Source organism: Geotrypetes seraphini, chromosome 17, assembly GCF_902459505.1.
Source record: "Geotrypetes seraphini chromosome 17, aGeoSer1.1, whole genome shotgun sequence".
Classification (NCBI taxonomy): domain Eukaryota; kingdom Metazoa; phylum Chordata; class Amphibia; order Gymnophiona; family Dermophiidae; genus Geotrypetes; species Geotrypetes seraphini.
Genome location: NC_047100.1, coordinates 9,891,802 through 10,468,517, shown reverse-complemented (window position 1 = coordinate 10,468,517; position 576,716 = coordinate 9,891,802). Strand labels below are relative to the sequence as shown.

The following is a 576,716-nucleotide window of genomic DNA, read 5'->3' as shown; positions in this document are numbered from 1 at the left end:
AAAAAGACCCTTCTGATTAAGGAGTCTACCTGGTCTTTCATGGTTAGGCTCTGGTCCAGTGTTACAGGTTTTCTAATGCACGTACGGGTTACGTTGTCCGCATCTGGACCTCGATGGGGTAGCAGGACTCCATAATGTACCCATGCAATGACAGGAAGAATATGCTGCATCTTTGCTCCAAAGTGCTGCCAGACAAAACTGATGAACAGGTGGGTCTATTCTTGGAAAGAAAACTACATTGAAGTCTTAGTAGTTGAGGTAAATATAAAGCCTAGAGTTAGGGAGGAGCCAAGTTTCCAAGTTTCCAAGTTTATTAGTTTTTAATATCCCGACCATCAAACAAATGTCTGGCCGGTTAACAATAAAATTAATAAAGAGTTTAAATGTAGTAGAATGTGCATGAAGATATCTAAAATTAAACATAGATGACAAAGACTTGACGTACTGGAGAGTGAGGGTAATAGGGGAGGAAGGGAAAAAGTTACATTGTATAGAAGAAATGGGAAAAGTGGGGGGGGGGGGATTGAACGAAGGGAAGGGGAGGCATGAAGATGATGGATGCTTGCCTGATGAAAGAAAAAAAGAAGAGAGAGAGGGAAAGAGAAAAAAAAAAAAAAAAAAATTTAGATGGTTAGAGCCATCTCGTGGTCCCCAGAGTAGGAAGGAGTGTCCAGAAGAGAGATGTAGAATTGTAAGCAGTGGGTTCCCATGCTAGGGCCCATCTAGTACTTGTCTCTTGTTTAAGGCACTGAGGAAGAGGAAGCACAGGAACTGCCAGTCTGGTCTACGGCTGATCCTCAGGCTTACTAGGAGAGAGAGGGCCTAGCTCTCATACATGATAAAGAATCAGGGGTTGTCAGTTGTGTTCGCTGCTGTTCCCTGTTCACTCCAAGGAACCTCCAGTGCCTATGTACAGATCACGTAAAAGTAATTGCCTCTCTCCGTGTCCCTACTTTTTATGTGGAAATACCCCAGGACAATTTTAGATGTTCTACACTTTTAATAAATTCTTAAGAATTACACAAGAAATTGAGTTTATTCATATTCGTAGTATCAGCAAAAGATTTGTTGCAGTTTTACTTGCTAGGCTTGCTATCGCATTCCAACGCCTCGAAGACTAGTTGTATACCTCCACATGAGCGCTTCCATGTTTTTGTTTTTGTTTTGAAGGTAAATGAAAAATCTTTTTTTTTTTTTTTTCAAATTCTTTATTCATTTTCAAATTTACAATAAGTGCATACTCAAATATACTCAATATATTCAAACAAATTAACAATAATTATGTCACTTCACAATCTTCAATGGTACAAATGATATGCTCTTATCTCTCACCCCTCCCACCCTTTCTTATCCTAGAAACAATACCTTATATCAGTGTTTTTCAACCGCTGTTCCGCGGCACACTAGTGTGCCACGAGATGTTGCCTGGTGTGCCGTACGGTCAGGGCCGCCATCAGGGCAGTACCACCAGTCCTGCATTCAGGGGCCCGGAGCTGACAGGGGGTCCGGGCTCCCCCAGGGTCCTAGGCCACAGTCTAGGGAGAGGGGCGGTCCGCCCCACGTGGACAGGAGAGAGCTGGACGGGGGACCCGCGGAGTTCAATACATCTCGAGCCGCGAGGCTCGTCTTCTGTTCCTGCCTGCCCTGCAGCTAACATATAGCCGATCGCAAGCGTTCCCCGATGTCAGCGCTGACGTTGGAGGGAGGGCTTAAGCAAAGCCTGCCCTCCGACGTCAGCGCTGACGTCGGAGAATACTTCCGTTCGGCTATTTGTGCGCGGCAGGGCAGGCAGGAAGCAGAAGACAAGCCTCGCGGCTTGAGCTTCGTTTTGCTGAGAAAGTTGCAAAGATGGGCTGGGAGGCAAACACGGAACACAAAAGGGGGGAGGGAGTGCGTTTTGGACACAAGGCATGAACTTGGGAGAGAGGAAGGGAGGGAAAGAGATGCTGAGGTGGGGGAGGAAATGGGTTTTTGGACACAGAAGGCATGGACTTGGGAGAGAGGAAGGGAGGGAAAGAGATGCTGAGGTGGGGGAGGGAATGCGTTTTTGGACACAGAAGAAATGGACTTGGGAGAGAGGAAGGGAGAGAAAGAGATGCTGAGGTGGGGGAGGGAATGAGTGTTTGGACACAGAAGGCATGGACTTTGGAGACAGGAAGGGAGGGAAAGAGATGGTTGTGTACACGGGGAATAGAAGAAAGGAGAATTTTTGGTCATAGGGAGGGAGTGAGGTACAGATAGTGGCATACCAGGGTGGGGGGGGGGGCGGTCTGCCCCACCCCGGGTTTACGTCCCAAGGGGGTGCACAGCTGGCCACCCTCCAGTGTTGTCCCTAGGCCGGCAAACTGTGGCTCTTTAGCCACTTGAGTGCCACCGCCGCCATCGGGAACAGGCCGGCGCCAAGTTCTCCCTGCTTTTCCCTGTGGGGCCGGCCAACTCTCGCCACTCGCGTCAATTCTGACGTCGGAGAGGACGTTCTGGGCCAGCCAATCGCTGCCTGGCTGGCCTAGAACGTCCTCTCCGACATTAGAATTGACGACGGGTGGCGAGAGTTGGCCGGCCCCGCGGGGAAGAGAAGCAGGGAGAACTTGGCGCCGGCCTGTTCCCGATGGCAGCGGTGGCACTCAAGTGAATTACTTTATATATAGTCAATATAGGCACAGAGTTAAATTTTTTAACATTTTCTAATGGTGGTGTGCCTCGTGATTTTTTTCATGAAACAAGTGTGCCTTTGCCCAAAAAAGGTTGAAAAACACTGCCTTATATCATATATAAAATAAATTTACCCTTCCCTCCCCCCCTCTCAATCCAACTTGTAAATTTAAGGGGAAAAAATATTAAAATAATATGCCATCTAATCAGTACAATACTTTGTAAATGGTTCCCACACATCCTGAAATTTCCTGAAAGAACCACGCTGTACTGCAATAAATCTCTCCATTTTATATACCTGACATAATGAATTCCACCAGAAATTGTGATTTAATCTATCGTATTTTCTCGCATATAACGCGCGCGTTATACGTGGTTTTTACAAACCGTGCATACCCTTGCGCGTTATACGCATGAGCGCATTGTACAAATTTTTTTTTACATAGTTCCCCCCCCCATGCCCGATTCATCACCCGGAAGGAGCGCTCGCACTCCCACCCTGAAGGACCGCTCGCACCCCCACCCGAAGGACCGCTCGCACCCCCACAGCTGCCCCCACCCCCACAGATGCCAGCCCAGCTGCTTCCTCTGCCGGCGGTCCTGCCCCTTCTCAGAGCCCTGTGCTGCGCTGCTTCCTCTTCAGGCGGTCCCGCCCTTTCTCTGACGTCAGAGAAAGGGCGGGACCTCCAGAAGAAAAAGCAGCGCAGCAGGGCTCAGAGAAGGGGCGGGACTGCCGGCAGAGGAAACAACTGGGCTTGCTGGCATCTGGAAACAAGGTAGACAGCTTCTCCATGGGGGAGGGTGGGGAGGCTGTGGGGGTGCGAGCGGTCCTTCGGGTGGGGGTGCGAGCGGTCCTTCGGGGTGGGAGTGCGAGCACTCCTTCGGGGTGGGGGTGCGAGCAGTCCTTCAGGGTGGGGGTGCGGGTGCATGCGAGCGGTCCTTCAGGGTGGGGGTGCGAGCGGTCCTGCGGGGGGGGGGGTGAATCGGACATCGGGGGGGGGCATCAGGCTTTCAGGGTAGAGACAGGACTTCAAGGGGGAAAGGAGAGTCGGGGCGGGCGAAAAGAGAGTCAGGGTCTCCAGAGGAGAGTCGGGGCGGGCGATAGGAGAGTCGGGCAGCATGCGCGGTATACGGGTGTGCGCGGTATATAAAAATTTCTGTACATAAATTTGTGTTTTTCGTGCGCTATACCCGTGTGCGCGTTTTACATGGGTGCACATTATCTACGTGAAAATACGGTACTCCAATTTTTCCAATTATATGTAATTTGTTGAATGGCAACCCCAGTCATTATAAGTAATAATTTGTTATTATTTGTAGATATCTGACTTTTTGCTCTCATTGCCATACCAAACAGCACAGTATCATAAGATAATGCCACTGGATTGTCTAATAGACAATTAATTTGGTCCCAAATTGATTTCCAGAAATTCATAATAAATGGACAATAGAATAATAAATGATCTAAAGTCCCTGCTTCGAGATGACAGTGCCAACATTTATTAGACTTAGAACTATCCAATTTTTGTAACCGAACTTCCATTTTGGATAACTTTCAGCCACCTTCGGACGCAAGCCGCTCCGACGTTTTGCAGCACCTCTTCCCTGACCTCACTGCAGGCCGTGCGTATTCTGTCCTCAAGCTGCGACAGGTTACGGGGCTTATTCTATTGCTGGTGGCCTCAAGTCTCTGTGAATGATACCTGAAACGAAATAGAAAAAAAAAACAAAAACAAAAAAACCCTTGTGTAGCGACTTTTGGGACACCCTGTACTTTATGGCCCAGATTCTCGAACTGGCCCCGATATCAGTGGCTGCCTTAAAAGCGCCTGCCAATCAAGTGTCAATCTCGCTTGGGTGCCGGCTTCAGAATCGCATCAAAGTGAAAGAGAGGCGGCGGACATGTAAGCCAGGGTTTCCTGAGCCTACATTTCTGGCGCCTATCTTCGCTCGAACCGCACCTAGGCAGGCGCTTTAGACTGCCTAAGGTTACTTCCAGCACTGGCCACGCCTACACAGGCATGATTCCAGCTCTGATTTTCTAGGTGCCGTATGCGCCTCAAATCTCGGTTAAAAGCGCCGTTTGGGCACCTGTTCGAGAATCTGGACCTATGTGTATGCAACATTGTTTACACTGAAAATGCTATCAGATGCATTAAAAAAATAGCTTAATAAAATTATTTCTCTAGGGCTTTCAGACATTACAAAATAATTATATTACTTTAGTCTGCCACTCCCTTTGTCTTCAGGTTTTGAGAGTTCAGTACATTGTATCCCTGATAATCCATCATTTATGCACTAAAATTATCCTTGCAAAGATACATCCTCTTCACTACAGACATCCAAATTTTACTTAATCTGATACACCTAATTGTTGACCCCTGTTTTGAAGAGATGGAGCCCACAACATTATTCCGTAGTCAAGTGCTAAAAGAAAGAAGAGAACGTACTTTAAAGAAAACTAAAATCTGTTGACAGTTTCTACTTCACTTACAGCATTCTTTGCATTTCTCTTACTGATAAATGACTACAGTAAATGGTATTGCCTCTGGGGCATTTCTTAAGCATTTGTACTGCATCATTAAGGTGAACCCCTTGAGGATACATAATAGAGAAAGACACGGGGACAAATTTTTTCCCGTCCCTGTGACTGCCTCTGCCCCGTTCCTGTAAGCTGTGCCTTTACCGCACAAGCCTCGAACACTTATGATTTTAAAGGGTTTGAGGCTTGTGCAGATGAGGACGGAGCTTAGGCATTGGTGGAATGAGGCATTATGACATCACAATCTGAGCTCTAGAATGTTGCTACTTAGGATTTTAAAGGGTTTGAGGCTTGTGCAGATGAGGACGGAGCTTAGGCATTGGTGGAATGAGGCATTATGACATCACAATCCGAGCTCTAGAATGTTGCTACTTAGGATTTTAAAGGGTTTGAGGCTTGTGCAGATGAGGACGGAGCTTAGGCATTGGTGGAATGAGGCATTATGACATCACAATCTGAACTCTAGAATGTTGCTACTTAGGATTTTAAAGGGTTTGAGGCTTGTGCAGATGAGGACGGAGCTTAGGCATTGGTGGAATGAGGCATTATGACATCACAATCGGAGCTCTAGAATGTTGCTACTTAGGATTTTAAAGTGTTTGAGGCTTGTGCAGATGTAAGGACGGAGCTTGCAAGAATGGGGCAGGGACAGGAAAAGAACTCGCCAGGATGGGACGAGAAAATGAGTTCCCGCGGGGACAGGGAAAAATTTGTCCCCATGTCATTCTCTAAAACATAACCAGTGTGACACAGGAAACTGGTCATAGTATTCCTACTGTGTGGATGCTTTACAGTCGATTTCCTGATTATAGTGAAAAAGGTAACTTCTTAGAGATGGCTTGATGTAAGGAATTCATGTGGTTGTGGGAGTATGTGGCACAGTTGTCAGAGCACACCATGCAAAGGCAGGACAAGAAAAACAAGAAAGATGATCTGTGATGCTCAAGAACTTTATTCCATCGATCAAGACTTGATACGTACGTGTTTTGGCCACTATGGCCTGCTTCAGGAGTCTGAATCTTGAATTTACAAGAAAAGACTAATATCACCTATATTTGTCACCTTATTAACATAAGAACATAAGAAGTGCCTCCGCTGAGTCAGACCTGTGGTCCATCGCGCCCAGCAGCCCGCTCACGTGGCGGCCCAACAGGTCCACGACCTGTGCAGTAATCCTCTATCTATACCCTTCTATCCCCTTTTCCAGCAGGAAATTGTCCAATCCTTTTTTAAACCCCAGTACCGTACTCTGCCCTATTACGTCCTCTGGAAGCACATTCCAGGTGTCCACCACACGTTGGGTGAAGAAAAACTTCCTAGCATTTGTTTTGAATCTGTCCCCTTTCAACTTTTCCGAATGCCCTCTCGTTCTTGTATTTTGCGAAGGTTTGGAGAATCTGTCCCTCTCCACTCTCTCTATGCCCTTCATGATCTTATAGGTCTCAATCATATCCCCTCTAAGTCTCCTCTTTTCCAGGGAAAAGAGCCCAAGTTTCTCTAATCTCTCAGTGTATGAAAGGTTTTCCATACCTTTTATCAGACGTGTTGCTCTCCTTTGCACCCTCTCGAGTATCGCCATATCCTTTTTAAGGTACGGTGATCAATATTGTACACAGTACTCCAGATGCGGACGCACCATCGCCCGATACAACGGCAGGATAACTTCTTTCGTTCTGGTTGTTATACCCTTCTTGATTATACCTAGCATTCTATTTGCTTTCTTAGCGGCCACTGCGCACTGTGCCGCCGGCTTCATTGACTTTAAGTTTCAAGTTTATTTAAATTTGATAAATCGCTTATTACATACTAAGCGAATAACAGTAAAATATAGGATAGATCTAGAGTTCATTATACAGACTTGCCCACCATTACCTCCAAGTCCCTTTCTTGGGTACTCTCATTCAATAACATCCCTCCCATCGTATAGCTGTACCTTGGGTTTCTGCTTCCTACATGTAATACTTTACATTTCTCTACGTTGAACTTCATCTGCCATCTCGTTGCCCATTCCTCTAGTTTGTTCAAATCCCTTTGCAATTCTTCGCAGTCCTCTTTAGTCTGAGCACCACTAAATAGTTTGGTGTCGCCTGCAAATTTTATTATTTCGCACTTCGTCCGTGTTTCTAGATCATTTATAAATATATTAAATGGCAGCGGTCCGAGCACCGACCCCTGCAGAACACCACTCGTGACCTTCCTCCAGTCCGAGTAGTGGCCCTTCACTCCTACCCTCTGTTTCCTACCCGCCAACCAATTCTTGATCCATCTGTGTACGTCTCATTCTAGTGCTTGAAACTGAATGAAAGTCAAGATAAAAATAATAAAATAATAATGTGTCCGTTGAACGAAGTTGAGTATCAGTCACTGGAATGACTTTCTGAAAACTATTAAAGACATCTCTTTTTGTAAAATTCTTAGGAAAGTAAGGAAGATGATATTTCTCTTGTATTTCATCGTGATGTACAGTCTCTTGCTGATGTAAACCGCATCGATCTGGAAGGTATTGCGGTCTAGAAATGTATTTTAATGTAATGTAATATAAAATCAAAAGCCAGTGACTGATACACCAATTTATGCTTGCGTGACATTGACACTTTTGAGAGGGCTTATTCAAAAGTGAAGATTCTAGACTTCAAAGAAACTAAACTTTGTTCAGATAGAGGGATTACCGCAAGGTTTCAAGGTTTTATTAAAATTTGATTTAATCGTTTATCTAATTTCTAAGCGAGTTTACAATATATATAAAAAAAGAGCATGAACATAATAAAAATGCCATTAACAATGCCATTAATACTTACAAAAAAACCCAACAAATTACAAAGAAACATCAACTAATAATTGGCATATTAGAAAGGGATAAATGAGACAGACAGACGGGAGACAAAAGGAAATAGGGTTAGAAATACAATTTGGATAGGAACGAAAGACAAATAAGGAAAAAAACAAAAGGAAAGGGCTCGTGGCTGCTTAATTCCTTAAGGGAGTTTAAAAAGGATCCTGTAAAATTTAAATCAAATATTAAAAGCTTCTTTAAATAAATGACTCTTGAGTAGGCTTTTGAAACGTTCGAAATTAGCTTCTTCTCTAACAAGAGCTGGTAGGGCATTCCAAAGTTGAGGGGCTACGACTGAGAAAATGTCAGGCCTTTTGGTTCCTATTATATGAAGGGAGGGGATCGTCAGCCATTTACGATTAGATGATCTAAGACTGCGGGGTGGGTCATATGGGATAAGATATTTACCAATAAATTGGGGCTGTTTAGAATGAATTGTTTTCAATGTTATGAGAGAGATTTTGTAAGAAATTCTTTGATTAATTGGCAGCCAATGGGCATTTCGAAGTAGGAGGGGGGGGGGGTGTAACATGATTGTATTTTTTTTAGATTTTGTTATTAATTTTATTGCGGCAAGTAATTGTTGTCCGGATGGGAACATCTGGAAGAAGTAGGAAAGCAGTGGGAAAAACAGGAAAGATCTATTGTAAAGGCAGAGTAAGGAAAGTAAGAGGAAAAGAAGGCCGCATTGGTTCCCAAAGTAGTAGCTGAAAAGACAAGGAAAAAGGTTAGCCTTCACAAACTACGAGAGATTGCAGAAGGAGTTAGACAGGCGACAATTTCTGGAAAAGCTAAGACAAGCTGGTAGTCAGCAAAGCAAAGATGCAAATGGAAGAAAAAAAGAACCAATAAGAGACTTATAAGATCATGAGGGGCATAGAGAGAGTAGAGAGGGACAGAATCTTCAAACTTTCAAAAAAATATAAGAACAAGAGGGCATTCAGAAAAACTGAAAGGGGACAGATTCAAAACAAATGCTAGGAAGTTCTTCTTTACCCAGCATGTGGTGGACACCTGGAATGTGCTTCCAGAGGACGTAATAGGGCAGAGTAAGGTATTGGGGTTTAAGAAAGGATTGGACAATTTCCTGCTGGAAAGGGGGATAGAAGGGTATAAATAGAGGATCACTGCACAGGTCCTGGACCTGTTGGGGCCGCCGCGTGAGCGGGCTGCTGGGCACGATGGACCTCAGGTCTGACCCAGCGGAGGCATTGCTTATGTTCTTATGTAAATGGGGGAACAAGACATTTTTTAGATACTATGGGCTCCTTTTACAAAGGGGCGTTATAAATTGACATGCACGCTAGACCTTAACGCCAGCATTGAGTTGGTGTTTTTCTAGAAGCGTACCGCGCGGTAATTTTGTGCTTGCGCTAAAAACGCTAGTGCACCTTGGTAAAAGGAGCCCTATATGGTAGTGATAAGAGGACGTTCAAAAGGGGCATTGTGAGATTGAAAGGTAAAGGGGAGGAATATGTACACGAGATACCGATGAAGCTAAGACAGAATTTACATTAAGAAATTTAGGTTCTTTTGCTTTATTCCGGAAAGTTCTGAAAACTCTTTTGTTTGCTCAACATTTGGGAAATTAACTATTTCAGTCAAATTAATGTATTAGGTTTTACAGTATTGTAAACTGAGTTGGTTGATGACCCGGTCTATAAAACGAACCCCCCGTTTTACGAAGCCGCGCTGCAACGGCCCCGAAGCCCTTTAAATCTCTATGCGCTTCGGGGCCGTTACCGCAGCACCGCTTCGTAAAACAGGCCCTAAGGGCTCCTTTTACGAAGCCGCGTTAGCGGCTTTAGCGCACGCAACTTTTTAGCGCTCCCTAACCCCCGCGCTAGCCGAAAAACAACCGCCTGCTGAAGAGGAGGCGGTAGCGGCTAGCACGGCCGGCAAATTAGCACGCGCCATTACGCGCACCAAACCGCTTACGCAGTTTCGTTTTAGTTTAGTTTACTTAACAAATATTTCTGTTCTGTGTAACAGATGAAGGACCAGAAGACAAATATACTCGTAAATAAGAATGAAAGTGTGGTAGACCCTAAACTAGGGGTGTCCAACATTTTGGCTTCCCGGGGCCGCATTGGCCGAAAAAAATTTTTCTGGGGCCGCGCAAACGCTGCAGCAAGACAGAGGAGGGAGCTGGCAAAACGGTAAACACCCAGGGGCAGTAGAGGAAAACACTGCATCGCCCTCGACTGGGGCCGCACACAACACTTCACAGGGCCGCATGCCCTAAACTATTTTCAGAGGACGGTGCTCAGGATGAACTAGTTAAACTAAAGTTGGGGGAAAGCAAAAGAGCCAGATGAGATGCGTCTGAGGGTACTGAAGGAACTTAGGGAAGTTCTGGCGGCTCCACTGGAAGACATTTTCGCTGCTTCTCTAGAGTAAAGGTCTGCACGGGAACGGGGATCGTGGGAATCCTGTGGGAATCCCCCCTAACCCACGGGACTCCCACGGGGACCCTCCTCTGGCCCACGGGACTCCCACGGGGATGGAAGGCTTTGGAAGCAGGGTTCGTCCATATAATATAATGGACACATCAGCCTTAATAAAAGAGGGGGTTTATAAGTTAATTACCTGAACAGAAAACAAAAAAAGGGTTCCACCAAAGAGATTCCACAAGGAAAACAGCAGCGCAAACACAAAAGAAACTGTGGAATTGATGATCCTGTCAGAAGTAATTGCTGCTTTTTATGGGGACGGGCGGGAATGAAGATAATTCCTTGCGGGGATGGGTGGGGACGGAGGGGATCCTGACAGGCACGGGTGGGGATGGAGAGGATCCCGACGGGGACAGGTGGGGACGGAGAGGATCCTGACGGGGACGGGTGGGGATGGAGAGGATCCCGACGGGGACAGGTGGGGACGGAGAGGATCCTGGCGGGGATGGGTGGGATTTCTGTCCCCACGCAACTCTCTACTCTAGAGTCAGAAGTGGTCCTGTAAAAGAGCAGATGTCTGTCTGCACAAAAGTGGAGGGAAGAAAGAAGTTGCGATCTACAGGCCAGTAAATCCGATTTCCGAGGTAAGTAATGTAAATGCTTTTAAAACAGAGAATAGTGAAGTTTTGGAATCCAATAGATTACAGCCAGGGTAACATGGTTTCACAGAGGCTGGTCTGATTATTTATTTATTTAAAACTATTTATTATCCACCTAAAATCCTAGGCAGCTTACAATAACCCCCCCCCCCACCCCATTTATAATCACTTAAACAAGCACATATAAAAACACTACCATGATCCCAAAGTCTTTGACTAGCCCCCTCTTGTACAAAGCCGCGCTTCGGGGTCGTTACTGCGCGGCTTTATAGAAGAGGGGGTAGGTGATCAGAGAGTTGGATTGAGGGAGAGCACTAGATTTTAGTCAATTGTTTGACACAATTCTCTATGGAAGACTAATAAGATAGTAACATAGTAAATGACGGCAGGTAAAGACCTGAACGGTCCATCCAGTCTGCCCATTAGTTATTCTCATTACAAATATATAAGAACATAAGAACATAAGAAGTTGCCTCCGCTGAGGCAGACCATAGGTCCATCCTGCTCAGCGGTCCGCTCCCGCGGCGGCCCATCAGGTCCATTGCCTGAGCAATGGTCTATACCTATCTGTACCCCCCAATCCCTTTTTCTTCTAGGAATCTATCCAAACCTATGATTAAATTAACTTGTCTCCTCTTTGATATTTCTGGGTCATAGACTATAAAGTCCACCTGGTATTGTCCTAGGTTCCAAATGCTGAAGTTGCCATCTAATCAAGCCATTGTGACATCACTGATGAGTTTGGCTCTTAGGCATTGGTGGAATGAGGCATTATGACATCACAATCTCAGCTCTGGAATGTTCCTACTCTTTGGGTTTCGGCCAAGTAACATAGTATATGACGGCAATCAAAGACCTGAATGGTCCATCCAGTCTGACCATTAGTTATACCCATTACAAATACATAATTAAATTAACTTGTCTCTTCATTGATATTTCTGGGCCATAGACTAAAGTCCACCTGGTATTGTCTTAGGTTCCAACTCTAGCCTATCCAACCATCCCGTTGTTTGCAGGATATCTACTGTAAAGTCTGGTCAATGACGTCCTCATGCTCCAAGTTACTAATAAACATAAACATGATCACTTCTGCCATAAAAATCTTTGTTCAACAGGCATAAGGTATGATGATTCTTATGGAAATTGATATTCAAATAAATCAAGATCTGAACACTAAAGTAACAATAGCCAGTCACATTTACATCCTATTGATGAAAAAAAAAATTACATTACTTATTCAAAATATTTTATCATAGCAATGTTTCTAGCGCATGCTATTATCGGCCATAATTGGCAAACACTTCATGGCACGCTAGGATCTCTTCCATAGCATAAATAATTATGATTAAATTTAGTATTGTTTGGCCAGCTTTCATAATCTGTTGCTTAATCGTTAGGTGTGTTTCATCAGTGCAAAGCAGGAGCCCGATGTCATGAGCAGACATTAGAATTTATCGCTTTCCCATCTCTTTCTGACAGGATTTTGATGCCAGGTTTATTTACTCACCTTTTCCGAATCTGACCTCAAGGTGAATCACAATCAGATGCACGTTATTTGCCTTCCCGAGAGGGCTTACAGTTTTGAGTCTGTACCTGAGGCAGTGGAGGATGATGCGACTTGCCCAAGATTGCAAGGAGTGTCCTCTGAATTAGCACCCTGGCTTCTCTGGTCCCCATCCGCTCCTGCCATAACCACCAGGTTACTCCTTCAGGCTTTGTGCATGAAGGCTGTCAGGTTCTTTGCGAAACAGAAAAGGAACGGGTTAAGTAGAACTCGAAGCAAGCAAAAGGTTACAAAAAGAAGACAAGCTGTCTCTACAAGAGTTCCCAGCTATTACATTTCTATACTGACACTTTCCAGGAAGAGCACAAAGCTGCTTTTTAAGCCCTAGGACCAGAGTAGAGGGCCTCTATCCAGATCTTCCCTTCTCCCTCCACACACCACACCATAACCTCTCACCACCTGAAATAATCTAATCTAATTTTCTAGTTCTGTGTTGCACATACCTATGCAGGCTCAAGGCGACTTACAGCAAGAAGAAGGAAGGTAGACCGTATGCTAGGTGAAGTGAGAGGACTGAAAAAAAAGAGAAGACAGACAACTGGAGAGGGGCTAAGAGAAATAGAAGGTACAGGCATCAAAGAGATAGAATTTCAGTTGTTTTTTTCAGAATGCGGTATGGTTAGGCTCTGTTCTGATCGTTTTACGAGGCCGTTCCAAATTTTCATGGGGTAAAAGATACATTGGAGATTTTTCATAGAGGGGAGATTAAGTTGTATCCTGTTGAGGGTTCTCCGAGAAGTTGATCATGGATAAGTGGAGCAGCAGAATTTCCATGGAGTAGGTGGCGAATGATGCATGATATTTTGAATTTTATTCGTGAGGTGGTGGGCAGCTGTTTGATGAAGGTTGTGACCGAGTCATATTTTTTTCAGGTTGAAAATTAGTCTTACTGCTGTGTTTTGAATAAGCTGTATTTTGTGGATTAGTGCAGTGTTAAATCCCAGGTAGGCAGAGTTACGGTAGTCTAAACCAAACTCCACCGTCTCATTCAGTGGGGTTCAAGCAAGAACTTGAGAGAAACTTAGCATGAGGTCTGTAAACCGGTGCATGTACCTCTGGACCCTGATCGTGGCTGCTTCCTGAGGGAACTCAGACATGGGGCAGGGGGTGTAGAATCAGCCAGAATCTGCATTGATGTTACTCAACTTCCTGCTCTGGATCTGGCTCAGTTGTCCCGGTTGACATCAAGGCGACAGTGACAATGTTGTGGCAGTTACCACAATTTGGCATCCACGACAGTTGCCTGGATTATCTATTCCTAAATCAAGACCTGATTCTTATCATGCTCTTTATTTATTTATTTTTTTTAATTCTGCCTTTATAATTAGAAATGTGAGAATCCAAATCCTCTTAGATTAAAAGAATGTGCATTTCTTTTTAAATTGAGGCCCTGGATAGGGCTCCCTGGCAACTTATACTGGTTAGTAGATCTCAACAGCAGCTGTCTCTTCTTTCCTCAACACTAGATAAGAACAAAAAGGGGTGATAGTCCGCCTGTGGTGGTCAGTGGTTTTGTAAAGCTGCCACAGGCATTGTATATCTGGGTTTTCAGCTGCTCGCGCTGGTGACGATTTCAAGAGGTACGGGGGAAGGAGGCGTGAGTGTGACACGGGGGGCGGGGAAGAAGCAGGGGGGGCACAGAAGGAGGACACAGAGGAAGCAGAGAGGAGGGTGCCTAGGGTGCCTCCTACCCCGGGCGCCTCCTACCGTTACTACGCCACTGGGTAGACCCATGCATCTGCGAGTCTTCTCCTTCCTTCCTTGATGGCTCAGGATCTCCTGTTAAGTTGCCTCCCTGTGCCGTGGCAACAAGAAAGGCCTTTATATAGGGTTACCAGATGTCAGGATTTCCCCAGATATGTCTTCTTTTTAGAGGGCATGTCTGAGCATCCGGACCAATTAGGCACTCTATCAATCCACTCAAAGACTTTTCAAACTATTGTTTAAATTTATATCATGCTGTATGAAGCAGCTTATAATACTTTTAAAAGACACAAGGGGAATTTCAGAATGCCACTTGTCCGCTTGTTGGTTCCTGCAGTCCAATGTGGCAGCCCTCGTCACTGGCTCACCCAAATGTGTCCTCTATTCTATTCTAATCTCTTTTTTTTTTCTTTTTTATATTCTTCACACTGTTTCTAATTCTAATTTTTCATACTGTTTCTGTGCTCTTTAATAAATAAATATGCTAATAGCTTTAAAGTCATTTCCAGACTCTCAGTTCATTGAATTTTTATCTCTTCCATATGTTTTCTTAGTCGTTCCATTCATTTCAATAATTTATCATTCTTTCTGATTCATTTTCAAGTAATATACTGAACATTCCTTATCCCCTAGATCAGTGATTCCCAACCCTGTCCTGGAGGAACACCAGGCCAATCGGGTTTTCAGGCTAGCCCTAATGAATATGCATGAGAGAGATTTGCATATGATGGAAGTGATAGGCATGCAAATTTGCTTCATGCATATTCATTAGGGCTAGCCTGAAAACCCAATTGGCCTGGTGTTCCTCCAGGACAGGGTTGGGAACCACTGCCCTAGATAACTTAGCTTTGTTAGTGCAATGTCGCTGTTACACTACGCCCCACCCATCCTCCTCTTTGCCCCCCCCCCCCCGGCTCCTTCTCAACCCCACCACCACCACACGCGTGCACCCCTTCTCGTCCCTCGTCCCTTTTTAATTTTTCCGTTGCGAGTAGCATTGCGAACTTGCTGCCCGCTTCGGTGTCGCCTCTCTCTGACCTCACTTCCGGGCCCCGCGCCTAGGCAGTGACGTCAGCGGGATAGCCATCAACGACGCGGGCAGCAAGTTCGTGATGTTGCTCACGCCTGGAAAATTAAAAAGGTACGCGGGAAGGGAAGAAGGGTGTGCGTGCAGTAGCGGGGGTTGGTAAGGAATGGGGGGGGGCACCACTCACCCTCGCTACGCCACCGGGCATATACATACTGATTTAGGCCCTTGTTCTATAACAGCAATATCTCATGCAATTGCCATTACAAAATCGAGGCCTATATTTTTGGCACTCTTTGCAGAATCGACCCCTCAACGACTGCCTCTAGCTGACTTTCTTATTATCACACTCTATGGGCTCCTTTTACTAAGCTGCGATAGCGGTTTTAGCACACGCTGAATTGACCCACGCGCTAGACGCTAACGCCAGCTGGTGTTAGTTCTAGCCGCATAGCGCGGGTTTATTTTTATTGATTTTTTTTATTTATTCAATTTTCTATACCGTTCTCCCGGGGGAGCTCAGAACGGTTTCCATAAATGTATTCAGGTACTCAAGCAGTTTTCCCAGTCTGTCCCGGCGAGCTCGCACTCTGTCTAATGTACCTGGGGCAATGGGGGGATTAAGTGACTTGCCCAGGGTCACAAGGAGCAGCGTGGGATTTGAACCCACAACCTCAGGGTGCTGAGGCTGTTGCTTTAACCGCTGCACCACTCTAGAAACCAAAATGTAGTCCAAGTATAAGACAATCAAGCCATTGTGACATCACTGATGAGGTAGGCTCTTAGGCATTGGTGGAATGAGGCATTATGATGTCACAATCCCAGCTCTGGTTGTCAGAGACTGAAAATTTTCACACTATTTATTTATTCAATTTTCTATACCATTCTCCTGGGGGAACTCGGAACAGTTTACATGCATTTATTCAGGTACTCAAGCATTTTTCCCTGTAACGTAACTGGGGCAATGGGGGGGGGGGGAGGATTAAGTGACCTGCCCAGGGTCACAAGGAGCAGCGTGGGTTTGAACCCACAACCTGAGGGTGCTGAGGCTGCAGCTTTAACCACTGCGCCACACTCTCCCTGGGTTTAGCGCGCGTGGCAATTCAGCACGCGCTAAAACGCTATCGCCCTACGAGTGAAAGACTTCCAATGATAAAATGGTGACGCAAGAAAAGGGATCAAAACTTTACCACTGGTGGGAAAATTTTGATGGTCGGCCAATGCAGAGCCTAGAGAAGGATGATAAAGTGCTTAATGGATGATCAAGTCTTCTTATTGTAACTTCTAATTGCTCTCCCATTTGTAAAAGTCAGAATCCTTGATGATAGGGTTCTAAGGGAAATGCTTAGCGTTTGCATCACAATGAAAGCCTACAATTATCGATAGGATAGATTTTTTTTTTTTTTTTTAATGTGAAAGAAGCAGCCGTCGATGATTACATAGGACTAATTGCACGTCTTTGCAAGATTGCTCATCTAAGGTGAAGTACCTACTGACTGGAAAACATTGCTAATTATTCCCCCTTTGGAAAGGAGGCATTCAATCTGATAGGAATAATTATAGACTTATTTCTCTGATATCTCCCCTAGTGAGGAACATCAAGAGAAATTTATTCTCAGACCACTTTTTATTTTTGACGTTTTTTTGCAGTTCAAAATACAAGTATTCAGCTGCATAGCCCCCATTTTAATTCATAAGAACATAAGAGTTGCCATGCTGGGACAGACTAAAGGTCCATCAAGCTCAGTATCCTGTTTCCAACAGTGGCCAATCCATGTCACAAGCAAAATCCTAAAAGAGTACAACAGATTTTATGTTGCTTATCCTAGAAATAAGCAGTAGATTTTTCCAAGTCCATCTTAATAATGGCTTTTGTTTTAGGAAATTATCCAAATCTTTTTTAAACACTGCTAAGCTAACTGCTTTCACCACATTCTCTGGCAATAAATTCCAGAGCTTAATTACACGTAAGGTGAAGAAATATTTTCTCTGGTTAATTTTAAATGTACTACTTAGTAGCTTCAATGCATGCCCCTAGTCTTAGTATTTTTGGAAAGACTAAACAAGTGATTCACGTCTATCCATTCCACTGCACTCAGTATTTTATAGACCTTTATCCCTCCCTTGAGCTGTCTCTTCTATAGGCTGAAGAGCCCTAGCTGATTTAGGAAAGCTATCGTATCTCCTTTATAATTTTTCCCACCCTTCTCTGTACTTTTTCTAATTCCATTCCGCTGTATCTCGTGTCATTTTTGTCTTTTGCCATTAATTTTGTGCACCCTTTTGAATGAGTGCACAGTATATGCAAAGAGGGCGCACTATTTTCTAGAAAGTGTGCTCATTCAAACCATTGTACATGCACAAATCATTGCATGTTTGAACCTACTACTACTACTACTTATCACTTATATAGCGCTGAACGTTTTGACATTTATAGACGGTCCCTGCTCAGAAGAGCTTACATTCCAACTTGGACAGACAGACATGACATATAGGGTGGGGGATGCAGAACCCAAGGTGAGAGGAGGTAGGAGTCAAAAGCACTCTGGAAGAGATGGGCTTTTAAATGGGCATTGGAGTTCTAGAATGTTACATATTTTAACAATGGAAAGTCTGCAATTATCAGAATGGGACACTAGACAGGGAAGACAATTTTTTACTATTTGGCAACCTTATTTAGATACATCAACACCACACACTAGCAGTCGTATATTATTTAATATGTAATTACAGTTCTAAAATAGGGAAAAAAGGGGAGGGAATTGGGTATATTTGCTTTTAGTGATAATGTTTATTATATATTAACTCTGTAAATTTTGGTTTTCTTCTTGTATTTGAAATGATATTTTTACTATTCTGTTTGCATTTGAAATTTAATAAATATGATTTACATTAAACGGGCGTTGAACACTGCCAGAGATGGAGCCCGCCATAGGGATTTGGGCAGCTTGTTCCAAGCATGTGGTGCACAAGGCAGAAGGGGCCGAGTCTGGAGTTGGCAGTTGATGAGAAGGGCACAGATAGGAGGGACTTACCAGCTGAGTGGAGCTCATGGTGGGGGGGAGGGGTAACCATAGGGGTAGATGAGTGAAGAGAGATACTGAGGGGCAGCTGAATGAGTGCATTTGTAGCTCAGTAAGAGGAGTTTGAATTATTTTCGGAAACAGATGGGAACCACTGCATATGCATTATTGAGGAAAGGGTGTGCACTTAGTGCCGGATTCTGTAAATGGGGCCTAAATCGGCCTAGAAAAAAGGCACCAGTCACATGCCAATCAGGCTTAGGCGCTGTTTACGGAATTGTGGCTAATGGCACCTATCAAAACCTGTAGGCACTGGTAACGTAGGCCAGTGTTTTACTGTCCTACTTTGCAGGTGTCTAAGTTCTTTAGAGAATCGAGCCTAGAAGCACCTCTCTCTGTCTCCACCCACAAACATGCCCACTTAGGCGTTAGGTTTCATGAAATGGACACCTACCTTTTATAGAAGCGGGTAGGTGCCTATCGGCCAATTCAATGGGGTTTTTTTTTCCACTGGTTGGGAGTCGTTAAATGTGATTAAGAAGCTTTTCATTGCTCATCAGCTGACAGAACGCAACTGAGAGATGCGAAATTTGCTTTGCGACTGATTTACAACTTCCATCAGAATCAACATGTTCAGATCTTTGGAATTCTTTCTTGTTTTGACGAAGACAGCGAAACATGGTCCACGGGGACCCTCTGAGAATCTTCTGAGATAAGTGCATAATTCCTTTGCTTCAGCTGGTGGTTAATGTTGCAACCCAACTGTGAACTGTTTACAATATAGGGCAAGTGGTAAAAAGTTTGAAGCATCATTATTACTCTTTGTCTACTGCGTCTAAAAACTCAACAGTTCCTAAAATATCTAGACAACTGACCCACTCATCTTCTTTCTCCTCCATAGTGATTCCTCTGTCCTATTAATCTCTTTCTCCTCAACAACGCATTTCTGGTCCTATTAACTCTCCTCTTCCCCCCTCTTAAATTCAATCAATTTGTACCTCACTTAATCTATTGTAAACCGCATAGAACTTAATGGTATTGCGGTATATAAACTGTGATTATTATTATTATTGGTTGGTGGGTCTTTTAACAGGGCTAGGAGGACCCCGTGTCTCAGAGCATATGCTACTCTAATAGTCCCAGTTCTTGGGATAAGGGATCATGTGTGTATAATAGACCAATAGTTTTGGCGCCATATAAAGGATATGGCCCCCGTGTGGGTAATCTGTGGATTAAGATTTGATCATATATTATATACATTGCTATGGTTAGATTGCCAGAGTCCAATAAGGCAGTCTATAGATGGGAATAGAAAAATCATTTTAAAAAAATCTCTGTTTTGAAGATCAGATTGGTCAACATGCTTACTTTGGGGTCCTTTTACCAAGGCGCGCTAGCCGATTTAGCGCGCTTTAAATGCTAACACGGCCATAGAATAAAAGCATCTAAGATCTTTTCTGATTTATATTTTCATTATAGAAAGAAGGGTGTTTTAAGTTTATGGGAGCTTCCCATACTCAGTCATAATCATTATTATAGATCTAAGCAAACTTCTCTTCTGTCTCTTAGGGCCTTATGCTATATAGGACACTTAAAAATTTGGCGATGAAAAGGACACTGCTTAGCGTGATTCTCTAAAACTCCTCTAAAGTTATTTAGTTATTTTTCACATCTGGTGGACGGAGGCAGCGGAACTTCTTTTTGATTTCTAGAGTGGCGCAGTGGTTAGAGCTACAGCCTCAGCACCCCGAGGTTGTGGGTTCCAAACCCATGCTGCTCTTTGTGACCTTGGACAAGTCAGTTAATCCCCCATTACCTCAGGTACGTTAGATAGAGTGCGAGCCCACCAGGACAGATAGAGAAAAATGCTTTACCACCTGAATGGAAACCACTAACCTCCACCCCCTCTTTCACTAAGGTGTGCTAATCGAAATAGCGCACGCTAAAAGGTTAGCGCACCTTAGTAAAAGAGGGCCTAAGTCTATAAGTGGTATATAAATACTAAAAATAAATAAACACCTAATAATTGATGCTAATTGGCACCGATTAGAAGTTATCTTTTAGATTTGTAATAGAGAATGACACGGTGACAAAATTCATCACCGTTCCCGTCCCCACGGATAACCGCGGGAAATAATCCCATGTCATTTTCTAGTGTCTATTTCAACCTCAGTCCTTCGACACCAGCATTCTTCAAATCAAAGCTTGCGGGTCAGTGGTTGTGGCCATTCATACTCTGATTCTTATGTGAGCCAAGGATAATGAAGCCATTGTGACATCACTGATGTGATTGGCTCTTAGGCACTGGTGGAATGAGGCATTATGACATCACAATATCTGCTCTGGATACCAGAGACTGTCATTCTTTAGTGTCTATCTCGACCTCAGTCTTTCTACACCAGCATTCTTCAAAGCAAAGCTTGTGGGTCAGTGGTTGTGGCCATTCATACTCTGATTCTTATGTGAGCCAAGGATAATGAAGCCATTGTGACATCACTGATGTGATTGGCTCTTAGGCACTGGTGGAATGAGGCATTATGACATCACAATATCTGCTCTGGAGACCAGAGACTGTAATTCTGTAGTGTCTATCTCGACCTCAGTCTTTCTACACCAGCATTCTTCAAAGCTGTCCTGGGGGTCTGGACAGCTTTTCAAAACCCAGCACTTTGTCCGGGTTTTGATAAACTGGTAAGATCGGGGCCGCATCTGGTGGGAATCCGCGCATGCGCGGATGTGATACGATACCATTACATGCATGCGTGCGACATCATCACGCCGAATCTACGCTTGCGTAGATGCATTCCAGACCCCGTCCGAAGAGACGAGGTTTGTGTGTGGTTGAGAGGCGGAACGGGAAGGGGGTGTTATGGGATGGACCTCGGGGTGGAATGGGGCAGACCCGAGCGTGGAATTGGGCGGAGCCACGTGTCTTCCTTGACCAGATGCAAAATCTGGTAACCCTACTCAACCCAGTATTCAAAAAAAAAAAAAAAAAGGCTGATCTTCTAAATTTAAGCTCCTACGTTAGACTCTTAAATTGTTCCCTATTGGCAGCCACTATATTGTGTGGCAACAGCTAGGCAGATGTCAGGCACGCCTCCAACTGTTTTTGTAAAGCTACAAAATACACCTTTTATGAAACCCACATCAGCGTTTTATATCGTCGGCCATGATGGAAAAAGTTCCGACGCTCACAGGAATTCTATGTGCGTCAGAGTTTTTACTTCCATGGCCGGCGATAAAAACAGCTTCATATAAGGGGGGGAGGGGAATAACGATATGCAATGTAAAGGAATAATTAAGTTCAGAAGCTTTACACTCTTCAAAGGAAGTATCACTGCCGAGTTTAATGGGTTATTTATTTATTTAAAAATTTATATACCGCATACAACTCTGCGATTTCCAAATCACATCCATAAAACCTTGTTTCCCTACGATTGCCACATATAACGTAGACAGGTCTGGACAACACCATAGACATCCTCCCAATATAAAATATCAACAAAATCAAAGCAAAACCACATACACATCAAATCAAATGATCAATTCTAAGGTAGATAGCCACACCAATTCACATTAGCATGCAAAGCACGTCTAATACCATCAATTCAAAAATACAAGATGCTTTAAATCAGTGGTTCCCAACCCTGTCCTGGTGGACCACCAGGCCAATTGGGTTTTCAGGATAGCCCTAATGAATATGCATGGAGCAGATTTGCATGCCTGTCACTTCCATTATATGCAAATCTCTTTCATGCATATTCATTAGGGCTAGCCTGAAAACCCGATTGGCCTGGTGGTCCCCAAGGACAGGGTTGGGAACCACTGCTTTAAATCATACATTACTGACAGGGAAATCTCAAGAGGATATTATCAAAGGGACGCATTGGCAAATAATTGCATTTTCAGCATTATCATAAATGTATGTTGGGATATTTGTAAAATCAAAAGTCAAGTTTCTGTAATCCACAAGATAGGAAAAAATATGTTACATTTTACTCCAGCTGTAACAGAGTTTGCGGCATATACTGTAGTATTCAATGTCCATGTGATAAATTATACATTGGCTAAACTTCAAGGAAATTCAAAATTAAAGTAAGAGAACATAGGAGTTATCTTAGGAATAAATGGTTTGAAGAACCAATTGTTCAGCATTGTCTAGATAAGGGCACATTGTTGATGATTTATGATGTTTTAGACCAGTGGTTCCCAACCCTGTCCTGGAGGACCACCAGGCAGGGCAGGTTTAACCAATAGGCCCAGTAGGCACGTGCCTAGGGCCCGAAATGGTCAGGGGGGCCCAATGAAGGAGGGCATCAACATTGTTTTTTCCAAACGGTAACGGGCCCCTCCAGCATCGATCGGCAACGCAGCCCCCCCCCCCCAATCGGCAACGCGGGACCCCCTGATCAGCAACGTGGCCCCCCCATCGACGGAAAGTAAGACAAGCAAGCAACGCGGATAAGAAAGGCAACGGAAATTGTAATTTTGCAAGCGGTGCTGCTTGCCCAAAGATTCCCTCTGACGCAGCTTCCTGTTTCAGCCTGGGCACATGGTGGGGTGGGGCGGGGCAGGGGAGCCCAGTGTACTTGTGTGCCTAGGGGCCCTCGACAAATTAATCCTGTCCTGCCACCAGTCAGTCATGTTTTCAGGATAGCCCTAATGAATATGCATGGAGCAGATTTGTATGCCTGGCACCTCCATTATATGCAGATCTCCCTCATGTATATTCATTAGGGCTATCCTGAAAACCCGACTGGCCTGGTGGTCCTCCAGGACAAGGTTGGGAACCAATGTTTTTGATCATATTGTGTTATCCCTATGAGTAGATCAGAAGAAATTACTACTGCAATTAAAACAACAGATTTTTAAACTGGCATAATTTTTAATTTTTTTTGTGAGGAGCGTAAGCAAAAGTTTTAACAGTAGAGTGTCTGTTCATTTCTAGCCAATCACGAAGATGAGCTTTTAGATTGGGTGACCTTTTTAGTTTGGGTGCCATTTTGTTTTCACTATTGGTCATGAATGAGATGGCAGCCATGTTACAAGAGTGAACGAGTTAACGATAAATTTTTGTTTGGCTGCTTAAAAATTATTAATATTTAATCAATTAGGGGTCTAGCTAATTCTCTGATGCAGCGGTGCAAGTAGCAAAGACCATGGAATGCTGTCCATTATTGGAGCAAGACCTATTTAAACACAAGTTAAATGTTCTGTTTCACAATGTTTAGACATAAATATTTGCAATGCACATGCCTAGACAGCAGGATAATTTTTGGATGGAACATTTTTTATGCTGATGATTGACTTTTGGACTGTGAGAGAAATTCTACTGAGTTCTCTGAAGCTTTTTTCTACCCAGTGCTCTGCTTTAAGATTCATGTCCTTTTACAAAACTGTAGTAGCAGTTCTCCAGCGGCAAATGCACTGAAGCCCATAGGCTTTGGTGGATATGCCATGGGGGGACTCGCTACTGCTGCTTTGTAAAAGGATCGGTTAGTTTGCTGAGTGGTAGGATACCTCCATCGGTTTCCATACAGGCTTTGCACTTTAGAAATAGGCCTTTCAATATAAAATCTCTCTCAGAAATTATAACGCGCAAATCAAAAAGCGAGATCTGTGACTTGGAAGGTGAGATCTGGGAATAGCTAATACTATGTGGTGGGAGGAGCCATTTTAGAAAAAAATGTAGGAAAAAATCCACATAGGAAACAAGGATAAATAAACATGGATGTGCCCACATCCTCATGTGTAGGGTTACCAGATGTCCTCTTTTTAATAAAGTGTGGAAGAGGTTTTTAGAGCCGGCCAGTGCATTGAATGTTCTGCGTTGCTCCGATGCTCATAGGAACTCTATGACTGTTGGAGCGTGTCGGCCGGCGCTAAAAAAATCTTCTGCGCTTTATAAAAGGGGGGTGGGTCAGTTTTTTCACACGGTAAGGGGGTGGGAGCCGTAAAGATTTTTTTTCACATAAGTTGAGTATTGCATCATCATCGTGCCTAATGTTGTCCATTGTCTATTCTATCGATTCTGTAGCAGAGCTACCAGAAGCAGGCCGGAGCGACTAAAGAGGCCTGCCACAAAGGGAGGGTCCTCCCGAGTTGTGAGAGGAGGAGGAGCAGAAGAAAAGGAGTGCTAGGGGAAGAAGATGGGTTGGGGCAAGGTGAGCACTGATCCCTTTTAGAGTAGTTTTCTCCCTGTGCAGCCAATTTCAATGGCGCACTGGGAGGGTGAGAACTTCTGCTCGCACACCCCGCTGCACTGAAGGTCATCACACTGCTGGTGCAGCCACTAGGGCAGTGGCTGAGCTTGTTGCAGCAGGATTAGTGGCCCGCGGGGGGGGGGGGCTATCAGATAAGTCGGTGGGGGATCATTTAGGAGGTAGGGGACTAGGATTTATGTGAGGGCTCCCACCCCTCGATGGCTAATGAGAAATCCTTCTTGGATGGAGGGGCACCCCCGAGAAGTGACCAGTGGTACCAACTCACTTGAATGGTGAAAAGGGTGACAGGTCAGGTGGACCCGAGAAGCTTGTACGGCGGCTCGGGCCAAGCGGGAGTAGAGCACGTCTTGAACGGCGGCGCTTCATATGCAATCAGCTACACACTCAGAATGACTCGTGCAAATGGCAGCGGCCCCCCAGCTTCTCCCGCTTTGTGTGGTACAAGTTTCAAGTTGAATAAAAGTTTTGATCAAATCACAATTTCAAAAAAAATACAAAGCGATGTTCAGTAAAACATGTATAGTGGCCCCCGGGTCTAGAATTAGGACGAATTTTAGCCAGGTTAGAAATTAGCGATCGATAGTTTTTATTTTTATTTTATTTCTTCCATTTTCTATACCGTTCTCCCAGGGAAGCTCAGAAATGTTTACATGAATTTATTCAGGCACTCAAGCATTTTCCCTAGTTAGTGTTAGTACTAGCTTTTTCTTATACCTAAGTAGGAATTGATTTGCATGTTGGTGATAATTAATGTATTGCTATTGCTGCAGCCTACAATAAGATTCTCTTAGCGGAAATTTACCATGATTCAAGACTGCGGTTTGTAGGGGGAGAAGGGGGCGGTAGCAGGGAGACCCGACTGAGGCCTCCCCAATGTGTGACTAATGTATAGCATTTTTAAGGAAGGTAAGTCGTCGTCATTCTAGAAATTACTGCCAGAGAATCAAATTGGCTGGCTCAAACATTTTAAAATTCTAATGATGAATAATTATCCAGTGAAAATTTACCCCTCCCCCCCTTTTAGGACCCTTTTGTGTCAGGGTTTTTTTTTTTTTTTAATTACCGGCTGCAGCAGTAAAAGTTCTGACACTCATAGGAAGTCTATGAGCATTGGAGCTTTTACCGCCGCGGCCTGCGATTAAAAAAACCTTAACGAGGATTCATAAAACAGGGGGGGGGGGGGGGGGGGTTTGGTGCATCCTGAAGAAATCTGTGTGGAAAAGCAATCAAAGCAATTCTATAAGCTGGCAGCTAGAAGAATATGCCATTTATGGGCATCCAATGTACCATTAGTTGATAAACTGGGCATGGTTGAGCCATGGAAATGCCTCCTAGTTATGCTCATAGTTTATAGAAAGTTATAAATTATGCACCTCACTTGGCATATCTAGACATACTATGGTAATTTACGCCTGCCATTGACATGATATAAGAGGGCACACCTAAACACGGACACGCCAATGCTGACTTACATTAGTATTCCATAATGGAATCTTGGCACCAGAATTGGTGCTAAGCCTACGGCATTGGGACATCTTGACTAAGGCATCAATTTAAAAAGTTGCACCAAGTAGCATTTTATTTTTCTAGTGCCACAAACATCCAAGATCCCACAGCAAAAAGGACACCAACCGGTGCCACAGAAAACCAAGAGACTGCCCAAAACAGATCCAAAACTGTGGATACGAAGTACTTGATGTCAGAGTTTCATATAATAATTCTTCGCAAATAATACAAATGGTGCAGATAAAGAAATATCAAGCCATACAACACACATCAATGAATCGTGGTGCGGACCCAACACAGTCAATGTTTCAGCTGTGAACACCTTCTTCAGGGGGTCCAAATGCAGAATGATTTAATTACGCTCTATAGCAGTGTCTCTCAAACTTTTTTTTTTTAGATCTGGCACGCCAAACGAAGCAAATGTTTTTTTTGCGGTACACTAAGGGCTCCTTTTACTAAGGAGCGCTAGCGTTTTTAGCGCATACAGGAAATGACCGCCCAGTACACCATGCGCTACGCTTCTAGAACTAACGCCAGCTCAATGCTGGCGTTAAGGTCTAGTGCGCGTGACAATTTAGCACGTGCTATTCCACGCGTTAAAACCCTAGCGCACCTTTGTAAAAGGAGCCCTAAATGGAATTATTTATTTAAAGTTTTTAAAACTATGTATGGCAGGGGTGTCCAACCTGCGGCCCCATGAAGTATTTTGTGCGGCCCCGGTCAAGGGCGATGCAATGTTTTCCTATGCTGCCGCTGGGTGTTTACCGTCTTGCCGGCTCCCTCCTCTGTCTTGCTGCAGCATTTGCGTGTTTGTGCGGCCCAAGAAAAATTTTTTTTCGGCCAATGCGGCACCAAGGAAGCCAAAAGGTTGGACATCCCTGAAGTATGGGCAATTGTAACAATGGTGAAACTAAAGTAGATAGAACAGAATTGCTAATCAATGCGACGGATGTGCTTGTTTTTCAGGGCAAATTAACTCAAAACGTGGCTTGAAAGTCACCAAGCCAACACGCATTTCATCATCCACCATCTGCAGCGATTCTTTTTTGGAACTCATTTCTGTCGGTTGAAAATCCAAGCTCGCAAAGATAAGACGATCCAAACACCATAAAGCCTTGATTGCTTTTTTGCGCAAGTGAGGATAACTACTGAAAAAAAATAAAAATAAAATTACTTGCTTAGTTTTCAAAGACCAATCACGTCATAGAATGATGTTTGTCAGTTCGGTTGTATCCTTACTCACACAGACACTCATACCATTGATAGACTTTTGCGCACACGATGTACTCGTTATCTATTCTAGTGTATTGTATACTTAAGAAGGGAATTTTTAAAAATAAAGTAAAATTCTGGAATCTCTTGTGGCACACCACTGGGCCATGGCACACAGTTTGAAAGATACTGCTCTATAGCATACAGTGGTGTGTGAATGGGAAATTGCCGATTTGAATAGTGTAGAGCAAGAAACTCATCTAACAAATGCTAAAAAACAACCATTCGAGAAACACTAGGATAGTTTTGAATAGTGAGGTTCTACTTTAAGACCTACAAACAAAATGGCAACCCAGCTGGTCCACAGCAATGTGGTGCAACCAAAAAGCAAAAGAAGGAAACTGTGGAACTGATGTTCGAGATGCCGGGATTTATTGAATTAATGCAAAGATATATATATATATACAGTCTTCAGAATCCACATTGACTTGAAAAGTACAGACCCGACACACGCCTTGTTTCAACATAGCCGTCTTCCTCAGGGGTCGTAAGATTTAACATAAATGTGTGTTAAAAGATTTTTGAAAAAGTGGATAAAACATTGATGAGTGAATGTGGATATTTTACAGTTAACAATATCACTTACAATCACAAATAAATCAAGAACAAGAATACTATACAATTAAAATGGTCCTTACAATCAAATCATAGATGCAACGGGGACTAGAAAACATTTAGAGGAATGAAAGATAATGAAGTCAGTGCGTATGAGTGATGTGAGGATATGAATGCGCAATCATGCAATGTAAGATTATGATCAGACTTTAAGGTCTACCAATAGATTTCCTCGTGCAGTAAAGAAACAGAAGGATGTTCTCCTGTCTCCGAAATCTATAGATACAATAAATTTCTGAAGTAGTAAGACAATGTTTTACTTGTTTGGGTTGGAACAAAAACTACTGGACTACACATTTGTTTTCCAGAAGGAGATCAAAGAGACGCGAGGAGATGTTGGCCAGGCAGATCCCTTTCATGTGGATATAGTGTTTGTGACACATTATACGCCATTCTTAAAGGGTGAGGAATGTGTCTAATCATCGAAGGCAGGTAGTATTCAAAGGTGACAGGTAAACCAAAGGAAACAAAATGATCTACTGAGAAACCACAGCATTAGTCAGGCAGGTGAAAACTAGATTGTTGAGAGGAGGCTGTCTTGAACTCCACACGGGCATGTCGTTTATCAAAACCGGAGAAAACATGGAGGAGATGTGTAATACCGAATCAAACCGTGATGGATGGTGACAAGTTGTGGTTTAAATTCAGAGCGGTTTGTTGCATGCCCCAAATATTGTCAACATAGCATGGATCTTATTGTTAACAGTGTTTACCACAGATATACGGAATAGAGAATGACACGGTGACAAAATTCATCACCGTTCCCGTCCCCGCGGATAACCGCGTTAAATAATCCCATGTCATTTTCTAGTGTCTATTTCAACCTCGGTCCTTCTAGACCAGCATTCTTCAAAGCAAAGCTTGCGGGTCAGTGGTTGTGGCCATTCATACTCTCATTCTTATGGGAGCCAAGGATAATGAAGCCATTGTGACATCACTGATGTGATTGGCTCTTAGGCACTGGTGGAATGAGGCATTATGACATCACAATATCTGCTCTGGAATGTTGCTGCTCAATCTCAGCATTCTTCAAAGCAAAGCTTGCGGGTCAGTGGTTGTGGCCATTCATACTCTGATTCTTCTGTGAGCCAAGGATAATGAAGCCATTGTGACATCACTGATGTGATTGGCTCTTAGGCACTGGTGGAATGAGGCATTATGACATCACAATATCTGCTCTGGATATCAGAGACTGTCATTCTTTAGTTTCTATCTCAACCTCAGTCCTTCTACACCAGCATTCTTCAAAGCAAAGCTTGCGGGTCAGTGGTTGTGATTCTTTCCTCTCTCCATAAAGAATGACATGAAGATAGTTTCCTGCGGTTATCCGCGGGGACTGGAACGGTAATGAATTTTGTCACCATGTCATTCTCTAATACTGAACTCATGCTCTTGATGAACTGATTGATGGCCGAATTCTATTGAATCAAATGTACAGTTCACTATGCAGTGTCATCTATTGCCTTTGTAGAAGTCCAGATTATGCAATATCAAGGAATTCTTAATAATTTGTTGTACTAAGAACATAAGAATAGCCTTACTGGGCTATTTAGCCCAGTCCATTTAGCCCAGTATCCCATCTTCATGGAGGAAAATGCAAGTCACGAGTACCCGGCAAGAATTAAAGGCGGGTGCACTGATCAGCCAGTTTTTATGGCTTTCAAATCTTTGGGGCTGATTCTGGAAGCAGCTCCAGCTATGGCAGGCACCTGGCGTTTGTCAATCACGGAAGGCGCCACTTCCAGAATCACTGCACCCCAGGCGCAAGAAATGTAGGCCATGGTCTAAAAGGCCTATATTTCCCGTGCCTAGGATCCTGTACGAATCGTGGCCAGTGACACATAGTGACACCGAAGTCCAGTGCGCGCTAAAATGCCGTGCGCGCTAGCTGCTACTACCTCCTTTTAAGCAGGCGGTAATTTTTCAGCTGGCGCGCACTTTAGCGTGCCCTAATCTTGTGCGTGTGCTAAAAATGCTAGCGCACCTTGGTAAAAGGAGCCCTATATACCATGTTTTGTCATATTATGTTACCACGCTCTTTAACTAATGTGCGCTATGCCTTTTAGCACGCGCTAAATATTTGCGTGGGCTAAACACACGCTAAACGTTAACGCGTGCATGTTATCCTATGGACGTGTTAGCGGTTAGCGCACCTGTCGATTTAGTGTGCGCCAAACGTGCGCTGAAACACTTAGCGCACCTTAGTAAAAGAGGGCCTATGTTTCGCCATCTCTGTCAGATAACGTCTGCCATGCGATCTTCTACTATGTCTGACAGTGTGGTACAGCCTCAGCACCCTGAGGTTGTGGTTTCAAACTCATGCTGGTCCTTGTAACCCTGGGCAGCTCATGTGGTCCCCCATTGACAGTGGCGTAGTAAAGGGGGGAGGGGAGGGACCGCCCTAGGCACCGTCATGGCACCTCTCCGCCCTCTGCTCCTTCCCACTCCTCCCCACTGGCTCTTCACCAGTGCGAGCAGCAGCTCTAACCTGCTGCTTGCGCTGGCCTTGGTGCGCCCCTCTGACATTTTTCCCAGGTCCCGTGACTAGGACGTAACGTCAGAGGGAGAGACGACACCGGCGTGGGCAGCAAGTTGTAGATGCTGCTCACGCCGGAGAAGCCAAACAGGCCTGGGGAAGGGAAGAGTCATGTGCGGCTGGGAAGGAGCAGGGGGGCAAAGAAGAGGGTGGAGGGCCGCCACTGCCTCGGGCACCTTCCACCCTCACTATGACAGTGCCCACTGCCCCAGGTATATTAGATAAACCGTTCTGAGCTCTCCTGGCAGAACAGCATAGAAAATTGAATAAATAGTGTGAAAGGTTTCAGCCTCTGGAAACCAGAGCTGGTATTGTGACATCATAATGCCTCAATCCACCAATGCCTAAGAGCCAACCTCCTCAGTGATGTCACAATGGCTTGATTGCCTTGTACTTGGCTCACTTTTGCAACATGTTGATTTCTAGAATGGCGCAGTGGTTAACGCTACAGCCTCAGCACCCTGAGGTTGTGGGTTCAAACCCCCGCTGCTCCTTGTGACCCTGGGCAAGTCACTTAATCCCCCCATTGCCCCAGGTACATTAGATAGAGTGTGAGCCCACTGGGACAGACAGAGAAAAATGCTTGAGTATCTGAATAAGCCGTTCTGAGGTCCCCTGGGAGAACGGTATAGAAAATTGAATAAAAGGTTTGCATATGAACGATGTTAAGATAATATTATAATACAAAGGAAAGCAAAGTATTTATCAGAACTGTGAAAGCTACCAGGAGTTGTTTACGGAGTTTTTACATTATTCGGTGCACTATCTTCCTATACAGTTAAATAAGTCTCTTCGGATATCAGCTCCAACAGAAGTAACTATTTTTAGCAAATATGCTTTTATATACAGTACACAAAGAAACATGCATTATGAAAACAAATTCCTGTGCTACTCCATAGGTATTAAGCAGTAACACTTGAGCCACATGGGTAGTCCTGGTCCGAAATGTTCGGGGTTTTCAATAAATCTTTCAGCAAACGCTTAATGGGACTTGCCAGTTGCTGATGGCCACAGGAGCCATTCTTGGCATGCTCTGAATTCAGCCTCTAGGAGTGGAGCTTTTTTTTAAAAGTGCACCAAAGTTATTTTGGACACCGAGAGAGGCTTTTGCAAAAAAAAAAAAATAAATAAATAAATGCAGAAAAGAAATTTCTACAGTTGAAAAATACAACTTATGTCTCCGCTCCACATTTCCAGGTCAGTCATTTGCAGATCAATGTTCAAACAGCGATAATATGTTTTGCATTTTGCTAACACGGAGCGATTGATATGCAAAGCGATTTAACCAGCCAGAAAGTGCTCCTGGCTGGTTAAATCGCTTGTTCGGCATCAATTAACCAATTAGTGTAGCTGAAATCATCCAGTTGGGGCCGGATTCTCTGTTAGGTGCCTCTATTACAGGGGTGTCAAAGTCCCTCCTCGAGGGCCGCAATCCAGTCGGGTTTTCAGGATTTCCCCAATGAATATGCATGAGGCCTATTTGCATGCACTGCTTTCATTGTATGCTAATAGACCTCATGCATATTCATTGGGGAAATCCTGAAAACCCGACTGGATTGCGGCCCTCGAGGAGGGCCTGATCTAGGCCCTCTCAGTCACATGTTCCTTGAGTTTGTAAATGTCTAGAATACACTTGCCCAGGAAAATGGCAGCAGGGCACCTAAGCAGACCTTCTCAAACTCCCACATTCAGCTGGTCACTCCCAATTTTGCAAGTCTTCTCCCGACCAGGAGCCGCAATTTCCCGCTGAGCTGCCTCCCTGTGCCGTGGCAGCAGGAAAGGCCTTTATAAAACGTTACCTTCACGGGACTCACGGCTGCAGGAGATAACATTTCATGAAGGTCTTTTTTTGCTGTCGCGGCATGGGTGAGGCAACTCCTTTTGCCTGTGGCTGCCAAGCAGTTGTGCCAAAGGGTGGACCAATGGGCCGGAATGAGCAGAGCAATGGGTGAGGCAGGGCTAAATTCTATATATGGCACCCAAAAAATCAGTACCCAAAAAAGCCTTTTTTTCCCATAATTACGCATGTGACTCGTGCATAAAAATTTAGATGCAGATCCCGTACCTAAAACAAAGCACTAAGGCCCTTGTTTACTAAGGTGTGCTAAGCGTTTTAATAGCGCATCTACCACATCTAAAACAATGTGTGTCCTAACCGCTAACATGTCCACAGGATAACATGCACGCGTTAGTTTATCGCATGCTAATATTTACCGCGTGCTATAAAGCGTAGCGCACCTTAGTAAAAGAGGGGAGTAAATATGGTGCCCGCCATTTTTGGTCGCATTCACAAGCTGCACATGCAATTTAACTGAATAATAAGCGAAAAAGGGCACAATTCCTGTAGGAAATATAAAATGGAGTGTGAGATGTACCGGTGCATCGACAACTGTGTGCCTCCTGAGATTTCAGGTGTGCCGTGGCACACTATGGGGGAGGGGGAGGAGAGGCGCCAGCTGACTGCCAACAGGACGTGGCTCTAGCCGTGAGAGGCGCGTCCTGTAGGCAATCAGCCGGCGCCTCTCCTTCTCTCTGGCCTTCTTCCCTGCTGGAAACCCCCACTGGCGTCTCAAGGCCCGTCTCATGCACGAACGTCAACGTGATGATATCACACATGCACGTGGCATCACCATGGCAACACCCGCACACTTCCTCGAGAAAGTATGCGGGACACTGAGATATACAATAGCCATGAGAATATTTAGTGCTGTATTATTCCATCATCATGCTCTCTCCTCTAAACACTTTGGGCTAGATTCACTAAGCAAACTGATCGTTTACCGATCGGTTTGCGACTCCTTTATGACCATGACCCGATTCACTAACCTTCTGGCCGCACTCGATCCAATCCACGCATGCAAATTAGGGAAATGGCATGCAAATCTAGCAAGGCAGCGATTCACCAACATTTTTCAGGCACACCGACTGGGCTGGTCGATCACAAAAGAGGCTGGGGACCAGTTGCTCAAGCCCTTTCCGGCTGCCCTGCCTTCTGCCGCCCTGCTCTCTGCCCTGTCAGCCCCGATCTCTTGCTGCCCCGAACACCTCCCGCTGTCCAGATCTGCTTCCCGTTGTCCCGATCTGCCTCCCGTTGCCCCGATCTACCTGCTAGCCCGTGGTTTTAACCCGCGGGCTTCTAGCGGGTTAAAACCACGGGCAAAAGAAAAATAAAACAGCCGGCCCAGAGGTCCAGTAAAAAGTTTAAAAAAAACAGATTGCGGCTCCGACGGGCATGCACAAACCATCTACAGATGGTCCGCGCATGCACGCTGATCTCACAACAGCGATTCGTGCATGTGTCTCTTTCCTGAATTCGTCAGACCTACCCAAATTGGGCCCGATCAGGTAGGTTAGTGAATCTGGGCCTTTCACGCTACCAGGATTTATAGACCTCAAACGAAGGAGGAGTCGTACAACATCTTTGATGAGAAAATGCTAAACTAATTAGTTCTCAAGCATATAGTTTTAATTGCATTCGATGGGGTTTTCTACTTTATAAAGGCAGAGATCTATGCTTGCCAAGACAAGCTACGCCTCTTCCTTCCATCATCTTACACAGACTCACCCTGTCTCTTGCAGTCTCTTCTCCAGGCCATGTCTTTTCTTTTGTTCTTGTCTCTACTCCCATGTTGTAAAAGTTGCCTTGGGGGAGCATCGTTTCAGATTTACACTATGAGTGCATTTAACCCTGTGTTGTGAAGTTTGACTCAAACAATGACTGGGTTGATATGAAAGCAATCACGTATCAGATCCCTGACCTCTTTTTTTTTTTATAATTACTAATTACGTCACGGCTACGGTTTCCATTGATATCACTTTTTAAATTGTGATAAATGCATTCATAGCACGTTTTTATTGTGTTATGCTCTGTAATTGTAAACCCAAATAAGTATTCGGGAATAATCACTTACCCCAAGGTGCACTAAATTGGAACCACTATATGCTCACTCTGGTAAGCTTTGCAATGCTGCTTGGGGCTCAGAGAACCGTTTTTGCTTGTGAGACCGCTGAGTAAGCACAATTTTGCCCACTACTGACACGGCTCAAATTCTCAATCACTGCACCAAATTTTTATAAGTAAACTAATCTTGATTTTAAACTTTGGGCTCCTTTTCTCAAGCCGCGCTAGTGGTTTAGCGCGTGTAATACCGCACGCTAAACCTCTTGAGCAGGCGGTAGTTTTTGGCCAGCATAGGGGTTAGCGCCTGATGAAAAATCGCACGCGTTAACCCCGCTAGCGCGGCTTGATAAAAGGAGTCCTTCGAATCAAGTTTATTAAAATTGGGAGACAAAAAGCAGTTTATTAAAATTGGGAGACAAAAAGAAGACAATTTTATACAAATAAACATACAGAGGGGCATAATCGAAAGGGACGTCTAAGTCCGTTTACGTCCGTCTCACAAGTCGTCCAAAGTTAAAAAGAGCTTAAGACACATTTTCGAAAGATACGTCCAACTTTTTTTTCGTTTCGAAAATCATCTAATTATACGTCCTGCCGATCTGATCGTCCAAGCTGCTAAATCGTCCATTGTTATACCACATTTTAGTCCAACTTTCCGTCCAAGTCAAAAACGCCTAGAACAAGCCCTGTTGGACGTGGGAGAGGTCTGCAAAGTGATGGACTGCACACCCAGACATGCCACCTAAATAGTGGGATATCTTACAGGGCACTGCTGTGAAGTTCGCAAAAAGGGTGCCATGTCTTCTTCTCCCTACAGCTCCCTTATAGATGATGATGAACCCCCCCAAACCACCTCCAGAATCCCCTACCACTTATCTACCACCCCAATATCCCTTATGGCTGCAGGAGCCACTTATATGCCAGTACAAAAGGGTTTTGAGGGTGTATAGGGGAGTGCACATGTTTCATTATCAATTCAGTGATTACAGGGGCTTATGGACATGGGTCGTCTTATCCATGGGTCCCTAACCCAACCCCAAGACGGTTTAAGACTCCTCTGGGCTGGACGACTAGGCTTTCCTATGCCAGGCAGCCAGGTGATGATTTTAAAGTTATGATTAAAAGTTTTATGGGGGTGGTGGGGTTGGTGATCACTGGGGTAGTGTGTGGGGGTCTGTTTTATGTGTTTGCAGTGCTTATCTGGTGACTTTCGGTGGGTTTTTGTGACTTAGACCATGTTTTACACAACATCCATGTTCCGTCGATCCTGGGCTGTATAACTTTCGGTTATACATACTGTACGACTAAGTCTAAGCCGGCCCACATCCCGCCTAACTCCCGCCCTCGACATGCCTACCGAAATGCCCCATTTAGTTTTGGTCATTTAGTGGCACTATGAAGGCCTAGGTCGTTTAGAAATATGTCCAAAACCCAGTTTTATTATCGGCACTTGGACGTTTTTGAGAAATGTTCGTCCAAATGCCAACTTAGGCCGGTTTTTGGACTTTTTTTGTTTTGATTATGAGCCTCACAATGTATAAATACAAATAATTATCGATACAAAAGGAAAGAGGGGTAAACTACAATCTTTTAAAGAAGATAAAGATGCATTTAAGGAAGACACATCCGGAAAGTAATGATGAATAATTAAAAAAAAATATGGCTAAGCCTAAAGTAGAGGGTAGGGAAGATTGTGGCCTATAAGTAAGGTCTGATTAAGATTAGGGTTGATAATAGATGAATTATCCTATCTATGTCTCAAATGCATCTTTATACAAGTGACATTTTAATGAACTTTTAAATTTCACCATGTAAGTAAATTGTTCCAAAGCTGGGGTGCTATAACCGAAAAAATGGTAGATCGTCTAGTACCTACAAATGTTGTTCTGCTGATCTAAGTGAATAACTTCACCAGCTTTAAATAACTTCAAGATTAGTTTACTTATGAATGAGAATTTGAGCCATGTCAGTGGTGGGCAAAATTGTGCTTACCCAGCGGTCTCACAAGCAAAAACGGTTCTCTGGGCCCCAAGCAGCATTGAAGTGTTAAACATACCAGAGTGTGCATATAGCTTTAATTATAAACGCCATTGTGATTATTATGCTTTATTTAAGTTGTTATATTTTTTTTATATTGTACCTGTCAATTGATATGATTTACATGTATGTGTTTTGATGTAGACTGTGTCGGCTCTTCAATAAATGGAAGTTTGACTGCTCAGGACTTGAAGGCCCCCCTGTATTTCTTTTTTTATGCTTCTTGGTTGTGTCGTACTTTGACTCCTCTATTTTGACTCTCAGGGAAAGATCGTGGGCAGATCGGGATGCTCCTAAAAGGCGCATTGTTATAGAATGCGCCCGATGCGAGCATAACTTGGGCACAGGCATTTAGGTCTCATTTTAGCTGGCCTAAATGCCTGCGCCTAAGTTATGCATCACACACTGGTGCCAAGCGTGATTCTATAAATGGTGCGTACACCTTGTAGAATGGCGCTAAGCGCCGGTCTAGTCGGTACAAATTTTTAAGCACCATTTATAGAATATGGCCCAAAGTCCACGGTGGCAAGTCAAATCCACGCAAGGCAAATGCGCGCAGTCAAAGTCCACAGCACACAATTGCACGCCTAGCGCTTATGCACTCAACTTATAGAATATGTGCAGTTACGCGCCTGACAGCAGTCATTGAACTGGCGTATGGTTGTAGCGGCAGACTTATGTTACGCAGCAGTGGCGTAGTAAGGGTGAGAGGCACCCGGGTTGATGGTACCCTCCCCTGCCTCTTCTCTGCCCACTACCCCATCCTTCCCCTCCCCCTCCTGCCTCTTTACAGCACCCCTTCCCGCACACCTCTCTAACGTTCCCATTGAGAGCAGCAACCCAAGTCTGCTGCTCGTGCCAGCATCAGCTCTTCTTCCGATGTCACTTCCTAGGAGTGGCTCCAGGAAATGACATCAGAGAAAGAGCCACAGACTGGGGGGTTGCTGCTCGTGCCGGGAATGTTAAAAAGGGGCGGGGAAAGGGGGAGGGGCACAGGTACACGGTAGTGGGGGAGGGGGACAGAGAAAAGGACAGGTGCCGGCGCCCCCACCAAGCTGGCACCCAGGGTGGACTGCCCCCCTCGTAACTCCTTTACCACGCCACTGTTATGTAGTATTCTATAATAGCAAAATTCAGAATCACTTCACAATGGTAAGATGCACAATGTCAAAAGGTAGATTTATGATACAGTGTAGGTCAAAAAGTCAGTTTCAAATGGAGGAAAAAGCCTCAGACACAGGCCCTCCCACCTCCACAATGGTGGAATAGTGGTGGTGGGGCGTTCACCTCATTGGCTAAAACACCTCCTTTAAGTAAACCAGACGCTGCACCGTGTTAAAGAAAACTAAATAGCAAAATTGCTGACGTAGAATTCAAATAGAGAATTACCCTCTGTCTGTAAAGAGGCTGAACATGAGTGGATCACAGCCGCTGGTAAATGTATAACACTGTTTTCAAACTGACCCCTAAAATGCCGTCATCTATTATACTAAAACAGAAATATTAACCACATGGGGATATATTTGTTTGGACCTCGGGGGGGGAGAAAAAAAAAAGAAACACAAAACAAGTCCAAGCAAAGCTCGAAATCTGAGGAGGATCCTACCTTGAGGAAAAAAAATATCACCTTTTGTAATAAGAAATGATTGGAATTAGCATGTTACTTTTGTGACACTGTTCCCCCCCCCCCCCCTCAAGACAAGTCTAAACTTTTCAGCATTATGAAAAGTTTGCCTATCGCTTTGTAGCAGGAAATTTATGACCCCCCGATCCATTTACAGCAGACAGCATGCATTCCAGAACTGATTTGTTACTTAACACTAGAACACCCGTTTTCAGAGTTTAAAGACTCCATTATAGAGGCATCATAGATCAGCCTGCACCGAGAAACCAAGACAGGCTCCAATATTCCAAATTCGTTCACAAAAATAGAAGGGAAGTTTTGATTGTTTTTTTTTTTTTTCTCTTTATATTTGTTAAGAATTTGAAAAATAATGAGAAGAAAATGAATGAACCAAATCTTTTCAAGAGAAAGGAAAATGGTAAAACCAGAGGACGCAATTTGAGGCTGAAGGGGGAGAGGGGGGGGGGGAAAGACTCAAGAGCAATGTATAGAAATTCTTCTTTGCGGACAGGGTGGTGGACGCCTGTAATGCGCTTCCGAGAGAGGGAAACGGTGACGGAGAATAGTAAATATTGAAGAACTAAGGCCAGTACTGGGCAGACTTGCACGCTCTGTGTCTGTATATGGCCTTTTGGTGGAGAATGGGCTGGGGAGGGCTTCAATGGCTGGGAGGGTGTGGATGGACTGGAGTGAGCTTTGATGGAGACTTCAGTAGTTGGAACCTAAGAACAGTACCGGGCAGAGCTTTGGATCCTTGCCCAGAAATAGCTAAGAAGAAGAAAACCCCCCACAAATTTTTAGTTGAATCAGGTTGGGCAGACTAGATGGACCATTCGGGTCTTTTTCTGCCGTCATCTACTATGTTACTATGTTTTTAACTCAATGTGTACAGTAAATGAGATTTAAGAAGGGAACCCCCCTCCCCAATATAACTATACAGATTCAATTTCCAGAAACAATATTACTTTCTCACATCTCCTCTTTAGTCCCCCAACCAGGAGGAGGGGGAAGAAGGAAAATCACAGAGAGTTAAAATCAGGTAATTATATCAGAAAAAAATCACATCAAACTAACCCCCCCACTTTTACCAAACCACGATACTGGTTATTAGCGCAGGGAACCGCGCTGCTCCCGATGCTCATAGAGTTTGTATGAGCTTCGGGAGTAGCACGGAGTATTCAGTGCGGCTCCCTGTGCTCATAACCACTATCGCGATTTAGTAAAAGGGTGGTGATGGGGGTAATTTATTTATTAGGATGTATTTACTGCCTTTTTGATGGAATTCACTCAAGGCAGTGTACAGCAAGAATCAGAATCAGGATCATGAAACAGTCAAACATAAGCAATAGACAATTACAGCAGTAAAAATATTCAAATTACAATCAAAGTGTAGCGTCCCGCGAGAACTGACAGGCAGCCATTTGGAGTGCAGCACGGGACCAAGCAGGCACGCAAAAAGCACGCGCCTGCCTCATGTGCCGCTGCCAGAAGAGAGCAGGAGAACAGAGGCAGGAGTGCAGAAAGAGTGCTGCGCAGCTGGGATGGGAGAAATGGTACTGGGGGGGAAGGAGGGGGCTGTATTTGCCTTTGCCTTGGGGCAGGCTGGCTGATTTGGGGTTGGTTGGCTGGCTGCCTTGGGACTAGCTGACTGGCTGGCTGGATTGGGGCTGGCTGTGGGCTAGCTGCCACTACACGTGCCTACCATTAGACGTGCCCACCAGTAGACATGCCCTGTACCCTGTCCCAGCCTACCACTAGACCACCAGAGGGGATAACAGAGCACATTATTTGATTCAGAATTTTTTTTCTTGTTTTATCCTCCTCTACAGGTTTGTGCGTATTATGGTCAGGTGCATCTTATAGAGCAAAAAAATATGGTGATCCTATTATTATTGAATCCTAATACTGTATAAACATTCTAGAGCTCTCTCTTTACTCTCAGAGTGCCTGGTATATTTATTCAGACATTACATTTCCCAGTGACTAGAATATATACACACAGTTGTTCTAGAAAGACAATGGAGGCTAAATTTACAAAAAAATAAAATTTTACATTCACATGCTAGTTAGCGTTTCCAGAGTTCTCTAAATGGTGCTCAAAATTCTTTGCTGAAATTTGGGCATACAATTTAATTGAATAATGAGCCCATTTGCGCCAATAATTGGCTTCAGATAAGCAACTATTGGTGGTAATTGGCAACAATTTACATTCTGGTCAGTGTTCTACAAAGATGCGTGCATAAGATTTTAAGTGCAGATTTCAAAAGGAGGAAAGGCCAGGGGAGGGGTAGTGTTATAGAATAGGGGAGATCCAGTAGCATAGTAAGGGTGGGGCGAGGACGGAGGGGGAGGGGGGCATGGTAAGGGAGGGGGACACCAGTGCCTTTCCTCTGCTCCACCCCCTGTGTACCTCTTTAAATGTTCACCGGCACAAGCACCATGCTCGCCTTGGCTCCCTTCTGACATCACATCTCGGTTGCAGGATGTGACATCAGAAAGGAGCCGGGGCCGGCGCTGGCAGCAGGGAGAAGATGCTGCTTGTGCTGGTGAACTATTCAAGAGATATATGAAGGGGTGGCAGGGTGGGCGCTCAAGCAGCAGGAAAGGGTGGGTGGGGGGCACCCGGTTCAACAATGCTGGGCGCCACCACCCCAGGGGTAGGGTTGCCAGATTTTCCTTTTGCAAAATCCAGGCCCCTAGTCCCGCCTCAGGTCTACCTAGTTCCACCCATTCCTGCCCTTATCCTGCCCCAGGCCCGCCTAGATCCGCCCATCCCTACTCTAATCCCGCCTAGTTTCGCTGATCCCCACCCTAATTCCGCCTCAAGCCACGCCCCTCCGCTGCCTGCTCTTGTTAGTCAGGGATAAAGTCCATGCATGCGTGGACGCTAAGTGATGATGTCACATGCAAGAGCACGTGCGCACGATGTCATTGTGCGACAGCCGCGCATGCACAGACTTCCTCCCTGTCCGACACAGCCGGGCAGGGACATGTCCAGGGAAATCTAGACGTCTGGTATCCCTACCCGGGGGCCAACTTCCCTTGCTGCACACTGGGGAGATCCAAGCCTAATGTAGGTGTGAGGATTTCCGCCATGTTTTAGTTGGTGTAAATCCTCGGGCGCCAAATTGCTATTTTAGAAACGGCGCCATGCACAGAATAGCGCTCAGCAGCGACTCGGTGCACCGTTTGCTGAATACAGCCCCACGTGTCCAGGTCTTCACATGCTCTTCCAGTTCTAGGATTAATGTCGGGCCGCAGTTCCAAAAACAAAAGGTCTTCAAAAGAATATTCTAGTCTCAAAACAGGCTTTGATCCAAAAGAACACAACATGTAAAGCTCCTCTGCTTATAAAACAGTAGCGTGCTGACAGGTCGAAAATTAATACCACACAGTGCGGCAGCAGAAGGATCAGTCAACATCCTCATTATCCTTTGTTGCACAGAGGCTGCTTCAACCAGGTGATGAAAATCAAACTTAAAGTGCCATCACTAAAAGTAGTCTATTAGCCCCGTGGTTGCCTTCATGTTCACTCATTGCACAGAAGGGCAAAGAAAACGACACTGTTTCTAACTATGTGAACTAACGGAGGGGGGAGGGAGGGGACATACAGGCCTAATATGTCCAGATGAACCTCTTTCTCTATTGAGAATTAAGATTTTTAGCAGAAACATTTTTTTTTTTTTTTTTTTTAAGAAAAGAAAAACAATCATTTATCTCTAGATGGTTGAGTCCAGCCCCCTACGCTTGTCACAGAAGGGATAGGGACTTGTATGCCACCTTTCTGTAGTTATACAACCACATTCAAAGGGCTAGATCCGCGGCCGATCCGTGCAGGCCCGACCAATTCACGAAACAAAAAAAAAAATTTAAAATGAGGGCAATCGAAGGAACGCCCCCCTCCGTCCGCACAGATCGCTAGTGTACGACCCTGACGTATGCGCAGACCATCTGCTTTCCCTATAGATGGTCAGCGTGTGCGTTTGGTGCCCGTTTTTCCTGGGTTGTTTTTTGGGGTTTTTTTTTTTACTGGCCTCGACTCTCCTCGACTTTTTAAACTATTTTTTTTTTTAACTTTGCGAGCCCGTGGTTTTAACCCGCTTTAAACCATGGGTTAGAACCACGGGCTTGCACTGCGGGGAAGGGCTGAGCAGGGCTGGAGAGTCAGAGCAAAGAGCAGGGCGGCCAGAGCAGGAGAATCGGGACAGATAGCAGGGTTTTAGCACAAGCGACTGGTCCTCACCAGTTTACTGAATCGCATCTTTCCTGCTTTGCATGCTGATTCCCCTCATTTGCATGCACGGATCAGGATCGGATCGGAGGAGAGGTTAGTGAATTGGGTCGGAGGGAAATTGGGTTGCAAAGAGCTCGCAAACCGATCGGTACATGATCGATTTGCTTAGTGAATCTAGCCCAAAGTGGTTTACATACAGGTACTTAAGCATTTTCCAAGCTGAAAAGAAAATATGGCTGCTAATAACAAATAAAAGGTGTTAGTAATATATGAGAGTTAAAAGGATCTCAGAAAACTGCTCAGGACCTGATGAAATACTGAAAGATTTAAGTCTGACACTTATCAGTTCCAGATTTTGTAAAAACAAACAAACAAAAAAAAACCCTCTCAAACACCCTATTTTGTATATATTAACTTGTATTTATAATTTTCTGTGATTATAAATCATTTTTTATATATAATTTCTAAGTTGCTATCTTCAGACACTACTGTGTATTCATGAAACCCTTTTATATGTAGTGAATGAAGTTTTCCTGGATTAAAATCAGGTACACATTGACTGGTAACAGCCGACATAAAAATAAAATTAAAGAGCCTCCAAACTTATCTCAAAGTATTTTTCATCAGTCCAGTCCCGACGGTGCTCATTTTGCCAAACTTGTGTCGGCTTTTTCCGGGGATACACACAGGACTGAATTATACAGGACTAGCTCAAAAGAATTTTTTGTTCTGTCAGCTCAGATAGCCTAAAGATGTATTCAGTACCTTGGACTTGGCTGTTTCTGCAGTGTGAGAGCGGAACCTGGCCCGAGTGTGGTAATTGAGCTCCGGGATTACGTCTCCTCTGGCCTACTGGAGTTTTCCGGCTCTGGCCTACATCCAAGCTCAGTAAGACCTGTGAGACGGTGAGTATCTGCGAGTGAGAGAAATAATGTCTTTTTATGAACCTCAGTTACGGGTGGGTGGTGGTCCTGACTCTTGACCCCGAGGATCTAGCCAGAGCCCCGCATGGCGAGGACGGGGCGGGAAGCCGGAGTTGCATACTTATGTATACCAGAGAGTGGATACTAATGTCGATGTTTAAACTGTTCTAAGAAGATGAGCATTGTCATTGCAAACTGGAAAATGCTTTTAAGGTTTACCCAAACCATGCCTGTCAAATTCGACAGTAGCTTTAAAAAAACAAAAAAATGCTACTTAGATGTGTATATTCATTTATGTTTGTCCATTATTTAAATTTACTAATAGGGAGAAAATCACTAGGACTCTGTGATGAAAATAATAATATTCTTTATTGAATCACAGCTCTTTGTTTTATTTTTAGCTATCAAGTTAATATATTAAAATCAAACGTTTATCATTCTCAACAACATGATGATTCAGTTTCCAATAACGCTGCAACTAATCAAAATATGAAGGAGATATATGTAAACTTTTATTGCAGAAGGAACAGCGTTTTATTTACAATTGGAATACCTTATCTCCTGATGGTTTAAACTCAGAAATCGAGTGGTTAAACATGTAGGTGTATGTGTGGTGCCCTCGGATTTAACGCCACTTCCGCTGCTTTAATTGCAGCATTTTACCTAGCCGAGTGTGTGCGTATGTATTTAAATCCGGAAGTTAGAGCGACTTTAGCCAGTCCCTCTTCCGGTGCCGTTCCCCGATGTAGCTTGCCTGAAAAGGTATGTTTAACAAACTTTATATAGATCAGTGGTTTCCAACCCTGTCCTGGAGGAACACCAGGCCAATCGGGTTTTCAGGCTAGCCCTAATGAATATGCATGAAGCAAATTTGCATGCCTATCACTTCCATCATATGCAAATCTCTCTCATGCATATTCATTAGGGCTAGCCTGAAAACCCGATTGGCCTGGTGTTCCTCCAGGACAGGGTTGGGAATCACTGATCTAGATAACAGAGAAGTTTCGATATTTGATAGATGATTGGTGAGATTCAGTCATAATATTGAATGTGTATTTGATTGATTGCTGGAATGTTTTTAACGTTAGCTTGTTTTTACCTAGACCCCTCCTGACGAAGAAAACGAAACCTGGGTCGGGGGGCCAGGCATTGAAGTAAAAAGCACTTGGCACTTTTTCTAGCACTTTAAGAGCACTTCAGCACATTATATATAAAAGATTTTTTGCACAATTTGTATTTTTGCACAGTCCATTGACGCTGCTATTGATTTTTACAATTATTCCGCCATGGGCGCGGTAAAAAGTTGGACTTTTTAGACATTGCGATATATTATCTAATCTTATGATTAGTTGCAGCGTTATTGGAAACTGAATCATCATGTTGTTGAGAATGATAAAAGTTTGATTTTAATATATTAACTTGATAGCTAAAAATAAAACAAAGAGCTGTGATTCAATAAAGAATAATGTCCATTATTTAAACCAGGGATCTCAAAGTCCCTCCTTAAGGGCCGCAATCCAGTCGGGTTTTCAGAATTTCCCCAATGAATATGCATTGTAAGCAGTGCATGCACATAGATCTCATGCATATTCATTGGGGAAATCCTGAAAACCCGACTGGATTGCGGCCCTCAAGGAGGGACTTTGAGATCCCTGATTTAAACCACTTAGATTGTACTACAGAAAGTAGGTATGTCAAATCCATGACCTTAACAAATAGCCTTATTCCCGAAGTACTACATTTGCCCTCAAAGCCCCATATCAGACCATGCAGATCTATCTGGCCTTAATCGGAGCATCGTAGAATTCTGCCTGCTCTGGCCTTACTTCCCACACGTGTATGTATATACCTGATTCCACTAGTATTCTACAAAAGAAAGTAGGCACCTACTTTCTTTACACACATAACTGTAGTAGGCATGCACAGTGGCATAGTGAGGGTAGGAGGGGCCTGGGATGGAGGTGCCCCCTGTGCCCTCCTCTCTGCTGCCAAGCTCCTCCCCTGTCCCCCGCCCCACACCACACTCGTGCCCTCCCTCCTCCCCCCCCAACCTCCAAATCTTCACCAGTGCTGGTAGCTGACGTTGATTTTCTCTCTGATGTCACTTCCTGACCCCGTGACGGGAAGTGATTTCAGAAGGATGTCAGGCCGGCGTGAGCAGCAGGCCATTGAAGTTGCTTGCGCTGGCTCCTATGAGTTCCTATGAGTGTCGGGAGCAGCGCAGAGCATTCAGCGTGCCGGCCTGTGCTAAAAAACCGCTTCTGCAGTATTGCAAAAAGGGGAGGTATGAGGATTTCCTGATTGACACATGTTATTTGATTGTGGATGATTCTGTTGATCCTATTTCATTTTGGAGTTCTGATTTGTTTTATATATGTATGTTTTTATGGTAAACCACTGTGATCTGTTGTAAGCTTCAGCAATATATCAGATTTTAGTAAGCATAAACATACACTATGCTTTAGTAAAAGGGAATGGGGGAACTTGTATACACTTCTCCCTCCGAATCCACGGTTTCAGCATCCACGGATTTGGTTATTCTCAATTAAAAATTTTTTTTTTTTAAATTAGCTGTATTCCGGACCTTCCCCACCTCCCTCCCGCTTTCACCCGGAATCCCTTAAGCCTTACCTGATGGTCTAGCGCAGTGTTCTTCATGGACCAGTGCCGGTCCACAGAAATTTCCTGCCGGTCCACAGGGCCAGCACGTGCATCAGGCCCAAAACAATGTTCTTCAACCGCCGGTCCACGGTGCAATCGATGAAGCGTTATCTTCGAGCCAGCTCCTTCTTCCTAACTGATTCAGTGCACAAAGCCACGGGCAGTGGCTCCTACGGGCATCCTACGCCTGAATCGGAAGCCTTCTCTCTGACGTTGCAACGTCAGAGGGGAGGCACGGGACGTGCAAGATGCAATTAGTACTATTTTGGGGGCGGGGTCTGGGGTAGAGATTGGGTAGAGATGGGCGGGGTCTGGCCCATGACTTAGCCCAGTGTTCTTCAACCGCCGGTCCAGGGACCGATGCCGGTCCACAGAATAATTCTTTTATTTTTGCCGGTCCATAGGTGTAAAAAGGTTGAAAAACACTGGTCTGGCGGGTTTTCGGAACAGGAGCGATCTTTCTACGCTCCTGCCCCGTGCAGATCACTCATAGGAAATGGCTGCCCTGAAAATCCACTAGACCACCAGGTAAGGTTTATGGGATTCCGGGGGAAAGCATGAGGGGAGGGGGTCAGAACCAGCCCGAATATTATTCACGGTTTTTTAAATATTCAGGGGCCGCCTCTGCCCCTAACCCCCGTTAATATTGAGGGAGAAGTGTACTGCCTTTTTGTTTCTTTGGCATTTCAAGGTGGTGGGCACTGGAGAACTAAATGACTTGCCCAGGGTCACAAGGAGCAGCACCAGGATTTGATCTCACAACCTTGGGGTGCGGAGGCAGCAGCCCAGCCAGTGAGCCACAGCCCCTCCTTAAGCATGCACTATAAAATGATCTACTGTATCTCTATGGCAGAACCAAATGTTTCTATTCTCATTTAAGCACAGGGGGGTCTTCTTATTATAAAGACTGTGCCAAGGTTTCTGTCAGAACTGGAAGTACATCGGGTACCTGTCTTATGCCTTCTGTCCCCTACAGTCTTTATCCAGTTTCTTAAAGCAGTGAATGATCCACACCACATGTTAAATATCAACTTCCTCTTTAGAATTCCACTAATAGCATTAAGAGACACTGCGGGAGGGTTCAATTATTGCAACCTTTCTGAGCCCACCTAGAAATAATGGCATGCAATCCAAAACAAATGACCTGCCTTCATTTTGCAGTTGGCTAGGTGTGCATATATTAATACTCGATTCTTTGAGTTCAAGAGAGGAGAAAGTGTTTGCAGATGGGGAGGGGGAAGGTGGGAAATGAACCTCAATTAGGCAAAATTAATTCCTGTCTGTTCATGTCAAAGGGTGGAATTATAAAACAATGCAAGCATTTTATATGATCCAGCCTACCATGGTGCGGAAAAGACAAAATGAATATAACAGTGTCAGAATGAAACTCATGACTTCTTGCTAAAGTAAAAATAGCACAATCAAGAAAGATATAGGCAGGGGGGGGGGGGAAATGAGAATTCAGATGTAAGTTAAAATAAACGATGTCATTAAGACTGCATCCTCAAAGCAATATTGGCATTATTGGGACAGTGGCGGTATATAGGGAAGTTGGCACCCTGGGTGCTTCGCTGCTCCATGGGCACCCCTCACTCTTCCCTGCCGCTTGAGCGCCCCCTCCCCCGCACACCTCTTGAAATGTTCGCCGGCGCGAGCAGCACCTTTCACCCGCCTCAGCTCCCTGCTGACACCACGCTCTGGTCCCATAGCCAAGAAATGACATCAGAAGGGAGCCGGCGCAAGCAACAGGTGGAAGATGCTACGCGCACCGGCAAACCTTTAAAGAGAGACGCGGGGGGTGAGTGGAGAGGCGCTAGCTCCCCCGTGAAGATAGCGCCCAGGACGGTCTGCCCCATGCCCCCCCCCCCTGTTTTGGGGATTTTATAATTTTATAATGGATGTTTTTGAGTGTAAGCCCTGTTTTATGCATATAAGAAATCTCTTATAAAATTACTCTACATAGGGTTACCAGAACTAAAATCTGGACTCATGGCCCTGCCCCCAGGCCCACTCAGACCCACCCAGCCCCTCCCAGTTCCACTCCCATCTCCACCCCTTCAACCTGTTCATTTGTCGGGGGGGGGGCATTTGCGCAAGCGCTAATGCGACACAATGATGACACATGCGGGCAACATCACCGCATTGCATGCGTAGATGCTGTCCCGACATCACTCCTAGCTGGAAGCTTTTCAAAGCCGTCCGGACACCCAGACGTGAATCTGGACGTCTGGTAACCCTAACCCTACAGGTTATATGCTTAACAGCATATGCCGTGACAAGAAGGTGAACATTTCAATGCGTACTTTATCGGCATGCTCAGAAGCACAATTTGAACGATGTACGGGTGAAGTCACAAATTCGGTTCATAGACAGTGGAGCGCAAAACGTCAGCGCGCTGACAATTCAGCGCAAGACAGAAGCGCGCGGGGGAAAAAGTCATTTTTAAAGAGGTCCGACGGGGGGTTTGGGGTGGCAACCCCCCCCACTTTATTGGTTAGTGTTCGCGCTGCTGTTGGAGGGGGGTTCGGGGGGTTGGAAACCTCCATTATAGCGAAAATGGAACTTTTTCAGATTTTTTCGGGAAAAGTTCCGTTTTCTCTATAATGTGGGGGGTTTCACCCCCCACACTCCCCCACAACGGCAACGCGAACACTAACCAATAAAGTGGGGGGGTTGCCACCCCAAACCCCCAGTCGGAGCTCTTTAAAAATTATTTTTTCCCCCGCGCGCTTCTGTCTTCCGCCGAATTGTCGGCGCACTGGCGTCTGGCGCGCGATTATCCCGTCACCCACAAATTCTGTTCTAAGATACTGTAGGTGCTTCCTTGTATATTTCAGCAGTGTACTTTTGTCAGCTCCCAAACAGGTATAAATATAATGCATATGGCTGCATTTTAACTGTTCAAGTTTGGGGAGGCCAGAGTTTGCCAGCACCATTTTGGGACAAGGCAGCAGCAAGGGGAGAAGTGGCTGGGAATTGCTTCTGCTTGCCTCACTAGAAAAGAGAGGTTTCCAGTAAGCAAGTCCCGAGGGGGCCTATGAGAGGAGAAGAGGAAGGAGTATTGGGTTGGCTTTGGAGAGGGGAAAATTACAGGGGGGATTGACTGCTGGGGGGCCACGGGGACTGCACAGGGCAGCAAAAGGAGGGGCTTGATTGTAGGTGAGCCTAAGAGAGGCTTTCTAGGTGGGATTGTGTGTGTGTGGTTCTAGCCATTAAAGACAACCTGGAAGCATTGGGTTAAACCAGAAGGTGGCACGAGGGGCCAAGGAGAAGTTCTCAGCCCAACCAAAAGTGTCAAGAAACGTGTGGAATAACTTGTAAGTTTTCATGGCTCCACATCGTTCTCTTATTGGTTGGGCTGAGAACTTTACAGTGGCCTCTTGTATTGTGATGTCATAATGCCTCAATCCACCAATGCCTAAGAGCCAACCTCATCGGTGATGTCACAGTGGCTTGGTTTCCCTAGACTTGTGACCATTTACTAGATGTATTTGCCTCACTGAAACAATAAAATGTGGAATAACTTGTAAGTTTTATGGCTCCACATCATTCTCTTCTTGGTTGGGCTGAGACCCTTTCAGCAGCTCCTCATATTATGATGTCATAATGCCTCATTCCACCAATGCCTAAGAGCCAACCTCATCGGTGATGTCACAGTGGTTTGGTTTCCCTAGACTTGTGCCCATTTACTAGATGCATTTGCCTCACTGAAACAAAACGTGTGGCATAACTTGTAAGTTTCATGGCTCCACATGGTTCTCTTCTTGGTTGAGCTGAGAACTTTCAGTGTCCTCTCATAAGTGTTCCTGCAATTTTTTTTTTTATATAGCTCTGATGCTAACATTAGCACATGGCCATCTATTCAACAACTAGGATAAAGCCCTCTTTGAGGGCTGCACTGAAAATGGACCTAACACATAGGAAAGTCCCACATAATGATGAGCTAAGCCCTTCTTAATGCAGCTTAGTAAAAAGGTCTCTATGTCATTATAACTCAGGCAACTGAGGGTTACAAGGAGCCACAGAGGGAAAAGAACCCAGCTACTCAGATTCTCAGCCATTACACTAACCGTTAATCTATTTCTGCAAAGTGCTTCAGTACAGTATAGATAGATTGCAAGCCCACCGGGACAGATAGGGAATGTAAAACCTGAATGTAAAACTGCTTAAACCAGTTCCATTTATAGGCAGTATATAAATAAATAAACACATTTATTTGCTGAGAGGGGGTTTATCGCTTGTTCTGTAGATATAGTAGAGTATGTTAATGGAGCTTTCATAGTGAATTGTTGGCTAATGACAAATCTATTTTTTTGCTGAATAAATCTGAAATATTTCTTTTCATTTCAATTGTTATTTGGACTATTTTCAGGTATTTGCCCTCCAGAAGCCAAGAAATATTTGGCAAATTGACCCTAAATGGGACTAGTTATGTCTTATTACAAGCCTGGAATGAAAAAAAAAAAAGTAACGTACAGTAAAATGTGCTCCAGGGAAAGGCAAAATTAGGTTCTGTTGTGACCTGATGACAGAAAGAACAAAGAGAGAAGTTTCCAGAATGTAGAACACAATGAAATCCAAAGCAAACCCAGCAGTGTATGTGGGAAGATTGAACAATTGCAATAACGCTACATTTTCTTGTCCCCGGGCCACATTTGTCTGAAGTCTGCAATCTTTAGACTTCCGTAGAGTCTTAAAAGTGACTGTTTTTGAGATATGTCAGTTGGTCTCAAAAATATGCCAGCTTGACTGTCTTAATCGTTGTTTAGATCTGAAGACACAGGACAGAACAAAATATACATGGGTTCAAGAAAACCTAAAAGAATGTGTCTGAACGGTCCTATCTCACACCAAGAAGAAACATAAACCCTTCTAAGCAGTATGACTCTACAGGAATAAAAACTGGTGGGCCAACATTAAAAACATATTCACCAGTGAATGCTAAACTTATAGCTTTACTATCCATGCATTAAGAAAGGTTTGGACAAGTTCCTGGAGGAAAAGCCCGTAGTCTGTTATTGAGAAAGACATGGGGGAAGCCACTGCTTGCGCTATATTGGTAGCATGGAATATTGCCACACCTTGGGTTTTGGCCAGGTACTAGTGACCTGAATTGGCCACCGTGGGAACGGGCTACTGGGCTTGATGGACCCAGTAAGGCTATTCTTATGTTCTTAATATTTGGCCATTCAGGCCAGATAACTGACTGAATGGCCAAATATTGTCCGAAATATATTTGTGGGCCAGATTTGGCGTGAGGCGAGAGAGGGCTAAAAATGTTTTATCTATAGTCAAGTTCTACTTGAATAAACTATCCCCCTCTTTTACACAGGTGTGCTAAGCTTTTTAGCGTGCGCTAAATGCTAACGCGTGCATGTTACCTTATGGACGCGTTAGCGGTTAGCGCACGCGTTGATTTAGCGTGTGCTAAAACGCTTAGCACGCCTTTGTAAAAGAGGGCCTCTATGTTTAGTTTAGGCTTTCTGAATTGCAAGCCTAAACTAAATGAACTGTACCAGTATAGGGACCACACTGGGGATGTATAATATTACTACCTATACGGAGAGCAGCACTGAATAAGTGAGTCGTTAAATGGTGGCTGATGTTTAAGTTAATCTAGTCACTGTGACTCCAGAGGGCATTTGAAGAGACATTAATCAGATATATTTGACCTTTTCCTTCCCCTATACCTTTACAGAAATCTTTGGTTACAATTGTGATGAAATCTAATATATTTAAACTCTTTGGGGCCAATATTCAGACTGCGGGAGGCAAAGCTGGTTAACTCCTGTGGTCAGCAGTGACCATTTCCGGTGACCGGCATTAAATATCTGGCTTCTTTTCCCTGGCAGAAGGGTAAATAGCGGCGTTCTGTGTTAACCCATTATGCAAGCCCTTCCGAAGGGGAAAATGTATTTCTCTCTCCACCACTGTTCCCTCTAATCTGAGCAGTAGTCTTCCAACTGCATTGCTGCCAGTAGGGGGTGGTGCATCAGTATTGTGGTTTGAATTGCTAGGTACAAGAAGGCTCCCTGGAGTCCTGCAGAGCTTGTGATAGTGAAACAGCTCCTCCCACTGGTTGGACTGTAAGTGGAGGACTCCCACTCAGCTTAGAGGGAACAGTGCACCACTAAACCCTTATTATAGTACACGATTTCTAATCCGTTTATGGTTTCATTTTCTCTCTCGACTGTGCGTGCACCGCATACTGCTGCGCGAGGGGAAAAAGCCTCAGATGCCCGCACGCCAACAGAACGAATCTCGTGGCGGTGCTTGAAAGGGAAGGTGCTTCACGGGCACAAAAACCCCATGTTCATTGCCTCAGACCCACCGAATGGCTCTGTGAAATTATAGCTGTTCAAAAAAAAAAAAATAATAATTGAAACGGCTGACGTTGCTTTAGTTCAGTATAAATCTTAAACTTTTGTGTATGCAAAAGTTCAGCGGGAAACCCCCCCCTCCCCCACTTATCTTGCTGTTCAGCGTATCGCCGGGCTCACGCTGCTGCGGCCTCTAGGTTTCGATGCTCCTTGCCGTTTCGCTCTGGGCTGTGTCATGGCAGGAGAGCCCTTGTTGTAACCTGCCAGGCAGCAGGTTGGAGATGCTTCTTGCACCTGCAAAAGGATAGAGGTATGGGGGGGGGGAGGGTAGGCATACGGGTTGCGGGGGCAGAGAAGAGGGCCATCATCCCAGGTGCCTCCTATCCTCGCTATGCCATTACTGACACTGAACATTCAAATTTTGCTAGCTAAATGCTGGACAGACTTGCATGCTCTGTGTCCCATATGTGGTGATTTGGTGTAAGATGGGCTGGGGAGGGTGACAACGGGAACTCCACTAACTTGGAACATGAGGATGTTACTGGCCAGACTTTAGGGTAGATATCCTGCAAACAAGATGGTTGGATAGGCTGGCGTGAGCTTGGACGGCAACTTCAGCATTTGAAACCTAGGACAATACCAGGTGGACTCAACAGTCTATGACCCAGAAATATCAAAGAAGAGACAAGTTAATTTAATCATGTATTTTTTAATGGGTATAATTAATGGGTAGACTGGATGGACCATTCAGGTCTTTAATTGCCGTCATTTACTATGTTACCTGGTTGAAACCCAACGAGTAGTAGCAACATTCCAGAGCTGAGATTGTGATGTCATAATGCCTCATTCCACCAATGCCTAAGAGCCAACCTCAGCAGTGATGTCACAATGGCTTGATTAGATGGCAACTTCAGCATTTGGAACCTAGGACCCAGAAATATCAAAGAAGAGACAAGTTAATTTAATCATGTATTTGTAATGGGTATAACTAATGGATTGACTGGGTGGACCGTTCAGGTCTTTATCTGCCCTCATTTACTATGTTACTTGGCTGAAACCCAACGAGTAGCAACATTCCAGAGCTGAGATTGTGATGTCATAATGCCTCATTCCACCAATGCCTAAGAGCCAACCTCAGCAGTGATGTCACAATGGCTTGATTAGAGGGCAACTTCAGCAGTTGGAACTCAGGACAATACCAGGTGGACTCAACAGTCTATGACCCAGAAATATCAAAGAAGAGACAAGTTAATTTAATCATGTATTTTTTTAATGGTTATAACTAATGGGTAGACTGGATGGACCATTCAGGTCTTTTTCTGCTATCATTTACTAGTTAAACAGCGCTGAATATCAGCCAATTTGTAAATACTACTTCTGCTATGTTGCTCCCTTAAAATTATTTTTAGAAAGGGTAACAATGCAAGAAAAAAAATATATAAAATGCCTGGAATGTCATAAAAGGTTCCATGGGTGATGTTTTATTTTTCTCGTGTTGCTCTCTTTTTCAATCTACAATATATCTTCATGAAATAGTATGTTTTAAGTTCATAAATAATAAACTGTTGTGAAACATAAAACAAGCAGTTCATTATTTAAGAATGTCTTGAAAACTGGCATACAAACATATGTGGCAAACTAATTTTCATGATAATGAGAAATCAGTGGGGTGCAGTTACTTTATTTGTGACAAACAATGAAGCTCTGTATATAGTAGGTGGGGAGGTTTTGCATACCAAATAGAAATAGTTGCTAAGGAACTCATTTGCATAGCCTGTCAATGTTCATGCAAAAAGGCCAAAATCGGAGGGACATCCCACCAGTTGGAACATCAGCCTCTTAGATTAGATTAGTTGTTAGATTAGGGACTTCGGTTTTAGTTATCTCACGAAGCATGAAATAATCACAGGTACCTTGAATGATCCTTAGCTAAGTAAAGTGCTATTGTTTTTAAAGATTTATGGCTCCTTTTACCAAACTGCATGAATTGCCAAAATTAATATATGATAACTGTAAAAATTCTGAATTAATTGTTGGGGGGGAGGTTCTACAGTATCTGACACCATATGTTCAACCATATTCTCCACTACAGCCCATCAGTTATGGAACTCAATGCCTGGAAGAATCCAACCTCGAGCAATTTAAATCAAATCTAAAGTCTTTTCTCTCCAAAGACGTATTTGATCTATAACATATGACAATCTGTTTCCATCCTCTGCCACATACGTTAATTTCCCCCCTCCCTTTTACGTCTTCCTATCCTATTCAAAAGTGTATTTCCCCCCTCCCTTTTACGTCTTCCTATCCTATTCAAAAGTGTATTTCCCCCCTCACTTTTACGTCTTCCTATCCTTCAAGGTATTATCTGGTCTGGCCCCTAAGTATATAACAGACCTCTTCTCATTCCCAACCAACAGACATGAGAGAAGAACACACCCGAAATTCGTTTCCCCACCGGCTAGAGGATGCAAATATAAGAGACACCATCAACAACTTCTATCGTATCAAGCAGCCTTATGGGGCAAAGACTTAGAAAAACTAATTACACACACAAACAACTATGGTGAATTTAGGAAACACCTAAAAACATACCTATTCTCGAAATACCTAGGTAACGAATCAGGACAATAGCCCCCTTCTTAATCCCACCCCAAAACTGATCTTGTAAACTGTTAACCTCTAATCTCTAACTACGAGGGTTCCAATCAACTTATGGAATTTTTCTAATTCACTGTAAACCGCATGGAACTTCACGGCCCTGCATTATATAAACTGTTGTTATTATTATTATTGTTGTTACTATCAGATGTTAACTGTTATACTCTGTAACTCGCTGTCTGTACAGTTACTCTTCATTGTAAACCGCCTAGAAGTCGCAAGATTGTTGGCAGTATATAAGAATAAAGTTATATTATTATATTATATCCTATTCAAAAGTGTATTTCCCCCTCCCTTTTACGTCTTCCTATCCTATTCAAAAGTGTATTTCCCCCTCCCTTTTACGTCTTCCTATCCTATTCAAGTGTATTTCCCCCCTCCCTTTTACGTCTTCCTATCCTATTCAAAAGTGTATTTCCCCCTCCCTTTTACGTCTTCCTATCCTATTCAAAATTGTATTTCTCCCTCCCTTTTACGTCTTCCTATCCTATTCAAAAGTGTATTTCCCCCTCCCTTTTACGTCTTCCTATCCTATTCAAAAGTGTATTTCCCCCTTCCCTTTTACGTCTTCCTATCCTATTCAAAAGTGTATTTCCCTCCCTTTTACGTCTTCCTATCCTATTCAAAAGTGTATTTCCCCCTTCCCTTTTACGTCTTCCTATCTTATTCAAAAGTGTATTTCAACCCTCCCTTTTACGTCTTCCTATCCTATTCAAAATTGTATTCCCCTCCCTTTTACGTCTTCCTATCCTATTCAAAAGTGTATTTCCCCCCTCACTTTTACGTCTTCCTATCCTTCAAGGTATTATCTGGTCTGGCCCCTAAGTATATAACAGACCTCTTCTCATTCCCAACCAACAGACATGAGAGAAGAACACACCCGAAATTCGTTTCCCCACCGGCTAGAGGATGCAAATATAAGAGACACCATCAACAACTTCTATCGTATCAAGCAGCCTTATGGGGCAAAGACTTAGAAAAACTAATTACACACACAAACAACTATGGTGAATTTAGGAAACACCTAAAAACATACCTATTCTCGAAATACCTAGGTAACGAATCAGGACAATAGCCCCCTTCTTAATCCCACCCCAAAACTGATCTTGTAAACTGTTAACCTCTAATCTCTAACTACGAGGGTTCCAATCAACTTATGGAATTTTTCTAATTCACTGTAAACCGCATGGAACTTCACGGTCCTGCAGTATATAAACTGTTGTTATTATTATTATTGTTGTTACTATCAGATGTTAACTGTTATACTCTGTAACTCGCTGTCTGTACAGTTACTCTTCATTGTAAACCGCCTAGAAGTCGCAAGATTGTTGGCAGTATATAAGAATAAAGTTATATTATTATATTATATCCTATTCAAAAGTGTATTTCCCCCTCCCTTTTACGTCTTCCTATCCTATTCAAAAGTGTATTTCCCCCTCCCTTTTACGTCTTCCTATCCTATTCAAGTGTATTTCCCCCCTCCCTTTTACGTCTTCCTATCCTATTCAAAAGTGTATTTCCCCCTCCCTTTTACGTCTTCCTATCCTATTCAAAATTGTATTTCTCCCTCCCTTTTACGTCTTCCTATCCTATTCAAAAGTGTATTTCCCCCCTCCCTTTTACGTCTTCCTATCCTATTCAAAAGTGTATTTCCCCCTTCCCTTTTACGTCTTCCTATCCTATTCAAAAGTGTATTTCCCTCCCTTTTACGTCTTCCTATCCTATTCAAAAGTGTATTTCCCCCTTCCCTTTTACGTCTTCCTATCTTATTCAAAAGTGTATTTCAACCCTCCCTTTTACGTCTTCCTATCCTATTCAAAATTGTATTCCCCTCCCTTTTACGTCTTCCTATCCTATTCAAAAGTGTATTTCCCCCCTCACTTTTACGTCTTCCTATCCTTCAAGGTATTATCTGGTCTGGCCCCTAAGTATATAACAGACCTCTTCTCATTCCCAACCAACAGACATGAGAGAAGAACACACCCGAAATTCGTTTCCCCACCGGCTAGAGGATGCAAATATAAGAGACACCATCAACAACTTCTATCGTATCAAGCAGCCTTATGGGGCAAAGACTTAGAAAAACTAATTACACACACAAACAACTATGGTGAATTTAGGAAACACCTAAAAACATACCTATTCTCGAAATACCTAGGTAACGAATCAGGACAATAGCCCCCTTCTTAATCCCACCCCAAAACTGATCTTGTAAACTGTTAACCTCTAATCTCTAACTACGAGGGTTCCAATCAACTTATGGAATTTTTCTAATTCACTGTAAACCGCATGGAACTTCACGGTCCTGCAGTATATAAACTGTTGTTATTATTATTATTGTTGTTACTATCAGATGTTAACTGTTATACTCTGTAACTCGCTGTCTGTACAGTTACTCTTCATTGTAAACCGCCTAGAAGTCGCAAGATTGTTGGCAGTATATAAGAATAAAGTTATATTATTATATTATATCCTATTCAAAAGTGTATTTCCCCCTCCCTTTTACGTCTTCCTATCCTATTCAAAAGTGTATTTCCCCCTCCCTTTTACGTCTTCCTATCCTATTCAAGTGTATTTCCCCCCTCCCTTTTACGTCTTCCTATCCTATTCAAAAGTGTATTTCCCCCTCCCTTTTACGTCTTCCTATCCTATTCAAAATTGTATTTCTCCCTCCCTTTTACGTCTTCCTATCCTATTCAAAAGTGTATTTCCCCCCTCCCTTTTACGTCTTCCTATCCTATTCAAAAGTGTATTTCCCCCTTCCCTTTTACGTCTTCCTATCCTATTCAAAAGTGTATTTCCCTCCCTTTTACGTCTTCCTATCCTATTCAAAAGTGTATTTCCCCCTTCCCTTTTACGTCTTCCTATCTTATTCAAAAGTGTATTTCAACCCTCCCTTTTACGTCTTCCTATCCTATTCAAAATTGTATTCCCCTCCCTTTTTACGTCTTCCTATCCTATTCAAAAGTGTATTTCCCCCCTCACTTTTACGTCTTCCTATCCTTCAAGGTATTATCTGGTCTGGCCCCTAAGTATATAACAGACCTCTTCTCATTCCCAACCAACAGACATGAGAGAAGAACACACCCGAAATTCGTTTCCCCACCGGCTAGAGGATGCAAATATAAGAGACACCATCAACAACTTCTATCGTATCAAGCAGCCTTATGGGGCAAAGACTTAGAAAAACTAATTACACACACAAACAACTATGGTGAATTTAGGAAACACCTAAAAACATACCTATTCTCGAAATACCTAGGTAACGAATCAGGACAATAGCCCCCTTCTTAATCCCACCCCAAAACTGATCTTGTAAACTGTTAACCTCTAATCTCTAACTACGAGGGTTCCAATCAACTTATGGAATTTTTCTAATTCACTGTAAACCGCATGGAACTTCACGGTCCTGCAGTATATAAACTGTTGTTATTATTATTATTGTTGTTACTATCAGATGTTAACTGTTATACTCTGTAACTCGCTGTCTGTACAGTTACTCTTCATTGTAAACCGCCTAGAAGTCGCAAGATTGTTGGCAGTATATAAGAATAAAGTTATATTATTATATTATATCCTATTCAAAAGTGTATTTCCCCCTCCCTTTTACGTCTTCCTATCCTATTCAAAAGTGTATTTCCCCCTCCCTTTTACGTCTTCCTATCCTATTCAAGTGTATTTCCCCCCTCCCTTTTACGTCTTCCTATCCTATTCAAAAGTGTATTTCCCCCTCCCTTTTACGTCTTCCTATCCTATTCAAAATTGTATTTCTCCCTCCCTTTTACGTCTTCCTATCCTATTCAAAAGTGTATTTCCCCCCTCCCTTTTACGTCTTCCTATCCTATTCAAAAGTGTATTTCCCCCTTCCCTTTTACGTCTTCCTATCCTATTCAAAAGTGTATTTCCCTCCCTTTTACGTCTTCCTATCCTATTCAAAAGTGTATTTCCCCCTTCCCTTTTACGTCTTCCTATCTTATTCAAAAGTGTATTTCAACCCTCCCTTTTACGTCTTCCTATCCTATTCAAAATTGTATTCCCCTCCCTTTTACGTCTTCCTATCCTATTCAAAAGTGTATTTCCCCCCTCACTTTTACGTCTTCCTATCCTTCAAGGTATTATCTGGTCTGGCCCCTAAGTATATAACAGACCTCTTCTCATTCCCAACCAACAGACATGAGAGAAGAACACACCCGAAATTCGTTTCCCCACCGGCTAGAGGATGCAAATATAAGAGACACCATCAACAACTTCTATCGTATCAAGCAGCCTTATGGGGCAAAGACTTAGAAAAACTAATTACACACACAAACAACTATGGTGAATTTAGGAAACACCTAAAAACATACCTATTCTCGAAATACCTAGGTAACGAATCAGGACAATAGCCCCCTTCTTAATCCCACCCCAAAACTGATCTTGTAAACTGTTAACCTCTAATCTCTAACTACGAGGGTTCCAATCAACTTATGGAATTTTTCTAATTCACTGTAAACCGCATGGAACTTCACGGTCCTGCAGTATATAAACTGTTGTTATTATTATTATTGTTGTTACTATCAGATGTTAACTGTTATACTCTGTAACTCGCTGTCTGTACAGTTACTCTTCATTGTAAACCGCCTAGAAGTCGCAAGATTGTTGGCAGTATATAAGAATAAAGTTATATTATTATATTATATCCTATTCAAAAGTGTATTTCCCCCTCCCTTTTACGTCTTCCTATCCTATTCAAAAGTGTATTTCCCCCTCCCTTTTACGTCTTCCTATCCTATTCAAGTGTATTTCCCCCCTCCCTTTTACGTCTTCCTATCCTATTCAAAAGTGTATTTCCCCCTCCCTTTTACGTCTTCCTATCCTATTCAAAATTGTATTTCTCCCTCCCTTTTACGTCTTCCTATCCTATTCAAAAGTGTATTTCCCCCTCCCTTTTACGTCTTCCTATCCTATTCAAAAGTGTATTTCCCCCTCCCTTTTACGTCTTCCTATCCTAATCAAGTGTATTTCCCCCCTCCCTTTTACGTCTTCCTATCCTATTCAAAAGTGTATTTCCCCCTCCCTTTTACGTCTTCCTATCCTATTCAAAATTGTATTTCTCCCTCCCTTTTACGTCTTCCTATCCTATTCAAAAGTGTATTTCCCCCCTCCCTTTTACGTCTTCCTATCCTATTCAAAAGTGTATTTCCCCCTTCCCTTTTACGTCTTCCTATCCTATTCAAAAGTGTATTTCCCTCCCTTTTACGTCTTCCTATCCTATTCAAAAGTGTATTTCCCCCTTCCCTTTTACGTCTTCCTATCTTATTCAAAAGTGTATTTCAACCCTCCCTTTTACGTCTTCCTATCCTATTCAAAATTGTATTCCCCTCCCTTTTACGTCTTCCTATCCTATTCAAAATTGTATTTCCCCCCTCCCTTTTACATCTTCCTATCCTTTTCAAAAGTGTATTTCCCCCCTCCCTTTTACGTCTTCCTATCCTATCTTTCTCTACTAAGTCTATTCCCTTCAGTATCTTGAATGTTTCGATCATGTCCCCTCTCGGTCTCCTCTTTTCAAGGGAGAAGAGGCCCAGTTTCTCTAATCTCTCACTGCAACTCCTCCAGCCCCCTAACCATTTTAGTCGCTCTTCTCTGCACCCTTTCAAGTAGTACCGTGTCCTTCTTCAAGTACAGTGACAAGTGCTGGTCACCGTACTTTCCAGGTGGGGGCGTACCATGGCCCGATACAGCGGCATGATAACCTTCTCCGATCTGTTCGTGATCCCCTTCTTAATCATTCCTAGCGTTCTGTTCGCCCTTTTCGCCACCGCCGCACATTGCGCGGACGGCTTCATTGACTTGTCAACCGGTATTTTTTTTCAATCAACCTGTGGCAGATTTTCTGAGTGCACCTGAAATTTTTTTAGAGTAGGAAAGTTTGTGACAATGCAGTACAAAATGGAAGCTGAAAAGAATGTTGAAAACTCACCCCCCCCCCTCTTTTAAAAATCCCCGCAAGAGGTTTATAGCGCCGGCTGAAAACTCAATGCTCTGTGCTGTTCCGACGCTCATAGGAACTCTATGACCATCAGAGCAGCGTAGATCATTCAGCGAACCGGGGAAGGGGGTGTCAGCTCTTTGCAAGGGTGTTTATTTTGCCTGCTTAGCACGTTAAAATATTTGGGTTCAAGACTTTGATGGTACTGCAGTGACAGGTTCTCCGAATGTTTGTTTGTAAGGTTTGATAGTTTTTATATGTCTAATTTTATTCTGTACGGTGCTTTGTGAACTGCCTAGGCTTTTAGGCAGTGTATAAATTTTTAAAACAAATCTTCTTTTTTCTTCTTTTAATGGCTGCCCAGCAGCAAAGGCAAGGGGCGCTTTTTGTGGCGTTTGCTATTGTTCTGTATTCTTCTGAAATTCTCTGCGAGTTGACTTCTTTAATTCACAAATGATTCCCTTCACAGAAATCCACACAACAAAAGACACGCTTATGAAGGCAGATCAAATGCTTCTGCTCCGTGGATGCATTAAAGGCAGCTCTACCATAAATAATAATTTAGCCTTTCTGGTGAATAAGCCATCAGCTGCAAGTGTCGTTTACATAAAGACTTCAAACTCTCGGGTTCTGTTCATCCCCCATCCACACTGAACGATCTAGCAGGTGCTATAAACAAGGTTGAACCCATGCAATGCTAATTATACTGAGGGTTACACCAGGAGAGGTTTTACCCACCAGGTTAGCTTGAAAGAGTTGCGAGTATTCACAGATCCTAGACAGGAGAGAGGTAAAGGTGTGGAATGAATACCAAGAAGCGAGGTTATTTCTAGACAATAGGCTTAGAAAAGATGCCTCCAATTGCTGGATAATATTGTATAGTCTTACGATATTATCCAGCAATTGGATAATATATCAGAAAATATAGCTAATATATTAGAAAATGTAGCAACCCCCCCAAAAAAAAACCCCCACAACATGTGAATAAATAATATAACTAATATATCGGAAAATAAAGCAAATAAAAGAACAAAACCATGCAAATAGGATTGCAATGAACAACTTATCAGATGTATTATTTATTATTGTTTCTCCAGCTACATTTTCCATACCTGTTGGTCTTCTGTTTCATTAGCTGGCAGGGATGACCAGCTAGAACGTTTTTTATTCATTTTTCCCCCTTTTGTTTCGAAACGAATGTTTTTAATAGTGCTCATTATTTTCATGTATGGAGGGGAATTTTCGAAAAGAACATCTAAGTCCAACTTAGACGTTTCCAGCTGAACGTCCAAAGTTGGAGGAACAAAAATGGCTATTTTCGAATGGCAAACTGCTGGACGTCCCAATATAAATATATTTTTGAAAATCATCTACTTAGATGTCTTGGCCACTGAGATATCTAACTTTATACCCCATTTTCGATCAGAAAAACATCCAGATTGAAAACGTCCCAATCCTGACCTTTCGGATGTGGGAGGGGCAGCATAGTAATGGACTGGCCACATAGGGTTCATAGACAACGGCGCGAAAGACAAAAGCGCGCGCCGACAATTGAGCGCAGCGCGCGCCACCGAGCCGCTCTAAATTACAGTTTTTAGGGGCTCCGACGGGGGGTTTTGTTGGGGAATCCCCCCAGTTTACTTAATAGACATCGCGCCGGCGTTATGGGAGGTTTGGGGGGTTGTAACCCTCCACATTTTACTGTAAACTGAACTTTTTCCCTAAAAGCAGGGAAAAAGTGAAGTTTTCAGTAAAATGTGGGGGGTTACAACCCCCCACACCCCCCACAATGCCCCCACAACACGGCGCGATGTGTAATAAGTAAAGTGGGGGGTTCCCCCCACGCCCTCCCGTCGGAGCGCTAAAAACAGTAATTTAGAGCAGAGCGGCGACGCGCGCTGCACTCAATTGTCTGGGCGCGCCTTTGTCCCGGCGCTCTTTTGATCTGACACCGGCCACATAGACATCCCGGCAGATCAATGGGACACCTTAGAGAGCACTGCTGTAAACTTCACATCAAGGGTGTCATAAGTCCCCCAACCCCCCCCCAAAAAAAAAGCCTGCTATACCCTCCTGTGTTATTTTATGAATCATTTGGACTTAGCACTAGAGGCCAGGAACACGCAGCGCATGATTCAGATGACCCTTACCAGAGCGGTTGCATGCTCTGTGATGGATGCAGCGTTGGCTTTGGGAGGGACACCAGACCAGCCGGCGGACCTCAGTTTTGACCGGGTCTCCTCGAGCCCGGCTCAGGGGTGGGCTCCTCTCCAACCCGGAAGCAAGAGTCCAACAGGTATGGAGACAATGGCGTCAACCTCTGGAAGAGCAGCAGGGGCAAAGTTGTTGGTGGAGGTTCCCCCTGCTGGAGCCCAGATATCTATGTAAATATCAATAGGTTCTGGATTTATTGAATATTAATGCATCTCATCCAAATTCAAAAAGACGCCTCAGCCCCACCACTCCTCCACTGTAGTAATTTTATATTGTGGGAAGCATATTGTGGTGCTTCATCATTGGCTGTCAATTTGTTGTCATTTTTTCAATTGTTTTTCATTTTAAAGTGTTGTTTTAAATAAATATACTCCGTATTTCTTCAATATAGTAATAAAATTTGAAATGTGCTCAATACTTATCTCAGCCAAACCTGGGAGTCAGACCCGACATGTTTCGCACGGAAAGGTGCTTTATCAAGGGTCTCCCAAGGTCACCGCCGTCATCTGACTCCAACTTAAATGTAAGCAAAGATGGCCGTCTTTTTGAATTTGGATGAGATGCATTAATATTCAATAAATCCAGAACCTATTGATATTTACATAGAATTGAATTATCAGGCTGGATTAGAGAAATACCTTAAAATTGCTTGCCAATCTATATTAGGAGCCCAGATATCGGCACCCTGCAAGGAAGCTGAAGGTACTCCTTTTGGAAGTGAGAATATCTCTTTTGGAGAGATGATTAAGCCTGCCATAGTTAATATGGATGTGTTGTGGAAAGTTATTGAAGTCATGGACTGAAGACAGCAGTGAGAGTTTTGCAAAATGATTGTGGAGCTATCAATTCCTTGGTGAACACCCAAAGGGAAACACTATGAGAATACGGAGAGTATTAAAAAAAACATGAAGAACAGCTTAATTGAATTAAGACTTTAGAGGTGGAAATTTTTAAAGAGGTCATATATCCAGAAGAAGTTAGAAGTCATTTAAAATAAACAAAGGATAAATAACTCGAGAATATGAAAATTCCCAAAATCTCCAGTTCTATCAGCTGTTGAAATGGTGCAGAGATACTGATGATTCCCACAGAGAATTTACCACCTATTTTGACAGTTCAATATCTGCGATACACTGTCTTAATGGTTGCCCATATTTGTAATTTTCCCTTTGAATGATGGTGAAAAAACAGGCTCCTGATTGTGACAAACCACAGTATATCTTGGGTTTGTCATATTATTTTCAGGTGGCATGCACTCAAAATGATACACCGTCAAAAGTGCAGAGGACATCGGCGTGCAGGCAGATGCACGCCACCGTTACCGCCACTTTGAGGCCTTCTATTTTGTGCTCTGAGGGAAGTGTGTGTGGGGAGGAAAACCCCCGACTACAGTTAGAACTCTTCGTGCTCCCTTTGGGGAGGGGGCTTGGAGGGAACCCCTCCCCTCCAGCACACTGAAAACTTCCGTTCTCTTTCCCATTTTCGGTCTTAGAGCGCAAAAGGGAAGGCCTCAAAGCAGCGGAAGCCATGGTGCGCATTTGTCCTCCGTGCAAATGTTGGCGCGGAATTGTTGGTGTGCTGTTGTCCTCCGCGGTTTTAAGGCGTCGCCATTCAAAATATGTCTTAAAAACTGTGATCTGCAATTTTAATCCAAAATCCTGTCAAAAATCTGGTTATTTACTGGTGGTCCAGGTTTCGTAAATAAAATTTAATAACTAGGTTATAGAGGTCCCAGAGAATATACCACAGGTGGTATATCAAGTCCCTGTCCCTTTACCCTGTATCTGCTAAAACCCGGTGCTAATGCTGGCAAGCAACTAATTCATCCAAAAATTCGACTCAAGCCATCAATCTTATATTAGCTGTCATAGGGGACAACAACATTCCTTTCTCCTCTTATAATTATTCATTTCTCATTATGAATCACTCAATACTAGAGCCATCAGAAGCGACACTCTAAAAGAATGGTTTATAGAGGGGTTTTTTTGCTGCTGGGCTTCCTCATCGGCTCCAGTATTTAAAAAATGGAAACTTTTTAAAGTGCTTTGATGTGTGTATAACTTATATCCTTACTAGTCTTTAAGCCCGTTACATTAACGGGTGCTAGAATAGACTTTTAGCACAATGGGGCGCTGAGGCGTTTCTTTCTTTCTGTTTGTCTTTCTTTCTCCCTGCCCTCTGTCTGTCTCTCTCCCTGGCCCCCTGTCTGTCTGTCTTTCTTTCTGTTTCTTCTCCCTTTCTTTTACCTCACCCCTGTCTAGCAGTACCCCTTCCCTTCTTCTCCTGTCCAGCAGTAACCCCTCTCCCTTCCTTTTACCTACCCATATTCAGGCTCCCATTTCCCCTTTTAACTTCCCTATTTTCACCTTTTTCCAAACTTTGACAGTGCAATACAATTAATTGAACATAAAATACTGCATAAAATGCACTATTAACTACACAAATAATACATAAAACAATCATTTTCTCCTACCCTCCTCCCAATTATTAATACAATATGACATATGATATGATTACAATATTCTCTCTATCCCTTCCTCTGTATTTAATTTCCCTTCTTATCCTTCAGTTCAGTCTCTTTTTTCTTTCTCTCTTATCCTCTGTATCGTACCCCCCTCCCCCCCCCCCCACCTTTCTTTCTGGCTCCCTGACTTCTCCATCAGCTAGAGGGAACAGTTTCCTCAGCTGTTGAGTTACTTGCCAGATCAAGCGCTTCTTTTTCCTCTTCTAGCCCTGTCCTCAGCCCATCCTTTCCTAGCACAGCCCGGAAACAGAGAGGCAGGGACACGGTCGCTGCCACTTTACTTTGTGTCCTCTTGCGTTTGGGAAGCCAGGCTTCAGCCATTTTCCGCGGCGGCTTTCAGCCGCTGACAGCCACGGCGGCCGATATCCGCCTTGGGGGATCCTTGCGCATGCGCATTTCTACCTGCAGTGCCCTACAGCGCACAGAAAACGGGAGCCCGCAGGTGGGAGTGCGCATGCGCGCCTAGGGCTTTATTATATTAGATATCCTTAAATATACTTTAACACTTATCTGAACAGTACGGCAAGGTGAAAACTCTTCTAAGCCGCCTGCAATATTCAAAATGCCCCGCTGTCGACATGCATGTTTCGTAATGCAAATCACTGCTTCAGGGCGTGGTTATCTGTTTAGCTAGAAACTTATTCAACGTGGCAGGTACAAAACTCCCTCATTTCCAAGCAACTAATGGTAGCTGGGCACGTAAATGGCCCTATTTTATAACACTGAACATTTTACAGAGTAGGGCTCAGGGCCGATTCCTACAAAATCCCAAATGACTGCCAATAAACACTAATTGTTAATGGCTCATTAACTAATTAGTTGATGTGTGGATCTTGGATCTGTGCCCAAATTTGGGTAACCTAAGTAGGGCCCAGGGAAGGTGTATGACATAAGTGCAAGAGCATCAACGCTGGGCAAATTTAGAAAAGAATAAAACAGGGGAAACAAAACCACAAACTCAAATGCACAGAATCAGAGCGGAATTGTCCCAATCGGAATGGCGCACACCAATAAAGTGTCCTTCAACTCATCTGATAATTCAAATGCCTTTATTCATCCAAAGTCTCATAAATTCATCCAATGACTCAATGACTCGACATGGCCACAAAATACAGATATAGTAGAAACACAATTGTAATGGAGATGGTCGGATATAAGTTGTCTACAGATGGAATGAAGACAAGTGCAGGTTCAATGTAGAAATCAACGGAAGAAAAAGCCTCAGACAAGGGCCCTCCCACCTCCACAATGGTGGAATAGCGGTGGTAAGGCGTTCACCTCATTGGCTAAAAAACCTCCTGAAATAACACTATTAAAAAGTGAATGATAGATAAAAAAAATATATCTTATCACTACTTAGCTTTAAATGATTGGTACACCGACGGTGGCCAGCGTTTCACTTTACAGCTACCTCAGGGTGTAACGTCTCCGATCAAAACTTAGAAATGGACGCAAAAGCACCTCAGGCATCCAAAAAGCATTCAGTATTTCCATTTAAGAACTTTTTAATCGTGCAGAGTTCTTGTTATTTCAGGAGGTTTTTTTAGCCAATGAGGTGAGCGCCTTACCACCGCTATTCCACCATTGTGGAGGTGGGAGAGCCCTTGTCTGAGGCTTTTTCCTCCGTTGAATTCTACATTGAACCTGCACTTGTCTTCATTCCATCTGTAGACAACTTATATCTGACCATCAATGACTCGACATGTACATGATTCGGCCTAACCAGCCTACCTCAGGAGTTTTGAGAGTCTTCAGCAGGTGTATCAAAAAACATACTATATGAAGATGCACGCGGCTGCTAAATCAGAAGTCGTAGAGCAATGCTCAAACATTGGATGCCATACCGACCGTACTGCAGCTGAAAAGGTTAGGCCGAAACATGTACATGTCGAGTCATTGAGTCAGTGGATGAATTTATGAGACTTTGGATGAATAAAGGTATTTGAATTATCAGATGAGTTGAAGGACACTTTATTGATGTGCACCATTCAGACTGAGACAATTCCACTCTGATTCTGTGCAAATTTAGAAAAGGCCATTTCTGCATGCACATACCTTTTAAAGTTACCTCCAGACTCTGATGTTGATAAAAGTTTAAGACCAACCCACAAATCATAACCCATCAGCCCATCTCAGAACCCATCATATTTCCTCCATTGCTTTTTACATGCACTTTTATTTTTCAATATTTTAAGCAATTAAGCACTTGGATGGGATGACATGTTAAACGCTGATCCATTAATTTAAAAATAATACAGGTTATTTTGAGGAATTGGAAAAACTGGGATCGGTTAAATTATACGGTCTAGTGGGAATCTCTATGCCACATTTTTTAAAATGGAGCGTATGATGGCCATACAACAGGGACATTATAAGAAATTTATGGATGTTTGGGAGCCATTGACAGAATTCTGCAAGGAGGGATTGTTGATTTTGCTCTTTGATCATGCACGTCCAGGGAGGGTGGGGAGTTATTTTTATGTAGAGTGCAATTATTGAGTATGTATAAAGGGGGAGGTTGATATATATATTTGTCATAAATATAAATTGATAGAATTTAAGTGTTGTTAAAGTGTACCAGCAGGGTACCCGACACCATCTTCACTCTTCCCCCATTCCGAAGGGTCTACCTCTGAGGATCTCGCATCATGTGCGGCAGCGGTGGAGATTACCTTGCCAGAGATGTTGCCTGTTCTTGGAGGAAACTTGGGACCCAGATGATATCCATCGGAATTGGGGTTGACGGCAGTTAAAGAATAGAATGGGAATGGTGGTTGAAGTGAATTGGGGTGGAGATGGAGGTGGGTATGGAGAGGGATAGGGATATGATGTATTCCGGAAAGGCATTTAAGATCTGGTTTTAAATGATCATAATAATTACAAGCCAAAGATCTTGATGCTTTTTTGGAGTGTGTTTGTTTCTCTCTATGCTTATTTTTATCTCTATTTTGTTTACTTTAATTATTATTTTAATTCTATCTTTAAATTATTTATTCATTACTTGTTAGAATATTTCATTTCTATCTCTATCTCTGTCTCTGTCTTTTTATTTTTATTTTTCATACTGTTTCTTCAGGTACTTTAGTTAGATTGTGAGCCTTTGGGACAGTTAGGGAATTTCCAAGTACCTATCTTATTTATTTAGTTTTTATTTATTGTATCTTTAATGCATCATTTTTGTAAACCGCTTAGAAACCTCACAGTTATTAGCGGTATAGAAGAATTAAATTAAATTAAAATTAAATTAAAATGTCTGTAAAATATGTTGCACTTATTTTTGGCTTTAAAATGAATAAAGATATTAAAATAAAAATAATACAGCTATTTCAATCTGACATCCCTTCCTGATGAACTTCTATTTGGTGTTTTATTTTGAGAATTTTGAACCATCAAGCTAGTTTAGCATCAGCAGTATGTAAGCTCCATAAAGTTAAAAAGAGAAAATACATTAAAAAAATGTTTGTGCTGATATTTTTAGAAGGACTGCATTTAGCAAACAAGATCCACCCTAATCCAGTAGGTATGGTCGTCTACTTCCTCAACGAGGTCTTACCATCTGTTAATGTATCCTGTCCTTATTTATTGGATCGCATCCAGCCCAATAGTTATTTTTCCGTTTACACTTTTGTGCCTATTTAGGACATCATTGAGTGAGAGATTGTGTGCATTTATAAATTTCACTTCCTGAGGTTCCTGAGCCTTAGCCATTCCCATGGGTATAATTCACAAACCTTTTTTGGCAGAACAGTCCTTAACTTTAGGACAAATATGCTATTATGATTTTTTATTTTTTAATCTGTGTTTGCAAATAAAATATTACTTGCAGAAATAATGGAGACTGCTTTATGGGAGGTATCAATATGAGTTTCAAGTTTATTAGAAATGTCATATACCGCCTAATCAGACTTCTAGGCGGTGTACAATATTAATAAAAATATATTGACTATAATACAAATTTAAAATTGGTAGACATCTTTAAGGGAAGTTAATACATCCGAGGATGCTTTAACCAAGGACAAACAGGAACATAAGGAAAAAAGCTGGAACTACAATATTATAGAGAAAGAGAGAACAATTAAGGAAAATACACCGCGAAGGGCATGTTTTTGCTCTCATAAGCACAGTTAGGTTTCAAACATATTAACAAATAAGAATGTTTTTAACTTTGTTTTAAATTGATTTAGAGGTGATTCTACACGTAAATAAGTAGGAATGGAATTCCAAAGGGAGGGAGCAGTCACTGCAAAAATATTCAATCTCATTGTGTTTATAAGCTTGAGGGATGGAACCGAGAGCAGATTTTGAGTTCTAGAGGAGTTATGGGGAATAATCTAATCTTCTATTTCTGTGTCGCTCATACCTAGGTAGGCTCAAGGCAACTTAAAGAGGGGGGGGCGAGGAAGGAGAAGGGGGAGGAGGGGTGGGAGAAGAGGAGGGGAGGAGGGGGGAGGGAGAGGGGTGGAGGGGGTAGGAGAGGATACAGATGATTAAGTGTCAAATAGATGAGTTTTCAGTTTCTTCCGGAATATGGTGTAGTTAGGTTCCATCCTGGTCATTTCAGTAAGGTCATTTCAACTTCTTATGCCTAGAAAGGTGAGCACGGAGTGGAGTCTGTCTATAAATTTGGGTTGATTATTTTGACGAGTTTTAAATGTTAATAGCAGGATTTTGTAACTAATTCTATGCTCCACTGGAAGCATAGAATGCAGTAAGGGAGAAACATGGTCAAATTTTTTTGCGTTAAATATGATTTTTACCTGAGCCGCAAGCCAGCCCAATAAATACAGCATGAACCAGCATGTACGCTTAGTGGGCGGGGTCAACAGCGCTGCCGTATACACTACTATCAGGCAGGGAAAAGTCAGCAATTTTAGTGCAGCAGTGCGAGGTGCATATGAATGCATCCCTAAGGTCTACACTTCTTCCTCCGTATTCGCGGTTTCAGCAATCGCGGTTTTGATTATTCACGGTTTTTAGCTTGCTGGTTCCTCCCCCCCCCCCCCAAAAAAAAAATTACATCAGCTTGCATAGAGAAATCACCAATTCCAAGCGTTTACAGAGAAAATCGCCAATTCCCAGCACTTTCTTCACCGTGTTTTGCCTCTCCTTCAGGAACAGGCCAGGTCTCCCACCACGTTATTCGCGGTTTTGCCATTTCACAATGGTTTTTAATAGAAAACAACGAATAACATATGAAAAAGTTATTCAAGGTTTTTCTGTATTCGCGGGTCTGTTAATCCCCTATCACAGTGAATATGGAGGGAGAAGTGTACTGAAAATTTGATGTGAATAGGACATTAAGTGCCCTAATGTCATATGTTTAGTGCAAGTGGCGTGGTAAGGGAGGCAGAGGGGACGGATCATCCCGGGCGCTGTCTTGTTGGGGGTGCTGGCACCCATCTCCCTCTCCAACCCCCACTCCTCCTCGACCCCCCTTCCCTGCCTTGCGCAAGCACCCTTGTACCTCTTTAATTTTCCCAGCATGAGCGGTGTCATGAACTTGCTGTCTCTGTGTGGGCTCTCTCCAATGTCACATCTGGGTCCAGCGTCTAGGAAGTGATGGCAGAGGGAGAGCCAACATGACCCGGGCAGCGTGTTCGCAATGCTGCTTGTGCTGGGAAAATCAATGAGGTACGGGGGGAAGGGAGTGGGGTGCATGTGCCACAGGGGATCGTGAAGGAGCGGGGGGGGGGGAGGCGAAGAGGGCTGGTAGGGACACCACTGCCACAGGCGGTCCTCACCCTCGCTTTGCCACTGCGTAGTGCCATTTCTAAAACAGCTTTTTGGCGCCAAGATTCCATTATAAGAAACTAGCGCAAGCTGTCATTGGCATGCTTATAGTTTGGCACGAACAATTACACAAACCACGTCTTTTACAGGAGCTCAATGAGTGTCGAGAGCAGCGCGGGCCATTTGCAGTTTCGTAAAAGGAGGCCTAAGTAAAAGGTTCCCTCTAAGCTGAGCAGGAGTCCTCCACCCACAGTCTCACCAATAGAGGGTGCTGTTTCACTGTCACATTTTTCAATTGTGAGGGACAGGCAAGTTCTGCAGGACTCCAGGGAACATACCTGTCCTTAGCGACTGAAAATATTCCACCCCCTAGTGGTAGCAATGCAGCTGGAGGACACCTGCTCAGCTTAGAGGGAACAGTGCGTTGGCACCTATTAGTGTTCTGAACTGTATGTAATTTATAGTTCAGTACTCCCCCGAAATCTGCGGGGGTTCCATTCCAGGATCACCCGTGAATTTCGAAAAACCGCGAATACATTTTTTTTCAGCTGATCGAAGGCAGGAGAGGGCAGCTGGGGGCGTCGGCGGGTGCTTAAATTGTACTTACGAAGCCGGGCACATTTTCCGACCGCCTCTTCCTGGTACTAAAGTCATGGTTACACTATCTGGCATATCACAAGCAGCTCCTGATTGGTGTAACCATGACTTCAGTACTAGGAAGAGGCGGTCGGAAAATACCACGAATTACTGAGTCCGCGATTTGCGAACTGCAAATTTTCCGGGGTAAAACATATTATTATAAAAACATCCCGAGCGAATTGTTCCCTTTCACTCTGGCTTCTTTTGATGTCACTGCTTTATATACTTCCATTCCCCAGGACGCTGCCCTGAACATCATTACTGAGGTATTAGACAAGAGAGAAAGACCTCATGCCATTCCCACGGAATTCTTATCAAATCTAGCAGAGATTACCATGAAAGAAAATTTCTTTATATATGACCAATTGTATTATAGACAACGTAAAGGGGTAGCGATGGGGGCGGTATTTGCCCCCTCGGTCGCCAATTTATATATGGCGAATTTTGAGTCATGTTGGTTATCGCATTCCCCTTTTAATGAAGAACTGTACAGTTGGCATAGATATATAGATGATATTTTAGTTTTGTGGAAAGGGGGAGAAAAGCGTCTTCAGGATTTCCTTCAGTGGCTTAACAACTGCGATGTGAGTCTGCACTGTACTATGAGTTGGTCTAACTTCAGCATCAAGTTTTTAGATCTACATATTCTTCAAAAAGATGATCAGTTTATATTCGATGTTTTTACTAAACCAACTGATAGAAATATGTTTTTAGATTACCGCAGTTGTCATCCCAGTAGTTTAAGAAACAATCTTCCTTTCTCCCAATTTTTGAGATTGAAGAGAAATTGTTCGTCCAAAGAAACTTTTAGGAAAAGATCTAAGGAATGGATAGCCAAGTTTGAAGAAAGAGGCTATCCTCCGACAACTCTGAAGAGAGCCCTGAAGCGAACTAAATACTATCATAAAGAATGGTTGTTTCATAAAAAATCAAAGGAGGTGACACACGATGACACTATTATGACTTGTGCACTCCGATATTCCAATGATGGGAATTGTATTGCTCATATTTTGAAAGAGAACTGGAAGATTATGGAAACTAGTCCCCTGTTTGAAGATGTTCATCTTAGAATAGCTTTTTCTAGGAATAAGAACTTAAGAGATATTCTTTCCCCTACCGTTTGTAACATTGTGAAGCCACTTAGTCCAGTGATGGTTGGTTTTTTTAAATGTGGTCATTGCAGCGTTTGTAAAATTATGGTACTCCCTGAATGAATTTATTAATCCGTTTAATGGGAAGATTTATAAAATCAAACATTTTCTAACATGTTCCACGGACCACATTATTTACGTGATCCGGTGTCCGTGCAACATGTTATACGTTGGGATGTCCACTAGACCGTTTAAAACGAGGTTGGGTGAGCATAAATCAAATATTAAATGTTTTAAACGCAATGCACCTTTAGCTGAACATTGCATTAGGATGAATCATTCTTTTTCCGACTTAAGAAGCTTTGGGATTGATAGAGAAGAACAGCACATGAGAGGGGGTAATAGGCAACGAAGATTGCATCAGCGGGAGTCCCGATGGATATTTAGACTGAATACGATAAAACCAAATGGGTTAAACTCTGGTATTGACTGGTATTCTTTTTTCTAATTCTTTTTTCTAAAAACGGGTCCCGTAGGGCGTTCAGCCATAGAATGAACAACTTTGAACCACAAGCCAGCTCTTTATAAGATAAGTGCAAAAAGTTTTTTGATACTTTTTAAAAAAAAATCATTTATTTATTGCACTCAGCACTTTATATGAGCTTGCGTGGTTATGATTTTTGCATAAAAAATACCGACTCAATGAAAGATATCGTTTACCTGTGAGAATGGTCCCGAACACTGTCGTGTGAGGATAGCACAGATCTCTGAGAGCGGTATTATAACCAGCAAGGATTGATTTCTGTTGTAGTCCTCTTTTGTGTTGGTTGGATTTGCTTTTAAAACATGCCAAGTTTTTATTTTTCTTCTCATAAATATTGAAGGCATTGCGTTCCAGATCTGGGGGATGACTACGGAGAAAATATCTTTAACACCGCGTTCCTATTATCTTCGACGACGGGACAGCCAATAAATTTTGGGCGATGGATCGTAGGGAACACAGTGGTGTGTAAGGAATAAGGACTTGTCGATGAATTGTGGCTCTTTTGAAGATATTGTTTTGACACTCAACAGGGCACGTTAAGAAAGTTACGTTAAAGGGCACCTGGGGGGTCCACGTAGACCCCAGCACCATAAAGTCATATTACAGCTTAAATAAACTGAATGTAAATAATTATTGAGGTTAAATGCCATAAGATCTTGAAACAGACAAGGAACAAGCAGTCTCTAAATTTGAAAAATTTATTAAATCATACTTTTCTGACTGAATTTAACTTTAATAATTAACTTTAAATAAACTTAGGGCTCCTTTTATCAAGCCGCGCCAGCGGGGTTAACACACGCGACATTTCATCATGCGTTAACCCCCACGCTGGCCTAAAAACTAACGCCTGCTCGAGGGAGGCGTTAACGGCTAGCGCGGCTGGCGGTTTAGCGTGTGGTATTACGCGCATTAAATCGCTAAGAGCACATGACCTGAAAAAAATAATAAGCGGGGAAAGCCCTTAAAAAGCGCCACATAAAATTTGCAATTATCACATGGTATAATCCCGTGTTAAAATGCGTTAACTGCAAATCTTAGCCCATTTTAGCAAAAGGGCCATTTAGACCCGTGCAATCCACTCCATCTGAATATGCGCCACTAAATAGGGGAGCCTTCATTTGTGGATACATTTATATGAGCAGTCATCGAGTCCTTCTGGAGACAGCTCATTCTAACGAAGCCAAAGCAAAGCGGTCTTTCTCAGGAACCCTAAGAAAGGCACAGCAAATTCCTCGAGTACCCACAGGCGTCTTTTCCCTATGAGTACAGATAACCAACTAAGCGTCGGCACTTAATCCAACAATGCTTTTAAGAAGAAAAAAAAAAAAAAATCAAATCAGCAAAAACCTGCACAATGTCACCAATGAGAAGCTGAAAGAAAAATGTGAAACATCCTGAAATAAGGTCTATGACCAAAAAAGTGGAAACCACAGACGACACATTAGAGGCTGACTATACAAAGAAATTCTTTCACTGCCAAACTTAATTTATTGTGTAATTATAATACTGTAACTGCTGCTGATAAAGGTGTGTTTTGATGCCTTTGGGTTGGAACGAATACATATATATATTTCTTTTTTACAAATAGTGCCATTCTGTCTGTATTGTCATTATCTGGCTTTGATAATGCTTAAACTCTCTTCGTCGCTTTTTAGCATTGCAGAAAATTGTTTTCTGCTACTGTTAGAGGAAAATCATCTTTTGTTTTAATGTAGGGGACCTTTTGTTAAAGTGCATTAGGCTGCTGGGGCCTGATGGCACCCAAAAAATCAGCACTGACTGGAACAGTGCTTAGAATTCTATTTGACTTCACACTGTCCCCAAATATCCAAGCTCCGGAAAAAGGAACAAAAAACTTTCCGCAGCCTAAAACAGATGACACTGATCAAACCATATTTCTACACCAACCACTTTGCAATCTCGGTTCAAATGCTGGTCCTAACTCAATTTGACTACTGCAACTCTCTTTATGCAGGCTTATCCTCCACTCAAATGCACAGGCTCCAACTGATCCAGAACACTGGCTTTAAAAAAAAAAATTCTACCACGTTTCTGCACACTACCGCATGCTTCACTGGCTGCCCATAAAGGCCTGAATCATATTCAAGCTTTCACGCATGGTACACCATGCATAAGACATCAATGCACCAGAGCACATAACTCACCTGTTTTCCTCTTCCTTCTTCGCTTCAACCAGGATAAATAACGCCCATCAGCTGATCGCCCCTTCATCCAAGGGAGTGACGTCCAAGGGAATCTTCAATACCCTATTCACTTACATTGCCACAAGAACCTGGAACTCCCTCCCACCTTCCGTAAGAACCAAAACCAAACTATCTTAGCTTCCGGAGAAGACTGAAAACCTACCTGTCTGACAAACTTCTACTGACCTGAGCCTCTGCATTCTCGCCTTGACAGTGCAGCAGTTCACCGCAGTGTGATTTAGGGGTTCCCTCCCCCTCTCTCTCTCAGAAACATTACGGCTTTTCTTCTCTGTATTGTAAATGTTTCCCCATGCTGCTACATGAGCCTCAACTTGTAAATCGCCTTGAACCTATAATGGAAAAGAGTAATCAAGAAGTCCTGATTAGATGTGATTAGAACAGCGCTTAACGTAATTCTATAAAAGGTACGCACACTTTTTAGACTCGTACTGCGTGCCAGTGTGTGTCACAACTTTTTAGGAGCACTCATTTAGGCCAAGGAAAATCAGGTCTAAGCACCTGCGACTAAGTGGTGTGTGGATCAGATATATTCTATATCAGTGCCCAAACTCCTCCCATGGACACACCCCCTTTTCTGATTCGTGCACTAGAGTTGATGTGCAGCACTTTGTAGAAAGCACCTACCAAGTTGTGTGCATAACTTCTATTGGGTGATGATTGCCATCAATTACAAGGTGTTAATTGGCAATTACGCTGATTGGGCTTGTTAAACACTTAAGGCAGCATATGCAGAATTTGGGGATTAATGCATGGCTTGGCCAACAACATTAACAGCCCACATGGTATTTTGCAGTAGGCCCTACGTTAAAGCCATTTCTTGGGACGAGGTGGAACTGGGTGAGGCATGGGTAGAAACTGGGCACGGAGAGGGGCACTTGATGCGCTGTACTTACCGCATCATGGGCCATTTATTTATTTCTCCAGGGCGGGTAACAGTAGAACAAACACAGTTTCAGAGAGCGGGGTAAGAGAGAGCGGAGATACAGAAAACAGAGGGAACCTAGGTACACTATTAAAGGCTAACAAATTATCATCCTGGAGAAATGTAGACTCTGAAGGCAGTGGATCTAAGTGAGGCTAACAAGTTATCATGCACAGAGGGGAACCAAGTGGGACAAGGGGCATACATAGTGTAGGGAAAGGGGACTTGGACAACATAGAGAGCATAGCAGGGCACGGTCTGAAAAAAATACTGGAGGTATATAGAGGGGAAGTCAAGGAGTAATCTTGCTCAGATAGCTTGAGGACTTCATTGTCACAGTTCCTAGTAACCCATTCTTATATAGAATGTGCTAAGTGTGTCTATGCTAACTGTGAGCTGAGAACCGCATGCTAATGGGTGTTCTAACATGGCCTGCTCTCCCCTCCTCCCCCCCCAACCTAGATACTGAGTTAGTTTTGCATTGGACACAGTTTCCTACATTAAAGTACTTTAAGTGCATAAGAATAGTGTTAATGGGTCAGACCAATCAACCCCAATGGTTGATGGACCATTGGTCTGACCCATTAACGCTATTCTTATGCACTTAAAGTAGCCCATTCTCACGGTGGCCAATCCAGGTCACTAGCACCTGTCCAAAACCCAAAGAGTAGCAACATTCCATTCAGAATCCTAAAGAATAGCAAGGTTCCGGAATCCCAAAGAGTAACAAAAGATTCCGGAACCCCAAAGAGTAGCAACATTCCATGCTGCCGATCCAGGGCAAGCAGCGGCTTCCCCCATGTCTTTCTCAATAACAGACTATGAACTTTCCCTCCAGGAAATTGTCCAAACCTTTCTTAAAACCAGCTAAGCTATCCGCTCTTACCACAACCTCTGGTAATACGTTCCAGAGCTTAACTATTCTCTGAGTGGAGAAAAAAAAAAAATGTACTCCCCTCAGCCGTCTCTTTTCCAAGCTGAAGAGTCCTAACTGTTTGAATTCCATCCCCTTTATCATCTTGGTCGCTCTTCTTTGAACCTTCTCTAGCGCCACCCAATGCAGTTAGCAAAAGGGCCCCATAGTGTTTGCTGTTTTTGTAGGTCCATGATGATAAGATCCAAAGAGCCTCTATAGTAAATCTCCATCCAATTCCATAAACTCAGTAATAATCTATTCCTAATGAGGAAAAGGCTTCAGTAACCAAAGAATGCAGATATAGATAACTCAATTTGCTCATCTATCTGGATCCTTTATTAAAATGTTAACATAGGCCCAACAAAATAAATTCACACACATGTACAGTAAATGCTGGTATTTATATGGATAAATCGTGAATAGGGCTTTCTAAAATATGGGTCTAAACCTCCCAGGGATCCCACCTGTCATCGGCTCCTATTCTAAAAAAGAGTTGTCAAAATGCATTTACCCACCTTTTACAACTTTTTAGAATTCCTATATTCCTATGAGCGTTCGAGCTGTTACCGCTGTAGCCGGCACTAAAAACCGCTTTGGTTTTGTAAAGACAAAGACAACAAAAACCCCACTAAAAAAAAAAATAAAAAAATGATAAATTACAAAAATATGGGGTGAAATTATTAATAATAAAAAAAATCATAATTCATTATTTGTCAAATACAAAAAAAGGTGGTAAAACTGAGCCTTTTAAAAATTTTTTTATTGATTTTCAAATCTGGAACAGTGCTTTCAAATTATACATACAATTATCATCAGAGATAGCACTTACAATCAATCAGAAATTAATTCAAAATAATAATTATCCCCTCCCTCCCTCCCACTCTAGTTTGAGAACAAAAAGAAATGCTTTAAATTATACATGAAATTAAAGTCCCAGACAACATTTGTTAAGTCCCCCACCCAACCTGGATATGCAGTTTCAAAGGGAAAATAATTCAACTAATCAGAATGAACAAAATTTGTCAATGGGCCCTATATTGATTTAAATTGCTTATTATGGCACGACGTTTCAGAATTAATTTTCTCATATTTATAATATAAACATAAAAATTCCCACCAAAATGTAAAATGGAGTCTGTCCCAAGTTTTCCAGTTTTTAGTGATCACTTGCATGGCTATTCCAGTCATTATCCTAAACAGCCTACTCCTAAGCCTATCTAATGAAGGTTTGGTCTGTAATGATGTCCCACCTATTACCATCTCATATGTCAATGGAATTGAGGATTCCAGTATCAAGTTGATTTGCCCCCATATAGATCTCCAAAAATTGAGTATCAAAGGACAATAGAATAATAAATGATCCAGTGTCCCTACGTCAAAATGAAAGTGCCAGCATCTATTAGACTTAGAACAGTCCAACTTTTGTAAACGAACAGGGGGTCCAAAAACTTCTATGTACCAAATGAAACCATGTTTGTCTCATAGATGCTGACGCTGTACATCTCATCCTCCAAGTCCAAATCCGTGGCATTGAGTAGCAGAAATCTGCTGCTTAATCTCAGTGCTCCAAATATCTCTCAAGCTTGTAAAACGGAGCCTTGACTGGGATTGGGATTTGAAGTTTCACTGCTATTTAAAGCTAAGTTCCACATTTATAACGTTTATAGAACATTTATGATATTTATTTGTTTTTAATGTGACAAGAGATTTGGATTAGGTCAGAGGTGGTGATCGACCTGTGATTAAAAAGAAACCCACCGAGTGGACCAGCTCTATAGTGAGTTGGGTTATGAATTTCTGAGGTCTCACCACTGTTGAATAGAAAATTATACATTTTGAGTGAAGGCTCAGTTTTACCACCTTTTTTGTATTTGACAAATAATGAATTATGATTTTTGATTATTAATAATTTCACCCCATATTTTTGTAGTTTGTAAAAATGCATCCACAATTTCGATATGTACTTATCTTCTAGTTTAAGTAAAGATTTGTTTCGATTTGTGTTAGATTCTTCTACTACTCATTTTATAAACATTCCTTTGGATATGTATTATCTTTTTTACATTATCTAATTCAGGGTTTTTTTTTAAAATAAGAATCTGTTCTTGGATTAATTTTGATATTTTAGTACATAGACAAAAGAAAATATTAGCTAGTTTTGTTACTTTGCAGTAGCACGCATTTCTAGTGTCAAATTTATATAATCTTTGAAGACTATGTCTGTGTCACCACTTAAAAAGTGTCCTTCAACTCATCTGATACATCCAAATACCTTTATTCATCCAAGAACTCATTGAGTTTTTGGATATATATACGAGTTCTTGGATGAATAAAGGCATTTGGATGTATCAGATGAGTTGAAGGACACTTTTTTGGTGCTCACCATTCTGCCTGGGACAATTTCACTGTTTGTTGTGCTTTCGAGTGTGTGGTGTTGTTTCCCCTGTTTCACTTTGTGTCATCACTTAGACATTTGGGTTCTGAAATACATTCATAGAGAATGAGACGGAGACAAATTTATCTCTGTCCCTGTCCCTGCTCCATTCTTCAAGCTCTGCCTTAAACACGTATGATTTTAAAGTGCTCGAGGCCTGTGCAGATGAGGACAGAGCTTGCAGGAATGGGGCAGGGACAGAGACAAAACTCGTGGGGATGGGAAACTGAGTTCCCACGGGGATGGGAACAAATGTGTCCCCGTGTCATTATTCGGCAGGACTTAAGTCTGCTGGGAATGGCTCCCGGCTGGCTAAATACCATTTAATCAGCTAAACATCCATATTCAGAGAGAGATAGCCGGCCATTTCCCACACAATATCCTTCTCGCCGGATTGGCTGGTGACCCTGCTATGCCGTGTGATTTTAAAGAGGTACAAGAGGACAGGGAAGGGAGGGCACGAGCCTGGCGTGAGATGGTGAAGAGATGCTGGTGCCCCCAACAAGATGGCGCCTCACTCCCCCACATTACGACATTGCTTCCAGTGGTTGTTGCTCCCCACCTTCTCACCTGAAAGAGAAACTGAAGGGGGATGCCAGGCTCTATGACAGCCAGCGTCAGATTTCCCTCCGAAGTCACTTCCTGACCCCGTGACCCGGAAGTGGTTCAGAGGGGAACCAGGCTGACGCGTGCAACAGGCACAAGTTGTGCACACTAGGGACGATCTGGGTATGGGGTGGGAGAGAGGGATGGTATGAGTGTGAAGGGGTGGGGAGGGGCATCCCCACCCCGCCACTGTCCCAGAGGGATCACAAATGCAAAATAAAAATTAAAGTGGGATTTGAACCTGGGTCCCTTATTCTAAAGTTCACTGCACTAACCACTAGGCTGCCCCTCTGCAGGGTTATTTGTGTGGTCAGTCTTCTAAGAATGCTACCCGACAGATGTCCTTGTCCTTGCTTATTGTCCTTCATCCGCTGGACATTTCAGCTTGTTAAATGGCAGTTCATTCTGGATGTCCTCAGCACATGGACATCCATCTCATGTAGTATTGATCAGGAAATTCTGATGTATTTCCTGTTGGAAAATGTATATGTGAGATGGATGTCCATTTTGGACATTATCAGCTGGATGTCTTTATTCTGACTTGGAGGTCCTTTCGAAAGTGCTCCACCATATGTTGGCACTTCCATGTGTAAGTTGGGATTTCAGGCTCTAGACGTGTAAGTGATGACTCATAGACATAGGGAATAGAAATGGTTTTAAATTCTTCAAAGGACAGACCACCATGGCACTATACCACTACGATGAACCATTTCTATAGTGCTACTAGACATACGCAGTGCTGTATCACAACACAGAAGAGACAGATCCCGCTCAAAAGAGCTTACAATCTAGTCAAGACAGACAAACTGGATAAGAAGGTGTTCAGTTTGGGGGGAATTACAGAGGGAATGATAAAACGCAGCTCAGAAGGTGGGTAGGAGTTTGGCCTTTGAGTCTGGATTTGAATACTGCCAGTGATGGAGCTTGACGTATCGAGTCAGGCAGTCTGTTCCAGGCATACGGTGCAGCAAAGTAGAAGGGACGGAGTCTGGAGTTGGCTGTAGAGGAGAAGGGTACAGATAAGAGAGACTTATCGGATGAGCAGAGTACCGGAGGGGAGAGAGAAGAGAGCTACTGAAAAGCTGTGGAACAAATACACTTGGAGGTCAGTAAGAGGAGTTTGAACTGTATGCAGAAATGGATAGGGAGCCAGTGAAGTGGCTTGAGGAGAAGGGTAATATGGGTTTAGTGACACAGATGGAATATGAGGCGTGCAACAGAGTTCTGAACAGATTGAAGGGAGAGAGATGGTTTAGCGGAAGACACTATCTGGTTAGTTCTTGGGGGAAGTCCACGAGCAGAGCTGGAGTGGGCCTGGAAGTTATTCAGGCAACACACATATTCAATGCCTGAATAACTAACTGGGCAATAGGACTGCATAAAATGTTGCCCTAATGATACATGACTATCAGAACGTAACTTACGGAAATTATCTGGGTGCAGTCAATATTCATAGAGAGGCATAAGCGCAAATAAGCAAGCTCCATTCTCTATGCGAGTTCAGCTTATGAAGAAGCATGGCCTAAAGTCATGAAACCAAGACAGTACACTTAGACTATATCCTATAGCATTAATATATAACCGAGACAAGCAACAGCTCTACCTGTATCATCTTGCTTTCTTGGATCAAGATTACTGAATTTTGGCGACAGCGAAATAAAATTTATATGAAGCTGAAAGTATGATTAACGGGCCATAATTATTCACTTTTATATGCTTTCTCAACTCTTAATTAGCACGTAAAAGTGAACACTTATGGACCGTTAATCATACTTTCAGCTGCTTGCAAAATCATATCTCATTTATAATCAGTGTGAGAAAGCTCATATGATTTTCATACTTCTTGCCTTACATCTTTTGGGAACATAAAAGGTACGGTGCTTAATTGGAAAGGTGGAGAAGTTATAATTCCCCCACTCTTGTTTTGCTCTTACGCCAGTACAGCCTAGAAAGATCACTGCAAAACTGCAGCAATCAGCCACCTCGTTTTGGAAGCCATGAAATTGTAATTAAAAAGGTCTGGGCTTTCAGTAAATTAAAATGATTTGCAAAAATGTTTAAGAAGTTTCCCCTTTTTTTTTGCATTTTTTCCTACTTTCCAACTTCTTCCAGAAATGATCATCGATTTTGTTCCAATTATTTGTTCTAATATAGTTGAGTGCCGGCTGAAATCTGGTGTAAATATTGTAATTTAGCGGCATACCGAGGGTGAGTAGTGCCCCTCCCCGTCCTCTTCTCTGCACCCTCCTGCTCCTAACCAACCTCCCCCCCCCCTCATAAGCACCCCCTTCCCCGTACCTCTTTCCCAGAGTGAGCAGCATCATGAATTTTCTGCCCGCGTCGTGCCGGATCTCCGTCTGACGTCAGGTACGGGACCTGGAAGAGATGTCAGACAGAGTCGATACTTATACACGAATACAGGGTGTCTGGTGCAGTATTTGCAGAGACACCCCCCCCCCCAGGAAAGAGACTTAGGAGTACTGAATATTGCCTGATTAGTCAATAGGACCTTTAGATTTCAATGGTAGAAATCACATCTATATTTCTATATATAAAACAGCTAAAGCAATAATAAGATTCATAGGACCTGGAAGTTTCATTAAATTATGTCAGAAATCCAGAGGAAAACCATTTCATTGGAAGGCTGCTCAAGCCTAGCTAAAATATCTCAGAATCCCTCCTAGAGCTGCCTAAATGGAGCATATTGGAGATGCCAGTTGATTGATAGCCATTTTCAAAATGACTAAAACTGCATGTGTAGATGCAAGGTGCATCCCCGACCCATTTATTACAAACACCTTAAAATATCCCGTTTCTGATCTCTTCTCTTCACACAGCAAAAATCTATTCAAACATACTGAGTGGATATTTGATTGCGCTCCATGGATATTTATTGCTGCGCGTGATTTTTTTTTTGACCATCTTCAGATTTGACAAAATAGAACCAATATGCTTTAATAAACTGAACAATCAATTGATGATTAGAATCTTGGCTATTGAACTTATCAGTTATAATCACAACTGTATGTAGTTGCCAGCGGATAATAGCAGCTCAACTTGTATCTTTTAAAGATTAGGGATCAGACTGCCAGACAGGTAGCATAATCCTAATTGGCTGCAATCCTCATTTATCCCAATTTTATTCTTTTTTTCAGTTCTTTTATCTTGTTCTCTTATATTCAAATTGATTTATTGCAACAATTCCGGTCCTCGAGAGCAAGAGCCAGGACAGGTTTTCAGGATATCCACAATGAATATGTATATGAGATGGATTTGCGTTCACTGCCTCCTTGAGATGCAAATCTATCTCATGCATATTTATTGTGGATATCCTGAAAACTTGACCTGGCTCCGGCTCTTGAGGACTGGAATTGCCTACCACTGATCTATTGCAAATTCGTAGTCAATTGAATGATAAAACTGAAGACATCGCAGGCAGCGTCCATTTTCTCCCACAAATTAGTCCTTTGAATCTGATCTATAACCTATAATCATGCGGAATTTGTATTTTTATAAATGCATTCTTTTCTTCAAGGGATCCTTCGGTCTGAAGAGCAGCACCGAGGAACGGAGAATGTGGCTACTGCACATGATATGGAATAAGAGCAAATGTTGACTCTTTGTCCCCTTTCTCAATGGAGACAAATTGCTGTGAAGCATGCAAGAAACCCAGCCAGCTCTGGCATAATCAGTTCCCGGAAATCATTCACCCTTGATATGGCTTAAACAATACTCCAGCAATTTGCTGTGCAACAAATGCTTTCAAATTACCCAGGAATGACTTGGCTTTCCAAACTCCCAGTGAAGCCCAGAGACAATATAATTTGTTAGATCCATACTTCATGCTAAATAAGACACCCAGTAGGAGGGACAGTGAAAAGCTATTTAGTTTGCTGTCAAGTTCTGCAGAATGCTAATTAGCTGTTCATTTTGCTCTCATAAGATGGTGCATAAGGCTGACAAAACCCTTTCAAACTGCATCTGCTAATATTAATTCTACCTGAAAAAATAACGCTACTTTTCAACTCTATCTGTGTCCTCTTGAAATGATGTACTTAAGAACATAAGAAGTTGCCTCCACTGGGTCAGACCAGAGGTCCATCGCGCCCAGCGGTCCACTCCCGCGACGGCCCATCAGGTCCATGACCTGTGACTATTCCTGTAACCTTCCTCCACTTCTATCTGTACCCCTCAATCCCCTTTTCTTTTAGGAACCTATCTAGACCCTCCTTGAACCCCTGTAGCGTGCTCTGGCCTATCACAGCCTCCGGGAGCGCGTTCCATGAGTCCACCACCCTCTGAGTGAAAAAGAACTTCCTGGCATTTGTTCTAAACCTGTCCTTTTTCAATTTCTCCGAGTGCCCCCTTGTACTTGTGGCTCCCCACAGCCTGAAGAATTTGTCCCTGTCTACCTTCTCTATGCCCTTCATGATTTTGAAGGTTTCTATCGTGTCTCCTCTAAGTCTCCGCTTTTCCAGGGAGAATAGCCCCAGCATTTCCAATCTGTCAGCGTATGAGAAGTTTCCCATACCTTTTATCAGTTTTGTCGCTCTTCTCTGGACTCCCTCATGTGCCGCCATGTCCTTTTTGAGGTACGGCGACCAGTACTGTACACAGTACTCCAGATGTGGGCGCACCATCGCCCGATATAGCGGCAAGATGACTTCCTTCGTCCTGGTCGTGATACCCTTTTTGATGATACCCAACATTCTGTTTGCTTTCTTTGAGGCTGTCGCACACTGAGCTGATGCTTTCAATGTTGTGTCCACCATCACCCCCAGGTCTCTTTCAAGGTTGCTCTCCCCCAGCAATGATCTCCCCATTTTATAGTTGAACATCGGGTTCTTTTTCCCTACATGCATGACTTTGCATTTCTCAGTGCTAAAACTCATTTGCCATTTTCTTGCCCAGTCTTCCAATCTCGTTAAGTCCCTTTGCAGGTCTTCACAGTCTTCCTTGGTTCTAACCCTGCTGTAGAGTTTGGTGTCGTCCGCAAATTTAATAACCTCACAGTTCGTCCCTGTCTCCAAGTCGTTTATAAATATATTGAACAGGAGCGGTCTCAGAACCGACCCCTGTGGGACTCCACTCGTGACCCATTGCCATTCTGAGTAATGGCCCTTTACTCCAACCCTTTGTTTCCTGCCTGCCAGCCAGTGTACTGAAGCCACCTGATCACGGTGGAACGATAGTAACATTTGGAACCCAAGTGTTCTTTAAAATCCCATTGAATTCTTTGGAAGCAGAACTACACAGCTCAGCTGTCCAGCAATACAGGGTTAATATATTTCAGGCGAGAAAACATGAAGTCCACCAAGGTCTTTGTACTAAGCGGTTGCCTAGGCTAGGGGTAGGCAATTCCGGTCTTCGAGAGCCGGAGCCAGGTCAGGTTTTCAGGATATCCACAATAAATATGCATGAGACAAATTTGCATCTCAAGGAGGCAGTGCATGCAAATCCATCTCGTACGTATTCATTGTGGATATCCTGAAAACCTGACCTGGCTCCGGCTCTCGAGGACTGGAATTGCCCACCCCAGGCCTAGGCAAATCTTCTCGGAAGACAATTGCTCTTCCTGCAGTGTGCAATAGTGCCCGTGCATTTTCACAGCATGTCTACATTTCATCATGAGTGGTAAGAGCAGGTAACAGTGAAAGGAAAATACTCATCGGAATTTTGTTTTCAAATCCACACATAGACCTTCCCACATAGAATCTGCTTTAGTGGTAAAGCAGGAGTAAAGTCCATAGGTAGTTTTGCAACTGTGGTCATTAGCAGCTAGAATTTTCAGAAAGAAATGCCCATCCAGTTAATGCAACCCCCCCTCCAAAAAAAAAAAACCCAACAAAACAACAAACACAAACATTTACATGCCCTAGGTACATAGCAGATAATTCAGGCCCACATAATGTAGTAAATTCTATAAAAAGCATTGGTATGAATCGGCCCCTAACCTACACATGCCCTTCCCATGCCACACCTCCTTTGAAATGCTCCTTTGAAGCTCAGGTATTGTAACACCTTTACTGAAGCTCATGCAAACCACTCCATAACAATCTCATATCCTGTGTAGATCTTAATTCCCTTCTTGGACAATACAACTCCAACAAATCTCAAAAACATTTAGGGGGGGGGAGTAACGACATGGAGGAAGCAGCAGGCTACCCCCAGTTGGAACACGAAAGGGTGAACTCACAAATAATATAAAGAAAGACAAGTATATGACAATACAGAAACAATAATTATAGTATATGTATACTGTATACTGTAGATGTTACAAATAGGTAAAATTCACATATATTTAGCTCATAAATTGTAACACCATTACTGAAGCTCATGCAAACCACTTAGAATTGACTTCCCAGTCATTAGTAGCATTTTAGAAGCTTACAATAAGCAATAAAGGACATGGGATGGATGGGAGGAAGGGAGCAAAACTGCAAAGGGGTAGCGAGGGGCAGGAAAGGAAAAATGTTACATATGGGGTAGAGGAGAGGGATAAAAACTAAAAGGCGATGGGCAAGAGAGGGAGAAATGTTGGGGAATAGGGGTGCATGGGGAGAGAACAAGAAATGTTAAAAATTATGGTGGAAAGGAGGAAGGGAGAGATGTTTGACCCAGGGCACAAAAAGAGGGGGAGAGAGATGGTGGATAATGGGAGAGAGGCAGAGATGTTGGACATGGGAGAGAATGCTGCTGAGGGACAGAAAAAAAAGAAGGTACAGAGAAGGGTGACAAACATGATAAAAGGGATGGATCAACTTCGCTATGAGGAGAGGCTAAAGCGGCTAGGGCTCTTCAGCTTGGAGTAGAGATGGTCTATAAAATACTGAATGGAGTGGAAAGGGTACATAAGAACATAAGAACATAAGCAATGCCTCTGCTGGGTCAGACCTGAGGTCCATCGTGCCCAGCAGTCCGCTCACGCGGCGGCCCAACAGGTCCAGGACCTGTGCAGTAATCCTCTATTTATACCCCTCTATCCCCTTTTCCAGCAGGAAATTGTCCAATCCTTTCTTAAACCCCTGTACTGTACTCTGCCCTATTACTCCCTCTGGAAGCGCATTCCAGGTGTCCACCACTCGTTGGGTAAAGAAGAACTTCCTAGCATTCGTTTTAAATCTGTCCCCTTTCAACTTTTCCAAGTGTCCTCTTGTTCTTTTATTTTTCGAAAGTTTGAAGAATCTGTCCTTCTCTACTCTCTCTATGCCCTTCATGATTTTATAAGTCTCTATCATATCCCCTCTAAGTCTCCTCTTCTCCAGGGAAAAGAGACCCAGTTTCTCCAATCTCTCAGCGTATGAGAGGTTTTCCATCCCTTTTATCAAGCGTGTCGCTCTCCTCTGAACCCTCTCGAGTAACGCCATATCCTTCCTAAGGTACGGAGACCAATATTGGACGCAGTATTTCAGATGCGGGCGCACCATCGCCCGATACAATGGCAGGATAACTTCTTTTGTCCTTGTTGTAATACCCTTCTTGATTATGCCTAGCATTCTATTTGCTTTCTTAGCGGCTGTTGCGCACTGTGCCGTCGGCTTCATTGTCATGTCCACCATTACCCCCAAGTCCCTTTCTTGGTTGCTCTCATTCAATAATATCCCTCCCATCGTATAGTTTTACCTCGGGTTTCTGTTTCCAACATGCAATACTTTACATGTTGGAAACAGAAACCCGAGGTACAACTATACGATGGGAGGGATATTATTGAATGAGAGCAACCAAGAAAGGGACTTGGGGGTAATGGTGGACATGACAATGAAGCCGACGGCACAGTGCGCAACAGCCGCTAAGAAAGCAAATAGAATGCTAGGCATAATCAAGAAGGGTATTACAACAAGGACAAAAGAAGTTATCCTGCCATTGTATCGGGCGATGGTGCGCCCGCATCTGGAATACTGCGTCCAATATTGGTCTCCGTACCTTAGGAAGGATATGGCGTTACTCGAGAGGGTTCAGAGGAGAGCGACACGCTTGATAAAAGGGATGGAAAACCTCTCATACGCTGAGAGATTGGAGAAACTGGGTCTCTTTTCCCTGGAGAAGAGGAGACTTAGAGGGTAGACTTAGAGGGTAGACTTAGAGGGTAGATGGGAATCGCTTGATGGGAAAGAGTGAACAAGACTCACTAGAACAAGACTTCCAAACAAACAATGTTATGTTTTGGTTAAGGCTCAACAAGATCAACAGGGAGAGAGCGAACAACACAGGGGACTAGGGGACATGCGATGAAGCTACTACAAACGGAGAAAATATTTCTTCACAACGTGTAATTAAACTCTGGAATTTGTTGCTGGAGAACGTGGTGAAATCAGCTTAACAGGGTTTTAAAAAGGTTTGCATAATTTCATAGAAACATGACAGCAGATAAAGGCCAAATGGCCCATCTAGTCTGCCCTAAAAGAGAAGTCCTTAAGCCATTATTGAGATGGCTTGGGGAAATCTACTGCTTATTCCTAGGATAAGCAGCATGGGATCTATTTTGCTACTTGAGATCTGTCTAGGACTTGGGACCTGGGTTGGACACTGTTGGAAACAGGACACTGGGCTTGATCGACCTTCGGTCTATCCCAGTATGGCAGGTCTTATGTTCTTAAGAACACTTGACGTTCCAAATTGATATTGACCTTTTAAAGGAGGTGGTGCCCTGATACAGAAGCAGAATTTTCGCTGCGATATGCAGGCCGTATTAGATGAGAGGAAGTGGCTGTGGATTTGTGAATGTTCTGAGGAATTTCTACCAAGATAAGTACTTTTTTGGGGGACATTTTGCACTACTGACACTTTTGACTTTATGGTTGGAAGGAACATGGAACACTGTTTGCTATTATATGAAGACAATATTTGAACTTACAGATAAAGAGAGAAGAAGAATTGAACTGCCATTGAAATTGGAATTTGTTGCATGCTTAAAGGAGGTGGAGGTGTTTATGCAGGAGCAGAAGCTATTGTAAGTTTTACCTGTAAAGATTTTGGGCTCTATTTCTGAGGCTTTTCCTACCCTCTAGAATAGATTGATACCGCTAGTCACTGTAGTGGGGTTTTTACAATTTTTTTAATACATTTATATACTTAATTGTTTTTATATCTCGTCTTCCCTAGAGAGCTCATAACGGGTTACAAGGTAGCATATACAGTGATGTCTTCGAATCCAAACTTAATCCGTTCCAGAACCCCGTTCGAGTTCCAAAGCGTTTGAGTTCCAAGACAATTTTTCCCATTGAAAATAATAGAAACTGGATTAATCCGTTCCTGGGTCCCACAAACTCAAATTTTAACAGTAAATACACTAGATTTTAAAGTAAAATATTAACAAATATTCCAAAGCAGCATTCAGATTCTGGGGCACAAGCACACACATACAATGTGCAGGGCGTTCGGATTCCAAAGCAGAGTTCGGATTCTGGGGCAAAATTTACTACAAAAAAAAAGTTTGGATTCCAAAGCGTTCGAGTTCTGGGGTGTTCGGATTCCGAGGTACCACTGTATAATATAAGCACATAAGCAGTGCCTCCGCTGGGTCAGACCAGAGGTCCATCATGCCCTAGCAGTCCGCACACGCGGAGGCCCATCAGGTCCAGGACCTCTGCAGTAGTCCTCTATTCATACTCTTCTATCCCCTTTTCTTCAGAAAGTGGCCCAATCCCTTCTTGAACCCCAATACTAACTAGAAACGCCTTCACCGGATCAGACTTTAGGTCCATCTATTTTGGCGACCCGCACACGCGGAGGCCAAGCCAGGTGCTCCCAGATGGAGACCCTGATTACCCAGATCCCTCAATGTGATTTGCAAGGAGGTATGCATCCAACTCACGCTTGAAACCCAGCTGAACAATAACTGAACAAACACGAGATACAGAAAACTAGGTTAGTACAGGCTACAGTGATGTTTGTATAATACAGTTGTTCTTCCTAAATTGGCATTCATATAATATTATTAAGATCATCTTGTGCATACAGCTGCACGTATATTGGTAAGACCATCTGTTTTGCATGTTTACTCTCTCAAAATGGCACTATCACATGACATTTTCTTACACCATATTCAGATAAACACTGACTTACGTTAATCATGTATTTATTCATTATCGCTGGCTTTTACAAAGCCAGGGTAGAGGTTTCTACCGCGGGCCTGGCGAGGTAAATACTCCAACGCTCATAAAGGCGGTAAATAAATCCCACCCAATAAATAAAAACTATAAACAAAACTGGCAAACGCACTAGTGCTTGCACAAAGAATCGAAAGTTTTGAAATCCAATGCAATTTTTTTTTTTTTAACAACCCTCAATTTCTTCAAAGTCTGTAAAACATTTTTTTTTTGTACTACTTTATTAATTAGAGCATCCAACTTTAAATAACAGTCTACTTCCTACCCCTAAAATACAAGAAGACATTTCCCACTTAAAAATTTGAATGAAAATCTAATAAAGGGATGTGAGAAAGTTGAATATGAGGAGGGATAATCTGAAGAAATTTTGTCTTGCTTTTATTTAGACATAGCTGACGACTATTCGCCCAACGTGCTACCAAATCAGAAATTACCATTTACTGGAAGAAATAGTGCAATGTCACCTGCATAAATAAAGGCACACCAATGGTTTCCAGGTCATGACCCAGTGATCGCATTAAGACATTGAAAAGGACAAGCGAAAGACATGATAGTAACATAGTAACAAAGTAACATAGTAGATGACGGCAGATAAAGACCCGAATGGTCCATCCAGTCTGCCCAACCTGATTCAATTTAAATTTTTAAATTTTTTCTTCTTAGCTATTTCTGGGCAAGAATCCAAAGCTTTACCCTGTACTGTGCTTGGGTTCCAACTGCCGAAATCTCTGTTAAGACTTACTCTAGCCCATCTACACCCTCCCAGCCATTGAAGCCCTCCCCAGCCCATCCTCCCCCAAACGTCCATATACAGACACAGACCGTGCAAGTCTGCCTTAGTTCAATATTTAATCTTATTTTCTGATTCTAGATCCTTTGTGTTCATCCCACACTTCTTTGAACTCAGTCACAGTTTTACTCTCCACCACCTCTCTCGGGAGCGCATTCCAGGCATCCACCACCCTCTCCGTAAAGTAGAATTTCCTAACATTGCCTTTGAATCTACCACCCCTCAACCTCAAATTATATCCTCTGATTTTACCATTTTCCTTTCTCTGAAAAAGATTTTGTTCTACGTTAATACCCTTCAAGTATTTGAGTGTCTGAATCATATCTCCCCTGTCTCTCCTTTCCTCTAAGGTATATATATTCAGGGCTTCCAGTCTCTCCTCATACGTCTTCTGGCGCAAGCCTCCTATCATTTTCGTCGCCCTCCTCTGGACCGTCTCAAGTCTTCTTACGTCCTTCGCCAGATACGGTCTCCAAAACTGAACACAATACTCCAAGTGGGGCCTTACCAATGACCTGTACAGGGGCATCAACACCTTCTTCCTTCTACTGACTATGCCTCTCTATACAGCCCGGCATCCTTCTGGCAGCAGCCACTGCCTTGTCACACTGTTTTTTCACCTTTAGATCTTCGGACACTATAACCCCAAGGTCCCTCTCCCCGTCCGTGCATATCAGCTTCTCTCCTCCCAGCATATACGGTTCCTTCCTATTATTAATCCCCAAATGCATTACTCTGCATTTCTTTGCATTGAATTTTAGTTGCCAGGCATTAGACCATTCCTCTAACTTTTGCAGATCCTTTTTCATATTTTCCCCTCCTTCTTCGGTGTCTACTCTGTTACAAATCTTGGTATCATCTGCAAAAAGGCACACTTTTCCTTCTATCCCTTCAGCAATGTCACTCACAAACATATTGAACAGGATTGGCCCCAGCACTCTCCCACCAGTTTCCCAAGGTTCAGATAATACTCCATTCATTTTTACCTTATACGATCTCAATTCCTGCAAACCTTTGAACTGATTCAGTGTTGTGCCAGAGGTTCCAAACTCTTGCAATATATTAATCAACAACTGATGATTCACTAGATAAAATGCACCCGGTTAAGTTAAATTGGATACTTTTTAAAACTTTTTCTTTTCTTTAAATTATAAAAGTATGTGACAGGAAGAAAGGAGCTGGTGAGGGTATGAGCACACTCTATTCTTCTTCTGGTTCACTGGTCAATAGAAGAAAAAAGCAATCCAGTGAACAAACATCACTTTTCAGAAGCCATGAGCTGGGCCCAGTAAGACTGAAAATGATGCACCTTGTAGGGAAACCAAACTTTTGTGTTTTCGGGCTATATTGGTAATGGGGAGGAATTTTTCATTCGGGAATCTATACTTTGAAATGGACAAAAATTGCAACTCGTCCAAGACACCAGAGAGCGTTTGGAAAAAAAAAAAGGAACAACAACCCAAAACAACACCAAATTCCCAGTGTGCTAAGGAGATATAAATTAGAAATACTTTAAACAATGAATAAATGTTCAAATGATCACTTTCTGTTGGAAGTATGCTATTTTGATAAAGTTCAAATATTTTTGGAACAACAATGTGTTCATCACTAGTAGACCATGAAGACCTCTACGTGGTTGAAATATGTAGTAACTTAATATGCATGGCAGGAGCTGAATGTTGGAACACTATCAAATAGTCTCTGTGGAATTACAATACAAGGCTGACCTCATACAGTAATCAAAGTCTCGGTTTATTAAAATGTGTTATTTATGACTCGCATAAAATATCCTACTTCTGTGTAAGAGCAGTGAGCTGAGAAATTAACTCTTCGCTGTGGGCACTTTGTTTCCTGAAACGTTTATTTTGCACTCGCTAAAGGGAATTCTGTTTAAGAAGCTTGCCACAAGTGTAACTGGCATGCCAGGTCCCAGGAGCACTGCATTTAATCACAAGTTAAATTATGCTCTGGGCTAATCAATCTTCTGATTCATGCACCATTTTAAAAACTTATAAATAACTCGCTTTGTTGCTTCAGGTATTTGCTGGGAGCAGGGTAACTTGGATGCCACTCTAGCAGAAAATGTCATAAGCCAGACTTCTTAAATGGTGGCTTCCTTTACTATCCCCTCTTTAACTAAAGGCACGCTAATCGATTTAGCGCATGCTAATGATTAGTGCGCCTAAATGCTAACGCATCCATTATATTCTGTGGATGCATTAGAATTTAGCACGCGCTCATCGTTAACGCAAGCTAAATCGATTAGCGCACACGAAATCAGTTAGCGTGCGTTAAATGGGTTAGCGCGCCTTAGTTAAAGGATCCCTACATGACTTGTATTTCGTTCACATTACCCTTCATTTTCCCTGCGTTGGTTGGTTGGTTTTTCGTTTGTCAAATTTGACGGGCGGTTTATCAGATTTTAATAAAACTTGAAACTTGAACACACGTGATAAAAAAATATGTCTACATATGGATTTTTGCCAGGCCAGGTTTGTGTCCTTGATGAAATTTATCAGTTTGGAAAAGAGCAAAAAAATTAGCCCATCACCCTGAACTGGTTCATCTCTTGATATGCCAAGACAGATTTGACTTCATCAGGATGAGAGGCCTAAGTGCTGGATAATTTCAAAGGGTGTTCAGAACCTGGACTATTAAAATGTCTCTCTTATAGTCACTACAGGCCATATTTATTTATTTAGAAACATTTACAAGTCACTTAAACCATCCAAGCTTGATGCAATATAACATCACAATGCAATACAAATACAATAACTCTATAAGTAATTCATAAGAATAACCTAACTGGGTCTGGCCAATAGTTCATCTAGCCCAGTATCCCGACTTCACAGAGGCCAATCCAAGTCACAAGTACCTGGCAAAAACCCAAATAGTATCAGCATTCCCTGCTACTGTCCCGTGTCTGTCTCGATAGCAGACTATGGACTTTTCCTCCAGGAATTTGTCCAAACCTTTTTTTTTTAACCAGCTAGTTTAACTGCTCTTACCACATCCTCTGGCAACACGTTCCAGAGCTTAACCATTCTCTGAGTGAAAAAATATTTCCTCCTATTGGTTTTAAAAGTATTACTCTGCAACTTCATAGTGTCCCCTAGTCTTTGTAAATCTTGATTCACTAAAAAAATCGATCTGCTTGTACCCGTTCTACACCACTCAGGATTTTGTAAACTTCAGTCATATCTCCCCCTTAGCTGTCCCTTTTCCAAGCTGAAGAGCCCTAACATTTTTAGTCTTTCCTCATATGAGAGGAGTTCAAACACTTTTTATCATCTTTATCTATACTTGCTCATATACTTCCTGAAACAAAAATGTTTTCAAACCTTTTTAAATTCCTTCGCACCCTGCAATATTCTCAAGAAATAAGGTAGTATATTCCAGAGCTTTGGCCCATAATGAAGAAAATAGAAGACCGGTATTGCTATAGTCTTACAGCTTATAAGATATATTTTATAAATGTCACTTAAAATATTTTAGGCTTGTAAGATATAATTTATAAATGTTGCCAACTAGTGTGACACTAAGCATGAACCTATAAAAGTTAAGTGCCCTTTAAGAATCAGACTTGGCACAGGTATGCACTGGTTGTCGTTAGGTGACATTGACTCATGTTCGAGTCCTAGCGACTTGATTAATTGCAGATCTAAAAAGAAATTGGTTTTGTGCTAGTCGTCTGGTAAGGTCCTCCAGTATCATTCCCATAGTTGTTTTCAACATTTCCAGCCATCTGATTGCAGGTCATCCTCATCACCTGGTTCTTTCGATCTTCCCAAACATGATGTCCTTCTCCAGTGGTCTCTCTCTTCTGATGGTGGGCCCAAAATAAGATAGTCGTAACATCATCATTTGGGCTTTGAGTGACCTAGCCGATTTGATCTTTTCCAGAATCGATTTGTTAGCTCTTCTGTCGGTCCATGGCACACCTAAAATCCTTCTCCAGCACCAAAGCTCAAATGAGTCAATCTTCTTGTTTCTGTAGGGTCCAGCTTTCACATCCATAACTAACCACCGAGAAAATGAGTGCGTGGACAAGTCTGATCTCTATCTGGAGTGTGGTCATTTTTAGCCACACCCATTTCAAGCCAAGGAAAATCTGGCCAAAATGCCTGCGCCTAAGTTGTGCGCACATCAGCACATAGATGAAAAACTTGAGCATAACTCAATACCACACCCACGATCCACCCCCCCACCACACCCTCTTTTAGCTATGTGAACGGGACATGACGCGTAATACTTTGTGCTATGTGCCTACCAATGTATATGTGTAAATTTCTATTAACTCCAATTAACATCAATTGCCAATTATCAGTAGGCCTAATATTCAACTAGGCCTAATATTTTCATCAACGACCTAGAAGAAGGAACGTCCAGTGAAATCATCAAGTTTGCAGACGACACGAAGCTATGTCGGGCAATCAGATCACAAAAGGACAGCGAGGAACTACAGAGAGATTTGAGCCAATTAGAGAGATGGGCAGAGAAATGGCAGATGAAGTTTAATGTGGAAAAATGCAAGGTAATGCATTTGGGCAGAAAGAACAAGGAGCACGAGTAGAGCGAACAAGAAAAAGACCTGGGGGTACTGATAGACAGGACCCTGAAACCGTCAGCACAATGTGTGGTGGTGGCAAAGAAAGCAAATAGAATGTTGGGCATGATAAAGAAGGGAATCACGAGTAGACTGGAGAGGGTCATAATGCCGCTTTATAGAGCAATGGTCAGACCACACTTGGAATACTGTGTCCAACACTGGTCTCCCTACCTAAAGAAGGATATAAAACTGCTGGAAAGGGTGCAGAGGCGAGTAACGAAGCTGGTAAAAGGTATGGAGAACTTGAACTACAAAGAACGACTTAGAAAACTGGGACTGTTCTCCCTTGAGAAGAGGAGACTGCGAGGGGATCTGATTGAGACTTTTAAAATAATAAAAGGCATCGACTAGAGCAGGATAAAAAGTTATTTACGATGTAAAATGTGACTAGGACAAGAGGTCATGGACTGAAGCTGAGGGGGGACAAGCCCAGGACAAATGCCAGGAAGTTCTGTTTTACACAGCGAGTGGTGGACACCTGGAACGCTCTCCCGGTGGAGGTTGCTGCGGAACCCACCATTCTAGGATTTAAGGGCAAGTTTGATGCACATCTCCTCGAAAGACACATAGAAGGATATGGGTGACTAAGTTTTTGCCAGGTTATACCTGGCTGGGCCTCCGCGTGAGCGGATCACCAGACTTGATGGCAGTTCTTATGTTCTATTATTCAATTAATTGGATAAGGGCGGGGGAGAAATAAACAAACAGACAAACAAATTAAGATGTACATGTACATCGGCCACACTCACCAATGTACACACACAACTTTAGGTGCCAAATACAGAATTTGGCCGTAAGTGTGCAGTCCCATTTCAGATGGAACATAGAAATTGGAATCGACATGTTCTAGTCAAGACGTGTATAATTCTGTTATAATTTCCACTTGTTCCGCTCCTTGTTATTTAAATAATTAAATATAATCAGTCTTCCCAATCCTCAGCGGGGCCACCACACACTTAGTAAATTCTCACGGTGTAAGAAGATGATGGATGAGAGTTTTTTAAAGTAAGATTATTAACTTATATACATGCATGTATTGATTAACTAGTAGGGATGTGGTACGATGAGGTATAAATAACGTTTTCCTTTTTGATTACAGGAAGTGGTAGCCTTGAAAAAACCCATTACAATTTACGGGTGAAACATGTCAGTGTACCCACCTCTGTATGAAGCGAGACCACAAGCTAAGTACATTTAGTACAGATTTATTAAAGATATAATAAGAGAAGCACTTTAAAATCAGTTTGAAAAAGAATCGATCCAGTGATGATAAGGAGCATAAAGCCACACACTATGAGAATTTATTGAGTGGGTGGTGGCCCCGCTGAGGATCGGGAAAATTGATTATATTTACATATTTAAATAACAAGAAGCAGAACGAGTAGAAATTATATCTAGCATTTTTTAGAATCAATATATTATATTGCCCTTGTTTGATAAGCATATTTAGAACTAGTGCCACTAGTAAACTTAAGTATCAAAAGCAGCCATTTTACAGAGACACACATCAAAAAACTGAATGGAGGACCATAGTAACTTATACATGTAAGTTTCTCATGAAAGTAGGTATTTTATAACATTATATGCCCACACATATTTTACATCCTACATGTTGCAAGCCAGCTATTTTGCAAATCTATTCGAGGAGACTGAGAGGGGACTTGACAGAAACATTTAAGATACTGAAGGGAATAGACTTAGTAGATAAAGACAGGTTGTTCACCCTCTCCAAGGCAGGGAAAACGAGAGGGCACTCTCTAAAGTTGAAAGGGGATAGATTCCGTAGAAACATATGGAAGTTCTTCTTCACCCAGTGAGTGGTAGAAATCTGGAACGCTCTTCCGCAGGCTGTTATAGGGGAAAACACCCTCCAGGGATTCAAGACAAAGTTAGACAAGTTCCTGCTAAACCAGAATGTATGCAGGTGAGGCTAGACTCAGGGCACTGCCACCTGAGTGGACTCTGGGCACGATGGACCACAGGTCTGACGCAGCAGCGGCAATTCTTATGTTCTTATGTTCGTATGCAAATCGTATTCATATGCAAATTGTATTCATATGCAAATCTATTCATATGCAAATCATATTCATATGCTAATTAACAACAGAGGTTGCAACCCTTATTTTGAAAGAGGTAGTATCCAATGGGAATTAAAATGGAGAACTTGAATCCTTCCTATAAAAGGCTGCCCTAAATCAACATTTTTTACATGCAGTGACGTAGTAAGGGTGATCAGCGCTTGTCATACGTGCGCCCCCTTCCCCGTACCTTATGAACTTCTCCAACGCGAGCAGCATGCCCATGTCGGTGTTGGTTCATCCTTTGACGTCACTTCCTAGGTGCGGGTCCGGAAGTGGCATCAAGAGAGAGTGCCGATGCCGACGTGGGCAGCAACCTCGTGCTGGGGAAGTAAAAAAGAAGAGGAGGAGGGCTGCGCCCTTAAGAAGGCCACGCCCTTAGAAAGATCACACTCGGGATGGACCCCGCCCCCCTTTACTTTGCCACTGTTTACATGCAAGAGAGCAGCTGTAAATCCTGACACTGATATATTGGGATATACATATATGTTCCCTTTATGAATTGGGGAATTTGAGTATAGATTTTGGTTCTGCTCGAGCTATGACCAAACTCCACACAACAAGAAAAAAGCACCAAGGGCCTCCAAGATTCAGTAATTTATGTATTTATTTTTAAAAAACTTATAGCCCGCCTAAAATCTAAGCGGGTTACAAAATACATAAATAAAATATAAACTATAATCAATAGCAAAAAATAACAAACAGTAATAACAAAACGTAAGAATTTCTCACCCTGCATCTACTTCTTCCTATTAAACAGTTCTCCTCATCTATTTAAAAAAAGCTTCTACAAATAGATATGTCTTCAAATAATAGGACCAAGTCCTTTCTAAATAAGCCCCTAAGGGATGGGGAAGTTAGCCCAACCTAACAGTAGCCCAAGTTGGGTCATCCTACCATAAAATAACCCAAATCCACCTTTAATGGAAGATCTGGCACGGGTCACGTTTCAGCATATCAGGAGATCGACTCGGTTCACATAAAAATCGATAATCGAAGAGTAAGTAGTTAGAATAGAGAAAAAAATTAACTTATTAATGAAGACCCTCATCCGACATCTTCGAGAGAAGATAACTAATTTTCCTTAGAACAACTTTCTAAGAACTGTTGAAATAACAATGTTTTCATAGATTTACGGGAAATCTGTTAGGAGAGAAGAGTTTATTTTTATTTTATTTATTTAAAATTATTTGTAGCCCGCCTATCCACAAGTCTAGGCGGGGTCCAAAGTAAACATACAAAATCAGCAAATAAAGAACAAAATGCAATAGCAGTAGACATCCCCCCCAAATATATCATAAAACATCTGAACATCTTTACACAATCATAAAATAGATCTTCAAAAAGACAGTTCTAACTCAAAAGGGAATCCCATTCCAAATCATTGTATAAGAATATGAGAAAGATTGAGTAATATTGCCAATAACGGTTGTAAATGCTAGTATTTATGTGAATAAGACTTCTAATTTCTTTTTCAAATGATACTTGACAATGATTACCCTATTGACTGATGCCACCAAGTAAAGAAGGAACATGAGTTGTTGTTTGGGGTTTTTTTTTAAATTATTGTCTGCTGCACTTACTGAATCACTACAAAGGTAAATAACCAGGCAACAGAAATGTCTCCTTTTTCTTTACACAGGAAAGAAATATTTGAAAAGGTTCACTTGAAACCTTGCGTAAACCTGTTGATGAATTGGGGCCTCTGTATTCCTCGAGTAGATGTTTCTTTTGTTAAGAACATTAGTTGTGTTGAGATCTCAAACGGATTCTTCTGAGGACACTGACTTCATGAGGGGTGAAAGAAAACCCTGTGAAAAGCAGGTAGTATTATCGACCGCAAGGCTGCAAATTTATACCACCGATCACGTTGAGCTTTATTCTATAAATCAGTGTCTCGCAAACTTTCCGGCCGGCGGCACACTAAATCCAGTGTTGCGGCCGGAAGGCACCCGGAAGCGCGTGGACATCGACGCGATGACATCACGTGCATGTGTGATGTCATTGACGGTCGCGCATGCGCGGAGGCCAATCTGGCCTCAACCCGCCGGTGGAGGGATCCAGGAGATGCGGGGAGAGGAGGAGCGACGCCGGCCAGGAGGAGAGTCATCTGCACCAGCTGACTTCCTACAGGACGTGCCTCTCGCGGGCAGACTGCGTGGACGATTCTCCTCCTCGCCTGTGTGTCGCGGCACGCCAGAAATCTCAGGAGGCACACTGGTGTGCCCCGGAATACAGTTTGCGATACACTGCTATAAATGGCGCCTATGTTATGTTCTTTTAGGTGCCCTAATCACGGATGCCTAACTAAAATTCACATGCAACGTAATTGTTTTTTAATGGGTTATTAGTAAATGGTGTGCCAATGACTCATTAAAAACTTATTACAACAATTTTTAAATTGATAATTTGGGTTGTGCATGGATATTCGCATAGCGCCTAGCAACACCTAAGTTGAGTACTATTCAACACCCAATGATAACTACCTGAAAAGTAGGTGTGGTTAGCGGTAGAGAATAAGAGTGGTAGACTTAGACGTTTCTAGGCATCTGAGGTAGGCCCTAATATACTGGCGCCCACCTCTAGGATACCTAGCGATGCCTAAGCCAGCTTACGCGCAGCTAGGCGTGATTCTATAAATGTCGCCGTGTGGTTGATTGACAGCCACACAGAGTGGCACCTACAAGTTAGGTTCCGTTTATAGAATCAGGTCCTTTGTGCTGCACTGTCTCTAGACTTTCTGTGTGTTTCTTCTTTATGCTTTTCCAGATATGAAATTATCCTGAAGTAGTTTCAATAAAACTGGGGCAGTATGGGTAACTATTAAGAATGAGCATCCAGAAAATGTTCATTTTGCGTCATTTGCCGTGTTTCGAGGAATGTTCAATTTGGTTGCTTTTGTTGGTCATTTCTCTGTATCAGAAGCAAAGTCGTTGAGTGTGCACTCTTTTGAAATAGGGTTAACTATTTGGAAAAAGACCCATTTCTCCTCCCGTTTAGGGGGAGGCAACCACAAATAGGCAGAGGCCTTTGCGGGTCGTGGAGGGGGGAGGAGGAGGAGGAGAGAGAGTGGGCAAGGGGATATAGGGGAGGGGAAAGTAGGGAGAGGAAAACCAATGGGGAGCAAAGGTGTGGTGGTGGGGAGGGAGCAAGTGTGACTCAAGTGCACAGGGTGAGCCGGCAAAACAGCTGGGAAGGAGGAGAGCGGACAGTGTTCTTTCACCGAGAGCTGAGCGCATTATAGAGCAGCGTTGGAGGAGCCATTTTAGCAGCGGTGCGATCCAGTCCGGGAGTGGAGAGAAACATTGTGGTGCGTTAGAGAGACCGAAAACCTCACTGCACTATGAGTACCGGCAGTGGGTAAAAACATCTTCGGGGAAAGCGAGTAAGAGACAGTCTGATAATTTTATTATAATATGTGTCGCTTACCATGGCCTTCGTTTGTTTAGTGGCAGCTCTCACAAGTTAGTCATGAGGTGTAAAAGATTCCATGCCATTGTGGCGCCATTTTGAAACGCATCAGCAAATATAGAACTGCCACATGTAAGGACGGGCAGAGAAAACAGAGCATCTAAAGTGAGAGGTTGTAGATGAAGAGGCTATTTTACATAAAGAATCGGGGCATAATTTAGGGTACAAAAAAAATTCTTTTTGTTTTGATGATCGGTAATCAGGATGGAAAATATAGAAGACTAACTGCAGCCTCTGGGGCAAGATAAGCAGGAGACAACCTGAGGTGTAAGGGCGCCCGATTTTTTACTTCAGACAAGCCTCCCCCTCCCCCCAAGTGTGAACAGCAGCAGAGGGATGTTAATTTTAGGAGCAAATGCAGGCAGCCATATTTGGGTTGGGAAACTGGGGGCAGGCAGAACATAGCCATCTTGTAGTGATGCTTTGGCCATCTTACAGAAAGGCAGTTAATGTACCGACAACATAAGGACTGGCTTTATGAGCACCGTGGTTAAATAATTAAATGGATGATTTACTAAATTTAAAAAAGGAATTAAAACAAATAAGAAAGAGGGAAGGAAGAGGTGTATCCAGTGAAGGAAAATAAGAAATTAATAGAAGATGGAAGCAAGCACTGCCAGCGACATAATTGGTGTTCAAAGTTAGGTGATGGAATTGGGTTCTCGGTAAGTGAATTGATTTGTTTTCACAAAAGGATCAAGTAGTTTAAATATTGGGATCAATTTAATTTCATTTATTTCCATTCACAGAATAATCTAATTAGTGCACAAGCTATATAATGCAATTTCGCAGCAATACAATGGAATTTATGTGCTGACTGGCTGTTGATAAAACAAGTAGTTTAATAAAATGTAGTTTAATGAAATACCGTTCATGCATTTTAATCAAATTGTTTGTTCCATAGTAAAATGAATTGATGGCTGACTTCACTATTAAATCATTTTCTTGAAAGTGGTTACTTTTCGTTGAATATGGGGAACATAACATTGACACTGTTATTGAAAAGAGCTGATCTGGACCCTACAGCTCCTTCTCATTACCGCCCGATCGCAAATATACCCCTTTTGACAAAAATGATGGAGTCAATTCTTTCCAGCCAACTTTCCAACTCTTTGGAGAAATTTTCTATCCTGTTACCATTTCAACATGGGTTTCGACCGCATTTCAGCACAGAGACTCTCCTATTATCATTCATTTCAAAGATTCAAGATTTACTGACACAAAATAAATGTGCAGTACTGTTGAAATTTGATCTGTCGGCTGCGTTTGATATCGTCCAGCATGACATCCTGATTCGACTGCTATCAGATATCAGCTTAAATCAAGTAGTACTGAATTGGTTCAGTACATTCCTTTCACTGCGATCTTACGAGGTTTATTTGGAGGGTGAGACATCGTCTTCTTGGAAATCCAGCTGTGGGGTGCCACAAGGCTCCCCGCTGTCACCAATTTTGTTTAACGTATATATGACTTCTCTGAAAAACTTTTGCCTCTCTTCAGTAGAGTCTACATTTACTTACGTAGACGACATTTTCATTTTATTAGAAGTGGACCCTGATCTTAGCAACCTAGTTTCTAGTATAGACTGCTGCATTTCTAAGCTTCAACTGTGGGCATTGTCTATTCAAATGAAACTGAATGCTGCTAAAACTAAATTGCTTTGGGTTAGGCCAAGATTAGAAAATCTTCCATCCTCTGTAACTTTGAACACAGGCGTTACTCTACACATAGATTTCTCATCACGTACATTTCATGAACAGATACATTCTTTGACAAAAAAGTGGGGTTTTTTTTAAAGTCTGCGCATGTTGAGGAAGGTTAGATCACTATTCCATCAAGAACATGTTTCAGTGTTGGTGCTTGCACAGTTAGATTACTGTAACTCAGTTTAGAAAAGAAAAGATGTGATAGTAGTAAAGGCTGCAACATAAGCAATATTAGCAACTCATTTCTTAGTATTGCAACGGAAAGTGAAACGACACAAAAATCCATACGAAAAAGGAGATTATCGCTGAAAAATAACTGGAAAGCGATGACCACAAATGCTCGCAGTCTAAGCAACAAAGTTCATGATCTGCAAGCCCTGATATTAGAGGCAGATCTAGATATAGTTGCTATCACAGAGACATGGTTCAGTGAATCACATGGATGGGATGCAAACATACCGGGATATAATCTTTTTAGGAAGGACAGAGATGGTCATAAAGGAGGAGGAGTAGCTCTCTATGTAAAGATCAATATCCAAGCGACCGAAATGCAAGGGACCTGGGGAGAGGAAGAAGCGATATGGATTGCTCTGAAAAGAGAAGATGGAACTTCTATCTACGTGGGTGTAGTCTACAGACCTCCGACTCAATCGCAGCAAATTGATAAGGATCTGATTGTGGATATCCAAAAGTTTGGAAGGAAAGAGGAGGTTCTGCTGTTGGGAGATTTCAACCTGCCGGATGCGGACTGGAATGTTCCGTCTGCGGAATCGGAAAGAAGTAGGGAGATTGTGGATGCCTTTCAAGAGGCTCTGCTCAGACAAATGGTGACGGAACCCACAAGGGAAAAAGCGATATTGGATCTGGTCCTCACAAATGGAGAGAGTATCTCTAATGTTCGAGTGGGTGCTCACCTGGGTAGTAGCGATCATCAAACGGTTTGGTTTGATATAACGGCTAAAGTGGAGAGCGGCCGCACGATACTTAAAGTCCTAGATTTCAAACGTACGGACTTTAATGCAATGGGAAAGTACCTGAAGAAAGAGCTTTTAGGATGGGAGGACATAAGAGAAGTGGAAAGACAGTGGTCTAAGCTGAAAGGAGCGATAAAAATGGCTACGGACCTTTATGTGAAGAAAATCAATAAAAACAAGAGAAAAAGGAAGCCGATATGGTTCTCCAACCTAGTGGCTGAGAAAATAAAGGCGAAAGAGTTGGCGTTCATGAAATATAAAAAAACCCAAGAAGAGGAGAGCAGAAAGGACTACAGGGTGAAACTGAAAGAAGCCAAGAGAGAGATACGTTTGGCGAAGGCACAGGCGGAAGAACAAATGGCTAAAAATGTAAAAAAGGGAGATAAAAATTTTTTCAGATATATTAGTGAAAGGAGGAAGATAAAAAATGGAATTGCTAGGCTGAAAGATGCTGGGAACAAATATGTGGAGAGTGATGAGGAGAAAGCAAACGTGCTAAACAAATACTTCTGTTCTGTGTTCACAGAAGAAAATCCTGGAGAAGGACCGAGATTGTCTGGCAAAGTTACACGAGAAAATGGAGTAGATTCTGCGCCGTTCACGGAGGAGGGTGTTTATGAGCAACTTGAAAAACTGAAGGTGGACAAAGCGATGGGACCAGACGGGATCCATCCCAGGATACTAAGGGAGCTCAGAGAGGTTCTGGCGAGTCCTATTAAAGACTTGTTCAACAAATCTCTGGAGACGGGAGTGATTCCTGGAGATTGGAGGAGAGCGGATGTGGTCCCTATTCATAAAAGTGGTCACAGGGATGAAGCAGGAAACTATAGGCCGGTGAGCCTCACTTCAGTTGTTGGAAAAATAATGGAAGTGTTGCTGAAAGAAAGGATAGTGTATTTCCTTGAATCTAATGGGTTACAGGATCCGAGGCAACATGGCTTTACAAAAGGTAAATCATGCCAAACGAACCTGATTGAATTTTTTGATTGGGTGACCAGAGAGCTGGATCGAGGACATATGCTAGATGTAATTTACTTGGATTTCAGCAAAGCCTTTGATACAGTTCCTCATAAGAGGCTGTTGAACAAACTTGAAGGGCTGAAGTTAGGACCCAAAGTGGTGAACTGGGTCAGAAACTGGCTGTCAGACAGACGCCAGAGGGTGGTGGTTAATGGAAGTCGCTCGAAGGAAGGAAAGGTGACTAGTGGAGTCCCTCAGGGTTCGGTGCTGGGGCCAATCCTGTTCAATATGTATGTAAGTGACATTGCTGAAGGGTTAGAAGGAAAAGTGTGCCTATTTGCAGATGATACCAAGATTTGTAACAGAGTAGACACCGAAGAGGGAGTGGAAAATATGAAAAAGGATCTGCAAAAGTTAGAGGAATGGTCTAATGCCTGGCAACTAAAATTCAATGCAAAGAAATGCAGAGTAATGCATTTGGGGATTAATAATAGGAAGGAACCGTATATGCTGGGAGGAGAGAAGCTGATATGCACGGACGGGGAGAGGGACCTTGGGGTGATAGTGTCCGAAGATCTAAAGGCGAAAAAACAGTGTGACAAGGCAGTGGCTGCTGCCAGAAGGATTCTGGGCTGTATAAAGAGAGGCGTAGTCAGTAGAAGGAAGAAGGTGTTGATGCCCCTGTACAGGTCATTGGTGAGGCCCCACTTGGAGTATTGTGTTCAGTTTTGGAGACCGTATCTGGCGAAAGACGTAAGAAGACTTGAGGCGGTCCAGAGGAGGGCGACGAAAATGATAGGAGGCTTGCGCCAGAAGACGTATGAGGAGAGACTGGAAGCCCTGAATATGTATACCCTAGAGGAAAGGAGAGACAGGTGAGATATGATTCAGACGTTCAAATACTTAAAGGGTATTAACGTAGAACAAAATCTTTTCCAGAGAAAGGAAAATGGTAAAACCAGAGGACATAATTTGAGGTTGAGGGGTGGTAGATTCAGGGGCAATGTTAGGAAATTCTACTTTACGGAGAGGGTAGTGGATGCCTGGAATGCGCTCCCGAGAGAGGTGGTGGAGAGTAAAACTGTGACTGAGTTCAAAGAAGCGTGGGATGAACACAGAAGATTTAGAATCAGAAAATAATATTAAATATTGAACTAAGGCCAGTTACTGGGCAGACTTGCACGGTCTGCGTCTGTGTATGGCCGTTTGGTGGAGGATGGGCAGGGGAGGGCTTCAATGGTTGGGAGGGTGTAGATGGGCTGGAGTAAGTCTTAACAGAGATTTCGGCAGTTGGAACCCAAGCACAGTACCGGGTAAAGCTTTGGATTCTCGCCCAGAAATAGCTAAGAAGAAAAAAAAATAAAATAAAATAATTTAAATTGAATCAGATTGGGCAGACTGGATGGACCATTCGGGTCTTTATCTGCCGTCATCTACTATGTTACTATGTTACTATGTTACTATCTGGGCATTAAGCAGGACAGTCTAAAATGACTCCAGTTAATATAGAATACTGCAGCTAAGCTTATCTTTGGGAAACAAAAATATGATCATGCCTCCCCTCTGTTGAGAAAACTTCATTGGCTCCCAGTTCATTTCAGGATCCAGTTCAAATGTGCATGCATAATCTTTAAGCTTCTCTATGGAATATTTGATCCTTTAGTCCCCTTATTATGGAATGTCTTTAGACTTTGCCATCTGAGAAATACTCAAAGATATAAGCTATCCTTCCCTTCTTTTAAGAGAATTAAATCTGTTGGGAAGCTCAGTCAATATTTTGTTTTCAAGTTTGTAGAGATCTGGAATAAACTCCCTGACTCCATTAGGATTATAGGCCAACTGCAACTATTTCGCAAGACCCTGAAAACTTTGTAGTTTCCGCAGTCCTTAGATGGTTTAATTGCAGTCTCAACGAAATGATAATACTATAATTCTCCTACCCTCTTACTTCTTTCTCCATTTTCTCGAGTCTTAATTATACGTGAATCGAGTCGAGCTCCAGTGGGAGATGACCCGGTATACAAACCGAAGATTAGATTAGATGTGTAAAAAAAAAAAAAAAGAGGAGCATAAGCAATTGAATGTGGGCGTGCAATATAATTCATTTTGTGTTTTAGTATTATATCTATGGAAATGCCTCCGCAGCGCAGAAGAACTACCATAAGGGAAGCAAAAAAGACGCAGATGGTGGTAGGGTCAGAAGGATGTATCGAGAGGGTCCAGGAGAGGAGCTGTGGCAGCAAGCGGAGCTAAAAAGACAACGCAGCAGCAAGGCATCGATAACCTTATGGTGGAACTCAAAAAAAGCAGCTGGAGCGGCGCGGGGCAGAGACAGTGAGGCAGCGACTGCAGGGCAGGGTGGCTGAGAGTTCCAGCGTTCCAACAACATCTACGCAAAATCCAGTTCATGCAGTAGAGACACACACAGTGCGGGCAGACAACACTTCGGCTAAGTCCCTGAGTTAGGGCAATTCCAATGTCAATACGGTAGACACAAGTGCAGCTGATACTATTTCTAAGTACATATCTGGCAATGATGACAGCATACTAACAATAACTAGGGAAATATTTATATACTTCTATGATGAAACTGTAGATACCACTCCTTGAATCACAGCTCTAATTTATTATATATTATACAAAATTATTTGTAAAGTGCTCAGACCCATAACCAACTTGTATTGTGATAACACAAGACTATGGTTCATGTGGAACCATCATCACTCTTTACGGTCCCATCACCACTCGCCAGATACCATTCAAAATTAAATAAGTAATAAAATACAAGTAGCTGTTCAACTTATCTGGACCGGCAAGAGGTTGATAACAGCTATTCTCTGTTAACCATAGTCTGGATTTAATGTGCAGTGCTCAAACGTGCATTGAAGTAAAACTTTAGCCACAGTAGAATGGTATGAGGCTGAGAAGACTTTGTTATTCTATGGATGATTTTCGTGTGCAAGCCAGAATATTGAAAGCGAGATTTTATCAACGTGGATATCCCTGTGCTACTGTTCAAAATGCATACAAAAGAGCTAAACATGTGCATAGAGAGTGGCTGTTGCAGGAGACGAGTAAGGAGGATAATCCTCTGGATACATTAGCCTTTGTTCAAGAGTTCTCCACCCTTGCCCCTCAGATCTCGAAGATAGTGAAAAAACACTGGCATATCCCTAAGTTGGCAATTCCTACCTTGGATGATTACCCTATTTGCTCATATAGGAGAAGAAGAAATTTGGGTGAATATTTAAATCATAACAAAATTCAGGAGAGGGCTTTGTTCCAAGGAGGGAGTCACCTTCCATGTGGCCAATGCCAATGGTGTAGTTATACCATATCTGGGGAGATTTGGACCCATCCCGGTACGGGGGAAATATTAAAGAGTAAATATAACACCACTTGCAACTCTGATAATGTTATTTATGTAATTAAGTGTCCCTGCCCCAAGTTATATGTAGGCAGGACTACTCGCCCGATACGGGTGCGTCTCACTGAACATAAATCTAGAGTTCATACCCGCAATGAATCTTCCCCGCTTGTCCGCCATTGGATAAGTCGTGGTCACACATTGAAAGATTTACAGTGGCGAGTTTTAGACCGCATTATAGTAGGGTGGGAGGGTGGGAATACTGCCCGGAGACTTAATCGATGTGAACTCCGGTGGATGTTTATTTTAGACACCATGTCACCTAAGGGGCTTAATGAATCCTCTGATTGGTTAGCGCAAGCGGACCTTTAAATCTGGCCGGTCTCCTTTTGTATAACCTTTTGCTCCATCGGTCTCTTTAAAAATTTTCTGTAGTTAGAGTTGATGAGCCTGCCCCCCGGAAATGTCGTCATTTAGGCGGGGGCTTTTAAGTCCAGAGTGTTGAGGCCGCTCTTGTCTTTTGATAAAGCTTTGCGGCGGTATGCAGTGCATGTACACTTTAGTAGGTAAGCAATTACGGTTTCCCTCTATAGAATAGATAGAGTAATAAAATTAGGTTTTTAGTTCCATTTAAATTGGAGAATGCTAATTTTTATTTGTCTTGGATTTCAGCTTTCCCCATGTCGCCTTGATAAAGAAATCGAAACGCGTTGGCGTTCAGGGGAGCGAGTTTACAGCTGAAAGCTAAGTACTCAGAATTGACACGTAGGAGCAATGATTTATAATAGCATGCTCTAATATTGGAAATGACTAATAATTTAGAATCAAATAATAGACAAAAAGAAGTAAAATAGAAAACGAATATACACGGAGGAGGAGGTACCGTGGGTAAATGAAGAGTCTATTTTCCTCAAACTATATAGGTTTGTGGAGCTGTCTGATACCCTTCTCGGACCTCATTTTGAACTCATTGCAGAGGACTCTGTGACTATTTTGGTATAGATATCTTTTGCCATTATTAAGAAAAACTGATAGTGAGATGGTTTAAAACCCGATTGACATACCTGGTGGGCCAGCTCTAGTAGACATTTGGTATTTTCTCACAGGCCAAATATAATTACACTGTGGGCCAGATTTGGTCCGTGGGCCTGACTTTGATACCCCTGCCTTAGGCCTATACAGTAAAATTGCATAAAATCATCTTTCTGCTTTGAGCAGGGGGGGAGGGGGGAGATTAAGACTGCTAGGATGGTGAGAGGGCGGAGATGAAAAATGTGTTTCACTGCAGGGACAGTGAGGAGATGAGGATAAAAATGCAGGGTCTTTGAGAGGACGGTTGGATTTTTACCACTGTATTTTTTATCATTGCACTTTTTTCATTGAATTTCCATGTTTTTATATGTCAGTATATAATCTCCAGAACATCTGTATCCACAGTTTTTTGTTTTCATCGGAGGATTATTTTCACTGTGGATCATTGGGTCTCCCCATTTTTCTTTGAAAAGTAATTTAACAAATCAAACAAGTATACAGCATGCTTTACAGTTTGATTAAGCTAATACATTTGATCTTTGATTAAAATTAATGTTTTTTGATAGGTTTTGAGGCCTCTAAAACCATATTCCTTTCTCTGTGTGTAAATGATCCCCAGTGTGGTATTTGAATATATTTTATTTTCTTCCTGGCTGTTACATTTTGCCTGGCACATTGCAGTCTAGATCGCTTATGACTCAAGACCACCTACTTTTGGAAGAGGTATTTACCTGCCCCCTACAAACTAGTAGCTTTGGTCTAACAACCAAAGCCCTTAGCCTCTGGCCACTTCTAAAGGTAATTCAACACATTCTCAAACTGGATGTCTTAACGAGCTGTCAAGGTACTTAACGATTTGCAAGAACAGTACAGAAAACCAGCGCAGTAGAAATACCCGACATACTGATAAGGCAACAGCAATAAATAAATAAATAAATAAATAAGGCTTAGCATCTTCATTACCTTAACTATTCCATTATATATATATATATTTTTTTTTTTTAAGACGATGCAAAATGGAAACCTGATAGTGTTTTCATATTTCTAGACATTTTTAATCCAAATAACTCAGCACTGATGTAAGCTTCCCCCAAGGCAATTTGAGGTATTTAATTACATTTGATGTTTTATCCTTCATAATAACTAGGTGAAATCACCAATGTTTCTCAGACAACAAAGGAATAGGAACTAATATAAATCAATAGCCATTTCTTTATTTTGTAATGGAATTCTGTTACATGAACAAGTCTAGCAATGCTGAAGAATTTTAACACACCTGTTTATATCTTTCAATGACAGAATAAGACATGGTATCAGAATATTCACGTGGCTATCAAACATAGCTGGTTTCAATAGTGCAAAATACCACAGTTGTGGAAACACATATTGCCAGGATTTTGTGTTATCATCGCAATATGTGATATTTTAAAATACTATGATATGTCATATTTGATATTTTTCAGTTTCCTGCACAAAGGATTATAAATCTTTTGACTTCTATGTCATTAGTTCAAATCTAATTCTGGTTAGTTATTACCCCATTATCACCTAAAAGTTATAAAGACCGCTTTCATATATTAAACTCTGCATATGGCAGATAAAGGCCAAATGGCTCATCCAGTCTCCCATCCACAGTAACCATTATCTCTTCCTCTCTCTAAGAGATCCCACCTGCCTATCCCATGCTTTATTGAATTCAGACAGTCTCTGTCTCTACCACTTCTTCAGGGAGACTGTTCCACACATCTACCACCCTTTCTGTAAAAAAGTATTTCCTTTGATTACTCCTGAGCCAATCACCTCTTAACTTCATCCTATGCCCTCTCATTCCAGAGTTTCTTTTCAATTGAAAGAGACTCGACTCATAGGCATTTATGCCACATAGTTATTTAAACATATCTATCATATCTCCCCTCTCCCCTCTAAAATATACATATTGAGATCTTTAAAGGCTCCTTTTACTAAGCTGCGTTAGGGCTTTCTAGCGGAATAGCGTATCATTTGATACAGTAAACCATACCTTGTTACTAAAGAGACTACCTGAATTAGGAATTTCAGGACTTGCACTACAACCGTTCCAATGTTTCTTAACAAACATACGATACAGAGCATTAGATGATGGATTCTGCTCTGACTACTGGACTCTTCAAAGCAGTGCACCACAAAGATCTCCTATCTACTATATAAGATCTTCATGACCTCTTTAAACTCATTTCATCTAAGATCTTGGGAATGGCTTTTCTCCTATGTAGACAATGTCTTTCTATTAATTCCTGTGAACCTGAACCTAGCAAATATGTCTGTCAAGTTGGCTAGAGTATTAGCTAAACACAGATAAAAACAAACTACAGTATTTGGGTTTGGACAACACATACACTTAATCCCATCCACTATTAGTCTAGCAAATGGAGTTAGCTTCAACACTGAAAAATCTTCCATAGTTCTGAAAGTCAACTTGGATAGCTCGTTCAGCTTTGAAGACTATGGGGCTCATAATCAAAAGAAAATACATCTAAAAGCCCATCCAAATCGGCACTTGGATGACCTAAAAAGACAGGACATCCATGTGCCGATAATCGAAACAGGTTTTTAGACATATCCACAGACTTTGTAGGCCTCTGAATCTCGCTGTGCTCCTAGAGCTGAAAGAAGTATTTTGGTTAGGGAAGGATGTGGGCCGACCTAGACTTAGGAATAATTAAAAATTTGACAAGATTGCCTATCGGAACTTATACGTTGTGACTTAAGTGGTCTAAAAACAGGTCTAAGTGCCCAGAAGTTATCCAACGTGACCAGATAACCACTGCAGCGACAAAGTACAGACCCCACATACACTCTCCCCCCAGTGATCACTGACCTCCCCCCCCCCCACACACACACACACACTGCCATAAAAATCAGAATAAAAATGTACATACCTGCCTCCAGAACATCAGCACCTGGCATAGGAAAGCCTAGTAGAGCTGCACAGAGGTGGCTTAAGTAGTCTGGGTGGGCTACTGAACCATAAGCCACTCTAACCACTGCATTCATGGTGAAAAATGTGAGTCTACCAAAAAAAAAAAAAAACCCCAACCCCCCAAACCCTACTGTACTTCCATATAGGTGACACATGCAGCCATAAGGACTACTGGGGTTGTAGACAGGTGGGTATAGTAGGTTTTGGTGGTGTTATAGGGGCTCACCATGACCTATAAGGGAGTTGTGGTGAGATGTTTATGTGGTACCCTTTTTGTGAAGTTCACAGCAGTGCCCTGAAGGTGCCCCACTGTTCCCTTGCTATGTCTGGGTGGCCAGTCCATCACATTGCTGCCCCCTCCCCCCCACACACACACATACACATCCTAAAGGTCTTGTTCTGGGCGTTTGGGATTTGGACAAATATTTAGAAGAGAATATGGTATAAAGATAGACGTACTGGTGGTCTGGACGAACAGATAAGACAATTTTTGGAAAAAAAATATTTGGACATACTTTTCAAGAATGGACATTTTGACGCTGCCGACTTTGGGCAACTAGTGCCCTATAGTCCAAATCGGACTTAGATATTTCTTTTGATTATGCCCCTCCACGTTAACAATTTAGTTCAGATATCTTTTGTTACACTAAAGAAAAGTCAGATCCTACTTTTTCCATCAACTCTTTAAGATACTAGTACAATAAACTATTCTGTCCTCACTGGACTACTGCAATGCACTGTTCTCCTGCCATGGGACTTCATAGGGGGGCTCAGGAGTTCTTTTAAGAGGGAATGGCATCCCTGCTTCTTCAGGTCTTCAAAGGGGGGGGGGGGGGTCCGGCAGCCGCTCAACTCATTGAATCATTTCACCCACCGATCTGCTGAGCCATTTATATATAATATATAAGAACATAAGAAGCGCCATCCCCAGATCAGACCTTCGGTCCACCAAGTCCGGTGATCCGCACACGCGGAGGCCCTGTCAGGTGTACACCTGGCGTAATTTTTAGTCAACTAGCAAATTTCTGGGATGCAATCGTAATAGTCAATAAATGTATATTCTATACGTCTTGCTTAATATAGTTATTAGCAGGGACTCATTCAGGCCACGTAAAAAAGAACAGCTGACATCACATAGACTGTATAGAAAATCAAAACAATAAAAATAATAATATAACGGAGAAAAATAAACCTCAATTGTGAGAGGTTGGGACTACACAAGTGCCCAGCCCTCAACACATCATCACGGGTTTCTAAAAAAAACTCCGTATACAGATAAATAAGTAAGATTTTCATTCATTCGCAGTCACATTTTTTTCAAGAACTTTTTTGTATATAAAGACAACTATCAATGTCTAATTCAAACTGTTCTGCATATCAAAAAATTCGTGACCAGAACCCCAAGCTTAACTAAATTAGTAATGAAGGCTACAGCTCAGTTTCATTTGTGTAAGTGTTTTCGGAGGCACAAAATACAAAAATCGCAATTCAGGAAGAAATACTATTATTATTTTTGTAATTTTTAGTCACCCATATCCTTCTATGCCTCTCGTAAGGAGATGTGCATCTAATTTGCTTTTGAATCCTAGGACGGTTGATTCCGCAATAATCTCCTCTGGGAGAGCATTCCAGGTGTCAACCACTCTCTGAGTGAAGCAGAACTTCCTGATATTAGTCCTGAACTTGTCCCCCTTTAGCTTCATTTCGTGTCCTCTTGTCCGTGTCAAATTGGACAATGTAAATAGTTTTTTCTGCTCTATTTTGTCGATTCCTTTCAGTATTTTGAAGGTCTCGATCATATCCCCTCGCAGTCTCCTTTTCTCAAGGGAGAACAATCCCAGTCTCTTAAGTCGATCCTCGTATTCCATTTTCTCCATACCTTTTACTAGTTTTGTTGCTCGTCTCTGCACCCTCTCCAGCAGTTTTATATCCTTCTTCAGGTAGGGAGACCAATGTTGGACACAGTATTCCAAGTGGGGTCTCACCATTGATCTATAAAGCGGCATTATGACCTTCTCCGATCTACTCGTGATTCCCTTCTTTATCATGCCCAACATTCTATTTGCTTTCTTTGCCTCCGCCGCACATTGTGCTGATGGTTTCAGGGTCCTATCTATCAGTACACCCAGATCCTTTTCTTGTTCGCTCTTACCTAGAGTTGCACCTGACATTCTATACTCGTGTTCCTTATTCTTACTGCCTAAATGCATCACTTTGCATTTCTCCACGTTAAACTTCATCTGCCATTTCTCCGCCCATTTCTCTAACTGACCCAAATCTCTCTGGAGTTCCTCGCTATCCTTTTGCGATTTGATTGCCCGGCATAGCTTTGTGTCATTTGCAAACTTGATGATCTCGCTGGATGTTCCTTCTTCTAGGTCATTTATATAGATATTAAATAAGATCGGCCCAAGTACCGAGCCCTGGGGTACACCGCTAGTCACTTTCTCCAAGTCGGAGAACTTCCCATTTATGCCCACTCTCTGTTTCCTGTTCTCCAGCCATTTGCCTATCCATCTTTGTATATCCCCCTCTATTCCATGGCTTTGTAGTTTCCTGAGGAGTCTTTTGTGTGGAACTTTGTCGAATGCTTTCTGAAAGTCTAAGTATATTATGTATATAATACAATATATAATAAATGCAAGGAAAATTGCACCAGCTTGTACATGATAGATATGCAAGAGTTTTCGGAGGCAGAGAATGGACAGAACTGTAGAATATTTGCTTATGCGTGTATTTAATAAAATGCACGCATAAAATATTTTATTTTTAAAAAAACCTAAAATATTTATCAAGTACAGGGTAAAACAGGGTAATTTCAGAAGTGTCCATTTGGGCGTATAAAATGTTGTTCTACATGCTCAAGTTGCTATAAGATTATCCAGATAATTACATTTTATTTCTCCAATCTCTTCTTAATATTGGAATAAATAGTACAAAGTCTTTGCAAATGAGATGGATGGCAGTAATTAGAGAAGTCAATGCTTCCCAGACAGCTCTTCTATAAAGGGGATTAATATGTATTTCATACTTTTGATATAAATGTGCTTCTACCCCTCTTGGACCTATAAGTTCTCATACTTTGTTACTGAATCTTAATTGAGACTATGCATTAGGATATTACAGGCCTTAACCTTGCTGGTAAAGTAATATTCTATGGATGCTGTGACACATATTGTGTAAAACCAATTGGCTCAACCACCTGAGACAATTACTGGATTATGCCAGGCTTGCAGTACTCCTACAATAAGAAGATTATTACAATAATTTTATTATAACAGCAATACAGAGGTAATTTTTCAAATGATCTGCACTGGCACAAAACCCACATATGCTTCCTACTTACAGGATTTGCATTTATTTTCAAAGCCAAAGTGCAAGTGTAATTTCAGTGTGAAACTGAGGCCCTCTTTTACCAAGCCACGGTAGAGGTTTCTAATGTGGTTCGGAGCGCTAAATGCTCCCACACTGCTCCGATGTTCATATGAATTCTTTATTATTTTTTTTTTTTTAATAATTTTTATTAAGGAGTCATCAAGAGAAACAAGCATAATACAGTGTAAATATAGTCAAACAACGGCAGCCAGAGGAAGAAAACATCAGGTATCACCAAGAAAATAGAATATAAGAACATAAGAATTTGTCTCCGCTGGGTCAGACCAGAGGTCCATCGCGCCCAGCGGTCTGCTCCCGCGGTGGCCCATCAGGTCCATGACCTGTAAAGTGATCTTTTGTCTAGAACCTGTTCTTCCCTAATCCTTTATATCCTTCAAACCCCTTTTCTTTTTTATCTATACCCTTTCTTTCTCCTTTATCTGTAACCTGCATTCCCCTTCAGGAATTTATCTAGTCCCTCTTTGAAACCCCATAATGTAGTCTGACCTATTACACCCTCCGGAAGCGCATTTAAGGTATCCACCACCCTCTGTGTGAAGAATTTCCTAGCATTGGTTCTAAACCTGTCCCCTTCCAATTTCTCTAGATGTCCTCCTGTTCTTGCAGTTCCCAGTACGTTGAAGAACCTGTCCCTCTCCACCCTATCTATGCCTTTCATAATCTTGTACGTCTCTATCATGTCTCCTCTGAGTCTCCGCTTCGCCAGGGAGAATACATCAAGAAACTACAGGGCTGTCCAAAAAAAAAAAAAAAAAAAAAAGCAAAAACAGCCTCTTTCTCACGTCGCCTCCACAATTTTTTGTTTTTACAACATGGCATGCCCCCCCCCCTACAGCGACAGGAGGGAAAACAGGCTCACCATACAACACAACCCATACAAACAAACATGCACACTCCAGTTACTCATCACAGTCACACACACCCCTCCCTACCCCCCCCCCCCCAATCCGAATTCTATGAGAGTTGGAGCAGCGTTTGAGCATTTAGTGCTCCGGGCCACAGTAGAAACCTCTAGGAGGGAGGGCAAGTTGGACGCCACTCTATCTCTATTCTCCTTATTGATTTTGGATTCCAAAGTGGCTGCTGATTGCGTGTCAATCACGCGACGGCGCCATCTATAGAATCACTAACGAACAAAGTGTAAGCAAGGTTGTGTTCAAACAATGAAACAGTGTCAAAAATGAACTCCAACAAAAAAGTCAAAAGTGTGCTTCTTAATAGGGGAAAAAGACCTCAATTGCCCCGTGCTCAAAGCCCATTGCTTGAATTCAAGGGCACAACGGGGACAAGGAGTATTATCATAGGTATAAAAAAACAACCTATAACTATCAAGTGCAAAATCTTTTTTTTTTTTTTAATTATTTATCAGTTTTCAAAATTTAACAAGCATTTTGAACATCTTGTACAGAAAAAAATACATAAATAAAATAAACTTTACCCCCCAAAAAGTCAATTGTTGCATCAAACATAATAATCTCTAGTCCACAATTCATGATCCAAGGTTTTCAGTGAGTGGATAATGCAATTAACTTAAAAAAAAAAATTTTTTTAAATAATAATTTATGTGCACCTCACAGATTACTTCTGGTCCAAAAATTCAAAGGACCAAAATGGTCTCCCAAAAAACAACTATTTTAAATGTCCCACAAAACCCTGAACCAGCTGCAGTGCAAATATGAAAACCTGATTTATAACCAGCAAAATAACGATGTAAGGTCACTTATCTTTGGTCCCAATGGTGGCCGAGACCGTTAAACCAGTCGGCTTCATCGGGGGATTCCTCTGTGCTCACTCGTTTCCAAAGTGCGCCGGCGTTGTTGAAAAGGACCCAGCGGTTTGTGGACAAAAGCTTTCAGAACGTCGCCATGGATGATATTCAATACAATCATACGACGTATTGTAGGAAAATAACTGATTCTATGTTTGTCCCGGCACGGGGCATTTGAGGTATTTTTCCCCCTTTTATGAAGCACACTTTTTGAGTTTTTTGTTGGAGTTCATTTTTAATGTCGTTTATAGAATCACACCTTTAGCAAAGGTAGGCGCCAGAAATGTAGAACAAGGGTTTCAAGGTCTACATTTCTGGCGCCTGCCTTTGAAGTGAACCGCGCCTACGGAGACATTTTCTCCCCCTTTTAAGCTGAAGTAGAGGCTTCTACAGTGACCCAGAGCGCTAATTGCTCCAATCTGCAACAACACTCATAGAAACCTCTACCGCGGCTTAGTAAAAGAGGACCTTTATGACGCCTAATGTTTCTTCTGGCATTGGCCATGCCTACAGTGTCATTAGGCATCATAAAACATCTTCATAGGCATAATTCTAGCACTGCTTTTTTTGTAGGCGCTGGTAGGTACCTACATTTTAAGAGCTTTTTCTTTCCTTTTTTAATGGCGTTTTCAACTTAAGTTAGGCACCAATAAGGCACCTACCGCTGTCTAACTTAATGCATTGTTTATAGAATCTGGGCCTCTATATTTTCTGGAATGGTATATGCAAGGTTCTGCCAAAATGGCACAGATACAGTGAAACTCCAATATTAATAATAAGTAACTCTTTCACACAAACAGTGCAAGCTATTGCACAGGCCAGAAACAATAAACCAAGGGGAGGAAAAAGTCTCAGAAACGAACCCTCCCACCCCACAACGGTGGTTCAAGGTGTTCAGGCAATAACCTCATTGGCATTAAAAACCTCCCCTGGTATCTAGAGAAAGCTCTGTGTGGTGCAGTAAAAGTTTAATGCGATCAAGACAGATGAAAGAAATCCATCTTATCTCTAGACGATCGGTACACCAACGGTGGCCAGCGTTTAACTATTCTTCTGCCTCAGGGTGTAACGCAAGCAATCCTGAGGCAGCAGAATTGTGAAGCGATCGGTTTTGTTACACCCTGAGGTTACACCCATTTGGAAAATCTGGAAAATCTAAGCATGGTTGTCCATCAACTACTAGGTGCCATTTTTAGAATCACGCCTAGTGGTGTATAAGCATTCTTAGTCCCTGGTAGGCATAAAATTCTTAAGCACTCTGTGTAGGACAGGGTTTTCTTGGCCTAAATGAGCAGCATTTAACCCTTTCAGGACCAAGGGACATATTTGTCTCATAACTTTAAAATCCTATAAATTTTGATTGGGATAGTCTACAGTTCTAAATTTGATATGTACGGATTCCATATGATACTGCCTTTATGTAAATAAACTGGTTCCGACATTCATTCATTAGCGTCGTTGCCAGATTGACGAGAAGATTCACTTGCCACACTGTCCATAAGCCAGAAGTGTGATTTTTTAAATAAAAATAATGATATTTCACAAAAAAAAATCAATTTTTTGGCATCTGCAAGCCCTTTTTACCATAAAAATGTCGTCAAAACCACAAAAATTGGCCTACGATCCTTATGGTCCTGAAAGGGTTAAGCAGTGGCGTAGTAAGGGTAGGTGAGAGGCGTGGTCCACTTCGGGCGCCGTCTTGCTAAGGGCACGACACCACTCCTCCTCTCCGCCTCCCCTGCTTCTTTCCTTGCCGCATGTACACCCCATTTCCTTCCCCCATACCTTTTTTACTTCTGCTGTGTGAGGTAGCCACCCGCATCTTTCTATTTACCACCACTGCAGGAAGCAGGATATTGGGCTTGATGGACCTTTGGTCTGACTCAGTATGGCCATTCTTATGTAAAAATAAACCTGTAGAAAGTGTGACTTCTGAGTAGTCTTGGCTCAGGCCTTGAATCTCCTCCTCCAAACATTTTCTGTGAGAAAACTGGTAAGTTTGCTCCCCCCCCCCCACCCCTCCCAACCTGACAAGGGATTACCACCATACAAGCCTTTGTTTACCTAAGGTCCACTCATTTAGAAGTAATGAAAAGGAAAGAGACAGATACTCACACAGACATACTTGATAATCTTATGTCTTTTCCTTCAACCGCGGCTAAAAGAAGGTGATTTTCATTTTCTGCCTTCTCATCGGCGCTGTCCCTGACATCACTTCTGGGACCCATGCCTAGGAAGTGATGTCAAAGGGTGAGGCGACACCAATATGGGTATGCTGCTCATGCCGGAGAATTTAAAAAAGTACGGAGAAAGGGAAGGGGATGCATGTGCGGCAGGGAGGGGAGAGGGGGGGGGCGCCATTGCCCCAGGTGCTGCTCACCCTTACTACCCTATTGCAACTACGGTAGACACCTATTGGTGCCTAACTCAATCCATACCCAAACTCTGCCCCAAATCTACCCTGAATCTGCCCTTAATCATGTCTACTAGTTAGTAGGCACCTTGGTGTAGACATCTACATCAAAGTGGTAGGCGCCTACCTAGTTAGGCGTCTACTGGCAAATTCATTTTAATTGATTTTTATGGCACTTTCAATTTCAATTAAGCCAATAAAAAAATTAAATTAGGTGCCTAGATCAGTTATGCAAGCCTAACTGTAGGTGTCTTTTATAGAATCAGGGCCTTAATACATACAAATTTGCTTAACAGCTGTATGCACCTTGGTAGAAACGTCCCCTATGACTTTGTCTTCCCCATAATTAGAATATAAGAATGTGATTAGAAGGCTATTATGTTTATTGATTTTCTTTCTTTGGTCTTCAAGATTTATGGTGTTGCGCCTGTGTTTTCTCGCAACATTAATCAGTTTTCAACACTATACTGCTGTATAATATCAGCTAGTGAACTCAGAAATTCTGATGTCAGGCAGAAACTGCAGGATGTTTAGTTTGATAGAAGTTTTCAAGTTTATTAAAATCTTATTATACCGCCAAATCAAAATTCAAGGCGGTTATTTTTTTGTCCGCTGATATTTAGTTTTTGGAAGTCAATTTGGGGACAAATAAATATAGTCTTAGAATGGGATATTCCATTAACATATGAAGCAATAATTTGTGGTACTATTTTACATATTAAACCTCCCCTTGATAAATTTAAAAGCCGTCTTTTCTTGATTTTAACTGGAATTGCGGTTCAAATGATCACAAAAAACTGGAAAACCCATGACAGATTAAATTATACATTTTGGTGGACAAATGTATGTAATACATATAGATATGAGAGAGTGAACACAGAATGTTTAGGGTTTAGTGTTTTATTTAACAGAAGAATATGGAGTCCATTGGTTTTATTTGCTGCTTCACATTAAAAGATAATGTATTACCTTCTGAGTTTTTTCATTACACATCTGGGATGGGATGGGGGTAAGGTAGGGAAAGGTACTGGAAAAATTAGATATTAAATCTTCATATTAAAGTAATAAAGATGTTTAGTATTATTAATAATTGATGGAAGGGAGTTGGGTATAGTTATGATTCTATATATTATTTGTTTGAAATAGTGTATTCTCTGTAATAATTTGCTATTTTTAATTACATGTATTACACTATTGTAATTTAATAAAATAATAAAAATCCAAGGTGGTTAAAAAAAAAATTCAAGGTGGTGTACATACCATATTAAAAATACATGTATTAAAAAATACAGGGTAATAATAATAATAATAACTTTATTTTTCTATACCGCCATAGTCAGGCGACTTCTAGGCGGTTTACATTGTAAGAAGGCTGGACATTCAGCGAATAACAGTACAAGACGGACGGACAAACTGGTGCAAAAGGGAGGTGGTAGAACTGCCAGTTTCACTAGTGGCCAGATCGGGAGCCCTTTCCAGCAGGGCACCTAGCATCATCTACACCCCTCCCCCGTTCCAGCAGGGGAGAGAACTACGGGAGGAGCAGCGCTGACGGCGCTCAGCACCAACGGCCAGATCGGGAGCCCTTTCCAGCAGGGCACCTAGCATTATCTACACCCCTCCCCTATTCCAGCAGGGGTGAGCTGACAGAGGAGAACTGCAGTCCGACGCTCAGACCAACGGTCAATTCAGGAGCCCGTTACAGCAGGGTACCCGACACCATCTTCACTCCTCCCCCATTCCGAAGGGTCTACCTCTGAGGATCTCGCATCATGTGCGGCAGCGGTGGAGATTACCTTGCCAGAGTTGTCGCCTGTTCTTGGAGGAAACTCGGGACCCAGATGATAGCCATCGGAACTGGGGTTGAGGGCAGTTAAAGAATAGAATGGGAATGGTGGTTGAAGTGAATTGGGGTGGAGGTGGAGGTGGGTATGGAGAGGGATAGGGATATGATGTATTCCGGAAAGGCATTTAAGATCTGGTGTTAAATGATCATAATAATTACAAGTCAAAGATCTTGATGCTTTTTTGGAGTGTGTTTCTGTTTCTCTCTATGCTTATTTTTATCTCTATTTTGTTTACTTTAATTATTATTTTAACTCTATCTTTAAATTATTTATTCATTACTTGTTGGAATATTTCATTTCTATCTCTATCTCTGTCTCTGTCTTTTTATTTTTATTTTTCATACTGTTTCTTCAGGTACTTTAGTTAGATTGTGAGCCTTTGGGACAGTTAGGGAATTTCCAAGTACCTATCTTATTTATTTAGTTTTTATTTATTGTATCTTTAATGCATCATTTTTGTAAACCGCTTAGAAACCTCACGGTTATTAGCAGTATATAAGAATTAAATTAAATTTAAATTAAATTATTTATAGACAAAGAACAAGTGGAACGGACATTAGGAAGGGAGCTGATAGTACATGAATCAATCAGGTTCAAAGAAAGAGAGAGAGGCCTTAACAGGACGGTTAAACGTTAAAAGCGTCCTTAAATAGAAAGGTTTTAAGTTTAGACTTAAAGTCTGAAATAGTCATGTCTTCTCTTAAATACTTTGGAGCGGCGTTTCACAAAGAGGGAGCGGTAATTGAGAAAATGTATGGACGCATTGTATTAATATGTCTCAGGGAATATTAAATAAGGTATATAGGAATGGGGTTTATGGTAGGTTTTCTTGAATTTAAAGAATGTTATTGATTAGGGGGGAGGGGGATAAATTCTGATATAGATTTTAACAGAATATTAAGTGTTGTATTTGAATTTAAAATGTTATAAATTAGAGAATGACACGGTGACAAAATTTGTCACCGTTCCCGTCCCCGCGGATAACCACGGGAAATAATCCCATGTCATTTTCTAGTGTCTATTTCAACCTCAGTCCTTCTACACCAGCATTCTTCAAAGCAAAGCTTGCGGGTCAGTGGTTGTGGCCATTCATACTCTGATTCTTCCCTCTCTCTTTAAAGAATGACATGAAGATGGTTTCCTGCGGTTATCCGCGGGGACGGGAACGGTGATGAATTTTGTCACCGTGTCATTCTCTATTATAAATGCCTTAGGGAAGGAACAGCAAGAAGGTTTTGAGAGATGGAGCGGAGAGGTCTTTGGGGATCATGAGGAATCAGTATTCTATTTAAGAAATCGGGGATGTTGGAAGAACGGATTTTAAATGTTAACAGAAGAATTTTGTAAGTTATTCTGTGTTCTATTGGAAGCCAGTGGGCCTTAGTAAATAGCGGAGTAACGTGGTCGTATTTTTTGGCCTTAAATATAGAAGACGACTCCCCATAATTTCAGTGTTTTTTCCATGCCGCAGTGCTACTAGATCTGCATTTTGAATCTCTACCCATCTCCTAATGGCTGGTTAACGGACAGCCTTGCATATCACAGTTTTGTACCTGCCACAGCATGTCCATGGAAACATTCTCAATGGGTGCAATTTAAATGTTGTGCAGGGTTAGCCAATGTCAGTAAGGTCTCATGCGATTCATCATAGTTTTGAAAATGATTAAGACTGTGTCATACCTAAGCAGCTTAGGGGGGTGGGGGCGCGAGGATATTGAGACAGCACTTTATCATTATTTACATTATGAATTAAGTTGTTCCGGTGCAGTTGCCTGGATGTAAACAAACCAAAACTGCAGCCAGATCTTACAAGATTTAGTGACTCTCGGCGTGACAAATCATCCGTTTGTTTCTACTGTATTTTTCAACATTTTTTTTGTGACATATGTTCTTTTCCCTTTTCTACCATGGACCCCTGATGAAGGTTGTCCGAAACATGGACCGTGTTGGGTCCCCTGTTTGGTAAAAAGGTTTTTAATATATTTTGGTTGTCACAATAAAATTTGCCTACATCGTTGTACATTTCTGCAGTTTTGGTTTGTTTGTTCCTGGTTGGTTTTTTCACTGCAGACAAGGTTGGACTCCCTTTTTCCTCTTGGTTCTATTGCTTCGTGCTTGGTTGCCTGGATGTGCCATCACCACCAAGAAGTTTCAGATAAGTCGTTACCGTATGTTTATCAACGGTTTAAAACGTTTATTAAATGAAAGCTGGTAGTAAGAGGCAGTGAAGGCTGTGTTGGTCGCATTAGCAACCAGTGCTGTGTTATATCACTTGGCGGTTTGGTTGTGGGTCTGAGCTTTTCACAAAAACACTCATAAGTATTTCATTTACAAGCGTTTATTTGACAAGGTAATTATATGTTGAAGTCGTGTCATACCTAAACCATAGTTAAAACTTCAAAATGTGCAAAATGAGACATTTGACTAGGTACGCAGTGATTCTTTTATGCAGTGGAAGATTAGGTTGAGGACCTTTTCTGAATCCTATTTGCCCCAAAATGGTAGCTATTGTATAAAAGTTTGAAGGATACGCCAAAACATGGCCACATTGAGTCATTCTCATAAACCAGGAGTGACAAAGTCCCTCCTCGAGGGCCACAATCCAGTTGGGTTTCCAGGATTTCCCCAATGAATATGCATGAGATCTATTTACATGCACTGCTTTCATTGTATGCTAATAGATCTCATGAATATTCATTGGAGAAATCTAGAAAACCCGACTGGATTGCGGCCCTCGAGCAGGGACTTTGACACCCCTGTCATAAACACAGGTTTCTTCTGTGTGTGACTCCTGGGTGTCTGTTATCCATCTCCTTCGTCACTTCCATTCTTTCTTGGAGATTGATTCTTCCTTTTGCTAAGCCGCCGTAGAGGTTTCCGATGCTCATAGAATTCCTATAAGTGTCGGATCAGCACCAGAGTATTTAGCACTCTGGGTCATGGTAGAAACCTCTACTGTGGCTTAGTAAAAGAGGGGGAAAATTACTTCCGAAACTTCACTCAGTCACAAATTTTGTAGTTGTATTTTTAAAATGTGAAGTCCTTAGCTCTTGCTTGATTTTCAAACCCCTAGAACAGTGTCCCGCAAATTTCTCGAGCCGCGGCACACTAAAGGATCAGTGTATTTCAAACTGTGTGCCAAGGCACACTAGTGTGCCTCCTGAGATTCCAAATGTGCCACGGCACACTGAGGAGGAAGAGAGGCACCTGCCAGCTGACTTCCCTACGCGGTACAGCGCCAGCGTTGACCAATTCGCCTAAGGCCTAAGGCCGGCTTCCCCCCTGGCCTCCTGGTCTCACCTTTAAAGCTAATTACAGCAGCCTGCAGAGGATCGCCGGTAGGTAAAATTATATTATTTTCAATATAGTGATTGAAATGTGTCAGTTTTGAGAATTTATATCTGCCGTGTATATTGTGTGTATATGAAAAATGAATGGAAAAAATTGCATTACAATTAGTAAAGGGGATGGGATCTGGGGCAGAGCTTAGGTGGGCCTAGAGAGGTCTGTGGTTGGGGTAAAAGACTGGTTAGAGGAGACCAACCCTGACTTTCTGCTTCTAACTGAAATTTGGCTGGTCTCTGACAATGATATCATAATATGCGACTGCCTCCCACCTGGGTTTAAAATCATTTCCCAACCCAGAAGCAGGGGAAGAGGGGGAGGTTTGCCATTATTGTAAGAGATTCCTTTGAATATTCCATCTTAGCCTCACAATCCTCAACAGATCTTGAAATTTTCTCTTGCAAACTATCAGCAAACCAGCTAGACGACGGCTTAATCATCACACTGTTCTATATCCCACCAAAAAATGGTCCACCGCCAAGGATAACTTCTTTGAATTTATCCTTACCAACTCAACTGCGGGGCCATCTAACCTACTGACCGGAGATCTGAACATTCACCTAGAGCAGGAAGAACAGGGCGACGCCAAAGATCTTCTTTCCTTCATTGCTTCTCTAGATTTCTTCATGCCGCCCCCAGTAAAGACCCATCAAAAAGGTCATCAACTTGATCTAGTAACCTTTTCCTCTAAAGAACTAGTCCACCCCAAGCTCCTCTGGGATCATTCCACTTGGTCAGACTCTCTCTGATCAGACCACCGATTATGTAACTTCCAGCTCAACTGGCAAACAAGTCTTTCCCCATCCAAACCCAAGACAGCAAAAAGGAATAAAAAAACAATAGCCACTAGAGGTTTGGTAAACCCTGTGGAATTCTGGTCACATTACGACATCACATCTAACTCTGACCCCAACTCCTTCTCGTTAGATTCTTGGACCAACACAAGCACGCGGATATTAAACAAAATGGCCCCCATCAAATCAAGAAAAATGAGAAACAAAGATCTGGAAGGTTGGTTCGACGCCGAGCTAGGAACAGTGAAACAAGAATTACGAAAACTAGAGAGACAATGGCTGAAATCAGGTGACAGTAAGGAGAGAGCAAATTGGAGACAAAAATTAAAAGATTACAAAAATCTAATTACAGAAAAAAGCACTAATTTCTACGCAAAAAAAATTGGTTCGCCAAACAACACCAGAAATCTTTTTAAACTAGTCAACAATCTCTACGACATACAGTCCTTTTCTCGCCCTACCTTAGACTCTCCACCATCGGCCGATGCGCTGTCTGAGTTTTTCAACAACAAAATTATCAACCTGAGATCCATCCTTTCGACCACTACAACCAATCATTCGAACTACCCAGTTGCTCAACACGTAGTCAAACCTAGGGTAGACATGTTCTGGAATAATTTTAACATCCCCCACCTGGTTTCAATTCTGCACATTCTATTCAAAATACGCTGACTCCTTCTGCAAATTAGACTGTTGCCCACCAAACATTATGAAAGTGGCCCCAGTCACCTTTAAAGCCAAATTACATACTTGGCTCTCCTCTCTACTACTGTCAGGCACTTTTCCCGATGCCTCAGGACAAAATCTGATCACTCCGATCATAAAAAACCCCAAGGAATCCATTAAGCTGACCACAAACTACAGACACATTGCGAGCATTCCATTTTTTATAAGCTCATGGAAGGCCTGGTTAACCAGGACTTAGTAGCTTACCTGGATAAATTCAACATACTGCACGACAACCAATCAGGTTTTCATCCTAGGTTTAGCACAGAAACAGTTATTGCCTCTCTACTAGATTCCCTCCACAGCTCATTCAGTCAGGATACAAGCGCTTTTGTCCTGCAATTCGACTTAAGTAACGCTTTCGACCTAATTGATCATAACATCCTACTCGAATGTCTGGAGTCAATTGGCCTTTCGGGTAATATCCTAAAATGGTTCCAGGGTCTTTTAAGGAAACGTTCATACCAAGTTTACAGTGACAATAATCATTCCTATTGCTGGGTCAACTCATGTGGAGTCCTATAAGGTTCCCCCCCTTTCCCCTACTTTATTTAACATCTACTTAGCCCCATTGGGGAACCTACTGCAAAGCTTAAAAGTCAAATTTTACATTTATGCAGACAACATCACTTTAGTTTTTCCCCTAACAAACCTATCCTCTGAGACAAAGATCAACCTGGCATTCATATTAAAGCAAATCGATCAATGGATGGCCCAATTCAAACTGAAACTCAACTCAGAAAAAACCAAATTCTTCCTAAGTAGCCCGAATGATAAACTCAAAGACTCTTCAATTTCCTTGAATGGTCAAGTCTATCCTATTGTCAACTCCATAAAAATTCTGGGAGTTTCCCTGGACCGTCACCTTACTCTTGAAGTGCACACTGAGCTATTGATTCAAAAAGGCTTCTCTACTCTATAGAAACTAAGAACCATCAGAAAGTACTTCGATGCAACTTCATTCCGTTTATTGGTGCAAGCCTCCATACTAAACTTACTCGACTACTGCAACATCATTTATCTGGGATCTTTCAAGAAAACTATTCAAAGACTCCGAATCATCCAAAACTCAGCCGTCCGACTGATTTTTGGCATAAAAAAATAGTACCACATAACCCCCAATTACCCAAAACTTCATTGGTTGCCCCTGGAGGCAAGAGTCTTGTTCAAATTTGCCTGTCTTTGTTTTAAATCTATTCTTGGCTTGGCCACCACATACCTGGTTGCACATTTCAACTTGGACTGCCCCAGCAGATCTACACGCAGAGTCCATATGTTCACCCATGCATCAATAAAGGCTTTCCAAGCAGGCCAAATAAACAACTGGCTGAGCATCTTAATAATGCACTCTTCCTCCTATCAAAGTTTTAGGAAACTAGTAAAAACAAACTTGTTCAACCGATTTGTATCCTAATTGCTCCCTTTGCCCTATCACTTTACTCCATCTGATTTTTACCACGATCTCTCATTTCTGCTCTGCTTTCGGCCTACTGGAATTGATGTCTATCCAGTGCCCCACTCTCGCTGATTGTTTGCAGCAGGATCCTGTTCTCTTATTCCTGTATCCGCTTCATGTACGTTCGCGCACTTCTGGGTGCCTCAAGCCGTGGCCATTACCTTTAGTGTGCCCCGGCTTGAGAAAGTTTGAGAGACACTGATTTAGATAGTCCTGCAATAGGAAAGAAACAGCTCCTGGTTTCTGCAAAAAGCACCTTCCTCGGGGAAAGCACAGAAAACAACAGTGCCCTTTCAGATGAAAAAGAACACAATATTTATATATTGTATACATATATATTTATTTATATATTGTATTATTTATATAATATTTATATATTATATTATATATATATATATATAATATATTTAAATATATACAATATTTATATATTATTATATTATATTATTTATATATTGTATACATATATATGTACATATGTATACAATATTTATATATTGTATACATATATACATATACACACACATACAGTATATATATATATATATATATATAAAAGAAACTGAAACAATATAGAGCTTTATTTTTAAAGGACATATGGTCCAAAAATAAGACCTTAGGATTACTAAAGTGTGGTTAAAAACTGGTGTTCCATCTGTTTTATTGTTGTGGTCACTATTCTCTGAAATGTTTCAATCTTTGGGAGTTGGAAAGACCAGAACTGAAGATAGAACAGTATTCAAGGTGCAATCTCACCAGAAATCTAAAAAGAGGCAGTATAGTATTTTCTGCTGTATTCTCCATTCCTTTCTTAATACAGTAGAATCATGGTTTACGAGCATGATTTGCTCCGAAAACATACTTGTAATCCAAAACACTCGTATATCAAAGTGAATTTCCCCATAAGAAATAATTGAAACTCACACGTTCCACAACCCAAAAACTTTAATACAAAATACTATGCGTACTTGTATTACAAGACCTCGCTCATTTAGAACAGTCACTATACTCCTACAGTGTCAGAGATAGAAGAACCATCGGCTCAGTTGTATATGTGACGCGTCTATACGGTATGCACTTGTATTGCAAGACCTTGCTTATTTATCAAATTAAAATTTAATAAAATGTTGTGCTTGTCTTGCAAAACACTTGCATACCAAGTTACTTGCAATCCAGGGTTTTACTGTAATTCCTTCTATCTGTTCCTTTGACTGCCACCACATAATGACCTGAGGATTTCATTATACAGTATTGCCCAGAAGATCCATTTCCTATAAAAGTTACAATTTTGTAACCTTCTATCATTTTACACTGGATCTCATTAAATTCCATATGTCATCTAGCTGCACAGTGCCACTCTCACAGGTCCTTAAGCATCCCTAGGATGTAGCCAGAGATAAACCCTGTTGGTTAAGAAGGATGGGACAGAAGTTGTCCTTCTCTGCTCTTGTCCCCATCTGGTTTGGCATGAAAGATGACAGATGGCCCTTAGTGGTATTTTCAATGTACTACCTCTAGGGAGGCAGCCTTGCATATGAGGTGAGAAGTTGGGAGATGGGAGAGATCAGATAGTAGTGAGTGGAGGGTCTTTGAACAAGAGGGAGTACTTCTTTAAAAGCTTGAGTTCAGATGGAAGGGATTTCTTGCTGGGGGTTTGGTTAAGGTGAGGTGGCTTTTTGGAAAAGGAATCAGACCAGATGGAAGGGGCTTTTTGGTGGTGGCAACTAGATCAGATAGGAAATTTTGGTTGCAAAGATCAGGTGGGAGGGATTTCTTAGTGGGGGTATTGGATCAGGTGGGGGATCTTGAGAGGTTGGAACAAATTATAAATAAATCCCAATAAATAATAATGTGAACATAAAGTCATGACCTAAAAAAATTGAAAGATATCTTAAGTATTGCCACATTAGAAATAAGCTTAGCACTCGGGAAACTCCTGTGTTAAAACACGCCAAACCCATTTCCTCTGCCAGTTTAATAAAAGGGACCCATATTGAATTACAGTTAAGAAAGAATGGACTCCTTGAGAATACGTTAATGAGATATTTAGGTTACAGTAGGGCTTCTCTATACCAGGAAATTACCTTTTCTTCCTTAAACCTGGAAACTTCTAAATTCCCAGTCTGATGAAACCTATTATTGTGGGTGTTACTGCTGTAAATACCATGTTAACCACAAAGAAAATACTTTGCTTTACCAAACCACTATTCATAAATGGGTGGAAACAATCAGTTCAAATTAAACCTAGCACTTTTATGTTCCTGGTTAAACGTTCGGTTCTGGGAAAAAAAAGCTTTATCTGTGGCCACAAGAGAGAGGACAAAAATATGAATCACTGGTAGCAGCAACCATATATAGAGAGGACAGAATTTAAGAAAAAAAAAAAGCATCCGTAAATGAGCAGAAACCCCAAAAGAATTCATCATTTCTCATAACATTGGCATTCACACTAATCCTGACACTTTGGAGCTTACCAAACTTCTCCTGTTCCAGTAAATGAATGCACAGGTGATAACTCTTAAATGTAACAAAACAATAGGCCACAGATTTTATTAGTTCAACTAAAATGCACCAACTTCAAAATACGTATAGGAGAATTTTTAAAACTCTTAAGGGCTCCTTTTACAAAACTGCGTTAGGGCTTTAATGCGTGGAATAGCGTGTGCTACATTGCCACGCTGGCGTTAGTTTTAGAAGTGTAGCGCGGGTTTTGCGTGCGGTAATTTCCTGTGTGCGCAAAAAACGCTAGCGCGCCTTAGTAAAAGGAGCCCTAAGATGTCAAAAAGATGGCATAAACCGGCACTTTGACATCCTAATTGCCGGGACATCCAAGGGCCGATTTTTGAAACACCTGGACACCTTGCAAGGATCTTTCTGGACACCTTGCAAGGCATACAAAAAAGAAACAACAACAAAAAAACTGCAGACACCTATACAAGGTGCAGGCAATGTTTATTTAATCATGCACACGAATTGTTGCGTACAAAGAGACCGCCTTTTAACAGATCGTGGGACCCGATACGGTCCGTGTTTCAATCAAATTGTAGCTGCAGCATTTGTGGCGGCGAGACATTTTCTCGGACCTCATAGAATCAGGCAAAATTGTTGTGAGTTATTTTGACCACCATACCTAGAGACCCCTGATGAAGACAAGTTGATCGAAACACCGTGTCGGGTCCCACAATCTATTAAAAGGTGGTCTGTGCACAGGGTTTTTTTGTTTTGTTTTGCATCTACTATGCCCTCACTGCAGATCTGTTGGATTCTGGTTTTTGTTCGACATCTTGCAAGGCATCCCAGCCACTATGGGGACATATTGGAGGCATGTTCTAGCCTGGCTTTGGGTGGGCTTAGACTTGGGCATCTTGCGGTAATCAAACCTTTCCCAAGACATCCTGGACAGAACTTAGATGTTCTAAGCTAGACCTGTTTTAAAAGCATCTAAGTGCCAAAAAAGTACCCAAACTGACCAGTTGACCACTGGAGGGATTAGGTTATGACACCCCCCCCCCCTCCAAACACACACACACAGTGGTCACTGTTCCTCTCCCACCGCACAAAGATCTAACAGCAGCACCTGGTATGGGAAAGCCTAGTGGAGTAGGACACAGGTGTCTTATGTAGCCTGGTGAATGGGCTAGTGAGCCATAGAGAGGAGGACCCAGGCCCATAAGCCACTGTAACCACCATATTTATGGTGGAAAGTGTAAGGCTATAACAACCCACCAAAATCATTCCACACTGCCATATAGGTGCCACCTGCAGCCATATTGGCAATTAGGGTGGTAGACAGGTGAGTATAGTAGGTTTGGGGGGAGCTTTGGAGGGCTCACCATACATTAGAAGGGGGTTATGGTGAGATGTACTTCTGGCACCCTTTATGTGAAGTTCCCAGCACTGCCTTCCAAGGTTCCCCACTAATCTATTGCCATGTCTATGTGGCTAGTCCATTATAATGCTGATCCCTCCCGAATTTGGACGTTTTGAGCTTGGACAGTTTTGTGGTTGAAAATGGCAAATAAAGTTGGACATCCTAAGGGTTGGACGTTCTGGTGGCCAAGACATCTAAGTAGGCAATTTAAAAAAAATCAAACAAACCCAAAAAACACTTGGATGTCTTGCAGTGTTGACGGTTTTGAACATGGCTGTTTCTCTGTCTCCAACTTTGGATATCTTGTCAGAAACGTCCAAAGTTGGACTTAGACATCCTATTGAAAAGACCCTCTGCACTCCCAAGCACTCCCCCAAATCCCCCTGTTCATTGTGACCTTTCCCACTCTCTAGAGCTAGGTGGTGATGAACTAGTCCCCATCAGTTATTTCCACGGCAATATCATGACATTAACCTCTGTGGGACCTGCAGTGAAGCAGTGTCGTGTCTCACCTGCAGCAGATTGTGACATTTCCAGCCCCAGCACAGGAACTGTCACTGGTAAATCCTGTACTAGATCCATTACTAAAGGTAGGGAGGAACCCAAAGAGTCACAGAGACTGCAGGTCCCAGAGCTGACTATTTTGAAGCGTATGACACTGACCAGATTGCAGATCAAGAACCTGTTAGGGCAGGTCAGGTTTTCAGGATTTCTCCAATGAATTTGCATGCGATCTATTTGCACATAATAGAAGCAGTGCACGCAAATAGATCGCATGCAAATTCATTGAGGAAATCCTGAAAACCTGATTGGATTGTGGCCCTCGAGGACCGACGTTGTACAAGCCTGTGTTAGGGCAACACACACAAATAGGAATGCTGATCCGTTCTCTTCCTGTAATATTCCCAGTGAACTGAGAGGGAGCCAGAGAGTACATAAACCTGTGCCCCAGCCACGTAGGTCAGGGGGTGGTCTCAATAAGCTTAAGCAGCTTAAAAAAAAAAAAAAAAAAAAAATTTAAATTTAAATTGAATCAGGTTGGGCAGACTGGATGGACCATTCAGGTCTTTAGCTGCCGCCATCTACTATGTTTCAAACACTGTAAAGCAGACAGCGCAGGAGGAACTGGCAGAAAGGATTTTCCATGCTGGGAAAGAACAAGGCACAGAGCAGGAACCTATGCAATGGGAGAACCCTAATCCACTGAGTGCAGCAGAGCTGGAAAGTCCAGGGGAGAGCATGGAACTTGGAGAAATCTGTGATGTTTTTTTCCTCTGTTGAACTTACCTATGTTTAAAGACAGTGTGCTTAGTGGAAAGCTGGTTGCCTGAAGGATATGCTTAAAAGGAATGCTTTTTTTTTTTTTTTTTTTTTCTTTAATGCACTGCAGAGAGAACCTTGTAGTGAGCTGTGCTGAGACTTGTGCAAAGGCTGTGATTGCTTAGCTGTGCACCAGCTGAGACAGCCTGGCTGGCTAACAAACTGTGAAAAAGAAAGTGGTTTTTCCCTCCCCCCCCCCCTCATTTTGGGGACTTGCTTTGAGACTGAGGTGGTTTATGCCAGCATTGGCTAGTGAATGAACTACAGAATTGGGGACAGGGTTCACTAAATATCCCGGGTGGATATTGTGGGTGGCTTTCTAAAAGCTCTTCTTGAATATAGTGAACCCAGCAATTCTGCCTTCCAGTTCCCTGGAACTGAGGAGAGGCCTGAATCCAAGCAGGCAATGAAAAATGAGTGATTATGAACTTGATAATAAGAAGTGACATTGGGGTGGATATGAGCTTGCTATTCTTTTTGCAAGCATAAGGGCCTGGTGAAGATAAGGACTGTGTTGTTCAAGTCCAGGTCTCTTGAAAGGGGTGGAAGTTATTTTCCCCATTGAATTGTGAAACTGTGCAGAAATATTCCAGGACACTATAGGCTCATTAATAGAGAAAAAAATATTTCATGTATTTTTCGCTCCATAAGACGCGCCTGACCATAAAACGCACCCTAGATTTAGAGGAGGAAAAACCAAGAAAAAAATATTCTGAACCAAATTGTGCCTCTGAGCCCAGCCCCCTAGAAAAATAGACAAATATACTGCAGCAGACAGATTTTGACCACTAAATTGAAAACCTACCTTTGTTGTTTGGTGATTTCTGGTTGCACTAGATAGAAAGAAAGAACTTTCTTTCCTTCCTTACTTCCTCAGGTCCAACAATTGTCTCTTTCTATTCTCTTGCTCCTTCCCATGTCCCGAGTTCTTGACCCCTCCCCCTCACTGCCTTCCATACTTTGTCCTTCCTCCCTTCCGCACCGAAGCCTGCCTTCCTCCCTCCCTCCCGCACCGAAACCTGCCTGCCTTCCTCCCTGCCACGCCAATTCCTTCTCCCTCGTCTGCCGCTCACCCACTGCTGCCGCAACTCCACAAAGTCTGCCTTCCTTCCTGCCGTGCCGATTCCTCCTCCCTGGGCACTGCCACCGCTGCAGAACGACCCCTCTGAGCTGCACCACCCCTCCCTCCCCTGGAACCAGACTTTTTAGCAGGCGCCATAAGGAGCACAAAAAACCCCTTCACCAAACCCTGGAAACCCCAACCTACCAACACCCCACTACCCCAAATAACCAGAGGCTCACCTCCCAGGCCATGTCCCATCAGTGCCACTAGCACCCCGTATCACAGCCCCACTGAATTTGCCACAGGAATGGGCTGTAAAGATCCTCTCAAGACCATACCGCAGGAACTGGAGCACTACCGACTTCCAAGGAGCCCGAAAATCCCACGAGAGATGCATAACATAAGAACATAAGAACATAAGCAGTGCCTCTGCTGGGTCAGACCAGAGGTCCATCGTGCCCAGCAGTCCGCTCTCGCGGCGGCCCAACAGGTCCAGTACCTGTGCAGTAATCCTCTATCTATACCCCTCTATCCCCTTTTCCAGTAGGTAATTGTCTAATCCTTTCTTAAACCCCATTACTGTACTCTGCCCTATCACGTCCTCTGGAAGCGCATTCCACGTTGGGTAAAGAAGAACTTCCTAGCATTCGTTTTGAATCTGTCCCCTTCTATCTTTTCCGAGTGCCCTCTTGTTCTTTTATTTTTTGAAAGTTTGAAGAATCTGTCTCTCTCTACTTTCTCTATGCCCTTTATGATCTTGTAAGTTTCTATCAAATCCCCTCTAAGTCTCCTCTTCTCCAGAGAAAAGAGCCCCAATTTCTCCAATCTCTCAGCGTATGAAAGGTTTTCCATACCTTTTATCAGACGTGTCGCTCTCCTCTGGACCCTCTCGAGTAACGCCATATCCTTCTTAAGGTATGGTGACCAAAATTGGACGCAGTACTCCAGATGCGGGCGCACCATCGCCCGATACAACGGCAGAATAACTTCTTTCGTTCTGGTCGCAATACCCTTCTTGATTATACCAAGCATTCTATTCGCTTTCTTAGCGGCCGCTGCACACTGTGCCATCGGCTTCATTGTTGTGTCCACCATTACCCCCAAGTCCCTTTCCTGTATACTCTCCTTCAATAATATCCCTCCCATCGTATAGTTGTACCTCAAGTTTCTGCTTCCCATATGTAATACTTTACATTTCTCAACGTTGAACTTCATCTGCCACCTCGTCGCCCATTCCCCTAGCTTGTTCAAGTCCCTTTGCAATTCTTCGCAGTCTTCTATAGTCCGAGCACCACTAAAAAGTTTGGTGTCGTCTGCAAATTTTATTATCTCACACTTTGTCCCTGTTTCTAGATCATTTATGAATATATTAAATAGCAGTGGCCCGAGCACCGAGCCCTGCGGTACACCACTCGTGACCCTCCTCCAGTCAGAGTAGTGGCCTTTCACTCCTACCCTTTGCTTTCTACCTTCCAACCAGTTTCTGATCCATCTATGTACATCTCCTTCCACCCCATGGTTCTTCAGCTTCTGGAGTAGACGTTCATGGGGCACCTTGTCAAAGGCTTTTTGGAAATCTAGATATATGATGTCTATGGGGTCTCCTCTGTCCATTTGTTTGTTAACTCCCTCGAAGAAGTGCAGTAAGTTCGTTAGGCACGATCTACCCTTGCAGAAACCATGTTGACTGGTTATCAGTAGTTCGTTCCTTTCGAAATGTTCATCGATGTTTTCTTTTATCAGAGCTTCTGCCATTTTTCCCGGAACCGAGGTCAGACTCACTGGTCTGTAATTTCCAGGGTCTCCTCTTGATCCCTTTTTAAAGATGGGCGTAACGTTGGCTATTTTCCAATCCTCCGGGATCACGCCTGTTTTTAGGGACAGGTTGCAAATTTGCTGTAGTAGTTCCGCTATCTCCTCCTTTAATTCTTTCAGAACCCTTGGATGTATTCCGTCCGGACCCAGGGATTTGTCAGGTTTTAGTTTTCCTATCTGCCTGCGTACGTCTTCAAGGCTCACTTCTATGGATGTTAATTTTTCTGTTTGACTTCCATGAAAGAATTGCTCAGGTTCCGGTATGTTTGAAGTGTCCTCATTTGTAAATACAGACGAAAAAAACATGTTTAGCCTTTCCGCCACTTCTTTCTCCTCTTTCACAGCTCCCTTCCTGTCTTCGTCATCCAGCGGTCCTACCTCCTCCCTAGCCGGCTCCTTCCCTTTAACATATTTAAAGAATGGTTTGAAGTTTCGTGCTTCCTTAGCTAGCCTCTCTTCGTACTCTCTTTTGGCTTTTCGAACCACACGGTGACATTCTTTTTGATTTTTCCTGTGCTCTTTCCAATTCTCCTCAGTTTTGTCCTTTTTCCACTTCCTGAATGAATTTTTCTTATTGCCTATTGCTTCCTTCACTATTTTGGTTATCCATGCCGGGTCTTTTGTTCGACTCTTTGTGCACCCCTTTCTGAACCTGGGGATATATGTATTTTGCGCCTCGCTCACCATGCCCTTGAAAAAAGACCAGGCATGTTGTACCGTTTGCCATTTTTTGGACGTGTTCCTAAGTTTCTTTCTTACCATTTCCCTCATTGCCTCGTAGTTTCCTTTCCTGAAGTTTAAAGTTGTCGCTATGGTTCTCTTCCCTTTCGGTATTCCTACTTCAACCTTGAACTTGATCATATTATGATCACTGCTTCCCAACGGTCCCACTATTTCTACTTCCTTTGCAGGTCCCCTTAGCCCATTTAGGATTAGATCCAGAGTGGCATTTCCTCTCGTTGGTTCTCTAACAAGCTGCTCCATGAAGCAATCCTGTGTAGCTTCCAGGAATTCTGTCTCTCTAGCGCATTTTGAGCTTCCAAGACTCCAGTCTATCCCAGGGTAGTTGAAGTCTCCCATAATAACTGTGTTCCCGCTTTTGCTTTCTCGCTTCATCTCGGCTTCCATTTCTTCATCGATATCTCCGGTTTGTCCAGGTGGACGATAGTATAGGCCTATCTTTATTTCAGGCCCTTTCTTTCCTGGTATTTTAACCCATAGCGATTCTAGCTTGTTGGCCGTCTCTGCTGTGTCCATTTTTGTCGATCGTATGCTTTCTTTTATGTATAGGGCTACTCCACCTCCTTTCTGTCCTGATCTGTCCTGGCGATAGAGTTTGTACCCCGACAGTGCTGTATCCCATTTGTTTTCCTCATTCCACCATGTTTCAGAAATTCCAATGATGTCTATGTCTTCTGCATTGGCCATGGCTTCTAGTTCCCCCATTTTGTTTCTCAGGCTCCTTGCATTGGTATATATGCAATTTAGATCCTGGTGTTTTGTTGTCTTCATTTCCATTCCCTGCGCTTCTATTTTCTTCTCTTTTGCTACAATCTTTTTAACCTCCTCTTCTGGGTTAGTCGACTCTTGCAATTTGTCCCTTGATTCTTCCCGGCCTTTTTTCCCCTCAGTATCTTCACAGGATACCTTCTTCCGAATCGTCGACGCTTGGACGACTGTCGGCTTTCCCCTTCTTATTAGTTTAAAGCCTGTTCTATTCCTCTCCTGACGTTGTTTGCTAGAAGTCTAGTTCCTGCCGTGCTCAGGTGTAGTCCATCTTTCCTGTAAAGCTTGCTCTTGCCCCAGAACGGAAGTCCAAAAAGCTGGCTCCTCTGAGCAAAACGAGACTCCTGCACTCCTGGACCGCAGCGCACGCAACACATACACCTGACACCGCTGCCGACACGGCAAAGTGGCTGACTCCTGCTGCCGCAACTCCACGAAAGGAAGGACAGCGGCATGCAATCGGGCCCACAAGTCTTGCCCCGAAGTCAATCATGACATCAGAGATAAGGTCCGGGCCAGTGATTGGGTCAGAATTGACGTCAGGACAAGACTTGAGGGCCCTTTTGCACGCTGACGGCCACTGGTCAGAGTGCCTGATCCATATAGTATGTTTTAATTGTCTGGGAGCATTTTCAAATCTTAGAGGTCTAGTAAACTGATCAACTCTTTTCATGGTGCAATGAACAAAATTAGTGCTAAATGACCCCCATACATTAAAGAAAAGAAAACAGTCTGCAGCAGAAGGGTGGAACAAAGCAATGAGGGCCAGTTCCAAGGACAAGGTACAGTAGAGATGCAGGATGGCTAGAGCTGACTGCAGTAATGGTAACCACACACACCGCCCTCTTCAGGAGAAGTGCAACTAAGCAGGAGTGCTATGGCAGGAAGCCAAGATCAGGATTGCGAACAGGAAAGCTGACTTTAACTGTTCATCCAGAGGGAAGGAGTGGAGCAATGGAAAAAAAAAACAAAACTGGTAGTAAATGGAAATTGTGAAAGAAATAATTTAAGGTCTGTGCCACTCATAATGGTTTTAGGGAGGCATTGAGTAAATAAGCATGGGGAGAGTATGAAGGGCAAACAGAAGGGAGTGCACATGAGCGACTCAGCCTTATTCCCCTAATTCTATAAGCCTGTGTGCCCAAATTTATGCTTAGGGCCAGTTTCTGTATAGGGTGACCAAAGATCAGCACACAGATCTGCATCCATTGCTAATTTGTATGTACAACTTAATTGTTTAACAAGTTACTTAGGGCATATAATTAGAAATTAACAAGTAATAATTGGCAGTAATTAGAATTTATGCGCACAACTTTTTAAGCTTATTCTATAAAATGGTGCACGTAAATTCTATTGTGTGGATCTCAAAAGGGGGCATGGCCAAGGTGGATTATTGACATCCCCAAAAGTTAGGCATACTGTTTCAGAATATGTATGATCTACGCACAACTTAGGCACTAGTATTTAGGCCCGGTTATCATTGGCATAAATAGTAACACCTAAATGTTAGTCACAAGCACGGGAGCTACGTGTGATTCTATGAGTTATGGGGTAGCTTGCGGTCAGGGCCTTCAGGGGATTCACCCCACCCCCTAAAGGCCCTGAGGGCACCTCTCTGAATTTGATTGGTCAAGCAGACAGCAGGCAGATGTGGCTCAGCCAGTCAAATACATATCAGTACTGCCTGGGCCTTCAGGGGGTTCGGAGAATCCCCAGCCCAAGAGCCTTGCTTTTTTATGAGGTTTATTTTTTTGCTTGATGCAGTTTGACTGGTTGAGCAGGCTGCCTACTCAACAAATCAAACCGCATCAAGCAAAAAGTCAACAAAAAAAAAAATTAAAAGCTGGGGATTCACTGAATCTCTTGAAAGCCCTCACTGCATGCCACTGGAGCTTCGGAGGCATTTTATAGAACCAAGTGCCTATTTTTGTAGGTCTCATATATAGAATACGGCCTTAAGTGCGCAAAAGTCATGTTCAAGTATGAGCAGGTCACTTAATATAATCATGAGCTGATGATTGATGTTAACTAGCAATAATTGGCGAGGACTTGGGAGGGACCTGGGTTGGTCAGGAGAGTGCCCTGCCTGGCGTAGGTGCCCCCGCCCCAAATTAGGAGGGTAAATGTGGACTTAAGTTAATATTCTATAATAGTTCGGTCTAGAACTGACACTGTGCGGGGGGAATTTATCAATGTGTGCTACTGTTAAGACGGGTTATTTTATCACAAGTCAGGCTATAACACAAAGGCCCATTTTATGCAATGAGACCTTATGCTAAAACAGGGGTAGGCAATTCCGGTCCTCGAGAGCCAGAGCCAGGTCAGGATTTCAATATATCCACAATAAATATGCATGAGATAGATTTGCATGCATTGGTTCCTTGAGAAGCAAATCTATCTCATGCATATTTATTGTGGATATCCTGAAAACCTGACCTGGCTCTGGCTCTCGAGGACCGGAATTGCCTACCCCTGTTTTAGCATAAGGTCTCATTGCATAAAATGGGCCCTTGTGTTATAGCCTGACTTGTGGTAAAACAACCCGTCTTAACGGTAGCACACATTGATAAATTCCCCCCTTAGTGTCCATATGTTTACCATATCTTAATTTTACTGTTTTTTTACTTATTTGTTTTCTATCTTTATTTTTTAAACTTTTCTTCAGAATTCCATTGCTCAACGGTTTTGTTTTTCCTCTCATATTCCCTTGTATTCATTCTTTTTTACATTTATTATGTCCATATATATTTCTTTTAAAACTTTTCATATTTAATTTTAATTCAAACAAATTTAACTCAATTTTATTAAGTTTACCCATTTAATTATTACTGAGATGTATACTTTACTTTAAAAGAATTATAGCCTTAGAGAGATCAGTGTACTCTTGTTAGAATGTTTCTTATCTTGTTTACTATTTCTGTCTTTATTTTTACTCCTACTGCTCAGTAATCAGTCTTCTAGTCGCGCTAGTCACCCGACTCATGATAGTATTAAGAGTAAGAACTTAGTTACTTAATACTATCATGAGTCGGGTGACTAGCGCGACCTCGGGAGACCCTTGATACAGCGCCGCTAGGCGCGAAACATGTTGGGTTAGACTCCCAGGCGTTGGCTGATAAGTTAAGTATTCACACTATTTTCATATTAGAGACAGCACTTTAGAGATTTTTTTAGAAAGATGTACGAATCACTAAACAAGTTAAAAATATGAGCAGCCAGTGATGAAGTGCCACATAATTCTCCCCGCAGTCATGAGATAGTACAGCGGAGGAGTGGTGGGGCTGAGGCTTACTCATGAACAATCTATAAAACCTTGTATACTAGTCCAGTATTCTGTCATTCTATTGAAGAAACCAGACTCTGCATACAATGCAACACCACAACACCACAAAAACAGTAATACATGTCCTCTAATACTGTGCAAAATATAAAGACAGTAGATGTAAATTTGAAAAACTGATACATAACAATCACCACTTTACAAATTAACAAATAAAAATAAAACAAATAATGAGAAATATGAAAATACCATTTTATTGGACTAATCCCCGTAAGCTCGGTCCCCATCCCCGCAAACCACCTGATTCCATCCACACAAGCCTTGAATTGTTTTATATTGAACTTATTATATTAAAGTATAAAAAGAACCAATATTCTGTACAATCGTCAATTTATAAATCAGTGTCTTCTCCCCACTCTCTCTTCCCCATTTCCCTTCAGCGTCCTCAGCCCACTCTCTCTCCACTTTCCTTCAGCGCACGTACATAAAAACAAGCAAGTAATTTTATATCATTTTCATTCTATTCATTCATAGAAATTAAAGTCTAAATAATGCCAGTCACATAACAAAACATGATTTTACAAAAATAATTCCCTGCAGTCAAGCCCCTTTCAGCAGCTCCCCTCCCTCCCCGTTACCTTCGTGGCCAAGTCAAAATGATCTACCAACAATAAAATTTTAAAAACACAAAGCACATTGTACGCAGAGAAAATGTTAATTATCATTTATATTCCACGGATTTTCAAAGAGGTCAAGGCAGATGACTTTATGCAATGTCACCTCAGTAACAACTATACAAAAATAGACAAATATACCCCCTCCCTTTTTATTAAACCGCGATAGCGGTTTTTAGCGCAGGAAGCTGCGCTGAATGCCCCACGCTGCTCTCGACGCTCCCTGCGCTAAAAACTGCTATTGCAGTTTAGTAAAACGGGCCCATAGTGCAAAATATAGACAGCATATATAAATTCTCAAAACGGACACATTTTGATCACTAAATTGAAAATAAAATCATTTTTCCTACCTTTGTTTGGTAATTTCATCAGTCTCTGGTTGCACTTTATTCTTCTGACTGTGCATCCAATATTTTTTCCCTTCTTTCAGCCTCATGTATGCTTCCTCTCCTCCAGATCTCATTCCCTCCCCCAACTTTTTCTTTGTTTCATCCTGTCCTTCTTCTTTCTTTCTCTCTCCATGCCCCCCTTTCTTTCTCTCTCTTTCCCCATGCCCCATTTTTTTCTTTCTTTCACCCTGCCCCCTTTCTTTCTTTCTGGATCCCTGTCCCCCCCCTTGCTTTCATTCTGGCTCCCTGGCTCCCCCCCTTTCTTTCTTTCTTTCTCCCTTCCCTCCACCATGTCACCGCCGCTACCACCACCATGCTGCCACCACCGCTGGGGAAAGTCTGCCACTGGCCATCAGAAACAGGCCGGCGCCAAATTCGCCCTCCTTCTTTTCCCCCCGGCCGACCAAATCTGGCTGCCCGACATCAATTCTAACGTCGGAGAGGATGTTCCGGGCCAGACAGACAGCGATTGGCTGGCCCAGAACATCCTCTCCGACGTCAGAATTGACGTCGGACGGCTAGAGTTGCTCGGCTCGGGGAAGAGAAGCAGGGAGGGAGAATTTGGCGCCGGCTTCTTTCTGATGACGGCAATGGCAGCCTTCCCCCGGTGGCAGCCTATTCCCCGGTAAGTGGCCAGCTGTACACCCCCTCGGGCCTTGCACCTGGGGCGGACCTCTCCCCCCCCGCCCCCCCCCTAGGTACGCCACTGCTCCAACCATCTCTTGCTGTTACTAAAGTCAGGCTACACCAATCAGGAGCTGCTTTGACACGCCAGATAGCGTGTCAAAGCAGCTCCTGATTGGTGTAACCGTGACTTTAGTACAAGGAAGTGGTGGTTGGAAAATACTACAAATTAATGAGTCCACAATTCGCGAACAGCAAATTCGAGAGGATTTACTGTACATAAGAACATAAGAATTGTCATACTGGGACAGACGGAAGGTCCATCAAGCCCAGTATCCTGTTTCCAACAGTGGCCAACCCAGGTCCCAAGTACCTGGCAGAAACTCAAATAGTAGCAACATTCCAGAGTTACTATTGTGATGTCATAATGCCTCAGTCCATCAATGCCAAAGAGCCAACCTCATCAGTGATGTCACAATTGTTTGATTATCCTACACTTGGCTCACAAGAGTTGCCCTACTGGGTAAGACTGAAGGTCCATCAAGCTCAGCATCCTGTTTCCAACAGTGGCCAATCCAGGTCCCAAGTACCTAGCTAGATCCCAAGTAGTAAAACAGATTTTATTCTGTTTATTCTAGGACAGTGGTTCCCAAACCCTGTCCTGGGGGACCCCCAGCCAGTCGGGTTTTCAAGATATCCCTAATGAATATGCATGAGAGAGATTTGCATACCTGTCGCTTCCATTATATGCAAATCTCTCTCATGCATATTCATTAGGGATATCTTGAAAACCCAACTGGCTGGGGGTCCCCCAGGACAGGGTTTGGGAACCACTGTTCTAGGAATAAGCAGTGGATTTCCCCAAACCATCTCAATAATGGCCTATGGATGTCTTTTAGGAAATTATCCAAGCCCTTTTTAAACTCCGCTAAGCTAACTGATGTCACAAAATTCGCCAGCAACTACATTCTAGAGTTTAATTACACCTTGTGTAAAGAAATGTTTTCTCTGATTTGTTTTAAATCTACTACTTAGTTGCTTTCCCCCTCTTCTAACAAAATATCTAATCACCCCATTCCCCCACTTTTAAGTAAAGATTGTTTGCAGTATAAATTTGCCAGGTTTTCTACCATTCATTTTAAAAAATCAAATTTCTTGCCCAGCCCTGGTCACAAGCATTTAGGATATATATATAATATTCTTACAAGCTTGGGTCCTATTTGCAGCTTAAAGTATGATTGTTTATCACATGCAATAAAGCATGCAGATGTATGCAAAGTAGCTTATTAACATGCAAAATGAATAACACACCTCTCATTAAACTTTGCAAATTGTAGTAGTTATTGAAAGTTAATAATACCTCAAGAACTGTTAGTTTCCCCAGAGAACAGTGGCCTGCTACTATGAGAGCCAACGCTTTCCAGGATGCTCTGAAAACAGCTGGTGATAAATCGTCCAGTGATGTGTGAAAAATGAATTCCCTTTCCCTATGTACATGCAATTAGAACGCACTTCAGGCCATCCTCCATGTGCATTTAGAAGTCCCTACCTACCAAGTCTCCTTTGTGGGTTGTTGGCAGGGTGAGGGATTGTTTGGGGGGTGGGGTGGGGAGAAGAGTGATCACCCATCCCTTCGGCCCTGGCTGCACCCTCTGTGAACATAGTGAACTCAGATTCCTAGCAGGGCTGTGCATTTGAAGCTGTGAATTTGGTTCATTAATGTACCATAAACATATGAGTGCATATAAAATCATTATAATGCTTACTAACCTATGAATAAAGGCGCATACAATTGATTTGTGTGTGTTAAAAAGTCCTAATTCATACTAAAATGTTTTCATTAAAAACAATAGTGGGCTGAGATGGGGCCCACTGTAATATATTGTTATGGTCTGGAATGTGTGGTATTTTCAACCACAGCAATGCCAAATTATGGTTAGATTCACTAACCTGGCACTGAAATACTGAGGGTTAGGGAATCCCAGGATAATTTTTCTGCTTTATATGTAATGCAAATCTGCTATTTTACTGAAGCTTCAAAAACAAAGCTTGGAATTTGATGGCAGCTCAAAACACCTGATACCTCATTATATCTGTTCTATGGTCTGCACATAATTGTACCCGACAATGAAAGTAAATAATAAAATGTATTTCAACACCCTACAAAACCCATAATGTAATCCAGTTATTAAATGATGATTCCATTGTAAGCTTAATATAAAATGGTCTCTGGGTCCCAAATATTTCAGAAATATTATTTCTAAATATAATGGATGATGAAGATTATAAGGGAACCTGCTTGTCCAGTTGAACTGGCAGAATTTTTAATTAGGAACAATCTGGACCAGAATTTTACACCCACCATGGAGTTGGAATCTATTATTCAACACACAAGGATACAGTGGCCTCTAGTGGTGATCGTGTGCCTAGCCAAAATGCATTGTAATTCCCCACGGTCTAAAATGGAACCATTTAATTAATGAACTTATATAACAGCAGTCACAGCGGCAATTGCTCTCAAGGAGCGGTAAGGGTTTACATAAGAATATAAGATGTTACATCTGTTTAGTTAGTTATTTATTCTTGTAGCAGTATTTATAGTTTACACATCACATCTACGTAGATTACAACCAAAATGTACATAAATCAATCCAATCGATCGCAACTCAAAATATAAACCTTAATTTCTAAAACAGTCACAATCAACCATGGATTCCTATTCATGCCTCTAATTAAAATGGTGCTGTCTCATAATTTCTTTTAAATCCTCTTCACTGCTTTACGCCATCTCACCCCTTTCTTGTTTCTGCATTTGCCCATCTATGAATGTTATTTTATTGTGGATACACTTCACATTTGTTAATGATTTTGGTATTTTGTGTTCCTTGTTGGAGCACCCATATTGTTGGCTTTGTACTCTACACTTATAAAATCAATAAAACTCGTTGAACTAAAAAAAAAAAAAATGGTGCTGTCTTTCAATTCATGAAAATGTCTGGAAAATAACAACGCTTTTAGCTGCTTTTTAACAACAGCCCTTGTCTGTCATCAGTTGGAACATAATAAGTAACTTGTTCCATTTGGATGGTCCTGCAATAGAAAAGGAACAGCTTCGGGTTTTTGAAAAATGCTTCTTCCTCAAATAATTTGTATTTCCTTTCCCTACTTTTTCTTGTGTTGAATGGGTTTGTTGTCATGTTAGTCCTTAGTCTTGCAAGACTCAGTTTTTGTCATTTGCTGTATTGTTCCCTAAATTTTGTAATTTTAGTGATGTGTACATCGCTTAGAATTCTGATTAAGCGATTAATCAAATCTATATTAAACTTGAATCTTCCACTTATGCGCAGTTAGAGAGGTCCAAAAGCTTCAAATCATATGAGGATCTAAATCATCTACAAGCCCCACATTATATCCAAAACTTTAAGTTCCCATACTCAGGACCCATCCTCAAGGAAAGTATAGATAACAACTGTGCCCTTTCAGAAGGAAGATAACACAATCTATTACTTTAAAAAAAAAAATGGAATTGAAACAGTATGGAGCTTCATTTTGAAAAGACATATGGTCCAAAAATAAGACCTTAAGGTTACAAAATGGTAGTAAAAATTGGTGCTCCATCCTCTTTACTGTTGTGGTCACCCTTCTCTGAAACATTTCTGGTTCAATCTTTTTGGAGATGGAGAAACCGGAACTGAAGATAGAACAGTACTCAAGGTGCAATCTCACCAGAAATGTAAACAGAGGCAGTATAATATTTTCTGCTTTATTCTCCATTCATTTTCTAATAATTTCTTCTATCTGTTTTATTGACTGCCACATAATGAGCTGAGGATTTCAATATATTGCCCAGAAGATCCATTTCCTAAAATTTGATTACTCTGTACAAATCACTTTGCATTGGACCTCAAATGCCTTATGCCATCTAGATGCACAGTTCCACTCTCACAGTCCTTTAGGTACTCCTAGGCAGGGCAGGATTAACCAATAAGCCAAGTAGGGACATGCCTAGGGCCCGAAATGGTCAGGGGGGGCCCGATGAAGGACGGCATCAGCATTGTTTTTCTAAACGGTGATGGGCCCCTCCAGCTTCGATTGGCAACACAGCCCCCCCCCTCCCCGATCGGCAATGCAGGCCCCCCCCCCAATCGGCAACATGACCCCCCATCAACGGAAAGTAAAACAAACAAGCAACGCGGGTAAGAAAGGCAATGGGAACTGTAATTTTGCAAGTGGTGCTGCTTGCCCAAAGCTTCCCTCTGACGCAGCTTCCTGTTTCCGCCTGGGCGCGTCAGAGGGAAGCTTTGGGCAAGCAGCACTGCATGCAAAATTATAGTTCCCATTGCTTTTCTTACCCGCATTGCTTGTTTGTTTTACTTTCCATTGATGGGGGGGACCCACGTTGCCAATTGGGGGGGACCCGCATTGCCGATCAGGGGGGGCCCGCGTTGCCGATCGATGCTTGGGGAAGGGCGTCGCCGTTCTAAAAAAAAAAAAAAAAATCAGAGTGAGAGGTGAGTGGTGAGATGGGCCTTGGATGGAGGGAGGGACAGAAGAGGGCAATGCAGAGCAGGGCAGATGATGGATGTGGGAAGAAAGGGGCAGGGCAGGACAGATGATGGAAGTGGGGAGAAGGGGGCAGGGCAGATGATGGAAGTGGAGAAAAAGGAGACAGAAGGGAGCAGGACAGATGATGGAAGTGGGGAGAACTTGTGCCCAGCCCTCACCTCCTCACCACTGCTATTGCTTTCCCACATGCTGGATGGGGGGAAGAAGATAGTTAGTGAGATAGTGGAGGGGGTGAAGGAAAGAGGTGGCAAGCTGTGAGTAGACACAGTGAAAAGAGGGAAACCGAGGGCTGAATAGTAAGAAAGAATTTAATTTAGACAGAGTCAGAAAATAGAGAAGAAAGAACAGAGAAGAAAAGGAAAGTGAAGAGAGAGGACACAGAGATATCACATCTGAGTGAAGGAAATGAGAAGAGAGATGCCAAAAACCATAGTGGGGGAGGGGAGGAGAGATTGGAAGAGAGATGCAAGACTATGAGGGGAACAGAGAGAAGGTGAAGGATGCCAGACCAAGGGGGGAGGGGGCAGGAGCATAGATGGCAGAGGGAGACAAACATTTTCTGGAAGGGGCAGACAGTGGATGGAAGGAAGAGAATGATGAGAAGATGAGGAAAGCAAAAACCAGACAACAAAGGTAGGAAAAAAAATTCTATTTATTTTATTTATTTATTTTTGCTTTAGGATAAGGTATTATTATAGTTGTGTTGATAATCGTTTATTAATAGAAAATGGAAATAAGATGATCCTGTTTATTGGACTAATTTGAATACATTTTTTATAAATTCAGAGACCATAACTCCTTTCCTTAGGTCAAAACAGGGACACTCTAACAGCAGTATAGTTTACTGACCTGAAGAAAGAGGTTTTAACCTCTGAAAGCTAAGTGAGAAATGTATTAGTCCAATAAAATGATGGGCACTAAATTTTCTTCCCGCTATGCCCCATGCCTCCTACCCAAATACAAAATATAAATTGGTGGGCTTCCCAAAGCCCTGCCAGCTAAAGATCTCTTCTTCTAGGAAGGAAGGAGAGTTTTGTTCAGAGATGTTTGGAGGTTGCATAGAAGAAAAACAGCATACTGGCACTGGTATGGTAATCTTTGTTTTGAATTTTAAAATAAAATAAGTATATACATGGGGGCATGGCAGGGGCAGGCCACGGTGTGGTAGGGCGGGGCAGGGGGGCCCAGTGTACTTGTGTGCCTAGGGGCCCTTGACAAATTAATCCTGCCCTACTCCTAGGACTTACCTAAAGGTAAACTCTCTTGGTTTAGAAGGAAGGGACAAAAGTGGTCCTTCTCTGCTCCTGCTGTACCTGATTTGGGGTAAAAGATGACAGATGACCCTTAGTGGTAGTACGTCTAGAGGGAAACCTTCCTTATGAGGTGGGAAGTTGGAAGGTAGGGGGAGGGTCTTTGAGTAGAGGTCTTTGAACAAGAGGGAGTATGTCGGTGAGCTCAGATGGAAGGGCTTCCTGCATGGGGATTGAATGAGGTGAGGTGGCTTCGTGGAAGGGGAATCAGACCAGGTGGGAGGGGCTTCTTGGTGGGGGCAGCTTGATCAGATGGGAACTTTATGGGTTGGGAGGTGTTTCTTAAAATCGGTTTTACTCCTTGTAATCTTGAAGGTACTTGCAACCTGGGCTGGCCACTGTTTGAAACAGGATACTGGGCTTGATGGTCCTTTGGTCTGTCCCAGTATGGCAACTCTTATATTCTTAGTTTGCAGTTTTTATCTTTTTTTTTCAAGCTTTCTTCTGAAATAAATTTTAGTGTATTTTCACCCTGCTTTTGTCTCAATATATCCTTGGAACTCTATCGCACAGTTGACTAATTTATATCTCCAGCAAGCTGAGCATAGATACATGACAGCCAAATGATAAAAGATGTATTGTTTGACAAAGTGCTCAGAGGAATCATCACTCCAAAGTCTGTGACAGGGCAATACATTTTAATGGAACAGAGAGCATAAACTGAAGATTCTTAATCTTCTCCTAAAAACAAAGCTGCTACAGTTAAAATGCAATCTTTTGTGGCTCTGACATCCAGCCCCAACCCAGAACCTAGCTGAAGGCTCTCCATATCAGCCACTGTAATGGGGTACATAGACGATCCCTCCCTCCATGCCGCTGTACTGGGCCATGGTGCGCCCCCACCTAGAATACTGCATCCAACACTGATCACCGTACATGAAAAAGGACATAGTACTACTTGAAAGGGTCCAGAGAAGAGCGGCAAAAATGGTTGAGGGACTGGAGGAATTGCCATACAGTGAGAGGCTAGAGAAACTAGGCCTCTTCTCCCTTGAAAAGAGGAGACTGAGAGGGGACATGATCGAAACATTCAGGATATTGAAGGGAATAGACTTAGTAGAGAAAGAGAGGTTGTTCAACCTCTCCAAGGTAGAGAGAACCAGAGGACACTCTCTAAAGTTAAAAGGGGATAGATTCTGTACAAAGTAAAGAAGTTCTTCTTCACCCAGAGAGTGGTAGAAATCTGGAATACTCTTCCAGAAGCTGTTATAGGGGAAAGCATCCTCCAGGGATTCAAGACAAGGTTAGACAAGTTCCTGCCGAACCAGAACGTATGCAGATAAGGTTAGACTCAATTATAGCACTGGTCTTTGATCTAAGGGCTGCCGCGTGAGCGGACTACTGGGCACGATGGACCACTGATCTGACCCAGCAGCGGCAATTCTTATGTTCTTATGTTCCACACTGGAGACTTACCTTGGGGTCTGCGTAAGATGACAATTGTAGTTTTCTAGGTGTGGGTTCACATGTCCATGCAGCCACCTGAGGGTCAGGATGGAGGGCTGCATGGCCCACATGAGACCTAATAAACACGACATTCCTCTACAGCTTTGGTGGCCCAAAGGGAAGGAGGTTGGACCACTGGGGAACTCAAATCTGGAATGCAGAGCTCCCAGCCTCCTTTCTAGTTGCTGCATCTGAACAGTTTGTGAACCTCTTGTCCACCACCCACCTGATAGTTTAGGAGTCAATTGCAAGTATGTTTGGAAACTGCTCAGAACTATGGATGACGTGGTTAATACATTTCTTAAATAAATAATGTTAATGTGTATTATCAATTTGCTATACTAATTTGAGGTGAAGAGAACCAGAGGGCACTCGCTTAAAGTTAAAAGGGAATAGATTCCGTACAAACGTAAGGAAGTTATTCTTCACCAAAAGAGTGGTAGAAATCTGGAACGTTCTACCAGCGGTTATAAGGGAAAGCACCCTTCAGGGATTCAAGAAACGGTTGGATAAGTTCCTGCTGGAACAGAACATACGCAGGTAAGGCTAGTCTCAAATAGGGCACTGGTCTTTGACCTAAGGACCGCCGAGTGAGCGGACCGCTGGGCACAATGGACCACTGGTCTGACTCAGCAGCGGCAAATCTTATGTTCTTATGTGTACAATACACTAAAGAAATCAAGAGAAAGAAAAGAACTGCATAAAAAAAAATAATAAAAAAAAAAGACTCATAACTTCCAAGAATAAGTACAAGCCGCCAATCCTCCAGCACAACCTGCTGTAATAAATAGGGGATAACATTGTCCTATATTGAAGGCAATATTAAACAAATGAGTTTTAAGTTTAGATTTAAATCTTTGATAAGATGACTCAGATCATAGTGTTAAAGGTTGGCTATTCCAGTAAAAAGGATGCCAGACACTGTGTCAATTAGACTCCCAATGTGCTGAAGATGGAGCAGACAAAAGCAATGTCTGACCATTCAAGGATTGAAGGAGAAGGGTAGGGGACATTTGGAATAGTGAGAGCTGATAGGTAGTTGGAAATACCAGCTTTTACGGGCTCTAAACGTCAAAGGCAATATTAGACATTGAGGGCCATATTCTGTAAATGGCACCTAAATTGTCAGCCGCCTATAAAAATGACACCGGCCACATGTCAATCACGCTTAGGCATCATTTAAAGAATTGTGGCTAATGGCACCTACTGGAAAACTTAGGCATCTGCAATGTAGGACAGGTTTTTACTAGCACCTAAGGTCATCTACGCCCTTAACCATATTTACTTTGACTTTAGGTGTCACTAGGCACCTGCCTAGACATGGTCTACCAGCACCTACTTTTTATAACGAGTTTTTAATCAGTTTTTAATGGCATAGCCAATTTCCACACCAATTAAAACCAATTAATAGTCTTACTGGGTCAGACCAATGGTCCATCAAGCCCAGTAGACCGTTCTCACGGTGGCCAATCCAGGTCACTAGTACCTGGCCAAAACCCAAGGAGTAGCAATGTTCCATGCTACCAATAGAGGGCAAGCAGTGGCTTCCCCATGTCTTTCTCAATAACAGGCTATAGACTTTTTTCCAGGAACTTGTCCAAACCTTTCTTAAAACCAGCTACACTATCTGCTCTTACCCCAACCTCTGGCAATGTGTTCCATTTTTTCCTCCTATTGGTTTGAAAAGTATTTCCCTGTAACTTCATCGAGTGTCCCCTAGTTTTGGTAATTTTTGACGGAGTGAGAAATCGATCCACTTGTACCTGTTCTCCTCCACTTAGGATTTTGTAGATTTCAATCCTATCTCCCCTCAGCCGTCTCTTTTCCAAGCTGAAGAGCCCTAACCGTTTTAGTCTTTCCTCATATGAGAGGAGTTCCATCACCTTTATCAATTATGTTATTTAGTATTTATAGACCACATATAACTTAAGTGGTTTACATTCAGGTACTCAAGTATTTCTCCCTATCTGTCCTAGTGGGCTCACAATCTGACTCCTGTACCTGGGGCAATGGGCCACCTACCACCGCCTATCATAGGGTACTGTTTATAGAATCTGGCCCTGAATGTGCACAGTAACAGGGAGTCAGTGTAGTTGACAAAGTAATGGGGGAACATGGTCTCTTCTCTGCATTGCAAAGGAGTCATGTGGCTCTGTTTTTGAAAAGTTCATCTGTAGTAGATGTAAAGCGCAGCCGCGCGTGCACGGATTTTTGAACACATGCGGCTAGGGAAAAAGGAAGCCGGCAAACTCGGAACGAATATAAGGTGAGGTGGAGGGAGGGTAGGGGCTGCTGGACCATTCTTCATTACTTTGCCATACTAATTCCATTCTATGTTAGGTGCCACGGACTCAGATTCGAGTCCTAGCAATGATGAGTTAAAGATCCCAAAAGATACGCTAAATATTAGAGTACTAAGGCTTATATGGATGCTGCGGGGACGGTGACGGGGCGGTGAATGGGATGGCAGTGGCGGTGATGGGGCGGTGAAAGGGATGGCAGTGACGGTGACGGGGCGGTGAATGGAATAGCGGTGACGGGGCGGTGCAGAGGATGGTGGGCCGGGGACGGGGCGGTGACGGGGACAGATTTTTTCCCCGTGTCATTCTCTAATGTAAAGCCTCCATGATAACTACTGGGGGCTTTCCCAGCGCTTTGGAGGAGACAGCAGTGCTGTTACCATGAAACAATGGTTGGCATATAGATTACAATTAGTTAGAATGAAAAGACATGGTAAATGTCTCTGATATATCCTATGTGGAAACCTGATTACTGCTTGCTCACCTTCCAAGAGAAAAATCTGTGTGTGAAATAAACTAAAACACCACTAGATGTCACTGTTGCAGCATATAATTTCTGAAATCAAACCATCCCATGGAAAAAAGTTGTTTTGGAAAAAATTATCTTATATGTATTCTTGAAGTAGCGCATGACTTTTCTACAAAATCATTGATTCATAACACAGTGCTTCTTTATAGACAATAGACACTAGACAAAGCTTTTCTTTTATTGCAATGCTGAAGGTGGATATAAAATATTGTGGTATGTTATCAATAGTTAAACCTCTGCCTATAATATGAGCTCTGCAGATCTATTGTACTTTTGTAATGCAGTGCAAAAATAAAGCTGGGGAATCCCTAATATATTTAACAACTGTAGCCATAGTTAAATAGGCACCATCTAATCTAGCTGCATCGGGCGTAAAGCCAATTCATATCTAGAAACACAGTCTCCCCAAATACCGAAAAAATCAGATATAGCAACCTAGGAACAGACGATTTTTTGGTAACATAAGATTATGCGTTGTAATATTATGTAAAGTAACATAAGGTTATGCGTTGTAATATAACATAAGGTTATGCTTTGTAATATCATGTAATGTAAGTTATGCAATGTACTGGAATAATAAGGTAAAATAACATAAAATAACTCTACGTAAAGTCTTGTAAAGTTATGTAAGATAAATTATGTAAGATAAATTATGTAAACTTAATGCAAGTTATGCAAGCACGGTAAGGATAATGTAAAGTAACACAAAGTAACTCCACGTAAAGTTATGTAAAGTTATGTACGTAAAGTTATGTAAAGTTATGTACGAAAAGTTAAGTAAAGTTAGGTTTGCAAAGTTTGTAAAGTTATACAAATAATTGTATTGTCATCGCCTGGAAATGTCCAGCCATCTTCTAATGTAATCCGCTTAGAACCGCAAGGCACAAGCGGAATAGAAATCACTAATGTGATAGCCTATTCAGGAAGTATAAAGATGGCAAAAAAGGAGGAACAGTAGCTCTCTTCTAAAGCACCTGAAATGCAGGGTGTATGAGGGAAAAGGGAAGCCCCGTGGATTGTATTGTAAAAAGGAAATGGGTCTTTCATCCACACTGGCATAATCTGTAGACTTCTGACTCAAACAAATGAACCAGACATAGAGCTGATCGATGATATTGAAAAAGTAGTAATGAAAGGGAAGTATTGATACTGGATCTACAGGACTTTAATCTACAGGATGTGGACTGAAAAATCCTATCTGCAAATCTGGAAAGAAGAGGGGTAGTGGATGCCCTATAATGAGTTTTGTTTAGACAAATGTGGAGGCAACCCAACAGGGAAGAAGGGTCATTGCTGATTTAATACTCATGATGGACAAAGTGTGTCTTTTAACATCCAGGTGAGGAGTCTGCACCGGAAGACTTATGAAGATAGATTTGAAAGAGAGGAGAGAAAGACATTCAAATTCTTGAAAGACAGTAAGGAACAAAGGAAGCTAGTCCAAAAATAAAGAGTCTATAGAACTGGAAAACATGAAATGAAGTTGCAAGGAGGGGAAATTAAAAGAACATCAGGAAATATTTTTTCACAGAGAATCTGGTGGACGTCCCAAATGCTCATCCATGGGAAGTGGTGAAAATGTGAAGGAATTCAAAAGGACCTGGGATAGACACAGAGGTTTCCTATACAGTATGAAGATGGAATAAAAAATATTGGGCATTTCCACTCACGGTGTAGCTTCGGTGGTGGAGAAGAAAACAGTGACAGAGTTCAAACAAGCATGGGATGAACACAGAGGACCTCTAATTAGAAAATAATGGGAATACGTTGAAGGAACTAAGGTCAGTACTGAGCAGACTTGCACGGCCTGTGTTCCATATATGAACATTCAGTGGAAGACGGGCTGGGGAGAGTTTCGATGGTGGGATGGTTAAGATGTGCTGGAGTAAGCTTTGATGGAGACCTAAGCACACTACTGACCCAGAAATATTTAAGATAAAGGACTATTTAAACTAAATTAATTTATGGAGCATGTATGGTTAGGCAGACTGAATGGAACACCACTCATTTACTATGTTCGATAACTTATGCATTAAGGAAGAAAAAGACATAGGGCCAGATTGGGCATCAGCTACAATCCCTAAAGACAAAGTGAGGATGAGTTACACATAGCCACCTTTCAGGGCAGACTGGACGGGCCACACTGATCTTTGTCTGCCATCATTTACTATGTACAAGGGGCCACTGAAAAGTTCTCAACCCAACCAAGAAGAGAACGATGTGGAGCCATGAAACTTACAAGTTATTCCACACGTTTTGTTTCAGTGAGGCAAATGCATCTAGTAAATGGGCACAAGTCTAGGGAAACCAAGCCACTGTGACATCACCGATGAGGTTGGCTCTTAGGCATTGGTGGAATGAGGCATTATGACTGTGCACAAAGTCTAGGGAAACCAAGCCACTGTGACATCACCGATGAGGTTGGCTCTTAGGCATTGGTGGACTGAGGCATTATGACATCATAATATGAGGAGCTGCTGAAAGAGGGTCTCAGCCCAACCAAGAAGAGAACGATGTGGAGCCATGAAACTTACAAGTTATTCCACACGTTTTGTTTCAGTGAGGCTAATGCATCTAGTAAATGGGCACAAGTATAGGGAAACCAAGCCACTGTGACATCACCGATGAGGTTGGCTCTTAAGCATTGGTGGATTGAGGCATTATGACATCACAATACAAGAGGCCACTGTAAAGTTCTCAGCCCAACCAAGAAAAGAACGATGTGGAGCCATGAAAACTTACAAGTTATTCCACACTTTTCTTTTCAATGATTACGTACAAAATGTAAAAAGTATGGCAGCAGTTTATAAAATGAACTTGTTCTAATTTGAAACCACTAGATGGTGCATGCAGACTGCAACATTTTAACAACTTCAGGCCGAGTTAAACAAGCACTACAGTGAATTTCAAATGAGCAATCAGGTATAAATAAAGAAATTCCATAGTTTTCATCAGATATTATCACTCATGCAAACCAGATTTGCTTGTGGCTGTCATTATCAGAATTAGCAAAATTGTCGTTCATATGAAAAATGCTGGAGCCATTATGTATAATATGTAATTTATTGCATGGTCACTCTATCTAACATTAATATCATAGTAAAACCTAAGAAACGATAGCAGAAAGAATTCATCTAGTCTGCTTGATTGCAATTCAGAGTACGTGCATAGCCACTCTTCAAGCGCAGCATACCCCTATTTGTCCCGTGTGCCTGTTTGATTAGATTGTAAGCTCTACTGAGCAGGGATTGTCTCTTAAATGTTTAATGCATAGCACTGCACACATCTGGCAATTTTATAGAAATAAGTAGCACTTGTAGTAGGGAAGTGAACAGTGTAATATAAAATAAAAATTGGCACCAGCAAGAGTAAGCGCTGTTTTCAATAGAAGCCCATTTGGGGGAGCAGCTGCTTCCCTTGTGCCTCTCCCCCCCCAGTTTGCCTCTGACCCAGTGGCGTACCTAGGGTATGTGGCACCCGGGGCCCATCATTTTTTGACACCCCCCCCCCCCTCATGTAAAATTTTTTTTTTTTTTTTTTTTTTGCAATAACCATGAAATGGAATAAATGGTCAGAATAGAAACAGGCAGTGAAAATTTTCTTTTTTTTTTTTTTTTTTTTTTCCAAAGTATTTTTATTGAGAATGGCAAAAGGTCCAGACAAGCAACCATGGTCTGTACAGAAACTTATACATTATCAAAAAGAACACAGAATGAGAGTAACAGCAACAACAAGCATGAACAAGCCTCTCCCAAGAGAAAATTGCCAATGAGAGGCATAGCAATACACAACAAAAGGCCAAAACTTGGGGCAAGCAAACAAATCCCACCCCAGAACCCACAAGAATAATAAGCCGGACTAGACCCTCAGCCATATTTTATAATGAAAAAAACCCCCACAAGCAACAACACCCAGACCGCTCACCAGACACACCAATCCGCACAACAAGCACCCAAGAAACACCCAGCCACCACCCAGACAAAACTACCAGACACACCTACCCCACCAAGCCCAGACCCAACCCCCCCTCCCCAGAGAGTGCAAGCGCAAAGTGGACCGTGAAAAGGGCAGCTGCAGAAGTGGAAAGCCCCAGATAAGTAGGTTAGCTAAAGAAAGCCCACAGATAGAAGAAATCAGGATAACAGAAGTTCCAACAAATGCTCCCACAGAAAATTTTCTTTTATTGAACCTCATTTATGTAACCATTATTCCAAACATAACATAACATAAATTATGTCTGAATTGTCATGACATCAGAAGTACATATGGAGTAGTTGCAGGTGATGCTTGGGACAGTTCTGATTATGTTAGTTTGGTTTTATGTGTTTTTTTAATAGAAGGGTTTTTATTTCTTTTTTTAAGGTTTTGTAGTTTGTGGTCGAGGTCAATAGGTTGTAGAGTTGGGGGTCAAGTGTTGCAGCTCGAATGGCTAGGAGGTTGTCGAACAGTTTTTTTCTTTTGACGTTTTTGGTTGGAGGGTGTGTGAATGGTGCGTGAGTTCTCCTATGTCTGTTTGAAGTGGATTGAATTATTTAGCTGAAGAAATTAGTTACCCCCCCCATTCCACACACATTAATTCTCTTCCATTTTTGTTCCCATTATAAAAAAACACTGATAAGTTCCCAGGAAAAAAATACATTAAAATAAGAAGTGAAAACAAAGGCCCCTACAGATGAGAACATAACATAAGAATAGCCTAACTGGGTCACACCAATGGTCCATCATGCCCAGTAGTCCATTCTCATGGTAGCCAATAGTGCTGCCCGATTCAGAGAAAAATATTTCATTCGATCCGATTCACCCTGTTGAATCGATTTTTCGATTAGATTCACTGTTAATGACACCGCTTTTTAAGTTTAAACAAAGTATAACAATAAATTTCACAACAACAATAAATTTCACAAAGTACTTAAAAAAAAAAAAATCACATTTTTCCATTAAAGCAGTTCTGGAGACATTTGCTTGAACAGTCTTTTTTCCCAGTCCATAAGCAAGCAATATGAAAAAGATTTCCTTAATTATCTACTCAAACATTTTTGCTATTTACTTTCATTGTACCTATACTATTATTCAGTAGAAAAAATGGACTTAACTGTGCAGGAAATGAATCTCCTCATACACCCACCATATAGTGCAAAAATGTGTAAAGGTCTGTTTTTTTCTTTCGATCACTACATAGCCTAATGCCACACAAGCAGCGCTGTTACAAACATATTCTGAAGGTCAATGCTAAGGTTGACAAAGTTTCCTTCCTTGGACCAGAAGGAGATACTGACAAACCACTGGAAGAGATTCTAAAACAACTACCCAGAAATAACACCCAAAGACCCACTCAGTGTGTGAACCAGTTGAGTGGAGTGGACTAACTGGGGGTGGAAATGGGCCCAGAGTTTGCTCAGCAGAATTTCCCAGACTACCTCTTCCTCTCAACACACTGACATGCTACCACCACCACCAACACTAGGAACACCTCACCGAGTATGCCAGCAATGCTTATAAACTTTATAAAACACATTATTATATTTTCTTATAAAGCATATATTTTAACTGAACTCAGCCTTGCCATTCACAAAAATAGAAAAGTTCCCATTTCAAGCTGTCTCATGTACACTTTTCAAATCTAACATATTGTAATCACAAAACAGAAAATAAAATTATTTTTTCTACCTTTTGTTCTCTGATCAATATTCAAATCTTGTTGGTCCCAGGCTCTTGTTGTCTTGCTTGCCAGGGTCTCCTTTCTCCGTGCTAACCATCCGTCTGCCATCTCTGTTCTCCCCTTCCGTTTCCCTTCCCTCTCCCGGAGATCTGGCATCTTTCCTTTTTTTTGTCTCCATCCACAGATTCACCTTTTCTCAACTCCCCACCACCCCAGGATCCACCATCTCTCCCTTTCTGTTCCCAACTATCCTCCTATCCAGTATCTCTATCCCCCCTCCACACCATCCCCTGTTTCCAAGTTCTCTCCCTTTCTGTTCCTTCCCTCCCTAAATCCCATTATGCACCATCTCTCTCCCACTCCTCTGTTTTTAGACCCATTATTTCTAACCCCCAAAGTCTGGCATATGCATGTATCTTTGAACCCCCCCTTCCCTCTCTCCCTCTGTGTACTTTTACACCAGGACCCCCCTCCCCCGAAGGTCTGTCCCCCCTCCGAAGGGCTACACCCCACCCCTGAAGACCTGCACCCCCCGAAGGACTTTACCTCCCACCCGAAGGTCTGTCCCCCTCTGAAGGCCTAAACCCCACCCCTGAAGGACTGCACCCCCCCCCCGAAGGCCTGCACTCCCTTGAAGGTCTGCACCCCCCCGAAGGCCTGTCCCCCCCTTGAAGGCCTGTCCCACCCCCTTGTAGGCCTGTCCCCCCTTTAAGGCCTGCCTGCCTGCCTTTCCCCCCCTTGAAGGCCTGTCTCCCCCTTGAAGGCCTGCACCCCCCGTGAAGGCCTGCACCCCCCCTTGAAGGCCTGTCCCCCCCCCTTGTAGGCCTGTCCCCCCCCCTTGTAGGCCTGTCCCCCCCCCCTTGTAGGCCTGTCCCCCCCTTGAAGGCCTGCCTGCCTTTCCCCCCTTGAAGGTCTGCACCCCCCCGAAGGCCTGTCCCCCCCCTTGAAGGCCTGTCCCACCCCCTTGTAGGCCTGTCCCCCCTTTAAGGCCTGCCTGCCTGCCTTTCCCCCCCTTGAAGGCCTGTCTCCCCCTTGAAGGCCTGCACCCCCCTTGAAGGCCTGCACCCCCCCTTGAAGGCCTGCACCCCCCCTTGAAGGCCTGTCCCCCCCCTTGTAGGCCGGTCCCCCCCCTTGTAGGCCTGTCCCCCCCCCCCTTGTAGGCCTGCCCCCCCCTTGAAGGCCTGCCTGCCTTTCCCCCCTTGAAGGCCTGCACCCCCTTGAAGGTCTGCACCCCCCCAAAGGCCTACACCCCCCCCCGAAGGTCTGCACCCCCCTGAAGGCCTGCCTGCCCCCCTTGAAGGCCTGCACCCCTTGAATGTCTGCACCCCCCCCCCCGAAGGCCTGTCCCCCCTTGAAGGCCTGCCTGCCTGCCTGTCACCCCCTCCCCCTTGAAAGCCTGCTTGCCTGCCCGCCCGCCCCACCCTGAAGGCCTGATGCCCCGACCCACCCCGAAGGACCGCTCGCCCCCCTGGCCTCCACGCACCACCTATGAACAGCCGCAGCAGGATCGCGAAGTCAGCGTCGGGTACCAGCCCTAAGGGGGTGTTCCCGGCCTTGCCGTTCAGTCCCCCGCCACCCCCGAAGGACCGCTCGCCCCCCTGGCCTCCCCGCACCACCTATGAACAGCCGCAGCAGGATCGCGAAGTCAGCGTCAGCGATCCCTGCTGCTTCCTGCGCCACGGTCCCGCCCCTCCTCTGACGTCAGAGGAGGGGCGGGATCGCGTCGTAGGAAGCAGCGCAGGGATGCTGACGCTGACTTCGCGATCCTGCTGCGGCTGTTCATAGGTGGTGCGGGGAGGCCAGGGGGGCGAGCGGTCCTTCGGGGGTGGCGGGGGACTGAACGGCAAGGCCGGGAACACCCCCTTAGGGCTGGTACCCGGGGCGGCCCGCCCCCCCCCCCCGCCCCCCCCTAGGTACGCCACTGCTCTGACCCACACCCCTTCCCAAGACCAGCTCCCCATGCAGTCTTTTAATTCATCTTTCAACCTCTTCCCTGCTATTGCCCTCCAAATCAATCCCAAGCGTGGCCTGATTCTATGAAGATATTGACCGCCAGCACTGTAGTTTCAGGCTTTGCCCTCCTGCACCATGATTCTTAAAAGACTAATGTTAAATCCAACATGTAGGTCTAATTCAACAAAAACAAAATCATAGGCTAAAATATCAGGCCTCACTAGCTAACTGAAGTTTGGATTTTTTTTTTTTTTTTTTAGTTCAAAAATGTTATTGATTTTAATATACAAGATGTACAAATCTATGTTCTTCCTTCTACATAGAACACACTGGACTCCGGTAAAGGTTGCAAAGTTTTCAAATGGTCTTTCTCCCATGTGCTGGTCTTGCAACCCTCAGGAAGGAACGTTAATGCATATGATTTATGCCTGTTCACACGTCTCTGTCCACTGGAGTAAAGTTTGTGAAACCATCTCTTCAATCCTGAATATACAGGAGCTCATGAAGTTTGGATTTTAGCCCGTGTGATTCCATGAACATTAACCCAGCACTTGCAAGCCACTTGTGAGCATATCACTGCCTCCTTTAATTGGCACAACAAGTTACAGTAAATTAGAGAAACTGGGCCTCTTCTCCCTTGAAAAGAGGAGACTGAGAAGGGACATGATCGAAACATTCAAGATAATGAAGGGAATAGACTTAGTAGATAAAAACAGGTTGTTCACCCTCTCCAAAGTAGGGAGAACGAGAGGGCACTCTCTAAAGTTAAAAGTAAGGAAGTTCTTCTTCACCCAGAGAGTGGTAGAAAACTGGAACGCTCTTCTGGAGGCTGTTATAGGGGAAAACACCCTCCAGGGATTCAAGACAAAGTTAGACAAGTTCTTGCTGAACCGGAACGTATGCAAGTAGGGCTGGTCTCAGGGCACTGGTCTTTGACCTGGGGGCTGCCGCGGGAGCGGACTGCTGGGCACGATGGACCACTGGTCTGACCTAGCAGCGACAATTCATATGTTTCATATGACTGGCCTCTTGGAAGATAGTTAGTCGTTACAAAACCTTCCTGATCCCAAAACACCTTTGACCTTTGACCTTTCCTGCGGAATTTTGGGTCTTGAATTTCTTGACCTTAGAGAACCTGAGTGTTGCCCTTGCACGGACCATTGTTTTTGTCTGAGGATCAAATGGTGTAACCATGTTTCATCAACAGTGATTAGGAACTTCATGGCGGCTTGGAGTTCCACACTTGAAAATTCCATACTTTTCATTGACATGGTTCAATCAATGATCTGAAACCATGTCAAAAGCATTACGATTCCGCAAATTGGCACTTTGTAAAATAAAAATGACACTCTTTTCAGCTACAGTGGCAAAATAATGCTCAGAACTTGTTGGCCTCAGAACGTTTCAGCGTTCCTTCATACTTTCTGCAATTATATCTCAGATGTTAGGTAATAGCCATCACTGCCTGGAGAGGTGCTTTTGTTTGAAAAGACAGGGGAAATCCCATGTTATTTTATATAAATGTCCAACAAAAACTTTTATATCCACTGGCCACTGATTGCCAATGGTGCTGTTAAGAAAGTGCTGGTGAAATTTTTTCCAACTTCTTTGGCACTATTCATGGTAGAGCTAGGTTGGAGCATTGGCGATAATACTTAACTATATAGAGAGAGGCAATATTTAAAGGGCGATATTCAAAGTGATGTTAACTGTCCAGAAACGGCTCCTGATAATTCTATAACCGGGCAATTGACAGGGCACTGAGGGGCCAATATTCACACATGGGAGGCAGCCCAGCTACGTCCTGCAGTTGGCGGCAAATGCCAGGACTGTTATCTGGTCATCGGCATTGAATTTCCAGTTTATGCGTAGGCACGGTAGACATAGTTGGCCAATCAAATATTTAGGCGGGTCTATTGCCCGATAGACTTAGCTTGTCAGTCAATAAATATTGATGTTAACTAGCTTAGATATAGCTGATGGATTTTCAGCAGGAGAAGATGAGCTAATTTCCCGCTGAATATCAGCAGTGAGCTGTCTTAGTTCTATTTAAAAGAGGTATAGAAAACATCATCGTAACGCTATAAAGAAAGAGAAGCTACTATAGATATCAAAAAATTTTAGTGGACAAAAAGAGACCTCGGAACGCTTAGGGGCAGATCCTGTACATGACGTCTAAAAGTTAGGTGTCCTTTAGACGTCTAGGAGCAGAATGCTGAACGTGATTCTATAATGCATAGGCACACTGTAGAGAATCGCGCTTAACGGTTCTGAGCGAATATAAACATGTCTGTATTGTTAGACATCCTTCGCAGAATCACCTTTTGGCGTTACATAGATATCCTATTAACGTCTATAACGTTATTGTGTGTTAGCGTTATGACATCATTAGAATGGCGATTTTATGCTGGGGTTTTTTTTTACATTAAAATTGGATGCAGTAAAATACTGGCACCCCTATTATATTTTATTTATTTATATATATGTATCTGAGTTATTTTAATGTGTAATTTGTAATTTATGTGATCCACTGAGAAGTTGTGAGAGATTTAGCGGAATATCAAATTTTAACAAACATAAACCACTTATATCCTATGTGGTATTTAAATTTGGCATCTTTATCATATTTCTCTTCTGCTCTGGTTACCCAGGGTCACAAGGAGCAGTGGGGGATTTGAACCAACAGCATCAGGCTGTAGCTCTAACCGTTGCACCACACACACTCAGATAGTAAGCCACATGTCAATTCCAAAGCCAAGCTTATATCCTCTTGATTTACTAGCGGTCATTTCTCTAGAATCAATATCAAACATGCACCTTCAACACTTGTCCAGTTCCTCTTTTGGCCTCTATGTTCCTCAATCAAAGGAATCAAAGGAAATCCTTCTTTTTACTAAAAAAAAAAAAAAAAAAAAAAGGTGGTAGATGCATGAAACAGTCTCACAGAAGAAGTGGTGGAGACAGAGACTGTGTTTGAATTCATGAAGGCGTGGGATAGGCACATGGGATCTCTCAGAGAGAGAAAGAGATATCATTTTTGTGGATGGGCAGACTAGGTGGGCCATTTGGCCTTCATCTGCCATCATGTTTCTATATTGTATACTAAATCCTCTATTTTTTGGTGGCAAGAGGACTCCTTGCAAAAGCAGGCCTACTTTTAAGTGTAAGTTAGGCACTAGATAGGCTTGAATTAGGTGAACATGACTTAGGCATCACTTAGGTGTGCTGGAGGCATCCGCATAGAGGTGAATGGGGTTTCTATTTTGGGGGTATAGAGGAGTCCAGTTTGAAATTAAGATCAAAATATATTTAATAATGCATTACTTAAGCCTTCACATGCTGAGGAAAGTTAGATCCTACTTCAGCCAACAACACTTTGCCATCCTTGTCCAATTCATCATCCTCTCCAAACTAGATTACTGCAACGCCATCTACTTAAATCTATCAAAAAAAAGTATCCTAAAACTCCAGCTAATCCAGAATACTGCAGCCAAACTGATCTTCTCAAAACGCAAGTCTGACCATGCCTCCCCACTCCTTGCCAAACTTCACTGGCTCCCAATAATCTCCAGAATCCATTTCAAATGTTCCTGCCTGGCTTTCAAGATCATTCACGGAACCCTGCCTCCTCTTATCCCACTGTCTTTCAACTCCTCCAGTCCCGACTCCTCCAGAACTGCCCAAAGGCTTAAACTAGCCTTCCCCTCTCCACGCGGCATCCACTATTCAGGCAAACTGGGAAAATCCCTTCTCTTCAAAATCACAGGTCTTTGGAACGACCTCACCACCCCGCTGCGGAACCTGAGCTCCCTTCAGTTATTCCGCAAACAACTGAAAACCTGGCTTTTCAGCAAATTGTAGCTCTCTCCTTCCCCCCTTTCTCTCCCCCCTTCTACACATAAGTTCATGTAATCCTTTTTCTTCTTCTCTACCCACTATTTTAAGTTCTTGTAAACCGTGTTGAGCTCCATTCTCATGGAGATGATGCGGTATATAAACTTAAGGTTTAGATTAGATTAGATTAGATTAAGCAAAGCACATGAAATATATATACTGTGTTTCCCGGAAAATAAGACCTAGTTCATTTTTGGGCCTAAAATAAATATGACATTGTCTTATTTTTGGGGTATGTACATGATCATCTCTCACCTTCCTCTCCTTCACCTCAATTCTTCCTTTTTCCTTTTTATCTCCTACATGTGCAGCATCTTTTCTCCCTCCCTCCCATCCCTTGTGTAGCAATACCCTTGCCCAGCTTCTATCCCTCCCTCCCATCCCTTGTGCAGCATAACCCTTGCCCAGCTTCTATCCCTCCCTCCCATCCCTTGTGCAGCATAACCCTTGCCCAGCTTCTATCCCTCCCTCCCATCCCTTGTGTAGCAATACCCTTGCCCAGCTTCTATCCCTCCCTCCCATCCCTTGTGCAGCATAACCCTTGCCCAGCTTCCCTTCCCTCCCATCCCTTGTGCAGCAGGACCCTTAAGTGAGCACCCCCCCAAGCACCCGCCCCTGCCCCCACTGCACAGCTGAACCCCCATCTTTCCCTCCCCTCCAAACCCCACCAACTGCGAGCGAGCCCTATGTACCTCCCTAAGCAGCGTCGGGCCGGCAGCACTCTAAACAGACTGCTTCGGCCTTGTCCACCCATGAATTCACTCTGCCGTGTGAATTCACAGGCGGACAAGGCTGAATCAGTCTGTTTAGAGTGCTGCCGGTCAGACGCTGCTTAGGGAGGTATATAGGGCTTGCTTGCAGTGTGGCCACCTGGCCCTGGTTAGGCTGATAGCGCCCCTGGTGGATCACAGGATAACTGCTCCAGGCGCGCTGCTCAATAAGGAGACTAGCCCTACAGGCCAAGATTCAAGAAACAGAAACAAAAAGAATCGGGAAACCAGTTACACATTCAACGCTATATTTTCAATCCTTGCAGTATTCTTATTCAGGATTGATTATTGCATAAGAGTTCAAAATAGAATGGCAAAAAAATACAAAAACTTATAGCAAAAATCCTGGTCAGCAGTTCAAGGTTTTCAAAAGTCACTGTGCCTTAGCAATCCAGCACAGCCTACAGAAACTAGGCCTCACCTGGGCCTAGGCGTTACTCTGGCTTTCATATCAGGTCTGCTCAGAATGGAGCACAAGTCCAGCTACCTTAGCACATTACCAATCGCTGCATAGCTTTCCAAAATACATAAACAAAAGATAATGTCAAGGAAGCCTTCAGCTCTGCTCCTGAGCTCAGGCAGGAGAATTGTCAAGCTTGTCTTCACTGCTAACAAAGCTTTCATATAATCCCACCCAAGGTCTTGACAAACATCTCCCCACCAATTCTCAGTTCCATTGAATTTCTTCATTCAAAAAAATATATAATTCTTTAAGGCAAAGCATTGTCAACCCCAAACAAAAACTGTTAGTGCATCAAACACAGTAAGCATGAGCTTACAGCAGTGCTAGGGTTCATTCAGCCAAGCAAACAGAAAAACAACAACTCTATATCACAGTTCCTGGCTTTAATGTACTAGTTACTCAGGAACTCCAAAACAGCAATGAAAAAAAACTGTTCACAGCAGTAGCTTGCCTAGAAAACTTCCAGCAGAAAAAAACAAGCATAGTTTTAAAATCAGAAGGCTTTGCAAGCTATTCCAACCTCCATAGCTTCTGCTGGTGTAAATACCTTCTCACAGAATTCCATCTGTTCTTCAGCTTCTGGGCTTGGAACTATTTCATCTGCCTCCATGAGTTTCAGATTATTAGCTTGCCCTGGGCTGGCTGAGCAGTAGAGAAAGAACCATCCCTTCTCCTTGTCCTCTCTAACTGTGGTACAAACTCTGCTGGCTTTTCAGTATAAGAGCCATGCCCTACTCTATGTATGCCTGCTCTGCTCTGAGGCTCTCCTGGGCTCTCCCTGTGGATGTCCGGGAAAGTGCAAGGCTTTCTAACAGGCATTTTGCCTGAACCTTATGTTGATAGGTTTGGAGACAAACCTTCCAGTGCTAGGCTGAGTCTCCATTTCCTCTACTTCTTAGCTATCAGAGAAAAGCTCATTTTCTGCAAGGTTCTCCTCGGTGTACTTGGGGAACCTAGGCTGCTGAACTTTTCTGGGCTTGGGAATAACATTTTGGGCCTTAGTTCTACCTTTCTTAGGGTTTTTAAATGGGAACATGTCAGGCACGGAGTCTGACTGGTCACATCGGTCGGCGGTGTTCAGATGGGAGGGAGAGAAGGATGAGGGTTCAGCTGCTCGGCGGGTGTGGGTGCTAGGAGAGGGGCGGTGCTCGCTCAAGGGTTCTGCTGCACAAGGGATGGGAGGGAAGGGGAACTGCCGGCAAATCCCGGGACTACGGCTTATTTTTGGGGTAGGGCTTATTTTCGGGGGAACATGGTATATTGCATACTAAACCTCATTCCCAAAATGCTAAGAAAATAAGTAGAGAATTCCTACTCACAACGGCTGTGGTTCAGAGCAAGGGGACATGTCTGATGTTCAATCTTGACATCATTGTGACATCATCAATATGCAGCCAATGATGTTTCATATAAAATATAGAAACACTATCATATCTCTTCAGCCCATATATCAATCTCACTGCAGTATTTTGAATCAGCAGTAAATACAAAGAATTACAATAATCAAGTTGTGTTAATATCAATATCTGATCCACCAATGAAAAATGAAGTAAAAAAAAAAGATTTCACCAATCTCAAGAGTGTGGTGCAGTGGTTCAAGCTGTGCTCCCTGTGACCCTGGGCAAGTCACTTAATCCTCCACTGCCCCAGATAGGAAAAATGGGGGGTATTACGATTTTCAAAAAAAAGTTACAAGGGGGGGTTATTATGATTTTCAAAAAAAAAGTTACAAGGGGGGGTATTACGATTTTCAAAAAAAAAAAAGGTACAAGGGGGGGTATTACGATTTTCAAAAAAAAAAAGTTACAAGGGGGAGGTATTACGATTTTCAAAAAAAAGGTACAAGGGGGGTATTACGATTTTCAAAAAAAAAAGTTACAAGGGGGGGTATTACGATTTTCAAAAAAAAAAGTTACAAGGGGGGATATTACGATTTTCAAAAAAAAAGTTACAAGGGGGGTATTACGATTTTCAAAAAAAAAGTTACAAGGGGGGGTATTACGATTTTCAAAAAAAAAGTTACAAGGGGGGGTATTACGATTTTCAAAAAAAAAGTTACAAGGGGGGGTATTACGATTTTCAAAAAAAAAGTTACAAGGGGGGGTATTACGATTTTTTTAAAAAAACAGGTACAAGGGGGGGGGGTATTACGATTTTCAAAAAAAAAAGGTACAAGGGGGGTATTACGATTTTCAAAAAAAAAAGGTACAAGGGGGTATTATGATTTTCAAAAAAAAAGTTACAAGGGGGGTATTACGATTTTCAAAAAAAAAGTTACAAGGGGGGTATTACAATTTTCAAAAAAAAAGTTACAAGGGGGGGGTATTACGATTTTCAAAAAAAAAGTTACAAGGGGGGGTATTACGATTTTCAAAAAAAAAGTTACAAGGGGGTATTACGATTTTCAAAAAAAAAGTTACAAGGGGGGTATTACGATTTAAAAAAAAAAAGTTACAAGGGGGGTATTACGATTTCAAAAAAAAAGTTACAAGGGGGGGTATTACGATTTAAAAAAAAAAAGGTACAAAGGGGGGTATTACGATTTTCAAAAAAAAAAAGGTACAAGGGGGGTATTACGATTTTCAAAAAAAAAAGGTACAAGGGGGGGTATTACGATTTTCAAAAAAAAAAAGGTACAAGGGGGGGTATTACGATTTTCAAAAAAAAAAAGGTACAAGGGCGGGGTATTACGATTTTCAAAAAAAAAGTTACAAGGGGGGGTATTACGATTTTCAAAAAAAAAGTTACAAGGGGGGTATTACGATTTTCAAAAAAAAAGTTACAAGGGGGGGTATTACGATTTCCAAAAAAAAAAAGTTACAAGGGGGGTATTACAATTTTCAAAAAAAAAGTTACAAGGGGGGGTATTACGATTTTCAAATAAAAAGTTACAAGGGGGGTATTACGATTTTCAAAAAAAAAGTTACAAGGGGGGGTATTACGATTTTCAAAAAAAAAGTTACAAGGGGGGGTATTACGATTTTCAAAAAAAAAGTTACAAGGGGGGGTATTACGATTTTCAAAAAAAAAAGTTACAAGGGGGGTATTACGATTTTAAAAAAAAAAGTTACAAGGGGGGTATTACGATTTTCAAAAAAAAAGTTACAAGGGGGGGTATTACGATTTTCAAAAAAAAAGTTACAAGGGGGGGTATTACGATTTTCAAAAAAAAAGTTACAAGGGGGGGTATTACGATTTTCAAAAAAAAAAGTTACAAGGGGGTTATTACGATTTTCAAAAAAAAAAGTTACAAGGGGGGTATTACGATTTAAAAAAAAAAAGTTACAAGGGGGGGGGGTATTACGATTTTCAAAAAAAAAAAGTTACAAGGGGGGGTATTACAATTTTCAAAAAAAAAAAAGGAACAAGGGGGGGTATTACGATTTTCAAAAAAAAAGTTACAAGGGGGGTATTACGATTTTCAAAAAAAAAGTTACAAGGGGGGTATTACGATTTCAAAAAAAAAAAAGGTACAAAGGGGGTATTACGATTTTCAAAAAAAAAAAGGTACAAGGGGGGTATTACGATTTTCAAAAAAAAAAGGTACAAGGGGGGGTATTACGATTTTCAAAACAAAAAAAGGTACAAGGGGGGGGGTATTACGATTTTCAAAAAAAAAAGGTACAAGGGCGGGGTATTACGATTTTCAAAAAAAAAGTTACAAGGGGGGGTATTACGATTTCCAAAAAAAAAAAAGTTACAAGGGGGGTATTACAATTTTCAAAAAAAAAGTTACAAGGGGGGGGTATTACGATTTTCAAAAAAAAAGTTACAAGGGGGGTATTACGATTTTCAAAAAAAAAGTTACAAGGAGGGGTATTACGATTTTCAAAAAAAAAGTTACAAGGGGGGGTATTACGATTTTCAAAAAAAAAAGTTACAAGGGGGGGTACTACGATTTTCAAAAAAAAAAGTTACATGGGGGGTACTACGATTTTCAAAAAAAAAAGTTACAAGGGGGGGTATTACGATTTTCAAAAAAAAAAAGTTACAAGGGGGGTATTACGATTTTCAAAAAAAAAGTACAAGGGGGGGTATTACGATTTTCAAAAAAAAAGTTACAAGGGGGGGTATTACGATTTTCAAAAAAAAAGTTACAAGGGGGGGTATTACGATTTTCAAAAAAAAAAGTTACAAGGGGGGTATTACGATTTTCAAAAAAAAAAGTTACAAGGGGGGTATTACGATTTAAAAAAAAAAAGTTACAAGGGGGGGTATTACGATTTTCAAAAAAAAAAGTTACAAGGGGGGGTATTACGATTTTCAAAAAAAAAAAGTACAAGGGGGGGTATTACGATTTTCAAAAAAAAAAAGGAACAAGGGGGGTATTACGATTTTCAAAAAAAAAGGTAAGAGGGGGGGTATTACGATTTTCAAAAAAAAAGTACAAGGGGGGTATTACGGTTTTCAAAAAAAAATGTTACAAGGGGGGGTATTACGATTTTCAAAAAAAAAGTTACAAGGGGGGTATTACGATTTTCAAAAAAAAAAGTTACAAGGGGGGGTATTACGATTTTCAAAAAAAAAGTTACAAGGGGGGGGTATTACGATTTTCAAAAAAAAAGTTACAAGGGGGGTATTACGATTTTCAAAAAAAAAGTTACAAGGGGGGGTATTACGATTTTCAAAAAAAAAGTTACAAGGGGGGGTATTACGATTTTCAAAAAAAAAAGTTACAAGGGGGGGTACTACGATTTTCAAAAAAAAAAGTTACATGGGGGGTACTACGATTTAAAAAAAAAAAGTTACAAGGGGGGGTATTATGATTTTCAAAAAAAAAAAGTTACAAGGGGGGTATTACGATTTTCAAAAAAAAAGTTACAAGGGGGGGTATTACGATTTTCAAAAAAAAAGTTACAAGGGGGGGTATTACGATTTTCAAAAAAAAAGTTACAAGGGGGGGTATTACGATTTTCAAAAAAAAAAGTTACAAGGGGGGGTATTACGATTTTCAAAAAAAAAGTTACAAGGGGGGTATTACGATTTTCAAAAAAAAAAGTTACAAGGGGGGGGTATTACGATTTTCAAAAAAAAAAGTTACAAGGGGGGGTATTACGATTTTCAAAAAAAAAGTACAAGGGGGGGTATTACGATTTTCAAAAAAAAAGTTACAAGGGGGGGTATTACGATTTTCAAAAAAAAAGTTACAAGGGGGGGTATTACGATTTTCAAAAAAAAAGTTACAAGGGGGGTATTACGATTTTCAAAAAAAAATGTTACAAGGGGGGGTATTACGATTTTCAAAAAAAAGTTACAAGGGGGGGTATTACGATTTTCAAAAAAAAAGTTACAAGGGGGGGTATTACGATTTTCAAAAAAAAAGTTACAAGGGGGGGTATTACGATTCAAAAAAAAAAAAAGGTACAAGGGGGGTATTACGATTTTCAAAAAAAAAAAAGGTACAAGTTACAAGGGGGGGGTATTACAATTTTCAAAAAAAAAAGTTACAAGGGGGGTATTACGATTTAAAAAAAAAAAGGTACAAGGGGGGTATTACAATTTTCAAAAAAAAAAGGTACAAGGGGGGGGTATTACGGTTTTCAAAAAAAAATGTTACAAGGGGGGGTATTACGATTTTCAAAAAAAAAGTTACAAGGGGGGGTATTACGATTTTCAAAAAAAAAGTTACAAGGGGGGGTATTACGATTTTCAAAAAAAAAAAGTTACAAGGGGGGTATTACGATTTTCAAAAAAAAAAGGAACAAGGGGGGGTATTACTATTTTCAAAAAAAAAAAGTAACAAGGGGGGGTATTACGATTTTCAAAAAAAAAAGGAACAAGGGGGGGTATTACGATTTTCAAAAAAAAAGTTACAAGGGGGGGGGGGTTACGATTTTCAAAAAAAAAGTACAAGGGGGGGTATTACGATTTTCAAAAAAAAAGTTACAAGGGGGGGTAGTTACGATTTTCAAAAAAAAAGTTACAAGGGGGGGGTATTACGATTTTCAAAAAAAAAGTTACAAGGGGGGGGTATTACGATTTCAAAAAAAAAAGTTACAAGGGGGGGTATTACGATTTTCAAAAAAAAAGTTACAAGGGGGGGTGTATTACGATTTTCAAAAAAAAAGTTACAAGGGGGGGTATTACGATTTTCAAAAAAAAAGTTACAAGGGGGGGTATTACGATTTTCAAAAAAAAAAGTTACAAGGGGGGGTATTACGATTTTCAAAAAAAAAAGTTACAAGGGGGGGGTATTACGATTTTCAAAAAAAAAGTTACAAGGGGGGGTATTACGATTTTCAAAAAAAAAGTTACAAGGGGGGGTGTTACGATTTTCAAAAAAAAAGTTACAAGGGGGGGTGTTACGATTTTCAAAAAAAAGTTACAAGGGGGGGTGTTACGATTTTCCAAAAAAAGTTACAAGGGGGGGGTGTTACGATTTTCCAAAAAAAAGTTACAAGGGGGGGGTGTTACGATTTTCCAAAAAAAGTTACAAGGGGGGGGTGTTACGATTTTCCCAAAAAAAGTTACAAGGGGGGGGTGTTACGATTTTTCAAAAAAAAGTTACAAGGGGGGGGTGTTACGATTTTTCCAAAAAAAAGTTACAAGGGGGGGGTGTTACGATTTTTCCAAAAAAAAGTTACAAGGGGGGGGTGTTACGATTTTCCCAAAAAAAGTTACAAGGGGGGGGTGTTACGATTTTCCAAAAAAAAGTTACAAGGGGGGGGTGTTACGATTTTCCAAAAAAAAGTTACAAGGGGGGGTGTTACGATTTTTCCAAAAAAAAGTTACAAGGGGGGGGTGTTACGATTTTGAAAAAAAAGTTACAAGGGGGGGGTGTTACGATTTTCCCAAAAAAAGTTACAAGGGGGGGGTGTTACGATTTTTGAAAAAAAAAGTTACAAGGGGGGGTGTTACGATTTTCAAAAAAAAGTTACAAGGGGGGGGTGTTACGATTTTCAAAAAAAAGTTACAAGGGGGGGGTGTTACGATTTTCCAAAAAAAAGTTACAAGGGGGGGTGTTACGATTTTCCAAAAAAAAGTTACAAGGGGGGGGTGTTACGATTTTCCAAAAAAAAGTTACAAGGGGGGGGTGTTACGATTTTCAAAAAAAAAGTTACAAGGGGGGGGTGTTACGATTTTCAAAAAAAAGTTACAAGGGGGGGTGTTACGATTTTCAAAAAAAAGTTACAAGGGGGGGGTGTTACGATTTTCCCAAAAAAAGTTACAAGGGGGGGGTGTTACGATTTTGAAAAAAAAGTTACAAGGGGGGGGTGTTACGATTTTTGAAAAAAAAAGTTACAAGGGGGGGGTGTTACGATTTTCAAAAAAAAGTTACAAGGGGGGGGTGTTACGATTTTCCAAAAAAAGTTACAAGGGGGGGGTGTTACGATTTTCCAAAAAAAAGTTACAAGGGGGGGGTGTTACGATTTTCCAAAAAAAGTTACAAGGGGGGGTGTTACGATTTTCCAAAAAAAAGTTACAAGGGGGGGTGTTACGATTTTCCAAAAAAAAGTTACAAGGGGGGGGTGTTACGATTTTCCAAAAAAAAGTTACAAGGGGGGGGGGTTACGATTTTCCAAAAAAAAGTTACAAGGGGGGGGGGTTACGATTTTCCCAAAAAAAGTTACAAGGGGGGTGTGTTACGATTTTCCCAAAAAAAGTTACAAGGGGGGGGTGTTACGATTTTCCAAAAAAAAGTTACAAGGGGGGGTGTTACGATTTTCCAAAAAAAAGTTACAAGGGGGGGGTGTTACGATTTTCCAAAAAAAAGTTACAAGGGGGGGGTGTTACGATTTTCCAAAAAAAAGTTACAAGGGGGGGGTGTTACGATTTTCCAAAAAAAAGTTACAAGGGGGGGGTGTTACGATTTTCAAAAAAAAGTTACAAGGGGGGGGTGTTACGATTTTCCAAAAAAAAGTTACAAGGGGGGGTGTTACGATTTTCCAAAAAAAAGTTACAAGGGGGGGGTGTTACGATTTTCCAAAAAAAAGTTACAAGGGGGGGTGTTACGATTTTCAAAAAAAAGTTACAAGGGGGGGGGGTTACGATTTTCCAAAAAAAAGTTACAAGGGGGGGGTGTTACGTTTTTCCAAAAAAAAGTTACAAGGGGGGGGTGTTACGATTTTCCAAAAAAAAGTTACAAGGGGGGGTGTTACGATTTTCCCAAAAAAAGTTACAAGGGGGGGGTGTTACGATTTTCCCAAAAAAAGTTACAAGGGGGGGGTGTTACGATTTTCCAAAAAAAAGTTACAAGGGGGGGTGTTTCGATTTTCCAAAAAAAAGTTACAAGGGGGGGGTGTTACGATTTTCCAAAAAAAAGTTACAAGGGGGGGGGGTTACGATTTTCAAAAAAAAGTTACAAGGGGGGGGTGTTACGATTTTCCAAAAAAAAGTTACAAGGGGGGGGTGTTACGATTTTCAAAAAAAAGTTACAAGGGGGGGTGTTACGATTTTCAAAAAAAAGTTACAAGGGGGGGGTGTTACGATTTTCCAAAAAAAAGTTACAAGGGGGGGGTGTTACGATTTTCCAAAAAAAAGTTACAAGGGGGGGGTGTTACGATTTTCCAAAAAAAAGTTACAAGGGGGGGGTGTTACGATTTTCAAAAAAAAAGTTACAAGGGGGGGTGTTACGATTTTCCAAAAAAAAGTTACAAGGGGGGGGTGTTACGATTTTCAAAAAAAAGTTACAAGGGGGGGGTGTTACGATTTTCCAAAAAAAAGTTACAAGGGGGGGGTGTTACGATTTTCAAAAAAAAGTTACAAGGGGGGGGTGTTTCGATTTTCCAAAAAAAAGTTACAAGGGGGGGGTGTTACGATTTTCCAAAAAAAAGTTACAAGGGGGGGGTGTTTCGATTTTCCAAAAAAAAAGTTACATGGGGGGTACTACGATTTAAAAAAAAAAAGTTACAAGGGGGGGTATTACGATTTTCAAAAAAAAAAGTTACAAGGGGGGTATTACGATTTTCAAAAAAAAAGTTACAAGGGGGGGTATTACGATTTTCAAAAAAAAAAGTTACAAGGGGGGGTATTACGATTTTCAAAAAAAAAGTTACAAGGGGGGGTATTACGATTTTCAAAAAAAAAAGTTACAATGGGGGTATTACGATTTTCAAAAAAAAAAAGTTACAAGGGGGGTATTACGATTTAAAAAAAAAAGTTACAAGGGGGGGTATTACGATTTTCAAAAAAAAAAAGTTACAAGGGGGGTATTACGATTTTCAAAAAAAAAAAGGAACAAGGGGGGGTATTACGATTTTCAAAAAAAAAAAGGAACAAGGGGGGTATTACGATTTTCAAAAAAAAAGGTAAGAGGGGGGGTATTACGATTTTCAAAAAAAAAGTTACAAGGGGGGGTATTACGGTTTTCCAAAAAAAAGTTACAAGGGGGGGGTGTTACGATTTTCAAAAAAAAAGTTACAAGGGGGGGGTGTTACGATTTTCAAAAAAAAAGTTACAAGGGGGGGGTGTTACGATTTTCCAAAAAAAAGTTACAAGGGGGGGGTGTTACGATTTTCCAAAAAAAAGTTACAAGGGGGGGGTGTTACGATTTTCCAAAAAAAAGTTACAAGGGGGGGGTGTTACGATTTTCCAAAAAAAAGTTACAAGGGGGGGGTGTTACGATTTTCCCAAAAAAAGTTACAAGGGGGGGGTGTTACGATTTTCAAAAAAAAGTTACAAGGGGGGGGTGTTTCGATTTTCAAAAAAAAGTTACAAGGGGGGGTGTTACGATTTTCAAAAAAAAGTTACAAGGGGGGGGTGTTACGATTTTCCAAAAAAAAGTTACAAGGGGGGGGTGTTACGATTTTCCAAAAAAAAGTTACAAGGGGGGGGTGTTACGATTTTCCAAAAAAAAGTTACAAGGGGGGGGTGTTACGATTTTCCAAAAAAAAGTTACAAGGGGGGGTGTTACGATTTTCCCAAAAAAAGTTACAAGGGGGGGGTGTTACGATTTTCCCAAAAAAAGTTACAAGGGGGGGGTGTTACGATTTTCCCAAAAAAAGTTACAAGGGGGGGGTGTTACGATTTTCCCAAAAAAAGTTACAAGGGGGGGGTGTTACGATTTTCCCAAAAAAAGTTACAAGGGGGGGTGTTACGATTTTCCAAAAAAAAGTTACAAGGGGGGGGTGTTACGATTTTCCAAAAAAAAGTTACAAGGGGGGGTGTTACGATTTTCCAAAAAAAGTTACAAGGGGGGGGTGTTACGATTTTCCCAAAAAAAGTTACAAGGGGGGGGTGTTACGATTTTTGAAAAAAAAAGTTACAAGGGGGGGGTGTTACGATTTTCCAAAAAAAAGTTACAAGGGGGGGGTGTTACGATTTTCCAAAAAAAAGTTACAAGGGGGGGGTGTTACGATTTTCCAAAAAAAAGTTACAAGGGGGGGGTGTTACGATTTTCAAAAAAAAAGTTACAAGGGGGGGGTGTTACGATTTTCAAAAAAAAGTTACAAGGGGGGGGTGTTACGATTTTCAAAAAAAAAGTTACAAGGGGGGGGTGTTACGATTTTCAAAAAAAAGTTACAAGGGGGGGGTGTTACGATTTTCAAAAAAAAAGTTACAAGGGGGGGGTGTTACGATTTTGAAAAAAAAAGTTACAAGGGGGGGGTGTTACGATTTTCCAAAAAAAAGTTACAAGGGGGGGGTGTTACGATTTTGAAAAAAAAAGTTACAAGGGGGGGGTGTTACGATTTTCCCAAAAAAAGTTACAAGGGGGGGGTGTTACGATTTTCAAAAAAAAAGTTACAAGGGGGGGGTGTTACGATTTTCAAAAAAAAAGTTACAAGGGGGGGTGTTACGATTTTCAAAAAAAAGTTACAAGGGGGGGTGTTACGATTTTCCAAAAAAAAGTTACAAGGGGGGGGTGTTACGATTTTCCAAAAAAAAGTTACAAGGGGGGGTGTTACGATTTTCCCAAAAAAAGTTACAAGGGGGGGGTGTTACGATTTTCCCAAAAAAAGTTACAAGGGGGGGTGTTACGATTTTCCCAAAAAAAGTTACAAGGGGGGGTGTTACGATTTTCCAAAAAAAAGTTACAAGGGGGGGGTGTTTCGATTTTCCAAAAAAAAGTTACAAGGGGGGGGTGTTACGATTTTCCAAAAAAAAGTTACAAGGGGGGGGTGTTACGATTTTCAAAAAAAAGTTACAAGGGGGGGGTGTTACGATTTTCCCAAAAAAAGTTACAAGGGGGGGGTGTTACGATTTTCCAAAAAAAAGTTACAAGGGGGGGGTGTTACGATTTTCAAAAAAAAGTTACAAGGGGGGGGTGTTACGATTTTCCAAAAAAAAGTTACAAGGGGGGGGTGTTACGATTTTCCAAAAAAAAGTTACAAGGGGGGGGTGTTACGATTTTCCAAAAAAAAGTTACAAGGGGGGGGTGTTACGATTTTCCCAAAAAAAGTTACAAGGGGGGGGTGTTACGATTTTCCCAAAAAAAGTTACAAGGGGGGGGTGTTACGATTTTCCAAAAAAAAGTTACAAGGGGGGGGTGTTACGATTTTCCAAAAAAAAGTTACAAGGGGGGGGTGTTACGATTTTCAAAAAAAAGTTACAAGGGGGGGTGTTACGATTTTCAAAAAAAAGGTACAAGGGGGGGGTGTTACGATTTTCCAAAAAAAAGTTACAAGGGGGGGGTGTTACGATTTTCAAAAAAAAGTTACAAGGGGGGGGTGTTACGATTTTCCCAAAAAAAGTTACAAGGGGGGGGTGTTACGATTTTCCCAAAAAAGTTACAAGGGGGGGGTGTTACGATTTTCCAAAAAAAAGTTACAAGGGGGGGGTGTTACGATTTTCCAAAAAAAAGTTACAAGGGGGGGGTGTTACGATTTTCAAAAAAAAAGTTACAAGGGGGGGGTGTTACGATTTTCAAAAAAAAAGTTACAAGGGGGGGGTGTTACGATTTTCCAAAAAAAAGTTACAAGGGGGGGGTGTTACGATTTTCAAAAAAAAGTTACAAGGGGGGGTGTTACGATTTTCCAAAAAAAAGTTACAAGGGGGGGGTGTTACGATTTTCCAAAAAAAAGTTACAAGGGGGGGGTGTTACGATTTTCAAAAAAAAGTTACAAGGGGGGGGTGTTACGATTTTCAAAAAAAAAGTTACAAGGGGGGGTGTTACGATTTTCCAAAAAAAAGTTACAAGGGGGGGGTGTTACGATTTTCCAAAAAAAAGTTACAAGGGGGGGGTGTTACGATTTTCCAAAAAAAAGTTACAAGGGGGGGGTGTTACGATTTTGAAAAAAAAAGTTACAAGGGGGGGGTGTTACGATTTTCCCAAAAAAAGTTACAAGGGGGGGGTGTTACGATTTTCAAAAAAAAGTTACAAGGGGGGGTGTTACGATTTTCCAAAAAAAAGTTACAAGGGGGGGGTGTTACGATTTTTAAAAAAAAAGTTACAAGGGGGGGGTGTTACGATTTTCCAAAAAAAAAGTTACAAGGGGGGGGTGTTACGATTTTCCAAAAAAAAGTTACAAGGGGGGGTGTTACGATTTTCAAAAAAAAAGTTACAAGGGGGGGGGTGTTACGATTTTCCAAAAAAAAGTTACAAGGGGGGGGTGTTACGATTTTCCAAAAAAAAGTTACAAGGGGGGGTGTTACGATTTTCAAAAAAAAGTTACAAGGGGGGGGTGTTACGATTTTCAAAAAAAAAGTTACAAGGGGGGGGTGTTACGATTTTGAAAAAAAAAGTTACAAGGGGGGGTGTTACGATTTTCAAAAAAAAGTTACAAGGGGGGGGTGTTACGATTTTCCAAAAAAAAGTTACAAGGGGGGGGTGTTACGATTTTCCAAAAAAAAGTTACAAGGGGGGGTGTTACGATTTTCCAAAAAAAAAGTTACAAGGGGGGGTGTTACGATTTTCCAAAAAAAAGTTACAAGGGGGGGGTGTTACGATTTTCCAAAAAAAAGTTACAAGGGGGGGGTGTTACGATTTTTGAAAAAAAAAGTTACAAGGGGGGGGTGTTACGATTTTCCCAAAAAAAGTTACAAGGGGGGGGTGTTACGATTTTGAAAAAAAAAGTTACAAGGGGGGGGTGTTACGATTTTCCCAAAAAAAGTTACAAGGGGGGGGTGTTACGATTTTCCAAAAAAAGTTACAAGGGGGGGGTGTTACGATTTTCCAAAAAAAAGTTACAAGGGGGGGGTGTTACGATTTTCCCAAAAAAAGTTACAAGGGGGGGTGTTACGATTTTCCCAAAAAAAGTTACAAGGGGGGGTGTTACGATTTTCCCAAAAAAAGTTACAAGGGGGGGGTGTTACGATTTTCCAAAAAAAAGTTACAAGGGGGGGGTGTTACGATTTTCAAAAAAAAAGTTACAAGGGGGGGTGTTACGATTTTCCCAAAAAAAGTTACAAGGGGGGGGTGTTTACGATTTTCCAAAAAAAAGTTACAAGGGGGGGTGTTACGATTTTCCAAAAAAAAGTTACAAGGGGGGGGTGTTACGATTTTCCAAAAAAAAGTTACAAGGGGGGGTGTTTACGATTTTCCAAAAAAAAAGTTACAAGGGGGGGGTGTTACGATTTTCCAAAAAAAAGTTACAAGGGGGGGGTGTTACGATTTTCCCAAAAAAAGTTACAAGGGGGGGGTGTTACGATTTTCCAAAAAAAAGTTACAAGGGGGGGGTGTTACGATTTTCCAAAAAAAAGTTACAAGGGGGGGGTGTTACGATTTTCAAAAAAAAGTTACAAGGGGGGGTGTTACGATTTTCCAAAAAAAAAGTTACAAGGGGGGGGTGTTACGATTTTTAAAAAAAAGTTACAAGGGGGGGTGTTACGATTTTCAAAAAAAAGTTACAAGGGGGGGGTGTTACGATTTTCCAAAAAAAAGTTACAAGGGGGGGTGTTACGATTTTCCAAAAAAAAGTTACAAGGGGGGGTGTTACGATTTTCCAAAAAAAAGTTACAAGGGGGGGTGTTACGATTTTCCAAAAAAAAGTTACAAGGGGGGGGTGTTACGATTTTCCCAAAAAAAGTTACAAGGGGGGGGTGTTACGATTTTCCAAAAAAAAGTTACAAGGGGGGGGTGTTACGATTTTCCAAAAAAAAGTTACAAGGGGGGGGTGTTACGATTTTCCCAAAAAAAGTTACAAGGGGGGGTGTTACGATTTTCCAAAAAAAAGTTACAAGGGGGGGGTGTTACGATTTTTGAAAAAAAAAGTTACAAGGGGGGGGTGTTACGATTTTCCAAAAAAAAGTTACAAGGGGGGGGTGTTACGATTTTCCCAAAAAAAGTTACAAGGGGGGGGTGTTACGATTTTCCCAAAAAAAGTTACAAGGGGGGGGTGTTACGATTTTCCAAAAAAAAGTTACAAGGGGGGGGTGTTACGATTTTCCAAAAAAAAGTTACAAGGGGGGGTGTTACGATTTTCCAAAAAAAAGTTACAAGGGGGGGGTGTTACGATTTTCCAAAAAAAAGTTACAAGGGGGGGGTGTTACGATTTTCAAAAAAAAAGTTACAAGGGGGGGGTGTTACGATTTTCAAAAAAAAGTTACAAGGGGGGGGGGTTACGATTTTCAAAAAAAAGTTACAAGGGGGGGGTGTTACGATTTTCCAAAAAAAAGTTACAAGGGGGGGGTGTTACGATTTTCCAAAAAAAAGTTACAAGGGGGGGGTGTTACGATTTTCCAAAAAAAAGTTACAAGGGGGGGGTGTTACGATTTTCCAAAAAAAAGTTACAAGGGGGGGGTGTTACGATTTTCCAAAAAAAAGTTACAAGGGGGGGGTGTTACGATTTTCCAAAAAAAAGTTACAAGGGGGGGGTGTTACGATTTTCCAAAAAAAAGTTACAAGGGGGGGGTGTTACGATTTTCCAAAAAAAAGTTACAAGGGGGGGGTGTTACGATTTTCCAAAAAAAAGTTACAAGGGGGGGGTGTTTCGATTTTCAAAAAAAAGTTACAAGGGGGGGGTGTTACGATTTTCAAAAAAAAGTTACAAGGGGGGGGGGTTACGATTTTCCAAAAAAAAGTTACAAGGGGGGGGTGTTACGATTTTCCAAAAAAAAGTTACAAGGGGGGGGTGTTACGATTTTCCAAAAAAAAGTTACAAGGGGGGGGTGTTACGATTTTCCAAAAAAAAGTTACAAGGGGGGGGTGTTACGATTTTTGAAAAAAAAAGTTACAAGGGGGGGGTGTTACGATTTTCCAAAAAAAAAGTTACAAGGGGGGGGTGTTACGATTTTCCCAAAAAAAGTTACAAGGGGGGGGTGTTACGATTTTCCCAAAAAAAGTTACAAGGGGGGGGTGTTACGATTTTCCCAAAAAAAGTTACAAGGGGGGGTGTTACGATTTTTAAAAAAAAGTTACAAGGGGGGGGTGTTACGATTTTCCAAAAAAAAGTTACAAGGGGGGGGTGTTACGATTTTCAAAAAAAAAGTTACAAGGGGGGGTGTTACGATTTTCAAAAAAAAGTTACAAGGGGGGGGGGTTACGATTTTCCAAAAAAAAGTTACAAGGGGGGGGTGTTACGATTTTCAAAAAAAAAGTTACAAGGGGGGGGTGTTACGATTTTCCCAAAAAAAGTTACAAGGGGGGGGTGTTACGATTTTCAAAAAAAAGTTACAAGGGGGGGGTGTTACGATTTTCAAAAAAAAAGTTACAAGGGGGGGGTGTTACGATTTTCAAAAAAAAAGTTACAAGGGGGGGTGTTACGATTTTCAAAAAAAAAGTTACAAGGGGGGGTGTTACGATTTTCAAAAAAAAGTTACAAGGGGGGGGTGTTACGATTTTCCAAAAAAAAGTTACAAGGGGGGGGTGTTACGATTTTCAAAAAAAAAGTTACAAGGGGGGGGTGTTACGATTTTCCAAAAAAAAGTTACAAGGGGGGGGTGTTACGATTTTCAAAAAAAAGTTACAAGGGGGGGGTGTTACGATTTTCAAAAAAAAAGTTACAAGGGGGGGGTGTTACGATTTTCAAAAAAAAAGTTACAAGGGGGGGGTGTTACGATTTTCAAAAAAAAGTTACAAGGGGGGGGTGTTACGATTTTCAAAAAAAAAGTTACAAGGGGGGGGGTTACGATTTTCAAAAAAAAAGTTACAAGGGGGGGGTGTTACGATTTTCAAAAAAAAAGTTACAAGGGGGGGGTGTTACGATTTTCCCAAAAAAAGTTACAAGGGGGGGGTGTTACGATTTTCCCAAAAAAAGTTACAAGGGGGGGGTGTTACGATTTTCAAAAAAAAGTTACAAGGGGGGGGTGTTACGATTTTCCCAAAAAAAGTTACAAGGGGGGGTGTTACGATTTTCCCAAAAAAAGTTACAAGGGGGGGGTGTTACGATTTTCCAAAAAAAAGTTACAAGGGGGGGGTGTTACGATTTTCAAAAAAAAGTTACAAGGGGGGGGTGTTACGATTTTCAAAAAAAAGTTACAAGGGGGGGTGTTACGATTTTCCAAAAAAAAGTTACAAGGGGGGGGTGTTACGATTTTGAAAAAAAAAGTTACAAGGGGGGGGTGTTACGATTTTCAAAAAAAAAGTTACAAGGGGGGGTGTTACGATTTTCCAAAAAAAAGTTACAAGGGGGGGTGTTACGATTTTCAAAAAAAAAGTTACAAGGGGGGGGTGTTACGATTTTCAAAAAAAAAGTTACAAGGGGGGGGTGTTACGATTTTCAAAAAAAAAGTTACAAGGGGGGGGTGTTACGATTTTCAAAAAAAAAGTTACAAGGGGGGGTGTTACGATTTTCAAAAAAAAAGTTACAAGGGGGGGGTGTTACGATTTTCAAAAAAAAAGTTACAAGGGGGGGGTGTTACGATTTTGAAAAAAAAAGTTACAAGGGGGGGGTGTTACGATTTTCCAAAAAAAAGTTACAAGGGGGGGGTGTTACGATTTTCCAAAAAAAAAGTTACAAGGGGGGGGTGTTACGATTTTCCAAAAAAAAAGTTACAAGGGGGGGGTGTTACGATTTTCCAAAAAAAAGTTACAAGGGGGGGGTGTTACGATTTTCCAAAAAAAAAGTTACAAGGGGGGGGTGTTACGATTTTCCAAAAAAAAAGTTACAAGGGGGGGTGTTACGATTTTCCAAAAAAAAGTTACAAGGGGGGGGTGTTACGATTTTGAAAAAAAAAGTTACAAGGGGGGGGTGTTACGATTTTCCCAAAAAAAGTTACAAGGGGGGGGTGTTACGATTTTCCAAAAAAAAGTTACAAGGGGGGGGTGTTACGATTTTCAAAAAAAAAGTTACAAGGGGGGGGTGTTACGATTTTCCAAAAAAAAGTTACAAGGGGGGGTGTTACGATTTTCCAAAAAAAAAGTTACAAGGGGGGGTGTTACGATTTTCCAAAAAAAAAGTTACAAGGGGGGGGTGTTACGATTTTCCAAAAAAAAGTTACAAGGGGGGGTGTTACGATTTTTAAAAAAAAGTTACAAGGGGGGGTGTTACGATTTTCCAAAAAAAAGTTACAAGGGGGGGGTGTTACGATTTTTGAAAAAAAAAGTTACAAGGGGGGGGTGTTACGATTTTTAAAAAAAAAGTTACAAGGGGGGGTGTTACGATTTTCCAAAAAAAAGTTACAAGGGGGGGTGTTACGATTTTCCAAAAAAAGTTACAAGGGGGGGGTGTTACGATTTTCCAAAAAAAGTTACAAGGGGGGGGTGTTACGATTTTTGAAAAAAAAGTTACAAGGGGGGGTGTTACGATTTTTCCAAAAAAAAGTTACAAGGGGGGGGTGTTACGATTTTCAAAAAAAAGTTACAAGGGGGGGGTGTTACGATTTTCAAAAAAAAGTTACAAGGGGGGGTGTTACGATTTTCAAAAAAAAGTTACAAGGGGGGGGTGTTACGATTTTCCAAAAAAAAGTTACAAGGGGGGGTGTTACGATTTTCCAAAAAAAGTTACAAGGGGGGGTGTTACGATTTTCCAAAAAAAAAGTTACAAGGGGGGGTGTTACGATTTTCAAAAAAAAAGTTACAAGGGGGGGGTGTTACGATTTTCAAAAAAAAGTTACAAGGGGGGGGTGTTACGATTTTCCAAAAAAAAGTTACAAGGGGGGGGTGTTACGATTTTCAAAAAAAAAGTTACAAGGGGGGGTGTTACGATTTTCAAAAAAAAAGTTACAAGGGGGGGGTGTTACGATTTTCAAAAAAAAAGTTACAAGGGGGGGGTGTTACGATTTTCAAAAAAAAAGTTACAAGGGGGGGGTGTTACGATTTTCAAAAAAAAGTTACAAGGGGGGGGTGTTACGATTTTCAAAAAAAAAGTTACAAGGGGGGGGTGTTACGATTTTCAAAAAAAAGTTACAAGGGGGGGTGTTACGATTTTCCAAAAAAAAAGTTACAAGGGGGGGTGTTACGATTTTCCAAAAAAAAGTTACAAGGGGGGGGTGTTACGATTTTCCAAAAAAAAAGTTACAAGGGGGGGGTGTTACGATTTTCCAAAAAAAAGTTACAAGGGGGGGGTGTTACGATTTTCAAAAAAAAAGTTACAAGGGGGGGGTGTTACGATTTTCCAAAAAAAAGTTACAAGGGGGGGTGTTACGATTTTCAAAAAAAAAGTTACAAGGGGGGGGTGTTACGATTTTCAAAAAAAAAGTTACAAGGGGGGGGTGTTACGATTTTCAAAAAAAAAGTTACAAGGGGGGGGTGTTACGATTTTGAAAAAAAAAGTTACAAGGGGGGGGTGTTACGATTTTCAAAAAAAAAGTTACAAGGGGGGGGTGTTACGATTTTCCCAAAAAAAGTTACAAGGGGGGGGTGTTACGATTTTCCAAAAAAAAAGTTACAAGGGGGGGGTGTTACGATTTTCAAAAAAAAGTTACAAGGGGGGGTGTTACGATTTTCAAAAAAAAAGTTACAAGGGGGGGGTGTTACGATTTTCAAAAAAAAAGTTACAAGGGGGGGGTGTTACGATTTTCAAAAAAAAGTTACAAGGGGGGGTGTTACGATTTTCAAAAAAAAAGTTACAAGGGGGGGGTGTTACGATTTTCAAAAAAAAAGTTACAAGGGGGGGGTGTTACGATTTTCAAAAAAAAAGTTACAAGGGGGGGGTGTTACGATTTTCCAAAAAAAAGTTACAAGGGGGGGGTGTTACGATTTTCAAAAAAAAAGTTACAAGGGGGGGTGTTACGATTTTCAAAAAAAAAGTTACAAGGGGGGGGTGTTACGATTTTCCAAAAAAAAGTTACAAGGGGGGGGTGTTACGATTTTCAAAAAAAAAGTTACAAGGGGGGGGTGTTACGATTTTCAAAAAAAAAAGTTACAAGGGGGGGGTGTTACGATTTTCAAAAAAAAAGTTACAAGGGGGGGGTGTTACGATTTTCAAAAAAAAAGTTACAAGGGGGGGGTGTTACGATTTTCAAAAAAAAAGTTACAAGGGGGGGTGTTACGATTTTCCAAAAAAAAAGTTACAAGGGGGGGGTGTTTACGATTTTCCAAAAAAAAAGTTACAAGGGGGGGGTGTTACGATTTTTGAAAAAAAAAGTTACAAGGGGGGGGTGTTACGATTTTGAAAAAAAAAGTTACAAGGGGGGGGTGTTACGATTTTCCAAAAAAAAGTTACAAGGGGGGGGTGTTACGATTTTCCAAAAAAAAAGTTACAAGGGGGGGGTGTTACGATTTTCAAAAAAAAAGTTACAAGGGGGGGGTGTTACGATTTTGAAAAAAAAAGTTACAAGGGGGGGGTGTTACGATTTTGAAAAAAAAAGTTACAAGGGGGGGGTGTTACGATTTTGAAAAAAAAAGTTACAAGGGGGGGGTGTTACGATTTTGAAAAAAAAAGTTACAAGGGGGGGGTGTTACGATTTTCAAAAAAAAAGTTACAAGGGGGGGGTGTTACGATTTTCCAAAAAAAAAGTTACAAGGGGGGGGTGTTACGATTTTCAAAAAAAAAGTTACAAGGGGGGGTGTTACGATTTTCAAAAAAAAGTTACAAGGGGGGGGTGTTACGATTTTCAAAAAAAAAGTTACAAGGGGGGGGTGTTACGATTTTCAAAAAAAAAGTTACAAGGGGGGGGTGTTACGATTTTCAAAAAAAAAGTTACAAGGGGGGGGTGTTACGATTTTCAAAAAAAAAGTTACAAGGGGGGGTGTTACGATTTTCAAAAAAAAGTTACAAGGGGGGGGTGTTACGATTTTCCAAAAAAAAAGTTACAAGGGGGGGGTGTTACGATTTTCAAAAAAAAGTTACAAGGGGGGGGTGTTACGATTTTGAAAAAAAAAGTTACAAGGGGGGGGTGTTACGATTTTGAAAAAAAAAGTTACAAGGGGGGGGTGTTACGATTTTCAAAAAAAAAGTTACAAGGGGGGGGTGTTACGATTTTCAAAAAAAAAGTTACAAGGGGGGGTGTTACGATTTTCAAAAAAAAAGTTACAAGGGGGGGGTGTTACGATTTTCCAAAAAAAAGTTACAAGGGGGGGTGTTACGATTTTCAAAAAAAAAGTTACAAGGGGGGGGTGTTACGATTTTCCAAAAAAAAGTTACAAGGGGGGGGTGTTACGATTTTCCAAAAAAAAAGTTACAAGGGGGGGTGTTACGATTTTCCAAAAAAAAAGTTACAAGGGGGGGGTGTTACGATTTTCCAAAAAAAAGTTACAAGGGGGGGGTGTTACGATTTTCCCAAAAAAAGTTACAAGGGGGGGGTGTTACGATTTTCCAAAAAAAAGTTACAAGGGGGGGGTGTTACGATTTTCCAAAAAAAAGTTACAAGGGGGGGGTGTTACGATTTTCCCAAAAAAAGTTACAAGGGGGGGGGGTTTACGATTTTCCAAAAAAAAAGTTACAAGGGGGGGGGGTTTACGATTTTCCAAAAAAAAGTTACAAGGGGGGGGTGTTACGATTTTCCAAAAAAAAGTTACAAGGGGGGGGTGTTACGATTTTCCAAAAAAAAAGTTACAAGGGGGGGGTGTTTACGATTTTCCAAAAAAAAAGTTACAAGGGGGGGGTGTTTACGATTTTCCAAAAAAAAGTTACAAGGGGGGGTGTTACGATTTTGAAAAAAAAAGTTACAAGGGGGGGGTGTTACGATTTTCAAAAAAAAAGTTACAAGGGGGGGGTGTTACGATTTTCAAAAAAAAAGTTACAAGGGGGGGGTGTTACGATTTTCCAAAAAAAAAGTTACAAGGGGGGGGTGTTACGATTTTCAAAAAAAAAGTTACAAGGGGGGGTGTTACGATTTTCAAAAAAAAAGTTACAAGGGGGGGGTGTTACGATTTTCAAAAAAAAAGTTACAAGGGGGGGTGTTACGATTTTCAAAAAAAAAGTTACAAGGGGGGGTGTTACGATTTTCAAAAAAAAAGTTACAAGGGGGGGTGTTACGATTTTCAAAAAAAAAGTTACAAGGGGGGGTGTTACGATTTTCAAAAAAAAAGTTACAAGGGGGGGTGTTACGATTTTCAAAAAAAAAGTTACAAGGGGGGGGTGTTACGATTTTCAAAAAAAAAGTTACAAGGGGGGGGTGTTACGATTTTCAAAAAAAAGTTACAAGGGGGGGTGTTACGATTTTCCAAAAAAAAGTTACAAGGGGGGGGTGTTACGATTTTCAAAAAAAAAGTTACAAGGGGGGGGTGTTACGATTTTCAAAAAAAAAGTTACAAGGGGGGGGTGTTACGATTTTCAAAAAAAAAGTTACAAGGGGGGGGGTGTTACGATTTTCCAAAAAAAAGTTACAAGGGGGGGGTGTTACGATTTTCAAAAAAAAAGTTACAAGGGGGGGGTGTTACGATTTTCCAAAAAAAAGTTACAAGGGGGGGTGTTACGATTTTCCAAAAAAAAGTTACAAGGGGGGGGTGTTACGATTTTCCAAAAAAAAGTTACAAGGGGGGGGTGTTACGATTTTCAAAAAAAAAGTTACAAGGGGGGGTGTTACGATTTTCAAAAAAAAAGTTACAAGGGGGGGTGTTACGATTTTCCAAAAAAAAGTTACAAGGGGGGGGTGTTACGATTTTCAAAAAAAAAGTTACAAGGGGGGGTGTTACGATTTTCCAAAAAAAAGTTACAAGGGGGGGGTGTTTCGATTTTCCAAAAAAAAGTTACAAGGGGGGGGTGTTTACGATTTTCCAAAAAAAAGTTACAAGGGGGGGGTGTTACGATTTTCCAAAAAAAAGTTACAAGGGGGGGGTGTTACGATTTTCCAAAAAAAAGTTACAAGGGGGGGGTGTTACGATTTTCCAAAAAAAAGTTACAAGGGGGGGGTGTTTCGATTTTCCAAAAAAAAGTTACAAGGGGGGGGTGTTTACGATTTTCCAAAAAAAAGTTACAAGGGGGGGGTGTTTACGATTTTCCAAAAAAAAGTTACAAGGGGGGGGTGTTTCGATTTTCCAAAAAAAAGTTACAAGGGGGGGGTGTTTCGATTTTCCAAAAAAAAGTTACAAGGGGGGGGTGTTACGATTTTCCAAAAAAAAGTTACAAGGGGGGGGTGTTACGATTTTCCAAAAAAAAGTTACAAGGGGGGGGTGTTACGATTTTCCAAAAAAAAGTTACAAGGGGGGGGTGTTACGATTTTCCAAAAAAAAGTTACAAGGGGGGGGGGGTTACGATTTTCCAAAAAAAAGTTACAAGGGGGGGGTGTTACGATTTTCCAAAAAAAAGTTACAAGGGGGGGGTGTTTACGATTTTCCAAAAAAAAGTTACAAGGGGGGGGTGTTACGATTTTCCAAAAAAAAGTTACAAGGGGGGGTGTTACGATTTTCCAAAAAAAAGTTACAAGGGGGGGGTGTTACGATTTTCCAAAAAAAAGTTACAAGGGGGGGGGGGTTACGATTTTCCAAAAAAAAGTTACAAGGGGGGGTGTTACGATTTTCCAAAAAAAAGTTACAAGGGGGGGGGGGTTACGATTTTCCAAAAAAAAGTTACAAGGGGGGGGTGTTACGATTTTCCAAAAAAAAGTTACAAGGGGGGGGGGGTTACGATTTTCCAAAAAAAAGTTACAAGGGGGGGGTGTTACGATTTTCCAAAAAAAAGTTACAAGGGGGGGGTGTTACGATTTTCCAAAAAAAAGTTACAAGGGGGGGGTGTTACGATTTTCCAAAAAAAAGTTACAAGGGGGGGTGTTACGATTTTCAAAAAAAAAGTTACAAGGGGGGGGTGTTACGATTTTCAAAAAAAAAGTTACAAGGGGGGGTGTTACGATTTTCAAAAAAAAGTTACAAGGGGGGGTGTTACGATTTTCAAAAAAAAAGTTACAAGGGGGGGGTGTTTCGATTTTCCAAAAAAAAGTTACAAGGGGGGGGTGTTACGATTTTCCAAAAAAAAGTTACAAGGGGGGGGTGTTACGATTTTCCAAAAAAAAGTTACAAGGGGGGGGTGTTACGATTTTCCAAAAAAAAGTTACAAGGGGGGGTGTTACGATTTTCCAAAAAAAAGTTACAAGGGGGGGGTGTTACGATTTTCAAAAAAAAGTTACAAGGGGGGGGTGTTACGATTTTCAAAAAAAAGTTACAAGGGGGGGTGTTACGATTTTCCAAAAAAAAAGTTACAAGGGGGGGGTGTTACGATTTTCAAAAAAAAATTTACAAGGGGTGGTATTACGATTTTCAAAAAAAAAGTTACAAGGTGGGGGTATTATGATTTTCAAAAAAAAAGTTACAAGGGGGGTATTACGATTTTCAAAAAAAAAAAAGGTACAAGGGGGGGGTATTATGATTTTCAAAAAAAAAAAAGGTACAAGGGGGGGGTATTACGATTTTCAAAAAAAAAAGTTAGAAGGGGGGGTATTACGATTTTCAAAAAAAAAGTTACAAGGGGGGGTATTACGATTTTCAAAAAAAAGGTACAAGGGGGGGGTATTACGATTTTCAAAAAAAAAGGAAACTCTTTAATTGTTTAATTAGTGGTTTACGTTTTTGATTGGCTAAAAACCAGAGCTCAATTATCACGCTGATTAAGCCAATTTTTTTTTTTTTTTAAACTTCCATGAGGATCCTGAACTTAAGCAAGTAGAATCAGGCCCTATGTGAAGAGTTTTATTTCATAACTGCACCACCAGATCCAAGGGCATAAAACTACCCATGGACTTTGCATTTAGGTAGTCTACCGAAAAGTGCCCTATAAGATTGAATGTAAAAATGGAGTGATCAATAAAAAGTGATGATGCCTTACAGGTTTTTGTGTTATCCTAACTGGCATGAATGGCATGAACCAAAAAAATGGGCCGATTTTTATGATTTTACACTGAAGCATTTTATAGAAAACACAGTGCTCCTTATACAAAGCCGCGCTGGCGGGTTTAACGAGCGTGACTTTTCATCACGCGCTAACCCCCGCTGCGCTGGCCAAAAAAACTACTGCCTGCTCAAGAGGAGGTGGTAGCGGCTAGCGCTATTATTATAGTGTACTGTCAGTCTGAAATAAAGCAAGATACCTATAAGTGTTAGAGCACTGTTCTTCAACTGCCGATCCGCGAACCGGTGCTGGTCCGCAGAAAATTTCTGCCGGTTCGCACAGGGCCGGCGAGATCAAGTCAGCAGTTAAATTTCCTGCCGACTGCGGTTCCTGCCGACTGCTGTTCCTCTCAGCCTCAGGCGATCAAGACAGGCTGCCGACGTAGGGCTTTCCCTCTTTGAGTCTCACCTGTTAGGAAACAGGAAGTTGAAACAAAATAGGCGGGACTCAGAGAGTGAAGGTCCCGACGTCGGCAGCCTGTCTTGATCGCCGCCCCTGCTGAGTTGCTGAAGAGGGCCGCAGGGAAGTTGCAAGTAGAATGGAGAGAGCTGCAGATACAGGTGCAGGTGGAGGGAGATGGTCAGCGTGTGCGAGCAAGATCCTGGGGAGCCTTCACAATGGCTGTCTCCCCTCCCACCAGCTCTCCTACTTGCCAGGGCAGTGATTTACTGGCAACTTCCTGCAGGCAAGTACTGAGAGCTGCTGGAAGGGGAGGAAGCCACTGTAGGAGGCTGGGAAGCTTCTGGATAAAGGGAGAGCTGTTACTGGACTTGGAGGGAGTTAGAAGGAGAGATGCTGCTGGGAGGGGAGGAGGTAAAGGGATGGGAAGAGAGTTAATGTTGGATAGAGGGAGGAGGGAAAGGAGAAGGAAAAAAAAAATAATAATAATAATAACTTTATTCTTCTATACCGCCACCATCTTGCGACTTCTAGGCGGTTTACAATCAAGAGAGCTGGACATTCAGCGAAACACAATATGCAGATATACATATGAAATACAGATAGCATAGACTTTAAGAAAGTAAGAATATAGAAATACAATTTGCTTAGCAAGAGTATAAGATGTACATTTTGGTAGGTAATGTCCAAGAGGACCTGTTTGGAATAAGCCGTATGTTTAGAAAATAACAACGAAAAATATCGATAATATAAAGATAATAGCTTATAGGAATCACAGTTCCGTGTGATTCAGGTGGACTGAGGAGAGGGAGGGGATAAAGGTAGGGGGTGGTGGGAAGAGGTAAGGGGGTAAAGGTAGGGGTAGGGGTAGGGGGGTAGGGGAGGGAGGGAGAAAGAAAAAAGGAAGGAAACAGCTGGCAGGGAGATTACAGGAGGGGAAGGGGGTCAGGGTGGAATGGAGAGATCAGATGAGGGAAAGGGAAGAGAGAGGAGTGAGAAAGTAGAGAGACATTGATGATGGAAAGGGGTCAGCAGAGAAATGAGAGAGGGATACAGATGCTAGATCTGGTGTAGGAGAGATAAAAATGAAGAAGGCAGTGAAGCTGGAATGAATGATATAAAAAGGAGAGAGGAGGCACAGGCTGGATGGACAGGGGAGAGGGGCATAGAAAGAAGTCAGATACATATGGAAGGGGGAGAGGGCAGACATTGGATGGAACGCGCAGATGCTGGATTGAAGAGACAGGGCAGACGCTGGAAGGAAAAGAGTGAAAAGAAGATGAAAGCAGAAACCAGAGACAACAAAAGGTAGAAAAAAATAATTTTATTTCTCTTTTGTCATTAGAATATATCAGATTTGAAATATATATCCTGCTAGAGACATAACTGGGGACTGCAGTATTCTGTTAGCATGATATTTCTGTGTAGCATTCTATAATAACTTGGCTTGTTCAGTTTTCTTGATAGTAGAGGGGATATATGTGAAGGGGAGGGGAGGCAGGGGTTTTGTTGGTCCGTGCTCTGTATATTTGTATTTATAAAATCACAATTGTTCAGAATATTGTTTCTTTTTATACTTTAATAAAATACGTTCAATATAAAATCATAACTGCGGCTTGTCCAGATGGGATCAGATGGTTTGCGAGGACCGAGCTCGCGGAGATAGGGTGTAAACGGGTTTTTAAATTTTAGTCCTAGTAGTTTGCCGGTCCACAAAATAATTCTTTTATTTCTGCCGGTCCACAGGTGTAAAAAGGTTGAAAAACACTGTGTTAGAGGAAGTGTTTTGTGGCATGCTACGTCACTACAAAATGGATTAGAATTTACTTTATTAACATCCTGCCATGACAATGGTATTTCTAATGCAACAATATCACATGTATGTGATAATAATAAAACTTAGCTAATGCTTAAACAATGCTTGATGACATCACAATGCATAACATAAGCAAAATTGAAAGTAAGATCAAATTTACACAATCTAATCTACAATAACTGTTTGGACATGTTTCGAAACCATGAATCAACATGAAGAAATGTTAAATTGGTCAGTGCCTTCTACTAAACGTAACATGGGAATTAGCGCATTCTTAGTGACACATGGCTGCATTAATAACATGGCGTATTGACTCTTTACATGTGCTAATTCCTGCATTAACTGAATAGATTAGAATAGGGCAGAGAATGGGGATGGTCAGCACCTTGCTGTTAATGCACCCTGGCGTACTGCTTATTAACTGTTAATGCAACATCTATCAGCTATCAATAAGGGACATTAACCCTTTCAGGACCATAAGGATCGTAGGCCAATTTTTGTGGTTTTGACGACATTTTTATGGTAAAAAGGGCTTGCAGATGCCAAAAAATTGATTTTTTTTGTGAAATATCATTATTTTTTTTTAAAAAAAAATCACACTTCTGGCTTATGGACAGTGTGGCAAGTGAATCTTCTCGTCAATCTGGCAACGACGCTAATGAATGAATGTCGGAACCAGTTTGTTTACATAAAGGCAGTATCCTATGGAATCCGTACATATCCAATTTAGAACTGTAGACTATCCCAATCAAAATGGATAGGATTTTAAAGTTATGGGACAAATAGGTCCCTTGGTCCTGAAAGGGTTAAGGGGTTGCTAAGGTGTATATGTCCGTTATCCCAGATAAACAGGGGATACAAACTTCCTCAAAACTTGGAAAGTCGAAAACAAACAGCGAAGACGACTCTGGTGCTCAATGTCCTTTGAGTCTTGATATACAATACAGGACCTTGAGCACCAGAGTCATCTTCGCTCTTTGTCTTCGACTCTCAATGTCCATTGGTCTCTCAGATTCCATATATGACATTTTACATTACATTATGGATTTCGAGGCGGATTACAAATGAGTTAAATAAGGTGGATTACAAAAAGATATCTGGACATTTTCCAAGGGAGATGGAGAGAGGAGCAGGACATTTCCAGGAAGATAAAGGGTAGATCAGGTTTTTTGGGGAGGTCGGGAAGGTGATGATAAGAAAGACGGAAGCTTTTTCAGGGATTGTTCCAAGAGTAGAGTCTTTATTTCTTTTCTGAATGTTTTCTCTAATTTTACTGCTTGAGTTATGCATGCAAATTTAAGTGAGCAACTTGCACATGCAACTTAATTGAATAATGAGCAATCAGCGCCATGACAGAGAGAGAAAATGCTTGAAGGACCTGTACGTAAAACCACTTTGAGTGTGGTTGAAAAACCATATAAAGGCAGTATACAAGTCCCAATCCCGTTATAGAATCACTCCTAGTGGCTGCCTCAGCAGACTTAGGCGTTGCTAGGCGTCCCAGAGGTAGGCGCTGGTATATTTTATCTAATTTCCTGGCACCTACCCCAGATGCCTACTGACGGCTTAGTCAACCATGCCTATTTCTACCCTTTATTATGCCTACTTTTCAAGTAGGTATTGTTAGGCATCGCAGGGTGCTTTGACATAGGTGTCACTATGCAATGTCAATTACCACACCATTAAAACCAATTAAAGGCAATGTAGTTGTGCACAGAATTAAGTTAAGGGTCACTAGGTATCCTCAATGTAGGCCTCTAACCTAGACACTTCATATAGAACAGGCCCATAGTCTGTAAATTATAAGCATTTATCCAACCCTTAGATGCTAACACACAGCTCTATGGCTGGCTTAACTTCAAACGCTTGCAAGGCACATGTATACCCAATTAGGCTAGTATTCTAGAAAGGAACGTAAACACCTATGATCATTTATAGAATAGTCTCCTACCAGATGGCCTGTTTTAGACTTCCCCTTTTAGTTCATCTGCAGATGCTGGAAATGAACCCAATAGTTAATGTACTGATTTTGCAGTGACTGCACATGGTAAAAGGGTCCCTGAGACTTTGAAATTAAATCATCGATGTGAGCACCATGGCTTCTACTTGGTTTTGAGACTTCTTTCGATACTGACACAACCCATCTTCCTAAAGCATCAAGTAAGACCATTAGGCAATGTGTTCATTCTTTATTAGTTACAGATCATATTTGGTTTGCTTAATTCAGATTTCACTGAGATAAATCTGAGCTGCCAGAAAAACAACTGTTAAGAGTTATTAGTTGCCTTGATGATAACCGATAGCTCAGATAATGACCATGTACGGAAGACATGTTATTAAGAGGATGGCTGAACCTCGACATAATTTTCATTACATAGAAAAGAAAATTATACTACAATAAACAGATGACTTGCAAATCAAATGAAACCCCCCCCCCTAGTGGGTCTTCCAATAACCTTGGACAAGTCACTTCACCATCAATCCACTTTAGAGTTGCCAACTGGCTCCATATTAGCCCAATAAGATTAATCCAATCCTGGTCTTACCCTATAGCTTGCAGGGACTTGTCGTTCTATTTCCAAATTGGATTCCCTACGAAAAACAAGACAACAAGTCCCTGCACCCAGTGAGTTAAAATGTGGACTGGATCAATCCTGTTGGGTGAATATGGAGCCATTTGGCAGCCATATCATACTCCAAGCCTACTGCTCAGGAAATACCTGTACTATAAGTTCAGATTCGGAAAGGGAGGTGATTTAGACCAAAAATCCAAATCTGTTGATGAATAAATCTCAGGATGCCCACTGACAAAGCCATCTAAAGTATCAAGAAATGTCTTAAGGACTTAGTTTTCAAGAAGCACCATCTAGCAAATGTCATTTTTGTAATTCATTTGGACAATAAAGCTCTGTGGCATTGTATACAACACAAGTACAGGACAGAAATGAGCCCTGAAGACTCAAATCCCACACTTGCTCATTTATCACATGTATCAAAAGAATTACATAAGCAAAACATCAGTAAAATTAAGTTAAATTAAAAAAAAAAATGTTTAAAGCCACAATAGAAAAATATATGTGAGAAACAGTTAATGCTTTGTCAATATTATTACATTTTTGGAGAATTATAGAGCATAGCACCATTCAATTCCAATGTCAGCCTATGCCTCATTAAGCTTGGGCAGTGATAAAAATATAGATTTTGGCAAGAAATGTCGTGACGGTTCCTTGGCGCAACAGTTTCATTTCAACATCCAGCAAGAAATCTTGAGGTTCGTGGATCTGCCGTTGTAGGTAGACGATGCCGGTGTAAGAGTTAAGCTTTCTGGTGCTGAAGTAGCTTTCCTCGTTTCCCTTGGTGATGGAAAGGATAATGTTGTCCCCTGCATAGGCAGGGGATGGTCCGATCCGAAATATGTGAGATGGGATCACAATGTTCATGGGGAAATTCAGCTGATAGTAAGTGATTCGCACTGGGCTATTCTGACAGTCTAAATAATTAAGACAATTGATCCGTTCGCATCTCCTAAGAGGGGAAAAATATGTTTATTTATTTATTTATTTTCTGCCTACAACCTAGGCCAGTCGTCTCAAACTCCAACCCTTTGCAGGGCCACATTTTGGATTTGTTGGTACTTGGAGGGCCTCAGAAAAAAAAAAAAATAGTTAATGTCTTATTAAAGAAATGACAATTTTGCATGAGGTAAAACTCTTTATAGCTTATAAATCTTTCCTTTTGGCTAAGTCTTAATAATGAGACATACGATCAAGAAACGGTTTTATTTTACTTTTGTGATTATGATAAACATACCCAGGGTCTCAAAATAGTACCTGGCAGGATGTGAGTTTGAGACCACTGAGTTAAGGGGAACAGTTAATCTGCTGGCTGGGTTGGAGGGCAGAGGGGAGAACAGGACAATCAAGCCATTGTGACATCACTGATGAGGCTGGCTCTTATTGGTGGAATGAGGCATTATGACATCACAATCTCAGCTCTGCTTCCCAAAGGCAAACAGGCTGTCAGGTTTACAGTTTAGCCAGTGGTCTCAAACTCAAACCCTTTGCAGGGCCACATTTTGGATTTGTTGGTACTTGGAGGGCCTCAGAAAAAATAGTTAATGTCTTATTAAAGAAATGACAATTTTGCATGAGGTAAAACTCTTTATAGTTGATAAATCTTTCCTTTTGGCTAAGTCTTAATAATAATATTGTCATTTATAGCTAAAGAGACAGATGATCAAGAAACGGTTTTATTTTACTTTTGTGATTATGATAAACATTCCGAGGGCCTCAAAATAGTACATGGCAGGCCGCACATGGCCCCCGGGCTGCGGGTTTGAGACCACTGACCTAGGCGGATTACAATAAAACAAACACAGATTTCACATAATCTTCACAACAAAACAAACTGCAACATCACCCCACTACATTATTCCCTCTTCTACAATTTCAAATATAAAATCTCACAAAGACATTTCAATCAAAAACAGACTATTTCATAGCATTTCGCTCTCGAAAAAAGCTCGTAGAAATAAGTACGTTTTTTCAATTCCTTTTTAAAAGATGTTAACCCCCTACATAATCTCAAAATATGTAAAGTACGTTGATTGTAACCACACAGAGAAAGTGGTATATCAAGTCCTTTTCCCTTTACAATCAAGCTATTGTGACATCATTGATGAGGTTGACTCTTATTGGTGGAATGGGGTATTATGACATCACAATCTCAGCTCTGGTTACCAGAGACTGAAACTCTTCGCACTCTTAGTCCACTGGGAGTGGAGGGGTGGCCCAGTGGTTAGAGCAGCTGCCTCAGCACCCTGAGGGTGTGAGTTTGATTCTCACTGCAGCTCCTTGTGATTCTGGCAAAGTCACTTAGCACTTCATTACCCTGGGTACAAAATAAATACCTGTGTAAGATATGTAAACCACTTTGATTGTAACCACACAGAAAGGCAGTATATCAAGACCCATCCCCTTTTAACATCAGCTGGTGTCCAGTTAACTTCTGGGTCGCTGAACTAACCTTGGTATTCAATGCTGGAGGCCAAACATGCCCTAGTATTGAATATCCAGGACTAATTCAGCTTGCAGCTTTGAGCAGCTTATAAGCCACTTATTGCTACGAATTGACTATTGGGTCCTAAGGCGATATCTCAGCTGGCAGCCGAAGAGAACGTAGCTGTCACAGTCCTTCTTTTCTCCCTTCAATGCACTCCATCTTCCTGGGAAGCTATGCAGCGATGGTCCCCTATCTAGTTTACCGCCAGCATCCTTCCCCTCCTACGTCAAACTATTTATTAACAGCACTACAGGTTGCACCGAATTCTGTCATCTGTACTTTATTTAGGTTATCAAGGTGTGATCACGTGTCTGAGTTTTACATTAAGCTGTATTGGCTTAAGGTAGAATACGGAGTGAGATATAAATTGTCGTTCCTAACCTATTTAGATAGTCACCGCGGTACCTATCAAGAGGTAATCGCATACCAGAATTCGCTTGTAAAGTTACGGTCTGCTAGCAGCGGTGATTTGGTGATACCGTCTAGCAAGGAGTTGCGGTTGCAAACCATGAGGGCTGCAGCATTTTCATGTGCGGGACCCATACAGTGGAATAGATCCCAGGTTACATACGTCAGCAAGGGAATCTCAATTCATCTAAACGTTTGTTGAAACATTACTTATTCTGTCAAATGAAATATGGGTGTTAAGAGAGAAGACAATATAGTTTAATAACCTGAATGTACAAATGATACTAACCACCTCTTTTACAAAGCCCCGAAGCCCTTTAAATCTCTATGGGCTTCGGGGCCACTAGCGCAGCTTTGTAAAAGAGGCCGTAAGTGACAGGGGTGGGCATGTGTGACTTGTGAATATTGTATGTGCAGGTGGGGTGGATTGTTTTTTATGTAGGACAATGCCATTAAGGCAAGTTTGTGCTTATAGGCACATGTTTTGTAATATGTGTTTTGTGGGTTTTTTAATAAAATTATGTATGTGTTCTTGGAGCCCACTTTGTATAAAGCGTGTTATAAATAAAACCCATAAACAATATGGCCCTTTTAAGCTCTAGTGTAGCCTGCATTTCTGTCAGGACTATTTCTCACTGTACCGGAAACTTGCAAGACAAACTCATTGGCCAATTAATTCTATCTTCCAAATCTGCTTCCAAGCCCAGTGATAAGTTTATAGAATTCTACTGTTGTAACCAGTGACACTTTATACTTGTCTTTGAGAAAGTGTAATAAAAAGGTTAAAATGGAAAAAAAAATATCCCTATTTAGTAGTGGCAATAAAGAATACATAAAATAACTCAGCAGCACACATGTACTGTGCGTTTTTGTATACTATGATCATCTATTCTTACAAAATTGGGGGTTTTTATTTGAGTTTCCCATAGATATTTAACACGCCCTTAGAGACATTCTGGTGGCTCCTCTGGCTGACCTTTTCAATGCTTCTCCAAAGCCCTGCCACGCGGTTATGATCCCTTTCCACAAAAGCAGACTTAAGGAAGAGGTAGGACACTACAGGCCAGTAAATCTAACTTTGTGGTAAGTAAATGAATGGAAATGCTTTTAAAACAGAAAATAGTGAAGTTTCTGGAATTCAGTGGATTATAGGACCTAAAGCAATATGCAATGACGTAGTTTGCACCCAGGTCTACGGTGCCTGGCATTGTCATATCATGCACCCCCTCCACACTCTTCCACCCCCTAGAATCAGCGAATTGTGCGCCTTCCCCCCTGAGGCACCCTTCCCCCAAAAAAAAAAAATAATGGCAAAATCTGAAAATTTACTTGGGTGCATAGGGAGAGGAATGGTTAGTAGTAAAAAGGAGATATTGATGCCCTTTTTTAAGACTCTGGTGGGACCTCATTTAAGCCGCGGAGAAAAGACAAGGAAATGTTTATATGCAGCGGGTTGTGCCCCTGAGTTTGCCCCTGAGGAAGAGAAACGAAACAGGTGACTCTATAGTGCACTTGGCTGAGGCACCCCCTAAAGAAAGGGCTTGGACTCCATGCGGACGTATGAAAGCTAAGTTTTCCTTTATATTTTAAAACAGTAGAGGAAACTGCTACTAACAAGGACTGTTGTGTCATAACATTGATGATTTCTTTAATTCTGAATTTGCACATGACACTTTACTATTTTTTTTCTAATTTTTTTTTTTTTTTTTTTTAGAAAAAGCACTTTAGCACTTGGAAAAAGTTTCCAGGATGACAGAAGGTGATGTTTGTGGGTAAAATCCTGTAGGGCTCTCTTGCGCTCATGCGTTGTGGACATGCCCATGTGAGCTTCTTATAAAATTACAAGGAAGTTCCCACGAACTGATCAGTCATCCTGTTTAAACTATACTTAAATTTAACTATACTTTATTCTTTGAGTAGGTTTTCATGTGCAAAGAAAGAATATAAAGAACTAGGAGCAGGTCTTTATGATCAATTGAGACCTCATTTAAAACATTGTATACAATTCTGAAGACCACACTTTCAAAAAGATATAAACAGGATGGAGTCGGTCCAGAGGAAGGCTACTAAGATGTATGGGGATAGACTTCAAGATCTCAATATGCATACTTTGGAGGAAATGTGGGAGGGGAAGATATAATAGAGACATTTAAATACCTATGTGGCATAAATATGCATAGGGCAAGTCTCAGTTGAAAGGAAACTGTGGAATGAAGGGGCATATGATGAAGCTGAAAGGGGATAGATTCAGAAGAAGCTTCAGAAAATACTTTTTTCATTGAAAGAGTGGTGAATGCGTGGAACAGCTTCCCAGTAGAGGTGATAGAGATGAAAACTATATTTGAATTTAAGAAAGCATGGAGCAAGTATATTGGATCTCTAAGGGAGAGGTAGCGGGTGACCCGTCAAATGTGTGCACGACAATTGTACCCTGAAAAATGTGCCCCAAGACAATTGCACTCGATACTGCCCAATCACAGCGGATACTATTTTGTCTTTTTGAGGGTTACAAAGTAACCTTCTTTTTTGAGGGGATGGGTGGGGGTTGGGACCCCTCCCCCACCTACATTTAAAAGATTCTCTTCCTATCTAGTGTCTGGGTAAGGTTTATGGGATGATTATGGGAACCCTTTACATACGTGGATATGTGGAAGGCCCTGATTTGCTCAGACTCCTCTGGCCCCATCCCTTGGGAGGGGCTTGAGGAGCCTCAAGCCCCTCCCAAGGGACAAGGCTTGAGGAGTCTGAGCAAATCAGGACCTTCCACATATCCACGTATGGTTCACTGGGCGCACTTGTCCGTGCGCGCAATTGTCGTGTACAGATTTGTCGGTGTGCCGAGGTAGCGATAGTATGGATAGGCGGATTAGATAGGCCATAAGGTCTTTATCTACCTTCATTTTTCTGTTTTTAAATCTGAGGCTAAATATCACCATTACAGGCTAGAGCTGAAGCCTCTGTAAGCATGACTTCATCCCGAAAACATTCCAGCAGACTCATATCAAGAGGATGATGTCTTTTGCACACGCATAACAGATCCAAGACTGACCCACTTAGCAGCTGCTTGTTTTATTTTTTGCTTCAACCAAAAAGCATTAGTGAGGGCTTAACGGAGATTATCCTGAAGTAAATCCCACAAACCTTGGACTGAAGCTCTTCAAAATAAAGTGCATATGTAGAAACTGAACTTCCCTATTAATTGTGTTCCAAAACCCCCCCCAAATCTCATTGCTGTAAGACATAAAATTTTATCAGACGCAAAAGCCTCAGATATAATGTAAACCAAGCAGCTTTTAAACTTGTGCTCACTACTGTATCTATCATAGGCATAAAAACCATGCAAAAATCTTCAAATAGTACATTTTAGACATTATAATGTCACAACTGTCAGTGCTCAAACAGCTTATTCAATTGGCCAACATTTTACACCATAAATTACAGACCTTTAATTACATGCTCTCTAATTTATGTGAACACTCAAAATCAAAATTTAAAAATTCCAAAGCCACCCCCCCCCAAGGACCTATCCACATCTCTTCACAAAGCCATCAGCCAATGTCCAAATAAGGCAGGATTGATCTTTCAGTCACTCCCTGCCTCACAGAGACCTTATTTCAAATGGGGCTGGCAAACACTATTTTGTGAAAAAGACCAAGGCCTGGTTTCTATAAATGGTGCTGAAATTTGGGCTTGCACCCAATTTGTGCATGCAATTTAATTATTGAGCCATTCAGCACCAGTAATTGGGTACTAATAATCATTTATTGGTGTTAATTTGAATGCACATCTTGCTACACGCGGTTCTATAAAGATATGCGTGCAAATGTTCAGGGGTGTGGCCATGGGAGAGTCATGGGCAGTCCAGAGGCATTCAATAAAGATGCATGCAGTATTATAGAATTCAGGGGATCTGCATCCAATTATCCTCGTATCCAAAGTTGAGCACGGATCCTGACACTAAATGCTTTTCTTTACATGGCAACCATCTCAGAGAGCCTATTATAGAATAGTGCTCAGTGCTCATTTTTTTCGGTGACCAAATTTGGGTACCATTTATTGAATCTAGTACCAAATGGGAGATTGCTTGTGTCCTATTTGCAGAAACTGGAGATACGGCAATGAGCCTGACTGATGCATGTTCTGTCCTACTTTTCATGGAAGAAGGGTGTTTATTTACTGAATATGTAAACTGTATATATTTCTTTAAGATAAGCTCCCAGAGAGAACTGCTATCCCTCCTTTCCCTGGCTGCTGCTCTTGTGTGAGGAGATAGCTGACTCCATGTTAGAGTTGCATGTGGCCATAGAGAAATTACTATTCCCCTTCTGATTTTGACCTTTGTATCTGCTTGGTGTCGTTAAGCTTAAAAGTACAGTATTACCACTTCACTACAAGTATGTGAAAATACACTCCTGGCTTCCCCTACTCAAAGGAGGTGCTGATTGAGTGTGAATTCTGTGAGAGAAGAAATTCCTTAAGATCTACTGAACTGTAAGTTTATTTATTTATTTGTTTTAAGTTTTGTATTAAAGAAAGTTGCTTAAGGAATCACCGAATTTAGCCTGGTAATATTATAGGCTACAGATTAGAGAGTTGCACGGGGACAGAAATCCCACCCATCCCCGCCCGTCCCCGCCAGGATCCTCTCCGTCCCCACCCGTATCTGCCAGGATCCTCTCCATCCCCCACCCATCCCCGCTAGGAATTACCTCCATCCCCGCCCGTCCCCATAAAAAGCAGCAATTACTTCTGACAGGATCATCAATTCCAGTTTCTTTTGTGTTTGTGCTGCTGATTTCCTTGTGGAATCTCTTTGGTGGAACCCTTTTTTTGTTTTCTGTTCAGGTAATTAGCTTATAAACTGACATGTCCATTATATTATATGGACGAACCCTGCTTCCAAAACCTTCCATCCCCGTGGGAGTCCCATTGGCTAGAGGGGGGTCCCGGTGGGAGTCCCGTGGGTTAGGGGGGATTCCCGCGGGACCCGCGGGATTACCGTAATCCCTGTTCCCGTGCAGACCTCTACTACAGATCCAATGAGTTTATCTGTCTGGGATCAGCCTCAGAACAGTAAAATCAGAAGTTGAAGCTGCTTAACAATCCTCAGAGTTGGGAGCGAAAGGTCAAATGAAAAGTCAAGTGTCCATTTAACCTTCTTCATTTGGGGGAGTGGGATGTTTCTGTTATGTTTATTTATTTGTTTTAAGTTTATGTTGTGTATGTTGAATTTTTACCCCGTGTATTTGATTTGTGTAATCATTTGTACTCCGCCAAGAGCTTGTAGCTAATGGTGCAGAATAGAAATTGGTTTAATTAATAGTTGCAGCTCTGGAATGGGGGTTTTCAGTTGGAAATCCGGAAGTTGGCAGTTTGTGATTGTTACCAAGATTAAAACACAACTGATTATTTGCCTTTTGTTTTGGGGCTCTTTTACTAAAATTAGGGAGAGCCAATAGGCATTAATGTGTGCTAAACTTTTGGGTCCCTTTGTTTTTCAACTGAAATGAAGTGAAAGCACATGTCTATTGTCAGGAATATTGTCCAGGACCACGGTGGAACGTGATTTAGGAGTGATCATTAGCGACGATATGAAGGCTGCCAATCAAGTAGAGAAGGCATCATCCAAGGCAAGACAAATGATGGGCTGTATCCGTAGGGGTTTTGTCAGCAGAAAACCTGAAGTCATAATGCCGCTGTACAGATCCATGGTGAGACCTCATCTCGAGTATTGTGTTCAATACTGGAGACCACACTACCGAAAAGATGTGTTGAGAATTGAGTCGGTTCAGCGAATGGCTACCAGGATGGTTTTGGGGCTCAGGGAACTCACGTATGAAGAAAGGTTAAAAAAACTGAGGATGTACTCACTGGAGGAGCGAAGAGAGAGAGGGGACATGATTGAGACCTTTAAGTATATTACTGGGCGTATAGAGGTGAAAGATGATATCTTCAGTCTTATAGGGCCCTCAGTAACCAGAGGACACTTGCTAAAAATCAGGGGAGGGAAATTTCAGGGTGATGCGAGGAAGTACTTCTTCACTGAAAGGGTGGTAGATCATTGGAACGAGTTGCCTCAGAGGGTAATTGAGGCCAGCAGCGTGTTAGATTTCAAGAGAAAATGGGATATTCATGTGGGATCTCTAGGAGAGTAAGAATCAGGGAGTGGGTCATTGGTATGGGCAGACTCGATGGGCTATAGCCCTTTTCTGCCGTCAATTTCTATGTTTCTATGTTTCTATGTTTCTATACTCAGCAAATAAATTACTAGGAAAGAAGAGAATGAAAAATAATATGTAGAAATGGGAAAACATAGGGTCAGGATTTTTTTTAAAAAAGCTGATGAGAGTAATGGCTGTTGTCACACTATGGAAGTGAACTACAGAGTGCTACATTTGCAGCACACACCACTATGTATGATTTTATTATATCTTTTTTGTCTTTTGATGGTGCAATCATAAAAACATAAGAATAGCAATACTGGGTCAGACCAATGGTCCATCGTGTTTCCACAGTGGTCAATCCAGGTCATAAGTACCTGCCAGAACCCCAAATAGTAGCAACATTCCATGCTACCAATCTCAGGCTTTCCTTTAGTCTGTCTCAATAGCAGCCTGTGGACTTTTCTTCCAGAAACTTGTCCAAACCTTTTTTTTCAACCTAGTTACACTATCCCTTGTAACCACATCTTCTGGCAATGAGTTCCACAGCTTAACTATTCCCTAAGTGAAAAAATATTTCCTCCTATTCATTTTAAAAGTATTTCCCTGCAACATCATCGTGTGTCCCTAGTCTTTGTCATTTTGATGGAGTAAAAAAAAAGTCATTTACTTGTCCCTGATTTTGTAGATTTCAATCATATCTCCCCTCAGCTGTCTCTTTTCTTAGCTGAAGAGCCCTAACCTCGTTAGTCTTTCTTCAAACGAAAGGAGCTCCATCCCCTTTATCGTCTTGGTTGCTCTTTTTTGAACCTTTTCCAATTCCACTATATCTTTTTTGAGTTACAGTGACCCAAATTGAATGTAATACTTCAGCTGAGTTTGCACCATAGAGCGATACAGAGGCATAATATTCTTCATCTTATTTATCATCCTTTTGATAATAATTCCTAGCATCTTGTTTGTTTTTATGACCAACGGAGAAGGGGTAAAACGGGGACCTCACGGACCTGACGGATCTAAATCCGCACGTCCTTAAAAATCTGAGGTCTGTGCCGCTTGTAGTTAAGTTTCTGGCTCTGACAGACCTCGGTGACAATTTAGCGCTGATGGATCCGTCTCAGCATAGGGAGGGAAAAGTATTAGGATCCGTCAGCGCTACAATGCCATCAAGGTCTGTCAGAGCCGATTTACTGGGGCTGCAGGAAACCAGTTTAAAGGATTTGTTTTAGAGCCACTCCAGCACTAGCACTAGTCTCTGGCTCCGACAGAGCTCGGTGACATTTTAGCGCAGACGGATCCTAATACTTTTTCCCTCCCTATGCTGGGACGGATCCGTCAGCGCTAAATCGTCACCGAGGTCTGTCAGAGCCAGAAACTAATTACAAACGGCACGGACCTCAGATTAAGGACGTGCGGGTTTAGATCCGTGAGGTCCGCGTTTTACCCCTTCCCTGACCAACGCCACACATTGGGCAGAAGGTCACCTAGATCTTTTTTCTTGGGTGGTGGACCCTAGCGTTTGATAACTGTGATTTGGGTTATTCTTCCCAATGTGCTTCACTTTGTATTTGTCCGCCCCACTAGTCCGTGTCTAGGATGAATCTGCACAGCTGTTTCAGCACTTGCACTTGCGCTTGTATTTCTTTTAAAATTCTACGTGGTATCTTTAATCCTTTTATTCCTTTATTTTGGAACGCTTACCGATTCTCCTTTGCAAGAGGTATCCAACAATTTAAACTCTCCCTTCCTTCTATAAAAGGGATTAAAGGAGTCAAGATCTTCAGTCAATCTTTGGTCTTTAAACTCTCTCAACTCTGGAATGATCTCCCCCTTTTTTTTAAGGAGTAACAGTTCGTTTTAATTTTTTCGGTAAATCTTTAAAAATTACTCTATTTGCCAAACATTTTGAAAATTAATTCTTTTGAAATTTTGCTATAATCTTGTATTTATCATTTGGAAATCATTCCCTGTTTATTTAATTGATGTAAACAGAGCCCAGCTTTCTCAGAATAATGACTCGGTATACGAAGTTAAGCTTTAGTCTAGTTTAGCCCGTTCAGCTGTTTCATCACGGCCATTGTAATGGTGAGCGCATACCTTGCTGAAGCTCTGAGGTTTGAAAGGGGAGGGGGGGGAATAACACCCCCCCCCTTGCCCCATTGGTGCTTCTTTCCTTTCACTTCACTCACCTGTGGTCTTCTTCTCCTGCCTTCGCATCTTCTGGTGACTTCAAGGTTTGAAACGGGGGTGGCATCATCATAGATCAATCAGGCACATCCAAAGGGAAGACTTCCAGGGTAAAAGGTTGACCTTAAGAGGGTATGTTGATATTAAGAGATGAAACAGCCCGCACTGCAAAGCACCACTCTGAAACGGCCATGCTGGATTGTCCCATTCACACTGGTCCTTAGCTTTATTGCCACTGAGTAGAACCCAAATTAATGATTCCCCTCCCCCCCCTCCAAGTTAAAAGTTTGTCCAGGCGTTCAGATTGGGCAATGATGTTAGAGAAGGTCCTCGTGTTGTCATTAGGGTATTGCCCAGTTATGAAGCTGCATTGATCAGGAGCAATCAGTTTGGTTATTAATGCTTGTAACCTGCTATCTTACGTTTGGAATTTGCTTTTTTGAAACCCAATAAAATTTTTGAACAGAAACAAAAACGTTTATTACTTAATGAGAATTTTATTATTGAAAGTCTATTTTACAAATATTTGTCTCTTTTACTGTATTATTGTATTTCATTGATTGTCCAGCTCTTTTTATTATTATATTTCATTGATTGTCCAGAGCTATTGAGTGTAAACCGCCTAGAACTTTTGGTTATGGCGGTATAAAAAAATAAAGTTATTATTATTTTCAGCCCATGATTAACTCTTGCTGCACCCTCTACCCCTTTCTTGTTCCCTACCTACCCTTTGGTTTGCCCTTCCCCCTAACAAAATTTAAATGATGTACCCTTTTATCGTTCTTCCTTATGTATCCATGTTTACCCTTTAGTATGTCCTTTTTATTTGTATTATGTTATTACCTTTGAAGCATTTGTACAATCTTGATAAAAAAGAGGTTTCTGGAAACTTTGAAAAATCCACATTTCCGTCCATCCTTTTGATTTCCACATCTCTAATGGCAATTCCTAGTCTGCCATGTAGCATTTCCGTTGCCTTAAATAAGACCACCCGAGGGATTCCTGTGGTGGACTTTGTGGCGATTGTAATCATTTTGCTGGCAAGCTCCACATGTAACACACATGCAGAAAAACAGAATTATGTGTGACTTGCAGCTCAGAGAGGAAGCTTAGATTCATCAGTAATACTGAATGCTACGAGAATATTTATTTTACGCAATTCTTACATGGAAGGCAGCTCTAAAACCGTCGCAGAATATTTAAAAAGTAACCATCCTCAATATAACTCTAGGTTAGTTTAGTTTTTTTCTGATTTGTATGTTAATGAAGCAGAAATAATGCTATAAAGTATTTACAAGCAATATTTGTTTTGATAAACAGCAGCATAAAACTGGATAAATTACTTTATACCCTAACAAAATCAAATCAATTAGCTAAATAAAAGAAAATTGTGAGGCAGAGCCCAAACACAGATCAATAGGAATTAAATTATGAAATTCCATGCTCCTTATTAAACCTGAATAAACATTTACAAATAAGAAATACAGGCTCAATTAATACATTTCCATGTTGGTCGAATAACCTTCTCTTTCTCCTGAGATTTGAGCGCAGAATTCAAGTGCCAACAGTGTATGTGGGTTCCAGCCCTGACGAAGCCTACGGCGAAACACTGGCTGGCCTTAGTCGGCAATGGACCCGAAACAGAGAATTGGGTTGATAAACAGCAGTTTGACTAATCGGCTGACAAGATAAGTCTTTTGTTTAAAGTTTTTTTGCATACCAGGTTCAATAGTTCATCAAGATCGGTATGATATTAATCGGATGTCTGCAAAATATTTGCTGAACAGTTTATGATGGCTTTTTTCCTCCTCGAATAACTGTTTGAGTGACTGGTTTGAATAACTATGAGAATATTATCTAAATTTGTAAATAGTGGGGTTCCCCAGGGGTCTGTGCTGGGACCGCTAGGTTTTAACATATTTATCAGTGAACTAGAGACGGGAATAAGTAGTGAGATAATTAAATTTGCTGATGACAAAGTTATTCAAAGTTGTTAAATCGCAAGAAGACTGTGAAAAATTGCAAGAGGACCTTGTGAGGCTGGGAGATTGGGTGTCAAAATGGCAGATAACGTCTAATGCAAGCAAATGTAAAGTGATGCATGTAGGAAAGAGGAACCCGAACTATAACTATATGATGCAGAGTTTCACGTTAGGAGTCACTGGCCAAGAAAAGGATCTAGGTATCATCTTTGAGGATATGTTGAAACCCTCAGCTCAATGCGTGGCAGCGGCTAAGAAAGCAAATAGAATGTTAGGAATTATCAGAAAAGGAATGGAAAACAAAGATGAAAATGTTATAATGCCCTTGTATCGCTCTCTTGTGCTGCCACACCTCAAATACTGTTTGCAATTCTGGTTGCCGTATCTCAAAAGAGATATAGAGGAATTAGAAAATGTATAGAGAAAGGTGACAAAAATAAAAAGAAGAATGAGTCAACTTCCCTATGAGGAAAGGCTAAAGCAGCTAGGGCTCTTCAGCTTGGAGAAGACACCCGCGGGGCGGTGAATGGTCTTGTCCCCCGCAGTGAGGCATGAAGGATCGCGCGGTCCCCGCAGCTCACACCCGCCCGCCCAATCGATTCCAGTGTCCAGCCAGCTCTCTCCCCTCTCCTCACCCCAGTCCGCAGATCCTCCTCCTCGGCGACCCGCACGCTACCAGAGAGCCGCGCACACCCGCCGCTGCTCAGCCTCGATCTTCTGCTCTGACGCAACCGGAAACAGGAAGTTGCAGCAGAGCAGAAGATCGAACACTGAGCAGCCGCGCGTGTGCGGCTCCCTGGGAAAGCGCGGAGGTTGCCGAAAAAGAAAACCCACAAACCAAGGTGAGGAGAAGGGAGAGAGCCGGCCAAACACCAGGATCGACCGGGCAGGCAGGTAGTGGCCGTGGGGACCGTGCGATCGCTAGTGTTCCCGGCTCAAATTGGAAGGAGGGAGTGAAAGGAAAAAGGCTTATATGGATGCAGCGGGGACGGTGACGGGGCGGTGAATGGGATGGCAGTGGCGGTGACGGGGCGGTGAAAGGGATGGCGGTGACGGTGACGGGGCGGTGAAGGGTTCGGCGGTGACGGGGCGGTGCAGAGGATGGTGGGCCGGTGACGGGGCGGTGACGGGGACAGATTTTTTCCCCGTGTCATTCTCTATTACTTATAGAAACGAATGTTATAATGCTAAGAGGAACTTTATGGGCACATCACCACTATTCTCCCTTGTTAAATGGTCTCCTCTTAAGGCATACGAATTACTGCTGCTGGGTCAGACCAGTGGTCCATCGTGCCCAGCAGTCCGCTCATGCGGCGGCCCTTAGGTCAAAGACCAGTGCCCTAACCAAGACTAGCCTTACCTGCGTACGTTCTGGTTTAGCAGGAACTTGTCTAACTTTGTCTTGAATCCCTGGAGGGATTTTTCCCCTATAACAGCCTCTGGAAGAGCGTTCCAGTTTTCTACCACTCTCTGGGAGAAGAAGAACTTCCTTACGTTTGTACGGAATCTATCTCCTTTCAACTTTAGAGAATGCCCTCTCGTTCTCCCTACCTTGGAGAGGGTGAACAACCTGTCTTTATCTACTTTGTCTTGAGTCCCTGGAGGGTATTTTCCCCTATAATAGACTCCGGAAGAGTGTTCCAGTTTTCTACCACTCTCTGGGAGAAGAAGAACTTCCTTACGTTTGTACGGAATCTATCTCCTTTCAACTTTAGAGAGTGCCCTCTCGTTCTCCCTACCTTGGAGAGGGTGAACAATCTGTCTTTATCTGCTAAGTCTATTCCCTTCAGTATTCTTGTTCTAACACGTAGCTGTTATGATGTTATTGTATGCATAAACGTTGTGTATCCTTGACTGCATTTTTCTTTTGTATTTTCTTCTTTGTTTGGTTCTGTATGACATACAAAAATTTTCAATAAAGAAACTAAGACTAAAAACAAAAAAAAAATCCTTTTGCTGGTGTCTAAAAACATGATCACAAAGGCTGAATACTAACCCATTCATATTTCACCTAAACGTGAAACAAAGGATTTTACACCGTTTTCTATGCCCATAAACTTACATCTGTGATACTTTTCTGTAGTTTTCAGGACATTCTATTAAGAGACATCTGAAGGAGCCCTGGATGTTGTAACAAAATTCGGAAGCTGAACAGTTGTGAGTTCCTGTGGTACATTCATCAATATCTTAAAAAAAAATATAACAGAATAATTGTATTATTTTTAGAAAAAATGAAAGGCAAAAAAGAACATAGCACCTTATTTAAGTATGGGGCCGAATTTATATTAAAAAGAGACCAAGAGGAAGCATGCTTGCATAATTTATTTATTTGGATTTATTAAGCGCCTTAATGAAGAGATTTATCAGCACATAGAATTTAGGCCCTGTTTTTACTAAGGTGTGCTAACCGATTAGCGCGTGCTAATCGACTTAGTGCATGCTAAACGCTAACCCGTGCATGTTAGTCTATGGAAGCGTTAGCGTTCAGCGTGCACTAATTCAATTAGCGCGCCTTAGGGCTCCTTTTACTAAGGTGCGCTAGCATTTTTAGCGCACGCAGGAAATTACCGCGCGCTACGCTTCTAGAACTAATGCCAGCACAATGCTAGCGTCAAGGTCTAGCACATGCGGCAATTCAGCGCGCGCTATTCCGCGTGTTAAAGCCCTAACGCGGTTTAGTAAAAGGAGCCCTTAGTAAAACAGGGGGTTAGTCTGTAGTTCACAAATAATACAGGAGACCTTATCATCTACAAAACGGGTGGCGGTAATTCTAAAACAGCAAACTGTTGACTCTTTTACAAAGCGGCACTATAAAAAGGCCTTAGCGCACCTTTACATGGGTCTTTCCCAGGCACTAGGGTCATTTTTAGTCCGGCAGTAAAATGGTCGATTTTCTGTTTTTTGGCATTAATGACCTCCCGCTAATGTTGCAATTATCGCTTGGCCAACAGTGCGTAGACCCTTAACACCATCTGTTTTGTAGACGGTACAGGTTGACACGCTAATCCCATACTAATTAGTTGGCGGCAATGCTGACACACTAAGGCCCAAATTATCTACACAGTGCCATACTTAGTTGTTTTAATTGGTTCAATCGGCGCAGTAATTGACTGATTGAAAAACAATTTTAAAAAGCGGAAGCGACTGCGGTGCCTCCAAAAATGAAACCATCCGCCCCAAGGAGGCACTTTATGATGCCTGTAGCCACTACAGGTGTGGTTAATGCTGAAGTGGCCTCTATGGATGTGATTCTCATGTAAGGTAGGAGCCAGAAATGTAGGCCTTAAAAACCCTGGCCTATGTTTCACGTAGCCGCGGTTGGATGATTGACATGCGATTGGGGCAGCTTTTTTAAGCGGCTGCTGATGTAGGTGCCATTTAGAGAATTTGGGCCTAATTGATTAACATAGACACACCCATTCTCCTCCCCCCTAGACACACCCTCTCAGTGAAAAAAATTAAAATTATTTTTTGTTATGTGTGGATAGCACACGCACATTTGAATCTTACCTTAGGATGCCTCAATGCACCCTGTAGTAAGCAAGCCCCGTTAAGATGCAACAAACATGTTTCAAGTTTTATTTTAATTTGATGAGTCGCTTAATTTAATTTTTACTAAGCGAGTTACAACATAGAAAAAAAACCACATTTATTTTAACATAATGCTTAAAAGATTTTAAAACAGTAGTTAAGACGGTCACCGATACGAATGGCAGCCTGATCGGTGAGCTCCGTTCGAGCCCTGAGCTTAAACCTTCTTCTCGCTGTGTTATGGTGCTGGATATCGTCCTACTTGCCTGCTACGGGTGTTAAATTCGATTGTGGAGGGAATGGCGACCCGCAGAAAGCTTCCATGCGACAAACCGGGGCAGAGCACGATGGAACAGGCGTTGAGCAGGGGCACACGTGGCGCCGATGTTATGGAGTCGAGCAGGAGTGGAGCCGCAAGTTTGGGGAGAGCCATCGAAGCAGTGACTGATATGCTTGTTGAGCTGGCTCCGGAGCGCCCTCCTCCTGACCCGCTGACTACAGCAGACATGCAGCAATGGATTTTGGAAGTAAATCTGAGATCTCGGCTGTGGCAGTACAGGTATGGGAGGTGGTGCAGGAGCTCCGTACGGATTTGGTGGAAGTGGGCACGTGGGTGGAAGTGATGGAGATCCGTCTGGATTGCTACGAGGAGAATATGATCGGGATGCAATGAAAATTGGAGAGCGTCTTGGCTGAATATCAGCTTTTGCTAGACAAGATGGAGGATTTGGAGAACCGCACCTGGCGTAACAACCTGCGGGTGCGGGGCCTCCCTGATCTGCTGGAATACAGAGATGTATGTGCCACTGTACTTAAGTTGCTCCGCTGGTTGCTGCAGAATGAGACTCTGGAACCGGGAACTGAAAGAGCGCATAGGGCATTCGGTCCCCGAGTTACTGATCAGCCTAAGGATGTTGTGTTGTGCCTTCAGAGCTTCATGCTTAAAGAGCAGATCTTAAGGAGAGCCCGGGAGATGGGTATGGTGACTTGGGAGGGTCATCGTCTGGAATTTTATCATGACTTTGCTGCCAGCACGTTGCACGTTGCTTTCCAGAAGGTGACCAAGGCCTTGCAGCGCAGTAACCTGCGCTATTGTTGGACCTATCCCTTTGGGGTGGTGATCACTATTAATGGTGTGCATACCAACGTCTCTTCGGTCTGTGAGGCACAAGCTCTGCTGCAAAAGGAGGGGATTGAGGTCCTGGCTGATTCTGACCCGGTGCCGGGGGGTAGGGGCTCTGAGTGCAGGACGGAGTCCTGCTTCTTTTCGTTGGCAGAGAGTGGAACGTGGTTCCCAAGGTCAAGGTGGTCGTGGTGGGCCCCTCCCCCATTCAGCTGCTGCATCCTCTTCCAATGGCCCTTCATGAATGCTGGCATGCTTCGGCTGTGTATTTTGCGACCTGATTCACACACTCTGTTGTGGACTTTAGTTGTCTGAGTGTGGGCTTCTGGGGGGGGATGGATTGCCCTTTCCCCCATATGACTGAGGTTTTATGATTTTGTTTGGGGATTGAGGGGGGAGGGGGTGGGAATTCCCCTGGTTGGAGTTCTGTGTGGGGACGGGTGTGCACTGGTTCTAAGTTTGGAGGGAGTGTGGTTGTGGGTTGGAGAATGGTTTTGGTGGGTATATGGTTGGGGGGATCTTTGATCTTGGTGTTTGGTGAGTGCTTGTGGGGATGGTTGTTGTTATGGTTTTGGTTGTTTGTGCAAAGGGCGATGGGGACTCTTTACTTCCTTGCATGTTAGTGGGAGGTCTGGAAGATCTCACTGTGGGGGAGGGGAGTGGCAGGGTGGGGGGGTGGGGTTGGAGGGAGGGGGGCAGGGACGGATCATTGCTATGGAGGTATATTGTTGCTGTTCTTTTTTCTTTCTATGGCGGGGCTAAAGTTGGTCTCTTATAACATCAGAGGTCTCAACTCTTCTTATAAACGGAGGGCCTTCTTCCGGGAGTTGATTTGATTGTGGGCTGCAATTTGTTTTGTCCAGGAAACCCACTTGTTGCAATCACATGAACACATTGTCAGGGACTCTCGGTTTCCCCAGTCCTTTTGGGCCTCTCGGGTGGGTACCTTTAAGAAGGGTGGGGTGGGGATCCTGATTGGTAAGGGGTGCGCTGTGAGGTTCATAGGGTTGCCCGGGATCCACAGGGGAGATATCTCATGATAGAGGCTTTGATTGAGCAGAACTTGTATTCTCTGGTTAACATCTATGCACCTAATGAGGGACAGGGTACCTTCTTTCGGGAGTTGATGCCCAGGATTCTGCAGTTTAAGAGGGAATCTTTGAAACTTGGTGGGGACTTTAATCTTTCTGTGACCCCTCATCCGGATAATTCGGGGAGAGCCGGTTGCTATGGGTGATGGGACCGTAAGTTATTGCGGGAGGCGCTGGCCTCATTAAATGTTGAAAATGGTTGGCGTTGGCTGCATCCATTGGTATGGGATTATACCCATTTTTCTAAGACTCATGCCTCCTATTCCAGAATTGACTATATTTTTGTGGAACGAGGCCTGCTTCGCCGGGTGGTGCTGGCGGGGATTGAACAAGTTACTTGGTTGGACCATGCTCCTATATGGGTGCAGTTTGCAGGTGAGGGAGTCTGTTCAGGAAGGAAATTCTGGAGCTTTAATGATAGTCTGTTGGATGATCCAGGTGTGGTGGCTCAGACTGAGGGGTGGCTTCATGAGTATCTGGATTTGAACTTGGAGTGTGGTGCCTCTTCGGAGGCTGTATGGGAGGGATTGAAGGCTACCCTGAGGGGTCGGTTGATTGCTTTGGCCTCTTTCAGGCAGCAACGGCGTCGGGAGGTGGTTACTGAATTGTTGCATCAGTTAGGGCGATTGGAGGGGATGCATAAGCATCAGCCTTGGGATGTGGAGGTGGGTAAGCGGTTGCAGCAGGCTTTGGAGTTGGAGCGCTTGCGTTTTAATTTACAACTTTTGCAACAGAAGTACCTTTGGGGAAGGCAGATCCCGTATTCCTGGCTGGGAAAACCCTGACCATCGTGTCTACCGACACACTCCCTCATGAGAACAGGGTGGTACCCAGAACCTACCCCCGATTCTTGCCGAAGGCGGCTTCAGCGTGCCTCCCGGCACTCTCCATCTCCCCACAGGGAGGCACACTGCCACCTCAGCAACACCTCCTGGACTGTGTGCGGGCCCTGACTATGCAGCAGATTAGACAAGCCTCAATTGTTCGTCTCCTACGACCAAAACAGACCAGGACTTCCGGCCACCAAACGCAGGCGCTCGCGCTGGATATAAGAGTGCATCCCCTTCACCTATAGAAAAGCGCAGCATCAACCGCAGGTGGGAGCCAACGCCCACCAGCGCAGAACCATAGCCAACACAACGGCACATCTGCACCACACACCAATAGGGGACATCTGCGATGCAGCCACTTGGTCCTCCATGCACACCTTCACCAAGCACTACTGCCTCAACATAGCATTCCACGCTCCAAATGCATTCGGCCGAGCAGTCTTGGAAGTGGCTCTTCCCTCCCGGGAGGGACAGCAACCACTAGCACAGCCTTGACAAACACTGATCAAGTAGGGTGTTATAAATATCGACAAACACTGTTCAAGTAGGGTGTTATAGATATTGATTAAGTAGGTCTTCCAGCACTCCTTCCTAGACTGAATGTGGAATAGGCAAGTATGAATTCTCACATGCAAGTACGATTTGTCACTGTTGACCAGTTGGTTTCTCACTGTTCATTGATTGTCATTGACCAATTTCACTGTTCTGCGAGTTAAGTAGGTCTTCCAGCAATCCTGTCTAGTCTGAATGTGGAATAGGCAAGTATGAATTCTCATATGCAAGTACGAATTGTCACTATTGACCAGTTATGAATTGTCACCGCTGACCAGTTGGTTTTCTCACTGTTCATTGATTGTCATTGACCAGTTTTCGCTGTTCTGTGAGTTAAGTAGGTCTTCCAGCACTCCTGTCTAGACTGAATGTGGAATAGGCAAGTATGAATTCTCACATGCAAGTACGAATGGTCACTGTTGACCAGTTGGTTTCTCACTGTTCATTGATTGTCATTGACCAGTTCATTGTTCTGAGAGTATTATTGCTCAGTTAACACAGCACTTTATCTAAAACCTTGTTTCCACAACTTTACCTGCTTTGCCTGATTACCCTGCCCGGCTCGGCCTCCACAGCCAGGCGAGGGATGCACAAAGCACTAAGGCGCAGGTCCAGTCGGTACATCCCTCGGCTAGGGAGTCACCCATATGTGGCTGACTCATCCTGCTTGTCCTAGGAGAAAGTGTAGTTACTTACCTGTAACGTAGGTTCTCCGTGGACAGCAGGATAGTCAGCCACACAACCCACCCGCCTCCCCAAACTGCCGACCCGGCCTCAGCTAGGAACATCCTGGGGATTAGGGGAAAGCAGGGGGAAATGGGTAGGGCTCGGGCATGCCCAGTGGGGCCCGGGCACTTGCACGTGCTCAGAGAAAAAAAAAAAAAAAATCTCTCTGAGCTATTGGAGAGCTTATCCGCAAATTGGGAGGTGTTGGGACAACACCCATATGTGGCTGACTATCCTGCTGTCCATGGAGAACCTACGTTACAGGTAAGTAACTACACTTTTTCAGCCAATCAAAAAAAAAAAAAAAACAAATTTGGCACCGAACTCTTAGGATGCCTAGCGACATCTATGTCAAGGTGCCTTGCAATACCTAACGACGCCTACCTGAAAGCAGGCATGATTAGGGGTGGAGAATAGGACTGGTCGACTTATGATTACTAGGCGTCCTAGTTATTTTCGTTCATTTGAAGGAAATTGTATATTCAGATTGCGGCCAAGCTTTCTGTTCAGATCGCTACAACGGCTCTCGGAGCCATCCATTATATTTTACAAGCTTGATCTCTGACTGATTTAAAAATAGTAGACTTCACATTGCTCTACCTATAGAGTCCTGAGGTAGGCCCATTTGGGGCCGAAACATGATCGTGTCGAGTCTCGATATATAATAAAGGACATTGAGCAGCAGAGTCTTCTTCGCTATGTACTTTCTACTCTAGAACAAACTAAGGCCGGTACTGGGCAGTCTTAGCACAGTCGGTGTCCTGGATACGGTGATTCGATTTAGGATGGCTAGGGAGGGCTTCGATGGAATGTGGAATGAGAGGACACTGCTGGGCAGACTTTATTGTCTGTATCCTGCAAACGACAGGATGGTTAGGGTAGGCTGGAGTGAGCTTCGACGGCAACTCTGGTAACAGAAACTTAAAGACGGCATTGGGCAGACTTCCGCGGTCTATGGCCCAGAAATATTAAAGAAATAAAGGACAATTTAACCATGAATTAATAATATATGTGACTATTGGACAAACTGGATGGACCTTTCAGATCTTTATCTGCTGTCATGTACTATGGGCTAGATTCGCTTACCTGCTTTGCATGCACGATCTGTCGCTGACCCTTGCATGCCCGACAAATTCCCAAAACAAAAACATTTAAATGAGGGCGATTGGAGGAACACCCCCCCTCTGACCACGCGGATCACTAGTGTGCGATCCCAACGCATGAACAGACCATCTGTAGATGGTCTGCACATGCGTCTAAGACCCGTCTGAGCCGTGACTTTTTTTTAACTTTACTTTACTAACCCAGCGAGCCCGTGGTTTTAACCCGCTTTACACCCGTGGCTTAAAACCACGGGCTCGCAGTGCGGGAAAGGGCAGGAGAGATTTGGGGCGGCAAACAGGAGAGATTTGAGGCAGAGCAGGGCGGCAATTCGTGGCGGCAGGCAGGAGAGATTCGGGGCAGAGCAGGGCAGCGATTCAGGGTGGCAGGCAGGAGAGGCTTGGGGCAGAGAGATTGTCGAGAGAGCAGGGCAGAGAGCAGGGTGGCAATGGAGCAGGACAGTTGGAAAGGACGTTTGTGAATGGTCCCCAGCAGTCGCTTCTTAGGTTGATCGGCCAGCCCAGTCGGATTGCGAAATTTGTTTTGTGAATCAGGTCCCTGCCTACTTTGCATACCATTCCCCTCATAGGCATGCACAGATCGGAATTGGATTGGCAGAGAGGTAAGTGAATCGGGCCGGAGTAAAATCGGATCGTAAAGGGGTCGCAAACTGATCGGTACACGATCGGTTTGCTTAGTGAATCTAGCCCTATGTTACTATCCCCCAAAACTGCACACATAGGTTTGGACGACCTACAGTATAGAGAATCCAGACTAAGTGCATCCATGCTAATTACAACCAGATTTACACATGATAGTGTAATTTGTATTGCGGTAATCGCTGAGGATATTTTGGGCAAGATATTTTGCTGAGGATATTTTGAGGCATGGTAAGTGCAAAAAACATAGGCCCTCTTTTACAAAGGTGCACTAAGCATTTTAGCGCAGATTTAGCTCAAGCTAAATCAACGTGTGCACTAACCGCTAACATGTCCATAGGATAACATGCACGCGTTAGCATTTAGTGCATGCTTAGCACGCTAAAAAGCTTAGCGCACCTTTGTAAAGGAGAGAGATAGACTTCTATCGTGACGAGGCAACTGAAGTATGGCTTTTCAATTGTTTTGCCTTCTGTCCGATTTGTTGTGTTGTGTCGTCACACCACCTTGCTGTCATATTTTTATTTTGAATGGCAGTATATCAATCTCCAGGGCTTGTTTTACCCTCTAAAATGTTCAACTCCTCAGTATGACAATTGATATTTCTGTTTATTCTTGTTGCATTTACCTCGACAGGATCTTCCGTTGGGTGATATCGTATATCCTTGGTCAGGACACGTGCATTGGTAGCTACCTGGTACGTTCATGCATCGGAACGTGCAAAGCATGCCAAAAGCTTGGGTGCACTCATCAATATCTGTAATAAAATATACCAAGATATAAAACGGAAGATTCAATGATACCATGATTGCTTCAGTCAATATTTCGCTCGAAGGATTTTTTTAATATAGTGGAATTCTTACTGCGTTAAAGGCTTCATTCTCTATAGGAGGCCTAAAAATCAGAGCCGACTAGTACAGCGCTAAACATAATTCAATAAAAGCTAACATCACGCTTAGGTGCCACCTAAGTGACGTTAGGCATTGATAGGCATCCTAATTTTAGGCACATCGCATTTTTGCCAAGGGTTTTCTTCGCCTAAATACCTGCGCCTAAGTTGGGCACCTAACTTGAACAAACACCAGGATCCGGCCCTAACCATGCCCACTTTTAGATAGGCATTTTGGACTAGGCGCCTACTTTTTATAGATTCACATTTTTCAACTTAGGCACCTTTCAATTAAGTGCAATTAACAGCAATTATGAGGTGTCGATTAAGTCTATAAACCAATTAAGTTAGGCATCTGCCTCATCTAGACACGCCAATGTAGGCTGAATATATAGAATTTGCCAGTAAACCTCTTCAATGTAGCTCGTTACTTAGAGCCATCTACCAAACCGTTAAGTGCTATATAGTTATCGATATACACAAGAGCAAAACTCTTTAGGATAGAAACCAATATTTCTTAGCCAAAATATTTAAACTATTTATGTCACTCAAGAATCATGCAAAAGTGGCCGTAATTGTCTACTTATAGGTCTCAAAAGATATGTTAAAATGGAAGAGCAATTGTTGTCTTCTTTAATTCATTTATAGAACTGAGATATCTGAACTTTACTTTAAGTCATGCTCTATGTGTCCAGTTTAATATTAACGAATCATCTACTCTATGGCCCCTTTCAAATAATTTCCCATTGTCGTGTTCCAATTATCATTAGGATAAATATTTGCATATCCAGTCATCATTTGGCATACCGGTATATTTATTATTGTAGAGCAGTGAGAGTTGGAAGGACAGGTTGAAATGAGCAACTAAAATAAGGCCAGAACAATTTCCTGATACAGGATCCAGAACATAAACAAACCAGAAGGCTAAATTAAAGCTGGGAAACAGCTGTGTTTCCTTAAGTAACGGGATTTTGAATTATATTTAGTTGACTTTCTTGTACTATAAAACCTAGACTGTTCAAAGAAAGTCTCTTCCAGACACTTGAAGCCTCAAGGCCTTTAAACTCAGTGTTCCATACACAGAATCGAGTTTTACAAGTCAAACTAGAGCAATCAGAAACAGACAAAATTGAACAAATTGTCTGCTTTGGACCATTTGAAGAAAAAGCAAGTCTAATGTGGAAAAAAGTCAACATCCTAAAAATTCCAGTCATTGAGGGGAATGTGAAACATCAGCAGTTTGATGCAAGGATCCTTTCTTGACAAAACAAAGTTTTTGTTTTGGCATTTACATCATAAATGCACTGGAGGCAGGTCTCCTGCAACTGGAAAGGAGCGCTGGGACAAGAGGGCAGAAGAAGATCCGCTCCTGCCCCGCATCACCGCTAGACCACCAGGTAAGGTCCGTGGGTGGGTCACAGCTGGCCCAAAAGTTATTCGCAAATTTTCCCTATTCGCAGGCCACCTCTGCCTCTAACCCCCACGAATAGGGAGGGAGAATGGTCTGGATTTGGATGTTTTGAAGTTGGACAATTTTGTGGCCGAAAATGGCAAATAAAGTTGGACGTCCTAAGGGTTGGACATCCTGTTGGCCATGATGTCTAAGTAGGTGATTTTTTTTTTTTTTTAAATGTGGACGTCTTGCGGTGTTGCTGGTTTTGAAAATGGCCGTTTGTCTGACTCCAACTTTGGACGTCTTGTGGGAAACATCCAAAGTTGGACTTAGACATCCTATCGAAAATGGCCCTCCACATCTTTGGGCAACTCTTTCTTTAATAGATATCTAGAAACTCAGAGGCACCCGGGATGGTGGCAAACTGTGGAGTCCAGGGAAAAAAATGATGGTTTTGGGAAATAAGGTCCATCAGGTTAAAATACGCCTAGATTCTCAGGATAGATTACAATAAAGATCTAGAGAATATGGCTAGGAATTTAAACTTAAAACTCTTGAATTATTCTTGCTCCAGGACTCCTTCACATTGGAGTTTATTTCTTAATTTTTAAAAAGAAGTTTTGCATTACTTCAAAAGCTGTATTTCCTTACAGCCTCTACCTGACCTTCATTTGGAGCTGTGGTGTGGACCCTTTTATGGAAGAAGCTTATCATGATAAGTTTGAACTTATCTGTGAATTTGGAGAGGTCCCAGGAAGTAGCTGGTTTTAAGAAAGGTTTAGACAAGTTCCTAGGGGAAAAGTTCTTAGTCTGTTATTGAGAAAGGCACGGGGGAAGCCACTGCTTGCCATGTATCAGTAGCATGGAATATTGCTACACCTTGGGTTTTGGCCAAGTACCAGTGACCTGGATTGGCCACTGTGAGAATGGGCTAGTGTGGCTGTTCTTATGCTCTTATGTGTGCCAAGTATAGGACAATCAAGCCATTGTAGCATCACTGCTGAGGTTGGCTCTGTGGCACTATGGAATGAGGCATTATGACATCACAATCTCAGCTCCGGAATGTTGCTCTCATTGGGGTTCCGGAACCTTGCTATTCTTTGAGATGCTGGAATGTTGCTACTCTTTGGATTTTGCCCAGATGCTGGGGACCTGGATTGGCCACTGTGAGAACGGGCTACTGGGCTTGATGGACCATTGGACTGACCCAGTAAGGCTGTTCTTATGAACTATCACTGGTTTTGTTTCTATTTTTTTTGCAATATAAGGAGGCTTTGATGTGGTTGTATTTTAGATCAGGGGTATCCTTAATAGAAGACAGAATTAAAATATTTCTCACGAGAGAGGGAAGAAAAATGTATAGCTAATATACTGTATTACAGTGGTATTCTTGGGACATGTGGTTTTAATTTTAAACTTGTTTATCTTGGTTTATTTTGCAGTAAAACTGTGTATTTTATGATTGTTTTATTATCGGATGATATGTTTATTTATGTAAACTGCTTTGACACAATATTACATTTAGCTATAAACAAAGCAAAATAAATTAAATCCAATCCAATCCAATTTTTTCATCTATGTGCCAAGAGGTGGTTTCTATAAGTGTTAAGTTTCAGTGACATTTTTCTTGATTAATGGGAACAACTGAACAAATCATTTCTTTTAACTTTTAACAGAGAAGCTTTATGATTGTCTGAATAAATTTATGGAACTTATGGATAATTTTAGGTATATGAAAGTCCTCATCTGACTTTGTAAATTTAATTTCCTTTGTGGTTTCAATGTCTCATTTCTTTATATTGATTGTTCCTAATTTTTGTGGATTATTAAGCTTATGTTTATTTTTTTTATATTAGCAGTGTTTATATTTTATGATCTGAAGTGGATTTTCTGTACAAAGGTCATCTTCATGTATTATGAGGGATGAATTTTATAAATAGTGCCCAGAATTAGGCGCCATGAAGATCTGTGCTAAGCTAAAATTCTACAAAGGATCTCATGATTATTTACAGTGTCCAATGTGACATGGACAAGAGGACATGGGCTGAAGCTAAGGGGGGACAAGTTCAAGACAAATATCAGGAAGTTCTGCTTCACGCAACGAGTGGTGGACACCTGGAATGCTCTCCCAGAGGAGATAATTGCGGAATCCACTGTTCTAGGATTTAAAGGTAAGTTAGATGTACATCTCCTTATGAGTGGCATGAAGTGACATGGGTAAGGGTAAGCTAGATGCACTTCTCTTTACGAGAAGCTTAGAGCGATATGGGGACCAAAACTATGCCAGGATACACCGCGTGTGTGGATCGCCCGACTTGATGGACCTAGGGTCTGTTCCGGGGATGGCGCTTCTTATGTTCTTATGTTTGTTCTTATGTAGGGCACTACATTTACACCTGCTGAAACCTGGTGTAAAGCCAAGCCTAACTTAGACGTGGATATGGCATTATGCTTTAACATTGTCCCTAACTTCTGGAAAGGCCCCATATCTGCCCCCCCTCCCCCACCCACACACACACTTCTCCCATCTTAGTAACGGTTTGTGGACTTTTTAGGAAATTATCTAAACTTTTTTTAAACCCAGCTAAGCTAACTGCTTTTACCATATTCTTTGACTACAAATTCCAAAGCTTAATTATAGATTGAGTGAAGAAACATGTTCTCTGGTTTTAAACTTACTACTTTCCGCAGTAGCTTCATTGCATGTCCCCCCAGTCCTAGTATTTTTGGAAAGGATAAACAAGCGATTCATGTTTACCTGTTCCACTCCACTCATTATTTTATAGACTTCTATCATATCTTCCCTGTACTTTATGCTAACTTATATTTAATAAAAAAAAATACTGTTTGAGAAACTTCCCTTTTCCTGTCTGAGAGAGAGAGAGAGAGAACAGGATGAAGAGAACCTTACCATTACACGAATGACCATCTTCTGCAAGCTGGTGCCCCATTCGACAGTAACACTGATAAGAACCGTAGATGTTTGTGCATTCCTGACTGCAAGGATTGCTTTCACACTCATTGATATCTGTAAGTCAAATGAAATCTACATATATAAAGATATCAGGACAAAAGTGTCTAATTCTAACAGCCCATCCAGTACACTTGACCGAAAAGAACTGTAACCCTAAGGGCTCCTTTACAAAGGTGCGTTAGGGCCTCAACGCGCAGAATAGCGCACGCTACAAAGCCACGGGCGCTTTCACACTACCACCTCCTCTTGAGCAGGCAGTAGTTTTTCATCCGGTGCGTGCGCTAAAAAATGCTAGCGCACCTTTGTAAAAGGAACCCTAAAAGAGATTTTTGTTTTAATGGACGTGAACTATGTCTGCCTCCTGATCGAGGTCCGATCTATATTCCAACTCGGTTGCTTCATGTACAAAGCTCTCCACGGCCTCCTACCAAAGTACACAACTGAATGATTTGAGTTTACCCTGCCCCGATCTGCCTTTTGCACTCCAACTCCGTCTTCACCTACCCCTCCCTGCTAGGAAAACCTAAAAAATGCCTACACGACTAAACTATTATCATATCAAGCGGCTCACTACACCCGGGAATTACTCCCCATTATTGGGTCGTCCTCGTCACACATGCGTTCCTTGTTCAATAAATTCCTTGTAGAGCACTAAACCCTGCGCACTCTTTGTACGTCTCTCATTCTCCTTAAAAACGAAGGAAGGTTCTATGTACGGTATCTGAATTTGTCCCGAGATCCAAGCTGTCTATTTCTTGAGTTCTTCATTTATTGCCACACCTGCATTGTATTTGACTCTGACCCGCCACGATCCTTGATGGAGGAGTGTGTGGTTGAAGCTACCCTGGGGTTGTGGGTTCAAACTCCTTGCTGCTCCTTGTGAGCAAGTCACTCAGTCCTCCATAGCCCCAGGTACATTAGATAGTGAGCCCACCGGGACACATACGGTAAAATGCTTGAGTACCTGATTGTAAAACCGCTTAGATAACCTTGATAGGCGGTATATAAAATCCTAATAAACTTGAAACTTTGTTATTTACACTCTTATGTTGTGCCCAACGCCCATCCCTCTTAGGTATGATCCTCCATCTTACTAATCGCATTGAACTTATTGGTGTATTGCGGTATATAAATAAAATTGTATATTATGTTATCAGCAATTATTGCACTGAAAAGTGCACTAGTGCGTGAAGACCTGGCTTCAATTAGCGCTAAGTGAACTTGTTGTGCTAACTGCAAAAATAGCAGTTAGTCTTAGGTACTTAGATTGTACTTATTACTGAATTCTATAAATGGCACCTAAAAAAAAAAAATTGGTACTGAAAAAACCCCCCTCAGTGCTATTCTCTAAAACGGTGCTCAAAATGTTTGCTGCTCTGTGTTTCGTCGTGCATGCTTGCCTAACCATTTTTGCTAGTCAAGTCATACTATGGCAGTCATGCTTTGTGATACCATGGGCTCCTTTTACAAAGGTGCCCTAGCGTTTTTTGGCGCACACAAGGGATTAGCGCGCGCTAGCCGAAAAACTACCGCCTGCTCAAGAGGAGGCGGTAGCGTCTAGCGCGCGCCTATTCCGCGCGTTAAGGCCCTAACGCACCTTTGTACAAGGAGCCCTATGTTTACTGTGCTATGTTTTGCTGAACTGTGCTCGCCATGCTAAGGTGCATTAGGGCCTTAACACGCGGAATAGCGCCGGCTAAATTGCCACGCGCGCTAAACCGTAACGCCAGCATGGAGCTGGCATTATTCTAGAAGTGTACCGCGCGGTTTAGCGCACGGTAATTTTGTGCGGGCGCTAAAAACGCTAGCGCGCCTTAGTAAAAGGAGGGCTGTGTCTCACCATACCATGTTTTCTCATACTATATTTTCACCATGCTTTGTTAACTTTGTTTCGCCATCTTTGTCAGACGTGCCCAGTGCATTAGATAGATTGTGAGCCGACTGGAACAGACAGGGAACAGCGCTTGAGTACCTGAATAAATTCATGTAAATCGCTCTGATCTCCCCTGGGAGAATGGTACGGAAAGTGAATACATAAATAATTAGGCGCTATTTATAGCATAGCGCTCAGCACCAGGAACTGGGCCTAACTTTAGGCGTGGCCATTTACACCAACTGAAATGTGTAAATCCTAGCGGCTAAATTAGGCATGGAGCCCCCTCATTCTATAACTATGCATGTAAATTCAAGGAGCACGTTAATCCACCCATAATGCTTCCATTTAATTTAATCATATTTATTAAATTTTCAAAATATACAAGAGTAAATAATATTACAAAATTTATAATTATATAACAATATGAATAATATAAATCTTCCCAAGAAGGACATGGCAATACTCGAAAGGGTCCAGAGGAGGGCAACGAGGATGATAAAGGGTATGGAGAACCTTTCATATGCCGAACGTTTAGACAGGCTGGGGCTCTTTACCCTGGAGAAGCGGAGACTGAGAGGGGACATGATAGAAACTTATAAAATCATGAAAGGCATAGAGAAGGTGGAGAGGGACAGATTCTTTAGACTAGCAGGGACAACTAAAACAAGAGGTCATTCAGAAAAACTGAGAGGAGACAGATTCATAACGAATGCAAGGAGGTTCTTCTTCACTCAGAGGGTGGTGGACACCTGGAACGCGCTTCCCGGAGAGGTAATAAGACAGAGTACAATTCTGGGGTTCAAAAAGGGACTGGATGACTTCCTGGAAGCGAAGGGGATAACAGGGTACAGATAGAGGTTTACCGTACAGGACATTGAGCGAATAGGGTATGGATATTTCAGGTTAGGTAGGGAACACTTTCAGGTCATGGACCTGGGGGGCCGCCGCGGGAGCGGACTGCCGGGCACGATGGACCCCTGGTCTGACCCGGCAGAGGCAACGCTTATGTTCTTATGTTCTTATGTTCAATCCCCAAATTTCCTTCTTTCGCATCCCAGAATTATGATTACAAAAATAATTTTCAGTTCATGACATACTAATTAAAATACGACTTCTGGTATGTGGTGTTAGAGTATCTAAATAAAGCTGCCAAATATTAATTAATTGACGACCTTGCCTATTATCCCAATTTGTTTAGTGCAGTGATTCCCAGCCCTGTACTGGAAGACCACCAGCCAGTTGGGTTTTCGGGATAACCTTAATGAATATGCATGAGAGAGATTTACATATAATGGAGGTGACAAGACATGTAAATCTGCTCCATGCATATTTATTAGGGCTATCCTGAAAACCTGACTGGCTGGCGGTCCTCCAGGATAGGGATGGGAATCCCTGGTTTAGTGCAACATCCTAGAACAAAGATGCAACATCCTAGAACGCCAATTACTATATGTTGGCCTCAATGGTTTAATCCAAAGATATAGGGCTCCTTTTACGAAGCCCGCATTAGCGGCTTTATCGCACACGCATTTTTAGTGCGCGCTAACCCCCACGCTAGCCGGAAAACTACCGTCTGCTCAAGAGGAGGCGGCAGCGGCCAGTGCGGCCGGCAAATTAGTGCACGCTATTACGCCCGTTAAACCGCTAACGCGGCTTCGTAAAAAGAGCCCATAGTATAACTTTCAATCCTATCTTAACATAGGGCTCCTTTTACTAAGATGCGCTAGCATTTTTAGCGCGCGCAACATTGCCGTGCGTGCTAACCCTGCGCTATGCACCAAAAACTAACGCCAGCTCAATGGAGGTGTTGGCGTCTAGCACGCGCGCTAAAACCGCCAGCACAGCTTAGTAAAACAAGCCCATAGTCTAAAACAAGTGAAAGATCTAATAAAGAATGTCTAAAATATTTTAGAGGTACAATCAATTGAGCATCTAACCCAGAAGTGTCCAACCTTTTGGCTTCCCTGGGCCGCATTAGGCGAAAAAATGTTTCTGGGGCCGCGCAAAACGCTGCAGCAAGACAGAGGAGGGAGCCAGCAAGACGGTAAACACCCGGGGGCAGCAGAGGAAAACACTGCATCGCCCAGGGCCGCACAAAATACTTCACGGGGCCGCAGATTGGACACCGCTGATCTAACCAATACAATTCTGAAAGGGTGTCATATACTTTAGCAATCAATCTTCTATTTATATGCCCCCTTTTTTTGACTCGCATGCCTAAATATATATAACATTTAAATTAAAACTAATTAGCACAAATAATTGCTGATTAAGATCCCAATTATCGGCAGTAATTGGCTTGTTATTCAGTTATATTGCATATGCAAATTGGGCGCACCCAAATTTGCACATACAATCCATGGCATCTACTGGCTCCAGCCTAGGTGTCATTTATAGAATCGGTGCCATGGTGTCCAAAGTTGCTCGCTTAACTTCGGTTGTGCTTTTGAAATGCATACATAATTCAAGTGAATAATGAACTCCGAACCATCAATATCTGGATGCCTAACTCCTTTGGCTAGGGTTAGCAGATTTTCCGTCTGGAAAATCTGGACCCCTAGACCCGCCCCTAGACCCACCCATTCCTGCCCCGTCATGCCCCAAACCTGTCCCCAAGCCCCAGCCTCGCCCCCTAAGCCCGCCCCCACGCTGCCTGCTCTCAATCGGATGTCCTCCTGCCCGACGGAAAGCTTTTCAAACCCCAGACAAAGTGCCGGGTCTTGAAAAGCAGTCTGGATCCCTGGACATGTCCTCAAAAGGAGGGCATGTCCGGGAACATCCGGACATCTGGTAACCCTGCCTTTGGCATACATCTCAAAAGGGGGCATGGCCACGGGTGTGTCGGGGGCATTCCAAAATGGTGCACTTGGAATTAAAGAATACAGCCTAACGGCCGACCGTAGTGATTTTAAAAGTTTGGGCCAGGTCAGTATCCATGTTTGTTCAGTGAAGGGTACATGTAATATTGTATTTTTCTTATAAAACTAATAAAAATTTTCTGAATTTAAAAAAAAAAAAAGGATACAGCCTAACCACGCCTAACGTGGGCTCTGGCATTTACACCAGGTTTTAGCAGGCGTAAGTCTGCTGCTCAAAAATTAGGTACAAGATCCACACTAAACGCTATTCTATATGAGGCACATGTCCTTCATAGAACAGCGCTTAGCGCTGAGTTTTTTACAGCACCTATGTTTCAATGATGTCGACTCAATTCCTTCCTAACTGCTCAGCGCACGTTAGCAAAAATGCTTCTAATGGAACCGATTTATAATTGAAGTTTTCAACAATTTTGTACTGTTAATTTTGCAACCTGAAAGTCATTTCTGTTTGACATAGACGGCAATGTTTATGTGGCAAAACGTCATAGCTATGATAAGGCACCTTCACAGTGTTTTCCATCGTAGGACAATTTAAAGCCCGAAGAACAGGAACACCGATAGGACCCAGGGGTATTCTCACAGGTCTGCTGACAAAGTCTTCCAGGGTAGTTCCAACACTCATTTATATCTGTCCGAAAAACAAGCACAATACAATCAACATGGAACAAGACCGAAGAGATGGATAGTTGGATTTTTCAAGCTGTCCTAGATTGATCTGTAGAGGCCAGAGCCTTGCAAACAGAAATGACTTAGTGTTTAATTTTTCATCAAAAGTGGCATAAAATGCTGAGTAACAAGAAGAGGTAGTTAGCTATAGCACACACAAATTCTGATGAAGGACATGCAAAGACCTTCAGAAAGATGATTTTCTTTCTTCGGGGAAGAATAACTTCAACCTTTGGTAAAGAAATCTGCCGATTACGGAGTTCAATAACATTCAGTGGAATGAAGGTTATGACAACTAAATAATATATAAAAAATCTTCAATACATAAATGACACCTCATAATGAACAAGATACACTAGACTTGTGTTGGCTCTTTTGAGCCAAAATTGCACATCTAATGGCAATAAATACCTGCAGGTAAGTCTGCAGCTCATCGATCAAGGCCTTGGTCCAAGGTATGTGTTGCATCATTAACCAGAGAGAAGGGATGAGATGCTATAGAAAGAGGGCAAAATCTAACCAAACCTGCAAGACTCAACCAAAGGAACTTGTTTTTTTCTGTATTTATTTTCAATATATGAGCAATATATTTATTTTCAATACCGTATTTTCACTCATATACCGCGCACCCGGGTATAGCGCGCGGGAAACTGTAATTTATGTAAATAAATTTTTATATACCGCGCACACCCGTATACCGCGCATGCCGCCCCAACTCTCCCGTCGCTGCCCGACTCTCCTTTCGCCCGCCCCGACTCTCCTCTGGCCGCCCCAACTCTCCTTTCGCCCGCCCCGACTCTCCTCTCCCCCTTGAAGTCCTGTCCCCCCTTGAAGTCCTGTCTCCACCCTGAAAGCCTCATGCCCGCCCCCCGATGTCCGATTCACCCCCCCCCCCCCGCAGGACCGCTCGCACCCCCACCCCGAAGGACAGCTCGCACCCGCACCCCCACCCCGAAGGACCGCTCGCACCCCCACAGCCTCCCCACCCCCCCATTATAGAGAAGCTGCCTACCATTGTCCTGCTGCTTCCTCTGCCGGCGGTCCCGCCCCTTCTCTGAGCCCTGCGTCTGCGCTGCTTCCTCTTCCGGCGATCAGAGAAGGGGCGGTACCGCCGGCAGAGGAAGCAGCAGGACAACGGTAGGCAGCTTCTCCATGATGGGGGGGGGGAGGCTGTGGGGGTGCGAGCGGTCCTTCGGGGTGTGGGTGCGAGCGGTCCTTCGGGGTGGGGGTGCGAACGGTCCTGCGGGGTGAATCGGACGTTGGGGGGGGGAACTATGTAAAAAAAAAATGTGTACAACGCGCTCACGAATATAACGCGCATGGTTATACTCGGTTTGTAAAATCGTGTATAACGCGTGCGTTATATGCGTGAAAATACGGTATATGAGCAATAATCCATTGTTCAACTGTAGTGAGCAAACATTTCAAAATCCTCCAATTCGAACCCTTACTATTGAAAGGTAAAATAATGTCGATATCAGCATAAATATAACTTGAAACATTATATCTTTCAAGTTCTAATGAGTGCGTCGTAATATTAAATAATATGGGGATAGGGGAGAGCCCTGCAGCCAGTCGATAAACAACCATTCATTTTAACCCTTTATGATCTATGGGATAAAAATCCTTTAATCCAGTTTAATACTGTAGCTTCCAAACCCCAGTCCTGTAAGATCTGTAATAATAGTTTGTAATCAACAAGATCAAATGCACTTGAGAGATCAAATTGAAAAAGTATTGCAGTTTGACCTAAACTCAGACACAGATCTGTCTCTAGCTAACTAAAGAGCAAAGTAATGTTTCTGTACTATAACCCGCTCTAAAGCCCGATTGGATGGGGATGGAGTGTTGCTTATTAATGTAAAAGTTGTATACATGATGAGTGTGGTTGGCTTGTGTTAGATACGATTCATGTGCTTCTTGCGTAACCCATAGGCGTCGGAACGGGGGAAGTCACAGGGGCCATGGCCTCTCCAAAGATTGGTGGTCTCTTGATTTGGTGCCCGCCCTCCCACCCGCTTCTTGGTGTTCTCATTTTTTTAATCTTCCGGAAGTTGCCGCACAGCGTCGGCGAGCCAGCCTGCCCCGGGAGCACTTCATTCTACTTCTGGGGGCAGGACTGCTCGCTGACGCTGGGGAGTCGGGAGCTGGGGAGAGGCCGCACCTTAGGATTCCGCGGGGCTAGGGCGGAGCTCCTGGGCCCCCCAAACCAAGCAGTGTTGCGCTGCCTATGGCGTAACCATGCATGTCATCACCGACACCCTTTGACAAAAATAAGACACCCAGTATTTTCTGAAATAGAATACATTTGGATGCCATCTAATGGCAGGGGCTAATATTGCAAGCTAGGCCAAATGCATAACAACACCCCTACTTACATACCGTTGCATGTTCTGCTGTATATATCATACTGGTAGCCTGTCTTGCAGTCACAGCGGTATGCTCCAGGTGTATTGTGGCAAATTTGTCCCTCTGAACAACGATGTACACCAGTTGAGCATTCATCAATATCTATAGAAAGACAATCGAGCGATTAATGTCTTGATGCCTCTATTAAAAGCAAAGCTCAGTGCGAAGCACAGCTACCAGCAGCTATCACGTTCAAAATGTATTATTTTAGCACAGTTTTCATTGTGCTTCCCTTATAAGGCTAAATTCAGTATTGGAAACTCGCTGGACTAAGGCCTAGATTCTGTAAGCGGCGCCATTGTCGTCGGCTACCTTAAAAGCAGCTGCCAATCGCATGCCAATCACGTGACCTCCTGGCCTACATTTTCAGGGTCTACCTATGATATGGATCGCGCTTCCACAGACGCTTTAGGCCGCCTAACGCCAATGCCTTCGTTAACCACGCCCACAGTGGTGATAGGCGGCCTAAAGCACCAATGGAAGTGTGAGTTCGGTACCAATTTATGAGGTACCATTAGGCATCTTGAAGCTCAGTTAAAACGTTGTTTCAACAGTGTATTTTACTGAGTTTGGGCACCTACCGGCACCTAAAAAAATCGACACCAGTTAGAAAATCCGGGCCTATGAGCTTAGCCCTTGATGGAGACAATGTTGTTTAACGTGCTTTTTTTTTTTATCAAACTTTTCAAACTACCCTTGTAACTTAATTCTTTACAAAGAAACAAAGAAAATGATGGCAGATAAAGACCATAAGGCCTATTAATTTCTACTAGCCATCTCCCTTAGCGATCATCAGGGCTTGAGCACCCCCGATATTGAACAAATTCCTTAACTGCGACTATGGATGGGTAATTTCAATTGGGTTTAGAACCCTCAATCATTTTGAAAAGTTGACTTCTATGCTTTTCCTATATTCTCTTGGATTCAGATTCAGGCCTCATCTCCACCACCTACAGTGGGAGACTGTTCGACAAATCCACCATTTTCAAAAAGATTTCCACTGGTACTTGGATATGGAAACCCCACTACTATGGGGAAAAGAAAGAGCGCTGGAGACAGGACCGGGCACAGGCCAGCTGAATGCATCCTGGGATTTCCTTTTGAAATCCTGCTGCATTCTCTGTTCTGCACAGTGGGCTTTTCAGAAGTACCCTTCTCCTCCACTGCCAACTCCAGACTCCATTCGATTCATCCTGCTGCACCATATGCCTGGAATAGACTTCCCGAGTTAGTACTAAAACCTTCTGTCTTTGGCTATATTCAAATCTAAGCTAACAGCCCACCTTTTTGAGGCTGCTTTTAATTCATAACTCCTACACACTTGTTTTGTGCCCATCTCGTAATTCCCTCATCTCTTATTTGTCCTGATTGTCTGACTTCAGTAGAATACCAGCTCGGTTGAGCTGGGGCTGTCTCATATGCGTGTAAGGCCTGATTCTATAAATGATGCCTAGCTACATTATTACATTGTAGGCGCTGTTTGGCATGGTTGACAATCAACTGCTAGGCGCCGTTGATACAATCCCATCTAGCAGCATCTAGACATGCTTAGGTGTCGCTAGGAATCCTGATGGTAAGTGCTGGTATATTAGGCCAGGTTTTACTGGGCTTTTAACTTTTATGTTTTGAATTAATTATTCAATTAACTTCAATGGCCTGGTCAATTACCATGCCATTTAAGCTAACTGATTTAATTTAGGTTAGATGCGGATTATAGTTAGGCATTACAAGGTAGCATCACTTATGGCATTCCTCCAGGCCTCCTAAAGCAGCGGTGGTGTAACAGAGGAAAGCCCCAGCAGGGCAGACCTCAATTAGCATGTTCACAGCACTGCCTCTTCAAGGCTGGCCACCGCTGCTGCTGATCTGAAAGGCCCAGAGGTATATCAGGTCTCATGGTGGGAGGGTCGGTGGGGTGCTGCTTCACAGAGGGAGGAATGGGAAAATTACTGCACAGGGGGATGGGAGGGAGGGATGGAAATCTGCTGCATGGGGGAGGGAGAGGAAAGATGCTGCACGTGGGAGGAGAGAGGGAAAATTGTTGGGGTGGAGGAGAGGAAGGGAGAGATGAAACACAGAGGTAGAAAGGGGTGAGAGGGAGAATGTGGTGGAGAGGAGGGAGACATGCATGGAGAAGAGAAACATGTTGGACATAGGGTGGAGGGCAGGGAGAGATGGTGCATGGAGAGAGAGAAAGAAATGTTGCACATGATAATGGAGGGGAGGAAGAGAAAGATGCTGCATGGAGGGGAATAGGGAGATTTGACCCAGGGCACAAGACAGGAAGAGAGAGAGAGAGATGGTAGACAGTAGGAAAGAAACACAATTGTTGGATATGGCAGTGGAAAGAAGAAAAAATAATTATATTTTCTATTTTCTTATTACAATATGCCAGATTTGAAATGTGTATCCTGACAGAGCTGGTGTTAGACAGTGAGCGTGAGATAGAACCTAACAGAGAGAGAAAAAGTCTTTAAGTCTTTTTATTTATTTACACCACAGCACCAGAGTGGGGTTGATGAAGGCAAAGGGGGTGGGATGGGTGAAAAGGCTCCAAAATAAACTCATCAGGATATTTGAAAAAAAAAAAAAAACCCCACACACCAAAAAAACACCCGATTGGGCGGGAAAAGCGAACTGAATCGAATTGAAAAATCAATTCAATAGGCCAAATCGAATCAAATCAAATTGAAAAATTTTCCCCCGAATCGGGCAGCACTACCCTATACTAGTGATGATTTAAAAAAAAAAAAAAAAATTAATTTTAGCACAGAGAGATTCTTTTTGCTTTTTAACCCCCTCCTTTACAAAGCTGTGCTACAGGCCACCGCGGTAACAGCTCCGACGCCCATATAATTCCTATGAGCGTCTGAGCTGTTACTGCCCCAGCCGGCGCTAAAAACGCTAGCACGGCTTTGCAAAGGAGGGAGTAAATCAAGAGATTACTGATTTGTTCAGATAGAATATCGACTACCCTAATCATCCTTTCCATTTTTCATAAGCTCTTGGCTAGTTTGGAGGTGATACAAAAATCCCAAAATATCACTCCAAGATGAAAGCACCACCCCAAGCCAAGAAAGCGAGCTTATTACTTAAGCGAAAGAAAAGCCTCAGACAAACGGAGAGGGGGACCCACACTCTTCCGCCCAAGCGTCATAGGCAAAAAAAAAACACTTTCGCACAAGTTTAAAGTTAGCAGGTGGGAGCAAAAAAAAAATAGCCGAGAATGATGAATGGTAAAAAACCACTGAACACAAACGGGCCAGGCCGACGAGCGTTTCGTGGCCGGTAACCACCGCTTCAGGGCCTTGGCGCCAAATCCAGGCTATCAGTACGCAGATCCTGCCTGTCTAATCATAAATGTTGATTTGCCTTACCGACACATCGGAATCCATCCTCACTAGAGTGGTAGCCTCTGCTGCACGTCAGTGGCTTCTTCTGACAAGTGTAGGATCCAACAGTGTTTATACAATTGAACTCAGGCTTACAGGGCTCAGAGAGAGAAGTGCATTCATTTATGTCTAGGGATAACAAAGCGATAGGTTACCACAGCAGCCACTAAAGAACCACGTTGCTTTTGCAACACCTGCATTACTTAATTTTTTTTTTTAATTATTATTTATTAACATCACATTTCTTGTTTCCAAATAGTGGGGCCATTTTGCCAAGCTGTACTGAGCGCTAACACAAGCTTAACACAGTAAGAAAAGCCTACAATGAGAGATTAGAGAAACTGGGCCTCTTCTCCCTTGAAAAGAGGAGACTGAGAGGGGACATGAGCGAAACATTCAAGATACTGAAGGGAATAGACTTGGTGGATAAAGACAGGTTGTTCACCCTATACAAGATAGAGAGAACAGAGAGGGCACTCTCTAAAGTTAAAAGGGGATCGATTCCGTACAAACGTAAGGAAGTTCTTCTTCACCCAGAGAGTGGTGGAGAGCTGGAACGCTCTTCTGGAGGCTGTTCTAGGGGAAAAACACCCTCCAGGGACTCAAGACAAAGTTGGAGAAGTTTCTGCTAAACTGGAACGTACACAGGTGAGGCTGGACTCATTTAGAGCACAAGTCTTTGACCCGGGGGCCGCCGCGTGAGCGGACTGCTAGGCATGATGGACCACTGGTCTGACCCAGCAGCGGCATTTCTTATGTTCTTAGGTTCTAACGTGGGATGTGCTACATCAGTCTGAATTCATTTTTACATCTGCACATGCTAACTGCACGGTAAACAATTTTTTTCAAGTACGAGGGTAGGGTTACCAGAAGTCTGGATTTACCCAGATATGTCCTCTTTTTAGAGGGTATGTCTGGGCATCTGGACGGCTTTTCAAAACCTGGCACTTTGTCTGGGTTTTGAAAAGCAGAATGCGTTGGGAGGGACACCCGCGCAGGCGTGAATGCTCTTCCGACCGACGAGAACAGGCTGAGGGAGCAGGGCTAGGTGGCGAGGCTGGGGTGTGACGTGGGCATAATGGGGGCGGGCCTAGGGGGTCTGGATTTTATGTAAGCAAAATCTGGCAACCCTTTACGAGGGCAATTCAAAAATTAAAGGCAATTGTTAAATGACATGATAACCGTAACAGAGCTCGTGAAGTGCAATGTCGATGAGTTCGTTCGTGCGCAACGAAGCGCTCAGCTTTTAGTCGTGTGGTAGCCACAAGGTCAGAAACATGGACACTCCACTGCAAGATTGCACCGTCGAAGATCAACATGCGGTAGTGCCCTTCCCCAGGAAAATCATGTTAACCTTCTTTTGGGCCATGAAGGGGCCTATTCTGGTGCCTTTCCAAGACACACGGGCAAACAGTGAAAAGTGAAAATGACTTGAGCGTTGCTGCAAAATAAACTCAAACCTGCAACTCACAGCAAAAGAAGAATGTTGTCCAAAACGGTCTTGCTGCGCCCTGACGATGCATACAGTAGCAGTGTCGGAAAAGACAGCGTATATCAGTGGTCTCGAACTCACGGCCTGGGAGCCACATGCGGCCCGCCAGGTACTATTTTGAGGCCCTCGGTATAAGAACATACGAATTTGCCTCTGCTGGGTCAGACCAAGGGTCCATCGAGCCCAGCAGTCCGCTCCCGCGGTGGCCCATCAGGTCCATGAATGTAGAGTGATTTTTTGTCTAACCCGTTGATTCCTACTCCTTTATATCCTGAAAAAAACCCTTTTCCCTTTTATCTATACCTTTTCTTGCTCCTGTGTCCTCCTTTATCTGTAGCCTTCAATCCCCTTATCCTTCAGGAATTTATCTAGTCCCTCTTTGAAACCCCTTAATGTAGTCTGTCCTATTACATCTTCCGGAAGCACATTCCAGGTATCCACCACCCTCTGAGTGAAGAAGAACTTTCTAGCATTGGTTCTAAACCTGTCCCCTTTCAATTTCTCCGAGTGCCCTCTTGTTTTTGTAGTTCCCAGTACACTGAAGAACCTGTCCCTCTCCACCCTCTCTATGCCTTTCATAATCTTGTAAGTCTCTATCATGTCTCCTCTGAGTCTCCGCTTTTCCAGGGAGAAGAGCCCTAGTTTCTCCAACCTTTCAGTGTATGAAAGGTTTTCCATGCCTTTAATCATTCGTGTTGTTCTCCTCTGGACCCTCTCAAGTATTGCCATGTCCTTCTTAAGGTACGGTGACCAATATTGGACACAGTACTCCAGGTGCGAGCGCACCATCGCCCAATATAGCGGCAGGATGACTTCCTTCATTCTTGTTGTAATACCCTTCTTGATAATACCCAACATTCTGTTTACTTTCTTTGAGGCCGCTGCGCATTGCGCCGTTGGTTTCATTGTTGTATCCACCAACACTCCCAAGTCCTTTTCAAGGTTACTTTCTCCCAGTACCATCCCCCCCATTTTGTAGCTGAACATCGGGTTCTTTTTCCCTATATGCATGACCTTGCATTTCTCTATATTGAAGTTCATCTGCCATTTATTCGCCCACTCCTCCAATGTTGTCAGGTCTCTTTGCAGTTCTTCACATTCCCCTATAGTTTTAACCCTGCTACAGAGTTTAGTGTCATCTGCAAACTTTATAATTTCGCACTTTGTCCCTGCTTCCAGATCATTTATAAATACATTGAACAGCAGTGGCCCGAGTACAGACCCCTGTGGGACACCGTTCGTTACCCTTCTCCAGCCCGAGTAGTGGCCTTTCACTGCAACCCTCTGCTTTCTGTCTGCCAATCAGTGTTTAACCCATCTATTTACGTCCCCTTCCACCCCATGGTTCCACAGTTTCCTAAGTAGCCGTTCATGAGGTACCTTGTCAAAGGCTTTTTGGAAGTCGAGATATATGATGTCTATGGGATCCCCTTTGTCCATCTGGCTGTTTATTCAAAGAAGTGTAGTAAGTTTGTTTGGCATGATCTTCCTTTGCAGAAGCCATGTTGGTTCATTTTCATTAGCCTATTCCTTTCTATATGCTCACAGATACTGTCTTTTATCAGTGCTTCTACCATCTTGCCCGGCACTGAAGTCAAACTCACCGGTCTGTAGTTTTCTGGATCACCTCTCGATCCCTTTTTGAAGATAGGTGTGACATTTGCTATTTTCCAATCCTCCGGGATCACCCCTGTTTTCAAGGACAGGTTGCAAACTTTTTGGAGTATTTCCGCTATTTCGGTTTTCAGTTCCTTTAATACCCTTGGGTGGATCCTGTCCAGGCCGGGGGATTTGTCAGTTTTCAATCTGTCTATCTGTCAGAGGGCATCTTTGAGGCTTACCTCTAATGTCGCAAGTTTTTCTTCTGGGTCTCCGTTAAAGATTTCTTCGGATTCCAGTATATTGGATGCATCCTCGCTTGTGAAGACTGATGAGAAGAACATGTTTAATCTGTCAGCCACCTCCTTTTCCCCCCTTATCGCTCCTTTTATCGCCGGTTGCTTCCCTTTAATATATTTGAAGAAAGATTTGAAATTTCTTGCTTCCTTGGCCAGTCTCTCTTCGTATTCTCTTTTTGCTTTCCTGACCACTCGGTGACATTCTTTTTGATGTTCCCTGTGCTCTTTCCAGTTTTCCTCATTTTTGTCCTTTTTCCACTTCCGGAACGATTGTTTCTTGTCCTGTATCGCTTCCCTCACTGCATTGCTTATCCACACCGGGTGTTTTGTTTGATTCTTTTTGCACCCTTTTCTAAATCTGGGGACGTACAGGTTCTGTGCCTCTTGTACCGTGTCCTTGAATAGGGACCAAGCTTGCTCCACAGTCTTTGTTTTTCCCGAGCCTTTCCTGAGTTTCTTTCTCACCATTGCTCTCATACCGCCATAGTTCCCCTTCTTGAAGTTGAGCATTGTCGCTGTGGTTCTCTTCCCTTTTGATGCTCCTACTTCTAGTTTGTACTGGATCATGTTGTGATCGCTGTTTCCTAGTGGTCCTATTACTTCCACTTCCTTTGCAGGTCCCCCCAGCCCGTTGAGTAGTAGGTCGAGAGTTGCATTCCCTCTCGGTTCCTTGACGAGCTGTTCCATGAAGCAGTCCCGCACAGCCTCTAGGAATTCCATTTCCCTTGCGTTATTTGAGTTTCCAATACTCCAGTCTATCCCGGGGTAGTTAAAGTCCCCCATTACCGTGACATTTCCGTTCTTGCATTCCTGCCTTAGTTCTGCTTCCAGTTCTTTGTCTTTTGCTTGTTTGTCCAGGTGGACGATAGTACAGTCCCAATTTTATGTCAAGTCCATTTCTTCCTGGTAATTTAACACATAATGATTCTAATCCGTCCGTCTCTGATGCCGTATCCACTTTGGTCGAGTGAATGGTGTCCTTTATATGTAGTGCTATTCCTCCACCCTTCTTTTGTGTCCTGTCTCTTCGATAGAGTTTGTACCCTGGCAGTACTATGTCCCATTTGTTTTCCTCGTTCCACCATGTTTCCGTGATTCCAATGACAACCAGGGCCTCTTTTTTGGCCGTGATTTCTAGTTCTCCCATTTTGTTCTTTAGGCTCCTTGCATTTGCGAACATGGAATTTAGGTCCTGGTTTTTTTTCCTTTCCCTGTTGTTTGTCCCTGTGATTTGTTCCTCTTGTCGTCCCCTTTTTGAGGTGCCAGACCCCGAGTTTATCATAATCACAAAAGTAAAATAAAACAGTTTTTTAAACCATGTCTCTTTAGCTATAAATTACAATATTATTATTAAGACTTAGCCAAAAGGAAAGATTTATAAACTATAAAGAGTTTGACCTCATGCAAAATTGTCATTTCTTTAATAAGACATTAACTATTTTTTCTGAGGCCCTCCAAGTACCTACAAATCCAAAATGTGGCCCTGCAAACGGTTTGAGTTTGAGACCACTGGTGTAACAACTTGGATTCAAATGTCTCCCACATCCTCCTTACTGCTCAGATCGGGTGCCTAGCAATTATCGCATCTTCAGTCCACTGAAGGAGACCCTGCGAGGTCGCAGATTCACTTCTGACGATGAAGTAAAAGAAACGGAGCTCGCCAGGCTTTGGGAGCAGCCAAAAAACTTCTCTTCAGCAATGCAGAAGCTAGTTGAATGATGCAGCAAATGTGTCGCCTTGCATGGGACTATGTGAAAACAATTGCTTACAGTTACTTCTATTAAAACCGTTAAATGTATTTTTCCTTTACCCTCATATATTGAATGGGTGCAGATGTTCTAAAGAGCTAGCGCGTTGATGTCACCAGCACACTAAATTGTTAGAATATAAGAACATAAGGATTGCTGCTGCTGGATCAGACCAGTGGTCCATAGTGCGCAGCAGTCCGCGCCCGCGGCAGCCCTTAGGTCAAAGATCTGTGCCCTAACTGAGACTAGCCTTACCTGCGTTCGTTCTGGTTCAGCAGGAACTTGTCTAACTTTGTCTTGAGTCCCTGGAGGGTGTTTTCCCCTATAACAGCCTCCGGAAGAGCGTTCCAGTTTTCCACCACTCTCTGGGTAAAGAAGAACTTCCTTACGTTTGTACGGAATCTATCCCCTTTCAACTTTAGAGAGTGCCGTCTCGTTCTCTCTACCTTGGAGAGGTTGAACAACCTGTCTTTATCTACTTTGTCTTGAATCCCTGGAGGGTGTTTTCCCCTATAACAGCCTCCGGAAGAGCGTTCCAGTTTTCCACCACTTTCTGAGTGAAGAAGAACTTCCTTCCGTTTGTCTGGAATTGATCCCCTTTTAACTTTAGAGATATCCAAAATGCAGGAATCCTAAGCCCCTCTTAAATAGGAAGTTGTAAGTGCTCACCGGGTAATTTTTTTTCAAATGGCCATGCAACAATATTAACACTAGTTCATGGCCATTAATGACATATGGAGGAAAATCTCTTTTTGACAGTCGTGCAATAAATGGGAAAGGGATTTTTTCAAGCATTTTCCCTTTCTGTCCCAGTGGGCTCACAATCTACCTAACATACCTGGGGCAGTGAAGGATTAAGTGACTTGCCCAGGGTCACAGGGAGCAGTGCAGGATTTGAACCCACAACTTCAGGGCGCCGAGGCTATAGCGCTAACCACTGCGCCACACTCTTAAACAGTAGTAGTAGGTCGAATTAAAACCAGCTCATTAACAGACTCCGTGCAGTGATCAGAACAATGACGCAGAAAATTGCTGAACTACTGACAGCTCTGAGAGGTCACTGGGGCCCTGTTCTTTACTTCCCTGTCAGTGCCTGAGTGCTAATTGGCTCACACACTGACACAAAAGTCACAAAGACAACCACAGCCCCTCACAGCCAAACTAAAAAAAAAAAAAAATCACTAGTGGTCTAGTGAACCCCTCCCAACTCCCCCAACATAAAAAATATAGATCCCTGGTAGTCCAGTGGACCCTTCCCCAAACAAAAAATTGCCTGGTGGTCCAGTAGGTCCACTGACACAATTCCTAGTCACCACTGGTCCTGCTCCCCCCTCCCCCCATGTATACCTTTGGAATAAGGCATGAGGTATGCCCGATTCCTCAGGTCCTTCCCTTCCTGGTGCATCCTGGGATGCACTAGGAGAGGCCCAAGCACCACACAAGCAATTTTCTCCCCTATATGGCACATAGGCCCCTCCCAGGATACGCCAGACAGGGAACTACCATTTTGAAGAGGGCAGGTGGAAGTAGGCATCCCTCCTCCCAACGGTACATGGAGGGGGGAGAGGGTCAGGTCAGTGGCCCACTGGGAATTCCAGGCAATTTTTGATTGGGTGGGATCAGGAAGGGGTCCATTGGACATGCACACAGCTCATGTAGGCATGTTCCCAGGAACATAACGACCCCCTTACAGACCAATGTTCAAAATGGGCTTAGTGTGCAGGAAATATCCATGCCAATTTCTTAGCATAGTTTAGTAAAAGGACCCCTTTATTTCATGCTTGAATTTTTAAAATCAACAACCTTTCAGTGTACCTTTGTACGTTTTAAAAACTTCAATAAAGATTATTGAACTAAAAAAAAAAAAATTAAAAACCTGAACCTCTAAAGGACCCCGTTCACGGATGGGTAATGCGCAATAATGTATGAATATTATAAACCTCAGGTATAAATTTTTTAAAGTGAAAGTAAAAGCACTAATAGAAGCTGAGTGGAACTTAACGGCCTGTGAATGTAAAGTGCTAGCTGTACTTACCCACACAATTACCCTCTGGGTCTTGTAAAAATCCATCCATACAGCGTCTCTTTGATTCACAATAAAACGACCCTTTAGTGTTCTTGCATGCAAAGTTTACTTTGCAATCGTGAGTCCCTCGTTCACATTCGTCAACATCTATAAAGGAGAAAATTAAGCAATCAGAATGGCTGATATGCAGACAAATGCTGTTTTACCAGTGCCACCTAGTGGTTTTCAGTGGCATCGTCTGAACAATGGCCTTGAAGAATCTTTACTGACCATCCTGGCACTTTCGGGATGGGAGGAAGGGGGAGGGGGCTCCAGGGCAGAGCCAGGGTGGAGCCTGAAGTTATCTGAATACCATCAATTTTCAGCAAAATAGTCTGGACGGTTATCTGAATATCAGCAGTAGCGGAATAACTTCCAGCAGGTGTTTTATGCCAGGATATTCACCATGGATACCTGGGTACAACCTGGGTTTTAAATATCTCAGTCAGTGTTTTAAAGCAACACCAAATTCAAAAGTTTAACTATCAGGAAGAATACCTTTACTGGGGCCCATTTATTTACTAATATACCACCTATCAGTGGAGGTTGTCTAAGCAGTGTACATTCAGGTACGCAAGCATTTTCCCAGTGTCCCAGTGGCCTCACAATTTATGTAAGGCAAAGGAGGATTAAGTGATTAAACTTTGGGCTTAACACATTGTAATCCAGGATTATACTGCATGCTAAACTCAGTTTAATTTGGCACCTTTGGGATATTCCCACAATTTTTATTGCAGGTCATGTGATAATGTAACCACATGAAGTACTTGCAGGACCTTCACACTGGATTGCTAACCGCCTCTAATGTATAAGGTGCTAAAGGCCAAATTCTATAAAGGGTGTCCTAGTTAGGCATCGCTAGGCTCCCTAAACGCGGATACCTAATGGCGCCTCACTAAAATCTGCACGCAACCCAAATTGTTTCAATTAGCTTAATTGACCGTGCCATTGAAGTTAACCCTTTCAGGACCATAAGGATCGTAGGCCAATTTTTGTGGTTTTGACGACATTTTTATGGTAAAAAGGGCTTGCAGATGCCAAAAAATTGATTTTTTTTGTGAAATATAATTATTTTTATTTAAAAAAAATCACACTTCTGGCTTATGGACAGTGTGGCAAGTGAATCTTCTCGTCAATCTGGCAACGACGCTAATGAATGAATGTCGGAACCAGTTTGTTTACATAAAGGTAGTATCATATGGAATCCGTACATATCAAATTTAGAACTGTAGACTATCCCAATCAAAATTAATAGGATTTTAAAGTTATGGGACAAATATGTCCCTTGGTCCTGAAAGGGTTAATTGATAAATGTTTAAAAAAATGATTAAGAAGTCCACGAGGAATTCCGAACAATACCTATTGATGCCTAAATTGAGGTGCCCTCCGATGTCTACATGAAAATTAGGCATGGTTAAGGACAGAAAATGACTTGGTAAACTTAAGCTTTGCTAGGCGTCCGAGTTAGACCCGGTAAAATCTAGCCTAATCGATCAGCACCTAATTCTAAGACATCTGACCATGCCAAAGTCCGTTTAGGCACCTCTAGGTGTGATTCTATAAGCGGTGTCCAGCGAACGATTGACAACCGTGCAGGTTGGCACCTACAATGTAGGTGCGCTTAGGCCCCATTTATAGAATCTGGTCTTTAGTGTTCCCGCGTTAACTCTGCATTAGCCAGCTAGTGCGTATAAAGCATGACGCAGTAACTGACTATCATTTCCGTGCCCATTCTCCACCCCGCACAGAAATATGCGGTGATGAAGCAAATTACCCCCCTAACTGCTTAATGCAGCAATCTATTACGTGTGCTGTGCGTTACATGCATAAGCGGTCCTGTTATTAAGGCGCGCTAACCGATTTAGTGCGCTAAAGATTAGTGCTCACTAAATGCTAAGACATCCATTATATTCCTATGGGCGTCTTAGCATTTAGCACGCACTAATCTTTAGCACGCACGAAATCGGTTTGCGCGCTTTAATAAAAGGACCCTTAGTGTGTTAACCCCAAAATTCTATACTAGATTCTAAAAATTGCATGCAGTTTAGGTGCACACCCAATTTACACACGTAACTTCATTGAATAACAAGCCAATAAATGAATTAGCCCCAATAATTGTGATTTTAGCAAGTAGTTATTGGTCCTCATTGGAATTAATTAAAAAGTATGCACATAAATTTAGGCGTGGAATCTGTGCGTAAATTTTACAACTGTTCCAAAGTTTCAAAGTGGCGATGTGGGGTACCACCCTCCCTGGCACCAACCTCCCTCGCTATGTCACTGGTGGTAACTGGCTTCATAGTCATTGGCGCGCAAGACACCAGCGTGCCGACAATCCAGTGCTGACAATTCAGCGCAAGAAAGAAGCGCGTGGCGGGAAAACTAATTTTTAAGGGGGGGGGTTGGAGTGGGAAACACCCCCCCCCCCACATGCTTTATTGCATAGTGTTGTTGGAGGGTGGTTTGGGGGGCTGGAACCCTTCATTATAGAGAAAACTGAACTTTTTCTGTTTTTTTTCGGGAAAAGTTCCATTTTCTTTATAATGGGGGGGGTTACACCCCCCCCAACGGCAGCACAAACATTATGCATTAGAGCTATCCATTGGAGCTCTTTAAAAATGAGTTATTTCGCCGCACGCTTCTTTCTTGCGCTGAATTGTCAGCGCACTGGTGTCTGGCGTGCTATTATCTCGTCATCGGTAACTGTGGTACTGCGGTAGCGATTCCTGTGTCACTCTCTTGTACCATGTATAGGGATAATAGCATTGTTCCATTGCAAGGTATGAGCACACACCAAAGCATGTAACCAGCCGAAACTTCCTGCATAACTTTGCTCTGAGCAGGGAAATAACTATTGGCAGCTAGTTTTCTGCAGCGCATATATTCTGCAAGCCATCCTTCTTACCTACACAGGTATCACTCTGACGCTCATATCCAGGGTGACAGACAAGTTCCTTGACACAGGCAAAAGATCCAATTGTGTTTACGCAGTCCTCATCTCGCTGGCAGTTGTGTAAACCTGCTACACATTCATTAATATCTGCAAGAAGATGTAAGATTAAGAAGTAATCACGGATTCTGAAATATATGACCAAAGAAAGTACTGAGCAAATTAGACGAGTCTCTTAAAACAGATGCAATCAATTGCAATTGTTTCTCCAGATTGGGTTGGAAGCAGGATACTGGGCTAGACTGGTCATCGGTCTGCCCCAGTATCGCTAATCTTTTGTTCTTAAAATCAGAGAAGACTTGAAATGAACTTTATGATTATACATTGAAGTATTTCTTCACGGAAAGGGTGGTAGATCACTGGAACAAACTTCCGGTGCAGGTGATCAAGGCCACCAGCGTGCTCGATTTTAAGAATAAATGGGACTTCCACGTGGGATGCCTACGAGGGTCAAGTTAAGGAACTAGGTCACTAGCACTCAATGGGGTGGGTCAATAGAGTGGGCAGACTTGATGGGCTGTGGCCCTTTTCTGCCGTCGTCTTTCTATGTTTCTATGTTTTAAGAATAAGTTATTAATCTTGCTAGTATATGACAAAATAAGATTATATGATTATATATATACAGTATATTATATTATATAGAGATTGTATAAATGATTAGATGAGAGACTAAAACTGATTAGTATGATCAAAATATGATACAATTAAAATGACTTTGCATTTTTAATCGCCATCAACATATCCTAAACTGGTCGACTGCAAGGTAATTTATCTGACGACTGATCAATATTATTGAAACTGTTCAAAGAAACAGAACATAACAGCAAATAAGAACTATAAATTGATTTTTGAATATTTATAATTGGGATGGGTGAGAAGATATCATTATTCAGAATAGATAGGATATTTATGATAATATATGTTTGTGTTATACAGAATGATAATTGTTTGGGTGGGGGGGGGAAATGGATGATTATGAACATGAGAAAGATGGATGTGCTTTTATTGTATTACTATGAGTTGCGTTGGTTGTATTGCACTGTTGTAAGTTTTGAAAATTAATAAAGAATTTTTATTTATTTATTTTTTTTAAAGGAAAATTGGTGGTAGGCGCTCTACCGGCACTTAAGTTAATTGTTTTAATTAGCTATTAATAGTGAGGGCCGAAGTTGTGCAGGCCTGACGCAAAAAAAAAAAAAAAAGAACCATAAAGTCCGTGTTATTGTTGTTCAGGGTACATGCGCTAATGTGAATATTAGTGTATGATCTGAAAAGGAAATACTCGAAAAAGCCCTCGAGGTGAGAGGCACATCCTGTAAGTAGTCCGCTGGCACCAGCAGCTCTCCTTTCCACCCCGCTTCCCTTCCAGTACCCCCCCCCCCCACTGGCGGCTCAGGGTCGCGTCTGGAGGGCCTTTGTGCATTTGCGGACGTCGTGTTATTGCCTCGATGTCCGTGCACTTACGGATGCCCTTGAGCCGCGGCCACAACGTTTAGTGTGCAGAGGCTTCAGACTGAGGCTGATCTAGGGCTCCTTTTACTAAGGCGCGCTAGTGTTTTTAGCGCACGTGGGATTTTAGCGTGCGCTAAACCCGTGCTACGCTTCTAGAGCTAACGCCAGCTCAATGCAACAACTTAGCGGGCGCTATTCCGCGCGTTAAGGCCCTAACGCACGTTTGTAAAAGGAGCCCCTAGTGTCATATTTTAATGGTTTTTTTTAACTAACTTTCTGCCAACCTTCCTATAACCTGGAGCAGTCAGGAATGTAAAGTTAACTTCCTCCAGTGCTGCGGGCAATTCCAGTTTTCGGATCATATTGCTAGGGAATCTACATTTTTTTTTTTTTTTTTTAATGTAGTTTGACATATATTTTAAAAATATAATCCATAATCTCAGTGGTAAAATCAGAGTCTGCATTTACCAGAGCAATGTAGGTTTTCTTAATTCACTATTCCCACATGATGTATGTATGTCAACTTAGCTAAATGAAATTATTTAAATAAATTACTTAGGCCCCCCCTAATTTGGTCTGAATTGTGGTCCCATGGTAAGCGCAAGAAGCCAGTATTTTGTCTCTTAATAAAGGCCTCGGCTTTGCAATGGCCTGTTTTAAATCATAAACTCATTATCCCAAATACCAAAACATAACAAGAGCCAGTTTCCAGCTCTCGCCACAAATCTATTGAGACCGTTCGGTTCTGATTTCTGTCACGACTGCAACTTCTTTCAAAGAGAAACTGCACTGCTCCTTTTAGCAGGAACGAAGTACATTGTCAATACCTGCCCTAGTAAACTGAACAATAGACATTGTTGTACAAAATTAAAACTAAAGACAAGTTTTTTTAAAAGTCCCCTAAAGTTTGAAAATGGTAAGCCTTGATAGGGTTACCAGGCATCTGGATATCCCCGCATACGTCCTCCTTTTAAGGACAGGGGTCCGGATAGCTTTTCAAAACCCAGCACTTTGTTTGGGTTTTGAAAAGCCTCCTCTCAATCGTGTCAGGGAGGAAGCGCATGCGCATGGACGTGCCTTGGGGTGGGTCTAGGGTGTCAGAATTTTACGATCGTAAAATCTGGCAACCCTAAGCATTGATCACGGGTATCCCCCGAATGACCCATATAACACCGATTCTAAAACAGCTACACTGGTTGCCAATTCAACAAACATAGAAACATAGAAATAGACGTCAGATAAGGGCCACGGCCCATCTAGTCTGCCCACCCTAATGACCCTCCCCTACCTTTCTCTGTGAAGAGATCCCGCGTGACGATCCCATTTGGCCTTAAAATCAGGCACGCTGCTGGCCTCAATCACCTGAAGTGGAAGACTAATCCAGCGATCAACCACCCTTTCAGTGAAAAAGAATTTCCTGGTGTCACCTCGCAGTTTCCCGCCCCTGATTTTCCACGGATGCCCTCTTGTAGCCGTGGGACCCTTGAAAAAGAAGATATCTTCCTCCACCTCGAAGCGGCCCGTGAGATACTTGAACGTCTCAATCATGTCTCCCCTCTCTCTGCGTTCCTCGAGTGAGTGCACTTTAAAATTTTGTCAATAATACATCAGATATTGTATCATGCATCTCCTACTGTTCTGCAGGTTTTGTTTTCTTAAGTCTATCAGCCCAGTTTGAGATCGGAAAACAGTATGAAATTATGTTTGGGTGGTTGGACGACAACTTCTCATTCCAGGATGGGCGAGGTTATGTTGTCGGTGGGGGGGGTGCAAAGCTTTGGAATGCTCTGCCAGGAGTTCTGTGATTATGCGCTGTTAGATTAGGGTTTAAGAAAATGTTGAAAACGCAATTGTTCGTAAACGCCTTTTTTTTTTTTTTTTTATTCTTTATTGATTTTCTAAACTTCAAAAGTGCAATACACAAATATATATCATATAATAAGTTAATAAAAGCATATTCAACTTACAAATAGGCATAACCAACCATTTTCCCCACACCCAATGATTATTCAATAAAACACAGAAACATAAACTATCTCAATAACTTTACCCTATTCAGACTTAAAATATCTTTCCACCCCTAGTGGTAAACGCCTTCTTATGTTATGGACCCCTGTTCGGTTACAAAAATTGGATAGCTCCAAGTCTAATAAATGTTGGCACTGTCATCTCAAAGGAGGGACTTTAGATCATTTATTATTCTATTGTCCGTTTGTTATGACTTTTTGGAAATCAATTTGGGGCCAAATTAATTGTTTATTAGAAAATCCAGTGGCATTGTCATATGATACTGTATTATTTGGTATGTCAATGAGGGCAAAAAGTCAGATATCCTCAAATAATAACAAACTATTGCTGATAATGACTGGGGTTGCCTTTCAACAAATTACTTATAACTGGAAGAACTGGAGTAGACTAAATTATAATTTTGGGTGGAATTCATTATTTCATATGTATAAAATGGAATGAGTAATAGCAACACAGATATTAGGAAATTTCCAGATGTCTGGGAGCCATTAACAAAATTTTGTAATGATTAGTTGTTACTTTTCCCTTAATTCTTAAAGTTCATTTTTCAGGGAGGGGGAGGGGATTTTAAGTATAACATCTTATATAAAGTAATTACTATTATGAAGGGGTGGGAAGGGAGGGAGATAATAATTTATGATTAGTACCCCCTGAACAGGGCTCTAAACATTTCCTCCCTGCAAGATAAACAGGAGCAGCCTCTCCTCTCTCCTCCCTTGTCCCCAAACAAAGGTCATAAGAACATAAGAATAGCCTTACTGGGTCAGACCAATGGTACATCAAGCCCAGTAGCCCGTTCTCACAGTGGCCAATCCAGGCCACTAGTACATGGCCCAAACCTAAACAGTAGCAACATTCCATGCTACCAATCCAGGGCAAGCAGTGGCTTCCCCCCGTATCTTTGTCAATAACAGACTATGGACTTTTCCTCCAGGAACTTGTCCAAACCTTTCTTAAAACCAGCTACGCTATCCGCTCTTACCACATCCTCTGGCAACGCGTTCCAGAGCTTAACTATTCTCTGAATGAAAAAAAAATTTCCTCCTATTGGTTTTAAAAATATTTCCCAGTAACTTCATCGAGTGTCCCCCTAGTCTTTGTAATTTTTGATGGAGTGAAAAATCGATCCACTTGTACCCGTTCTACTCCACTCGGGATTTTGTAGACTTCAATCATATCTCCCCTTAGCCGTCTCTTTTCCAAGCTAAAGAGCTCTAACCTTTTAGTCTTTATAATTATAAGGTCTGGAGCCCCGTGAAGTTTAACAGTGACCCCTTCAACTCTCCACTAACAAAATTGAGAACAGAAAGTTCAAATGTAGAGAACGGCTCAAAATATATCCATAACTACCTATAGTTACATAGAAGCTAGAAGGAAAAGCCTCAGGGCACAATCCAGGACTAACGTCCTCACTCGTGCCTCCTCGTAGGCATAAAACCCCCTGCTACTTTATATAAATCTGTTTTCTGTTTTCTGATTTTGAATATACATCTACCAAGCATTTGACAGAATTTGGAGAAGTGAATGAGGAGTTGTTCTGAAACTGATTAAACAAGGTCTTGGAGGTAGAGATTTTTTGCAATTGAAGGGGATTTTGTATAGCTCCAAGGTTTCATTGGAAGCTTAAGAGTAACTCCTGGGACGTGATCTTTATTCCTGTTCTTTTACACGGAAAGAGGCTGGAAAGCTGTGGTGTTTGAAACGAAAGTCCGCCATACAATAAAGCGCTCCAGTAACAATTCTGGGAGATATTGGTTACCGAAAGGCATTCGTGGTATATAAATAAAGATTTTTTTAAAAAATGTATTTATCATTTTCATATTTACATTTCAAGTATAAACTTGTACAGATAGCAATATAGGATCAAATCAATACACAAATTAATGCAATACATACTAAAGAAAAATTTTCCCCCATAATCACTCTAGTCCCCAATATATGAGATCCAAAATGTAGATAGCGGAATAATCAAAAAAGGATATTCGTTAACTAAGGATAACATGACTGGTCAGGCTGATATCTAGTTGGAATAATCACCTCTTATAAACTCTATTTAGGGCTTTAAAGTACCGTATTTTCACGCAAATAACGCGCACCCGTGTAAAACGCGCACACGGGTATAGCGCGCAGAAATCACGATGATATGTACAAAAACTTTTGTATACCGCGCTCACGGGTATACCGCGCATGATGCCCGACGCTCCTTTCGCCCGCCCTGACTTTCCGTGCGCTGTCCCGACTCTCCGTTCACCCCCCCTGACTTCCGTGCACTGCCCTGACTTTCCGTGCGCTGTCCCGACTCTCCGTTCACCCCCCTGACTTCCGTGCACTGCCCTGACTTTCCGTGCGCTGTCCCGACTCTCCGTTCACCCCCCCTGACTTCCGTGCACTGCCCTGACTTTCCGTGCGCTGTCCCGACTCTCCGTTCACCCCCCCTGACTTTCCGTGCACTGTCCCCCCTTGAAGTCCTGTCCCCCCTTGAAGGTCTGTCCCCATCCTGAAAGCCTGATGCCCCCCCCGACGTCCGATACATCCCCCCCCCGGCAGGACCACTCGCACCCCCACCCCGAAGGACCGCCGACTCCCCAACAATATCGGGCCAGGAGGGAGCCCAAACCCTCCTGGCCACGGCGACCCCCTAACCCCACCCCGCACTACATTACGGGCAGGAGGGATCCCAGGCCCTCCTGCCCTCGACGCAAACCCCCTCCCCCCAACGACCGCCCCCCCCAAGAACCTCCGCCCGTCCCCCAGCCGACCCGCGACCCCCCTGGCCGACCCCCACGACACCCCCACCCGCCTTCCCCGTACCTTTGTGTAGTTGGGCCAGAAGGGAGCCCAAACCCTCCTGGCCACGGCGACCCCCTAACCCCACCCCGCACTACATTACGGGCAGGAGGGACCCCAGGCCCTCCTGCCCCCGACGCAAACCCCCCCCCCCCCCAACGCCCGCCCCCCCCCCAAGAACCTCCGACCGCCCCCCCAGCCGACCCGCGACCCCCCTGGCCGACCCCCACGACCCCCCCACCCCCCTTCCCCGTACCTTTGGTAGTTGGCCGGACAGACGGGAGCCAAACCCGCCTGTCCGGCAGGCAGCCAACGAAGAAATGAGGCCGGATTGGCCCATCCGTCCTAAAGCTCCGCCTACTGGTGGGGCCTAAGGCGCGTGGGCCAATCAGAATAGGCCCTGGAGCCTTAGGTCCCACCAGGGGGCGCGGCCTGGGCCCATGTGCCTCAGGCCGCGCCCCCAGGTGGTACCTAAGGCTCCAGGGCCTATTCTGATTGGCCCACGCGCCTTAGGCCCCACCAGTAGGCGGAGCTTTAGGACAGATGGGCCAATCCGGCCTCATTCCTTCGTTGGCTGCCTGCCGGACAGGCGGGTTTGGCTCCCGTCTGTCCGGCCAACTACCAAAGGTACGGGGAAGGGGGGTGGGGGGTCGTGGGGGTCGCCAAGGGGGTCGCGGGTCGGCTGGGGGGGCGGTCGGAGGTTCTTGGGGGGGGGCGGTCGTTGGGGGGAGGGGTGTTTGCGTCGAGGGCAGGAGGGCCTGGGATCTCTCCTGCCCGTAATGTAGTGCGGGGTGGGGTTAGGGGGTCGCCGTGGCCAGGAGGGTTTGGGCTCCCTTCTGGCCCGATATTGTCGGGAAGTCGGCGGTCCTTCGGGGTGGGGGTGCGAGCGGTCCTGCCGGGGGGGGGGATGTATCGGACGTCGGGGAGTCGGCCGGGCAAGAGGGCTTGGGCTCCCTCTTGCTCCGATCGTGGATGCGGGTGCGGGTGGGAGCGCGTGCGAGCGGTCGTTCGGGGTGGGGGTGCGAGCGGTCCTGCTGGGGGGGTGAATCGGGCGTCGGGCGGGGTGGGAACTATGTTTAAAAACTTTTGTATACCGCGCTCACGCATATAACGCGCGAGGGGTATGCGCGGTAGGTAAAAACGCGTATAACGCGCGCGTTATATGCGTGAAAATACGGTAGTAGCTTTGTCCTTATCCAATCGCGACAATGAAAGGAAAGTAGTCAACTGGAAAGGTTCAAAGAAGACATACTTTTGTAAAGAGTAATGAACCATACATTTACATGGGTAACGTAGGAAAAAAAGTCACCCCCAACGCAAGAACCCCAGGTTTTTAATAAAATTAATTCCTTTCGATGTCTTTGGATGTCCCTAGCTAGATCTGGATGCATTTGTACTTTTAAACCTAGGTATATAAATAAAGATTTATGTTATGTTATATTATTTTCAAGTAGAATCCTTTGAAGGGTAAAAGCTAGTTGGAACCTGGGAGGAGGGTAGGACATGTTGAAAGGAATAACACAGCCCAGGGAGGATGCGATTTCCTCTAGTCTGCAGAAACCAAGAGGCCAGGTATACCAAGGCGAACCGCTGTCATGAACTATCAGCTCCAGATCTGGATAGCAGCATAAGCATCTCCTGGGAGTGAGTGTAAATTCTGCAAGCCATCCTTCTTACCTGCACAGGTATCACCCATACGCTCGTAACCAGGCTCACAAGTGACTTCCTTGACACAAGTGAATGATCCAATTGTGTTTATACAGATCTCACCCCGTTGACAGGTATGCAAATTTGCTACACATTCATTAATATCTGCAAGAAGATGTAAGATCAAGAAGTAATCACTGATTCTGAAATGTGTGACCAAAGAAAGATGAGTCACTTGAAACAGGTGATCAGCTCAGTCAATTTCTTTATTTTAAAAATTTCTATACCATTTAAAACTTTTACATAATTTACATAATTTTGTAAAAACATGATAAAACAGACACACAAACAATCATCAGAAATCATATCTACAAACTAATACCATAGCTTGTATAATGAGAATTACGAATAATTCATCAACTATGCAGAGAGGAAAATTATTGGCTAAAAAAGGCATCTACAAATAATTGCGTCTTGAGTCATTTTCCAAACATGCCCTTTTCACTATAGTTTCATATTTGGCCTATAAGGGGGTTCCATATTTTAGCATGTTTGCTTTTACCTCATCACTTTCCACATAGCAGTTTATACAATTCAATTTTTATTTGTATACCATCAATACCTCCATGAAGATGGCGCCATCTTTGAATGGATTGTTTTCATCAAAGCAATTGCAGAACTTCCCCTGAAGAAGTCTCGTCTTGAAGGTGAAACGGAGACTCCTGCAATTGAAACTGATTCTTCAGAACTAAGGGCTCCTTTTACTAAACAATGGTAGAGGTTTCTACCGCGGGCCAGCGAGATAAATGCTCCAATGCTCATAGGAATTCTATGAGCATTGTAGCACTTACCTCGCCGGCCACTGCCGTAGAGAATGACAGGGTGACAAAAATTCATCACCATTTCCGTCTCCGAGGATAACCTTCCCTCTGTCATTCTTTAAGGAGAGGGGGTAGAATCAAAGTATGAATGGGCACAACCACTGACCCTTAAGCCTTGCATTGAATAATGCTGGTGTAGAAGGCCAGAGGTTGAGATAGACACTAAAGAATGACATGGAATAGCCATACTAGGACAAACCAAAGGTCCATCAAGCCCAGTATCCCGTTACAGTGGCCAAGTCAGGTCACAAGTACCTACCAGAAACCTAAAGAGTAGCAACATTCCAGAGCTGATACTGTGATGTCATAATGCCTCATTCCATCAATGTCTAAGAGCCAATCATATCAGTGATATCACAATGGCTTCATTATCCCTATACTTGGCTCAGAGTATGAATGGGCAGAGCCACTGACCCTCAGGCCTCGCATTGAAGAATGCTGGTGTAGAAGGACTGAGGTTGAGATAGACACTAAAGCATGACATGGGATTGTTTCCCATGGTTATCCACGTGAATGGGAACGGTGATGAATTTTGTCACCGTGCCATTCTCTACTTTTAGTAGAACCCAGCATAAGTGCTTGGTTGTGATTTTGTCTTGTAAGTACAACCGAAGCCTGAAGAAATTTGCAGAGTTCAACAAATGCTGAATTATTAAAGGATGGAATGAGCTGTAGGATTCTGCCTGGTACTTGTGACCTGTATTGGTCACTGCTGGAAGCAGGATACTGGGCAAGATGGACCATTGCTCTTCCCCAGTATGACTAATTTTATGTTCATAAATCCCAAGACTTGAAATGAACCTTATAAAGAAGTAAAAGAGATCACAATGTCCATTTTCTTATGATTACATTATTAATCTTTGTAGCATACAATAAATAAGCTTTTGCCAGATAGATTATATGAGAGTATAGTATGAATGATTAGATGAGAGACCAAAATTGATTAGTAAAATTAGGTTTATGAAGAGCAACAGCTTTGCATTTCGAATCACCATCAACATGTCCTAAACCAGTTGACTGCTCGGCAATTTATCTAACGCTTGATCAATATTATTGAAACTGTTCAGAGAAACAGAACATAACAGCAAATAAGAACCATAGAGCCCAAATTACTTCCTCATACAGTGACAGACCCCGTTTTCTGCTTGTTCTGCTCCGGGTTGTTTGTTCCTTTGCAATTGTTAATAAAGATAATTGAAAAAAAAAAAAAAAAAAAAAGATTTATGTATAAACTCAAATGTATTCAGCCTATATAAAAGAAGGGTGAATTTACTCATAAAGGGTTTTTAAGTTAAAGCAGATAAGGGACAATTCTATACAGTGGTACCTAGAAGTACCTATAGGTAGGTACCACTTAGGGCTCCTTTTACGAAGTCGCGTTAAACCCCGCGCTAAACCCCGCTCATCGCACGCTAAACTCTGCGCTAGCCGAAAAACTACCGCCTGCATGCGCTATTATGTGCGTTAAACCGCTAACGCGCCTTCGTAAAAGGAGCCCGTAGGCACATCAAAGGCACCATTTATTGTCAATTTATCACCTAAGTGCCATAGCACCTAACTGCAAGGGGAGCATACATGTAGGTGGAACATGGGCTGACCATGAACGTTTCTCCCAGGTATGCACATAGTTTATAGAATACTATAACCTAGATGCAGTGGCATAGTGAGGGTGCGTGGCGCCCGAGGGTGTAGCGCCCCTCCCTGCCCCCTACTCCTTCCCGACCCCCCGTGCCTTGTGTGCACCCCCTTTCCCCGCACCTCTTTCATTTCCCCAGCGTGAGCAGCATCTCGAACTTGCTGCCCACGTTGCGTAGGCTCTCCCTCTGACTTCACTTCCTGGGCGCGGAACCGGGAAGTGATGTCAGAGAGAGCCAACACCGACGCGGGCAGCAGGTTCGTGACACTGCTTGTGCCGGAAAAATTAAAGAGGTAAAAGGAAAGGGACGCATGTGCGCAGCAGGGAGGGGCCCGGGAAGGTGCAGGGGACAGAGAGGACAGGTGCCGGCACCCCCACCAAGATGGCGCCCGAGGTAGAGTCTTATTTGCCATTGCTTTCCTAATACTTCTTTAGTATAATTCCTAGCACTTGGCAAACCTAGACTTGACAACTTAGGTCTGTCGTTGGCAGGTGCAAGAGGGCATGCCTAAACATGGGTGCACTAAGATGCAATTATAGCCTTGGCATAGCATTGGGGCACCTAGATTGAGGTTCCAATTTATAGACTTGCTGCCATAGGTACAGAACATTGACTAATCTATCAGCTTTATGTGAATATGTCAGAGAGATCAAGGATTGTCATATGTAGAGTTACGAGATGTTTGGATTTCCCCAGACATGTCCTTCTTTTGAGGAAATGTCCGGGAGTCTGGATTGCTTTTCAAAACCCAACACTTTGCCCGGGTTTTGAAAAGACTCCCTCAAAATCGCCGTCGGACAGGAGGGCAACACGATGATATCACACGCATGGCAACATTGCATTGCAAGCGTGGATGCCCTCCTGCCTGACCAGAGCGGGTAGCAGGGAACAGGGCTAGGGTGGGGCTAAGACAGGACTCAGGGAGGGACTATGGTGTGATGGGGCGGGGATGAGTGGAACTGGGAGGTCCTGGGGGCGGATCTAAGGGGTCCAGATTTTCCGAATGGAAAATCTGGTAACTCTAGTCATATGCCCATAAGATAAACTATAAAGGGTTGGACTTTTAACTCTATGACATTTCGTTCCTCTTATCACTTTTCTTCGACAATTTGACAACCTAGAAAAGTTTGGAAAACAGGATGTATGATCTTGATATTCAGACATACTTAACCGAATAGCAGCATGTGCCATCTGGATACGTGTCAATGACTGGGGCCAACTCTTGATTTTCAGTAGCATTGAATAAAGAATGCTACTGAAAATCTTTACAGACCTTCTAAGCGAGAGTCCTTCAACTGCATTGCTGCCAGTGGAGGGGGAGGGTGGTATTTCAATATTGTGCTTTTTTTCCCAATTGCTAGAGACAGGCAGGTTCCCTGGAGTCCTGCAGAGCTCGCCACTCCCTCACTATTGAAAGCATGATAGTGAAACAACAACCCCAACTGGCAGGACTGTAGGTGGAGGACCTCCTGCTCAGCTGAGAGGGAACAGTGCTTTCCAGCACTACCTGAATAGTGCTAGGGCAGGATGGGGAGGAGCATAAGCAGAGGTAAAGGTTATCTAGTTAGCAGCAATATTGAAATTGTTGTCCATATAACTATTCAGGTAAATTTAGGACAGAAAAATTGCTGTACCAACTTTATCTAGTTATCCGAACAGCGGACCGAATATCACTGCACGGCAGCACAGGCCACCATATCTGGATATTTGGCAGTGAACACAGAGTTTATTAGCTCATATATTGTCCTAGAAATAAAGTTACTACTTTATTGCAACCTGGGGGGAGAAGATGAAAGCCAACAAAAGACTATCCCAATATACTTAGCGCCTAGATTTTCTCTGGAAAGTAGGGATTTTAAGCTCAGTGCCTGAAGAGAGAAGGAGGAATAAAATATCTAGAAAATGTCAGGATATTTATCCTGTGGTAGCACAGACCTGCATCCTGGTTTATTTATTTAGATTTATATCCTGTCCTCCCCAAAGAGCTCAGAACGGGTGACCATTTACATTCACAGTGTTACAATATAGGGTTTGCATACAGTGTGTTGCAATATATCTTCATATAGGATTACTTTCTGATGCTAGTGAAGGGTTGAGGGAATGACTAGGCAAAAAGGTCGGTTTTTTACAGCTTTTCTAAAGTTAAGAAGTCCTTTAAGGGCTCTAATATGAGGAGGTAGGTTGTTCCAGAGGTTTGGTAAGAAATGGGAATAGGATCGTTTCCAGGATCTCTGAAGTTGGAGGGAGTGTCCTGATGGTGTATGTAGGTGTATTTCATCTTGGGAGCATAGCATTCTTTTTGGGGTGTAGAGAGGAAGTATTTGGGTGTCATGTTGTAGAGGCCTTGGAAAATGCAGCGTTTGGTTATGAGCAACCAGTGGGCCGATATCGGTGCTGGAGGGACTGGGTCATGGGCTTGTACGTTTTCCAGTAGTCTTATTACAGCATTTTGAACTCGCTGTAGTTGTTTGGTGGTTTTTATTTTTTTTTTTTTGCTGTAAGAACGTTGAATAAAGTGTTGCAGTAATCCAGGAGTGTAAGGACAAAGGCATAGAGTAGTTGGGTGAAGTCTTGTTCTGTGAAGTAGTTTCTTATCATTTGGAACTGATGCAGGTAGTAGAAAAATGAAGAGACTACTTGTGAGATGAGTTTGGAGCAGAGATTGAAACGGAGACAAACTTTTCACCATCCCAACGGGAACTCATTTTCCCATCACCCACAAGTTCTTTTCCTGCCCTTGCCCTATTCCTACAAGCTCCGTCCTCTTCTGCCCAAGTGGCAAACACTTTAAAATCATAAGTGTTCAAAGCTTGTGCAGTTAAGGCAGAGCTTACAGGAATGAGACAGGGACAGCAGCATAACTCACGGGGATGGGGGGGGGGGGGGATTGAGTTACTGTGGGGATGGGGAGAAATTTGTCCCTGTGTCATTCTCTAGTTTGGAAAGTGACAGGTTTGAGTTGAGAATAATTCCTATTTTCCTAATAATTCCATTGACCCTATTCTCTACCTAAGCCATGTCTTCCACCTCTTCCCATTTACTTTCTGACTTGGATTCAGTCTCCCTCCCAGGCCAGGATGAGTCAAGTAGTTTAATGTCTTGTAGCCCTTGCTGTTTCTCAAATGATTTCAGTTATTTGAGCTCGAGGCTGCCACAAGAAGAGTAAGCAAGTTTCACTTCAGCCCCCATTGACCCTATTGAACAACCAGAAAGCTAAAATAGGCCCAGGGAACCTACTGAGATTAAGGCAGATACAGGTGGTCATTCTGGGGGGGGGGGGGGGGGAGGGGGAGGGGTTACTTGAAGGCATGGGTTGCTGGAGGGAGAAGGTAAGGAAGGATTTTGGGGGGATTGTGGCTAGGAGAGGGCTCTCGGGGCTCATATTTCTTATACACTGTAGTTATGAGGCAAATTGTCATCTGTCCTATTTACTGTGGAAGGAAATAGGAAATGGATGGGTCTTTTGTAGGAGAAGGCCTGGAAGTATAGATGTTTGAGTAGCTCAAATTATAAGTAGTGGGGCTCTTAAGATATATCTGGCTAAATTATATTATAAATATATTAAATTTAGGAATCACTATCATAATGCACTGACCTTCACAGGAAACACCATTAGTTGAAAGAGTGAATCCAGGAAAACAAGAGCATACAACACCATCTTCAGTGGAACTGCACACTTGAGAGCAGGGTCCATTATCTGTAGAAACAATAGAGAATGTAGGAGACGTTAACAGATTCTAACAGAAGCCTTGTACAGCAGCGTTGGCATTTTATTAGGGATATCGCAATGCCTGAAAAGCAGACCCAGGGATTTTCAACAGAAATCCTTGCATTTGTGTCCTTGGCCTTATCTTGGCCTTGCCCTAACTAACTCTTTGTCCCCACTGAGAGCTCAGGCAATTTTTAGAGGCAATTTTTCCACAAATAAACCTCTCTTTGATATTCAAAGCTTTTTAACTCACCAGACATGGCTGCTGACCCGTTAAATAGCATATCTGCGTCTAACTGCTAATATTTAGTGGGAGATATATATATATATATATATATAGTGGGAGATTTTATACACTGTTCTTCCAAGGGAGCTCAGCATGGTTTACATGAATTTATTCAGGTATCAAGCATTTTCCCCTGTCTGTCCTGGTGGGCTCAAAATTTATCAAAAGTACCTGGGGCAATTAAGTGACTTGCCCAGGGTCACATGGAACAGTGTGGGTTTGAACCCATAACCTCAGGGTGCTGAGGTTGTAGCTTTAACCACTGTGCCACACACTCCCCTGAATAGCACCAGTTAGCATCTAGCACATAACCAACTATATTGTGTGACTTATCTGGTTAGGCGCCAATATTCAACGCCTAACCAGATAAGTTTAACGGTCAGATAGGACTGTGTAAATAGCTGTCATATCTTTAGCCATTGAAAAGTGAGAGACCCTCGAGGAGACCCCTCACTGACTGGCCCTATGATGCAGGCCCAAAGCGCTGCTTACAAGGACAAAAGGCAGACATAAGACAAAATGGATTCTGTTAAACTTCAGCTCTGTCTCTCTGCCTCTGAACTTCCTAAAGCAGGGGTGTCCAGTGTCGGTCCTCGAGGGCCGCAATCCAGTCGGGTTTTCAGGATTTCCCCAATGAATATGCATTGAAAGCAGTGCATGCACACAGATCTCATGCATATTCATTGGGGAAATCCTGAAAACCCGACTGGATTGCGGCCCTCGAGGACCGACATTGGACACCCCTGTCCTATAGTATCTAAACAACAGATGAAGAAACTTCAGAGCAAGTGCTGGGACATTTCTTTAGATGGAACATTTCTACAGCGGTGCTGTTTATCAGATAAGCAACCGAGAGCAGCATGAAAAAAAACAGAACAACCAATTTTGCCATAGGTGACACAGAACAAACTGTCACTGGAAGGGAACTAACATGTCCAGGGCACACAGCATCAGACACCTATCCAATGACAGCAACACCTACGCAGAAGATAAAGATGGTGGGGGCCACTGAGAAAGGTGAAGGGGTTTGTGGTCAGCTCTAGGGGACAAGCTGTCAGGGTAGATAAGAACTGTTTTAATGGGCAACACCCGAAGTCTTGAAATGAACTAAGGTAATATGATAAGTGACCAATTAGTAAAGTAAAGTATGTAACCACAGCCAATCAATTAAAAATGTCAAGGTAACTACCAATCAAAGTAAGCTAAGTAACTTTTCATGCAAAGATGTAAAATTATAAAAAGAAGCTGTAAAAGAGGAACTTGCTTAGAGCAAACAGAGACTGCTTTTCTCCTTTGCTTACACAATTGCTGATGCATATCAATGTAAGCTGCCTTATTGCTTTATTATTCATTAAACATAAATACTTATATGAAACAGCAACTGTGTTGGCGTCGAGGTCATTTCGTGGAGGGCTAAGCAGCCGGCCTTTCAAAAGTTAACCTGTTAGTAGTGAATATTGAATAACCAATTAACCTTTTTACAATTTTTTTTAAACCTGGATATTGAATAGTGGTATTTGGAAGTGGCCCGGCATTGAATATCCTGGCAGTGGACAGCAGAAATGCTACCTGCTAGATATCAGGCCCCAGGTTTTTAGGGTAACAGGATGGGACTTCATATACCACATTTCTGTGTGGTTATAATCAAAATGGTTTTACATATTTTAGACAGGTACTTATTTTGGACCTAGGACAATGAAGTGTTAAGTGACTTCCCCAGAGTCACAAGGAGCAGCAGTGGGAATCAAACTCACAACCATCCCGAGAAGCCATTTGGAAAATTTGGCCATATCTGTCCAAATAATGCAAAGCCCATGACCCCATTTGTGCTATAGTGGTTACCACATGCTAAACCATAAATTAAATGCCTAATTCTACCAGATGCCCGGATTTACCCGGATATGTCCTCTTTTTAGAGGACTGTCCGGGCGTCCAAAGGGCTTTTCAACATCCAGCACTTTGTCCAAGTTTTGAAAAGCTCCCAGCTCTGGACTGCTTCAGGAGGGCATGTGCACATGCATGTGACATCCTTGGGTCTCATCTGCACATGCTCAAATGCCCTCCCATCATGGCTCCGTGCATGAGAAGAGGTTGGGGGTGGGGCTGGGGTGAAAGGGGGCGGGCCTAGAGGCAAGCCTATGGGTCTGAATTTTATTATAGTAAAATCTGGTAACCCTACCCAATGCACTTTAGGAAAGGGCTCCATAATATGCAAAATATATTTCAGCATAATAGGTAACATTTCTCGTTCTTTTTATAAGTTTATTTCATCATCTTAGGCATTATTGAAATCATATCAACAAACAGCAGACAGACCTTCACATTTATCTTCTTTGATCTGAGGAACAACGGTGGTGTTTATTGGTGGCAAAACAAATGTATTTTCTTGAATTTCAGGAGCAGGAGAAACTTCTTCTAAAGCTGCACTTTGCCTGTTTTCATTTGCTGAAAAGAAATAGCCAGACTATGAAAACCATAATGATTTATTTCTATTTTTTACAGCAACATTCAAACGAGCCAGCCTAAAAGACTAAATATAAAGAATTACAGATGTTCATCTCCAGAATTTGGAAACAATGGCGATGTCAGAGATTCTTTGTATGAACTGACACTTTTTTTTTTTCTGACATATCACAAATATACCAGAATAACAGGCCGGAAATAGGTCACAAAGATAAGCATTGAATATTTAGCAAGTAAATGTGAAAAGCTGTAAAGGATCCCAAAATTTGCAGGACTTAGCTAAACAATTAGGGCCAGATTCTATAATTGGCGCCTAAAAAAAAAAAAATAGGCACCCAAAATTAGGTACCTATTGCATGTCAATCACACTTAGACGGCCATTACAGAATTGTGTTTAGCTTAAAATGTATGGGCTAATAATATAGGCCAGAGTTTTAAAGGCCTGCATTACAGGCATCTAAGTCTTTCAAAGCAGTGTTTCCCAACCCTGTCCTGGAGGACCACCAGCCAGTCAGGTTTTCAGGATAGTCTTAATGAATATGCATGGAACAGATGTGCATACCTGTCACTCCATTACATGCAAATCTCTCTCATGCATATTCATTAAGGTTATCCTGAAAACCTGACTGGCTGGTGGTCCTCCAGGACAGGGTTGGGAAACACTGCTTTAAAGATTCGCACCTAGTGGTGCCTAAGATTTTCTCTACCCCCTAAACACACTACTGTGGTGTTCGGCACTGCTAGATGTCACGCGATAGGCATCTATCTTTTGTAGAATCACGCCTAAGAAGATAGGGGCCTATCTCCCAATTCAGTTTGATTTATTTTTTTCTAAAAATGTGGCTGCAAAAGATCAAACTTATTTGCAAAGGAAAATGGAGCACATTTCCTATTTCTCCTACTGTAAACCGCGTCGAGCTCTACGAACGTGGAGATGATGCGGTATACAAACCTAAGGATTAGATTGGATTAGATTAGATTAGATTAGATTAGATAATAGAAGACAGAACCTTAGAATCTTGAACTTTGCATGTGATTCGGCTACATGACCTTTGGATATGTTTGAGAAATACCTGACTGAGATACTACACTATTCCTCTGATATGGTTCCTCCCCTTAACAAAGTTTACTATTTGAATATGACTAAGAAAGCTCAGCTGGAGTTGGAGGCTTATGCTGATTGAACAATATAAGTAATTAAAACGGGAAAACTTTAAGGCTCAAGAAGAGAGAACCTCAGAACTGATTAAGCATTTCTAATTGGATCATTAATACAAGGAACAACTGGTCTGGTCAAGTCTACGGATTACTACTCAAGGAGATATTGGGACTTTAATTGACTCATCATCAAGATAAGTGAACTTCATTGGGCCTGAATGGCTTCAAAACTTAACATCATTAAGAACCTCGAAGACTGATTGATTAATTCTATTTTAAAGCTTGGATCCTTTTAGGCTGTTATGCAGTATATAAAGTTTTTTTTAATAAACATAAACATCATCTTGGTCACTCTCCTTTGAACCTTTTTCTAGTCCCGCTATATCTTTCTTGAGATAAGGAGACCAGAACTGAGCGCAATACTCCAGGTGGGGTCGCACCATGGAGCGATAAAGGGGCGTTATAACATTCGTAGTCTTGTTAACCATCCCTTTTTTAATAATTCCATTAAAAAAAAAATAATAATTCCTAGCATTGTTTGCTTTTTTGGCTTCCGACGCACATTGGGCTAATCATGCGTCGCTATGTATCTGCACTGATTAGTGCGGGGCCAACATACTTTCCCCTCTCACACACACCCGCCAAGCTGAAATCTATTTTAGCACGCAGCAATCCTACAGCTACCATAGGATGTCTTGAGTATGTCCTGCGCTAGTACCTTTTTAACCTGCTGTAAGCACGCTCTAGTGTTTACTGCATATTAGTACAAGGACCCTAGTGTCCTTCTAAACGGACAGCGCTGCACACCTCCCTGCGGCTCCCCTGCAATGGCCTACATACCCTCTGCTTATGCTGGCCCTGGCCATGCGCTGCTCCGGCGTGTCTTGGCGTCAGCCGCAGCGTCTCTCTCCAGATGCTGTGCGGCGGTTGCCGCCCAAGTCGCAGCCTCTGCCCACAGGGAGTGCTCCCCGAAGGGGAGGGTAATGATGATCGCTGCCTGCTAAATAAGTCATGACCGCCTCCTCCGAGTGCCGGATTCACCAGAGCGATTTTCCCTTCCACCCTCCGCTATCCTTTCTCCCCTTCCCGACCTGCTCTTCCTTGATTGACCCTTGCTCCCCCCTCCCCTTGCCTGCCCCTCTTTGCCACTCCCTCACTCTTCTTCTTACCCCCCCCCCTCGCAACGGCTTCGGCCGATTTGGCCGCGCTCCCCCTAGAAGGGAGGGGAGCATGTTTTGAACAGTTCTTCCAAGGGGTCAGAATAATTTTTAAAGGAACCAATATATCAGACAGTTAATTTTTCAGCTTAGCAAGGTCCGAGGATAATTTTAGGAAATAATTCTTCCACCAAATCCAAAGTTTCACAAATATGATTCCACACCTTCTGTCAAAAAGGCTACAGGTCCCAACCTTGTGAAAGCTAATCAGATGTGTTGGTTTTGCTTTTCTGGGGCAGACAATTCCTATGAGCGTCGGAGCATTTACCTAGCCGGCCCAAGCTAAAAACCTCTACGCCATTTAGTAAAACCCAGTGTAAATGAAATTTAAAAAAAAATTTGAAGTATGATCTTTTTCTGATAGCCTTTAGGGTCCTATAGAAAACTACAGACTTTGTTGGTTGGGAAGAAGACATTTGTGAGGTCTGGAGAGCTCACGTACTATAAGCATCTTTCTTTCCTTTTTTGCTAGGCATTTTGAAGGTATCTCAACCTCCAGCTGATTTCTGTGAAAAATAAATAAAATATAAAGCTTCCATGTATCTTGGAATCTCTTTGGGGAAATATTCTTGGATGGCAACATACCTTTCTTGTATTAAGCAATTAAAAAATAGCTAAGTACAATACTGGTATGTTTTGCAACTAAACAAAGATTTTAACTGTACTGATTAGACCTGGTGTCTCGCCAACCGAAAATGCTAGACATTATAGTAATTATAGTACAATAGGCTTTTTTTTCTCAAGACTTCCACCGCATTAGGTAATTTTGAATTTTAAGTTATTGGCTTAGGGTCAACTATTTCAGTTCAAATGAACACTCAGGAAGCAATAACATGTGTCTGGGCTGGATAAAGATTATCAGCTTCAAGCACAAAGCTATTCTCCATATATCACATGCTGAAAGGAAAGAGAAAACAAGTATAGGCAGATCGTGAATCTTTATGCTTTTCTTTGTTAGAAAGTCTGAGCCATAGGTCCAACAGCTGTGCACCACTATATAACCATACAAGGGGGTGATGAAAAGTTCTCAGACCAACCAAGAAGAAAATGACGTGGATATGGTTCAATCAATGATCTGAAACAATGTCAAAAACATAGAATTGCATTTCTGCAAATTGGCACTTAACGAAATAAGATAACGCTCTTTTCAGCTACAGTGGCAAAATAACGCTCAGAATTTAGGAAGCTGGTTGGTTGGTCCTGAGAACTTTTCAGCACCCCCTTGTATGTAATAAAAGTGAACCAAGTATAGGACAATTAAGCCGCTGTGATATCACTAATGAGGTTGGCTCTTATTGATGACATCACAGTTATCAGCTCTAGTTCCCAGAAACTGAAACTTTTCACATTACAAAGGGATGCTGAAAAGTTCTCAGCCCAGCCCAATCAATGCTCTGAAACAATGTTCTGCAAATTGACACCTCTTTTCAGCTACAGTGGCAAAATAACGCTTAGAATTTAGGAAGTCGGCTGGTTGGGCTGAGAACTTTTCAATATTATCCCCCTCGTATGTAATCAAAGTGAGCCAAGTATAGGACAATCAAGTCATTGTGACATCACTGATAAGGCCGACTCTTATTGGTGGAATGAGGCATTATGACATCACAATCTCAGCTCTCATTACCAAAGACAAACTCTTCACACTGCGAAGGGGTGCTGAAAAGTTCTCAGCCCAGCCAAAGAGAATGACGTGGATAGGGTTCAATCAATGCTCTGAAACAATGTCATAACAGATAATTTTTTTTATGCAAATTGAGACTTAACAAAATTAGATAACACTCTCTTCAGCTAGAGTGGTAAAATAATGCTCAGAATTTAGGAAGTTGGTTGGTAGCCAGATAATTTTTCAGCACCCTCTCATACATAGCTGAAGAAGAAAGGCTGGGAGTAATATTTAGTTAAGGAGGTCAATATTTGATTTAAATACTGATCATCATGGTTATTTAAATACCTGCATATTCAGCGCAGGTATCCGGATGCCAGCTAGTGTTGAATATCCAGATATTGTCATTCAGCTGTTGGTATGTTTCTGGATGCTGGCTATATTGAGAGCAGTACCCAGATGCCGTTAGATCAGATTTTTGCTGTCTTCATTTTGGCTAGGCAGTCACCCTGTGAGTAGACTGAAAATTCCTTCCAACCAGCTAAGTTGGAACGCCAACCAGGCTCTGCCCCCAGCCTACTTTGGCACTGTCGCGTGAAGAGTTAAACTGATAACTGGGTCTGTTATTAATGACACAGCCGAGTGAGGTGTTGAACTGACTTTACCACCGACATCACCACAGACCCAATGCAGCGCGATGCCTTGTTGCAAGGAGCTGAACAGCTTTGCGGGCTTTATTTTAGCTCAAGAAGACATTGAATGCTTGAGTGTTTGGAACGTCATCTGCAGATGACTGCATCAAAGTGCACGCGTTTAGCTATTAGCGAAGAATGTTAAATTTCTGTTCTTTTCTACAATAAAGTGCAGATATTGAAAGTTCATTTAATAAAATACTGCTAGATTTTTTTTTGCACAAAATGTCTTTTTTTTTTTTTGCTGAGTATGAAAACATAACTGTTACAGCTATAATACCAAGATATTTTCTCCATTAAGCAAAAATAATAGCAAATTTTAGGAAAACTGGAGCTTTATGTAAGCAGTGGCTTTGAACCACCCCAGAATGGGCTTTGAAAAGGTTTTAAAATTATGTTCTGATCAGGCGCAATCAAATTCAGGGGAACAACTTCAATTAGCGCACTTTTTCCAACTTTAGGTTTTTCTGGGCAACCCTAATGTCACATCAGTGACACATCAATGCCCACGCATGCTCCTCCGGACATGGCCCCGAGTGCAAGGAAAATGAGATAAGGTTTGTGTGGGGCGGGGCAGGAGTGAGTTGGGGTTGTGGGTATACCACAGAAAAACATTTGCTCCATTAGAGTGCCAAAGCAAGAAAAAGATTGCGGGATACTGTCTTACAGGGACTTCTATGCATTTGTTCAGCCGCACAATTTTATTTTCCATCTGTAGGACTTGCTTTCCATTTGAAAAACACTTTATGCTACTTTCAGTAAGGGTATATGGTACTGGCTACAGGTTCCTGAGTTTCATGCAATTACCAATGTGAATTCTCTGCTGGTACTCAATTGCCCAGTTATGCATATATGTTGTACCCAGTGATTTATATTTAAGCATCTTGATTTTGAAGTCTTTGAGCTACTTACAACAACTGTCCCCGGTTCGGCTACTAGGTGCCTCTTGAGCTTATTTTAAAAATTTATTTCTGGGTATTTGTTAGACCTCATGATCAAAGCTATATCTGAGAGGCGTACACATCAGGAATCAGATAACCTGAGCAAATCAAACCCACAAACACATCAGATCTGAAATCTACTTCACGAGCAGACATGATAAACTAAGTACCGCAGACTCCTGGAAGAAAATTCTGTTTCGTTGATATAACATGGAGGTGACAATCACATTATACTGAATCGTTGTGCAGGCCTCTAATATTGCTCCAAGTACAATCAACACTGCAGCAGAAAACAGGTATGAAGCAAACCGTTAGAACTTTGGAAATTTGAAATAGTCTTTGTGGATACGTGACATAACCTGTAAGCAATTTCAGTACTTTCCCGAGACATGCAGTGTATCACATTTTGCAATGACCAACTTTGCACCATACAATATGATTTCATCTATTTATCTACATACTTGCAATGTCTTACGAGGACGATTGCCTTCATAAGACTAGTGAAGGTTGAAGGTGGCCTATCTAGAGATAACAAGGATAGGAAACTAATGCCTACGTTTGAAACTCTGCCAGCTTTTCATTGCCAATTTCCAGTCTTTTTCTCACCTGGTTTGCAGCTGACCTTATCTTCTTGCAGTACATATCCTGGGAAACACCCACATTTATAGCTCCCCACGGTGTTGATGCAAAGGTGTTTACACAGCTGTCCCGGATAGGCCAAGCACTCATCCATGTCATCACCAAGTAAAATATTTTCATCTTCATTATGAACCGAGAAGGCTGCATTGTGTTGCTCAGTTTCCGACACTAGTAAAATTCCAATATATTGTACAGGAAACAAAAAGGCATAAGATCACAACAGAAGAACAGACAAGCTACAACATAGAACCTCACATTAAAGGGCTCTATTCACGGGGTCCTTTTATTTACTAAGCTACTGTAAGGACTAAAGCACGCTTACCACAGGTTAAAAAGCATTTTGGCGCAGGAGGTGGCATTTTCGTTAGTGTTCCGGTCTTATCTGTGACAACGCACGCTTGTATGCAGTTTAGATTTTCCATCTACGCATTTTTCTCTTGTTCCCTGTTTCCCCTCTCAATATTAACCTGCAACCCCTCCAAAATTGTCTTTACACAGTAGCTTCACGGCTAACTTCTCCTAAATTAAATTTGAATTCAAACAAGACAACCGTCTGGCTGGGCTCTTGAATCTCTTTCTCATCCGGCTGTCACTCCAGTTCTCTTTGACCGTCCTATCACACCCTGTTTCATCTTTTTGCTGCTTAGGCATTTGGATTGATCCTCATCTGACATTCTTCATACGTTGCGCTCCTTTCATGATTTTTAATTCTCTTCGTACTGCAGTACACGCTCTTCGTATTTCAAGACTGGATGACTATTGCGATACTCTCGACATAGACCTTCCTCAGTCAAATATCAAACATCTTCAGACCCTTCAGAATTGTGTAGCATGCTTTCACTGTAAGGTTAGTACATTTGACCATGTTATTCCACTTCTCATTCAATTACACTAGCTCTCTGCCCAGTTTTGGATCCCATTCAAGATCCTAATTCTTGTTTATAAAGCATTATATTCCAGCATCCCCTCAAATATCTCTCAGCTTTACTATTCCATGTATTCCATCTTGCTCACTCTGTTCTTTTGATGCTAATTGTATGCTTCTCCCAGGTCCTAGATCAACCCATCTGGAACCTATATGGCATACAGCTTTTTTTTTTTTTGTCCCCTTTTCTTTGGAACTCTTCCCCTCTCAGTCTTTTCCCTAACTTAAGGAACTTCTCAAAACACACTACTTCTTATTGGCTTTTAAAACTTACTCTTAGTGAGGTTTTTTTTGGGGGGGAAAGGGGAGAGGACTGGCATGAGATTCTGCAGTTGGTCTTGACTGGTGTTGAACGAACGTACTTGGGTGACTGTTTTGAATGATTGTATTTGGATGACTGTATTTCTGTTCTTTTATACAAAGGCGTTCCCTCCTGTATTGTAAACCGCTTAGATCTGCATCCTTGCAATATGTGGTATAGCAAGTCTTTAATAAACATAAGCATATTCAATTTGCTTGTATTTCTTGGGTGCTTGGGGGCCCTTTCCAAAGACCCCCATCAAACACGGCCCTCTGTGAGCAAACCGATCCACTGGATGCAAAAAAATGGCAGGAAGGATGCCCACTCCTGCTACCGGAGGTCCCTCATCGTCCTCCACCTTGGGGGTTAGCGCTCAAGAAAAGGATCTAGGTGTTATCGTATACAATACTCTGAAGCCTTCTGCCCAACGTGCGACAGCAGCCAAGAAGGCAAACAGGCAAACAGGCTGCTAGGAATTATTAGAAAAGAGAAGGTTAACAAGACTAAGTATGTTAAAATGCTTCTGTATCACTCAATGGTGTGACCTCACCTTGAGTATTGCGTTCAGTTTTGGTCTCCTTATCTCAAAAAAGATATAGCAGCAATAGAAAAAGTTCAAAGAAGAGCGATCAAGATGATATAGGGAATGGAACTCCTCTTGTATGAGGAAAGACTAAAAAGGTTAGGGCTCTTCAGCTTGGAAAAGAGACGGTTGAGGGGAGATAGGATTGAAGTCTACAAAATCATGAGTGATTTATGATGGGTACAAGTGGATTGATTTTTCACTCCATCAAAAATTACAAAGACTAGGGGGACACTCAATGAAGTTGCAGAGTAATACTTTTAAAACCAATAGGAGTAAATAGTATTTCACTCAGAGAATAGTTAAGAAAGAATTGTCAGAGCGGTTAATGTAGCTCGTTTTAAAAAAGGCTTGGACAAGCTCCTGAAGGAAAAGTCCATAGTCTGCTGTTGAGAAAGACATGGGGGAAGCCATTGCTTGCCTTGGGATTGCTAGCATAGGATCTTGCTTCTATTTGGGTTTCTGCCAGGTACTTGTGGTCTGGATTGGCCAATGTTGGAAACAGGAGACTGGGCTAGATGGATCATTGATCTAGTATAGCTATTCTTATTTTCTTAAACCTACCAAAGAAGTTTGAGCATGTCGCTCCTCTTTTGAAAAAAGCTCATTGGTTACCTATTTCTCGCAGGGTCACATTCGAAATTCTTTTCCTCGCTTTCAAGGTTCAATCTAATCACATCCCCTCATTTATAGACAGACTCTTGATCCCGTATGAATCTCTGCGATCACTCCACTCTTCACAACAATATCTTCTAACGGTCCCTTCCGTCCGTCAGTTGTTCTACGATACAACGCACAAGACTATCTACTCGGTAGTTGCCCCCACATTGTGGAACGCCCTCCCTTTGGCCCTGAGACAGGAAACTAACTTCGGCAACTTCAAATCTAGCCTCTTTAAAGTTGCCGACGAGATCTATACCTAGGAATAATTGTTCATGAGACCCAGACAATGGCCACATATCAGATATCCCCTTTTCCCCTCTCGTATTTCCCTTTCTTTTTATTTTTATACCACATATTCCACCCATTTGCCTTCCTTAGCATGTTTTATCTGTAAGATCGTGTTGTCTGTTTTTTGACCCTATTTTTTAGATCGAAAAACATTTTAAAATTTTTACAATGTAAACCGCTTTGATAATTAAAGCGGTATATCAAGACTAAGGGCCTCTTCTATCAAAATGCGCAAGCAGTTTTTAGCACGGAGAGCCGCGCTGAATGGCCCGCGCTGCTCCCGACGCTCAAAGGAACTCTATGAGCGTCGGGAGCAGCGCGTGCCATTCAGGGCGGCTCACCGTGCTACAAACTGCTCTACAGTGTGACAGAAGAGGCCCTAAATAAACTTGAAAAAGAAAAGCATTATATTTGCAGCTAACACGTGCTAAAATCTATGTTAACTCCAAATCCCCTTTAGTAAACTTTTTTTTTTTTTAAATAACTTATATTCTGCATATCCTACAATTCTATGTGGATTGCAAATTATTCAGGTACTCAAACATTTTTCCCTAACTGGCCTGGTGGGCTCTCACTCTATCTAATGTACCTGGGGCAATGGGGATTAAGTGACTTGCCCAGGGTCACAAAAGCAGTGCAGGATTTGAACTCACAACCTCAGGGTGCCGAGGCTGTAGCTCTAATCACTGCACCACACACTTGCTCCTTAATGTTAAACTCTAAGGCGTGCATACGGGTAAACGGTGTCAGGTCAAAAGCGCGCCGGGACAAAGGCGCGCGCAGACAATTGAGCGCAGCGCGGAGGCGTGCGCCACATAAAATTACTGTTTTTACGGCTCCGACGGGGGGGGCCTGGGGGGGAACCCCCCACTTTACTTAATAGAGATCGCGCCGCGTTGTGGGGGCGTTGTGGGGGGTGTGGGGGGTTGTAACCCCCCACATTTTACTGAAAACTTCACTTTTTCCCCGTTTTTAGGGAAAAAGTTAAGTTTACAATAATATGTGGAGGGTTACAACCCCCCAAACCCCCCCCCACAACGCCGGCGCGATCTCTATTAAGTAAACTGGGGGGGCTCCCCAATAAAAACCTCCGTCGGAGCCCCTAGAAACTGTCATTTTCTTCGGCGCGCGCCTCCGTCTTGCGCTCAGTTGTCGGCGCCCGCCTTTTTCTTTCGCCGAGCTGTCTATGAACCCGGGTAAACACATTTTCTGTACCTTTCTCAGGTTTTGAAGTGGCCAGGGGCTCTGGTTCCCTTAGTATTTCCGGAGGAATAAAGTGGTCTTCTCCTTCACAACACGATAACATCACATTGTTGCAGGGATAAGCGAAGTTAGGATTTGGATCACAGGCCTGTCCTTCCAGTTTTAGTTTCAGTCCCAGAGAACAACAGTCGCAGCATTCCTGTAAACAGAAAACACAAATTATATGACACTGAATCTATCTGCAGATACCCCAAAGGTCACTCCTTAGAGCCTGAAGCGATACAACAGTTTGCACCGTAATTAAGGGAAATCTAGTGCAAATCGTAACTAGTTAACTGTACTGTATATTATGCATGTTTAACCTGTAACCCGTTCGGCGCTCTTTGGGGAAAACGGGATAAAAACAAAATTAATAATAAAATAACGGTGCATAAGAATGCTAAGCTAATTTCCTTTCAGGCGACATAGCTTGGTTGTCCTCATATGTCTGAGTAGGGAAATAACATTGTTAATCGATCTGACAAAAAAAAGATTGGTTCGTTAGCTCTTCAAATGATTAAAATGGGGTGGGGAGGGTGGGGGGAGGGAAATGTATTTTGATTAATAAAATTTCTTAATTATAATATTGTAATCACATAATATGTCTTCTTGTATTAATCATTGAAGGGAGGGGGAGAAAATGATTGTTTTATGTATAAATTGCGTATTTAATAGTGCATTTTATGTCGGAGCCAGGTCAGGTTTTCAGGATCTCCACCATGAATATGTATGAGATGGATTTGCATGCACTGCCTCCTTGAGATGCAAATCTATCTCATGCAAATTTATTGTGGATATCCTGAAAACCTGACCTGGCTTCGGTTCTCGAGGACCGGAATTGCCTACCCCTGCTATAAAGTGTACCAAAAATTCAGGTATGTTCCTCTTCCCTACCCCAAGGGCCTGTCGTTACAAGACTTTTTTGGACAGGACATTGGAATATCAGGCGGGGAAGATGAGTTCCTGGATGAGTCCATTGATTGCCAAAGCCTTTTCTTATCTTACATTTAGGAAATTACTGAAAACTTACCTATTTGATAAACAAGAATGTTGATATTTAGGATGATGTTTTTATTAGGCTATGTATTTTTAATGAACTTTTTTATTTGATGTTGTATTTAATGGATGTTGTATTCATAGTAGCTGTGTTTTTTTTGAAATTGTATTTTTTAAGTGAAATGTCTCATTTCCTTTGTTGTGAACCGCCTAGAACTGTTGGTGAGGCAGTATATAAGAAAATAAATTATTATTATTATTATTATTAGGTGTTCCTACATTACCACATGCTTACTTGTGAACACAAGGATAGCGCAGGAGCCTTTAGGGCAGGATTCTCAAAAAAGCCGCCAAAAGTTAGATGCTGGCAGGTGCCTAGATCACGCCCGCTAACATCTAACTTAAGTGTTTTAATTGGTTTTAAGTGGCATGATAATTGATTGTGCCATTAAAAATCAATTAAAAATGGATTTTTTTTTTTAAAAAATTAAGTGCCGCTAGGAATAGGGTTACTAGACATCTGGATTTACCCAGACATGTCCTCTTTTTAGAGGACATGCCGGGTGTCTGGACTGCTTTCCAAAACCCAGCATTTTGGCTAGGTTTTGAAAAACTTCCAACCCAGGTAAGGCATCTGCACATGCCTATGGGAGGAGTCTTAAGCAACCTGGGTCAATCAGAGCCTTAGGCCCCTTCCTGGTGCATCCCAGGATGCACCGGGAAGCGGAAGGCCTGCCATTTTGAAGAGGCGGACCTGCTGGCAGGAGGTAGGAAGCATCCCTCCGGCCAGCTTTCATATACAAGGTAAGGGGGAGCGGGGATTCAGCGGGTGTACGATGGTGGTGGCGGGAGGGAGTGGGCATCCCTCTTGCTGTTGTGTGTCGGAGGGAGGAGGGGTTTGCTTGATGTCAGCGGTGCCAGGGAGTGGGCATCCCTCCCTCTGATCTTCAATTTAGAGCCCTTTTAAATTATTATTTGTGCGTTTATTCCACGCATGTGCTGCTTGCTATCACCAGCAAGCGACACTCGCAAATTTAGCGACCCTCCGTGACTCTCCATCAACCTCATTTTTACCAACCGTGGTTTTTTAAGAATGACTCGCCTTTTCGAAATCGTTACAGCAGCGGCCGTGACAGTGGCCTGTCGTATTTTACCATGAAAATTTGAGAATCTTCCCCTCAGGGAGGAAAACACACCGGCATACAGTGCTACCAAATATCCAGACAACATACATGAAAATAGAGAAACCTCAGACTTTCTAAGTACTTGCTAATTGGCTCTCACATCTTCTGAATTCTTTGTTTACTATTTCTCTTCTGTATCACAACAGCTTCAAATCTGCAAACTATGCAGACTGCATTCCACCAAAGTTGGAAATAGTTCAACTTGCAATCCTTCCAATTACTAAATATCATTTGTAATGCTAACGATAACATGTCTAAAATCATTCTTGACTAGCAGAAATATTTAAATCAGAAGACGCAGACTTTAGCTTAACAGATTTTAACTAGAAGACTCAATTCAGGACAGCTTTATAAACATTTTTCTGGTAAACCCGGTTATGTAAAAGTTTTCGTCATTTCATAAAATGTCTGTACTTCTTGCGTGCAATCTTAAGTGTAGATGTGTTTAGGACGAGCACAGACAGATCAAAACACCGGGCGATTTTCAACCTGCAGAGGCCAACTTCGTGGTATACTATGGGGCTCATTTTTTTTTTTTGAAGTCCAAATAACAAAATGACAGGGTGATTAAGAATATAACAATCATAAGAACAGCCTTACTGGGTCAAATCAATGGTCCATCTAACCCAGTATCCCGTCTTCACGGAGGCCAATCCAAGTCTCAAGTACCTGGCAAAATCCCAAATAGTAGCAGCATTCCATGCCACCAATCCAGGGCAAGCAGTGGCTTCCCCCATGTCTGTCTCAATAGCAGACTATGGACTTTTCCTCCAGGAACTTGTCCAAACCTTCTTTAAAACCAGCTACATTAAGTGCTCTTACCACATCCTCTGGCAACTCATTCCAGAGCTTAACTATTCTCTGAGTGAAAAAATATTTCCTCCTATTGGTTTTAAAAGTATTCCTCTGCAACTTCATCGAGTGTCCCCCTAGTCCTTGTAAATCTTGATGCAGTAAAAAAAAAAAAAAAAAAAGATCCACTTGCACCCGTTCTACTCCACTCAGGATTTTGTAGACTTCAATCCTATCTCCCTCCTCAGCCATCTCTTTTCCAAGCTGAAGAGCCCTGACCTCTTTAGTCTTTCCTCGTTCGAGAGGAGTTCAATCCCTTTGCCATCTTGGGCGCACATCTGGTCCTGAAATGTCCAAAGCATATAATCAAAAATCCCCCCAAGAAAACATCTCATGGCGCTATTCAACGCAGTGCCTCCTCTAAGCTGAAGAATGAGTTCTGATTGCTGAACTTATATGGGTGTCAGGAAAGTGTGCAGGTGTTGCTGTGTGTGTCTGAGCTCTGTGTGCCAAGGGTGGGAGAGTGATTGTCTAGGTGTCTTCTGTCTGTGAAGGGACTCACTACTTGTTGTAGGTGCACACAGTGGTATTTGAATAGTGAGGTGCACCTATGGTGGTGGGCGATAGCTTTTCTTAATGCACTGGTGATGGGAAAAGCTATGCTGCAGGCAGAAGAGAGTGTTTAGGAGGACATTACAGGAGAAAGTGAGAATGTTCAGGCCCTGCTCCTGCATCCTGGACCTTATAAACCAGGGGCGCATCAACAGATGCCACTTTGACAGGGTTCACTCAACTACCAAAGACAAAGGGACTGTATGTGTATAAAACTTTCAAACCAGGATGGCGCTCAGAACCTTGCATTGGTAATGAAGTCACAAATCGGGGACAACCCCCTATAAGTGTTTTCAGTGCTCTATCATTGCACCATCTTTATCAGTAGAAAGATAAATATTGTATTTTCAAAGCATCTTGAACTGTGCACTTGGAATAAAACTATAATTGGTGATAAATTCAACTCTTAGTAATTTACTTCATGGAAAAGCTCAACTGAACTTAAATGGGTGGTGAGGAAGTTGTCTCACTCCAGCGGGTCCTGACGCGTTTCGCCAGAGGCTTCCTCAGAGAACTCCCACTTGCTGGAAATGTTAAATGAGTAAAAACTTCTTCCTTGCTCTTCACCCGTGATTACATCACTTCCTGGTAACCTTGACAGGGTTGCCATACAGGACCCGTGTAAGCAGCTCAAACCCCAGCCGCAGGAACAATTCCATCCTCGTGGCTCCTCACGGTCACCACTTCCCTCGCATTCCTGGCCCCTGAGACCTTCCAGACTGTCCTAACAGGAGGGAGGAAGTGACATCACCCTAGAACATGGACGCTTAGTGTGAGAGCTCCATCGGGGTGTCTGAGAAAAGAGCAGTTACACAGTCTGTCCTAACAACCAACACATGCCTCGCCCAGCCTGCCATCCCCAACTGCCTCACCCAGTTCCTCCAAGCCTTCTTAATCCACATCCTAGACTACATCACCTTCCTCAACCCCCCCCCCCCCTCCCCAGGCCCTTCAGGAAAACATGGCACAGTTCTACGCCATAGCCTGCATCTTCTCAGTCATAGGCATCATAGACTGCGCACATGTTGCATTCAATCCCCTCCCCCAAGGCGGATGAGGCCACCTACTGCAACAGAAAGGCATTTTAATTGGTGGCATATTAAGGATGGGTGGGATGGCAGGAGACAGGGGAGGCAGATCGTATGGGCTGCCATCTTCACGGGGGGCGCAAGTGCCTCTCATCCTCTCTGCCCCACGTACCTTTTCAAATGTTCACCAGCATGAGCAGCATCTTACACTTGCTGCCCGCGCTGGCCTTGGCTCCTTTTTGATGTCACTTCCTGGTCAAGGACCAGGATGTGATGTCAGAAGGGAGCTGAGGCCAGTGGGAGCAGTGGATGGAAGATGCTGCTCATGCCGGCAAACATTTCAAGAAGAATGCGGGGTGGAGGTGGGGTGGGGGGTGAATGGACAATCGCGCACCAGACACCAGTGCGCTGACAATCGAGCGCTGACAATTTGGTGCAAGACACAAGTGCACCACGGGAAAACTTAGTTATAAAGAGCTCCAACGGGGGGAGTGGGGGGAACCCACCACGTTACTGCATATTGTTCGCGCTGCCGTTGGGGAGGTGTGGGGGTACAACCCCCCACATTATAGAGAAAACGGAACTTTTCCTGAAAAGAAATCAGAAAAAGTTCCATTTTCTCTATAATGGAGGGTTCCAACCCCCCAACCACCCCCCTAAAAGAAGTGCGAACACTATGCAGTAAAGTGGTGGGGGGTCCCCACTCAAACCCCGCTTCGGAGCTCTTTAAACTAAGTTTTCCCACGGCGCGCTGGTGTCTCGCACGCAACTGACTATGAACCGGGGAGGCGTTTAAGTAGTGGGGAAGAGTGGGGGTGCCCGAGCAGCATGGTGATGGTGGGTGCCAACCTCTCTCACTATGCCACTGATTCTTCTCCATGAACTTGCAGGTTGTGTGTGATGCCCAAGGAGAGAGAGTAGACATGTGTAATTCCCCCACCTGAGCACCGAGTATAGATGCACCTTCTTGTCGAGTTTGTCTGCCTTGACTAGATTGTAAGCTCTTCAGAGCAGGGACCGTCTCTTCTATGCTTTGATGTGCCATGCTGCGTATGTCTAGTAATGTTCTAGAAATGAGTAGTCATTTTTTATTTCTTTATTTTAGGCATTTATATACTGGCTTTCAAAGTTATTTAAGCAGTTTACAATTAGGTACTCAAGCATTTTTCCCTATCTGTCCCAGTAGGCTTACAATCTATCTAATGTACCTGGGGCAATTGAGGATTGAGTGACTTGCTCAGGGTCGCAAGGAGCAGCGTGGGATTTGAACCTGCAACCTCAGGGGGCTGAGGCTGTTGCTCTAACCGCTACGCTGGTATCTTGAAGCCTACCTCTTCCAGCACTCAGATATCTACGGGAGATTAAACATAGGGGAGATCACTGGTGATGGCACCCCCAGACCCCCGTCCATCTACCGTTCTCCAACACACTCTCTCCCTTCCCCCTGCCTCCCAGGTGAGCCTCACCCACCTCCCCACGGCAACCATACCCGACAATACACCTCCTGTCTTTCATTCTACTTCCCCCACCAGCAAAGGGTGTTAGAAAACTTAGGCACCAAAAATGTAGGTGTAAGCGCCAAGTTTACACGTTTATATGTTGGGGTTTTTTTTGGTCATGTCTATATTGTAAATTATGTCGTCTTTGTCCCGTCTCGATTATATTGTGGATGTACTTTGTAACCCGTTCTGGGCTCCTTTGGGAGGACGGGCTAAATAATTGAGCAAATAAATAAATATTCTGCGTCATTGACATTACAGAATGCATTTTGGTACTTAACTCTAGGTTAGTGCACATTTTGGTCGAGTAGAGTAGCACTGAACTCATCTAACGAGATGTACGGCCTTGAGAAAACTTGGTTGTGAAGCATGTCGGCTAAGTTGTCCCATTAGTGAAGACCACGTTTGAGATAAGTTCATATTATCCACCTAAACGATTAAATTAAGTTATTATTATGAAATTATTGTGATCCAATGAGGATTTAACACATATAGCCTGGAGACTATGAATTATAGGAGTCTGAGGTGGTGTTTCTGAGGATCAATTGAATTGAATTGACTGGAAATTATTTAAATGAGAGATACTGGTGGATCAATAAGTGGTTGTTTCATCAACTAAGGTAACTCTAGGCTTGGCTGGTGTAAATGTTCATACCCAATACTGGCAGTAACGCCTAATTGACTGGCATGCCCCTAACCTGTCCATGCCCCTCCCACATCCAAGCTCCTCTAGGAGTTGCATGCCATTGAAATGAGGTGCTACCGCAGACCCTAGGCGGCAGAAATATAGGCCAGGGTTTAAGGGCCTACATTTCCGGCATGCTAGGTGCTGACAGAGAATCATACCTAGTGACGTCTAATTCTGGCGCCACCCCTAAGCACGCCTACTTCCGCGTTAAGCATTACTAGGCATTGCTATGCACAGAAGACACCCAACGCTGCCTAATGTTTATGTTAATTGTTTTGTAATTGGCTTTTAATGGTGCATTTAATTATCCTGTCACTTAAAGCCAATTAAAAACAATTAAATTAGGTACCGGTAGGCAGTCATTACAGAATTTCCTCCTAAGTCTGTTTTTGGGTTTGTTTTTTTTCGGTAATATCATGTTTATTAAGACAGAAAGTAATCATGTACAAACAGAGCCACAACAGAAAGGCAACCATATCGACGCAACAACATATGAAACGGCATAATATACAGCAAGGTGCAACACAATGGCTGGAACCCAGAGCCATGTAATACAATCAAATAATGAAATGTCATAAGAGCTGGTTATGGAGCCACCAAACGCTAGACCGATCACTTCTGTCCATTTACACTATGAATTCCGCAGAATCCCCAAACGATTCAACACAGTCAGTCTCCCAAGCATTCTAATCACTCGTTCCACCCCCCACATACACACACGTACATCACCATGCAAGTCCCATTCTCCACTCACGTCGAAGCCAGTATATCTCCTTTGTTGTCTTCTCATTGGCTTGTCCCTCATTGCTTTTATTTGGGGCGATGTGCTGTACTAACAAGGGCTTGGCTCTCTTTTGGGTACCATTTAACTCATTTTCCCTTAAGTCTGTTTGATATGCAGAAAAAGTTTTTAATATAAAGATGACACATAAAAAGTGCACCTACTTCTATGTGATCTGCATGTAACATAGTAAGATGGTAAATGACAGCAGATAAGGACTCGAATGGTCTTTCCAATCTGCCCAACCATACTCTCTCTAGAAATTAATGATTTCATTTAAATTGTTCTTTTTCTTAGATATTGTACTGTACTTAGTTTCCATCTACTGGAGTTTCCATTAAAGCTCCCTTCAGCCCAACTAAACTATCCCAGCTGTCGAAGTCCTACCCAGCCCATCCTTGGGGGGCAGAGTTGTGATGTACCTTGCACATGCTTGTTAAAGGTTTCCGGGTCTCACTCCGTGTTGTCAAGTAGAAACCAATGTTTCAGTCAGCTGTGGAAACCCTGAGAGAACATATAACCCAGCTCCACAGGGAGAACATCTTGAAACCTACCAGAGACTTTTCCATTCTATGGAAAAAGAGACCAACTGACTTTCACAACAAAATTCAAATTTCTGACCAACTGAGTTTCCTGTCAAAATTTATTGGTGGACTGCCCTGTTCCCAATCAGGTCAGTGAACCCACTATTTACAAAGTCACACTGCAGATCTGAGAGCATACCCTGAAGAAAGTCAAAGCATGGTGGCTGGAACGTCAGTTTCTACCTGACAAGACATAGCGAGACCCATAAACTTGCAACAAGTACAATGCCAGCTGCGGAAACCCTGAGAGTACATTGCACATGTTAATAAATACATAAGTACACTCATGGAGTACACCAAAATATGAATACCTTTAGATGCATCTTTATAAGACACTAGTCTTTAAGCCCGTTACATTAACGGGTGCTAGAATATGTGTGTGTCTGTATTTATTTATTTCTCTCTCTCTCCTTAGCCTGTTTCTGTATTTCTTTCTTTCTGTCTTTCTTTTTCCTCGGCTGTCCACCTGTCCATTCTCCCTTCCTTTTTCTTCCCCTGTGTCCCCTGTGTCTCCCTTTGTTTTAACTCCCCCCCTGTCCAGCAGCACCTCTTTTCTGCTCCTCCTGTCCAGCAGTAGGCCTCCCTTCCTTTTTCTGCCCCCCTGTCCATCAGTACCTCTTCCCCTGTCCAGCAGAACCTCTTTTTTGCTCCCCCTGTCCAGCAGTAGGCCTCCCTTCCTTTTTCTGCCCCCCTGTCCATCAGCACCTCTTCCCCTGTCCATCAGCACCTATTTTTTGCTCACCCTGTCCAGCAGTAGGCCTCCCTTCCTTTTTTTGTCCCCCTCCTTTTCCCCCCCCCCGTCGATCAGCACCTTTTCCCATGTCCAGCAGTACCTCTTTTCTGCCCCTCCCATCCATCAGCACCTCTTCTCCTGTCCAGCAGCAACCCTTACCTCCTTTATTTTTTGTCTGCCCTCCACCGACATCTGCCTAAAGCTGCCGTGGCCTGCAGGCACCGACAGCCTCTGCGGCCTACTCCCACTCCCTCCTCGCCGTCGCTTGTGGTGGCTCCGTGCTTAGCCGCCGCCGCGGCCTGCAGCTGCTGACAGCCGCCACGGTCTGCAGCCGCCGACAGCCACCGCGGTCTACAGCTACAGTGGCCAACAGCCGCCGGGGCTATTAGGCTTCCACCTCTCACTTTTGCAGGTCTGGTCTGGCCTGCTCGCCTTGCTTTATTTTTTTTTTTAGTTGAAACACGCAGCGGTGGCTCCTCTCATGATCCCCACCTGCGTCGGAAGTGAGAGTAGCCACTGCTGCGTCTTTCGACTAAAAAATGCAATACGGCAGGGAGCAGGCCAGACCGTAAGCCACGCATGCGCGCTTCCTATGGGTCGCTACAGCTCACGGAAAACCGGCGCACGCATAGGAAGTGCGCATGCGCGGCTTACCGTTTTATTATATTAGATATGCACTGTACTGCAGATCTCCCAGTAAAGCTGTATAGGGTCACAGAAAGCCGAGACACTTCAATGGCAATGCAATAAACTGACACCATAAATTAGGCCCAAAGAAATCCAGAGAAGGGTAGGGGTGACCACAGCAATGAGCAGGAAATATTAAACTATAGTTTTACTTGTAAGTCTAACACAAATGCAAGTAGTATGGTACCAAGCTCCTAAAAAAGGAACCCACCATAAATTAGGCATCGCAAAAAGCTATGCTTAACACCAGTCCTATATTGGCACTTAGGCAAGCCTAAGCTCTTATAGAATACAAGCGTAAGGCACTATTGGTGTGCCATAACATAGGAATGGCCACTTATGTCGACTTAATGGAAGACATAAGTGGGCATGCCTACGTTCACCATGCCATTTGGGCAATTTATATTATTCTATCATTTGTGAATATTGGTAGGTGAAATGCCAATGATATGGCCATGCTCTCTGCTCATGTTAACACTCCCTATGCAGTTGCCCGCTAAGGACTTAAGTGCACATTTTATAGAATAGGGCCAAGCACTTAAGCACGTAACCGCCAATTATTGGCGCTAATCATGTGTGTAAGTGCTAATATTCAATAAATATGTATGCGTTATTGGCGTTTAATTGTAGGTGGACCTTAAAGAATTGCCCAGTGGCATTACCAAAGTATCAGGAAGACAAAAGTAACAATGGAAGAACTCATCATAGCTTGTTCTTTTCATGGTTTTCTTGATTGCGTAGTTAGAAATTAGAACATAAAAAATGCATAGCAATAAATTTATTGGGTATGCTATATGCTTTTCGGTGATTATGGAGTCCTTTTATTAAGGCCCGCTAACCGATTTAGCGTGCGCTAAAGATCAGCACGTGCTAAATGCTAAGGCATCCATTCCATTCGGTTAGCGCGCTTAATAAAAAGGCCCCTATGTTATACGTGTTTCAATATATAATTCTTTATTTAACACATAACAACATGAAATAGAACATTTATTTGCAAAAGTACTTACGGATCTTACCTTATAATAAGATCTTCCACAGGTATCAATTTCATCAGACCCACAAAAATCGCCTTCCTTGGCTGCAATCATGCCGGCAAAACAGCTGTTTTCTTTTACATATGAGATACAGCACTGTTTCTGAACAATTCTGCAATTAAAAAAAAAAAAAAAATTGAGATCAAAAATAGGAAATCAGGTCCTTACTACAGTACCAAATGTAAGAAATTTTAATCTTTTCAGTCATTTCAACTGATCTTCATCCCCTGGAGACTCAGAAATGGCCTCTTAAAAAACTAACGTTAGATACATCATTGAAGATTAGGGATCTCAATTGTTTTGATAGTAATTGGCTCAAGAGGACAACATAACATAAACATAGCATAAATCTTTATGTACATACTGCGAAAGTCGGTTTGAGGTAGTTTACAGGAAAAATGGCTGAGGACAATCAAAGAGCTACAGCAATGGAGTGAGGACTGAAAATTGCATAGATCGCATAGACCAGGGGTGTCAAAGTCCCTCCTCGAGGGCCGCAATCCAGTCGGGTTTTCAGGATTTCCCCAATGAATATGCATGAGATCTATTAGCATACAATGAAAGCAGTGCATGCAAATAGACCTCATGCATATTCATGGGGGAAATCCCAAAAAACCCGACTGGATTGCGGCCCTCGAGGAGGGACTTTGAGACCCCTGGATTAGAGTGTCTATGTCAGGATGGGCAACTCCGATCCTTGAGGGCCGGAATCCAATCGGGTCTTCAGGATTTCCCCAATGAATATGCATGAGATCTATTAGCATACCATGAAAGCAGTGCATGCAAATAGACCTCATGCATATTCATGGGGGAAATCCCAAAAAAACCCGACTGGATTGCGGCCCTCGAGGAGGAACTTTGACGCCCCTGGCATAGAGGGAGGTTAAGCAGGGTTTATAAGGCGGGGGATTAATAAAGAAGTAGGAATAGTCAGTCTTAGAGCAACAACATGGACTAGAGAGTCAGTGGGTCGGAATTCTTTTCATGGAAAATTTAAGCTGGGTCGTCCTGTTTGGGGAAGAGGAGCGTTTGTAGGAGCTTTCTGAAGTGCATGTAACAGGTTGATGTTCTGACTAGTTGGCTCCATTCGGGATCTTTGGAGGCTGCTTGGTAGGGTAGGAGTCTGTTGATGAATCTCTTAAGGTCAATTAAGGGCTCCTTTTACGAAGGTGCACTAGCGTTTTAGCATACCCACCGGATTAGCACATGCTATAGCGCGCTCTATTCGAAAAACTACTCCCAAGAGGAGGCAGTAGCGTGGCATTTTAGCGCCCGCTATTCTGCGCGTTAAGGCCCTAACGCACCTTCGTAAAAGGAGCCCTAAGTGTCATGCAACAGATATCAGAGAACCATATGAACTAGGGACATACGTGGAAAGTATTTTTTTTGTTTGTTTGTGAGTTATTTTAGACATTTCCCTGATTTGGGACATTTTGGGGTTAGTTTCATACATTAGTTTTAATAAAAAAAATTTTAAGCAAGCTAGAATTTTTTTAACATGGTCAAATCAATTGTATGCACATTAATATATAGGTTAATGAATGTTAAATTAATTTTGCAAACAGTACTAAAGAACATTAATGCTACTGCAAAAACACATGAAAGCATTTTGTGTTCTTTTGCTATCCATGCACTAAAGATTTTTTTAATATCTTTATTCATTTTGAAACCAAAAATAAGTGCAACATATTATACAATCATATTTCACTATAATAGCACCTAAATTCAATCAAAATTGTAATCCATGCCAAATACATATATCACCCCCCCCCCCATCTTCATATTCATACATTGCACTTAAATTAAAAATTAAAAATATTCCTCCCTGGACTTGCATGATCAAGGGGCAAAATCAACAACAATCACTCTTTGCAATATTTTGTCAATGGCTTCCAAATATCCAGAAACTTCTTATAATGCCCCCGTTGTATAGCCATAATACATTCCATTTTAAAGACGTGACACAGAGACTCCTACCAAAAGGTATAGTTTAATCGATCCCAGTTTTTCCAATTCCTTAAAATAAGTTGTATGGCAACCCCTGTCATAATAAAGAGAAGTTTGTTATTTTGAGATGATATTTGACTTTTAGCTTTCATTAAAGATATTTTTTAAATAGATGCTGGTGAAGATCCAGAGAAGCCAGGGTTCAAATCCTGACTCACCTTGGGCAAGTCATTTCATCTTTCAGTTTTTGGAGGGAACTCAATATCTCTTGTCAGTTTGGCTTTCTAGGGGGATCTTAAGCACTTGAGGATTATGGGGCTAAATTCTCCTAATCCCCTCAGTGGAGTGCTGTTCAATAGCAGCTATTAATCCCAAAGTCAATCTGGTAGGACATAAACATTCATTCCCCCTTATAAAATGGACTGAACACCACCGAGCTGACCATCTAGTAATATTAAGCCGCCATTTAGAGAATCGCACCTTTCGGAAAAGTAGGTGCCAGAAACGTAGGCCAGGGTTTTCAAGATCTACATTTCCGGCACCTACTTTTGACGGGAGTCATGCCTACAGACGCACTTTATGGTGCCTAATGACACGTCTGGCGTTAGCCAGGCCTACAGTGGCGTTAGGCATTGTAAAATGCTTCCGTAAGTGCCATTCCAGTGCTATTTTTTTTTAAATGGCATTTTGCACATAACTTAGGCACCGGTAGGACGCCTACTGGAGCTTATATTAAGGCGCTGTTTAAAGAATATGGGCCTCAATGCTGTTGAATATTGCCCGGGACTGTCCAATTAGTGTTGGGATGGCTCAGGTGTGGAGAGCTGCAACTTAACCAGTTAGAGACAATATTTAGTCCACTAACCAGCTAGGTAAGGGAATAAAGTTGCTGTCCTAACTTTATCCACCAAGCTAACCACATCTCTAAGAAAACAAACTAAATCCAGACACAAACTTATCGATGTCCCTTCCAGATGACTATGGTAGCATGCAAGCTCTATCATCTGAACCTTCAGGGAGGCCAAGGTTAACCCTTTCTTGAGACCATCTTGTAAGGGGACAAAGGCTGGAATGCTCTAGACCAGTGATTCCCAACCCTGTCCTGGAGGAACACCAGGCCAATCGGGTTTTCATGCTAGCCCTAATGAATATGCATGAGAGAGATTTGCATAGGATGGAAGTGATAGGCATGCAAATTTGCTTCATGCATATTCATTAGGGCTAGCCTGAAAACCCAATTGGCCTGGTGTTCCTCCAGGACAGGGTTGGGAACCACTGCTCTAGACATCTAAGTACTACATACTGCTGTCTGAACACTCAAAGCTTGCTTAAGCAACGATTCCAGCTTCCGGTCTTGGATATCTTCAGAGCACTGCCACATTCTACCAGTTTGGATGCTTTTGTTTCTAATTTTTCTTCCTTTTCAGAATGTAGCAGGCAAAGCTTACCTGGATTCTAGAATACCCCACTTCACTTAAATGAGAGCCTGAATCACCTGATAAATAGGGAAGAGTTTAGTAGACTTACAATCACCTCTAGGCTAGGATCTTTAGAAAATGCAGGCTTGATAATACTTGGCAATCTGCATTAATTTGTACTGATTCGTGTTGATTTGGATTTATTTATTTCATATAACAGTTTTAGTGGATATGTTTTACAAATGTTAATTTCTTTCCTTTCCTATTTTCTAATGGAGCTCCTTTCTTAAATATGATTAAGTTGTGATGTAAACCGCTTTGATCCTTTTCAGCTTTATAGGCGGTATAGAAAGATTTTAATAAACATAAACTTAATGAGTTTAGCAACAGAGTGGCACCACAGAGGGTGTGGAAAACATGAAAAAAGGATCTGCAAAAGTTGAAAGAATGGTCTAATGTCGGGCAACTAAAATTCAATGCAAAGAAGTGCACAGTGATGCATTTAGGAAGTAGAAATTCGAAGGATATGTATGTGCTGGGAGGCAATAAACTGATATGCATAGACAGGGAGAGGGACCGTAGAGTGATAGTGTCTGAGAATCTGAAGGTGACCAGACAGTGTGACGAGGCGATGGCTGAAGCTAGAAAGATGCTAGGGTGTATAGAGAGGTATAACCAGCAGAAGAAAGGAGATGTTGATACCCCTGTACAGGTCATTGGTGAGTCCCCACTTGGAGTATTGTGTTCAGTTTTGGAGGCCGTATCTGGCTAAGGATATAAGAAGACTTGAAGCAGTTCAGAGGAAGGTGATGAACATGGTAGAGGTCTGCACCAAAAGATGTACAAGAAGAGACTGGAAGACCTGAACATGTCTACTCTAGAGGAGAGGAGGGATAGGGTTGATATGATACAGACATTTAAATACGTAAAAAGGTATTAATATAGAACCAAATCTTTTCCAGAGAAGAGAAATTGGTAAAACTAGAGGGAATAAATTGAGGTTGCGGGGTGGTAGACTTAGGAGCAATGTTTTGAAATTCTTTTTCATGGAAAGGATGGTGGATGCCTGGAATGCCCTCCCAAGGGAGGTGGTGGAGAGGAATACAGTGACAGAATTCAAAAAAGCATGGGATGAACACAGAGGATCTCCGATTAGAATATGAATGGTATAACTTGAAGAACTAAGGCCAGTATTAAGCAGACTTGCATGATCTGTATCCTGTATATGGCAATTTGGTTTAGGATGGGCTTGGGAGGGCTTCGATGAGTGCCCCAGGAATCTGGAACATGAGTACGGAGTTGGGCAGACTTTCACGGTAAGAATCCCGCAAATGATGAGATAGTTTGGATAGAGTGGAGTGAGCTTTGATGGCTATTCCAGTAGTTGGAACCCAAGGACAGTGCTGGTAGACTTCTAAGGTCTATGGCCCAGAAATAACAACGAAAAAAAGACACTTTAATTAATCATGAAATTGTAATGCATGTAATTATAGAGCAGACTGAATGGACCACTCAGGTCTTTATAGGCTGTAATTTACCATGTTGCAATGTAACTATAGAAGCATAGAAACATGATGGCAGATAAAGGCCAAATGGCCCAACCAGTCTGCCCATCCACAGCATCCACTATGTCCTCTTCGCCCTAAGAGATACCACGTGCCTCTCCATAGAAACATAGAAATATGATGGCAGATAAAGGCCAAATGTTAGTGCTTGGTAAATCATACCTACAAGCTCTTCCCTACACAAAACATAGACCACTATAGCATCATCTCCAGTCACTGAGAGCTCTCCCTCCTCCAAAGAGTCTGGCTAAGAAGATCTGTTACTTACACCAGTAACTACACTCCAACAGTCTGATGCAATTTCAGGTTATTCCACCATTCTAAATCATGTTTGTTTTTTTAATTCATTTGAGAAAGGACTTCCCCTGCATCTGGCTGCTGTAAACTCAGAAATAGCCAGAAATCCTTATGACTGCTACAGTTGGAATGCTTTGTGAAAAAGTAATATAAATGCCAAAGACAATCCTCACTGCCTTGCTATGCGATTGCTTCAGTCTCTGGTGGCTGAGCTAGCCCCTGAAAAGGACTGAAAAAGAAAGATCTTATGAGATCTGAGATGTTAGAGATGATTCAAAAGCAGATCCCCAATGCTCTGAGGCATGATAGCTGCTTTTCCCACAATTCTTTTGTGCAGGAACCAGAGCTGATAATAGGTCAACAGGTCATGGGTCAACAATATTGGATGAGTCATGTGGGTCCATGACCCACTGACCCATGATAAAATTATATTTATTTACCTGCTTCCTTAAACTTGCCTGTCTCTCTGGAGGTTAGTAGCCCTGATGATTGATATAGTATGTGCTTGTGGCTTGGCCCTCCCACAAAGCCCATTGGGCCATGAAAGGGGAGTGGAGTGCTGCTGCTGCTGGAGGTCTGAGCTCTGCAGCCTGCTGCAGAATGTAACTGCTTGCGGCTGCGGGGAGACAATTTACCATAGATCCATGAAGCTACTGTGGGAAATGCCTGCACAAATCAGCCACACCTGCGGGGAGAAAGAAAATTGCAATGAGAAGACTGAGCAGGTGCAGCCCAACCCGGACGCAGAATTCCCAGTAAAAACAAACACCAGTTCTGTACACTGGTGGCTGAGGCCAAGGATGGCTGAGTGCAGCTGTGCAGCACTGGAATCTGATTGGAAGTTTGAGCTGAGATTGGGTGGGCCTGGGCAGTCTGATTCTGTGGGTAAGAATAGTGAAATATCAGTCAAGATGTCTAAGAATAACTGTAAACCATCTCTATCATGGACGTCGGACAATTTGTATAATGCAATTCCAAATGGTTCTATTGTCTGAAAGAAAATGCACACGGCAAAGCAAAGTGTTGGAAAACGCTCATATTGGTTGAACCCGCAAACGGTAAGCAGATTTTTGCCTGGGTAGCCTGCATGAATTGTTTGAGTTGTCCACTGTTTAAGTCAAGGTCAGATGAAAGATTGGACAAAAAATATGACAAATCATAGGAAGCCATTTGCTGTCACCAGACTAGGCAGGCAAACGCTGGTTGATCGGTTTGTGAGAAAGGTTCCTGGTACAAATATTTCACCAGGGGAAATATTTCACTGCTGTGAAGAGTGCTGAACTGTGTCTGGTTGTTGAAGCTGGACTATCGTTCTCTGTTGTTGAGAGTTCGGGTTTGAAATTGTTGGCCCAGCAAATGATTTTAAACAGCAGCAATTATGGAAACATAAGTTTTGATGACGTACTGTATCGAAAAAAAATGAAGCAATGCTGTGAGGCGATCAAGAAACAAGTTACAGCTAGTTCTGTCCATAAAGCTATGTCATTCTGCACAGGGATGACGACCGATGACATCAACCAGAATTCTTACAGTGATTTCACTGTGTTTTGGATGAATAACTGGGTCTTGCAACGTGCAATGTATAAATGTGATTTTTTTCCAAAGAAACATAAAGAACTTCATTGACACTACTCTCACAGAACTTGGACTGAATTTGGATGATGCACCATGCACAACCGACAAAGGATCAAATGTTGTGGCTGCAAATGCTGTATGGATTCACGTAGATTGCTTGTGTCGCTGGCTAAATACTTCCATTGACACAGTCTGGAAGAAAGTCATGTCCATGAACCTCAACGTATGCTAGCTGGATAACTATTCCCATGAATTGGTCAAGTATGCAAACCAGACATACAATCCAACTTGCCAAAAAGTCGTAAACATGGGGGAGGAGAAACAAGGCGCAACATGTTTTCTTCAATTTTGGAGCATTATTATGCACTGAGGGACAGAAAAAACGAACACTTGATTTCCAAAATTGATATCGGCCTTGTAAAGGATGTGGTGTCCTTCACTGGACATTTTTCCTCCATTATTCGATATTCTTGAATATGCCAATATTCACACTTAGCAAAATTCATTGCCGGCTTATTATACGCTTCACCCAGCTTGGCAACCGCAGAGTTCTAACAGTGACACGATTAGTCTGTTTAAAAAAAGAATTTCTAACAGCATTAACCAAGAAATACCGGAGCAGTTTGACCATGCTGCACTTTGTGGCAACATATCTTGATCCAACTTTGTGAGGATTTAGTTTTGTGAGAAAACCTAAAGGAATACCACGGGTTCTTCAAACAAGTGAACATAAGAACATAAGAACATAAGAACTGCCATCTCCGGATCAGACCTTTGGTCCATCAAGTCCGGCGATCCGCGCACGCGGAGGCCCTGCCAGGTGTACCCTGGCGTAATTTATAGTCCATCATATCTTTATATGCCTCTCTTAAGGAGATATGCATCTAGCATGTGAAGTCCTCCCTTCACATGCTAGCCATTGAATTGGCTGACTCAACTGCTGATGATGCTACTGAAGCAGCCTCAGCTCCTGTAGAATATGTTATAGATGTCAACTTGAGCGCACCACTGGAACCTATATGCAAGAAGCTGAAGGCTGATCCATTTGCAAGGTGCAGATGTTAAGAGACAAAGTGCCATAATCATTTTCAGTCACTTCTGATTTGTAAGGACTGGAGGAAAAAAATAGCAGATAAATGCACATCAAAGAGACTTTTTCTAAGCAAAAAATATTGTTAAATTTATGCTTATGCATCTTGGTTGATTGTATATGAATAGTGCCAGTAACATGAGCCAAGAATCCAGATGCACACTGGAATAGTGAGTCAATGATGAAATAAGAGATTACGAGAAAGAAATGAACCCACCTCAACTCACTTTGACCCGCTGAAGTGGCGGGGTCTCCGTTGCAAGAAGTTTCCATTGTTATCAGACAACGCTAGATGACCCTATGTAATTCCAGTGTCTTCAGCTGAACGTGAGAGACACTTCAGCGCATTCGATGCTCGACACATCATTACGTCACAACACAGCAGCATGTATCCTGAAACAGTTGAGGCTATTTTGAGGGTGCTTGAGGGGTATAACAATAGTTTCAAGTTTCGAGTTTATTAGGATTTTATATACCGCCTATCAAGGTTATCTAAGCGGTTTTTTACAATCAGGTACTTAAGCATTTTACAAGCAGGTACAATAAGCTGATCAAATGCGATCTGGGCGCTCGGTTGGGGGCGTGATTCCGATTGCCCTCATTTGCATGAGGCCGATTCGTGAATCAGCCCTCTGGACATAGATCAGATCAGATTCCTCATGGATCGGATCAGATTCATGCCCTTAGTGAATCTAGACCCAAATTGCTTAAGCTCAGCTGAGTGACCAGATCTCCAACTGGGTCCAGGAGCTACCTCACCAGCCTTCAGCTGCATGGAACACTCATCAAAATCTACTGAAGGCAGAGCTATAGCTACACAATGTCTGTTAGTTCTTTGGTCAGTATTTCCATCTGCTGGCTGATAAGCAAACCTCATGCATGCTGAACTGGTCTGCTGGGACAATAAGGAAGAAAATGTATTTGCTGCATCTTAGCCATTTGTCCTAATTATCTTAGTGTTGCACAACTGATTTGTTTATGTACCATTTCTTCAAGGATTGGTGACCTAGATCACAGGCTAATTTTGTCTTATTGTTTCCCATACTAACATGCATGAGATCCTTGGATTTTCTGGACCAGATCAGATTCTTATTTGCCAGACTTAACTTGGCTCAGAGACTATTACTCAAGCCAGCTTGGCTCATTCGTGCAAGTCATTTTGGTTCTCCAGCGCAGGCTACCTCACATTTGCCTATTTGAACAAAATGGAAGTGGGGCTGGGACTTGGAGGGAATAGAATGTTTCTCTGGATCTAAGCATCTGCTGTATCTAACTTATAACCCTTTCTATCTTCCTCTCTGAGCACACTACCCAGACCTTTGTCCACACTCGCGTAACCTCACACTTAGATTACTACAATCGATTTCTAACTGGTCTCCTGCAGTGCCGCCTTTCCCCCCTGAAATCTGTGCAAAACTCTGCTGCATAACTCATCTTCTACCAACCTCGCTACACTTATGTCACCCCCTCTCCTTAAATCACTTCGCTTACTCCCTATCTGCCTTCACATACAGTTCAAGCTCTTATTGCTGACCTACAAGTGTGTTCATTCTGCTGCCCTTCAATATCTCTCCTCTCTCCTTATACACCTCACAGAGCACTCCGTTCCTCTGATCAGCTGCTCTTAGCTGTACCCTTCTCCTCCACTGCCAGTTCCAGACTTTGTTCCTTTCATCTATTTCCCCCTATGCCTGGAATAAATTACCCGAGTTTTTCCACTAAGCCCTTCCCTTGTTTTAAAGCAGACTGAAAACCCATTTGGGACCACAGAAGACAAATGCAAATAGGGATGGTGGAGTGGTAGACCCCGATCGATTTTCAGAGGGTTGTATTCACGAGGAGCTAGCTAAATTAAAGGTAGAAACATAGAAAAAAGCAGCAGAAAAGGGCTATAGCCCAGCAAGTCTGCCCATTCCAAGTATCCCCTCCCCTGAATTTAGCAATGGGGCCAGATCTGAGGATGTTGAAGGAACTTATGGAAGTTCTGGTGGCTCCACTGACTGACCCTTTTCAATGCTTCTCTAGAGTCGGGAGTGGTACTGGAGGATTGTAGAAGGGCAGATGTGGTCCCTCTACACAAAAGTGGAAGTAAAGAAGAACTAGGGAATTATAGGCCAGAAAGTCTGACTTCTGTGGTAAGCAAAAAATGGTGAAGTTTCTGGAATCCTGTGGATTACAGGACTAGAGGCAACATGGATTTACTAGATGTAGGTCTTGTCAGACAAATCAATTTCTTTGACTGAGTGACCAGAGAATTGGGTAGAGGGAGTGCACTAGATGTTGTGTATTTAGGCCTTAGCAAAGCCTTTGGCACTATACCATACAGATGTCTGATAATAAACTGAGTTCTCTTGGGATGGGCCCCAAAGTGACGGGCTGTGTCAGGAAGACAATAGAGGGTAGTGGTCAATGAAGATCGCTCTGACGAAAGTGTTGTTACCAGTGGTGTTCCTCAAAGTTCTGTTCTTTTTAACATTTTTATAAGTGATATTGCTGAAGGGCTGTCAGGTAAGATTTGCCTCTTTGCTACCAATATCTGCAATAGAGCAGACATCCCAGATGGTGTGACTAACATGAAGAAAGACCTAGCAAAAGCTTGAAGAATGGTATGAAATTTGTCAGCTAAAATTTAATGCAAAGAAATGCAAGGTCATACATTTGGGCTGCAAAATCCCGAAGGAACGGTACAGTTTAGGGGGTGAAGAACTTATATGTACGACAGAAGAGCGGGACTTGGGTGTGATTGTATGTGATGATCCTAAGGTGGCCAAACAGGTTGAAAAGGTGATGGTGAAATCAAGAAGGATGCTAGGGTGCATAAGAAGAGGTATGACTAGTAGGAAAAAGGTGGTATTGATGCCCTGTATAAGACTCTGGTGAGACCTCATTTAGAATATTGTGTACAATTCTGCAGACCACATCTTCAAATAAGATGGAGTTGGTCCAGAAGAAGGCTACTAAAATGGTTTGTGGTCTTCGTAATAAGGCATATGGGGACAGACTTAAAGAGCTCAATATGCATACTTTAGAGGAAAGGCAGGAGAGAGGAGATATGATAGAGACGTTTAAATACCTACATGGAATAAATGCGCATGAGTCAAGTGTCTTTCAATTGAAAGGAAGCTCTGGAATGAGAGGGCATAGGATGAAGTTAAGAGGTGATAGACTCCAGAGTAATCAAAGGAAATACTTTTTTACAGAAAGAGTGGTAGATGCGTGGAATGGTCTCCCAGAATAAGTGGTAGAGACAGAGACTGTCTGAATTCAATAAAGCGTGGAATAGGCACGTGGGATCTCTTAGAGCAGTGGTCTCAAATTCACAGCCCGGGGGTCACATGCAGCCCGCCAGGTTCTATTTTGAAGCCCTCGGTATGTTTATTATAATCACAAAAGTAAAATAAAACAGTTTCTTAATCATATGTCTCTTTAGCTATAAATTACAATATTATTATTAAGACTTAGCCAAAAGGAAAGATTTATAAGCTATAAAGAGTTTTACCTCATACAAAATTGTCATTTCTTTAATAAGACATTAGCTGTTTTTTTCTGAGGCTCTCCAAGTACCTACACATCCAAAATGTGGCCCTGCAAAGGGTTTGAGTTGGAGACCACTGCCAAAGGGAAACCTTTGTTGGATCTATTTTCAAGCAACAAGATGCTACCACGCATTTGGATTTCCGTTCTGAAACCTGTTTGAGAGCTGCGTGGCTCTTTGGACCTCCCACTGAGATAAGTTTTTGTCTCTTTACAGTTTTTCTGGACTGTGCAGTCTTTTCATGTTTTATATACAGTGGTGCCTCGCATAACGGACGCCTCGCACAGCGAATGCTGCGCACAACGAACTTTATGTCTTGATTCGTACAACGAACTTCGTTTCACACAACGAAGTCGCCCGAGCTGCATCCTTCCGCGCAGGCACTGCGCTTAACTGCCCTCTCTCCGCCTGGCTCCCTCTTGCCCCCCCCCCCGACTCCCCGACACGATCGGGGCAAGAGGGAGCCCAAGCCCTCTTGCCCCCCCCGACTCCCCGACACGATCGGGGCAAGAGGGAGCCCAAGCCCTCTTGCCCCCCCGACTCCCCGACACGATCGGGGCAAGAGGGAGCCCAAGCCCTCTTGCCCCCCCGACTCCCCGACACGATCGGGGCAAGAGGGAGCCCAAGCCCTCTTGCCCCACCGACTCCCCGACACGATCGGGGCAAGAGGGAGCTCAAGCCCTCTTGCCCCCCCGACTCCCCGACACGATCGGGGCAAGAGGGAGCCCAAGCCCTCTTGCCCCCCCGACTCCCCGACACGATCGGGCCAGGAGGGAGCCCAAGTCCTCCTGGCCACGGCGACCCCCTAACCCCACCCTGCACTACATTACGGGCAGGAGGGATCCCAGGCCCTCCTGCCCTCGACGCAAACCCCCCCTCCCCCCAACGACCGCCCCCCCCCAAGAACCTCCGACCGCCCCCCAGCCGACCCGCGACCCCCCTGGCCGACCCCCACGACACCCCCAACCCCCTTCCCCGTACCTTTCTGTAGTTGGCCGGACAGACGGGAGCCAAACCCGCCTGTCCGGCAGGCAGCCAACGACGGAATGAGGCCGGATTGGCCCATCCGTCCCAAAGCTCCGCCTACTGGTGGGGCCTAAGGCGCCTGGGCCAATCAGAATAGGCCCGGGAGCCTTAGGTCCCTCCTGGGGGCGGGGCCTGAGGCACATGGGCCCAACCCGACCATGTGCCTCAGGCCCTGCCCCCAGGAGGGACCTAAGGCTCCCGGGCCTATTCTGATTGGCCCAGGCGCCTTAGGCCCCACCAGTAGGCGGAGCTTTGGGACGGATGGGCCAATCCGGCCTCATTCCGTCGTTGGCTGCCTGCCGGACAGGCGGGTTTGGCTCCCGTCTGTCCGGCCAACTACAGAAAGGTACGGGGAAGGGGGTTGGGGGTGTCGTGGGGGTCGGCCAGGGGGGTCGCGGGTCGGCTGGGGGGGCGGTCGGAGGTTCTTGGGGGGGCGGTCGTTGGGGGGAGGGGGGGTTTGCGTCGAGGGCAGGAGGGCCTGGGATCCCTCCTGCCCGTAATGTAGTGCAGGGTGGGGTTAGGGGGTCGCCGTGGCCAGGAGGACTTGGGCTCCCTCCTGGCCCGATATTGTCGGGGAGTTGGGGAATCGGCGGGGCAAGAGGGCTTGGGCTCCCTCTTGCCCCGATCGTGTCGGGGAGTCGGGGGGCAAGAGGGCTTGGGCTCCCTCTTGCCCCGATCGTGTCGGGGAGTCGGGGGGGGGCAAGAGGGCTTGGGCTCCCTCTTGCCCCGATCGTGTCGGGGAGTCGGGGGGGCAAGAGGGCTTGGGCTCCCTCTTGCCCCGATCGTGTCGGGGAGTCGGGGGGCAAGAGGGCTTGGGCTCCCTCTTGCCCCGATCGTGTCGGGGAGTCGGGGGGGCAAGAGGGCTTGAGCTCCCTCTTGCCCCGATCGTGTCGGGGGTGCCAAGGACCACACGGAGTCACCCACCGTACCACCCGATTCGGGTAAGCGCAGGTATCGGTGGGTGGCTTATTTGCGGGGGGGTGCCTTATTTTACATTTTTTTCTAAAAAGGGGGGGCTGTCTTATTTGATGGCCCTGCCTTATCATCGGGGAAACACGGTAGAAAAAAAAAAAAATGAACAGTTAAGTTCCAGTTTTTGCCGCTGAGACTCTGCCCTCTCACTGTAAAATTAGACTCTACTTAGTCTGTCTTTAAATTTAAAAAATGTGTGTTGTTTTAAAAAACAATTATGTTTTTAGATGTATCTAAATAAAAATAATAACCAAAAATTTATCTTTTTTTATGTCATCTTAGCATATTTTATGCTGCAGAACGAATTATTTTTTTTTACATGTATTCCTATGGGAAAACGCGTTTCACATAACGAACGTTTCACATAACAAACTTGCTCCTGGAACCAATTAAGTTCGTTGTGTGAGGCACCACTGTACTAGGCTAGCACAACTTTGTTATGGCTTACACTGTTTTAGTGTTTTTTTCACTTTATTAAGTTTTGCACTAATTTGTATCTCACACGGAAGATTCTTTGATGGTGAGGTGTGTGGCGACACATGGATTGCAGTATTGAACATTTGTTCATTCACCTGACTATACAATCCTGCACTGAGGTCTTCCTATCACTCAAAATTTATAAATTAAAAAAATCTTAATAATACATCTTTTACTACTAAGACCCTTTGGGGTTGCACCGCATAGGGGTGCTTTTACAAAGGCATGCTAGTGTTTTTAGCGCACGTACAAAATTAGCGTGCGCTCTAGCGCCCGCTAGCCGGAAAACTACCGCCTGCTCAAGAGGAGGCGGCAGCGGCTAGCGCGTGTGGCATTTGAGCATGCACTTGTACGTGTTAAGGCCTAAGCCTTTGACACGCAGCTCCTGATTGGCAAGGCCCAACTTTAGGGCAGGAAGAGGCGGTCGGAGCATACCGCGAGTGATTTCCTTCATTCGCCAGTGCTCCGGCTGCCCTCTCCTGCCGCTCCGGCTGCCCTCTCCGGCCCGGTCATTCGCGGTCGTAAAATACCACGAAAGACCGGGACTGCAAATCGCCAACCGCGAATGACCGGGGGAGCACTGTATATCATAAGCTGAATCCTCCTGTCCATTCAAAATAGACAGTATATACGCACAGTAACAAGAAAAGGGGAGGAAGGGGGAAGGGAGAAAGATAAAAGAAAGAGGGAAAGAGAGAAATTTTCCCTTTTTCTAATGTATGTTATGTTCGTTGAGCATTGTTTGTGTATTCGTTCCCCCTGAAAATTGTAAAGTTTTTAATAACGTACATTGCTTTGAAGTATGATTAAGCGATTAATCAAATTCTAAGCATCACCTGGATGCCACCTTTCGTCAGTTATTCTTTACCACTACGTCATATCAAAATTTCAGGAAGAGTAAGGCGGTATACAAATGTTATGTTAAACCATGTTATGTTATTTGTAGAGATATAGAATTGTTTCTAGTTCACTTACCTGCAAACCCCACAGTCTGCTTCATTGACCTGTATATGCATACACTCTCCATTGTCTATCGCCCACTGTTGTCCTGCCGCGCAGAAGGATTCAATCGCATCTTTTGTGGATACTGAAAAGAAAGCACAGTCCTCGAATTTAGTTTGTAAAAATCTCATTAAACCTTGATATTTTAATAACTTTCCAGGTTATTCATCTTTCATCTTTTGTTTGAGCAGCCACCGAGAATTTTATTTTGAGGTGAAATATTTATTTCTTTTCCAACATTTCTAACCCGCATAAACCTAAGTAGTGCATACATCACTATCACACAAAAAAATAAATATAAGTAAACCACCCCAACACCCCCTTTACAAAACAGTAGCATCGTTTTTAGCGCTGGCTATGGCGGTAACAGCTCTGACGCTCATAGGAATTCTGTGAGCGCTGGGACTGTTACCACCACGGCCAGTGCTAAAAACCATGCAAACTCTAAATCATTACTAAGAACATAAAAACATAAGAATTGCCGCTGCTGAGTCAGACCACTGGTCCTTCATGCCCAGCAGTCAAGCTACCGCGGCGGCCCTTAGGTCAAAGATCAGTGCCCTGAGTCTAACTTTACCTGCGTATGTTCTGGTTCAGCAGGAACTCGTCTAACCCTGTCTTGAATCCCTGAAGAGTGTTTTCCCCTATATCAGAGTCCGGAAGAGCGTTCCAGTTTTCTACCACTCTCTGGGTGAAGAAGAACTTCCTTATGTTCGTATGGAATCTATCCCCTTTCAATTTTAGAGAGTGTCCTTTCATTCTCCCTACCTTGGAGAGGGTGAGCAACCTGTCCTTATCTACTGAGTTCTCTTTTTGCAAGACAAGGTTGGCAAAACGATGGATGTTTTGATGCAGTTGGGGTTGCAATGCACAGACTGTCCACCCTACTCACCAGCTCTTGCTCCATCTCACTATTTTCTGTTCCCAATCCTTAAAAAGAGTTTGAAAGGGCAATCATTTTTGAGTGATTCAGAGGTGATCGCTGCAGCGGAGCAGTATTTTAGTGACCACAGATCAGAGGGTTTTTTTTTTTTAATGGTTACAGAAACTTAAGACATGATGTGCCAAGTGTGTTGATCTTAGGGGCGAATCCATGGAATAACTTGTCAATTTCATGGCTCCACATCATTCTCTTTTTGGTTGGACTGAGAATTTTTCAGCCCCTCTCCTCCCCCCTTAGAGTTACTGAATACTGCCTCTGCTAACAGGGCATTGTCTGGTTAATGCTGGTATTCTTTTTAAACATAAGAACATAAGAAGTTGCCTCCGCTGAGGCAGATCAGAGGTCCATCTCGCCCAGCGGTCCGCTCCCGCAGCGGCCCATCAGGCCTATTGTCTGAGCAGTGGTCCCTGACTATTTCTATAACCTACCTCTACTCCTATCCCTATAACCTACCTCTACCTCTACCTATCCCTATAACCTACCTCTACCTACCTCTGTACCCCTCAATCCCTTTGTCCTCTAGGAACCTATCCAAACCTTCTTTGAAGCCCTGTAACGTATCTCATGGCTGACGTTTGATATTGGGCTTATGCTACATATTGATATTTTTCACGTTATCATACCATTGTATTTCAGATATTGTTGGACCCCTAAGGCAGGTACAAATAATATGCATATTGCACAGACAGCTTCATCGACTTGTCGATCAAAACTCCCAAGTCTCTTTCCTAGGAGGTCTCTCCAAAGCTAACAGCAACTACTACAAGATTCTGTAGGATCTCTATCTCCAACTTTGCTTCTCCTAATCTCTATTCAGTGCTACAGAATGAAATCATTAAGTTCCCTATAAATATAGATTTCTGAATATTGTTTGCGAGAGTTGGGTTATTAAGACTGCACAGACCTTCCTATGCAAGATTTATGAGGTTGGTTTAGCTTTTGCTTATTCCCAGTGTTAACATTAAGCTGCCTGCACTGTTTAGTCATATCGGGTTGCTATGAAACGCAAAACAGGAAAATCCTGTGAAGGCGCAGCAATTTCCTTTTGACTTTTCCTTTTAAACAGCTTACTCAAACATTCATTATTTCAACATCATTAGTTTTGTCACAGGCCTCCTTGCAAACCCAAATCACAACTTGGCTTTTCCGTGAGAATTATGGTATGCACACTTACCTCCCCATTTTCCAAAGCGCGGAAGTTTTTTTTAGCTCCGGCTGGCGCGCTGCTCCGATGGTCATAGAGTTCCTATGAGCGTCGGAGCAACGCAGAGCATTCAACGCTCTGGCCAGCGCTACAAACCTCTTCTGTGCTTTTGTAAAAGAGGGGGGCGGGGTGGGGTTAGTATGCCTTTTCTCTCATGGAAAAGCCAAGTCGTGATTTGAGTTTTAAATTGAAGGTAGGAGGTAGGAAGCGAGTGATAAAACTACGATATATGACAATGCTATAACATAGAAACAAAGGTTACAAGGAAATCTTACATAGAATGGTGGCTTGTGACATATCTACTGCTCGTGGTAATAGACATCCACAGTAGAGAATGACACGGTGACAAAATTCATCCCCGCGGGAAACCATCTTCATGTCATTCTTTAAGGAGAGAGGGAAGAATCAGAGTTTGAATGCCCACAACCAATGACCCGCAAGCTTTGCTTTGAAGAATGCTGGTGTAGAAGGACTGAGGTTGAGATAGACACTACAGAATGACAGTCTCTGGTCTCCAGAGCAGATATTGTGATGTCATGATGCCTCATTCCACCAGTGCTTAACAGCCAATCACATCAGTGATGTCACAATGGCTTCATTATCCTTGGCTCACATAAGAATCAGAGTATGAATGGCCACAACCATTGACCCGCAAGCTTTGCTTTGAAGAATGCTGGTGTAGAAGGATTGAGATTGAAATAGACACTAGAAAATGACATGGGATTATTTCCCGCGGTTATCCGCGGGGACAGGGACGGTGATGAATTTTGTCACCGTGTCATTCTCTAATCCACAGGAGGCGAAAGGGTGAAAGTATATCCAAATATTGCAATGCATTAATGATCTGTCATAATGCAAAATCATGCAAAACTGATCATTACTTGAAGAAAAAAAGTGCAAGAAACTGGCTATGAAGGTCCATTTTTAATGGGCAAAGAACTACAGCAATTTTCTCAGGTTATAAAAAATGTGGCTCTTTTCACACAATGGCACTCAAAAATTAAAGGACTCTCCAGTATAAAGCAGAGATCCCCCCCCCCCCACCTCAATCGTCTTCCCCAAGGAGAACTCCATTTTCAGGTGGCCCAGTGGGCCAGACCCACTGAGCCCTGACGTAGTGCTAAAAAAGGTCAACAGCTCTCCTTCCTTGAAGACTCAACCCTTTCTGAATCGGTTTTCCTTCACACCCAAATGCAAGTCTGACTGGCCCCTCTAACTCCCCCCACCCCCAGCACCTCAACTCATCTCAAGGAGTCTCAGGAATATCCTCTTCACTTTCACCCCAGTAGCTGCCTTGGACAAAATGAAATTGGTGATTCATAGCAGTCGTCATGCTACTCTTCTACTAGAAGTCAGATTGTTAAATAAAGAGTGAGTTGGGGGAATTGAGAGGTGGGAAGGGGCAACAGTTCAGAAAGGGTTGGGATTTTAGGGATGGAGAGTTGTTAAAACATTCTAGACTTGCATTGAGTCCGGGGCAAGTGTTGGGCTCACTGGGCAATCAAGGAGTGGAGTAGGTATTCCCTTGAGGACCTCTGATTTGGGCTGGAAAACCCAAAAATTAAGACAGCACTGTTTGACAAATTTATTTCCTAACTGTGCTAGCAACATTTTACACTATGTAAGAAACTTGTATTTTTAATCATTTGTAGTTCGCTGATTGTCCAGTCTTCTTCTGTGGGATATGATAGAGACTTATAAGATCATGAAGGGCATAGAGAGAGTAGAGAGGGACAGATTCTTCAAACTTTCGAAAAATAAAAGAACAAGAGGACACTTGGAAAAGTTGAAAGGGGACAGATTTAAAACGAATGCTAGGAAGTTCTTCTTTACCCAACGAGTGGTGGACACCTGGAATGCGCTTCCAGAGGGCGTAATAGGGCAGAGTACAGTACAGGGGTTTAAGAAAGGATTGGACATTTTCCTGCTGGAAAAGGGGATAGAAGGGTATAGATAGAGGATTACTGCACAGGTCCTGGACCTGTTGGGCCACCGCGTGTGCGGACTGCTGGGCACGATGGACCTCTGGTCTGACCCAGCAGAGGCATTGCTTATGTTCTTATGTTCTTATGTAAACCGCCTAGAAATCGCTTGGTTATGGCGGTATAGAAGAATAAAGTTATGTTATGTTAAATATCTTAATTAGACTACTGCAACTTGCTTCTCACAGGTCTTCCATGTAACCATCTCTTTCCCCTTCAATCCCTTCAAAATTCTGCTGCACGACTTAAATTCCACCAGGGTCGCCGTGCTCACATCACTCCTCTCCTCAAGTCACTTCATTGGCTCCCTATCCATTTCCGCATACAGTTCAAACTACTTTTATGGTCCTACAAATACATTCACTCTGCAGCTCCTCAGTACAGCCACTCCGTTTAAGTATGACTCGTACTTAAGAACACAGTTGCAGTTTCATTTGATTTCACTGAGCAGTATTTCCATTGGCATAGAATACACTTCCGCAGCAGTTTCAGGAATGTTGCACGGCCACGTTAAGAACTGCGTGTGGTTGTGCACCTTAGGGGAAGTGGGCCCTTTAGTCAGCTGGGAGCAGAGGTAAGCAGCAAGAATCTTAAAATCTACATACAAATACGACTTACGAACAGCTTTAAAAACTAACTCGCTCTTAATCCAGGGACTGCCTATATCTCTCCTCTCTTATCTCTCCCTATATTCCTCCCTGGGGACTTGTTCTTCAGGCAAGTCTCTCCTATCTGTACCCTTCTTTTCTACTGCCAACTCAGACTACATTCCTTCTCTCTTGCCGCACCAAATGCCTGGAACAGACTGCCAGAGTCAGTATGTCAAACTCCGTCCATAGCGGTATTCAAATCCAGGTTGGAAGCCCACTTTTTTGAGGTTGCCTTTAATTCTTAACCGCTACTCCCATGTAAAGCACCCATGCCTGAGAAACTCCCTAACCCTCCTACTTGTCCTGTTTGTCTGTTTGATTAGATTGTAAGCTCTACTGAGCAGGGACTGTCTCATGAATGTTTTAATGTACAGCGTTGCAAACGTCTAGCAGTGCTATAGCAGCAGTAGTAAGGGGGGAGGTCTGCCCCGGATGCCATCATGGTGAGGGCGAAGGCACCGTCCTCCTTTCCGCCGCCCCCACTCCTTCCCCGTCCCTCCCCACTGCCAGACGTGCACACCGCTTCCCTTCCCCCGTACCTCTGTAATGTTCCTGGCATGAGCAGCAACCCCCCAACCTGCTGTCGTGCCAGCATCGGCTCTTCCTCTGACATCACTTCCTGGACCCGTGCCTAGGAACTGACATCAGAGGACGAGCCGAAGCTGGTGCGACAGCAGCGTGGCGGTTGATGCTCGTGCCAGGAACGTTCAGAGGTACGGGGGAAAGGAAGCGGTGTGCATGCATCAGGAGGGGGTGGGGAAGGCTCATGTGTAGGTGGGGGGGGTGGGGTGCCACCGCCCGGGTACCTCTCATCCTCGTGACGCCACTGGTCTAGTGTCACCATATGAAAAAGCATTTTGTAACGTTTTTAGCACTTTGCCACAGCCTGGAATGTGGGATGTTCCCAGCTGTGGCAACGTGAAAAATTTCAAGCAGAACTTATCTAGGAATATTGATGAGCCAAGAGCTCGTTTGCACCTCCTAGCTAAAATTTGTGGAAGCGAGTACTAATCTGTGAACATTGTCATTGGTTACCATGCAGCTTGAGTTACCATCTGGCTCCAGAAAAAGGAGGACGGATTGGAAGTAAAACCCGGCAGTCTCAATCCGTCCTCCTTTTTCTGGAGCCAGCTGGTAACCCTACATGCATGCCCCAATGTGATATGTATACAAGTCCACACAACCGGAATAGTCATTGACCTTTTCATAACTTTTCTATCTTCCATATCCGCACAGCGACTGAATCAATAACTGCAAGCCCTATCCCCCCCTCCCCCCTTTTTACAAAACCGTATAATGGGTTTTGGCGTCGGCCGCGGCGGTAACAGCTCTAACGCTCATAGAATTCCTATGAGCATCAACGCTGTTACCACCACGGCCGGCGCTGAAAAACACGCTACTGTTTTATAAAAAAAAGTGTGTGGGGGGAGGGTATGTTTCGAAAAAGCGCAGGCGACAGTGTGACTAACATAATGATTTCATGAATTCATCACTGCTTCTATTTTTATTCAGCGCACGAAGTACACAAAAAGGCCAGCGTAACATAGTTTGCTATTCCAGCCCTAATTAGTTTTGCATGTCATCTTCCATGACAGTAACAATTAATGCAGTGCTGTGCATCTAATTTGTAGGTGAAAGATGTTTGGCAGGAAACCATCCCTTTATTCCAAAACAGAAATATGTGTTTCATTTGCTACTCCCAGCTGGAAAAGTACGGTCAGAGATGGGTAGCAATGAAGTACAGGACTTCATTACAGTAGATAAGTACAATTTGCAGTACTTTTACTTGTAATTAGTTATAGTTTTTTGTCATTCTTTTACTTGTAATTATACATTTTACTTGTAATCCATTGGCCGTAGGCAGGTGAGATACGATTTTATTGTTTTCCTAAAGTTCAGGAGTCCTTCAGTTGATTTGTACGACAAACGAGTTTAATAACAACAACCAAACCTGCAATCTCCATCTCTATCAGTTTGTGAGTGGTATGGGATGCCCAGCTCCAAACTGAGACGGTATCCCCATGTGTGAATTATTGTAAGTCTGTTAAGTCGAAGAATGGAGGAGTTAAGTCAAAGTCTAAGAATGTTAAGTCTAAGAATGGAGGAGTTAAGTCAAAGTCTAAGAATGTTAAGTTGAAGAATGGAGGAGTTAAGTCAAAGTCTAAGAATGTTAAGTCTAAGAATGGAGGAGTTAAGTCAAAGTCGAAGAATGTTAAGTCGAAGAATGGAGGAGTTAAGTCAAAGTCTAAGAATGGAGGAGTAACCTAACGGTTAGTGAATCTGAGGAACTGGGTTCAATTCCCACCACAGTTCCTTGTGACTCTGGTCAAATCAAAGTTTCAAGTTTTATTAAAATTTTGATGCATCGCAATATCATAAATTCAAAGCGATTTACAATTAAAAACGGGGTCTCAGTTACTAACTACAACAAACACACAAACGTTACAGACTTATACACAGGGGAAGTGGGGAGAACTACAGTAAGCACAGTAGAATAAACAAGAAAGGTAAATACAAGAGGGGGGTAAGAATTTTAAAAGTGTAATAAAAAAGTAAAAATTAAATTAAAAAGATTTTTATTTATTTTAAATTTCTCGAGGCCTGGGACAAAGGACGCAAAAGTTTCTGCAATGAATGGGGTCAAAAAGAGAATCTGGCGATTATGTCTCAAAGGCATCCTTATACAACCAGCATTTTAATAGTCCTTTAAATTTACCTAACGATTTTTCTTCCTTAATAAGTGCTGGTAAAGAGTTCCATATTCTGGGCGCGGTAACAGCAAAGATCGTATCTTGTCTTGTATTTAAGAACATAAGAATTGCTGCTGCTGGGTCAGACCGGTAGTCTATCGTGCCCACGCGACAGCCCCCAGGTCAAAGACCAGTGCTCTAAATGAGTCCAACCTCACCTGGGTATGTTCCAGTTTAGCAGGAACTTGCCAACTTTGTCTTGAATCCTTGGATGGTGTTTTCCCCTTTAACAACCTCCGGAAGAGCGTTCCAGTTTTCTACCACTCTCTAGATGAAGAACTTCCTTACATTCGTACGGAATCTATCCCCTTTCAATTTTAGAGAGTGGAATTACTAGAAAGTTTTTGTCCTCTGATCTCAAACTTCTGGTAGGAATATATAGAATAATATACCTTTTTAGGAATGATGGGGCTTTAGTTGTTAATATTTTGAATGTTAATAATGCTATTTTAAAAGTGATTCTATGGACAATTGGCAGTCAATGAGCTTCTTTGAGAAGAGGAGTTACATGGTCGAATTGTTTCCTATTCGTTGTCATTTTTATTGCGTTATTTTGAATTAATTGTAGTCGATGGATTTCTTTTAGAGTGAATTGCAGTAATCCAACTTTGAAATGATCAGCGAATGTACAAGGCCATTCAGTGCAGATGAATCCAAGAATGGAGCAATTGATCTGATCATTCGTAACCTCTGAAAACAACTCCTCACTGATCTGGTGGTGATATCTGGTGAATTTTTCAAGTACCTTTCTTATTTCTAATCTTAATGTATATTTTCTGTAAACCGCTTAGAACCTAACGGATGTAGCGGTATATAAGAAATAAATTACATTACATTACATATGTCAGTTTTTGATCAATAATAACCCCCAGAACTCTAATCAAAGTAACTTCCTGTAGTTGAATATTATTTATCTTAATTGGGGCGGCGAGTATTAGTCCTTATCTCATCCTTTGCTCCCGATGGTGAGCCCACTAGTGGCAGAGAAGGTACCTACTATAATGTGTACAGTACTGCATATGTCTAGTTGTGTTATAGAAGTGATGAGGTAAACAGTGGCATAATACGGATGAGCGGTGCCCCCCTCTCCCCCCCCCCCTCGCCATGCGCACACACATCCTTTCTCTTTCCCCATACCTTTTTAACTTCTCTGGCATGAGCTGCATGCCCAGGTCAGTGTCAGTTCACCCTTTGACATCACTTCCTAGGCACGAGTCCAGGAAATGACATCAGATATTGCGCCGATGCCAACGAGAATAGCAACCTCACACCAGGGAAGTAACAAAGGTATGGGGCAAGGCAAGGAGAGGGGAGGAGGGGTACCACACCCTTAGCAAGATGGTGTCCGGGGTGGACTGCAGCCCCTCCCCCGCACCCCACTTACTACGCCACCAGAGGTAAATGACAATGGATTAGCAGAGATCCCATTGGGACCACTGAGCATGTTCTATTTGAATGGCCTCATATTTATTTATTTGGAAATGCATTTGTGCAATCCTTGCAGGTTCTTCCGCTCCTAGGCTGGCAATTATTATTTTTCATTCTTCACTCAAATCTCTACATTTGTCTCCAACCCAGGGACGTTTATTCTTCAGGCATAGCCTAATGGTTAGTGCAGTGGGCTGTGATCCTGGCAATGGCTGGGCTCAATTTTTATATAATTTATATTCCGCATAACCTACAATTCTATGTGGATTACAAATTATTCAGGTACTCGAGCATTATTCCCTAACTGTCCCGGTGGGCTCCCACTCTATCTAATGTATTTGGGGCCGTGGGGATTAAGTGACTTGCCCACAACCTCGGGTGCCAAGGCTGTAGCTCCAACCACTGCACCACACACTCGCACTGTAGCTCCTCGGACCCTGGTCAAGTTACTTAACCCTATATTGCCCCAGGTGTAGAACACAGGCCCCCCTTTATCACACCACATTAGGGGATTTTTTTTTATCGCCGGCCGCTTCAGCAAAAGCTCCGACATTCATAGAATTCCTACGAGCGTCGGAGCGTTTGCCGCAGTGGCCGGAGATTTAAAAGCCCTAACACGGCTTGATAAAAGGGGGCCTTAGATTGTGAGCCCAGTAGGGACAGTAAAAAGTACCTGCACATTGTACAGGTACAAGATCCTCTATCCACAAAGCTCCAAAACCGCAAATTAGTTGCAAACCAGAGCTAGTCAATTTTGCCGACGTGACACACGCTGTAACTCATGCAGGTGCATTCGTTGCTCCTGTTCCCTGTGCAATTCAATCCAGAGGGCTGGAAAAAAAAATGGCAAAGGGAGCTACAGGGTGGCAATTTAATGGTCATATGTTCTGTCTTTTTCTGACTTAACATTACCATTCCAAAATCCAAAAAGCTCGGAAAACCGAAATATGCCTGGTCAACTCTTAACTCCCCCTCACTGCTGTCAGATACCTAGACCCACTATAACCTCCCCAACCTTGAAATGTCCTGTCTAAATTAGATTGTAAGCTCTTCTGAGCAGGGACTGTCTATCGTACGTCTTTCAGCGCTGTAGTAGTAGGATCTTGTACTTATAAATGTAAACCACTTTGGCTGGACCCATAGAAAGGCAGTATATCAGATCCATGACCCTTTACCCTCTGCATTTGGGTGGAATGCTGTACTGTCACGAAACCACGATGGCTCGGAAATAGTTTCAGCTGAAATAGTTGTTGCAGAAAATTTGGCAGCCACTTGAGCAGAAACTGAAGAGCGTTTAATTTCATATCAATTTTCTATTTTGTTTCTTGCTTATATCACTTTATTGGCATACTCATTTGCCATTTGGGGCTTTCATTCACAGAACTGCTGATACCTTTTTTGCAGGACCAGCTGGACGATTTTAATATGGTTTAGAGCAGTGGTTCTCAACCCTGTCGGGTTTTTGAGCTAGCCCTAATGAATATGCATGGGGCAGATTTGCATGTCTGTCACCTCCATTATATGCAAATCCGTCTTGTGCATATTTATTAGGGCTATCCCGAAAACCCGACTGGATTGCGGCCCTCAAGGAGGGACTTTGAGACCCCTGGTTTAGAGCCTTTGTAGAACGCGTCCTTTTTTGGTAATTGTTCGGAGTCGAGATTGTTATTTCTTTGCGTGTTATATTTTTTGAACGTTTAATAAAGAAATTGAACTATAGAAAAAGAGAGATCCCATTGTAATAATGAAATGGACTAGACATGAAAGACTTGCTGCCACCCATCAAGTAAGCAGAAGGGTACGTGATTTTTTTTTTTTTTTTTTTTTTCTTCAAGCCAAGTTTCAAGCAGTTTCTAAAAATCCTCCTGCAGAAAACTCCATTGTATAGCTCCTAGCTTTCTGTAATGAATACCAGAAGCTTGAAGTAACACAATAAACCTAAAAATGAATCATTGCTGTTGTGGGGACAGAGAAATTGTTTTAAACTAATCTAGCCTACGAGACTGATGGCTGAGGTGACCACTTCAAATGACAGATTTATCTAAGAACCGTTCGCTTGAAAAATGGCAACATCTCATACCAGCTCTACAGTCAATCAATCACTGAAGGACACACTGATAACAGATCCCACTTAACAACTTAAAGACCTGTCTGAATCTAAATTCTTAATACAGTGTTGAACTCAACCCCCCCACTTAGCAATAGCCAAGGAGAAGGCTACAACTCCATTCCTACCTCTTCAATGGTATTCCTATGCTATTCTAGTCATTGCATGTCTATATCACATCTACCCTCGCAGTGAGAAAGCTTCATTGGCTCCCAATCCGTTTTAGGATCCAGTTTAAAAGCGCCTGTGTCTTTTTTAAGCTTCTTTGTGGAATATTTGGCCCTTTGGTCCCTTTATACCGGAATACCCTTAGATTTTGTCATTCGAGGAATACACAGAGATATAAACTACTGTTAAGAGGAATTAAATCGGCCAGGAAACTCAGTCAATCTTTCGCTTATAAATTCAAAATACTGAAAGGAATCGACAAAATAGAGCAGAGAAGATTATTTACATTGTCCAATTTGACACGGACTAGAGGACATGTAATGAAGCTAAGGGGGGACAGGTTCAGGACTAATGTCAGGAAGTTCTGCTTCACTCAGAGAGTGGTTGACACCTGGAATGCCCTCCCAGAGGAGATTATTGCGGAATCGACCGTCCTAGGCTTCAAGAGCAAACTAGATGCATATCTCCTTAAGAGAGGCATATAAGGATATGGTGGACTATAAATTACTCCAGGTGTACACCTGGCACGGCCTCCGCGTGTGCGGATCGCCGGACTTGATGGACCGAAGGTCTGATCCGGAGATGGCAGTTCTTATGTTCTTATGTTAGAAATGTGGAATGGGATTCCTGATTCTGTCAGATTGATAGGTCATAAGAACATAAGAATAGCCTTATTGGGTCAGACCAATGGTTCTCACGGTGGCCAAGCCAGGTCACTAGTACCTGGCCAAAACCCAAGGTGTAGCAATATTCCATGCTACCGATCCAGGGCAAGCAGTGGCTTCCCCCGTGTCTTTCTCAATAACAGACTATGGACTTTTCATCCAGGAACTTGTCCAAACCTTTCTTAAAACCAGTTACAACAATTTCGTAAAGTCCTAAAAACCTTATTATTTACACAATACTTAAACAGTTTACCTAAAGATTAAACAAATTGATTGCCCTATAACACTCCTATGCTCTTGTCTGCTTTTTACTTGTAAACAGTTACTGGGCAGACTTGCACAGTCTGTGTCTGTGTATGGCCTTTTGGTGGAGGATAGGCCGGGGAGGGCTTCAATGGCTGGGAGGGTGTAGATGGGCTGGAGTAAGTCTTAACAGAGATTTTGGCAGTTGGAACCCAAGCACAGTACCGGGTAAAGCTTTGGTTTCTTGCCCAGAAATAGCTAAGAAGAAAAATAAAAATAAAAAATGTAAAAAAAATAAAAAATTTAAATTGAATCAGGTTGGGCAGACTGGATGGACCATTCGGGTCTTTATCTGCCGTCATCTACTATGTTACTATGTTACTATAAACTGAGTCGAGCTCTGTTGGGAGATGACCCGGTATATAAATCGAAGACTAGATTAGATTAGATTTATAAGAATTTTTAAAAAACCCCATAAAAATAAAAAGACAAATATCAAAATCTATTATTGTTTCTTAAAGTTACTAAATTAGAAAGTCTTAAGATTACGATGAAATAAACGGTAAGAGTCAATAGTTCTATTCACAACCGGAAGAACATTCCATATTGAAGTTGCCATAAAGGAAAAAGATTGTTCAAGAAACCATGATACGGTGAAAAGCCTTACATGAGGGGAACATTAAAGTGAGCTGCTGAGATCGTCTGCACTGTAATTTGGAAGGAAAAAAAACGTTGAAACATGAAACAAGTTCTTCTGGTATGACCCCCCATAAAAAACCTTAACTGGTGCCATGTGGTAAGTGTCCGCTCTGTCTATTTAATGCTGCATTTACCACACTGCACCACTCTAGATATCAAAATGTACTACAAGTGAGCCAAGTATAGGACAATCAAGCCATTGTGACATCACTGATGAGGTTGGCTCTGAGGCATTATGATGTCACAATACCAGCTCTGATCAGAGGCTGAAACTTTTCACACTCTTTATTTGTTCAATTTTCTATACTGTTCTCCCCTCGCTAAAAAGCATTTCCCACACAGGAAAGCTAGGGACCTCCCTCCACTTCAAAATCACTGAGCTCTGGAACAACCTTACCTCCCCTCTTCGGAACTTGAGCTCTCTCCAAGTTTTCCGCAAACATCTGAAAACCTGGCTTTTCTCAAAAAATGTAAGTCTCCCTCCAACTTAGGAATCAAGGAAACTCTTATATCTTGGCATCCAAAGTCCTATAAATTTTCTTCCCACTTCTACCTCTAACCCTCTGTTGTAGTTCCTTCCTATTTCTCCTACTGTAAACCGTGTCGAGCTCTACGAACGTGGAGATGATGCGGTACACAAACCTAAGGATTAGATTAGATTAGAATGACGTGGGGACAAAACTTTCCGCATCCCCGCGGGAACTCATTTTCCTGTCCAGTCCCGGCGAGTTCTTTTCTTGGCCCTGCCCCATTCCTGCAAGCTCCGCCCTCATCTGCACAAGCTTCAAACGCTTTAAAATCATAAGTGTTCGAGGCTTATGCAGTTAAGGCAGAGCTTACAGGAATGGGGAGAGACAGGGACAGCAACAATAATCGCGGGGACGGAACGGGGAAATTGAGTTCCTGTGGGAACGGGCCTTCCACTTATGCACATTAATTTTTGCTGTTAACATGCGATAAGTGCAAAACTTACTGCACTTTAAACAGGCCCTTGTGCTTTGGTTATTCCCTGTATATTCTTGACAATTTTCACTTAATTATATTTTGGTGTAATTATATTCAGAAAATTTGCAGTTTATGCCAGATAAGGATATATCTAAGTACAAAAGGATTAGGTGTTCCAACGTATTTTTTAACTGGCCGGCATGTTATATTGTAAATGCTGACGTTGACTGTACTATATTTATGGTTCCTGCCAAGGGAGTATGCAGAGTATTTATTGCCAGTCAGGTGCACAGACTATGCCCTTCGGCGGTACCACACCTCACAGCGTGCAGGAAACTCATGTGGGGATGATTAAGTGCATGGCCTGTCACAAACGACTCAGGATGCACCTGTGCTCTGTAGTTCTGGGACGAAAGAGTCCTTTCATTATTCCCAAATCTGATTATTGCAGATTACAGCATGGTATCCTAACACCACAACAGGCTATTATCCTAATTCCTTCTTCTTTTTAAAAAAAAATTAGTGTCATTCTTTTCCCTCTGCCATCGTTTTTTTTATTCTCATCTTAAATGTTCTGTTCTTCGTTCTTTGCAATTTTCCACTGTTGGTTTTGCTTATTCAGTTCTCTGAGAGGGACTCCTTTACTAAAGATTAACACAAGTTTTCTGCCATAGGGCTTATTGTATTCCTATAGATCCTGTTTCAGACATAACATATGCTAATCTTTAGTAAAAGACCCCCTTAATGACTTATGGGTTAATATTTAAATGCTGGCCATTGCAGGATTTATTTATAATGAGAAAAGTGGGGGAAGGAACAGTACACAGCACAGCTATTGACTCTGCCAGTCCCCTGCCCCAGAACAGGAAGTTGATGTCAGAAGGGGCGGGGACCGGCAGAGCTAATGGCCGTGCATATGCCACTTATGGCTCTGCAACCCCCCCAATTCCCTGCACCCACCTTTGGTAAACTAGAGTTGATATCTGGATATTCAATGATGGGCCATAAGATACCGGTGCCGATGGCGGCCACCAGAAATTATCCAGGCACTGTTGATATTCAGCACTGGTCCCTGCACAGATATCTGGACAAGTTAGGACAGCTATCTTTTGCTGCTAATCTGCTGAATAAATTACACCTAAAGGGATGATCTTGGCAAAGCTAGAATCCTGTAAAGGGTGCTCTGCACAGGTCTTGAGATGCAAGAATAGCCAGAATTACAAAATGAGGAGATGTAATCAGTTTGAGAAGGCTCACAGTTCACTTCATTTGGTACAGGCAGTCCCCGAGTTACAGATGCCTGACTTAAGTATGACTCATACTTAAGAACGCAGATGCGTCTTCATTTGATTTCACTGAGCAGTATTTCCAGTGGCATAGACTCCCACACTTCTCCTGTAGCAGATTCAGGAATGATGCATGGCCGCATTAAGAACAGTGTGTGGTTGTGCGTGCTGTATCTTAGGGAACACTGGTAGGGATAGTTAGCCCTTTTGTCAGCTAGGAGCAGAGGTAAGCAGCAAGAAACTTAAAATCTACAAGTTCTGACTTACATACAAATCTGACTTAAGAACAGCTTTAAAAACGTAACTCATTCTTATAGCAAATAGTATAAAAATGTCTAGTGTACAATTCTAAATAGGTTGGTAAGAGGAGAGAAAACTGGAAACAGAACCACAAGGAAAATCTATAATCCAAATTTAAGCATTATAAGGGTATGGAAATAAAGTGGCCTTGGTTAATGAAAAGATGAAAGGTTAGATTGCTAGATTATATGGGCATGCCAGGGGCATATCCAGAACTTAATTTGGGAAGGGGCCCGGGGTGAGATTGGTAGAGGGCGAGCATTTTCTTTCTTACCATCTGTTTGCTGATGGGGAAGCTCAAGCCCCGCCAGTTGAAGAGATTTGCTGCCGGAATTCCACCCGTGAAGCACGGAAATCGGCAGGTGCTCTAGCCTCCGACACTGACACATCTGCACATGCTCAGTTTAATGCAAATGACCAGGAAGTGACGTGAGAAGGGAGATGAGGCCAGCGCGAGCAGCAGGTGGAAGATGTTGCTCATGCCGGCGAACATTTCTAAAGGTGCGCGGGAGGAGGAGAGGTGCCGGGGCTGCTGCCCTTGTGAGATGGCACCTGGGGGGCACTTTAAGTGGTGTTCCAAGTTGGGTGCAATTTATGGAATAATGCTTAGAGCTGATTTCCAGATAAAACTTTGGGCATGAGCATTTACACCAACTGAAACCTGGTATATATTCTGGTGTGTAAGTTAGGTATCAATCTCCTAAATTCCCCGTGTTTCCCCGAAAATAAGACCTACGCTGAAAATAAACTCTAGCATGATTTTTGGGGTAGGTTTTAATATAAGCCCTACCCCCAAAATAAGCCCTAGTTGAAGAACTGGATTTGCCAGCAGTAGCGCTTTCTCTCCACTCCCCCCTCTGCAGTACCCCCCGCTGATCCTTCCATCACCCTATCAGAACCCCACCGACCACGAGATCGATATACCATCTTCCAAATGGCAGCGTCGGCAGTAATCTATTCAAGCTGCTTCGCGGCCTTCTCCTGCATTCCTCTGCCACATCACTGATGATGTCATCAGCAACGCGGCACACAGAACATCCCGGCGGAGAAGACCACAAAGCAGCCTGATTAGATTACTGTTGACTCTGCTGTTTGAAAGAAGGTATATTGGTCTTGCGGTCGGCAGGGTTCGGATGGAAGGGAGAGATGGAAGGGTCAGCGGGGGGGGGGGGGGTTGTGCTGTGAGGGGGGGTGGGAGGGATAGAGGCTGCGCAAGGGTTCTGCTGCACAAGGGATGGGAGGGAGGGAAGGAAGGATAGAAAGATGCAGCAGAAGGACGGCACAAGGGGATGGGTGAGAGGGGAGGAAACATGCTGCACATGTGGGGGAGAGAAAGGAAAGAGGAAGAATTGGGGTGGAGGAGAGGAAGGGAGAGATGATCATTGTACATGAAAAAATAAGACCTACCCCGAAAAGAAGATCTAGTGCGTTTTTTGGGCCCAAAATTAATATAAGACAGTGTTTTGTTTTCGGGGAAACACGGTACTACTACGCCGCTCTGTATACATTATATACAGGTACTTTCTCTGTCCCTAGCAAACTCACAATCTAAGGTGGTTTTTGTACCTGGAGTAATGGAGGATTGAGCGACTTGCCCAGGGTCATAAGGGGTTGCAGTGGGAATTTCCCAGGATCTCATTGTGCTGCAATGACCATTATTTATTTACTTATTTACCCCCTCCCCCCTTTTTACAAAACCGCAATAGTATTTTTTAGCGCAGGCTGGCATGCTGAATGCTCTGCGCTGCTCCCAATGCTCACTGGAACTCTATGAGTGTAGGGAGCAGCGCAGACATTCAGCGCACCAACCTGCATTAAAACTCACTATCGCGGTTTTGTAAAAGGGGAAGTTACCGTATTTTGCGGTCTTTAAGACACACCTGCCCATAAGACTCACCTATGTGTAGAGGAGGAAAAACCAAGAAAAAAAAATGGGGTTCAGAATTTTTTTCTTGGTATTTCCTCCTCTACACATAGGTGAGTCTGGTACATCTGGTGGTAGGCAGCCTGCAGTCCCCCTCCCCCCCCCCAGGTACTTTTTTTAAAATTCGGCATGAGCTTTCTGTGCTCCTGCCCCTCCCTTGCTGGACAGCTGCCTCTCTTTCTGCAGAGCGGCGCATAAAGCAGGAGCAGGAGCCTTTCGCGCTCGTGCCTGGTCCTGCGCCGCTCACTGAACGGCTGCCGTAAGTTCTCGCGATTTGAGGAAAGAAGTAGGCCAGGACGACTAGTGAGGCCTACCACAAAAGGAGGGGCCTCCCGGGTCAGGAGGGGAGGAGGAATAAAGAAGGAAAAAGCAGAAGAGCCAAAAGGGGAAGAAGGAGGGTGGGACAAGGCAAGTGGTGGGCCTCCTTCAAAGTGAACCACTATATTAGTCAAGACTAAATGAAACCTCAATGAATATCAATTCTATAATATGCAACAGGTTTCCGACAAACAACTTAAAAGTTGTGATTTAATTGAGAGGATATGATCTCAGAAATCCTGCAACGTTCAATGAGTGAACGCCGAAATGGTAATGCTTGCTTTAGCGGTCAACATTTTCATAAAAGACCCCCGAAGAAGCCATTAATTGTTGGCGAAACGGGCCCCGTTGGGCGAATATAGCACTGCTTACAGCACTTTGGCACTAAGGCACTTTTCTACTAAAAAGCTTTAAGATAAGTGCACTTTTTTAAAATGTATTCTCTTTATAGAGTTTATTTGATCAACACAACACACAACAATGTTGATTTAAATGCTTTAAATTATGAGTGAGAGGACAGGATCGATGAACGAGAATCCTACCTGCATTACCATTTCGGCGTTCACTCCTTTAAAGTGAGTCATCACCCAGCTATCTTTTCAGTGGTGCAACGGGTGATGACCTACTATAAAGGACGGTTTGGCCCCAAGGTCTAGATTAGGACAGCTGCTAGCCAGGGTAGAAATTAGTGATAGCTAAGTAGTTATTGTTAGTGCTAAGCATTGTTATATCTAAGAAGGAACTAAGCTTCATGTTGGTGATAATTACTGTAAGAACATAAGAATAGCCTTATTGGGTCAAACCAATGGTCCATCAAGCCCAGTAGACCGTTCTCATGGTGGCCAATCCAGGTCCCTAGTACCTGGCCAAAATCCAAGGAGTAGCTATACTCCATGCTACCAATACAGGGCAAGCAGTGGCTTCCCAACGTCTTTCTCAATAACAGACTATGGACTTTTCCTCCAAGAACTTGTCCAAACCTTTCTTAAGACCAGCTACGCTCTTACCACATCCTCGGGCAACGCGTTCCAGAGCTTAACTATTCTCCGAGTGAAAAATAATTGCTTATCGTTATGTAACCAATAAACTTCTCTTAGCAGAAAATTTACCATGGACTCAGGCTGCAGTTTGTTGGAAAGGAAAAAGGGGAGGGGGGAGGGGCAGGAGCAGGGAGACCCGGCTAAGGCCTCCCCAATTTTGTATATTCTTTCTTTTTTTTCTATATTCTCTTAAATATGGTGAGCAATAAAAGAAAAAGAAAGCCTTTTTATTGTTCATTTGATGTCATGACTCATGATTAGAATATTTTCTGGGTAGCTTTAAAATGGGAAGGAGGAGGTCCACTTGGATGGTGCTTGTGTCCATGGGAGACGCAACGAGTGAAGGAATGTGAGCTTTGATGAGACCTTTAGCCTTTTCCTGGTTCTCATGTCTTCTAAAAACTATTCATGTGTAAGCAGACAGATCCAAGATTTCTTTGGCACACAGGCCACATACACCATCCAAAACTTAGCATTAATTTTGACTCCCCTCCCCCCCCCAGACATACACCAACCTCTTCTCTTTTGTCAGATCCTAATTCCAGCATTTTCATTCTCAATTAATGTTCAGGCATCTCTATCCATAATGACAAGAATAGTTGGGAATTGATTTAAGTGTTTGGTGAATATCAGGAAGTGTACTAATGCCTGTTCAATTGAATTCTAATGCTCAGCTAATTATATTGTATATATGGCTGTGTAAAAGCAGAATCCTTCAGAAAGAAGGTCATTGTTTCTGAAAATGCTTAGTTAAAGAATAAGGGATTGTGATCCAATTACATATTTCATTATCTTAGTTGTCATCATGCCCAGACTGAAATTCCAGAGGTAAACATGGAAAGCATTCTTTTTTTCACATTTCTTTGCTCTTCTAAATTTCCTGTCAAGTTAATCTGTCATTTGCTTTTTTTTTCTCGCCTCTATAAATTTATAGATTGGGGATAGCAGAAGATAACATTGCAAAAATAGCCCAGGAAGCTAAGCTTGAGATTCTCACCCACAGCTCAGAGATCAATACTTCCAGTGTCTACCAGAAACCAGTCAGACATGTGAAGGGCAAGTCTATAAATACAAGTTAGCATTTACAGATCTGTAAGAACTGGATTCTCGAACCAGCGCCGATATCGGTAGCTGCCTTTCATATGTCGATCATGCATCAGTGCTGATTTCGGAATCACCCCGAAGCGAAAAATAGGCCGGGGTTTTCCGGGTCTACATTTCCGGTGCCTATCTTCACATGAATAATGCTTACATTGGTGCTTTAGGCCGCCGAACGCCATTTCCGGCGTTGGCAATGCCTACTTTGGCGGTGTACATGTGGGAGGAGCAGACACTGGACTAATCTTTTTGGGAGATGGAGAAGTAGTAGAACTAGAGGTCATGAGCTCAGGTGCAGAGATGGAGACTTAGGGAGCAACGTCAGGAAATACTTTTTCACAGAAAGGGTTGTGGACCTGGAATGTCCTCCCGCACGAGACTGTGAAGACAAAACCGGTGACTGAATTCAAGAATGCATGGGATAAACACAGAGGATCACCATATAAAAAAGGATAGAATCCAATTAAAGCAAAATTTAAACGGCTTCATAACTGGAGTGAGCTTTGATGGCAGCTTCAGAGGTTAGGAAGTGAGACCAATGTAGGGTCGACTTCTAGTCTGGGTTCCATGACCTGGCCATACATAGCCCAGTTACAAAGGATGAAAAAAATATGTTATTGTGACCAATGGCTTTGCTTTTCATTAGGCTTCTAAAATGGTGAGCCTCAGTTATGTTTAAAAATCATATTTATTGAGCAACAAAAACCACAACCAACATGACACCAGCGGTACAGCAAAAAGTCATCAAAAACATCAAACAGCAAGCTCAAGACAATGTTCAATTTCAACCTCCAACCCCAAATCAAAACCCATCCAGCACCCACCTCACCAACCACCCAAGTACCAACCCTAAGGCAAGAGAGCAAAAGAGAAGAGAAGATGGGGACAAGAAAAAGTAGCACAAACAGAAGACATACAGTGCATTTAACGAACAGCTCAAAAGTCTGCTTCTGGCGATTGGGGAGAAGGAGTTCCAAAAAGGTCCCCAAATGCGCATAAACCAGCGGCCCGCCAGGGAATCCATGGTTCTGAGCTGCGTGCATTCCATTTCAGCATTGTTGAAGCGGTGGAGCCCGGTGCTTCAGCTAGAGCAACAAAATAGCCTTTTTTTCCTTGAAGGATTGCCCGTTGAAGAAAAGTGAAGTAGCCCCGCGGCGTGGGGGATTGCAGAGAGAATACATCAAAAAGAATTTGTGCCTCCAACTTGACACCACACGTCCAAAGAGAAGAAAGGGTCCACAACAACAGATCCCAAAATCGCTGAACTGGAGGACATTGCCAAAACATGTGGCCCAAAGTGGCCTCTCGGCATCCACACTTAGGGCATCTGGAGGATTGAGCGATCCCAGCCAAGTAGGCTCGCCGAGGAAAAATGTGAAGGCGAAGAGCAAATTTATACTGAAGCTCCCTGCAGGCTACATTGATCGTCACCTTGCGAATAGCTAGCACAAAGAACTTAAAAGTAGCCTCCGGCAGAGTAATAGAAAGATCCGATTCCCACGCTGCAGCATAGAGGTGAAGTGATCCTCAGTTATGAAAAAGATGTACTGATTTTTTAAGCCAGTATGATTAAAAGTATGTTACTATATATGTTTCCTTCCAAAAAAAATCTTTAAGAAAGGGATGGGTTTAAGCAGCCTTGTAGGTGTCCAAGTGCACATTGGGAAGAACAACCCAAATCACTGTTACCAGATGCTAGGGTCCACCATGGGGGTTAGCGCCCAAGAAAAGGATCTGGGTGTTATTGTAGGCAATACGATGAAACCGCAGCAGCCCAAAAAGCAAACAAGATGCTAGGAATTATTAAAAAAGGGATGGTAAACAAGACTTAGAATGTTATAATGCCCCTGTATCGCTCAATGGTGCGACCTCATCTGGAGTACTGCATTCAATTCTGGTCTCTGTATCTCAAGAAAGATATAACGGCATTAGAAAAGGTTCAAAGAAGATCGACCAAGATGATAAGAGGGGATGGAACTCCTCTCGTATGAGGAAAGACTAAAAAGGTTAGGGCTCTTCAGCTGGGAAAAGAGACGGCAGAAGGGAGATATGACTTAAGTCTACAAAATCTTGAGTGAATGGGTATAAGTGGATCGATTTTTCACTCCGTCAAAAATTGCAAAGACTAGGGGGACACTCGATGAAGTTACAGGGAAATACTTTTAAAACCAATAGAGAATGGTTAAGCTCTGGAACGCTTTGCCAGAGGTTGTGGTAAGAGCGGATAGCGTAGCTGGTTTTAAGAAGAGTTTGGACAACTTCCTGGAGGAAAAGTCCATAGTCTGTTATTGAGAAAGACATGAGGGAAGCTACTACTTGCCCTGGATCGGTAACATGGAATGTTGCTACTCCTTGGGTTCTGGTCAGGTACTAGGGACCTTGATTGGACACCGTGAGAATGGTCTACTGGGCTTGATGGACCATTGGTATGACCCAGTAAGGTTATTCTTATGTTCTTAGAATCCTCACAGTTATGCGGTCTATAAGTTGATTGTATGTTATGTTATGTAGACAGCTCTTTATTTCTTGGCAAATTCTTGTCAGTTTAAAGTTAGATGCCTGGTTTAGGGGATGCATTTTTTTATTCTGGTTTGGGGAGCTGGACAAAGGAATGGGCAGAGAATGAATTTCATTTTGAAAATCCTATATATGATCTGGACCTTGTATCTCCTACAAAACAAATGCAGACGTCAAGGAACACTTCACTGCCAGCTCGTACAATTTGGAAAGTCCCTTTAAAATTTCCATTCAGGTCCAACACAATTTTTCAAAATTGTCTCCTAATAGACTAAGACTTTCTAGTGAAACATCCAGACAGATATCATCAGCTTCTTATTATGTCCCTTTTCAGACAGTAATGTTTGAGAGTTTTTAAACATAGAAGATGCTTCAGAGCAGTTGGTGACACATGCACAGAATGTGACCAATCACAGAAATGTAGACATGCTTCCCCAATATCTGATCCTCCCTCTTTCCATATAAGGAAGGATGACCCCTAGTGGTATTAATGTAAGACAACTGCTAGGGAAAAAAACAAAAGGAATTGACCCCAAAATATCCACAAAGAAGAAAAATCTAGAGAAAACCAAAAAAAAAACAAAAAACTCTGTGGAGTGACGATGTTCCTAAATGGACTTTATTTGAAAGTGTCAAAGTTCCAAAGGTCCACTGAAATCATCCACATAAAATAATTCCATCCATATAAAAATAATCATCCAAATAAGAGCCTTAAAGGACATAGTCCGCTAGGGATATAGGATCCAACACGGTAAGCGTTTCGACAAAAAGTTTTCTTCAGGGGTCCCTGGGAAACAATTGTGTGGTGAGCCGGAAGTAAATGTAAAAGGGCTAGGGGTCATTGTAGCCATTTTGATACCTGTTACTGTTCTGAACACAAGAATAGCCTTACTGAGTCAGACCAATGAGTAGCCCAGTCTCTTAGTGGTCAATCCAGGTCACTAGTGCCTGGCAAGAACCCAGAGAGTAGCAACATTCTATGCTACCGATCCAGGGCAAGCAGTGGCTTCCCCCATGTCTTTCTCAATAACAGACGATGGACTTTTCCTCCAGGAAATTGTCCAAACCTTTCTTAAAACCAGCTATGCTAATAAGAACATGGGTATGAGCAGAGGGGTTCCAGATTCACCTGAAACCAAAGAACTAAGCCTGAAGGCTCTTGGATGGGTCTCAAGGAAGGTCAGAGTGAGAGGAGGTGCTTAGGTCCTGGAGGGAGGGATTTTGAACTTTAGGGGGTTGGAGTTTGAGCCAGAGGGCTAGAATTGGAGTGTGTAATGGAGACTGGATATGGGGGTGTCAGGAGGGGAGGATCAGATATCTGGTAAGGATCTAAAGTTGGGCTGTAGATCAAATAGGGCAGCTGTCAGGAGGACAGTACACCGCCATAGCAGTGATTGATTTCTTTTATCTTCCTTGGAGAAACATTTGCTAACCTTAAATCAATAGGCAATCAGTACCCAATCAACCTCCTGTATTGTTGGGACAGCCACGGGATGCTGACAGACCTTGCTGAAGCCTCACAATACCTGTAATTATCTTTGGACAAGACAAACCACAGCAATGACAGCAAAGGTATGTGACTGGGCCATTGCATCATATTCTTTTCCCCAAACTCTGTGAAATAAAGCCTGTCCCTCTGCCATGGAAAGCACTATCTAAATTTGTTTTCTCAGCAGTTTTTAGTCCACGGCAAGTCTCTGCTTATCACTTTCAGAGCGTGCAAATAGAAGATAAATGGCTAAAATAATATTTGTGCATAATTATTTCATGATTTCATGAGATCTTTGTTTTGTTTTGGCTTTCTTTCATTCTTATTCTTTGGGGTTTTTTTTTTAATGTACATGCAAAGCCAGGGAGAACAATAAAAGATCTGGTAGAGGAATGAAAAGAAAAAATATTTTCTGAAGAACTACCCCCCCCTCTTTTACTAAGCTGCGCTACGTTTTTAGTGCGTGCAGAAAAATAGAGCACGCTAAACCCGCTCTATGTGGCTAAAACTAACGCCAGCTCAATGCTGGCATTAGCGTCTAGCATAGCGTGCGCTAAAACTGCAATCGCAGCTTAGTAAAAGGAGCCCTAAATATTATTCATTAGTCTTTAAGCCTGTTACATTAACGGGTGCTAGAATAGATGTGTGTGTCTGTCTATCTTTCTTTCTTTCTTTCTCTCTCCTTGGCTGCTCTCTGTCTGTCTGTCTTTCTCTCTCTCTCTTTCCTCAGCTGTCCACCACCACCCCTTCCCTGCTCCCCCCGTCCAGCAGTAGGCTAACTCCCTTCCTTCTCCCCTCCCTTCTTCCCTTTCCTGCTCCCCCTGTCCAGCAGCAGCCCTTCTCCCTTCGTTTTACTTCCCCCCCTGTCCAGCAGCACCTCTTCCCTGCTCCCCCTGTCCAGCAGTAGGCCTTCTCCCTTCCTTTCCCCTCCCCCCCTGTCCAGCAGCACCCCTTCCCTGCTCCCCCTGTCCAGCATTCGCTAGCCCTGCTAGGCTAGCCCATCTCGCATTGTCGAAGTGGGCCGGCCTAGCAAATGCCCCACGGCTGCTGCGTGTGCTGGTTGGGGGTGTGAGAAGAGGCATCCTGGCAGCGCAGGAGTCAAACCGCCGCTGAAATCGCCCTCGCAAGCTGCCCCACGCGCTGTAAATCGAATTCGGAACGGACGGACACAGCAAGGTGGCAGGGATCAAAAAACCCTAAGTGCGCATGTGCGCTTAGGGTTTTATTATAGAGGATACAGTAACTATAGGAAAAATGATAAACTACTGAGGATCTGGCACTATAAGCTGGAGGAAAATGAAAGTCGACTGTATATACTGCTATGTTTTATTGCTGTCCTTTCGGGTCTTTGGTCTTAACTCAAAGGCATACCATATGCGTGCCTGATTTTAAGGCCAAATGGGATCGGCACATGGGATCTATTCACAGGGCAAAGGTAGGGGAGGGACATTAAGGTGGGCAGACTAGATGGGCCGTGGGCCCTTATCTGCCGTCTATTTCTATGTTTCTATGTTTCTATATTTATGGTCAAATTATAAGTCACAACTACTCTCTTATTTCTCTCTTCTTGCACCCTGCCTTTCTCTTTATTAGCTTGCCCTTGTATTATACTTTTATCTGCTTTTGGGCTTGGATTTTTTACTCCTCTTCTTGCTGCCTTGGGCTTCCTTCTCTTCAGGGTCTTCTAAATTGAGCGCACTTCAGTGTTCCCGCTAAGCTGCGCTGGCGTGCGCTGGCGCACAAAATATTTCATCGCAGCGCACAAGTTTCTCGTCACAGCGCACACACGTGCTTGCAGGCAGGCGAGCTGGCAGTCCATGTAACGCGTCGCAAAGGTAAGGGGAGGCTGGGGGAGGAATCGGACGTCGGGGTGGGGGTGTTTTAATGTATTTATACTTATTTAATTTAGCGTGTAGGCCTAAAATTCCTTTGAATACCTCGTCCTCATGTATCAGCAACTTTGACAACATATTTATTTGGCTCATAACTTGCTGGCGCCCGATATTTTTAGCTCACAGTGAAAAAAGTTTGCTCACAACACCCGCCCGCTTAGAGGGAATACTGACTGTCACCATATCACCTTGTATAAAGCATGTCATTATAGATGATGGGGTGATGGTGAAAGTGTTAGTGGGAAGGAAATTAATATGAATGACACATAAGGTTGTCTATGAGTATAATACACTTTGATACTACTATTGATAAATATTTACCTCCTGAACATCACCTATAAACTCAATTACAGAATTAGCACAATACGACCTTAGAATTATGTTTAAGTGTTTAATAAAATTTTAATAAACTAAACTATAATAATTTACTTGGGCACATTTTAACATGAAGCAGTATTTTGGAAAAAAAAACAACAAACTAGTTGATCTCTTGTGTATATCAGAAAATTAAACAGCAGTTGGTATCTTAAGGGCATCTATAACAAGGTACCTTTTTCTTAAAGGCACATGGGGCATACCTAGCAACATGGGCTACCCTTAAAATGTGTTATTTTACTAATAAGCAGGGTTAACAGTAAACACATTTCAAAAGTACCCCACATTAACTGCCAATCCCCCTATCCCCCCCCCCTCCAAGATACCTAATAATCTTTGTTATATATTTGCACTAAACCTGCAAAGCTGGAGCTTAGATCGAAAGCAGAGATGACAGAGTTCATTCTAAACTTGGACACCAGAGGATGATAATGTGCACCAAGTGCTAATTCTACATCAGCAATTATGCTCATAATGGCTGTTACAGAATACTATGGGGCTCATTTTCACACAAATGAAGATGTCCAAAAGACGGCATAAGCCAGCACTTAGATGTCCTAATCACCAGGTCGTCTAAGTACCGATTTTTTTTTTTAAACTGTCTTTCTGGACATCTTGCGAGGCTTCCCTGCCACTTTGCGTCTGAAATTCAAGGGGGAGGGGGGTGTTAGAGTTGTGTTATGGGCAGTCATTGGGCAGCTTAGACTTGGAAGTCTTGCGGTGATAATCGAACCTTTCACGGAATGTCCAGGATGGAACTTAGACGATCGGAGCTAGATCTGTTTTAGAAGCGTCTAAGTGCCATAATGACCCCACACACACACACAGTGCTTCCCCAGTGGTCACTAATCCCCTCCCACCCCCATCTGAATGAAACTGTACATACCTGTCTCTAAAACATCAGTACTTGGCATGGGAAAGCCTAGTAGAGCATCTCACAGGTGTCTTAAGGGTTTCAAGGAAGGTTTAGATAGGTTCCTAAAGGATGAGGGGATTGAGGGTTACAGATAGATGTAGAGGTAGGTTACAGAAATGGTCAGGAACCACTTCACAGGTCACAGACCTGATGGGCTGCCGTGGGAGCGGACCGCTGGGCGCGATGGACCTCTGGTCTGACCCAGTGGTGGCAACTTCTTATGTTCTTATGTTCTTGGTAGATGGGCTAGCGAACCACAGAGAGAAGGACCCAGGCCCCTAGGCCCATGAGCCCACCAGAACCCTACTATACAGTCATATAGGTGCAACCTACAATCATAAGGGCTATTGTGGTGTTAGACAAGTAGATATAGTAGGTTTGGGGGAAGTTTTGGAAGGCTCACTATACATTAGAAGGGAGTTATGTCAGATGTACTTCTGGCACCCTTTATGTGAAGTTCACAGCAGTGTCCTCTAAGGCAGTGGTCCCCAACCCTATCCTGGAGGACCACCAGGCCAATCGGGTTTTCAGGATAGCTCTAATGAATATGCATGGAGCAGATGTACATGCCTGTCACTTCCATTATATGCAAATCTCTCTCATGCATATTCATTAGGGCTAGCCTGAAAACCATATTGGCCTGGTGGTCCTCTAGGACAGGGTTGGGGACCACAGCTCTGAGGTGGCCCACTGTTCTATTGGCATGTTTATGTGGCCAGTCCATTACAATGCTAGCCCCTCCCATTTTGAAAATTTTGAACTTGGATATGTTTATGGTTGAAAATGGCCAAAAAAGTTAGGCAACCTAAGATTGGACGTCCTGACGGCCAAGATGCCTAAGTAGGCAATAAAAAAAAAAAATTGTAGTTTTGAAAATGGACATTTCTCCACCTTGACTTTTGGACGTCTTGCAGGAAATGTCCAAAGTCAGACCCGGATGTGACAGTATCAAAAAAAGCAAATAGGATGGTAGGAATTATTAGGACAGGGATGGTAAATAAGACCAAGAATATGATAATGCCTCTGTATCTCTCCATGTTGCAACCTCACCTTCAATATTGTGTTCAACTCTGGTTGTCGTATCTCAAAAAAATGATATAGCAGAATAAGAAAAGGTTCAAAGAAGAGTGACCAAGATGATAACGGCAATGAAACTTCTCTCATATGAGAAAAGGCTAATGTGGTTAAGGCTCTTCAGCTTGGAAAAGAGACGGCAGAGGGGAGATATAATTGATATCTACAAAATCCCGGGTAATATAGAACAGATACAAATGCATCAAATTTTCACGCTATCAAAAATGACAAACTCTGGTGACTCTCGAAGTTATATGGAAATATTTTTAAAACCAATAGGAGGAAACATTTTTTGCTGAACAAATAGCTAAGCTCTGGAGGATGTAAGTTAAGTGTTTCTAATTTACAGCAGTTTTTGTTGCTTAAAATGCATTTACAGGCAGTTTATTTTTATTAATTGTTGATATTTTTGATTAAAATTTTTAATCAAAAATATCAACAATTAGATAGTGAGGTTTTTTAGGATCAGTGATAGTATTGATGACCCCATTAAAGACACTGGGTTTAGTCTGAGGTCCTTTTCCACACTTATTTTTCTTAGATACCATGGCAATTGAGTGCGTTATTTGTCACTCCCTTGCTCGCACTCCTCTCACAGTCACACACTATAGAATTTAGGCATTAAAATTATAGAATACCAAAGTGCAGTTACATGCTAACAACAAATTTAAACAATTATGGGCAATTAACTGCAATTATCGCTATCCTGTTTCTGCCCTATTCCTGCAAGCTCCATCCTCATCTCCACAAGCCTCAAGCACTTTAAAATCGTAAGTGTTTGAGACTTCTGCGGATAAGGCTGAGCTTACAGGATTGGGGCAGTGACAGTGACAAAACTCAGGGAAATTGAGTTCCTGCAGGGAGGGGACAAATTTGTCCCCTCGTCATTCTCTAGTGGCAGCATTCAACTGGAGAGAAAACAGAAGCAGTAAATGATGCAGAATTTAACTTTTTAAGAGAAGATGACTCCATTCAGTTGACGTGCCTATCTATAGAGCAATATTCTGTTTTAAGCAAAAGGATTTCTGCTATTGCACACTTATCCATATTATTCATAGTTTCCACCCTCTATGCCAAAACTATAAAACTATTAACCTCAGCGGCTTAATAAAATTGTATGCTATATTTACTATGATTTATGTAGGTTAACTATTTTCATGTCAAATCGTTTAAACTCAGAGTAATCGTTGATCTATTGACAATAATTTTCTATTTTTATTTGCTATTCATCAAAGCAAACAGACATAGATGAAAATATTTCACATCAGTTTAAATTAAAGGTATTAGCATAGGCATGGACCAGTGCCAAAGTTTTGAAAGCATAAATTGATAAATTGATAAGCACGTTGTAAGCAACACGGATTGACTGAGGACACCATCAATTCTTGTTTTGCAAAATCAATTTTCTCATTTGCTAGAGGTACTGTCACAGCTTCGTAAGTGAACTGTTTGACCTAGAAAATAATCAATGGTTGCAACAGATGGTGACACTTTAATTTGTTATTATGAAATCACAAGTATGAGTAAAAGGCAGAACTCACAACATGACCCTATACCAGTAAACAAGGAGAAACGGAAAGTTATTTATTTAGATTCATTTATGTGGCTGATGTTCAATTTTTTTTCCCCATTTGATATACTGCTTGCAAACCATTTTTAGCAAAATTGTGAATTGATCATGGGGTAATAAATCAACCCTCCCTTTAACAAAACTGTAATGCGGTTTTTAGTGCCGGCCGCGGCAGTAACAGCTCTGACACTCATAGAATTCCTATGCGCGTCGGAGCTGTTACTGCCGTGGCTGGCACTAAATATCACAGTTTTGTAAAAGGGGGAGGGGTAACATTGTGAATTGGCTATGGGGTAATACATTCATCTTGAATCCTAGTAATAGGAATATAGTACTCCCCTGAAATTCGCAGGGTTCTGTTCCAGGAACACCCACGAATTTCAAAAACCGCAGGAGATGGCAGCTGGGGCGCCGGCAAGTGCAATAAATCATACCCGGTATGCTCGGGGGGGGGGGGGGGGAGAGGAAGAGGAATCGGCTGTGCAGAAGGCTGAATGGCTGACCGGGGGGAAGAGGAGGAGGAATCCGCTATGCAGAAGGCTGATTGGCTGACCGGGGGGGGGGGAAGAGAAGGAGGAATCGGCTGTGCAGAAGGCTGATTGGCTGACCGGGGGGAAGAGGAGGAGGATTCGGCTGTGCAGAAGGCTGATTGGCTGACCGGGGGGGGGAAGAGGAGGAGGAATCGGCTGTGCAGAAGGCTGATTTGCGGATTCATTCCCTGTATTTTCTGACTGGAAGAGGCAGTCAGAAAATACCACAAATAACTGAGTCTGCAAATCGTGAATTCACGGGGGAACACTGTAATATTATACAATATCAGAATTAACAACATTTAATAGCACTGTAGAAAAATCATAGAACATAAATATGGTTAATGTCAGCAGAATAGGACTGATTCTATAATAATAATAATAATAATAATAACTTTATTCTTATATACCGCCAACAATCTTGAAGCATAGAAGAATATTCAGCATAGAAGAATATTCAAATTGTAGCCACACTGCAGTCCTGGACCGGGACTCAGCAGCACCCCTAGTGGCTAAACCTAGCAAGAACCACAGCCTGTGGCCTGGCCTGGAGCCACTCTGCAGGACTGGAGTGACACAAAAAATGGGAACTCAAAATAATCAAAATCACACAAAGAAATATAGATGAAAAAACTTCACTTTTACTTGGTAAATCACAAATGTCAGGATGTCGCCAATAAAGTTAATCACGTTCAATGCAAAACTCCAAAAGAAGTCAAAATAAACAATGCAGGAAAAGTTCCAACTTTTTCTTTCCTTTAAACTCAGTCAGTAATGTTTTTGAGCTAGAGCTCTCCTCAGAGCCAGCAGCCTGTATTCTAAACAAGGCACAAAAATCATATTCTAGTTCTGTGAGTTGCTTTCCAAACAGTTCACACTTCCACAAAACAAAGCCTCTAGCATCAATTTACAGCACTGCTAGGATTAGGAGAGTGTCTTGGGTTTGCTAAGAAAAGCTTTTGCAATGGCTTTCAAAATTCCCTCCCTGGGTGACTGCAAACCTCTCCCCAGAGACACTTCCAGCTTTATAAAGAAAAACCAAAATACTGAACTCAAAACAAAAACAGTTCCAAAAACCAAACAGTTTTAAAACAAAACTCACTGTTTGTAGCTTGTGGATAAGCCAACCTCCATGGCTTCAGAAAAGTGCTCCAATTCCTCAGACAAAGATTCTGGTATTTCCATTGGAAGCTCCACGTCAGGTAAAGATAAATCCAGGGCTTCTCCAGCCTCTTCCACCTCCATAGGTGTGGCTTGCTCCTGCTTGGCCCAGGGAGATCCTCAGGGAGAAAAGGCCTAAACCTTCTCCCTATCCTGCCTGTCTGTTTGTTCCCCACTGCTGGCTTTTCTATTCTAGGGCCACGCCCTAACCTAGCTGAGTCAGCAGGGCCACGCCCTAACCTAGCTGAGTCAGCAGGGAACTGGGCAGCTCTTGGGTTCCTCCAGTGGTGACCCAAATACTCACTACCTACTAGATTCTCGGTAAGATCAGACTCCCCCTGGTGGTTGACTGGGAAATTGTCAGGATCAGGGCCAGGACAGACCTTATAAACTCCCTTCCTGGGTTTACCCTTTACTTTCCCTTCTGTCTTTACTGGGATGCTGACAGGCCCAGCGCCTGCCTGGTCACAATATATGATACTAAAAATGCCAGTACAGGTCTCCCTTCATATTCATGGGGGTTAGGGGCACAGCTCCCTTGCAAATATAAAAAAAATCACGAATAACTTTAGGGACCCCACCCTGACTCCTTCTCACCTCCCAGACCCCTCTACGGCTTAACTTCAAAGTCCTGATGGTGTAGCGGTGAAGCGGGCAAGAGCAATCTTCCTACATTCCTAACCTTTGCAGTTCTGCTTTCAAAAATGGCTGCCTCAGGTTCCCGTGCCGGCCTCAAGAGACCACAGGAACTCATGAGACCAACGTGGGAACTTGAGGCAGCCATTTTCGGTAGCAGATTGCTCTTGCCCCGCTTCACCACTACACTACCAGGACTTTAAAGGTAGGGGGAACTAGGATTGTGCCAGTCTAAAGTGAGGCCTCCTACCTTTCGATGGATAATGTGAAACCCTTCTTGGATGGAGGGGCATGCTCGAGAAGTGACCATCGGTATCCCCACTCACTCGAATGGTGAAAGGGAGAGGCAGAGGCAAGGGCCAAGTGGAGTAGAGCATGACTTGAACGTCGGTGCCACTGCCTACTCATATGCCAAGAGCTACATATGCAGAGAGTGACTAATGTAAATAGCAGCGGTCCCCAGCTCCCCCTCCCCCCCCCCCAGCTTGGTGTGATAGTGTAGCCCTGGGGTCTGGATTAGGACAGCTTCTAGACAGGGTAGCAATTAGGGATAGATTAATAGTTATTGTTAGTGTTAAGCTTTGTATACGCAAGTAGTAATTAAGTTCCATGTTGATTGATAATTACTGTATTATTTATTGTTATGTAACCATGCTGCGGCCTACAATAAACTTCCTCTAGCAGATATTTACCGTGGACTCAGACTCCAGTTTGACGGGGAGAGGGCAGGGAGAACCGGCTGAGGCCTCCCCAATCTTGTGTAGCTCACCTTGAGCTAGTATGAAAAAGGCGTGAGCTAAATCCAGAGAAATAATTCAGTCTTCTAAGTTCAGAGTCGCCTAATTTGACGATAACTTTAAGATACCTGAATGCCTTTGAGAACAATGTCGTTCTTATCCTTCTTAGTACTATGATACTCAAAATTAAAATGACAGGAGATATCACGCTTCACCAGCACCATTAAAATTTGATTAAAAGCAATTTCATTTGGTGGCGATGCATAAGATTCTGACAAATGTATCGTAATAGCTAAAATCAATGAGCGGCATGCTAACTGCTCTTACCTCCCACACCCTTCAGTCTTTTGCATGTGCTCACCCCTCCGTACATCAATATAATTATCTGAATTTTCAAAGCATGACTAAAGCCTCTAAAGAAAGCAAAGCTGTTATTTAGATGCTTATACGGTACACAATTATTTTCAACGTGAGCAAAGGTGATTAAGAAGGCAGCCAACCAGTCAGAAACTGTATTAACAAAAGTCATTCACCATTAAATAGCACGTTGGTTTTTGCCTACTGAACTGCTGTGCAAAGATACTAGAATTTCAGCTGGTAAGAAGATTGTGCAGTTCATCTTTGAAACGTCTGAGAGGACTGATCTTATTAAGGTTGTCACCAAAATATATTTCTGGGCAAGAAAGGGAAGAGATGAGAGATAGCCAAGAGCACTAAAATGTCATGCTGTCCCAGCCAGAGCTGCATTTCCATTCTCGTACCCCTAAGGCAGAATTGGATTTTTATTTCACGCTGTATCTAAAGTGTCTTTTTATGAACATTAATTTTCTTTGGTACTAACATGGTCAAGAATTTGAACGGCTGAACATATGGGTTTTATTATTTGAAACATAAGGCTACAATTAAATGATCTCAAATAAAAAAAAAAAAAAAAGCAATCAGCTCCTAATTATGAATCCAGGTCACTATAGCTAGTTATTCAGAGTAGTGAAGACACAGAAGGATTACGAAGACCTGCAAAGTGACATAAATACGCTCGAGAAATGGGCCGTGACATAACAAATGAGGTTTAACGTGGATAAGTGTATGGGTCCAGAGAAGAGCGACTAAAATGTTTAAGGGGCTGGAGGAGTTGCCGTACAGTGAGAGACTGGAGAAACTGGGCCTCTTCTCCCTTGAAAAGAGGAGACTGAGAGGGGACACGATCGAAACATTCAAGATAATGAAGGGAATAGGCTTAGTAGATAAAGACGGATTGTTCACCCTCTCCAAGGTAGGGAGAACGAGAGGGCACTCTCTAAAGTTAAAAGGGGATAGATTCTGTACGAACATAAGGAAGTTCTTCGTCACCCAGAGAGTGGAACGCTCTCCCGGAGTCTGTTATAGGGGAAAACACCCTCCAGGGATTCAAGACAAAGTTGGACAAGTTCCTGCTAAACTGGAACCTATGCGGGTGAGGCTGGACTCGTTTAGAGCACTGGTCTTTGACGTGGGGGGCTGCCGTGTGAGCAGACTGATGGGCATGATGGACCCAGCAGCGGCAATTCTTATGTTCTTATATTCAGATAACAGCACAGCTAGGGCCACATAAAAGTCAGTTGGGTCTGAAATTGAACCACAGGGGGACAGCCTGGCTGCCTCCCAGAGTTGGCAGTTATCCCAGATATTCAATGCCGGGGTTGCCAACATTGAATATTTGGGACAAAAGTCGGCACTTAGCCTTACCTAGCCAGCTGATGAACATTGGCAGGTTTATCTGGCTGTGTGTCTTAGCCAGTCAGCCAATGAAAATTAATGGTGAACGGCTATGTCACATGACATAGCCGATCACCGGGTTGGCTGGTGAGCCCATTATCCAGAGAGAAATAGCTGGCTATCTCCCATTGAATATCGGCGGTTTTCCGGCCAAAGGGGACTGAGTTTGCCGGGAGCTGTTCCCGCCTGGCTAAATCCCACTGAATATCAGGGAGAGCCCTTTCTTTATGAAGTTCACCGTATATTCCACAAAACTCACTGTGCTCCGGAGACACAGAAATTCAATATCAGAGCCTAGATATGTCCGGGCACTCAATGTTCAGGCATTGAATCCTTGAAAAGGCAACACAAAGCATGCAGAACCTGTTCTCTTTTATTAATACAGTACTTGGGAATCACAAGTTATTTTTATCATGCAATAGAAAAGGTACCGCTGCTCAGTACCCCTGAGTACCCCCTTTAAAAAAGCCTTGCCTATATGTAGGCACCTGCTAACCAGAAAGGTGCTTTGAATATCAGGAAGAGAGACTCCTAAGTTTAACTGAAAATAGGTTTCCTAAGTCAGGAGCCCAGGCTTAGGATCTCAGCATTATGTGAACATTGGCCTCTCTGACGATAACTCATGAGCAGGAAACACCTGAGCGTGAGTTCTCAGATTGGTAGGAAAGGGTGAGGTTGCCACCAGTCCTTTCAGGTCTTCTACTGAATTGATTTTGGACAGCAGCCACCTGGAATATTTCACAGCACTGTTCCTAATTCCACTCTTATCAGGAGAGGAAATGTTCTCGCAGTTCTTATTATTGTTTATGAAAGCGCATGAATAAATTCACATCCTAAATCAATCAAGGCTTCCTGCCGATATTTTATAGAAGAGATGGATCGTGGTGCCCACAAAAACATTCCTTGATTTTAAACGGTCACAAAACCAAAATTTTTTTTGAATATTCTTTCACCTTTGAGGCTCATAAAGTCTCATACTCGGCAGACATCGATGCGATAATTGAGCTCGGATGCGTAATCGCGTTTATAGCTTCAGTCAGGGCCGCCATCAGGGCAGTACTACCAGTCCTGCATTCAGGGGCCCGGAGCTGACAGGGGACCCGGGCTCCCCAGTGTTCTCCCCAATGCTTTTCAGCCGGGTGCAACGCCCAGCAAATTTAGATGCCCGCCCGGCTGTCATCTGCCGAATCCTGCTGCAGCCACTGCTTAATGCGCAGCCTGAAGAGCCGCCGAAAAACCCGCCGGACTTTAAACAAAAAAAAACCCCAGCAAGCGACTCGAACCCAGCTTCCCTCCGAAACCGGAAGTTACGTCGGGGGGGGGGGGGGGGGTAGAGAAGAGAAGCCGGCACAGACCATTAGAGCCCCGGAGCATGCGGGAGATAGGCCAGCCACGGAGGGAAGCTTATTTGTTCTTGCTTACTTCGGGCCTTTCTCGCTGCCGGGTCCTGCCTACTTTCTGTTTCCGTGAAGGCAGGACCCGGCAACGAGAAAGGGCCGAAGTAAGCAAGAGCTGCAAGTTGTAAACTTCCCTCTGTCGCTGCCCTTTGGGAGATAGGTCAGCGACCAAGGGAAACTTGCAACTTGCCTTTGTCTGTAGCGAATCTGCCGGGTGTGTGAGACGGGGGGGGGGGGGAATGGGAGGAGTAATGCTGCTGCACCCAATTAGGGGGGAGGGGGAAGAGAAATGCTGCTTCTGCTGTACCCAATTGGGGGAGGGGGAAGAGAAATGCTGCTTCTGCTGTACCCAATTGGGGGAGGGGGAAGAGAAATGCTGCTTCTGCTGTACCCAATTGGGGGAGGGGGAAGAGAAATGCTGCTTCTGCTGCACCCAATTAGGGGGGAGGGGGAAGAGAAATGCTGCTTCTGCTGTACCCAATTAGGGGGGAGGGGGAAGAAAAATGCTGCTTCTGCTGTACCCAATTAGGGGGGAGGGGGAAGAGAAATGCTGCTTCTGCTGCACCCAATTAGGGGGGAGGGGGAAGAGAAATGCTGCTTCTGCTGTACCCAATTGGGGGAGGGGGAAGAGAAATACTGCTGCACCCATTTGGGGAGAGAGAGAGAAGGAGGGACGAGCAAAGGGCTAGATTCACTAAGCAAATTGATTGTACCGATCGGTTTGCGAGCCCTTTCTAACCCGATTTCCCTCTGTCCACACGACACGCAACCACCTAAAATGCTGTTAACATCACGGGTGTCGTGGAAATCAGCATAAAGGGATTGTAGCCCTGAGGAAACCCCCTAAGGGCGAAACATGTCGGCGCACTTGTCCCTTACTTTCACCACCTAAGCTAAGTATTAAGCATGCAAAGAGGAATGCTACAGAAATGTATATCTGATGGTTATTGGGTAAAAACTTTAGAAGCCTTAAAAACCTTTAAACATAAAAACAAATATTAAAGAGCGACCCGGTGACGATTTGATGTGTAAAGCCAGCGGTTATGAAAATTTTTGAACCACTGGTGACATCTCTGAGGGTCTGAAGAATTCAATTTGGAGTAGAAGGTATTTAGTGGGTGGTCAGAAGGGGATCATCTTTCAATAGTGAATTATTTGTGGTTAGCTTATAATTACAATCCAGCTATCTCAGGAACTTCCAGGAGTGGGTCAAAGTTATGTTTCAATATTCAGTGTTGACTGGGCGAGGTTAGCACATAGATATGATCTCATAAATAACTGTCCCTATTTTTGGCCTCCTATTATCAAGCTGCATTAGGGTTTTTTTTTTTATTGCCAGCCGCTGCTGTAAAAAGATTTCCTATGAGCATCGAAGCTTCTACCACAGCGACTGGTCATAAAAAACCCTAACACGGCTTGTGTTAACCGATGCCCAGTTAGTGCAGATATTAAAAATCCTGATTAGAACCATTTTCCTTAGTAATTTCCCTCACTCTCCCCCCCCTTTTTTTTTTTTTTTTTTACAAAACCATGCAACAGGGTTTTAGTGATGGCCGGTGCACTGAACGCTCTGCACTTCTCTGATGGCCATATAGTTTCTATGAGTGTTGTAGCAGCGCAGTGCATTGGACGGCGCTAAAAACCTCTTGCACAGTTTTGTTAAAGGGGAAGGGGGTGGATTAATGATAGAATGTCCTTTATTTGGATGGGGTCTCTCTATTTCTTAGAGAGTTGATCATGTTTTGCTGAAATTTTAGGGGTTTTTTTCCTTCTTTTTCTTGTACATTACTTCCCCGAAATTTGCAAGGGTTCCATTCCAGGACCCCCTTCCCCCCCGCGAATTTAAAAAAAATGCAAGTGCAGTTTTTCGCCTGTCAAAAGGCAGGGGAGGCAGGAGAGGGCAGCTGGAGCACCGGCGGGTGAAGAAAATCACTCGCGGTTGCTCCAACCGCCTCTTCCTGTAGTATAGTCGGGCTACACCAATCAGGAGCAGCTTTGACACATAGCTCCTGATTGGTGTAGCCCGACTTTATTACAGGAAGAGGAGGTCGGAGCAGACTGCGAATGAGTGAGTCCGCGATTCGCAAACCGGAAATTCGGGGGGGGGGAACACTGCATTCTATTTCTAACTCTCTCCTCCACCCCTTTTACAAAGTCATACAGCAAAACTCCCAAAGCCCTTTAAATTCCTATGGACTTTGGGGCAGTTACCACAGGCTTTGTAAAAAGGAGGGTTTATGAGCATAGATGTTGGCTTTTTATTATTAATCTTTGTAAAAATCATATGTATAATAAAAATTTTAAAAATAAAAATCTCGATTATAGAATTATAAATAATACGCCCGATCCTTTACAAAGCCGCGCAAGCATTTTTAGCACCAGCCACGGTGGTAAGAACTCCGACGCTCCTAGAATTCCTACAAGCTTTGGAGTTCTTACTGCCACGGTCAGCGCTAAAAACACTAGCGCGGCTTTGAAAAGGAGGGCCAGAGTGCACGACTCAGCTGTGTTCACTCACCAAGGGCTGCTTCAGGGGCAATATGCATACACTCCCCAGCCTCCCGGACGTCTTCACACAAAAATGGCGGCCATGAGACTGCAGCGGGACTTGAAGGCAGCCATTTTTATTGTGGCTGTGCTCCTGCCTCGCTTCACCGCTAGACCACCAGGCTTTAAGAGTATGGTGTGAATTGAATATACTATACTATGACTTGGATTATACTTGGGAAGTCAGCAACGATTTGAATAATTATTGGCTTTGAATTGACTCATAATCTTCATTAATTTTTATTTTATTTTTTTGTTAGTACGGACACTGGGGGGTGCAGTTAGGAACCAAAAAATGCACACCTGCCACCAAGCTCCAATTATATTATAATAACTAAGGCCAGGGACTCTATAGCGAAAACAGTTGGTATATGTTTATTAAAAACTTTATATACCGCTAAATATAGCCAAAAAAGGATCCAAGCGGTTTAAAATATATAGAATTCAAAACAGATTTCAAAAAGAACTCCATTCAAAATAGAAAAAGATGGGGGTTTTCCCTAAATCCATAATCTTCAAATCAATTTAAGAGGTATATTGGAGTGATTACATGTTTCCTAATAAGACAAGTAAAAATATATTTACTTTAAAAATATTTATATTTGCTTTAAGAACTTGAGGGTCCTTTACTAAGGCGCACTTGCTGTTTTAGAGCGCGCTAAATATTAGTGCATGTTAAACGCTAACGCATCCATTTTAGCCTATGGATACGTTAGCATTTAGTGCACGTTAAAACGGCTAATGTGCCTTAGTAAAAGGACCCTTTGGTTATTAGGATATTAGTGGTGTAACATATAAGGAACGGTGAACCGCCATGATGGTTCCTCTCTTCACTGGCTGTTTTTCACTTTGACCTGATTGTTGGAGCACTGAGCGCACTTTATAATTTAGCTTTAATGTAAAATTCCGAATTTAACAATAATTCTTAAGAACTAGTTTGAGTGTGACCTTATTAAAAAAATATTTATCCCTAATTTGTCAGGTAAAAGTTAAATAATCCATCTTAACACTAACTCATGTTGATAACTTCCCTCCTAAGTTGCATGTTCACATTGAAACAGAAAGAATAAAGCTTTCCTTCAACTTTCTTCAACCTTCTAATTACTATATTGCAAGCCTCAAAGTTCTGAATTATAAAGTAAAGTCAGGTCTTACCATCCTGCATCCTGGGAGAAGTCTGAATAGAGTTTGGGTCTTCCTTTTCTTCCGTGTCATAACTGTAAAGTGTCTGAGACTGTCTGTCAGACCCGTTGCTGTGGTCTTCTTTCAGAGCGACTGGTGGAACTGTGGTTGGATTGAACTTAATTTCTCTACCTATAGTATTTTCTTCTGATGTACACTTCTCATCGAATAGCTGTGTCATGCGTGTCACCTTTCTTGAAGTTGATTCTTCGTTCACTTTTGTTAATTTTTCAGTGCTAATGGTATTTTTTTCTCCCCCGTCTGCTTGCAAGTCTCCTGGATGGTTTTCAAATTCTGGAACCTTCTCTGGCTGTTCTGTGGTTGTTCCATCTTCCTCTTCTTCAAAAACACTACTGGTGAGGATGGTTGGTGGTTTACTGGCATCCTCGGTCTGAGGGGCCTCAGTGGTGGTTGTCTTGCTTTTGTTCACTTGTTCATTGGGTGACTGGAGAATTGTGGACGGGCTTAGTATATTATCACTGTAAATAATTGTTGAAGCTTCTATGATTTCAATAGTTATTATTGATGCATCTTCACTTTGTACCTTACCAATGTCGTCTTCCTGCTCTTTGTGTTTTGTAGGAGGCTCCAGCTGTGTTTGATCTTTTTCAGGTAATTCCTGGTCATAACTGTACGGATCATCATAATTTCTCTCAGAGTCATTCTCTTCATTATCTACCAACGGTGGAAAACTGGTTTTGGAGGTATCACATTCTGGCAGAGGGTAGCACATCAACTTGCCTCCAGAATTCGGGCAATGACACATCTTGCAAGGAGGCATTTGGAAAGTATGGCCTGCCTCATACCTCTGCTGTCCGTTAACACAGCCTATTCTTCTACACTGAGGGCAGCCATCAGCAGGCGTCAGAACATCTATGCAGTTTGGTTGAAGCTCTGGGCAAGGAATAAACCGGCAACTGATAGTTCCCCCTCCTTTGGGACACGAGCACTCGGTACTTCCGAAGTCTACAAAGTAAGATTCTTCCTCTGGGACTTTGCCGTTCCTATATCCCACATTAACACAGTCATAGTACTGATAGCCCTCGCATGTACAGCCAAGTCGGAGGCAGGAGGCGCAGCAAGCACCTGACTCAAGCACCTCTTCGATGCAGTTTTGCAGCGGTTCACATTCCACCCCTGTGCAGTCGCCCTGAGCTTCTGAGATTCCAGCCCAAACCAACACCAAGAGACAGGTCAACAGATTCAGACGTTTAACGTTCCACATGTTCATACTCTTCTAAACCAGCTGGCCCAAATCCACTCAGCTTTGCAACGATTTCATGAATTGCTCTTTTCCTCGGGACCCTGTATTTATAAAATAAGTTGCTATTAGAGATCATGTTTAGAAATGCATAATAATTCACATCAACATTAGGGGGGAAAAATTCAACACCAGACAATTAAGTAAAATCGCAGTGGGCTAGATGTAAAAAAAAAAAAAAAAACTTGCAACACTGAAACATTTTCGGCATTTTCAGTGACTTTTGCAAATGACATAGAAACACGATGGCGGATAAAGGTCAAATGGCCCGTCTAGTCTGCCCACAGCTGAGACCCTCAGAATCTCAAGAAAGGGGAATAAATCCACTTTGCAAGGTATGTTAGAGTTTAGAAATTTCACAGCACGTTATTAGCTTACATATGCATGACTTTCTGGCAACAGATAAAGAAAACACACTGAGCATTTTCAAACTAAGGATAGGAAATCAGAGTTCTTCATCATCCTTCCACACCAGTCCAGACACTTGGGTTTTATGCTCTACTGCCAGCAGGTGGAGACCGAGAACCATTGAATTATGATATCATATGGTATAGCATTCTTTGCAGCCCAGCAACAGCCAATATGTACTCAGTCTCCAGCAGGTGGTAGGTTAGAAATTCTGTGCTGTCTGGTCACTCAGGTAGGCTGAGATTAAATTGCTTTTATGTTTCTGAGGAGAAAATTGAAAAAAAAAAAATAGAAAAGAAAAGAAACAAGGTTCCTTCCTTTGAGGTTCTCAGTGGTTTATCTGTATCTTAGGGTGTTACAACTGGGGGTTCCCAGATTCTACCCCTGTTCTCTATCCCCACACCCATTCCTTCTGCAAGAAGGAGATGTTGTGTTTCAGTCCCTCTAACAGGTTTTGGGAGGGAGCCCTCGTGCCCTTTTGGTGAGAGCTCTAACAGCAGACATTTAAAAAAAAAAAAAGATTAAGAGTGGCAAGAGAATATGGCTAAATGCTATATAAGGGGCCCAAAAAAGTGGCACCCAAAACAGCCCTATTCTATAAGTCGCACTTAAAGTTAGCCCCGGTTTATAAAATAGCACCTATGCTTGACTAAATTTAGGCCATCTTTGCTTTGAAAATCTTTTGGTGGGGTGGTTGACGCTGGCACGAACGGGAGGACCCTTGAAAAAGCAGGACGCGGAACATGTTGGGTCCAAACCTCCCACACTGCGCTTAAAACTAAGCTGGAGTAACACTGAAAGAAGAACTTCATTAAGATAAGTCCATGATTTAAATGATATTGGACATACATTTTTCAAAACGTATCTATATATTATGAAAGATAAATTATTGCGAACTGAGCACTTTAAAGAAAATTAAATAATTTAAAATGAACTAATGGTGAATAGAATAAAATACATGAGTTTAACATATGAATTAATTGGAAGATTAAATTTTATTCCAAGCCAGTGACGATTTTACCACGCTATGAAAGTTTATTGATCGGGAGTTTTCTAGAGGTGTTTTTGTGAATATTGTGAAGTTATTGCCTCTAAGAAAAGAAATATTTAAATTACATTTTTTTGATTGTGGAATTAAATTTAGGTGTGGCCATGACCACAACCATCCCATTTTCATGCCCCCTTTATTGACTCGTGCGTAAAATTTAGACATGAATCCCGCATCTAGATGTGGGCACATAACTCATAATTGTTTTTAATTAGCACCAACACTTGCTTGTTAAAAACACCAATTATTGGTGATAATTAGTTTGGTAAGCAATTTAATTGTGCCCACAATCTGGGTATGCAGCCAAAATTACATGCACAATTTTTGGTGGGGCATTTTTTTATTTTTTAAAGAATTTGGCGGAATGTGTCTACTGTCTAATCAGGCTTTGGGTGTTTGTTTGTTTTTTAATTGCTCTTCACAGATGTACAAGATTAACATCTTGAAAAGAAATATCCAAATGACAGGAAATTAAGGGTCCTTTTACAAAGTCGTGGTAGTGTGTCCTGGCACAGCATATGCAACACCGCCCATAGGAATTGAATGGGCTGCGTCACATTTGCTGCGCAGGAATCGTTACTGCAGCTTTGTAAAAAGGAGTCCTAAACTTCCACAAAGTATCTTCGAATAAGTAAATGCAATCCAAAACCAAGAATTACTACAGGGGTTTTGAAAAGAAACTTAAGACAAAAGGATTGGCACTCAAATACATTACAAAATGTTCAATATAATAAATGAGATCTGGTTTCTTATATCCACTTTAAAAGATGTAAGTGGGATCAGTTTAGTAATATCATCTGCATAGATGTAAAATGCAACTTTCAAACTATGCAGCAATCTTCCTAACGGAGCTAGATAGATATTGAACAGTGTGGATAGTGGAGAGCCTTGTGGTACTCCACATGGATTACTCATGAAGATGAATAACTATCTTCACTAAACACTTGGTAAGATCTATTTTTCAAAAAGCCTTCAAACCAGTTCCAGACTTTTCCCGTGATTCCAATTGAATCTAAGCAGTCCAGCAAGATCTCGTGATCGACCAGATCAGAGGCACTGCTCAGGTCCAATTTGAAGAATCATTTCACTGGAACCTATACTGAATAATCCATGGAGATGGTCAATCAAGGAAGCTAATACTGTCTCTGTGCTAAATCCTGAACAAAACCCCGATTGATATTCATAAAAAGTATAAAATTTTTCTTTGTACTTCATTACAGTCAAAACTACTAGATTTTAATTCATAATGTGACCAAAATTCCACCTCTACCTCCTTTGTTTTTGAATTTTCCTACAAATAGCATAGATATGAATTTTACCACCAAGAATTTCAGAATCCAGGAAATGAAAATAATGACATACATCTTAAGCAAAAAACAACACCACCAACAAAAAACTAATAAAGTTGTTCTATTAGTAACTAGTTCATCAGACGATTCCAGAAAAGCAGTCTCATCTAAGGAGTTTCCAGAAGCTTCTCCAGTGGTTTTCCACTGAAAATAGTAAAAAAACATTGTTCAAAGTTGGCATAGTTTGGTCAGGAAAGTGCAATATTTCCATAACATATCTATAAAATAAATCCTTAGAGGAAATATAAAGAACATGAGGAAATACAAAATCCATATATTCAAATGTTTGAGGCATTTTTCTTGTTTTCAGCCTTTCAATGAATTACTGTCCTAGCCACAAGCAAGATAGACTGGACTCTTTAACCTCCTTTTCCAAGTTGTCCATCTTAGTACAAAGAGCTTGAGAAAGACCCATCTCAGTCTGCAATAATTAACCACCAGTTGAGAAGAAATGAAGTAAAAAGAGCAATCTTGTGAATAGATGCCATGGCCACCCAAATGTCTTCAATGGTGTTTTCTAAAGTTTATATTAAAGGAGGCTCCAAAAGCAGAGTTAGAAACTCCTCAGCTATTTCTTCCAAAACATTATTTATTTATTCATTTTTCTATACCGTTCTCCCAAGGGAGCTCAAAACGATTACCGGTAACACAAATTTATCCTGGTCTTCCTCCTTCCAGGACTCTCTATATAATTTATAGTCCATCCTTGTTATTTGCGGTAGTACAGTTCCCGAAAATGTTCGCAAACCGCAAAATCGTAACTAACGAAACATTGAGTCATGGAAAAATATGTCCCCTTGGAATTTAGATGAACAGAAAACATCAAAAAAATGAGTTCTGAAAATAGTGATTTGGATGTTTTAACAAAAAAAAAGTCCAAATGCCCCTTTATGCCATATTTTGGACGTTTTTCTCTTGAAAATGAGCCCCTCCGTGTATTTGAGTCCACCTTCTATCAAGTGTTGCTTTCCCTATATGTTTTTAATGAAAGGATTTGTGTACATTTATCCTAGCTCATCTGGCTGGTTATTCCCACCACTTTTGGCTTTTCTCTTTGCACCGATCCTGAAATGTGTGTTATAAAGGTGTTGCTAGCACTGCAAAGAAAAATTACTTTAACGGCTCCTTTTACTAAGCTGCAATAGCAGTTTTAGCGCACGCAGGATTTTAGCGCCCGCTAACCCCACGCTATGCGCCAAGAACTAACGCCAGCTCAATGCTGGCGTTAAGGTCTAGCGCGCGTGGCAATTCAGCACGCACTAGACCTTAACGCCAGATTGAGCTGGCGTTAGTTCTTGACGCGTAGCACGGGGTTAGCGGGCGCTAAAATCCTGCGTGCGCTAAAAACGCTTTCGCAGCTTAGTAAAAGGAGCCCCAAAAATGCAAATAGCGTGCATTTTTCTTTTAATGTGCTACTAGTGCTTTTATTGATGCAAGAACTCCCCCTTGCGAGTTTAGCAAAGCGTAGTGCATCAGACCCTACGTGGGAGAGTAGGGTACAATAGTATTTGAACTCTTGACGGCTGCAAAAATATGCATTGTGTGATCTAGTCTTCCACTGCAATCTACTCTTCTGCTTTCTGATGGGTCTGAAATGGTTAAAATATCATCCCAGAGGCCCATAAACCTTCAAACTATAAAATAGCAGGGATAGCGCTGATGTGTTACAGATGCTACCTCGTTTTATGTTTGAGTCATATGCACATCTTTTCATTACACCAAAAAGTTTGACATTGGTTCAACGCGGAAAACATCTGCTCCATATTGCATGCGGTTTATGAACCAACATGGACAAGTTCAATGCCAGCCACTCAGTAGCAATACTTTAGGCTTCCTTCCAATGTTCTACCAAGGGTAAAACAAAAAGGCATTAATGGAAATTCCAGATTTGGGGGGGGGGGGGGGAAATAGAATAATATCTCACTGCGGAAACATACACAGAGCTGTCTGGGTGTCTGGGCATCAGGTTTCGTATATATTCTGTAGACAACGTCCAGTGAATGAGTGTAGAAGCCACTGAAACAGAGAAATGGGTCATACTGAAAAGGACGTACCAGATTTAGCAGCCGTGGATTTTCAGTGGCAGAATTTGGCTAGTGCTACAAAGGTCTCTAACCTCCCCATTAGTATAGAAATTAAGAGCGATTCTATAACCCGAGGGGTTGATATTCAGCTCGTGACGGATATGTGGCTTCCAGCCACCTACCCCCAGATATTCAACGCAGGGTCATGGGCAGCTCCTGGCTTTGAATATCTGGGTACGTCCATTGACTGGAAACTAATCAGGCATCAACTGATATTCAGACTGATGCCTGGTTAACTCAGCACATAAATTTAGGTTTGTGGTTACTTAGCCAGTTAGAGGACCGAATATCATTACTAAGGGCTCCTATTAATTTTGATATATTTAAACGAGGTCTTTTGTTTCTATTCTTATTGTCATAGTATGTTTTAACTTATTAATAATTTTTAACATTGTACTTGAATGTTTTTAACAATTGCATTACTTTTATTATATCATTTTAGATTGTACGTAGATAGTGTGTTCTATGAAACTGTACCATGTGCTGAAGTGTCTCAGAATTCTCTTGTTTGTGAACCGCCCAGAACTACTGGTTGGGCGGTAGACAAGAAAATAAATTATTATTATTATTTACAAAGCCGCCTTAGCTGTTTTAGCGCATGCAGCTTTTTAGCTCAAGGCTGGCGTTGGCGTCTAGCGCAGCCGTCAGTTTAGCGGGCGATATTATGCGCGTTAAACCACTAACGTGGCTTCGTAAAAGGAGCCCTTAGGGGTGCTCATCGATTTAGCGTGTGCTAGAAATATAATAGAAACATAGAAACAGATGGCAGATAAGGGCCACGGCCCATCCAGTCTGCCCACCCCAATAACCCTCCCCTACCTTTCTCTGTGAAGAGATCCCACGTGACGATCCCATTTAGTCTTAAAATCAGGCACGCTGCTGGCCTCAATTACCTGTAGTGGAAGACTATTCCATCGATCCACCACCCTCTCGGTGAAGAAGTATTTCCTGGTGCCGCTATGCAATTTCCCGCCCCTGATTTTCCACGGATGCCCTCTTGTTGCCGTGGGACCTTTGAAAAAGAAGATATCCTCCTCCACCTCGATACGGCCCGTGAGGTATTTGAACGTCTCGATCATGTCTCCCCTCTCCCTGCGTTCCTCGAGTGTGTAGAGCTGCAATTTATCCAGCCGTTCCTCATACGGGAGATCCCTGAGTCCCGAGACCATCCGGGTGGCCATTCGCTGGACCAACTCAAGTCTCAGCACATCTTTGCGGTAATGGGCAGCTTAGCGCTTAGTGTGCACTAATGCGGTTAGTACAACTAAATCGGTTAGCACCCCTAGATGAATCCCCGCCCCCTCCCCCTAAGTTAGTGCTCCATGCAAATTCCGCCCCAGTCCACCCCTAAGCCTAGTCTGTTAGAAGAGATATTTAGGTCTAGATTCACTTGCCTGACACAGGCCCGACCAATTCGCAAAACAACAAAATTAAAATGAGAGCGATCGGAGGAATGCCCCCTCCACCACCTCTGGGAGACTGTTCCATGCATCTACCATCCTTTCCGTAAAGAAGTATTTCCTTAGATTACTTTGGAACCTATCACCTCTTAACTTCATCCTATGCCCTCTCATTGCAGAGTTTCCTTCCAAATTAAAGAAACTCGACTCACGAGCATTTATATTACGTAGGTATTTAAACGTTTCTATCATATCTCCCCTCTCCCGCCTTTCTTCCAGTGCCTTCCGCAATTGTGCTCAACACGGAACATCTTAGATATATACTCCATGAACCGGATGTGCCTAAAAGAGGGAATGTCCACAATAGGTTCCTCCTTTCTGCAGCTATTCCTATCTCTCTTCTTTTTTACCTTTCAAAGTCCTTAGATCAATGTAGTCTTGTTAGAATGTTTATTTACTTATTTTTTCTTCTATTTCTATTTCTTACTTTTATTACTCAACTAATTGTTATTTTTTCAGGTACTTCAGTTAGATTGTGAGCCTTTGGGACAGTAAGGGAATTTCTAAGTACCTATTCTTTATTTATTTATCTTATTTTTATTGTATCCTTTAATGTATATTTCTCTGTAAACCTATATTACTTACAATTTTAATGCACACTATTGTCCATTTTCTGTAAACCGCTTAGAATCCTAACGGAGTTTAGCGGTATATAAGAAATAAATTACATTACATTACAATACACTTCACATCTGCTGATCGTAAAGGTCATGGTGGGCAATAAATCCTGCAGGGACCTCATCATTCAAAGCCTTTGGAACTTGCTTCTCAACATGTAAATTTATGCAAAACATGTTGCAGAATTTCCCTAACCCTTGCCACAGCATCTAATTCTAAGCTACCACAGAAACCAAGGACTGTGGCAAAAGCACCTTTCTCCATAGAAGCAATGTCGGCGATTATCTGCAACTGAAAATCTGAACTCCGTGCGATGTTTTGTTGTAGTCATTTGCAAAGATCCCAGTCCAAAAATAATTTAATAAGGGCGAAGTGTGTTGGAAATTTGTTCTGTGAGTGAAAAGTCAGTGTTGGGTAGTTTCCAGTTTTAATTTGGACCGAAAGGCCACAGCAGTAACCTCTTCCGGTTGTCCCCATCATCGTTCAGGATCTTTGCAGTTCTGAGTTAGAGCTATTTCTAGTCAATTCTGAACGCTTTCAACCAAATTAATTAATTGCCGGTTGAAGCAATGGCTTTCCCACACAATCTCAATGACCATAAAATGATTTCCATTGCTCTAACGTGTTTAATAAAACTGGGGAGATCTCTACAACTGTAGGAAAAAAGGTTCCAAAAGCACTGTGCAATCCTCCCACTCAGAGATGAGCTGAGCAAACATTGGCCTTTCTATATGAAGACAGCTGAAGAAACATATGAGGCTCTTTGTCCATATAAATACAAGCTATAAACCATCCCTGTGAGGCATTACTACCTCTTGTCAATTCTTTCTTTACAGTACAGATGCTTGTGAATGGTTTTAAGAAAGGTTTGGACAATTTCTTGGAGGAAAAGTCTATAGTCTGTTATTGAGAAAGACATGGGGGAAGCTATTGCTTGCCCTTGATCGGTAGCATGGAATGTGGCTACTCTTTGGGCTTCCGGAATCTTTTGTTACTCTTTGGGATTCTTGAATCTTGCTACTCTTTGGGGATTCTGCATGGAACGTTGCTACTCTTTGGGGTTCCAGAATCTTATTTACTCTGAGATAATGGAATATGGGGGTTCTAGAATGTTGCTACTAAGTTGGATTCCGCATGGAATGTAGCTATTATTTGGGGGCTCTAGAATCTTGCTTACTCTTTGAGATGCTGGAATGTTGCTACTCTTTGGGGTTCTGGAATCAAAATTAGACAAGTTCCTGCTGAACCGGAGCATACGCAGGTAGGGCTGGTCTCAGTTAGGGCACTGGTCTTTGGCCTAGGGGCCGCCACGAGAGCGGACTTCTGGGCACAATGGACCACTGGTCTGACCCAGCAGCGGCAATTCTTATGTTCTTATGTACTCTTAGGGATTCCGGAATGTTGCTACTCCTTGGGTTTTGGCCAGGCACTAAGGACCTGGATTGGCCACCGTGAGAACAGGCTACTGGGCTTGATGGACCATTGGTCTGACCAAGTAAGGCTATTCTTATCGGCAGAGTGGACTGCTGAGTGCCTCATACCATGCTTGTTCTCTAAGCGATGCTGATGTTTTCTCCTCTTTCTTAGTTTGAGATGGAGATCCTGCTTCTCTGCTATACCCAATAAAGGACAGTATATCACATGTAATAAACTATTTGCTCTTGTGCCAAGATTTTTTGCTGTCTGTGCAACGTTTGCATTATTTGCTGCTACCGTAATAATATGTCCAGCGGGAAACATAGGCATTCATTCAGCTCAGTCTTTCTGTCAGGCCGTGATGATAGAATTTTTCCATTTTATTTTGTATTTTTGTGTACTTTCATTATGGTTGCAGGCTGCTCAAACATTTTTTCTTAACATCTGCTTGTGGCAACCATTTCCTCTCCCCCCAAGCAAATTCCCAACCACCTCTGGACGCAACCCAAATCCCTGATCATCACATGACCTATCCCTGACCTCTTCCATGAAAACAGAAACCAATTTTCCACACACTCATCACTACTACTACTATTTATCATTTCTATAGCGCTGAAAGGTGTACGCAGCACTGTACATTCTAACACACAACAGACAGTCCCTGCTCAGAAGAGCTTACAATCTAGTTTAGACAGAACATTTCAGGGTTGGGGAGATTATAGTGGGTCTAGGTATCTGACAGCAGTGAGTGGGAGTTAAGAGTTGAAAACAGTTTCAAAAAAGTGGGCCTTTAGCTTGGATTTGAACGCTGCCAGGGACGGAGCACGACGTATTGATTCAGGCAACCTGTCCCAGGCATATGGCGCCGCAAGAAAGAATGGACGGAATCTGGAGTTGGCAGTGGAAGAGAAGGGTACAGATAAGAGGGGCTTGCTGGTGCTCTAGTAGGACAGTCCCTGGTGCTCTAGTAGGACAGACAGAATTCCCAATTGCTCCTACTCATTGACCTTGGGTTCAAAATGGCACTCTTGACTCCTAGAGCTAATCTTGAGTTACTACCGCTAAGGGTTAAGCTGACAAATAAGGACATTTTGGTCCTGATTATATAAAAGACGCCTACAGTTAGGTGCTTAGACGATCTAGGTGCCTAACTTAATTTTTTTAATTGGCACTGATAATTGAAAGCACCATCAAAAACTGATTTAAAGAATAATTTGCCGGTAGGCACCTACCACTTCGAGGTAGGTATCTACACTGAGGCGCTTACCAACACCTACACAGTGAGTAGAAAAGGTTAGGGTGGAGATTGGGTGTAGATTAACTTAGGTGCAGTCATTTATGCCAAGAAAGCCCTAGCCTACGTGGCAGTGCACCTAAGGATTCAATGCGTATCAGAGTCTAATAATGCTTAGGCATAGGGTTACCAGGCGTCCAGATTTCCCCAGACACGTCATCCTTTTGAGGACATGTCCGGGGGTCTGGACAGCTTTTTAAAACCTGGCATGCGCGGATTTCCTCCCTGCCCAACAAGAGTAGGCAGCATGGGGCGGGGCTAGGGAAGGGCTGGGGCGGAGCTAGAGCAACCCTACTTAGGCACCACTAGGCAATTCTATAAACGGCACCTATAGATTGATTGACCATCATTCCAAACGGTGCCTAGGAGTTAAACACCATTTATAGAATCGGGGCCTTTGTTTTTATTTGGCAGCTTAACCCTTATCAATAACCATCGATAGGCGGTATATAAATAACATAAATAAATAAATACTGTGATATTACCATGATGCAGACAGTTGTGCTTTACGGCTGCCAGCTGCACTATACATTACAGGGGAGAGTGTGGCACTGTGGTTAAAGCTACAGCCTCAGCACTCTGAGGTTGTGGGTTCAAACCCCCATGCTGCTTCTTGTGACCCTGGGCAAGTCGCTTAGGCCCAAATTCTGTAACCGGAGGTGCCCAACCCAGATCGGCGCCTGTCTAAACGGAATAAGAAGCTCAATTAGGCTTTTTAATCTGCACTGATTGAAACCTAGGCGCCTATCACGAAAGAGCGATTCTGTAACAAGGCGCCTCTAAATATTTAGACGGCCTTCAAAAAAAATAGGCGCTGTGCGTGTTAGGCGTGGGCGTGGCTTCGCGTTAGGCGTGCTTAAGCGCTCACCTGGGCGCCTAACGTTTAGCTGTGCCTAGAGCTGGCCTATTTATTGGGCGCCTCCAACATAGGCGCCGCTCAGTGCGATTCACTAAACAGCGCCCAATTTTACTTGAATCGCGCTGAACGGTGCCTAACTTTTGGGCACTTCTTATAGAATTTGCCCTTTAGCCCCACCCCCTTGGCCAAGGTACATTAGATAGAATTCAGGGGTGTCAAAGTCCCTCCTCGAGGGCCGGAATCCAGTCGGGTTTTCAGGATTTCCCCAATGAATATGCATTGAAAGCAGCGCATGCAAATAGATCTCATGCAGATTCATTGGGGAAATCCTGAAAACCCGACTGGATTCTGGCCCTCGAGAACCGACTTTGACACCTGTGAGATAGATTGTGAGCATGCCGAGACAGACAGAGAAAAATGCTTAAATACCTGAATAAATTCATGTAAACTATCCCAAACTCCCCTGGGAAAACAGTATAGAAAACTGAATAAATAAAATTAATATATCATTGGACTTACTGGAAGGACTCAAGTCAAATGACCAATGAGCCAGATGTGGAGAGGAATTACTGGATGGATTCAATGAGTCGGATCTTTTTTTTTTTTTTTTTCTTTTTTTTTGCCATCATCTACTGTTTTTCTTTGGAAGTAATTTCCAAACTGCCCACACTGGCGACAAGAACATGTGCTCTGACAGTTTTCCCAGGAAAAAATGCATATATTTGACCTGCTAAATGAGAAAAACCTGTACCTACATTTTTAAATTCAAAAGCCGGCGTGCAGTTCCAAATTCCACCTCCACACCATCCTGAAGAGCATCTCCCTCGGCAGTAGCTAAATACCCCACGAAATACTGTTCCCTCTAAGCTGAGCAGGTGTCCTCCAGCTGCATTGCTACCACTAGGGGGTGGAATATTTTCAGTCGCTAAGGACAGGTATGTTCCCTGGAGTCCTGCAGAACTTGCCTGTCCCTCACAATTGAAAAATGTGACAGTAAAACAGCACCCTCTATTGGTGAGACTGTGGGTGGAGGACTCCTGCTCAGCTTAGAGGGAACAATCAAGTCCAGTCATTAGCGGTCAAAGTCATCGTTTCTATGGGTATAAAGTGTTAACATCAACAGTGCAAGACACGAAAAGCTGTGCCAGTTCCCCAAACAAGTAGGACTGAATTCTATAAGTGGTGCTTAGCCAATCAGTGCTTAGCACTTGAAATTCTACCTAACTTTAGGTGTGGCCATCTATATCAACCAACGTGCGGTGTAAATGCTCTTGCTTAAATTAGGCACAGTTCCCCTCTTATTCTTTCACCGCGCGCACAAATTGCTGGAATACCCCTGATCTTCCAATTTCTGCAACCCCCCCCTCCCCCTTTAGCACCTGTGCGTAAAATTTAGGCGCAGATCCCACGCCTAAATTTATGAGCGTCAATTTTAATTCAAACCAGTTGTTTAATTCAAACCAATTGTTCATTAAGATTCCAATTATCGGCGCTAATTAGCTCATCGCTCAATTAACTGGCGCACATAAAAATGATGGGCGTGTGCCCAAATTTGCACGTGCAATTTTTAGCGCTTTTGATAGAATTTGCAATGACACGCAGTAAGGGATGGCAGACAAAGACCCTCATGGTCCACCCAGTTGGTTCAACAAGGTGACCAGAGCCTCGCTCACCACTTTATGTAGGCTCAGGTCAAACATGATGAACTTAACATAAGAACTGCCGCCGCTGGGTCAGACCAGTGGTCCGTCGTGCCCAGCAGTCTGCTCACGCGGCGGCCCTCAGGTCAAAGACCAGTGCTCTAAATGAGTCCAGCCTCACCTGCGTACGTTCCAGTTTAGCAGGAACTTGTCCAACTTTGTCTTGAACCCCCTGGAGGGCGTTTTCCCCTATAACAGATTCCGGAAGAGCGTTTCAGTTTTCTACCCCTCTCTGGGTGAAGATGATATGTGGTGTATTGCTGACAGCACTCAGCTTACCAGTCATGATCCCTTCCTCTCCAAAGCTGCATAGTTCCCCCACTTGCAGTACATGGCAATAAAATGATCAACAAACTGAAGTTGTCAGACGTTTAACATGTCTCTTGCCACCTGCAGGTCACAGACCGTACAAGTCTGTCCAGCATCGGGTTCCGCTCCCCCATGCTGGCTTTTCATTTTCACTCAGCACGTGCCTGACACAGACCGTATAAGTCTGTCCAGCATCGAGCTCTGCTCCCCCATACACACTTCAATCTGGTTGAAAAATATTTTATTTATTCATAGGATATCGGAGGCTATGATAGGCCGGAGCACGTTACAAGGCTTCAAAGAAGGTTTGGATAGGTTCCTAGAGGATAAAGGAATTGAGGGGTACAGATAGGAGTAGAGGTAGGTCATAGTAACATAGTAACATAGTAGATGACGGCAGATAAAGACCCGAATGGTCCATCCAGTCTGCCCAACCTGATTCAATTTAAATTTTTTATTTTTATTTTTTTATTTTTTCTTCTTAGCTATTTCTGGGTAAGAATCCAAAGCTTAACCCGGTACTGTGCTTGGGTTCCAACTGCCGAAATCTCTGTTAAGACTTACTCCAGCCCATCTACACCCTCCCAGCCATTGAAGCCCTCCCCTGCCCATCCTCCACCAAACGGCCATACACAGACACAGACCGTACAAGTCTGCCCAGTAACTGGCCTAGTTCAATCTTTAATATTATTTTCTGATTCTAAATCTTCTGTGTTCATCCCACGCTTCTTTGAACTCAGTCACAGTTTTACTCTCCACCACCTCTCTCGGGAGCGCATTCCAGGCATCCACCACCCTCTCCGTAAAGTAGAATTTCCTAACATTGCCCCTGAATCTACCACCCCTCAACCTCAAATTATGTCCTCTGGTTTTACCATTTTCCTTTCTCTGGAAAAGATTTTGTTCTACGTTAATACCCTTTAAGTATTTGAACGTCTGAATCATATCTCCCCTGTCTCTCCTTTCCTCTAGGGTATACATATTCAGGGCTTCCAGTCTCTCCTCATAGGGATAGTCTGGGACCACTGCTCAGGCAATGGGCCTGATGGGCCGCCGCGGGAGCGGACCGCTGGGCGAGATGGACCTCTGGTCTGCCTCAGCGGAGGCAACTTCTTATGTTCTTATGTAAGAAACTATTATACCTAAGAATTAATATCTAAACGTATGCTTCTTAATAGGGTTATGGTCTAATATGTGAAGGGCAATGCTGTATAATGCACACCTATGTCTTTACATTTAACGTTTCACCTCACCATAAGATCGAGGTGAATTGCAATTTAAAAATACATAAAACATCACAAAACTAAAATTCAAAAACTATTTTAATAAAATATTTATTTATTAATTTTTAAAAAATTTCTATACCGTTTTTTTCCAAAACGGTTTACAAAAGTTACATACATAAACTATTAAAAATCAGAACAAATTAGAACAAAACAGACAGATTCAATCTATACATTAGATCATGTGCTCAAAGAAATGCATCTACGAATAGTTGTGTTTTTTAGCATTTTCTCCGAATGAGTTCTTATCTCTACATTTTCGAATTTGGCCAACCAGGCTATTCCATAACTTAACTCCTGCACATGTAAAAGTCATGGCAATTTGTTTCCACATATTTAGGATTAGCTTTCATGTTCAGTAATGCCGAACTCTCAGAACAAAAACAAGAGAATTGACCCAATGATCTCCACAGACAAATCCAAGAAGAAACAAACAACAATGTGGAGAAATGATGTTCCTGAGATGAACTTTATTAATATTAAAATAATATTAAAACGTGGCAAACCACAAAAAAACTCTCAGAATGCAATGATCTTAGTGGCTGATACCCATACATCAGACTCTTAAAAAGTTCAGGAATCATACCAGATAGAAATTGGTGACATATCATAATTGCTTTGTACTGAATTCTAAATGCAACTAGCAGCCAATGCAATTGTCGGAGATATGGGGGTAATATAAACTCTTACTCAAGTTCCAAAATAACATCGTTCATTATACATTATCCATAATTTCTGAATAATATTTTCTATAAAACCAAGCTTTTAATAGCTTGGTCTGATGAACATAACTGCAGAAAATGCCTCACTTGATTACTGTAACAATCGCCTACTTGGCCATTCCCCAGAAGAATATGCGGCGATTAGAACTGGTGCAAAATGCGGCAGCGGTCAAGCTAATTTTTGCGTTGAAGAGATTTGACCATGTTACACCTTCCTACCGACTTCTGCATTGGCTGCCGATGGAGGCACGGGTGAAGTTTAAGTTTGGTTGTTTTTGCTTTAAGGTACTATTTCGGTTTAGCCCCTAAATACAAAACTGACCTTTTCTCTTTCTCAACCAACAGACATAAGAGAAGCTCACACTTGACTTTTGTTTCCCCACCGGTTAGAGGATGTGAATTTAAAAGACATCATCAACATCTTTTCTCACATCCGGCAACATTATGGAGTAAAGATCTGGAACAATTGCTTACGTCTACTACGTATGGGGAATTTAGGAAATGCCTAAAAACATATCTGTTCCTGATGTATTTAGGCAACTGACCTGTACAATCTTATTCCACAATAACTGATCCCTAGAGCTGTTAATCACTAGCTTTTAACTTTGTTAATTCTACTCAATTTGTAGCATCTTTTAATCATTGTAAACCACATAGAACTTCACAGTCCTGCGGTATATAAAATGTTATTATTATTATTTTATTATGCATGCTTCTGTTCAAAGCACTATTCTATAAGGTCATGAGATGGGTGTATATCCCCTCATTGAGACCCAAGAAGCCTAGGGGAGAGGAAATGCTAACTAGAGAATTTAGTTCCTTAGAAAGAAGATCAGAAGGGAGGCAGGAACCACAGAATTAAATCCTCAACATGGAGAGCTGGGTGGAGCAGGTTCCAAGCAAATCAGAGTGCAGACTTAAAGCCTTAGCAAGTAGAACTGGAGGAGAATAATTTCCTGGTCAATCAGAAAGGGTAGATTCAGGAGGAGGAACTAACAGCCTATTAAAGGACAGAAGGCAGGAACAGGTTTCCGTTTCTGCTGAGAGACAACAGTGCAGAGCTCCTGGCCAGAGAACATATAAGCACCACAGGATACAGAACTGCCTTGATATCTTTCTATCTTAAGACTGTGGCATTGAGCCCGACTAAGAATTATGGTTGGTCTAAACTGGAACTTCTTTTTTGTTTTGTTAATTTTACCTACCAGTGGAAGGATGTATCGCTGGAAAGAGGAATTCTGTAGACTCTGGGAGATACGAGGGTGGTGGCAGGTTGGCTAGCAAGCCTGACCTTTCTTTTCCTTTTCATATGATTATTTGGAGAGTTTTTGAATGAATATGGCTCCAATACTTCACCCAACCTCCACAGTATCCAACATCCCTCTCCACAAAATTACAAGTTGTTCCACATGTTCTCACGGTGGCCATTCCAGGTCACTAGTTCCTGGCCCAAACCCAAAGAGTAGCAACATTCCAGCATCTCAAAGAATGGCAAGATTCCGGAACCCCAATGGGAGCAACATTCCAGAGCTGAGATTGTGATGTCATAATGCCTCAATCCACAGTGCCTCAGAGACAACCTCATCAGTGATGTTGCAATGGCTTGATTGTCTTATACTTGGCTCATGTTAAAACATAAGAATAGCCTTACTGGGTCAGACCAACGGTGTATCAAGCCCGTTTTCACGGTGGCCATTCCAGGTCACTAGATCCTGGCCCAAACCCAAAGAGTAGCAACATTCCAGCATCTCAAAGAATGGCAAGATTCCGGAACCCCAATGGAAGCAACATTCCAGAGCTGAGATTGTGATGTCATAACGCCTCATTCCACAGTGCCTCAGAGCCAACCTCATCAGTGATGTTGCAATGGCTTGATTGTCTTATACCTGGCTCATGTAGAAACATAAGAATAGCCTTACTGGGTCAGAACAACGGTCCATTAAGCTCAGTAGCCGGTTTTCACAGTGGCCAATCCAGGTCACTAGTACCTGGCCAAAACCCAAAGAGTAGCAACATTTAAAGTAAAACCCCTTAGGCCCCCCCATTCCTCATTTTCTATTGCTTCTGATGAACAGAAAGTTGTCTTCTAAAGAGGACCCAAACCACTAATTCATTGTACTCTTCTAAATTGAAATCTTACTTATGTTATAGAAACATGCCAAGAAAAGCACAGAATAATAATTCCTCATTAAAGCAATTCTAGCCTACTTTAGGAATTATTATTCAGTGCTTTTCTTGGCATGTTTCTATAACATAAGTAAGATTTCAATTTAGAAGAGTACAATGAATTAGTTGAGATCAGTCAATGGCTTGGGTCCTCTTAAGAAGACAACTTTCTGTTCATCAGAAGCAATAGAAAATGAGGAATGGGGGGGGCCTAAGAGGTTTTACTTTAAATGTTGCTACACATATGTGGCAGTTTCACAATTTCCATGCCCAGGTGCTGCTGTTCCTACGTGTATCTGTGGTGAGAAAAACAGTGAAGGTGACCTTTGGTGCTCAGTTTTTTTATTATACCTATTTGGACTCGACACGTACGTGTTTTGGCTCTGTGGCCTACTTCTGGAGTCTGATGGATATGGTGCTGAAAAGGGTCAACTGATTGTTGCCTTTTTAACAATGTCCTTGATAGTGGATCACTAAAACAGAAGAGCATACAGTACACTCTTTTAAACTGATTTTGTCTGCTGCTAAATGCTCAGAAACAAAAGTGAGTCCATGTGGGTCCATGTGTCTCTGTCCCATTTTATAAACCTAGCTGTACAAATGCTGCTAATTAGGTAGTAAGGCTGTACATTTTTTTTTTTTTTAAGGGAAAATAACAGATTTCAGGAAAATTACTCCCTTCATCTCTCTTATAAAGCCAAAGCAAGCATTAAAAAAAAAAAAAAAAATCTGAGCTGGTTTAATTTATAACATTTTATTGAAGGAAATCTTCTATAATAATAATCCTCTAAGCACACAGGCGCACTTAGGAGGCTGTGCTACCTGATTCGTGCTGTGTCCCTCCGTGGCCTTATTTGGCGGCTTGATGAGGCGCGCGGGGCTTACAATGGTGGTGGCGCGCAGCAGCTTGAGGCACATGCACCGGCTTGGATGGCTGGCAGCGCTGGAGGAATTTGAGTGGCAGTTTAGGAATGGCTGGAAGGTGTCATGCCGGTACTGCAGGTGAAAGGGGGCTGCTTTGGAGGGGAGGGGTGTGCCGAGAGGCAGATAGCTTTGTTCTGGTGGGGGGGGGAAGACAGAAGGGGGCCACAGAGAGACAGTCAGGGAGAGGGAAAGGGGGCTGCTTTGGGGGAGGTGTGTTCTGGGGGGGCAGACAGCTTTGCTCTAGTGGGGGGGGGGAAGACAGAAGGGGGCCACAGAGACAGTCAGGAAGAGGGAAAGTGGGCTGCTTTGGGGGGAGGGGGGAGCTGAGGGGCAATCAGCTTTGCTATGGGGGAAGACAGAAGGGGCCACAGAGAGACAGGGAGAGGGAAAAGGGGATGCTTTGGGGGAGGGGTGTGCTGGGGGCAGACAGCTTTGCTCTGGGGGGAAGACATAAGGGAGCCACGGAGAGGCAGTCAGGGATGACACAACAGAAAAATATATGCAGGCAGGGGGCCAGAGAGAGAGACAGAGAGACATACAGAAAGAAACACAGGGGGCCAGGGATAGAGACAAACAGAAAGAAAGACAGACAGACAGCAGCCAAGGAGAGAGAGGCAAAGAACAAAAGACATACAGACAGTCAGCGTCCAAGGAGAGAGAGAGAAAGAATGACAGACAGAAAGAAAGACAAACAGACAGGGGGCCAGGGAGAGAGACAGACAGAAAGAATGACAGACAGACAGACAGCATCCAAGGAGAGAGAGATAAAGAAAAAAAAACCAGACAGACATCTACTCTAGTACCCGTTAATGTAATGGACTTACACACTAGTATAATATAATACAAATACAATTTAATTTCAAATAGATTCACAATTATGATATTTTCATACATATTTCTATCATTCCTCCAAAATATATTTCCATAGGACCCATATCAACCCCCCTACTCCCCCCATCTCCCTTCCCCCTTCCCTTTCCCCCCTCCTATTCATATTGAGCTGGTTTAAACATTACATTACATTACATTACTGATTTCTATTCCGCCTCAACCTTGCAGTTCTGGGCGGATTACAAAAGAGACAACTGGACATTTCCAGGATAATTAGAAAGAGAATTCTGGTCATTTCCAGGAGAAGTTACAAGAATAATGGAGCTATATATTTCAAGAGCTATAAGATGCTGTACAAATAGGAAATAGTGCAGATCCAGTATATATACCGTTAGGGAAGCAGTTGACATGCTTGAGGCTAAAGAGAAGGGAACTGGTGAAGGGGGGAGGAGGGGGGAGTTGCGTGTATGATAGGGAATGCGTGTACCCTTTTGTAAAACAGGCAAGATAAAAATCTATGTGTGTATTCCTCAAGCCATCACACCCCGAACATTGCCTTATGAAATCTTTGAATGGTGTGGATCTCCACAAGTAAACAACAGATTTCTAAAATCACCACTTACATGCGCATATGTGTAAATGCCACTAATCCATGGATGCGTGGATCTGGATGTTTACGACATGAAGGTCCATTGGTTAACTATCGATAGATTTTTTTTTTTCCTGGTAAGTATGCAGCCACACTTCAACACAACGAAAAAAACAGCACAGTTTCACTGTGTCTTTTTAGTACAATAATGGGCATATTATTTTTCATGTAATTATTTTGGTAAGTCAATTACAGTAGCCTTTGCTTGGATAATAAACTGTACTACCCATATAATTTAAACCAATGTGGCCTTAGCTTGGTTGAATATATTCACCCAAGCTGTTACATTGCTGGTACTTTTTAAAAAAAAAAATTCCACATTTAACAGCATATGAATATTCCAGAAGTTTCAGATGTTTAAATGTGGTTCTTTGCTGTCAGCTGAATTGTTTTATAGCGTAATTATTTCTACCCTGTCCTTCTACATTTGAGCCCTTCAATTTGACAAATGTCTAATTTTTCCCTCGAGTGCAAATTACGAAACTTATTTTGCCAACTCGTTTCTTGTCTTCTTCTCTTCCCTTCCGATCTAATGTAAAAATTCCATTTCATTCCCTAGACTCTGCTTGAAAATAGGTGTGGCTCTGAAAACAAAATGTCTTCAGAAGAGATTTACAAGTAAACCTGGTCCAGAAGCCCACATGATCCGTCTCCCTCTGGTATCATCCGGTGCATTAAGGACACGAAAGCTGGTTTCAGTACATCTCCAGCAGGAAAGACTTAGTAGATCCCAAATCAGTTCTACACCAGTTATTCAGGATTCGGCTGCATTATTTAGAAAACGTGCAGAATATGTTTTGCCAAGTGATAGTACATGTTCTGTGATTCATTAAGGGGCTTCGTTGCAAAAACAGAATGAGGAAAATTTTCTAACAGCCCCCTGTACATTGTGCAGGCAATGTACTCATGAGTTACACTAGATTTTGAAGGGAACCCACTAGAATTCACACAAGTGAGGCCTGTGATTTACAATGTTCACAATTTTCCTGCAGATTTTCCCAGTTCCTTTTGAAAATACTAAAGTAATGCTCACCAGGCCTCAGCTGACCATGAGTGAAAGTATACACAAAATAGTACATGAAGTCTGGGCAATTATATAGCAAATTCTTTCATGCTATGTATACATTGACTTTGAAAATTATTCCCTTAAGCCCGGATTCTAAAACCGGCGCCAATAGGAAGGGGCCGGTAGATGCTCTACTGGCATCTAAGTTAATTGTTTTAATTGGCTATTGACAGCCTGGTAATTGGCTGAGCCATTAAAAAACAATTAAAAACAAATATAAAAGAAAAAAAAAAGGTAGGCACCGCGAGGCACCTACAAAACACAGTGCCAGAAGCATCCTGAGGTTGTGGGTTCAAATCCCACGCTGCTACTTGTGACCCAGATAAGTCACTTAATCCCCCATTGCCTCAGATATATTAGTTAGATCAGTGGTTCCCAACCCTGTCCTGGAGGACCACCAGGCCAATCGGGTTTTCAGGCTAGCCCTAATGAATATGCATGAGAGAGATTTGCATATAATGGAAGTGACAGGTATGCAAATCTGCTCCATGCATATTTATTAGGGCTAGCCTGAAAACCCGATTGGCCTGGTGGTCCACCAGGACAGGGTTGGGAACCACTGAGTTAGATCAGGGGTGGGCAACTCCGGTCCTTGAGGGCCAGAATCCAGTCAGGTTTTCAGGCTTTCCCCAATGAATCTGCATGAGATCTATTTGCATGCACTGCTTTCAATGCATATTCATTGGAGAAATCCTGAAAACCCAACTGGAATACGGCTCTCGAGGACTGGAGTTCCCTACCCGTGACGTAGATGCTTAGCAATGCCAAATGTCAAAAGTGGTATGGTTACGGGTGGGGTTGACTAAGCACGATTCTACGTCGAAGATAAGCTCCGGAAATGCAGACCTTGGACAACCCTGGCCTACATTTCCGGCGCCTACCTTCGAAATAAGCTGCGAATCTGAAAGCGGCCCCGTAATCGGAATGACATGTGACCAGCATTTTTTTATCAGGCACCTGCCGATTACGGCGCCCCTTTCAGAATCCGGGCCTCCGTATTTGCTGCATCCTAAAATAAAGGACACTGCTCGGTACAAGTAAAAGAACCTAGTGTTTACATTCCAATAAAGGAATATAGACACTAGGCCTGGATTCTATGAGCGTCATCTTAACTTAGGCGCCCCATGACACCTAAGGTAAGAGGGGAATGCTGTTTAAAATGGTACTTAACATTTTTTTTCAAGGCACCAGAATTATGCTTCCGGAGGCACCTACCTGCGCCTAACGCCACTGTAGGCGTGGCTAATTCCGAAAGTGGTGTTAGGCCCTGGTAGGCGCCTCCGGAAATATGATTCATGTCAAAGGGTAGGCCTTGAAAACCCTGGCCTATATGTCTGGCACCTACTTTTGCGGGAGACACGGTTCTCTAACTGGCGCCGTTACAGAATTGATACGCAATCGGCAGCCACTTTTAAGGTGGCCACTAGTAATGGTGCCGTTTAGAGAATCCGGACCTTACTTTCTTCTAGAGCAGGAGAGGGCAACCTTTATGCACAGAGGGCCGCATGAATGTCAGTGCTGCTGCTAGTAGTCTGCAACATTAAGGAATGGAAAAGGTCAAAAATGGTAACAAAAATCTTATATACAAATACAGGATGTCCTGTGCAGTACTCGGAGAGACCCCCCCCCCCCCCGGAATATTGCGTCCAGCACTGGTCGCCATACATGAAGAAGGACATAGTACTACTCAAAAGGGTCCAGAGAAGAGTGACTAAGATGGTTAAGGGGCTGGAGGAGCTGCCGTACAGCGAAAGATTAGAGAAACTGGGCCTCTTCTCCCTCGAACAGAGGAGACTGAGAGGGGACATGATCGAAACATTCAAGGTACTGAAGGGGATAGACTTAGTAGATAAGGACAGGTTGTTCACCCTCTCCAAGGTAGGGAGAACGAGAGGGCACTCTCTAAAGTTGAAAGGGGATAGGTTGTGTACAAACGTAAGGAAGTTCTTCACCCAGAGAGTGGTGGAAAACTGGAACGCTCTTCCGGAGTCTATTATAGAGGAAAACACCCTCCAGGGATTCAAGACAAAGTTAGATAAGTTCCTGCTGAACCAGAACGTATGCAGGTAAGGCTAGTCTCAGGGCACTGGTCTTTGACCTAAGGGCTGCCACGTGAGCAGACTGCTGGGCACAAATCTCCGGGTCCAGATGGCATACATCCAAGGGTTCTGAAGGAATTAAAGGAGGAGATAGCGGAACTACTGCAGCAAATTTGCAACTTATCCCTGAAAACAGGCGAGATCCCGGAGGATTGGAAGATAGCCAACGTTACGCCCATCTTTAAAAAGGGATCAAGAGGTGATCCGGGAAACTACAGGCCAGTGAGCCTGACTTCAGTTCCTGGGAAAATGGCAGAAGCACTGATAAAAGAAAGCATTGATCAACATTTTGAAAAGCACGAACTTCTGAAAGCCAGCCAGCCAGCATGGTTTCTGCAAGGGACGATCGTGCCAAACAAACTTATTGCACTTCTTCGAAGGGATTAACAAACAGATGGACAAAGGAGACCCCATTGACATCATATATCTAGATTTCCAAAAAGCCTTTGACAAGGTGCCCCATGAACGTCTACTCTGGAAACTAAAGAACCATGGGGTGGAAGGAGACGTACATAGATGGATCAGAAACTGGTTGGAGGGTAGAAAACAAAGGGTAGGAGTGAAGGGCCACTACTCCGACTGGAGGAGGGTCACGAGTGGTGTCCCGCAGGGCTCGGTGCTCGGGCCGCTACTATTTAATATCTTCATAAATGATCTAGAAACAGGGACGAAGTGCGAGATAATAAAATTTGCAGACGACACTAAACTATTTAATTGAGCTCGGACTACAGAGGAATGTGAAGAATTGCAAAGGGACTTGAACAAACTAGAAGATTGGGCGACGAGATGCAGATGAAGTTCAACGTTGAGAAATGTAAGGTATTACATGTGGGGAGCAGAAACTCGAGGTACAACTATACAATGGGAGGGATATTATTGAATAAGAGTACCCATAAAGGGACTTGGGGGTATTGGTGGACATGACAATGAAGCCGACGGCACAGTGTGCAGCGGCCGCTAAGAGAACGAATAGAATGCTTGGTATAATCAAAAAGGGTATTACAGCCAGAACGAAAGAGGTTATCCTGCCGTTGTATCGGGCAACGGTGCGCCCGCATTTGGAGTACTGCGTCCAATATTGGTTGCCGTACCTTAAGAAGGATATGGCGTTAGTCGAGAGGGTTCAGAGGAGAGCGACGCGTCTGATAAAAGGGATGGAAAACCTGTCATATGCTGAGAGATTGGAGAAGCTGGGTCTCTTTTCCCTGGAGAAGAGGAGATTTAGATGGGATAAGATAGAGACTTATAAGATCATGAAGGGCATAGAGAGAGTAGAGAGGGACAGATTCTTCAAACTTTCGAATAATAAAAGAACAAGAGGGCACTCGGAAAAGTTGATAGGAGACAGATTCAAAACAAATACTAGGAAGTTATTTTTTACCCAACGTGTGGTGGACACCTGGAATGCGCTTCCAGAGGACGTAATAGGGCAGAGTACGGTACTGGGTTCAAGAAAGGATTGGACAAATTCCTACTGGAAAAGAGGATAGAGGGGTATAGATAGAAGATTACTGCACAGGTCCTGGACCTGCTGGGCCACCACGTGAGCGGACTGCTGGGCACGATGGACCTCGGGTCTGACCCAGCAGAGGCATTGCTTATGTTCTTATGTAATGTCAAAACTGGCAAATGCAAAGACCTACTTTGATACATAAACAAATAAGTAAAAATATAACTAAAAATGATGGAAACAAACTGCTAGAGTGGCTATTCTGAAAATATTTACAAAATATAGTATTAAAAATCAGCTGATTAATGATGTTTTCCGTGGTCTGGGGCTACATAAAATTCAATGATGGTTATCCTGGATGATTAAGTGCTGAATATTGCCCCCAGAATGCCAACAAAGTAGCTGGTTTTGGCTTAGGCACTAAGGCCTGGATTCTCTATAGGGTGCCGACATCGGTGGCCACCTAAAAAGCAGCTGCCAATCACTTGTCAATCATGTGACGGCACCCTATAAAGAATTGTGTCTCCGCAAACGATAGATGCGGGAAATGTAGGCCAGGTTTTCTGAACCCACATTTACAGTGCCTATCTATGTCGTGAATCATAGAAACATGATGGCAGATAAAGGCCAATCCAGTCTGCCCATCCACATCATCCACTATCTCTTTCTTGCCCTATTGGCTCACGGCTCTTAATATTTGAATCTCTTCTTCCTATAGGCTAAGATTCTTTACACCTGCATTGTGATGTCATAGAACTTTATGGCTATAGAAACAAAGTCAATATAGGCAGGAGTGTCAAATTTATATCTTTAAATTCTCAAACATATAATCAAAAGTTCTTCAAAAAAGATAATTTATAATATTTTATAATCAATAAATATTTAAATTGAGGAAGTTTTTGGAGTATGGCAAGATGAATTGTATGGACTGATGGATTGTGACTGGATTAATTTTTGTATTTTTGCGTTTTGATTTTTGGCTGTTTTTTTATTTTGATTTTCATTCATGGGTTTTTTTGATGTGAATGGGGAGCACTAAGCACTTTTTGGACTTAAAGCATTGGGAGCCCAGGACGTAACAACTGTTCCAGCAGAGATAAGTACTCTTCCACTTTTTACTTATTTATTTATCGTTTCCAATCTATCATGTTTATTGGTAGGGAGGGAGGAGTGCGAAGATGTATTTAAACCTGAGCTGGTAGAGTCCTGTGCTCTTATAGCTTAAAGTTCGTATTGGCTTTCACTGAGCACTTTTAATAATTTAAATATTTATTGATTATAAAATATTATAAATTCTCTTTTTTGAAAAAGTATAGAAACATAGTAACAAGATGGCACATTAAGGCCAAATGGCCCATCCAGTCTGCCCATCCGCAGTAACCATTATCTCTTCCTCTCTCTAACAGATCCCACGTGACTATCCCAGGCTTCCTTGAATTCAGACACAGTATCTGTTTCCACCACCTCTACCAGGAGACTGTTCCACGCATCTACTACTCTTTCTGTAAAAAAGTATTTCCTTAGATTACACCTCTTAACTTCATCCTATGCCCTCTTATTCCAGAGCGTGCTTTCAAATGAATCGCATGGACATAGGTGGTTTAGGCTGCCTAACGCCACTTCCAGCATTAGCCACACCCAGCATTAGCCACACCCATAGTGATACAACTATATAACTGATACAAAATGCGGCAGTCAGGTAGATCTTTGGGTTGAAGAAGTCCGATCACATAACCCCTTCCTACCGACTCCTGCACTGGCTGCCAATGGAGATACGTGCGAAGTTCAAGCTGGGATGTCTCTGCTTCAAGGTGCTACCTGGTCTAGCCATTAAATATATAACTGACTTCTTCTCCTTTTCAACCAACAGACATAAGAGAAGTTTCAAGTTTAATAATTGTTTTGATTAATCGCTTTATCGTATTTCAAAGCGATGAACAAATTAAAATTACAATTTCTGGGGAATAATACAAACAGAACAATACATGTTAACTTACAATATTAAAAAAAAAACAAAAAAACGAAAACAAACTTAAAAACACAAGGAAAGAAGGGAGATGAAATACAAATCATTATAGGAAAGTAGAACAAAAAAGGAAAAATACAAAATGAATAACAAAAAAACAGTGTAATATAGTACAATAAAATATTCTAGACTGCAGTAAGTTTCGTCAATTATCAAAAGCGTCTTTATAGAGAAATGTTTTTAAGTTACTTTTGAATTTCTCAAGATTCTTCGCTTCCCTTAAATAAATTGGAAGGGCGTTCCATAATTGAGGTGCCGTAACAGAAAAAATAAATTGTCGTCTTGTATTGATGACCTTAAGGGATGGAATAGTTAATAAATTCTGTTCATTAGATCTAAGGGTTCTGATTGGAGAATATGGTATCAATAATTTGTAAATAGACGCTGGGGTTTTATTAAGAAGAGTTTTGAAGGTGAGTATGCATAGTTTATATGTTATCCGGTGGGAGACTGGGAGCCAGTGTGCGTCTTTTAAAAGAGGTGTTACACACCTGAAGTTTGTCTCCCCATCGGCTATCGTATCAAGCAGCCATATGGGGCAAAAACCTCGAAAAACTAATTATACACGCAAATAACTATGGTGAATTTAGGAAACATCTAAAAACATACCTGTTCTTGAAGTACCTAGGTAACGAATCCGTACAATCGACCCCATCACAATCTCACCCCCCAAATCTGATCTTGTAAACTGTTAACCACTAATCTCTAACTATGAATGTTCCATTCAATTTGTAGAATCTTTCTAATTCATTGTAAACCGCATAGAACTTCACGGTCCTGCGATATATAAACTATTATTAATAGTAGTAGTAGTAGTAGTGTTTGGTGGCCTAAAGCACTTATGTAGGCATGATACTGGCGTGGCCTTCAGAGATGTGGAATGAACTTCCTGTCTCCATTAGACTGATAGGCCAGCTATAACAATTTCGTAAAGCCCTGAAAACTCTGCTGTTCACACATTTAAATGGCTTAACTATACTGTAGTATCAAAGAATTGACGATAATCCAGCTTTTTTTTCTTTTATGCTCTCTTTCTTATGTACTCTAGTCTTAATTACATGTGAACCGAGTCAAGCTCCGTTGGGAGATGACCCGGTATATAAAATTGATTAGATTAGATTTTTATTTAGGTGCCACTTTTTGCCATTTTAAATGGCATTTGTTGCTTAACTTATGTGCCAGTAAAGTGCCATTTCTAGAATTTCCCCCTAACCCAGTATTTTCAGTGGCGCTATTCATTTCAATATCACTGAATATGTCTGGATAGCCCTGGACAAGCCACTTAAACAGCTAAGAGCCATTTCTGGCTGTTTAACTTGCTTTGCATATTGACCAACTTATTTTTACTTACTTGTTTATAATATTTATATCTTTCATTAGAGAAAGAAGAACTTTCTTTCCTTTTGAACCACTGCATTAGCCGGCTCGCTACAATTTGCGGCTGGGTGGCTAGTTTTCGAGCATGCCCGCTGGCTTTTCCAGGACTCATAAGAATCCAGGGTCTTGGAATCTATCTTCCTTTACTTATGGTTGAGCGGGTGGGGCGTGGGTTGCTTGTTGCTATTTTGCTGTTTTTTTGTGTTGTCATCAATAAAACAAAAATGGTTTAGAGAAAGAAGAACTAATGTTTTTGTGCCTAAGTGGGGGTTTTCTTATAACAGATCCCCAAGAAGGGTTCAAGGAGCCATAGGTAAGAAAGGTTCACAACTTGGCTAACAGCATATATCTGGAGCCTTCATACTGAAATTTTACGTAGGCATGATTTAAATATGAACATCTAAACCACGTAAATCACATACAGACTTTGAGTCAGCTAGCACTTTGGAAAAATGTATTACAAAAGCAACACATGCAGTAAAAGATTTAGAAATCTTGTCTTCTCATTTTTATTATTATTTTTTTTTTCCTCAGGCTTCTCAACTGAAGCTTGCATCTATCATTCTTTTAATCAGGCTGGGACTGCAAATATACTTCATCAATCAAAAGCTATCTCCTTGCACATATTTTTTATGGGTGAAAGTTGATAAAGCTTTGCTGGGAGCAAAGAAAAATAAATTCAGGCTTTCCAGTTTGTGTAAAAATCCATTAATCAGCCACTGCCCGCTATTGTGATCAAAAAACTTCTCAAAGCCCAGCTCATGTTTTGGTTTTATCATATTATACCAGAAATCAGCCGAGTGCACATGTAAAGCAGTCTATGAAAATTAGAACAGTGAGAATTTGTAGACCCCTTTGCGCTTTCAGTCTTGGTGTTCATGCGCAAACTTTAGAGAATATTCCCTCCTGTAACTGAACTGCATTAACTTTTGTACTTAACGCACAGCTATGAGGGAGTGCTGAAAAGTTTTCAGCCCAACCTACTTCGTAAATGCTGAGCGTTACTTCGCCACTGTAGCAGAAAAGAGTGTTATTTTATTTTGAAAAGTACCAATTTGCAGAATCATAATGCTATGTTTTGACATTGTGTCAGATCAGTGATTGAATCGTGCCAGTGCAAAGTGTGGAATTTTCAAGTGTGGAACTCCGAGCTGTCATGAAGTTCCTATTTCTGCAGAAGAAAACTCTAAAGGAAATCCGTGAATGTATGATACAAACATTAAGTGACAAACGCACATCATTCTCCACAGTGAAGAAGCGGTGTGCAATCTTTCAACATGGAGATTTTGAGATCAAAGATGCAGCAAGATCTAGGAGTCCTCAAACGGTGTCAACTCCTGAAATTGTTGACCAAGTCCATGAACTGATTTTGGAAGATCAGCAGATATTGGCTAAAACAATTACTGAGACACTACAGATATCCATGGAATGTGTTAGGTGTATAAATCAAGAGCAGCTGGGAATGCAGTAGCTGTCAGCCAAGTAGGTGCTCAAACGTTTGAATGTTGACGAGAAACGATGTCGAGTGGACACTTCCAAGTTGATTTTGCAGCATGCTGGTGCCAACTTTTTGGAATGACTAGTTACTGTTGATGAAGCATGGCACCCGTTATGAATCTTGAGACAAAATAACAGTCCATACAATGGCGGCACTTGGATTCTCCAAGGCCAAGGAAATTCAAGACCCAAGAGTCAACAGGAAAGGTCATGGCCACGGTGTTTTGGGATCAGGAAGGTGTTGTAATGACCACTGTCTTCCAAGGGGCCGAACAGTGAATGCAAAATACTACTGTAACTTGCTGTGCCGATTAAAGAAGGCATTGAAAGATAAATGAGAGGGAAGCTGAGGAACGCAGTTCTCATTTTGCAAGACATCACACCTGCTCACAAGGCTGGCAAAACGATGGATTTCTTTGATGCAGTTGGGGTTTTAGCACATAGATCATCCACCCTTCTCATCAGATGTAATGTAATATGTAATGTAATTTATTTCTTATATACCGCTAAACTCCGTTAGGATTCTAAGCGGTTTACAGAAAAATAGACAATAGGGTGCATTAAAATTATAAGTAAAATAGGTACAGTGGTGCCTCACACAACGAACTTAATCCGTTCCAGGAGCAAGTTTGTTATGTGAAACGTTCGTTGTGTGAAACGCGTTTTCCCATAAGAATACATGTAAAACAAAATAATTCGTTCTGCAGCCCTATATTTCCCTCCCTCCACCTCACCTTATATGCTGAGTTTGCCAGCTTTCTTTTTCACCCAGCCGCACGCTTTCAAAAAGCTGTGCACGCGCAGCTGCTGAAGTTGATCAATGTTCTCTTCTCCTGCAACTTCCGGTTTCCGGTTGCGTCAGAGGAGAAGATTGAACAACAGAGCATGCGCGCATGTGCTGCTCTTTGAAAGTGTGTGGCTGGCCGAAAAAGAAAGCCGGAAAACTCGGCATCTAAGGTAAGGTGGAGGGAGATGATGGAACACTGCATTCAGACAGGAGGGTGCTGCTGTTCCCGGCTTCGGCGAGAGTAGTTCCGCCCCCCCCCCCCCCCCGGGCCCCTCGGGCGACTTCGTTGTGTGAAACGAAGTTCGTTATAGGGAGCAAGACAAAAAGTTCGTTATGCGCAGCGTTCGCTGTACGAGGCGTCCGTTATGCGAGGCACCACTGTACTTAGAAATTCCCTTACTGTCCCGAAGGCTCACAATCTAACTAAAGTACCTGGAAAAATGACAATTAGTAGAGTAATGAAGAAATAAAATAGAGAATAGATGAGAAAAATAAGAAAATAAACATTCTAATAAGACTACAATGATCTAAAGGAGTTTGAAAGGTTGAAAAAAGAGGGGAGATAAGAATAGATGCAGAGTGAGAACCGTTGAAGCAATAGAATTCTGGAGAAATTTAAATGAAATTTGAATGATAAAATAAAACAAAATAAGTAGTAAAACAATAAGCGAGATTAAAAAATATATAATAAACTAAAAAGAATTGAAAATAAAATCAAAACCGTCAAAACTGAAGTCCAGCTTGAACGGGCCCCCGAGCCAACCGTTGGTCCGATGGCCGGACTGCAGCCCTCCTCCGTCGGCTCTCCCCTGCTGGAATGGGGGAGGAGCGAAGACAGTGTCGGGTGCCCCGCTGGAACGGGCCCCCAAGCTGACCGTTGGTCCGATGGCCGGACTGCAGCCCTCCTCCGTCGGCTCTCCCCTGCTGGCATGGGGGAGGAGCGAAGACAGTGGGGGAGGAGCGAAGACAGTGTCGGGTGCCCCGCTGGATCTTGCTCCATCTAACTATTTTCCATTTCCAAACCTTCAAAAGAGTTTGAAAGGGTGACAATTTTTCAGTGATTCAAAGGTGATTCCAGCAGCGGAGCAGTATTTCAGTGACCAGACATCGGAGTATTTTTTTTTTTTGGAAGGGTTACAGTAACTTCAGATACGAAATGCCAAGCGTGATGAACTTAGGGGTGAATATGTGATATAACTTGTAATTTTCATGGCCCCACGTCATTTCCTTCTTGGTTGGATTTAGAACTTTTCAGCATCTCCTTGTAATGCAAAAATTACTGTGCAGAAAATGCAGGGACTGTGGCCACCATCTGCTCTATATTTACCATAGAGGGCAGTTACCACAGATGCTCTGCATGTAACATGGTACAGGCCGACAGCAGAAATAAATAAGTACCGTAATCCCAAACACCAAATCACAGCAGCACTTCCACCTCCTCACTCAGCACCTCTTCCCAATCCCTCTTCCTGTTGAGTCCTCATCCCGACCCTGCCAAGACACTATAAATGCCTTTCCTCAAATCAAAACCTCAACCCTTCAAATTATACCCAGCACCTCTTATAAATTCATTGCCTCCTGAGCCCCAGCAATGGTGCCCTGAAGCTCCCAGTTAGATTCACCCCTTGCCAAGTAAACCCTGCCCTTGTCACTCAAAACCCCCCAGCCCCTGCCATATAAACTTGGCCCCCCTTGCCCTACCTGGGGGGAGTATCAGATATCAGTCGCCTTCTCCAAAAATGGTACCTGAACCCCTAGTGGTTGTCTTACAATACTACCACTAAACACCACTTACATAAGGCAAGGACACATACCTCGTATAGCTTACAGTATTCTATATGTCACATGCATAACTGGTAGCCCCATTCATGCTCCCCCTATGTTCTGTCCACATGTATGCCCCCTTGTGTTTGCATGCCATAACACTTACATATGCCCTTATAGAATAACTCAATCCAAACAAAACAAACTGACCTCACATTTAAATAAGTGACCCGACCGTAGGAGTCTAACCGACAAATTCAGAGTCACTCAGAGATATGAAACTCTTCAAGGGGGGACCGCACCCCCCTAGTGGTGAACCAGAGTTTACTTTCCAGTCATTGCAACTATTTCAATGCTGGTTATGCTCCAAGGTTGGTTACACTAAATAAATAAATAAATAAAGCTTGTTATAATTTTGCAAACATTTGTGTGGATTTTCTTCTTTCTTTTTAAATTTTTCAAGCAAACATCGCTCTAAAATGAGCAAGCTGTAGCACAGTAACTGAACTTTATGACAAGTTGGGGGTCTCTTATAGAATAACTGGCAAGCGTAAGAAGTGTCCATACCAGCACTTCTGTGTTTAAAGATAGATCTGCCATAAAGCAAACGGCAACTTGTTGCAAATGTGTAACTTATTTGTTTAGCACCAAATACCTCTGCGAAACCTATAAGTACCAGCACTGTCTTCACCCTGCAACACGCCATTCTCTTTTAAAACAAAAAAGCTGGCCACCTAATGAGTTAAACAGCTCGACTGTGCACGTATAAGTATAGAAAATTGTCCAATACGTGAGACACCAGTAAACATAAACTCGCTTTCAATATCAGGGGCACTTGGGTTCCCCTCGGTGTCTGAATTGGTTGAAATGTTTTCGACCAATGCCGTTCCAGAAGTCCTCCATTGTTACCCTCAAGCAGTTGACCGGAATATTCCTCAAGTTCTAGAAATGTGTTGAATTCAATCTCGTCTGCTCAGATAGTGCATTAAAATGTCCGAAAAAAGGATTATGGTAGGCCAGGCATGGACAAAAACATAGACACATTGAAAAAATGAAGGCATTTGTATTGGAGTAGGTGCCGTTCGAGGCTAGAGTGTTGTTTAAATTTGGATGCATTTGTTGCTCATTTTAGATTTTTTACATATAAAAAAAATATACGTAGATCTGGTTGGTTTATTTTCCTTCAGCGAAAGCTTGCCGCTTTAAGAAATTCTTAGATAGGACTCTGGCGTTTCAAGCAGGAGTAATGAATTCATGTTTCTCCAGCCCTCACTTATTATCCATTTCGGAAAGATCTTATAACTTATCTATTTAAACAATACAAAATTTAATCGATTTCAAAATTATCTTGATAAGCAGATTTTTTATTATTTTTATAGAATAATGTTACAGTTTCTTATCTATCTTAGTATAAATAATTTGTATTGTGCATATTTTACTTTGAATAAGTTAGGGTCGCATTTTGTTAGTCAGTATCTTTATTGAACTGTGTTATTTTCTTGTATAAGACATTGTTATTTGGATCTGTATTTTAATTACTTGTTGTAATTACTACTGTAATTACTGTAATTTATATATACCGCCAAGAACTGATGGTTTGGCGGAATATATAAATAAACTATTATTATTATTTATTACTATTAAATTATTAATGAACTAGTCTTTAAGCCCGTTACATTAACGGGTGCTAGAATAGATGTGTCTGTCTGTCTGTGTTTCTTTATCTCTCTCTCCTTGGCCGCTGTCTGTGTCCTTATGTCTTCCCCCCTCCCCCCCGAGCAAAGCTGTCTGCCCCCAGCACACACCTCCCCCCAAAGCAGCCCCCTTTCCCTCTCCCTGTCTCTCCATGGTCCCTTCTGTCTTCCCCTCCAGAGCAAAGCTGTCTGACCCCAGCACACCTCCCCCCCAAATTAGCCCCCTTTCCCTCTCCCTGTCTCTCCATGGCCCCTTCTGTCTTTCCCCCAAAGCAAAGCTGTCTATCCCCAGCACACCCCTCCCCCCAAAGCAGCCCCCTTTCCCTCTCCCCCGGCCCCCGGTATTGATCCTCTTCTTACCCTCCCTCCATCCCGGCGTCTTCTGGCCTGCTCCTCTTCAAAGCAGCCTGCGATCATGGTAGCCAGCTTTAGCGAACCTCACAGGCTGCTCTCCAACTCGGTAGCACGTTCCCTCTGACACGATCACGTGCATCAGAGGGAACATGCTACTGAGGTTGAAGAGCGGCCTGCGAGGTTCTTTAAAGCCGGCCACGATCGCAGGCTGCTCTGAAGAGGAGGATCAGCGGCAGCGGTGAATGAGGGCGGGACAGGCTGCTCTGAAGAGGAGGATCAGCGGCGGCGGCAGCGGCGAGTGAGGGCGGGAGGTGTGTTCCCTGCCGAGGACGCAGGCAGGGAGAGAGCTTGCCTGACTTTCAAATGGTGAGTGAGGGCGGGAGGAGGGGAGTGGTCAGAATGTTCCCTGCTGCCGGGTTCTAAAATGGAACACGGCCACGGATCACACACCACAGCGGCAGGGAACACAAAACCCTAAGTGCGCATGCGCGCTTAGGGTTTTATTATATAGGATTGTAATGTGTTCCAGGTGGACAAAAGAATACTATTGTCCTTGTACTCAATGGCCACGGATTTGGACTTGGAGGATGAGATGTACAAGGTCAGCATCTATGAGACAAGCCTGGTTCTTTTTGTTACATAGAATTTTTTGGACCCCCAGTTGGTTTACAAAAGTTGGACATTTCAAAGTCTAATAGATGCTGACACTGTCATCTTGAAGTAGGGACACTGGATCATTTGTTGTTTTATTGTCCCTTGATACTCAATTTTTGAAAATCAATATGGGGACGTATTAATATGATACTGGAATCATCGCTTCCACTGTCCTATGAAGTGGTCATCTGTGGAGCATTGCTGAACCTCCATTAGAAAGGTATAAAAGCAGACTCCTTTTGAAGACTGGGATAGCCATGCAAATGATTACCAAGAACTGGAAAAATTGGGATAGACTTCATTTTTCCTTTTGGTGGGAAAGTTTATGTCTATTATATAAATATGAAAAAATGAATTCAGAAATATTGTGTCATAATAAACTATTTAAATTAACATGGGGTCCATTGGCGAGTTTTGTTAACTCTGATTAATTGTATAATGCCTTTATTTCCTATTTGATTTGCACATCCAGGAAGGGGGGAAAATATATTTTGTAGTATTCTTTGATTGAATGTAAGTGCTGTTTATGAAATTAATAGTTTGTAAAATTTAATGCACTTTGTTTTTGTTCTCGAATTAGGGTGGGTGGGAGGGAGGGGGGAATATTTTGTAGTATTCTTTGTTCGACTGTAAGTGCTGACTATGACTTTAATTGTATGTATATTTTAATGCACTTTGTTCTCAAATTGAAAATTAATAAAGATCTATTAAAAAAAAAGAAAAAATGAAGGCAGATAAAAAGCATGTGGCACATCTAGTCTGCCTATAGAAGGTCGGTGTTTGGCAGTGTTCTTCAACCATTGGTCCATGGACCGGTGCCGGTCCACAGAAATTTCCTGCCGATCCACAGGGCTGGCATGTGCATCAGGCCCAAAACTGTGTTCTTCAACTGCTGGTCCACAGTGCAATCGATGCATTGTTAATAAGATTATATTGTGTGTATATATGAAAAATGAATGGAAAAAATAGTGTTACAATTAGGACTAGGGGGGCAGGGTATGGGGTGGAGATTGGGTAGAGATGGGCGGGGTCTGGCCCACGACTTAGTCCAGTGTTCTTCAACTGCCAGTCTGTGGACCGATGCCGGTCCACAAAATAATTCTTTTATTTCTGCCGGTCCATAGGTGTAAAAAGGTTGAAGAGAACTGGTGTAGGGCAGATATAGGATTGTAATCAGTGGCATAGTAGGGGGGGGGGTGGCAGGTGGACTGCCTGGGCACCATCTTGGTGGGGGCACTGGCACATCTCTTCCTATCCACCCTCGCTCCTTCCCACTCTCTCCCAACCATACCTCTAACTCATCGCAGGTCTTGGTGCTCCCCTCTAATGTTACTTCCGGGGTCGCAACTAGGAAGTGACAGAAGGAGAGCTGGCGTGGGCAGCAAGTTTGGAGATGCTGCTCGCACCGGGGAAACTAAAGAGGTATGAGAGAAGGGAAGGGCAGCACGCATGGCTGGGGGAGGGGGGGAGAAGGAGAAAGGTTGGAGACCGCTGTTCTAAACTCTTGATATTCCTCCAGCCAACCTCCTTTAATCTTAACATAGATAGGGTTACCAGATTTTCTGTCTAGAAAATCTGGATTCCTAGACCCGCCCCCCCAGGCCCACCCATCCCCACCCTGTTATGCCCCTGTTCTGCCCTGTCACGTCTTCGATCCCGCCCCAGCCTCATTTCCAATCCTGACCCCTGCTGCCTGCTCTCATTGGGCAAGACATCCCTCCTGCCCGAAGGAAAGCTTTTCAAAACCCGGACGGACCCGTGGACATGTCCTCAAAAGGAGGACCTGTCTGGGGAAATCCGGAAGTCTGGTAATCCTAAACATAAAGAGCACTGGGAAAAAATCTATTTGCACGGTAGAACTTAGTTAAAGCTAAATAGCTTCAGTGTGTATTCAGGATGTAGGCTGACCACTTCAGTACTGATTCATATCAACTATGTCAATAGAAACATTTGGGGGTCAATAGCAAAAACATAGAAAGTCCAACTTTGTATAGCGTGGCACACTATTAATATAAGTCTTTTGAAATGAGACCGCAGTGAGCATGAGTATCAAGAAGCATGAACGTTGTTTGGATACCCTAATTTGGAAATCTAGAATGGTCTCTTAAATCCCAGGGATCTGACAGACTGCATGTTATGCCGCTTAGCTCAATAATACAGACTGCGAGAGGACACGATTGAAACATTCAAAATACTGAAGGGAACAGACTTAGTAGAGAAAGACAGACTGTTCACCCTCTCCAAGGTAGGGAGAACGAAAGGGCACTCTCTAAAGTTGAAAGGGGATAGATTCCGTGCAAACGTAAGGAAGTTTCTTCTTCTCCCAGAGAGTGGTAGAAAACTGGAACGCTTTTCCGGCATCTGTTATAGGGGAAAACACCCTCCAGGGATTCAAGACGAAGTTAGACAAGTTCCTGCTGAACCAGAACATATGCAGGAGAGCTGGTCTTTGACCAGGGGCCACCGCGGGAGCAGACTGATGGGCACGATGGACCACTGGTCTGTCCCAGCAGCGGCAATTCTTATGTTCTTATCGTTTCATTATAAGTTACTAGTAACTAGCACTCATTGTGCCGTCATCTCTGTCAACCAAGACGCATCAATTCATATTGTTGCAAAAGACGACTAGACAGCTCACCATCACTATTTAGGGATTCAAGAAACACATTGCATAAGATACGGTATTTGGAAGAAGGTTCAGTTCAGACCAGCCCTGGCAGCTTTCCTGATCAGTTGTAATTGCCTGGATTGTAAGCTATGACGAACACATAACATGAGTGCCAAACAGAAGATAAATTGAAGCAATTAATGTGCAACCAACAGCATGTGGATAGGCGTGAATTGGCACATCTGCATTTGCATATGAAAATCCAATAAGAGGAATTCCAATTGCATATGTTGCCCATATATGCAAATTGCAGAGATTCATCAACAGCAAGTCTGTAGCTGTAATTTATTGGTAAAATATTTAAAATTAGAATTAACCTATGTCATACATATTTGTGTATGGGATGGATTCATGCTGCATCACACCAGCCTTCCTCCCCTCCCTCCTGCACTGTAATTCAGCTCTTTGGAACCAAGCAAACTTAGCAGTGCTCAGATGACAACTCCAGTAATTGGAAAACAAAGCCAGTGCTGGGCAAATGTCAACGGTCCGTGCCCTGATTATGGCTGGACAGATTTGGATGGGATGGAGTGGGAGCTTTGAGACAGACAGCTTTAGTAGTGGGAGAACAAGGCCAGTGCCAAGCAGACTTCTACATCCCTGAAAATGGCAAGGACAAATCAAATAATAAGTTTATTCTTGTATACCGCCCATCTGTGAGGTTCCGGGTGGTTAACAGAGAAGAAGAACTGTACAATCAGTGGCATATATGTAAAAAAAGATAGTACATAATGATAAGATAAAAATGCATAATTATTCGACAAACTTATCAAACAAATAGGTTTTTAAAAATTTTCTAAAAACACAATAAGAATCCATTTGAAGGATCAGCAGGCTTAACCAAGAGTTCATTTTCCCTAATTGAAATGCAAGTGTCCTATTCAAAAATCTCTTATAATGACAGGCCTTGACTGAAGGGTACACAAACGTAAGATTATTACGTAAATTGGGAAGTTAGATAATCCGGAGCTAAACCAAAAAAAAGCTTTAAAGCAAAAACAGCCAAACTTAAAAAGAATGCATGCCTTGAAAGGCAACCAATGCAATTGTTGGTAATAAGGACTGATATGATCACATTTCTTTAAACCCCAAATTAGGCACACTGCTGTATTTTGTATTAATCGAATACGTCGTAGATTTTTCTTAAAAGATGCAGGATAAATGATATTACAACAGTCGAGAACAGATAACATCAAAGACTGTACCAAAAGTCTAAAAGAAACATAATCAAAATATCTTTTAATAGTTCTACGTTTCCAGAGGATCGTAAATCAAGACCAAGTACGCTTAAGTACTATCACATCATACCTTATGCTACGAGTTTATCTTGTTGGGCTCTACAGGTATCTGCTGTCATCTACTAAGTCCATTATTCTAATTTGTATTTTATCTGTATCCCATGCATTAGCTCACCTTGTTGTGAACCGCCTAAAACTTTTTCGGTATGGCGGTATATAAGAATAAAATTATTATTATTATTATTATTACTACGTTACCTACACACTAACACCCAGATTCTATAAACAGTGCCTGAAGTTAGGTGCCTATATTGGCACGCCTAGTCAATCTGGGCGCCTAACTTAATTTCCTTAATTGGCAGTGTTAATTGAACAGCGCCATTATAAAGCAATTATAAAAAAATCATCCCCCTTTTACTAAGCCACGACAGAGGTTTCTACCATGGCCTGTTCTGATGCTGCTCCAACACTCATAGAACATAAGAACATAAGCAGTGCCTCCGCCGGGTCAGACCACAGGTCCATCCTGCCCAGCAGTCCGCTCCCGCGGCGGCCCAAACAGGTCACGACCTGTCAGAATCATCAGAAGGGGCTCCCTTGCCACCTTGGCTTCCCATTTAAGTCCTGCCTTCCTATCGAAGCCCTAGCCCTCCGGTCTTTCACATGCACGACCTGGTTGGTTTTTACTCATTACCTGGTTAACTTTCTATACTTGTGTTACATCCCAGCTCCTCCTTCAGTATCCCATGATCCCTTTATCCCTCAGGAATCCGTCCAATCCCTGTTTGAATCCCTGGACCGTACTCTGCCTGATCACTTCCTCCGGTAATGCATTCCAAGTGTCCACGACCCTCTGGGTGAAAAAAAACTTCCTTGCGTTTGTTTTGAACCTATCTCCCTTCAGTTTCTCAGAATGCCCCCTCGTATTAGCTGTCCCCTTCAGTCTGAAGAATCTGTCCCTATCCACCCTCTCTATGCCCCTCATGATCTTGAAGGTTTCTATCATATCTCCCCTGGGCCTCCTTTTCTCCAGAGAGAAGAGCCCCAGCCTATCCAGCCTCTCGGCGTATGGGCAGTGTTCCAGCCCTCTTACCATTCTCGTTGCTCTCCTTTGGACTCTTTCAAGTACCGCCATGTCCTTCTTGAGGTGCGGCGACCAATACTGAACGCAGTATTCCAGATGTGGGCGCACCATCGCTCGATACAGTGGCATGATGACTTCCTGTGTTCTGGTTGTTATGCCCTTCTTTATGATGCCCAGCATCCTGTTGGCTTTTTTCGAGGCTGCCGCGCACTGTGCAGATGGCTTCAGTGATGCATCCACCAGCACACCCAAGTCTCTCTCGAGTCTGCTGTCTCCCAACAATACCCCCCCCAATTTGTAGCTGAACAACGGGTTCTTTTTCCCTATATGCATGACCTTGCATTTGTCCACGTTGAAGCACATTTGCCATTTGTTTGCCCAGTCTTCCAGCTTGTCCAGGTCCCTTTGCAGGTCCTCACACTCCTCCCTGGTCCTAACTCTGCCGCACAGTTTGGTATCGTCTGCAAATTTTATAACCTCACACTTTACCTCCCTTTCCAGGTCATTGATGAATATATTAAAGAGTAACGGCCCCAGCACCGATCCCTGTGGCACACCGCTCGTGACTCCCCGCCAGTCAGAATATTGACCCTTTACTCCGACCCTCTGCAGTCTACCTGACAACCAGTGCTTGATCCATCTGTGCACATCCCCTCCCACCCCGTGGCTCCACAGCTTCTTAAGTAGCCTTTCATGTGGCACCTTGTCGAAAGCCTTTTGAAAATCGAGGTAAATGATGTCTATGGGCTCCCCATTGTCCACCCGACTGCTTATTCCCTCAAAGAAGTACAGAAGGTTCGTTAGGCATGATCTTCCCTTGCAGAATCCGTGCTGGCTTGTTCTCAGTAGGCCATTCCTCTCGATGTGCTCGCAAATGCCGTCCTTGATCATAGCTTCCACCATCTTCCCTATAATTGAAGTCAGGCTCACCGGCCTGTAGTTCCCGGGGTCACCCCTCGATCCCTTCTTGAAGATAGGTGTGACATTTGCCACTTTCCAGTCCTCTGGTACCTCACCAGTTTTCAAGGATAGGTTGCAAACATGTTGTATTGTGCCCGCTATTTCCTGTCTTAGTTCCTTCAGAACCCTTGGGTGGATCCCGTCCGGGCCCGGTGATTTGCCACATTTTAATCTGTCTATCTGTTTGAGGACATCCTCCTTACTTACCTCTATGTGCTCTAATTTTTCAGCCTGTTCCCCACTCATGAGCTCCTCTGAGTCCGGTATATTAGTTGTGTCTTCGCTCGTGAAAACCGACGAGAAGAACGTGTTCAACCTCTCAGCTACCTCTTTATCCTCCTTAATCACTCCCTTCCTGTCCCCATCGTCCAACTCCTATAAGAGTGTCGGAGCATTTAGCACCCCAGGCCACCGTAGAAACTTCTACTGTGGCTTAGTAAAGAGGACCTTAATTAGCTGGTTGGCACCTACCACTTTTTTTTTACTATTATTTATTTATTCTACAGGAGAAAGCAGATAGAAAAGGTCAAAATAAGCCCAATATATGATTTTATATGAGCCACCAGCAACCCCCCCTACAGAAACCAAACCCCCCAACCCTCCCAAACCCAAGCCCCATGTGGTTAGATGGAAAGTCAAAAATGGGAAGAAAAGAAATCGGGGGGGGGGGGAAGAGATAAAAGAAAGAAGCCAAAGCAGACAGTGCACCCGGAGAAGCAGCGCCCAGCCCCCAACAAGAACAACACAACCCAAGATGCGGAAGGGACAACCAGTACCCCTCCCACACATCCTGAAATTTGTTCCACCGGTTCTCATCATGCGTCCCTACCGCCCTACGCTCCAAAAGCGCTAAATCATAGAGCACTTTTGGACCTACCACTTTGAAGTAGGCATCTACTCCAAAGTGCCTACCAGCAAGTAGGCATGGTTAGTGGGGAATTCAAGGCAGATTTGGGGCATGGTTTGAGTTAGGCACACTCATTTAGGCCATGAAAATCCCAGCACCTAAGACCACTTAGATGCTTCTAGGTGTGATTGACAATTGCGCTCAATGGCATCATTTATAGAATTAGGGCCTAAATGTTTGAATTTTGAGCCAATGAGCTAGTCACCTTTAGGAATCTGGTTACAGTCAAGCTACTAATGGACAAAGATCTCATCACTGGAGTCCCCTACACCCAATCCTGCCAGTTGTATAAAGACTACCCTATATTCAAAGCAAAATATTTTTTTAAAATTATGCAGATAATATCAGGCCCTATAAATTGTAAAACAGTCAGATACTGTTTATATAATTATGGGCTGGGGAAGGGTGGAAACAGTTTTACAAATTATTCATTTAGAAATGATATTCAGGATGTAGAGCCATGAAACATACAAGTTATTCCACACTTTTCTTGATTTTTTGTTTCAGTGATATGAAATGAAATAAAAAGCATCAAGAAAAGTGTGGAATAACTTACAGTAACTTTTCAGTTTCATGGCTCCACATCATTCTCTTCTTGGTTGGGATGAGAACTTTTCAGTGGCCCCTCGTATGCACAGATAAAGGTACCTAGTGAAAAGTGCCTTGTTCTGGGCTGATTTTCAAGCCCGTGCAACCTTCACAGTTAGGCAACAAATTACCCCACACTGAATGACACTGTCATACCTGAGGATCTGGTTAAAGTGAAGCTGCTATTGAACAAAAGACTTCTGTTACTTAAAAGGACTTTCCCAGCCTCTCTTTCCAGCCATATACAAACATAGAAACATGATAGCAGATAAAGGCCCCATCTAGTCTGCCCATCCGCAGGAACCATTATCTCTTTCTCTCTCCGAGAGATGCCAGGTGACTATCCCAGGCCCTCTTGAATTCAGACACAGACTCTGTCTCCATCACCTCTTCCAGGAGACTGTTCCACGCATCTACCACTCTTTCTGTTAAAAAAAGTATTTCCTTAGATTACTCTGGAGCCTGTCACCTCTTAACTTCATCCTATGCTCTCTCATTGCAGAGTTTCCTTTCAAATTAAAGAGATTTCGACTCGTGCGCATTTACTTTACGGAGGTATTTAAACGTCTCTATCATATCTCCCCTCTCCCACCTTTCCTCCAAAGTATACAGATTTAGATTTTTAAGTCTGTCCCCATACGCCTTATGATGAAGACCATGCACCATTTTAGTACCCTTCCTCTGGACCGACTCCATCCTTTTTATATCTTTTTGAAGGTGCGGCCTCCAGAATTGTACACAATATTCTAAATGAGGTCTTATACAGGGGCATCAATACCTCCTTTTTCCTACTGGCCATACATCTCCCTATGCACTCTAGCAATTCAGAATTATGTATCACTATCCCCCTAAGAGATAGAAACATAGGGCTCCTTTTACGAAGGTGCGCTAGCGTTTTTAGCTACCACCTGCTCAAGAGGAGGCGGTAGCAGCTAGTGCACGCGGTATTTTAGCACGCACTATTCCGCACGTTAAGGCCCTAATGGGCCTTCGTAAAAGGAGCCCATAGTTTCAGGAAATTTATTGTGACTAATGCCACTCCCTAATTATCCCTGAAATTCACTGGAAATGGCCAGCTAGCCTCATATCATAATCTGCCTAGAAATGCAAGGTTAAGGCAGAATAAAAATCACTACCGTAATGTCATGTAATATTTCAGCTTGTTTTCCAGAACAATAAACCGAAGAATAGATATTCTGAAGGTTTTGCTTCAGCTCATATCTTTGTACAAGCTGTCACCGGTGAACTTCAAAATAGATGTACCAAATAATTTGTCAAGCCTATCATTTTGTGCCAGATTGTTCATCGCACCTTAAAGAAAAATCTGGAGCCAATTTGTTGGGTCTGCTTTTGGATTTTCTGAGCATTCGAAGCAGGCTTTCGGATTTGCTTCAGATGTTTGAGCTCCTTTGAATTTCACTCAGATTTGACAAGGAAATTAAACTGATTCCTCTATTGAACTTCAACCAAGCTTGGCTACAGACTTGTCCTATCTCTTTGCTCTCTCTTCTCATTCCAAAGCAGAGAGGAATCCTCGAGTGAAAGAACCTAAGTTCTGTTTGTTATCTTTAGCCCAACTCTAACGGAAAAGAGCATGTCTGAAAGTAGGTCATGCCAAATGCTAATGTATTGCTTTCTCTTGACATGTCAGTGATACATGTGTTATTCATAGAAGGCTCTACTCAACCAAACTGAAGGCATTGAAAATATTACAACCTAAAGTTATTTGCTATCCGAGCTCGGCCAATAAAAATAATCAAATGGTATGTAAAGAAAAGAGAAAAAAAAAAAAAAATGGCTGAGAGGCTCTAGTCTACATATCTCAGAAAAATCATGCCAAAGCTTTTTAGGCAGCTTTTCAGAACCGTTACTGGAATACATTCTCAGATTCACTCCTGAAAGTGTAAGTCTCATTTTTGTCTATTTTAGAACATATATTCATATCAAAACACCAGCTGAACTATGGCAAGGCGAATGTTTACCCATTCCTAATCTGCAGTCTGTATGTCACTATTTCCAAGGCTTCAAAAGCACTTACCTCACCCATTCTATCTAATCAATGCGTAAAATGAAAAAGCCAAAGAAAATTAGAAACATTTAGTTGATATATTTATTTTATTGTTTCAGTTTGATTAATCACCTATCCCAAAGGGCCGAGGCTATTCACAAGCATTCCTCCCTTATATATTTATTCCGAAGTCACGGAAAACTGTCGGCAGAAGTCCATGAATGCTAATATAGAAGTAAAGATGAAGAGAAATACTGATTCACCCCGAAGGTATACTCTGCATTCTCTTCACTTCCTTATGAGATGCAGAGTACATCACAGATGTAAATAGCATGCTTACCCTTTCCAAAAATACTAGGAGTCCAGGACCAGGGGATATGCAATGATGCTACTAAGTAATAAATTTAAAGCAAACTGCAGAAAATATTTCTTAACTCAATGAAATTTGTTGACAGAGAATGTGGTAAAAGCAGTTTGTTTAGCAAAGGTTTAATTTCATAAAAGAAAAGTGCATTAGCCATTATTAGGATGGACTTGTGGAAAATCCACTGCTTATTTCAAGGACACAGTTTGTTCTACTCTTTGGGGATCTTGCCAGGTACTTGTCACCTGGATTGGCCACTGTTGGAAACAGGATAGTGGGCTTGATGGATCTTCAGTCCTCTCAGGTATGGCAGTGCTTATGTTCTCACGTACCTTGGCAGAAAGCACATCTGTGCATTCTACAACTGGGAGCCATCAGTCTGCACTATACCCTCCCAAAACAGCATGCACTCGCTTTTTTCCAATGAAATATACAGAGCAGCATAACACTGGAAGGGTAAAGGGATATCGAAACATATGCCAATGAAAATATACCTATGTCTGCAATAAAAACTGTAATAAAAAGTGGTACAATTTAAAAGAATCAAGCAGAAGGGAACTGATACTCAACTTTCTGCTTTTTCTACATTGGTACGCCCGCATCTGGAGTACTGTGTCCAGTATTGGTCGCCGTACCTCAAGAAGGACATGGCAATACTTGAGGGGGGTCCAGAGAAGAGCGACGAAAATGATAAGAGGTATGGAAAACTTATCATATGCCGACAGGCTAGAAAAGCTGGGGCTGTTCTCCCTGGAAAGGCGGAGACTTAGAGGAGACATGATAGAAACTTTTAAGATCCTGAAAGGCATAGATAAGGTAGATAGGGATAGATTCTTCAGACTGTGGGGAACAACAAGCACGAGGGGGCACTCAGAGAAACTGAAAGGGGACAGGTTTAGAACTAATGCCAGGAAGTTCTTCTTCACCCAGAGAGTGGTGGACACATGGAACGCACTCCCGGAGGCTGTGATTGAACAGGACACAATACAGGGATTCAAAGTGGGTTTGGATAAATTCCTGAAGGATAAGGGGATTGAGGGGTACAGATAGAAGTAGTGATAGGTTATAGGATGAGTTCAGGGACTACTGACAGGTCATGGACTTGATGGGCCGCCGCAGGTGTGGAATGCTGGGCGCGATGGACCTCTGGTCTGACCCAGCGGAGGCAACTTCTTATGTTCTTATGATTGTAGTACTGTAAATCCAAAATAGTTGATGACCTGTATGACCTGGCCTGCCGTTGGTATGGCTTTTTTCCCCAAAGATTCTTTCCGCTGGTTTATTGGTAGAATTTAGGCTTTAAAGAAATAATCAATGTTTGTTTTAATTCTTTATCAATAATTTTTTCCATTAATCAAAACAAGCATAATCAACATACTTGAATATTGATTCACAAAGTTAAATAAGTATTATATAAGGGGGGGGGGGAAAGACCCCCCCATATCAGAAAAACATATTATTTAGTCCACAAATAATATGGAGTTAAAAAAGAGAAAAAATGACAAGAATAAAATATCCTTAAACGCGATCACGAGTCGGGCAGCGCACAACCGTACCGTGAGAGCATTCTAAGAAGATTCAGCCGGCAGCCAGTTCACTTTATTCTTTAGGAATAGAACTTATTATGAGCTCCCCACCTTCTCTAGCTGCATTAAATTCCAACAGTTGTTTAGGCTCAAAGAAAATAAAAATGTTTCCAGCCCGTGTAACACAACACTTTGCCGGAAATTTCAACACAAATGTAGCGCCCAGAGAAATGACTCTTGGTCTATAGGCTAAGAAGTCCCTTCTTCTCCGTTGTCTCCCTTGTGAAACATCTGGAAATATACGTATCGTGGAGACCATAAATTGAGCATTAATATTTCAGAAATAAGATTTCAGTATTAAGTCTCTATCAAATTCAAAAGAGTAGTCCGTTCTGTTACCGCCTCAAGGGAATGTTCCCCAAAATTTGTCAAATCAGTTTTACCTCCAGGAATCTCTGCATCATTTGGAGTGGAGCTATCTAAATTAGCTCTATTGGTCAATTATTGTGCTCTTATAATCAATGTTTTAAGGCAAGGGTGTCAAAGTCAGTCCTCGAGATCTATTTGCATGCACTGCTTTCATTGTATGCTAATCCATCTCATGCATATTCATTGGGGAAATCCTGAAAACTCAACTGGATTGCGGCCCTCGAGGACCGACTAACACCTGTGTTTTAAGGCATTGCTTGACTTTCACAACTGGGAGCGTAAATCCTTCCCCAGTTCTTAAAACTCGCCTTAGGCCAAGAAAAGGGCAAACATTTTGGGGCTGATTCTATAAAGAACCTTAGGTGCTTTACTTAATTGGCAAAATACCCTTACGATATTGGTTCAGGCTATAATATTGGCTTATCTAGACTTTGCCAATTCCCTTTACATTGGCTTAAGTAAATGTAATTTGAAGAGATTACAACTTATTCAGAATATGGCGGCCAAAATAATTTTGGGGAAAAACAAATACGATCATGTTACTCCACCGTTGAGGGTACTGCTTTGGCTTCCGATATATTGGAGGGTTCAGTTTAAATGTGCAAATGTTATTTTTAAGAGTTTATATGGGATTTTTCCCCCATTATTTCCTCTTTCTTTTAACTCTTATCGTTTTCAATCTACGAGGTATATACATAAATTCAGACTATTACTTCCCTCTGTTACAGGGATTCAAACTTTAGGCATTCACATTCTTTGGTTTTTACAACGGTAAAGATCTGGAATGATCTTCTTTCTGATATTAGAACTCTTGCTTCGCTGACTCGTTTTAGAAAAACCCTGAAAACGTACTTGGTTACAAAATACCTTTCAGATATTGATAGAATTCTTCAGCTGATAATTGTATGTTGATATCTACTGATTCCTCCTCTTCTTCTATTGTTTATCACTGATCTTTAAGATTATGGGGAATGACCCAGTATATAAGATTAAGGATTAGATTAGAATAAGAACATAAGAACATAAGCAATGCCTCCGCTGGGTCAGACCTGAGGTCCATCGCGCCCAGCAGTCCGCTCACGGGGCGGCCCAACAGGTCCAGGACCTGTGCAGTAATCCTCTATCTATACCCCTCTATCCCCTTTTCCAACAGGAACTTGTCCAATCCTTTCTTGAACCCCAGTACTGTACTCTGCCCTATAACGTCCTCTGGAAGCGCATTCCAGGTGTCCACCACACGTTGGGTAAAAAAGAACTTCCTAGCATTCGTTTTGAATCTGTCCCCTTTCAACTTTTCCGAATGCCCTCTTGTTTTTTTATTTTCTAAAAGTTTGAAGAATCTGTCCCTCTCTACTCTCTCTATGCCCTTCATGATTTTGTAAGTCTCTATCATATCCCCTCTAAGTCTCCTCTTCTCCAGGGAAAAGAGACCCAGGTTCTCCAATCTCTCAGCGTATGAAAGGCTTTCCATCCCCTTAATCAGTCTTGTCGCTCTCCTCTGAACTCTCTCGAGTAACGCCATATCCTTCTTAAGGTACAGTGACCAATACTGGACGCAGTATTCAAGATGCGGACGCACCATTGCCCGGTACAGTGGCAGGATAACTTCTTTCGTTCTGGCTGTAATACCCTTTTTGATTATACCAAGCATTCTATTCGCTCTCTTAGCGGCCGCTGCGCACTGTGCCGTCGGCTTCATTGTCATGTCCACCATTACCCCCAAGTCCCTTTCTTGGGTACTCTCAGTCAATAACATCCCTCCCATTGTATAATTGTACCTCGGGTTTCTGCTTCCCACATGCAATCCTTTACACTTCTCAACATTGAACGTCATCTGCAATCTCTCTGCCCATTCCCCTAGTTTGTCCAAGTCCCTTTGCAATTCTTCGCATTCCTCCTTCGTCCGAGCTCCATTAAATAGTTTGGTGTCGTCCGCAAATTTTATTATCTCACACTTCGTTCCTGTTTCTAGATCATTTATGAATATATTAAAAAGCAGTCTCAATAATTGTTTTTAAAAATTTTTAATTGTGCAATAGGCACCTATTGTATGGTGCTTAGCGGTTCCTAATGCCTAAGTGGGCGTTTCGATGGTCGGAGCATGACTTAGCACTAAGCACGACTCTCCAAAAACTTAAGCGCCTGAAACGTTGGCCTTTAAAACCCTCATCTACATTTCAGGCGCCTAAGTTTTTACAGAGGTGCCACTAGCCAGGATTCTGTAAACTGTGCCTAAATTACATTACATTACAGATTTCTATTCCGCCATTACCTTTCGGTTCAAAGCGGATTACAAAAAGAGTTATGGAAGAAGGGTTACAACGTTAGATCAGAGAAGGTTTCCAAGAGAGGGAAAAGTAGGATCTGGGGTTAGGGAGGGGTTGGTAAGAGGGGGGTTAAGCTTTATCAAGGTATTAAGCTTTATTAAGGGATTTCTTGAAGAGTATAGTTTTTATTTCCTTTCTGAACATCTTGTAGTCTGGGGTTGTTGTCAATAGATTGGAGACTTGGTTGTCTAAATGTGATTGACACGCGGCCAGCACCATTTATTTTAGGCACCAGCTGATTTAGGCACTGTTTCTACAATCAGTTCCTTTGTGTATAATGGGAGGGACCCCAAAGTGAGAAGGGGTAAGCAAGCAAAAAAGGCAATGTCACCCATTCTCTCACGTCTGTCTTTTTTTCTACCTATCTCCTAATCTATCAAACTTTTGATTGCCCCACGCCGTCATTTTTCTTTATCTGTCACTCTACTACATCGATTCTTCTCCTCCTTTCTCGCTTTTTCCTTCTATATTGCTGCTTCCTCTTCTATCCATTCGTCCTCTATCTTCTAATCATTTTGGATATGACACAGTTGACCATAACCTGCTTTAAAAGCACCTGGAGAAGGTTGAAATAGATGTCCAGTTTTTAGCTTAATTTTCTCTTTTAAAAAATGCAGTTATAGTGGAAAGACACAAGTTCAAAGGAGGGTATGGAGGATCCACGGGATTATGTGTTTTCTCCCACACTTTACATAGAAGCATGATGGCAGATAAAGGCCAGAAGGCCCATCTAGTCTGCCCATCCGCAGTAACCATTATCTCTTTCTCTCTCTGAGAGATCCCACATGCCTATCCCAGGCCCTCTTGAATTCAGACACAGTCTCTGTCTCTACCACCTCTTCCGGGAGACATTTCCACGCATCTACCACCCTTTCTGTAAAAAAGTATTTCCTTTGATTACTCCGGAGCCTATCATCTCTTAACTTCATCCTATGCTTTCTCACTGCAGTGTTTCCTTTCAAATGAAAGAGACTCGAGTCGACTCATGCGCATTTACATTATTTAGGTATTTAAACATCTCTATCATATTTCCTCTCTCCCGCCTTTCCTCCAAAGTATTCAGATCTTTAAGTCTGGCCCCATACGCCTTATCACAAAGACCACACACCATTTTAGTAGCCTTCCTCTGGACCGACTCCATCCTTTTTATATCTTATTGAAGGTGTGGTCTCCAGAATTGTACACAATATTCCAAATGAGGTCTCACCAGAGTCTTATACAGGGGCATCAATACCTCCTTTTTCCTACCTCTCCCTATGTATCCTTCTAGGTTATTTAATTCCCTTGATTAAGATAAATGAAAAGTAGGGGATTGTTATGCCATGCACATGCAGATGATTTGCATTAATTAGCTGAAGTGGGGATAGATTGCGTGTTAGCTATGGAGAAAGTACATAAATGTTTAAGAGAGGTGAAATGACGTTAGTAGCAGCACTGATTGAAGGCAAATCCAGCCAAAACAGAGAATAAATGGATGAAGTCAGGCTACCAGCCAGTCGGGTTTTTGGGATAACCCTAATGAATATGCATGAGAGAGATTGGCATATAATGAAGGTGACAGGCATGCAAATCCATATTCATTAGGGCTATCCTGAAAACCTGACTGGCTGGTGGTCCTCCAGGACAGGGTTGGGAACCACCGATTTAAGCGTTTTCTCTATCTGTCCCAGTGGGCTCATAATCTATCTAATGAACCCAGAGCAATGGAAGATTGAGTGACTTGCCCAGCCAGTGGTGGAGTGAGGGTGAGAGGCGCCCGGCCCGGTGGTGCCCCTCCTTCGCACTCTGCTCCCCAACCCCATCTGCTCCTTCCCCGCCCCCTTCTGCCATGCAGGTGCACCCCTCCCCTCCCCCGTACCTGCGTAATATTTGCAACGCGAGCAGCAAACCCAAACTGCTGCTCGCACCAGCGTTGGCTCTGCCTCCGACATCATTTCCTAGGCGCGGGTCCAGAAAGCGATGTCCGAGGAAGAGCCGACGCTGGCGCGAGCAGCAGGTTGGGGTTGCTGCTTGCAGCATGAATGTTAAAGAGGTTTCAGGGAAGGGACAGGCGCAGTAGTGGGGGAGCGGGGAAGGCGCGGGGGCAGCGGAGAGGAGGAAGGGTTCCGGAACCTCCACCAAGATGGCACCCGGAATAGACCGACACCCCCCCCCCCCATTACTACACCACTGTGCCCAGGGTCACAAGGAGCAGCATGTGATTTGAACCCACAACCTCAGGGTGCTGAGGCTGTAGCTCTAACCAAGACATGGGCAACTCCAGTCCTCGAGGGCCAGAATCCAATCAGGTTTTCAGGATTTCCCCAATGAATATGCACTGAAGCAATGCGTGCAAATAGATCTCACACATATTCATTGTGGAAATTCTGAAAACCCGATTGGATTCTGGCCCTCGAGGGTTTTCAGAATTTCCACAATGAATATGTGTGAGATCTATTTGCACGCATTGTTTCAGTGCCCATGTCTGCTCTATTCACTAGGCCAGGGGTAGGCAATTCCGGTCCTCGAGAGCCGGAGCCAGGTCAGGTTTTCAGGATCTCCACAATAAATATGCATGAGATAGATTTGCATCTCAAGGAGGCAGTGCATGCAAATCCATCTCATACATAATCATGGTGGAGATCCTGAAAACCTGACCTGGCTCTGGCTCTCGAGGACCGGAATTGCCTACCCCTGCACTAGGCCAATTGCTTTTTACTTGGAAGACAATAGCATGGTGGGACTTGATTTAAAATCTAGTTCCAGGAACAATTATATATACAGACTGTGAAGAATGGTTTGAAGAAGTGGTTTGTAGCTTTCTGAACACTTTTTTACTAAGACAGGACACACACTCCTTTGATGCATATTCAGTGTGGATATCTTTCCCTAGCTTAGTGGCAGTTCTGGGAATCACCCAGTTGACTACTTATGAACTGTTCCCTCTAAGCTGAGCAGGAGTCCTCCACCCACAGTCTCACCAATAGAGGGTGCTGTTTTACTGTCACATTTTTCAATTGTGAGGGACAGGCAAGTTCTGCAGGACTCCAGGGAACATACCTGTCCTTAGCGACTGAAAATATTCCACCCCCTAGTGGTAGCAATGCAGCTGGAGGACACCTGCTCAGCTTAGAGGGAACACTACGCTTTGGGAATCTAAGCCTTCATTCCTCGCACATTTTTAATTGGCCAATCTTTCGCACGTTTGCAAATCACCTACTCGTACACAGAAGGAGGCTGACACAACATTTGCAAAATCTCTATTCCCTTTTGAATTGATTTCTAATTGTTCAAATGGATGCCAGTTACACAAAACTGATCTCTTACACACAGCTGCATCCAATCAGTAAAAGGTATAAACCTCTGGTTCCGAGCAAAACCTGTTCAATGCACCATCTGCTCTAGATGAAAGGGAACAATGCTAATATGGACAGTATTTGACATCTCAGGAGTTCACAGCAGCTATCTCGTGCAGGCAGAGGAAGTACGGAGCCTAATATATTGATATTTTCTGGTATTCTCCTTTACAAAGTCATGCCAAAAGATTTTCTACTAACTAACCGCCTGATATTCAGCCCCCATGGCAGTCAGTGGTTTTAAAGCTACTGACCACAGTGGACTGAACCTAACCTAGGTATCCAATGCCAGGATCATGCCTGGGTACGAGCATTTAACTGGAAAGCTATGCAGGCGCCCGCCAACATTCAGTGCCAGTGCAGCGCTAAACGGGCAAAGATGGACTAGAGAACGTGCGCACTCAAATTTGAATCTGCTATATGTGTAGGGTTTTTTCTCTCAAATAAAATTATGAACATAATTTTTACGTATATGTACAGAAGTGGAGGAGTAGTCTAGTGCGGGGATAGGCAATTCTGGTCCTCGAGAGCCAGAGCCAGGTCAGGTTTTCAGAATCTCCACCATGAATATGTATGAGATGGATTTGCATGCACAGCCTCCTTGAGATGCAAATCTATCCCCATGCATATTTATTGTGGATATCCTGAAAACCTCACCTGGCTCCGGCTCTCAAGGACCGGAATTGCCTACCCCTGGTCTGGTACAATGTTTCTCAACTCGGTCCTGGAGTACCCCCTTGCCAGTCGGGCTTTCAGGATATCCACAATGAATATGCATGAAAGAAATTTGTATATAATGGAGCCAGTGCATGCAAGTCAAGTTTATGCATATTCATTGAGGATATCCTGAAAACCTGACTGGCAAGGGGGTGCTCCAGGACCGACTTGAGAAACACTTGTCTTGTGATTTAGAACAGTAGACCAAGAACAAGGGGGGGGGGGGGGGGAGAGGGAAGGGAACAGCCAGAGTTCAAATCCCATTGTTAGTCTTTTGTTTTTTTTAAACTTGAGTATTGTGTTCATTTCTGGTCCGATATCTCAAAAAATAAATAGCAGAATTAAAAAAAGATTCACAGAAGAACAACCAAAAATGATAAAAGGGGTTGGAACTCCTCGCATATGAGGAAAAGCTAAAGAGGCTTGAAGAAGAAAAGGCTGAGGGGAGATATATGATTGAGGTCTACAAAATCCTGAGTGGTGTAGAACAAGTAAAAGTGTTAACTCTTTCCAAAAATTGCAAGGGCTAGAGAGCAGTCAAAGAAATTGCATGGGAATACTTTTAAAACAAATACAATGGAGTGCTGAAAAGTTCTCAGCCCAACCAAGAAGAAAACGATGTGGATATGGTGCACTCAATGATCTGAAACAATGTCAAAACACAGAATTTTGGTTCCGCAAATTGGCACGCAACGAAATAAGATAGCACTCTTCAGCTACAGTGGCAAAATAACACTCAGAATTTAGGAACTTTTCAGCACTCCCTAGTATGTAATAAAAGGGAGCCAAGTCTAGGACAATCAAGCCCTTGTGACATCACTGATGAGGCTGGCTCTTATTGGTGGAATGAGGCATTATGACATCACAATGTCAGCTCTGGTTACCAGAGATTGAAGCTCTTCACACTCCAAGGGGGTGCTGAAAGGTTCTCAGCCCAACCAAGAAGAGAATGACATGGATATGATTCAATCAATGATCTGAAACAATGTCAAAACAGAATTTCATTTCTGCAGATTAGCACAATGAAATAAGCTAGCACTCTTTGCAGCCACAGTGGCAAAATAATGCTCAGAGATTTCGGCAGTTGGAACCCAAGCACAGTACCGGGTAAAGCTTTAGATTCTCGCCCAGAAATAGCTAAGAAGAAAAAAAAAAAAAAAAATTTAAATTGAATCAGGTTGGGCAGACTGAATGGACCATTCGGGTCTTTATCTGCCGTCATCTACTATGTTACTATGTAATTATACCTGGTATCTAAAAGACACAGGACTGCTTACATAGTTTCCAAAATACTTTGCAATTTTTTTAAATATTTGTCTAATATTTTTTTTTCTTAATTCGTAACTTGCGTTCAAAGTGTCCTCCTTCAACCTTGCTACATTTGCGAAGTCCCCCAGCGCCACTGAGCTGCTAGCGCAATGGATTCTGGGGTTTCGTTAATGAAGAGCCCAACTGCTTTGCGAGCTCGATGCGCAGCTTTGTCCGGATAAGTCTCTCGGTCTCCACATAAGACTCTAGTTTACGCGCGCGGATGTGGCGAGGGGCTTGCAGCCGTACAGGATGGCAAAGGAGGCAGGAAAACCGAACCTGGGCTCTGTCCATTGCCCTCCCTGCTTCACTGTGATGTAGTGGGAGCGCTAGGGGACATGTCACACAGGGCTCTTTTCTAGCTCCTGTTTACATGCAAAGACAGATTTACTGAATAAAATGAATCCCCCACAGTTCCTATTATTTCTATATGTAGCTGGGGGGGGGGGGGGGGGCGCACAAAATTGGAAATCATTTGTACATACATTTTTTCTCCCCTTCCACTCATAACACCACATCTCTTTCGCACAGCTAAAATATTAATGCTTTGTGGAGCCTGCACATTTTTTATTTTTTTTTTTAGCCACAGTCAAGTCATTTTATCCAGGTAAATATCTCTGAAAATTACAAGCAATGAGGCTGGCTCAGTGCCTGGGCCATGCACCGGAGGATGCGACTTCATTAATGCTCATTCGGTTCATTATTGCTGAAACATCAGCTGGCTGCAGGCTCCCCAGGACAGATTTGGGAAGCTCAGGTTTAGAGTTTTAGAGCAAGGAGCACTCGCTTTTGGGAAAGAGCATGTGTGGCTCATTTTCGTGCCAAGAATGAAGGAGGAGTCTGTCTGGCAGGTCCAGGAGGGAACAACTAGAAAATCAGCAAAGTTAAGCAAAAATAGCATTCCTTAGGACAGACATGCACTTCAAGTAGAAGCATTGCTTTTGCTTCTAAGCAGTGTGGATTCAACAAGTCTACAAGTTGCTTACGAAAGACACACCTTGCAGTGCTGCACATCTGTTTCCCAACCTATCCCAAACAAAGCCTGAACACACTTTAAAATGGGTGGCAAGAGCCACCTGAACACATTTGTGAAGGAAAGATTTGAGGCTGTCTTAAAACTGGCATATAACAACCCAACTGCAACTTCTGTAACAAAGAAGTTAAGATTTCAGCTCAACTCCACCTAAAGGAGCGTAGGGGTCCAACTCTGTCTCATGAGGCTTGATTAGTCCATCGCCTGACCACTACAAAAGCACCATGATAAAATAACCTTGGCTAACCTGTGAATACTGATGTGAACGTCTTCCGGCAGCCTTCTTTCTCCACTGATGTTAACTGTGCTAATGTTCCCTTCCCAAGTGCTGGAAGGCTCTTGCAAGGTTTTCTGTTCCAGCCCCCATCCTGGGAACTGCCCAGATTCTGTGTTGTAATATGAGCAGCCAAGTACCCTGTGTGTCTATGACATAGCTAATTCCCTCCTTACCCCCTATGATTTGTAAGGAAATAGCTCAGATTTTCAAAGGACTGAAATGTGTCCAGTGGGATGAAGATATCATTAAAAACAGAACTTTTGCATTTGGCCTCTGCATTAATCCCCACTTAGGTCTGCATGGGCTTAGTATATCCTCTTAAAGCAAAACTTTTTCTATGTAAAACGGTTTATTGTTTAATTCATGGCTTTTATGAGTGCCATCTTTCTCCTTGTCCCTGAGCTGTGTAGATTAATAAACAGGCTTTCTAAACACACACACATACATGGCAATATGCATTGCTTAGGACAACCTGGAATCTATCTATTTTTTGGGATCCTGCCACGTATACTAGGTCGGCCACTGTTGGAAACAGGATACTAGGCCGGTCTGACCCAGCATGACAATTCTTATAAATTCATCACAGATGAATGAAGTAAATGGATTGGGTTTGTATGACGTGAATAGATCCTTTGGATGAGTAGGCCTAGTTCCGTATAAGCTCTTAAAAAAAAAATCAGTCTACATCAGGGGTCTCAAAGTCCCTCCTTGAGGGCCTCAATCCAGTCGGGTTTTCAGGATTTCCCCAATGAATATGCATGAGATCTATGTGTATGCACTGCTTTCAATGCATATTCATTGGTGAAAATCCTGAAAACCCAACTGGATTGCGACCCTCAAGGAGGGACTTTGAGATCCCTGGTCTACATAGTTGGAACTTAAACCTCCGAGCTATGAGTACTAAGATGTCAAGGGTGGCCCATCCCACAACTGGAGATTTACCATTATTAAACTTGAGATTTGAGGCTAATGAATGAGGCTTTTCTCCTGAGCCTCAACCACCGGACTCTGGCAGATCTCATTCTAAAAACTAAAATATTTGAATCAACAAAGTAAAATTCTTTTTTTCTCCGTCTTTCTATGTTTGTGCTATAGTTTGACTAATATGCTACCCAAAATCTTGAGAACCCAGTACTTAAAGTTCCAAGTAATTTATAAGAAGATGAGTAACGAAAACATTTGGGGACCTTTTACTAAAGTGCGGGTAAGTTCTTACATTTTCTGTCTATTAAGTGCAACAATTAGCACATGCTAAGTGCAAAGTTTATGCAGTAACTTTGGGGGTGTGGCCAGCAACTGTTCAAATGTTGCCGCACAGGGCAGACACATACCAGACGATAAGACATGGTTCGATCATCTATGTTATCTGCCAATGCATTTACCGTGGCTCACTGTGGCATGTCCTAAAATTATTGTTCAACCAGAGAAATTGCTGCTGTGAGGTCCGTCTGAGCCTCCAGCTGTAGAATAAACCATGATCAAGTCCTTTAATCACAGTACTTATAAAATCTCCCCACTGGAAACCACCTGGGACATATTCATTTCAAATGTTTCTTTCCCTTGACATAGTGACTATGAAATTTGAAGAGTTCAGTCCAGAGTCTGCATTAAGGCCCTTATTATATAAACGATGCCTAAAGTTAGGTGCCTAACTTAATTATTCAATTACGCTTAATCAGTGTTGATAATTGAATAGCTGCGGGACGGTTCATAGTCAAATGCGCGCACAACAAAAGCGCGAAGACAAGTGAGCGCAAGATAACTGAATGTGAAGATTCGTGCAATTGTCTTGCGCTCGATTGTCATTGCGCTCAAATGTCTTGCGCTCAATTGTCTTCGCGCTTTTGTCTTGCAACCCTGCGGGTCACGGTTGCTAATGCTGGAGGATTTGGAGAAACATCGACCGCATAGATCCATGCTTAGGTGTTTCTGAACAGGACTCCTGATGCAGGCGTTTTAGCCGAAACACGTTGCGTGTCGAGTCCTATGACTTGTCGGATGTTTTTATGACTGATTGACTCATTGATTTGAATTGCACTTTTGGTGGCTATTAAAGTTTGAAGACCCAACTCTTTCTGCTCTTGTTTATTTGACTTAGGCAAACTCATTTAGGCCAAGAAACCCCTGGTATAAATGGGAATGCGCCTAAGGTTTCAACACCTACCAGCGCTTAAGACTGCTTAGGCACCCCCACCCGGGTTCTGGAAAGAGCTGGCAGCTCCGGCATCGGTGTTTAATGTTTTGTGGAAAGGAGCTGGGGCTTGTGTTTCTCTGCTTCGACCCTTGCGAAGTGCGTGGTGCTGGTGGCGTAGGGAAGTGGGGGGGTTCGTTTGGCCCCTCTCCCTTTGTGGAGTTTGTAGCTAATCCTAACTTTCCCGCTGGTGCTCATGCCTTCTTTGTGAGGGCCAGCAAAACCGGGTGTCGGTTTGTGGGCCAAGTCACTGAATTGGGGTCGGGGTTGTTTCCTAGTTTTCAGACTTGCCAAACTTCATGGCCTTGGAATGCGGGATCCATATTGGCCTACTTGCAACTTCGAAGTTACTGGTTCTCACTTCGATCGAGGTCTGGGCAGGTGCCTGTCTTTTCCCCGTTGGATCGGGCTTTCCTTTCCCTCTCTCTAGAGTTTAACACATTATCGGACTGGTATAAATTGGGGAGGTCCTGGAGGCCTACAGGGTTCTTGACGTCCCTGGCTGAGGCCTGGAGCTCTGAATTGGGTGAGGAAGTCACCGTTGATGACCTGACTTTGTGCTTTGAGGAGGGTGCTGGGGCTGCCCCTAATGTGCCTTTGCAAGAAATTCATCTTAAGTTATTGCATCGGGCTTACATTACCCGTAGTAAAGGGTGTGCAATGGGCCTGTGGCCAGATGCTTTTTGCCCACGCTGTCCGGCTTTCAGGGGTACGTTGGCACTGCATCATTTTTTGGAATGCTCTTTTGTGGGTTCATTGTGGGTACAGGTGCTTAGGGCGGTAGAGGAGGTTTTGGGACAGTCTTTGGAATGGTCTTATAGGACTCTGCTGCTTGGTGTCACGGGACCCCTAGTTGAGGCTGGCATTGCCGAGCCCTCGCGACGCTTTGTCCTGATCGCTCTGGGGCTTACCAAAAAGCTTATCTTGCAAACTTGGGTGGGGGAGGTGCGGCCTACGATCCAGCAGTGGCAGGCTTCTATATCCCAGATGGCCAATTGGGAGCGCCAGCGCAAGAGGGGTGCCACTAGATGGCAAACGGTGGCTTATCTGGACTGTTGGAGATCTTTCTGATGTGGGTCATTTCCTAGGATGCAGGGGGAGGGGTTGGGGGGGATGTGGGAGGTGGGCATTGGGGAGATGGGGTATGGGAGGGGGGCCTTCTGTACCTCTGTGTTTTTGTAAAAACTGGACTCTGCATGGGAGATCTTTGTGTTTGACCTGATTGTCTTTTTGCCTGATGGCCTTGTTCATTTGTACTGTTGCTTTTTTCCTTTTTGTAGTGCTCTCGGCTTGATTGCTGTAAATTTCTCTTATGCTTTGTTCCTTTAATAAACATATATTCAAAAAAAAAAAAAAAAAAAAAGACTGCTTAGGCACAGTTTTGTAAACGGCACATGGCAGATGATCGACAATCGCGATCAAAAGCACCTAGAGGTTAGGCACCATTTTTAAATTAGGGCCTAAGTGCGCTTCTAATTTAGCATCGTTCGCAAAGCTGAGAGCCTAAATCAAGTGGATACAATTAATTTCAACATTTGGACTGTTTGGATATTCGTTTAAGCACACGTTCAGAGTCAGGGACTAAATGAAGCCCGAGTTCGGGAGCCCCAAAATGTGTGCTGAGCGTTAGTTGAAAAAATGATGCTTTGAGTTGGGCTCCGTTTATAGAATACATAGCGCCAGGATCCATGCCCAACTTTTAGGTGCGAGAATTATTCTAACCAAACCTTGGCATAAATCCCTGCACCTAAATTAGGCATGGATCTCCCAAATTCAATAATAATGCGTACATCTTTACTGAACACCCCTGGTCCACTGATGCCCCTCTAATGGCCACACCCCTTTTCTTTTCTTTTTTTTTATTTCTTTATTGATATTTTGAACTTGACAATGTATACATTTGAAAAATCGAAAAAAAAAAACTATATGAAAATACACTATTAACATCAGAAATATTACAATAAAAATTTTAAATCCCTTCTTAACCTATAACAGTAATGATATTATATTATACTCATCAATATTATAGAATATTATAAAATTTATACCACATCCCTTTTCTATTGCATGCTAAAGAATTTATGAGTCGTCCCCCCCCCCCAAAATTTCCATCTCTTCCATATGGTTAACCCAATGTCCGGGGAAACCCGGACATGTGCTCTTTTTAGAGGATTGTCTGGGTGCCCAGAAGGATTTCCAAAACCCAGCAGTTTGTCTGGGTTTTGGAAGTCCCCGACCTCAGGGCAGTGCCTGGAGGACATCTGTGCATGCCCGGCTGTTGACGTGTGATGTCATCACGCAGATGGCTGCACATGTGCAGATGCAGTCCCAAGCTCGGGGAGGTTTGTGTGAAGGTGGAGGTGGAGGTGGGGACAGAGTGGGCCGGAGCTGGAGGCAGAATGGTGTGGGGCCAGGTGTCCTCTTTTTTTCATAGTGGAAATCTGGCAACCCTACCCTTCCACTGTATACAAATCTCTCTCATGAATATTTGTCGGTTCACCAACTCCTCATTACGAAATGGGATACCTGTATCCATCTAAAGCTTCAATTACTAACCTCTAATTCCACAGGGAAGCTATTATACTCAAGACTAACAGTTTAATATTCAATACAGTAGTATCTTGGTTTGCGAGCATAATTCGTTCCAGAAGCATGCTCGTAATCCAAAGCGCTCGTATATCAAAGCAAATGTCCCCATAGGAAATAATGGAAACTCAGACGATTCGTTCCACAACCCAAAAACTTTCATACAAAATACTGTATGTACTTGTATTGCTCGTTTAGAACAGTCACCGCACTCTTACAGCGCCAGAGTGCAAAGAACCGTTGGCTCAGTTGTGATGATGTGACGCGTGTATACTGTATGTACTCGTATTGCAAGACTTTTGCTTGTTTAGAACAGTCACTACACTCTTGCAGCGTCAGAGAGAGAAGAACCATCGGCTCAGTTGTGATGTGTGTATACTATATGTACTTGTATTGCAAGGCCTTGCTTGTTTATCAAGTTAAAATTTAATCAAACGTTTTGCTTATCTTGCAAAACACTTGCATACCAAGTTACTTGCAATCCAAGGTTTTACTGTATTGTATTAAACTATGTTTGGTCTCGCTTGTGCAATTTTGTGTACTGTATATGATTATTTAAGTAATTTTATAATGATTGTGAAAGTGTTTTCTGTAACAAGGTGGTAAACCAATAGTTGAATACAATATTTTAATGTTAAACTGTTAGTCTTAAGATGAATATTTGTTGTGGATATCCTGAAAACCCGACCGGCTGGCAGTTCCCCAGGTCAGATCTGGAGGTTGTTATAGGGGAAAACACCCTCCAGGGATTCAAGACAAAGTTAGACTAGTTCCTGCTGAACCAGAACGTACGCAGGTAAGGCTAGACTCAGGGCACTGGTCTTTGACCTAAGGGCCGCCACATGAGCGGACTGCTGGGCACGATGGACCAGTGGTCTGACCAAACGGGGGGCAATTCTTTTGTGGCCCTACATTTCTCTATGAAATAGGTTCCTACCAGGTACCCTGTAATCAAATTTCTCCCCATTTGTCATCCTTTCTCAATCTCAAGCAAAGACCCAAGAAGAGACCACTTTATCTCCTAGCTCAGACCCTGTACTTGCTTCCTGGTTGCAAATCTGCTTCCACAAATCTCAGGGCCTACCTTCTAATGCCATTTGAGACGTTATTAACTACTCAGATTTTTTTTTTTTTTTCTCTTTGAGATGACCGCAGGAGCTGTAAACCTTCAAGTTATTTACAGACAGTGACTGCAATGTTATCTGCGCATCATTTATGTCTCTGGGATTAAGGCTAAATCCATAGCCTAAGGAATTAAGAAGAGTATTCAGTAAATTTAGTGTCAGCCAAAAGAAATCGCCCTGAAATATTCCATGCTGGATTTTGCCGTTAAGGGATGACATACTAACCATCTTTGTAATTCAAATGGAGAGTAGTTTGTCAGGGTTTTGGGGGTGAATTTTATATCATTTGCTAAGCCTGGATGTGTAGGATGACATATTTACATGCCTTCATGATACCAAGGAATGTGTTTATTGTTCTAGCTTCTACTTGATTAAAACCAAACTATTGGATTTGGATTTTAGATCTAACGTCAGATAAGTTAGATAGGATAAAGAACATATAGAACAAAGTTATTTCTCAGCATTCTTCTGATTTACAATGAAATGCAGTCAGACAGAAGAGCTTTTCCATGCAGTAAATTCAGATGTGCTGGAACTTTTAAAAAAGTAAGATAGCACTGAAATGTATCTTAACTAAGGGCATATTTTTTTAACCCTTTTAAAAAATTGTTTTCTTTTCTTTTCTCCTTCTTTTTCAAAACTGAGCAGCCCTTTGGATTTTGAGCTTTGTGCTTTGAAGGCGATTTTATTCTGTTCAATGCCCTACCATGTAGGCTAATTCTCGTAATAAAGATAAATAACTGTATGGGGCTCATTTTCATAAACCAGCACTTGAATGCCAATCGCCAAAACACCCAAGTACTGATTTTCAAAAATGACTTTCCGGATATCTTGTCAGGCATCCCAGATGCTGTGTGTCCAAAATTCAAGGTGGATGTTGGAGGCAAGTTACGGGCGGGTTTTGGGCATGCGTAGACTTGGATGTTATACAGTGACAATTAAACCTTTCCCAAGATGTCCAGGACAGAACTTAGATGTTCGGAGTTAGACCTGTTTTAAAAGTGTCTAATTGCTTAAAGATACCAAACAGACCCGATGACCCCACATACTCCCCTAGAAGTCACTGATCCCCTCTGACCCCCCCAAAATCTGAACGAAAAAGTACATACCTCTCTCTAAAACAGCAGCACCAGCATCCTAGTAGAGTAGCACACAGGTGTCTTAAGAAGCCTGGTGGGTGGGCCAATGAGCCATAGAAAAGAGGGCCCAGGCCCATAAGCCACCCTAACCACTACATTTATGGTAGAAAGTGTGAGTCCACCAAAATCCTACTATACTTCCATATAGGTGCCAGCTGCAGCCATAAGGGCTATTAGGGTGGTACACAGGTAGGTAGAGTAGGTTGGAAGGCTCACCATACATTATAAGGAGGTTATGGGGAGATGTTCTTCTGGCACCCTTTATGTGAAGTTCACAACAGTGCCCCCTAAGGTATCCCACTGCTCTGTTGGCATCTCTGTGTGGCCAGTCCGTTACAATGCTGGCCCCCTCCCATGTTCAAATGGTCTGGATTTGGACATTTTGAACTTGGGCATTTATGTGGTTGAAAATGCCCCAAGAAGTCAGGCGTCCTAAGTTTAGACGTCCTAACGGCCAAGTAGGCCAATTTCCAAAAAAATAATTTGGATGTGCAGTGGTTTTGAAAATGGACATTTTCTGAATTTGGATTTTGGACGCCCTTCTCGAGACATTAAAGTCAGACTTAGACATACTATCGAAAATGTCCTTCCGCGTATTTTTTTAAAATTTTTTTGTTCCTGGGTAATAAGTGTTCTTTCTTAATTGCCTATGCTATAAATGTATAGAAAATGGCTGTTGTTCCCCTCAAACTTTGCTTTTGTGATCAGGACATTGATAGTTTGAAATTCACCTTTTTTGTAAAACATCCAAATTGATTCTAAGCTGAATAAACTTAGGGTCCCTTTTACTAAGGCGTAGACATCCTGTAGGTGCATTCTGCTATGTGTGCGGCCAATTTATCAAGACAAGAGGGAAGACTGAAGAATCTGCTAAGATGTGCAATGCCTACAAGGCATGTTTCGGCATGCCTGTTCGGGATCAAGACAAGTCTTGGGCACCTCACTTCGCATGTGAGCACTGCCAAAAAACCTCTGGAAAGTAAGACAATTTTGTTTCTCACTAGGATGGTGGAATCTTCTGCTATACAATTTCTTAGAATGGTTTTTTTTTTATATTTGCATTTAAAAATTTTCAAAGTTATTTGAACATATATATGAAATAAATTGTGAGAATAGCGTACACATTAGTCATAGATGTTTTCATTGCCACAAATGTTTTTTGTTCTTCTATAGAACGGCATAGAGGGGAAAAAAGAGCCATGAATTTGCTATCCCAAGAATTTGACAGGAACCCACTGACCACTCAAGCAACCGCTATGTCTTTATTGTGGACCCTTCCAAACATCAAACTGGCAAGCATGTATCTGCAGTCACATATCTGGACATTCCTTCATCCATCATCCCTGTACTACATTGCCCTGAGCTCTCCAAACCCTGTCCCTCAAAAAGAGAGAGAGCAGTTGTCTTCAGAAGAGAGCAGCAAGTCAGAGAGTGAAGGAGACAAGGTGGTGCAGTTGATGAGAGAAACCCATACCATCCAAACCAAAACGACCTCAATGACTTGATCAGAGATCTTGATCTCACCAAGTCCAATGCCAAGCTTTTGACGTCTAGGTTTAAGGTGTGGAACTTAAGAACAAAAGGATTGCCCCTGCTGGGTCAGACCAGTGGTCCATCGTGCCCAGCAGTCCACTCATGCGGTGGTCCTTAGGTCAAAGGCCAGTGCCCCATTTGAGTCTAGCCTTACCTGCGTACGTTCTGGTTCAGCAGGAACTTATCTAACCTTTTCTTGAATCCCTAGAGGGTGCTTTCCCCTATAACAGCCTCCAGATGAAAGTGTGCAAGTCACAGATCAGAAGCATCACTAAGCTTTTTCCACCTTCTTCACCTATCAAGATTAAGAAACAAGGGTGCAGGATGTGGACTTGAAATGCTATCTAGATCATAAGAGGTCCTATGATCTGATTCCTAGTACATTATGATATGCGCACTTTCCATTGTAAGAAATGTGTTTGATGGGATTATTATGTGAAAATAGAATATAAAAGTTTTCTAAGAGATTACGGTAATTTGAAACTGTTGGGAAGGCAGCAAGTTTTAGCGATTATAAGGAAATATTCACAAACACTACTGAATGATGATTTTTTTGACCATCTTTTTACCCATTTGCTCTATAAAGTTTTTGATATGGGTAGGATGTTGTTTTGAGGCCTGGTTTGTTGGTGATCAGCTTAACCAGCAGGGAGAGCAGGGAGTGATCCCACGATTCCGCCCTCCCTCCCCCTCACCGATACCCCCCCCGAGCCTTTCAAAGATAGCTCCCCCCTCCCGCAGAGCCCGACACCCTCCATACCTTTGGTTGAAAGATTGACAGGAGGGATGCCCACTCCTTCCTGCCTCAAGGGCCCACTCTTCAAAATGGCGGCCATGTCCCTACCCAGTACAACTTGGGATGCACTTTGAGGGGCCTAAATACCATATAAGGCGGCTTCAGGGAGTCCTGCAGACTCAGCTATTCAGGGATTCCCCTGCTGCGATAAGATGAGCCGGCAGAGAGCAGCAGTGAGGCAGAAGAAAATTCTGACGAGGGATGGGGGGGGGGGGCAGGAGCTGTGGTTTGCAATTACTCTTCTGAGCAAGTGTCAGGTACAGTTTCTCCCCCTTTTACATATAATTTGCATGCTAGTCATGCTATGCATTACCCATTCCTGAATTTTTTTTTTTTTTACCATGGTGTCGCAGCTTTGCGCATCCTGCCCTAAGAAAGAGAGGGAATTCTTTGAGATATCATATTTACATGTTGCAGGCTTTTTTTTTTGTTAGAAATAAGCAATGAGACAGAATTCTAGTTTTTCTGTGGAATTAGTTCTACCTCGACCCTGACAGTGTAATGTGATTCACAAAGACACAGCAAACAACAAACTCTTCAAAGCCCTGTTCCCCACCCCTGCAATTGTTTACATCAAAGCCTAAGACTTTCAAACCACATTACCCTGATTGCTTCTCAGTGACAATTTCCATTTCTTTTCTTCAGCAATGAGAGGACAGGGAATGAAAGATTTACAGACTTTTCAGGCTAGACAGGGGAAAAAAGTTTTGGATGCAGCTTCATTTCCGAAGGAACTTTAGTTATACTTTCCATTACAGTCCCATTCCAGGGACTCGCAGAGAAGGACCACAGACTGAATGCTTGGACCAGCTCAATCTTTTCTGGTGAGGAAGGAAAAATTTTAATCCGGGGGAATCACACTGCATTCTCTAAAACACTGCATCTAATTAGGAAAAATCTGGTGCCTGTTGAAGTTGGACTGAGACATACCTTTATGCCTCAACTAATCTACAGATCAGGTTCTCGGTGCTGTAGGAAGAAAAATTCTTGCAAAGCTTAACAATGCAGATATAGTCTCTATACGGTACAGGTTTAAAAAGCATGAAAAGTGGCTACGTTCCAAGCGGGAGGTTTAGAAAATCAAAACCAAATTTTTCAAGAGTGCAGTTAGGGATACCATTTGTGGCAGAAATTCAAGGTGTGCCAAAAAAAAAAAAGAAGTTTAAAAAAGTCCAATTTAGCATATTCCGTTCATAGTATTTTCCAGATTTCTCTCGCTTGGAGTCTGATTCTCAGCTTTTTCCTCTTAGAATAAAGGTTTTTGTGGATAATACCTTAAAACTGCTTGGTTTCATGAGAAAATGTGCCATTTCATTTTACACATGTGGCTAATTCCTTTTCATCTTAAAAGTCATTTTAAGGAACGTCGGAAGGAAACAAAGAGTTGGGGAGACTTACCCTGTGCCTTTTGCAGGACTGGTTTCACGTGGCGAGCTCTGTTGGAATCCCTGTGAGCAACTGAAGCAGGAGGGACCAAAGGTTCCTCTCCAAACTGACCAACAGCAGTGAAGTGTTTATCTAATCTGCAACCAGAAGCAGTGACCCATCAATCACAAATTTTACACGGGTGCCTGCCTGATGCCAGACTTATAGGCATGTCCCTTCAAATCTTTCCCTAGAGTTCTGGCCTCTTTCAGGACATATATTTTTCTTGTTCAATGAGGATGCCAATAATGCATCTCTGTTGCATACCTGCCCCTTTCACTGGAGCCGAGAAGAAATAAAGTACTTTAAAATGATGGAAACGTCAAGTTCAATCACATTCAGTCTCCGTAATGAATGCTCACCTTATAGAATGAAAATGTAAGGAATAGCTTGTGAATTTAGATGTGGTATCTTTCATCGCATGTATAGATTTAAGGTCAGGTTTAAGAACCACTGTTATAAAACATTAAAATAATAGGTCAAAAACATGACTATATCTTAGGCACAGTCACAACAATCATAGATCTAGACCAGGGATCTCAAAGTCCCTCCTTGAGGGCCGCAATCCAGTCGGGTTTTCAGGATTTCCCCAATGAATATGCATTGAAAGCAGTGCATGCACATAGATCTCATGCATATTCATTGGGGAAATCCTGAGAACCCGACTGGATTGCGGCCCTCAAGGAGGGACTTTGACACCCCTGATCTAGACCAAGGGTGTCAAACTCAATCACATTAAGGGGCTGAAATCCAAAACAGGCTAAGTCGCGGGCCAGACCCCGCCCAATCACCGCCCCCAAACCCCGCCCCCATAATAGTACTAATTGTAACACCATTTTTTCCATTCATTTTTCATAGATACACACACAATATAATCTTATTAACACATAATGGTAATGGTTAACCACAAAATTAAACTGCACAAAACACACTGTATGCTTCTCAACATTCATTCCTACCAGAACACAGATAACTCCTATGCAAATACGGGACCAAATATTAAAAGTACTAATATATTTTGATAAAAACACCCTAAGATTCAAGATTCTTCATGCATTGCAACCCCCAGAGAAAAAGATTAAAATACTCAAAATTGACACAATTCAAACACTAACTTGAAAATAAAACCATTCCCCTTACCTTTGTCAGCTCCCTCCCTCCATGCTGTGCCTCCCTCCAGTGGGTGTCTAACTTTCAGGCCGGCTCCAATCTGGCCATTTTATGCAGCCCGCAGTCCAATGCCCCCAGTGTTACCTTGTGGTTGGCTTCCTCCTCCGCACAGCCGTAGTGTGCACGGAGCCGATCACCGGAAACCTTCTCTCTGATGTCGCAATCTCAGAGGGAATGCTTCTAGATGAGGTGTGGGATGTGCGAGGAGCCGCTACATGCGGCTCCGTGCACCCTACGGCTGTCAGGAGGAGGGAGCCGGCCACAAGGTAACACTGGGGGCATCGGACCACAGGCCACATAAAACGACCAGGCGGGCCAGATTTGGCCTGCGGGCCTTGAGTTTGACACCTGTGATCTAGAGCAGTGTTCTTCAACCACCGGTCCATGGACCAGTGCCGGTCCACAGAAATTTCCTGCTGGTCCACAGGGCCAGCACATGCATCAGGCCCAAAACAGTGTTGTTCAACCGCCGGTCCACGGTGCGATCGATGCGGCGTTATCTTTGAGCCAGCTCCCTCTTCCTCACTGATTCAGTGCACAAAGCCACAGGCAGTGGCTCCTACGGACATCTTGCGCCTGAACCGGAAGCCTTCTCTTTGACGGTGCAACGTCAGAGGAAAGTCTTCCAGATGATGCACGGGACGTGCAAGGTGCAATTAGTACTATTATGGGGGCGGGGTCTGGGGTGGAGATTAGGTAGAGATGGGCAGGGTCTGGCCCACGACTTAGCCCCGTGTTCTTCAACCGCCGGTCCACAGAATAAGTTTTTTATTTCTGCCGGTCCATAGGTGTAAAAAGGTTGAAAAACACTGATCTAGAGTAAATGTTTGCACTTAGGGGTCCTCTTACTAAGGCGCGCTAACTAATGTAGCATGAGCTAACTGATTTAGTATGCACTAATCGATGTATTGCATGCTAAAAATTAGCATGCGCTAAATGCTGTGGCGCCCATTATATTCTATAGGCACCTTACCATTTATCGAGCACTAAATTGGTTAGTACACCTTAGTAAAAGGACCCCTTAGATTATTAATGAACACAAACACGCTTCAGTAAGTTTTTGGAATCAACGGCCTCCTCACATCAGATCCCTCAAAGGGCTTCTGAACTTCAGGAAAACCATAAATACGTACCTTGTCCCTTAAATCCACTCACTCCCCTCAAACCAGTGGTCTCAAACTCGCAGCCCGGGGCCACATGCAGCCCGCCAGGTACTATTTTGAGGCCCTCAGTATGTTTTTCATAATCACAAAAGTAAAATAAAACAGTTACAATATTAAGACTTAACCATAAGTTAAGATTTATATAATATAAAGTCATTTCTTTAATAAGACATTAACTTTTTTTTTTTCTGAGGCCCTCCAAGTTCCTACAAATCCAAAATGTGGCCCTGCAAAGAGTTGGAGTTGGAGACCACTAGCTAAACTGTAAACCTGACAGCCTGTTTGCCTTTGGGAAGCAGAGCTGAGATTGTGATGTCATAATGCCTCATTCCACCAATAAGAGCCAGCCTCATCAGTGATGTCACAATGGCTTGATTGTCCTGTTCTCCCCTCTGCCGTCCAACCCAGTCAGCAGATTAACTGTTCCCCTTAACTCAGTGGTCTCAAACTCACGCCCGCCAGGTACTATTTATCATAGTATGTTTATCATAATCCCAAAAGTAGAATTAAACAAGTTTCTTGATCATATGTCTCTTTAGCTATAAATAACAATATTATTATTCAGACTTAGCCAAAAGGAAAGATTTATAAACTATAAAGAGTTTTACCTCATGCAAAATTGTCATTTCTTTAATAAAGACATTAACTATTTTTTCTGAGGCCCTCCAAGTACCTACACATCCAAAATGTGACCCTGCAAAGGGTTTGAGACCACTGCCTCAAACCATATGTATTCTAATGTATGCTGAACTAGATCCACTCTGGTTGTTAACTGAAGATGGAAATAATCATATTTTAACTTCAAGACCAAATTGTATGCTAAACTTGACTCTGTATATCTAACATTACTGTACAAATTAATTTGTCTATGCTTTGTGTATGTCAACCTTGTTACCTGTCCTGAGCTCGTTGGGGAGGACAGGATGTAAAACTAACAAAATAAATATACAAGTAACGTGTATAACTCATTGGAACATATATGATTCTATATTTAATTTCTGTGTTGCAATATGCTACTTGTAACCTGCCTAGAACTCCATGTGTGAAGATTCAGTGAGGTATAAGATTGCACATCACATAACACTGATATTGACCACGACTAGCATTTCAAAAATGGAAACATTAAATTGATAATATATACATTTACAAACCCACATACAAAATAGAAAATCATAAGCACGGATCTCTATACTTTCATCAGTCAACTGTGCTTTCTACAAGGGGGTGCTGAAAAGTTCTCAGCCCAGCCAAAAAGAGAATGACGTGGATATGGTTCAATCAATGCTCTGAAACAATGTCAAAACAGAGAATTTCTTTTCTACAGATTGACACTTAACAAAATTAGATAACACTCTTTTCAGCTACAAGTGGCAAAATAACGCTCAGAATTTAGGAAGTTGGTTGGTTGGGCTGAGAACTTTTCAGCACCCCCTTGTATGTAATAAAAGTGAGCCAAGTATAGGACAATTAAGCCACTGTGACATCACTAATGAGGTTGGCTCTTATTGATGACATCACAGTATCAGCTCTAGTTCCCAGAAACTGAAACTTTTCACACTACAAAGGGATGCTGAAAAGTTCTCAGCCCAGCCTAGAAGAGAATGACGTGGATATGGTTCAATCAATGCCCTGAAACGATGTCAAAACAGAGAATTTCTTTTCTGCAAATTGACACCTCTTTTCAACTACAGTGGCAAAATAACGCTTAGAATTTAGGAAGTTGGCTGGTTGGGCCAAGTATAGGACAATCAAATCATTGTGACATCACTGATAAGGCCGACTCTTATTGGTGGAATGAGGCATTATGACATCACAATCTCAGCTCTCATTACCAAAGACAAACTCTTCACACTGCGAAGGGGTGCTGAAAAGTTCTCAGCCCAGCCATAGAGAATGACGTGGATAGGGTTCAATCAATGGCTTTGAATCAATGTCATAACAGAGAATTTCTTTTCTGCAAATTGACACTTAACAAAATTAGATAACACTCTTTTCAGCTAGAGTGGCAAAATAACGCTCAGAATTTAGGAAGTTGGTTGGTTGGACTGAGAACGTTTCAGCACCCCTTCGTGTATCTCTCAAAGTGCAATCGCAAAACTCTCTATCCCATATGATTCTTTGACAGAAAAAGATTCCTCATAAGAAGATGTTCATAAGATTCTAGCTTTTCCCATCCTTCATGTGCTTTCTGCTTTTCAAGATTCTCTGGAATCTCCACTCTGAATAGTTTCCATTAATGCCATGACTGATGTCCTCGCAAGGACAAAACAAAAACGGCAGATAATGTACAAGATGCAGGCACTGTTTATTGCAACATTAGTAGTATAAATCCTTATTACCAACCAAGGGACCCGACACGGTCCGTGTTTCGGACAACTTGCCTTCCTCAGGGGTCCGTGGTAAATAAGTTATCGAAACAAACAGCAATCAATGGAATGAACGAGTGCCACTTAGACTCCAATATCGAGTGTAGAAGTGTGTCGCAATGCGGCACTTGTTCATTCCATTGATTGCTGTTTGTTTTGATAACTTTTTTACCACGGACCCCTGAGGAAGGCAAGTTGTCCGAAACACGGACCGTGTCAGGTCCCTTGGTTGGTAATAAGGATTTTTACTACTAATGTTGCAATAAACAGTGCCTGCATCTTGTACATTATCTGTCGTTTTTGTTTTGTCCTTGCTCGTCCTTTGGTTTACTACAGTTTCTGTTGGATTCTCTTTCGTGTTCTATGACTGATGTCCTCTCCAGAATCTTGACCACCAGACTTTCTCAGGGTCTTGAGTCATAAAGATGGATGATTATTGCTGTATTCTCACCTTGAGCTTTTATTTGGAAAAGCAAGTAATACATTAAAAGTTGATTTATTCGACTGATTATCACTGCATTCCTCTTTTTTCTTAGCAGGAGGTTATAATCTCTTTATCAGCTAAGGTTTCATCCATGGGATCCATTAACCATTTGCACCTTTGCAACTAAGCTATCAAGGTTATCTAAAGAACGAGATGAAACAGAAATCTCTTTATTGGTCTGTATCTATAATAAAGGCTTTTTGATTATTTCTGTATTCCAGTGGTCTTACTACAGAGCTGCTGGCCAGTTTTCTGGCGTATTTATATGATATGAATATGATATACCACCATTCAAGAAAAATATTATGGTGTTTTATAATCCATTCAAGGATTTTAAACTAGACCAATACAGAAAAACCCCCGAAACAAACTAAAAATATCCAGTCACCACCTCAGATCACTTCAAATATATCCCAAAAGCAAAAAAAAAAATAAAAGCCAAATCTTAAAGCCTTGTCTTGTTTTAATTTACTACAACTGCTTCCAGCACGGAGATCTAAAGGAAGAGAATTCCACAGGATGGAGCAAGATAACTGAAAGCTGATTGACAAGTACGGTCAAGTCTGATACGAGATGGAGGGAGAACAACAAAATACGTTTCAGGGAGGAGTAAGAGGATGCCCAAGATAAGAAAGGATCATGATGGCATTTAGGTAAACAAGCAGACCAGCATAAAATGCCCAATGAGCTAGAAATATAATTTTAAATCAAATTTTAGGCAGGAAAGGAAGTCAATGTTGGTTATATAGGAAGGGAGCAATGCAGTCCCATTGTTTTGCATTGTACATTAGTTTAACAGCTGTGTTTTGGATTAATTGAATGCATTTCAAGGAAGAAAGAGGGAGGCCAATGCAAAGGACGTCACAATAGTCAAAGCAAGTAGTCTCAAAAGCATCGATGAGTAAGAAGACCATTTTGATCCAAACATGGTTTTATGGCACAAATTTTATGCAGGGCCTGAAGGTGGAGGGGCTTAATGATTTTTTCTAACTTTGAAATTAATTTGCAATTACTGCTATTTAACGGGTCATTGTACTAAGCTGTGGTAAACACAAACATTGCTTTCTGCTCCTTAAAATAGCTTATGGTGGGATGTGGGTGGCACAGTGCTTAGAGCTACAGCCGCTGCACCCTGAGGTTCTGGGTTCAAATCCCATGCTGCTCCTTGTGACCCTGGGCAAGTCACTTAATCCCCGATTGCCCCCACTGGACAGACAGGGACAAATGCTTGAGTATCTGAATGTCAACCACTTAGACCAGGACTGCCCAAGTCCGGTCCTCGAGATCTACTGGCAGGCCAGGTTTTCGGGATACCCACAATGAATATGCATGAGAGAGAGATTTTCCTGCGCTGCCTTCTTGGTATGCCAATCTCTCTCATGCATGTTCATTGTGGGTATCCTGAAAACCTGGCCTGCCAGTAGATCTCGAGGACCGGACTTGGGCAGCCCTGACATAGACTATAAGCGGTATACAAAAAATAAAGAAATGTGCTCAGACATCCATAAGTTCCAGTCCTCAAGAAAACCACTGGGATGTGCATTACAGGTACTCCTAATTCTCCATCCATTGCTCCTCTTGTGCATTCTCAGCCAATTAGATTACTGAACACCACGAGGCATTTAGGTGTTCAATTAGATGCATCGTTGTCATTTAGTTCACAACTGACTTCAGTGATTAGATCTTGCTTTTCATCCTTGACAAGTCTTGCTGTGAATCCTTGATTTACGCCTTGGCTATCGCTAAGATGGATTACTGTATTATTATTTACACTGGTCTTTGAAGATAGCTCTTAAATTACAAACAGGAAGGCGTGGTCTAGTGGTAACTCCGACATACCTCCGGATTCCCTGACCACTCCCTACTCGCTAAGCTATGCTGATTGACTTATTTGTAACATCACTGTATATGTACAGTCTCTTACTCTGTTAACCGCTCTGAACTGTCACGGTATTGCGGTATACAAAAATAAAGTTTGTCATTATTATTATTATTTTAACTAATGCTCATAAATATGATCACGTGAACCCGCTTTTGAAAGTGGCTAAAATTAATTGAATACTCCAATCTTCCTTCAGCCGTGAGGCCAGTGCCTCATGATGACAGTCTTCTGGTACCGAAGCCACCAGAGAAACGGAGCTTAAACGAAACCGACGATGAATCTGCAACGTACTAGCCAAGCCCTGATAGTGACATTGACCCGGATTTTGAACCATGTGCGTCTGGTGAGCTTCATCTTATAACACAGTCAGAACTAAACGACCTGGTCAGGGACTTAGGTTTGTCAAAAGCAAAAGCAGAATTATTGGGTCCAAGACTGCAGAGATGGTGTTTTGCTTTCGCCAGGTACGAAAATGTCTGTCTTTCGAAGCCGCCAAGATGATTTTAACACATTTCTTTGCACAAGTTGAAAACTTCTGTATCTGCACTGGCGTTGAAGGGTTGTTCACAGCTTTGGGTTGTATGCATGACCCACAGTAGTAACGCAGTAATGTCTTTTTATTGATTCGTCAGTGTTAAGCCTCCCATACATGAATACAAGATATCCGGGGCGATACTTGGAGAGACCCCCCCCAGGAAAGAGACTTGGGAGTATTGGTCGACAAGTCAATTAAGCCGTCTGTGCAATGCGCGGCGGCGGCAAAAAGGGCGAACAGAATGCTAGGAATGATTAAGAAGGGAATCACGAACAGATCGGAGAAGGTTATCATGCCGCTGTACCGGGCCATGGTGCACCCTCACCTGGAATGCTGTGTCCAGCACTGGTCGCCATACTTGAGGAAGGACACTGTACTACTCAAAAGGGTTCAAAGAAGAGCGACTAAAATGGTTAAGGGGCTGGAGGAGCTGCCGTACAGTCAGAGATTAGAGAAGCTGGGCCTATTCTCCCTTGAAAAGAGGGGACATGATCGAAACATTCAAGGTACTGAAGGGAATAGACTTAGTAGATAAAGACAGGTTGTTCACCTTCTCCAAGGTAGGGAGAACGAGAGGGCACTCTCTAAAATTGAAAGGGGATAGATTTCACACAAACATAAGGAAGTTCTTCTTCACCCAGAGGGTGGTAGAAAACTGGAACGCTCTTCCGGAGACTGTAATAAGGGAAAACACCCTCCAGGGACTCAAGACAAGGTTGGACAAGTTCCTGCTGAATCAGAACGAATGCAAGTAGGGCTGTTCTCGGTTAGGGCACTGGTCTTTGACCAGGGGGCCGCCACGTGAGCGGACTGCTGGGCGCCATGGACCACTGGCTTTTCTTATGTTCTTATGTTACACAATGGCAATGTCTACCCGTCGATATCTACTGGCTATGCAGCACACATGAAAGAAACATATGAAAAATATGGAACTGCTGTTAAAGCATATCCAGTACACAAAGTATTGCTGGAACATCTGTAGTGATCTTAAAGTAGTAGCTCTGCTACTTGGAATGCAGCTTGGATATACCAAGTACTGTTGTTTTATTTGTGAATGGGACATCCATGCAAAGGAGTTGCATTACATTCAAAAGAACTGGCCACTCTGTAAGAATTTGGTTCCAGGACAGAAAAATGTGGTACATGAACCGCTTGTTGACCCGACAAAGATATTTTTGCCTCCTCTTCACATAAAACTCGGACTGATGAGAAATTTCGTAAAAGGGATGAACAAGGAAGGCAAAGGTTGTCTTTATCTAAGACAGATGTTTCCAAGAATAACCCATGCCAAGATTAAGGAATTCATTTTTGTCGGTCCACAGATCAGACACGTCATCAATGATGAGAGATTTGAAGATCTGTTAAGTCGGGCCAGAGAAAATCGTCTGGAAAGCGTTCAAGGATGTCGTTGAGAATTTTCTTGGCAGTTACAGAGTCCCAAACTATATTCAACTGGTTGACAAACTTCTTGGAGCATACAAAACCATGAAGTGCAACATGTCACTGAAGATGCACTTTCTACATTCACACTTGGACTTCTTCCCCACAAATCTAGGTGCAGTCAGTGACAAAAATGGTGAAAGGTTTCACCAGGACATTCCCAGTATGGAAAAAAAGATATCAGGGCAACTGGAATCCATCAATGCTGGCTGACTATTGTTGGACACTGCAACAAGATGTATTGGACACTGGGGCTAAGCTGTGGCAAAATCTGATTTTAGCGCACTCTAATGGATGACTTTCCTGCATGCGAAGCCCAGATTTACCGAGACCTACAAGTAGGGTTTTTCCCTTTTTTTAAAATTTGTGCAGGTCGTGCGTGAATATATTTTGTTTTATAAATTTTTGAACCATGTATAGTCCGCTTTAAACCTAAGCAGATGTATGGAATGGTGTGCAGTGCTTAAAAATGGAAGAGAATGCACCGTTTCCTATTTAGAAGGCACTAAGGTCCCCCATTCTAGAAATGGTGCCTAAAGCACCATAGCGCTCATCAGTCTTCAGTTTGGCATTTATACAATCGTGCCTAGCACCACTTACGTTAGACTTAGACATGAAAACCTTAGGCATCCCTATTTATGCCAGGGTTTTCTAAGTCTAAATATTGGCACCAAAATCAATTTAGGTGCCTAGATGCAAAACATGCCCAAGATCCACCCACAGTCCACCTTTAACCATGCCCATTTTCTTGTAGGTGCCTTGGACTAGACACCTACCTAAGAATATAAGAACATAAGAATTGCCGCTGCTGAGTCAAACCAGTGGTCCATCATGCCCAGCAGTCCGCTCACGCGGCGGCCCTCTGGTCAAAGACCAGCGCCATAACTGAGACTAGTCCTATCAGCATACATCCTTGTTCAACAGGAACTTGTCTAACTTTGTCTTGAATCCCTGTAGGGTATTTTCACCTATGACAGACTCTGGAAGAGCTTTCCAGTTTTCTACCACTTTCTGGGTGAAGAAGAACTTCCTTACGTTCGTACGGAATCTATCCCCTTTCAACTTTAGAGAGTGCCCTCTCGTTTTCCCTACCTTGGAGAGGGTGGACAACCTGTCCTTATCTACTAAGTCTATCCCCTTCAGTATCTTGAATGTTTCGATCACGTCCCCTCTTAATCTCCTCTGTTCGAGGACCAGTTTCTCTAATCTTTCGCTGTACGGCAGCTCCTCCAACCCCTTAACCATCTTAGTCGCTCTTCTCTGGACCCTTTCGAGTAGTACCGTGTCTTTCTTCATGTACGGCGACCAGTGCTGGACACAGTATTGCAGGTGAGGGTGCACCATGGTCCGATACAGCGGCATGATAACCTTCTCTAATCTGTTCGTGATCCCCTTTTTAATCATTCCTAGCATTCTGTTCACCCTTTTTGCCTGATCTGTTCGTGATCCCCTTTTTAATCATTCCTAGCATTCTGTTCACCCTTTTTGCCGCCGCCGCATATTGCACAGACATCTTCATTGACTTGTCGACCAATACTCCTAAGTCTCTTTCCTGGGGGGCCTCTCCAAGTACCGCCCCGGACATCTTGTATTCGTGTATGGGCATGATAACCTTCTCCGATCTGTTTGTGATCCCCTTCTTTATCATTCCTAGCATTCTGTTTGCCCTTTTCGCCGCCGCACATTGCGTGGACAGCTTCATCGACTTGTCAATCAGAACTTCCAAGTCATAGGAACATACTGAGATAGGCACCTACTTACCACCCAATTAATTTTAATTTTTGCCAGTTGTGAGCTCATTATTTCTCATTAACTGTGTCAACTGAGCTAATTAAAAAATTAAGGGCCCCTTTTATCAAGCTGCGTTAGAGGTTTTTAGCATAAGCCAGCGTGCTCATAGAATTCCTATGAGCATCAGGGCACTTACCTCGCTGGCCCACACTAAAAACCTCTAGCGCAGCTTGATAAAAAGGGGGGGGGTAAGTTAGGCGCCTAGATAGGCACTTACCCCCTCTTTTAGAAAGGTGCGCTATGTTTTTTAGTGCGTGCCAAATATTATAGCACGCTAAACGCTAACGCTAAATGTTATCCTATGGATGCATTAGCGGTTAGCGCACATGTTGATTCAGCGTGCGCTAAATCCGCGCTAAAACACTTAGCGTGCCTTTGTAAAAGAGGCCCTTAGACTGGCATGCCTAGCCTAACTTCAGGCACTGTTTATAGAATCCGAGCCGAAGTGCTCCCGTATTAACTCCGCTTTTTCCAGTTAGGACACACTAATGCAAATGCGCTCACTGGATAACGCCGATTCCTCACCTATCACCCTCCTCCCCCCCCCCCTTTAAAAATATTTTTGAAAAATAGCTAATGTGTGCAGGCTAGCGCATGCAAAATGTTATAACGCATTTCGCAGTGGCCTATTTTTGATGCGTCAATCACGCATTAGGGCTTGTCGCCCTTTCGTATAAGGGCCCTAAAAATAGAATGCTTCCCATCATCATAAATGATCCCTTTTCTGACCACAACATTCCATCTAGATATGTACTACATAAAGGTGATATTTATACGTGTTTAAGGATCTGTATCATTAGAAACATTTGACTGATTTTCATTACAATCTTCACTTTGTATTTGCTTTTATGTGGCACTAACGCATGACACTGTGCAATGAAGCTAAATATAGACTTCCAACGCAAGGATACAATTACTGATTAAAACAAGTCATACAGAGGCATTAGCCAAGGGTGTTTCCTCCTCCAAAGAACAAAAATGGTTTCTGTGCTAGTCAACACAGTGTTTTCTTTCAAAAGGTTTCCCCATTCTGTGCCAAAACATTCGAGAAAAAAGGATTAGTTGTGAATGAAAATCAATAATGAGGCCAAAAAAGGTTTTTTTCTAATAGAAGTTCATTCTTTGCTTTTATGTTTAACCCATTACAAAATATACCGAAATGACCTGAACACAAAAGCAGGCGTAAATAGGTGTGCCTAACTATGGCACTTACATATGTAACTTCTAGTATTTAAGTTTTGCACATAAGTGGGAGACTCGTCCATGTCCTACACGCGCCCCTCCCATCTATGCGCTAAGATAAGGACATGAGAAGAGCCACACTGGGTCAGACCAATGGTTCATCTAACCCAATTTCGTATTTCCAACAGTGGCCAACCCAGGTCCCAAGTATTTGGCAGAAACCCAAATAGAAGCAACATTCTAGAGCTCCTATTGTGATGTCATAATATCATTCCACCAATGCCTAAGAGGCCAACTCATCGGTGATGTCACAATGGCTTGATTGTCCTAGAACCGCTGTTACCACATCCTCTAGCAATGAGTTCCAGAGTTTAACTGTTCTTTGAGTGAAAAAATATTTCCTCCTATTTGTTTTAAAAGTGTTCCCATGTAACTTCATCGAGTGCCCCCTGGTTTTTGTACTTTTTGAAGAGTGAAAAATTGATTCACTCTTACTCATTCTACGCCACGCAGGATTTTGTAGACCTCAGTCATATCCCCCCCCCCCCCAGCCATCTCTTTTTCAAGCTAATGAGCCCTAACCTCTTTAGTCTTTCCTCATACAAGAGGAGTTCCAACCCCTTTATCATTTTGATCACTCTTCTTTGAAATGTTTCTAATTCTTCTATATCGTTTTTGAGATATGGCGACCAAAACTGTATGAAATACTCTAGGTCAGTGTGATGGGGTAGAGTCGCTATCACCCCAATCACCCCTGAGAGAAAGTTGCGTGGGGAAGCCCTAGGCTAAAACTTGCTGGGTATAGGCTCTTCCCAGCAGGCCAAGCAAAGCAAGCTCATTTGCATGTTGATTCAAGTTGGAACAGCTCTCACCCTGAGAAAATCAGGAGCTTGCAAACAAGACTCGGAGCCTAAAAAGACAAATGAATGTGTAGGAGGCACCCAGAGTGATGGTGCCACTCCCATACCCTCCTCTCTACCCCCACTCCTTCTCCACCACATGCCATACTCGTACCCTCCCTTACCTCTTTGCCAGTATTCATAGCTTCTTTGGCTTACTGCTTATGTTGGCATTTGCTTTTTCTCTGACCTCACTTACTGGCCCCATGACCCAGAAGTGATTTCAGAGGGGAATCAGGCCAGCATGAGCAGCATGCCAGGTCACAGGGAGCAGCGTGGGGTTTGAACCCACTACCTCAGGTTGCGGAGGCTGTAGCTTTTAACCATTACGCCACACTCTGATAGCAGTGAGATTTCATTCCATAGTTTAGGAAGTGAGCTGGAGTAAGCGCACCTTTGGGCGCTTTCCAATTGGAGGGTTCATGTGTGAATATATGTATCTATACATATATGAGATAACCAGAAAGTCAAATTGAGCAAAGAGTCCTAGAGGGATAAGGATAAGCTCTGAATACAGATGTAGATCGTGGCTCCCTTGGAAGTTTTTATGGACATTCCTCACAACCAGGGCTGGAAGCTCTTAAACATGTTAGAGCCTGCCCTGATTTCTGGAGGGTTTGCTTTGCCCCCAGGTGATGTACAAACATTGCAGACGGAAACAGTGCTCTGAATTAGGAGGCATTCAGATGGCATTAGATCTGAGAAATAACTGGCACAAGTCTAGGTTAAAGCACTTTATCAAAGCTTTAGTTCCTCATACTGGTGGATTAATTTGGATTTTCCCCTCTTATCTCTGTAGATAAACCACAGACCTAAACGGGAAGCCCTCCTGGAATCTTCAGTGAAGATTTGTATTAATTCTAGTTTAAAATGCACTTCACACCAGCATTTAGGGGGAATGGGGGGGGGGGGTCACTTAATGTTACCTTTAACTTTTAGTAGAGACGAGAATGAGATCTGCAGTAATTCAAAATATTGACAACTTAGGACATAAGGGCCCTTTTATTAAAACATGGTTTGGACAAGTTCCTGGAGGAAAAGTCCATAGTCTGTTATTGAGAAAGACATGGGGGAAGCCACTGCTTGCTCTATATCGGTAGCATGTAACATTGCTACTCCTTGGGTTTTTGACCAGGTACAAGTGACCTGGATTGGCCACCGTGAGAACGGGCGACTGGGCTTGATGGACCATTGGTCTGACCCAGTGAGGCTAGTCTTATGTTCTTATGGTAAGTTTTCGCACTTACCGTAATTTAGCTGCATGAATTAAGGGGCAGAAAGTCCATGGTAAATGCAGGGCGTGTATTCTGCAACTGCCCTGCATTTTTGCATGGGGAAGACCCTTACCCCACAGGCAACTGCAGAACAGGAGGGATTGGGGGCATTTACCACCCAGTAACTGCAAATGTTTATCACACTACAGTAAAAGAGCCCTTAGATTTCCCCATGATTCAACAGATTAAACTAAAACTAATACATTGAGAACATAAGAATAGCCATACGGAGTCAGACCAGTAGTCGGTCTTGCCCAGTTTCCTGTTTCCAACAGTGGCCCATCCAGGTCACACTGGTTGGCAGAACCCCAAATAGTAGCAACATTCCACACTATCAATCCCAGGGCAAGCAGTAGCTTCCCCCATGTCTGTCTCAATAGCAGACGATGGACTTTTCTTCCAGGAACTTGTCCACATCTGTTTAAAAACCAGCTATGTTAACCACTGTTACCAAATCCTCTGACAATGTTCCAGAACTATTCTCCGAGTGAAAAAATATTTCCTCCTATCGGTTTTAAAAGTATTTCCTGGTAACTTCATCGAGTGTTCCCTAGTCTTTGGAATATTTGATGGAGTAAAAAAAAATTGATCCACTTGTACTCCACTCAGGATTTTGTAGACTTCAATCATATCTCCCCTTAGCGGTCTCTTTTCCAAGTGGAAGGTCCCTGACCTCTTTAGTCTTGGTGCAAAGGACTCTGAAACAAACTGTTTAGAAAAAAGTAAGGGCTTTTTGGTGTTTTTTAAAAAATCCTGGAAGCTACACAGGATTTTCTCCTATTGTTTGTTTTGCTGCATTGAAGTGCTTTGGACACATTCTGACATTAAAACCCTATTGGATTGCTTGCAGCGAGAACTTTGTGGCTTGTGGGTTTTCTTTTTAAACCCTTTTGAGTAGCGCGCCCGAGTTCAGTGCTTGCTGTGGCCACCCGGGGCGCTGTTGCCCTATTCCTGGGAACCCCGGTGGCTACAGTGTGACACGCACATATGCGCCTGTTTATTGAGGAGACACTCGTTTTGCGAGTTAAAATTTGCTGGAGTATTTTGCTTGTCTTGCAAACACTTGCAAACCACGTTACTCGCAAACCGAGGTTTGACTACTTTTAGGCACTGTTTTATAACTTGGTGTTTAAGTTTTCTAGCATGTAATGGCAAAGCAGGCATTCACATGGAAGAGAGCATTGGCAGGTCATGGGTTCTCTCTATTTAATATTAAAAGGAACGTGGGGTCCTTTTACTAAGGTGTGCTAAATGCTAACACATCCATAGACTAAAATGGACGCCTTAGCGTAAAATGGCTGGAACGCCTTAGTGAAAGGACCTAACAATCGGCCTGAACAGCACCAACCATCTCATTAAAATTCAAGTCAATGAGTTAGTTGGCACTTTCGTTTTACACAGTGTTGGAATAACGAGAATTTATTTATTTATTTAAAACATTTATATCCTACATATCCACAATCTAGGCAGGTTACAGAATAACAAGCATAAATAAAATCACACAAAGAAATGCTAAAATTCTAAAATAACATAACATAATTTAAATTTTCACTAAAATCAATCTTCTATAACACTACATAGAAAGAAAAAAAATATTCCTATATACACTGGTAAATAAAGAAAATGACAATGAAGATAATTCTCCTTCACAAGACCTAGAAAGCCTTTTAGAAAAACATTAGGCCTTCAAACTCTTTTCAAAAAAATAAAAAAAGTTAGAGATCTAACGAACAGTATCTGGTAGAGAGTTCCATCGCTGAGGACCCACCACACCAAAAATATGAGAACGACTGGATGCCTTAGCTATAGATCATATAGATGGAATAACCAATAATTTCTTAGATTGAGACTCAAAGAGTGAGAAGTTACATATGACTCCAGTAAAGAAGCCACTATGTTCGGTAAAGTTTGATGCAGGGCTTTATACAGTAAAACCAAGATCTCAAATTGAATTCTTCAAACTACCGGAAGCCAGTTTAGCTCAACAAGCAATGGAAAGCATGCTCATTACGAGGGATACTACCAATTACCCACTCCACATCATTCTATGCCACCTACAGCGCTCTCAATGATTTCTTTGGGAATCCACACAGAAAGACATTACAGTAATCTAAATGTGGCAAAACACAACATTGCCTAATGATGGAAGTTAGATGGAGAAAGCAAATCCCATAACTCATGAGCAGGGACATAGCTAAACACCCAATATTAGGTGAACCTAGGCCCACTTTAGGTGAGCAGAAGAATCTCACTCCACAGGTGCTCCAGTCTCTCCCTCTCCCACCTGCTCATAGGTGAACTGGTCTCTGAAATCCATCCCCACATGTACCTTTTAAACAGCAAACTTTCGCCTTAGTGACTGATAAATACTGCTTGCGATAACTCCACAGCTTTCCTTCTGACATACTCCACTATGCTCAGACAAGAAGTTGTGTCAGAGGGAAGGCTTTGGGGCCATTGTGAGCAGCGTGTATCAGTCGCTGCTCTCTGCCAGCGAATTTCGTGAGAGATAGGTGTTGGGAGTTTTCAACTGGCAGGGCTTGGGGATACTCATCAGCCACACCATAAGTGTGCTGCTACTGGATGGGCCTGAACCAAAAGTGGGTGGGCCTAAATATAAGCACCATCCCCAAGATTCTATATATGGTGCCCCGATCTGTGTGTCCAAATTTGAGCATGCACCCACGATCCACACACAAATTAATTCAATAACAAGCCTTAGCTATCGATAATTGGGTGCTAATGACCATTTATTGTTAATTGGCACACATTAAAATTTGCATGCACATCTGGCTACACACAATTCTACAAGGCATGGCACCTAACTCTACTAGCATATAAATCAAAAGAGGGCATGGCCATTGGCATGGCACGGGTGTTCCAAAATGTAATTTATAGAATTAGAGTACTGCCTCAGCGATCTTAACTTGGGCACCAATATTTAAACCAGGTTTCATCAGCCATACAAGGGGGGTGCCAAAATGTTCTCAGCCCAACCAAGAAGAGAATGACGTGGATATGGTTCAATCAATGATCTGAAATGATGTCATAACATAGAATTTCGTTTCTGCAAATTGGCACTTAACGAAATAAGATAACGCTCTTTTCAGCTACAGTGGCAAATTAACGCTCAGAATTTAGGAAGTTGGTTGGTTGGGCTGAGAACTTTTCAGCACCCCCTCGTATGTCTAGGATCTAAATTTAGGCACAGGAATCAGCGCCATGCACTATTCTATAAAGCGGCGCATCACAAACTGTGTGCCGCAGCGAGATTCCGGGTGTGCCGCAAGAGGCACCTCATGTAGGCGAGTCAGCTGGTGCCGGCGCCTCTCCTGCTCTCCGCACCTCCCCGTCGCCATAGTCATTTTAGTATTAACAAGCTCAGGGCCCCGGCTGAAGGGCTTCCACGCATCGCGGATGTCGACGTGATGACATCACGTATGCGGGTGATTTCAACACATCAATGTCTGCACGTGTGCGGAGACCTCCAGCCACAGCCCTGAGTTTCGGGTGCTGCGGCTTGGAAGAGTTTGCCAGACACCGCTATAGAACCGTGCTCAGTGTCCATTGTTTTGGGTGTCCATTTTTGAGGCGTCATTTATAGAATTTCTCTCCCCCGCCCCCTCCATACGTGTGCTTCAATCTATAAGACTGCTAACATGTATGTGGGTGAATGCACATTCAGGAACATAAGTGATCGCTGAGCTCTCAGTGCTATTCAATTACAGCGTTCCCCCGCGAATTCGCGGTTCGCGGACACACTCATTCGCGGTCTGCTCCGACCGCCTCTTCCTGTAGTAAAGTCGGGCCACACCACTCAGGAGCTGCGTGTCAAAGCATGTATGAGATGCAGTAACAGAACTGCAGAAAATAACTTAACGTGTGACTGCGGCATGAAGCATGATACAGCGTAATCTCGTTTTAACAGACTCGCTTCTAACGGAATATTGTCTATAGCTGGTCTCGGCCGTGCGCCCTTACGAACATGCAGAAAAGCACCGCATATAGTGGACTCGCATATAACGGACAAACAATTTGGTCCCCAGAGTCGCTTTTAGCTATAGTTTGATTTGGCTGTAACAGACATGCAGGCTCCGCCTACAAGGCGCGTGGCGTGCCAGTGATACAATATCAAAATGCGTACATCACTAAAACATATGAAAGAAATGCAGCCCAGAAGAAAATGACAGAGTATTGTTCTTTCCAGTACAGTACGACATAATGCTTTAGAACATCTTTTAGTGTTCTGGTTTTGCAATCATTTCGTGCCATGCCACTGTTTTGCTGAATTTTGTTATTGATGTTGCTGATATACTTGTGTAGTGATTGTTGTTCATTGATTGTACGTTGTTTCAAGTTGACCTAAATAAAGCTTTTTTAAAAAAAAAAAAATGGAACTCTGGATATAATGGACTGTTTTTCCAGATCCCTTGAAGTCCGTTATAACGAGATTATACTTTATTCTCGTTTTAGTTTCTGTTCCTTTCTAGATAATTCTACCTTTTTGGTGCCATATCCTTTCTCCTCATTCTCATCCAGCCAATGTAGAAAATACAGGGTTTCTTTTCCCGCTCTGTTTCATTGCTCTAATGTTCATCAGTAAATCTCTAGGCCGCATTCATCACCATGAGTAGCTCCACTCTCGCTGCATTGACTCCTTCCCATTGATTGCATGGGAAAACAAATATACAAGTGTAATCAATCCGCTAAACCTCAGTGCCTCATATGGCAAACATCTGAAGTTGCCCAGAGGGCAACTATTAGATTAGCAAATGCCAGATATTTTGCTTGGCTGTACTTGCTCGAATAATATACACAACCTGAACAAGTTCAGAAATTTCAGAGTGTTGATGGGTTTCTTTTTTCTTTAAATGCACAACACGACCCCAAAGAAACATGAACATCAGCATGCGAATCACTGTTATTGCCCTTAAAAAGGCAAATACAAATCCATCTTAGTAACAGTTCAGAGGTGGCTGAATAAACGTTTCAGAGGCCACCAGGTGTCGGGGTTCATAGACAACCCCGCGAAAGACAAAGGCGCGTGCCGACAACTGAGCGCATGACGGAGGCGCGCGCCGAAGAAAATTAGTTTTTAGGGGCTCCGACGGGGGTTTTTGTTGGGGAGCCCCCCCAGTTTACTTAATAGAGTGTGCCACGGTCTTCAGACAGTTTGAGTTTAGAAGTTCCGTCATTAGCGGCTGTATTTTCCATTTAATATTGACCGTTTATTCTTTTCTTATGTTTTATATTGTTTTTAATTTAAGTAACCAGTTTGGGTTTTTTTTTTTGTTATCCATAATTTTCAACAACAAATACAAGAAAATATTTTGCCTAAATCATTAAGAAATTTCTTCTCATATATTCTGGCCTGTTATTTGTGGTCTAAGGAAGTACAGTGGTGCCTCACACAACGAACTTAATTGGTTCCAGGAGCAAGTTTGTTATGCGAAAAGTTCGTTATGTGAAACGCGTTTTCCCATAACAATACATGTTAAAAAAAATAATTCGTTCTGTAGCATAAAATATGCTAAGATGACATAAAAAAAGATAAATTTATTATTATTTTTATTTAGATACATCTAAAAACATAATTGTTTTTTAAAACAACACACATTTTTTAAATTTAAAGACAGACTAAGTAGAGTCTAATTTTACAGTGAGAGAGGGCAGAGTCTCAGCGGCAAAAACTGGGACTTAACTGTTCATTTTTTATTTTTTTTCTAGCATCGGGGAAGCGGCGAGAGTAGCTCCGCCCCCCCCCCCCAACGCATCAGCAGTAGGCGCCGGGCCCCTGCGAGCCGACGGTCCGCCACTGCACAGGGAGCCAGGCGGAGAGAGGGCAGTTAAGCGCAGTGCCTGCGCGGAAGGATGCAGCTCGGGCGACTTCGTTGTGTGAAACGAAGTTCGTTGTGGGAAGCAAGACCTGAAGTTCGTTGTGCGCAGCGTTCGCTGTGCGAGGCGTTCGTTATGCGAGGCACCACTGTACATACAATTATTCTACTTTTCATTTTTTGTTTAAAATGATCATTTGTAAACTTAAGTAACCAGCTTTGATGTGTACTGCAAGAGAAAGAATATTAAATCCAATAAATCAAGGAAAGGGAATGGGTCTTATATACCACTTCTTTTGTGGTTATGCTTTCAAAGCAGTTTACATATACGAGTATAAAGGTACTTATTTTGTACTTTGGCAATGGAGGATTAGGTGAACACCTTATGCCACGGCTGTGGCGGTGGGAGGGCCTCGTCTGAGGCTTTTTCCTCCCAGTGGTGGTATATTTGGCTTCTCTTGTAGCTAGTATATTCTTGCACGATCCATTTTATGTGTTTGTGGATTAGGTGACTTGCCCAGTGTACACCATATACCAAAATAGGAAAGTAATATGTTATACAAGCATTCAATTCTGTCAGAGTGAGTGCCACTAGGAGAAGTCAGCACATAGGGAAAAATGCTTACCCTACTATTCCTTTGCACTTTTTCCAAACACCTGTGAAAACAAACGGAAAAACTGTGATGCTTTCTTTTTCAACCTATATGATGATCTCAGAGGCTTAAAGAGAAAGAAAGAAAGAAAGAATCCAGTCCATTTCCTGTTTCATAGCTACATTCTGAATCAAAGTTGTTCAAAGCTTGTCTCTCCAGCATTCATTCTCTAGGACTTAGATTTAATATTAGATTTGGCAGATCTCATTTTCACTCTGTGTTTCTTTTACAATATCCTTTATCAATATGGTTTAAATCTGTAGAAAGCTGAAGTCTGTAGAGATATAGGGCCTCTTCTATCAATCTGCGCTAGCAGTTTGTAGCGCCCTGAATGGCCCGCGCTGCTCCTGATGCTCATAGAGTTCCTATGAGCGTTGGGAGCAGGGCCATTCAGCACACTCTCTCCACTAAAAACTGCTAGCGCAATTTGATAGAAGAGGCCCATAGTGTAGACACCCTCCCCCCCAATTTGATCTACTCTATCATTGCGATATAATTTGTACCCAGGTAACACAGGGTCCCATCGATTGTCCTCCTTCCACCAGGTCTCTGAAATGCCTGTTATATCTACTTCATCATTCAGTACCATGTATTCTAACTATCCTATTTTATTTATAAGCTTCTAGCATTTGTCTACAGACGCTTCAAATTGTGTTTTTTTCTTGTATGTACAGGCTGCTGAGATGATGAAAGGGATAATTTGAGTCCTTTACTCTGCCTTCCTCTTAAGCACTCCTGGATTTCTTTCACCATTATTGAAACTTCTCTGTTGGGACTCCCTAAATATTGTCCCAGACTTCCCAGACTGTTTTGGTTCCAGGAAGTCTTCATACCACCCAAAATGTCATGTAGTATTGTTGGCTCTGTGGCAAGTGCCTATCAGCAAGTTTAATGCTGAGACAGGTACCTAAATGAAACTGAATACATTTATTGGCCCAAAGACTTGCACTATTGATAATTGGCTTCTTAAACAAACTATTATCAACATTAATAGGATTTAATTTAAATTTATGTATATAATTTTAGGTGCAGGATCTGCTTGGGGTGGGATGTGGGCAGGATTTGGACCAACCTAGACTTAGTTGTCCTGCAGGGATAATTAAAGGTTTTACTAGACTTCCTGGACAGAACTTATAAGTTGTGAGTTATGTCTAAAGTTAGAATGGATGCTTCTTATTCTATAATTACATACACCAATGTGAGAAATACTCCAATCTGCCCATAATCCTCCCATTTGCGAGCCCCCTTTTTGGCGTTTCATGTAAAATTTAGATGCGATCCCCGTTCCCGTGCAGACCTCTAATTGAAAAGCCACTCCGAGATCCCTGCCCCTAGCCAGTCTACAGTGAATGTATGGAATTTACACTATGACATTAATAATTGGCCTACTAGACTACTGTAATATCCTCTATCTCCCCTGCCCTGCAACAATAACAGTACAACTACAAACAATCCAAAACACAGCACTGAGACTCATCTTCTCATTGAAGAAACATGACCACATTACAGAAGCATATCTCAAATCGCACTGGCTTCCAATCCCAGCAAGAATACAATTTAAATTCTACTGTCTACTATTTAAGACTTTATACGGAGACAGCCCAAACTACCTGAACAACCGCCTCATCCACAACACCTCAACCAGACATAGGAAAACTCACACCCCATTCGCATAACCCCCCAATTAAGGAGGTCAAACAGGAAAAAAACTATATGATGGCCTCCTAGTAGAGAATGACAAGGTGACAAAATTCATCACCGTTCCCATCCCCGCGGATAACTGCGGGAAACCATCTTCATGTCATTCTTTAAGGAGAGAGGAAAGAATCAGAGTATAATTGGGCACAACCACTGACCCGCAAGCTTTGCTTTGAAGAATGCTGGTGTAGAAGGACCGAGGTTGAAATAGACACTAGAAAATGACATGGGATTATTTCGCGCGGTTATCCGTGGGGACGGGAACGGTGATGAATTTTGTCACCGTGTCATTCTCTACCTCCTAGCCACTCAAGCAGCCAAACTAGACAACCAAATCGCCAATCTACTGACAGCATCCCCAGACTACAAAACTTTTAGAAAAGAAATAAAGACCATACTCTTCAAGAAATCCCTGAAAAAGAAATAACACCGCAAGTCTCAAATTCCACTTCTCACTAGAGCCATATACCCAAAACAACCAGCCATACTCATTTCTTATTCTGTTTGAAAATGACCAAATATCTTTTTGGTAAGATTTTTTTGTAATACTTCCTTGATAATGCTTTTGTAATCCGCCTTGAACTGCAGAGTAATGGTGGAATAGAAATCCCTAACGCAATGCAATTTCTTCTCTAGCACTTAAAAGTTCCTCAAGCTGCTTAGGGTCAAAGAATTGAAATTACAAGGAAATCTTAACACAAAGTTAGCAGATAAAGCCTGAACCCTAGCCCAAAGGGCCAAGAAGGCTTTTCGCCTTGTCTGTGTAACTCGTACCGAGTCAGGAAATACTCTTATTTTAGACCCTAGAAACTGAGAATCCAAATATCTAAAGGAACGTTTCAAAACATTGATACAGTCAAGTTCAAAAGCAAAAGTAACCAGCAATGTAGTCCTAAAGGTAACCACTTCCAGAGAGGATTCCAAAACTGAAGTCAGTCCCAGGGGTTCTTTTTTCTCCACTGTTGCCTCTGGGTTAGCAGGGCTCCTCTAACCTTGGCGGTATTGAACACGTGTAACAGGAGGAAGTGCCTCCAGCGGCATCTTCAAAACTTCCATCAGAAATTTCTTAAACATATCCCCAGCTGGCACCAGTGGAGGCTTAGGAAAATGAAAAAAATCATTAGTTAAATTGTCTCGATTGATTTTAAAATTACTCTAAACGTTTTGCAATATAATTTCTATCTTTTACCATCGAAGATTCACATGTCTCCACTGCCTGGAGCCTAACCCTTAAGGCAGGGGTGCCCAACAGGTCGTTCTAGATCAGTGATCTCAAACTCAAACCCTTTGCAGGGCCACATTTTGAATTTGTTGGTACTTGGAGGGCCTCAGAAAAAATAGTTAATGTCTTATTAAAGAAATGAGGTAAAACTCTTTGTAGTTTATAAATCTTTCCTTTTGGCTAAGTCTTAATAATAATATTGTAATTTATAGCTAAAGAGACATATGATCAAGAAACAGTTTCATTTTACTTTTGCTATTATGATAAACATACCAAGGGCCTCAAAATAGTACCTGGTGGGCCACATGTGGCTCCCGGGCCACGGGTTTGAGACCACTGATCTAGATCAACCAGTAGATTGCAAAGGCAACACAAGTCGATCGCGGAGCCCATCCTGAGCTCTGTGATAGGCTCGCGTTGTCATTGCGTTCTGTTCTCCCTGCTTCCCCGACGCCAGGTACGTACATGCGCCGGGCCCACAGCCCCCCAAGTCAATTCTGACGTCGGAGAGGAAGTTCTTGGCTAGCCTTGACCTCTTTGAAAAAAAACCCCGACTATAAATGATAATTAACATTTTCTCTGCGTACTGTGTGCTTTGTGTTTTTTTAAATTTTATTGTTGGTAGATCATTTTGATTTGGTCATTTTAAAAGTAGCTCGCAAGCCAAGTAAGTGTGGGCACCCATGCCTTAACAAATCCATTTCTTGCCCATTTTGAATAGCAAGCTGTGCTTGAACCAAGACTGCTTCAGAAATATTCTCCACATCCACAGTATTTTGTCTAACTTCTTTTAACAGAGAAGACTGTATGCCATTAACGGCATCCCACAGTGAATCATGTGTCACAACAGCTGGTCTTGACTTTTTCTGCTCCTTTGAAACCAAAGTTAACCGGTCTTAACTTTCATTAGATTACTCACCGTTTCCTGACCCAAGGTTTTGGAAGCAACTTGCATCAGTTGTTTTTCTTCCTTTGGAGCAGACTGTAAATCCTCAAAAGGCAGCCCCCTTGCTCAAGGGGATATCATCCTGCACAGGTTCCCCTGCCGAATGCTGGACTTCTGGTGAGTTTTCACCTGGGCTCAGGGGAGTTGTTCATTCTACAGGGCTTAAAGATGCCCCCAAACTGCTGCCCGATGCAAATATCCCGGGTGCGACTGAAGGAGAAGAGGTCACCGGTTCCGCTGGTGCTCGGAAGACATCAAGAGTCAACTGTCTCATTCTCGGAGTGGATGGTGCCACCGGGGGAGGCTCACGCACTTCCTTTTCCCCATCAAAAAATAATAATAATTATTATTATTTATTTCTTGTATACTGCCCTGCCAGTAATTCTAGGCAGTTCACAACAGTGTAATTAAAAAAACATTTCAGTTAATAAATACAATCACATACACACTTCTATGAGCAAATTTAAACAGCACGGTTAAAATACAATTTCAATATCTCAATTAAATACAACCTAGTTAGAGGAAAAGGTTACAAGCACAATCTAATAAAAAATATCCTTAAAAACTTATAATAAAAATCAACATTCTTGTTTATCAAATAAATTAGTTTTTACTAATTTCCTAAATATAGGGTAAGAATGAGCCTGAGCAATCAGTGGGCTTATCCAGGAATTCACTTTCCCTGCCTGATATTCTAGAGTCCTGTCAAAGAATGTTTTATAGCGACATGCCCTTGGGGTAGGGAAGATAAACATACCCGAATTTCTGGTATGCTTTTTTGAATTAAACAGGGAAATAAGGTATGGCCAACAAAACTCTTCAAACACCGAACCCTGCTCATGTGGCCTGTCAGTGTGGCCTTCTAGCGTGCCTCTACTGCACGACCGTTCAGTGCATTCTACCACTACAGCGCCATTTTGGATCCATAAATAAATGAAGCAGGAATTAATGAGAGAAAGCCAGCATGGGATTTAGTCAAGGGAAATCTTGTCTCACCAATCTACTGCATTTCTTTGAAGGAGGTGAATGAACACATGGATAAAGGTAAGCCAGTTGATATTCAAAAGGCATTTAACAAAGTACCTCATGAAAGACTTCTGAGGAAATTAGAAAGTCATGGGATAGGAGGTAATGTCCTATTATGGATTAAAAACTGGTTTGGCCACTGTTGGGAACCCAACGTCTTCTCCACGTGCCCTCATTAAAGGCCCTCGGTATGTTTATCAAAATCACAAAAGTAAAATAAAAGAGTTTCTTGATCATATCAGAGAAAGGAAAATGGTAAAACCAGAGGACATAATTTGAGGTTGAGGGGTGGTAGATTCAAAGGCAATGTTAGGAAATTCTACTTTACGGAGAGGGTGGTAGATGCCTGAAATGTGCTCCCGAGAGAGGTGGTGGAGAGTAAAACTGTGACTGAGTTCAAAGAAGCGTGGGATGAACTCAAAGGATCTAGAATCAGAAAATAAGATTAAATATTGAACTAAGGCCAGTACTGGGCAGACTTGCATGGTCTGTGTCTGTATATGGCCGTTTGGTAGAGGATGGGCTGGGGAGGGCTTCAATGGCTGGGAGGATGTAGATGGGCTAGAGTAAGTCTTAACAGAGATTTCGGCAGTTGGAACCCAAGCACAGTACAGGGTAAAGCTTTGGATTCTTGCCCAGAAATAGCTAAGAAGAAAAAAATTAAAAAATTTAAATTGATTCAGGTTGGGCAGACTGGATGGACCATTCGGGTCTTTATCTGCCGTCATCTACTATGTTACTATGTTACTATGTATATGTCTCTTTAGCTATAAATGACAATATTATTATTAAGTCTTAGCCAAAAGGAAATTTTTATAAACTATAAAGAGTTTTTTACCTCATGCAAAATTGTCATTTCTTTAATAAGACATTAACTTTTTTTTTCTGAGGCAAATCCAAAATGTGGCCCTGCAAAGGGTCTGAGTTTGAGACCACTGCTCTATACTGTACAGAATGTAATGTAATGTAATTTATTTCTTATATACCGCTACATCCGTTAGGTTCTAAGCGGTTTACAGAAAATATACATTAAGATTAGAAATAAGAAAGGTACTTGAAAAATTCCCTTACTGTCCCGAAGGCTCACAATCTAACTAAAGTACCTGGAGGGTAATAGAGAAGTGAAAAGTAGAGTTAGAGGAAAAATAAAAATAAAATAAACATTTTAACAAGACAGCATTGATCTAAATACTTTGGAAGGTAGAAGAGAGGAGAGAAAGGAATAGAAGCAGAAGGGGGAGCCGTTGAACAGTAGAATTCTGGAGAAATTTAAATGATAGAAATAGAACAAAACAAAGACAAAAGGCAAAACAATAGATAAGATTAAAGATAAATCATAAGCTGGAAAGAAAAATAAAATAAAACTTTGTCTTCAATCCACGGTTTCAGCGTCAGTGATGAAGTGGAGCAAGTAAGTTTAGGAGGAGCGATTGACGTTTCCAGAAAGGGCTTCTTCAGGGAAGAGACTTGGCAGACAGTCCCAGGATGCCTATGTCTCCTCCCCTGCGATGTTCTCCCATCCATGCATTCCCTCCCAGACACACTGCCCGTGCCCCAGCCGCTCCAAGGAGGCTGCCCCAGATGAGGCCCACGGTGAATGCAGGATACTCTCCTCTGCGGGAAAGCCACCCGGAGCCGACAGTCGATCTTCTTAGCGGATTGCATGGGGGGAAGAGTTCACACTCTTGGTAGGATCGGGTCTGTGTGCTCTCGGTGGTTGTGGCTGGTCTCGTTGCTGCTTAGGTGTAAAAGCAGTTGATCTCCTACTTCTGATGATATTTAAAAGAAAGCATATTGATTTTTCCAACGGAATGCTGGGGGAAGAGCTTACTTGTTTGGCTGGATCAGGGCAAAGGGCTCTCGGTAGTGGTGGCTAATCCTGTTGCTGCTTAGGTGTAAAAAACAGTTGATCTTCCTAGTGGACTGCAGGGGGAGGTGGAGCTCACACTCTTGGTTGGATCGGGTCTGTGTGCTCTTGGTAGTTGCGGATAGTTCCGCTGCTGCTGAGGTGTAAAAGCAGTTGATTTCCCACTGTTGCTGATATTTAAAAGCAGGTAGATTGATCTCTCCAATGGACTGCAGAGGGAGGAGCTCACATGCCTGGCTGGATCGGGGCAAAGGGCTCTTGGTAGTGGTGGCTGGTCCTGCTGCTGCTTTGGTGTAAAAGCAGTTGATTTTCCTAGCGAACTGCAGGGAGGGTGGAGCTCATATTTTTGCAGAACCGGGACTGTGGGTTTTTGGTGGGTTGGTCCCGTTGCTGCTTAGGTGTAATATTCTTTTCAGAACAAACACACAAGTAGCAAATTGCAAGTAGCAATATTGGTAGCAGATATCAAAAGAAAACAACAATTAACCAAAAATTAACCAAAGGAACAATTCCAAGAAAGAAACCCCCCCCCCCAAAAAAAAAAAAAATGTACCCCTACCACGTTAGGCCTCAATCAAGTAGAGAGAGAGAGGAAGAAAGTAAAAGTGAGGCACCTGAAATAGATATATGGAAACAAGACAACACTTGATGCTAACATCTATCCATTATCCATTGCCATAATTTGTTGGGATGTAGGAGAAGTGGACAATTTTTTTATGTCGAAAAACTGTTCTGTGACAAAGGACAGATATAAGACCAGCAAATAGTTAACTAGGCTTTTTGTGGCCACTGCTGAAATTTTAAGCATAACTTTAAATGGATTTTTAATCTGTTTTAAATTGTACCAGTTATGTACCTATTCGTACTTGAATGTATAGCATAGAAGGTGAATTTAGGAGGATTATATGTGAATTATATGTGTGAATCAACTTGCATATCTAACTAGTGAATAAAAAAAAAAAAAAAAGGACCTACTTACTGTATTTTGGGGCCAAAAAAGGCACTAGGTCTTATTTTCGGGGAGGTCTTATTTTTTTTTCATATACAATGATCATCTCTCCCTTCCTCTCCTCCACCCCAATTCTTCCTATTGCCTTTCTCTCCCCACATGTGCATCTTTCCTCCCCTCTCACCCATCGCCTTGTATAGTTTCTTTCTATCCCTCCCCTTATGCAGCAGAACCCTTGCAGCTTATATTCCTCCCTTCCTCCCATCCCCCATGGAGCATTTTTTAAATCTCTCCCATCCCCCCCGCTGGCACAATGCACCCCCCTCTCCCTGCTAACCCCTTCATCTCTCCCACCCATCCGAACCCTGACCGCGAGACCGAAATACAGTACCTTATAAAAACCACATCGTCAGCAGCACAGGCCCCATCGTGGCTTTCTCACGCCCGGGCGTTCCTCTGCCGCGTTGCTGATGTCATTAGCAATGTGGCAGAGGAACACCTGGGTGTGAGAAAGCGGTGATGGGGTCTGTGCTGCCAACAAGGCGGTTTGTTATAAGGTACTGTATTTCGGTCTCACGGCCGGGGTTCGGATGGGTGGGAGAGATGAAAGGGTCGCGGGGGGGAGCGCTGCTGCCGCTAGCGACTAGGGGAAACACGGTATATGTGGAAGTGGCAACATACTGAAATTTTAACAGACACTGGCTTTTACTAAACAGCGGTAGAGCGTCTTACTGGGGGCTGACAAAGTAAAGGCTCCAACACTCTTAGGAAATGAATGAGCATTGGAGCATTTACTGTACTTCGCCATCCCACGAAAGAAGCTCTACCATGGTTTAGTAAAAGGAGCCCAGAGTGTGTTCCAGGTGTGTTCTAGGAGTGTCAGAGCTTTTCCTGCCACGGCCAGCAATAAAAAAGCCTAATGTTTTTTAAAGGGGGAGGGGGGGGGGGGAATGACCAAACACGAAGTTGCCAAAATTACAGACCAGTAAGCTAATGTCAGTGCTGGGCAAAATGATAGAAACTATTATAAAGAATAAAATTACTGAAGATGAAGTTACCGAAATTACAGACCAGTAAACCTGAGGTTAGAGCTGGTTAAAGTGATAAAAACTATATAATAAGAGAATAAAATTACCAAATACAAAATTACAGACCATAAAGGCAGCATGGCCACCAATGTGCATTTACAAAATAAGCCCCTAGGAATGTCTTCCATAATGCCTAAAGTTCCATGTGCAAATTTGCACCTGCTCTGAAGTGAAGGTGTGGCCCAGTGGTTAAATCTGTTGCCTTAGCACCCTGCGATTGCAGGTTCAATCCCCAGCCACTCCTTGCGACTCTGGCCAAGCCACTCAGCACTCCACTACTCCAGGTACAGAATAAGTATGTACCTGTCTAAAATACATACACCACTTTGATTGTAACCACAGAAAAGATGGTATATCACGCCCCATCCCCTTTACCCTCTGAAGAAGGTGTATACTAAATTTTTGTATATCTTTTATGGAATGGTGTATACATCACACCTGCAAACCTGTTCCACCCACACCATGGTACTGGGAATGCCCAGCATGCATCCATGGGCACACAATCTAATCTAATCCTTAGGTTTGTATACCGCATCATCTCCACGTTCGTAGAGCTCGACGCGGTTTACAGTAGGAGAAATAGGAAGGAACTACAACAGAGGGTTAGAGGTAGAAGTGTGAAGAAAATTTAGAGGACTTGGGATGCCAAGATATGTTATACACATATAATTGCCAAGGAATGTTATAAAATCCCTTTTCAACATGTAAAATAAAGTTCATACATGGAAAATGCTTTACAATTGCGCCTGTAAAGTTTACAGATTGTGTATTTTATTGACATTAAGCAACATCCGTTACCCAGAAAATAAAATATTCTATTGTCTTTCTCCTCCACTGTTGCGCCAACTAAAATAATCATTTGAATTTAATTTACGACAGAATCACACCCAGTAACTGATATGCTGTGTTTTTGATAGGATTTAAGATACAGCTGTAACAAAAGAATAACAAAAAGTCACATCATAAATCAAGCTATATATTTCAGCTAAACATATTCTGGGCATGCAGATATTTCTTCAAGAGCTCAGCTGCCTGCATGATAATAAATCTATTTCATTTAAAACTGACATACTCCATCCTATGCTATAAGTTATCAGGGTAAATGAATTTTAAGGTGAACATTTTCAGCTTGATATTCAGACCAAGATGGCTGCCGAATATTAGCACTTAGTGTTTGACTATGTCACATGACATAACTGGTTAGCGCCAATATTCATTGGCTGACCAACTAAGTTGAATGGCCAGAAAGACCAACTGCCCTCAGTGGCACCTACAAGTTAGGCAGCATTTATAGAATCCGGGCCTTATTGTTTGGCTGCTATAACTTAGCCAGGCTTAACCAGCTATGTTTTCAGTGGTGCAGTGGTTAGAGCTACAGCCTCAGCATCCTGAGGTTGTAGGTTAAAATCCCATACTGTTCCTTGTGATCTGGCCAAGTCACTTAATCCCCCATTGACCTAGGTACATTAGGTAGAGTGTGAGCCCACTGGGACAGATGGGGAAAAATGCTTGAGTACCTGAAGTAAACCACTTAAGCTATAAATACTAAAAATAAATAAATGCTGGTCACTGGATATGGTCTGGCAATAAATTTCCAGGTTCTCCACCAACTGTAGCTGTCGCCCTAGGCTGAATATTGGGCCCTTTGTTTTTGCATTTCTCATTATATTGGCGTATCATCAATTTTCTGCTGATCAATGAATTTTACCCAGTTAGTTCCACCATCAATAATATGTTAAGTTGTATAGCAATTGTTCTGTTCAACATAGGAAACCACGGGCCCTCCTTTTCTTCCTAACTCCATCCCTCATCCTTGCCCAACTCTTTCCTGTACAATTTCACAACTTACCACTTAACGTATTATAAATGGAAAAGTACAGTCGTGCCTTCATTATACACAATTCACAACAATAAAAAATAATTATAAACCATAATCCACGTCTCAAGAGCACTTGTATAATTCTTAACTTGAGGCTAAGTCCACCATAACATATTCCACCCGTAATTCATTCTTAGGGAATTAGCTCATTGTTATGGTTGACGTGCCTTTGTGGTCAGCCATACTGCTTGATTGTACTTGGGCAGTGCTCCCAATTATATTCTACATTAAGGTTCAACTGTGTACTACTCTTCTTACGAAGGTTCTCTCTACAATATACCATGAATTCCTGTAGTCTGTTATAGATCTTCATTAGAGTGCCTGGTCTAAAACCCCTGTTCCTTGAATTCAGAGGACTTTTCTAGCTTGCCAGCATCACATATTGTTGAACAGATGTTTCCCTCTAGCTAGTGGGCTGAAATTCAACCTACAGTGTGGAGAAAGAGTGAGTGTGTCTGTGTGTATGTGGGGCGGGGGGGCACGTAGGGGTGCTGAGCAAGAGAAAGAAAGTAGGATGCAGGGAAAGGAGGGGGGAGGGAGAAAAAGTGGGATGTTGGGTAAGGGAGAGGAGAAAGGGGGCACCCTGGGCAGGAGAAGAAAGAAAGAAAGGTGCTCTGCCAGAGCTGAAGTCACTACAGAGATATCTACGCCTCTTTCACCAAGAATGTGCTCTGTGCCAAAACAGCCATCGTAAACCAAGGAGAGAAAGGTATCATTTCGAATATCCCAGGCACAAAAAGCTGATCCTGGGACTAGTCTGGGTGGCAGGAATGCCAACAATAAAGTCCCGATTCCATAAATGGTGCCTAACTTGTAGGTGACATTGAGGGCGATTGTCAGTCATCTGCTAGGTCAGTGGTTCCCAACCCTGTCCTGGAGGACCACCAGGCCAATCGGGTTTTCAGGCTAGCCCTAATGAATATGCATGAGAGAGATTTGCATATAATGGAAGTGAGAGGCATGCAAATCATTCATTAGGGCTAGCCTGAGAACCCGATTGGCCTGGTGGTCCTCCAGGACAGGGTTGGGAACCACTGTGCTAGGTGCCTTTTAGAGAATCACGCCTAGCTCCACCTAAACAGCCTCAAGCACTGAAACCCTCAGCGCACTCCCATTTATGCCAGGGATTCCTTGGCCTCAATAAGTGTGCCTAAGTTAGGTGCCTATGTCAAACCACACCCAAAATCCACACCTAACCATGCCTACTTTCTGGTAGGCACCTCAGATTAGATGCCCACCTCAAAGTGGTAGGTACCTATCGGATAATATATTTTTTTTAATTGTTTTTTTGATTACTTTTATGGCATTTTCAAATTATTTGTGCTGATTAAGCCTAATTTACCCCCTTTTACAAAACCATGACGTGGTTTTTAGCGCCTCCTGCAGCGGTAACAGCTACAACGCTCATAGAATTCTTATGAGCGTCGGAGCCATTATCACTAGGCCAGTGCTATGGTTTTGTAAAAGGGAGGAGGGGTTAGTTAGGCACACCGATCTTGGCACCTAATTTCAGCTGAAGATCTAGAAACTTTTCCCACTTTTCAAAATCTCATTCATTTGACCATATGAATGAAGTCAGAGACCCATGGCTTTCCAGAATTGTTCCTCATTTTAACTAAACCAGACAGTAGGCTATTCCCGCGGTTGTTTAACTGCTTTGATTTGCTCAACAGAAAATATCTTTTGATGAGTGCAATCGATCTAAATTTGTTAAAAGAACGAAAAATTAGCCAGATCAAAGCCCTTCCAATTCTACGCAGTGGTTTTTAATTCATTCAGCCTACTCCGATTGTTATGTTTTCTGATGTTGCAGTACCACTAGTCATGTCAAAACTGACTTGTTGAAAGATAATGAATACTTTTACATGCAGCTTGGAACCATGGCAACGGAGGTATTTTCCTGTTTTTAATAAAACTTGGCAAAATAAAAATTTTAAACAGTAAAGTGATCAAGAGTCCTGGATGGAGACCTCTAGTTATTTTTTTGTCTCAAATATATCCCACTACACTGTGATATTTATAATCATGCATCTATGTTTTCTATGTAGAGTCAAAGTGGAGATACCATAAATAATAACAGCAAAACAGCGTGACAAGGTGGTGGCTGTAGAGAGAGAGAGGCACAACCAGAAGAAGAAAGGAGGTGTTGATGCCCCCTGTACTGGTCATTGTTGAGGCCCCACTTGGAGTACTGTATTCAGTGTTGGAGGCCATATTTGGCCAAGGATATAAAAGACTTGAAGCGGTCCAGAGGAAAGCGATCAAAATGGTAGGGGGTTTGTGCCAAAAGAAGTACAAGAAGAGACTAGAAGACCTCAACGTGTATACTCTGGAGGAGAGAAAGGACAGGGGTGATATGAGACAGACATTTAAATATTTGAAAGGTAATAATCTTTTCCAGAGAAGGGAAACTGGTAAAACTAGAGGATGTACATTGAGGATGAGGAATAGTAGACTTAAGAGTAATATTAGGAAATTCTTTTTCACGCAGAAGGTAGTTGAGGCCTGGAATACCCTCCCGAGGGAGGTGATGGAAAGGAAAACTATGATGGAATTCTAAAAAGCATGGGATGAAAACAGAGGATCGCCAATTAGAATATAAATGAGCAAACTTTCACAGTCTGAATTCAGCAAAGGAGATGGACTGGATTGGGCTTCAACGGCAACTCTAGCAGTTGGAACCTAACGACAGTACCGGGTAGATTTCTAAGGTCTATGGCCCAGAAATAACAAAGACAAAAAGAAATTTTAATTTAAACCATGAAATTGTAATGCATGTAATTATAGAGCAGACTGGATGGACTGTTCAGGTCCATCATTCAGGCTGTCATTTAGCGTCGGCTGCTGCGGTAACAGTTCCGACACTCATAGAATTCTTATGAGCGTCTGAGATGTTACCACCGCTGTCAGCACTAAAAATGCTATCACAGCTTTGTAAAGGAGGGGGTAAACAATTGTGTTGTCTTCACAACCTTTGAACTTAAATGGGACTGCATGAAGTTGAACCTAAGTTACAAAAAAAAAAAAAAAAAGTTTATATACAGTATTTTGCTACATATTGATAAAGGAGGTTCCTTTGAATGAAGCTGTAAGGGTTTTCTATCTATGATTGAAAGATGGAGAGCTTGAAAAACAGAAAGAAATTTAAATAGCTACCCCTATTTTTGAGGCTTTTTCTATCATAGTTTATTTAAATTTCGATTAAACGCTTATCCAAAGGTACAAAGCGTCGTACATAGTAATTAAAAATAGCTGGGAGACGAACATTTTTAAATTATTAGACATACACCAACTAAACAAACATGCTTATAACCTGAAAACATTGGGGGGGGGAAAGGGGAGAACTACAATTTCTTAGAAAGAATACATAAAAGGAAAATACAATAGGAGAGGGGGGAAAGATTAAAAACTGCGGAAGTAAATATGGGTATAAAAATCAGTTATAGGCATCTTTTAAAAGCAAGCATTTTAGGCTGCTTTTGAATTTCTGCAAGTTTTGTTCAGCTCTAAGACTAGAGGGAGAGAGTTCCAAATTAAAGGGGCGGTGACTGAAAAAATGAGAGTAGGGCGAGTACCAATTATCTTTAGGGAAGGGACGTTAAGGGAATGCTGTGAGGTTGATCTTAAAGTTCTGGGAGGGTCATGAGGGATCAGTAGTCTATCTATGAATGCCGGGGCATTAGGTTGCATGGTTTTAAAAGTCAAGAGGGCAATTTTATAGGTGATCCGATGTAAAACAGGCAACCCGATGGCTGACTGAAGATCAAGGTAGCTTGTAAATTTATTGATATTTGGATAAAGTTCCTACCCTTCAGGGATTCAAGACAAGATTGGATAAGTTCCTACTGGAACAGAACACAAGGCTAGACTCAAATAGGGCACTGGTCTTTGGCCTAAGGGCCACCGCGTGAGCAGACTGTTGGGCTCAATGGACCACAGGTCTGACCCAGCAGCGGCAAATCTTATGTTCTTATGACATATTAAAAGAACCAGTGTTATAGTGACATGTGAATTCCTTTTCCCGCTGAACAATGACCTTCTAAAGATCCTCCCAAAGACCCCCCACCCTCCAGAACAAACTCATGTACTCCCACAATTGCCCTTACAGCCACCAGAAGACACCCTTGTACTCTTTTATACCGCCCCTCTCCCTTGGAAGGCACCCCTGGACTCCCTATCCCCCCCCCAAAAAAAAACCCTGCCCATCTTTTATCCAATGAGTCTTTCTTTCTTTTTGGTATTGTTCTGAGATGACCACGGAGCATCCTATTGCGCCCGAGACCTCCCCCACCCCCCATCCCACTATCCAGTCATGCATTGTAGTTCCTTCTTCGACCTGCTCTTGCTACCGTTTTCTATCGTCCTCAACTTTTCTCCTGCTATCTTTATTATCATTTGTAAACGGCTCTGACATCCCGCAATGGGCGATATATCAAAAACATAAATAAACTTGGAAACCTGCAGCATCTAGTGTGGGTTTCCCTGCTGTCTAAAGGAGAGGGCAGGAGTAATCCACAGTCATTTGTGCCCCAGCAAGTGCCAGGTTCTAAACAGTGCTGGTTGACTCCTAGTGGTAGTCTTGAAATACTGCACTTTAATGCATTCTGATTTTTCTCTTTATGCTAGCTATCATAGTATTTGGAAATAGATGGAAGAAAAGGATTGAAGCAGATCAGTGAAGGCTAACTAAAGTGCCAGATGCAAATGAAATGTTTATTGGTTCACTGTCGTTTAACCATTGGAAACCTGGAATAAGGCTTCAGCACCACCACTGCTGACAAGTACTGGGGATGTTCTTCAAGATGTAAAATCAATTGTACCCCTGAGGTCTGCAGTTCACTTCCATATAAGGACTTAGACAAATTCAGAGGTATGCAAAAGGGATCAAAATAATAAAATTAGGCCCTGGAACAAATATCCCTAGGAAAAATGGCTAATCCTTAAATGAAACTGAATACCAGAAATGAAACAGGCAGGATAGCCCCAAATATTTGGCCATTAAAACAGCTCAGGAATTTTGTGAAACTTAAACCCTCTTTCTCCCAGTGGCAATATTTTGTAGGATTTCTATAGTCTAATATTTGAACGCTCTCCAAAATATTATAATTTTTTTTTTAACTGTATTTTGGAAAAAGAGTTTATAAAAAAAAACCAAAAACTTAAGAAGCAATTAAGTATGGTATGCAGTAAAACAATTTAAAAAGCCAGTGTGCTTTGTGCTCACTTGGCGCCTGTAAGCATATTTTCAAAGGGGAACTCCCAATGGAGGCTCTGTCTGAAAATGAGGGAGGGGCCACACCATTAGTAGATTAGAACCATTGGACTTTGCAGCACGGATAGAATCTGCATCTGAAACGACCTGTAGTGATGTCAGATTGAAATCCCTGCACATAGTCTGCTAGCTCTGCCTTTCCCCTGTACCCTAGACCAGTGTTCTTCAACCTTTTGACACCTATTAAGTTTTGGTGAAATACAATAATTACAAGAAAAGCAGACGTGAAAAGGGAAGAACAAGAGGAGGGGGGAGGAGAAGGTTGTCTTTGATAAAGAGAAGGTCCTCTTTGAAGCAGATCTATTTTGGAGGGTGTTTTCCCCTATAACAGCCTCCGGAAGAGCGTTCCAAATTTCTACCACTCTCTGAGTGAAGAAGAACTTCCTTACATTTGTATGGAATCTTTTCCCTTCTACCTTTAGCGAGTGCCCTCTCATTCTCTCTACCTTGGAGAGGCTGAACAATCTCTCTTTCTCTACTAAGTCAATTCCCTTCAATGTTTGAATGTTTCGATCATGGCCCCTCTCCGTCTCCTCTTTTCAAGGGAGAAGAGGCCCAGTTTCTCTAATTTCTAAGTATACGGCAAATCCTCCAACCCCTTAACCATTTTTGTTGCTCTTCTCTGGACCCTTTCGAGTAGTACTATGTCCTTTTTCATGTACGGCGACCAGTGTTGGACGCAGTACTCCAGGTGGGGGCATACCATGACCCAGTACAGTGGCTCGATAACCTTCTCAGATCTGTTTGTGATCCCCTTCTTAATCACTCCTAGCATTCTGTTTACCCTTTTCAACGATGATGCCTCTTCTTACCCTGGATCGGTAGCTTGGAATGTTGCTACTCTTTGGGTTTTGGCCAGGTACTAGTGATCTGGATTGGCCACCATGAGAACAGGCTACTGGGCTTCATGGACCGTTGGTCTGACCCAGTAAGGCTATTCTTAAGTTCTTATAATTAATACACAAAATAAGAAAATAAATTTTGAATTATACACATTTGATATTTCAGAAATATGGGGGAGGTTTTTGAGACTAATGATCGCTCAATAATATGTGAGTAGGACAGGAGTACGGCTATGTTCCAAAGTTCCAGCTGACTGAGCTCTTGAAGTCTTTTCCTCTATCCATGTAAAATTGTTACATCAAAAAACAAAAGGAATTTACCCCAAAATATCCACAAAGAAGATCCAGAGAAAACAAAAAAAAAATACTCCGTGGAGTGACAATGTTCCTAAATGGACTTTATTTGAAAGTGTCAAAGTTCCAAAGGTACACTGAAATCATCCACATAAAATAATTCCATCCACATAAAAATAAATCATCCACATAAGAGCCTTAAAGGACCTAGTCCGCATATGCAAGCAGTGTCTCACTTCCGGCTCACCACACAATTGTTTCCCACGTACTCACCTTTATAGGACCCTCAGGGACCCCTGAAGAAGACTTTTTGTCGAAACGCGGACCGTGTTGGGTCCTGTATCCCTAGCGGACTAGGTCCTTTAAGGCTCTTATGTGGATGATTTACTTTTATGTGGATGGAATTATTTTATGTGGATGATTTCAGTGTACCTTTGGAACTTTGACACTTTCAAATAAAGTCCATTTAGGAACATCGTCACTCTACAGAGGTTTTTTTTGGGTTTCTTTAAATTGTTACATCATCCATTTAAAATTGTTACATCATTTGTGTCTTTTGTATTAAAAGGCTATAAGTTTACAGACTGAACCTGTCTGGTTATTTTGTATCTTTCTATTGTAGAGCAGACCATATGTGCAGTTACAGTACTAATTCATATGACATTTTGTAATTGTACTAAACATCCATTAAAAAAAAAAAAAAAAAAGAAGTTAGCACATAAGTCTATGGCAATGCTTCCTTCATTCCGATTGGCTGTCAGCCTGTGGGCGTTGACTCATTTCCCACATCAGCATTACTTGTTCTGCAGCTGCATTCTTGACACTCCAGCTACTTTCACTTAAATAGAAAGCTTTCAACAAACGCTTCCTAACGTGAGTTTCCTGCTTAAGTTTGGAATTAGTTGATCACAGGATACAATACTTTCAGCTACGCTTGTCAAAAGGGAACAATGGAAATTCTACATGTGATCACCTGCAAATAATTAAAATACAGGTACCGGTAGTGGATCATTGCAACCTAAATTAACAGGAAGGCCATGAATAAAGCTTTAATGATAATCCATTCATTTAACAATACTTTAATCGTATCTAATTTGATGCAGCTGTTCTGATCAAAATGCAATCTTAAGATCATAAGAACATAAGAATTGCCGCTGCTGGGTCAGACCAGCAGTCCGCTCACGCGGCGGCCCCCAGGTCAAAGGCCAGTGCTCTAAATGAGTCCAGCCTCACCTGTGTACGTTCCAGTATAGCAGGAACTTGTCCAACTTTGTCTTGAATCCATGGAGGGTGTTTTCCCCTATAACAGTCTCCGGAAGAGCGTTCTTTAATTACCAAAATAGCAATCCTTGAGAATACATGATTAAAACTGAATGCACAACAGGGAGCATTGTTATAGCAAGACACATCTGCTGTGCGTGAGCCACAGGGCACAAGATCACAGGTCCAACACCCCAGGGGCATGATCTCATAATATCCCAAAATCCCCTGGAGTTCCAGGACTGGAGTTATGAAAGTTTTTTGTTATGGAGGAAGCTACAAGCTTTCTGCTGCATGAACATGGAATTGGAAGAAGAGATCCGCATTTTATGGTACGTACTTTGTCAGCCACTCAAATTGCATAACGCCAATGCACAAAAGGAACTGAATAAAATGTAGGACAAGAAGGGAAAAGGCTTTTTGTAACTACACTCAAAGTGGTTTACATACAGGCACTTCAATCATTTCCCTCTGTCCCAGTGGACTCACAATCTGTCTAATGTACTGAGGTAGTGGAGGATTAAGTGACTTGCTCAGGATCACAAGGAGCAGTTGTTGGGTTTCAAGCTACAACTCAGGGTGCTGAGGCTAAACTCTAACCACTGCACCAAACACTCCTCTGATACACTATCAGAAGTGAGCCAAGTACAGTGGTACCTCGGAATCCAAACGCCCCAGAACTCGAACGCTTTGGAGTCCAAACTTTTTTTTGGTAGTAAATTTTGCCCCAGAATCTGAACTCATTTTTGGAATCCGAACGCCCTGCACATTGTATGTGTGTGTTTCTGCCCCTAAAATCCAGTGTATTTCCCGTTAAAATTTGAGTTTGTGGGACCCAGGAACGGATTAATCCAGTTTCTATTATTTACAATGGGAAAAATTGTCTTGGAACTCGAACGGGGTTCTGGAACGGATTAAGTTCGTATTCCAAGGCATCACTGTATAGAACAATGAAGCCATTGTGACATCACTGATGAGGTTGGCTTTTATTGGTGGAATGAGGCATTATGACATCAGGGAAAGGGGCTGGGACTTGTATACCACCTTTTTGTAGTTTTGCAACCACATTTAAAGTGGTTTACATACAGGTACTTCAAGCATTTTCTCTATCTGTCCTAGTGGACTCACAATCTATCTAATGTACCTCAGGCAGTGGAGGATTAAGTGACTTGCCCAGGGTCACAGAGAGTAGCATGAGGATAATGCTCACAACCTCAGGGTATTGAGGTTGTACCTCTAATCACAATGCCACAAGAAAGAGGAACCTTCACGTATTATAGTTTGTACATTTATTTGCTAGTAATTATATTGTACTCATTAGATAACCTTATGCAAAAGGTATGGCAAGACTTAACATAGTAACATAGTAGATGATGGCAGATAAAGACCCGAATGGTCCGTTTAGTCTGCCCAACCTGATTCAATCTAAAAATTTGTTGTTGGTTTGGTTTTTTTTTTTTCCTTCTTCTTCTTCTTAGCTATTTCTGGGCAAGAATCAAAAGTTGTGCCCGGCACTGTTCTTAGATTCCAACTACTGAAGTCTCCACCAAAGCTCACTCCATTCCATCTACAGCCATTGAAGCCCTCCCCAGCCCATCTTCCACCAAACGGCCATATACAGACACAGAGCGTGCAAGTCTTCCCAGTACTGGCCTTAGTTCTTCAATATTTACTTTTATTTTCTGATTCTAGATCCTCTATGTTCATCCCTGTGAGCCTTCAGGACAGTTAGGGAACTTCCAAGTACCTATCTTTACTTACTTATTATATTGTATCTTAATGTATCTTTACTATAAACCGCTTAGAACCTCACGGTATAGCGGTATATAAGAAATTAAATTAAATTAAATCCCATGATTCTTTGAACTCCATCACCATTTTCATCTCCACCACCTCTCTCGGGAGTGCATTCCAGGCATCCACCACTCTCTCGGTAAAGCAGAATTTCCTTGCATTGCTCTTGAGTCTCCCACCCCTCAACCTCAAATTATGTCCTCTGGTTTTACCATTTTCCTTTCTGTGGAAAAGATTTTGTTCTACGTTAATACCTTTCAAGTATTTGAACGTCTGAATCATATCTCAAAGCCGGATCACATTTTTCCAAATAAGGAACAGAGCAGGGGGTAATAGATTGGGTTTCCAGCACTATCACTGGGGCTGTTAGCATCTTTCTTCTTTCTGTTGAAGAATGGATTTGAATAAAAAGTTTAATTTCTTTATTGGCAACAACGGTAAAGGATTTTCTGTATAACGGAAAAAAAAAAAAAAAAAGTCAATATACTAAACTAAATCTAAACTGAAACAGTTTTATTCCAAGACGTAACAACATTATCAAATAAAAAGGAAAACCAATCATTCTTTGGTGAAAATGTCATGGACGCTGAGCAACCACTCAAGAGCTTTGCTTAAACCATTAGGGGAAACAGAATTTAATTGAAAACGCCAACGTTATTCACTACACGTTTGTATTGCCCCCTTGAGCATGTGGCCGCTCTGCTCTTTGCACACCGAAACAAAGTTCACCGAAGCAGTGAGAATATTCAAAGACAACGAGGCCCCGATTGTATAAATGGCGTCTTATCGCCTAGGCACTGCTTAGCGGGGCTGTCAATCATTGGCTAGGCGCTGTTTATAGAATCATGCCTAGCGGTGCCGAAGCAGTCTTAGGCAGTGGTAGGTATTGAATCCTTAGCCGCACTGACATTTACACCAGGGTTTTCTTGGCCTAAATGAGTATGCCTAAGTCAAATCATGTCCAAAATCTGCACTAGAGAATGACACGGTGACAAAATTCATCACCGTCCCCGTCCCCGCAGATAACCGCAGGAAACCATCTTCATGTCATTCTTTAAGGAGAGAGGAAAGAATCAGAGTATAATGTGGCACAACCACTGACCCGCAAGCTTTGCTGTGAAGAATGCTGGGGTAGAAGGACTGAGGTTGAAACAGACACTACAGAATGACAGTCTCTGGTATCCAGAGCAGATATTGTGATGTCATAATGCCTCATTCCACCAGTGCCTAAGAGCCAATCACATCAGTGATGTCACAATGGCTTCATTATCCTTGGCTCCCATAAGAATCAGAGTATGAATGGCCACAACCATTGACCCACAAGCTTTGCTTTGAAGAATGCTGGTGTAGAAGGACAGAGGTTGAAATAGACACCAGAAAATGACATGGGATTATTTCCCGCGGTTATCCGCGGGGACGGGAACGGTGATGAATTTTGTCACCGTGTCATTCTCTAATCTGCACCAAATACCCCCCTAACCATGCCTAATTTCTGGTAGGCACCTTGGTGTAGATACGTACCGGGACTTTGTAAGCGCCTATCGAGGTTACGTGTGTCCCAGAAAATTAATTTTTGAAATCATTTTTTTAAAATTGATTTTTAATGGCGCTTTTCAATTAGTAGCGCTGACTGAGCCAATTAAAAAATTAACCCTCCTCCTTTACTAATGCGTAGCGTGGGTTATAGCGCCAGCAGCGGCGATAACTGCTCCGACGCTCATACGAGTGTCAAAGCAGTTACTGCCGCTGCCGGCGCTAAGACCCACAGCTACATGTTAGTAAAGGAGGGGGTAAGTTAGGGACCTAGATTGGCCAGGCATGCTAATCCAGGTGCCTAACTTTAGCCATCTTTTATAGAATTAAGGCCTGAGAGACTAAAGGGGCATTGACGTCTCCGCAATTCAGACAATTTTTAAGTTCTGTAAATCATATTTTTCAGGAACACAATGTTTTCCCTAGATACAATAAAAAGCAGAGACTCCAAATCATACAACACCTGCAGCTTAGCAAGAGGAAAAAAATGCTACAGTTTAATTGTTGGATGGCCAGGGAGCATCAAACTCCCTTCTTGAAATATTGAAGGCAGAATGAACAATGGTTACAAGGATAATTTCCAGTTTATAGAGGTTGGAGCCCGGTAAAAGAATATACCAACAGATCCTTAATACTTCTTAAAGAAATACTACAGGTATCTGAAACAATGAATAAAATTGGGTGTCAGGTCAAAAGCACACCGGGACAAAGGCGCGCCCAGACAATTCAGCGCAGCGCGGAGGCACGCAAAATTCATGTTTTTAGGGCTCTGACAGGGGGGCGTGAGGGGAACCCCCCCACTTTATTTAATAGACATCGCGCCGCGTTGTGGGGGGCGTGGGGGGTTGTAACTCCCACATTTTACTGAAAACTTCACTTTTTCCCTGTTTTTAGGGAAAAAGTTAAGTTTACAGTAAAATGTGGAGGGTTACAACCCCCCAAACCCCCCATAACGCCGGCGCGATGTCTATTAAGTAAAGTGGGGGGGTTCCCCAACAAAACCCCCCGTCGGAGCCCCTAAAGACAGTAATTTTGAGCGGCGCGCACCTCCGCGCTGCACTCAATTGTCTGGGCGCGCCTTTGTCTTTCGCGCCGTTGTCTATGAACCATAAAATTGCCAGTATAGCAGGATACTTTTTTTTTCTCACTAACATCATTAATGGGTGTATATGATAACCGTGAAACGATGGCCACCATCAACTACAGCAACAGATGAACTCGTTGCACGCATGGATCTATGGTGACAGCAAGAGAAGACTGATCCTTGGCGGGACTTCATCAAGATAAGCATTTTTCTACACTTTTTTACTTGTCAGTGTGTTTAAAACTTACGCTTACAGTAAAAGGAGGTTTATTAGCGGTCAGTGATAGAAGTGTGCAGGGGAGCTAGTGTGTGTACACAGCTCTCTCCTTCACAGATCCGGGGCAGCGTTGCTCCCATGGCTTCCTCCTTATAAATGAAGTGTTTACGGTATTTTAGGTGGGAAACATTAAGGTATTATACTCAGCACTAATCAACTGGGATTTGGGTTGTATGATTGTATTTCTTAGGACTCCAATTCCTTCATTTATTTTTTGTATACGATAACACACATAGGGGGGATGATATTCAAACAATGGGAGACAGCTGGATATCTTCCAGAGTCGGCAGCAAAAGCAAAAATTCAATGCTGGCACCATACCAAGTGACCAGCATTGAATTTCGGTGGTGGGGGAGGAGGCTTTGGCCAGCTAAGACATAGCCAGCAAAGCCGATATTCATTGGCTTGCCGGCTAAGTCCTTGAGGCCAAACATAGACCTGTATGAAGTTAGACGCATAACTGCTATTATTCGATGACCCTTGCACATAATTCCTAGGGAGGTCGTGGAGAAGAAAATGGTGACAGAGTTCAAACAAGTGTGGGTTGAACACAGAGGATCTCTAATCAGAAAATAATGAGTATACACTGAAGGAACTGGGGCCTGTGCTAGGCGGGCTTGCATGATCTGTGTCCCATATATGGATATTCAGTTGAGGACGGACTTGGGAGGGCTTCGATAGTTGGGTTGGTTAAGATGGGTTGGAGTGGACTTTAATGGAGACTCCAGTGGGTGGAATCTAAGCACACTACTAAGAAGGGCTCTGGGTTTCTGGCCCAGAAATATCTAAGAAAAAGGGCCATTTAAATTAAATGATTGATTAGGGAGCATGTATGGTTGGACAGACTGGATGGACCATTCAGGTCTTTATCTGCCATCATTTACTATATATGTTACTATGCTCCTAATCTATTCATGTCCTTCCCAGGTTCACCCCCATAGAAAATGTGTGCCCAGTTTATAGAATACCAGCTAGGCTCAGTTATATGTCTGTTATATGACTAAGCGTCCAAACGGCAGATGAAATTTAATGTGGACAAATGCAGAGTGATGCACATTGGGAAGAATAATCCAAATCATAGTTACCAGATACTAGGGTCTACCTTGGGGGGTTAGCAATCAAGAAAAGGATCTGGGTGTCATCATGGCCAATACGCTGAAACCTTCTGCCCAATGTGCAGCGGTGGCCAAGAAAGCAAACAAGATGTTAAGAATTATTAGAAAAGGGATGGTAAACACGACTAAAAATGTTATAATGCCTCTATATCGCTCAATGGTGCAACCTCACCTTGAGTATTGCATTCAGTTCTGGTCTCCTTATCTCAAAAAAGATATAGCGGCACTAGAAAAGGTTCAAAGAAGAGCAACCAAGATGATAAAGGGGATGGAACTCCTCTCGTATAAGGAAAGACTAAAGAGGTTAAGGCTCTTCAGCTTGGAAAAGAGAAGGCTGAGGAGAGAGATGAATGAAGTCTACAAAATCCTGAGTGGTATAGAACAGGTACAAGTGGATTGATTTTTTAGTGCATCAACATTTACAAAGACTAGGGTAATACTTTCAAAACATATAGGAGGAAATCTTTTTTCCACTTAGAGAATAGTTAAGCTCTGGAATGTGTTGCTGGAGGATGCGGAAAGAAAGATTAATGTAGCTGGTTTTAAATAAAGGTTTGGACAAGTTCCTGGAGGAAAAGTCCAGTCTGCTGTTGAGACAAACATGGGGGAAGCCACTTCTTGCCTTGGATCGGTGTCATGGAATGTTGCTACTATTTGGGGGTTTTGCCAGGTACTTGTGACTTGGATTGGCCTCCGTGAAGACGGGACACTGGGCTAGATGGACCATTGGTCTGACCCGGTAAGGCTAGTCTTATGTTCTTAACTAGTGCCAGTTAACACCGTAAACTAACAATTATTACCAATTAGCATGTCATTAAACCATTATGCATAACTCAGTGGTTCCCAACCCTGTCCTGGAGGACCACCAGCCCAATCGGGTTTTCAGGCTAGCCCTAATGAATATGCATGGAGCAGATTTGCATGCCTCTCACGTCCATTCTATGCAAATCTCTCTCATGCATATTCATTAGGGCTAGCCTGAAAACCCGATTGGCCTGGTGGTCCTCCAGGACAGGGTTGGGAATCACTGGCCTAGATCAGGGGTGGGCAACTCTGGTCCTCGAGGGCCGGAATCCAGTCGGGTTTTCAGGATTTCCCCAATGAATATGCATGAGATATATTTGCATGCACTGCTTTCAATGTATGCTAATACAGTGATTCCCAACCCTGTCCTGGAGGAACACCAGACCAATCGGGTTTTCAGGCTAGCCCTAATGAATATGCATGGAGCAGATTTGCATGCCTCTCAAGTCCATTCTATGCAAATCTCTCTCATGCATATTCATTAGGGCTAGCCTGAAAACCCGATTGGCCTGGTGGTCCTCCAGGACAGGGTTGGGAACCACTGGCGTAACTGACCTTACTCTATAAATGTACTACGCGTAAAGCCAGGTGCCCAGCTTTATAGAATTAGAGGGTAGAGGATACATTTGAGATAGCTAATGTGAATTAGCTTTGAGAACAGGAGGCAGCACGCAGCTTAACCAGTCCAGTACGAAGAGAGAATCTGATTTGGATGCAGCGCCTGAAAGTTTTGATTTATTTGTAAGTAAGGATTAATTCACTCTGAGGATTTTAGTGAAGTTAGTGCCAGTGAAGCTGGAGGGGTTTCATTTTGTTATCAGCTACATAAAATACTTGGGTCCCAGTTACAGGGTACCATTTCCCTTCTGGGGAGTTTGCCGTGCATTTGTACATTTGGAGTACAGTGATTTGCAGCTGAAATAACAGCAAAGGCCCACACAAGCTTTCATCTGCACAGCTAGCAAACATTTCACCCGCTGTTTCCAAACACACAATAAATACAAATAGCCAAACCCCTTCTACAAACAGATGACTGCATTAAAAAAAAAGAACAACTATGACTCACAATCAACACTGAATTCCCTCCAATACAACCTTTTAAAGCAGGGGTAGGCGATTCCGATCCTCGAGAGCCGGAGCCAGGTCAGGTTTTCAGGATCTCCACCCTGAATATGTACGAGATGGATTTGCGTGCACTGCCTCCTTGAGATGCAAATCCATCTCATGCCTATTTATTGTGGAGATCCTGAAAACCTGACCTGGCTCCGGCTCTCGAGGCCCGGAATTGCCTACCCCTGTTTTAAAGAATATTCTTAATGAATTTTATTTCACGTCACATTTAACCCCCTCTCCCCTTTTTTCTAAAGCACAATTGCGGTTATTAGCGCAGGGAGCCGCGCTGAATACTCCGCACTGCTCCCGACACTCATATGAGCGTCGGGAGCAGTGTGGAGCATTCAGCGCGCCTCCCTGCACTAATAGCCGCTATCACGCTTTAATAAAAGAGGAGTTAGTTTGTGTCTCTAAAACACATCCAGATCTGATGTCTTTTAACCTTGTCCTATCGTGTGTCCCGGATGACGGGCCATTCCAAAAAATGTCGTTGCCATCGTGGATAAACAGTCTGTATGGACTAATAAAGAGCCAGGAACACAAAATATTTGAATTTACAGACTTATGACTTATTTACATTATGTTTACAATAGCCGTAAATGATGACGGTGAATAATACAAAACTTTGCTAAAATAATTACGATTGGAACCAGCGTAACGTAAAATTTATTACGATAGGAAAAGGTTAATAATGATGTTCTGCTTGTTTTCTTGACGGTATTGTAAATTTTGGAATGTATGTTTTTCTCCCCTCTCCCTCGTTCTCTACAGCAGTGGTTCCCAACCCTGTCCTGGAGGAACACCAGGCCAATTGGGTTTTCAGGCTAGCCCTAATGAATATGCATGAAGCAAATTTGCATGCCTATCACTTCCATCCTATGCAAATCTCTCTCATGCATATTCATTAGGGCTAGCCTGAAAACCCGATTGGCCTGGTGTTCCTCCAGGACAGGGTTGGGAATCACTGCTCTACAGGGCGACTCCCCCAATGATCTACCAGTCCTTTTGCTTGGGTTGTAGGTTCAACCTGAGTTGTGGGTTTAAAACCTGCACTGTTCCTTGTGACCCTGGGCCCCAGATACATTAGATAGAGTGGGAGCTCGCCGGGACAGACTAAACTAAACTAAATCTTGGGTTTATATACCGCATCATCTCCGCAGATGGAGCTCGACACGGTTTACATGGTTAGGGAAGGAACGGAACTCCAGTGGAATTATATAAGTAAGAGAGAAGAGAGGTTAGGTGTGAGAGTGCCAGGAAAGGGACGGGAAAAATGCTCGAGTACCTGAAAAATCTGTAATCTGCACAGAATTGTAGGATATGTGGAATAGAAATAAATTGTTGCTTTATTTCTATTTATTGTCTGAAAAACAGAAACCCTAAACACAACTCAGGGCTAGCTTTGAGTTGAACAAGCAGGATGATTGGCTAGGGTACAGCATGCCAGAGGGTTCACTAAGAACGCCAAGTGTGCGCAAACTAAAGATGTCCCATGCATTCGCAAAGTTGGAATCTCGCATAACCCCCCCCCCCCCCCCCCCAAAGAGGGGAAATGTGAAGCGACTTTTGTACCAGCATGAACAGCACTGGATTTTTTTTTCCCTCGATACTTGATGGCCCAAGGGGCTGAATCAGTGGGTAGAATGGGTGGCATTTTGGGGATGAGTGGCAGCGGTCTTTTGGATGCGCGTCAGCTGTTTTTTTGTGTGATTATGGTCAGCTGCTGTGACGTCACGACCCAGAAGTGCTACCAGAAGTTGGATCCTGTGGTTCTTTTTAAGCAATGGGCAGTTTTTGTGCCTGTGTGCACGAAAGAGGAGCGGAGTTTTCAGCAGATTTACATTCCCTGAGGAAGCCTTTGAGAGGCAAAACAAGGCACTTGGCTTCTGGATGTTTCATCTTATAGCCACCGTGTTGTTTCATCAAAGTCTGGTCAGACATTTCCAGCGACGGCGATTTCAGACCATGGTTCCCAGCTAAGTAAAACTTTTTGTTTTTCCTGTGCACAGTGATGGGTGTCGTACCCTTCTGATAATTACATTTTTGCGGTGGTGTTTTTTCCAATGATATGAAATTAAGCAGATTCAAACGTTAAATCATTATTGATAGTTGACTGCTGATGTTTCTGAAAAGTTTTGAGGCTTTTTCTCCGCCTTTTTTGCATGAAATGTTTATCGGGGGATCACAGCCCATCTCTGGCGAGTAATATATATTTTTCTGTATTATTGAATTTAAACATCTCTATCATATCTCTCCTTTCTTGCCTTTCCTCCAAAGTATACAGATTGAGATCTTTAAGTCTGTCCCCATACGCCTTATGACGAAGACCACCTACCATTTTAGTAGCCTTCCTCTGGACCGACTCCATCCTTTTTATATCTTTTTGAAGGTGCGGCCTCCAGAATTGCACACTATGTTCTAAATGAGGTCTTATACAGGGGCATCAATACCTGCTTACCACAATATAGTATAAGGACCCCATTATTTGGCCCTGCAACATATCAGAGGGAGGACATTTTCTTTCTCCAGACCAGAGTTCTCAGCTTGCAGATTCTGTTCATGTTCACCCTCCCATTCCAAATGTCAGCTTTTCATGGTTAGTTCTCTTCCTGTTATAACACCATAAATTCACTGCATGTGTACTACTAAGTGATCCAGGACTTTCTTAAATCAAATTATAAGAAAAAATGCTAATGTCATGAGAGCTTTTTCTAGAAAGGGTTTTCAGAATGCCTAGGGGATACGCATGGACAAAAATGTTTATCCATTTCTCATACTTTAGAGAAGGGGGGATTTAATTTCAATTTTTCATTTTTTTAATTATATTTCTAGGTCAATTCAGAAATTTTACATTTCTACCAGGACTAATTGGTATCCCAGGCAACAGTTCTCTCTGTGATAGTAATTTTATTGACGCCAATATGCTAGTGACTATTGAAACCACCAACTCATCTGATGGTTCAGCTCTGCGACTTCTCCTCTTTCTTCAACCTAACTAGACAAGTATTGTGAGTTGCCAAATTGTTACTGATTATTTGTAATTCTGCACTATTGTGTAAGATGTTAAAAGTTTAATAAAGATTGAACTAAAAAAACCCAAACCCAACTAACTCCAGGCTCTATGTACAAAGCACTATCCCTTAGTCAACGAATAAATTAAAACCTTTGATACATCAAGTTCTAAGTGACTATGGTCTTTATTTTGGAAACATATCCATGTTTAAACAGCAGCACGTGTAAATGGTGAATTTTGAAAGCTTCATATACCACATACAACTATGCGGTTTCCAAGTCTTGTTTGCCTACGATTTCCACATATAATGTAGACATGTCTGGACAACATACACATACTCGATTGTTCCCCTCGACCCTGAAGAAAAACACTGTTTGAAACATGCATGTCGGAAGAGGTGGCATTGATGAACGTTTGAGAGCTAACCTCGAAGCTAAGTAGCTAAGTAATAAGATTATATTAGAAGAAAAAGACATTAAGTAAGGAAACTAAAATGAAATACAATGAAGAAATAGTTATGGAATTATGAAATGAAGAATAAGTATGAAATTATATGAATTTTAGAGTTTTGAGTAAATAAACAATAAAGTGGACTGATGAAGACAAGAGATTGCTGGGCACTATTTATGGTCCAGTTGATATCCGAAGGTCCATACAAATGAAAAAATAAAGAATTAATATATATTCATAATATATACAATGACGTGTATGTTAGTATTAGATCAATAATCTCTTTACAGTGTATATGGGGCAGCACTATATAGCTTTATGATATTAGAGATTTAAAAAGAGTACAGGAAATAGTTAGTGATTTAGAGAGAAGTGACTAAGGACTACACCAGTGGTTCCCAAACCTGTCCTGGAGGACCCCCAGGCCAGTCGGGTTTTCAAGATAGCCCTAATGAATATGCATGACAGAGATTTGCATATAATGGAGATGCCAGGAATGCAGATCTGCTCCATTCATATTCATTAGGGCTATCTTGAAAACCCGACTGGCCTGGGGGGTCCTTCAGGAGAGGTTTGGGAACCACTGGACTACACTAACAATTGGTTAGAATTTACCAAGTGGACATCATAGACATCCCCCCAATATAAAATAAAATTTAAAAAATCAAGGAAAACCACATACACATCAAATCATATGATCAATTCTAAGGTAGATAGCCACACCAATTCACATTAGCATGCAAAGCACGTCTAATACCATCAATTCAAAAATACAAGATGCTTTAAATCATACATTACTGACAGAGGATATTATCAAAGGGATAAGATTTAGCATAGGAAGGCATTGGCAAATAATTGCATTTCTTAAAGTTTATCCTTCCAATATAAAATCGCAAAATACCATAATTCTACACCAGCCACAGATATTGATGCTCCGATCTTAACATGCATAATCGACATCCTTCCCTCCAAACTTAATTTCATCCCATTTTCGGATCCAAGCTCTCTTTTCGGTTTATAAATTTCAAAAAATTCTTGCAAGATCCGGTGTATGATCGCAGCAAATCTTAAACTGCACTCTTTGCTGCATTTGGTAACCAGTGCAGTTTCTTCAACACAGGAGTTATGCGAGCACTTCTTGAAACCCCTGCGAGTCATCTTGCAGCAGAGTTGATAAGCATTTGCAGAGCCCTCAGCTTCCCTTTCGCAACTCCTAAGTATAATGAATTGCAATAATCCACTCTACTCAGGATCAATGCTTGAACCTAGTATGGAAATCATATGCTGGTAATATTGGCTTCAATCTATAAAGCATTTGAAGTTGCATAAATCCCACATTTCAGGCATTTCAAGGTGCCATGGTAGGTGTCTTTGGCAAGATTAAAATTTCCCCTTCAGAGTTTACACCAGCTCAGAGGCTTGCACAAATTCTTAAAAAGTGCTAGTTTGGGCCAGAGCTTTATTTGAGGAATTAAGAGAGTGATTGTCTCTCTCTCTCCAGCCACCCCCCTTTTTCTTTTGCCTTCCAAAATCCATAGGATAGAAAAGCACTTCATCTTTGCAAATCACAGTGGTCTTTCTTTGGGGTAGAAACCTCCCTCCCTCTAGTTGTATCTTTCCCAAACCAAAGATGTGGTTTGGATCATTTGGGGGGTCATGCGAGTTCTTAGTGAACCCTTTTCCATGCTATACCCTAGCCAAATAAAAGAAGAAAAATAAAAATTGCTCCCTCGTTACTTAATTGGCAGCACTTACACATCTAGCTTTGTAAAATGGGATAGCTGCTCATGAAACATGGCACAACTTACGAGTTGCACACTGTGGCCAGGCGTAGCCGATTGGACGTGTCTAGGGGCCAGTACCCTAAGCCACACAGACCTCGGCCGAGCGAAAGCGAGGTATGGGTAGCTGGGAAGGACTGCAATAAAGTTCAAAAATAGTGCAAAACACTTGTGTGCCACAAAAGAAATCTTTATTTCACACCAGACTTGGTGCATTTAACTCAAGTTAGTAGCAATTCAAAATGAGTTCCAAACTACAAGCAAACAATAGTCCTGGCAAAAAATACAAAACAAAAATAATCCATTTGTTTCCTTTAGTTGGTTTGTTGCCATTCACTGGCTTCTGTTTCAGTCTTTTTAATGACCCTTTCTGAGGCTCACAGGCCTACACCTGCCACACTGGGCTAGCCACTGTTTGCCTTGTTCAGACAGCTTCTGCTATGATTTCTTATAAGTCTTTTCACTGGGGAAAAGTTCACCTTGGGGTTTTCTTAGCTAAAATATCCCCAGAGGAGTTGGGATCTGTACCCGCCCTGTAGATTTTGGTGTACAAAAATCCCAAGATCCCACTAGATTTTGAATGAGTGCCCCAGTGTCCTGTGGCCAGCAGTGCTTTAGGTAACCATTTTTCATGCACTGCCCCAAACAGCATAACAGAAAAAGAAAATTCAGTCCTGCTTGGATTTAGGCTGTGCAGTTTTCCCTTCCATACAACAAGTGGCAAAAAAAAAAAAAACACCCTTTCAGCCAGAGGCTTTAAATAATACAGCCTGGCTAGTCTGGAATCTTCATCAATAATTTCCCTTTGATAAACTCCAAACTTTTCTACTGTTCCTCAGCCCCCACTCCATTAAATCAGGGTCAGTAGTGTATGAAAAATCCTCACTCATTTTTTTCCATACTCTGAGCTTCATTCATTTCTTTATGAATGAGTCCGATTCAAAATCATCCCACTCTTGAGGTCCTACCTGCCCTTCTGGAGTATAAGGTTCTGGTGCATTTCTGTTTCCTGGCAGAGAAGGTCTGGTTCCTTTCTCTCTCCCTGTTGGGTTTCTCCTGTGTGGCTGCCTGCACCCTTTTCTCTCTCAGTGGCTAACTGCCTGTGCTGGAGTGCAGGTGTGCCCTTAGTTCTGGCTAATTCTGAGCTCAGGTGCTCGTTAAGCTGGCTCAAACCAGTTCTGGATTTGCTAGGCACTGGAGCTATTCCAGTCCTGGCTTTAGGAATTCTCTGCCCTTGGCCTGATGGGATTTGTAGTCATGTCACCTTGCTGCTTAGAAAAATGTAAACAGGCATGAGGAGTCTCTATCTCCTTCTGTGCACTGCTATGCAAAGGCATCTTCTTTTTTAGCAGTGCCCTAGAAGGAATTCTAGGTTTATCTGCTGTTTTCTCCTGGGACAATTCCCTACTTTGCTCATCAGTTCTGGGGCACTGCAAGGATTTCTTTGCCTTCACAGGGGGTTCCCTGTGACAATACGGAAGCTGCAAAATCACTGCTTCTACACGAATGTGTGTGCTGAAATTTCCACAGGGAAGCTGCAGAGTTTGTACCATCCTTTTTTTTTTTTAATCAATGTGTATTTATACTATTTTTGTAAAATATTTCTTTCTAATGCACATGTCAACATACACATGTCTACTTTTGCAGATAGATCCGTTTCTAAAATACAACTGGAACTGATACTTGGATGTCTCAATTCCAATCTCTACATTCTTGCCCTAATTTTAGATATTGCATTAAAAAGTGCATATGCAATTTTGCGTGCAATTCCAAAAAGGGGCCACAGCCACGGAAGAGGCATGGGTAGATTGGAGGAGATCATGGAGTTTGTGCTAGTTATATAGAATAAGGGAAATCTGTGCTTAATTCCCCCCTTTGAGGATAAAAATCTACTTACTGTTCCATCCCTACGAATCATAAATACTAGACGTACCACACTCTTCTCTGTCACCGCTCCCCAAACGTGGAACTTACTACCCGCTCAGGTGAGAGAAGAAAAGAACCTCGATAAATTCAAATCAAAACTAAAAAGTTTCCTGTATAGTTAGCCTCTTAAACCAAGTTACTATTCTCAATTGGTTTAGACAAGTATTGATCTAATATAACACAACCCTTATTTGTTCTCTTTCCTATATCAAATTGTAGTTCTTCCCTGATTTCCCTACGAAGTGTACTTCTGTCTATCCCTATATTGTATGTCCCCCTTATTTGAAAATTATTTATTGTCCATCGCTTTGTAATCTTTGAAAAAAGCGATTTTATCAAAACTTGAAACTTTTATGAAACCATGTTAAACATAAAAACATAGAAAGATGACGGCAGATAAGGGCTACAGCCCATCAAGTCTGCCCACACTATTTACCCACCCTCTTAAGTCTACTGACCCCCTAAGTATAATTGTAATTATACTGTCACTCTACTGACCCGCTCATTCAAGTCCATACCCTAGTGACCCTATCCATTGACATGACCTTCGTAGGGATCCCACATAGGTATCCCATTTGTTCTTGAAGTCTGGGATGCTGCATGCCTCGACCACCTGCACTGGAAGCTTGTTCCAATGCTCAATCACTCTCTCCGTGAAGAAGTACTTCCTGGCGTCTCCACAAAACTTCCCTCCCCTGAGTTTGAGCGGATGTCCTCTCGTGGTCGAGGGTCCCTTGAGAAGAAAGATATCATCTTCCACCTCGACCCGTCCTGTGATGTACTTAAATGTCTCAATCATGTCTCCCCTCTCCCTACGCTCTTCGAGAGTGTAGAGCTGCAATTTGCTCAGTCTTTCTTCATACAGGAGACCCTTTAGCCCCGAGACCATCCTGGTGGCCATCCGCTGAACCGATTCAACTCTGAGCACATCCTTACGGTAATGTGGCCTCCAGAATTGCACACAGTATTCCAGATGAGGTCTCACCATGGCTCTGTACAATGGCATCATGACTTCAGGCTTCCTGTTGACGAAGCTTCTCTTGATACAACCTATCATCTGCCATGCTTTAGATGAAGCCTTCTCCATTTGAGTGGCTGCTTTCATGTCAGCACTGATGATTACTCCTAAGTCTTGTTCTGCCGTAGTCCTGGTTAAAGTTTCTCCATTCAGGGTGTAAGTTCTGCAAGGATTTCCGTTACCGAGATGCATGACCTTACATTATAGAAACATAGGTATTTTTATCACTGGCCCCAACAGTAAAAGTTTCAACGCTCACAGAATTCCTATGAGTTTCGAAGCTAAAACCACCAAAGCCGGTGCTTAAAAAGCCTAACCCGGCTTCATAAAAGGGGGCCTTAAGTTCAAGAATTTACACCAGGTTTTGCTCAGTGTAAATCCTTGAGCCCAAAATTGTGCACGGATCCCAACGTCAAGCATTGCTCTAAGAATGGGTGCTCAGCTCCAAGTGTCATCTATAGAATAGCGCTTGGTGCTAATTTTGATCAACACCAATATTTCAGCGCCATATATGGAATTCAGTCCATTAAGTAAAATGAGTCTTTATGCGATATGGGCCTTCCAAAGCTCTCAGATAGTAATAACTTTCTATCCACTGGATAACAACTCAGCAGTTTAAAAGCAAGTTGCTCGTATCTGCATGCCAGTTCACCAAGCCACAATTTCAAGCAACGCATACTATATTTCTGAGAAAATTGGGCACGTCCGATATATTGCTTGGCAAGTTCCGAGGCAACCTACATTTACTTTTTCAGATTTATATGACATCTGACTTCGATTTCATTTCCCCAAAAGATCATGCCCTCACATTGTCAATTACTCAGGCAGGCTTTCTCTGTTATTAGAGAATTTTGCCAGTAACTGACATGAATGTGATCATTTCACGTATACGCTTTTATGTGTATTAATTCTTTGGACCTCTGTGACGAAATTAAGTCAAATTGCCAGTACGCATCGCATGAAAGACTTGAAACTGATAGTCCAGACAAAACTGGAACATTTGGTTTCAGATGTTATTCTTCCATTTTTTATTAAGTCTTAAGAAATAGCTTCACCATGTGTTGTTAATTAAAATATCTATATTATTTATTTTAAATTTCAAACATAATAATTCATCACATATCTACGTTGGCTGTAGTATACAGTTTTACGGGTACATTCTGGTCTTATGGGACATATAACAGCAAAAAAAAAAAAAAAAATCTATTGGCATAAAAACAGAGGAATTAGATTATGCAAAACAAAATCAACTGGAAGCTGCAAGAAAATGCACACTCCATTGATCAATCATCTACTAGGCTCTCAAGACACACCCTAGTGGCTTAAACTGTGTGAGAACATGAGGAACATGAGTTTCGCAGATTATTCTCTTTCTTCATCTTATACGCATTTTAGAAAATTGTTAAAATCTAATCTATTGGTGAAATTCCTGGAGAACTGATTTGTTAATCACTGAGATTGTTCAGTCTCTTCAGTTTGTTAAACCACATAGAGACTGCGAGGTTTTGCGGTATACAAATATGATTTTATGTTATGGAACTAAACGGAAGACGATTTAGCTGTTACAAAGTACATAAAAGTAAATGCCTGGATTGTCTAAGACCCTTTACCACCGTCTATGAGAGAAAATAAGGTGGCCTTCTACACTCCCCTTTTACGAATGCCGTCTCATCTTCAATCGGAAAACTGACTCGACAAATTCAAAACCAAACTAAAAACCTTTTTATTTCAAGCCGCATACCAAAATTCTGGTTGAGATCCTTTTCCTTCCATCTTTAACTCATAAAGAGAACTGCTTTTAAGAAGCAACCCCCCCCCTCCCCTATTCGTTCTGTCCCTTCCCACCTCCCTTTTATTTTTATTTTGACTTCGATGTAATTTTGAATCTTCCCCTCCCCCAGTGCCTATTGTACCTACTTTGTCTGTATCTTTGTCTTTATCTAGTCTTTATGTTGCCCTATTTTACTTTTTTTTTTTATAATTACTCTTTTTTAAACTCCAATTTTAACAATTGTAAACCGCCAAAAATATTTGTTCTATGGTCGGTATGTCAACTGTAAATAAACTTGGTATCTTAGGCTTTTTTATTGCCGGCCTTAGCAATATTAGCTCAGACGCTCATAGTATTCCCATGAGCATCAGAGCTAATACCACCATGGCTGACAATAAAAGGGAGGGGTTAGTAAGTGCTAGTGTATGCTTAGAGTCAGATTCTATAGACCAGTATTTTTCAACCTTTTTACACTATGGACCGGCAGAAATAAAAGAATTATTCTGTGGACCGGCATCGGTTCGTGGACCGACGGTTGAAGAACACTGGGCTAAGTCGTGGGCCAGTCCCCGCCCATCTCTACCCAATGTCCACCCCAGACCCCGCCCCATAATAGTACTAATTGCACCTTGCGCATCCCGTGCCTCATCTGGAAGCCTTCCCTCTGACGTTGCAACGTCAGAGAGAAGGCTTCCGGTTCAGGCGCAGGATGCCCGTAGGAGCCACTGCCCGTGGCTTTGTGCACTGAATCAGTTAGGAAGAAGGAGCTGGCTCGAAGATAACACCGCATCGATCGCACCGTGGACCGGCGGTTGAACAACACTGTTTTGGGCCTGATGCACATGCTGGCCCTGTGGACCAGCAGGAAATTTCTGTGGACCGGCACTGGTCCATGGACCGGTGGTTGAAGAACACTGCTATAGATACACACGTGGGTTCTCTAAAGAGGAAAAATCAAGGGGGGTGGGTCAGTAGAGTGGGTAGACTTGTTGGGCTATGGCCCTTTTCTGCCGTCATCTTCTATGTTTCTATGTTTCTAGATGATGCCTAGGTTAGGAATCGCCTTTTATTTTTAAAATTTCTATTCCACTTAAACTGATGCACCCTAATCGCAGATGTCTGTCAATGCCTAACTAACCCACCCACCCACCCTTTTTTTTTTATTATTTTTTACAAGATCGCACAAGGGTTTTTCAGCGTCGGCCAGTGTGCTGAATGTTCTGTGCCGCTTTGACGCTCCTAGGAACTCTATGACCACTGGAGCAACGCAGAGCATTCTGTGCGCTGTGCACTAAAAATCTCTTGCACAGTTTTGTATAAAGGGGGGGGGAGGGGGATTTCCAAGACATCTTAAATGTATTGATTCCATGATAGAGTAAACATGGGAATATATTCTCTCAGGGTTTCCACAGCTGGCCTCATGCTTTTTGCAGGTTTCCAGGTCTCTCTGCATCTTGTCAGGTAGAAACCAATGTTTCAGCCATTATGCTATGGCTTTCTGCAATTTGTCTTTATACAGTAGGTCCTCAAACCCCAACGCAGTGAGACTTGGAAACCTGCAACAAGCATGATGCCAGCTACAGAAACCCTGAAAGAACAGCTTCACAGGGAGAACTAAACTAAACTAAAAATTGAAAGGGGACAGGTTTAGAACAAATGCTAGGAAGTTCTTTTTTACCCAGAGGGTGGTGGACACATGGAACGCGCTTCCGGAGGATGTGATAGGCCAGAGCACAGTACAGGGGTTCAAGGAAGGTTTGGATAGGTTCCTGGAGGATAAGGGGATTGAGGGGTACAGATAGAACTAGAGGTAGGTTATAGAAGTGGTCAGAAACCACTTCACAGGTCACAGACCTGATGGGCCGCCGCAGGAGCGGACCGCTGGGCGCGATGGACCTCTGGTCTGACCCAGTGGAGGCAACTTCTTATGTTCTTAGCTTTGTATGCCGGGTCTTCAGCCAGAAAGCAGTTCGACTCGGTTAACAGTAACTAAAAAAAATTATTTAAAAAGTAAGAATCAGAAAATATTAATATGACTGGTTTCCAAAGTGTTTGGCAAAAAAAAATAGTTTTTAAAGATTTACGAAAAAGTTGAAAAGGATTAGGGACCCTTAAATTAAGAGGAAATTCGTTCCATAGTTGAGAAAATTTGAAAGCCAAGGATTGACTGAAATTCTTGACTCCTTTCACTGAAGGAAGGGAGAGTTTGAATTGTTGGGTGCCTCTTGCATAGGAGAATCTATAAGCATTCCATAATAAAGGGTCAAAAGGGATGAACATCTTTAAACTCACCAGAAGCCTTCCATTCTATGGGAAAAAAGAGACCAACTGATTTTTCCACCAAAATTCAAATTGGTGACCAACTGGCTTTCCTGCCTCACTCACCTCAAGCCGCAACCAATTGGATTTGAGGACCTACTATATAAAGACTGCAAACCTTATACGTATTACTAGTATATTTTATCTTTCTAACTCTCTTTCAAGTTTATATTTTATTATATATCCTAATCTAACTACTTGTAAACTGAGTCAAGCTCCTTCAGGGGATGACCCGGCATATAAACCGAAGATTAGATTAGATTAGATACCCTGAAGAAAGCCACAGCATGATGACTGAAATGTCAGTTCTACCTGACAGGAGGCAGCAAGACCCGGAAACCTGCAACAAGCAAATATGGGAATGATTAGAGACTTGAACAAGGTGAATAACAACAGATATCTGAATGTCCCATTTTAATTTTAACTATTTAGGCTCTTAAAATTCTAGCTATTGTTTGAATGAAAAAAATAAAGATAACCATGTCACCCATGGACCCAACACAGTTTGTGTTTCGACAGAATGTCTTCTTCAGGAGTCCCTATGAAGTCCTATGGTAAAGATACGTGGATAGAAATGCCAGTCGGAAATAAACTGATCCGTAAAAACTGTGTGCAGGACAGGGGCTCAAAACCCAAATCCAGTCACCCATGGACCCAACACAGTTTGTGTTTCGACAGAATGTCTTCTTCAGGAGTCCCCATGAAGTCCTATGGTAAAGATACGTGGATAGAAATGCCAGTCGGAAATAAACTGATCCGTAAAAACTGTGTGCAGGACAGGGGCTCAAAACCCAAATCCAGTCACCCATGGACCCAACACAGTTTGTGTTTCGACAGAATGTCTTCTTCAGGAGTCCCCATGAAGTCCTATGGTAAAGATACGTGGATAGAAATGCCAGTCGGAAATAAACTGATCCGTAAAAACTGTGTGCAGGACAGGGGCTCAAAACCCAAATCCAGTCACCCATGGACCCAACACAGTTTGTGTTTCGACAGAATGTCTTCTTCAGGAGTCCCCATGAAGTCCTATGGTAAAGATACGTGGATAGAAATGCCAGTCGGAAATAAACTGATCCGTAAAAACTGTGTGCAGGACAGGGGCTCAAAACCCAAATCCAGTCACCCATGGACCCAACACAGTTTGTGTTTCGACAGAATGTCTTCTTCAGGAGTCCCTATGAAGTCCTATGGTAAAGATACGTGGATAGAAATGCCAGTCGGAAATAAACTGATCCGTAAAAACTGTGTGCAGGACAGGGGCTCAAAACCCAAATCCAGTCACCCATGGACCCAACACAGTTTGTGTTTCGACAGAATGTCTTCTTCAGGAGTCCCTATGAAGTCCTATGGTAAAGATACGTGGATAGAAATGCCAGTCGGAAATAAACTGATCCGTAAAAACTGTGTGCAGGACAGGGGCTCAAAACCCAAATCCAGTCACCCATGGACCCAACACAGTTTGTGTTTCGACAGAATGTCTTCTTCAGGAGTCCCTATGAAGTCCTATGGTAAAGATACGTGGATAGAAATGCCAGTCGGAAATAAACTGATCCGTAAAAACTGTGTGCAGGACAGGGGCTCAAAACCCAAATCCAGTCACCCATGGACCCAACACAGTTTGTGTTTCGACAGAATGTCTTCTTCAGGAGTCCCTATGAAGTCCTATGGTAAAGATACGTGGATAGAAATGCCAGTCGGAAATAAACTGATCCGTAAAAACTGTGTGCAGGACAGGGGCTCAAAACCCAAATCCAGTCACCCATGGACCCAACACAGTTTGTGTTTCGACAGAATGTCTTCTTCAGGAGTCCCTATGAAGTCCTATGGTAAAGATACGTGGATAGAAATGCCAGTCGGAAATAAACTGATCCGTAAAAACTGTGTGCAGGACAGGGGCTCAAAACCCAAATCCATCATAGACTCTAGAAAACAGGTTTTGAAAATAGTGAATTGGAAGAGTTTAGCAAGAAAAACATCCATTTACCCCTTTATGCCATGTCTCTTTTGAAAATGAGCCCAAAGTTTGGTGGGAATTTCTCTTTGGAGTCAAAAAAGTGGTAAGTTCCTCTATGACAACAGAAAACATTAAGGGGCAGTTACTAAGAGGGGTTAATAGAATAATGCACAGTATTTATTTATTTATTTTAAAATGTATATACCGCAGACAACTATGCAGTTTCCATATCACATACATAAAGGGGTCCTTTTACGAAGGCGCATTAGGGCCTTATTGCGCGGAATAACGTGCGCTAAAATGCCGTGCACGCTAGCCACCACCGCCTCCTCTTGAGCAGGCAGTAGTTTTTCGGCTAGCACTCGCTAATCCAGTACGTGCGCTAAAAACACTAGTGCACCTTCGTAAAAGGAGCCCAAAATCTTGTTTCCCTACGATTATCACATATAACATAGACATGTCTAAATAACATCATTAATCATCCCTGCATTAATTGAGAGAAATGAGCATTATTTGTCCTTAATACATGATTTTTTTTTTTACCACACCACAGAGAGGGAAATTCTATAAATGGTGCTCAAAAGATTGGCGCTATTCCATAAAGGGCATGCACCTTTAGCACCAAGTGCCGTGCCCAACTCTGGGCACCAGATTTACGCCTGCTGAAGCCTGGCATACATCCCTGCACCCAAGATGGATGAGATCCTTTATTCTATAACATCACAAACATTTTGGAAAGATCTGACCCACCCATGCCCCTCCCATGGCCACACCCCCTATGGGATTTAGGCACCCAGCATTATACAATAGTGCATATCCAAATGCACTTGCAAATCCTATTTGGTGCCAATTAACATCAATAATTGGTTGTCAACCTACAATTATTGATGTTTTTAACAGCACATTAGCCAATTAAGTTGCATGTGTATCTTTGAAGCGTGCCCAGATTTGGCTGCCATATATAGAATCTGGGAGACAGGGTAATATTCAGTCCATGACAGTCAGCAGTTTTTTTAGCTGCCAACAGCTGCAGGCTGAAATATCCAGATATTCAGTAGTGAAACATTTCTGGGCTCTGACATTGAACACTTGACAACACCTGGAAGGTACATAAACATGGCTTATGTTCAGCATCATAATTTTATAGCTAATCAGACAAAGTTAGGACAACCTTTTGCGTGGTCTAGACCATAGGTGTCGGAACAGGGTGGGGCCACAGAGGCCTTGGCCTCCCCAAAAATTGCCCATCCTTTAGGTTAGGGGTACACAGGCTGACCGCTGTCGCAGCTGCTCCCCGCCCGCCACCACTGCAACTACAGGAAGGGAAGGGAAGGGCCAGGTGCGTGCAGTGAATGCACACCACCGGCCCACAAGCCTTCTCTTGACATCAAAGATAAGGTCCGGCTCGGACCTTCACTCCGATGTCAAAATTGACGTTGGGGGAAGGCTTATGGGCTAGTGCTGCTGCATATGCCTGGCCCTTCCCTTCTTGGATTTGCTACAGCAGTGGGCGGCGAGTGGCGGCAGACCTGGGAGGGAGGAAGAATCAGTGGCGGATAGGCCAGGCTTCGGCGCAGCAGGGAGGGAGGGATGCAGGCTTCAGTCGTAGACCAGGGAGAAGGAAGAATCAGCAGCAGGTAGGCCAGACTTCTGCACAGTAGGGAGGGAGGCAGACAGGCTGGCTGGCTTCGGCATGGCAGGGAGGGAAGCAGGCAGGCTGGCTTTGGGGGAGGGGGTAGGACAAAGGCTGGAAGGCAGTGAAGGGAACATAGGAAGAAAGGAGGAAGGAAGGAGAGAAAGGAGGGGGGGTTGTAAGCAGAAGAAAGAAAGAGAGAGGCCTGGACCAAAGGGGAAAGACAGGAGGCAGATACTGGACTATGGGAGGTGCAAACAGAGGGGGAGAAACCCTGAGGAAGAACAGAGTTGGAAGATCATAACAAAGGAGGGAGAGAGAGGGAGGAGGGGTGTAAGCAGAAGAAAGACAGAGAGAGGCCTGGACCAAAGGAGGCAGATGCTGGACTATGAGAGGTGCAGACAAGATACCGAGGGGGAGAGACCCTGAGGAAGAACAGAGAGATGGAAGATCATAACAGAGTAGGGAGAGAGAGGGAGAAATGTTGCCAATAGGACAGGGGGTAGGGGTTGTAAGCAGAAGAAAGATAGAGAGAGAGGCCTGGACCAAAGGGGAAAGACAGAAGGCAGATGCAGATAAGTGGGGGAGAGACCCTGAGGAAGAACAGAGAGATGGAAGATCATAACAGAGTAGGGAGAGAGAGGGAGACCTGGAACAAAGGTTCTGGTAGGTACAAAGGAGAACTGACACTGGATCTGGGGAGGGTAAGCAGAGGGAAAAGAGATAGAGACCTGGACCCAAAGGGGATTGGGCTGGATTGTGAAAGAAATATTGTATGCACAGTCAGAAGGAAGTGCAACCAGAGACTCATGAAATCACCAGACAACAAAGGTAGGAAAAATTATTTTATTTTCAGTTTAGTGATCAAAATGTGTCAGTTTTGAGAATTTATATTTGCTGTATATATTTTACACTATATTTGTCTATTTTTCTATAGTTGTTACTGAGGTGACATTGCATATTTTAAAGTCATCTGCCTTGACCTCTTTGAAAACCCCCTGAATATAAAAGATAATTAACATTTTCTCTGCATTCAGTGTGCTTTGTGTTTTTTAAATTTTGTGGTTACCATTATGTATTAATAATAATAATAATAATAATTTTATTCTTATATACCGCCATACCGAAAAAGTTCTAGGCGGTTCACAACAAGGTGAGCTAATTCATGGGATACAGATAAAATACACTTTTCACAACCTCTCTCCAGCAGCTTCCTGCCCTCCCTTGTTAAGCAGGAGAGTGGGTGACATTTAAAATAATAATTAAAAAAACAAATAAACAACTAGCTGGGTTTGTTTTTAAGGGGAAGGAATTGGATAATTGCTGATTCATCAAGTCCTCTAACTTGGATAGACGCTCCCTTGTTTCCTCCGTGAGAAATTGAGGATGAAGAGGAAGGTGAAACTTGGGCTCAGCTTCTAGGAAAAAATGTCGGCGCTCTGTTTTCAGTTCCTTTTCTCATTTTGTGTGATCAGCTGAACTGTTGCCCTTCTTCTTCCCCCAGGTGTTAAGATTGGCATGGAACTTAAGCTGGTATGTAAAGGTTGGAGGCCCAGACATGGCAAATACTCCATGCATCTGCCCCTAAATGTTTGGTGCCACTATAAGTGTATAAATCCTACTCCTGAGAGGGAAGATATTTGTAATGTGTGATTTTCCATCTATGCTGAGATCTCAAATTAAAAAAATAAATTCCATTAAAAAAAATACAAAATTAGAATAATGGACTTAAAAACAGATAAAGACAGAAAGCATTTACAATATAATGCAGAAAATACCGGCATGGCAGGGAAAGAAGTAATACATAGAACAGATAAAATACATCAAGTTGAATATAAGGAACTTGATTGAAAAAATGAAGCAGAATGCATGAAGATACCAGCCTATCAAAGAGTTGAGGCTTTAACAATTTTCTAAAATCAAGATAGGAAGAGACCTCTAACATAATTTTTCCAAGCCATACATTCAACTTAGCAGCTTGAAATGAGAGGGTTCTCTCAAGGAACTTCTTATAACGACAGGATTTTATGGAGGGATATGAAAACAAGTAAACTCTGCGTGTGGTCTTTTTGGCGTGACTCAAATTAAAAATGAGACACAAGATAACCTGGTAACAAACCCGAAACTGATTTATAACAAATACAAGGAAATTTGAACGGAATTCTCGACTCTATCGGCAACCAATGGAGTTACAAATAAAAAGGAGTGATATGCTCTCATTTTTTTAAACCAAAAATGAGGCGAACGGCAGTATTCGGAATCACTCTCAATTTTTTGAAAATTTTCTTGTAAGCACCTAGGTATATAAAGTTACAGTAATCGAGAATACTTAAGATAGAAGACTATACCAGTAAACGAAAGGAAGTTTCGTTGAAATACTTCTTAATGGTATGAAGCTTCCAAAGCACAGATACATTTCTTAAACAATAAATCCATATGTTGTTCCAATGGATTGTTATTGTGCGTATATGAAAAATGAACGGAAGAAATTGCATTACAATTAGTATTATTATTATGGGGTGGAGTCAGGGGTAGAGTTTGGGTAGGTCTGGGGTGGAGTTTGGGCAGAGCTTTTGGACCCCCCCACCAAAAAAAAAAAAGCAGCATTCCACTGCCTATGGTCCAGACTCCCCAGTTAACAGCCTTATGTGTGGTCCAACTTGCCTGGTTATTTCTCCCAGCTCTGCTCCCAGACTGCCTTAACTGTGCCCGGACAGAGCCAGTGGATGGCAACTGAATATAAGCAGCATGCATACAAAGCAGCTCATTATATGCAAAATGAATAATGCAGCCTTCATGAAACTTCATAAGCTGCATTACTCATAGTAAGATAAAGTTATCTCAAGATGTGATGTTAGTTTTCCTCCATGGGTGCATTGATCTGAGGCAAATCCCGATGCTTCTTAGAGCAACTTAAAGGGGCCAGCGCTTGACAAAAGCACCCTAACCCCGACTCCCTTTACAAAGAATCCCATTCCCTAAACCCTTGACCTCCCAGCACCTATTGGAAAGGAGAAGAAAATTCCAGAGGCTCCTGCCGCGTCAGCTCCTGGTCTCTAAACCTTGGACCTAAATCAGAGCTTTTCTGGCAGCAACATTTCCTAAAGGATGACATGAGAATTACTGATTATGTTACTGTACTGTGTCTCTAACTCACACTGTAATTTAATTCTCAGACCTTCTTAGGATTAAAAGTTGCAACTCGAGGCGCAATTAAAAAATAGACGGGAATACAACACATAGCAAAATGCAATTTCAGTATTATATGTTCTATATAGCCTTAGCTTGCTCATTAAAGACTTAAAAGTTTACCATATTCAGATGAACTATTAATGGTAACACATTTCTAGGTTTCAAAATTAACATGCTGAGAGTAATCAAAATATAAACCCCCATGGTTATGAAATCCATTCAGGTGGCTGTTGGAAATCATAATTAGTAACAACAGAGCCACCACAGGGCTAATTAGGAAACCTTCTAGATCACATCTATTCATAGAGGGGTGTCTGGGTTTGCATAAAGTTGTTATTGATATGATTTTATCTCCTGCCCTACGAAAGCAACACCAGTACAAAATTGGCCTGGAGTTACAAAGTGCTTTAGTTTCAGCAGCACTAATTTACATGGGGGTCATGAGTAAACCTGATTCTATGACTGTGCGAGGTTCTTTTTCGGGACAAATAAACTGGAACATTGCTCGGCCTCTTTTTTTTTTTTTTTTTTTTAGGGGGGGGGGATTCAAGTGTACAGTTATGATATGAGGACAATCCCCTCCTGATTTTTTTTAACAGTCTACCCTACTAGGGTTGCCAGCTTTTCCAATCAGCATAGCCTGTTGGGCAGGGTAGTGAAACCATAGAGAGGCGAATCCAGGTCCATATCCCATGCTACCCACTACATTAATGATGGAAAGTGTGAGGCCACCAAAACCCACCCCAAACATACTGTACTGCCTTATAGGTGCACCTGAAGGCATAAGAGCTATTGGGGTAGGTAGATAGGTAGGTATAGAAGTTTTGAGGGAGCTTTGGAGGACTCACCATACATTAAATAGGGTTCTGATGAAATACTGTATGTACCTGGCACCCTTTATGTGAAGTTCACAGCAGTTCCCCCTAAGGGGCCTCACTGCCCTTTGGCATGTCTGTGTGGCCAGTTCATTAAGATGCTGGCCCCTCCCACATCCAAATGGGTTTGGATGTTTTGAACATGGACACTTTTGTATTTGAAAATGGCCAAAAAAATTAGACATCCTATGAGGCCAATACGTCCCAATAGGTTATTTTTTTAAAAAAATTAGACATCTAGCGATTTTAAAAAAATGGATGCTTCCCCACCCCAACTTTTGCATATCTTGCATGACACGTCCAAAGTCAGACTTAGACGCAATATAGAAAATGCCTCTCTTTGTCTCAATCCATGCCTATAATAGTTTCAACCATTTTGTCCAGCACCAACAGGCTCACCAGTCTATAATTTCTCCAGTGATCTCTGGAACCTTTTTTAAATATATGTGTTGTGCCGGCCACTCTCCAATCTTCTAGTACCTTGCTTGATTTTAAAGATAAATTACATAATACTAATAATAGGTCTGCAAGTTCAATTTTTAGTACTATCGGTACCCTGGGATGTATACCATCCAGTCCAGATAATTTGCCGCTCTTTAATTTATCAAATTGCCCCATTACATCTTCCAGGTTTACAGACAATTGTTTCAGTTCCCCTGACTCATCACCATTAAATACTCTTTAAGGCACTAGTATCTCCCATATGGGCGTCGGAGTGATCATCACAGCAGCAGTCACTACCACAGCTTTGTAAAAGGAGCCCTAAGTCTATCTGCTTTGGTCTTCTTCCCTGAATGCCCCTTTTACCCCTTGGTCATCTAGCAATCAATTGATTCTTTTGCTGACTTTTTAATTCTAATATACCTAAAAAAAGATTTTACTATGTATTTTTGCCTCTAAAGCAATCTTCTTTTCAAAGTCTCTCTTTACCTTCCTTATCAGCACTTTGCGCTAGACTTGTCATTCCTTATGTTGTTTTAGATTATCTTCAATCAAAAGCACTTCGCACTCTCCTGGTGCTGCTGAGGCCTTGAAGCAGGGAGACACACCCCTAACCTGCATCACCATCTGTGTTCATAGGGATTGAAAGTGGTGGTCAGATTCACATTTAGCAGTCTCAAATTCCAGAGGCAGTGGTTCTTCCCATTCCTGATGTGTTCTTACTAGAGGCTACTGCCATTTTCCTAGCAGAGGAAAGGAAGTAGAAGATGAGTGGTGGGAAAGCCAGGCAGAAAAGGTCAGGTAGGAAATAACCACTGAAGGTGAGGCTGGGCTGCTGAAATCCCTGAAATATAGAAGGGAGTGCATTGGGGGAAAAAAATGTAAAAATGCTTGCTAAAGGCACTGGATTCTGATTAGAGAATGACACGGTGACAAAATTCATCACCGTTCCTGTCCCCGCGGATAACTGCGGGAAATAAACCCATGTCATTGTCTAGTTTCTATTTCATCCTCTGTTTTTCTACATCAGCATTCTTCAAAGCAAAGCTTGCGGGTCAGTGGTTGTGGCCATTCCTACTCTGATTCTTATGTGAGCCAAGGATAATGAAGCCATTGTGACATCACTGATGTGAATGGCTCTTAGGCACTGGTGGAATGAGGCATTATGACATCACAATATCTGCTCTGGATACCAGAGACTGTCATTCTGTAGTGTCTTGTTTCAATCTCAATCCTTCTACACCAGCATTCTTCAAAGCAAAGCTTGCAGGTCATTGGCTGTGCTTATGTGAGCCAAGGATAATGAAGCCATTGTGACATCACTGATGTGATTGGCTCTTAGGCACTGGTGGAATGAGGCATTATGACATCACAATATCTGCTCTGGATACCAGAGACTGTCATTCTGTAGTGTCTTGTTTCAATCTCAATCCTTCTACACCAGCATTCTTCAAAGCAAAGCTTGCAGGTCATTGGCTGTGCTTATGTGAGCCAAGGATAATGAAGCCATTGTGACATCACTGATGTGATTGGCTCTTAGGCACTGGTGGAATGAGGCATTATGACATCACAATATCTGCTCTGGATACCAGAGACTGTCATTCTGTAGTGTCTGTTTCAATCTCAATCCTTCTACACCAGCATTCTTCAAAGCAAAGCTTGCGGGTCAGTGGTTGTGGCCATTCATATTCTGATTCTTCCCTCATTCCTTAAAGAATGACATGAAGATGTTTTCCCGCGGTTATCCGCGGGGACGGGAACGGTGATGAATTTTGTCACCGTGTCATTCTCTAATTCTGATCAGAGGACAAGAGAAACACAGAGAGCCAGGAAACACCCCTGGGTCTGAGCAATCTCATTGCAGTGGACAATGCAACACAAAAGTTTCATTATTGAGAAAAAAAAAATACAGTAAACTATTTCAGTTACTGGGCAAATATCATTTCCACATCAAAATCAGTTCATTTTCTACAACTGTAGATGTCATTGGAATTCTAAATATGGAACATATCCACTGTGAGCAGGAAATCTGCTTTGGAAATAGAAAATAAATCCAGCTTTTGGTCGTAGTCACAAATATGACACCATTAATCAGATGAATCTTTGATTCAACATCTGGAAAGAGGATCATAGACCGACAATCAACATAAACCAAGAAAATCCAGCGGCATTCATTCAGTATTCTGGTGCTAGGAACCTCCATTCGTCTGCACATGTTTCCCAGTTTCTGTAATACAGAGACCAATAAACTGAGGTAAACCTTAATTTGAGACTATTAGCCTGGATAGGAATAAACTATGACTTTAGGAGCAATTTATTTAATTTTATATTTATTTACCCAAGCATGATAAACCGCAAGGGCCATTGCTGGTTTCAGTGTGGTTTATGAAACACATAAGGGAATGAAAAGAAAGCAGAAAGGAATATAAGCACAGGGAGGTATCATGTGTTAAAAAGTGAAATAGGCAAGGGCAAAGAGGTGAGTTTTGACAGCAGATTTGAAGCTATGCTACCTAGTTAGAAAGGCACCAATGTTTTTGCATCCATGTAGAGCAGGGGTCTCAAAGTCCCTCCTTGAGGGCCGCAATCCAGTCGGGTTTTCAGGATTTCCTCAATGAATATGCATGAGATCTATGTGCATGCACTGCTTTCAATGCATATTCATTGGGGAAATCCTGAAAACCTGACTGGATTGTGGCCCTCAAGGAGGGACTTTGAGATCCCTGATGTAGAGGGGAGGCGTGGCCTAGCAGTTGCATCCATACAGAGGGGAGGCGTGGCCTAGCAGTTGCATCCATGTAAAGGGGAGGCGTGGCCTAGCAGTTGCATCCATGTAGAGGGGAGGCGTGGCCTAGCAGTTGCATCCATGTAGAGGGGAGGCATGGCCTAGTGGTTGCATCCATGTAGAGGGGAGGAGTGGCCTAGTGGTTGCATCCATGTAGAGGGGAGGAGTGGCCTAGTGCTGTCTTGGCATCCTGAGGTTGTGAGTTCAATCCCAGCCTGTGACCCTGGGCAAGTCATTTAACCCTCCACTGCCCTAGGTACCACAGTTAGCTTGCAAGATTGTTGGGACAGATAGGGAAAATAATTAAGAGTTCCTGATTACTGTTCAATTTATTGTAAACTACTTTGGGTGAATCTCTTCATGAAAATATAGTCAATAAATAAACAGTAGCAAATTTTATAAGAGAAACTACCCAGGCCAGGTTCAAAAGTATCTGCTTACCTTACCTTTAACTATGGGGCAGGCAAATTATACATGTATATTTGTATATATGCAAGCACAATTTTCTTTCTCACTTCTCAACCAAGATCCACCACTGGAAAAATCTAAATTTAGAGCAGTTAAATCCAGAAGTTAGGTGGCTCTTGCAGCTGCTCTCTGATATACTGGCTAACTCTAGTACTAGCTAACTAAACTCCTTTAAAAACTGCATTATGGGTACAAAAATATTATTAATCGTTTCTATACAGAATACCAGATGTTCTAGAGAGATAGAAAAGATAGTCTCTGGTTCATAGCACTTACAAATTTAGGACCCCTTTTACAAAGCTGCGGTGGCAATTCTCCTACAGCAAAAGCACCAAAGCCAATAGGAACTGAATGGGCTTCGGTGCATTTGCCACAGGGGACTCACTACTGCGACTATGTAAAAGTTGACCTTAGAGAAGATATGGAACACAACGTCACACTGATTTCTAAGGCCTACTATGCTGAATTACTGTATTTACAATAGTTGGTTCTTGAGAATAGAGTTTGCTACAAAATCAAGGGCCATATTTTTGTTTGCCAAGTTTATCCAAGTTTCCAAGTTTATTAGATAGTTTGATTTATCGCCTATTCAAAATTCTAGGCGATGTACAAATAGTTCAAAAATTTAGGTAACATATCATTCATACATACAATAATTTGGGTTAAAAAAAAAGTAAACTTATTTAAACATATAACAATACATTTAGGAGATATTTCTACGTATAATAATAAAACAAAAGGGAAGTTATTTAATGGTTACATTCATTGTTAAATTCAATAATTCAAGGGAAGTACATTAGGAAGGGAGACAATGACGATTAACAAAGAAAGTTAGATTGGCTATGCGGAAGATTTTAATCATTAAAAGCATCTGTTTGGTGTATAATAAGGACAAAACCTTGAAATCCATTTGCTCAGGAAGTTTCGAAACAGTTCATCTCTTGTCCAAAGGCCTAATTTTGTAGAGAAGAACTGTCAATTATAATAACACGGAAATGTCAAGGACATATCCCATGTTGTTTCATAAGATCGACAAATGAACAGAAAACTATAAGAAATTGTCCAAACCTTTCTTAAAACCAACTACGCTATCTGCGAGCACATCGAGAGAAATGGCCTACTGAGAACAAGCCAGCATGGATTTTGTAAGGGAAGGTCATGCTTAACGAACCTTCTGTACTTCTTCGAGGGAATAAGCAGTCGGGTGGACAATGGGGAACCTATAGACATCATTTACCTCGATTTTCAAAAGGCTTTCGACAAGGTGCCACACGAAAGGCTGCTTAGGAAGCTGTGGAACCACGGGGTGGGAGGGGATGTGCACAGATGGATCAAGCACTGGTTGTCGGGTAGACTGCAAAGGGTCGGAGTGAAGGGCCAATATTCTGACTGGCAGGGAGTCACGAGCGGTGTGCCACAGGGATCGGTGCTGGGGCCGTTACTCTTCAACATATTTATCAATGACCTGGAAAAGGAGGCAAAGTGCGAGGTTATAAAATTTGCAGACGATACCAAACTGTGCGGTAGAGTTAGGTCCAGGGAGGAGTGTGAGGACCTGCAAAGGGACCTGGACAAGCTGGAAGACTGGGCAAACAAATGGCAAATGCGCTTTAACGTGGAAAAATGCAAGGTCATGCATATAGGGAAAAAGAACCCGTTGTTCAACTACAAATTGGGGGGGGCATTGTTGGGAGACAGCAGACTTGAGAGAGACTTGGGTGTGCTGGTGGATGCATCACTGAAGCCATCTGCACAGTGCGCAGCAGCCTCGAAAAAAGCCAACAGGATGCTGGGCATCATAAAGAGGGGCATAACAACCAGGACGCGGGAAGTCATCATGCCATTGTATCGAGCGATGGTGCGTCCACATCTGGAATACTGCGTTCAGTATTGGTCGCCGCACCTCAAGAAGGACATGGCGGTACTTGAGAGAGTCCAAAGGAGAGCAACGAAACTGGTAAAGGGGCTGGAACACTGCCCATACACCGAGAGATTAGATAGGCTGGGGCTCTTCTCTCTGGAAAAAAGGAGACTCAGGGGAGATATGATAGAGACCTTCAAGATCATGAGGGGCATAGAGAGGGTGGATAGGGACAGATTCTTCAGACTGAAGGGGACAACAAGTACGAGGGGGCATTCGGAGAAACTGAAGGGAGATAGGTTCAAAACAAATGCAAGGAAGTTTTTTTTCACCCAAAGGGTCGTGGACACATGGAATGCGCTACCGGAAGAAGTGATCAGGCAGAGTACGGTACAGGGATTCAAACAGGGATTGGACGGATTCCTGAGGGATAAAGGGATCGTGGGATACTGAGAGAGATGCTGGGATGTAACACAGGTATAGAAAGCTAACCAGGAAATAAGTATAGTAACCCAATAGGTCGTGCATGTGCAAGACCGGAGGGTTAGGACTACGATGGGAAGATAGGACTTAAATGAGAAAACAAGGTGGCAAGTGAGCCCCTTCTGGTGATGCAGGTAGGTCGTGACCTGTTTGGGCCGCCGCGCGAGCGGACTGCCGGGCAGGATGGACCTATGGTCTGACCCGGCGGAGGCACTGCTTATGTGCTTATGTGCTTATGCTCTTACCTCAACCTCTGGCAATATGTTCCAGAACCGAGTAAAACATATTTCCTCCAATTGGTTTAAAAAAAGTATTTCCCTGTAACTTCATCGAGTGTCCCCCCTAGTCTTTGTAATTTTTGACAGAGTGAAAAATCGATCCACTTATACCCATTTTACTCCACTCAAGACTTTGTAAACTTCAATCATTTCTTTTCCAAGCTTTTTAGTTTCTCCTCATACGAGAGGAGTTCCATCCCCTTTATCATCTTGGTTGCTCTTCTTTGAACCTTTTCTAGTTTCACTAAATCTTTCTTCAGATAAGATGACCAGAACTGAAAGCAATGCTTCAGGTGAGGTGAGGTCGCATACCATTCTTAGTCTTGTTAACCATCCCTTTTCTAATAATTCCTAGCATCTTGTTTGATTTTTTGGCCACCACTGTACTTTGGGCAGAAGGTTTCATCGTATTGTCTACAAGGACACCCAGATCTTTTTCTTGGGCATTTACCCACAAGGTGGACCCTAGCATCTGATAACAAGGGCAAACCAGGCAAGTGAGAAGCACCTGTTATAGTCAAAACACATGCTGAGTTAAAGAGGGTGCAAAAATGACAGTGTTACTCTGGTTGGAGATCCTATACACATTAAACAAGAAGGTTATGCCTTCTTACTTATGTCCCTCACCATCTCATCTGAAGATCTCATATTAAAGTCAAAATTACTAAGAAATACATTTTTAGGTAAACATCTTAAGACAACGCAATGACTGTTGTAGATTAATATGTTTAACATATCAGAAAATGTGTGAATTAATGGAACAGTTGAAAGATTTCCAGAGCGATAAAGAAACAAAAAAAATAGAGATCTTGGTTCTATTCCATATTTAGCTAGCTAGTGTTCTAGTCTGTTACACATGTAATCGCCCACATTTCATAGTTTTTGTAGTTATTGAATAGTAGCTTCATGTCTGATCCATTGTAGGGAAAAAATAATTCTTTTCTCTTTTAATAGCACATATGATTCTGTGAAATTCGAGGCTGATCATTGCAAACCCTCCATTACTTTTTCTTTTCTGACATGTAGAGCCATCTAGTGGTCTCATTGTAGGACATCCAGTTTGCAACAGGATTTTTCCCATGCAGTGTTCTTGAAATAAGAAGAGATTGCATTTTCCATCAGTCACCAAGGCTTAAATGCTTTCCCCTGTCTTTTTGTGAAGAATGGCTGAGTTTTGCGATAGGTGTGAAGGAGCAGTCTAGTGCAGTGGTTCTTAAACCTGTCCTGAAGAACCCCCAGCCAGTCAGGTTTTCAAGATAGCCCTAATGAATAGGCATGAGGCAGATTTGCATGCCTGTCACCTCTATTATATGTAAATCTGCTTCATGCCTATCTTTAGGGTTATCTTGAAAACCTTACTCGCTGGGGAACCCCCAAGACAGGTTTAAGAAACACTGGTTAGTGGTTAGAGCAGTGGGCTGAGAAGCCTGGGTTAAATTCTGCAGCTACATCTGCTTGTGATCTTGAGTAAGCCACTTGGGCAGGCAAGCAGGAGGCAAGAAAAGAGAAGGATAGAAAAGCAGAAGGAGAGAACAGGAGAGGGGAAGAAGGAGCAACAGAAGGCAGGAGAGAGCAAGGGGTATCGGCGACAGGTAGCTCCGCCCAGGGCCGGATTACCCAATAGGCCAACTAGGCACATGCCTAGGGCCTGAAATAGTCAGGGTGGCCCGCTGAAGGACAACATACCAGATGGCAACAGGCCCCCCTTTTTCCCTTCACGGCAACTGGCCCCCACCCGACAACAACGCCTTCCTCCCCCCAACATTGACCAATGGCAATGCAGCCAATGAAGCTCGAAGATCCCGTTATGACTGCGTCTGCCGGAAGAAGTAAGTGATGTCAGAGGGGGATGGACTGGCAGACGCAGTCATCGCGGGATCTTCTTTGAGCTTCATTGGCTGCATTGCCATTGGTCGATGTTGGGGAGAGGGCCGGCGTTGTCGTTGGGTGGGGGCCAGCGTTGTTGTCATCATCGGGTGGGGGCCCGTTGCTGTGCAGGGAGGGAAGAGAGGGGCCCGTTGCCGTAGGGGGGCGTATTGGCGTTGCTGTGTGAACAGGGTGGTGGAGGGAGAGAAAGGGGGCATATGCTGATGGAATTGGTGTGTAGGGAAAGGGGGAAAACAAGGAGGAAGGATACTGGATGGATTTAGGTTGGAGGGAAAGAAAGGGGGCTAATGTTGATGGAATTGGTGTGCAGGGAAAGGGGGAAAACAAGGGGGAAGGATACTGGATGGATTTAGGCTGGAGGAAAAGAAAGGGGGCAGATGCTGATGGAAGTGGGGGGGAAGAGAGTGAAATGCCAGACCATGGGGGTGTGGGTGTGGGAAGGGAAGAAGAGGAGAGGAGAGAGATGCCAGATCATTGGAGGAGGGAATGGAAGAAGATGGATGCCAGACCAATGGGGGTGAAGGGAAAGATGGAAGGGGGAGGCATACAGTTTCTGGAAGTGGCATAGGACAGGGTAGTTGGGAAGAGAAACGGAGAGATGATGGACCCTGGGATGGTGGGGAAGGAGGGAGAGATGCTGGATGAAAGGGTAGTTGAGAAAAGGACAGATGGTGGATCTGGGGATGGTGGGGTCCATTGCCGAAGCTGCAGATATATGGACATGAAAAAAAGGAAAGATGCCAGACCTCCGAGGGAGGGAAGGGAAATGGAAGGGGAGGACAGAGATGGAAGGTGGATGGTTAGCACAGAGAAAGAAGAAAATGACAAATGGGCAGGACACCCTGGCAAGCGAGTTATCAGAAGACAATCATAGCCTGGGACCAACAAAAGGTAGAAAAAATAATTTTATTTTCTGTTTTGTGATTATAATATTTATTTTGTTTACACCACAGAGCGGGTGTGGGGTTGGAGATGTTGTAACTGTACCTATCAGTGTTCTCTCTAAGGTATAGCTATTTTTAATGTTCCTGTTCTTTATTCACAACCACACACACAATTCTTAATTGTAGACATGCTGAAAACCTAACTTGACTGGGTTTGCCCCATTTGGGTTGTGAATCACTGATGTAGGAGCAAAAATTCATTTTTAATCCACTACAGGAGAAGTGTAGGGTCTATGCCACTGGAAATACTGCTCAGTGAAATCAAATGAAGCCTCAACCGCATTCTTAACTACGAGTTGTACTTAAATCAGGCGTCTGTAACTTGGGGACTGCCTGACCTTGACTGCAGTCCAACTTGAGCCATTATCTAAGAATAACATTAATACTCATCTCACATTAGCAACACCACACCTAGATGATCCCGAAACCTTTTGGGATGTTCTATGAACAGACAAGTCAAAGAGAAGTTATTTTGACAACACAGGTCCTATTATATCTCATGAAAAGCAAATATAGCATTCCATAGCAAGATTATTATACCAACAGTTAAATAAGATGGTGATAATAGGAAAATGCTTTGTTGCTTCAGGACCTGGAAAATTGTCATAAATGAACCATGAATTCTGGACTGTACAAGAAAAAGTTCTTAAGGAGAACGCCTGGTCGTCTACCTGTGAGCTGGAGCTAAAGCATAATTGGGTTATGTAGCAAGACAATGATCCAAAACACAAAAGGTCTACATCTGAATGACTATGGAGAAACAAAATTCAAGTTTTGGATTGGTCTAATCAAAGTCTGCCTTTCAACCAATAAAGAAGTTGTGGCAGGACCTGAAACAAGCAGTTCGTGCGCAAAAACCTACGCATGTGTTTGAATTAAAGCAGTTCAGCAAAGAAAAGTGGGCTAAGAAAACTCAACAGCGATGTGAGAAACCGATATCAGATTGTAGGAAGAATTTGGCTGCATTTATTGTTGTTAAAAGTGATAAGCTAGTTATTCAATTCAAGAGGCATTTAGGGCTGGATTCTGTAACTGGCGCCATTGGCAGTGGCCACCGATTGCATGTCATCGCCAGGTACAGCAAAAGGTAGGCACCTCCAGCAGGTACAGGTACAGCAAAAGGTAGGCACCATAAATGTAGACGAGAGTTTTTCAGGCCTACCTCTGATGTGAATCACACTTCCATAGGCGTTTTAGGCTGCCTAATGCCACTTCCAGCATTAGCCACACCTACAGAGGCATTAGGCAGCCTAAAGCGCCTCCAGAGGTGCGATTCTGGTGCCAATTTATTAGGCGCCTTGAAACTCCAATAAAAACATCATTTTACTGAGCTTGGGCGCCAAAGAATCCAGGCCTTACTTTTTTAACATGGGTTTTATGGGTGTTGGATAACTGTTGCTTAAATACACGGTGTAATAATTTAACAACTGTGTTATGTATGTACTCAAGTTCTCTTGGTATAATATTATATTTTGTTCAAAGATCACAACCCATTCAGTGTGACATATATGCAGTGGTGTGTTGGGAGTGGATACCCTAACAAAAATTAACTTACAGTTAGATACAAGTCATATGAAAACCATTACTATTAGTAAAATGCAGCAAAATAATTAGGAAATGGCGAGTCTGGGGTATATTTATATTTAATGCTGAGGTTATCTTCTATTTATTTGAAGAAATAACTTGCTTACCAGCATACCACTTCATAGTAGGATAAAATAAGGGGGGGGGGGGACTTTTTTTTTTACATTACTGTTATTGATAAACAGTTAACCCCCTCCCCCTTTTACAAAACCGTAACATGATTTTTAGTACTGGCCATGGCGGTAATAGCACCGACGCTCATAGAATTCTTATGAGCGTTGGAGCTGTTACTGCCATGGCCGGTGCTATAAACCATGCTACGATTTTGTAAAAAGGGGGAGGGGAGTAAATGACAAAAGGGAAGGGAAAAATGTAAAGGAATACATACACGTTCCTATACATATTCATGGTGGGGGGAAAAAAATTGAATTTAAAACGAAGCGGTCCACAGGAGGGCGATGAAAACGGTAGGAGGTTTGCACCAAGACGTATGAGGAGAGACTGGAAGCCCTAAATATGTACACCCTAGGGCCTAGAGGAAAGGAGAGATATGATTCAGACATTCAAATACTGAACAGGTATTAAAGTAGAACAAAATCTTTTTCCAGTGAAAAGAAAATGGTAAAACCAGAGGACATAATTTGAGGTTGAGGGGCGGTAAACTCAAGAGCAATGTAAAGAAATTCTTGAATAATAATAGGAGTATATAAGAAACTCTCTAATATGCTCTCTAATATGCAGATGAAGTTCAACGTGGAGAAATGCAAAGTAATGCATTTAGGTAGTAAGAATAAGGAACACGAGTATAGAATGTCAGGCGCAACTCTGGGTAAGAGCGAACAAGAAAAGGACCTGGGTGTACTGATAGATAGGACCCTGAAGCCGTCGGCACAATGCGCAGCAGCGGCAAAGAAAGCAAACAGAATGTTAGGCATGATAAAGAAAGGAATCACGAGTAGATCGGAGAAAGTCATAATGCCGCTTTACAGAGCAATGGTCAGACCACACTTGGAATACTGTGTCCAACATTGGTCTCCCAACCTAAAGAAGGATATAAAACTGCTGGAGAGGGTGCAGAGACGAGCAACGAAGTTAATAAGAGGTATGGAGAACTTGGAATATGAGGAACGACTCAAGAAACTGGGACTGTTCTCCCTTGAGGAGAGGAGGCTGCGAGGGGACATGATCGAGATGTTCAAAATGCTGAAAGGCATCGATAAAATAGAGCAGGAAAATAAATTATTTACATTGTCCAACGCGACACGGACAAGAGGACATGGTTTGAAGCTAAGGGGGGACAAGTCCAGGACAAATGTCAGGAAGTTCTATTTTATGCAGCGAGTGGTGGACGCCTGGAATGCTCTCCCAAAGGAGGTTATTAAGGAATCCACTGTGCTGGGATTCAAAGGCAAATTAGATGCACGCGTTCCAGATTTTTACCACTCTCTGGGTGAAGAAGAACTTCCTTACGTTTGTATGGAATCTATCCCCTTTTAACTTTAGAGAGTGCCCTCTCGTTCTCTCTATCTTGGTGAGCAACCTGATGAGATGATAGCCCAAACTAGTGGGATTCTATTAACAATTCATATAACACTACTAGTAAAATCTATAGTGATTAGAAAACATTAATACCACTTATCTTTATGTCTTGTTGAAGCCACAGTTTTCAACACTACTAACGTCAACAAGACATAAAGATAAGTGGTATTAGTTCCATCATCCACTAAGTTATAAAGCTAAGATAAAGTGTCTGGTTTAGAGCATGTAGTTGTGTTGTGACAAATTTACAAATGAACTTTTGCTTCTACATCAGTGGTTCACGACCCAATTGGCAAACCCAGTCAGTTAGGTTTTCAGCATATCTACAATGAATATGCATTTCCTACCCTCCTTGGTATGCAAATCTATTTGATGCATATGCATTCTGGCTATCCTGAAAACCTGACCGCCTGGTCATGCCCTAAGGACCAGGCATTGCTTTAGATAATTCAGGTTATAAATCTTTTTAATAAATATTGCATGCCAGTATCCTGGTAAGGGATAGGAAAAGTCATTTAGTTTATGCATTATAAATAAGTCTATGTAATAATTTTGTTATAGTCATAAATACTAAGTTGATAAGATGAAAAGGCTACTCAAAACATTCACATTTTGATAATTACAAATACATTGCAGGCTAGATGTTAGAAAATGTGCTACCCTGTTAACACACATTTAGCAGTTAATAGGTCCCACACTGGGATCTGATGTTAAATAATGCATAACTGCTGGCAAGAAGTACAGTGGTAGCACATTTTAATAAATCTAGCCTAAATAATACTATTTCCTCAAATGATTAAAAAAAAAAAAAAAAAGAAGAAGTATACAAGTTGGCATATATTTGCAATCATTATTCTGCTAAAGACTAATAATGTATTCTAAAGTGAACAATGAAAGCAGGTACAAGAAGGAAAAAAAAATAAAAAAAAAAGAGGAAATTCAATTTAGTTATATCATAATGATTATATTTTTTTTAGGTTTCACTTCACAACTATGAGGCATTTTTACTAAAGGGGATTAAACCCTTACAACACTTTTTTGAGAGGGTGCTGAAAGGTTCTCGGCCCAGCCAAGACCAGAATGACGTAGATATGGCTCAATGATCTGAACCAAGGTCACAAATCAGGCACTCGGCACTTCCCCACCCCCACCCCTGACACTGGAAACACATGGTAGGACGCAGACTCCATAGCTCATCAAATGTGGGTTTATTAGTGGCTGCACCATAAATGAACGTTAAAACACATCTATCCAAACCTCGTGAACCAAGCACTATCCAATATCAATATTGAACGTTTGAACAGAACAATATGCACTTCATATATATATATATACTCATTACTACTTTACGTCAACAACAACCAACATATCAGCGGATTGCACAGCACAGCAGCCCCCGCCCCCTAGCCTTCACCCAACCCATTCAAGGATGGGTCTTTTCAACACTGCAGAAAATGTCATCCAAGCAGGGAGCCATGCCTCTTGAATGTTCACATCGTCTGCTATGTATATCTTTCATTTTCTTTGCCAACAGCAAATGTAAGTTTTTCCTATCATAGTCATATGCTGTACATGTGACCCAACTGTGTTATCCTCCACTTCCCAGGATAGCGAAACTTCACTTATCTTGGGTTCCTCCTTTCAGGTATTATGGTTGCGGCCAACATCTAGCATAATGGCCTCTACACAATCTTGAAGCGTACTAATAAATATGTCCAGGCCTATGTCGGAATAGTGAACCCCATCAGGCTGATACACACCCGGGCAACTATTGTCTAGCAGCTCATATGGAAAGGACCAACCCCTTATTTTTTACATGATCTTACTCATCCATTTGTTCAACCGCTTCATGTGATCTGGCTCCCCTCCAAACTAGCCTGAGAATGATGTGGGACCATACTAGTGTGGTGCGTGAAGCATGCTGCCTAGAACCAGGAAGTCACTCTGCATTTTCTTAACCAGTTTGTGGAAGTCAAATCGTTGCTGCCCAAAATGTACAATGAGGGCCTGGGGGGTAAACAGGTGTGCCTTCATCACCCACATAATGGACGGTATCAGTTGTTCTCACACCATCCTCCTCATTCCCAGCCACGTCACAGTCACCTTGGATCTTGGCAAACTCAGATTCTCACCCACAGGTCTTTCATATGCTCTTTTCTGTGCCCAATGAATAAACGAATGTCCGCATATCCAGATGTTTCTGCCTCCTTTGGGCACCTGGAATGCATACATGGGGAAAGTAGTTAAACAGAAGCATGAGCAATTTTGTCAGGCCTGATGTATCGCCTATATACATTGGACGCCTATCTTCCTAGAGTCATGATCTGTTGCTTCGAGAGGCCCTGAGCCACCACCAAGGTGGTCCCTCCTATCCTAAATCAATGTATCTGAAAGTACATATTGTGCTATCCCCAGTCTGTCCATGCAAAGGCACAATACCTTGGCAAATTGGAACTGCATGAACAGGGTACCATTTTTGTGAATCAGTAGATATCGGTGGCCAGGGGCCAGGGCCCTTTTACTTACATTCAACATGAGCAAGGTACCCCTAGTCAACTGATCTGTCTTAGATTGGGGTATAACTATTTCCAGGGTGCTCCCCTTGAGTAATATGTTGGATAGGCCTATGCCCCCTTTTGCCCCCAGACACTTGGAATTCAGGACCAACTCTCCTATATGCAAGGCCCCATGCAAGGCTAGCAAAGAGGTGCATCAGAATAACCAAACCTCATACAAATCGTGGCATATTAGGGTCAAAATGTTCATTAGATTCAGGACATGATCCATAGGTAGCCTTCCGTCAAGCTGGGATGCTTGTAGACGTACCCAACCCTTCATGCGTCTGGTGACAAAATCCTTAGTAAGGTTTGAAAGGCCTAAGGCTTCTGTGAAGAAACTGATATTTGATAGAGAGGCTGCCACCCTACTTCTCTTGATACCCATCTGCCTACCATGGAGGATGAATTGCACAATCGAGGAGACCATAAAATTGACCACGGAACCCCCCTTGGCTGAAATGTCCATGTACTGTAGTCTTTTAGCAACTGTATGTATCTCTTTCTGTGCCAGTTCAGTAAGGGAGTGTAGCATCAAATCCCATACTTCAGGTGGCCAAATCTCCATACCACTTCCGGGATTGGTGTCATAACCAGGTCTGCTGATGGTGCCAGCAAAGGAGTTTTGGGCCCCCCGCTGTATGCTGCGCCCATAGTATCAGTTTGCCTCCAGCATAACATTTCTCTAAGGTTTATTGTGGGTGTGGAGTTAGCAGACAGCATAATTATCTGACCTGAACAAAATGGACCTATTTCGCTATCCTGGCCCCCCCATATATGCAATGCCACCATGATAGGGAATAATTCCAGGAATGCAATGTTCCTCATTACCCCTGACTGTACCCATAGTTCTGGTCACCTCGCTGCGCATCAGGCCCCCTGAAAATACATTCCCATGCCCTCATTCCGCTCGCTAACTTGATAATGTAAACTTAACACAGGAGCAATTATGCCCCAAGGGGTTCATTTTCAGAAAACATAGATGTCCAAAAGATGGTATAAACTGGCACTTGGACATTTTACTAGTCAAAGAGGCTCATTTTCAAAACACTTACACAGAAAGGGCCTGATTCTGTATAGGACGCCCGGTCTCAGCAGCCGCCTAAGCAGCTTTTGAGAATCGTACACAGGCGTCCTAAACAGCTGATCGTGGCAAGGGAATCTCCCTGCCAAGATCAGTTCAGAAGCAGCAGCGGTAGGGATCCCCCCAGATACCGTCTGCAGCAGGAGAAGTGTCCAATTTATCCTGCTGCCACCCTGAACACCCCCCCCCCCAAAGTCCCCTAGCAGGAAGGATGCCCTGCTCCTGCTGGAACCCCCAAACCCCCTCAACCAGGATAGGAGGGAGTGGGCATCTCTCCTGTCGCCATCCCCAAACATCGCCTCTGCCCCCCACCCGAAGCGTCCCCCGGGAGGCATGCCCAATTCCTTCTGCCACCAACCCTCAAAGCATTCCCTATTAAGGGCAATTCTATAGCGGGGTGCTACTTGAGTATGCAAGTGCACACTTACCCACAAAAGCAACAGTAGGGTGGCTAAGTGCTATTCTACAATGGCATGCTTTTGTTGCACTTTTCATGCTGCTTGATAAAGGCACCTACTTCTCATAAGCATACTAATTTCATCCCTTCACTTACATGCCTTCTGTTCATGTATTGCTGCTGGGAATAATGATAGACAAAGGCTGCACCATGCAACTTCCAATCAGCAAAACAGTTCAGAAGGCATGCGCAACTAAAGACAAATCTGAAAACGCTTCAACAACAAACAATTCAAACTTATAGTACAAGCACTAATCCTAGGACTCCTGTAACATACTTTACCTGTCTTGCCTCACCAACATGCTAAAACAATTACAAACAGTCCAAAATACAGCCCTAAGACTTATATACTCGCTAAAAAAATACAACCGCATGACCTCAGCTTTCCAAAATTCACACTGGCTCCCAGTACAAGCATGCATACAACACAAATTCTATTGCACCCTATTCAAAACCCTAAATGAAAATGGACCAAAATATCTGAGCAACCGCCTAATCAGGAAAAACACATCCCGACCCAAGGAGAACTCAAGCACATTTTACCCACCCCCCCAATCAAAGGCATGCAAAGCAAAAAAATGACGGTCTACTAGCCACCAGAGCAGCAAAAATAGACCACCACCTCTCAAATCTGCTGACCACGACGCCCAACTACAAAACATTCAGAAAACAACTGAAGACCATACTATTCAAGAAATTTGTCAAATGATCTAACCAAATCGTATCGACTCTTCCCAGATCCCGACGCACACTATAGCTATTAACCTTGTAATCTCCCTGGGAATGCCCAGGCTAATTTCTTGTTGTAAACCGCCTAGAACTGAAAGGTATTGGCGGGATAGAAGGCATCAATGTAATGTAATATTTGTACTTTTTTTAATGAAGACTTCTGATAAAGGCTTGTTGGCCAAAACATAGCACATGTAAGGTCCGCTTCTAATCCGGCCCAAGCACCTAATTAAGGCTGAGTGCTTGTTAATAAAGGACTGATTCCCACTCCTTTTTTGCTTTCCATGATTAAGTGGTACGACACACAATGCAAGAGGGGTGTATACATGGGCAAGGCTCCCACTTATGTGCGTAACTTACAGGATAGCATAAGGTACGAATGTCTCTGCCACATTTACATAACCGCAGTTAGGACTGGTGTAACTGCGACCATTTAAAATGTAAGGAATGTAGATACCAGGGATTACACTCATATAATGGAAACTAGGCACCCAGATGGCATTATAGAATAGGTTCTCACTGTGCAGCATTGGGGAACCTAGATGGAGATGTCCACTTATAGAATTGTCTTCACAGAAATGTACAAATAAGTACTGGATGAAAGGAAGTTAGCTACTGTTGACTTTGTGTGATGGGCAAAGATTCTATAGAACACGATAATGAAGGAGACTCTTCATTCAAAAAGGAAATAAATTAAGTTTACATAGAAAAAGGCCTCCGAATAACTTTAATTAGTACATGTGATAGCATTCTGTAAACATAATTAAGACAAAATAGTTTCATTAAAACCATGACACTATTACAATATATTAATTTAATACAATCATTTTTGTAAAAATAATAAAGAAAATTAGAACAAATCTTTATCTTATATCATACAAACATAGAAAAAATAAATATCACCATTCTGTTTATTAGGCTTTGATCATTCTTACACCAACAATGTAAATGTGCATTCTGAATTAGCAGGAATTTAGGCCTGGATTCTATAAACAGCCAAACGCATGTCCATCACACATCATCAACGTCGTTAATAGAATCACGTCAGCCAGCAATTTACAGACCTACATTTAAGGCATCTGTCTTGTGCCTAGGTACACCTGAGGATGTCTAAGCCCACTTCTGGCATAAACCACACCCATGGCAGCCTCAGGCGCTTCCATACAACGCATCCTTCAACATAGGTGCTGTTCGCTGCATTGTTTTTTTTGCAGGTTTTTAAAAATGTGTCCCCTGATTGGTTAACTTCAGGATGCCACTTGTTTGTTTTTTTTTTGCCTAGTCGTAAATATTGCATTGTTCAAGTCAGACATTTTTAGTAGCTAATACCACTTACGAAATAATGCTATCTACAATGAGTATTTCAACTAGATAAATATATGAAAAAGGTTTAGGGCCCGATTCTACATATGACACCTAGAACTTAGGCACTGACTAGTGCGGTGCTAAGCTTTTAGAATTATACACACATCCAGGGAAGAGTGTGGGGGGGATATCTCTTTGTTTTATTCCTTGATTGAATGTACCGGAAGGGGAGGGGGGGGGGAGGTAATTTATTTTGTATTGTTATTGATTAATATATGTATAATTTTCTGCACTTTGTTAGCTTTGAAAATTTAATAAAGTTTATAAAGAGAAAAAAAAAATTCTGGTAACAGGTAAGTGAACTGTATAGCATCCTCCTTAGTACTTCCTAGGTGTCCTCACTAGAGGCGCACCTTATTTATTTCAAAGTATTCTTCACCTAACTACCTGCGTCTAAGTCAAAAAGAGGCACCTACTTGCAATACGCCCATGATCCACCCCTAACCATTCCCACTTTCTGGTAGGTGCTTTGGACTAGGCACCTATCAAAGTGGTAAGTGGCTACCAAGTTAGGTGCCTAACATCCAATTATGTCCAATCATCAATTATGAGATGCCAATTGCAAATTATCAGTGCTGATTAAATCTACTACTCAATTACGTTAGGCACGCCAATGTAGGTGCCAACTTTATAGAATCTGGCCCTTAGTGAATATCAAATTCTTGATCTAAGCACATCAGGAGTTTAAAAGGCAAAAAAGCTTGTCAACGGTTCTTATTAATAGAAAGTATATTGGTCTTTGAGAAAGACAACAGATATTTTCTGAGAACCACAGGACATCACTCCTCAGAAGTGCGTAATTTCATCGAACAGAACTCGGGATGGAGCAAAGTAAACAACTGGCCAGAACTTGTTAGATCCATATATCAATTACAAAGAAAAAGTTTCTAGGGGAGGCAGGTGTACAGTATTTTTAAGGATTTTGCTTACTCAGAGAACAAGAAGGATATGTAGTCCTCACAGCAGGATTTCCCAAATACAGGCTGCCTTTATGAAGAGGGGAGAATTGGAAAAACAAAGTGCTAGTGGGCATGAAGCAGTCATGTTTTTGGTAGCGATATACCTCTCATTTTTTACCTCTCTTCCTCTCTCTCTCTTTATATATATATATACAGGCCCAGCAGAGGAGGAAGCCGATTTTCAAGAGTGCCCAGATGAGGGTAAGAAGCGGCGGGGAGGGTGCCCAATCATTTCGGGGGGGGGTGTCGGATCGTGGCTGGGGGGTGCCGGTTCGAGGCAGGGGGGGTGCCAGATCGCAGGGGGGGGGGGCCTGATCGCGGGGGGGGGGGCCTTCAAGGGGAGCAATGCCGGTTCTCGGAAGGGGGGGAACGCATCAAAGCGAGTTTCCATTATTTCCTATGGGGAAACTCGCTTTGATAAACGAGCATTTTGGATTACGAGCATGCTCCTGGAACGGATTATGCTCGTAATCCAAGGTACCACTATATATATATATATATAGTGGTACCTTGGATTACGAGCATAATATATACACACACACACACACATATATATATATATATATATATATATATATACACACATATGTATATACCGTTCTCCCTCCGTATTCGCGGTTCCAGCACTCGCAGTTTCGCTTATTTGCAATTTTTGGCATGCTGGCTCCTCCCCCCAAATTTCACCAATAAAAATTTTGCAAACCCACATACAGGCAGTGCAGGCTCCACTGAGCTTGAGAAACGGAAGCACCAAAGCTGGTTTGACAGTCAGGGCCCTCACCCAATGGGAGAGGCGGAGGGTTTCCAAAACTCCCGTCCAACCAATTGGAGCGCCGGGATGCGTCACATGGGCGGGCGCTGCGGGTCTGGGGGTTTAGGTTGCAGGTCACGCTGTGTGCGCCTTGGTGTAGTGGTTTAGTGGCAGCACAGCCAGATTGCGGACCGCGATGAGACGGAAAATTGGGCTCTTCTCGTCACTGGGAATTTAAAGTGGCCGCAGCAACCCGTATGTGGCACCGAGGGCTCGGGGAAAAGACGAGGCAGGAATAACGCCACTGGCAACGGCAATAATAAAACTTTGGCACCAAATGGGAATGGCACCAACTATTGAAAGTTATTCACGGTTTTTTCATATTCACAGGTCTGTTCTGCCCCTATCCACCGCGAATACGGAGGGAGGAGTGTATATTTTAACAAAGGCAACCTTAAAATAGTAAACTTAAGCACTAGGCAGAACAGAATTGAATTCTACACTTCTTGTCAGGCCATTACTGAACTCATCACTGAGCTTCATTTTCTGAAATTTATTAAGCGCGTTTGTGAGCACGGTAGTGCTGAAGTAAAAGAATCAACCTCCCTTTTCCCGAGGCAGCCGTGAGGCGAGACGCTTGCCCAGTGTTGGTTTGGATGGGAGCCATTTGCCACAACATGCTTGAGATAAAGTTTAACTTTTCCATTAAATGTGGGACTGTGTTGCTGTATTTCAACAACTAACTGTGAATGAAATGACTGCTATTTATGAATTGATGCAAACATTAAGTGAAGGAGGTTTTATGTCGATGAAATAACTTACTCTCTCTAGTTAGAAAAGGGTCCTTCCCTAATGGGATTCTGAGGCTTTTCCTACCTTCAGCTGCAAAGTGTATTTGTTCTATGTTTTTCCTTTTTAGTCCACAGCTTTATTTGAAACATAAATAATTGGGGTTCCCTATGAGTCTGTGCTGGGACTGCTGCTTTTTAACATATTTAGCTATGATCTAGAGGCGAGAATGACTAGTATTAATAATAATAATAAGAACAACCATACTGAGTCAGACCAAAGGTCCATCTAGCCCAGTATATTCAATGGCCAATAGTGAGATAATTAAATTTGCTGATGACACAAAGTTGTTCAGTCGTTAAATTGCAAGAGAACCTTGCGAGACTGGAAGACTGGGCGTCAAAAAGGCAGATGACATTTAATTTGAGCAAGTGCAAAGTGATGCATGTGGGAAAGAGGAACCCAAACTATAGCTATGTGAATTCTTCAGCACAGCTGAGATGGCAAAAGCCCTAAAGCAAAAGACAGGTTAACTATGGTAGTAAGAAACTCATCAACCTCACTGGGAACAACTTGGGCCTTTGCCCACTGGTTGGATTAGAGTCAATATGATGGTATCTAGTGTTGAAATAACCTAACATCTTCTATTTCAGGATTGTAGTATTCTGCTAATATACAGATGAGGATAGCAGCTACCTAAGAATCATAGTAGGTGCAAACAAAACTGGCTGAGCACAAAAATGCAGTTTTCTGGTTGCTTTATATAAAGGAAATATTAGTGTAAGCAACCTTAAGCTTTGAAGTCACCATCAGTATGGCTGCATTAGGCTGCTGGCCCATGGCGAAAGCAGGATTATATACATGTAATTGTATACGATGTGGTAGGGGCAGTGTAGAAGTTTTAGTGTCCAATAGAAACCTTGGAACTTAAATACCTAGCTAAAGAGTAGTAGTCTGAGCTGGCCAGCCATAAGATAACGTCACCTTTTATGTTTGTAATTGGTTGAGGTCTAAGGAGAGCTACTACTCGGACTGGAGGAGAGTCACGAGCAGTGTTCCGCAGGGGTCGGTACTCGGACCGCTGCTGTTCAATGTATTTATTAATGACCTAGAAACAGGGACAAAGTGTGAAGTTATAAAATTTGCGGATGACACTAAACTCTGTAGCAGGGTTAGGACGGCGGAGGAGTGTGAAGACCTACAAAGGGACCTGAACAAACTGGAGGAGTGGGCAAATAAATGGCAGATGAACGTCAATATAGAGAAATGCAAGGTGATGCATCTAGGGAAAAAGAACACGATGTTCAGCTACAAAATGGAGGAATAAGTACTAGGGGAAAGTAACCTTGAAAAAGACTTGGGTGTGCTGGTGGAGACAACAGTGAAGTCAACGGCACAATGCGCGGCAGCCTCAAAGAAAGCAAACCGAATGTTGGGCATTATTAAGAAAGGTATTACAACCAGAACAAAGGAAGTCATCATGTCACTGTATCGTGCGATGGTGCGCCCGTATCTGGAGTACTGTGTCCAATATTGGTCACCGTACCTTAAGAAGGACATGGCGATACTTGAGAGGGTTCTGAGAAGAGCGGCGAAAATGATAAAGTATGGAAAACCTTTCATACGCAGACAGGTTAGAATGGCTGGGGCTCTTCTCTCTGGAAAAGTGCAGACTCAGAGGAGACATGATAGAGACTTACAAGATCATGAAGGGCATAGAGAAGGTGGAGAGGGGCAGATTCTTCAACCTGTCGGGAACAAGAACAAGGGGGCACTCAGAGAAATTGAAAGGGGGTAGGTTTAGAATCAATTCTAGGAAATTCTTTTTCACTCAGAGGGTGGTGGGCACCTGGAATATGCTTCCGGAGGTTGTGATAGGACAGAGTACATTACGGAGTTTCAAAGAAAGATTGGATAAATTCCTGATGGATGCGGGGATTGAGGGATACAGATAGAGGTATAGATAGGATTATGTAAGGGTATAGATTGAGGGATAAAGGGGATTGAAGGTTTTAGGCAAAGGATCACCTTACAGGTCATGGACCTGATGGGCCGCCGTGGGAGCGGACTGCTGGGCACAATGGACCTATGGTCTGACCCAGCAGAGGCAACTTCTTATGTTCTTATGTTCTCTATTACAGGTAAGCAATCCTAATAATAATAATAATAGTTTATATACCGCAATACCGTGAAGTTCTATGCAGTTTACAAAGATTAAGCAAAGGTACAGATTGATTGAACTTAAGAAAGGTGGAAGAAAGTGATTAATAGGATAGGCATGATAAAGAAGGGAATCACGAGTAGATCAAGGGAGGTCATAATGCCGCTTTATAGAGCAATGGTCAGACCACACTTGGAATGCTGTGTCCAACACTGGTCTCCATACCTGAAGAAGGATATAACACTGCTGGAGAAGGTGCAGAGGCGAGCGACGAAGCTAGTAGAAGGTATGGAGAACTTGAGCTACAAGGATCGCCTCAGAAAACTGGGATTATTCACCCTTGAGAAGAGAAGACTGAGAGGGGATCTGATAGAGACTTTTAAATTGCTAAAAGGAATCGACAAAATGGAGCAAGCTCACTCACCAGCAGGGGGAAAGGATGGAGAGCAAGAAATAGCTTTATTCACATTGGCGAATGTGACCCAGACTCGGACCAGAGGTCATGGCCTGAAGCTGAGAGGGGACAGGGCCAGGACAAATGTCAGAAAGTTCTGCTTCACACAGCGAGTGGTGAACGCCTGGAACTCTCTCCCAAAAGAGATGGTGGAGGAAACTACCATTCTAGGATTTAAGGGAAAATTGGACGCACATCTTCTTGCAGGACACATTGAGGGATACGAGTGACTAATGTATGCGTCAGGGTACGCCTGGCTGAGCCTCCGCGTGTGCGGATCACCGGACTGGATGGACCCCAGGTCTGATCCAGTGCAGGCATTTCTTATGTTCTTAGAAAACCTATATAATGTTCTTTGAGTGGACAGAAGTATCTCCCTCCCCACACCTGCTCAGAGACTATTTCATTTCTGTAGGAGTTGTCTGAGTGGTTCTGGTTAGCAAACATGACCTCTGAGAGTTTTTGTTGAGGCCTAGACTAAGAGGCAGTGAAACTTCTTTCCCAAATGCATTAGAGATGGAATCGAAAATAATATCCTTTGATGCCTCATCATTTGTACCATACTTTCAGGTATCACTATGGACTACAAGATTGACTCAAACTCTCAGCATTAATGTCAATTCAGTTCTAATTTTGAAGCAATCTCTTAGATGGCACTTCAGCAGCTCTTGAACCTTGTCCAACTCCCTAATGCAAATACATTATTGCCTTTGCTCGACACTCAGCTTGGGGGGGGGGGGGGACAGATTTAAGCTGTTACAGATGTAACAGAATCATTTGCATGCATCAAGTAGACTTAATGATGGTGTGTCCTGATACTTGACTTTGAAGAGGACCAGTGTTTCTTTGATGCCAAGGCACCCTCAAAATCCAGTGCAACTCCAGGGATCTTGTGGGGAAGTCAATATCACCAGTGCTCATGCAGTTAAACTGATTTAAATGAAACGAAGATCCTTATGTGTTATTGCTTGTCATGATCGTGATATTCTTAGCTATGTCAAAGACGCAACAGGCATAATTTGTAAGTGTTGATGACTGACATAATCCTGCCATACCACCTATATTTCTTGAAGTTTCTAGGACACTGGAGAAAAAAATAGTCTGATACAAAAGTCAAATGGCTCAGTGGTAAAAACATCTACTGCAGCTGTTCAAGTCACTGTTGCTAGTGCACATCATGGCCAAATATCCAAGAAAGCTTTAAAAATGACAGTGAATCATGACTAAGAACATCTGAGAAGTGATACTAGCAAACCAAACATTTCCCATTGATCATCTTCAACACACAAAGTGAGAAATATTGTAGGGAGCAAAGTAGTATCATTCAATGAGCTCCCTGATAAAAATCAGCTGAGGTGGCCCCATGTGTTGATACGAACATAGGACTTCTCACACCGGTTCTGTCCACTGATCGCAAAAGGTTTGGGAGCTTTCCAAGCAGATAACTTCTATTTGTGAGGATTTTATATCTTGAATGTCCTCTAAGTAAAGAGAATATCTTGCAGGTTATTATAGGGGCAGCATGAACATTATTCAACATAAAATATCACATCTGAAGAGGAGACCTAAGTGGTCTTGAAATACCATGTATATTATCATGTTGGACAACTTTCACATTAGTCTAATAAGATTTCAGAGACTCACAGCCTCTATTTCACAGACAAAAAAAAGATAGCACTTTTCACATTGAGCATCTTGACAGTAATTACTATTGTACTATAAACCTAAATATCTGCGAGCCAGTACAAATACATTAGCTCTTGCTAAATGGATGATGCACTTTTTAAACAAGAGAGTACAGAACTATGATCCTAGAGAATGCCATTCGATTCCACCACTCGTTTGTTCCATGCTCTTGAATAATCAATTAACTTCCCCAGGTTCCAAAGGAAATTTGGAGGCTGAGATAATACAATAGGCAACATTTCTAGCTAAAAGCAGAAAAAACAGAACTCTTTCTCACGGTGCAAAGGTATTGGCAGTTAGTGTTATTGTATGGCACAAACATTTACAAGGTCTTCTCCTGGATGGATGAAGTTTGGCTAAGTGATTACTGCAATGGTGAGCGAGAGCCCCTGGAATGGACGAAAATTCTAATTCTTTTCTACTGACTCCATGGCCAAGTCACTGGAGCTCACTGTGCTTGCTTACTAGAGGAAGATTATGCACAATGTTATTACTGGTATAACCTACAAAATGGCAGTGCAGAGCTTGGAGGTGTGCAAAGACTCCCTCAACAAAACTTGACCAAAAAGAAGTTTCCCTGAGGCAACTTTGCAAAATGCTAGCCAACACTAGATTACACCTAGAATGAAAGATGCATTGTGCAGCTGCTTTTAAACACTGGACTTAAAGTTTGTAAGTTATTTTTCTAATTCTTCTTTTAATCATGCTTTCTGGGCTCAAGGGGAAAAAAAAGAGAAATTTTTGTGACCAGTGATTAGAAGTTACAGACATTGAGCCTTGTTGAATTACCATGTCTGAAGTCTTTTCCTCATAGAAGAAACAATTTTTGAAATTAAGGGAGATTGTTTAAATCTGGTGGCAGTTTGTCTGTTGAATATCCCTTCCTTCCAGTCTCATTTGGAAAATGCAAGATAAGACAGTGCATCAAATCAATGTAACCTCAAAATACAGGAGTGGTTGAAATATGCAATATCTCATCAACAAACTGCACTGAAATCTCGTTTACATGAGAAGCAATAAAATTATTACAATTATTCCTAATGCCAATGTCATTAGAAACACGATCTGTGAAACTGGATCCATAGTAACATAGTAGATGACGGCAGATAAAGACCCGAATGGTCCATCCAGTCTGCCCAACCTGATTCAATTTAAATTTTTTTTTTTCTTCTTCTTAGCTATTTCTGGGCGAGAATCCAAAGCTTTACCCGGTACTGTGCTTGGGTTCCAACTGCCGAAATCTCTGTTAAGACTTACTCCAGCCCATCTACACCCTCCCAGCCATTGAAGCCCTCCCCTGCCCATCCTCCACCAAATGGCCATGCACAGACACAGACCGTACAAGTCTGCCCAGTAACTGGCCTAGTTCAATCTTTAATATTATTTTCTGATTCTAAATCTTCTGTGTTCATCCCACGCTTCTTTGAACTCAGTCACAGTTTTACTCTCCACCACCTCTCTCGGGAGCGCATTCCAGGCATCCACCACCCTCTCCGTAAAGTAGAATTTCCTAACATTGCCCCTGAATCTACCACCCCTCAACCTCAAATTATGTCCTCTGGTTTTACCATTTTCCTTTCTCTGGAAAAGATTTTGTTCTACGTTAATACCCTTTAAGTATTTGAACGTCTGAATCATATCTCCCCTGTCTCTCCTTTCCTCTAGGGTATACATATTCAGGGCTTCCAGTCTCTCCTCATACGTCTTCTGGCGCAAGCCTCCTATCATTTTCGTCGCCCTCCTCTGGACCGCCTCAAGTCTTCTTACGTCTTTCGCCAGATACGGTCTCCAAAACTGAACACAATACTCCAAGTGGGGCCTCACCAATGACCTGTACAGGGGCATCAACACCTTCTTCCTTCTACTGACTACGCCTCTCTTTATACAGCCCAGAATCCTTCTGGCAGCAGCCACTGCCTTGTCACACTGTTTTTTCGCCTTTAGATCTTCGGACACTATCACCCCAAGGACCCTCTCCCCGTCCGTGCATATCAGCTTCTCTCCTCCCAGCATATACGGTTCCTTCCTATTATTAATCCCCAAATGCATTACTCTGCATTTCTTTGCATTGAATTTTAGTTGCCAGGCATTAGACCATTCCTCTAACTTTTGCAGATCCTTTTTCATATTTTCCACTCCCTCTTCGGTGTCTACTCTGTTACAAATCTTGGTATCATCTGCAAAAAGGCACACTTTTCCTTCTAACCCTTCAGCAATGTCACTTACATACATATTGAACAGGATTGGCCCCAGCACCGAACCCTGAGGGACTCCACTAGTCACCTTTCCTTCCTTCGAGCGACTTCCATTAACCACCACCCTCTGGCGTCTGTCCGACAGCCAGTTTCTGACCCAGTTCACCACTTTGGGTCCTAACTTCAGCCCTTCAAGTTTGTTCAACAGCCTCCTATAAGGAACTGTATCAAAGGCTTTGCTGAAATCCAAGTAAATTACATCTAGCATATGTCCTCGATCCAGCTCTCTGGTCACCCAATCAAAAAATTCAATCAGGTTCGTTTGGCACGATTTACCTTTTGTAAAGCCATGTTGCCTCGGATCCTGTTACCCATTAGATTCAAGGAAATACCCTATCCTTTCTTTCAGCAACACTTCCATTATTTTTCCAACAACTGAAGTGAGGCTCACCGGCCTGTAGTTTCCTGCTTCATCCCTGTGACCACTTTTATGAATAGGGACCACATCCGCTCTCCTCCAATCCCCAGGAATCACTCCCGTCTCCAGAGATTTGTTGAACAAGTCTTTAATAGGACTCGCCAGAACCTCTCTGAGTTCCCTTAGTATCCTGGGATGGATCCCGTCTGGTCCCATCGCTTTGTCCACCTTCAGTTTTTCAAGTTGCTCATAAACACCCTCCTCCGTGAACGGCGCAGAATCTACTCCATTTTCTCGTGTAACTTTGCCAGACAATCTCGGTCCTTCTCCAGGATTTTCTTCTGTGAACACAGAACAGAAGTATTTGTTTAGCACATTTGCTTTCTCCTCATCACTCTCCACATATTTGTTCCCAGCATCTTTTAGCCTAGCAATTCCATTTTTTATCTTCCTCCTTTCACTAATATATCTGAAAAAATTTTTATCTCCCTTTTTTACATTTTTAGCCATTTGTTCTTCCGCCTGTGCCTTCGCCAAACATATCTCTCTCTTGGCTTCTTTCAGTTTCACCCTGTAGTCCTTTCTGCTATCCTCTTCTTGGGTTTTTTTATATTTCATGAACGCCAACTCTTTCGCCTTTATTTTCTCAGCCACTAGGTTGGAGAACCATATCGGCTTCCTTTTTCTCTTGTTTTTATTGATTTTCTTCACATAAAGGTCCGTAGCCATTTTTATCGCTCCTTTCAGCTTAGACCACTGTCTTTCCACTTTTCTTATGTCCTCCCATCCTAACAGCTCTTTCTTCAGGTACTTTCCCATTGCATTAAAGTCCGTACGTTTGAAATCTAGGACTTTAAGTATCGTGCGGCCTATAGTTACAGGCATAAATTATAAAATACTTTAATTTATGTTTATTATTACTACTATTTAGATGCGGGAATTTTTACTAGCTTTAAGGGTAGCATACACAATCAATTGATTATTTCCAGAGTGCTACCGGACATAAGCAGGGTTGTACAGTCACAATGGAGATTGTAAGCTCACTCGAGCAGGGACAATCTAAACCAGGGGTGTCCAACCTGCAGCCCTGTGAAGTATTCTGTGCGGCCCCGGTCGATGCAGTGTTTTCCTCTGCTGCCCCTGGGTGTTTACCGTCTTGCTGGCTCCCTCCTCTGTTTGTGTGACCCCAGAAAAAACTTTTTCAGCCAATGCGGCCCAGAGAAGCTAAAAGGTTGGACACCCCTGATCTAAACAATCAAGACAGACAAACATGATGCCAGGGTAGGGGTTACAGTTAGAGGGGATGGTTAAACTGCTGGCTAGAATGGTGAGCAGAGGGCAAAGGGGCAAAGGCTGTCTCAACAAGATGGGTTTTCAGCCTACTTTTGAACAAGGGAAGGGAAGGAGCATGGCAGATGGACTCAGATAGTTTAGTCCAGGCATACAGGGCGACAAGATGAAAGGAACAAAATCTGGAATTGGAAATGGAGAAGATAAAAGCAATCTATCTGAGGAATGGATTTCTTGGGGAGGTGTATAAGGAGAGAAAAAAGAATCGATACTGAGGGGCTGCAGAATGAACACACTTGGTTAGTAATAGGAGCTTGAACTGTAAGTGAAGGAGGATAGGAAACCAGTGAAGTGATTTGAGGAGAGGGGTGTAGTGAGTATAGCAAGGACAGCAAGGCTTTTTTCTGGTCACCTATGCTAGTAGTGTATGAAAAAAAATGTGTGTTTCTACTTTTCTTTATAAAGCAAGAGCATCTTGGGTATCTTTAAACTAAGTACCTGGTTATAAAATTGCCCTCATAGAGACCATATAAGCAATATGAGCTCAGGTCTATAGTTTCAATCAAGTTTCAGTGGCCCTAACAAAAATCAGCAGAGCCCCTTTGATAAATTATAGCTTTGTATACATTCAAGGAACATCTATTTATCTATTCTTTCTGTACCTATTCACTTTTCCACAAATAAATTTATAAGGGTCTGCTGAAAAGTTCTCAACCCAACCAGCCTCCATCGAGGACTATACATCTAGTCCGGAGAATTTTTTTTTTCACTTGTTTCGCTCCGTCAGAAAAATATGGAACAAAAGAGTGGAAAAATTGCTGGACTGTGTAGCCTTTGATAGAGTCTGCCCCAACTTTGTTGGTTGGGCTGAGAACCTTTCAGCAGCCCCTCATATTCCATGTATCACTGCAACTTGCTTTAACTTCAATGCAAAGTTTCCTCAGTTCTACAGTTTTATACATGGTGGGTGAATATTTTCCGAAAATATACTGTAGTACCCTATAACTACAAGGACAGGGCAGTCAAATCTGAAATACATTCTGTAATCATCAGTTCCACCTTGGGGTTTTCAACTGAACTAGTTGAAAGCTTCTCATCAATAAACCCCAGGTTGTGTAAATTAAGGATGGAATCAGCAATTATCCGTGCTGTCCTCTTCTGATAGCCTCCAGATGTCACCATCAAGATAGGGATCTCGCGCTTTCTGGCAGTCGAGAATACTATTTCATCTCGTTTAATAATGCCCTGAAAATGTAAAATATAAATAAATAAAGAGAAAGTGGAAGGCAAGAGGATAGCGCTTCTCTGTTTTCTGGGTTACTAGTCTGGTTATTCCTGGTTATTATACATTGGATTTCATTCAGAGGAAAGAAATGAGACATAATTCATACATTTTATTCATAAGGCAGAATGCACAGTTCTGCTATAAACATGGTTTCTGAAAGTCAAGTATTTAGTGGCCTGACAGCCATAAACCTTAGGACATTTTGCAGCCTAATGAATTAACTGTATACTTTTAGGAACTAATGCATGAAAGATGTCCTTGGATTTAGTATGTACAGTGGTGCCTCACACAACGAACTTAATTGGTTCCAGGAGCAAGTTTGTTATGCAAAAAGTTCGTTATGAGAAACGCGTTTTCCCATAACAATACATGTTAAAAAAAATAATTCGTTCTGCAGCATAAAATATGCTAAGATGACATAAAAAAAGATAAATTTGTCAAAATGGTGGTCTTGCTGAGGCCAAACTCTTTGACGAGGTCACACTGTTTTACCCCACATTCACTCCTTCTAATTATTTCCCGTTTCATTTCAACAGAAATCACCTTCCTGCTTTTTTTAGAAGCCATGATATATAAAAAATATTGAGTTTATCTTAAAAGGACGACTGTATACAGTGAGAGAGGGCAGTTAAGCGCAGTGACTAACGACTGCCTGCAGTGCCTGCGCGGAAGGATGCAATACATCGGCAGCTCGGGCGACTTCGTTGTGTGAAACGAAGTTCGTTGTGTGAAACGAAGTTCGTTGTGTGAAACGAAGTTCGTTGTGTGAAACGAAGTTCGTTGTGTGAAACGAAGTTCGTTGTGTGAATCAAGACATGAAGTTCGTTGTGTGCAGCGTTCGTTGTGCGAGGCACCACTGTATAAGCAAAGCCCTTGAAAAAATAGGACCTGTAGGGTTTTAAGCAACAGAGATAGAGGGCAAAAGAGATGCATAATTTGTTTTTACTACAAATATGTCTGTTGAATTTGTGGGTATTATATTCAAGTATAAGGGACACGCTAACAAAGCAGTAGAAACAATGAGCAACAGGAACACTCAGGGCTTGATTTACTGAAGGTACGTTAGATAGATTGTGATCCCACCGGGACAGATAGGGAAAATGCTCGAGTACCCGATTGTAAAACTGCTTAGATAACCTTGATAGGCAGTACAGTGCTCCCCCGGTCATTCGCGGTCGGCGATTCGCAGTCTCAGTTATTTGCGGTATTTTCCGACCGCGAATGACCAGTCAGGAGAGGGCAGCCGGAGAGGCAGGGGAGAGCAGCTGGAGCGCCGGCGAGTGAAGAAAATCACTCGCGATCTGCTCCAACCGCTTCTTCCTGCACTAAAGTCAGGCATCACCAATCAGGAGCTGCGTGTATTGTAATATTGTAAATAAAATTTTAACGCATATTTAGCAACTTCAATGATATATCTGGGCTTAACTCAAGGGAAAGTCCCTTGTTTGCATGTGCTAAGTCCAGAGTTTACTGCAGCTCTGTAAAAGGGCCCTTAGTTTTCAGTTCTACATAACAACATAAGAATTGCTCTACTGGGACAAACCGAAGGTCCATCAAGCCCTGTTTCCAACAATGGCCAACCCAGGTCCCAAGTACCTAGCTAGATCCCAAGTAGTAAAACGGATTTTATGCTGCTTTTCCTAGGAATAAGCCGTGGATTTCCCCAAGCCATCTCAATAATGGCTTATGGACTTCTCTTTTAGGAAATTATCCAAACCTTTCTTAAACCCCCGCTAAGCTATCCGATTCTGCCAACGCTGCAATTCAAAACTCTATGCAAACCTTTAATTCATATATGTTTTTAGTCCTCATGTATATACCAGAATTCAGTGGTGAATCCACTAAAATGGAAACATTACAGCATTTGGGCCCAGAATCTTTAAATGGCGCCTGAAGTTAAGCGCCTCTTAACAGATCTAGGCGACTAATTTTTCTTTAATTGGCCTTATTGGTGCTGTTAATTCAAAGCACCATTAAAAAATATAATTAGCTGGTAGGTGCCTAACACTTCAAGGTAGGCGTCTACTCCGAGGTGCCCACCAGCAAGTACGTGTGGTTAGGGACGAGTTCTGGGCAGATTTGGGACAGAGTTTGACTTAGGCAGGGTTTGACCTAGGCACCGGTAGGCGCCTAACTTTGACCAACTCATTTAGGCCTAAATGGGAGTTCCTACGTTTTCAATGCCTACCAGCAGCTAAGACCTCTTAGGCGTCGCTAAGAGAGATTCTATAAATGGCGCCTAGTGGATGATTGACAATGGTACTCATTGACACCCTAGCAATTAAGTGTCATTTAAAGAGTCAGGGCCTTTCTGTCAACTATTTCACGTCACTCCCAAAATATCTGTGGCACCTATGGCCTCTGATTTTACTAACTTGAGGTGAAATAGCCAATCCGCCAAGTGGGTCGCCATCTAAAACATCTGTGCCGGCATTATAAATAATGATGTCTGGCCTCACTTCATTCAGTGCACCCTCCACGTGCGTTTCTACCTTCTGAAGATATTCTTTGTCCTCTGTGCCCCAGTCCAATTCAATTCTGCGTTTTATCGCACCTTTAAACGTGAGGTTTGAAAATTGAGACTTAATGCAATCTCTTAACAACAACAAAAAGATCCAATAACTAAAACATTTAAATGAGCATTAGTGACTTGTTTAGCAGAGATATCCATGTTCTACACCAGGGGTGTCCAACCTTTTGGCTTCCCTGGGCCGCATTGGCTGAAAAAAATGTTTCTGGGGCCGCGCAAACGCTGCAGCAAGACAGTGGAGGGAGCCGGAAAGACGGTAAACACCAGGGGGCAGCAGAGGAAAACACTGCATCGCCCTTGACCGGGGCCGCACAAAATACTTCACGGGGCCGCAGGTTGGACACCCCTGCTCTACACAATACGAATGTAAATCGCCTATATTAAAACAATTACACTGGCTGCCTATTCTGCAAAGAGTACATTTTAAGATCATTGCAATCATCCATCAGATACTGTAAGTTTCAAGTTTATTTAAAATTTAATTGATCACCTAATCGTTTATTCAAGGCGATGCACAATTCTAAAAACAATTTATGACAGTATATAGGGAAACAAAAATTCATATAGCAAATGCATGACTTAGAGGACAGACAGGACCAGCAAGGGATAAGGGATGGAAATACAATAATCGAAAGCAGATGAAACATTCAAGGAAAACTACAAAAGGGTTTTTGATTTTTTTTTAATAGAAAAAAAAAAAAAAAAAAAGATAGTTGAATCTTTGGCAGGATTTTACAATGTCTAGCAGTCAAAAGCATCTTGCTCCAAGGATACTACAAGAATTGTTTGAAATTTACCAACCCAGAAATCTAAGGTCTGAAAACACTATGAAATTGAGGGCTCCTTTTACTAAGGTGCGTCAGGACCTTAACGAGTGCTAGGCCCCGTGTGCTAGACCTTAACGCCAGCATTGAACTGGCGTTATTCTAGAAGCATAGCGTGCGGTAATTTCGTGTGTGCGCTAAAAACCCTAGCGCACCTTAGTCAAAGGAGCCCCGAGTTTAGAGGGTGTCAAACTTTGGATGGCTTTTGCCAGGCATACTGTGATTTTGTGCTGGAAAGATCAGCTTTAAGAAAATGCTGAAAATGCAGCTTTTTGTCAATGCTTTCCTATGAAAATGTTTCTACTTCTGTTCTCCTGGTAAGATACAGTGTTAGCGAGTATCTGGGTTTTAATGGTAAACGTTTAATTGATAAGATGTCTGTCCATTGTTTGTTTATATCCATGCGACTAAAGGGCGATGTGTGCAACCAATATGTTAACTGCATAGTTTTATGGGGTATATAAATTTTAAACTAAATAAATGTTCTAACACAACAGAATAGAAATCAATACCTTCATTTTATAAAATTCAGAGAACTTTGCTACCAAACTGATCTAATAGGACATCAGGCTGCCCAGTGGTACAAACTGATTTCTGGATTTTTGAATAAAAAGCCAAAAAAGAGTCTTAGAGACATCTGGAGTATCGAGATAAAACAGTATATTTCTGTATCTCGTTGGCCACGAATTTGGACTTGGAGGATGAAGTGTACACCGTCAGCATCTATGAGACAAACATGGTTATTTTTGTTACATAGGATTTTCTGGACCCCAGTTCGATTAAATAAAATAGATAGTTCTAAGTCTAATACCGTATTTTCACTCATATACCGCGCACCCGTATAAAACGCGAGGGAAACTGTAATTTATGTAAAGAAATTTTTATATACCGCGCACACCCGTATACCACGTATGCCGCCCCGACTCTCCCGTCGCCACCCGACTCTCCTTTCGCCCGCCCCGACTCTCCTCTGGCCCGCCCCGACTCTCCTCTCCCCCTTGAAGTCCTGTCCCCACCCTGAAAGCCTGATGCCCCCCCCCGACGTCTGATTCACCGCGCAGGACCGCACGCACCCCCCCCCGATGTCCGATTCACCCCCCCCACAGGACCGCTCACACCCCCATAGCCTCCCCACCCACCCCCATCATGGAGAAGCTTCTACCGTTCTCCTGCTGCTTCCTCTGCCGGCGGTCCCGGGCCTTCTGTGAGCCCTGCTCTGAAATGCTTCCTCTTCCGGCGGGTCCCGGCCCTTCTGTGAGCCCTGCGTCTGCGCTGCTTCCTCTTCTGGCGGTCCCGCCCAAAGGGCGGGGTGGGGGTGCGAGCGGTCCTGCGGGGGGGGGGGGTGAATCGGATGTCGGGAGGGGGGTGCGAGCGGTCCTGCGGGGTGAATCGGACGTCGGGGGGGGGGGAACTTTGTAAAAAAAACATTGTAAAAACACGCTCACGCGTATAACGCGCAAGGTTATGCACGGTTTGTAAAAATCGTGTATAACGCACGCGTTATATGCGTGAAAATACGGTAGATGCTGGCATTGTCGTATGGATATAGAGACTTTGGATCATCTGCTATATTTTTGTCCGTTTATAAATATATTTTGGAAGTCAATTTCAGGACAAATAAATCTAGTTTTGGATTCAAATGTTCCACAATCATATGAGGCTATAATTTGTGGAACGATTTTACATGTGAAACCCACTCTAGATAGATATAAGAGTCGTCTATTTATGATCCTAACAGGAATAGCCATTCAATTGATTACCAGTAATTGGAAAACCCATGATAGAGTAAATTATACTTTTTGGTGGGTGAATAAGAACATAAGAACATAAGAAATGCCATCTCCGGATCAGACCTTCGGTCCATCAAGTCCGGCGATCCGCACACGCGGAGGCCCTGCCAGGTGTACACCTGTCGTAATTTATAGTCCACCATATCCTTACATGCCTCTCTTAAGGAGATATGCATCTAGTTTGCTCTTGAAGCCTAGGACGGTCGATTCCGCAATAATCTCATCTGGGAGGGCATTCCAGGTGTCAACCACTCTCTGAGTGAAGCAGAACTTCCTGACATTAGTCCTGAACCTGTCCCCCCTTAGCTTCATTACATGTCCTCTAGTCCGTGTCAAATTGGACAATGTAAATAATCTTCTCTGCTCTATTTTGTCAATTCCTTTCAGTATTTTGAAGGTCTCGATCATATCCCCACGCAGTCTCCTTTTCTCAAGGGAGAATAATCCTAGTGTTATAAGTCTGTCCTCGTATTCCAGTTTTTCCATACCCTTCACCAGTTTAGTTGCTCGTCTCTGCACCATCTCCAGCAGTTTTATATCCTTCTTTAGGTAGGGAGACCAATGTTGGACGCAGTATTCCAAGTGTGGTCTGACCATTGCCCTATAAAGCGGCATTATAACTTTCTCCGATCTACTCGAGATTCCTTTCTTTATCATGCCCAACATTCTATTTGCCTTCTTTGCCGCTGCCGCGCATTGTGCCGACGGCTTCAGGGTCCTATCTATCAGTACACCCAGGTCCTTTTCTTGTTCACTCTTCCCCAGAGTTGCACCTGACATTGTATACTCGTATTCCTTATTCTTATTGCCTAAATGCATTACCTTGCATTTCTCCACATTGAACTTCATCTGCCATTTCTCCGCCCATGTTTCTAACCGACACAAGTCGCTCTGGAGTTTCTCTCTATCCTCATGCGATCTGATCGCCCGGCATAGTTTTGTATCGTCTGCAAACTTGATGATCTCACTGGATGTTCCTTCCTCCAGATCATTGATATAAATATTAAAAAGGATCGGCCCAAGTACAGAGCCCTGGGGTACACCACTAGTCACTTTCTCCCAGTCAGAGAACTTCCCATTTATGCCCACTCTCTGCTTTCGGTTTTCCAGCCATTTGCCTATCCATCTTTGTATATCCCCCTCTATGCCATGGCTTTGTAGTTTCCTGAGAAGTCTTTCGTGTGGAACTTTGTCGAACGCTTTCTGGAAGTCCAAGTATATTATGTGCACCGGCTTCCCACTATCAATTTGCTCGTTTACGGTCTCAAAAAATTGGAGTAAATTCGTCAAACATGATTTCCCTTTCCTGAATCCGTGTTGACTGGGTTTCATCAAGTCGTGTGCGTCCAAGTGCCGGACCATGCTATCCTTGATCAGTGCTTCAACCATCTTGCCGGGGACAGACGTAAGACTCATAGGTCTATAGTTGCCCGGTTCCCCTCTTGATCCTTTTTTGAAAATTGGGGTGACGTTCGCTATCCTCCAGTCGTCCGGTATCTGTCCAGTTCTGATTGTCAGGTTTGCAAGTTTTTGCAATAACTCTCCGATTTCAACCTTCAATTCCTTTAAGACTCTCGGGTGAATTCCATCCGGTCCAGGGGATTTGTCACTTTTAAGTTTGTCGATCTGATAGTATATCTGGTCTAAGTCCACTTCAACTGTGGTGAGGCTGTCTTCTATTTCTCCTGCAAACACTTTCTCCGCTTCAGGTATTGTTGAGGTGTCCTCCTTCGTAAAGACGGACGCAAAGAAGGAATTTAGTTTGTCTGCGATTTGTTTATCTTCCTTGATGTACCCTTTTCTTCCCTGGTCGTCCAAGGGTCCGACTGCCTCTTTTGCAGGTTTTTTCCCTTTCACGTATCTAAAGAAGGGCTTGAAGTTTTTGGCCTCCTGGGCTATTTTTTTCCTCATATTCCTGTTTTGCATCCCTCACCGCCTTGTGACATTTCTTCTGATCATCTTTATGTTTGTTCCAGGCTTCGGTTGTCTTTATGTATTTCCATTTTTTGAAAGAGTCCTTCTTTTCTTTTATGGCTTCCTTCACCTGTTTGGTAAGCCATGCCGGTTCTCTTTTGCTCTTTGATCTCCGATCTTTGGAAATCCTCGGAATGTAGAGATCTTGTACTTCTGTGATAGTATTTTTCAGTAGGGACCATGCCTGATCTACCGTTTCAAGTTTGTCCACCTTCTTTTCGAGTCGTTTTTCTACCATGGCTCTCATGCTATCGTATTTACCCTACGTACAGATATGAACAAATTAACGCAGAGTGTAAGGGTTTTAGTGAAGTTTTTAATAAAGTTTGGAGCCCATTGACTAGATTTGTACAAATATAATAATATATATTTATCATATCTTTTCTTTGGTTCATTTATTTTTACACATCCAGGGGGGTGGGGGGTTGGAAGGTGGGGAATATTGATAGCGACATTTGGGTAACTTTGTTCTTTATTTGTATTAGATATTAGGATATATTCTGCTATTATTATATATAAGAAATTGAAATTATTGAATGATATTTATGTTACCAGTACGGATATTAGTGTAATATATGTAATACCTACTGTTCTTTTATTTGTATGATACTGTTTTTGATTAAAAATCAATAAAGAATTAAAAAAAAATAATAATAATAAAATTCAGAGAATTAGTTGTGCCCCATGAATATGCATTGAAAGCAGTGCATGCAAATAGATCTCATGCATATTCATTGGGGGAATTCCTGAAAACCCAACTGGAATACGCCTCTCGAGGACCGGAGTTCCCTACCCCTGCTTTATAACATGCCCTCCCCTTCCCTCATGATAGGCAAAACCTGTACTCGGATTTTGTAGCATATATGTTAGAATAGATGAGAGTCCTTTAATTGATCATATCTGTTGGGAGCAAACAGTAAGGTCAGATCATTATTTGCTAGATTTTTTTGAAGAGAACCTAAATTTGTAAAGAAGAATAATCAGTCTAAAAAGAATTTGGTAAGTAGAGGAAAAATAGATAGATTCACCTTTGGCAATGTGATGGAGAATCTGAAAGATGATGATGGTATGAATATTAATACGTACAATGACTGATGGTTGGAATAGATCAATTGAAAGAGCTTTAGATAAGGTTGTGCTGCTTAGAAAAATGAAAATTAAGAGAAAAGGATGTTTCTCCTATGGTTTAATGAAGCTTTGGTAGAACTTAAAAAAAAGAAGGTGCAGAAGACTACAAAAAGAAATGGTGGAAACTGAAGGATAAGATATATTTAGAATGGAAGGGTAAGTTTAAAGAACATAAAAGTGAAGTGAATGAAAGGAAAAAAGTATATTATAATAGAATTAATCAGTCAGATAATGAAATTAAAACTATTTTCACATTTTTACAGAGTTGACAAAATCTGATTCGATTAATTCTATGGCAAAATAACTTATACCTTCAGCGGATATGTTAGCTTGGTTTTTTTTTTTCATTCTGAAGTGGAAAATATTCAAATATCTTTTAAATCTTTGGTTCCAAAGGTTATGATATTTTAAATATAGAGATAGGAAGTTTTGGGGATTTATACTGGGATACATTTACCCATGTTTCAGAACAACAAGTATTAAAGATTCTATCACATTTAGTGTACAAATCTTGTGTTTTGGATTTTTGTCTTATTTTTTTTATTGCAATCAATTCCATTTGAGATTTTAGACAGGTTGATTAATTTTTTTTAACAAGGTTTTATTAGAAGGTATATATCCTAGTCAACTTGCTAATACTATATTGCCACCAATACCAAAAACATCAGGTATGGATTTAAAAAAAACTGATTTTTATTGCCCAGTGGCTAGTATTTATTCCATAGCAGACTAAATTGTTGGAATTTGTGGTATACTAACAATTTTCCGATTATATATTTTCTACGGGTTATTTACATATAATACAACACAGTTTTCACCCACTTCATAGCACAGAAACTCTGTTATTGATTTTGTACAGACTTGAATAGAAACCTATGCGAGGATAAACTAAGATAACAGTATAGCAGTTTTACCTTCAAAAATGGAGGAATACTTAAATATAAACCGGGTGGGGGATTATATTCTCCTCCCCTCCCTTGTCCCGAATTTCTCTGTCCCCCTCCTCCCTGGTGAACAGCATTTTTGCCCTTACCTTCCTCCCTCTCTCTTTTCACCCCTTCCCCCCACTATTGCTCTCCTTCACCCTGACCCTCGGGTGACCAGAATTTTTTCCTCCACATCTCCAGCCCCCTGCAGTGCCTGGAATTTCTTCCTCTCCTGCCATGGTGCCCAGTATGTCTTTTTCAACCCCATCCTCTTTTTTTTTTTTTTTAATAAACCTTACATGAACTTTTTAATATAGCCTTACTTACATTTGGCGAATTCATCTCCAGGATAAATGTATCTATTGTAGACATCCATAATATATACTCTGTTGTCATGCATGAAATCCCTTTCATGGCCGTTCCCCTAAGTGAAAAAAAAAAAAGTAATTTTCCTAACAATTTGCAACTCAGAAACCTTTCAAATACTTTACTTCTTTTGAAATTTAAGTCAATTTCTGAATCTACAGTAATAAAATTTCATCAAAACTCAAAGCTAATGAGGAATTCTGTGTGCTATGAGCCCCACCGTTAATAACTATCATTCAGTTTCCTTAATATTACCCGTTTTGTCTCCATTATTGTGGCTACCCAGTTATTATAGGGGCAATTCCGAAACTGGGTGCTTCAATGGCGCACACTGAGCAACGGGGGGGGGGGGGGCAGGGGAGAGTGTGGCACAGTGGTTAAAGCTACAGCCTCAGCACCTTGGGGTTGTGGGTTCAAACCCACGCTGCTCCTTGTGATCCTGGGCAAGACACCTAATCCCCCCATTGCTCCAGGTACATTAGAAAGACTGTTAGCCCGCCGGGACAGACAGGGAAAAATGATCGAGTACCTGAATAAATTCATGTAAACCGTTCTGAGAATGAATAAATAAATGAATAAAATTCTGTACTACCTACAGCACAAATTTAATTATAGAATAAACCCACATCTGTGCACACAAAGTTAGGTGCCTCAGATCCCACCGCATCCGAGTAGGTAGAGCCAATGCTTCAGCCATCGTGCTGTGCCTCTCTTCAGGGCTATGGATGATTGCCCTTTGTTTACATATTGGAGTTCCTTTTCTTTGGTGCTTTTAGTTTTGTAATCCGCCTATTTCTGTGCGTCAGTTTACAGCAGCATAGTAAGCAAATAAATGAAACGATGCAGGCGACACAGTTATAAAACATTCTCTTTTAAGTTGCCGTGTAATTAGAGCCTCATTTTCCCTGCATCTGTTCCCCTGTAATAACTGTCTCCTGTAGGTTTCCGTTTGCGCAAGACAAACAATGAATACGACATCGCTGACCAGCAAGTTCAGACCCAGATCTCCATTTTAAATAAAGAAGAAAATCTAGACCTAGAAAACCCATGACTATGAAAATCATATTCATTAGCCCTTTCAGGACCAAGGGACATATTTGTCCCATAACTTTAAAATCCTATAAATTTTGATTGGGATTCTAAATTTGATATGTACGGATTCCATAGGATACTGCCTTTATGTAAACAAACTGGTTCCGACATTCATTCATTAGCGTCGTTGCCAGATTGACGAGAAGATTCACTTGCCACACTGTCCATAAGCCAGAAGTGTGATTTTTTTAAATAAAAATAATGATATTTCACAAAAAAAAATCAATTTTTTGGCATCTGCAAGCCCTTTTTACCATAAAAATGTCGTCAAAACCACAAAAATTGGCCTACGATCCTTATGGTCCTGAAAGGGTTAATGCCGAACAATCCAATTATTTGGAATACCTATCAGTTTGGTCATTAGATAAATTCTTCTATATATTTTTATGCTATACAATTTGTTTAAGAACAATGTAGAACAGGGGTGTCAAAGTCCCTCCTCGAGGGCCGCAATCCAGTCGGGTTTTCAGGATTTCCTCAATGAATATGCATGAGATATTTTAGCATACAATGAAAGCAGCGCATGCAAATAGATCTCATGCATATTCATGGGGGAAATCCTGAAAACCCGACTGGATTGCGGCCCTCGAGAAGGGACTTTGACACCCCTGATGTAGAAGAACAATGTGGAATGCTCTTGTGAGTCAGTTGCGGAAATACAAGATTCGATAGGATTGGCTTTAAAAAAAAAAAACTTAAGCTCAAAACTTTTAAGCTCAAAGATTAAGCTCTTTGGAACTGCATTCTTGCGAGCAGGACATTGCTCTATAGCAGGGGTAGGGAACTCTGGTCCTCGAGAGCCGTATTCCAGTCGGGTTTTCAGGATTTCCCCAATGAATATGCATTGAATGCAGTGCATGCAAATAGATCTCATGCATATTCATTGGGGAAATCCTGAAAACCCAACTGGAATACGGCTCTCGAGGACTGGAGTTCCCTACCCCTGCTCTATAGTCTGCTTTTTAATATGAATGTTTATATGTAAACAGTCTAGAGTTAGATGGTATATACATTTTAAAAATAAGAAAATAATTTAGCTATTGCTTTCAGTAGATACCATTAATCAAAAATGTTCTGTAATCTTACCACATGATGGAGCTCTTATTCAAAATTAACCAACGTCAAAATGCCATTGCAAGAATGCTCCAAAGTTATTTAAGAACTAAATCAAAAGATAAGAAAACAGGGATGTTCTTGTTTACTGATTGGGTGCTAGCAATTATTAGTGTTAACTTGCAAAACTCTGGATTTGCACACGCACCACATGCATATCTTATTGTGTCTAACTCAAAAGGGCGTGTGGCCATTCGCTATAGATGTGTACAGTATTACTGAACACCGGGATCCATACATAAATTAAATGCCAGGATTTACACCAGGTTTCAGTTGCGCAAAGTTTGGTGTGGAAATTGGCACTAAGCCCTATTCTATAAACGACGCGCAACTCAGAGTATTATTTATAGAACAGCACTCTGTGCAGATTTTTTTTTTTTTGGGGGGGGGGGATGTCTAACTCATATACTGTAATAAATTATGTGGCTTTGACATTAAAGCCTGAATGAAAGCCTATTTTTCTATTCCTACTCTTCACTGACAGGTGTTACTCGTTGTAGGGATTTTTGTTCCGACTGTTTTTTGAGCATCATTTACTGAATCTAGTCTAAAATGTACTATGGAAAGCCTATGTGCAAAGGGGCACAAAGAATAAATCTTGATCTGATAAGTTGGCTACTTAAATTTTCCAGTAAATCTAAGGAGTTTTAAAGTTTCAAGTTTTATTAGGATTTTATATACCGCCTATCAAGGTTATCTAAGTGGTTTTACAATCAGGTACTCAAGCTTTTTCCCTCTCTGTCCCGGTGGGCTCAAAATCTATCTAACGTGCCTGGGGCTACGGAAGATTGAGTGACTTGCCCAGGGTCACAAGGAGCAGCACGGGGTTTGAACCCACAACCCCAGGGTGCTGGGGCTGTAACTTCAACCACTGCACCACACACTCCTCCTATAAAAAGGTTACTTCAACTGAATTTATTACAAAGCAATCACAGTGACCGTTACTGTTGCTTTAAAAAGCTTTCCAAGCTTAGATTACATGGCAGGTCATGTGATCCATCACTTCCCTTTAAAGCAGCAGTGTCACAATACAGTAGTATGTCGTGAGCATCCGGGAGGTGTGTCGCAGGGCCAGCACACAGCAAGTTTTTTTCTCTCTCTGGAGAAGGACATCGTGTTTGGGAAGATCGAAAGAACCAGGTGAAAATGGCGACCTGCAATCAGATGGCTGGACATGCTGAAAACAATCGTGAGGACCTGGAGGACCTTACTGGACTAGCTCAAAACCAATTTCTTTTTAGATCTGTAATTCATCAAATCGCTAGGATCCGAACACGAGTGGATGGCACCTAACACGCACCCTCAAGGAGGTGAGCATTTCCAAACGCATTCTCTTCGTCTACTGAGAAACGTCTTCTCTTTCAAAACTGTAGCTTTTCCCTTCATCCCCCCTTTTTCGTCATGAACTTGGAAAAAAAGCCAGAATGATAAGGTACACCCCCAGAAGTCTTCAGAGTCCACCACTAGCTGCCGGGCCTCACATTGAAGAACAGGCTCTCATTGTGCGGCATTGGAGCACCTACATGGAGTCGCTCACTTGTACATTATCCTCTAAATACAGATGTCAAGCTGTAATCCAAAATTATTTAAATAGAGACACCACAGTGATTCACATATTTGTTCTGCTAAATTTAGCTTGCTACAGTTGATTGCTGCATTCAGAATACCAGTAGAATTAATTATGAGTGCTGCAGTCCAAAATGCTGATGCCTATTTAATGAACTCCACCAAAAACAGAATCATATCATCCCATTATTAATGAGTCTATTATAGCTGCCAATACCAAATGGATTCTCTGTTTTTTGGGGGGGTTTTATCTTTTTTAATTCTGTATTGATTTTCAAATTTTGACAATGCAATACAACTATTATTAAATATGAGCATTATACATAACGCACTTAAAATACACAAAATTAATACATTACCAATCCTTTTCTCCCTCCCTTCCTCACATAACTATTACACTGCATATGCATATATTATTGCAATAGTATAGATAAATACCTTTAGCAATCCCAAATACCTTCCCCTCCCCCACCCCCCCTGGATGTGTCAGGAATCTGTAAAAAGGGAGATACCCGACATTCACTGCAATTCAACATATGCAGTCAATGGGCTCCACACCTTATTGAATATCATACTAGACCCCAAACCCTCCGCATTCATTCTCTCATATTTATACGTGGAACAAATATTCGCCCACCAAAATGTGTAATTCAGTCTGCCGTAACTCTTCCAGTTACGCGTAATCATCTGGATGGCTATTCCGGTCATAATCAAGAAGAGCCGGCTTTTATATCTATCTAATGAAGGCTTAATATGCAATATTGGATTCTCTGTTTTGACTATTGTAGGTTTCCTTGGCTATGAATCATCAGCATGCTACTTACTTGATGTGCATCCAGGTCTATGATGGTAGCCTTACTTACACCTTCCACCCGCTCAAACAGAAACTGCAATTAAAAGAGAGTATTCAGTATATAAAAGCAGTGGATAGCCAAGAAAAACGCACACACCAAAAAAACACAAACCACAAACAGCAGAGTCTTTGATTGTTTACTATAATTTAATTCAGGGACAATCCAGTTTGTATTATTTCAAAATCAGTGTATCACTTTTACATAAAGTTCTTTGAATAAGAAATAACCTCAGGTTTACACTCTCTTCTAAATATATTGTTTTATGTAGGTATAATTGTTTACCCCATATGAGCATGCGTTTTATGTTTATGAGACTGAGAGACTAGGCATCCAAATGGCCGATGATATTTACAAGGTGGGTGCTAAAAAGTTCTCAGCCCAACCAAGAAGAGAATAAGAACATAAGAAACGGCTTCATCGAATCAGACCTTTTGGTCCATCCAGTCCGGTGACCCGCACACGGGGAGGCCAAGCCAGGTGTTCCCCGATGAAGACCTGTTTCCCTGTATCCCTCAATGTGATTTGCAAGAAGGTGTGCATCCAACTTGCACTTGAAACCCAGAATGATGGTCTCTGTCACAGCCTCCTTCGGGAGAGCATTCCAAACGTCCACCACTCGCTGCGTGAAACAGAACTTCCTGGTATTTGTCTTGAGCCTGTCGCCTCTCAACTTCAGTCCATGACCTCTTGTCTGATTCACATTTGACAACGTGAATAACGATGCTTCTCGCTCTATTTTGTCGAATCCTTTTATTATTTTATAAGTCTCTATCATATCCCCTTGCAGTCTTCTCTTCTCAAGGGTGAATAAGCCCAGTTTTCTGAGGCGTTCTTTGTAGCTCAAATTTTCCATACCTTCTACTAGCTTCGTAGCTCGCCTCTGCACCCTCTCCAGCAGGGTCACATCCTTCTTTAGGTAGGGAGACCAGTGCTGGACACAGTACTCCAGGTGTGGTCTGACCATTGCTCTGTAAAGCGGCATTATGACGTCCGCCGATCTACTCGTGATTCCCTTCTTTATCATGCCCAACATCCTGTTTGCCTTCTTCGCCGCCGATGCACACTGCGCCGACGGCTTCAGGGTCCTGTCAATCAGTATCCCCAGATCCCTTTCTTGTTCGCTCTTGCCCAATGTCACACCTAACATTTTATATTCATGTTCCTTGTTTTTCCTTCCCAGGTGTATCACTTTGCATTTCTCAATATTAAACTTCATCTGCCACTTTTCCGCCCATTTCTCTAGCTGGTTCAAATCTCTTTGGAGTTCTTCAATGTCCATTAGTGACCCAACTGTCCGGCATAGTTTCGTGTCATCTGCAAACTTGATTATATTACTTGTTGTTTCCTCTTCCAGGTCATTTATGAAGATATTGAACAAAATGAGCCCAAGAACCGAGCCCTGGGGCACACCGCTTGTCACCTTTTCCCAGTCCGAGAACTTCCCATTTATGCTTACCCTCTGTAATCTGTTCTCCAGCCATCTACCTATCCATCTTAGGATATCCCCCTCTATTCCATGGCATTCTAGTTTTCTCATAAGCCTTGCGTGTGGGACCTTGTCGAATGCTTTCTGAAAGTCCAAGTATATTATGTCCACCGGGTCTCCTCTATCGATGTGTTTGTTCACCTTCTCAAAAAACTATAGCAAGTTCGTCAGACATGACTTCCCCTTCCTGAAGCCGTGTTGACTGGCTGTCATCAGATCATGATTATCCAAATGTTGCACTATACTATCCTTAATTAGTGCTTCTACCATCTTCCCAGGAACCAACGTAAGACTCACAGGTCACAGGTTGCCTGGTTCTCCTTTCGATCCTTTTTTGAAGATTGGGATGACATTTGCTATCTTCCAGTCGTCTGGTATTTGACCTGTTCTGATTGACAAATTAGCAAGGGATTGTAATAACTCTCCTATTTCTACCTTAAGTTCTTTTAGGACTCTCGGGTGAATTCCATCTGGTCCACGGGACTTGTCACTTTTTAGTTTGTCGATCTGATTGTATATCATATCCAAGTCCACATTTACTGTGGTGAGGCTATCCTCATCTTCTCCCTTGAATACTTTCTCTGCTTCGGGCAGTAATGCAGTGTTCTCCTTGGTAAAGACAGACGCGAAGAATGAATTTAGCCTAACAGCAATCTGTTTATCATCCTTAATGCACCCTTTTCTTCCTTGGTCATCTAGAGGGCCCACTGCCTCCTTAGCTGTTTTTTTTCCCTTTTATGTATCTAAAAAAGGGTTTGAAGTTTTTGGCTTCTTGCGCTAACTTTTTCTCATAGACCTTTTTGGCGTCTCTTACCGCCTTGTGACACTTCTTTTGGTCAACCTTGTGACTGTTCCAGGCCTCCGTTGTTTGTTCGCGTTTCCATTTTTTGAACGAGTTCCTCTTATCCCTTACCACATCCTTCACCCCTTTAGTTAACCAAGCTGGTTCTCCTTTGCACTTATTTTTCCTTTCTTTGGATATCCGCGTGGATATGGCTCAATCAATAATCTGAAACAATGTCAAAACATAGAATTTTGTTTCTGCAAATTGCCACTTAACGAAATAAAATACATTTCAATTACAGGGGCAAAATAACGCTCAGAATTTAAGAAGCTAGTTGGTTGGGCCAAAATTATTTGGACTATGCTGCACGCAATTAAGCTGCTAAGTAGTAAATTTAGATCAAATTAGAGAAATATTTCTTCACTCAATATGTAAATTAAATTCTGGATTTCAATGTTAGTGAATGTAGTAAAAGCAATTAGATTAGTAGGGTTTAAAAAAAAAATAAACCGGTTTGGACAAATTCCTATAAAAATGTTTATAAACCATTATTAAGATGAACTTGAGAATATCTGCAGTTTATTCCTGGGGTAGGAAGTATACAATGTTCTTGCCAGGTATTTGTGACCTGGATTGGCTACTTTTAGTAACCATAACTGCACTCGTACAGATTGCCCTGATCAAAAGTATAGATATCCTTGAATGTTCTTAAAATCCGGCACGCTGCTGGCCTCGATCACCTGCACTGGGAGCTTGTTCCAGCTGTCAACCACTCTTTCGGTGAAGAAGTATTTCCTGGTGTCGCCATGAAACTTCCCGCCCTTTATTTTCAGCGGGTGTCCTCTTCTTAAAGGACCCTCCGCCACAAGAGGACACCCGCTGAAAATAAAGGGCGGGAAGTTTCATGGCGACACCAGGACAATACTTCTTCACCGAAAGAGTGGTTGACAGCTGGAACAAGCTCCCAGTGCAGGTGATCGAGGCCAGCAGCGTGCCGGATTTTAAGAACAGATGGGATGCTCATGTCGGATCTCTAGGAGGGAAAGGTCATCAGAGAGTGATTAAATAGGGGGGTGGGTCAGCGGTTTGGGCAGACTCGATGGGCCTCGGCCTTTTTCTGCCGTCACTTTCTATGTTTCTATAATATACACTCAAGCCGACACACACACGTTAAGATTGCAGAGAAGGGTAAGTATCCAGACCTGTGCCTTGTTCGATTGTAATAAGCATTTGTGGATAAACAGTCAATGGGTTTCTTAGCTCTGGAGAAATCTTTATGCATTTCATCCTGGATTGCGCTAACTTTGTTGGTTACTGAAGCATGGGGATGGCAAAGAAATAATAATAATAATAATAGTTTATTCTTATATACCGCCATACCCAGCGAGTTCAAGGCGGTTTACATCGAATTAGATTAGGATCTGCATAGACAGGCAGATTTCAATTATTTATCAGAATTACAGCTTTAATCGAACTAGACAGAGGATGTGGAAAGTAGGGAAAAAGGGGAAGGCCTCATGAGGGGTGGGGAGGGGGGAAGTTATTGTCAAGGGGGGGGACACTTCGGGTCATAGTATCTTCGAGGATATAAAAAGATATCAAAAGATTTGAAAATGCCAATCAGTAATGTTCAAACTCTGATCAAGAAGTGGAAAATTATGGGTTCTGTTAATACCAAGCCACGGTCAGGTAGACCAAGACACATTTACTGGGTCAGACCGATGGTCCATCAAGCCCAAGTAGCCCGTTCTCACGGTGGCCAATCCAGGTCACTAGTACCTGGCCAAAACCCAAGGAGCAGCAACATTTTAGCATCTCAAAGACTAGCAAGATTCCGGAACCCCAATGAGAGCAACATTCCAGAGGTGAGATTGTGATGTCATAATGCCTCATTGCACAGTGCCTCATCATTGATGCTACAATGGCTTAATTGTTCTGTACTTGGCTCACGTAAGAACATAAGAATAGCCACACTGGGTCAGACCAATAGCCTGTCCTCACGGTGGCCAATCCAGGTCCTTAGTACCTGGCCAAAACCCAAGGAGTAGCAACATTCCATTCTACCTCGATCCAGGGCAAGAAGTGGCTTCTCCCATGTCTCTCTCAATAACAGACACAACTGCAAGAAAACTTTGTAAGGATGCAAAGGAAAATCTACAAGCAACTTCTACCGAAAAACAATTTTCTCTGAAACAAAGTAGTGTGGCTGTAGCATGCACGATAAGGAGATACTTAAAAAAAAAAATAATTTATATTCCACATATCCTACAATTCTATGTGGATTACAAATTATTTTCCCTAACTGTCCCGGTGGGCTCTCACTCTATCTAATGTACCTAGGACTTGCACAGGGCCACAAGGAGCAGTGCAGGATTCGAACCCACAAGCTTAGGGTGCCAAGGTTATAGCTCTAACCACTGCATCACACACTCCCACAACAAAAATGGGCTCCATCGCCACAAACAACCTGCTTTACAATGTGCCAAAACAGCACCTAGAGAAACTTCAAAACTTCTGTAACAAAATAATTTGGAGTGGCGAGACCAAAACTGAATTCTATGTTTGACGTCAACAAGGCCTATGAAAAGAAGCACATCATCCCTACCGGGAAGAAGAAGAAAAGAACCTCGAAAAATTTAAGATTAAGCTCAAAATTTTCCTTTTTAACGATGCTTTTAGTGAATAATGATCTTTTATTATTTTTATCTATCTTTTTTATTGTCTTTTTCCCCCCCCCCTATGTTTTTACCTTTGTATTTTGAATTTAATATAAAATGTAACCATTAATGAATTTTCCTATTGTTTCGATATAATAAGTAACAACTTAATTTTTTATTTTAAATTGTGTTTGTTTTTTGTAATATTGTCCATTTATATATTTTACCTATGTTTATAATTTTTAGTATTATCTTGTACATCGCCTTGAATGTAGAGTAGGCGATTAATCAAATTATTTAATAAACTTGGAAACTTGGAGGTGGATCTCTGCTGTTTTGTGGATGTGTGAACTTCAGTGGAACAGGAAATTTAGTCAGAACTGAAGGCAGGATGAATGCAGCATTTTATCAGAAAATATTGGAGAAGAATTTGCTTTTATCAGCCAGGAAGCTATACATGGGGCGCACTTGGGCTTTCCAACATGGCAATGATCTGAAACAAGGCCAAATCAATCCTTCAGTGGCTATAGCAGAAAAAAAGTGAAGGTTCTGGAGTGGTCATCACAGTCTCCTGACCTCAACATCATTAAACCACTTTGGGGAAAGCCCAAGCATGCAGCTCATACTAGACAACCAAAGAATTTACAGGATCTGGAGGCTTTTTGCCAAGGAGAACGGGCAGCTTTACCACATGAGAAAATAAAGGGCCTCATTCACAACTATCAGAAATGATTGCAAGCTGTCACTGAGGCAAAAGGAGGCAATTCACAATATTGCTATTTTGTCCTGGAACTCTTGTTTATAACTTGTTACAGGGCTGCTGGCTCTGATTCTTGTATTGCTGTTGGCTGCTTTATCAATAAAAATTATTTACAAAAAAAAAAAAAAAAAGAACTAAGGGTGTGCAAACTTTTGAACAAGGCCATTTTATTGTTCCCCTTATTGCTGTGGTTTGTTTGACAATTGTGCTATTCTGTGATGCATACTGGTTTAATACAAAACACACGAAAAGCTAAAAGGAAATGTGCTTTGTTTGATCACTCACATTTTCCATAAATGATATACCTTACAAATTCTGTCAGGGGTATGTAAACTTATGATCACAACTGTATATTAGAGACACACATTAAAACAGCACAGTAGAAACATATGATAAAAATCATAATAGGCAGCATAGAGGAACATTCATACACCACAGATATAATACTAATGTAAGCACAATACAAATAAAAATCATTTCATAGACAACATTTTAGAAAACTTGTATAACAAGATATGATAGAGACAACATCAGCATAATCCTAATGACATACCTTAACGAGCATGCATTAGAGCAGGGATCTCAAAGTCCCTCCTTGAGGGCCGCAATCCAGTCGGGTTTTCAGGATTTCCCCAATGAATATGCATTGAAAGCAGTGCATGCACATAGATCTCATGCATATTCATTGGGGAAATCCTGAAAACCTGACCGGATTGCGGCCCTCGAGGAGGGACTTTGAAACCCCTGCATTAGTGCATTCAAATAAATAGGAGGTGAATTAGGGAGGGGTGTAGATAAAACTGGATTAGTTCACATAGAAATTTAATTTGAAATAATGATATAAATTTGTATGAAATATTATTATTATGATTCTTATTGTATTGATTATGTTTTTGTATTATCCTATTATATTGATTATTTGATTCTTTCAATAAAAATTGTTATAAAGTGAAAATGGCTAAGACGTCTCTGTGGTAAAAATTTGTTTGATATTCAAACTAGAGAATGACACGGTGGCGGTTACCCGCGGTTAGCCGTGGGTAACCCGCCGGAACGGAGAAAGAAAAATAGCAGTCGCTGCGGAGACGGGGACAAGGCCATTCACCGCCCCGTGGAGCGGGGAATGGTCTTGTCTCCGCAGTGAGGCATCAAGGATTGCGCAGTCCCCGCAGCCACCGCCCGCCCGCCCATAGCGTTTAGCCAGCTCCCTCCCTCCACCTCACCTTATATTCCGAGTTTGCCGGCTTCCTTTTTCTCGAGCCGCACGTGTTCAAAAAGCCGTGCACGTGCGGCTGCGCGAGTCAATCAATCAAATAAAAGTCCACAAAATCAGATAATGGCTCCAAAAATGAGCCATTGCCCGACACAATAGGACGTCCTGGAGGAGATGTAATGCTCTTATGTATTTTGGGAACAAAGTATATTACAGGTATTACAGGATATTTCTAGCGCAAAAAATGGAATTCTTTATCAGTAATCACTCCTTGTTCTAAAGCCTGCTGAATGCCTTCAGAATTTTCCTTAGTGGGATTGATTAGGAGGCAATCTCTCATAGTATTGTAAATCGCACAACTGACGCATAGCTTCCGCAACATAAGCTTCTGTGTCCAGAATGACTATCCCACCCCCCTTATCTGCTGGGCGGATGATGATGGAAGGATCTTTAGATAAATCATATATGGACTGCATCTGCTGCACAGACACATTTTGTTTGCTGCAGGTAGGTGATGCCTCCAATTGCCTTTTAAATAGTAACAAGCATTTTTTCTCTTCTTTTTTTCAGAATGCAGTTCTATTTTTGATTGTCAACTTGTTGAAGCGGGTTCTCCGAGGAAGCCGTCTTGGCGAAACGCGTCAGACCCGGCTTTAGCAAGATAAAGATTCTGCTTCAGAAAGATAACTTTTACCTACCTTTGAGTTTTTTCAAAAAGACTTAAGTTCAAAGTTTAAAATATAAGAAAGCTGTTGTGAATTAGTGAAACACTTTTGCACTTCTATTTAAATTTTTTTTACACAATATGAAACAACTTTATAAACAACTCCAAAAGGGAGCAATGATAGACATTTGAAACACTAATCAAAGTTTTACCCTGGTCGTGTTCATTACACCTTCTCGTGGTTCTGAGCTCCTTCAGGCAGTTTACAAAGTGGTTTTAAGTTTATAGTGCTCCTATTGGTTGTTTTTGATGACTAAAATAGGTAGAACAGAATTGTTAATCAATGCGATGGACGTGCTTGTTTTTGAATGTCAATTAACTCAAAACACAGGCTCGATAGTCGACAAGCAAACACGTATTTCATTATCCACCATCTACTGTTCTGTTTTTTTCAACTTAATTTCTGTCGGAGCTAAAAATCCAAGTTTGCAAAAATAAGATCTAAATCAGGGATCTCAAAGTCCCTCCTCGAGGGCCGCAATCCAGTCGGGTTTTCAGGATTTCCCCAATGAATAATGCATTGAAGGAAGTGCTTGCACATAGATCTCATGCATATTCATTGGGGAAATCCTGAAAACCCGACTGGATTGCGGCCCTCAAGGAGGGACTTTTGAGACCCCAGATCTAAATAGTAACAAAAGCCTTGATTGCTTTGTTGCTCAAATTAGGATAACTATACTTCCCCCTCCGTATTCACGGTTTCGCGGGTTTTGGTTATTCGCGGTTTTTCGATCAAAGGTCCAGCCTCCAAATTTACGTCACAGGAAATTGTTACTCCCAGCGTTGCAAAGAAAATAGCTGATCCCGGCGTTGCATAGAGAAAATTGCTGCTCCAAGCTTCACTTTCTTGGTTTTGTGGGGGATTTTTGTTTGTTTGTTTTTTAATACAGAAAAACTGCCAATAACATACAAAAAGTTATTTGCGGTTTTTCTCTATTCGCTGCCTTGCCATCCCCTATCCGGAGGGGGAGGGGGAAGTGTACTGCATAAAAAATAAAATTACTTGCCATTAGTTTTCAAAGACCAATCACATCAAAGAAAAAGAGATTATGTACTTACTCTGGTAAGCTCTTTTCCAGGATATAGGCAAGTCATTCTAGACCAGGGGTGGACAATTCCGGTCCTCGAGGGCCGGAATCCAGTCGTGTTTTCAGGATTTCCCCAATGAATATGCATAGAAAGCAGTGCATGCAAATAGATCTCATGCATATTCATTGGGGAAATCCTGAAAACACGACTGGATCCCGGCCCTCGAGGAATGAGTTGCCCACCCCTGTTCTAGACAGTAGGGTTATTTCCCTTTAGTCACATGGTTGCAGAAGGAATCCACTCCAGATTTTTCACTCTGCCTCTATAGTACTTCACTGGGCTGTTTAGCTCCCTCTACAAAGCACGAAGAGCCACCCAATACACGCGAAATAGAAGCACCTGTAGCAACAGGCTCAAACCAACTGTTATACTCAAGAGTTCAACCAACATTAAAGTGAAATGCCAATACAGGCTTCAAAGAAGCTGAGAAACCACTTCCCCAGTAAATGGAAATATATATACAAATTATTTCCAGCCCTCAAGGGCCGACAGGCATCCTGGAGAAGCATAAACAAACTGAAAACAGGCACAGTAAAATGGTCCAGAAGGCATTCGCAATCATGTACAACCCAAGAAAGTACTTCAACAAAGAACAATTCAGACTCATCAGCGCCAATCCTGGGACTCCTGGACTATTGTAACATCCTATACCTGTCATGTCCCGCCTACACTTTAAAACAATTACAAACGGTGCAAAACACAGCTCTCAGATTGATATATTCACTGAAAAAATAAGATCACATTATCACTGCTTTCCAGGACTCACACTGGCTCCCAATACAAGCATGCATACAATACAAATTCTTCTGCACCCTCTTCAGAGCCCTAAATGGAACTGGGCCTAGCTACTTAAACAACCGTCTAATCATAAATAACACATCAAGACCAAGGAGAACACAGGCTCTCTTCACCCTCAGCGCTTTGTCCAGGCAATCTGAGCAGAGCCCACTAACCGATCTGTCAGCGATCGAGCAAATTCCAGTTTGTAACTCAACCAAAAAAAAGTCCAAGACCCACTGGTGAGGCGTAATGTTTTGAGATGGCAGGCAGAGCTCCAAGCACTAATTTACCCAAAAAGGAGATGAAATTACATCAAATTAAAACAATAAAATAGGGAGAACAGAACACACACAACTGCATCCAAGTGTGCAGAAGAAAAAAAACTGTAGAGGGAGCTAAACAGTGAAGTACTATAGAGTGAAAAATCCGGAGTGGATTCCTTCTGCAACTATAGGGAAATAACTCTACTGTCTAGAATGTCTCACCTATTACACTGAAATGATGCTTATCTGGGCGGTTGTATCCTTAAGCACACAGATGCTTATAACATTGACAGACGCTTGCATATGTGATATACATGTCATCTATTTTACTGTACAGGTCCTCGTCAACTTACGACCGCTATTGGTTCGGACTGACAGGTCGCAAGTCGATCTGGACATAAGTCGGCCTATACTAACTACAGTATTTGTTACCCCTCCCCACGTACCTTTTCCCTGGTGGTCCAGCGGTGAGGGATAAAAAATAGTTAGTATGAGCTGGGATGGGAGATGGGGGAAATGCGTCGTAAAGTCAAATCATCATAAGTTGCATAGGTCGACGAGGACCTGTATACTTATGAAGGGAATTAAAAAAAATATATAGTAAAATTCTAGAATCTCTCATGGCACATCTGGAATAACTTTGGGGCACACCGTTTGAGAGACACTGCCTTACTGAAATAAACTGGTCGCCATACATGAAAAATGACATGGTACTAATCGAAAGGGTCCAGGGAAGAGCGACAAAAATGGTTAAGGGGCTGGAGGAGTTGCAGTATAGTGAGAGGCTAGAGAAACTGGGCCTCTTCTCCCTTGAAAAGAGGAGACTGAGAGGGGACATGATGGAAACATTTAAGATAATGAAGAGTATAGACTTAGATAAAGACAGGTTGTTCACCCTCTACAAGATAGAGAGAACAAGATGGCACTCTCTAAAGTTAAAAGGGGATAGATTCCGTACAAACGTAAGGAAGTTCTTCTTCACCCAGAGAGTGGTAGAAAACTGGAACGCTCTTCCGGAGTCTGTTAAAGGGGAAAGCACCCTCCAGGGATTCAAGACAAAGTTGGACAAGTTCCTGCTAAACTGGAACGTATGCAGGTGAGGCTGGACTCATTTAGAGCACTGATCTTTGACCTGAGGGCCACCGCGTGAGTGGACTGCTGGGCACGATGGACCACTGGTCTGACCCAGCGGCGACAATTCTTATGTTCTAACGATTTTGTTTACTTGAAATGACATCTGGCCAATTCTATCTTTGCAGAGAGCCAAAGGAGGACAAACACCCCAAAAATACTTTTCAGAAGTTAATATTTGTATTATATTAGTTACATCTGTGATTATTTGTACCTGGGAAATGTTTTGAGCCAGTGCATTTCCTTTTTTTTTTTTTTTAGTTCAATAGTTTTTATTGAATATTATAAGAAATTTACAGAAAGCAGTTCAAACACACAAAATCTGAATAAGACACAATGGTATAGAAAAAGTCCATATCTATAATCATTTACTTACAACCAGATTAATAAAAAGAATCTAGGGTATGTGTAACTGCTAATAGAAGATATATGAAATTTTCAAATAAAATTTATTTGGTTACATTTTTTTTCCTACTGCTGCTCGTCGTTCTTAGCTGTCGTTGCATTACCTTAATAGTCAGTGTAATATCAGCATAAGCACAAAATCCTCCACCTTTATCACTTGAACAATGATGAAAACCACCACCTGAAAGAAAGTGTGAATTTTAGCTAAATATTCTGCTACATAGGTATGACAATATCAAAGGTAAATATTAGAACTCAATTTCTCTCATTGTTTTAAGTGAGAAAATGTAATTCAGATTTACCCTTCTAAGCTTATACACCAGTGATGGAACATATATTTAATACTGGAAATGTCACCAAACCAATATCACAAGAGGGATAAGAGTATTAGTTTCTCAACATTCACTGGGTTTTGCAAGCCTATTTCAAATTAAGCATTGTAGTGTGGGCGTAAGTACTGCATACTCGTATATGTAGAAAAAATATATATCAATTTTATTCTTAACTCGATTTCTGAAGTACGCAGGATTGATTGGATAATTTTGCATCCTTGCTTTAGAAACATCACAGTTCATGAGGCCTGCCGAGTCACTGAACCCCAAGATACTTTTTACTTGTAAACTACCGACTCAAAAGGATGAATCAGAGCTTCCCAAATTGTGGGTCGTGACCTCAAACGGGTTCACGCACAGCTACAACCATGGGAATCATGGCCCGAAAAAGTTTGGTAAGCTATGATATACGAGGGGCCAGTGAAAAGTTCTCAGCCCAACCAAAGAGAATAATGTGGGGCCACGAAACTTACACTTTTTGTTTCATTTCACTGAAATGAAAACTTGTCAAGAAAAGTTTGGAATAACTTGTAAATTTCATCGTTCCACGTCATTCTTTTCTTGGTTGGACTGAGAACTTTTCACCGGCCCCCTCGTACATGCACCTTGAGGCTTTATTGTGATTTTTAGCATCATGAGCAAACAATCTTTAAAGAGCCTTTTCACTAAGGTGCGCTAACGATGTAGTATGCGTCGACGATTAGCAAATGTTAAATGCTATGAAGGCCTGAGGTATAGAGTGGGCTTCTTAGCATTTAGCACAAGCTAAATCCATTAGTGCAGTTAGTAAAAGAGCTCCTAAGTCTTCAATGGGTGTTTTTTTCTCATTTGGTTTATGCAAATATCATTACTCTAGATCAAATTAGGAAAATAAACAAATTCTACCCTGATGCACACTTTTCCAAACTGTTAAATCTATTCAATATCAAAAAGTGTAGTTCACAAATATCTATATAGGTTACAGAATTTATCTAACTATGATGTGCTGCCATTCATAAAAAACTATAACTGTTTGGAGTACCGTATTTTCGCGGATATAACGCGCGCGTTATACGTGATTTTACGTACCGCGCATACCCCTCGCGCGTTATATGCCTGAGCGCGGTATAGAAAAGTTTTTAAACATAGTTCCCACCCCGCCCGACGCCCGATTCACCCCCCCAGCAGGACCGCTCGCACCCCCACCCCGAACGACCGCTCGCACGCGCTCCCACCCGCACCCGCATCCACGATCGGAGCAAGAGGGAGCCCAAGCCCTCTTGCCCGGCCGACTCCCCGACGTCCGATACATCCCCCCCCCCCCGGCAGGACCACCCGCACCCCCACCCCGAAGGACCGCCGACTTCCCGACAATATCGGGCCAGGAGGGAGCCCAAACCCTCCTGGCCACGGCGACCCCCTACCCCCACCCCGCACTACATTACGGGCAGGAGGGATCCCAGGCCCTCCTGCCCTCGACGCAAACCCCCTCCCCCCAACGACCGCCCCCCCCCAAGAACCTCCGCCCGTCCCCCAGCCGACCCGCGACCCCCCTGGCCGACCCCCACCCGCCTTCCCCGTACCTTTGTGTAGTTGGGCCAGAAGGGAGCCCAAACCCTCCTGGCCACGACGACCCCCTAACCCCACCCCGCACTACATTACGGGCAGGAGGGATCCCAGGCCCTCCTGCCCTCGACGCAAACCCCCCTCCCCCCAACGACCGCCCGCCCCCAAGAACCTCCGACCGCCCCCCAGCCGACCCGCGACCCCCCTGGCCGACCCCCACGACCCCCCCACCCCCCTTCCCCGTACCTTTGGAAGTTGGCCGGACAGACGGGAGCCAAACCCGCCTGTCCGGCAGGCAGCCAACGAAGAAATGAGGCCGGATTGGCCCATCCGTCCTAAAGCTCCGCCTACTGGTGGGGCCTAAGGCGCGTGGGCCAATCAGAATAGGCCCTGGAGCCTTAGGTCCCACCTGGGGGCGCGGCCTGAGACACATGGTCGGGTTTGGCCCATGTGCCTCAGGCCGCGCCCCCAGGTGGGACCTAAGGCTCCAGGGCCTATTCTGATTGGCCCACGCGCCTTAGGCCCCACCAGTAGGCGGAGCTTTAGGACGGATGGGCCAATCCGGCCTCATTTCTTCGTTGGCTGCCTGCCGGACAGGCGGGGTTGGCTCCCGTCTGTCCGGCCAACTTCCAAAGGTACGCGGAAGGGGGGTGGGGGGGGTCGTGGGGGTCGGCCAGGGGGGTCGCGGGTCGGCTGGGGGACGGGCGGAGGTTCTTGGGGGGGGCGGTCGTTGGGGGGAGGGGGTTTGCGTCGAGGGCAGGAGGGCCTGGGATCCCTCCTGCCCGTAATGTAGTGCGGGGTGGGGTTAGGGGGTCGCCGTGGCCAGGAGGGTTTGGGCTCCCTCCTGGCCCGATATTGTTGGGGAGTCGGCGGTCCTTCGGGGTGAGGGTGCGAGTGGTCCTGCCGGGGGGGGGGATGTATCGGGCGTCGGGGGGGGGGGCATCAGGCTTTCAGAATGGGGACAGACCTTCAGGGGGGACAGGACTTCAAGGGGGGACAGTGCACGGAAAGTCAGGGGGGGTGAACGGAGAGTCGGGACAGCGCACGGAAAGTCAGGGCAGTGCACGGAAGTCAGGGGGGTGAACGGAGAGTCGGGACAGCGCACGGAAAGTCAGGGCGGGCGAAAGGAGCGTCGGGCATCATGCGCGTTATATGCCTGAGCGCGGTATAGAAAAGTTTTGGTACATATCATCGTGATTTCTGCGCGCTATACCCCTGTGCGCGTTTTACACAGGTGCGCGTTATATCCGCGAAAATACGGTAATTCGATAAAATGGCCCCCCCAACACCATGCACTTGGCGCCAACTCTGTAACATCTTGGCATTAAGATTCCATTATAAAAAAAAAAATTAGGCTAAGGGCCAGATTCACTAACCTCCCTTTTCTCATCCGTTCTATGGGCGACCCATGGCCAGACGCCTGATTCCCAACGCGCCCGCATACAAAACAGCCCGATCGAAGGCACACACCCCCTACCGACTACACAGATCGCTGGAGAGCGATCCGGACGCATGCGCAGACCATCTTCTTTGCTTGTAGATGGTCTGTGCATGCTCTCCGCTGGAATTTACTTTTTAAAACTTTTTCACTTTTTCGCGAGCCCGTGATTTTAACACAGGGCTGCACTGCGGCGGGTTAAAACCACAGAGTAGGGGTGGCAGGAGAGTCAGGCCAGGGAGCAGAGAGAAGCAAGCCCACCCCCCCACCCACAGTACCTCGAGGCACAGCAACAGCCCCCCCCAAGCCCCTTCCCCCCCTCCGAGCTAGCCCAAAAACCCCAACGTCCCCAGCCCACTCCTAGATGAACAGCAGGACTCCCAAACCCCCAAGTAGCAAGATCACCAAGTACAGGGGCAAGCTTGGACCTCGTGCTCCGTACGAGCCCCCCTGTCTGCCTCTCGTAACCCGGTCAGCTGCCCCCGCTTCTAGCCGCTATAACTCCTTCGACCACCTCCAAAGCGGCTCCTGGAATGAACTACTGCGTGCAGCCAGAACGGGGGGGGGGGGGGGGAAGTTGGATGGGATTTCTGGGCGGCATGGAGCAGGAGAGTCGGCAGGCTCAACAGTCGCTTGTTTTGGGATCAGCCAGCCCAATCGGTGTTCCTTTTTCTTTGGTGAATCGCTGCCTTCCTGCTTTGCATGCCGTTTCCCCCTCATTTGCATGGATGGATCGGATCGGGATGCAGGTTAGTGAATCGAGTCGCAAACTGGTCACAAACCAGTCGGGACACGATCGATCAGCTTAGTGAATCTGGCCCATAGTCAGCACTGGCACCCATGTTTAGGCACACTCTCTTAAGCCATATCAATGGAAGGAGTAAGTTGGCATATCCAGGTGCACCAAGTAATGTGTACAGTTTATAGTATTCTACAAACTATATGCATAACTGGGAGACATGCCTTTAACTCACCCATGCTTCACTCATGTATATACCCCCTTGAAGTTAAGTACTGCAGCACTTAATGGTGCCTTTGACTTGTTTAAAGTGGTGTGTACCTTTAGGTGCCAGCTTATAAGAATTGCCCATTTATGTTATGAAAAAAACCCAAAACACCACCACAATACATCTGGAAATCCTGTCAATATCCGTTCCCTTCCAACCCAAGGAATCCTCCAGTTATGTACTACTCTTGGTTCCTACAACACCCCAAAAGCCTTTCCTTGTCCTTGCCTACACTTTGTTCAAATGAAACTTTATAAATATCAATAAACTACTGTTCAAAATACCACGCTTAAAGTTTTTTCCATATTGACAAGAAATTAGTGCTAGTTGGACTTCTGTTGGAGTTGAACTGCATGGGGTATGTACAAAAACACTGGAAGCGATATAATAATTGGCCCTAGAAGAGAAAGAACAAAATTTCATGGAGTGCCTCATCTTCCTGCGTTATATTATGAAAGGGGGGGGGGGTGTATATCAAAATTCACTAATAAACAAAGATGCAGTACATCGATTATTTTGCAAAGCAGCTAAATCCCATGTGAATAATTCAAAACAGTCACCTTATAATACTGTGTATTCATACAAATCAAACGTTATAAACTTTTTAAACTACTTACCCACATTGATCGCCCATCCTCTATCCATGGCAAGTTTTCCTGCCTTTAAAAATATATATAAAATTAGTTTCATATGAATGAGCATTTGCATTTAATAATTTAGAGCATATGACAGAATGCAAATTCACAAAACATGTTGCGTTAGATTTATAATAGTTTCTAGCAAGTAATAAGTAACAAAAAAACCTATAAATCCTCACTGCTCAATCTTCTCTGTCGAAGGCTCCAAACTCTGGAATAAGTTGTCAAAGTACCTAGGATGACTCACTAATTTTTGCCCAGCCCTTCTTCTTACGAGTACCGGATGCAAATTCCTTATATGATTTTCCCTCCCCATCCTATCTTCAATACTGTAGGTTCTTCCCTCTTCCCTTCTTCTGTCTTGCTTGTGAATACAGTGGTACCTCGGAATCCGGACGCCCCAGAACTCTTAACGATTTGGAATCCAAACTGCAAGCAGTGCTCAGCCCAAAGCTTCCCATCTGACGCAGCTTCCTGTTTCCACCTGGGAGGGAAGCTTTAGGCTGAACACCACTTGCAGCTGCCATTGCCGATCTTGCTGTCTTGCCGCTGGGGATCCTGATGTTGCTGCCTCTGCTGCTTGGGGTCCCGATCTTGCAGAGTTTGTGGGACCAAGGAACGGATTAATCAAGTTTCTATTCTTTTCAATGGGAAGAACTGTCTTGAAACTCGAACGGGGTTATTCCAAGGTTCCACTGTATTTTCAAGCTATTCTTTTTTTTTTTTTTTTACTCTGTAAACCAGAAGGTCCGTCTGATGGGTGAGATAGTAAATCACAAACTTGAAACTTGTTTACCATGCCTAATAAAGGGGTTCATTTACTAAGCTGAAAAGCACTGATATGTGCTTTCTGCAGCTTCAAAAGGGTTACTATAGGACACACTGAGGTAGTAAATTTGGTCATCTGAGTGGACACACTACAATAAAAAATAGTTTTTATTGCCTGGGAAGGTGGAGAGTGGGTGTGACAGCTAGCACGTGGAGCTTTGCCGTGCGCCCATTAGCACGGGATTTAACATACACCCATACAGTCTACAACAGTGGTCTCAAACTCATACCCTTTGCAGGGCCACATTTTGGATGTGTAGGTACTTGGAGGGCCTGAGAAAAAAATAGTTAATGTCTTATTAAAGAAATGACAATTTTGCATGAGGTAAAACTCTTTATAGTTTATAAATCTTTCCTTTTGGCTATTTTGTTTTAGATCCCTATGAAAAGAGGTAAATCAGGGAGCTTTCCAAGCATAAGAGATTACTTTAGAAGTGAGAGGGGCCAAAGAGTGATAAGTGTTTTCTACAATATTTCTCCAATTACTCCAGCTACTATCAATAGAGAGGTCGCTGGGTGAGCGGGGGAGAGAGCCTAACAATTGAGACCAGAAAAGTTCTGGGTTAATTTTCTTTCTGAAAGTGATAAGTTCTTTTTTGCTGAAATTTCTCCTGAATATGAGACATAAAAATAGGCAGAGAGAATTTGCCAAGGTAAATGGTCAGACCAGGGGACTGTCTGCCAACAGGCATCATCAATAGATGTTCGTTGGGTGGTGAGGTCTAAAAAAATTGATAATGTCCTGCGAGTGACCCTTTTCATGAGTAGAAGCAATAGATGGAATGGAGAAGCTCATAGAAAGGAGAAAAGAATTGAAATTTGGAGCATCCTTATTGTTAGTGTGTTCAAGATGTAGATTAATATCTCCTATCACTAATAGTCTATAAAATTTAACTAGAGCAGTAGCAATAGTGTCGAAAATAATAGAATGAATGGCCTTAGCAAGCGGGAAAGAGTGGTAAAAGTACACTAAGGCCACTTTTGTCACAGCTTTAGTAAAAGGGCCTCACATTTGCCCCAACATACTTCTATGCCCATTTTATGAAGACAAACATGTGCCCTATATGCCTTCAATAATGGGTACTCGGAACTATCCCGAAATGTTCTCACGCTAAAATATACATTACATTAGTGACTTAAATTCCGCCTTTATCTTGCAGTTCTAAGCGGATTACAGTATAAGACAGCTGGACATTTCCAGGAAGTTACAATTTAGGGGATGCTTACAGTTCTAAGCGGGATATAGTATAAGATAGCTGGGATTTTCTAGGAAGTTACAATTGGGGGATGCTTACATAATAGATGAAAGGAATTACAATTTAGGGGACGTTTACATTGTAGATGCAGGGGAATTACTGTATAGGGAAGGTTTAATAGAGGAGGCAGAGGGGAGAAGTTGGGGAAGGGAGGAGAATTGAGGAATACTAGTAGGGAAGAAGAGTTTAGGGTTGGTTACTTGTTATACCCACTATAAAGGAAACATTATCAAAATATATAAGTGAAAAATATTTAAGGCCTGTGAAGCTGGCCCCCGCTAGGCAAAATATACTGTGAACGACAGAGGAGGTGTAATTGAGGCCTTTTAGTAAGATTTAAGTAAAAGTCTTTGGATTTTCTTTACAAATCTTTAAACCTTTTGTATTTTGATAAGCTGAACATTCTAACATCAACTCGGAGAAGTTTATGAATAATTAACTACTGACATGTGGGGCATATATATGATAAATTATGCACAAACACTAACTCTGTCCTCAAGAAAGCCTACGCATGTATCATCTGTTTTCCTGTGCACCTGTTATTTATATATTTATATCACTGTGCAATTTTATAAAAGTCATCCTCTGCATGTAAAGTCTGCATTAGATGCAGAAACTGCTTTACATTACCCTATACATGTCTCCCTCCGTATTCGCGGTTTCAGCATTCGTGGTTTCGATTATTCACGGTTTTTAGCTTGCTGGCTCCTCCCCCCCCCCCCCTCAATTACATCAGCTTGCATAGAGAAATCGCCGATTCCAAGCGTTTACAGAGAAAATCACCGATTCCCGGCACTTTCTTCTCCTTCAGGAACAGGCCAGGTCTCCCGCCATGTTATTTGCGGTTTCACTATATTCACGATGGTTTTTAATAGAAACAGCGAACAAAATATGAAAAAGTTATTTGCGGTTTTTCTGTATTTGCGGTTCTGTTAATCCTCTATCACAGCGAATACGGAGGGAGAAGTGTATATACACTACGCGGGAACGGTAAATTCTGAATCGGAAACAAATAAAATGTTAGCTAATTTTATATTCTTGGGAAGATTTTACTACTTTAATTCCAACTGGCCATTAATTACTAACGACCAGATTTACATTTCAAGAAAACAAACAAGAAAAAAAAAAAAAACCCTCTAGGAATGTATTAAACAGCATTCAGCACCAAGCTCTGGACAGCTCCTGCAACTAGATTGCAGTACTATCATGGCAGGGAGAGGGGAGGAGTTATTAACATGGACTTAAATCAGTGTCCTCAATGGAATCATATATTTCCAATTCACTTAGATCACAGGTGTCAAAGTCGGTCCTCGAGGGCCAGAATCCAGTCGGGTTTTCAGGATTTCCCCAATGAATCTGCATGAGATCTATTTGCATGCACTGCTTTCAATGCATATTCATTGGGGAAATCCAGAAAACTCGACTGGATTCCGGCCCTCGAGGAGGGACTTTGACACCCCTGACTTAGATGCACATTTTCATTCTTCTGGGTGTTCAATCAATAGTGAGGTTTACCAACGGGGCAGCCTAGAGTTAGTGAGGATGAAAGGGCTTTTCTGTCCAATGCCATCCCTGTCGGACAATGTTTGATATCTCCTACCATACTGTATCTGAGAGTGCAAAGAAGGGGTTGGAACTGCAGCCTCGGCACCTTTGTGACCCCAGGCAGGTCACTTGGTCCCCCACTGCCCCAGGTATATTAGATAGATTGTGAGCCCTCCAGGACAGACAAGGGGAAATGCCTATCTGAATAAATTCAAACCGTTCTGAGCTCCCATGAGAGAACAGTACAGAAAATTGAATGAATAAAATAAATAAAATAAACGAGTAGGCCAGATCTAGTGATGAGTGCACTGAATCAGTGATGGTGAGCTCAGAGAAGGCACAGCTGGCTCTTGGGATGGAAGGGATGCCGAGTCTCTGGTTGCACTTTTTTCTTTTGACTGTGCATCCAATATTTCTTCTCTTCTTTCAGTCTACTGTATGCTTCCTCTCCTCCAGATCTCATTCCCTCCCCCAACTTTTTCTTCCTCTCTCTCTGCCCCTCCCCTTTCTTTCTCCCTGCCCTCTTCTTTCTGTCTTTGTCTCCCTGCCCCCCTTTTTCCCTTCTTTCTTTCTGTCTTCCTTCCCCCTTTCTTTCTTTCTGTTTTCCTTCTTTCTTTCTGTCTGTCTCTGTGCCCCCCTTTTCTTTCTGTTTTTCTTCTTTCTTTCTGTCTCCCTGCCCCCTTCATTCTGTCTCCCTGTCTGCCCCCAAGCCACTGCCTCTGCTATTGGGGAACAGGCCCCCAAACCACCACCGCCCCAAACTCTCCCTACTTCCCGACCAGCATTCCTCTTCCCAACGTCAATTCTAACGTCAGAGAGGAAGTTCCGGGCCAGCCAGGCAGTGATTGGCTGGCCCGGAACTTCCTCTCCAACGTCAGAATTGACGTCGGGGAGAGGAAGGTTGATCGGCCCGGAGTTTTTGCAGGTAGAACGTGAAGGCAACGCGAGTATCAGGGAGCCCGGGATGGGCTCCGCAATCGACTCACATTGCCTTCGTGATCTACTGGTCGATCACTATTGATCTTTTGGGCACCCCTGTTCTAGATAAATTCAACTAACTTTCTTTAAACCTAAATTGATGCAGATTTACTGTTCCCAAGAAATAAATATTTTTAACACGAAGTACTATGTACTTCTTTTGGAAGACAAAGTTAAGCTGTCACAAGAAAAAGATTAGTTTTATTAAAGGCTCTGTGATGATTGATAGCAAGCTGGGAGAACCTGGAAAACGTGATCAGAAGGCACAATTTACAACTTTAACATTTTCTTGAGTGCCTGTAATTTTCTTAGAATAGACTGTTTCTGTCTTGAAAATATCATTTGAGGTGGTTCTGTCCATTTCTGGGGCCTTCTACTTACCAATATCTCAGAGCAGGGAGGCTGAGGAGCAAGGGGTGACATTTCCAACTAACCTTGGAGATCAGGTTCCCGAGGAGGTCTCACTGCTTGAGTGGTATCAACTGAATGGCTTAGTACTTCTGCCTTAAATCCTAACAGTGATTGATTGTTGAAAATCTTCTTTAAAGCAAAACATGTTTCTGGATATTTTCAAAGCCACCAAAAAGCAAACGGGAGCTAATCTAATCTAATCTAAATCTTGGGTTTATATACCGCATCATCTCCGCAGATGGAGCTCGACACGGTTTACATGGTTAGGGAAGGAACGGAACTCCAGTGGAATTATATAAGTATGAGAGAAGAGGGGTTGGTGTGAGAGTGCCAGGAGCGGGACGGGGTTACGTTCTGGAGAAGAGCCAGGTCTTCAGATGCTTACGGAATGGTAGAAGGGGGCTCAAATTGCGGAGAGGGGAAGGGAGACTGTTCCAGAGCTGAGTGATTCTGAAAGGGAGGGAAGAGCCAAGTTTACCAACAAGGGAGATGCCTTTTAAGGAGGGGTAGGATAGTTTTAATTTTTGAGTGGATCTAGTGGAGGTTGGATTTGAGGAATTCCAGGATAGAGGGATAAAAGGAGGAAGGATACCGTGGAGGATCTTGAAGGTTAGGCAGGCACATTTAAAGTAGACCCTGGAAATAACGGGAAGCCAGTGGAGTTTGGATAGGAGCGGTGTGACATGGTCAAATTTACTTTTTGAGAAGATAAGTTTGGCCGCGGTGTTCTGGATTAGTTGGAGTCTGTGGAGGCTTTTCTTTGTTAAGCTTAGGTAAATGGAATTGCAATAATCCAATCTGGAGAGGATAATGGATTGTACGAGGACGGCAAAGTGTTTTTGGTGGAAGCAAGATCTCACTTTCCTCAGCATGTGAAGGCTGCAAAAGCATTTTTTTATCAGGGAGTTGAGGTGGTCGTTGAAGGATAATGATGAATCTATGGTGATGCCCAGAACTTTGCTAGAGAATTCCAGCTGTAGAGAGGAGCCTGTGGGCAGTGGGATGGAAGTGGGTAATTGATCAAGTTTAGGGCCGAGCCAAAGTAGTTTAGTTTTGGACTCGTTCAATTTCATTTGTACAGTGTGAGCCCAGGATTGAAGTTTGGTTATGCAAGAAGAAATGTTAGCTGCGAGATTGGTGAGGTTCGCGTCGATCTCGATGAGGACCAGGATATCGTCGGCGTAAGTGTAGAGTGTTTCTAGGGGGGATAGGTGGAGAAGATTCAGGGAGGACATATAAATGTTGAAGAGGATGGGAGAAAGGGGGGAGCCTTGTGGGACTCCACAAGTCGGTTTCCATGGGGAGGAAGAGGAACCATGTTTGGTGACGGTGTAAGAGCGAGAACGTAAGAAGTTCGAGAACCAGTCAAGGACTGTAGAACTAATGCCTATCTCGGAGAGTAGGAAGATTAGAATGTCATGGTGGACAGCTGCTTCTCTTGAAGTCTTGGATTTGGAATTTGATGGTCTCCATTTTCTGGGATTTCCATGTTCACCCTCTCCAAAGTGAAGAGAACAAGAGGGCACTCGCTAAAGTTAAAAGGGGATAGATTCCGTACAAACGTAAGAAAGTTTCTTCTTCACCCAGAGAGTGGTAGAAAGCTGGAACGCTCTTCCGGAGGTTGCTATAGGGGAAACACCCTCCAGGGATTCAAGGCAAAGTTAGACAAGTTCTTGCTGAACCAGAACGTACGCAGGTAAGGCTAGACTCAGGGCATTGGCCGTTGACCTAAGGGCCACCGAGTAAGTGGACTGCTGGGCACGATGGACCACTAGTCTGACCCAACAGCGGTAATTCTTATGTTCTTAATTAAATATCAGAATACCACATATTTTTTTAACCCTCCAAGCTATTCTCTTTTCTCAGCAATAAACCTTGGGTACTTAAGCAGAAACTAAAAGGAATTAGATTTTAACTGCTATTATAGCATTTTGTTTTGCTTCATTACTTCTTTTTACTTGAATTTTTCCATTAATTGCTTCTTAGATCTTTAGAGTATAAGATTAAGCACAGATTTCTAGGCACTTTATAGATTTCTGTGCTTAATCTTATACTCTAATACACACCATGGCACTTTTTCTTTTTGGTCTTTTTTGGCACATTTTTTCCTCTCATGTCACTTTTCGATGTTTTAAGACTCTGTATATAGCATAATCACACCTGGCTCACTTGTTTTATCTTGCAGTCGAGTATAGACACTAATATGTATGCTCCAGATTGGCATCACAGTCACTTCTTATCTTTCTATCTTTCTCTTTATCATTATTCATCATTATCTCTTCCTTTTAGGACCCCTGAGGAAGGCGTGTTCGCCGAAACACGGACTTTGTAGGGTCTGGTTGGATTTTTATCACTGTATTTTTTATCATTGTACTTTTTTAATTGAATTTTCATGGATTTATATGTCAGTGTTTAATAAATTATCTCCAATTTTTCTTTTTATTGGTGGATTGTTTTCACTGTGGATCACTGGGTCTCCCCATTTTTCTTTGTTGTGCGACACAGTTTGAGATACACTGCAATAGAGGTATTACTTGTATGTATTATGCATTTATTTGATAAAAGATAGAATAAGGAGAGGGAATTGTTACGTACTTGCCCGCATAAGGAATTTTGAGAGTAATTTTAACACAGGGTGTCCAGTTTAAGGTGCCCAGTTTTGCGTCCACTTAGGCACTATTTGATAAAGATGCCATAGCTCCCGATTCTATAAACAGAGCCTTAAGCGATCGGTGCCTAACTGGAGTTGAAAACACCATTTAAAACAACAACAAAAAAAAATGGCGCCAGAATCACACCTATAGAGGCGCTTTTTGACAGAGTGGCGCAGGACAAGGCAGGAAGCGAGAAACTTGCACCTGCCTGCTTGCCGCTCTGCCGGTGCCGCTTGTGGGGAGAGAAAGCTGGAGAGAAAGGCAGGAGGATGAAAGCTCCTGCCCTACAGTGCTGGACCACCATTCATGGAGCAGCAAGGCAGGAAGCGAAAAACTCATGCCTGCCTTTTTGCCGCTCCGACTCTGCCGCTGCCTGGGGAGAAAGCCGGATGGAAGGGCAGGAGGCTGAAAGCTCCTGCCCTACAGCGCTGGACCACCGGAGGAGTTAAGGTAAGGAGGGATCCTGCCTGCCTCTGGGTGGAGGGGCCCTGCCTGTCTGCTCTGCCCTGCCACTAGGCCTGCCTGTCACTAGGCCAGCCGGCCTCCCTGCCTGTCACTAGGCTTCTAGGCCTGCCTGTCACTAGGCCTGCCTGCCCTGTCCCGGCTTAGCACTAGACCACCAGAGGGGTTACAGGATACAGAGCCAGGCAGGGAGGGGGACAGGGTGCAGAGCCTGGCAAGGAGCGTGGGGTTGGGTGCAGAGCCTGGCAGGGAGAATTTGGTTCAGAATGGTTTTTTTCTTGTCTTCCTCCTATAATTCTTGAGTGCATCTTATGGTCAGGTGCGTCTTATGGAGCAAAAAATATGGTATTAATACTTTTAGTTTGTGGTCCCGTATTTGCATAGGGGTTATCTGTATTCTGGTATAAATGAATGTTGAGAAGCATTGCTTTGTGTAGTTTAATTTTGTGTTTAACCATTATGTATTGTTAATGAGATTATATTGTGTGTGTATATATGAAAAATGAATGGAAAAAATAGTATTACAATTAGTACTATTATGGGGATAGGGTCTGGGGCAGAGCTTGGGGGCCCCTCCCCAAAAAAAGTATTATGCTGTTTATGGGTTAGTGCCCTAACACAGTGTGGTAACTTCCCTCTCAATACATCCCATGACAGTGAGAAAATCCTTTATAAAAAATACTAAGTTCTGGATTACAGTTCAGTCGAGAAAAGTTTCAACAGCAAGCAATGCAAAAGTATGTCCACTACTGTGCCCTTATGGTACCTACCACCTTTCTTGCTAATTAGCTTGTTTGCTCTAATTTAGGATGAGAGACAATCTTGATACAGATTGCTTTTGATGTTCATTGGATTCCTGCAAGAATGTACCAATTACCAACTGCTATAAAAACAAGAGTTTATTTTTTTCTTGAAACAAAACCTTTTACAAGGTAGCCTTGCAAACTATAACAATTAGTAGGCTTTCATGATGCCACTTCTATATAATAAGCTATAAATATCCGAGTTTAACGGCAATAAAATCAGACAGGCTTATTAAGAAAAAAAAAATGATGGCAGACCTAAATAAAACTGGGAATTAAGGCAGTTTTAAAAGGGATTCCTGCAGGTAAATGGATTTTCTACTCAGAGGGAAAAACTTTTTGAAAATCTTCCCTCTTCCTCCATATGCAGGGAGAAATATGTCCATATGCAGGGAGAAATATGTTTATTTCAGTTGGGTAAAATGGATGGTGACCCGGTGGAGGTTAGAAGAATACACAGAGAGTACATCTGTTTACATACCCTTCCATAAAATCTTGTCACTACAAGAGGTTCCTCGAGAGAACGTTTTCATTTCAGGCCGCCAAATTGAATACATGGGCTCGGCAAAATGATGTTAGAAGCTTCTTCTTATTTAGATTTTAGAAAATTGCTAAAGACAGGCTGGTATCTTAACGTTCTTTGCTTTTTTAACATATCTTTCCAATTTTATTCATTTTATTTACATGTTTATTTTATCTTAATGTATTTATTAGTATTGTATGTATTGCTTTCCTGTTGTTAGCTGCTTAGAACCTTCCCGCTATAGCAGCATATAAATAAATAATTATTATTATCATCATCCATAGTACACTCTCTAAAAGGTTACCAAGGGATTACTTGGGGACCCTTACCACCTACAAAACAGCCCTCCTTCTACGAAGCCACATTAGCTTTATTTATCGCCGGGCCACAACGATATTAGCTCCGATGTTCAGGATGTGGAGGAGTGTGTGGTTGGAGCTACCGCCTCAGCACCCTGGGGTTGTGGGTTCAAATCCCGCGCTGCTCCTTGTGACCCTGGGCTAGTCACTCAGTCCTCCATAGCCCCAGGTACGTTAGATAGGGAAAATGCTTGAGTACCTTGATTGTAAAAAACACTTAGATAACCTTGATAGGCGGTATATAAAAACCTAATAAACTTAAACTTGAATTCTATGCGTGTCGAAGCTAATATCGCCGTAGCTGGAGATAAAAAGGCCTAAAGTGGCTTCGTAAAAGGGGGGAGGGGAGGTGGTAAGTGTTGGTAGTGCTCGTCCTATATTTTTTTTTTTTTTTAATGGCCATGCACTAAGGGCAACATTAATACATGGTCATCAATTGAATAAAAATATTTTTAAAAAGTTTTCTTTTCTCAGCTGCGATAAAAATGGCTTTAACTTGGGGACAAAACACTAAGGCCACTTTTTACCACAAACTTATTAAAAGGACCCCTAACAATCCTTATTTTCTTTTTGGAGTTCATACAGTCAATACTTGCTCAAGGAGTTTTCAAAGTCCTCACTTTGGTGGTATAAGGAAATCTTAACAGATTCCTAATCATTACAGGCTAATGTGTTTTTCATTACAAAGAACAAAACAGACCTGCTAACCAGTAGGGCATCTCACGCTGTGCCAGAAGAGAAAATCTTTACTAACGCTGCCCAGAACCTAATGCTAGCAATTAACTACTTTTTATGTTCAAAGAATTTTGATTTCTGAGCAGTACAAAACCTAACTACAATCGACACTTAAGATAAGTAAGGGTATAATTTTATAAATTTTCTCCTGCAGAAAATGGCTTTTATTTGCAATCTTAACTCCTTTCTAGTTGGGATCCTCAAAATAATACCAGATTTTACAGTCTTCGGCCCAGAAATATCAAAGAGACAAGTTAATTATACTTCCCCTCTGTATTCGCGAATTCCCTATCTACTGATTCACTTATTTGCGGTTTTAAGTCAAAAAATACATTTTCATTTTTTGGGCTATTTTAAGCCCTGTAAGCCTTCCCTTAAGCCTTACCTGGTGGTCTAGCGGGTTTTTAGGGCAGCAGCGATCTTCCCACGCTCCTACCCTGTGCAGACTGCTCACAGGAAATGGCTCGAGCACTATGGGAGCTCAAGGCAGCCATTTCCTGTGAGCGATCTGCACGGGGCAGGACCGTAGGAAGATCGCTCCTGTCCCGAAAACCCGCTAAACTACCAGGTAAGGCTTAAAGGGGGGCTTTCAGGGCTTAAAATAGCCGGGGGAAGCGGGGGTTAGGGGCAGAAGTGGCCCAAATATTATTCGCGGGCCGGCTCTGCCCCTATCCCCCGCGAATACGGAGGGGGAAGTGTAATCATGAATTTTTTAACGAGTATAACTTATGGGCAGACTGGATGTTCAGGTCTTTATCTGCCGTCATTTACTATGTTAATATAAAAATTTCCGTAGGTATAACAGTCTGAAGTAGGTACAGAGTGTCTGTGCCAACTTTTTTTTTTAGTGTATATTACTTTTTATGGAAGAAATTCCAAAAAAAAAATCCAACGAGTGTCAACACTTTTTATTATACATTTTCTAAATTAAAAAAACAAATTCCCCCTCCCTCAACCCTCAAATTAAAGGGCATGAACTCATGTCAACTTTTATATGACCTGTATGAAGGCGAATGTTAATCTAATACAATAGTTTCTATACTATAAAATCAAAAAAGTCCTAAGTAGTTCACAGCATTAGTCCACTACATACAATATAGCTCAGGGATCTCAAAGTCCCTCCTTGAGGGCCGCAATCCAGTCGGGTTTTCAGGATTTCCCCAATGAATATGCATTGAAAGCAGTGCATGCACATAGATCTTATACAGATTCAGTGGGGAAATCCTGAAAACCCGACTGAATTACGGCCCTCAAGGAGGGACTTTGAGACCCCTGATATAGCTCATTTATAAAACAAAACAAAAACTCTATAATAAACTTTTTAAAAAAAAAAATGGTGTGGAGATTGAAAAATACGCGCATGCTTTGTGTCCAAACACATGCCAATTTGACACCACACCCCGATTAGCCTTAACCCTTTCAGGACCAAGGGACATATTTGTCCCATAACTTTAAAATCCTATCAATTTTGATTGGGATAGTCTACGGTTCTAAATTTGATATGTACGGATTCCATAGGATACTGCCTTTATGTAAACAAACTGGTTCCGACATTCATTCATTAGCGTCGTTGCCAGATTGACGAGAAGATTCACTTGCCACACTGTCCATAAGCCAGAAGTGTGATTTTTTTTAAAAAAATCAATTTTTTGGCATCTGCAAGCCCTTTTTACCATAAAAATGTCGTCAAAACCACAAAAATTGGCCTACGATCCTTATGGTCCTGAAAGGGTTAATGGGTGCCTGTACCTGGGATTGTTGCAAGCTTCATGAGGCCATCTTTCAGGATATCCCAAATGAATATGCATGCCATATGTATCCTAAGCAAATTTAGCTCGTGCATATTCATTAGGGGTTTTCTGAAAACATGAGCTAATTCATTTATTCATTCATTCAATTTTCTAAACCATTCTCTCAAGGGAGCTCAGAACAGTTTACATTCATTTATTCCCCGTCTCTTCTGGGGGGGGCTCACAATCTTATCTAATGTACCTGGGGCAAATATGGGATTAAGTGACCTATCCAGGGCCACAAGGAGTAGTGTCAACCTCAGGGTGCCGAGGCTGTAGCTTTTAACCACTGTGCCACACTCATTCTAATTTGGATACTCTTATTCATGCTTTTTTTTTTTTTTTTTTTTGCATCAAAAATCATCTACTATAATGTAGTCTACGCAGGGATTTCAGATTTTAACCTTAGACGACTTCAGACGTTATAGAATACATTAAAATTGTTAGGTCATAAACAAAAATTTGGCCATGTAACACCATTGTTTCTACACTATCACTGGCTTCCTATTTCCTATAGGATTAAATTCAAATTACTTACACAGTGCGCCTCCATCTGGAGTACTGCATCCAATATTGGTCGCCGTACCTAAAGGAGGATATGGCGATACTCGAGAGGATTCAGAAGAGAGCGACACGTTTGATAAAAGGTATGGAAAACCTTTCATACGCTGAAAGATTAGAGAGACTGGGGCTATTTTCGCTGGAGAAGCGGAGACTTAGAGGGGATATGATAGAGACTTACAAGATCACGAAGGGCAAAGAGAAAGTGGAGAGGGACAGATTCTTCAAACTTTCGACAACTACAAGAACAAGAGGGCATTCGGAAAAATTAAAAGGGGACAGATTCAGAACCAATGCTGGGAAGTTCTTCTTCACCCAACGGGTGGTGGACACCTGGAATGCGCTTCCAGAGGGAGTGATAGGACAGGGTACGGTATTGGAGTTCAAGAAGAGATTGGACAATTTTCTGAAGGAAAAGGGGATAGAAGGGTATAGATAGAGGGTAGTATACAGGTCCTGGGTCTGATGGGCCACCGCGTGAACGGACTGCTGGGCACAATGGATCTCTGGTCTGACCCAGCTCAAGGCACAGCTTATGTTCTTATACAGTATTACACATTGACGATCCAAGCTATTTGAATTCATTAATTACACCATATATTCCTACTCATGTATTGCGATCATTACAAGAAAACGTACAGTCTGTAAAAAGAATGAAATGAGACACCACTAGAACTAAAGCTTTTTTGTTTAGCTCCTATTACCAATTAGCGATTAGAGTCTAATTTTACTGCATTTAGGGGTCCTTTTACTAAGGCGCGCTTACCGACAGCGCACGCTAAATGCTAATGCGCCCATTATATTCTATGGGCATGCTAGCCTTTAGCACACGCTAAATCGGTTATCACGCCTTAGTAAAAAGGACCCCTTAAAAAAAGGCTATTCAAATGTTACTTTTTTCGCAACCTTTTGATAAAGATATATTTATTAGTTTAAGATGCTACAGCAAATGATGAATTTCACCTAAAAACAAGGGTTTTGCACTGTTTTCTAATAATTACTTTGTATGAATGTTTTTAGGTCTTTCCTTTTATTTTCATGTAGTTCTTTTCCTTTTAAAGTTTTATGTGTTAAATGATCTAAAGTCCCTGCTTCGAAGCAGGGACTTTAGATCATTTATTATTCTATTGTCCATTAATTATAACTTTTTGGAAATCAATTTGGGACCAAATTAATTGTTTATTAGACAACCCAGTGGCATTATCATATGATACTGTGCTGTTTGGTATGGCAATGAGAGCAAAAAGTCAGATTTCTTCAAATAATAACAAATTATTACTTATAATGACTGGGGTTGCCTTTCAACAAATTACGTATAATTGGAAAAACTGGAGTAGAGTAAATTATAATTTCTGGTGGAATTCCTTGTCATATTTATAAAATGGAAAGACTTATTGCAATACAGCGAGGATGTTTTAGCAAATTTCAAGATGTGTGGGAGCCATTAACAAAATATTGTACTGATTAGATGACATTTTTTCCCCCCTTAAATTGACAGGTTCAATGATGAGGGGGGAGGGGGGTAATTTTAATATTACATATTGTACAAGGTATTTGATTATATAATAGGAAAGGGTGGGAAGGGTGGGAGATAAGAGCATATCATTTGTACTATTGATGATTATTAAGTGATATACTTATTGTTAATCTGTTTTAACATATTGACACACTTATTGTAAGTTCGAAAACAATCTTATATAATGCAAATATTGCACCTCTTATCCTTCCCAGTTGCCTCCCTTCTCTCCAAGCCCCAAACAGTGAGCCAAATACTGGGCCTTGCATGTTCACTGCAAATCATGGCCCTTGGCAGTTCAAAGCAGGAGCTGGTTCTGATAGAACCAGAAGCCCACAGGGGTAGGAGGCATGCCAAATCCAATTTTAAAAACAAAACCAAAAAAGCATCCATTTTATAGTGTGCAAAGGAAAAGCATGGCAGGAATAGAAAAAGTAATTTCTACATTCATACTTTTCTTACCATGATCGTCCCGCCTGTCTGAGTTCTCAAAGGCTTCAGTACTTTTCTTTGAACCAAGAAATTAGGCAGAAATAGAACTGGTGGAATTTCTGTGATTGTAGCCACGACAAATGACCACTATGGGAAACAGAAACAATATTGTATGTTATACTACATTGCTTTTGCATTAACTTGTCTCCATTTATATTAAAAAAGAAAAAACAAGGAAGGCAACCAAGTCACATCAAGGTCTGCGTGGGGGAAACTCACAGTGCCAAAATGTGTCAAAAAAGCATGTCACACTGTATAATGTTATAGGGCGCTCTCAGTGTGAACCCTCAGTGATAGGAGCACAGCTCCGACACTTCACTTCTGGGTCAAGGCGATAAGCCTCCACCCGCACACCATCATCGAGCGCCCTGTGTGTGCAAGAATCAAACCAATCAACAATCAAAGTGAGTAAATAAAACTCAACACAAACGACCTGAGCGACCCCCACACAAACCCTGCCAGCCAAACCCCCTCAAAAAGCACGCACAAAATCACAACAAAATCAAAAACCATACCAAAAGGTGAAAAACATATCCAAAAATAAACAATACTTATCCAAAACTGTCACACAGACGGAAAAACCGCGCCAGGAGGAAAGGTTCAACCGCGCTGGTTTCGGGAGGAGCCCTTCTTCGGGAACCTGGCCTCCAACAGAACACGAGCAGAGAGGACGGCTGGAGGGCGGGGTGCCCGGGAGGGAGAGCACACCAGCTAAAACAGATCTGCAGGTGACATCGTGCACGAACCAACCAATCATGCTGTGCCAGCACTCAACACAATCATAACCACAAAAAGGAACAGAGAAAGAAAGAGGGAGGGAACAAAGAACACCCACCAATAGAAACACCACAATCAGAAAAGTTCCACCCCCCCCCCACACACACACACACAAGCACACCACACCCTGTATCCAAAATCCATTATCTAAAAGAAGCCAAAAACCCTATTAGACAATGGTATTCCATTCCACACTTTCGTTCAGGCCGTTCGGCTGAACAGATTGTAATTGAAAAATCCAATATTGTTCCCTAAGATTCAGATGAGCCTGTCGATCCCCCCCTAAAGTCCCAAGGGACTTGCTCAAGCACGAACCAAGATAGGTCAGTAAAACAGTGACCAAAATCAGCACAGTGGGGTACCAGAGGGGCAGACTGAGATCCAGTACGGATCCGGCTTCTGTGTTCTTGCAGTCTGACCCTAACACTTCTGCTGGTCCGTCCCACATAGCACAAACCGCACGGGCAGATGATAACATAAACTACCCATTTAGAATCACACGAAGTATGCGCTCTGAGATGGTAAGTGCGTTGAGTCCAGGGATGTTGCCAGGTAGAAATTGACAGAGATAGATGACACATATCACAATGTCCACATGGTTGATGGCTGCCCCCACTGTGGGCCCGACTCCTGGTAGCCAGAAGGTCTTTCAAGTTCTTAGAACGAGCGAAAGCAATACACGGGGTCTCCTTAAAAATAGTATGGTGTCCCAAAACATGCCAGTGCTTCCTCACAATATTAGCTATCTGGTGGGCTTGATTGGAAAATGATATAACACACACCTGTTGCTCTAAAGGTGGCCGAATGGCAGGAGCCCTTAGCAATTCAGGGTTAGCATAGCGGGCTCTGCGGTACGCTCTTCTGATAATCCAATCAGGATAACCACGAGCCTTAAAACGCAGAGACAGAGCCTTTGCCTGAGCCTTATACTCTCTCAATGATGAGCAGATCCGACGAATCCTGAGGAATTGCCCCACGGGCACCGACTGGCGCAACCGGACAGGATGGCAACTAGTATAATGTAAATATGAAGTCCGATCCGTAGGTTTGCGAAACACAGTAGTGACCAGTTTACCCTGCTCTTTGCTAACCCTGGTATCCAGATAGGTGACACTGCTTGTATTGACAGTGGCAGTAAACTTTAAATGCCTGCCAAGAGTGTTAAGCCAAGTCAGAAACTCATAAAACCTGGCCTTGGTGTCAGTCCAAATGAGGAACACATCGTCAATGAAGCGGAGCCATGTGGCGATATGAATCATCCATGCAGATGGGTATAACAGACGTTCCTCAAAATTTGTGACATAAAGATTAGCCACACTGGGGGCCATGGCTGTACCCATGGCTACCCCGTGTGTTTGGAGATAAAACTCCCCACGTACTTCAAAAAAGTTCTTTTGTAACACCAAGGTGGCCAATTGCATGAGGAAAGCTTTGGTTATACGATAGTGAGGCTCCGTTGATAGATGATGTTCAACAATCTTTAAGGCTTCAGTCTGAGGTATATTGCTATAGAAAGCTTCCAAATCCATGGTTACCAGAAGATCGGACTGCTGCACCTGGATAGTATCAATTCTGTTAAGAAAATTGGTGGTGTCAAGTACAAAAGACCGTGCCTGAGCAACCTGGGGTTTCAAAAAAATGGTCAACCATTTTGGACAAGGGTTCAAGGATGGTACCCCGGAGCGACACAATAGGTCTACCCGGGGGGTCATTAAGAGTTTTATGAATTTTGGGTACAGTGTAAAAGTGGGGGTTGCGGCTGGGGGCCTGGGATAAATATCTGGCCTCAGATTTAGTGATGATGTTATTCTGCAGTGCCTCCTGCACCACAACTGCAATCTCCTGACGCAGAACGGGGGAGGGATCCTCCTCGAGTTTAACATACCAGTCTGCGTTGGAGATATGCACGTCCACCTGAGCATTGTACTGGGTCAAGGACTGAACGACCACAGCTCCGCCCTTATCAGCGGGTTTGATGTCCAAGTCAGGGGTATCTCTAAGGGACTCCAGAGCAAGCTGTTGCACCCTGGTCATATTAACAAAGTGACGACCAGGAGGAACCTGTCCAAGCTGATCAATATCACGTAATATCAAGTCACGGAATACTTTGATATAAGCATCCATGGGCCCCGGGGGGGGTCCAATGAGATTTGACCCTAAATAAAGAATCATCCCGGGTACCCACCTGAGAAGAAAAAAACAGCTTGATCTGGAGACCCCTCACAAACCGAGCCATATCCCTATGAGCTGTAAAAAGATCCAACCCGGTAGTGGGAACAAAAGACAGTCCCTTCTCCAGCACTTAAGTCTATGCATCGGAGAGGGCAACCCCAGATATATTGACCACTAAGGACCCCTCGCTGCTTGCGAACGAGTTACTGGAAGATTGTAAGTTTGGGCTGTGTTGCGGTCTGGATAGCCCCTGCGTCCCCGAGACCGTCTCCTTGGGCCTCGCCTGGACCCTCGGCCTAAAAAACGCCCTGACCCCATGTACAGATTACGTCCACTAGAGTCACTAGAGGACGAACCATCATCAGATGGATATGTAGAAACCTGTGGTGTCACCACCGAGGACCCCTGAGGCTGCATCCAGGAGTATACATACCCCGACGCATAATCCTCAGCGTCCTTGTGAAATTTCTCCTGCACCCTGCTCTGCCCCAAATCTCCTGCCCTTTCCCGCTGTGCAAGCCCATGGTTTTAACCCGTGGGTTTAAAGCAAGTTAAAACCACGGACTTGCGAAAAAATTTTAAAAAACTGTAAAAAATAAAATAAAATTTAGTTCTGCCGGGCATGGAGGGGCTTTGGGATAACTATAGAGCTATCTGGACAGGAGGTTGGAGGCTTGATTCCGATCGCTCTCATTTGCAAGAGGGTGATTTGTGAATCAGCCTCCTGGACACGGATCGGATCGGATCCCGTCCCTTAGTGAATCTAGGCACAAGTCAGGAAGAGGTTAGGAGGCCACCTGCAGCTGTGAGGAGGTTAGGGATTCTTTCATGAAGAGCTTCAATTTGGTTTCTATTGGCACCCAAAATGAAAATACACTGTTTTTAGTCCCCCTCATCTACCCAGGAAGCTTATCTTTATTTTTGTTACTTCTAAAAAAAAAAATAAAAAAATAGGGCCAGGATCCAGATAAGAAAATGAGAAACATGAATGAAATATGTAGGGAACAAAGAGGTCATGAATACGCAACAGAATTTAGAGACCAGCAAATTGGACTCTGTTCCCATTCTGGTTTCAGGGGATGTTTTACCCAATCAAGAGGACAGACTCCCAAATGTTCTCCCTGTCTATCTCTGTGTTAGTGTCTTTATACAGTAGAAGTGACTGTTATTTTGTGCTAGCTTTCCTTAGTGCTTTGTAGGGAATTTGGGCTATAAGAATATTGCTTTGGTCTATCAACCTTGTTTCTTTCTATAAGTGTATAAATTTATAATCTGTTACGAGTGTGTGAGCGTGGCCCCTGGACCTTGCTTGGGGACCAACAGAACTCAGGCAAGTTCCTCTGTCCTCTGCTGCCTCGGGGCCAGATTTACCAATACGACCCTACTTACTCTTATACATTAGCTATAAATGCAACAAGTGACGCACAGTAATGGTTAATGCAGCACCTTGGCAATTAGCACGTGGTAATAGCTGCATTAACTCCCTAATGCAGTAGGAAATGTTGCAGTAACCACCACCTCAAGAGACGTAGCTAAATGCATTGCATTGAGACAGAATGGGGGAAGCCAATGCTTGCCCTAGGAGTAGTAGCATGGAATGTTGCTACTACTTGGTTTGTTTGGTTTTGGGTTTTTGGCCAGGTACTTGTAACCTGGATTAGCCACTGTAGAAACAGGATACTGGGCTCGATTAGTGTTTCTCAACATGCCCCTTGGGGACGACGCATCAAAACCGCACGGGACTATAGCACGCCGACAATCCCGCGCAGGACTTCTGTGCGCCGCATTCAAACACTTGGTGTTACCACTCTGAGGGGTAGGCTGGGGGGAACCCCCCCCACTAAACTGACAAGTGTCCGCCCTCCCGTTGAGGGGGGAGGGGACATGCCCCCACTACATTGAAAACTGCCGTTTTCCTTAGTTTCAATCTAGTGGGGTTCCCCCCATACACCCTCACAGCAGTAACAGCAAGTGTGTGAATGCGGCACGCATAAGTCCTGCGCGGGATTGTTGGCATGCTTCGGTTTAGTTACTGCACCCCCTTGGGGAGTACGTGGGCCACCTGTTGTTACCCATTTTCATTTCTAGGGACGAAGAAGGGGTGCACTTAAACTGTATGGAATGTGCCTTCTCAACCCCCCATACTTGGACCGTTTGACGGTTTTGTTGTGCATGGCTCAAGCTCATTAAGGTTCCCGAACATAGGCCGCTGGACGTTTCACAGCTGCAAGGAGGGTAGCATCTTTTCACGAACTTGAAGTTACACTTAGTCCAAAGAAGGCAGGCAGCCTCCAGTCCCACAGTGTTTTAAGGTGCTAACGGGGGTGTTTGATGACCCAAGAGATGGCTTCAGTCCTCTACAGTCAGATGGAGCTCCTCTATGTATTCATGTGGACCAACACAGAAACCAAATGACATTAAACCCCCTCATTCCATAACTTCCCATCTATACTCATATTTATGCAAAAAGTTATAGAATACTAGTTTCATGTTTCTTAAAAAAAATTTTAAACCGCTTATTAATCAAATTTCTAGGCAGTGTACAGAGTAAAAAAAAAAAGTTAAAAACAAATTAAAAGTTAAAATACTAAACAGAACCAGGATAGGTTAGTAAACACACACCAAAACATATGTACCAACTTCACACAGTTATTTATTTATATATATATATATATATATATACACAGTGGTGCCTTGCATAACGAACGCCTCGCACAGCGAACGCTGCGCACAACGAACTTCATGTCTTGCTTCCTACAACGAACTTCGTTTCACACAACGAAGTCGCCCGAGCTGCATCCTTCCGCGCAGGCACTGCGCTTAACTGCCCTCTCTCCGCCTGGCTCCCTGTGCAGTGGCGGACCGTCGGCTCGCAGGGGCCCGGCGCCTACTGCTGATGCGTTGGGGGGGGCGGAGCTACTCTCGCCGCTTCCCCGATGCTAGAAAAAAAAAAAAAAATGAACAGTTAAGTCCCAGTTTTTGCCGCTGAGACTCTGCCCTCTCTCACTGTAAAATTAGACTCTACTTAGTCTGTCTTTAAATTTAAAAAATGTGTGTTGTTTTAAAAAACAATTATGTTTTTAGATGTATCTAAATAAAAATAATAACAAAAAATTTATCTTTTTTTATGTCATCTTAGCATATTTTATGCTACAGAACGAATTATTTTTTTTTACATGTATTGTTATGGGAAAACGCGTTTCACATAACGAACTTTTCGCATAACAAACTTGCTCCTGGAACGAATTAAGTTCGTTGTGTGAGGCACCACTGTATATATATAAATAACTGTGTGAAGTTGGTACATATGTTTTGGTATATATATATATATATATATGTGTGTGTGTATATAGATAGATAGATAGAAAGATATATATATATATATAGATAGATAGATATACATACATACACACGAGTTAACCTCTTATTAATTTAAATTTTATTATGTAGTTAACTTTATGGTTTTATGATCAGGGAATCATTACAGCGCGCAGGCCATCACTAAGTGTCAGTAGCTGCAATTCTACAATTAACCCAAGACCTGGCCTACATTACCAGCGCCTAAGTTTGGCATTAGGTGCCAGTAGCCACGATTCTTCCAGTGGCACCTGGATGTGACCGACACATAGCAGGCACCACTGGTAGAATTAGCCCCTTAGGTGGTGCAACTCACCTACTCCATCCCTTTTTAGAAAACCGTAGCGTGGCTTTTAGCGTCAGCCGCGGCGGTAATGGCTCGAACACTCATAGGATTCTATGAGCGTCAGAGCTGTTACCGCCGCAGCCGATGCTAAAAACCGTGCTATGGTTTTGTAAAAGGGGGGGTTAGTGCATAACATAGTAACATAGTAGATGACGGCAGATAAAGACCCGAATGGTCCATCCAGTCTGCCCAACCTGATTCAATTTAAATTTTTTCTTCTTAGCTATTTCTGGGCAAGAATCCAAAGCTTTACCCGGTACTGTGCTTGGGTTCCACCTGCCGAAATCTCTGTTAAGACTTACTCCAGCCCATCTACACCCTCCCAGCCATTGAAGCCCTCCCCTGCCCATCCTCCACCAAACGGCCATACACAGACGCAGACCGTGCAAGTCTGCCCAGTAACTGGCCTTAGTTCAATATTTAATATATATGCAATAGGGCGTGCACAAGGACACATCCAATATTTACACCAGTAATTTATAGCCTATTGTAAATAGCATGGTGGACAAGTGCATTTACACCTGCTCTTTGACATGGTGTCAATATTCTCTGGAAGCTTTAATGTGGTTTGACTAACAGTGTGAACACTATATACAAGAACTGCCATCTTGGGACAGACCGAAGGTCCTTCAAGCCCAGTATTCTGATTTCAACAGTGGCCAATCCAGGTTACAAGTACCTGGCAAAAACATTCCAGAGCTCAGACTCTGATGTCATAATGCCTCATTCCACCAATGCCTAAGAGCCAAACTCATCAGTGATGTCACAATGGCTTAACTGTCCTATAATTGGCTCACATAAGAACTTAAGAGTTGCCATATTGGGACAGAGTTGAAGGTTCATCAAGCCCAGTATCCTATTTCCAACAGTAGCCAACCCTGGTCCCAAGTACCTAGTTAGATCCCAAGTGGTAAAAACAGATTTTACGCTGCTTATCTTAGGAACAAGCAGTGGATTTCACCAAGCCATCTCAATACTGGCTTATGGACTTCCCTTTTAGGAAATTATCCAAACCTTTTTTAAACTCTGCTAAGCTAACTGATTTCACCACATTCTCTGGCAACAAATTCCAAAGTTTAATTACACATTGTGTGAAGAAATATTTTCTCCGGTTTGTTTAGAATCTACTACTTAGTAGCTTCATTGCATGTCCCTTAGTCCTAGTATTTTTGGAAAGAGTAAAACAAGCAAATCGCATCTATCATTTCCATTCCACTCAGTATTTTATAGACCTCTACCATACCGCCCTTGAAAGTGAACAATTGAACAAGTTTGTGATGTTGGACCTCTGATCCGCGCTTGTCTTGCGAAACAAGGCTATGTTGGGTTGGGTTTTTTAAATAAATAGCTACGACACCATATTACCTCTTGTGGCTGGTTCTATTTCTTGCTTTCTTTTTCCCAGAGCAGAACAGAGCCCGACGGTTGCTCTGGGTGTGATGGGAACTGCCAGCAGGGGTCCATGTCTTACAGTGAAGAATACTGCTTAAATTCTGACATGCTCAAGAGCAATAACGTGAAAATGGAAATGAAAAAGGGGAATCTTCACGTGAAGCAGTCTGTTTCTTTGTGCACTTTTAACAACTAGACCACAGAGTTCCCAAATCTTAATGCTTTTAACTGCATGGTCGAATTTTGCACTGCTGTTTTACCATCCATCAAAGCAGCTGGAGCCTTAAAAGGATTTTGCCTATTATCATACTCAGATCTTTCCTTTCAGGTAACAGTAAAGTACTGCCGGAAGGAACACTTTAAAGGGAGAATAACCATCCCAGCAGCAGGAACCATTTTAACAAAAAAAAACAGTTCCGGTCAGTAGAAAAAGAGATTATGCTTTGCAACATCACTCCTTGAAGGCTGATCCCCAAGGGAAGATTAGGTTCTTACATCAATCTTCCTAGTAGAATGGCATACGAGTCTTGAACCAGTGGATAATTCTCCTTTAGTCGCGAGTTATGTAGATTATACATGCTACACTTTTTTCTATCTCGGCCCCTCCTCCTGCAGTGCTCTAGCTCCTCAGTTTGTACCAAAGCAGTTGACAATCACTATAAGAGGAGAAATAAAAAGCGGAATATGGTGAAACTCCTCAACCAAGTCAACAGCACTTGGTTCTGCAACAATTAAAATACAACAGTCAGGTACTGCACTGGGGGGAGTGGCTAAGATGGCGGCACGCAACAGACAACTTTGAGAACGCGCTCTGGTGCTGTCGGCATTTTTTTTCCTTTGCTACAATGCCGCACAAGCGAAAAGCAATTGTGAAGGTGCTAGCCTCCTTGACGCCTTCACAGTCACGGAGGCAGCAACCGATTGTGGACAGAGTGCCAGCAAAAATCGCTCAAACGGGCGAAGGAAGCCCCGCAGCATCTGGGGGTGGAGAAGGCCAACTCACGCAGGGGCATGCGATCTCGCTATCGCCCCCACCTCCAGCAGCACTTCCTTGTCTGGCTGAAGTCATTACTGTGTTAGCAGGAAGCAGTTTTGCCAAAGGGGTAACGGCCTATTCGGCTCAGGAGGCAACAATGGTAGATGAGCTTCTACCGAAGGAGACCATCATAGGAGAGATTAACCCCTCTAGTGAGGTGACTTTGGAAGCAATTTGGGGAATGCTCAAGCGGCTGGATGCAGCTACCCAGAAAACATCTGATAAGATAAAGGCTCTGGGGGGAAAGCTAAATGAAATATCTAAAACTTTAGAACAAATATAGAAACAAAAAATTTGCTTTCAAAAGTTCAAGCTGAAATACAGTCCATACAAGACTATAAGATTATGGCTATCAAAGATAGTATGGCCATACATTAAAAAAATGAAAATATGTAAAGTTTCAATAGGAGGCTGAATGTGAGAACACTCAACTTCCCCAAGACCTCAAGGATATCCGCTTATGAAATGTTTAAGAACTACTTTCAGGAAATATTAAAATATACTTCTGAAGATATGCCTCCTTGAAATAAGACCTACTATCTTCCTAGCGCTAAACAGTCCCAAGGAGCCTCAGAGGGTGGTGAAAATATTCAAACTACTCAACTGGATTTACCAAATATATCGAATATTCTGGAAGAGTCTATATCAGAAACCCTAAATAGAATGACTCTCCTGGTATCTTTTGTACTTTAGATGGTTTCGATATTCAGGTTGAGCTCACTTATAAAATTGTTAAACTAAGGCCAGCGGCTTTGTCTCATTTGTTACAAAAAGTTTAGACCCAACTGCTCAATGTGCTCATGGGTCTAGCAATTTAGCACATTTTGTTTGAATGGAAAGAATTCAGCATTGTCTCCAAATGAAAGCACAAAGAAGCTGCTATCAAAAAAGCATTGTGTACAGCAGTTTAAAAAAAAAAAAAAACAACTTTGGGCTCTGTGGGATGTTTTTTGTTGATCTATTGATGTGTGATCCGTCTCCTTTTTATTATGGAATCTCTTGTTGAAGTTACGTCCTGTACTGTGGGTATTGCGGGTGTTTGCTGTACTGGTTAAATGATAAGAGTTTGAACTTAAAACAAAAAAAAAAACAAAACTGTAGCTATTGTAAAGGCCAAACCAATGACTCAAGGAGCAAATGCTGCACTCTGCATACAGAAGACCCGCGTTTAACTCTAAGGCAAAGCTTTCACAGGACCTGTATTAAATGGATTCTGGCAGAACTTTAAGTACAGTCAAACCTCGGTTTGCGAGTGTTTTGCAAGACGAGCAAAACATTTGCAAAATCCGCACCTCGGAAACCGAGCTTGCCTCGATTTGCGAGCCCCCCCCTTCTATCCGGCATCCCCCCCAGACGCGATCCGGCATCCCCCACTCACCCATCCACCCACCCAAACACAATCGCTCTGGCACTGGCACCGGCACCAACACACAGGACATGCCGGTGCCCGAAGATCTTCCCTGTTGCTTGTGCTGGGTCTTGAGCATCTGAGCATGCTCAAGGCCTTCTAGTTCTCGCTTTCTCCGAGAATCTTGGAGAGAACGAGAACTAGAAGGCCTTGAGCATGCGCAAATGCTCAAGGCCCAGCACAAGCAACAGGAAGGAGCTTTGGGCACCGGCATGCGTTGGTGCTGGTGCCCGAGCGGGGTAAGCGATTGTGTTTGGGTGGGTGAATGGGGGATGCTGGATCGTGGCGGAGGGGGGGGGGGGCGATGCGAGCGGGGAGAGGGATGCCGGATCAAGGGGGGATGTGGAGCAGCGCCGGTGGCCTGGAGGGGAGGTGGAACGAATCAAGCAAGTTTCCCTTACTTCCCATGGGGAAACTCGCTTTGATATACGAGCAATTTGGTTTACGAACATGCTTCTGGAACGAATTATGCTCGTAAGCCAAGGTTCCACTGTATATGGTTCCTGCACCTAGCGCTGCTGCTGTGATCGCTGTGCCAGGTTGGGTGGGGGTGGGGGAGATTAAAAAATCTCAGGTAGCCGACAAGGAATGTTCATGGCATTGTAAATCAATAGATGAAAGTTCTGAATCAGCTGTATACCCAAAAGATACAGAAGGAAACCACCAGACTAAAAACTACAATACTAGATTAATGAGTTTAGCTGGATATGGAAAGTATTTAACCTTCTTTTTCCTCCCTAATCTTCTTAATCTTTGTTCACAAGAACTGTCCTTTGAAATCACATCTATTATTTAACTGTGTACACTGATGGAGCTTTTCAAACATTAATAACGATTGAAGCAACATTTAATAAGAATACCGAGTTTTGCAGCTCATTCCATTTGCTATTAAATTCAGAGTAAATGTCACGAAACTTGACATTAACTAAGATGCAGTAACATCACCGTCGGGTGCGATATGCATGCGAATTGGAATGAATGGAAAAGGTGGAAGCAAAATAAATCAACCGAAAGAAAGAACATACCTTAAGTTTATTTAGATATCGTCTTGTGTGGACCACCAAAAGATCTTCATCGGTGGCTTCTTGGGCCACCACAATGGTGTCATCTGCAATTAGCTTTTCTTCTGCAACAAGACAGCACAGTAAGCGCATCGTTACCATCATAACTTTCTACAATGATTCTCAAGGTATGACATCAGCCTTTTACATGCTCAGGAATTTTTGGTCCTTTGATTAATTAAAAGAAACTCTAAACCCAGTTCGTTTACAGAGATTAGATAGTTCAAAGTCTAATAGATGCTGGCATTGTCATCTTGAAGCTGGGACTTTGGATCATTTACTATACTATTGTCCCTTGATACTTACATTTTGGAGATCTATTTGGGATCAAGTGAACATTATGTTTAAATCTGTTTTGCTAATTTTGAGACAAACAAAATTATAACAAGCACACCTTAAAGCATTTGAGCTATACAAACCTCCCCTCTCCTCCCACCCTCCCACCCCTGGGAACAGCTACTTCAAAGTTCAATATGAGGTCCGGTAAATCCAAAGTCCGGATAACCAAGGTCCAGAAAATCAAGGGTTCCTGTATTATAGAGGAAGAAGTGGGAGTGGCCTAAGGCCCCTCCCTGGTGCTTCGGGAAGGGGAAGGCCCACCATTTTGGATTGGTGAGCTGGCCGGCGACTCCGGAGCAGGAAGGAGTGAGACAGGAGGGAGTATTTCTCCCTCCTGCACGGCTTACTTCGTGGGTGGGGGTTCTGGGGGTTCCGGTAGGAGGGAGTGAGCATCTCTCCTTCCGGCCAACTTTTCAGAGGAGTTTAGAGGTTCTCTGCCGCAGCAGCTCAGCTGATGGCAAGGGATCAGGTACAATTTTCTAACTGGCACATGTGACATGGGCACTGGTTAGAGAATCTGGCTGGTTAGGCGGGATTGGGTGTCTGTCCCTTAAGGCAGACATGATTCTGTATAGGACGCTGGTGTGCGATTCTCAGCCGCTTCTTAGGCAGCTGCAGAAATCTGTGTCCTATACAGAATCTGGTCCTTATAGAATCCCAATGGTATAGCGCATAATTGTAAGGTGTTCTGATTGGATCAAACCATGACACCTTCTTAATCTCCCAGTGTTTGCCGTCCCCCCTCCCTCTCCTCAGGAATTATGGGCATTCATAACAGAGAAGGAAGCCGATCTGAATAGTAGTCTAGTTGGTAGTTCAGTGAATTGTAAATCAAGGAACCCAGGTTCCAATCACACTGTAACTTTTTTTTAAATTGTGAGCCCTCCAGAAACAGAAAAAAATACTTACTATATTTAAATATAAGACACTGCAAGCATGAAAGCTATTGAAGTGATGTACAGTCGGGTCTTTTTCTGTTCCAAGAGAGCTCACAGTTCCAAAAACAGAGTTAAAGTGGGATTTGAACTTGGTTCCCTCAGTTTACAGTCTAGTGCATTAAACACTAGGCTGCCCCCCTCCTGTTCTTGGTTATCTGTGTGACCATTTTCAGAGACTTCTGCTATACAGATGTCCACGTTCCTTATTTAAAATTTGGAAGTTTAAGTTTGTGAAATGTATGCTCCTGCTGAACATTTCCAGGGCATGGACAGCCATCTCATATATTTTCGAACAGGCTATATTCAGTTTGAAATTAGAGATGAGAAGGCTGTCCATTTTGGATGTTCTGACTTGGACATTGTTTCAAAAATGCCCCTGTAAAGTGTCACATTTAGTCTTGCAAATTTACTCCTGCGTGAGGGAACTTGTGGCAGCCATTTCATTTAGCATCTTTGCACTGGGCAGGGGAGCATAGGAGGATCACTCCTGCCCTAGTTCACTTTTGGACCACCAGGGTGTGCAAGGTAGACCTTTTCAGGCATGGGAGGCAGGAGGGAGGTGGGTTTGGGTGGAGTTGGCTGGGACAGGACATGAGAGGGATCTCTCCTATCCTAGCTTTCCACTGGACCAGGGCTTAAGGCAAATCCAGGAGAGGCTTGCAATGGGGAGGGGAGGGGGGTGCAGAGCTGACCAGTGCAGGACGTGGGAGGGGTTATTTCTGTCTTGGCTCACCGCTGGACTACCAGACTTCAAGGCAGGCCCAGGAGCGACCTGCAACGGGTCGTGGAGGGGGCGGAGGTGCAGAGCTGGCTGGGACAGGAGGGATTGCTCCACTTGACCACCAATACCTCTACTAGAATATAAACCCTCGGTTTACACTCGAGTCAACCATTTTTTTCCTCTCTTTTTTTTTTGGGGGGGGGAAGATTACCTCGGTTTATATTCGGATTGGGTTATACTGTATTTGAGTATATATGGTTATTGTTCCTTGGTTTATGTTTGGAACGGTTTATGTTTGAGTATATATGGTTATTGTTCCTTGGTTTATGTTTGGAACGGTTTATGTTTGAGTATATATGGTTATTGTTCCTTGGTTTATGTTTGGAACGGTTTATGTTTGAGTATATATGGTTATTGTTCCTTGGTTTATGTTTGGAACGGTTTATGTTTGAGTATATATGGTTATTGTTCCTTGGTTTATGTTTGGAACGGTTTATGTTTGAGTATATATGGTTATTGTTCCTTGGTTTATGTTTGGAACGGTTTATGTTTGAGTATATATGGTTATTGTTCCTTGGTTTATGTTTGGAACGGTTTATGTTTGAGTATATATGGTTATTGTTCCTTGGTTTATGTTTGGAACGGTTTATGTTTGAGTATATATGGTTATTGTTCCTTGGTTTATGTTTGGAACGGTTTATGTTTGAGTATATATGGTTATTGTTCTATGTTCTTCCAATGGAACTAAATTCTTTAGTCATCTTTAAAGTGGCTCTTTGCTTACCATGAATCCCTGTATACGAATATGTACTATTTCCTTCTAAACCTTGTATTATAAAATTTGCATGTTCAAAAACAGTTTAATAGCAGGTTAGTTCTGCTGAGTGTCACTGGGAACCATTATTTTGTATTGCAGTTATATAACAGCAATAATTTTTTATCTATAGTTTCTGTGCCACTGAGCATGAAAATTGAAGTGGTGCGACAACACTTGAAGGGTTATTTAGGAAAATTAGTTATACTGGTTAATCTGGTTTTTAAATGTTATCCGTAGGTTAAGAGATAAAGAGCCTCAGTAATAACGCCTTTCAGGCTTCAACAAATTAATTATCAATAGGGGATTGACAGTGCTAAATGTCGTAATTAACCTAAATGTTCACTGGTTATTAAAACCCCCTATGTAATTATTGTAGTCTGTGTTTTTTAACATTTTCTGCTATGAGGATTCGATGAATTAAGTGGTAGTACTTTGCTGGCATCTTTGCATACAGAGTATTCATAAAAGAGAATGACACAGGGACTGTTTCCCGTGACTAGCCGATGGAACTTCAGTTTTTCTGGAAATTACATCAGAAGTTACATCGGAAGGAGGGAGCCAGCCTGAAGAAGGTCCCAGAGCAAGCCTATGATTTTGCCTCTTCATCCACGAAGCTTCTAAGAGGCTGGTAGATCTGGGGTGGGAGGCGCAAAGTGGCTCCCCAACTTATAAGTTTTTTTCTGTTACATAGAGCATTGTGGACCCCTGTTAGGTTGCAAAAATTAGATAGTTCTTTGTCTAACAGAAGCAGGAACTTTAAATCATTTATGGTTTCATTGCCCATTTATTATGAATTTTTGGAAATCAATTTGGGACCAAATTAATAATTTATTAGATAACCCAGTGGCATTATCCTATGATACTGTGATATTTGGTATGGAAATGAGAGCAAAAAGTCAGATTTCTGTTATTTGCGGTTTTGAAAAAGCGCCATCGTTTTTATTATTGAAACCGCGAATAACTACTGAAACCAGCGATTTCTGGGCAGGCAAGCAAGCAAGCAGCGATTTCATGCATGCTGGGAAGAAGCCTTTTTTCTCTAGGGATGCTGGGAAGCAGCGTTTTTCCTCAGTGGACATTGGGGAAACATGGAAGCAGCGAATTTGTGGGAGAAAGCATGGAAGCAGCGATTTTCAGAGTTACAATACAGCAATGGTAAGTCATAAACTTTATCGGTACTGTACAGTAAAAGAAAAAAACTTTACTGATGACGTTTTGGGGAGGGCGGAGTCAGCAGCCCAAAAAAAAAAATCACAAACAAGCAAAACCGTAGATACAGAAACCGCGTATTACGAAAATCTGAGCACACTAACAAAACAATTATCCACGCCCTCATCACCTTGCACTTAGATTAATGCAACTCGCTACTCTCAGGCCCACCGCCTAGCCATCTCACTCCCCTCCAATACGTCCAGAATTTAGCTGCACGACTCTTATTCCGTAAGAGCCGCTTTACTCACGTTACCCCTCTCCTAAAGCCGCTTCATTGGCTTCCCATCTGAATACAATTCAAACTCCTCTTACTAACCTACAAATGCAATCACTCAGCTGCCCCTCACTATCTCTCTTCACTTATCTCCCCCTATACACCCCTCGTGAGCACTGCTCAGCGGGTAAGTCCCTCCTATCTGTGCCCTTCTCTTCAACTAGCAACTCCAGACTCCGTCCCTTCTACCTTACTGTGCCATATGCTTGGAACAAGCTGCCCGAATCCCCCAAATCCCTAAGGTGGACTCCATCTCTGGCAGTGTTCAAGGCCCACTTAAAAGCCCACCTCTTCGAGAGTGCTTTCATCTCATGACTCCTCACCTTAGGTTCTGCATCTCCAGCCCTATATGTCATGTCTGTCTGTCCACGTTAGGTTGTAAGCTCTTCTAAGCAGTGACCATCTATTAAATGGCAACATATACAGTGCTGCATAAGCCTTTCAGTGCTATATAAGTGATAAGTAGTAGTAATCTATTTGAAATGTAGACAAGCATTTTGCTCCAAAATAGGGTATTGGGTAAGAATCATTTCTCAACCCTATATCCTGGAGCACTTGAGGTCTTTTCCTCCCTTCAACAGGTGTGATTAGCCTGTATTTTAGGACGGTTTATCATTATTTAAATAAGTTGTCAGCTTTTCATTGTTGTAAGGGACCTGCTTGTCGGTTATTCTCTATGGAACAAACATTCAGCTGACAGCAGTCGGTGATTTGTTTTTGGCCACTGCCGACATTATGTCCAGACTAGTATTATAGCCCGTTACATTAACGGGTGCTAGAATATATGTCTGTGTGTCTTTATTTCTGTCTCTCTCTCCCTCCTGCTGTCTGTCTCTCTCCCTGGCGCCCTTTGTCTGTCTGTCTTTCTGTGTCTCTCCCTGCCCCTGTGTCTTTCTTCTTTTCTTTCTATCTATCTGTCTCTCTCCCTGCCTCCTATGCAACAGCATTTCTCTCTCACCACTTCTCTGTGCAGCAGCCACAGAATCATGCCCTCCCCCCACACCACTTCCCTGTGCAGCAGCAGCGTTTCCCCTACCCCCCCTTTCCCTTCCCGCGGTCTGGCTGGCTCCCTTAGTCCCTTACCGCCCCCCCTACCCTTCCCGCAGTCCCGACAAACCTTCCGATCCCAGCAGCGTCTGCAGCACTCTACACACGCTGCTTCGGGGCCTTCAGGCCCCGAAGCAGGGTGTGTAGAGTGCTGCAGACGCTGCTGGAATCGGAAGGTTTCAGGACCCGTAGCCCTTGACGGACCCGAAGCGAGCTCTGGGGGTTTTTTACGCGGGCCCAGCCGGAGCAGGAGGAGAAGCCTGGGAGGCAGGAATTAAAGCCCGTTCCGGCCCCCGCTGACTTCACCCTGGCCAGTTCACATCCTTCCGACGGCAAGAGCCGCCACGGCCGACAGGCTCCGCGCCGCTGTGCGCATGCGCACTCCTACCTGCGGGACCCTACAGTGCACGGAAAAAGGGAGCACGCAGGTGGGAGTGCGCATGCGCGCTTAGGGCTTTATTATATTAGATATTCAATGACAGGCCATGTCTGGGCACTGGCACCGAATATCCCCTTAAATGCATAATTTTATGTTTCGTTTCCTCAAAATGGGCCTCATTTACACAGCTGCGGTAGCAATGCTGCCGCAGTGAATGCGTCAAAGCCCGTAGGAACTGAATGGGCTTTTTTGCATTTGCCGTGGCAGCATCGCTACCGTGTCTTTGTAAAAGGAGCCCTATATTTGTGTGGTTTTCTACTTGAATTGCAAACCATTTTCATACTTTTTGGAAAGGCAAGATATCAAGAAAAAGCATTATAAAGGTTAATGTGTTGTCCCACTGCTACATTTGAGCTTTCCCTCACTATCAACCGTAGAACACATCAAGTACAAAGCAATCTCTTCAAAATCACACGCCTACTTTTCACTCTTCCTTTAATTCCTCTATCCTGGAATTCTGTGAGACCTGATATTACCAGATCTATCCAAAAGCTTAAATTATCTTTCCCCTCGTTAAAATATTAGAAAATTAGGGAAATTTCTCTACTTTAACATTACTGAGCTTTGGAATAACTTTCCTGTCCAGCTGCATAATTTGGGCTCTTTCCAATTATTTCAAAAACATCTGAAAACATGGCTATTTTCAAAAATGTAAATTCCGCTGCTCTCTACATAGTCACTAATTCTTTTTATATTTTCCTTTGTTCAAAACTCTTGTAAACCGTGCCGAGCTCTATCCTTATAGAGAAGATGTGCTATATAAAAACTTAAGGTTTAGTTTAGTAAGCTGCTGCAAAAAGTACCCTTAATGCACCCTCACATGGATCGTTCTTGCATGCTAACAAAGGTAAAATGGTTAACTTTCAGATTTTACCACAAACAAGAGAAAAATCCAACAGGAACTGCAGCAAAACCAAGCGAAAAGCAAAAACAACTGCAGACTATGACCAAGATGCAGGCACTGTTTATTTCAAACTCTAATGGTATATACAACCTTATTACCAACCGAGGGACCCGACACGGTCCATGTTTCGGACAACAAACCTTCCTCAGGGGTCCATGGTAGATAAGGTTTTGCAACAAACAGCATTAAAGGAAAAAAACAAGTGCCTGAACGAATGTAGTGCTAGATTGCAAAAAGCATTTACAAAAATCCAGCACTACACTCGTTCGGGCACTTGTTTTTTTTCCTTTAATGCTGTTTGTTGCAAAACCTTATCTACCACGGACCCCTGAGGAAGGTTTGTTGTCCTAAACACGGACCGTGTCGGGTCCCTCGGTTGGTAATAAGGTTGTATATACCATTAGAGTTTGAAATAAACAGTGCCTGCATCTTGGACATAGTCGGAAGTTTTCCATTAGTGCATGGGCACTAGAACATGACCCCCTACTACTACAGATTTTGGCATCCAACAGCTATCCACCGCAAATGAGGCATGCACCCATTACATCCTGCCCTGGGGAAGTTATCTAAGTGGTATGCTAACAAAAATGAAGCTGGCAAGTATAAAAAAATAAAACTTTAAAATCAAACCTGGGAAAATCCAAGATGGCTACTGAGGGCCTGTTTTGACTAAAAATAGCCCAGGAAAACCACAGAGAATGCTCAAAAACAGATTTTAGGGGTGGGGGGAAAAACCTTTTTTTAAAAACCTCCCAAAAATCTCTGATTCAAGCTGTTAGCTTGTACTCACAGAAACATATGCCGACAGGGAAACACTACAGCCTGTACTCACTGTGACACATGCTGAATGAGAGAAACGGCAGACAGTGCTGAAAACAGCTCACAGGGAGATCCTTTGCCTCAGTGAACTGGAAATCTGGATTTCAAGTTTTCTGACTGCCCCACCGGCTTGACCACCCCAGCTGGAGACCCTCCGCCATCCATGTCTAGCTCTGATCCTGGTCGCGTCTCCATGGAACCGCTCAGCCTGAGCTTTACCCATTAGCAGACGAACCCAGGGTGCGCAAGCTCCCAAGGGAACAGTCCCTGAGCCCCAGTCTGATGTGCAGGCTGTCTAGAGGGGCTTACTGAGACACAAGGAACCCCCTAGAAGCAGACTTTTTCCAAAGATCTGCAATCTCCCGCAGTCAAGATGTCCCTGAAATGGAACCTCCAGAGCACGAGGGCGAAAATCGCGAATGCAAAACACTGAAACTACGCAAAATAAAACACAAGCAGAAAAGATAGACTCCCAACAGCCTGTCTTGTAGAAAGGAACACTGAGGAGCTGGGATACTGGCACAGTGATGCAGTGGCGTACCTAGCATATGCGATACCCGGGGCCCATCATTTTTTGACACCCCCTCATCTATATGAAAAAATGATTTTTAGTAACAATCCACACGTTGCACAAGAGTGCACCTAGGAAAAAGGCAGCATCTTGCATACAGCAGTGAGCAGCAGAACAATACACCCACTGTAAAACAAAACAAGCCAGACCAGTACAGATTGAGCCTGCACAGTTAATGCTAATAGAGAACCGTGTCTTTCGTACACACAGAAAACACTTTCGCCCAGTATGGAATATGTAATCACAAACTACCCCTCCCCCTTAGCGCAGTTTTTAGCACCGGCCATGGCGGTAACAGCTCTGACGCTCAAAGAATTCCTATAAGCATCGGAGCTGTTACCACTATGACCGGCGCTAAAAAATGCTCTACGGTTTTGTAAAAGAGGGGATAAAATAGAAATATGTAGACAAAAGTTAAACTTGAACCACCAAGAAGCTGGGCTCTGCATACAATGCAACACAACAGAAACAGTGATGCATGTCCCCTAATATTGTACAAAACATAAAGACAGCAGATGTAAAATTTGAAAAACAGAGAAATAGCGATCATCACTTTACAAATTAACAAATAACACTCCCCCCCTCCCCCCCTTTATGAAGCTGTGTTAGGCTGTGGCGGTAAAAGCTCCGGCACTCAAATAATTCCTTTGAGTGTTAGAGCTAATATCGCAATGGCTGGCAATAAAAAAAAAAAAAAAAAACCTAATGCAGCTTCATAAAAGGGGGCTAAAAGGGGGTGGGTGGGGAAATAAAACAAAAATTAAAAATAAAATATCATTTTATTGGACTAATATATTTTTCAATTAGCTTTCAGAGGCCAGAACCTCTTTTCTCAGGTTAGTAAAGTATACTGCTGTTACAGTATCCTGTCTTGACCTGAGGAAGAGGGTTTTGGTCTCTGAATTAGAGAAACATGTATTACAATTAGTCCAATAAAAGAATCACCTTATTTCCATTAACAGCGGGATCTGGATAGCTCCTACTACCCCCAAACACCCTACCCCGCCTTTCCCATAAATAACTGATAGACCACACATATATTTGGTATAAATAGCCGCAGCTCAATTTATTAACAAAACCGGAAATAATTTGCATAAATTAACATCCAAAATCATTAACATTCATCTATCAAATCAGCAGCTCCTCCCGAGCTATCTGGTGTAACCATCAACCAAGTTTCCCCCGACCCCGCCATGAACAGCAAGAGTCTGAGGGGTGGCATGACCCCATGCCCCATTAACTGATTCAGTAGACCCCCGGGCACGGCTCCCCGCCGGCCCACCGCTCATCGCCGGATGAGCCCCAGCACCCAGTAGCTCGGGAGACCCGCCAACCCGAGCTACTAGAGCCATCAATAAAGGGTGGGTGGGCGGGAAAAAAGCCGCCCTGGAGGACTCAGAAAAAAGAAGTCCTCCAAGGTCCCGGCTTTTGAAACTTCCTCCAGCCACGCCCCTTAGCAACCACCAATCGTGCTCCTCTCTAAACGTGATCCAACTTCACCTCTGCTCTGCCTTCTTAATTCGATTCCCCTAACTTGCCTACCCACGGGCACTTAGGGCTCCCAGCCCCGTGTTAGCTTTCGCCCGTCGAGACAGGCTCTCTGGCTACATTTAACAGCGGGATCTGGATAGCTCCTACTACCCCCAAACACCCTACCCCGCCTTTCCCATAAATAACTGATAGACCACACATATATTTGGTATAAATAGCCGCAGCTCAATTTATTAACAAAACCGGAAATAATTTGCATAAATTAACATCCAAAATCATTAACATTCATCTATCAAATCAGCAGCTCCTCCCGAGCTATCTGGTGTAACCATCAACCAAGTTTCCCCCGACCCCGCCATGAACAGCAAGAGTCTGAGGGGTGGCATGACCCCATGCCCCATTAACTGATTCAGTAGACCCCCGGGCACGGCTCCCCGCCGGCCCACCGCTCATCGCCGGATGAGCCCCAGCACCCAGTAGCTCGGGAGACCCGCCACAGGACTGTAAACATACAGGCCCCCCCCCCCCCCCTAATAAAGTGAACTGCGGCTGTCAACGTAAGGCAAGGACCCTCTCACAAACCGACGCAAAATCATCGAGGAGAAGATCCCACCCGACCGCCGACAAATGAACCCCATCCTTGTGAAACAAACCCGCACAAGATACATCCACCCACTCATGCAATATTTGCAGTCCCCCTTGACTAACAACCCACTTACCCACTTGTCTATTCAATTTGGACAACCCCCGAGTCCAACGCCGAGACGCTAAACAACGAGGTCGGGGCACAATATCAGACCAAATCAATAAAACCCCAGGAAACCAATCCAATACAATCCTGAGGTCATCCTTGATAATATTCACTAAGTCCTTTCCGGAACATGCATCCACATCGTTCCCCCCAAGGTGCAACAACAGTAAATCAGGATGACGAGGACGTGAACGAAGGCGCTCAAGCAACAGCAGCAAGTGACTCCATCGCATCCCACGTTGACCCCACCAAGATACACGCAGTCCCTGCTGACTCAGTCCCAAATGGCGACCACCAGGACGAATAGCTGCTCTCTCCGATGCCCAGTGTATAAAGGAGTGACCAACGATCCACAAGGAGTAAGAACGCCCACAGGAACCTGCAAGACAAACAAGAACAACTAACCAACAACAAAGACAACCCAAGGTGAACAACATAGGGCGGTAACATGTGAAAGCCATAACGACACACCCACCCAGGACCTCACAAAGCTCCCCGCCCCGAAATCAACTCACTGGAAGACCCTGCCCGACGAATGTACCCCCGAAATGCATCAGAAGCCCAACGCCCCAACCTCTGTATGCCCTCCCCTGACATACCCGCCATGCTCGCACTCGTAGCCGCTCCAATCCGAAAGGAATGCGTCCCGTAGGCAGCCGGGTCCTCCCCACAACGAACCAAAGCCAAGCGCAAAACCGCCTGAAATTGATAACGCGTAAGCGGAGCACCCTGCGCATGCACAAACAATGCGGAACCCCCCACCGGACGCATCCCCAGAAACTCTCGCAACCGGGTAACCGGACAGGAACAACAAGCCGCTACTGAATGTAAAACTACCCAGTGCCCCCGAGCGCTCTGATCCGTCTTTGAGCTCGCAATAAACAATCGCACCAAAGAAGGCTGTAGTCGAACATGCTGTATCAACAAGCCACGCGACGCTAAGCGAGCCAAAGGACCAACCAACAACTCGCTCACCCGCAACGCCCCAAAAAACGCGATGGCGAAAGCTGCCTGAAACAAGCAGACTTCGTAAGGCGAACTCGCCACTTCTACCAACGCAGCCAACAACCGAAGGAGTAACTCATGAGTGATAGGCAACCGCGTATCCCGCGGGGCAGGACGAACACGCCCCATAGCTCTAAGCAATCGCTGTACCAAGAATCCAGACACCGGACAAGCCCAACCTAAAGCTCTGCAAAAGAAGGAGAATCCCGCTAATCGACTACGCACCACACCCCGGGAGGTATGCACCCGAAAAGACGACAGCACGAAATCCGCCAACAAGGATTCGGCCACATCACCAGGGCACCAACCACGCTCTGCCAGAAAGGTCGCCACCAATCGAAAGCCCACAGAATAATGCGACCACGTAGAATCCGCTACGGACAAGCGGAGCAGTTCCCAGATTCCTTCCTGACCAGGTTCCATAAATGAGCTGGCATCTGCGAACCTTCCTCCTGAGCATCCGGGGCCAACTGGCGAAACTGCAAGAAATTGAAACGAGACAAGGCATCAGCAATTCCATTCTGCAAACCTGGAACGTGACGCGCCCGTATATACAAATTCAACCGCAAACACCGCAAAACGAGCTCTCGCATCAACGCATTTACAGACAGACAACGCGCCGCTTGCTTATTAACTACCGCCACTACTCCTAAATTATCGCACCAAAAGACCACCTGCCTATTGCGCAACACATCCGCCCACAGCTCACAAGCCACAACAAGGGGGAACAACTCCAATAATGTAATATTTCTGGTAATACCCGAACTGACCCAGACGTCAGGCCACCTTTCAGCACACCAGGCACCGCGACAATATAGACCAAAACCCACACCGCCTGCGGCATCAGAAAACAACTCCAGATCCAAGCTAGACACCGCAGGTGCCTGCATAGGCACCGTCCCATTGAAATCCTGTAAAAAACGCGCCCACATACGAAGGTCAGCTCGTACTCCTGCTGAAAGACGTACGAAATGTCTATGATCCCGCACCCCCGAAGTGGCCGCAGCAAGTCTCCGCGAAAAAGCACGTCCCATAGGCAACACTCTACAAGCGAAATTAAGGGAACCCAACAAGGACTGCACTGTATGCAAAGTCGATTTAGGAGCCCCTATCACCCGCTCAATGAGCCCCAACAACTGTCGCACTTTCAGCTCCGGAAGACGAGTAACCATGACGTCCGTATCAAGCTCGATCCCCAAAAACACTAAAGAGGTAACAGGACCCTCTGACTTGTCCCCCGCTAACGGAACACCAAACTCGGCGGACATTTCTTCAAAAACCCTCTTTAAACTCTCGCACACCATACTGCCGCCGGCACCAACAAATAAGAAGTCATCCAAGTAATGTACCACTGAAGCGAACCCCGCTCTCTGCACTAAGACCCAATGCAAGAACGAACTGAACTTTTCAAAATACGCACACGAAATGGAACATCCCATCGGCAAACAACGATCATAAAAGAAAAAACCTTCAAATCGAAAACCCAATAACGGAAAGGACTGAGGATGAATCGGCAACAATCGAAACGCCGATTCAATATCCACTTTGGCCAACAATGCGCCCCGTCCCGCCTCCACGATAAGGCGCAGTGCACAGTCAAAGGATGCATACCTGACAGAACACATATCTCGCGGAATGCCCTCATTAACAGAATGACCCAAAGGTCGAGACAAGTTATGAATGAGCCGAAACTGCCCTGGAACCTTTTTAGGAATCACCGCCAAAGGTGAAATAATCATCTGTGGAAAAGGAGGCTCCCGAAAAGGACCGGCAATACGCCCCAACCGCAATTCCCCCAATAACTTGTGGCGCACTATGTTCCGCAACTGTGAAACCGAAGAGGCGTTCTGAACCCGCCCCCTAACCAAAGAACCCTGAAAAGGTATAACAAAACCAGAAGTAAAGCCCGCTTCCAACAAGGCAGCCGCCTCCCGCGGCCTATACCTCAGAAGCCAAGGACGCATTGCCTCAATTCGTACAGGTGTCGGCAACTCACCAGAAAACTCACTTCCCTGCCCCACCTGCAACACCGCCACTGCGCTTGGGGCACTTGAGGGCTGTATGCGCCTGACCACAGACCGAGCAAGCATGTCTAAATTTACAGTCGGTGAAAGGGCAGCTGGACTTATTAAATTTCCAACAGACGTCGGACCCAGCAGCGGAACCTCCACCGACTCCCCCTCGAAAAGGCCGCCCGCCACCTGCAGGGCCGGGTGCCGCCTTACTAACCTGTTGGGACAGAGACTTAGACGCCATGTGAGTAAGCCACAAATTCACATCCTGGGTACCCCAAGACATAAACCTGTTCTCCTCCATTTTGTCACGAAAAGCCTCGTCATAATTTAACCAGGCCCAACCGCCAAACCTCTGATACGAATCTAAAATAGAATCTGCATAAGACAGCAATAAACCGTAATCCAGCGGGTTGGCTCGCCCCCAAACGCTGGCCAGCCTCAAGAAAGCCCGCACCCAATTAAGGATTGACCGCGCTATAGGGAAAGGTTTCACCTCCTTCCGATCTTTTTTGGATTTTTTAGTACCCCGTCTGTGAGCCCTGCCCTCCATCAAACGAAAAATATCCACGCAGGACCGCCGTCGGATTTTACGACGCAAAGAACGAGGCACCCGTTCCCAAAGCTCCGACAAGGCCACTAATGCCGGAACCCCACGCACCCCTCCCGAAGAACCCCCGACCTCACCTCCCGCCGAAGGCTCAACCCTGCCTGCCTGCCCTTTAGATGAGGACGAGGAAACAGACGAAGACGACGAGGAAGACGCTGACGACGACGAAGACGACTTGCCCCGCCGCCGGCTACGCTTACTCTTTTTACCGCGAGCTTTACCCACAAGAGCAACCTGAGCAGGCGCCACATTACCCTGTGAAGAAGATCCTTGATCCACGACTCCACCAGATGATATGCCGCGGACAGCATTCCCACTAGAAGAAACAGGTCCAGAAGCCAAGACGCCCCGAACAGCAACCCCTGGCAAGGAAGACGAGAGATGAGAAGATCCCGTAGCGCCTCCGCCAGCAGCCACTTCACCACCGAACGCCAAACTGCGCTCCGAACCGGAACCTCCTGGCCGCTCAGGTGCTCTCGCAGCTCCCACATCCGAAACACCAGAATCTCGACCTCCAGGAAGAAATGCAGGCATCTGTGGAGACCAAGAAAACAAGGAGGCAGGACCAGGCAAAAAACTTCCACCCATGCCCAAAGGGACACCCCAACCAGTACCATAACTACAACTTGGCAAAATTCCCATAGCCATAGGGCCAACAGAGCTCCCCCCCCACTGTGATACCGAGGGTCCCACTCCACTAACAGAAGACCCTGGACCCCAGGACGGAGAACCCCAACCAGGACCCCAACTCCCAGGAAAAACACCTGCCCAAGACGTCGATGCACCTCCAACCGGAACGGACCCCTGGCTGAAACAATCCATCCCCCTGCCTACACCAAAAACATGAGGAGACCCACAGGAATCCAAAACCCCCATACCCCGATGCATAGGAGCAGCCACCCCGTCACGGAGCGACCCCAAACCCCCTTCAATCCCTATGTGTGCCGAAGAAGCAGCAGTAGCATCCTCGGCCACCCTCCCGCTCATTTCCAACGCCACAGGGGCCGCACCAGTAGCCCCAGGCAAAAAAGCCGTTACAGAAGCCCCGCCCACACACGACACCGACGAACTGCGGCCGGCCGAAACAGCCCCACCCGGGCCACTCGACGCAACAGCCTGAAGCCCCACTTTGTTCCCAGGTACACCCGCTAACCCAACACTCCCCCGAGTCCCCCCGAGACCTGCAATGGCCATAGCTGACAACGCGGCGGTCTTAGACCTGCGCACGGGCCGAATTCTCTCCTCCCCCATGCCCCGACCCACCTGCTGCGTCGCGTCTTCCGAAAAGGAATCACCAGCGAGCAGCGAAATCTCCGCAACGTCTCCCTCAGCGCTGTCACTCTGCATACCGCTGGGCTCCATACCGCCGCCGAAAAAAGTACAGAAAACAGCTCAAAACCGCCTACAAAGTCCCAGCACCTGCGCACCACCACCGCCAAAAAAGCCGCCCTGGAGGACTCAGAAAAAAGAAGTCCTCCAAGGTCCCGGCTTTTGAAACTTCCTCCAGCCACGCCCCTTAGCAACCACCAATCGCGCTCCTCTCTAAACGCGATCCAACTTCACCTCTGCTCTGCCTTCTTAATTCGATTCCCCTAACTTGCCTACCCACGGGCACTTAGGGCTCCCAGCCCCGTGTTAGCTTTCGCCCGTCGAGACAGGCTCTCTGGCTACATTTTTCTATTTATAAATATTTATCAACACAGCTACAATACTACTTTATCCTAAAGCGAAAAAAAATAAATAAGAATTTATTTTCTACCTTTGTCTTCTCTGGTTTCTGCTTTCCTCATCTTCTTGTCATTCTCTTCTTTCCATCCACTGTCTACCCTCTCCCCCTTCTATATGGCATCTTCTCTCCTTCTAAGCCCCTTTCAGAAACTGTATGCCTCCCGCTTCCATCTCTCCCTTCACCCCCATTGGTCTGGCATCCATTTCTTCCTTTCCCTCCCCTCCTCCAATGGTCTGGCATCTCTCTCCTCCCCTTCCCTCTCCCACAACCCCATGGTCTGGCATTTCACCCTCTCCTCTCCTTTCCCTTTCTTCCTTCGTCTTCATTCTCCATCTGTCTAGATTAAGTTCTTATTACCCAGTCCTCAATTTCCCTTTTCACTGTGTCCAGCTACAGCTTGCCACCTCTTTCCCTCATCCCCTCCAGTATTTCACTAACTCTATCCTCTTCTCCCCATCCAGCATGTGCCCTTTTTTATTTATCCCCTGCCTTCCATCATGTTACCTATCTCTACCCCTTCCATTCAGCATAGGCTCCCCCTCTACCCTCCCCACTAACATCCAATGTCTGCCCTTTCTCTCTCCATCCAACCCTCTTCCATCAGCACCTGCCCCTTCTTTCTTCCTTCACCCCACTTCCATCAGCATCTGCCTCCTCTCTCCTTGCAACCCAATTCCATCCAGTATCCTTCCCCCTTCTGCCTCTCTTCCTCTCTCTGCACTCCCAATTTCATCAGGATCTGTCCCTTTTCTCTCCCTCAACCACTCTTCCATACCAGTATCCTGCTCTCTTCTCTCCCTCCATCCCAATGCCATCCAGTATCTTGCCCCTTCACCTCCCCACTGTTGCTGTATACTTATCGAACCAGCAGCAGCTGTAAAACATTTAAATGCAGTCATTGCGGGACCTTGCTACACCTTGCCAGGGAACTGCTGGCTCTGTTCTGGAACAAACAAGTGACGTTGGAGAGAGTGGACCGGCAGCTGCAGTCATCATGGGACCTTGCTGCACCCCTGCTCTGGAACAAGGAAGTGATATCGGAGGGGGTTGACAGGCAGCCATAGAGAGGTGCAGGAAGGTCTTGCGATGACTGACTTTAAAGTTTATTGCCGCTGCTGCTGTTTCAGGAAAGCAGCAGAGGCAGAGTAGGGCGAGAGGTTCCGAACTGGGTGTGCCAGCTGTGCACCCTGGATGGACTGCCCCTCCCACCCCACCACTGCAGTGATGAGGTATGAGGGGGAGGGTTTTAAGTCTCTGAAATTCTGAGGCTTCCTACAAAGTCCTGGCAGGTAGAGGGAAATAGCCCACTAGTCCAGGAATAAAGTGGGATTGTACTTATAATCAAAGCTACAACCATGTCAGCACAACACATTGGTTTCACATTCTTTAGGACAATGTGATTTCTTTCAACAGTCCCTCTCCGCCTTCCCAATTATTTACCTTTCAAAAAGTTAATAACCTTCCCCCATTTTCCAGCATCAAATGGATGTAGTTTCTCAAGTCCCATAAAGGTGATGTTATATTCTGGAGAATACACAATGGGCCAGCATGTGGATGGAACATCATGATATAACTGAGTTTTGTGAGGCCTAAGAAAAAAAAAAACAAAAACAAGAGGTCATGGACTGAAACTGAGGGGCACTAGGCCCAGGACAAATATCAGGAAATTCTGTTTTACACGAGTGGTGGACGCTTGGAACACTCTCCCGGAGGAGGTCATGATGGAGACCACCATTCCGGGATTCAAGGGCAAGTTGGATGCACACCTTCTCACAAATCATATTGAGGGATACGAGTAAACAAGGTTTCTCAGCAGGGAACACCTGGCTTGGCCTCCGCGAGTGTGGGTCGCCAGAGTAGACGGACCTAAGGTCTGATCCGGCGAAGCCATTTCTTGTGTTCTTATTGCAATTATAGTGATACAGATATATTCTTAATAAGCTAGATGTCACAAAACATCTCCAGTCCAATGTACTGCTACAGAGAAAAGCAACACCATTATATACATATAGTATATGGAAATTTCAATGCTAGCCTACGGTCTACCAAAAGAATTAGAGAAAGAAAACAGCTAAACAGCCTGAATGAGCCAATTGGTTCTCATGTGTTGTCATTTACTATGTAGGCCACAATCATTTTCCAAATAAAACAAGGTTAACTTATTTATGTGGTTCCACCCACATTAGTAATAACAATGCAAATTGTGTGTGTTACTCAACAGTTGTTGCATGATAGAAAACCAAATCTGATGGCTTATGATGCAATGCATTTAAAGACTACAGAAAACGTAAATTTAAGAGAAATTTTTATCCTAAGGATACACAAGTAGTGGTAAAACGGCCCAAAAAAAAGAGCTACGCTTCAATTGCAAAGCAGTTTTTTAAAAAAAATGATGTATTTATTATGCAACTTATTCTACTAAGAATACTTTTTAGCGAATTGTTGCACATGCAGGCACGGGGGGGAAGGTGATGAAAGAGAGGAGGTTGGGGTAGTGATATCAAGCGTGGACTGGGAGCATCGTTTTGGTCAGAGGAATCAATGCAGCAAGAAGCGGCCCTCGAGCCCCCGCTACAAGAGAGAGGCTGAAATGCAGTCAATAGCACCGAGTAGCACAGAAACCCAATAGGCGCGAGACGGTGGAGCCCGCTCAGCTCGCGCCTCCCAGAGCAGGAAGTGTTCTAATACGCAAAAGCCTCTACTTACATCCCTCTCTTCCGGAATCCCACCGCGCCGCACCTGCTGCAGCCGAGCGGAAGCGAAAACCAGCCGATGACGTAGCGGAGGTGGGGCCAAGCGGCCTCTTCGCTGTAGGGGGCGGGGTCGAATGTTGGAAAGAGGCGCGAGGTTGTAGCAAGGGATGAGCAAGGAGAGTCATAACAGAGGGGGGGGATGCTGCCTGCTTTTTTTTTCTTTCAAAGGAAAACAAGATCAACAAATGTGCACCGGAGCCGGGTTTTTAAAAAGCGGGCCTGATAGGCTGAGGTGCACGAAGCAAGAGGCAGAAAAGCAGGGCAGATGCAGTAGCTACTACTACCATTTGTTATTTCTAAAGTGCAAGAGACGCAAGCAGCGCTGTACATTAAACGCAAGAGACTGCGCCTGCTCGGAAGAGCTGGAGCGGACGCAGGTGCGTCCTAGAAGCCAAGGGCTGCGCGTGGGAGAGCCGCGAGCGCTCCTGTGAGCACTCGGAGAAGGAGCAGAGTCAGGTGGCTTAAATGGTCCTGGACCCAAAATGGCCACCAAGACCTCCTGCAGCAGTCTTAGCAGGCATATTGGCTGAGGAACTAGCAGGGGCAAGACCAATGGGATTGTTGTTGCCTGGAAGAGGCGACTATCTCACCAGGCATTTTAAAAGGGCAGTAGACTGTGTTAGTGTCAGTCTCCATCCTAATTTTGGGGGATAATTTTATATGGAGGAAAAAGACCACCCAAGACTTTTAAAACGAACTTCAGTTAATGTCTGCTTTTTTATTGCTTCCTCCATCTCATTCATTGGTCTCAAAAAAAAAAACAAACAAACTCCAAAATGATTATATATGCTGGTTATTCAGTATGCAAAATTGTGGAAAGAGTCCTGTCCTGAGAAACTAAAAACATGAGGATTGAAGAGTTTTGATCATACACTTAAATGATTTTTACTATTTAATGTAAAACTTAATCCTCTGTAGATATTGATGTATTTTGTCAAAACTATCGCAAGTCTAAGCTCAGCCCTACTCAAAAAATCAGAATTCATAGAAGCCCCACTAGGAACAACGCTGGCATCTTCATTTCTCTCGCAGCAACAGATTTTGACTCTCGGTAGTAGAGGTGCACCAGAATCAGCATGTCAGATGCTAAGAATGCTAGGCCACGTGGCCTCTGCAGTCCTTATAACTTTGTAGGCATGCCTCAGTTTTA

The 576,716-nt window shown here is 42.8% G+C and overlaps 3 protein-coding genes across 8 annotated transcripts; all 3 read right to left on the bottom strand.

Annotated features, from left to right (window-relative positions):
* Nucleotides 1-194,368: 194,368 nt before the first annotated feature.
* Nucleotides 194,369-456,212, bottom strand: FBLN2 (fibulin 2). Of its 3 annotated transcripts, XM_033926337.1 has the most exons (19): nucleotides 456,090-456,212; nucleotides 427,654-427,996; nucleotides 336,403-337,734; nucleotides 296,875-296,986; nucleotides 281,980-282,109; nucleotides 271,353-271,539; nucleotides 267,345-267,545; nucleotides 260,981-261,109; nucleotides 258,265-258,366; nucleotides 252,182-252,316; nucleotides 244,193-244,327; nucleotides 241,258-241,395; nucleotides 234,070-234,213; nucleotides 230,666-230,794; nucleotides 228,120-228,245; nucleotides 222,800-222,916; nucleotides 218,235-218,363; nucleotides 210,056-210,179; nucleotides 194,369-195,719 (listed from the first exon to the last, which is right to left on the bottom strand). In XM_033926337.1, exons 3-19 carry the CDS (start codon nucleotides 337,658-337,660, stop codon nucleotides 195,365-195,367), a joined length of 3,651 nt encoding a protein of 1,216 aa, XP_033782228.1. In that variant the 5' UTR covers nucleotides 337,661-337,734; nucleotides 427,654-427,996; nucleotides 456,090-456,212; the 3' UTR covers nucleotides 194,369-195,364. The 3 variants fall into 3 exon arrangements, with proteins under 3 accessions (XP_033782228.1, XP_033782227.1, XP_033782229.1); XM_033926336.1 differs by lacking the exons at nucleotides 427,654-427,996; nucleotides 456,090-456,212 and adding an exon at nucleotides 392,318-392,431; XM_033926338.1 differs by lacking the exons at nucleotides 267,345-267,545; nucleotides 427,654-427,996; nucleotides 456,090-456,212 and adding an exon at nucleotides 392,318-392,431.
* Nucleotides 456,213-499,313: 43,101 nt separating this feature from the next.
* On the bottom strand, nucleotides 499,314-575,997 carry HDAC11 (histone deacetylase 11). Of its 2 annotated transcripts, XM_033926423.1 has the most exons (10): nucleotides 575,520-575,993; nucleotides 574,254-574,402; nucleotides 557,099-557,199; nucleotides 545,556-545,672; nucleotides 530,652-530,694; nucleotides 525,817-525,893; nucleotides 514,391-514,453; nucleotides 509,757-509,853; nucleotides 502,633-502,811; nucleotides 499,314-500,217 (listed from the first exon to the last, which is right to left on the bottom strand). In XM_033926423.1, coding segments are annotated over exons 1-10 (1,068 nt in total). In that variant the 5' UTR covers nucleotides 575,522-575,993; the 3' UTR covers nucleotides 499,314-499,977. The 2 variants fall into 2 exon arrangements, with proteins under 2 accessions (XP_033782314.1, XP_033782315.1); XM_033926424.1 differs by lacking the exons at nucleotides 525,817-525,893; nucleotides 530,652-530,694 and having other exon boundaries at nucleotides 575,520-575,997.
* On the bottom strand, nucleotides 567,253-572,820 carry LOC117351298 (elastin-like). Of its 3 annotated transcripts, none has more exons than XM_033926421.1 (3): nucleotides 571,339-572,820; nucleotides 568,688-568,941; nucleotides 567,253-567,836 (listed from the first exon to the last, which is right to left on the bottom strand). In XM_033926421.1, the coding sequence occupies exons 1-3, from the start codon at nucleotides 572,444-572,446 to the stop codon at nucleotides 567,732-567,734; spliced, it is 1,467 nt and encodes a 488-aa protein (XP_033782312.1). In that variant the 5' UTR covers nucleotides 572,447-572,820; the 3' UTR covers nucleotides 567,253-567,731. The 3 variants fall into 3 exon arrangements, with proteins under 3 accessions (XP_033782312.1, XP_033782313.1, XP_033782311.1); XM_033926422.1 differs by having other exon boundaries at nucleotides 568,709-568,941; XM_033926420.1 differs by having other exon boundaries at nucleotides 567,253-568,941.
* Nucleotides 575,998-576,716: the final 719 nt, after the last annotated feature.

Bases quoted from the DNA above. Each gene is read 5' to 3' on its own strand.
- FBLN2 (XM_033926337.1), bottom strand. From the start codon at position 337,660: ATGAACATGTGGAACGTTAAACGTCTGAATCTGTTGACCTGTCTCTTG. The intron at 267,546-271,352 runs GTACAGAAAATG...GAATTTTACTAG, and splicing joins CACTTCAAAACCTGAGAAAG to TGTCGGAAACTGAGCAACAC. The intron at 195,720-210,055 runs GTAAGTTTATGG...TTCCCCTCTTAG, and splicing joins TACAGAAAAGTATCACAGAT to GAGATGCGAACGGATCAATT.
- LOC117351298 (XM_033926420.1), bottom strand. From the start codon at position 572,446: ATGGAGCCCAGCGGTATGCAGAGTGACAGCGCTGAGGGAGACGTTGCG. The intron at 568,942-571,338 runs GTAATGTGGCGC...AATTTCTTGCAG, and splicing joins TCAAGGATCTTCTTCACAGG to TTTCGCCAGTTGGCCCCGGA.
- HDAC11 (XM_033926423.1), bottom strand. The intron at 545,673-557,098 runs GTATGTTCTTTC...TGTTTCCCATAG, and splicing joins GATATCTAAATAAACTTAAG to TGGTCATTTGTCGTGGCTAC. The intron at 514,454-525,816 runs GTAATGCAACGA...TTTTAATTGCAG, and splicing joins ATATTACACTGACTATTAAG to TTTCTGTTTGAGCGGGTGGA.